This window comes from Panthera onca, chromosome B3 (genome assembly GCF_046562875.1).
Source record: "Panthera onca isolate mPanOnc1 chromosome B3, mPanOnc1 haplotype 2, whole genome shotgun sequence".
Lineage (NCBI taxonomy): Eukaryota > Metazoa > Chordata > Mammalia > Carnivora > Felidae > Panthera > Panthera onca.
In genome coordinates, this window is record NC_138344.1 from 114053909 (window position 1) to 114589584 (window position 535676).

The 535676-nt window shown below is 45.0% G+C and overlaps 8 protein-coding genes, 2 non-coding genes and 3 pseudogenes across 21 annotated transcripts; 6 read left to right on the top strand and 7 right to left on the bottom strand.

Moving 5' to 3' along the window:
* Positions 1 to 50308: 50308 nt before the first annotated feature.
* Positions 50309 to 157237, bottom strand: DCAF5 (DDB1 and CUL4 associated factor 5). Of its 4 annotated transcripts, none has more exons than XM_060620138.3 (9): positions 156899 to 157237; positions 127665 to 127808; positions 124523 to 124559; positions 123317 to 123453; positions 121418 to 121547; positions 98447 to 98660; positions 78704 to 78770; positions 61735 to 61862; positions 50309 to 54938 (listed from the first exon to the last, which is right to left on the bottom strand). In XM_060620138.3, the coding sequence occupies exons 1-9, from the start codon at positions 157110 to 157112 to the stop codon at positions 53169 to 53171; spliced, it is 2841 nt and encodes a 946-aa protein (XP_060476121.1). In that variant the 5' UTR covers positions 157113 to 157237; the 3' UTR covers positions 50309 to 53168. The 4 variants fall into 4 exon arrangements, with proteins under 4 accessions (XP_060476121.1, XP_060476120.1, XP_060476122.1 ...); XM_060620137.3 differs by having other exon boundaries at positions 123317 to 123456; XM_060620139.3 differs by having other exon boundaries at positions 123317 to 123456; positions 157078 to 157186.
* On the top strand, positions 142803 to 142909 carry LOC132670482 (U6 spliceosomal RNA). The gene has a single exon (XR_009606720.1). It is a non-coding gene; the product is annotated as a U6 spliceosomal RNA (small nuclear RNA).
* Positions 157238 to 157714: 477 nt separating the features above from the next.
* EXD2 (exonuclease 3'-5' domain containing 2) lies at positions 157715 to 242868 on the top strand. Of its 5 annotated transcripts, XM_060620145.2 has the most exons (11): positions 157715 to 157829; positions 175132 to 175299; positions 179317 to 179376; positions 205803 to 206182; positions 219853 to 220109; positions 224745 to 224871; positions 231498 to 231829; positions 232833 to 232939; positions 233479 to 233614; positions 237970 to 238326; positions 241399 to 242868. In XM_060620145.2, exons 4-11 carry the CDS (start codon positions 205850 to 205852, stop codon positions 241613 to 241615), a joined length of 1866 nt encoding a protein of 621 aa, XP_060476128.1. In that variant the 5' UTR covers positions 157715 to 157829; positions 175132 to 175299; positions 179317 to 179376; positions 205803 to 205849; the 3' UTR covers positions 241616 to 242868. The 5 variants fall into 5 exon arrangements, with proteins under 5 accessions (XP_060476128.1, XP_060476129.1, XP_078304218.1 ...); XM_078448092.1 differs by lacking the exons at positions 157715 to 157829; positions 175132 to 175299; positions 179317 to 179376 and adding an exon at positions 193627 to 193727 and having other exon boundaries at positions 241399 to 241633; positions 242220 to 242868; XM_060620144.2 differs by lacking the exons at positions 157715 to 157829; positions 175132 to 175299; positions 179317 to 179376 and adding exons at positions 193641 to 193727; positions 203069 to 203218.
* LOC132669778 (heterogeneous nuclear ribonucleoprotein A1 pseudogene) lies at positions 186089 to 187287 on the bottom strand (annotated as a pseudogene).
* A 5948-nt stretch (positions 242869 to 248816) lies between the features above and the next one.
* LOC132670040 (GTP cyclohydrolase 1 feedback regulatory protein pseudogene) lies at positions 248817 to 249064 on the bottom strand (annotated as a pseudogene).
* Positions 249065 to 256213: 7149 nt separating this feature from the next.
* On the bottom strand, positions 256214 to 260053 carry LOC132670041 (uncharacterized). Of its 3 annotated transcripts, XM_078448093.2 has the most exons (7): positions 259448 to 259954; positions 258629 to 258816; positions 258207 to 258324; positions 257614 to 257740; positions 257313 to 257530; positions 257012 to 257081; positions 256214 to 256779 (listed from the first exon to the last, which is right to left on the bottom strand). In XM_078448093.2, the coding sequence occupies exons 5-7, from the start codon at positions 257436 to 257438 to the stop codon at positions 256634 to 256636; spliced, it is 342 nt and encodes a 113-aa protein (XP_078304219.1). In that variant the 5' UTR covers positions 257439 to 257530; positions 257614 to 257740; positions 258207 to 258324; positions 258629 to 258816; positions 259448 to 259954; the 3' UTR covers positions 256214 to 256633. The 3 variants fall into 3 exon arrangements, with proteins under 3 accessions (XP_078304219.1, XP_078304220.1, XP_078304221.1); XM_078448094.2 differs by lacking the exons at positions 257614 to 257740; positions 258207 to 258324; XM_078448095.2 differs by lacking the exons at positions 257614 to 257740; positions 258207 to 258324; positions 258629 to 258816; positions 259448 to 259954 and adding an exon at positions 259981 to 260053.
* On the top strand, positions 260054 to 354189 carry GALNT16 (polypeptide N-acetylgalactosaminyltransferase 16). Its single transcript, XM_060620147.3, has 16 exons — positions 260054 to 260072; positions 260459 to 260748; positions 320544 to 320701; positions 324697 to 324795; positions 325723 to 325790; positions 326760 to 326825; positions 328934 to 329055; positions 331303 to 331390; positions 333383 to 333467; positions 333765 to 333868; positions 339189 to 339315; positions 340588 to 340680; positions 342317 to 342400; positions 347627 to 347768; positions 348469 to 348591; positions 352031 to 354189. Exons 2-16 carry the CDS (start codon positions 260572 to 260574, stop codon positions 352166 to 352168), a joined length of 1674 nt encoding a protein of 557 aa, XP_060476130.1. The 5' UTR covers positions 260054 to 260072; positions 260459 to 260571; the 3' UTR covers positions 352169 to 354189.
* TRNAQ-CUG (transfer RNA glutamine (anticodon CUG)) lies at positions 337042 to 337114 on the top strand. The gene has a single exon. It is a non-coding gene; the product is annotated as a tRNA-Gln (tRNA).
* Positions 354190 to 371453: 17264 nt separating the features above from the next.
* On the bottom strand, positions 371454 to 387632 carry ERH (ERH mRNA splicing and mitosis factor). The gene is made up of 4 exons (XM_060620152.3): positions 387483 to 387632; positions 382955 to 383042; positions 377774 to 377894; positions 371454 to 371958 (listed from the first exon to the last, which is right to left on the bottom strand). Exons 1-4 carry the CDS (start codon positions 387615 to 387617, stop codon positions 371856 to 371858), a joined length of 447 nt encoding a protein of 148 aa, XP_060476135.2. The 5' UTR covers positions 387618 to 387632; the 3' UTR covers positions 371454 to 371855.
* Positions 387633 to 387897: 265 nt separating this feature from the next.
* On the top strand, positions 387898 to 440068 carry SLC39A9 (solute carrier family 39 member 9). 3 transcript variants are annotated; one of them, XM_078448091.2, is made up of 9 exons: positions 387913 to 388701; positions 408571 to 408679; positions 425140 to 425334; positions 432047 to 432115; positions 433365 to 433450; positions 433932 to 434066; positions 436076 to 436177; positions 436293 to 436440; positions 437280 to 440068. In XM_078448091.2, exons 1-8 carry the CDS (start codon positions 388606 to 388608, stop codon positions 436425 to 436427), a joined length of 927 nt encoding a protein of 308 aa, XP_078304217.1. In that variant the 5' UTR covers positions 387913 to 388605; the 3' UTR covers positions 436428 to 436440; positions 437280 to 440068. The 3 variants fall into 3 exon arrangements, with proteins under 3 accessions (XP_060476134.1, XP_078304217.1, XP_078304216.1); XM_078448090.2 differs by having other exon boundaries at positions 387915 to 388701; positions 436293 to 440068; XM_060620151.3 differs by lacking the exons at positions 425140 to 425334; positions 437280 to 440068 and having other exon boundaries at positions 387898 to 388701; positions 436076 to 436420.
* Positions 415743 to 416063, bottom strand: LOC132670038 (large ribosomal subunit protein eL42-like; annotated as a pseudogene).
* An 8514-nt stretch (positions 440069 to 448582) lies between the features above and the next one.
* Positions 448583 to 480424, top strand: PLEKHD1 (pleckstrin homology and coiled-coil domain containing D1). Its single transcript, XM_060620148.3, has 13 exons — positions 448583 to 449204; positions 460964 to 461057; positions 461393 to 461482; positions 461715 to 461791; positions 462807 to 462898; positions 463862 to 463914; positions 472113 to 472207; positions 473661 to 473754; positions 476349 to 476527; positions 477045 to 477177; positions 477545 to 477689; positions 478012 to 478161; positions 478381 to 480424. Exons 1-13 carry the CDS (start codon positions 449056 to 449058, stop codon positions 478548 to 478550), a joined length of 1521 nt encoding a protein of 506 aa, XP_060476131.1. The 5' UTR covers positions 448583 to 449055; the 3' UTR covers positions 478551 to 480424.
* Positions 480425 to 504328: 23904 nt separating this feature from the next.
* On the bottom strand, positions 504329 to 511767 carry CCDC177 (coiled-coil domain containing 177). Its single transcript, XM_060620141.3, has 2 exons — positions 511456 to 511767; positions 504329 to 510508 (listed from the first exon to the last, which is right to left on the bottom strand). Exon 2 carries the CDS (start codon positions 510478 to 510480, stop codon positions 508378 to 508380), a length of 2103 nt encoding a protein of 700 aa, XP_060476124.1. The 5' UTR covers positions 510481 to 510508; positions 511456 to 511767; the 3' UTR covers positions 504329 to 508377.
* Between the last annotated feature and the right edge of the window lie 23909 nt (positions 511768 to 535676).

Consider the following 535676-nt stretch of genomic DNA (forward strand, 5'->3'; position numbering starts at 1 on the left):
CTTGACTTGAGGGAAGGGTGTGGGGACAGCCATGGAAGAGAAATGGAAGGGGAGTAGAAGCCAGAAAAAGGTCTTTGTTAGCAGCAGAAAGCCAACAGAGAGGGATCAAGTAGGTAAGGCCTGCCTAGAGGGCAGACTCTCCCTGAGGAGCTGTGGTCGAGGCAATCCCAGCTTATTCCTGCTTTTGGTTCCTTTCAGGCTGTTATTCCTCTCCGGCTCAGGGCCAGGGCCAGGAGTCCAGCCCTTCCTCATGTCCCCAGCTAAAGGCTATGGGCGCTGAGGCTACACGCAATCCCTGTAAGGCTAGGTTAAATTAAATTAGACAAGAATTCAAAATCTTACAAGAAGAAAGGTAGCAAGAGAGAATATTTACAGATATGGGCCTCTCCTGGTTCTGAACCAATCTGTGTCACCAGGGCCATATCCTCACATGGGGGCTAAGCAGAGTCAGAACCCGGGAGTACCTGAGTATTTTCCACACCCAGCTTTCCAGCATTGCAGACAGCACATCCCACACAGATACCTTTGACACAACGAATTCAGCATTGTTGGGGGCGACAGATAACACCTTCCAAACGGGGCATACTGCAAAGACTGCTGCTCCCTTGTTGTCCCTGCTGGGACCCCAAGCTCAAGGAACCCTTGTGAGTCAAGGAGAGTGGCCGTGTCCAGAGGAAGCAAGAAGCAGTTGGGCAGTGGCTTGAAGTCCAGCTCTGGGACATGTGACACCTTGGGCTAGTTACTGAGCTTCTCTGGGTTTAAATCCTCCTCCTCTCACAGTGGTTCTCAACCCTGTGTACAAGTCACTTGAGAAACTTCAAAAAAAACCAACTATGCTTTTATCCATCGGACTGATGGATAAAACCAGACTCTCTGGGCATTGTAGGTTAGAGATGTCCCCGATGATTCTAAAGTGTGTGTCCATCTTTTCTAATCTGCCTGGGTTACAACCAGATAACCAAGTATGTTAGGATGTAGTGGGGTGTGGAGAGTGGTGGTGATGAGGCTGAGTCTTTGTGGTTCCAGCATTCACACTGGAGCCACAGAAGCAAATTACAAGGAGGCAAATTTTAGTCCAGACAAGAAAGAAATTTCTAACCTCTTCTGAAATTGCCTTCATGACCAGACTATGAACCCCACAAGATGATCAGTCTTGTGCAAATTTATGCTGAACATGCCTAATTTTGCCAAGTTGGATGAATTACCCAGATTAGTAGACTTTGCTCCAAATAGCTTTTGGCTGTTTCAAGAAATCAAGTTCATTCCCAAGAGTTATTGCAGGGCCACTTACTACAAGTTCCTTAACCTCTCTTTGAGTGTCCCTGCCTTCCTCCCAAGGACGGTTGGGATGGTTGTCCACACACCTCGCTGTGGGGAGATTTCAAGAGCATCACGAAGGCATGTGAAAGTTTCTGATTCCTGTGGCTGAACCTGAATGACAGCGACTCCTCATACCATCAGTGAGGACCTGAAAGGACAGCATTTATTCCAACTTCTGAACATCATTCGAACTCTGGAGTGGGGAGCTTTGGGCCAGGGTTTGAATCCCAGCTTTATCACCTAGTAGTCACATGACTTCATCTCTCTAAACCTCAGTTTTCTCATCTGTTAATGGGACTGTGAGGGTCAAATGAGAAATACCCATAAGGCTCTTAGCACAGAGCCTAACATTTGTAAATGCTCCATAAATGCTGACACCTTACTATTGTTATCACCTTGGATGTCGATCTGAAGCCCGCCCAGGTGACCGTGTTGAAGGGGACAACGCTTACTTGGATGTGTAAGTCTGGAATGTTCATTATGAAAGCCATCCCACTACTCTGTGGTTACAGCTCATGGATACGTTTGTTGACTTCCATTCAAAATCAAGTCTCAGGTCCTTGGCTCAGGAGCTCCGCTCCCGTAGAGCGCGCCTGGGCGTGAGAACAGAAGCCAAGGCAAGTGTTTGCTTTGGAACAAAGAAGGGACAAGGATGGATTTCTGGAGGCGTTCGCCATTTCAGAGCAAGGAGTCATCTGTTTCTCATAAGATGGAGTGCAGGCAGCAGAATCCATTTTTCTGAACTCTCTAGGATAGCTCATTACTAGTCTGGCCACAGCTCCTGTGGGCCAGGAGAGTGGCTGAAGTAAGACCAGGCCCCACCACAGCCAGGCCTATACTTTGCAAATGGACTTGAATTTCTTTTGAGTCTTTAAAGTTTTTGCTAAAAGCAGTTGCAAATGGCTCGCATCCTCTCCTCCGTAGCTAGATTGGGGGTGGGGGGGGGTGTCGGTGGGGAAGGTATCCAGGTGAGCAGTCCTGAGTCACTGGTCCTGGAAGATCCTGCCATAGCACTGATTTAAATTCCTAAGAAGGCTTTAACCTCTCTGGTCCCTCACTGTGGGATTCAAGAAATTGCTCTCCTGGGGCCGCGGAAAGCATCAGCCTGGCTGCAGAAAGTGCTGTGTAGAGCCATGCCTCAGACAGAGGCAGCCATCTTTTTTTCTTTTTTTTAATATATGAAATTTATTGTCAAATTGGTTTCCATACAACACCCAGTGCTCATCCCAAAAGATGCCCTCTTCAATGCCCATCACCTACCCTTCCCTCCCTCCCACCCCCCCATCAACCCTCGGTTAGTTCTCAGTTTTTAAGAGTCTCATGCTTTGGCTCTCTCCCACTCTAACTTCCTTTTTTTTTTTTTTTTCCCTTCCCCTCCCCCATGGGTTTCTGTTAAGTTTCTCAGGATCCACATAAGAGTGAAAACATATGGTATCTGTCTTTCTCTGTATGGCTTATTTCACTTAGCATCACACTCTCCAGTTCCATCCATGTTGCTACAAAGGGCCATATTTCATTCTTTCTCATTGCCATGTAGTACTCCATTGTGTATATAAACCGCAGTTTCTTTATCCATTCATCAGTTGATGGACATTTAGGCTCTTTCCATAATTTGGCTATTGTTGAGAGTGCTGCTATAAACATTGGGGTACAAGTGCCCCTATGCATCAGTACTCCTGTATCCCTTGGGTAAATTCCTAGCAGTGCTACTGCTGGGTCATAGGGTAGGTCTATTTTTAATTTTCTGAGGAACCTCCACACTGTTTTCCAGAGTGGAGGCAGCCATCTTTAACAAGGGCCAGGTGCTTTCCCTGGGGGGGTTGTTTCTCCCCATTGAACTCCCATATTCGCGTCCTCCTCCTTGTACCACCACCACCTCACTAAACTTGCCTCTTTCCAAAAAAAAGGCACTTACAGCCCAGAGGTTTGTTTTCACGTTACTTATTTACTTTTATTATTTTGTATTAGAGTCAAGGCGTAGACTAAGGGAGGGGCCCTACCAGATGCCGATATTCCCAAATGTTTCTTTCCTGTCGCATGGCACCAAGGGGGACAATTCGTGGTAAATGAGGAAGGCACCCTCCCCACCCCCACCCCCCACCACAAGATGGAGGCAGCTGGTGGCAGTGGTGAGGAGAAAGTGTGGCTGCCACAGCTTATGGCAAATGGAAGGTGGATGCCAGAAGCCGTCAGTACCACATCTCTCAACAACCCCAAATTACTGCCCCAGGATCTACATGGAAGGAGCCGGGGAGTGTGGAGAGACAGAACTCATAATACTTGCTGCCTACTTCCATAGGGAGCTATTGACCTCATTGTTATGCCCCAGAGATCCACGGGAAGGTCTGGTCCGGTGGCCTTGTCTGCCTTTGCCAAGAATGACCATCTTGTTAGGGGAGGACAAGAAGCGAACGTTTAGTGAGCTCTTTCCGTGAACCACATTGGGCTCAGAACCTGCCTTACGTCTTCTCGTCACATCTGCACCACAACCATGTGAACTAGGCGTCTTTCTCCCAGAGGAGGGGAAACTCAGACTCAGTGTGTGTGTTAGCTAGGATAGGTTAGGCTGTGCTGTGGTAACACTGTCAAGAATGTCAGCAGTTTTATGCGGTTACAGAATATTTCCCACTCACCAGCAGCCTTCCGTGCAGTGACTCGGGGACCCCGGCTGCTTTGACCTTTTGGCACACTGAGTCAGCACAAGTTTCTGGCACAGCATGTCGCCACCGGGCCTCCTCCACAGCATGGCGGGGCAAGAGGGAGCCTAGAGACGCAGGTGTGCCTTTCTCACCGCCTGGAAGTGTGCTCCCTCTATCATTTCATGTGCCAGCAACTAGTCCCATGACCCCGCCCAAGCACAAGAGCGCCGAGCCTCCCATGTTCCGGGAGGGCGACGAGGACTGGATAGTGGTGAGCGTAGAGGACGGTGACCGCAGGACATTTAACGACCTCCAAGTAGTAAATGGCAGAGTGAAGGTGTTCCGCAACTCAAGAAACTGAAACCAGGAAGGTGAAAAGACTTGACTTGCTCAGAGCTAGTCACTGAAATACTCACACCAGGACTTGGTTCTTCCAAACTCAAAGCCCTTCCTGACACACACAACTCTCCGTGAAAGAACACCCTTTTCCCCAAATTATCTCCTCTCCTTTACCTACTCACCAATGCCTCAAATCCCACCAGCAGGATATTGTGTCGTCATCAATGCATACAAAACCATTAAAGTGCCACATCGTGTAGCCTTAGGTTTAAGAACACTTGAGAGAATGGAGGGGGACCTGGGTGGCTCAGTAGGTTGAGCGTCCGAATTTGGCTCAGGTCACGATCTCGTGGTTCATGAGTTTAGCCCCACATCAGGCTCTGTGCTGACAGCTTAGAGCCTGGAGGCTGCTTCGGATTCTGTGTCTCCCTCTCTCTCTGCCCCTCCCCAACTCAGACTCTGACTCTCTCTCTCTCAAAAATAAAATAAAAACATTAAAATTTTTTAAAAAAAAGAAGAAAGAAAAAAGAACACTTGAGAGGATGGAGAGATCAGGGTGAATGGGAGAGTCCAGGAAAGGTGCACTGAGAAGCCACTGGCCTTGGTGAGATGTGGAAAAAGGAGAAATCCATTCCAGATGAAAATTCATTCCTAATTTTCTTTCCTCTGTTCTATTTTTACTGCATTTAAACATTTGTAGAGTGCCTTCCATTTACTATTTAACTTTCTGAACAATTCTGTTAGGGAATTGAGAGGTTAGTCAGATATTTCTTCCCATTTGACAAAAAACTGAAACTGACATAGTATAAAGTGGTTTATCTAACATCAGAGCAAAGCAAACCAAATAAAGAAGCAAAAATGTTAAAAAGAAATAATCAGCAATCCTTGTGCGTATAAATTAATACTTTTTAAAGTTTATTTATTTATTTTGAGAGACAGAGCAGAGGAGGGGCAGAGAGAGGGAGACACAATCCCAAGCAGGCTCTGCATTGTCAGAGCAGAGCCCAACATGGGGCTTGAACTCACAAATGAGATCCTAACCTGACCCAAAATCAGAGTCAGCCACCTAACCAACTGAGCCACCCAGGGACCCCTCGATTAATACATGTTACAAAAATCAAGTGCTTGATATGAAATATTTCAGAGATACAATGGAATTCATATAATGCATGTATGATATTTAGAATAATAAAACACTGTTATCTACCACCCTCTTATTACTAGTGTTCTAAAACATTAGGTCACTTTAAATTTTAAAAATAATATACACCAGGGGCACTTGGGTGGCTCAGATGGTTAAGTGTTTGACTTCAGCTCAAGTCATGATCTCTCATGGTTCCTGGGTTCCAGCCACTCATCAAGCTCCGTGCTGTCAGCCCAGAGCCTGCTTGGGATTCTCTCTCTTTCCCTCTCTCTCTCTGCCCTTCCCCGACTTGCACTTTCTCTCTCTCTCAGAACAAATGAATAAACTTAAAAAAAAAATGATATATACTGGGGAACCTGGGTGGTTCAGTCAGTTGAGCGTCTGACTTCGGCTCAGGTCACGGTCTCGTGGCTGGTGAGTTCAATTCACGCGTGGGACTCTGTGCTGACAGCTCGCACCCTGGAGCCTGCTTCAGATTCTGTGTCTCCCTCTTCTGCCCCTCTCCCCCTTGCACGCTCTCTCTCCCTCTCAAAAATAAACATTAAAACCAATTTAAATCTAAAATAAAATTATGTATACCAATATATATATAGCCAAAAGTTAAATCATGCAGACGATGGGAACTTTAAAGTCCCTTTTCTCATCGTGTCCACCTCTGAATCCCACGCCCCTGGAATAACAGCCATTGACAATTGGACACATGATCCTGTATATGTTCATTTTGGAAAACAAGCCAGTCATATATGTGGGGGGTGGTAATCAAAAGTCATAACAATGTCTCTAACTTTTGGTCCTGTCACCCTAGTGTGGGAATTTATCCCAGGAAAAGACCCCGCAGGCTTCTGTCTTTTCCTAGAAATGGCCAAGCTCATTCCCAAACGAGTCTTTGCCCTTGTTGTTTACCTCTGGAACTCTGTTTCCCCAGATTTGCTTATGGTTGGATGTCCACTTAAGTCTCAGCTCAAATGCCACCACCTCTGAGAGGCTGCCCATGGTCACCTGTCTAGACCTGCTCCCTCTCCCCATGGAACCTTGTGGCACGCCGTAGGAATGCACATTTTAGTTCAGAGGATAAACATCCACTCGTGAAAACAGCACCTGAGTTACTTAGGTAAGGGATGTTATTTGACTCACCTTGGAACCCTGGCAGGTACTTCTGCAAAGAAAGAGTTCTTGCTGGCTTTCAACACTCCAAAAAACCGGCTGAGTGGGAAGTCAGGCCAGCCTGGGGCCAACCTGACTGTCGTTTCTTCCAGCAATCTTTCAGATGCAGTGACTGCAAACGGGAGAGTTACCCTCCCACTAAAGCATTTTCCTTCTTGGCTTCTAAAACAAAGAAGAGGTAAAGAAAATTCAATGGGTGAGAGTCTGTCAAAATAACACCTAGGCAACACTTAATTAAGATGAATAATTTCAACACTCTCAAGGCAGACAATGGAAACATTAAGAGTTTCCACCAAAACATAAACTGGGCCAAGTGGGCGGGGTCTCCAGAAGTTTCCATGAAAATTCCCAGTTGGGGGAGTGGGGGAGAGGTTTCTTGCTTAGGGATGGGGGGGGGGACGGTGGGGGGTTTGGGGTGGAGGGGGATGGGGTGTGGGGGTTAGGGAGAAGATGGGAGAAAGGGAAGCCTGGATCAGAGTTCCACAAACACATGCTAAGTTGTTTGGGCTGAAGAACTCTAACTTTTCTCCTTATAGCAAAATAAAATATGTTTACTACAGAGGAGTCAAAAGAAAAATCAAAACCTCACATAATCCTACCACTCAGAAAGGCAATATTTATGTAATGTCTTCTTACAGTGGTTATTTTCTTAGCACACATATACTTTAAATTAAAAAAAAATTTTTTTATTTATTTATTTTATTTTAATTTTGTTTTGTTAAGTAAGCTCTTGGCCCAATGTAGGGCTTGAACTCAAGAGCCTGAGATCAAGTGTCACACACTCTAAGTCAGCCAGGCACTCCCTTTAAATTTTTTAATGTGATTATACTATACACTGCTCTATAAAGTGCTTTTTTTTACTTAATAACATATTGTGAACATTTTCCCATGCCATTAAATACCACCTAACATTGTCATTTTTTTTTAATGGCTGTATAGTATCACATTGTATGGCTGTGTCATATAAGCAATGCCCTCTCATTGAAAATGTAAGTTCCTGATTTTTTTTTAATGTTTACTTATTTTTGAGAGACAGAGAGTGCGGGAGAGGCAGAGAGAGAGAGGGAGACAGAGGACCCGAAGCGGGCTCCGCGCTGACAGCAGAGAGCCTGATGTGGGGCTTGAACCCACAAACCAGGAGATCATGCCCTGAGCCGAAGCCAGATGCTTAATCAACTGAGCCACCCAGGCACCCCAGTTGTTCCTTTTATAAGCAATTTATCAATGACTATTTCTGAAACGCATACATGATTATTTCCCTAGGACTAATTCCCAGAAGTGGAATTTCTGTGTACATAAAATTCTAAGGGTTTTTCTATGCACCTGCTGTGGACAGCACATTTGTTAGTTTGAGGAGCATTGATCGGTGTGGTCTGCTACCGTAATACTTGTTTTCTCCACCTACACTCTTACCGAGTGTAGTGACACCGAGTGAGGAACAACGCACAGTTTACATTCAGTTGGGAATTTCTGCCTTCCAAGGAGCTTGTGTTTTAAAGAAAAACTTTTTGATTTCTGATCCGGGCAAACCTAAAGCAAATCAATTAAACAGAAAGAATGATTACCTAATTGGTCAAGTACATTAAAAACAGAAAGCTAATAGAAGACCCAGACCTTTCCTGTTTGCTTGTGTTAAATAATTAGTTAACTAATTACTTAGTTATTTTATGTGTTAAGTTTCCACATGTGCATTTGTACTTCAGATGTGTCTTTTAGGGCAGACACCGCTGACTACCTGCTCAGTAATCCTTTTCAGTCCTCTTCTCCACTTTCTGCTTCCCCCCATGGACAATGAAAAACCCCAAAACTCACTTTCCGAGTCTCCCCAGCAGCTAAGGGTGACCCATCTTTGCCCCGTGAGAACCAAGGGGACATCTGTTACAAGGATCTAAGAAAGGTTTTTCCCCGCTTGACAAAAGAAGTCAAAAAGCAAACTCTTAGTGCATTGGCCCTGCACCTCATTCCCAACCTCTGAACGCTGTCATGTGGGTGAATGATTCCAGGAGCTGTGGCAGCCATCTTATAACCATGAGGCGACAAGCCTAAGGATAAAAACAAAAAACAAAAAACTCTAATAATCATTTGTCTTCAATTACATCAGGGGGTTGCTGAGCCTACCCTGGAATCTAACTCCCAAAATGAATATCTTTACGGTTTAAGTTAGGGTTCTCAAAGTTTGTGGCTAAGTTAACATGTTAGGATCACCTGGGAAGGTTTACAATTCCTGATACCCAAGCCATAGCTCATACCAGTAAAGTCAGCATCCCTCGGAGGAGTGGGGAAGGTAGGTGGTACTCAGGCATCAGAACTTTTAAAAATCTGCTGATTCCAAGGTGTAGCAAATTTGAGAACCTGTAGCATAAGCCAGTGCTTCTCAGACTTTAATGTGCTTATGAATCATCCGGGAATTTCACTAAACTAAGACTGATTTGGTAGGTCTTAGCTTCTATAGCCTTAGCAAGATCCTAGTTGATGTTGATGTTGCTGGTTCAGGGACCATACTTTTGAGTAGCAAGCATCACTGTCCCATTGGCCTAAGGCATCCTAACTGGTACATCCTTTTTCTAGATGTCGAAGTCATCCTCATTTCACTGGTGTGGGAGGAGGCGGCCCTTTGGGAAGGGGGAGACAGCAGGAGGGCCTTCACCCTGCCAGAGGCCTGTTAGCCCCTCTGTGTCACCAGGCCCCCAGCCGGAGCTGATGGGCTCCTAAGTGAATGCTCATCCAGTAGCAAGCAAACTCCTGGGCTGCAAGGCTGTAGACTGCTGATGTCCCATCCCCTGCCAAGCCAGCTTTTCCGACCAGACCCACCCAGGCATAAGCAGTCTTGGCCAAAAGGGCTCTAACTGGAGCTCACCCTTCATTTTGGGGCCTTCCTCCACCAGCCTCCATCTCAGCTCTGCTCTTGGCTGATAGTAAGTGGGTGGCGCTTAAGGTAGCATCTTTCTCTTTGGTTGCTAACAGTCAGGCTTCCAGAAACAGTCAAGGTGAAATTTCAGGCCAGAGAGGAAGAGCACCGGCCGAGGCCCTCCGACCCCTTCAGGGTTGCCTGAGTATTTATCCTTCCTTCCCTCTTTCCTTCCAGTCTCAGGGAGGACGTGCCAGCCTCCCAACTAACACCGTGGTCCCCTGTCCACCTCTGCGGCTCTGAAGTCCCTCGGCAAGGTCATCAGTGACCACCTGGCTTCTCCGTCTTCTGCTCGCAGGTCCAAACGGCTGGTCTACGGTTCCATTTCCCTGTTCCCTTGTGTAGCAACGTCCCTCGAGGAGATTCGTCTGCCCTAGCATCTCGGTCCCCTGCCGTCCTATTCAACCTGTGCTCACTCTTCTGAGGCCTCGGTCCCCACCGCCCCGCTGAAGCTCTCTTGTCCAGCTCACCCATGACCTCCAATGTGCCAGTCCAGACTGCCAGCGGTTTTTGGCACAGTCGAGCCTCCCCTGTCCTGCCGGTGTGCCTTCCTTTGGTCAGTACAGCTCATCTTTCCTCTCTTTCAGTCTCCCGGGCTGGTTCCACCTCCTCTCCCTGGTAGAGGCCCAGGGTTCAGTGCTCACTTCCCTCCCCTTCCCTTCTAAGTTTCTCCAGGGATCCCATCTCGCCCATAACTGTCAGCCCCACCCGCAAGCCATGCCCAACCCCAGACACGAGCCTCACGGCTTCAGCTGCATACTAATATCTCCACGGGGGTGGCCCACGGGCACCTCAAACGTCATGTGTCCCGAGCGGAATTCTCAACGTCCCCTCACCGGCACCGTTGACCTGGAAGCTCATGAGGCAAACCTAGGAATCCGCGTTGCCTCCTCATTCCTCACACCTGCCTCCATTCCATCATCAAATCCCGTCAGCTCAACTTCCATAGTATGTCAGCAGCTTTCGAATCCCTTGCTCTGGGCGCCTCTGAAGCCAGTCCCTGGCCTCCTGTCGGTCACATAGAGAAAGCTGGGTTCCACGGGCCCAGAGCTGCGACCCTGCCTACCTCTGCACCCCCAGGTGCCACCACGCTCTCCTTTCCAAAGCTGCAGCCTCGTTGACCTCCTCATCATGCCTCAAGCTCCTTCTCACAGCAGGACCTCTGTTCCTTCCCCCAAATCTCCTTGTCCCACTCCCTTCCCTCAGGCCTCTGCTCAGGTCAGGGTCTTCTCTTCAGAGGCCTCCCCAGCCCACAAGTAGAAATAGCTCACGTTTCCACTCCACTCACTCTCTCTCCCGTTATCCCGATTCATCTTTCTTCCTGACACCATTCGACTGGACTAGGTTCCATATTGGTTTGTTTATTGTTCTGTTGTCTGTTCCCCTTCTGGTATGTAAACTCCATGAGAGCAGGGCATTGTTTGCTTCCTTACAGCTAACTTGCAGAGCCAAGCTCCGTGCCTGGCACGTAGCAACTGTGGAATGAATGAATGAATGAATGGGCCTGTGTTGCCTCGGGCACTTGACACATGCTGTGAGGAAGGTGACTTGGCTCAGGCTAATCCACCTAAGAGACCACATGTCTGCCTCAGAGCTGCTTCTAGAGAAGATGTCGGGACTGTTCCCATGTCCTGTGGTCCCCAGAGCCATGGCCGCCACCCCTGTGTCTGCCTCCCAGGGGTCGCTCAGCCAGCCCTGGGGGCCATTTGGACCCTGGTTTCTTTCATTGCCAGTCCTGGGTCTCCACAGGCCTAGATCAGAGCTGTAGACTAGGAGCAGGAGCTCTTCTGGAACTGAAAGCCACCCCCACACCCTCTCTGTCCTGCATCTAGCTTCCCTGGAGGATGGTGTGAGTCCTTTCAGCTCAGGCGGACAGGTTAGAGAAGACTACCTTGGAGGCTGCCCTAGGGAGAACTGATTAGCCCCAGGAATTATATATATATATATATATATATATATATATATATATATATATATATTTCATTTATTTTTGAGAGAGAGAGAGAGAGCACAAGTGGGGAAGGTGCAGAGAGAGAGAAAGAGAGACATAGCATGTGAAGCAGGCTCCAGGCTTTGAGCTGTCAGCACAGAGCCCAATGTGGGGCTCGAACTCACAAACCTCGAGATCATGACCTGAGCTGACGTCGGACGCTCAACCCACTGAGCCACCAGGTGCCCCTGTCCCAGAAGTGCTTCAGAGGAAATAAACAGATAAATGGATGGATGGATGGATGGATGGATGGATGGGTAAATAACAGCTCCTCTTGCCTCTCTATTTACTATCCTTGAAATTCTACCCTTAGAAACTCATTCTTAGGGTGGCTCAGTCAGTTAAGCATCCGACTTTGGCTCAGGTCATGATCTCACAGCTCATGAGTTCGAGTCCCAAATCAGGCTCTGTGCTGTCAGCACAGAACCTGCTTGGGATTTTCCCTCCCTCTCTCTTTTTGCCCTTCCCTGGCTTGCATGCATACACAAGTATGCTTTCTCTCTCTCTCTCTCAAATAAATAACTAAACATGAAAGAAAGAAAGAAAGAGAGAAAGAAAGAAAGAAAGAAAGAAAGAAAGAAAGAAAGAAAGAAAAAGAAAGAAAAGGAAAGGAAAGAAAAAGACCCTCTGGCTGTGGACAAAATAGTGAAGGACGTGGACCCGTGCCAAGATGGCAAAGCGGGCTTCCAGAACTTCTGTTCGCTAACTACTGGGCTCACCATCTCCTGCAGTGAATGACTACTTTGTAGTACCCACGAAGCAGAAGGGGAACAGGAGGCAACACCGAGCAACCCTGTGCGCAGTGAGAGCTCTCTCGGAGGGTCGCCTAAGGAATCCGCCCCACTGCTTCCCGCTGGATAAAGGATTCTGTGAGCAGATCAGGGCCCTCGGAAAATGTACAATAAAATCCAACCCCCATTTGAGAAGCAGACGAAGAAAAGTCAGTGAAAGCCAAACGAACTTTTGATTTTTATACTGCCTGCACCCTCCTTCCCTCAGTAAACAACTTCCTCTTTTAGTTCCAAAAAAGAAGGAAGAAAGAAAGAAAGAAAGAAAGAAAGAAAGAAAGAAAGAAAGAAATTCTTTTTTTTTTTTTTTAATGTTTATTCATTTTTGAGAGACAGAGAGAGACAGAGCATGAGAGGGGAAGGGGCAGAGAGAGAGGGAGACACAGAATCTGAAGCAGGCTTCAGGCTCTGAGCTGTCAGTACAGAGCCCAACACAAGGCTCGAACTCACAAACTGCGAGATCATGACCTGAGCCAGAGTCAGACGCTCAACCAACTGAGCCACCCAGGTGCCCCAAGAAAGAAATTCTTAAGAAATGAGAGGAATGCAGCAAGAAGTCTCCCAGCCCACCCCCCTGCTGTCCCCCCGCCCCGCCCCCCAGCCCTCCCTCAGCAAAAGTGCCTCCTCTCTCTCCCAGGCCTCACCACCTGGGCCTCTTCATGGTGGCCAGATAGGCCCAGGGACCCAGGCTGCTTATTCCTCACACGTCTTCCAGAAGTTTCCATACCTTACTGTGCAAATACAATCATTAGAAAAAAGCAATCCCTCAGGAATGGATTAAAGGTGTAGATTCATCTGGTTTGGAGCCTATGCTTGGAGGCTGTAGTCTAAGCAAACACTCTGGTCTCCTTACACAGAGACCCTCAGGTGACACTGTAAGAGAGGCTGCTGCCTGGGCCTCTGACCCCGGGGACCCTGATCTGCCTCATCTGGGGCATCCTGGGTCTCAGGACTTGAATGCTCTCTGCCCCCCACCCCCTGCCATCCCCCACGGACTCTCCTGTGCAGTCAGGGCCGAGGGCTGCTGACTTTCCGGGCTGGCTAATAGGCGTTGACTGGAATGAAGGCCCTGGATACGTGGGCATCTCTCTGGATGGGCTGAGTCACTCAGCCGCACCGCCAGCCGTGAACAATTCAGCCTGGCGAGCGTTTCTGAAGAAGCCTGGTGCCAGGCCCTGCCTGTTGCTGGGGAAATGCTAAGAGATGTGGTCCCTCTCAGAGTTTCCATTCACCATGGAAAGTCAGAGCTCAGGAAGTGGCTCCAAAGCCACGCTGGGCTCTGGAGATGAAGAGCAGGGTAAGGGGAGGAAATGGCTGCCGGGGAGGGGGCAGTGACCAGTGCCAGGCTGGCTCTGGTGCCGGCTATCTGCCAGCTGGCTCATTCCTCCCCTGCAAACCTGCAGGGAGGGCGTGTTATGGGAGAGGAAGCAAGGGCCACAGAGCTGAAGGACTGGCCCAGAACCCAGCCTCTGTCTCTGTCCAGATGCTATGTGCGGGCACAAAGACAGCCCAGAGAGACAGCCTCTGACATTTGCCCCTGAGGGTTGGAGGGGTACTTAGATGCTTGCCACCCGGAGGTTAGGATCCCTGCATCAGCTGGGGGGTCAAGAAGAGCCCCAACCCCCTCAGGTCCTCTGTGTCCACATGACCCCATCCACCCAAGGCCCTGGCTCACTCTGCTTGCTCTAAGAGCCTGGGTACTCTGGTCTTACCTCCCCTACCGGACTGTGGGACCCACCAGGGGTGGAGGACAGGATTCCCCATTACCCACCCGTATTGCCCACCCCACCTCTCCGGTGCAGAGCAGACACCCAGCAAATCAGGTACCAGGCGGCTATCAGGGGCACAAGAGTTCTGAGTGGGCCCAGCGGGCCTTGGATTGGAGAGGTGGCATAGAGAAGCCAGGGGTCAAGAACCAAACCATCCCAGCTGAGTGACGGTGGACTTAACCTCAGTGTCCTCAGTTATAAAATGAAGACATTCACAGCATTGCTGTGAGGAATGCTGGTATGAGAAAAAGCATGGAGAGCACCTGTACAGCACAATAAATTATTGTTCCAACTGTCGCTATTATTGATACCATATTATTATTGTTGATGCCTATTTCCCGGTTTGGCTCTGGGCCAGCCCCAGTTACAGATTTTGGACTCTGAGCTTGGGCCACTGCCATGGGCTTCCTGGCCTTTTTTTTAATCCTGGGGCTGGTCAGATCAGGTCACATTTAGAGCCAATGACCTTGGTGGACTTGGTATCGACAAGACCAGTGGCACTCAGCTGTGGCTGCATGTTAGAATCACCTGGGGAACTTTTAAAAATCCTGATGCCCCATTAAAATAAAAATCTCTCGTGGTAAGACCCAGGCATCAATATTTTTTTAAAGCTCTCCAGGAGACTCCAACCAGCAGCCAACATTGAGATCTAGTGCTTAATGCTCATTTCTCACGCACGGGAGAGGCAGTACTCTGGTGGCCAGAGACTGGCTGGAGAGTCAGACAAGTGGCTCTTGACCTACTAGCCACATGACCTTGGGCAAGTTACTTAAGAATCCTCTGACTCAATTTCCTCATTGATAAAATGGAGGCCGTATCAACCTCACGGTTGGGTTTTGAGGCATAGCCTGAAGTTAAAAAGGTGCCTGATACATAATAGGAATTTAACATGTATTTTTTAAAGTTTATTTTTATTTATTTTCAGAGAGAGTTAGAGAGCAAGCAGGGAAAGGGCAAAGAGAGAGGGAGACAGAAAATCCCCAAGCAGGCTCCGTGCTGTCAACGCAGAGCCCAGTGTGGGGCTCAGATTCACAAACTGTGAGATCATGACCTGAGCCCAAATCAAGAGTCTGACGCTTACCCAACTGAACCACCCATGTGTCCCAGGAATTTAATATGTGTTATTATTTATAGTCCATAAGTCAAAGCTCCCCTCAATGGTTGGGTATACCTTCTAACATGCTCAAGAAGATATTATCCACTTGTGAGGAATAAGCCCAGCAACCCAATCAAAGGAGGGTCGTGGAGACCCTGAGCACAGTGAAGTGAGGCTTTAATCAATGTTCTTGCAGGAGTGGGCGTATGATGGACAGGCACACTCCCGGCAGTTACAGCAGACAATTTATCTCCTAGCATTCAAGCCCCTCCCCCGGTTCCTCATTGGCTGAGTACTACAGAGGTCACAGCCTTACCCGGAAGTGCCTATGCCCATGTGAGGCAAAAAGTAGTCTGACTGGAACAAATGTCCATTCCTTGAGGTGATGCAGAGACTTGAGTTCTTTGGTGCATGCTCATTGCAAAGCCTGTGAGAAAAATAAGCCTGCAAAAAACTAAGCCCATGAAATGGAAAGGAGAAGAAGAACCAGGAAGTGAAGTATCTAAGGATTTGGGATTCCACTGTTGGGTGTGGGGGGGTGGGGAGGGGTTGCACATATTTCCAATAGGTTGTAAACCTATTGTTAACTAGACAGCACAGCTTTTATTTGGTATTTCTGAAAATGAATCATTTCACTTTTCACACCAACCACAGCCCGCCCCCCCTGCCAAAATTTTTAAATTCTTTCTCCTGAGGCCGCATGAATCCACTTGTAAGCCTTGTCTGTTCCACTCTTGCCTCACACCATTGCCAACTAATTTCTTGGGATTATGGTAATGCTTATAAGATTGCTCCTGGGTCCCATCTTGGAAGCTTCTTTGTGTCCTCCTTGGGTCTGATTTGCAAGGCACTGTTGTTACTAGTGGGTCTCCATGGGACAGGACTTAATCATTTGGAGTCTTCAAATACCTGAGTTAGGAATGGGGAGAGGGTCCCCCATGCAGTCATTCACCCAGGAAAAGCTGCAGAGCCTGACTGAAATGTTGTTTCCTTGCTTTGGGCTAAAAGTATCTTACCTCATACCGATTGGAAGTCCTGGCAGTTAGATGCCCTTGATTAATTAAAATGCAAAAATAGGGGCACCTAGTGGCTCAGTTCATTGAGCTTCTGACTCTGGGTTTTGGATCAGGACATCACCTGTTCATGGGTTGGAGTCTTGTCTTGGGCTCTGTACTGATGGTGTGGAGCCTGCTTGGGATGCTCTCTCTCTCTCCCTCTCTCTCTCTCTCTCTCTCTCTCTCTCTCTCTGCTCCATGTCCTCTCTTTCAAAATAAATAAATAAACTTAAAAAAAATAAGGAAAATATAAAAATAGATCAATGATTACCCATTAAATGCATATTTCCTCCACAAACTTCTCAAATATGAAGATTTCTAGAAAAAAATCCTGGCCAAAGGAGGGATCATTGGTAATGGCATGGTCAGGGACCCTTGGACAAGACAGGAGCAATCAGGATGTAGTGGTGGGACAACTCTAGCCATTTCATAGTCCTGCCTTGGGGCTCAGGTTAAAACAAGATGCTGTTCTGGCAGGAAGGGCTCATCTTTGTATTCTGAGGAAGAGTGAGAAGGCCACACCCACAGAATGTGTCTGCCATCGTAGGCCAGATCTAATGTCTGAGATGAGCGGTGGGAGCTGAATTACAGGGCACCCATCATGGTAGAGGCTTTGCCTTAATAGACATGATTCGTGTAATAGATGACATCTCTGTGCTCCCACTACATATCAAACATCTGACCTTCTCTTGCTAAGTTCTACCAACAACCCCATGAATTAGATACTAATGGCCCCAGAGGGAGTTTCTTCCTTCCTTCATTCATTCAAAAATATTTATGGGGCTCTCACCATATGCTCAGCCTTTTTGGGGAGCAAACACCATGGCAGTCCCTGCCCCATGGCGTTCACAGTCTAGTGAGGGAGATGAACACTACTTATATAACTAACACACAGATCGATGTATCAGAATACTTTTGGCAACGTGTCAGATTGAGCTATTTCAGGTAGCCTTTCTCTTGCTACCATATAGAAATGTTGCATAAGGCATAAGAAAACGCTTGAAAATACACAGTTGAGCTCAAAAGAAAGAAAAGAAATCCTCAGATTCCAGAGATAGTGCAAGAACTCAAAGCCAGGATAAGGAAGGGGAGCTCAGCCGATGATTCATGGAGTTTTGACTAGACAAAGGCCCTAAGACCTGGAGCCTGGAGTCTAAGGCCCTTTCAAAGACAGGAGGTAGCCCCAGGCTGTCTGAGGCAGGAGAGCTGGAACGAATTCCTCCAAACCTATCCTTTTAAGGCTTGAAGCCTTAAAAGGAGCCCTAGTCAGGGAAAAAGAAGGCTGGGCAAACTCTACCAACCAGGCCTGCAGAAGGCGCAGCAAAACTTTCTCACCATCCTGAGCCAGGATGGGAGAAAAGTTTCCGTGAAAAATGGAAGGTCCAGGCCTGAACCATATGGAAGAAAGAGGTGGACTGCTGTATGCCTATCTCTTGTTGTGCCACTGGTCCCAGGACTCTTGTGCCAAAATGTTAACATAAAAATTAGTTCAGAACTTAGGGCCCCGACAGAAGCAAACCCCAAAGTCCTATGTAAGAACATTTTGCAACATAGGGCTCACAAACATCCCACAGAGAAAACAACTCCTGATGAAGATGAGTTCCCAATCAAAATTACAAACCACACAGGGAAAAAAAAACTATCATAAGAGATAATCAGTAAACACAAAAACACAACAAGACAAAATACAGGAGAATTCACCCTCACAGAAGTAGAAATTATAGAAAAATCTGAAAATAAAATAAACATTTTATGTGCTTATAAAGAATTTTTTTTTAATTTATTTATTTTGGGAGAGAGAGAGAGAGAGCGGGAAGGGCAGAGAGAGAGAGAGGGAGAGAGAGTGAATCCCAAGCAGGTTCTGTACTGTCAGCATAGAGCCAGATGCAGGGCTCAAACTCACAGACCATGAGATCATGATGTGAGCCAAAATCAACAGCTGGATGCTTAACCAACTGAGCCACCTAGGCGCCCCCATTATAAAGAATTAAAAAAAAAATTAATGTTTATTCATTTTTTGAGAGACAGACAGAGACGGAGCACGAGTGGGGGAGGGGCAGAGAGAGAGGGAGACACAGAATCTGAAGCAGGCTCCAGGCTCCAAGCTGTCAGCACAGAGCCCAACGCAGGGCTCGAACTCAGGAACTGGGAGATCATGACCTGAGCCAAAGTTGGATGCTTAACTGAATGAGCCACTCAGGCATCAGCCATTTTAAAAGAAAGGATGCCTGGCTAGCTCAGTTGGTGGAGTGTGCAACTCTTGATCTTGGGGCTGTGGGTTCAAGCCCCACATTGGGTATAGAGATTGCTTAAAAATAAAATCTTAAAAAAGAAAGAAAGAGAAGACACAGTAATAAAGAATAGAATAATATGAAAAACTTGATGGGAAACAAGCCAAATAGAAGTTGTAGAAATGAAAAAATAGTTTTAATAAATTATTGATTAAAACTGATAGTTTGAACAACAGAATAGGACATTTAGCAAGTTAGTAAGTACCTCTAGAAAACAAATCACTCTGCTGGTACACAACGAGAAAATGAAGAGAAGAAAAATATGGGAGCAACCGTGGCTAAGAGATACAGAGAAAGAAATGACAAGATCTAGCATACCTTAGTGAACATAGACAGAAGAATGGAGAAAATGGCTAGAAATTGATCAAAATTGAAGAAAAATCTCAATCTTCAGATTGAAAACCACCCAAGAGTCCGGAGAAAATAAACAACACATATTCATACCTTAGGCACAGGGTGGAAAATCTGGAGAACAGCAAAGCCAAGCAGGTAGTATCCAAAAGTGTTGTAGTTCTATGAAGGAGAAGTACACAGTTTGAGAATAACATGTAAGTACAGAGTGGGGGAGAAAGGGGGTGCTCATCTTCGCTAGAGGTCAAGGAAAATGTGATGATTAATTTTACATGTCACCTTGGCTAGGCTGTGGTACCCAGTTATATTGCTGTGAAGGTCATTTTTAATTTTTAATTTATTATTAAAAAATTTTGTTTTGTTTATTTATTTTTGAGATAGCACACAAGTGAGAGAGGGGCAGAGAGAGAGACGGAGACACAGAATCCGAAGCAGGCTCCAGGCTCTGAGCTGTCAGCACAGAGCCTGACTTGGGGCTCGAACCCATGAATCGTGAGATCATCATCTAAGCCAAAGTCGGACGCTTACTCGACTGAGCCACCCAGGCAGCCGCCTCTGCAGGTATTTATTTATTTATTTTATTTTATGTTTTAAGTTATTTTTAATGTTATTTATTTTTGAGAGAGAGAGAGACAGAGTGCAAGTGGGGGAGGGGCAGAGAGAGATGGAGACACAAAATCCAGAGCAGGCTCCAGGCTCTGAGCTGTCAGCACAGAGCCCCACACGGTGCTCGAACTCACGAGCCATGACATCATGACCCGAGCCGAAGTCAGACGCTTAACTGACTGAGCTGACAGGCGCTCCTGAAGGTATTTATTTTAGATGTGATTAACATTTACAATCAGCGGATTTTAAGTAGAGCAGACAACCTTCCACAAGGTGGGTGGGTCTCATCCAGTCAGTCAAAGGCCTTAGGAGCAAAGGCTGAGGTCTCAGAAGAAGGAATTCTGCCTCAAATCTACAACACAGAAACCCAACCTGCTACCCCGTGGATTTTGGACTCAGGACTGCAACATAACTCCTACCTGAATTTCCACTGTAAAGATCTCTGGATCGATAAATGTGTCATTTCTCTCCATTTCATATTAACATAAATCCCTAACTATTAACCCCCTAGAGCGATTCTGTGGTCGCTCAAGTCTGAGAACCACGAAGCGAGAGTATGGCAGGTGCCCATGCAGGAGTCTGGGCCATCCACCCTGAGTTGGCCATGATCTTGTTTGCTGCAGCATTTATTCCACTCTCTCCCTTTTAAAAAAATGTTTATTTATTTTGAGAGAGAGAGAGAGAGAGGGAGTGCACCTGCCCTCAGGGGGAGGGACAGAGAGAGGGAGAGAGAGAGAATCCAAGCAGGTTCGACACTGTCAGCACAGAGCCCAACATGGGGCTCAATCTCATGAACTGTGAGATCATGACCTGAGCTGAAATCTAGAGTCGGTTGCTTAACCATCTGAGCCACCCAGGCTCCCCATTCCACTCCTTTTTTTTTTTTTTTTTTAATGTTTATTTATTTTTGAGACAGAGAGAGACAGAGCATGAATGGGGGAGGGTCAGAGAGAGGGAGACACAGAATCTGAAACAGGCTCCAGGCTCCGAGCTGTCAGCACAGAGCCCGACGCGGGGCTCGAACTCACGGACCGCGAGATCATGACCTGAGCCGAAGTCGGACGCTCAACCGACTGAGCCACCCAGGCGCCCCCATTCCACTCCTTTTAATATGAAGCCTCTCCACCTTAGCCCGAAGAGTTCATGGGTATGTTTGCTGCTATGAGGTCTAAAGTAGACCATGGGGGACTGAGTTCTAGAGCCAGCCAGACTGCCCTGTGTATATAACACATCTGTCCTGGAACCCATGTGGTGGTGACACATGACACCCAATACCAACCTGGCACCTCTACAGTCTAGGATTGGGGCTGGATTTCTGAGAGAGTGTCTCTTAGAAAAGTGGAGCTCCTGGAGTGCAAGCAGAGATGCAAATTTTAATATCTTTACTTTCTAGCACAGCGCCTAGCACTAAAGGGCTCAGTCCACGATGCAGGGGACTGGAGCATGGAGGAAGGGAAAGAGAGAGGAACGTCCTCATCTTCTACCTCCGAGAACAGTGAAAATACAGAAATCCTTTTGCACAAGGCTGACATGCAGCCAGAATGTGCCAGAATTATTTAAACACTGACACGCTTCCATTCTGGTTGGTTATTAGTCACAGCCTCGAGTCTCCCCCCGCCTTCAGTGTCCCCAACGCTCCGGCTGCCACTGCCCTTCCCTGGAGACCTTCACCCTCGACCCTGCCTCAGCCCCTCAAGCTGAAGTTAGTTCTGTTTGGTCACTGCCCTTGTGTGCCAGCTGCTATGTGGAGTATCCCCCCCTCACTCGTGACACTTCTGTACCTGAATGGGACCATTTAGCTAAGACCACAGGGGCTGACCTATATGATTTCACAGGCAGAGTGACATCAGGTGACATTTGGCATTCTGGCCCGGGGTTCTCCCATCCGGGGAGTGGCTGCATGGGGCTTTTGGGTATGTCACGCTGCCTGTGCTGTTGTGGAAAAATCCTTGACCTTCGAGCCAGAAGACTTGGGTCCTGCTCTGGTTCTGAATATCCTCGCTGTGCGATCGTAGGCAATTTACCTCACCTCTCTGAACTCCCAAAAAATAATCCCTTGCACAAGGTTGCCAGGGGGCTGAGCACATTGAAAAACTTGGGAACTCAGTCCCTTGTCTCAAGGTCCTGTGCTAAATCCAGACCTATAAATATAGCAACAGAGGATCTGCCCCCGCCTGCTGGCTCCTGCTGTTCCCAGAAGTACTCTCAGTCCCTGGTGATGGTTACCAGGATGCTGGGTGTAACCAGGTGCTCCCTTGGCCGAGGAGGGACTTCCCTCCTCCTCAGAGGGCCTGTGGATTATAAGCAGGGAAGTGACTGGAGGGGCACTGGCCACATGCCTTTTCTCTGCCCTGCATGGTTCCTGGTGAGGGGGCTCATTGCTGGGGGGGGGGGGTGGTCACCCCCACAAAGACTCATCATCACGTAGACTGTCTAGTCCTCTAGCCCATCCCATCTAACACTCACAGACACCACACCTTCAGGCACACTCGGGAACCCATCAACACACTCAGACACACACTTGCATGTTCACACTCACTCACACATACACCCCCCCACACACACACACCTTTGGATGCACACATACATACTCACTCACGTACTCCCAAGAACATGTAAAAAATGCAGCACATGAAATAACTTGAGGTTGTTCACACATTTTCAAAAAATTTTAATAGAGATTTATTTTAATATGTAATAGAAAAAAATGACAAGACTATCAACCTAGGGATTTCACAGCAATGACTTTATGACAAAGCTGAAGAAGGTAGGGCAAGATTTCAGTAAAAGGGAATGAGTTGCTTTAAAGGAAAATGTTGAGTAAACTGGGGCAAAGTTAGAAAAACATGGTAGCAGTGGTCGTGGAGGGCCGGGGGCGCTGCACAGAGCATGTGGGGAGTGTTAGCCCCTCAAGGGGCAGAAGAGGCACGGCAGGTATGGAGGGAGACTCAGGGATTCTTCTAGAAGGAAAAGGAAACTTATCAGTTTTTCTCTTTTATGGTTACTGCTTTCTGTGCCCATTCTAAAAAAAAAATAGTTGCCTACTCCAAGCTTGTGAAGACAGTCTCCTATGTTTTCATCCAGAAGCTTTAGAGTTTTGGCTTTTAAGTTTAGGTCTGTGATACATATGGCACTAACTTTTGTGTTTGGTATGAGATAGGGGTCAAGGTTCATTTTTCTCTATATGAATAACTTGTTGTTCCAGAGCAGTTTGCTGATATAACTTCATTTCACCCACCGAATTGCCTTGATGTCTTTTTCAAACTCAATGAACTGTATTTTGTATGGATCTGTTTCTGGACCCTTCCGTTCCACTGACGTATTTGTTTCGCTTTTGCCAGTACCACACTGTCTTGATCATCATCGTTCTCATCCCAAGTCTTCACATCAGGTAGTGTGGAGTTCTACAATTATTTTCTTCTTTTTCAAGATTATTTTGGCTATCATAGGTCCGTTGCATTTCTAGAAAAATTTTAGAATCAGCTTGTCCTGAGGGGACTTTGCTTAGGATTGCATTGTATCTATGGCATTGAATTTGAGGAACACTGATGTCTTTACAATATTGATTCTTTCAACCCATGAACGGGGCATATCACTCTATTTATTTTGTTCTTTAATTTCTCTCAGCAAATGTGCTGTCATTTCTAGTGTACGGGTCATGCACGTCTTTCATTTAAATTATTCCCAGGTATTCTATGCTATTATATACAATTGTATTAACATACAATATATATAATTCTATATATTAGATGGATGCATTTTTTAAGTAATCTCTGTGCCCAATGTGGGGCTCGAATTCACAACCCTGAAATCTTGAGTCACATGCTCTATGGACTGAGCCAGCTAGGTGCCCCAGACTGTATGCATTTTTAAAATGACATTAAATGGCATCGTGTTGTGGATTTCATTCTGCCTCTTAATTTTACTCTCAGTCCTATATTTTAAGATCCAGCCATGTTGCTCTGTCTACAGGTAGCTCATTATTTGCAACCACTGCATTACATTTCTGACCGAAATTCTGCGTTTGCCTCTTCAGAGTTACTCTCACCTTCCTCCTTCCTGCTCCACGCCTTGGGCTCCCTTGCCCTCTGACTTCCCATTGGATTGGCCAACAGGGGGCACGATCAAGAGGTCAGAGGGTGGGAAGAGAGATGTTGGATTAGTCTCTTGGCTCCCACCTTGCTAGTAGTTTGTCAGTAACTGCGTTCTTCTACCTAAGGTCACAGCTTTTGTCAGGTGACAAAAAAGCTACAGGTCTGGTTGGTTCAGGTGGCTTTCTCCACTTGTCCCTCTTGTTAGATCTTGGTGCTTTACCATTCCTTATTGGTTTCTCTGAACCATGCCCATACCTTGTAAACAGTCTTTTCTTTAAACTATCCTCATTCACTCCTTTTGAGCCTGCATCTGTTTCCTTCGGGGACCCAACTGGTACAATAATTCATGGTGTACATCCACCACATTTTACCTATTCACTCCATTGAGATGGACCCTCAGATGCCTCTGGTTCTCCACCACCCTTAAACACTACTACACTCAGCAGTTTCATGCAGCTTTATATAAACTTATGCACTAGTTTGAGAATTTATTTAGGATACTTGCCCAGAACTATGTCCTATAAAGGCTATGCCTCATTTGCCTAGGCACTGTCTGAATATGCTTCAGAATAGCAGCTGACCTGTTCACCAGATGTTCATGGGAATTCCTGGGATGTTTACCCACATCCACACCAAAGCTGGGCACCACCTAGCTTTTTAGTATTGCCAGTTTATTAGGTGTGAAGGGAGATATCATTGTTCTCATTTGCATTTCTCTGATTACTCATGAGTTTGAACATCTCTTCAGATGCTTTTTAGCCTTTGGACTTCCTCTTTTGCAAATTCCTCATTTATACTCTTTCATCATTTTCCTGGAGATCTATTTAAGATGTAAAGCACCATGCAGGGATCAGTGGGCAAACTTGGCCCTTGGGCAGTCTGTTTATAATCTTTATGCTAGGCAGGGTTTTCCTTGCCCTTTCTCCACTGCTGACTCCCAGTGGATTCCAGTGCGTTTGCTGCCTGACACTCTCCCCTGCTCCTCAGCATTCACCTTACCGGTACAGTGACTAGCTGAAAACTCACTCTATCTCAGACACTCAGCACTTTTCATCTATAAAATGCAAACTGGCATATAGACCTTAACAAACCAATTTATTCATTTAAAGAAGCTGGACACTAGGCAAACCTCTGGCTTACAGATACATGCCCTTGGGAAGCTCATAGATAAGTATAATCCCGTGAACTCATACTATGAAGCAGTCTGGGCTAGATACGGGTTGGGGGACAGAGAGGTCATTGTGAGATAAAATATGTGAAATCATTTTGAATAATAAATAGAATTGCTTGCATTTATTAAGCACTTAGAATGTGCCAGGCACCATGCCAACTGCTTGATGTATATTATTTTGTCTAATCCTTACAACAACCCTATAGCAGTGGTTCTTGAGTGTAGTTTGCTGGCCCCTGGGGATCCCCAAGACCCTTGCAACGGATCCCTCAAGGTTAAAACTATTTTCATAATACTAAGATGTTATTTGCCCTCTTCACTATGTTGACATTTGCATCAATGCACAAAAGCAATGGTGGGCCAAGATGTTGATGTGTTAGCATGAATCAAGACAGCGGCACCAAACTATACTAATGCTCATTGTTTTCCTCACCACCATACATTTGCAGATTCCAGTTTCACTGAAGGATGAAGTTTCACTTGATGAAGCAGCAAGAATTATTATCTTATTAAATCTTCCCCTAAGTACTGTCTTTTGACTTTTCTGTGTGACAAAATGGGAAGTACACAGAAAGCACTTCAACTGCCTTCCAAAGTGCAATGGCTGTCTCAAGGAAAAGTACTTGTATTTTTGAGTTACAAGCTAAATTAGCCACCTTTTTCATGGAACATCATTTTTACTTGAAAGAAAGCCTGACAGACAATCACGGTATTCATGTTTGGATATTTGGCAGACATTTTCTCAAAAATAAACAAAATGAGCCTGCCACTTCAAAGAAAACACCAGTATGAAAGAATTTTGGAAAACTTGTATCTGCCACTGTGAACTTGACAGCTTCCTGATGTTTAAAGACTTCTCTGATGAAATTGGTGGTGATACTAGCCAAACGATTTTTTGTGTATTGATAACAAATGTGTCAACTTTTAGGAGATTTGCATATTCAATAAAACTATACTTTCTAAATGACTAATGCACAAAGTTACAAAATCATGCATGGGTAAATGTTCCACTTAAAGTACAAGGTAGACCCACGGATTTCAATATGACAGAATATGAAAAGATTTTTGAATAGTTTCAGGTTTCACGTTGCAGATGATGTTAAGAAATTCTTGCTTACTGATTTCTGGTATAATGTCAAAGAAGAATATCCACAATAACTTAAAAAGGCCACTAAAATACTCCTGCTTTTTCCAACTGCTTATTTGCATGAGGTTGGATTGTCTTTACATACTTCAACCAAAAGCACATATCTCAGCAGATTGAATATAGAATAAATAATGAGAATCTAGCTATCTTCTATTAGAAAGATTTGCAAAAATGTAAAAGAATATTATTCTTCTCATAAATATTTTTGTTTTGGAAAGTATACAGAACTTTTAAAATTAAAAATAAGCATATTAACATGCAATAGGTTGGCTATTGTTATTTTTAAAGGAATTAATAAATATGTTTTATCTTCTCAGTTTTAATTTTAATATGGTATATATATGTATATATATATATAGATAGACAGATAGATAAATAAAAATATAGCTATAAATAATACAGTACATTTTCAGATAAATAAACACTCAGCTATAACCTGAATAAATAAAAGTTCTTTGTGGGCCCCGAGACCAAAACATCTAACTGCTGCCTTAGAGGTAGTTATTAACCAAAATCTACAGATGAGGGAACTGAGATTTAGAGGACACACAGCTCATGGAAAGTGACACCAGAATTTAAGCTTTGCTCACCCACCACAGAGGGAGGCTTCGTGATATGTCAGCAAAAAAAGGGAAAGGCTCCCACAGCAGAGAAAGATCTGGAGGGAGATTCTTGGGCCCAAAGAGACAGCAAGCACATCTGAATTGGGGTGAGGGGTCCACACAAGGAACCAGGGAAAGCCACTCAGAACAGGTGACACCTATTAATGGGATTTTGACAATTCAAAAATTATGAGAGACTCCATGAATCAGTTTGCTTCATCTCAACAAAACCCAGACTTGGGATCAATGAGGACAACCTGATGGACTCTGGCTCTTTAAAGGTGTGACATGTTCCAGCCAGTCTGAGTTCAAGAGTCATGCACCGGGCTGACATGAATTGGGTCCTTCCATTTGTATAGTCTCTGCAGCTTCCTGATGAAGCACTTCTGCACGTATTATTTCATCTGATCTCTATAAAAGCTTTTGGGGGGGAGACTGGGCCAGTGTCACTGTTCCCATTTTACAGAAGAGGAAATGGAGGCTTCAAAAGTTTAAGTAAGAAATCGATCATTGTGGTCTGTAAACTCCAGCGTGGAGACTGGTGACTAATGAGACAGGGGGCGCAGGGGGTGGGAGAAAAATTATTTTTACTGTATATCCTTTTGTGCCTTTTCAGTTTTATACTGTGCATGGCAAACACATTAACTGGCTTTGTTAAATGAGGTCAAATATTTTTTCCAAGGTTACAGGGTTAATAAGTGGTAGAACCAGGATTCCAGCTCCAAATGTTGGGTTCCAGAACCACATCTTAACCATAATGCTTTCTGCCCTCCTGGAATATGCTATTTTTCCAGATCTAAAAACTATGAAACACAGACATAAATGGAAAACATTTTAATTATTATTAATACTAGCACTGGTTAGAGGGCTTTGTTAGAGGCTGAGACTCGGGCCTGTCAGGAGCTTCTGTTGTCTAATCAATGATGGGAAGTCAGGCCAGTTAAAAGGGGAGGGGACACCATCCTTGAACACCAGGAAAGGACAGCTCCTCTTCAGCCCAGTCCTGACCAAACAAAGAAAGCCAGCTCACAGAAAGAGAGGGTGAGAGACAACTGACCACTGAGATCTATGGCGAGGGTGCAGTTCACCAACTGACTAGTTGGTCTCTGAATCCAGATTCCCTTCTGTCCTTAAATTAACCACCCTCTGGACCTGACTTTTTTTTTTTTTTCTAAGATTTATTTGCTTAAGTAAAGTCTACACCCAGCGTGAGGCCTAAACTCACAACCCCGAGATCAAGAGCTGTATGCTGCATCAACTGAGCCAGCCAGAACCCCCCCCCCCACCCCCCCCCCGCTGGACCCTACTATTTTAACTTGTGACAGAGTGAATGGGTTTCTGCTCCTGGAAACTACCCCAGTCCTGACTGAGTCCCTGCATTAGGCACCTGCTGGGTCATTCACTTGGCTCTCACACTTGATATGCTTCTCTGGCTGGGATTATTGCCACAGGCTCCCAGCTGGTCTTCCTATTACAGGCCTTGCCCCTTCCTTCATTCTCCATGCAGCAGCACACACAGGGGATGTTGCTAAAATGTCAGTCAGATCATGTCATCCCTCTGCACAAAATGCTCTAGTGGTTCCATCTCACTCAGAGCAAAGGCCAAAACCCTTCTTATAGCCTGTAAGACCCCGAACAATTAGTTTGACTCCTCTGACTTCATCTCCTACCACCCCTCCAACACTCAACAATGGCCACATGGGCCTCCTTACTCTGTGAACACTGGCCGTACTCCTGCCTCAGGGTCTTTACACTTGCTGGTCCCTCTGGCTGGACACCTCTTAGAGATCTGTGTAACTCACTCTCTCATCTCCTTAATCTTTACTAAAGCATCATCTTTTCAGTGAGGCTTTCTAGAACTACCCTGTTTGAAAATTGAACCTCCCAACATTCTAAATCTCCTTACTTGCTTTATTTTCTTAATGAAGCACAGAGAATCATGAAACATACCATATATTTGACTTCTGTTGTATATTCATTCTAAGTCTTCCTTTACTATCACATAAGATCTATGAAAATGGAGCTTTTTATCTGTTCTTGTCTTTGATGTACCTTAATTATCTAAAACAGTGACTGCTATATAGTGTGTGTGTGCTCAATAATGTATGTTAAATCAATGAATCATCTCATTTACTGTTCACAACAACCAGGAGAGGGAGATCCTGTCACCTCTCATAACCCATGGTTAAGTGGCTATGTACTTGCTGAATATTCCCAAAGAACTTGGTTTGTCAGATTCAAAACTTTTCCCTACTGATTCCTTCAGGAAGAGGTAACTATATGTCACCTGGATAGCTCATCATCAACCTATCTTCAGTCATCGACACCTTGGCAAAGATTCGCTTATAAACTGTAATTCAACTTATTGAATTTTTTTTGTACTTCTACCATATGGATAAGCTAAGAGCTGTGGGGACTCCCAAAATGAAGCAAAAACATATAGCTAATGAGGCAATAGAGGAGATAGCATTGAATCATAATAATATTCAGTCAGAAATAAAGCAGGAAAATGAACAAAACAAGGTAGAAAACAAGGGTGCCTGACTGGTTCAGTCAGTAGAGCATGTAACTCTTGATCTTAGAGTTGTAAGTTTGAGCCCCATATTCAGTGTAGAGATTACATAAAAATAAAATCTTTAAAAGAAAAAAAAAAGAGAAAGGAAAAGTAGAAAACATGTAATAAGATGGTACACTTAACCCTAAACATATTGATATTTACATTAAGTGTAAGTAGTCTAAATATTCCACTTAAAATGCAGAGATTATCATTTTACTGAAAAAGAGGAAGAAATCAACTTTATTATTTTTTTATTTTTATTTTTATATTTTTAGTTTATTTATTTTTAGAGAGAGAGAGAGAGAGCAGGGGAAAGGCAGAGAGAGAGAGAGAAAGGGAGAGAGAATCCCAAGCAGGCTCCATACCACTAGTGCAGAGCCTAACATGAAGCTTGAACTTACAAACCACAAGATCATGACCTGAGCTAAAACCAAGAGTTGGACACTTAACCAACTGAGCCACCCCAGTAGCCCTCAACTTTATTTTTTTTAAGCTTATTTTTTTTTTAGTAATCTTTATACCCAATGTGGGGCTTGAACATATAACCCTAAGATCAAGAGTTGGATGCTAAACCAGCCAGGCACCCCTAGAAATCTACTTTAAAGATAAAGATATACATACATTAAAAATGAAAAAGTGGGGGCACTTGAGAGGCTCAGTCGGTTAAGCATCCAACTTTGCTCAGGTCATGATCTCACGGTTCGTGGGTTCAAGCCCCGTGTTGAGCTCTGTGCTGACAGCTCAGAGCCTGGAGTCTGCTTCAGATTCTGTGTCTCCCTCCCTTTCAGCCCTTCCCTGCTTGTGCTCTGTCTCTCTTTCTCAAAAATAAATAAACATTAAAAAAAAATTTTAAGAAAAAGTGAAAAGTGGGAAAAGACATACCATGCAAACACCAATCAAAATACACCTGGATTATGAAGACGGTTTTATGGGTATAAACATATGTCAAAACTTATAACCAAATTGCATATTCTAAATATTTGCAATTTACTATATGTCAATTATACCTCAACAAAGCATTAAATTAAAGTAAGACTTCAAAAAGAATGAATACTGCAGCATTTTTTAAAAAGTAAGCTCTATGCCCAGCATGGGGCTTGAACTCATGAACCTTCAAGATCAAGAGTCGCTGACTGACTGAGCCAGCCAGGCACCCTGAAGCAATTATTTTAATATCAGACAAAGTAGACTTTAGAATAACATTACCAGGGATAAAGCAGGACATTTCAAAATGATAAAGTATCAGTTCATCAAGAAGATATAACAATCCTAAACATATATACCTAAAACTAGAGCTTTAAAACATATCAAAAGATAAAAGAAATTAAAGGAGAAATCAGAAAATCCATAATTATAGTTAAAAATTTCAATATTTTTATCAGTAATAGAATAAACAAAAAAATTAGAATATAGAATAACTTGATCTAATTGATATGTATAATACACTCCACTTGAGAGCAGCATTATATAAGTTCCTTTACAGTGCACATGAAACAGTCAACAAAATAGAGCATATTTGAATAAAGGTAAAGTGACTGAAGTCATTCAGAATATATTCTCTGACCACAAGAGATTTCAACTAAAAACCAATGAGAAAGATTTCTGGGAAATTTTTCAAATATTTGGAAATTTTAAAAACACTTTTAAATAACCCACAAGTCAAAACAAAAAAATACCCCACGAAAAATCCAAGGGACATTAGGAAATATTGTGAACTGAGTGGAAATGTAACATATCAGAATTTGTGGCATATAGCTAATGAAATGCTTAAAACAAAACTCATAGTAGGGTGCCTGGCTGACTCAGTTGATAGAACACATGACTCTTGATCTCAGAGTCATGAGTTCCAGCCCCACACTGGGCATAGAGTTTACTTGAAAAAAAAAAAAAAAAAAAGATTTGGATATGTCAATTACATTTCAAAAAAACCCTGAAAACAAAGATTTAAAAACCCACAAAACTTATAGCATCAAATGTTTATATTAAAAAATTTTTGTAAAGGTCTCAAATCAATAAAGTTTGTTACCTTAAGAAGCTAGAAAAAGAAGAGCAAATTGAATTAGCCCAAGTAAAAGGAAGGAAAAATAATACGGTTGAGATTAATGAATCCGAAAATGGACAAACTGAAAGCTGGATCTTCGAGTGGTACCAGGGTGGCTCAGTTGGTTAAGCATCCAACTCTTGATTTCAGCTCAGGTCATGATCTCACAGTTCATGAGTTAGAGCCCCTGAGTCAGGCTCTGCGCTGATTTTTTAAAAATGTTTTTTTTGTTTTGTTTTGTTCTGTTTTAAGTTTATTTTTTTAATTTATTTTGAGAGAGAGAGAAAGAGAGAGAACACTCACATGTGCAAGAGCAGAGGAGGGACACAGAGAGAAGGAGAGCAAGAGAATCCCAAGCAGGCTCCACTTGGTTAGTGTGGAGGCTGATGTGGGGCTCAAACTCAGGAACCCTGAGATCATGACCTGAGCCAAAAACAAGAGTCCAATGCCCAACCAACTGAGTGACCCAGGCACCCCCAGAATCTTTGAAAAAATGAATAAATTCATAAACATCTAGATTGAGCATGAAAAAAGAAAGGAGACACAAATTATTTCTATTAGAATAAAGACATCAGTGCAGATCCTAAACATTAAAAAGAGAATAAGCAATTATTACAAACAACTTTATGTCAATAGGTTTGACAAGTCAGATGCATTGTATAAACTCCTTGAAAGATACAAAATACCAAAGCTTATTTAGGAAACAATAGAGAATTTCAACAGCTCAATATTACTAAAGAAATTGAATTTGTGGTTTAAAATATTCTTGCTGAAAATAACATATCCAATAAAGGGTTAGTATCCAAAATATATAGAGAACTGATACAACTCAACACCAAAAAAATCAAATAATCCAGTCTAAAATGGGCAAAAGACATGAACAGACATTTCTCCAAAAAAGATATAGATGGCCAACAGACATGAAAAGATGCTCAATATCACTCACCATCAGAGAGATGTAAATCAAAATCACAATACCACTTCATACTTATCAGAATGGCTAGAATAAACAACAAAAGGGGCACCTGGGTGGCTCAGTCAGTTGACTTCAGCTCAGGTCATGATCTCATGTTTGTGAGTCTGAGCCCCACATCAGGCTCACTGCAGTCAGCACAGAGCCTGCTTCAGCTCCTCTGTCCCCCTTTCTCTCTGCCCCTCCCCCACTCACGCACGCGCGTGTGTGCTCTCTCTCTCTCTCCCCCACCCCCTCCCTCAAAAATAAATAAAACATAAAAAAAAAAAAAACCCACAAGAAACAACATGTGTTGGTGATGATGTGGAGAAAAAAAAACCTTAGTGTGCTGTTGGTGAGAATGCAAACTGGTACAGCCACTGTGGAAAACAGTATACAAGTTCCTTAAAAAAATAAAAACAGAACTACCATTTAATCCAGTAATTCCACTACTGGGTACTTACCCAAAGCATATGATAACACTAATTCAAAAAGATATATGCACCCCTATGTTTATGGCAGCATTATTTACAATATCCAAACTATGGAAGCAGCCCAAGTGTCCACCGACAGATGAATGGATAAAGAACATGTGACATGTGATACTCACACACAGACAATGGAATTATTACTCAGCCATGAAAAAGAATGAAATCTGGCCATTTGCAATGATGTGGATGGATCTAGGCAGTGTAATACTAAGCGAAATAAGTCAGTCAGAGAAGGACAAATATCATGTGATTTCACTCATATGTGGAATTTAAGAAACAAAACAAACAAAGAAAAAAAAAAGAGACAAACCAAAAAACAGATTCTTAGCCGATGGTTACCAAAGAGAGAGAATCTTAAGGGCTTGATCCCACAACCCTGGAACCATGACCTGAACTGAAATCAAGAGTTGGACACTGACCCAACTGACTGAGCCACCCAGGCGACCCTGTAGTAGTTTCTGAATTTTGATACTAAAAGCCCAAGCAACCAAAGGGAAAAAACTAAATTAGATTATTATCATCAAAGGACACTATCAAAAAAGTGAAATCACAACCCACAGAATGGGATAAAATCTTTCCAAGTCATGTATCTGATAAAGCTCTAGTATCCAGAATACATAAGAAACACAATTCAACAATAAAAAGGCAAACAACCCAATTTAAAAATGGGCAAAGGAGGGGTACCTGGGTGGCTCAGTTGGTTAAGCATCTTTTGATTTTGGCTCATGTCATGATCTCATGGTTCGTGAGATTGAGCCCTGTGTTGGGCTCTGCATTCACAGTGCAGAGCCTGCTTGAGATTTTCTCTCTTCCTCTCTCCCCCTCCCTTGCTCTTGCACATTTTTCTCTCTCTCAGAATAAATACACATTTTTTTTAATGCGAAAAGGATTTGAATAGACATTTCTCTAAAGAATATATATTGGAGCTCCTGAGTAGCTCAGTTGGTTAAGCACTGAACTCTTGGTATCGGCTAGGATCATGATCTCACATTTTGTGGGTTTGAGCCCCACATCGGGCTCTGCACTGCCAGCACAGGGCCTGCTTGGGATTCTCTGTTTCCTTCTCTCTCTGCCCCTCCCCTGCTTGAGTTCGCTCTTTCACACAAAATAAACATTTTTTTAAAAAATTAAAAAAATAAAGAACATATATAAATATGGCTAATGTCATTAATCATTAAGGAAACACAACTCAAAACCACAATGAGATACCACTTCACACGCACTAGTATGACTATCATAAGAAAATGGAAAATGACAAGTGTTGGCAAGGATATGGAGAATTCAGAAGCCTCATACATTGCTGTCGGGAGTATAAAATGCTGCAGCCATTTTGAAAAAGAATATGGCAGCTCCTCAAGAAGTTAAACAGAGGGACACCCAGGTGGCTCAGTCAGTTAAGCGTCCTACTTCGGCTCAGGTCATGATCTTGTGGTTTGTGAGTTCAAGCCCTGCATCAGACTCTGGGCTGACAGCTTAGAGCCTGGATCCTCCTTCTGATTCTGTGTCTCCCTCTCTCTCTCTGCCCCTCCCTCTCTTGTACTCTGTCTCCATCTCTCAGAAATAAATAAACATTAAAAAAAATTTTTAAAAAGTGAAACAGTTCATAAACATGTGAATTACCAATTCCACTCCTAGGTATATACCCAAGAGAACTGAAAATATATGTTCACATAAAACTTGTATATGAACGTTCATAGTGGCATTATTTGTAATAGCCAAAAAATAGAAGTAATCCAAATTTCCATCAACTAATGAATGGATAAACAAATGTGGCATATACATACAATGGAATATCATCCAGCAATAAAAATGAGGTACTATTATATGATACACATGAATGAACCTTGAAAATATTATGCTAAGTGAAAGAAACCAGACACAAAAGGTCATGTATTATATTATTTCATTTCTATAAAATATCCAGAATAGGCTAATACATACAAATAGAAAGTAGAAGTGATTAACAGAGGATGGGGGAAAGAGGGAATTGGGAAGTGTGGAGTTTCTTTTTAGGGTAATAAAAATGTTCTGGAACTAGATAATGGTGATGATTGCACAATGTGAATACAGTAAAAACCACTGAATTATATGCTTTAAAATGATTAAAATGGTGAATTTTATGTTACATGGAATTTATCTTAATATAAGAATTTTTTAAATTTGTTTTTTAATGTTTATTCATTTATGTTGAGAGAGAGAGAGCACAAGCAGGGGAGGGACAGAAAAGGGGGAGAGAGAAAAAGAATCCCAAGCAGGCTCCATGCTGCCAGCGCATAGCCCAACACAGGGCTTGAATCCACAGTAAGCTGAGATCATGACCTCAGCCTACTGAGCAACCCAGTTTCCCCTAAAACTTTTTTTTAAAGTAAATTGAAAAAAAAAAAAATCTTCCCACAAAGAAAACTCCAGGTCCAGATGGCTTCAGTAGTAAGTTCTACCTAACAAGGAAAAAATAAGATAAATTCTACACAAAATCATTCAGAAAATGGAAGAAAAAAGGGACACTTCCCAGTTCATATGTTAAGGTCAGTACTACCCTGATATCCAAATCAAATAAATGATTTGATTAGAAGATTGTAAGAAAAGAAATGAATCCCTAATGAACATAGATCCTTAACAAAATTTTAGCAAATCAAATCTAACAATAGATAGAAAGGGAAATGAGGCATGACCAAATAAGGTTTATCCCAGAAATAAAAGGTTTGTTTACCATTAGAAAATTAATCAATGTAATTCCCCACACCAGCACAATTAAAAAAAAAAAAACCCTACATGATCATCTTACTAGAGTCATAAAAAATTTGACAAAATTCAAAAGACGTTCAGTAAACAAGAAATAGAAGGGAATTTTCTTAACTTGATAAAGACACCTTTAAAAAATCTTCAGCTGACAGAATAATTAATGGTGAAAGACTGAATGCTTTTCTCCAAAAATTGGGTAAAGGGCAAAAATGTCTGCTTCACCACTTCTTTTCAACATTATACTGGAGGTCCTAGACAATACAAAAGGAAAGTAAAACAAATAAAAATATACAGATTGGAGGAGCACCCGGGTGGCTCAGTGGGTTAAGCATCCGATTATTTTTATTTTTTATTTTTTTAAATTGTTTTTTTTTTTACGTTTATTTATTTTTGATAGAGACACAGAGCACAAGTGGGGGAGGGGCAGAGAGAGAGGGAGACACAGAATCAGAAGCAGGCTCCAGGCTGTCAGCACAGAGCCATCAGCACAGAGCCCGATGTGGGGCTCGAACCCACAAACCGCAAGATCATGACCTGAGCCGAAGTTGGACGCCTAACTGACTGAGTCACCCAGGTGCCCCAAGCATCTGGTTCTTGATTTTGGCTCAGGTCATACATCGGGCTCCATACCGTGCATGGAATGTGTTTAAAATTCTCTCTCTCCCTCTCCCTCTGCCCACCCCCCCACCACTCTCTCTCAATAAAATAAAATAAAACAAAACAAAACAATAAATTTTTTTTTAATAATATACAGATTGGAAATATGTATATATATAAGATTGGAAAAGAAACGATCTTTATTCAAAGACATGATTGCCTATTTTGGAGACCCTAAGGTACCTGCAAAAAGCTTTGAAAATTAATAAATGAGTTCAGCAAGGTCACATGATACAAAGTCAGTATAAATCCATTGTACTTCTATATACACAAAACTAATGGGTTCTTCAGATAATTTTACAAAATATATGTAAGGAACTCTATACAGGAAACTATAAAATATTACTATGTACAATTTGCAAACACAATTAAATGGACAGGTACACCATGTTTATGGATTGAAAAACTCAATATTGTTAAGATATCACTTCTCCTCTGGGGTGCCTGTGTGGCTTAGTTGCTTAAGTGTCTGACTTCAGCTCAGGTCACAATCTCATGGTTTGTGAGTTTGAGCCCCATGTTGGGCTCTGTGCTGACAGCTCAGAGCCTGGAGCCTGCTTTGGATTCTGTGTCTCCCTCTTTCTCTGCCCCTCTTCTACTCATGCTCTCTCTCAAAAATAAATAAACATTTAAAAAAAATTTTAAAGGGGTGCCTGGGTAGCTCAGTCGGTTGGGCATCCGACTTCGGCTTAGGTCATGATCTCACTGTTTGTGGGTCTGAGCCCCGAACTGGGCTCTGTGCTGACAGCTCAGAGACTGGAGCCTGCTTCGGATTCTGTGTCTCCCTCTCTGTCCCTCCCCCACTCATGCTCTGTCTCTCTCTCTCAAAAATAAATACACATTAAAAAATTCTTTTTAATTTAAAAAAAAGATATCAATTCTAAGCTATTTGGGGTCACCTGGGTGGCTCAGTTGGTTAAGTGTCCAAGTTGGACTCAGGTCATGATCTCATGGTTCATGGGCATGAGCCCTGCATTGGGCTCTGCACTGACAGCATAGCCTGCTTGTAATTCTCTCTCTCTCTCTCTCTCTCTCTCTCTGGCCCTCCTCCCCACCCCCTCAAAAATAAATAAACATTGAAAAAAAACATATAAAATATTTTTTAAAAATTAAGCTATTTGTTCAAAGGAATCCCAATAAAAATGCCAGTTGGCTTTGCTTGGTTGTTTGGAGAAGTTGACAAGCTGACTCTAAAATGTATGTGGAAACAGAAACTATGTAGAATATTCAAAACAATTTTATGAAAGAAGAACAAATTTGGAGGACTTATATTATCTGATTTCAAGACTTATTAGAAAGCTACATAATCAAGACAATGTGGAATTAATGTAATGATGGTCATATAGATGAATGGACTATTATAGAGTTCAGAAATAGGCCAATACATATATAGTCAGTCAATGTTTTTACAAAAGTACCAAGGCTATTTAATGGAGAAACAATAATGTTTTCAACAAATGTGCTTGAACAACTTGATACTCATATGAAAATAACTAACTTCAACTATTACCTCACACCATATGCAATAGTTAACTCAAAATGAATCATAGAAATACAATTTCTTTTGTATATTGACTTTGTATCATATGACCTTGCTAAAGTCACTTGTTAGTTTTGGTTCAGGAGATGGGCAGGCAGCACGGGGGAGAAAGTGGGATGGGGGTCACGTGTGGGGCTGCCTAATTTAGATCACGTGGTCAGAGAAGCCCTCCCAGGAGAGGTGACATTTGAATAGATTTGAAAAGGGCAGGGAAGCAAGCTGGAGGGAGCCAGGCATGGAGCTCTCTGAGAGGGGACTTGGTGTCTCCCAAGGCTGCCTAGAATCTGCACTCACAACAGTGGTGGCAGTACAAGTTGTTGGCTGAACTCAGGTCTGCAGGGAAGGGCCTTCTTTAGGGTGGAGGGTAATGCAAGCTGTACCCTCTAGACTGGCCACTAGACTGATTCTGGTAGCAGGCTGATTGCCTGGGGGAGCGAGTGCTTACTGTCTGGGTAGAGTGGTGCATAGAAAGTCACTTGTCACTTCCCTGGGGTGGCCAATGACACCAGCACCCTAGCTGGGGGCCCAGGAGCCTCCCTGATGTCTACTGGAACAGAGCTTGTTTCACACTATGATACTTGATATATTCATTCATTTATTTGCCTTCTGTCTGTGTCATGAGCTCCATGGGGACAGAAACCCTCAAAAAGCAAGCAGGTGACCCCAGTTTCCATGTTATGAACAATCTGGAAAGCCCTTTCCCTTTCCCCGCCCCTCCAACCCTGTGAGTACCTGGGTATTCCTGGGGAGGAAATCAAAGTGGAGGGCCAGATGCCTGGGCACACAGGTGGTTCAGGCTCTGGGAAAATACTTGAGTAGAAGGTGATTCATAACTCTCATCCCACACAGTGAAACTGGAGACTAGACGGTCTATTCTTTTTTCATTTAATTCTCACAACTGCCCTGTATGGGAGACTATACTGTTCCCGTTTCCCACATAAGAAAGACCCAGCTCAGAGCTTAGATAACTTCCCCAAGGTCACACAGCGAATAGGTTGCAAAGTTGCTTCTCTCCAGGCCCCAGGGTCTTTCTCTCCATGCTCGTGCTCGCCCACCAGGATGCTTGGCAGGCTGAGCTTTAGAATGGGCTTCACCGCCATTGGTGTTAGTCATAGCAATGGGGTGGGATGGTAAAGTGAGCTCCAATAGGTGTCCTGAGGGGCTGTTGGTTCCTGTTAAACACCAGGAACCCTGGGGTAGGAGAGGGGACTTGGGTTAGAGCCTGTTTCATGTGTGGGCAGCCATCTTGCACTAGAAACACTGCTTCTCTGAGGATCACTCAAGAGCTGGCCAAAGGCCCCAGACCCAAGGGCAGATCCATTCAAATGGAGGGTGAATCCTGTGACAAAGGGAATCATTAGCCAAGGGCCTCCCTTGGAGCACATGAACTCACAGGAAGAACAGCACACTTAGTGAGCTGTTTAATATAAATATAAAGCACTGGGTGCTGTGGCTGACTCATAGTAGGTGCTCAATCTCTGGTTGTTCTTATTTTAATAAAGACTTAATTTCCTTGTGCAGAAATTGAATTGGAAGTTGAATTTCCTTCTGAGCTGAGACCCAGAGTGCTCTCCAGAGCGGGCTATGGAAGCCAGATGAAATTTGTTCCTAATGGGGGGGTTCTGTGGAAGCTCAGCAAGTAGTTCTATCAAATTAGCAGGCCCAACAGACACGAGGGAGCAGATTTCTTCCTGAGCCTGGGTCCTGCTATCCCTTGTCCCTTGGAAATCAGATTATAAGGAGGGCAGGGCCAGGGAGGAAACCGAACTAACACAATTACCAGCCCTGGCTTGTCCACTTCAGCCTGGGAATAGGGCAGGGAGGAGGGGAAAGCAGAGGAGAGGCAGAGCCTCTCTCAGGAAGTTGCAAATTCAAGAAAGTAGACAGGATGAGCCTGTTTCTGCTGCAGGGCCCCCATCTTCACCATCCTGTCCTGGGATTAGTTGTGTCATCTCCATGCTGTTCCCACGCAATGCCAATAACAGAAGCCTCTGTCTTCCCCTGGAGATCAGTGTAGTAATTCCTTTTATAGCTGCAATGCCATCTAGCCTTGGCTTGAATCTCCCTCGTGATGGGGCGTTTGTTACCCATCAAGCCCTCCTGTTCCATTATTGATTCATAAGCAGCCTACTATTGGGGCACCTGGGTGGCTCAGCCGGTTAAGCGTCCGACTTTGGCTCAGGTCATGATCTCACGGTTTGTGGGTTTGAGTCCCGTGTCAGGCTCTGTGCTGACAGCCTAGAGCCTGGAGCCTGCTTCAGATTCTGTGTCTCCCTCTCTCTCTCTGCCCCTCCCCCATTTGTGCTCTGTCTTTCTCTGTCTCTGAAAGATGGATAAATATTAAAACAAAAAACAAAAAAAAATTTTTAAGCGGCCTACTATAGGCAAGACCACTGATATCTGGTCTTAGGTTTGCCACAAACTAGATATAGAAACTTTGGCCCCAATTTCCCCATCTATAAATGAAATATGTGGCCCTGTGGTAAGCACTGCGTTCATGTTCTCCATGTCCTTCTACCCTCTCCCATTGTGAGGCAAGTTGTGATTTTCTAGGTGGACTTTGACTTATCAAAGCACGTCAGCCCAGCACATCTTGTCATCACAGCCTTAGGAGTTGTCATAGGCACTGCCCCCTAGAAATGGTGGTCCAAAGAGAGAAACTGAGGCTTACAGAGGTAGTATTTAAGGTTACACAACTGGGGCGCCTGACTGGTTCAGTCAGTGGAACGTGTGACTCTTGATCTCGGGGTTGTAGTTCCAGGCCCCACATTGGATGTAGAGATTACTTTAAAAAAATAAAATCTTAAAAAAAAATAATAAAGTCACACAACTAATGCTGGCAAAGCCAGAAAGGAAACACATGTCTTCTTAGAGTCACACTGTTGACTAATGATAAACTTATGGTTGGTTAACAGAACACATAAGGTCCTGAATACGTCCCTTCCAACTTCCATTCTGAGAAAACCCTCCATTGCAGTCTGGCTGCAAACCACGTTAGGCAGTGGAGGAAGGGATCTATGTATAGCTAGTCCATCCTTCCCTGGAACCAGCTTTGAGTCAGTTCCAGGGAGCCCTTGGCCAGTGCTGGGTTTTCAAGCTGGAAGGCCAGAGACACCATTTGAGGTCAGTGGCCCATGGGCAGGGTTAAGGTAGGTGAACCTCACCCAATTCCGGTATGAAACCAGAAGCACAAAGAGGAAGAGCCCAAGGGCAACCATGTGAGCATACTCTCCCCCTTCTGTCTCTCTTCTTAAATATCTTTATTGAGGTACAATTCACATACCATGAAACACCCGTTTAAAGTGTACAATGGTTTTTAGTATATTACTGAGTTGTACCATCACTACAATCTAACTTTAGAACATTTCATTATGGGGGCCCCTGTGTGGAGCAGTCAGTGAAGGGTCCAACTCTTGATCGTGGCTCAGGTCATGATCTCACAATTCGTGAGTTCCAGCCCCACACTGGGCTCTGTGCTGATGGTGCGGAGCCTGCTTGGGATTCTCTCTCTTTCCTTCTCTCTGTGCCCTCCCCACTTGTGCTCTGTCTCTCTCAAAATAAGTAAATAAACTTAAAAAATGTTAAAAAAAAAAAAAAAAAAAGAACATTTTCATCACTGCTGGCCCCAGGTAGCCTTTATCTACTTTGTTTCTTTAGATTTGTCTATTCCTGATATCTCATAGAAATGGAATACACAGGATGTGTGGTCTTTTGTGACTGGCTTCTTCCCCTTAGCATGACGGTCCTCAAAAGTCATCCAGGTTGTAGCTTGTGTCAGCACTTCATTCCTGTTTATGGCCAAATAATACCGCATCGTACAGATATACCACATTTTATTCATCCATTCACCAGTTGGTGGACATTTGGGTTGTTTCCACTTTCTGAGGGCTGTGCATAATTCTTCTATGAACATTCACCAACATGTTTTTGTGCGGCCCTCTCTTCTCTTGGTTTATTTATGCGCTCATGTCATTCTCCTTCCTCCACAGGTTATAGTTCCAGTGTATGTGATATGTGTCTTTTGTTTTATGTGTTTATGATAAAGGTGCCTCTTGGGTGCGTGCATTTTTCATTTGCCTACATGGTATAGTGTTATGGTTCTTCTGTTTTCCTTTCCTCACTCAGCATTGTGTTTTGAGGATCCATCTATGTTGCCACGAGTAGTACATTTGATCCATTACTGCCAACTCTGTGTGGCCCTCAGGGGTGGGCTGCTACATTTCGCACACCTCTTCCCACAGGGACAAATACTTCCGTGGCACCACACACAAACCCACAATGGACATCCTGGTACACGTCCCCTTCAGGAGCTTGGTGAGAATGTCTAGAATATATGTCCAGGAACGGATTGTTGGGACACAGAATATGTACATACTTACTTTGAGTAGTGCCGGCGGGCAACAAGATTGGGACACGAGGAGGAGACGGAATTGTTTTCATCCACTTTTCCCACAGAGAAATAAGAACCAAGACATACATTTGCCATCCAGCCTCGCAAAGCCACAGGACACCAGTACTGAGATGCACCGTGCCTGCTGAAGGATAGAGATAGAATTTTATTTCTCGTATCTTTTTATTTCTTGTCTCATACTTCGCTAAGTTTCTAACTTAACACCGACTCCACTTAAATATTCTGGTCTCATAAAGTAGGGTTGTTCTTTATCCCTTGTGGAGTAAAATTCCGAAGGAAACCTACTGTTCTAAAAACTTTGCATTGTTCTTGGGGTACAAAGATCTTTGACCGTATAAAGATGGTTTTCTCATTTTGTAACTGGGAAGGTGTCTGACTCCTGAAACCCTGGCCAGCACTCAGGAGTGCCAAGGAACGGCAAGGAAAGGGAGGGTTCAGATGATCCACTAGGAATTTCTAGTTCTGATTTCAGTGACTTCTGAGAGAGAGAGATTAAAATCCTTATGGATAGCGGAACATGAGAAATTTCTTCCACGGGCAAGTGCCTACATTTGAGGATGATCAGCCATCCCTGCAAAGCTCGGGATGAACAGATCACGGACAGTCTACTGAAGAGGAGTGGTTTCTGGGTAAAGTATTCACTCAGAGCCTACTTTACACGCCTACACCCAAGGGTGCCTCTTTCTACACAGCAGAAGGGCGTCATCAGAAGCCTTTTGCAAAGAATCCATTTGTATGTAATGTGAACCCCTTTGTCCTCATTTTGGTTTCCTACATTTGGATTTCTTGTGAACGGGCTTTTCTGAAAGTGAAGGCCATACTCCTGCTGGACAGACCGAAGGTCTCTGGCCAGTCCCCACGAGCCCCTGGGAGGGCCCTGCAGGGAGCTGGGAGGGGACCCAATGGCTGCACTTCCTGCTTCCTCGGCCTGGCACTCTGCTACTTCTTTTGCCTCACCAGCTGGTGGTTTTCAAATTCAACCTCTGTGGAGCAGCTTCTGTGGCTGGCCTTACTTGAAAGTATTTAGGACAAAAAGAGAACCCAGCATTTCACGACGCCGAGCTTCATTTCCAGTGTCGCGTCTCACAAACGCTGAGAGGGAATAGACAGGAGGAGAGGACATCTTTGGAGAAGTCACCAGGACTCCCTACTTCCACTCAGCCTGAACATTCTGTTTAACACCAGCATCGTGGACACGGGGCCAAAAGGTCGGCAGGTCACCGGACCTGAAAAAAGACATGATTAGGAGGACAGGCCTCCTTCCTTATCCAAAGCCTCCTGCATGCTGGGCGTTGTGTGAGGTGCTTTCCATGTACTTTCACTAACCCACACAACAAATAGCACCACAAGGGAAGACTCTGCTCAACTTTGTGTATGAAGAAATTGAGGTTCAAAAGCGTTAAGTGACCTGGCCCATGTCACAAGGCAAAGTTTACCTAAGTCTCTCTAGCCCTGCTTTGTACTTCCCCAGGCTAGTTTGGACCCCCACTTTCCACCCCACCCGGACCCTCATTTCTCCCTGACTCACTACTTCTGCTATTCTAAGGTGACTGGGCTTTGACTCAGAGCATTAGGGAAGGAGGTTTCTTGGCACCAGGAGAGGGGACACAGGGCTCAGGAGACAGTTTACAGATGGAATAAGCTTGTTAGTTCCCTCTCTGCTGGAACTGAGGGGAAGCAGCAGCTGGAGAGAAATGCCCAGAAGTGGGCAGGAAAGAGCAAAGGAGGGTCTGGTCACGAGAAAGCAGGGTCGACGCAGAAGCTGCTTCTCAGTCCAGCTCTCTGACCCCACGGCCCCTCAAAGAGGGCCCCACAGTGTGCCCTTGAGGGAGGTAGATTGAACAGCAGAAGCAGCCTGGGAAACTGGGCAGCTAAGCCACTCTGAGGGCTTAAAGTCACACTAGGGACTGAGAGGAAGAAAGTCCCTGTGACTGTGGGGCTCGGCAGGTGTCACAGATTTGTGCTGGCCTCAGGTTTTCCCTCCACATCCCCTACTTCCCCCCACCCACTATGCAGGCTCCCAAGCCTGGCTGGTCATGGGGCTGGCAGCCCTGTCAGAAAAGGGGAAAGGAAGGAAGACTGGGTAGGGAAATGTGCAGAGCTCTGGGGACAGAACCCATGGTATACTCAGCATGGGGGCAGGGAGAGAATAGAGGAGGAGAGCCGTGGAGCTCAAATGCCTCCCTTTCTGGACTGGGCATTCCACCTGATGGAGCTTGTGGGGCTGTGGTGTATGGCTGAGCAGGTACACGGCTGTGCATCCCACAGTTCCAGGAGGTGCCAGCCATGCAGACCACGGTGAATGGCAGCCCTCAGGGATAGGCACGCCACAGGCTGCAGAAGCCTAGGGATAGTCTTGCCCTCGGGTGCCTGGAGATAATCTTGAGGCTTCCTATCATTCCAAATCTTAAAGGTGGGAACCTTGGAGCTTGAGCACCGTCCAGGAATTGAAGAGGCCATCACCTATTGTGAGGTCAGGTGATCCTGGCTAGGGCCTGGCCAGCCTTCCTTTTTTTTTTTTTTTTTTTTTTTTTTGAAGATTTTAAGTAATCTCTACACCCAGCATGGGGCTTGAAACTCACAACTCCGGGGCGCCTGGGTGGCTCAGTCGGTTAAGCAGCCGACTTCGGCTCAAGTCATGATCTCGCGCTCTGTGAGTTCGAGCCCCGCGTCGGGCTCTGTGCTGACAGCTCAGAGCCTGGAGCCTGTTTCAGATTCTGTGTCTCCCTCTCTCTGACCCTCCCCCATTCATGCTCTGTCTCTGTCTCAAAAATAAATAAACGTTAAAAAAAAAATTAAAAAAAAAAAAAAGAAACTCACAACTCTGAGATCAAGAGTTGCCTTTTCTACAGACGGAGCCAGGCAGGTGCCCCAAAGATCCCCTTCCTGACTGCCAAGGCCTTGTCCCTCGCCCCACAGGCACCCAAGGCTGATATGGCAGTCTTTGATCTATCACTGCATCAGCAATCACAGGAGGCAATTTCAATTCAATTAAAAACAAAATCTAAATGATCTCACTGTACACAAATAAGCTGATCACCTTGAATGATGCCAGAACTTGGCCTTACAGGCCTGCTACTCCAATCACTCAAGTCTGTATCAGAAGTGTGACTTCTTTCCAAAGGAGACCCCCAGGCCTCACCTTGGTCCTCTGCCTTTTCATGTTCCTGTCCCTCCTCCTGGCTCCCCCTTGCCCCTGTTGTCCAGTGCACCAACATCAGGATCAGCCCAGCCAACCCTCCTCTTCCCTTTCTACCGTCTGGAATCCAAGAACTTGCTTTTTACCAAAAGAGGTAAAAGCAGTGTAGATGTTCAGGCAGGGGGTCCAAACCCCACGCCTCAGGGACATCTCAAGCACGCCTGCTGGTCTGAGGAGGAAGGAAGGTTGCTGACTGGACCTCAAATCGGGAGGAGAGAGAAGTCAGTGGGTCAGATGGAGCTGCTGACTGGACTCAACTGGCCTCACAAGGAATACCCTGATTCAACAGGAGCCCATGCCTGGGACATCCTCATGGGTCTCCCCACGGAAGCACAAGCTGGGGGAGCTGCAGGATTTGGACACTGGCCTGAGCAGAAGGACACACTTGCCCTCGTGCCACCCCTTGCCCCACAGTCGGACAGACTTGGGATGGGGCCGAGTCTCCAGCAGCTGTTCTGGCCTTCCCCAGGAAGGCCAAGCCTGACAGCTCCTGCCCAGGAAATTCCAGTCCAGGCAGCTGCTTGAGGAACAAAATGCAGGAGTTCCCTTTGGGCAGGAGAGTTTAAAACTGGAATAAAGATAAAGGGATCAGAGCTGTAAGCTGCTTCTCCCAGCTTGTTTTCAAAGAAAAAAAATCTCACCAGAACCCAACAGCTAAGAAGAACACAGTGATTTGAACCCGTCTTCCTGGGCCTGCAGCTGGGCAGATACCATTTAAAATTTGTTCCATCCTCTTCGGTCCTGGCATGCTAACAACTCGAAATGGTCTGCTTCCATTCTTCAGTCCCTGCATACCTCAAACCTCAACTGCTACCTTCTGGTCCCTTTTATCTTTTTTTCCGGTCACCCAGCCTGTTTGCTGCTCGTCTCTGAAAGTCTTCCAAGGGATTTATCGACATCTCCAGGGGCTGAAACATCAGGAAGGCATTCATAATACAGGAGGGGTCAGAGTTGCTGAACAGTGCAGGGACAGGTCACGTTAGTCTAAGGGACCATGTGTCGATTTTCTGGGTGGTGAGTGTGGTCCAAGCTAGGCTGACCTGGTTTTTCCTTTGCACAAGGCTCTTCTCTCTTCGCCCTGCTTCCTTGCCAGCCATTTTCAATCCCTGCTGCTGCTGCATACTATAATCGGAGCCTGGAGTCACGCTGGGTGAGGGTGAGGCGATCAAGGTGAGCTCCTCCACCCAAACAAAAACCCACATTGGGAGCAGCAAGATGTGAGGAGAGTACTAGCCTCAGAGACCAGGCCAAGCCATTTTACCCCTAACATGAGGGGATTGAAACGGATGATGTAGCTGACCACCCCCCACCTCTTTCAGGATCAGGTCAAAAATGCTAATTTGGGCCCAAACACTCCCAGTCTCCCCAACCCTTGCTCTGGCTTCTCTTCCAGCAAACGTGTTCCATTTGAAAAGCTTTTTCCCCCAAGTATAATTCCACTGCCTCTTTCCACCAGCAATTCAAAACCCTCCTGTCTCATGTTTCTCTGCCTGTCCTTTCCAAGTGCCATGCACGTGCTCTTAGATCTCTATTCCAGATCTGCCCTGAGGGGTGGGTGGGCTGGGACTGAACTCTGACCCTTTTGCCCCCTGGCCTAATCAGACCACTGTTGGTTTTGCTATGGCTTAGCTTCTTCTTGAATCAGATGTTATAGAATATTACACACACACACACACACACACACACACACACACACACACACGCGCACGCACGCACGAAACAATCTTGCGTGGAAAACTCTGATCAAAACTTTTCCTTGGCATGAACACAGAGCATTTCCATGGCTTGCCACTTTCCTGATCTTCTGGGGCTGGTCTAAAGCCAGATTGGGGAATTTCAGCTCTGAAGGCCAGAGAGAAGTTTGCTGTCCCAGCTCCTGAGGTCTGGGTCATCTCCAGCACCACCAAACTAAGACTACAGTTTAATGAAATCTGCCACTCCTTCCCTGCCTCCTGCAGACTTTCTGTCCTAAGCAAGGAAATGTGAGGCCCCAGCCAGGCCTGCCCTTTTTCTTAAGCTCTCAGCTCACAGCCTTTAGATAGCTGGCTTCCTAAATTGCAGGTGATGTCCAAGGCCCTAGACTCTGCTTTAGGCAGGTCCACTATAACGGGGATAATGTATTCTTTTCCTATGGCTTCAGATTAAGGTTTGCTAATAAACAGTAAATTCTTTCTCTGAGGGAGAACTTACTTTCCATATTCCTTGGCATACCTCATTCAAAAAAGCCTTCTAGGTGGCATACATGTTATTAACAATAAGCAATGAAAGAGGATGTGTTAATGATAGCAACCATTTTAGTGCTTTGTATATATCTGGCACTGTCCTAAGCTATATATATATATATATATATATATATATATATATATATATATATATATATATATATATATATAATTTTTTTTTTTTTTTTTTGGTGTTTATTTTTGAGAGAGAGAGAGACAGTGTGAGCAGGCGAGGGGCAGAGAGAGAGGGAGACAGAAAATCCAGAGCAGGCTCCAGGCTCTGAGCTGTCAGCACAGAGCTCAACATGGGGCTCAAACTTGCGAACCGCGAGATCATGACCTGAGCCGAAGTCGGCCGGTTAACCGACTGAACCACCCAGGCACCCCCTAAGCTATATTTATATCTATGCTCACTTAACCCTCTAACAATGTGCTGAAATAGCCACTCTCTCCCCTTTTACAGATAAGGAGCTTCAGGCTCTGAGCAGTTGTACACTTGCCAAAGATCCTGCTCACCAATTGGTTCTGGTAGACACTATAGGGATGCCTCAGGAAGGAGAACTCCACAGAATGGGATCTAGAGGGCCCGTGGAATTGAAGGAACCCAATTTTAGAGCTGAGAGGGATCTATATTTCACAGTTTCCAAGAGTTTGTGTGACTTGCCTAAGCCTCATGCAGCTACTCCACTTAAGAACTAGTATAGGGGGCACCTGGGTGGCTCAGTTGGTTAAGCAGCCGACTGTGGCTCAGGTCATGATCTTGCGGTCCGTGAGTTCGAGCCCCGCATTGGGCTCTGTGCTGACAGGTCAGAGCCTGGAGCCTGCTTCAGATTCTGTGTCTCCCTCTCTCTCTGCCCTTCCCCTGTTCATGCTCTGTCTCTCTCTGTCTCAGGTCTCTCTTAGGAGGAAAAGAAAAGAAGTAAGGTTTAACAATTTAAGGTAGGGTCTTAGAGAGACTAGAAATGTTAGAAAACATTGACATGAAAAGAAAGTAAGAAATGGTGGTGGGGGTAGGCCTCAAGTATCATCATTAACCAGTCTAGAACTGGTCAAGGGGATGTTTGTTACCCTATAAAAACCTATGCAATCTCCAGTAGCCACACACTCATCTGGTTTTTGGGCATGCTTAAGTGTGTTGGTGTTCAGGTCATTATACGATCAGTATTTCATGGAATGAATGCATTCTTGCAAAGAGAATTTCTCCCAAACCAATCCTGCATGTTTATGGACTTCCATTATATTCTTATTTATTTTTTAACATTTTTAAGTAATCTTTTACGCCCTATGTGGGGCCCAAACTGATGACCCTAATATGGAGTCACACGCTCCACCAACTGAGCCAGCAGGGCTCCCCTTGACTTTCATTTGAAATGAAGCAATTTACTTGGGAATTCTGGGGAATCTTGATAACCAAGTGTTTTAGAGGCCAGTCCATGACATGTTCAGTGCTAGTTCTGTGGATCTGGAAAGCTGCTGAACTCACCTAGCATTCATTTCTTCCCTTGCAGTCTTCCCTCGACCACAAAAATGTCTCTCATGCCTAAGGATCCTGGGTTGGCACCCAGATATCTTGGTGGTTTATTGCCTTTCTCCAGCCTTGGTGGGGGTACTAACAAAGCCAGCTAGAAAGAGACTTGGAAGCTAGCATTCTATACTTCAACTGGAACATTCCATTAGCTCATGGCTTTGGGTTCCAGAAAGGAGCTCGTTTCCCAACTTCAGTAATTTTAAATACTAGATATCCCATTTCCTTACAATGGGACTGTCTTGTCAACAAGCCCCAAAGGACCCTTCTGCACAGCTCAAGGTAACCCCATTGAGGGGGTGGAGTGGAGCAACCCTGCAGCTGGTCTCTTGCCATGTCATTGCTGGCCCCAGGGAAGTTCATCTTTGCCTCTGAGCCTCCGTTCTTTTTTTTTTTTTTTAAATGCTTACTTATTTTTGAGAGAGACCGACAGAGTGTGCGTGGGGGAGGGGTAGAGAGAGGGAGACACAGAATCCAAAGCAGGCTCCAGGCTCTGAGCTGTTAAGATAGAGCCCGACGAGGGGCTCTAACTCTTGAACTGCCACATCATGACCTGAGCCGAAGTCAGACTCTTAACAGACTGAGCCACCCAGGCGTCCCTCTCAGCCTCCAGTTCTGAGAGCCATCTTACCACCTTTGCACTGAGAGTGAACTGCAATTAGTGTGCACATGGTTCAGATTTCTTTTTACAGTTTTCTTCTGTTACATGTGAAATAATTCAAAATTACTTCCAAGCCACCTGAATTCATGTTCTTTCATTCTGGTATGAGTGCTCAAGCACAAATGAGCACTTAGACTGAAATATCCCACCTGAGAGAACTGCACAGGTTGTCCAAAGCCATTATCTTGCTGCTGTAGGCAAGTCTGGACTCATGGAGCCTCACTTCACCTTAGTGTTTCAACCCTGGCCCACTGCCTTGCTTAGGTCGTAAGAGGTGGATGGCCTTCCTTTAGAAGTGTCTATCTTCCTCACAAGAGTCTTGGTTGGCAAGAATTTTTCAGTTAACTAAAAACGGCAGCTTTACAGGCAAGATATGGAAGGTCTTTTCTTCTTCTTCTTCTTCTTTTTTTTTAAAGGAAAACGCTTGCAAAGCATGCCTGAAACAGGGCAGGAAAAGCAACTTGTTATTTGGAAACATCAAAAACTTTCTTTTGGGGTCGTTCGTAATGTTACTTCACTGCATCACTCCCTCCGTTCCAGCCAATAAAAGGGTTAATTCCAGGATCTCACTATTCGTGAGTCCACGCAAGCCTGCTAAAGGAGACCAAGTAGATACCTCCTCCTACCCTACATTTTATTGTCCAGATGTGACCTTTGTCCCATACCTAGAAGTGGCAATGACCATTGGCATGGATGTAGAGTACCACAGTTTTTCTTCTAGTCTTCAGAGTGGCTTTGAATTGAGTTTCAACTAGGCGAGAATTAAAACAGGAAAGAAATGAAGGATCGGGGGTGTCTAAGCAACCAAGTCTTCCCTGGAAGAGAAGAGGAAGCCGTGAGAAGTGAATAATAGGTTTATTTGCATATACACAAGAGAAGAGCTAGCGTTGCTGGGAGTCACAAGAGGAGGGGCTTGTGAGGAGGTAAGGCTTCAGCAGAGGAAGGCACCTTGACAAACAAGGGATTCCTGGCTTAGTAAATCAAGCACAGTTGCAACCTTCTTTTGCCCCAAGCCAACTACTCATTTACTGCTGTCCTAGAGACACAGGAATTACTTACAAAACCAGGCAGAAAATAAAGTGGAAAGAAACGGTTTTACCTCTCTGGACCAGCCACTTAAAAAATTTATATACAGGATACAGGAAAAAAAAACAAAACAAAACATAAGAGGCACTTTCAAATAGTTCTTAATCTAATCAGTGCCGTCTGTCCTGCTAGTAAAAATACCATCATGAAAGACTTTGGGGATCAAATGTGCCTCCAAAGTTGGGGCCTCAGTTCACAAGGATTCTGGAAGTGGTTCCTGCCAGGTTTCCAGGCCTACGATCACAAGACAGGAGATTTCTGGAAGTGAGAGTGGAGTGGCTATGGAGATAAGCATTTCTCAGCCTGTTCCAGTGAGTGTCTTGTGGGCTTATCTCCTAGCAAGTGGAATCTGGGGTGCTGGGAAGAGTCTCTCCCAAGGATAGGAGACATCCTTGCTAAAAATGATCTTTCTTGAACACTAAAATTGAACCAGAATGAACTTTGACTTCTCTTTTGAGAACTCAAATGAAATTAAGGCTTTTTACATGAAAGACCAAGTTCTGCATTTGGGAACAATAACCACCAAGTGGCTGTTTCCCAAGGGAACTTAACTTCTTTTCCTCTAGAACAGTGGATTGTCCTAAGAGAAATCAGAAGAGGCTACCTACTTGATTAGGTAAAACAAAAAGATTAGGGAGGCTGACTAGGAAGGGGAAGAGAAACACACACTGAGTGATGATATCTTTTTTTTGTATATAAAGGATTAAAAAATTCCAATTTAATAAATTTTGGAAAAGCAAATGTAAAATGACTTGGGCTTATAAAACCAGAATTTACAATTATCTGTGAATAGTCAAAGACAAATCATAGAACCATTTTCATTACAAATCCAAAGTAATTCTAATAGTTACAGAATCACTTTCCCACTCCCCCCCCCCCACCGCCCCCGTGAGATTACAGTTGTTAAATTGTAAGCATCTCCACTGCTACTCATAGTCCCTCATCTCCTTCTCCTAAGACAGTGTTTTCATACCCAAGTCACATCACACATACCAGGCACGTCTTTCCTTTCACAAAGCTTAGCCAGATGATATCTCCTTTTGGCTGAGATCAACAACCTTCCTTTTATAAATAATCCTTCTTCCCCCAGCGCCTAAATTCATCCAAGTCTTCATCCTCCACATGGTCCCAGTCCCAGTAGGACGGGCCCTTCTCTAAAAGGAACACTGGATCAGTCACACATTCGGTCCTCTCTACGCCAATGCTGGCCGCGCCCCAAGTGGTCTAGCACATTTGCACCCAAGAAAAGTTACAGTGTGCCTCTTTCCCTCTCTTCCTCATTTCTTGCCACGATTCTGCTTTTTCATGACATCTGTGCTGACGAGATATCTGGTCATCCCTAGGTCTTCCTGCTTTGTGTAACTATGACCAAGTGACTGTAAGGATGGACCACTGTGATGCTGAAAATCTCTTGGTCTTTCCCCCTCTCGGTGAAATGCAGTCTCTGCCAGGAGCCAGGAGCCTTAAACCAGAGACTCTTCTCTGCTTCCTAACACACCAACTCAACAGGAATCGGTTATTTAGAGATGCCTACTGCTCTGCAAGATCTAGTCAGAACACCACAGCCTCTGCTAGTTGCAAGCCCAGGGGAAGATGCCAGTTTCCTTCAATTCTGACCAAGCATTTTGGGTTGAATTAAAAGAACATGGCACCACACTCTGCTCTTCACTACACTTCTTCATGAACATACCTATGACATCTGCTTAAATCGTCTGAGCACCAAGCTCTTCAGAGCTGCCTTTTCCCCCTCCCTTCATCACAGAGGGCCAAGGAAGTGCCCACTGGCCTCAAGAGCTCCTCTTAGTAGTACCTAACTGGTTAAAGCAGTCCCCCATAACTAGTTCTAGTTCATGGCCTCCATACAGAGTGTGGCCCAGCACTGCTCAATTTGCCATGGGTGAAGTTGACCAGGAATCTACGTTCTCTGGAATCTGATCTCAAGTGCTAACCTCCCATTAGCATTAAAAACAGTTCACTTTTAGTGTGTCCACATTAAATGCTCAATGAAGAAGTGCTACTGAGAGAAAACATGGAAGGAAAGTTTCCTTCAGAAAGGAACCATGTGTTCCTTCCAGCATGGAAGGCTTGTTTCCATTCTCCCCTTCATTTTTTCAGCATAAATCCACAACTCATTGGCAGGGCAGTCAGATTCAGCAGGCACTCACCATTAAGACCAGAACACTGACAGCATGTAAACAAGGTGAGATGGCAAAAGATACAGATCCATTGATCCTTCCCGATGGAGAACCAAAAGAAAAGCCTCGGAGACAATGAGCTCACACGTGCCGGTGAACACACACAAGAACAAGTCAAATGTCTCAACAAGGATTTACTTTAACAAAACGCACAGGTACGCGATGCTCAAGTCTTACTAGAAAGGAGTCACTTGGATTTCCCCCCCACCTCTCCTTACACAGCACAAGCCAGTGACCAGCTAAACATTCAGACCCATTATTGAATAGAAGGGAGCAGCATCAGACACAAAATCTCAGGCCCTGGTTTTATGTGCCTTTAATACTTTTTTTCCTTTTCTCTGCGTTCACTAAACAGGATTAAAAATTTTCTTTGTAAAGCTACTTTTCATAGCTTTTTGTTTTCCCTTTGTATTTATCATGTTTTTAATTTCTTCTCTGAGGAGGAATTCTCTGAATCTGTATCTTCCAATTCGATTCGGTGCCTTTTGAGGCCACTGTGGCCGTGAACAGCCCTACTGCTGTCTGTGTCTGGGGGGTCAGTGGGGTCCTCTCTCGTTCCAGCACTGGGGGTCTCACAGGCCATTTCAGACCCACAACAATCTTTGTGTAGGAGCGTCCCTGTCAGGGACAAGTTATCATGGTCAGTGTCCGAATGTCCTGGGGAAGAGCAGGCCACTGCCTCCAGCTCCCCGAAGTTCTGCCCATTGTTGTGGGGATGAGGGGGGCGGGGGTGTAAGCGTCCATTGTTGTGGTTGGCACAGATGGTTTCGGGGCTCCGCTCCTCACTGTCATCAGACTGGGTCCTGGGACAGCTGCCAGACCCACTGCTGAGAGTGGAGCCAGATGCCTTGGGGACAGGAGGAGAGGGCGGCTCCTCAGCCCGGCTGCTTAGGGCCTTGCTCAGGGCCTTTCCATTGAGCTTCTTGGTTTCGAAAGAATGTTCTACAGAGCTACCATTGTTAGTGTCCTGTGAGGTATCTTCTGGCGCCTCTGCCCAAGGGTGGCTGCTGTGCTCATGGCCTGAGCCATTGCTGGGATTTCTAGCAGAAGTCCCTTCTTTAAAAGCATCCTTGCTGCGACCTTCAGGGGGCAGGTCCTGGTTCCTCTGGGCTATGGTCATGCTTAGACAGGCTTCCTTACTGGAAGAAGGGGCTGGGTTATCCTTGTGGCTGGTTCCGGCCCTCCCTTCGTCGGCCTCCCCAGCCACGAGGGAGCTCTCTCCATCTTTGTTATTTGAGTAGGAGATATAGGAGTAGCGGAGCCACTTGTAAGCCTTATAAATTTTTCGTTCAACCGACTCTATGTCGGAGGTTGGCGATGCTCGGCTCGGCTGAATCTCCAGGGTGGAAGTGCCCCGCTCAGGGGAGGACGTCGGGGAGGAGGAGAGGTCATCCACTTTGATCTGGGGGTAATCGTAGTTGTCTTCTCCAATGTAGGTGTTGGCGGGCTTGCTCGCAGGGGTGGGCCTCTCTTCCCGGGGTGTCTTCTGTCGGCGCCGCATGGCGTTCCGCTGCCGCGTGGAGGTTCGGCGCTCGTTCAGCTCCTCCTGGTCCTCAGAGCTGCTGGAGCTGCTGGAGCTGCTGGACTCGTCTTCAGGGCTGGGAGACCGCGGCCGGGGGAAGAGATCTGTGTCCAGCTCAACCTCGCAGGCGTTCTCCTCGGAGTCGGACTCGTTGGAGAGGGCCAGGAGGCGTTTGTCCTGGTAGCGCCGCAGGGCAGACAGGCGCTGCTGGCGAGAGGCTGCGTCCTCGCACGTGGGCGGCGGTGGAGGCGACGCCACCGCGTTGGTGGTGGTGACCCGCAGGGGTCCCAGATGGAAGGCGCTGTCGGCATTCTCGTCCACCGTGGGTGGAGGGGAACGGGGCAGCGAGGCTGAGGACTCTGAGTCAGTGTAGCCTGAGCGTTCGCTGACCCCAGCGTGCAGCTGGAGTATAGTGCTCTCACTGAGGTCGCTGTCCGAGTCAGAGCTCCAGCCCTCGATCTCTCGGCGCACCAATGAGTCAAAGAAGGCCATCATCCGGGGGTCTTCCTGCACGGACTGGTTGGCATAGTCGTGTGACAGGCCACTCCCGCTGTTCAGCACAAGGCTGATGTATTCTTCGTGGGTATAGAGGCAGCGGGAATCATCCTCAATCCGTCCGTCTAGGTCTCCTGTACATCCTGGCTGCTTGTATGGGCTCCAGATCTGCACAGAAGGCAAAAACAAAACCAAGGAGGCCTGATTGGGAGGTACTCTAAAGCTGGTAGTGATAAAGAACACTAAGGCAGAGTTTCTCCGGACCCTCCCCTGTCATTTAGCCAGGATTTGCTAACCAGTTTTAAAAACGTATTCTTTACCAGACCGGATTATGTGGGCCACACATGAAAACCCAGGCTTCTAGAGTCCGATGTTGGAAAAAGCATCGTCTAGGACACGGCATCAGCCTAGTGTCGGGAAAGCGAAGTCCCATCTCTAGGCGCAGCACAGTGACACGCCATCTCCCCTACAGCGCCCCCTCTCCTTTAGCTTCCTGTGTTAGTAGCGTGGAAATTACAACAACCCCCTCCATAATCTTGAAGGGCAGGGGAAGACTTGAAGATTGGCCAACGTGCTCAAAACTCTCAGAAGACTGAAACTGTGCACAGGGAGGTGCCACTTTTCCAAAGTGGAAACAGACCCAGCAGTCAGTCCTCCGTGGTAGTTAGTATTTCAGCCTATAACTCCACTTCTCCCCAACTGCAACATTTCTATTTTTAACTAATGGGAATTGCTTGTGGAGCTTGATAAGAATAGCCAACTGCCTACACTGCAGTTCCCTCTTGGACATGCAGGCATCAGTTACCCGGGAAACTGGGTTCTCTTAACCAGGTTGCTGCTGGCCTGCTCCCCAACTCTTCTGTTAGCTACAGGAATGGGTAGGACACACACCCCAAGACCGGAGACCCACCCTTTAACAGCCTCCACTCTATCACCAGAGATACAGGCTGACAACCAGAGGATCTAGGCAGAGCTAGGTAGGACTCAAACTCAGGTGTGCCTGACTGCAAAGGCCCAACTTTACAAGTGGAATAAGTTATGCAAAAATCCAGTTCAAGGTAATTAAGCTGTCACTGCAAATGAGAATGCTTAGCTTCACCTGACTGCCAGACTGGTCCATGGAGCAGCTCAAAGAAGCTCAGTTACATCAGCCGGTAGCCATGGCAACTCAGATGAAATTCCAGGCGATTTTCTTGCCTGACAGGCTGGTGTCTATCTTTAGGCACCCAACCCAGAAAACAGGGCTCTTCATTCTCTAACCTGGATCAAGACAATGCCTTTGCTTCCCCAAAGCTATCCAAGGACAAATTCACCTCCTTATGAGCACTTTCCTGAGGCCCAACCCTTCCCATGCTTAACTTGCAACTTCTGGGAGGCAGAATCTCTTTGGAGGATCCCCAGTTCAAAAGGGGCTAGAAAAACCTAAATTAGCTCTTTTCACCAATTCTTACTTTAGATTTATTCTTCTTTTGACTTTGTTCCCTGCCCACAACTCCTCAGGCATTCTCCCGTCTCCATCTTCATTATGTGACCCAGGGGAGGTTTAAGTAGTGGTTCTCACACCCCAAAGTGCGCAAGAATCACCTGAAGAGTCATAACAGTGTTGACTCCTGAGTCCCACCCGTAGAGATTCTGATTCACTACATCACGACTGGGTACCAGGGCTCTGCATTTTTAACAAGGGGAGACCAACATTTAAGAAACACTAGTATACGGTTAGAAAATAGTGGAGGGGCACATGTGTGGCTCAGTCTGTTAAGCATCTGACTCTTGATTTCGGCTCAGGTCATGATCTCATGGTTCATGAGTTTGAGCTCTACATCGGGCTCTGTTGCTGACAGGGCAGAGCCTACTTGGGATTCTCTCTCCCCCTCTCTCTCTGCGCCACCCCCACTCTCTCTCTCAAAAATAAATATAGAAAAAAAATTTATTTTTGAGAGAGCACAAGTGGGGGGAGCAGAGAGAGGGGGACAGAGGATGCAAAGCAGGCTCCATGCTGACAGCAGCGAGCCTGATGTGGGGCTCAAACTCCCAAACCGTGAGATCATGACTTGAGCTGAAGTCAGACGCTCAACTGACTGAGCCATGCAGGCACCCCCCAAAAAAAACTTAAAAAAAAAAAAAAGTTTAAGTAGCAGAAAATAAAGGATTTTTCTGAGGAGATTCTCAAATTCTTTGTGAGACCCAAAGTTTGGGAAACATTCAGATATGGCCTTCAACAACAGGCTCAAGCTACGAATGACTATCTCTGCAAACAAATGTCCAAGGGAAAAGTTTGGTGGCTTAGGAAGGAAACTGGAGGGATTCCAAAGGCAAAGTCCTTAGGACTTTTTGGGGCCTCATTCTATATTCTGGGCCAGATCTCTTACTTTCTCAGTTTAAAAATGGTGAAATGTTACTAACCATGTTATCTAATATAAAGATGAATCTATATGTGCATCACAGAAACACAGAATTTGTTAACAGAAGTACAAAATATTGAAGGTGGGATGCTGGTCCAACTATCCAACAAACCAGTTTCTAGGTTCTTTCTGATCTATTACCCAGCCTCCTATTTCTTCCTTCAGGAATGAAAATCATTAACACTGAAAGTCAGCTTTTATTTGGGCTCTGGAATGTATTAAGCTGAGGTAGACTTTCATTCCTGAAGCTTAGAGTAATGGAACAAACCACTGGATCAGGAGACAGGAGACTTGAGTGTGGGTTCCCACTCAATTCCTAGTTAGCTGGTTGACCTTGGATAAAGCTCAACCCCCTGATCTAAACAGTGAATTAGATGGGTCTTATCCAATCCTAGGATTCAGAGCAAAATAAAACCATCATGCCAGACAGCCAGTTTTCAGTCCTCAAGGGACTTGTAGCACAGAGCTGCTGGGGCTGACAGAAGGGGTAGGAACCCCAGCTCTGTGGCCTCACATAGCCTGGGCAAATGACTTCACTCTCGAAAGTCTCTTTTCTCATCTGTAGAAATGAAAATGACAAAATGACATAACCTATACCACAGAACAACAAAACATGGTGCTTTCTCTTTCACTTGGCAGCTGAACACCTTAACTAGAAAGTCTCAGACCCATCCTCAAAGAGACTTTTGAACATCAGAAGGACTGACCGTCGCTATTATCTTAGTCCTCATCCTTAAAATGTCAGTTTCAAATATTTGTGAAAGTGGTTATTTCTTTCCACTGAAACAACTCAGAAGTAAAGCAACGAAAACACAACTTCTTTAAAAAATTTTTTTTTAATCTTTATTTTTGAGAGTGAGAGAGAGACAGAGCATGAGCAGGGGAAGGGCAGAGACAGAGGGGGAGACACAGAATCTGAAGCCGGCTCCAGGCTCTGAGCTGTCAACACAGAGCTCGATGTGGGGCTCGAACTCAAGGACCACGAGATCATGACCTGAGCTGAGGTCGGATGCTTAACCGACTGAGCCACCCAGGTGCCCCCAAAACACAACTTCCTGTTGCTAACATGTTAAATGTGGCTAGATATGACTCCTCTAGGGGCAAGGTTCATGAGAAAAGGAGGGATGAGCAGGTTCTTCTCCAAGCCCAGTGAAAAGTTTAGTTCAAGAGACTGCTGAGGGTAGGGCCCTGCGGTGGCTCAGTCCATTAAGCATCTGAGTCTTGATTTCGGCTCAGGTCATGATCACACAGTTCATGAATTCAAGCCCCACGTCAGGTTCTGTGCTGAAAGTGTGGAGCCTGCTTGGGATTCTTTCTCCCCCTCTCTCTCTCTGCCCTTCCCCTCCTCATTCTCTCTCCCTCAAAATAAATAAACATTAAAAAAAAAAAGGCTGCTGAGGAAAAAGATGCAGTTCAATTCTTATTTAAACATCATCAAAATGGAAAACAATTAAGTAGCAAGTGTTCTGATCTACATAGGTGACCATGACAAGCCTGACGTAGCAGTTCTAAGCCTTCTTCTCTTTGTGATATTGTACTAAATTAAGAAATTTGTCAGGGGTGCCCGGGTGGCTCAGTCAGTTAAGCGTCCGACTTCGGCTCAGATCAGGATCTCATGGTTCCTTGGTTTGAGCCCCATGTTAGGCTCTGTGCTGATAGCTCAGAGCCTGGAGCTTGCTTCGGATTCTGTGTCTCCCTCTCTTTTTGCCTCTCTCCTGCTCATGCTTGGTCTCTCTCTCTCTCAAAAACAAATGATAAACATTAAAAAAATTAAAAAAAAAAAAAAAAAGAAATTTGTCCATCTACCAAGAAAATCTATACAGACAGAGACCTAAAATTGCTACTCAAGGGTTCTCCACACTCTCTAATCTGGCTTCCAAGACCTTCTGGGCCCATCTCTTGCTAACCTTCCTGCCTTATATCTTAGATCTCTCTTCTTGTGCACTTCATTTTGGCCAAACAGGATCATTTTCTGAACAGGTCCTACACTTCACTGTTTCTGAGTATTATTTCTTAGTATAATGCCTGGAACACTGTAGGTGATCAATAAATATTTACTGATTCAATGAAATAATTAACTACCCATTCCCTCTACTTAGAATGTTCCTGGTATCTTATTCTTCTTCCTTTTACAGTCTTTATTCTTCAAAATCTAGTTCAAATATTGCCTGCCTGAGGTTACCACAGACGGGAAAACTCTCTTTCCCCCAGAGCATTTTGTTTATATCTCTTATGTAGGTATTGCATTTTTTCATTATCTTTATTTCTTGTCTCTCCTACTGGGTCATCAATTCCTGGGGGACCTGCGTTACCTTTTTTTTCCTTTATGTTCCCCATAGGCCCTAGCACAAATGGCATACACAGGTATATCATAAATGTCACAAGTATCATAATTGAATAAATGAATACTGGTCTTTGAGGGAAAAAAATGTCAGCATTTGTCCTATCTTGCCCCTCTGTGTTTAAATACAAAACAAACCCCCTTGTTTGCTCAGTGTGGACATTCAGGGAGTTAGAAAACTGTTATGGGTGAGAAGAGGTTGGCCCTGACAGCAGGGATTCTACTCTGAGTTAAAAAGGCAGCAGTAAAGGACAAGGGAGAAGGTGAAGTGGAGAGAAAAAAGAGCTCAGACTGGGCTAAAACATTATGCTCTTGGGGCCATTGGTCCTCTCAGAAATAGCAAGCAGGAAAGTGACACTTATTAAAATAGTCAGAAATTGTCAGGCACAGGTAATTCACAAGGCACTCCTGGATGGCAAGTCACTGTTAGCATCCTTACTTGACAGATGGGAAACAGACTCAAATAACTATTCAAGGGCACCAGTTGTGTTGACTTAAGGTTTCAAATGGCTAATCAGGCCTCTTGGTAGGGCAGCATTCAGACCCCATGGGAACCTGGAAGCAGTGAGTTCCATAGTTAAGTCTGGATAACCTCCCAGAGAAAACATTTTCTTCTCTTTCTCCTCTGAGAACTTGGCTAGTTTCCAAACATGACCTTTAGGGTAAGGCCTCCAGTTGACTAAACAATAAATGGGGAGACTAAGTACAGAAGCATCCCAGAGTACATAGCCAAACAGGAATCTCTCTTCTAAAGGAGATGTCCAAGCTGGGCTCTGAGAAAGAGAATGACGTCACCAGGCCGAGAGAGGACATGCTACTGTGCCAACCCATTAGTCATCGGCCAAAGGAGAAGAGAAAGCAATTCAAGGGACAGAGCCAACTCCACAACTGCTCAGTGAAGGACTCTTAAGATGACCACCTCTAGCAGGGGCTTCTGGCTGCCTGCTGCCTTCCACCAGCATGGGAGTGTGACAGGACATTGGGAAGAACAAGAAACAGGGCTCTATCCTAACTACCGCTAATCAGCTGTGTAATTAACCCCAGATGGGTAGTTTATCATTTAAATCTCATCATCTATAAAAAGAAAAAGTCCATAAAAATGATCCAGAAGTCCTGCTCCAGGTCTGTGGAAAAATATGTGCAATCATGAAAGTCAGTCCTGATCCATAGGACCAACAAAACTTAAATAAAGGAAGTTGGATTAAGGATAAATAAAAATACGACCCATACTCCAACATTACATTTCTGACAACTTCCCTTGCTCAGATATAACTTGAATAGTTAAAGAAAAAGAAAAGGAAAGGGAAAAAGGGAGGGAGGGAGGGAGGAAAAAAGGAAGGAAGGAGGAAAGAAGAGAAGAAAATGAAAACTGGTTTTCAATGTCATTTTAGGATAAAATATGAGGAGTTTTATCTTTTGGGGGGATTATCATCCATCCTTACTTAAAAATCAAGTTATCAATGAGTCCTGAAGAATTTATCATTTGCCTCAAACCTTCATTTTCTCCAATGTGGAAAAGGGTTACTAACTACTGGAATGTGAGTGATGTCCTTCTGTGGACACAGGCCAGGCTTGGTCTCTTGGTTGCAGGTTCCAAATACATTCCTTGGCTGGGTTCAGTTCATTGAGTCGATGTGCAACTAATGCAAGTGTTTAGCTTCAATCACAACCACATGCAGTGGTTTTTGATATGTTCTGAGACAATTTAGCTATGGTTCTGGCAGTCACTTAGTTATGTCTGTGCCATATTAGCATAGCAATTAATGCAAAGTGCACCCGAGTAACTGAGGGGACAGTGGCTTCCAGATGAGGCTTGGAAAACAGAACTCATCAGACTCCAGATCAAAAGCTATTGGCAACGTAGTGGCATACAAATGGCATCTAGTTTCAAAGCCTGGTGACTATTTTTAAAAGAGGTCCTGAAAGGAGGGTTTTAAACCACTCTTTTTAATATCAATTTTTCAGTATTCTGTAGCATGTGAAAATAATCGAGAGGTTTTTAAAAGTAATCTGTGCCCAACGTGGGGCTTGAACTCACAAACCCAAGATCAAAAGTCGTATGCTCTACTGACTGAGCCAGCCAAGTGCCCCAAAATAATTGAGAATTTTGATAGACCTTTAGTATGTTTAGATATGAGGTCCTATATATATTGTTCTAGTTTCTTCCCATTATGAATTGTAATAATTTGTTTAAAACAGTTAGAAGGGAAAGATGCCTCACCTTGATAATCTTTTCTACGCCAGAAGAGCAGATCATGTAGGTGTGAGGGTTAAATCGGACCTGGTTAACAATAGACCGATGCCCTTTCAGCACCATGAAGGCTCCGTTGACCACCCTACCAATGCCACCTGGGAAGACAGAAGGAAACAAAAATCAAATGATGAAATGGAGCAAAGTAAAGAGGTTCCAGTAATGGCAGACAAACAGTTCTGAACTGGAGCCAAGATTTTTTATTAACTATGCCACCAGCAGAATGCTTAATCTTACAGATAAAGTTGCTATGGAAAGAGGGAAGATGAAACATTCTCTCAGCATATGTGCTCTTACCAAGAGCCTTTATTTAGCCTGTAAGCATTGCCCACGCCCACCCCCTGCAATTCCATTGTCAATGAAGCCACAGGCACTTAAAACATTTCTCAAGTTTTTGATCCCCAAGATAGAACCCAAGTGTTACCTTAGAAAAGGCCAGTCATGAGCAAAATGAGACTGAACTACTTGGGAACAGTGAGGCAGCTGAGCCAGGGACATGCAGAACCAGAAGCATATAATTACTTAAATGCACAGAAAAATCTCTCATCTACTTGCCCTCAATTTCTATGATGAAGGTAGCAAACAAAACAAACATATGAAAACCACGGGGAAAATAATGGAAAAAATCCTTTTATTACCCTGATAATGGGGAGAGTTAGGGATAAAGAAAGGAGATCTGGGCCACTTCCCTAATAGGAAGGGCCCAAGTACTAAGAATGTGAATTAGAGTAAGGGCCTTAAAACCGTCACATATGTATTAAAATCAAGAGGCCACTAATAGAAAGCTGTATTTTAAGGACCGTCCTGTAGGCTTTCTTCTTCAGTGACTGAGAAAAGCACCAGAGGCCTGGAACATATAACACAGATGAAGATGTCATCATTTATACACTTGAAATAATCTCAAAGGTTCAACTTCACTGGTAAGGGCATCACACACAACATACACATCCATGTTCTGAACAAGGTCGCTTCTGAGCAACCATCAACAGCTTAGTACACGTAAGCCAACCTGTGTCCCCAGCCAACTGGCAAAATGTGATGCGTTCAGACACAAACAAATAAGTATCTGTTTATCTAAGCAATGAATACCATCTTAGCCCCTACCAGGAGCTTGGCACCACTAGGGCACAAAGTATCAATCAGTAGGCAGTCTTGGCTTCACATACCTCCACCCCACTCCCAACTCCACCTTGTTTAAACATTCATTCCAGACATTTCTCATCTCAGTGTCCTAGAGGGACAATGACTAGGAACAATATCCCTTCTCCAGACATAATCTGGTTCTGGAGAAGGTGTCTTCTTCTGCTTTTGGCCTCCTGACACAATTCCTCTTGTGACTCATGGAAGATATCCCTCTTTATTGCCATGTACATATATATCTTTTTTACGACAGTGAGAGTTTTCAGACTGCATTGATCTGTTCCTTGGTAGTGCCCACTTAACTAGCACTAGGTGCTTATTCTACTTGGTAAGTGACAAAAACGTCCTTTGCCTAATTTTCCCACCATAGTTGACATTATTAATGTTTGAATTATCCAGGATGTATAATATACTTAAAGTTATCCATATCTCAACCCAACATCATCAAGTTTGCTAATAAACCTTGGAGAGTGACTAGACCATAGAATAAATGTGTTTTCATGGATCAGGAAAGGTTAAGCACTAAAGTAGGCTGCCATGATGGGAATCCCTAGGCAGCCTGAGTGTACTGGGTTCCTAGACTGGAGTGGGAGGAGGGGAAGGTAACTTGAGCCTAATCAAAATAAAAATAAACTTGAGAAAATTAAGGACAAGAGATCCATGGGAATCTAAACCAGTCGTCTCAACATAGGGATCTTACCACCCCCCAAAGATTTCCCTTGGATTTTTTTTTTTTTTCTTAATATAAGGTTGATTCAAAAAGTAGCATTCCCATTCATGGTTTTCTTCTGAATTCTACTCATACCTGTGCTGGGGTAGTCACTTAGCAAAGAATCTTTGGGCTAAACCTAGTACTGATCTCTTATTTAATCCTACTGCCTCCAAGAAAAGTAATTTAAATGACTCAGAGAATGTGAGTGATTTCTTCCTAACCATACAGCTAGTAAATGGCAGAGTCAGGATATGAACCAGAGCCTGTTTGGCTGTAACACCCAATATCCTTTCCACTGTAACAGTGGCCTTTAAGAGATGAAAGGATTTGAATAGGGATGGAGTCTGAAGCTCATAAAATCTTTCTAAATCTTTCTGGCAGTTATCATATGGGTTGGTTTTTTTTTTTTTTATAAGTCATCAACTTAAGAAAGGGGAAGGGGTAGACTCTATCCAATGGCATCCTGAGTACAAGCTCCATAGTATCACCACAAGACATTGCCAACACTGAATAGTTCACGAAAGTAGAACTGGCTCTCTTGTGTACCTAGAACTGGGGGCGCAATGCCTGAACCAAAAAGTACCTGCTTAGTAAGCACTTGTTGAATGGACAGTGTTTCAGGAGACGGCAATTCTAGAATAAATACCACCAAAGGAGGACAGATAGAGGATGTCATGTCTTAAAGAATCAACTACCACAGAACTAAATTTTATCAACCAAACTGATCTTAATCTGTTAAAGGTTATTTGGAATACAATTACAGTAACTTTTGGACTTGCAGAATAAGTGAAAGGGTACCCACATCTGTAAATTGAGACCATGGGAAAACTTTCTATTGCTCTTCCATGCTATGTGACCTCATCTGATTTCTCTTCTTGGCAGCAATTTTTTTAAGTTTATTTACTTATTTTGAGAGAAACACATATATCGCAAGTAGGGGAAGGGCAGAGAGAGAGGCAGACAGAATCCCAAGCAGGCTCCACACTCCTGACATGGGGGCTCAAACTCACAAAACTGTAAGATCCTGACCTGAGCTGAAACCAAGAGTCAGATGCTTAACCGACTGAGCCACCCAGGCACGCCAGCAATTTTAATACAGATCTTCTCTCCTTCTTCCCACCCAAACTGATACCTAGGAAATCTGAAAAAGAGGAAATCCATAGAACCAAGAGACTGATGTAAAAACAGGTACAGGAAGAATTACGGCTGCCATGTGTTTAAGGTATCCAAGGCTGTGTACTCAAAATCAGAAAAATGAATGGGTTTCTGGGAGGTTCTCGATAGTCCTCCTGGTTTCCAGGTTTGAATGATTGAATATAGCTGATAGTATATAGTTAGATACAATGATTTTTAGAGAATAAATTTTTATCATTCCTGGAGATTTGTATAAATAAGATTTCTTCATTCTGAAATGGCTACGGTCAAGATGCTACTATCAGTAAAAACTTGGGGTCTCCCCTCTCCATTACCTAGCCAGACCATGCCCATCGATAGCAGGATCAAGTTGGCAGGAGTCAGGCAGGGAATATTTTTTTCTAAGAACTACATAATCTACACACTCTCCCTTCAGGATCATTTCTAAGACTGTGGTGACGGGACTGGTGAGGGTCAACCTCACCCCATGAGCTGAGTCAAGACCTAATCACTAATAATGGATACCAATGAAAAAGCACATACCCGGGAAGAGCCACCTTACTCATTTTTGAGCTGTCATTTGTTTATACACTTCTGTACAAACCAATGATCATTGTGCTGGGCCATCTGCTCTGTCTGGCCCAACCAAACATGTTGGCATCATTTTGTAGGTTTTTTTTTTGTTTTTTTTTTTTAAAGTCAAGGCCAAAGTTGCTATATCTCCATCTTTCCTTTGGTTCAGAAGGGATGCCAGGGAGGTGAAGAAGGCTATAAATAGGCTTTACCTATTTTACTGCAAGAGTTTAGAAAAGAAAAGGAGTGGGCCTCTCATAAGATTCCAGTATCAGTAACTGACTATCTTAGCAAGATTCCAAGAAACACAAGGGACTCAGAGAAAATACCTTACTTAGAACCCTGATAAAGACCTTTCTAAAATGCCAAGGCCAAGCGTCCCTCCAGAGAAGACAAGGCGCTAAGTGTATAGGCCCTCATTCCCCCTTCCTTACCTATGCTCCTCTTCCTACAACATTCAGCCAGAGATTTGTCCCCTTAGGACTTTCAAGGGTCAGGACAACATTCCCATTTCTTGCCAACTTCAGTTACTTCTGTTTGTCAATTTTATTTGTTTCAACAAAATCCTCTAAGAATGACTATGCTTTCAACTCAAAAGGTAAAAGCAACCTGGTCAAGATTTCTTGATGCTTTAGTCTAACAGCAATTTATCAATCACATTGGGAAGAGGTCTTCAGTGGCACTTGGGGCTATAGAACAGGACACTTAAGTATTTTGTAATGAAATAAATCCCAAATCAACCTGGATAAAATACCAGTATTAATTTTCTTGTCAGAGTTTTTGGATTTTTTCCCCCTTCTATTAATTAATGGGTAGGACAAACACTTTTGTGAGGATGGGAAGGAGAAACAATGGGTAACACTGAGATTAGGGAAGGTGAAGTGTGAAAGTGGTAGTGAGGAACCAGGAACAAAGACCAGATGACTGTAAGGGGCTGATGGAAGATAAGAAATTAAGATGTCAGGAGATAAATTTGCATTTCCAAGCAATAGAGTATTGACCCCCATGAACACAGTAAATATCTTTGATCTTCCAAGATTTATGCTGACATATCCAACATAGTAATAAGAGGATTGGACAGATAAGGACTCAACAGGGGCTCCTGGGTGGCTCAGTTGGTTAAGCTTCCGACTTCAGCTCAGGTCATAATCTCACGGTTCCTGGGTTTGAGCCCTGTGTCAGGCTCTGTGCTGACAGCTCAGAGCCTGGAGCCTGCTTCAGATTCTGTGTTTCCTTCTTTCTCTGCCCCTCCCCCACTTGCACTCTGTCTCTCAAAAATAAATAAAACGTTAAAAAAAAGGACTTAACAAATGGTTAAATTGAAACTAGTGGAGAATATTGTTTGCTTAAAAATTTTTTTTAGGTTTATTTATTTATTTTGAGAGAGAGCAAAAAAACACAGGCAGAGGAGGGGCAGAGAGAGAGAATCGGTTAAGCATCTGACTTCAGCTCAGGTCATGATCTCACGGTTCGTGAGTTTGAACCCTGCATGGGGCTCTGTGCTGACAGCTCAGAACCTGGATCCTGCTTTGAATCTGGTGTCTCCCCGTCTCTCCGCCCCTCCCCTGTTCACGCTGTCTCTATCCTCTCAAAAATAAATGCTTAAAAATTTTTTTTTAGGTTTTAATTATTTTATTTTTTTTTTTTTCAGTAATCTCTATACCCATCATGGGGCTTCAACTCATGATCCAGAGATCAAGAGTTGCATGCTCTTCTGACTGAACCAGCCAGGTTCCCCAGGAAAATATTGTGGGTTTTTTGTCTGTTTTTAGTTTTTTCTTAAAGTCTTTATTTATTTTGAGACGCAGAGACAGCACAAGTGGGGAGGGGCAAAGAGAGGGGGAGAAAATCCCAAGCAGGCTCTGCACTGACAGTGAGGCTTGAACTCACAAACTGTGAGATCATGACCTGAGCAGAAATCAAGAGTGGGACCCTCAACCAACTGAGCCACACAGGTGCCCTGAGAATACTGTTAAGAGTGGTATAAAAAACCCCCTCAATATTCAGGTAAAAATGACAGATTACAGTAAATGAAAAGCTTGTAGCATTTCATGTGATAACTTTATCTGGTAGGCTCTAGGTTGGAATATTAAACAAAATCCCGCAGAATGTACTGATAGGGCAAGACGATGAGCAAATACTTAAAGGAGTGGTACTATTTTGGGGGAGCGGGGGAGGAGAGAAGTTGAAAAATCAGGTAAGTGATCATTCAAATGATATAATGGAAATCAAATCTCTGGAATTACCTAGTCCTTTCCTAAGCAAGAAGACTTGGGCTTGGTGATAGTCACCAGAGAATCCAAAGGTTTCATTCAGTCCTCATCCTACGTATTCGACCTATCAGCAAGATCCAGCGTAGTTACCTCTCCTTTCTTCACTGCCTTCCTAGGATCACCGTCTCTTGGTTTTCCTGCTACTTCATTGGTCACTCCTTGTTGGTTTCCTTTTTGGCTTCTCTCGCTGACTTTTTTTTTTTTTAATGTTTATTTTTTTCACTGTTTATTTTTTTAATGTTCATTATTTATTTTTGAAAAAGAGAGACAGGGAGACAGAGCGTGAACGGGGAAGGGGCGGGGGGGGGGGGGGGGAGGAGACACAGAATCTGAAGCAGGCTCCAGGCTCTGAGCTGTCAGCGCAGGGCTCGAACCCACGAACCATGATATCAAGACCTGAGCTGAAGTCGGATGCTTAGCTGACTGAGCCACCCAGGCGCCCCATCCTCTCCCTGACTTAACACTTGAATGCCTTAGGGCTCGGCCTTTGCTCTCCTTCTTTTGACTAGGTATGCCCACCTGTTTGGTGATTTCTTCCAGTCTTATGGCTTTAAATACAACCTACATATGACCATAACTCAAATTTTTATCTCTAGTCCAGAACGTTCTCTCAAACTCTAGAATTTCATACCTCTATATCCAAACTGTTCAATATCTATCTCTACCTGGATGTTTAAGAGACATCTCAAATGCTACCTGCTTCCCCTCTTCCCCTGGCAAATCTATCAGGAAATCCTGATGCATTTCCCTTCAAAACCTCTATTACCTTGGCTCGAGCCACCATCACCAGTCACCTGTGTTATGTGAGACTCCTACTTGTCCTCACTCCTATCTTTGGCAGCCCCACTCCCACCATCTATCCTCAACTCAGCAGCTAGAGCGATGCCGTTAAAATAAGCTGGATTGTGTCACTCCTCTGCTCAGAATTCTCTAATGGCTCCCCCGTTTCACCCACAGTAACAGCCTATAGGGACACTCCCTGCGCCCCACTTACCTCTGTGACTTCAACCCCTACTATTCCCCCCTCCCTCACTCCGCTTCAACACATTGATTTCCTTGTTGTTTCTCAAACACATGAGGCACAGTTTCGCTTCAGAACTTTGCACTAGTTCTACCTAAAATACTCTTCCCCCAGATTTCTGCATGGCTAACTGCCTTACCACTTGGAAGTTTTGCTCAAACGGGATCTCCTCAAAGAGGTCTATACTGAACATCCTATCTAAAAAAAATTACATTTCCCTGCCCCCTCCATACCACTTCCTATCCTCCTTGTTCCACTCTATTTATTTTCCATAGCACTTCTAACTTTTTAGACATAATTTACTGTGTCTACTGTTTTTTTTTAAGTTTATTTATTTATTTAAGTAATCTCTACACTCAGTGTGGGGCTTAAACTTACCACGATCGCCAGATCAAGAGTTGCACGTTCCTCCGACTGAGCCAGGTGCCCCTACTGTGTCTACTGTTTATGGTTTGCTTCTCTTGGTAGAGTATAAGCTCCATGATGGCAGGGATCTTTTGTTCCTTTGCTGTATATCCCAACACTTTAGAACACTGCCCGTGTAGAGTAGGTTGTCAATAAACATTTGTCAAATGAATGAAAAGATGTGCCTGTGGAATATAAATATACTGGACAAGACCTAATCTTTGTTAGTGGGCTCCATCACCCAATGTGTGGATTGTCAAGTGTTTCTCCATCTTCCCTTTGTCGGTGTTGGAGGTTTCTTTTACAGCAGTTGTACGATAGTAAGAATGGGGAAATAAAGGGGCTAACTCCTCCTTATGCTTCACAATCCTCTGAAATGCTAATTCCATGAAAACTTTACTGATCCTCCACATCTCTTCAAGACTCCCTTAATGACCTTTTCTATGGGCTTTGGAACCCACTTTTAAATTAAGTGTGTTCACACACACACCCTTTTCTCATCTTTCTCAGACTGGAAGTTCTTTGCAGCCAAGAAAGTATTTATTCTTTCAATCACCTGTAGTGCTTTGCATAATGTCTTATGTTCGGATAATTAGGAAGTGAACAAATTGAAGTAAATCCCCTCATCATCTTCTCTGGAACAAGCCTTGGAGGGGGAAGCTAAAGCTATTATTACCAAAATAATAATTTTGGGGAGTATCTGTTGAGGCAATTAATCTATTTCATTCCTGACACCACTAGTAGAATTAAGATGTTACTGCTCTGAGGGGCAAGGGACTACTTCTTTCCGTGCTATAGCTAAAAGGGTTGTTCAAATAACCTCAGTAATTCCAAAAGGCCTGAGTGAACACTCCCTGAGTCCCTAAGTTTCAAACAAACCATAAGAAGTACAATCAGGGTCCTGACAATACAGAGAGCAGTGGCTGCCTCGTGGGGAGGCACCTAACCACCTAGGAGTTTAAAAACAGCCAGACGAGGACAGCCAGTGCTGTCAGAAAAGCTCCAAGAACCCCACAGACTGCAGCGCTTAACTGCTCAAAAAGTCAGTTTATACTAGTTCCTCTTTCATCGTCTGTACTTCCCATGCGTTTGCAACCAACTACTCGTGACCAATTAAAACAGTTGTCTTCCAGCTACAAGGGAGGAAGAAGCAGATGCCCAGGCCTAACCCACTGAGAGTGAACGCATGTCTAGAAAAAGGAGGAGAGACAGAGCACGCACACATGTGCAGGGCCTGTGAAAATGCACGTACAGCTGTTTCCAGCCTACATCCTTGGCCTGCTGGCCGTGGGGGTGGCTGCAGCAACTGGGCAGTGAAACTGCATGTTTTTCCCCTCTATTCAGGGAAAAATCTGTCATAGAACTTTCCCCCTCTTTAACTACTGATGAATCAAGAGCAACCCTCATGCAAGAACAACTCAAATGGCCATTCACAAGGGCACCAGAGGAAGGCAATGTCTTGGATTCTAAGGAGTTTCTCAGAGAAAAGTTAAAAGGGAGAAAGCTTTCTTCACGAGAAATATCATTATAGAGTAGCTATTGAATAACCCTCAACAATATCCCTAAGAAGGTAGATATTATTACTACGGTTGTACTGTTTATATTGCTAATATTCTTCCTTTACAGATGAAGAAGTAAGTTTGGCACGGTTAAACAATTTTTCCGAAGGCTAATCCAGAAGACAAATGGATCAGGTGTTCAAACACAGGCCTACCAACTCTATTACATTATGCTTCTTTCCATAAATAGTAAGGTCTTAGCATAGAGGCATATCTCAAGGGAAGCAACTCTATCTGTGAAAACCCTAAAGATCTTTACAACAAGAATTAGGGGAAAGGGAAGGAGAAAGTAATATGAAGATTTTCCAGAGACACCCACCTCCACCACATGTTGCCAAACTTCATTACTTCCATACCTAAGTTACTAGGGAGCTAGTATCTTAATATACATAGCAGTAACAATGTCTTACATTTGAAACGCATAGTTTTCGGAAAGCTCCCAAAACTGTTAAATCATTTCATGGGAGGAGAAGCATTTTTACAGAAGAAACTAACGCTCAGACAATTGCTGTAAGGTAACTCAATCAGCCAGTTAGTGGCAGCACTGGACTTGAATCCAGGTATGATTTTAAGCCTAATGCTTTTTCCAATACACCACACTGGCTCTATACATAACTGTTGGTCTGTTTATTTTAGCTTCAGAATGACCACGTAAAAAAGATGCTCTTCCTATGTACTTCAGAAGAGCAAAACATTCTGATGGGGCTGTTCTTTGCCACAGCAAAATTCCCAGTTCTACTCATTCCTCTAATTTTTAGAGAGATTTCTAGAAAATGAGTTATTTTTTTAATATGAAATTGTCAAATTGGTTTCCATACAATACCCAGTGCTCATCCCAAAAGGTGCCCTCCTCAATGCCCATCACCCACCCTACCCTCCCTCCCACCCCCCATCAACCCTCAGTTTGTTCTCAGTGAAAATGAGTTATTTGATATCAAGTAAAAAACAGCCTACTCTTGCCAGGTAGCTAGTTTTATGGTGGTATTAGGTCTTATATCTCAAAATGATTTCCTCAGCCTACTGGGAAGCCCTAAGCAGATTACTTAGCCAGTTTGTTAAATCAGTACCATTTATATAATAAATACATTTCAGCTCTTTGGAGTTTGGAACTGGAGTTCCCCCAGTGATTTTCAGTCTTTGTGAACAGGAGAGTGGAGAAGAAAAGGATGCCCTTGCTTTTGGCTCACACTCAGGACTTCTCTCCACTAGTTCTCTCAGCATTTGGTATGCCCTGCAAAGCATACAGTAGGCATGCGTTAAGTGCTGATGGCTTGTCTTATTAAGGCATATAAGCAAGAGAGTTTCCCCATATTAGCCTGCCTTAGTATCTTCTGTTCAAGTGGCAGGCAGGCATGCATAGAGTGAGTGAGCTCGGCCTCATCCATATTTTGTTTAAATCAAAGAGGCCATAGATTAAAGTAGGAATTTCCCCTCAGACTTTTTGTCATCTGACCATTCAAAGCTAGAACCCAAAGGCTGCATCTACCTCATATACTATGCTTGGCTTGCCGAACACTGCTGAATGTTTTTAAAGTTACAAATTCATTGCTAACATTTAAATAGAGAGGTTACATATAAAAATGAGGGGTTCTAAATATCCCTGAAGCCAGGTTTAAGAGTAGGGCTCAAAACAGGAGGAGTTGAGAGCCTGTATAAAGAGGCAGTTATACCATTATGCTCCCCTCTGAGCACACATGGCCAGGAAACTGCCCATTCCCCACACAGGCAGAGACCTCAGAGACCTCGGGGTGGGATTAAATACAAATCTGTGTATAGATCTGTGAGAGCCATAGCTCTATTCTCCTATTTGGCTCTTAGAATCATGGCTTAACTACCAAGCAAATACCACTAGCTCAAAGATTCCCATTCGGGGAAAGTAGCTGATTTCAAGAGCAGAAAGTCAATAGAGAATGTCCAATATTGAAAATTCAAAGATATCAGGAGTTACAGGAAAAGAAAGGAACTGTTGTGTTTAAAAAAAAAAGAAAAAAGTTTTGTAATATTATTTGACTTAAAAATATATACCTGTATTATTTTGATTAAAAAGAAGTACTTACTTATAAAAATAGTGAAAGTTATGAAGAAAGAATAAAAAGAATAGAAAGGAAAAGGAAAGATATATGAACAAGGGAAAAGAAAAGAATGTGGGTGGGTTGTCAGAAGAGTGGCAGGAAGGCTGCATTCACTAAATGAGCCAAGGTTCACAAAAAATAATGCAAAAAGGTGCTTACACACAAAGCAAGACAATGATCAAAGGGGCAGACTTATTGTGATAGACTAATGTTGAAGGGCAATACAGAGAAAACAAACCCCTCCGTTACCAGTTAGCGAATCCAACAAGAAAGGTAATCATAACGTCCTATTCTTCACTTGTGTACAAAGAAACCCAAGCATCAAGTAAAGGATGGGAATCCAGAGCCAACCACAGCCCATGTGGAAACCACAGAGTTCCTAGCCAACTCTAAGTATGAGCAGATCACGGGTTCTGGGGCCTCCAAAAACAGCTTGAGTGATGCCGAGTGTATTTCCTGAAACACCCGGTAGCACACTAAATATCAAGGAGCCAAGATTTTCCCTGGTCAGACTTCATCTGTTGAGCTTATTCAGTGAACCCTTAAACAGAGGTAGAACAAATCCAGAGGAGAGAAATCAGTATAGCAAAGAAAACAAACATCATCTCTTTGAAGAACTGCTAAACTAAACATGGGGGGTGCTATCTCTGGAGAAGATCTAGAAGAGCACATGAGTGCTACCTTCAAATGAGTAAAAAGCTATGAAGAGGAAGAAGGGCCATTCTCATTAAGCCAGCACTCAAGAAAGTACCAGGAAACAGAGTAAGACTTATGGAAGAACTTTCTAGTCACTGGCATTACCCTGGGGGAACAAGCACTTTATCATGATGGATATCCTGGCAGAGGTTTTAAGTTATTCCTCAATAAAAGTGTACTTAAATATATGTAAGTTATAACTCAAGAAAAAATGATTGTGGGGTTGGGTATGTGAACAGAAAATTTTATAGACCACTGATCTGGCCAAATATCCATGCAGTGTTCATGGGATGAATGCTGGGATCTCATGTTTTCATCTTTATTTAGTTGAGAAAATTATATTTCTATTGTGATTTATTCTTTGATTCATAAGTATTTATTAATTTTTCTTTTTTTCTTGAGGAATTAAAAAAATATCTAGAAAATAGCTCAAAAAGTGGAGATTCATAAAGTTGAACACCCTTTATAACCAACATCCAGGTCAAAACTTGGAATATTTTCTGGCCATTTTCATGCCCCATGTGCCTCATTCCAATTACAACCCTTTCCCACCCCCTTAATCAACTATTATCCTGATTGCTATATTAATCACCTCTCTGCATTGTTAATAATTTTATTCATCCAAGTGTGCATTTCTAAAACTTCAGTTTTGCCTGGTTTTTGTTTTATTTAATGTCTTTTACATTTCTTAAACAATAGGTTTCCTCCTGTCCATCCGCTCTTTTTCTCATTAGAATGTATTTATTGGAGAAAACAGGCCATTTGACCTATCATTTCTGACAGTCTGGGTTTTGTGGATGGTATCCTCACACCATAGCACAATTTGCTCCTCTGTCCTCTGTGCTTCCTGCAAACTGAAAGCTGGATCCTGAAGTTTTATTCAGAGTTGTTTTATTTGGCAAGCCTATTAGTAGTATTGTACTCTTTTATCAGGAGGCACACAATGTCTAATTGCTTTTCTTTTTATGATGTTGGCACCTGTCAACGCTCAGTATATAGATGCATTAATTCATTGAAGCCTGTAAGTGATTACATTAAAATTCTATAATTTCTTTGCAAACATGTCTTTATTAAACCTACATTTTTGGTAGATATTTTCCCTGGATATAGAATTCTGGGTTGGCAGATTTTAATTCTCTAAGCACTTTAGAGATGTCATTCTATTATATTATGACTTCCATAATTTGGCCATCACTCTTATTGTTGCTCATTTATAAGTGATTTGTACATTTTCTTAGGCTGCTTTTGGTTTCTCATTATCTTTTGTTTTCCAGAGTTTGACTTATGATGTGCCTAAGTGTGCTGTATTTATCCTGTTTGTGATTACTGAGTTTCTTGAATCTGAAAATTAGTATATTTCATTTGTTTGGGGAAATTATTTTAGCTATTACCTCTTCATATATTGTTTCTGCTTCATTTTCTCTCTTATACTTCTGGGACTTCAATTTCATATATGCTAGATCATCTGTGTTCCACTTGTCTCTTACACTGTTCTGCTCTTTCCATTCTCTGTTCTCATTGACCTTTGATATTTTTTATTGACCTGCCTTCTATTCACAAGCCTGTCCACTGTAGGTTAAATCCACCGAATGCATTCTTAGTTTTAGATACAGTTTTCAGTTTTAGAATGTCTACATAATTGTTTTCTAAATAGATTCCAATTCTCCATTGAGATTCTCCATGTTTCTTCTATTTTCTTTATCACATTTATAATATTTAAGGTCTTTATCTGTTAGCTTCAATATATGGATAATTTTGTGGGTTGGCTCCTACTGATTATTTTTTCCCTCTTTATTAGTGGCCACATTTTTATGCCTCATAATTTTTTATTGTATGCTGGACACTGAGTGTGTGTGTGTGTGTGTATGGTGGGGGGAGGGAGAGACAACCATAGAGACTGCTATGGACTGAAATGTCTCCCCCAGATACAAATGTTGAAGCCCTAATTCCCAATGTGACTGTATTTGGATATAAGGCTTTTAAGGAAGTAATTAAAGTTACATGGAGTCATAAGGGTAGGACTCTACTCCAATAGGACTGGTGTCCTCATAAAAAGGAGGGACACCAGTAATGTGTGTGCACAGAGAAAAGGCCATGTGAGAACACAGTGAGAAGGTGGTCATTTGCAAGCCAAGAAGAGAAGCCTCAGGAGAAATCAAACTTGCCAGCATCTTGACCTTGGACTTCTAACCTCCAGAACTGTGAGAGAAAATACATTTCTGCTCTTAAAGTCACCCATTTTGTGCGATTTTGTTATAGCAGTCCAAGAAGACTAACAGACTAAAGCTGATTTCCTCCATACCCATTCCACTCTATAGAAAATAAGGTAAGGAGCTGATCATCCTCAATCTAATCAAGAGGAACTAGGTCAGGGCTTGGTTGCTTTTTTAGTAGGAATAAGTCTACTTCTGGTTTCAGAGGTCTCAAAGGCAAGACCTGGAGGGTATATGTGGCAGGTGCCTTCCTCTAACTGGAGTCTGTGTCCTAAGCACCAGAAGATTGCACGATCTCATTCAGCCTTTCTGGTCCAGCCTCATTCTCAAGTGTAAGCCTCCTGGGCTTTTAATGGGGAGTCTGACAAGTCTCTGTTGTCCGCTGTTCTGAATGTTCTGTCCTTTGGAAATTTTAAGCTTAGCTCTTTATCCTCCTTTCCTGTGCAGGTTCACAATCTGGCAAATGCCCAGTGGAGCAGGCCCCTCCCACTAGGGAGCCTTTGCCTCCAAAACGCTGTGTTAAGGTGGGAACTGAATTTTGCCTCTCCAGCCCAGCCCCCTAGCTCCCAGGACAACCCCAGCACTCAGCAAAAGTCCTACGGGGAAGAATGGCCATGGGTTTGAGGCACTCCTAGATTGTACTCTGTCATATCAACCCATGTGGTCATTGCAAATTCTGATTTCTTCTGACCCCCAGCAGCCTGCCTGAGGCAGCCCAATCTGCAGCCTCCGCCCAGATGCGCCTAGGAAAGACAAAGGTCAGCACTTTCTGCTCGGCTAGGAAGGGCTCTTCCTTCTCCAGAATTTGAGTTCTTCTAGCACGCTTTGTTGCCGCAGCTCTCTGACACCTTTATGGCAGGAGCTACCTACTGCTTCCTCTGCTGGATCTAGTCCTACGAATCCTTTTTTAAAAACAAATGTTTGTTCATTCTTAAGAGAGAGAAAGAGAGTGTGCGTGCATGTGCGAGCAGGGGAGGGGCAGGGAGGTTGGGGGTACAGATGATCCGAAGTGGGCTCTGACAGCATTGAGCCTGATGCAGGGCTCCAACTCACGAAATGAGAGATCATGACCTGAGCCGAAGTTGGACGCTTACCCGACTGAGCCACCCAGGTGCCCCGTTAGTCCTTTTTTAATAGAAAATTTACATTATTCTTTTTTCCTCCTTGAAATAATATTGCCACATTACCTACACCCCCCCCCCCCAATTTCAGCCTAATATATTTTTGCAACTTGGAGGTTTATATACCTCACAGCAATGCACAATGTTCTAGGGTTCAAATGGTCAGAAATTTATGGAGTAAATTTCTGAAAGGTTTTCTGGGTGTTTTGTTTTGTTTTCTAAAGTAGAAGGGAAAGGGGGAAGTGGGGAAGGAGAATGGGTACTTTCTTAGGAATACTGATTTTATGAAAGAATACACATGGAATTTGAGAATTTAGAACTGAATTCCTTTAAAGCAGCTGTGCCTATAAAAATACTTGGAAAGTCTAGGTATCCATATCCTGGTTTTAATATTGGAATCCTAAATCAGCTATCAGGTCCCTGCCAACTCCAAGACTGCATAGGTATCTATACTTAAAAAGTCAGCCTGGGGTGCCTGGGTGGCTTGGTCAGTTGAGTGTCCGACTCTTGATTTTGGATCAAGTCATGATCCCAGAGCCGTGGGATTGAGCCCTATGTCAGACTCCACGCCAAGTGAAAGCCTGCTTAGGATTCTCTCTTGCTCCTTCTGCCTCTCCCCTACTCGTGTGTGCTCACACACTCTCTCTCTCTCTCTCTCCCTCTAAAAAAACAAAAGTCAGCCTAATTGTGGCCCATACCCTAAATCAGTACAAAAATTAGCTAGGAGAGGAAAAAAACCTAGACTACCATTGCTAAATCTTCTCTGTTCTCTCTTTATACAAACATGAAAAAGATTCCAGAGAACAGTACCACAGGAAGGGGGTTGTCCACTTTCTATTTTAAAAGTCACATTGACTTAATAATTAAGAGCTTTTTTAGATCAGGTAAAAGATAAAATTAAGCCCAAAGACTACTTCCCAGCTAATCAATCTAGAAGATTAGGGGGGTAGGAGACCTACTACAGAACTACCTCTAGAGCTAGAATACCGCTTTGGTTCAGATAGACTGCTGCTGTCCCATCTGGTCGTGCTTCACAGGTAAGCTGCTTCCCTCATGCTTTCCAAATTCCAGAAGGGAAAAAAGGCCTTTTGCAACTTGTTTAGTAACCAGACCACAGTAATAGGATAGTTACATCAAAAGTAGGCTTCAACAAGTTTTGAAAGGCAGATATTTGGTAACAATATTGTTAATTTGGTAATGGGCAAGCCAACAACTTCCCTAAACTCTGAGCACTAGACAAATTTTATGTACTACACTTGGCTTAGTCTCCTATTACTTTCCTAATGGCCATTTTCCAGTTTGATGCCATGTATCACTGGAGCAGATGGCTATATTGAGCTGTCCTTGAGAATAAAAAATAGACATTTTCCTACCAGTAGGAAGCAACCAGTATAAGACTCAACTGAGCCGAGGACACTATTATCAAGAATGAAGAACAATCCATGCTGTTTGAAAGCATAGATGGCTTAGATCCAAATTTATGGAAAGCTGCAGGTGTTTTTCAGAATACATCTAGAGAAAATGCAGAAATATTTCTTCCTAATTTCTTCGATATCTGGGGTCAGCCAAATCCAGGGAGTGAGCCTATCCATCAACAAAGAAAGTTTCCCTTTACTTGACATCACCAGGGAGGCCAAAGGAAAGGAAGAGGCCCTAACAACTCTTTGTACATAACAAACAGGAATGTGCAGATGGATAATAAAGAAAAAGCATGTAAAAGCAAGATAAAAATATTACAGGTGTGAAAATGGACATAATGGAAATCTATGAAGTCTAAAGAAAAGTTCTTAGGAGGAAAAAAATCTGAGCATCACTATGTCAGTAAGGATCTGTATGAAGGTTAGAGTGAAATCTGGCTTCTAATTTTTATGCTCGTTTCCTTTGGTTGCTTTTCTGATAAGCTTATTCCTTAAGAGAGAAATATCATCCTCTATTGCTACAGATCAGTCCTTTCAGGGTACAGCATGCCAAAGGTCAGTAGAGCCAACATTAAGTAGGTTCATACTAAGGATATACTCACCTGCTTCTGGATCTGCAGGAATTCTCCACATATACAGGTTAAAGTCATCAGAGCCTGAAAGGATATACTGTTGGGATAAAAAAAATATATATATATTATTTATATATTGATATACATCTATCTACCTATGTGTACAAAGATTCTTTTTACTTTTTACTTTATTTTTTAAGTTTATTTATTTATTTTGAGAGAGAGAGGATAGGAGCTGGGGAGATGCAGAGAGAGAGAGGAAGAGAGAGAATCCCAAGCAGGCTCCGTGATAATGTGGGGCTCGGTATCACAAACCATGAGATTATGACCTGAACTGAGATCAAGAGTTGGATGCTCAACCGACTGAACCACCCAGGTGCCCAAGTGAGATTTTTTTAAATAAATAAGACAAATGGGCATATATTCATAAGGCATCATGCAACAAATACCTTCTTTAAAGTGTTTGCCAATAAGGGGCACCTGGGTGGCTCAGCCAGTTAAGCATCCAACTTCGGCTCAGGTCATGAACTTGCTGTTCATAGGTTCGTGCCCTGCGTCAGGTCAGCTGTGCTGACAGCTCAGAGCCTGGAGCCTGCTTCAGATTCTGTGTCTCCCTCTCTGTTCCTCCCCTGCTCGTTAGCTCTCTTTCTCAAAGATAAATAAAGATTTAAAAAAAAGTATTTGCCAATTAAAAGACTCATTGGATAAAATTCAGCCACAACCAAACAACCTAATTGAAAAATGGGCAAAGGACTGGAACAGACATTTCTTCAAAGAAAACATATAAATGCCTAAGAAGCACATGAAAAGATGCTCAGCATCACTAATCATTAGGGAAATGAAAAGCAAAACCACAGTGAGATACCACTTCACAGTCATTGGGATGGCTATTACCAAAACCCCCCAGAAAACAAATGTTGGGCAAGGATGTGGTGAAATTGAAAACCTACGCACTGCTAGTGGGAATAAATGGTGCAGCCACTATGGAACACCATATGGAGGTTCCTCAAAAAGTTAATCATAGAACTGCCATATGACTTAGCAGTTCCACTCCTAGGTATATATCAAAGAACTGAAAGCAGGAACTTGAGCTATCTGTACACCAATGTTCACAGAAGAATGTTTATGATAGTCAAAATGTGGAAAAGATCTAAATGTCCATCAATGGATGAATGGATGAATAAAATGTGGTATATACATTCAACGGACTATTATTCAGCCTTGAAAAGAAAATCCTGACACATGCTACAACACGGATGAATCTTGAAGGCATTATGCTAAGTAAAATAAGCCAGATACAAAAAGACAAATATTGTATAGTTCAACTTATGAGGTACCTAGAGTAGTCAAAGTCATAGAGACAGAATGTAGAATGGTAGTTGCCAAGGAATTGGGGGGGAAGGGAGGAATGGGGAGCTACTGTTAAACGGGTATGGAGTTTCAGTTTGGAATGAACAAGTTCTAGAAATGGACAGTGGTGATGGCTACACACCAATGTGAATGTAGTTAATGCCACAGAATTGCACACTTAAAAATGATTACAATGGAAAGTTTTATGTTATGTGCATATGTATGTGTGTGTGTGTGTGTATGTATGTATATGTGTATATATATATATATATATATATATATATATATATTTAAAATTTTTATTATGAAGCATAGTTGACATACAATGTTATATTAGTTTCAGGTGTACAACATAGTGACTTGACAATTCTACACATTACTCAGTGCTCACCATGATAAGTGTAGTTACCATCTGTCAGCATATGCCATCAAAATATTATTGACTATATTCCCCATGCCATACTTTTCATCTCCATGACTGAACTTATTTTTTTTAATTATTTTTTTCATGTTTATTTATTTTTGAGAGATACAAAGACAGAGTGTGTGTGGGGGGTGGGGGAAGGACAGAGAGAAAGGGAGAGAGAATCTGGAGCAGACAGGCTCTGAGCAAGCTGTCAGCACAGAGCCTGACATGGGGCTTGAACCCACAAACTGCGAGATCATGACCTGAGCTGAAGTCGGATGCCTAACCTGATGCCTGAGCCACCCAGGCACCCTTTAACTTATTTTAAAACTGGAAGTTTGTGCCTCTCCCTGGAAACCACCAGTTTGTTTTCTGTATTTATGGGTCTGTTTCTGGTTTTTATTTTTGTTTTTATATTACACATATAAGTGAAATCATATGGTATTTGCCTCTGACTTATTTCACTTAACATAATACCCTTTAAGACTATCCACATTGTTGCAAGTGGCAAGATCTCATTCTTTTTTATGACTAATATTCCATTACACACACACACACACACACACACACACACACTTTCTTAATCTATTCATCTATCAATGTATACTTGGGTTGCTTCCGTAGCTTGGCTATTGTAAATATTGCTGCAATAAACATAGGGGTGCATATATCTTTTCATTTTCCTTGAGCAAACACTAAGTAGTGGAATTACTGTATCATATGGTAATTCTATTTTTAATTTTTCAAAGAGCCTCCATATAATTTCCATAGTGATTGCTATGTTATATGTATTTTTATCAGAATTAAAAAAAAAAAAAAAAAAAACCTTTTAATACAGAAAAAAAATTAGGAGCTTCCCAGAGATCTTTTTTTTGCAATGGTAAGCATCCTAAACTTCCCTGCTGTCAACTGACATCTTTGAACAGGAAGCCATTGCCAACCCAGCCATGAATTAGTGCCAGGGGCATAAGCAATCCCCTTTTATGTGGCAGCTCCAAATTACTTCATCTCAGATAGGACACTGAACCAGATTGATTCTAATTAGGACTTATAAAAGCATTGTCTAACATTGCCTAACAGCAACAAGTCAGCAAATCTGACTGCTCATTTACTTGCAAAGATGAACAAAAGTATATTACTTTAAGTTGAAGTCAGCATTACTTCTTGCCTTTTGGTCTCATCTCCTTATCTCCCCAGAAAAAGAAAGGCCTATAGTTTTCTAAAGAAAACTTCTTACTTAAAAATGACAGTGTGAACAATTCCAAAAACTGTTAAGTTCAACATACACACAACCTCATGCCTAATGTAAATACTTTACAATAATTAAAAATCAATTCAGCAGTCTTCAAAATACTTGTAGGAATAGGAGAAAGGAGGCAAAGAAAGGCATGTTTAAAGATAAAGCAAATGCTACCCACAGGGGCTAGGTCATGTAGCCCAGGGCACAGTGGAAAAAGAAATGGGTCCAGTTTCCTCATCTGGTTGCTCTCTGTTATTGTCTGAATGTTAGTGTTCCCCCACCAAATTCACATGTTGAAATCCTAATGCCCAATGTAATGGTATCAGGAGGTGGGGCCTTTGGGAAGTGATTAGATCATGAGGGTAGACCCTTCATGAACAGAATTAGCACTCTTAATAGAGACCCAACATATGTCCCAAGCTGCCTTCCACTATGTGAGGACACACAGAGAAGTCCACAGTCTGCAACCCAGAAGAGGGCCTTCACCAGAACCCTTGCTGGTCTTGGACCCTGATCTTGGACTTTGAGCTTCCAGAACTGTGAGAAAGAAATTCCTGTCTTTTATAAGCCACCCAGTCTGTGCTGTTTTCTTATAGCAGCCATAACAGACTAAGACACTCTCTGAAGCTCATTTAATTCTAAGATTCTATTATTACTCTGGAAGGAATGGTAGAAATCAGATCAGAGCTAAAAGTCCCTAAGCTGCTGGCTCATGGTTACTTGACAAGTCATTACGGAAATATGCTCAAGACAAGGACACTCAAAGACTAATCTTATAAGACTTCAATTAAAAAGTTTCCTTAACATCATCAAAAAACAACTTGATTTTTAAAAATGGGCAAAGGACTTGAATAGACATTTCTCCAAAAGAAAAAATATATATAATGGTCATATACAAATGGCCAATAAACACATGAAAAGATACTCAACATAACTAATCATTAGGGAAAATGCATATTGAAACCAAATAAGATACTGCCTTACACTCATTAGGATAGCTAATATAAAAAAAAAAAAAATAGCTAAGCAAAATTAGTCAGAGAAAGACAAATATCATATGACTTCACTCATATGAGGACTTTAAGACACAGAACAGATGAGCATAAGGGAAGGGAAGCAAAAATAATATAAAAACAGGGAGGAGGACAAAACATAAGAGACTCTTAAATATGGAGAACAAACTGTGGGTTACTGGAGTGGTTGTGGGAGGGGGAATGGGCTAAACGGGTAGGGGGCATTATAGGGAATCTACTCCTGAAATCATTGTTGCACTATATGCTAACTAATTTGGATGTAAATTAAAAAAATAAAATAAAATAAAAACAGCAAGTAGTTCCTCAAAAAATTCAAACACGATTAAAATTACTACACGATCCAGCAATTCCACTTCTGGGAAAATATCCAAAGAATTCAAAAAAGGATCTCTAAGAGATATTTGTACACCTGTGTTCACAGCAGCATTATCACATTAGCCAAGAGGTGGAAGCAACCCAAGTGTCCATCAATGTATAAAAAATGTGGTTAATACATACAATGGAACATTATTCAATCTCAAAAAGGAAGGAAATTCTGACTTGTGCTGTAACATGGATGAATCTTGAACTTGCTAAGTGAAATTAGCCAATCACAAAAACATAAATACTGTATGATTCCACTTATGAGGTGCCCAGGGTAGTCGGATTCATTGAGACAGAAAGTAGAATGGTAGTTTCCAAGGACTGGAGGGAAGGAGGAGTGGGGAGCTGCTGTTAAATGGGTATGGAATTTCAGTTTGGGAAGATAAAAAACTTCTGGAGATGGATGGTGGAGATGGTTACACAATGATGTGAATATACTTAATGCTACTAAAGTATACACTTTTAAAAAGTTTCCTTAAAACAAGAAAAAAATGAATCCTTGTTGCCCTGACTTTAGGATTCATCCAGTAACTAACTCCCTGTAGTTTATAACATTTTCCTTGTTAAAATTAGGAAGCGGGAATTCAGTAGCCCAAGGGCTTTCCTCTCAAGCCTGTTTGCAAAACCACCTACTAGTTAGAGGTAAAGATTCATTGATTACATACTAACGAAGCATTTCTGTGCCAGATACTCTGGGGCTTACAAAGATATGTAAGGTAACACCTGGGTTCCCAAGGAGCTTAAATGAGGTAGAAAACATACATGTAGGTACATGACTACCATTCCATGAAGTAGAAATCACTAGGTGCCATTATGAGAAATAAGATGGTGATTCACAAGAGGCAAAGCAAGATCGATTTGAGCACTGAGCTGGCCTTGGGTAAAGATGTGAAAAGGTGAAAGGAAGGAGCAAAGGTAAAGTAATGGGTGCTGTTTCAGCAGTAACAGGAAGTATGGCATAGCTCGATCCTTGATGCCTGGCTCATATCCCTCAGGCCTTATTGCTGCATGTACTGTACCTGATCTCCAACCGGTTATCTAAGCCAAAGCCTAGGAGGCTGCAGGCTGTTCTGGTGAACGAACACTTAGAAGCAGCACTCAACCAATGACGGATGGGAGTTGGTGTATCAATATTCCAGCTTCCTTGTTCCCAGGTGAAATAACTCTGAAATATATGTTCAATACACTCTCCCCTCAGGATCGAACTCCAATTGCCCACAGTTGTAGCTGGCTTGCTAAACCACTCATCCTTTCCCTATCTTCCTTCTCCATTCCTCTACTATTTCCTACATTTCCAAATAAATTATGTGCACCTAAAACTGGAACACAAAATAAGACACATGCGGAGACAGAACATAAAAGAACTGTCCACTAATTATTTGTGTGTGTGCATGTACATATATATATATGGCATGAAACTTATTTATTACTCAACATCTCATTTCATGCTCTATGTTTAAAAGAGGCTATAAGACTTTATAGACTTCCTGCTCCCTTGCCCCCCCTCCCAACCTTTCTCAAACTAAACAAACAACAAATATTAAGAAAAGGTGAAAAAAAAGTGAGACAAGGCCGGGCTTATCCGAGGTTTACTATTTCATAGTGAAGGATCAGTGCTTGCCTATTTGTTCAGCTATTCAGCAGGGAAAGTCATGACCAGGTAAAAGGGACTCCCAGACAGAATGCTGACTCAGAAGACTGCCTTAGAAGGAAGAAAACTCCCACAGAGTTAAGGCCTCTTGGATTTAATATGACAGCTCCTAAAATATGTAGAAAATGCATACAATGTACAGGCTTCCCCTCAGGGATACGAGCAACTCCTGACCCTCTCTTCCTCTTGGAACCATCACAAGGGAACAGCTTGGGATGATTTCCAAGGCGGGGGTCTTGACCCACTGCCGTCTAGTCAGACCGTTTAAGTGTTCACACACTGGAATCACAAAACTGCCCTGGAATTCATTTATGGCATTTCATGGTTGTCTGCTGGGCCCCTTCCAGCATTAAAAATTGGCTGCCTGGGATACTGCTGACTGTGGGAGACTGAAATAAAAATGAGTTCATCCTTTATTCATTAAACAAATATTTACCCAATGTCTACTATGTGTTGGGCACTGTTCCAAGGAAAGAAATACAGAATTGGTCAAAAAAGATGCTGTCCCTGCCCTCATGAAGCTTACATTTTATTGGATGGGGACAGAAAAAATTATATACATGTGAGAGGACAATGGGTAGAGGAAAAAAAAGATAAGAATATATTAAAAAAATATATACATATATATTCACATATGTATGTATGTATCTGATGGTGGTAAGTGTTATAAAGAAAAATTAGGGGTGCCTGGGTGGCACCGACTCCAGCTCAGGTCATCTCACAGTTTGTGGGTTCAAGCCCCATGTTGGGCTCTGTGCTGACAACTCAGAGGCTGGAGCCTGCTTCAGATTCTGTGTCTCCCTCTCTCTCTTCCCCTCCCCTGCTCATGCTCTGTCTCTCAAAAGTAAGTAAAAAGTTAAAAAAAATTTTTTTTAATAAATAAAAATGAACTTATTAAAAAAAAAGAAAGATTAAACAGGAGGTTAGGACATATAGGGAGGGAGTACTGGGAGTTTGTTATTTCTGTTTTATATACAGTGGTCACAGAAGGCCTCTCTGATAACATGGCATTTTAAGCAGAGCTCTGAAGGAAGTGAGAGAGCAAGTTATAGGAGTATCGGGAGAAGAGTACTCCAGGAGAGGGGATGGAGTTCTGAACTAATTTAAAACATATGGTAGCCAAAAGAGCTCTTCTTCTTCTTTTTTTTTTAAAGCCTTGCAGGAATACAAGATTATTTCAAGTGGGCTGAGTGCAGAGATACGTTTAACATCATCAGGGAAGTTGGAAACGTTCCCCTCTTCTAAGGCTGTGTTGGAAGGGCCCACCTCCTCCTGGAGTCGGACTGGAGCCTCCAACGAAGGCCCTGTTAATAGACAATCCTTAAGAGGACAAATGGGCACTGTAGGTCTTGATTGGCTTTCTCCCACAAATATTTAAATATTTGTTGTGGGGTGCAAGGAAAAACGAGCAAGAAAGCAAAGACCAAATAGTATCAACACCAATCAGTACCAAAAAACCCAAAGTTTACAATTTATACCCAAACGTAGAAACATAATAATTATTTGAATTAACCAGAAAATTGAACATCGCCTCAAGTGGTGAAACTGAAGGTACAGGTTTCTCTCTCTCTTTTCCTTTTTACCTTGATATCTAATTTCAAATAGTATCTGCTATTCTTACCCAGGGATTCTGGTGTTGAATCTGAAGCTGACCTGCAATAAAGGCTTCTGGCCTAGATAACAGAAAGGTTCAGCAGCACATAACCCATTAAAAAAAGATAAGCTATAGGGGCACCTGGGTGGCTCAGTCGGTTAAGCATCTGACTTCAGCTTGGGTCATGATCTCATGGTTTGTGAGTTTGACCCCACGTCGGGCTTTGTGCTAACAGCCTGGAGCCTGGAACCTGCTTCAGATTCTGTGTCTCCCTCTCTCTCTGCCCTCCCCTGCTCACGCTCTGTCTCTTTCTCTCTCAAAAATAAATAAACATTTAAAGAAATTGGGGCGCCTGGGTGGCTCAGTCGGTTGAGCGTCTGACTTCAGCTCAGGTCATGATCTCGTGGTCTGTGAGTTCGAGCCCCGCGTCCGGCTCTGTGCTGACAGCTCAGAGCCTGGAGCCTGCTTCCAATTCTGTGTCTCCCTCTCCCTCTGCCCCTCCCCCATTCATGCTCTGTCTCTCTCTCTCTCTCTCTCTCTCTGTCAGAAATAAACTTTAAAAAAAAAATAAAGAAAGAAATAAAAATTAAAAAGTAAATAAAATAGGTAAGAAACATCATGGGGAAAAAATGGTTGCCCAAATTCCTACATTTAACATTTTTATTCCCTTTTGTAATGGAGGACTTCACAAGCAAAATTCACATTTAAAACACCACCATGAGAAAACATAAAGATTACTATTCAGTTTTAGAAAAGCAAAAACTAAATAAGGTGCTATTAAGTGTGTGGCCAAGGGAGGATATGAATATGAAGAATTCATTACCTCCTCTTAGGTCTTTTCTTTGACTTTACTCCAAACAGTGAGGGGTAAATGACAAATTAAAAACTCACTTCATATGGGTCTTTCGCTCTATATCCTAACTGAGATGAATAGGGCAGGGCTTCAAAGAAGGAGAAAAAATATTTTAGATAGTCTTGGCAATTAAAGCCCCATTTCCCAAAATGCTCTAGATTGGGGTTGGCAGGCAGGGGGAGGTGGGAGACCCACAGGTTTCTTCAGATCAGAGAATGGGAGAAGTACTTAATTTTAATTTGTAAGATGGGTGATACCAATACAAAAACGAGCATAAATTACACAAATTACGGATCCACATCCTCCATAATCCTTCCCAGCTGGCCACAAAGTTTAAGGGCTAGCCACACTCTGACTCATCTCACTGTTCATTTGTTGTGTAGTCCAAGAGGACAGCCTGTTTACTGATCTTGAAGTAGCCTAGTTCTAAATAGAGTTAACCTGAGGCCAGTGCATTTTCTCTAATCCACTATCAGTATGGAGCTATTAACCTGTTCAAGCAGAGGGATACAACAACTGTTCTTCTCAATAGATTTCAAGAAGGAGCCACCACCATCAACAAGAAAAAAAGATTACTGCATTCGGAACTCTGTCACTGTCTCATTTGCCTACATAGCCTTGTCAATCTATGAACCCAGAAAACAGCCATTCACCAGCACCCTACCCTGGTAGGCTGCTGCAATGCCCAGCATCCCCTCCAGGAATTCCTGCCCCTTTCATCCTAGTATTCTCAAGTTACACAAGCTCTGAGAAAGACCTTTTTCTATTTGCAAAGGCATTTTGCTAGCTCAATACCAAGAGAAACCCATGCCTCTAAATATAGAGACCACCTTTGTAGAGTCACCCAAGTTGTAAGAAATTTTTAATAACCCGAAGATTCAAAGAGGGATCTAAACGTGGCTTGGCCTGCCACAGCAAAACTGCTTATTAAATAGAAGCTTCTTGGAAAAAAACAAAACAAAACTGCAAATTTATTAGCCATCTTCAAGCAAAGCAACTATTTTTCTCTCCCTAACACCTGTATTTAAACACATCATAGATAACTCCCTACTATCAATAGTCTAAGGTCTTGTTGGGTTTAGAAACATAGATATAAATAAAAACTGCCCCCTTCTTCCCACCCAAAATCCACATTAAAAAGAAATTCTAGATGGCAGGACGGATAGGCCATCACCTGATATGCTCCAAGAATAACCCAATAAATGTCTTAACAGGCCTTTTGCTAAAAGAAATCTTTCTGCTCAATTTCTCTCTAAGTGTATATATATCTAAGTGTGTGCCTGTATATTTGCACAACATTTGATATTCCTCAACATCTGTTGATAAAGAAGGGAACATCGATCAATTACTATTCATTGAGTACTGATCAACTTACATAGTTCTCCAAGGCTCCTTCCATAGTAATTGATTAATTAGACTCCAACAAATGGCATATCTGTCTAATTAACTGTATTGACTAGGATAGAAAAACCAGATGGCTTTCTAGCCTAGATTAGTAACAGCGGAGAGACTACTCTTTAAATCAAACAAACTCTTACTTCTTCCTGCCCTTTTGTCAGAAAGGGACAAAAATGTGATTGACCAATTTTGTGATGTGCTCTCTAGAAGACTATTTCCAGAAAAAGGTTTGCCATTGGTATATAATACTCATATCATTTATACTCAGTACCTGCCACAAATGTCATCCAAAGCAATCAGGGAGGGGCACCTGGGTGGCTCAGTGGTTAAGCATCCAACTTCAGCTCAGGTCATGATCTCACAGCTCATGCGTTCAAGCCCCCTCAGTGGGACTCTCTCTGCTTTCAGCACAGAACCAGCTTGGGATCCCCTATCTCCCTCTCCCTCTCCCCCTCCCCCACTCACACGGTCTCTCACTCTCTCAAAAATAAAAAAACATTTAAAAAAATTAAAAAAATAAAGTTCCCTTTAAAAAAGCAATCAGGGAAATTTTGCTTTGGAAATGGTCAAAGTCATAGGTTTATCTGATTTATGGTAGAAGAAATAGAATTCCATTGGCTCCCACAAAAGAATACAAATATACCAGGGCACCTGGGTGGCTCAGTCGGTTGAGCACCCAACTTCAGCTCAGGTTATGATCTCACAGCTCGTGGGTTCGAGCCCTGCGTTGGGCTCTGTGCTGACAGCTCGGAGCCTGGAGCCTGGAGCCTGCTTCGGATTCTGTGCCTCCCTCTCTCTCTGCCCCTATCCCACTCGCATTCTGTCTCTATCTCTCTCAAAAATAAATAAACATTAAAAACAAAAATTAAAAAAAAAAAAGAAAAAATACAAATATACATACTCGTAAGATTACCACTATTTTTTTAAAATTTCATTGTTGAATTGGAATACATCTTTTTTTAATGTTTGTTTATTTTTGAGAGAGAGAGAGACAGAGCGTGAGCTGGGGAGGGACAGAGAAAGAGGGAGACAAAGAATCAGAAGCAGGCTCCTGACTGCAAGCCGTCAATACAGAGCCTGACTTGGGCTCGAACCCACAAACCGTGAGATTATGACCTGAGTAGAAATCGGATGCTTAACCGACTGGGCCACCCAGGCGCCCCATATTACCACTATTTTTTGCATGTAAAGTTACATGATTCTTGCTTCTTTGGACCATTTGCCATTTTGGCTCCATTAGGCTCCTGGAATTCTTTGGTTTATTAAAATAACTAACCTTTATGGGTTCTAAGTAGGAAAAATTCTATTAGTAAAGAAACGTTCCATAAAGACAGCCAATAATAGTCAAATAATCAGTAGGGAAGAAATTTAAAAATGCTCTAAATCTCCAACAGCTGCTTGTAACAAAGTAGCCTGCATTATTTAGAATTTTTATTTGGCAAAAGTCTTTTGGAAACCTGGGCAATCAACCCAATGGCCTTCAGCAACTAATCTCTCTTCTGTGGGCCTCAGTTTTTGTCTGTGGGGTCTGAAAAGTGGAGAGATGGCATCATTCATTTCAGTCTGCATATGAGTATTTATATTCCATTCAAGCAAGGGTCTCCAACCATTCAGAGGAAGAAATGTCACTTTTTTCTCCAAAGGTTGAAGACACCCAAAAAAGAGGCAAAAGTACTGGAAGTAAAATCTCGAAGGAGGATGGGGCAGGTAGAACAGGAAAAGTTATACTGTTCCCTACCAGGAATTTTTTTTTTTTAATTTAAATTTTTTTTTTTTTTAACGTTTATTTATTTTTGAGACAGGGAGAGACAGAGCATGAACAGGGAAGGGTCAGATAGAGGGAGACACAGAATATGAAGCAGGCTCCAGGCTCTGAGCTGTCAGCACAGAGCCTGACACGGGGCTAGAACTCACGGACCACAAGATCATGACCTGAGCTGAAGCTGGCCGCCTAACCGACTGAGCCACCCAGGCGCCCCAACCAGGAATTTCTTAATAGAGTCCAGTCTCTGAGCCAGGAACTACATTAAAGGAGAACTTTGGGGTACCTAAGTGGCTTAGTCAGTTGAGTGTCTGAATTTGGCTCAGGTCATGATCCCAGGGTTGTGGGATTGAGCCCCACTTCGGGCTCCATGCTGAGTGTGGAGGCTGCTTGGGATTCTCTCTCTCCCTCTGCCCCCCTCCCCCTCTTGTGCTCCCTCTCTAAAATAAAAAATAAAGTACATTTTTAAAGAATTTCTTTAGGGGCACCAGGGTGGCTCAATCAGTTAAGTGTCAGCTCAGGTCATGATCTCACAGTTAGTGAATTTGAGCACAGCACAGAGCTGTGCTTCGGATCCTCTGTCTCCCCCTCTCTGTGCCCCTCCCCTGCTCATGCTCACTCCCTCTCTCTCTCAAAGATAAACATTAAAAAAATAATAATAAAGGAGAACTGTCATGTTGTGTCACCAGATCACATCAATCTCTTAAGAAATGTTTTTTTTTTTAATTTAATTTATGTTTTTAATTTACATCCAAGTTAGTTAGCATACAGTGCAACAATGATTTCAGGAGTAGATTCCTTAATGCCCCTTACCCACTTAGCCCATCCCCCTCCCACAACCCTTCCAGTAACCCTCTGTTGTTCTCCATATACTTAAGAACTGTTCTTAAGAAATCAGCACACCTAGTATTCCTTCTTAGATGAACAATTATAAACCAGACCATATTAACAGGCCTGCGTGTACTCCAAAATCTTTTAAGCTTTCTAAGCTCTAAAACTGCATCAGTAAATGGACTAAAAGATGACCTAATCCACGGCTAAAATCTTAATCCAGGATTGCTAACACCTTAGAACCTCCAGGTTTCAGGAATTCCACAAAGTCTAATTTTCTATGCAAAATGATGTGCATATGTACATTTTCCTGAAATAAGTATTCATAGCTTTTAGATATTTAAAGAGGTTTAGGATTCCAAAAGAGCTATAAATGGCTGATTTAATAAACAAGTTATTTTCATGCTATCTTTTTTTATAAAATAAAGTCTTCTAAATAATATATACAAAGAATTCCACCTTCTCATTAGCCCATGGAAGACACTACCAACACTTGCTTTGTAGAGCCCAGGGGGCTGCATGTCTATGAGGAAGAGAGTGCAATCACAGCAAGAGCCAGTCTAGTCCTGGGGCCCCTGAGTGGCTCAGGCAGTTAAGCATCTGACACTTAGTTTCAGCTCAGGTCATGATCTCACAGTTTGTGGTTCAAGCCTTGCATTGGGCTCCACCCTGACAGTGCAGAGCCTGCTTGGGATTCTCTCTCTCTCTCCCTCTCTCTCTCTGCCCCTCCCCTGCTCTCTTTCTCTCAAAAATAAATCAATAAACTTAAAAAAAAGAACAAAAAAAGAACCAGTCTAGTCCTGGTTCTGTGACCGATTACATCTGCTGTTTCAAACACTCTAGGCCTCAGCTTCTCATGGGGGTGAGAAGCCTGTCACTGGGAGGATTCAACATGAAATGAAAGTGCCTCAGAAGCTAAAGGGCTAAAAACACTTAAGATGTAAAAGAAAGACAAGGAAAAGAAAATATGAGCCTCAAGTCACAAAGCAAGCCAAAGGATGGAAACCGAGACTATGCCTTTATTTCAGATAAAGGAGAATATATGGCATGCCATGCCTCCAGTAAGCTTAATCAGGGCTGCACAGAGTTATAAAAAGAGCAAAGTTATAACTCTATAGAGTGCTTCACTGGCCTGGAGCACACTTACTGGTGAACTCCCACACCTATACCGTACCCATATAATGTCAGCACAGAAAGGTTTAGTGATGATGTAATGTCTGAGGCCAAGCAATGCATTCAAGGCCATTTTGTTGGACTCCCAAGGCACAAGTCAGCTCTTTTCTCCAGGGGATGAGTTAGGATATCATTCTCATGATTTTGGGGGCTTTGCCATCTAGCAACTTAAAAAGAAAGACCTGTGTAAGTGATGCCAGTGCTCAGATAATCCAAGCTCAACCCTTTTAAGAAAACTTTATCATACTTTCCCTTTCCTTCCCTCTCCCATTTTCAGCAAGAGGTAGGAACTATTAGGTGAGGCATTAGATAAGACCCAAAGCAAAAGAAGACTTAAAAAATTACCACCCTGGGGGCACCTAGGTGGCTCAGTCCGCTGAACGTCCGACTCTTGATTTCAGCTCAGGTCATGATTCCAGGGTCATGGGATCAAGCCCCATATGTCGGGCTCTATGCTGAGTGGAGCCTGTTTAAGATTCTCTCCTTCCCTCTCCCACTGCCCCTCCCTCGCTTGTACTCTCTCTCTCAAAAAATAAAAATAAATAAAAATAAATTGCCACACTGTCCATTTCCAGGCCACATATACCTGTTAGGCTGAAAGACTTACTTCCCAGAAGTCTGAGCTCTGCTGGACTTTCACAATGTAGGGCAAGAACCATTTAAGGAATTGTGAAAGAAAGGGAAACAAAAGCCTGGTGCTGTCTTATGAGCGTGTGCCAGAAGAGCTAGCAGGTGGAAAATTGGTCTTCTTTTTTAACACTGTTAAGAGATTGGCTCACTGAGTATGCAGAGGGGAGTGTGAAGCTTGGGAAACAGAATGCACCCAGTCAGGCTTTAGGGAGAAAAGGAAAAAAAAAAAAAAAAAAAATCCAAGTATGATGGTGATAGCAAGGAGGAGAGCCCTTGGGTTCAGGCAGCCTCCAGAGGAAGGAGTGCTGTTTTACTGCAAGATTCCTCACTATACCTTAAGACTAGAAGGTGGGCTGGTCTAAAAAAAAAAAAGTTCAAGGCCATATCCAGCCTAATTGCTTTTATTGATGCCCAGCCAATCTGATGTCACTTATGTCACCTTATCTGATGACAGAAGTCATAAAACTTGAATAATTAAAAATTATACTAGAAATAAACTATGTATTGTTGGCCAAAAATAGAGAAGAGAGATTGTATGTAGGGCCCTAAAATGAAAACATCAAAGAGGTTATTATGGGCAGTCAGTCACGTGTCTACTACAGCATCTGGCACACAGTAGATGCTCAATAAATACCTGGGTTTTTTTATTTTATTTCATTTTAAAGAGGGGGGAGGGGGTATGAAGTTAGGAAGGGCACAGTAGGAGATAGCAAAAAGGAATTGCCTCCACTCACCTATGAATTAGTGACAGACCAAGAAACTAAACTTGAGGGAAAAACATCCTGCTGAAGCACAAAGGTTTTAAACTGGTGGCTCTAAGGCAGAATAGGCATGGTATACAGATTTATTTTATCCATACAATAAGGTAGCAGTTTGTTACAACATCTAAAAATCAGGAGATTTCACATTAAAAATCTTAATTTCTGGCTTCCTTTGAAAAAAACCCAGAGGCCCTCATGGAAACAAAAGGCTGAAGCTAAGTCAAAGCTTCATTTAGATGGGATTCATTTTTTTAAAAAATTTTTTTAACATTTATTCATTTTTTGAGAGAGAGAGAAACAGAGCACAAGTGGGGTAAGAGCAGAAAGAGAGGGAAACAGAATCAGAAGCAGGCTCCAGGCTCTGATCTGTCAGCACAGAGCCCAATGTGGGGCTCGAACTCACGAACTATGAGATCATGACCTGAGCCAAAGTTGGACGCTTAACCGACTGAGCCACCCAGGCACCCCTGGATGGGATTCATTTATATTCATTTATATTTAGAAGGGGTGGGCTCTCTAGTTGGCCACACTTGCCACCACCCCCTACTGATTACTTCTAACCCAATTCAATCATTTTTGCTGCTTGCCTTGCTTCTGCTGGCATCAAGTTGTAACTTTTTTGTATAATGAAGAGGGCTGTAATGCAACTCCTGACCTTGGAGTTGTGAGTTCGAGCCCAACATTGGGTCTAGAGATTATTTTAAAATAAAATATTAAAATATTAAATAAATAATAAAAATATTAAAAATAAAATATTAAAAAGAGAACTCAAAAATCTAGGTTCTAGTCCTGGCTCAGCTACACACATATATATGTCTTGACTTATGTACCCAACCTCTCTGAGCCTCAGTTCTCTCATCTATAAGAAGAGGGTCTATACAAAATGATCTCTAAAGCTCTGTAATTAGAATTCATCTACAATGGTGGCAATATGCATAGGGGAGACACAAAGTAGTCTCAGCCTATTTCACACGCTGTTCCCTGAGTCTAATTTCTTGAGATGTTAATCTCATTTTGAGGCTAAAGAATTACCTAGTGAACCTATGATGGTCTTAAAAAAAAGTATAGGCTCTTTGGCACAGTATCTGTGTGGAAAGACTAATCTCACCGTAATTAAAAGCCAGAAGACTGTCTCAGATGGATAGATCACTTTCTTGACCGTGTTCATTCCTATTATGGAAATTCTCAGATTCCTCTCTGGGATGGTTACCCAGTCTATGACTAAATGAAGAGTTCCAGAGCACAGAGCTTCCAGCTGTGGGCGTTCTCGAAGTATACAAAAACAGACCAAATATAATGACCAATATAAGGAAAGGATAGGCTTTGGAATTTGAAAGCAGCAAAAAAAGATCCTGTCTGGACTAGTCAAAGAATATACATGTCAATCCTGTGGATCATACCATAACTGTAGCAGCTGCTGCTTTAGTTCTGAGTGTGGAAAGTCAGAGCTTATAAATCACCTCTGAGAGACATGTTCCAGCAATGAGACCGTAAGTTTGGCCTCCTGTGTAGCACTTAGAAAGTATAAGCTTAGTAGATTAGCCTCACTGAAAATCTATTATTTAATTCATCCTCATAAAGCCCCTGGAAGTTAAGCAGGAAAAATGGTACTTATCAATTCTGCTTTACAATTAGGGAAGCCTTAGGCCCACCAAAAGCTAAAACCACACATTGACCAAAGTATTCAAGATTTGCTTCAACAAATATTTATTGTGCTCTCACTGCTTTCGTGTACTGGAGACAAGACAATGATGAATTAGCCACATTTCATTTCTTTGTCTCCAAGGAGTGAACAAAATAGCCTAACATAAATCTCTATACTTCCTATTCCCTAGGTTACATACTTCTGATAATCTATATGGGGACTATGAGCAGACTTGAAAGACTTTACCTCTGAAATGGATCCAAAGTTAGAGTCAATGACTTCACATCCTCCTTCACAGAAAACCATATATCCCAATCAAAAAGCATCTAGATTGTCAGAGAGGATACAGTACACATAATCTTTTCCCCACAGGATAAAAATTCATACATAAGGGGTGCCTGGCTAGCTAGCTCAGTCACAAGAGCATGCGACTCTTGATCTTGGGGTCGTGAGTCTGAGTCCAATGTTGGGTGCAGAGATTACTTAAATGAGTATTTTTTTTAAATTACACATAATAAATTAGTCAAATCTGAACAGAAAAAAATCAAAGCCATTCAATGTTTCTATCATTATATATAACCTTAAAGGTAAAAACAACTACATTTTGGGGTGCCTGGGTGGTTCAGTCAGTTAAATGTCCAACTTTGGTTCAGGTCATGATCTCATGGTTCGTGGGTCCGAGCTCGGCATCAGGCTCTGTACTGAATGCCTGCTCAGAGCCTGGAGTCTGCTTTAAGATTCTGTGTCTCCTTCTGTCTCTGCCCCTCCCATGCTCACATTCTGTCTCACTCTGTCTCTCAAAAATAAATAAATCTAATAAAAAATTAAAAAAACAACAACTACATCTTGTTAATGTACATAACCAAGAAAATCACAAAATACCTTCTCTGGTTCTGCCTACAGCAATACCTGTCCCAGTGTGTCTGGGCAAAATGGGTAATTATAATCTAGGTCAGAGGTTCTCAGTTGGGGCAATTTTTTTCCCAGAGGACATTTGGCAACGTCTGGAGATATTTTTGGTTGTCTGGGGGATGGCTGGGGGAGAAATTACTGGCATCTAGTGGGGACAGACCAGGGATGCTACTAAGTATCCTATAATGCACAGTAGAGCCCCACGAAACAAAGAATTACTCAACCAAAATGTCGACAGTGCAGAGGTCAAGAAACCATGGTCTGGGTGTTCTATATATTGGCTCGAGGCCTCTGTTCTGGGTCTTTTAAGGGCTCCATGCAGACAGGTTCTGGCTGCTAATATAGGAGCTAAAAGAAAAACATCTATTCTCCTTTACCTCTTCACCTTTCCCTCAGCCTCTGTGTTTCTGGTAATAAAGCCTAATAAACCATTACATTTAGTGCCTGCTTTTTATTGATCATTGAAATAAGGGTCACACACATAAGAGATGGACAAAGATGGAAAATCAACTTAAAAGCAAGGAAGAAAGGCAAGGAGGAAGAAAGGAAGAAAGAGAGGGAGGGGTTTGGTTGTCATTTCCACAGCTAAATGAAACTAAATCAACCAATCTAAAGAGCAGACAATGATCTGTTCTGTTGTGAGTCTGATCATGTCTGGAAACTGCTTCTTCCCACCTAAGAAACAAATAGCACGTAGAAAGTAAGTCATTCGTTTATATAACTGAGGACACCTAGTGGTTTCCAGTGTGTCACAGCTAAGTAGGCCCTAAGATTGCCTTCAATATAAATTCTGAATTTAGATATATATTCCTTATTTATAAAAGGGACATCCCTAGTCTAGACAACTTAAAAGATACTTTCAGTTTCTTTAATATTCAATTCAATTCAACAAGCATTTATTGTGTTCCTACTACCTATACTAGTCTTTAAGCTATGATGTTGGGGAGCATGTAGCAACTTCAGTCTAGGAAGAAAAATCTTAGCTTCTGCCTTCTAAAAGCAAGGTACTCGGGAGCACCTGAATGGCTCAATTAGTTAACTGTCTGACTATGGCTCAGGTCATGATCTCACAGTTCATGTGTTTGAGCCCTGCCACTGGGCTCAGTGCTGTCAGCACAGAGTTCACCTTGGATCCTCTGTGCCCCACACTCCCTCTCCCTCTCAAAAAAAAGAAAAAAAAAAAAAAAAAAAAAAAGGCAGAGTATTCACAAGTTCCCCAAGAACGGTTTCTTTTATGTCAACTCTAAAGAGGTGAGTACAGCACGTGAGAAGTATATGTCAAAATTTTACATGGTTGATGAACCCAAAGAGAACACTAAGCATTAGCAAGAGACTAAGAACTCTATTTTTCCAATCTAGATGGGAAATAGCATAAGATCTGTTGTGTTTTAGAAGAAAAAAAAAATCTATTTGTTTATTTGACCAATGCCTCCATATTTGTTTTTCCTCGGCTTGATTACTGAGACCAGTCCAACTGGTGCACTCACTGACACTCACTTCAGAACTTCTATGGCCAAGACAGACAGGTGCAAGAATGTCAAGCATGTTTTTAGACTGCCAGCTCTAAGTCAACATCAGTGTCTCAATTCCCAGTGAGACTGTGAAAAGGCTGGAAACACAGCTTGGGTTCTCCTTCCCAGTTGTGATGCTGGCAATAAAAAGAAAAAGAGTCAGCATCTGGCTTCCTCTCAAACAAACCTGCTCAGCCCATCTTATCCAAGAAAAAGATGCCATCCCAAGGGGCCATTCAGGATATATGTCTCTTGGATGGTACTTAGGGTGTTTCATTCATCATTGTGTTTTATTGACACATACACAAAAAGTCTCTTTTTTTGGCAGTCTCTCTTTTTTTGGCTAATTTTCCATGGACTCCCTCCTTTTTTTTTGAAATGACATTCTCAGAATCTTAAAATCTGTTCACAAACCTGGCAAAGCTAGGTTGCTCAGAACTATATTGTGGCCAGTCTTGGTTCATGGTGTGTACCTCATATTACCCACTGGCAGCAGCTCCGATGGAGAAACTCACTATTGTGCTAGAATGTCCCCAGACACTGTTTTGCCTCAATTGTCTCTACCTGACATGATGCTAAAGAGAAATAAAGACAAGAACAGAAAAAGCAGTCTGAGAAGAAAGCATGAACGTGGGACACAGGAGACAGAGGGCACCTACCTGGTCACGATCCCCTGCAAAGCAGCAACTTTTCATGGTGCAAGAGTTGAAGTAACCCTGATTGTCAAACTGGAACACAGGCAGGCGGGAATGGATGTCATAGAGCACTGGGGGCAGGCGACGCCTCAGGGCCAGGAGCTGGGTCCCGTTGCTGTTGAACCGCACACTCATCGCACTCTGGAGGGACAGGTTGCCACCATAGCGCAGGAGAGAACTGAAAGGCAGAAAGCATAGGGATTGGCCATGAAGTAGGTGGGACAAGACTCTGCAAAATGTACCACATTTACTTCTTCCCAAAATATGTCCAGAATCTCCTGTCAGGCTTATACATCTGAATTTTGGCAGATGTATAAGAAAGGTTATTTCTATGCGGTGGGCTAGAAGGTAGTGATGGGATAAGAATGGCTCCTTGATGGGGCGCCTGGGTGGCTCAGTCGGTTAAGCGTCCGACTTCAGCTCAGGTCACGATCTCACGGTCCGTGAGTTCGAGCCCCGCGTCGGGCTCTGTGCTGATGGCTCAGAGCCTGGAGCCTGCTTCAGATTCTGAGTCTCCCTCTCTCTCTGACCCTCCCCTGTTCATGCTCTGTCTCTCTCTGTCTCAAAAATAAATACACATTAAAAAAAAAAATTAAAACAAAACAAAAAAAAAAAATGGCTCCTTGATTTCATCAAACCAAGTTATTTAACCTGTCATTTCCTCTTTTCAATCTCCAAAAGGTGAATTACCAATAAATTTACAGGAAATAAGTAACAAAGCATCATGAGAGAACAGAAATATTAAAATGATTAGTTATTTCATTTGCCTGAGCTAACTACGTAATCAGATAGATGATACTCACCAAGTCCCTGCGAGGTGAGTCGTGTCCACTCTAACTGGCTAATCATGGATGGCATTTAAGGGACATATTTATCCTTGTATTAGAAATACAGAGCACATCAGCAGAAAAACAGATACTTTACTATTTATGCTGGATATTTTTTCAATAAATAATAATCATTTTATTAGTTAAACAGTTATTTTTGAATTTTTAATCTGTTCACAGAAAAAAAATTTTTTTTTTTTAACGTTTATTTATTTTTGAGACAGAGAGAGACAGAGCATGAATGGGGGAGGGTCAGAGAGAGAGGAAGACACAGAATCTGAAACAGGCTCCAGGCTCTGAGCAGTCAGCACAGAGCCTGATGCGGGGCTTGAACTCACGGACCGTGAGATCATGACCTGAGCCGAAGTCGGACGCTTAACCGACTGAGCCACCCAGGCGCCCCTGTTCACAGAAAATTTTTATATTCTATATGGCATAACTAGAGACTAAATACTAAACAAGTTTTTAAAAATTTATTTATTATTTAATTTACATCCAAGTTAGTTAGCATATAATGCAACAAAGTTTCAGGAGTAGATTCCTTAATGCCCCATACCCATTTAGCCCATCCCCCCTCCTACAACCCCTCCAGCAACCTTCTGTTTGTTCTTTATATTTAAGAGTCTCTAATGTTTTGTCCCCCTCCCTGTTTTTATGTTCTTTTTGCTTCCCTTCCCTTATGTTCATCTGTTTAATACTAAACCAATTTTTAATTTTTTTTAGTGTTTATTTACTTTTGAGAGAGACAGAGACAGAACGCAAGTGGGTTACTGGCAGAGAGAGAGGGAGACATAGAATCTGAAGAAGGCTCCAGGCTCTGAGCTGTCAGCACAGAGCCCAAAGCGGGGCTTGATTTCACAACCTGCGAGTTCACGACCTGAGTGGAAATCAAGAGTCAGACGCTTAACCAACTGACCCACCTAGGTGCCCCTAGACAAATTATTTATTTTTTTATTTTATTTCATTTTTTATTTTAGAGAGAGAGAGGAAGCATGAGCAGGGGAGGTGGGCAGAGGGAGAGAGAGAGAATCCTAAGCAGGCTCCATGTTCAGGGTGGAGCCCAATGTGGGGCTGGATCCCACAACCCTGGGATCATGACCTGAGCCAAAATCAAGTCGGACACTCAACCGACTGAGCCACCCAGTTGCCCTTAAACAAAAAATTTTAATTTAAATGCAGAGTAAGTAATATAACAATTAGAAAACCAAGATGACTTGTTTTCCATTGCAGTTCCCAACGAGTGTATATTTACTTTAATACATTTATATAGCTTCACAACGGAGAGTGATATGTTCTGGTTCACCTACTATCGTTCTGTAGTCTCATAATATTCCTAACATTAAAAAAAAGTCACACGGTATGGTTCCAATTAATTTCTTTTGATGATTCAGAAGATACTTTCAATTTTACAGTGAACTAGGATGGCCATGAACATTAACAATTATACAGTACTAAATAAAAAAGGGTGTGTATATGTGTGTGTGCTTTTATCTTTTCAGTAGTTAGTATCCTTGACTGGCTAGGCTATTTTATTATGAAGGGATGGACTGTTCACTGACCACATCATAACCAACATCTCTTTTGTATTTTGGGTTCAATTCTTGGAGTATTGAATTACTGGTAGGAAAGTGAAGTTAAGTATATACATTGGGGGAGGTGCAGAAATTCATGTAACATCAAACCTACTAACTTGTTTTGCCTCACACAGACTTTGTTGTCCTGGAAAGAAAATAATCCTAGTAGTTTTAGGGGGAAAAATTTATAAATTCTAGGGAATCACAGAGCTGGAAAGGGCCTCAAGAGGCCTAAATTAGAGCCTGGCAGATTTATCTGAAACATTTTTAGGGAAAAAAAAAAAAAATGGCAGTTTACCAAGTGAAAACTTGAAGAGCTATATATGCTACCAGAATAGATTTAATATTGAATGAAGAAAACACATTTTGTTTTTTCTTTGGTATGACAGTGATGGGGAAGATTAGGGGGACAGGAAAAGAGATACCCCATGGGAAAAGGAGCCCCTGAAACCACATGCAAAGATAGCTGCCGACCTGGCCTGATCACAAAAACCGTCTACACCAACTAGCGCCAGTAAGTCTTATGTCTCCCAAAAGCAGTGTTCTCACTAGAGGGAGGCGTGCTCTAGGTACAGAAACAAGGCCTGGGGCAAAACAGGCTTTAATCCTCTTATCACTGGAATGAAAGAAAAGAGAGAAAAGACTTAGGAAACAGTCCCTAGAACTCCAAACATCAAGGAGGAGCCTGGCACCCCTACGGGCCCCAAGTAATAATCTCTGTAGACAAATGTTCTTATAACGGTCCTAAACAGAGGCCACACTCACTCACATATACAGAATGAATGACGGGGCTGTTAGAGTCCAGGCATTTCCTTTACAGGGTGCCCTAGCTGCCACAGGCATGTGGTGTTATCTAAACACTGAGCTCAAAAACAATGAGAGGCTTTCAATCCAAGATCAGCATGGAGTGTACAAATAAACCACCGTCTGTAGAACTGAAGAGGAGCGGGGCGTGGAAACAAAACTCAACAAAAAGAAACTTGGCCAGCCCCACCAGCAACAGCAGCAGGGGTTTGCATCAGCTCAGGCATCCCTGACAGGAAAGCTGGGGCCACCAAGCAAACGCCCTTTCCATCAGTTAACAGGAACTTGCCGATTCTAGTCAGACCTGCAGAAGTCTGCCCAGGACAGGCATCGGGCCAATCCCAGCCCCACCCAAGCTCCTTGACCTACATGTGCAATCTAGCCACTCTAGGGGTTCTGTTTGTGGGTTCCAGGAGGGTCACTAATTTCTCCTGCCTATGCTTCTGGGCAAGGAACTCCTATCTCTCACACAGAGGGCAGGTAAGTAGGAATCTTGCTCCTAGAGTGTTTGGGGGTGCTAAAGAGCAGCTGCTGAAACTGAATACTTCATGTTTGGGCATAAAATTAAATTCCTTCCAGAGGATGGAATGATACCTGAAATCTAGAAAGTGAGCTATGTTCACTATACTTTCTCAGCAGGGGTACTACAGCTGGTTCCTCCTGAATAGTATGCATGATCTAGTTCATTAGGAAGAAAAACCTTAGAAGCAGTTTGCCCGCACAGTCAAGATAAAAAGATAATGTCAAAGATGCTCTAGTTTACAGTTTCAAGTGTAATATGCATGAGAAATCATCTGGGACTTTTTAAAAAATGTGGATTCTCAGGATCCACCCCCAGATATTCTAATTCAATCTGGGAAGTGGGCCCAGGAATCTGAATTTAACAACCTCAATTAATTCTGATGTGTGTGACTTTAAAACCACCCTTTTGAAAAACATGGCTCCATTTTGGAATTTGCGGGGAGAGGAATCAGGAAGAGAAGGGAGAGTGAGGGAGAGTGGGGTCAGTGGGAAAACAATGTGGAAAGAAAGTGGATTATCAGAGGTTCAACAAAAAGGGAACCATACAATATGGCACTTTTTATAGCCCCTGGTCTATTAGCAGAAAGGACTCTATTTCCTTTTAAAACTCAGAGTTCCCCTCTACCAGCAATGCCTAAAATGCCTTTTTCCTGTCATCAATACATTCCCCAAAGGAGAAGTGTCTCATTTCCTCTTGGAGAACTGAGGGAGGAATGCCTCAATCTTGACTTGCTTTCTGAACTCTGATCTTGGTAACGGAGATGCCAACTGTCTCCACTCCTCAGAGAAATGGCCACCATTTCGTACCAAACAAGATGAGCAGTATCTTTTTTTTTTTTTTTTTTAATGTTTACTTATTTTTGAGAGAGAGGGAGACAAAGTGTGAATAGTAGAGGAGCAGAGAGAGAGAGGGAGACACAGAATCTGAAGCAGGCTCCAGGCTCTGAGCTGTCAGCACAGAGCCCACTGCAGGGCTCAAACTCACAAACCGTGAGATCATAACCTGAGCCAAAGTCAAACACTTAACCGACTAAGCCACCCAGGCACCCCAAGATGAGCAGTATCTTGCAAGGACTAGCAACAAGTTAAAATGAGCTCAACTATAATATCCCTATTTAGAAAAATAAAAGCAATAAATCTATTCCCAACCTATCTTCAACCAAGGATTTGTCATAAAATACAACAAGAATGGGGTAGGAGGTAATCCAAGGGTCAGCATGTAAAAGATCCAGGACAAAAAGCAAGAGAACTTTGAACAACAGGAAAATATTTCTCACTAGTGTGGTCTCCTGGATTCCCCACCCTGCCCCCTGCCCCCCCCCCCCATATTGAAATGGACTTCTTTATTGCTCTGGCAGGGTAAAAAGAACATTTTTAAAAAGTACTTGGCTAAGGCTAAGGTCTTGGAATAGAAGAGAAACAAGCTAAGGCTGTCTCCAAGGAAAGTGACTAGGAGTGTCATGTTCAACACAAGACAGGGCACTGATAAAGTTTCCAAGATTATACTTCATGAACCTAGGTTTCCATAAATCCACAACAAAGTAAATTCATCTCACGGTACCAACATTATTTTCCAAAGCCAACTGGCATGAGTTTCTAAGTGAAAGTTTCAATTAACACCCATGAAATGCACTATTATTCCAAATCACAGACATCAGAGCTGGTACTGGACAACCAGAGTGGCTAAATCAAGGTCCTTTGGTGGGGGGAAATCTCTCCCTCCCCTCCAGTTCTGCTTTAGGGCAGGATGACCTATAAGGAATAAGGAAAATGTTGCACCTGCTATAACACAACCTGTAGAATATGACAAATCCCAGAGGACAGTAGAATTATGTAGAAAGTGAACAAGTTCAGGGAGTCACCAATCCTATTAGCCCACACCAATCCTATTCAAGTGCGTTCAGGGTCCTAATAATCCCTTAAACCTATCTTTTATGTGAGTTAGTAGGAAGAGAACTTGGGCTTTCTTTTTTGTTTTTTCTACCATAATCCTCAGTTCCAAGATTGAGACTTCTCTAGAGGGAACCAGAACTGCTGGATAACCAGTATGAGAAAGAGATACTGTGATATGTGACTAAACAAACTCACTTTCCTCACTGCCAAGCCTTTCTGGCCTGAAATATAGATATAGGTTCAGTGTACCTGCTAAAATTTCCTCCTTTTTGAAGGTCCTGAAATTTAAGTTTGAGTGAAGTTAGCACAAGGGCCTGATAAATTTCTGATAAAGAGATCTTCAGATAAGGGCGCCTGGCTGGCTCAGTCGGTACAGCTTGTGACTCTTGCTCTTGGCACTGTGGGTTCGTGCCCCACATTGGGAGTAAAGATTACTTAAAAATAAAATCTTTAAAGACAAAAAAAGAGGGAGAGATTTTTTCTTTAAATATATTTTTTAATGGTTATTTTTGAGAGAGAGAGAGAGAGAGAGAGAGAGCGAGCGAGCGAGCGCGAGTGGGAGAGGGGCAGAGAGAGAGGGAGACACAGAATCTGAAGCAGGCTCCAGGCTCTGAACTGTCAGCACAGAGCCTGATGCGGGCTGGAACTCATGAACCATGAGATCATGACTGAGCCAAAGTTGGACACTCAACCCACTGAGCCACCCAAGTGCCCCAAAAGAGAGAGATCTTTAGATGATCAAATGGCCTATCCAGTCCTCCATGAAGCAAACAAGGATGGCAGGCATTGCAGTGTTTCCAATCATCATCTTCCAGAACAGGGACATACCCAAAGTTGAAGGGACCTGAGCCTAAGTTTTTGCGTATGGCCCAGAGATCCCAAAAACCACACAGAACCAAACGAGATCTCAAAATAAACTAAGAGGCACCACCATAACAGATCTGTTCTTGGACACTTGTGAATTTCCCATCGATAAGGACTCCACTTTTAGTCATCTCAGTTCATCAGATGGCCTGGCTGATTCAAAATCCCCCTTCACTCCAAGCTGCAGAAAATACAGAGGCGTTTCATAAGCAGCCATTTAAATCTTCACCTTAAAACAATTCTTGGTCCTAGCTTCTGACAGACATGACATTAGCATCAGCCCTGACCTCACAGTATATTAAACTGGGGAGGGAGAGTTTAATGAACAGTGGTTGGCAAGAGGCAAGAAAAAACAAGGGAAGAGGGTGACTAGGATGGCAACAGTAACAGTGCTGAAGGAGTGGGTTGGAATATATGCAGGTAAATAGGCAGTGCTTGATGGCAGGACAGGAACCTGGTGTGGGTCCACTGACTGTCGGGGTGCAAAGCCATAAAGTTGGAGGAATGTTAAAGAGCAAAGAGGCAAAGTCTGGAAAAAATCCTAAGCAGAAGAGGGTCTGAAAACAAAAATCACAATTTGTTACCTTTTTTTAAGAACTCCTATGAAAACAGTTGAAAACAAGAAGAGAGAGGAATATAAAGGAAAGGGTAGAAGGCCAAACTGCTGACTGATGAGACACAGCTATAAGAAGACAGTCTGTTTCTTACAGAAGCCATTCACTAAGAATGTATCCAAAAACCAAGATCACCTCTAGTTGTAAGTAATAGACATGTCTCAGGGCACGTGGTGGCTCAGTCAGTTAAACGTCTGATTCTTGATTTTGGCTTAGGTCATGATCTCATAGTTCATGAGATGGAGCCCCGCATCTGCACTGTTAGCGCAGAGTCTGGTTGGGATTCTCTTCTCTCCCTCTTTCTCTGTGCCCCTTCCCTGCTCACGCACGTTCTTTCTCTCTCAAGATAAATACACTTAAAAAAAAAAAAAAATATCTCAGGGGCGACTTGGTGGCTCAGTTGGTTAAGTGTCTGACTTCAGCTCAGGTTATGATCTCACAGCTCATGAGTTCGAGCCCTGCATTGGGCTCTGTGCTGTCAGCTCAGAGCCTGGAGCCTGCTTTGGATTCTGTGTCTCTCTCTCTCTCTGCCCCTCCCTCGCTCACACTGTCTCTCAAAAATAAATAAACATCTAAAAAAAAAAAGGAAATATTTAGAATAATGGCTTTGAAACTATTTTTATAGAAACTCTTTGTAAAGCACATTAAAAAAATTTTTTTTAACTTTATTTATTATTGAGAGACAGAGAGAGACAGAACATGAGCATGGAAGGGGCAGAGAAAGAGGGAGACACAGAATCTGAAGCAGGCTCCAGTCTCCAAGCTGTCAGCACAGAGCCCGACATGGGGCTGGAACTCACAAACTGCGAGACCATGACCTGAGCCGAAGTCGCACGCTTAACCGACTGAGCCATCCAGGTGCCCCTGTAAAGTACATCTTATACTGCATCCCAGCACGCCCACATTTAGCATAAATTCATTAAACCATACTTACCACCTACAATACTCTGATTTCTATATTTTTTTATTTAATAAATACTATGACCATCTAAATTGATTTCATGGCCCACAGAAACGTTGAAAGAGCTTTCTACCTTAACCTCCTTGCTTCCACTCTTGGCCCATGCTTCATTTATCCTGAATAGCACAGCCAGAGGGATGCTGAACCATGCACCAGAACACATCATTTCTTTGCTAAAGATCCTCCAGTGGCTCCCCATTTACACCAAAGTAAAAACCAAATTCCTTTCAATGTCAATAAAGCCCTAGACAACTGCTTTCCCATCTCTGAATCTTTGACTCCGCCTCCCAGCATTTTTCTTACTTTCCTCTACTTCAACCACATGATGCCTCCTTACCGATCCTAAAACAAGTCAACTATGCTTCTACTTCAGGGTCTTTGCACTTGCAGATCCGGCAGCCCACAATGTTCCTCTCCAGATACGTCCTCAGTTCAGTCACTTACTTCTTTATGCAAATATCCTCCTCAATCAGGCCCTTTCTGATACCCTGTGCAAAAACGCAAGCTCCCTCATACTCCCTGGCTCCCTTGCCTGCTTTACGTTTCTCTACTACATGAATCACCATCTTACATACCATATATTTTTACGTCTTTATTTTCTTATTTGTCCTTTCCCATTAGACTATTAGCTTTTATATCTTTCCCCCACATACCCCAAGTGCTTAAACAGTGCCAAACACGTAGTAGTCATTCAATAAATAGCTGTTGAATGAATGATCTAATGGATCACGAGCAGCAGTTTGAAAAACCCTGACCTTGGGAACATTAAAAAGAAAAACAGGCTCCACCAAAGTTCACATGTGTCCTGACATTTGTCTGCACATGAAACCTAATCTGAGAGGCAAGCAGCAAGGCAGCATAAAATTGGGAGAAATAGCAAGAGGCTTGGAGATCATCTGAATCAAAGTCCTCTCTGACAAAGAACCGGCACAATTTGCCAATGACCATCCAGGTCGCCCCCTCTTCATAGGGTATCACCACACACACCTTTCAAGTAAGTTAAATTCATCTACCTGCTAATAAGTGGCCAATAAGAAGGAAGAGTTTAGCAAGCAAGCAGGTATCTTAATTATATCTTGTACTTTACAGTGAGTTTCTGATATTTGCAGAATAAAAGTTCAAAAGGAAAATTAATAATTACATTTGGGGAAGTCAAATTCAAGAAAGAAAATTCACGTCAGGGTTTAGAAAGTGAATGGTGAATCCCACAGGTTTTGAATATATGCCCTATCCAATTTATGTTCACGGATAGTGATAAACATTCAGACTGATGGGTGTATGAAGATATATTAATTAATATATTAGACTACAGGATTTAGGTAGTTTCTTTTTTTATGCCTTTCATTTTATTTTTCCAAGTTTTTCTACAATGAACATGAATTTCTTCTGTAATCAGAAGAAAATATGTTATTTTAAAGTATCATCTCGGGGCGACTGGGTGGCTCAGTCAGTTAAGCGGCCGACTTCAACTCAGATCATGATCTCACGGTCTGTGGGTTCGAGTCCCACGTCAGACTCTGTGCTGACAGCTCAGAGCCTGGTGCCTGTTTCGGATTCTGTGTCTCCCTCTCTTTCTCTCAAAAATAAATAAACTTAAAAAAATATGTATCATCTTAATCACAGATCCTTTTTAACTAGGGGACCACAGAAGACAGCTTTGAGAAAAGTATGAGAATAGTAAATTTAAAGACATTCTTAATGGAAACTTCAAATAATATGCTGCCCCATAGGATTCTGGTGCAGATGCTAAGTTTGAAATTAAATCATACTTTAAATTCACATAATGATAGTCAAAGAAAAATTTTCAGAGTCCTCTGAAAATTTCAGTGTCCCTTACTATCTTTCTCAATGAGGGCAAATGATATCCTTCCTTTGATAGGTTTCTAAGTACTAAACAGGCCTATCTTGGTTAGCACTGAACACAGTCAACAGGTTAGGTCTGAAATTACACACAGTTTGATTTCTTTCTGCAGATCCCCCAATCCCACTTCCAAAGCACCCATAAATAAATGGCAAAGTCATATTACTGGAATAAAAAACAGATTCAAAATACAAAGTATTTTATGCAGAATCGAGAAACATTGTTCTTGGAAAGTCTTCTATACGTGGGTAAATTCATGAATAAATAAAGCCAAAATGATTGAGAGTGTACCAAGAAGTCCCTATCTAAAATATGTGACTTGCAACAGATAAAATGTAAGTGGTCAAACCTATTAGTACAAAATAAAAAGTTCAAGCTACAAAGAATTCACCAATGGAATTATATACCACAATAGATACCCTTAAAAAAGCAACTAGTTCATTTAATTTACAAAATGTTTATGTACACACTGTTATCATCTAATCTTTACAGTGGGGATAACATTATTCTCATTTCACACTGGAGAAAACTAAGGTCCTGAGCAGCGAGATGATTTGGTTCTGAGTACACAATAGGTAAGCAGCAGACGTATGGCCAGAAGTTTTTTCTGCTTCTTGGCTCACCAAGATTTCACAGAATACATGGTACAGATGCATTATTCTACCCAGCAAAGTGAACAGTATCAGCATCGGGGCCAGAAGGATTCATCTAAGTCATTCACTTCACACTCTTTCCTTTCACATCACACTCATCTATTCATGCATGCATTTACTAAATAAACATTTAGTGAATACCTGCTAACTATTTTAGGTATTGTGCTAGGCCCATGGATTCAAAGATGAAGATAAAGGGGGAACCCTCAAAAACTCATGAGGGACAAGAAAACCAACAGTTTCCTTTTATAACATGAATAGTGTTATACAAAGGAGAACATGTGCTGTGAGACACAGGACGAACCTACCCTCCACTGAGGAGACAAGAATGAGTGTGGTCACAAAAGGTTTCTTAGAAGAAAAACCCAAGCTGACTCAACAGAAAGAGTCACAGAGTTGACTCAAATTCTTAACTGGCAAAAGAAATGAGATAAATCTGGATATGCTAATATATGGGTAAATTCCCAACACATACTGATGAGTGAAAAAGTCAAGTTGTAGAATAATTGTATAGCAGTAAAAACACACATGCATATAGAGACAAAAGCATATACTACAAACTCCTAACACTCCTTATCCAGGGGAGGGGGCAGGGGACCAGATAGTCAGAAGGGACTTCAGCTTCACTGAAAGTTTTAAAAGGAGAATGCTATTAACAAGTATTCATATTTTTTTTAAAGTGTTTATTTATCTTGAGAGAGAGAGAGAATGTGTGTGTGAGTGGGGGGAGGGGCAGAAAGAGAGGGAGAGACAAGAGAATCCCAAGCAGGTTCTGCACCGTCAGTGTGGAGCCCAACACAGGACTCAAATTCACGAACCATGAGATCATGACCTGAGTGAGCCAAAATCAAGAGCTGGACGCTGACCCACTAAGCCACTCAGTCCCCCTAGTATTTGTATTTTTTAACTTTTAATTTGGAAGTAATTATAGAGTCAGAGGAAATTGCAAAGAAACATACAAGAAAGTCCTTTGTACCCTTTGTCTAGCCTCCCCCAATGTTACCATCTTGCCTCACTATAGTATAATATCTAAACCAGGAAATTTACATTGGTACAATCTACAGAGCTTATTCAGATTGTGTCAGTTATATACGCACTCATTTGTGTGTGTGTGTGTGTGTGTGTGTGTGTGTGTGTGTGTGTGTGTGTGTATTTGTAGCTCTACGCAATTGTACCACATGTACAGCTCCGTGTAACCACCACAATTAAGATACTTAATGTGTACCATCATCACAAGCCTCCTTACTGCTACCCGTTTATAGCCACGTTCACCCTCTCTATCCCTATTGCTAACACCTGGCAAACCCTGTTCTCCATTTTTCACATATATTAGTTCATGTATGTTACATACATGGAATCATGCAGTATGTGTCCTTAGGGACTGACTTTTTCACATAGCATATGGTTCGTTTTTAATTTATAAAGGAACTACAAAACTATATTTCAGAGTAGCTGTACTATTATACATTCCCACCAGCAACTTAGGAGTGATCCAGTTTCTCCACATCTTCACCAGCTTTACTGGTGTATTTTTTTTTTTTTTTTTATGTATTTACTTATTTTGAGAGAGAGCCAGCACAAGTAAGAGAGGGACAGAGAGAGACAGAACCCCAAGCAGGCTCCACACTGTCAGCACAGAGCCTGACACAGGGCTTGATCTTACCAACCATGAGATCATGACCTGAGCCAAAATCAAGAATTGGATGCTTAACCGACTGAGTCACCCAGGCGCCCCACATTACTTATATTTTAAAAAGCTAAACTAAGAAGTCGGTCAATGTATTTTAAAACAAAGGAAGAGACAAAACTAGACATTCTTAGCTTTCTATGGACATACCTAACACCATCTATGAAATATCTCTGTAACCCAAAAAAAGCCCAGGAAACAAAAAACAAAACCACCCACAAAACCCTGAATACATTTAAGCCCCAAGATCTAAAACCAATTTATAGAAAAAACTGGGGTAAGAAGGAACATGCTAAATGACAGTATAAAAATGCAATCAGCATAATCTAAAATGTGAGAAATTCCATATGACAAATAATCCAGTGTCTTTAACAAATAGATTGCAAGGGGGAAAAGTGAGAGGCAGGAATACCTATAGATTAAGAGACTCTGAAGCCATATTAACTAATTTTTATGTATAAACCTTATTTTAATCCTGATTCAAAAAAAACAAAAAACAAACAATTGTAACATTCATGAGACAATTAAGGAAATTTAAACACTTATTAAATATATGCAGTGATATTAAGAAGTTATTGTTATTGTATTTAGGTGTGACAATATTGTGGTTATATTTTTAAAAAGAATTATCTTTTTATGGAAAGTATTTTGGCAGTTCCTCAAAAAGTTTAACACAGGATTTACCCTAAGACCCAGCAATTCCACTCCTAGGTGTATATGCGAAAGAACTGAAAACAGGTACTCAAATTTACTTATGCATAAATGTTAATAGTAGTACTATTCATCATCCCAAAAAGTGGAAACAATTCAAATGTACATCAATGGGTGAACAGATAAAACGTGGCGCATCCATACAACAGAATATTATCCTGTCAAAAAAAGGAATGAAGTACTGATACATGCTACAATGTGGATGAACCTCAAAAAACAGGATGATAAGCAAAAGAAGCCAGATCAAAGGTCACATGATGATGAAACATCTGGAACAGGTAAATCCACCGAGACAGAAAGTAGATCGATGGTAGCTAGGAGCGAGAGAAAAATATCCTGGAAAGTCACTGTGTAAAGGGTAGGAGTTTTATTTTAGGATGATGGAAATATTTTGGAACTAGATAGAGGTGGTGGTTGTAAAACACTGTGAGTGTACTACATGCTATGAATTTTTCACTTTAAAATGGTTAATTTTATGTTATGTGAATTTTACCTCAACTGAAAAATAATCTTTCAGAGAGATATATATTAAAGCATTTACAGAGAAATGATATAACGTTATGTGGAAATTGATTCAAAATAATTGGGAAGGGAGGTCACAGATGAGGAATAAATGAAAGATTGTTCATGGATTAAATACTGAAGCTGGGTGATAGTTATATTGGAATTCATTCTACTATTCTACTTTTATATATATCTAAAATTGTTTTTTTGTTTGTTTTTGTGTGTGTGTGTTTTATTTGAGAGCCAGAGAGAGAGAGAGAGAGAGAGAGAGAGAGACAGAGACAGAGAACATGTGAGAGGGGGAGAAGAGCAAAGGGAGAGAAAGGGAGAGAGAGAATCAATCCCAAGCAGGTTCCATGCTCAACGCAGAACCTGATGCAGGGCTCGATCCCAAGACCCTCATGGGATCATGAGGCCTGAGCCGAAATCAAGAGTCAGATGTTTAAATGACTGAGCCACCCAGGTGCCCCTAAAATTGTTTTAACATAAAAATATTTTTAAAAAGCAAAAAGTCAAGATTTGATTTTACAATAAGAAAGTCCCCTTGGTTTAGGGATTTAATATCACCTCCTTCTGAATAAACAATACTTGAGGAATATTAAAGGAAGGGTATTCCCTAGATGTTTGGGTCTGAAGTTAAGTCTCTTGTTATAAAAGGCACATTTGTGCTTGGTATGGACACGGGGAAGCTCTGGCCTAAAGCCCAAAGACGCTGGGTTAGAATGAACACAGAAACAAATTCAACATGGACCTCTGAATAACCACAACTTCCATCTTATAGGATAAACCAAGTTACCAAATCACCTGGGATATCTGTTTAAAATGGCAGATTCACAGGTGCTGCCTCAGGTCTCACAATTCAATCTCTGGATCTGAGCTCCAGGAAGCTGTACTTCAACAAGATCCCCTGGTAATTCTAATGCCCTCTGAAGTTTGAGAACCACTGGGTTAGGATACCAGGGGCCTGGTGTCTTCCATTGGACAAAGCTGATTCTAGAGCTCCACCTTGTGGCCTAAAAACCAGACAGCAACTTCACCAGACTCCCCAACATAACTCTGACAGATGGTCAAAACCCAGCAAGAACCCTTACGACCTCCTTTAAGGGTTTATTCCTTAGAGACAACATTTTGATCCATTACACTCAAGGAATTAATAGGTCCAGAAAACATAACAAAAACCCTGCTTTGAAAATACAGACTATTTGGGGATGAGTATAAAACTATGCACTCATTCAATATTTACTGAAGGTACCAATATTCTAAGTGATGTGTTAGGCTCTAGAGATAAATAAAACATGGCCCTTTCCTTAAAAATCCACAGGAGGGGCACCTGGGTAGTTCAGTTGGTTGAATGTCCAATTCTTAATTTCAGCTCAGGTCATGATCCCAGAGTCTTGGGATTGAGCCCCGTATCAGTCTCCATGCTGAGTGTGGAGCTAGCTTGCTTGGGACTGATTCATTCTCTCTTTCTCTCCCTGTGCCCCTCTCCCCTGTTCGCTCTCTTTCTCTCTCAAAAAAGAAAATCTATAGGAAAACATGACAGGTGATAGTACAGATCAGGATAAGCACTTCTTTTTTGTTGAGAAGCAATTCCTGGACACTGGGAAGGAAATAAAAAATATAGTAATGGTCTAGCTGGAGATAAACACTCATATTAAAAGAAAACTAATGATGGCGAAAGCAGCAACCAAGCCAAGCAACATGCATGCCACAAACCGTAAGTACTTTACAGAGACTCTGAATAAAGAGATCTCTTCCCATAGAAGACAAAGCTTCATTCATGCAGCACACAGTCTGTGCCAAAACTCTGCCAGGTGCTGGGGACACAATGAGTAAAAGGAAGCTTTGAGTATGTAACAGGGAGCAAGGATGCTTTTCCTGAGGGGCACTAACTTATTGTGGACCTGAGAAGTACTAAAACTTGAAAAGATCCAAAGAAACAAGAAAAAACTATCTCCTCCATTTGTGTTTGTATGTGGAAGAGAGTACAAGGGGGGAGAGGAGGGACACTGGCACCAGAGAAGGAGCAGATTGCTTGCTGAAGGAGTTGTTTTAGCCAGTAAAGTAGGTCATACATTCATTCCAAAAGACATTTTCTTAGAGCATCCCACATATAGGTTCTGAGGATGTGCCCATGAACAAAGATAACAAGAACTCACTAAAGCTCCTGGGTAGGGGAACGGCAAGAGTGATATTGAAGGATGTGTGCTATATGGCAGAAGCGGGAGGCAAGTTAAGAAGGCAGGGCAGCTGGTCCCTTCCAGAAATAGTGCTATGGGCTTGAGATGGAGCTGGGGCTTTCAGAACTGAAAACAGTGGCCAGGCACTAATGCAGAACAAAGCTAGTTATGACAGAGGGTGAGAGAGACAGAAGAGGAAAATGGGACTCTGGGGTTTCAGCTGGGATGACTGTGGGAGTAATGGTGACGATGATAAAAAACAAACAAGAAAGGAATCAGTTCTAGGGAGAAAACAAGCTTTCAGTGTAGGTCTTGGTGGATGGACCACTTGCCTGAGTATTGCACAGGTACATACAGAAAGATGGGAGAGTGGGGAAGAAAGGAGTGGCTAACCTGAAAGCATGTCCCCCGATTAGACCTAATCATTCTGACAATTAAACTCCAACAATCCCTAGCTCTTCTCTGGTGGTTCTCTACATAATCCAAACTGCTAGGTCCTCCTGACTCTCCTCCCTCTCTCTTCTGTCCCTTCAAGCCATTCCCTGAGATCTGGTGATATTGCTACAACCACTGGAATCACAGAGAAAGCAAATACCTACAGGGAGACAATAGTGATCTTGGATTTTTAAAAATGTACTTTAGGGGCACCTGGGTGTCTCACGAGATTGAGCCCCGCATCGGGCTCTGCATTGATGGTGTGGAGTCTGCTTATTTCTCTCTCTCCTTCTCTCTGTCCCTTCCCCCGCTGGTGCGCGCGCTCTCTCTCTCTCTCAAAATAAATGAATAAACATTAAAAAAAGAAAAAGACTGAATTTTGAAAAGTAATAAAATAAAATGTACTTTAAACACCTTAAATACGTTTTTTTTAAAAAAGTTTATTTATTTATTTTGAGAGAGCAAGCGAACACATGAGGGAGGGGCAGAGAGACAGAGAGAGAATCCCCAGCAGGCTCTGTGCTGCTGTCAGTGCAGAGTCCAACATGGGGCTCAGTCTCATGAACTACGAGATCATGACCCGAGCCGAATCAAGAGTCGGACACTTAACTGACTGAGCCACCCAGGTGCCCCTAAACATACTTTAAATTGTACAGTAAAGAGCACTAATTATATAGCTCAAAATTTTTTTTTACTAAAGTATATACCTGTGAAACTACCTCCCAGATAAAAAATCCTAGAAGCTTTCCTCATAATACCCCATAGTAACCACTATTCTGACTTCTATAACCTGCTTATTCTTGAACACCATACACTCTTTTCTATCTATCTGGCTTCTCTCATTCAATATTATGGCTGTTTGAGTCATCCACGTCAATGTGTGTGTCTATAATTCACTCTTTTCATATCTGTGTGATACTCTATCGCATGGCTATTCTGCAGTTTGCTTACCCATTCTTCTTCCATGGACATTTGGGTTGTTTCCAGCTTTTGGCTCTTATGAATAAAGCACCTGTGAATATTTTTGTACATGTCTTTGGTGGAAGTTCATACTCATTTCTCTTAGGCTATACCTAAGAGTGAGGTTGCTAGGTCATGGAGCCACATGTTTAGCTTAGTAGACATTGACAAAGAGTTTTCCCAGGTGGTTGTACCAAGTTACCCTCACCTAAAATGTCTGAGAGTTTCAGTTGCTCCATGCCCTTGTCAACACCTGGTACTATTTATTAGTCTCTTTAATTTTAACCATTCAGGATATATAGTGATACCTTACTGTGGTTTTAATTTGCACTGCCCTCAGGAGTAATGAAGTTGAATACCTTTCAAATGCTTATTGGCTTTTTGGTATCTTCTTTTGTGAAGCACCTATTCAACATTTCTGCTCATTTTAAAAACTGAGTTTTCTTTTATTTACTGATTTTTAGTTCTATTATATTCTAGATAGGAATTCTTGTTCAATACATGTATTATGAATAATTTTTTCCTAGATCATGGCTTGTCTTTTGGCTCACCTTTTCACTTAACACTGTCTTTGATGAACAAAAGTTTTTAATTTGAATGAAATCCAATTTATCTTTCATGTATAGCGCTTTTTGGGTCGTGTCTAAGAAATCTTTGTCTACCCTAATGGCCTTGCACTCTGGTCTGGATAGCCTTGTTCTTTAAAGTTTCAACAAAGAGCAGACCATGAGCGCCTTTTCCAGCCTTTGAAGTTGTTCCCTGAGCTCTATTTTCCCATAATAGTACAAGCAACCCTCAAAATGCAACGTGGCAGAGACTGTCTGGTTTGTTCAGAAGGCAAGGAGTTACACTTAATTTGGTCTCTCCAGAAGCAGGACTGACACAGGCCCCACAAAACAGACATTTAACCTAGAGGCTCCCAAAGCCAGCTGAGGTCCTATAAGAAATTTTTTTGATGGTACGAATTTGCACTCATTGCCCATTTTCAGATGTGTCATTTACACACCACGCGAAAGCACTATCTTACAAGGTAAGTCTTTACCAGGAATTCCTGGCTTGCCCTAGTTTTATCATTGAGTGGGAAAGAATCACTCTCTTTATTATCCTTGTCAAAGCAAGATACGATTACCTGTCATAGAACTAACAGTTTCTGACAGAAAGTGACAGAAATTAAAGATATGAGAAGGGAGAGAGGTGGTAAGTGAGCAGTCAGCTGAAAGAGGGAATTAAAAGGGTGAACAAGCAGAGTAACAGGAAGGGAATCGTCACTTTTCCTGAACTCTCTCAAATTTAGAAGCTCACAGATCTGAAACCTATTCAGAGGCCACTGCACCAGTCCAAGCAAGAAATAACTGGGATGTTGGCAGTGACGAAGGAGAGGATGGCTGTAAAAGGACATCGGCAGAACTAATCCACATGAAAGGAATGAAGCCTGGTCCTAATGTGCAATGTATATGTGTGCGTGTGATGTTTTCTCCCTCACCCAGTCTACCGGATGGCCCACTCATTACCACTATTATCCCTAAAGCAGACCTTTCAAACTCCCATGTCTATAGGGCCAGGCAAGTAATGTAAATGAGGGGAGCATCCCTGGATTGAGACATCAAGGAGTGGTGGAACACATCTGGAAGGTCTGAAGAACTCACTGCAGCTTTGGCTGACTATTGCCATATGAGAATAAAGATCCAATGATACCAAATCTTCTGACTTTTTCAAGAGGTGTTAGAAATTATGATTTTTCGGTGTAATTTCCCAAACACTATTAATGATGTAGGCCAAACAAAATATCTCTCTGGGTTGAATTTGACCTATGGACAAGCTCTGCAGCAAAATAAATAACGTGCACAGGTCTCCAGGATTAGAAATAACAAGAAACTTAGAAAGCTAGCATGTAGACAGAGGCTAGGCCAGGAGACAGTGAAAAAGGATTTAACTTTTAGAGACAGAACATCTAAAAGACTCAGACTTTAGAGTTAGACATGTCTGTACTGGAAAAATCGGGGGAGGAATCCTGACAAAGGTCTATTGCAAGGGGGCATAGATGAAAGAAAACTAGAATATACAAGGACCTTATTTGCTTCAAAAGGGAGGGGGTGGACATGATACACCAATATACACACACAGGCTACTTCAACTCTGTGCCTTGGTTTCCTTATCATTAAAACAGGAATAGAACCTACCTCATAGGGCTGTCATAAGGACTAAACAAAGAACTATTCATATGTCTGTCATTATCCCTTGCAAGAAATGCTTAATAAATGTTAGCTATTATTTATTATTATGAGGCACTGAGAGGTGAAGTAACTTTCAAGATTATATAGCTACTAAGGTACACTGCCTGGATGTGTAACCGGTATGATGGCTTCAGATTGTACACTCTAAACCATCAAAAGAGCTTCTGCCTCACCTTACCTTGCTGCAATGTATGTGAAGAAGTCAGATCAGATGATAACTGAAGTCCCCTCTAAAGCTAACATTTTATTCGACCAGCCAGCCCTTTAATCAGCTTATTTCAAGGCAGAAGCAGGACACATGTGATCCCACTCACATGCCTACAGACTAAAGTAAAGAGGTACAGCTTAGGCTTGGGGTAGGTCTGAGAAACCATTCCAGCACTGAATAATCCATAGGTTTAGCCAGGAAGAAAAAATGTTCAGTGTGAGGCCCCCTTATTGAGCTATGAAGATTATATTTGTTTCTAGGAGGCCCAGAATTCACTCACAAGCCCAAGCTTTAATAGGCTGAAAATTACTTACAAGCATGCTAAGGAACCACAGTAGGTTCTAAATCTAGAATCGTTAGAACACTGAGCAACATTTATCCTCTTGGGGGTCAAATGTCTCTATGAGAACCTAGTAAAAGCTCTCTTCCAACCTCTCGAAAAATTGCCATATGTGCTCAGTCAGATACACAAGCACACACAACTTTACCTGCAATTTTGAGAGTTTCAAATTCCCTAAAATCTCTCTGTAGACTTTAAGTATCCCTTGGAATAGATCTACTTAGGTCTAGGGTTGTCCTCCCAGGGGATTCAGATTTGCCCCAGGATCTAGGTTGGGGTTTCTAGGCAGCTGTGTTGAGGAGACAAATCATGTATTGCAACTCAGCATAACTAATCCTGCATGGAAAAGACAAAGACCCTTCTCTTCCTCTCCCACACCAATTCGTACTAAGAGAATTCAAACAGAAAAGATCTGTAATTCAATCCCAAAAAACCAGTGGATGAAGAACAGGAACCCAAGATTATTTCATGTCCTTTGTCTACCTCACACCCATAGAACCACACAGAATCTTAGAAGTATAGAAAAATAACAAATAAAAACATCCTAGCCCACTGTGCTCCTCTTTTTATTCCAAGAAAGGAATCAGTCAAGATCACCAATTAGCCTTATTAGATGGCTTTTCTCCCATATGGGCTTTGAAAACTACAGGTTCCCCAAGAAACCATATAACCTAATTCATAACTAAAGAAGTAATCAAAACAAGAAGATAATCTTTCCCCTCATAAGACAGTGTAAGTGTTGGTAAGGGTCTGGACAAATGTGTAGTCGCATGCATAGTTGGTAGGTTTGTAAATCAGTGCAGCTTTGGTGGTGGCAGGACAATGTAACAATTTTTATTAAAAATATAAAAACAGGGGTGCCTGGGTGGCTCAGTTGGTTAAGCGTCCAATTCTTGGTTTAGGCTCAGGTCATGATCTCACAGTTCGTGGGATCGAGCCTGACATTGGGCTCTGCCCTGACAGCTCAGAGCCTGCTTGGGATTGTCTCTCTCACTCTCTTTGCCCCTCCCCCACTCAAGCATGCACGTGCACACACACTCTCACTTTCTCTCTAAATAAATACACTTAAAAAAGAAATTACGTTCTGGAAAGATATAAGGAACTGCTACAGTTACCTTTGGAGAGGACTAGAGACCAAGAAGGAGAACTGTACTGATGTACAAACATGTAGAAATTATAAGTAACAGAGATAATCTGGAGATAGGATTTTTTTTTCTTTTTTTGTTTCATTACACTTCTCTTGATATAAACCTTAAATCTAATAAGTGTTACTTTAAAATAAAACAATAATTTCACTTAGATTTTATCTATTTTAAAGTTTATTTATTTGGGGGTGGGGGGGAGGAGGAGAGAGAATCCCAAGCAGGCTCGCGCTGTCAGTGTGGAGCCCAATGCAGTGCTCAAACTTATGAACTATAAGACCGTGACTTGAGCCAAAATCGAGAGTTGGTCACTTAACCAACTGAGCCACCCAGGTGCCCCAGACATTTGGTTTTTTTTTTTTTTTTAAAGAAGCCATGTTTAGTGAGAAGACAAGTAGAAAGGGGAAGAGAACCCAACTACAACACACAGTAGGAAACTGCTGGGAGAAAATCAGGAGGAGGATTAAAACACTTAACCCTTCCTCTTCTTTCAAGATACTGCAGGACAGCATGCACTATTCAAGCTTTCCACTGGGGATGAATAGCTGAGGGCCTCATTCCAGTTACTAGCTATTCATTACAATGGTAAGTATGGAGGGTAGTAGGTTGGGAGAAGGCTGACATAGTTAGCCCAAATTCTGCCCCTTATTAATATGGTTAAGGCAGAATAATTATTCTTTTTTTCCCCAGAACAATTATTCTAAAGAGTCTTAAGTAGCAGAGATTGTTACAGCTGAACGCAGGGAAACAAAGGCAGAGAGCACACAGCGCACACAGTGCAAAGGCACACTAGGGGTCCTGCCACTATATGCATTTCAGTAGGGTGAGAAAGCAAGGGCTGGGTGTGTATGCACCAGAGAGGGCAGGAGAAATGTCTGCTACTCTAAGGAAACTCAGGGAGCCCTGCTCAACACCAGGAGCACCCCTCTGAGCTATACAGATCTGCTGCAATAGTTCTAGCTCCCTCTGACTGCCCCATGGAGAGAATGAGCTAGAACTAAAAATCACCAAGGGAGATAATCCTCTGTACTTAATTGCTCCCTTCATTTGAGGCCTATGAAATAAATCATAACCTCTCTTACTTTCCATGATATTCTTCTGCAATATTGCTTTACAAAGTAGGAAGTTACCTCCATGCAGAATATCCAGAGGAGCAAGGCTAGCTTTAAGTATAGGTGCCATAAAAGGTTGTCCCTCACACATGGGATTTAAAGAACATTAAAGAGCCTCCTATTTGAACCCATCCACACATTTCCCTTAATGATGCCTGAAATGCTTCTATTAATGATTTGTGCCATCAGTTGAAGATCGTCCTAAGTGTACTCTTTTAATAAAGCAAAGAGAAGGCGAAACACATTAGGTTCCCAACACTACAGCAGCTCTTAACCTTTATTGTTTTAACCACTAGTCTGGTTGAGAAACTGAAAAAAAGCAAACTCCCGTCACAGAAAAATGCACTTAGGTGGGTACATAATACAATTTCCACACAATTTGGGGGATTCACTGTTCTCCTGAAGCTCATTTGGAAAACCCTGTAGCCTGGAATTAAGAGTCCATGGTTCGGTGGCCATGAGTTTGACACATTCTTCCCCTCCATCTCCTCCGTTCCCCCGCCCCCCCCCCCCCGCCACAAGAGCTCCCAGGCATCTGGGGAACACTGGGCCTAAAGATATAAGGCAGTACTGAAGGGAGGTTCTCACTAGTTCACCTATTTGCCTTTAATTGACTTGTCTAGAGTCAAATTACAATTTACGACTCCCTTAGCAAGGAGTGTGGATTTCTCACACTGCCTGTCTCTTGGGGACAGGGCTCCCCTGGCTTCACAGGCACCAGTATATGTTAAGAGATGTCCAACTGAGATCAACAGCCAAACAGGTTCTCACAACCCTTGCTGGTTGATCACATTACCTGAGAGCTGAGGTGGGGGAAGTTTTAACACCATATGAATAAATGGGGCTCACCTCTGAGGTTTTCGAATATCCCAGAGTCCCACTCCTTCCTTTGAATTGGCTGTGGCCAACAACCTGGGCTCCACAGGGTTAAACATGACACTGTGAAAGGCTGATGGATAGTTTGCGAGGCAGAAGGGCTCTGTGAATAGAGAAATGACAATCAGCCCCATAGCTCATTCAGCACCTCTGGGCCAGAGGCAGGCAAAGCAGGAATGTGATTGAGGAGAATCACACCCTATAGTAACTGTCCTAGTAGCCAGAGCCCCAAAGTAGTCCATCACCCCAGCAGTCACCCCTACTCACAAGGCTCCAACAAGGACTAGCACATACTTTCTGCATGCAAAGTCTGAAAACAGCAACTCTAGCACATACAAACTTAAAGCTATAATACTCAGAAACACTGAGCATTATACCTCTTCAGATCCTGTGACAAAACAGAAATGGTTACAGGAACTGGGAAGGTAAGCTATTTAACAGTAAGTAAAATTGAATTCCACATGAGCTGAAAAAATTTACAACCAATTACTGGTAGGATTATTGTACCTTAGTCCAAATTTATTAGTTTTAGAAATTAAAAGTTTTCAACTACGCAAAAATTTAATGAAGACAAAGCAAAACAATGAGAAAAATGAAGATGATGAAACATAATAGCAGTCTTCCCTTCTCTCTAAATTGCTCTCTAAATTGAGAGGAAAATAGCCTCAGTCTAGAATTTTATGATTTCATTCCCAGGATTGTAATATTTTTAAAAAGCACCTAATACTTGAACTCTTGCGTCCAGCCAGCTTCTAATCAACTTCACTTAGAAACCCTGCAGCCCTCTGCACAGACTGGCTGGCTCCAGGTGAGGAAGGAATGAATCGCCCTGCTACCCAGAAGGATATATTCCTGTGGAAGTTGTTTAGAAGCAACAGACCGTACTCCACAGTGTCGGATATCACATGGGACACTGCACAAGCCCCTGGACTGGGGCGCTCAGTCATCTCAGCCAGCGGGCAGTGCAGAGAAAGGAGAATTTCACCTACCTAGGACATGGGGACCCAGCCACAGTTGCTCCTTGGAGCTACCTTATCTTCCTGACCCTAAGAACAAGCTTCTCTTATAGCCCGAATCTCAATAATGGGGCACAGCCCAGCATGTTAAAATGCTCTGAATATAGAATAAGAAAAAGATCCAGATCCTGTCAGACAAGACAGGCAGGAAAGCAATTCTGTGTACACAGGTTATGATCTTGACAAAACTGCACTAAATGTGGGCACAGGGGTGACTGAGGGTACAGCTGGAGGAAAGAGTCTTTGAAGACAGGCAGAGTTACAGAGTGAACTTTCTATTCAGGAAATGAGCAGAAATGATGCATTTCCTGAAAAACATCAGAGAAATTCAACAAAACAATTCTTCATTCTTATACTTCAGAAGCTCAAAGAGCACATTTGGAGGAGGAGCTCACCTGGACAATCCCCCTTACACAGAGAGTATTTGCCATCACTTTCAGTTTCTATACACACATCTGAAATTAGGATGCAAGTGTATAACACACCTGTTCTCTGTAAATAACCAAGACTCTGTGCATGTCAGCACCACACACAGAGCTGGCCTTTGGTAGCTACTCTCTACAATGAAGAATTGCATCTCTATCCCCTGGGGCCATTAAGTTCCAAGGTGCTGTGGTGCTTACTGTCCAAGGGTTTGTGGAGACTCACAAGTGGCTCAAGGAGGACTGAGAAAGGTGCCTCACTTCTGACTGCTAAGGGGTAGGATGGGACCTCCAGAGACACACATCTATGCCCCAGCCCAAGAGTTTCCTCTCCCTTCCCATCTCTCCCACTCAGGCTACTCAGGTCGTCAACTGGATCTGAATGAACTCGACATCAAATTCTTCAACACAGTCCAACAGCCCTTTGACCCTACCTCCATGGGGGGACTCCCGGATGTCCCAGATAAGAACCCGGCCATCATCTGAGGAGCTGGCAAAAATGTTGTCATTCACGGGGCTCACCGACAAGCCATATACTGCATCTTCGTGAGCAAACACATCCAAGGTCTCGCTGCTGAGAGACAGAGAGCAGAGAGAGGCACACAGGCACACACATGCACACGCAGAGTGCAGAGTCCCAGCCCCAGAGTTCCTCAGGTAGGGTTCTCTCTCATTTCCAGTAGAAAGTCAATCTAGTGAAACCCAAAGGAGATTGTATTTCCTTAGAAAGTAGGTACTGAATTTCAGGTAAAAAACAAAAACTCTTCTGGGGCCCCTGGATGGCTCAGTCAGTTAAGAGTCCAACTTCAACTCAAGTCATGATCTCACAGTTCGTGAGTTCGAGCCCCGCGTCGGGCTATGTGCTGACAGCTCAGAGCCTAGAGCCTGCTTCCGATTCTGTGTCTCCCTCTTTCTCTGACTCCCTCCCCCACTCATGCTCGGTCTCTCTCTCAAAAATAAATGAATACCAAAAAAAGTTTTTTTAAATAAAAGTTCTATTAGAAAAACTTTCTATAGATTTCATGGTAAGTTTGCTTTTTGCACTAAATACGCATATTTGAAAGTAACTCAAGAGATGAATTTAGTGTTTTCACTTATTGCAGAATGCATCTGCTTCTGTACAGATTTGGAGGTGGTGGCTGATTTCCAAAAACAAGGGAAAACTTTAAAGCAGCCAGGTCTGATGTCAGCAGGGGTAGAAGAGGGTTGATCTGGCAGTCTGGTATGGTAAGCATGAGCATGGCTCTGAGGCCAAGCTGTCTAAGTTCAGATCCTAGCACCACCACCTGACCTTATGTTATCTAACATCCCTACACCTCAGTTTCCTCATCTGCAGTGAGACCATAATAGTATTGCTTCACAAAATTATTTTGAGGGTTAAACTGATTAATACATACAAAGCACCTAGAATAGTACCCAGCACATAAAGATTAGTCATTATTATGTTGTTGTTTCCTTCTCTTCCAATCTCTCCCTTTAAATTTTCACCTAAAAAGTATAAGTTCATTCCAAATTTATAAACCCTTTTCTTTTTTTAAAATCCAAATTGTTTTTCAAAACAACATTGGTGTAAAGAGAATTTGCCTCTCTTCATATGAGAAACAGAGCCAGTCACCTTCACATACCAACAATCTATTTACCTTTCAACATCATGGAGGATAACTTGTTCATCATTTCCTGTAAGGGAGAAAAGCAGACATTTGAAAATTCCTGCAAAGTGCTCCCTGTCCATATTACAACATAAAATTTTAAAGTTTTCAGAAAACATATGAACAAAGTCAATGTTAATACAAAGCAGGAATATTAATTACGAAAAAAAAAGCTTTGTAAGACTAATTTCAGAAGGATAGGATATTCTTTTTTTTCTTTGAGAGAGAGAAGAGAGAGAGCATGCATGCAAGCAAGAGGGGTGGGGGGAGAGAGGGGGAGAGAGAGAGAGCGAGAGAATCTTAAGTAGACTCCACGCTGGACACAGGGCTCAATCTCATGACCAAGAAATCATGACCTGAGCCAAAATCAAGAGTCAGACGCTTAACCAACTGAGCCACCCAGGTGCCCCACGGCTAGGATATTCTTATAAAGAATTTTTGAAAGCCTTGTAGCAACTAGGTATAACATAATGAGTTTCCAAAATGAATTATTCAATTGAAAAAATATATTTTTATATATTTTATATATATATATATATATATAAAAATATAAATATATATATATATATATATAAAACAGCCATTGCAACAACAACAAAACTATGGCCATTAAGAAAATGAATAAATGATCATGGGTAAATTAATTCATTCATCCAATCTAGCTTTTTTTTTTTAATTAAGCAAAACACTCAACTGTGAGACTTGGAATACAGATATTCTATGCCTCAGTTTTCACCTATAAGATAGGGATAATAACTGTACATACTTCATAGGATTATTGCAATGATAAGAGTAGATTTGTAAAACCATTCAGAGTAGGGCTGAGCACTTAGTAATCTCCCAATAAGTGTTTGCTACTATTCATATCCTTATCATTTTTATAGCCATTAAAATGTGATGATTGTAGGGTTATAAATGGTAGGAAAGTTTTTATCCACATCTTTTTTCTCTTGCATTTTTCTTTTATTCCATTAAGGAATCTACAAATACTACATTCACGATTATGTGTAGTCCTGTAGTTTATATAGCCAAACATAAAAACCTTATGAAAAGACAAAAGTAAAAAAATTCCCACTCCACGCTGAAAGCACAGCCAACAGGCACTTAAACAGAAAGTAAAAGTAGTGGTAGATGTGGCCCAGGTCATCTTAAAGCCCTGGCTACAAACTCTGTCATGGGTGCACACCGAGTAAATCAAAACCATACTAATGCCTTTTAGGCAACAGGAACAGCTGAGGGGCTAGGGATACGGGAAGAGCAGATTCTGCCTGACCCTTGAGGAACTCCCAGTCCAGCTACACAAACAGTGACAAAATGGGTTATCTTGTTATAGTGATATGCTCTACAATGGGGACACAGACAAAGGAGCAATTATTTCCTTCAGGAGCAGGTTGACAGTACATGGCAGAAGACGTCAATGTTTTTATAGGGAAGGAGACATTTGAACAGAAACTCTAATAACTCAAAACTCTTACCAATGGAAGACTCAGGGGAATTGGGGGGACCGGACAATTAATCATGACCCGTGACAGAACAGCAAGAGCAAACAATACAAGGGCACCAAAGGTGGCAAGTGGTGTAGTGGGCTAGAGTACATGATGCGGGGGAGGGAAGTGAGGCTAGAGAGGTAGACTGAAGTTTAGACTTTATCCTGTGGACACTGTAGGGTCAGAGGTTCACATGGTTAAACTTTATTTTTAAAAGAAAACTTGTATAAGTGACAAATAAGGAGGGCTAGAGACGTTGCAGAAATCACAAAGGCCACTGCAATAGTCCGGGTCAAAGATGAGGGCCTGAACCAGTGCAGTGGGTAAGGAAAGAGAGCAGAAACTAAAAGGATGAATATGAGAAGCTTCTAAGTCTAGTTGGTGAGTCACAAGATACGTGAATGAAAGAAAGGAAGGTTTGAGGATGACTTCAAGATTTCTATTAGACTGAACCAGGTGAAACTGTCATTTTTTTGTAAGTTAAAAGTGCTTGATATCAGGGGCACTTGGGTGGCTCAGCTGGTGAAATACCTGACTCTTGATTTCAGCTCAAGCCGTAATCTCAATGGTTTGTGAGTTTGAGCCCTGCATCTGGCTCTGCGCCGCTGACAGTATGGAGCCTGCTTGAAATTCTCTCCCCCTCTGTCTGCCCCTCCTCCCCACGAATAAATAAAAATAAAAAACCTTTTAAGAAAGTGCTTCAATATAAGCAGTTTCTTAAAGTTTAAACCTAATAGCTTGAATCATTAGGTGAACACTGATAATAACTGAGAAAGGGAATCCAGGGAACAAGAGGAAGTATTTGTGCAGGAGAAGAAGACTAATAATCTTGGTTTTAGATTTGCTGTACTTAAATTGCTTTTAGAACACATAGGTAGATATTCCATGTGAAAATCTGCAGTGCAAAAGGGAGGTCAGGGTTAGAAATGCGGTGCTCAGAAAGGAGTGTGGTTGATGAAAGCCATCACCAAGAGGCTGGCTTGAGCACGGGCCATTCCAATTGTACCCTAACACAATGTTTTTCAAACAGGAGCCACCCATGGATCACAACATCAGTTTGAGTTACAACCTTTAAGATCTTTAAAAACGAGGGGTGCCTGGGTGTCCCAGTCAGGTAAGCTTTTGGCTCTAGATTTCTGTTCAGATTATGATCTCACAGCTGTGGGTTCGAGCCCCTGTCAGGCTCCAGGCTTACAGTGAGGAGCCTGCTTGGGATCCTCTCTCTCTCTCTCTCTCTCTCTCTCTCTCTCTCTCTCTCTCTTCAAAATAAACATTTAAAAAATATCTTTAAAAATGAAATAGAATTTTTAAAAAATCAGAATGTACCACACATAATAAGGTTAAGTACTATTTTAATTGTGTGCATGTTTCTGTATGCCACATTGCAATGTAAAAAATTTTCTATCAAAAAAAACAGAAAGAATGAGAGTAAAGGATCAAAAGAACAGAAGAAAGGAGGGAAGGAAGGAGGAATTACTCTCACATACATGTCTAAACTGCTGTAATGCAGAGAAGACAAGCTATGGGAAACCATTTCTATAGCTCAGTGAAATAAAGGAAGAAAAACAAGGCTACTTTTTGGACTCTTCCATCTAAAATTTCAGCCACAGTGAATTTCCTAGGGTGGAAGTCTCCCTTCTTCTCACCTCCAGAGAATACTTTGGTGTTCCCACTGTTGAAAGCCAGGCAAAAAATGTTGGAATGGTGCTCTCCTTTCAGCTGTATGGGCTTGACTCTCGAGTGGATAGCTTGTTCCATGTGCCATAGCAGAACCCGACGGTCATCTCCTCCTTGAGAGGGGAATAAGAATCTAGGGTTAAAATGGCTGACACTTCAAGGCTGACACTCAGTTTTGCCAGCCTTGAACTCTATCCCTTCCAAAACTGCAACTCCCCGACTCTGTGAGATACTGATGGGGCACATAAACCCAGGACTCTACCGCCTTAACCATCGGGAGATACATGGTCTCTAAGCCACTCACTTTTCCCCAGGAATTAAATCTTGAACAGACATATGGAAAGGGATAAACACTGATATTGAAACCCTCAAAGCCACTCTATTCCTGACTTTCCAGAGACTCAGTTGTTTAAATATATCTTTGCTTGCTACCTAAAATCCTTCTACTTATGTTCCCGGGAACCTTTTCTTACCTAACAGAAGGTGAGCTGGTTTCTAATGCTTGCAACCAAGGAACTCCATGGTAATATTTCTAGCATACTAGTTTTCAAAGCACTCTCCTTGATGTGATTTCATTGAATATGGGACAGCATACAAATGATAACTAAGGAATTGACTGTCACAGCAGGATCTAGACAGAGCCTAGCTCTCATGAAGCCCAGGTCCAGCTCTTTTCCTTTGCAAAACTTACAACAGTCTGAATTAAATGAGCAGTATTGTACTGCATGAGCCAGCTCCTAGAGGATGATAATTATGTATGTTCTATGTATTTTTTATTTTTGCAGATGCATTAAAAATGTCTGGAAGGATGAATAACTGTTACGTGTTAACAATGGTTAAGAGTGGTTATTATTTCCAGGAAACAGGATTAAAATAAAAAGAACAGATTGGAGGGTTCTTACTTTTATTTATTTGGCACCCCCTCACTTTTTATAACAAGCCTATATTAGTCTCCTAATAAAAATTAAGTTACAACAGGGGCAAACATGAGCAGCAAACCACAGCAATCTCTATTCCTCTTCTTCCCCTTCTCCATTCAATACAACAGCCACAAATTATAGCACACCCATACAAGGGCATACCATGCAGCCATGAAATCAGTAAATCTAGAACTTGGAAAGATGTCCAAAGGTCTTTGTGCAGGGGGAAGATAAGGTGTAAAACAGTATGTGTACCAAAATGCATTCTGTGTAAAACAAAAATTTTAAAAACCCCAGGACTGCAGGATCCTTGTCAATTTATTTACTGTGGAGTCTCCAAGCACCTAAATGAGTGCCCCCAAAGAGCAGAACTAATATGCTCATACTTGCATATCTATGTTTGTATTTGCCTATCTATATATCTATAAAAGAAACTGTTTATACTGGACACCATCTCCAGACTAGAGTTGGGAGACGTTTTTACTGTGGTAAAATTCATAAAACATGAAATCTACCATTCTAACCATTTTAAGTATACAATTCTATATACTTACACCGTATACTTGCACATTCTTTGTATTTGCACTGTTGTGGAACCATCACCACTATCCATCCCCAGAATCTTTACATCATCCCAAACTGAAACTCTGTACCTAATAAACAATAACTTTCCCCGCCCTCAGTAACTACCATTCTACTTTCTGCCTCTGTGAATTTAACTGTTCTAGCTAACTCATACAAGTGGAACCATACAACAGTTGTCTTTCTGTGTCTATCTTACTCACTTTGCATAATATTTTCAAAGTTCATCCATACTATAGCATGTACCAGAATTCCATTCTTTTTTAAGGCTAATATTCTGTTATACACATACACACACACCATATTGTGTTTATCCATTCATCCACTGATGGACATTTGGGTTGTTTTCACCTGTTGGCTATTGTGAATAATGTAGCTAAGAACATGGATGTGCAAATATCTGTTCAAGTCTCTGTTTTTAATTCTTTTGGGTTTATATTATTGGGAAACTTTTATATTTTATTTTTTATTTCAAGCTTTTTATTTAAATTTTAGTTAACATGTGTGGTAAAATTGGTTTCAAGTGTAGAATTTTGTGATTAATCACTTACATACAACACTCAGTGCTCATCACAATAAGGGCACTCCTTAATATGGATCACCCATTTAGCCCATCCCTCACCCTTCTCCCTCCATCAACCAACCCTCAGTTTGTTCTCTATAGTTAAGAGTCTCTGATAGTTTTCTTCCCTCTCTTTTTCCCCCCTTCCCCTATGTTCATCTGTTTCGTTTCTTAAATTCCACATGAGTGAAATCATATGGTATTTGTCTTTCTCTGACTGACTTATTTCGCTTAGCATAATACACTCTAGCTCCATACATCTTGTTGCAAATGTAATATTTCATTCTTTTTGACGGCTGAGTAAATATCCCACTGTACATAAATATATACACATCTTTATCCATTCATCAGTCAATGAATTTGGGCTGTTTCCATAATATGGCTATTGTTGATAATTCTGCTCTAAACATTGGGGTGCACGTGACCATTTCAATCAGTATTTCTGTATCCTTTGGGTAAATACCTAGTAGTGCACTTGCTGGAACGTAGGATAGTTCTAACTTTTTGAGGACCTTCTATACTGTTTTCCAGAGTGGCTGCACAAGTTTGCATTTCTACCAACAGTGCATGAGAGTTCCTTTTTCTCCACACCATCGCCAACACCTGTTGCTTCCTGTGTTGTTAATTTTGCCCATTCTGACCTGTGTGAGGTGGTATCTAATCATGGTTTTGATTTGTATTTCCCTGCTGAAAGTGATGTTAAGCATCTTTTCATGTGTCTGTTAGCCATCTAGATGTCTTCTTTGGAAAAATATCTGTTCATGTTTTCTGCCCATTTCGTAACTGGATTATTTAGTTGTTGGGTGTTGAGTGTGATAAGTTCTTTATAGATTTAGGATACTAACCTCTTGTTAAATATGTCATTTGCAAATATCTTCTCCCACACAGACTGTCTTTTAGTTTTGTTGACTCGAGAAATTTTATATCTTATATTTTAATTCTTACTTTACACCTTCCTGTAGTACTTGACCTTTTGCCAGAAACATGTTTCCTTTTATAATGTAATTTTAAAAATCAATAGAAGATACAGTAGCCAAGTCAAATTTATTCTCCCTCCCCTAGAAAGAAGTTGCCTCTGCTGCTTGGGTTCCTTCTTTCTTTCATTGTTGGTCCAAATCAAGTTCTGTGTCATCCTCCAAAGTGTTTCATTGTCTACCAAACTGATCCCTTAAGTGTGGCCTTGTGTTCTGTGTTTATGATTTGCCTATTTCAACTATGAATTCTCTGGCCTGGGATGGTTATCTAAATTCTATATCTTAGGATGGATGGATGGCTCAGTCACTGGAGCATGGGACTCTTGATCTTAGGATTGTGAATTCAAGCCCCACTTTGGGTGTAGAGATGATTTAAAATCTTTTTAAAAAATTCAAATCTCTTATAAGTTAAAGTCAAAAAAAAATAAAGGTTTGGGTTTTTGTTGTTTTGTTTTAATGAATAGTGACACAAAGGAGTTTTTTACCCTAATAATAGATTCATACAGGCAGTGGGCACTTTACTTCTCCATAGTTCCTACTCTGTTTTTTCCCAACACTGAAGTCACAGGTCAGGTACCTATCATAGCTCTTGCTCCTGTGTATCCTGTGTTACAGAAATATTTCTCTGTGCCCATGTCTCTATCAAAAGTGGAAACTCAAAAGATAAAGAAGCCCACATGTTTCTTCTACTTACTCACGTTTCTAATCTAATCTCCCTAAGCCTGAGTTTCATCAAAAAAAAAAAAAAAAAAAAAAAACTGGGATCATAACAGCTCTGCCCTCGTGGGTTTTATAGATTATAAAGTCAAATACAAGAGGGTTAAGTAACTTACCAAGGTCGCACAGTAAGTAAAGTGGTTGAGCTGAGATTCAAAAGCAAGCAGTTAAGACTCTATAGCCTCCATTCTTAATCACTACTCTAGGTTGCCTGCCTTATAGAACAAAAAATTAACCATAAATGACAAAGCAGTTCACCTAATGGACAACTGAAGGGATTCTCTACCTTGGTAACATAACTGAAAAATGTACAAGTTAGAATAAAACAGGGGAGCATAGGAATAAAAACAGAGGCCAACCAAACTATAGTAAACTGAGAGACCAGAAACAGGGACCAGGAAAAGACTCCCTGAATTGAAAGATTCTAGCAATACACAAAATGGACAGTGGCTTATACAAAGAATTCCTACAAATCAATTTTTAAAACCATTAGGAAAAGAGGCAAATATGATAACTCACAGAAGAGGACAACCAAAATAGCCAAAAGATATTACAGAGGATCTCAACCTCTATAGTCATCAGGAAAATGCAAATTATAATTTAAATAAGTTCTTACAAAGTGACACAAGGAAATGTACAAGGATGTACACTGCATCACTGTTTACAATAGCAAACAACGAAATTCTAAATAATACAAATATCCATCAATATATAAACTAATAAATTCCATTGGAATACAAATACAAATTAAATCTAAACCAAGCAGAACAACATACAGCAGTTAAAATGAACTAGATATATGTGTACCAACATAAATCTTGAAAACCTAATGGCAATAAAGCAAGTTTCAGAAGGATATGTAAATAAAGCAAGTAATAAAGTAATAAAGTAATAAAGCAAGTTTCAGAAGGATATGTAAAAGATAACATTAAGTACATATTTTTAACTATACAAAATAATACCATATAGTTTGTTGATAAACACACATATACTAAAGAGGACTTCAATTGTACCTGTAAAGTTTTGTTTCTTTAAAAAAAATAAAAACAGACTATAAGCAAATTTAACAAATTGTCAACATTTTGTCAAATCCAATTGGTATCTATTTAAAAAATTCTTTTAAGTTCCAGTATAATTAACATACAGTATTATATTAGTTTCAGGTGTACAATATAGCTATTTAACAATTCTATACATTACTCTCTTCATTTCTATACTTTTCTTTATGCTTTACGGTATCAAGGAAATATTGTTACATCTCTTTTTTAATTTTAAGTGGGGTCCATGCCCAACGTGGGGCTTGAACTCATAATCCTGAGATCAAGAGTCACACTATCAGCTGAGCCAGCTGGGTGCCCCAATATTGTTACATCTCTAAAGCATATCGGGGAACCTGGGTGGCTCAGTCAGTTGAGCATCAGACTTTGGCTCAGGTCATGATCTCACAGTTTGTGGGTTCGAGCCCTGAGTCGGGCTCTGTGCCGACAGCTTGCTCAGAGCCTGGAGTCTGCTTCAGATTCTGTGTCTCCTCTCTCTGCCCCTCCCCTGCTCACGTGCTGTGTCTGTCTCTCAAAAATAAATGTTAAAAAAAAAAATTTAAGTATAACAATGATACTGTGGTGCTGTTAAAAAACAAAAAAGTGGCTATCAGTTAGGGATGCATACATACTAAGGTAGGTGAAATAGTATGTCTGGAATTTCCTTTAAAATATTACAGAAAAAAGGTGGGGGAGGACGCCTGGTGGCTCAGTAGGTTGAGTTTGCGGCTCAGGTCATGATCTCACAGTTCAGGATCAAACCCCAGGTTGGGCTCTACACTGACAGTACAGAGTCTGCTTGGGATTCTCTCTCTCCCTCTCAAAATAAATATACATTAAAAAAAAAAAAAGTGGGGGAGATAGGTGATTTTTAAGATTTTATTTTTAAGTAATCTCTACACCCAACATGAGACTAAAACTTACAACCCTGAGATCAAGAGTCACATGCTCTACTCACCGAGCCAGCCAAGCACCGCAGGATAGGTGATTAATAAAATGTTGGTAATTTTTTTCTTTTTTCTTTTTTGAGAGAGAGAGAGAGAGAGAGAGAGCACAAGTGAGTGAGGTGCAGAAAGAGAGAGAGAGAGAAAGAGGGAGAGAAGAGGGACTCACCTGAAGCAGGGCTTGTGCTCATTGGAAGTGGGGCTTGAGCTCACCCGATGTGGGACTCAAACTCATGAAACAGGACATCCTGACCTGAGCCAAAGTCAGACGCTTACCAACTGAGGCACCCAGGCACCCAATGTTGGTACTTATTATGGATGGGTATACTATACTTTTGTGAGTGCTTGAACATTTCCATAAAATAAAACATTTTGGATTTTTTAAGTTTTTATTTTGTTTTGGTTTTAATGTTTATTTTTGAGAGAGAGGGAGAGCATGCACAGTACAAAGGCAGAGAAAAAGAGAATCCCAAGGAGGCTTCACACTGCCAGAGCAGAGCCTGATGTGGGACTTGAACTTGTACCGTGAGATCATGCCCTGAGCCGAAATCAAGAGTCAGACACTTAACTGCCTGAGCCACCCAGGTGCCCCAAAACATTTTGGATTTTTAAAATTTTCATGATAGAAAAAGAAAACAAAACTCTCTAGGATGGGCTGGGATACTCATGGCAAAGGAAAAACTGGTAGCACTTCTATTTATTTACTCAGACCCTATGCAAGGCAGCACAGCCTCTCCTGAGTTAGAGTAGCTCTAAAAAAAAAGTTTAATAAACAAGAAAATAATATCTACATCTATGCACTCAAAGACATAACCATTCTCAGCTAAGGGTCATCCCCCATCATCCAAACAGCATTATCTTCAGTGTTCGTTCTAGACATTTAAAGAATGATTTACTTTTGCCAAATTTAGTAATTTAAAATGCATGGTTATTTGTAGAATGCCTTGGGACCATTTAAAACGATGTGTCCTTACTACTCGCCATGATGATGACAGCCCAAGTCCATAAGAGATTGGAATCACTGAGGCAGAAATTATGGCTATGGCAAGGCCTGCTTCTACTTTGCCCTCAAGGTTAATGTCAGAAGATGTAAGGTGCACCTCTTCCCGGCCAACACACACATACACGCACACGCACACACATATTTCCTTAGGCAAGGTATTAAGAGCTCTGTGCCAACACAATACTTTTCAACCATGTGTTGGCAAAATCACAGTGGTGCAAACTGAGGCATCACCTGAAATTGCTGGGCTGCTTTGAAGCCAGTAGAGAAAGAATAACAGCAACAGCTGTGGCCAATTCTCTGCCCCCGCCCACCCCCCACAAAGCAAAGGATGGCTGTTAAAATAAGGATAAATCAGTTCAGAACCTGAAAAAACTCTATAGTTCTCTCTCTGTGAATCATCTAATCAATTCAAAAGAGCAGAGATGAGGCACCTGGATGGCTCAGTCGGTTGAGCATCCGACTTCAGGTTACAGTCTCGCAGTTTGTGAGTTTAAGCCCTACGTGGGCTCACAGCCTGCTTTGGATCCTCTACCCGGTCTCTCTGCCCCTTCCCCCACTTGCACTCTGTCAAAAATAAACAAACACTGGGGGGGGGGGGGGGGAAGCAGAGATTAATTACATGGTTCCATGCACAGAGACTGTCGGACCTGCAAAGAATCGAAGTGAAGAGTCCGATCCTTTAAGCTGGCTCTGTGAGCCTGGCAGTCAAGTGCTTCTGTGAGGTTGGCCCCAGTCTCTCTAGGGCTTCTGTGGAAGGAGCACAGGGACCTCTTAGGAAGGCAAGGACTTTCTGCTTGGCACTAGTACCAGGCAAGGGACAAGCAGAGGACAGGGCTTCTAGGCCTGGTTTCCTCACAGACGCTTGCCTAGCTTCAATCCATCTGAGAACCCCAAAAGAACATAGCTACTCTGATGCTGGTCTTATTGGGTTGATTTAATTCTGCATTAAACTCACTAACTCATCCCTAAATGTACTATAATCACATTGTGGCAGCAGTTTTGTAGTTACAGAAAAACTATACTTAAAAAGTACTCTTTCTCAACGGATCCTGAGCTATAAGCAGAAACTATATAAGCCCTCACACCATACTGTAACAAAAGTAATTATTTAACATTCTTCTTATTTTATAGCTCAGAAAAGCTAAGGCCCACAAGGAAAAAGGATTTGCTTTGGGCTTCCTCAGAAAGTCAGCCAAGCATAGGAAGGAACTGAGAGAGCATTCTGAAACTCAGGATCAATTACTCCTGCAGCACATTGTTGAAGAGCAAGAGACTAAACCATTTAAAAATCCATCAATAGAAGTCTGGTTAAAATTATTGTTTTAATGTGACATAAAGTAGATGGTAGGGGCCAGCGGCTGAGGTTGGGGTGGGGGGTAGCGGGACAATGCGGAGTTGTTATATAATAAGAACAGTTTCAATTTTGCAAAATGAAAAAGTTCTGGAGATGGATAGTAATGATGATTGTATAACAGTGTGAAGTACTTTATGCAAGTGAACTGTACATTACAGTTAAAAATGGTTAGGGGCGCCTGGGTGGCGCAGTCGGTTAAGCGTCCGACTTCAGCCAGGTCACGATCTCGCGGTCCGTGAGTTCGAGCCCCGCGTCAGGCTCTGGGCTGATGGCTCGGAGCCTGGAGCCTGTTTCCGATTCTGTGTCTCCCTCTCTCTCTGCCCCTCCCCCGTTCATGCTCTGTCTCTCTCTGTCCCAAAAATAAATAAAAAACGTTGAAAAAAAAAAATTAAAAAAAAAAAAAAAATGGTTAAAATGAGGGGCACCTGGGTGGCTCAGTCGGTTAAGCATCCGACTTCGGCTCCGGTCATGATCTCACAGTCCGTGAGCTCGAGCCCCGCGTCGGGCTCTGTGCTGACAGTGCAGAGCCTGGAGCCTGTTTCAGATTCTGTGTCTCCCTCTCTCTCTGCCTCTCCCCTGTTCATGCTCTGTCTCTCTCTGTCTCAAAAATAAATAAACTTAAAAAAAATTTTTTAAATTAAAAAAATGGTTAAAATGGTAAATTTTGTGTTATGTATATTTTACCACAATAAAAATGCAAAAACCAGCTTATTGTTCATGTATGTACCATGTATTATGATGCCAAAAAAAAAAAAGACAAAAAACATGAGGCAGTTCTGTCTGTACTGACATGGAATAATCATGGATTAAAAAAGTGTAAGGGGCACCTGGGCGGCTCAGTTGGTTAAGCATCTGGCTTCTCCCCAGGTCACGATCTCACGGTTTGTGGGTTCGAGCCTTGTGTTGGACTCTGTGCTGTCAGCTCAGAGCCTGGAACGTCCTTCAGATTCTGTGTCTCCCTGTCTCGCCCCCTCCACCACTCACGCTCTGTCTCTCTCTCTCTCTCTCTCTCAAAAATAAATAAACATGAAAAAAAATTTTTTTAAAGTGTGACTGTATTAACTATTCAAAACACTATTTTCTTTAAAAAACCAAACAGAATGGGATTAGATCCAGGGTCTCATCTCTGATAGGCAGCAAAGGTGGTGCTACAGAAGGGTACATGAAGTACAAGCTCTGGAATAAAAGTGTCTGAGCACACCATCCACGTGTCCTTGAGTAAGTTATTCTACTTCTCTAACCTCAGTTTTATGATTGTAAAATGAAAAAAATACCAACTATCTCACAGGGCTGTTGTGTGTATTGAGAAAATACATATAAAACCACTTAGCCAGTGTGCCATATGTTAGGTATATATACCCCTCAAAATGTTCTAGTTTCTTACACATATCATTCATGAATTTGTCCTTATCTTTCCAACTCTTGTTCTAGGTAGCATAAGGGTATGAATAGCATGATACATTTTTTTTAAGATTTTATTTTTAAGTAATCTCTACACCCAACATGGGGCTCAAACTCACAACCCCGAAATCAAGAGTCGGATGCTCTACTGACTGAACCAGGCACCCCGATACATTTTAATGAAAGAAAAACATACACAAATTTGTACATGGAAGGACAGATGCAAAATGGCTAACAGAGGTTACTTCTTGGAAATAGCAATTTTACTTAATACCCTTTTATGTTGCTGCAGTTGTTTTTTTGTTTTTGTTTTTGGGTTTTTTTTCCTTTTTAACTTGCAAGGACTAGAGGAAAATTATTCCGCCTGGCTTTCTTTTCAGCCTATTTACTCCTTTTCAGTGCGCATAATGTAACCGCTGCTTTGTGACGCCAAACCTCTTTTTGTATGGACCATCCCTCTCCTGAGCTCTAAGAGGCAGCGTGAAGACACAGAGGCAGAGCCTGTGTGCCACACAGCCCAGCCACATCAGTGAGTGGGAAATAAAGTCTGCTTTGCTATTTTTCCAAAGTTGAAAATAATTAGCATTTGTATAGACGTTCATTCACACACATCTTTGCTTGTGAGGTAAAGATTACACAACCCTTTTTTCCAGATGAGAATCAGAGAGACATGGCTAGGCCTGGAGCCTAAAACCAAGTTGTATCCCTCCTACCAAAGTGCAGAGGCCAGACCACTACTTAGAATTTCAAGTGAATCTGCCCTACAGCATTCATTACACAGGAGAAAAGCATTTTCCATTTTGTCTCCCATTTTTTTTTTTGCCTAGAGGTGCCTAGCATTTTGCTGGCTTTTATTTTTTTTAAGCCATTTTTAAGTGTAGAGTTTTGTGCCATTAAATACATTCACATTTTTACATTATTGGGCAACCATCACCACCACCCATCTCCAGAACTTTTTCATCTTCCCAAACTGAAACTCTGTACCCAGTAAATAATAATTCTCCATTCCTGCCTTCCTCCTCCCTGCTGGCAACCACGATTCTAACTCTAGAGACATGACTTCTGTCTCTATGAATTCAACTATTCTAGGTACCTCATATAAATGGACTCATACAAAAGTTGTCCGTTTATGACTGGCTTATTTCATCATAATGTCTTCAAGGTTCACCATGCTGTGGCATGTGTCAGAATTTCCTTTTTCAGGCTGAATAATGTTCTAGTTTATGTATACACCACATATGGGTGATAGCTTGCTCCCACCCTTTGGCTCTAGTGAATAATGCTATTATGAACATGAGTGTACAAGTATCTGTTCAATTTCCTGCTTTCAATTATTTGGGGTCTACACCCATAAATGAAATTCCTGGATCATATGTCAATTCCATGTTTACTTTTCTGAGAAGCTACCATACTGTTTTCCACAGTGGCTGTACCATTTTACATTCCCACTAGCAATGTGCAAGACTTCCAACTTTTCTACATCCTCACCAACACCTGTTATTTTGTTTTATTTTGTTTTTAAGTAAGAGCTATGCTAATGAGTTTGAAATGTTTGCTGGCCTTTTTGACCTTCAAATAAGACACTAAGGTGACTCTCAGGTCCTTACTGAATATCTTGAAGCACATCAAGCAGTCTGTTATTTTCCTTCATGTACTAGTTTATATTTACCTACTTTGAGGAAAGTCAGTTATCACTCTTCTGCTCACTCACTCCACCCAGACAAAAAGAGTTGCCTGCAGTTTATCCTTATTGGTTTGGCATTTCACTTACCTGAAGGGCATTTATATATGAATGTCATATACAAATTCGGGATACTGATATGCATACCCTCCTCAAATCACTTACAAAAACATTAAAAGCAATAATCACCATTTACCTGCGCTTGCCACTTGTATAATTAGACCTATTTTAAAGGTAGATGTAGCATGAGGCAGCACAACATTCAAGACCACAGCCTTAGAATACAAGTGCATAGGTTCAACTCCCAATGTTGCTACCACATACTAGCTGTGTGCCTCCAGGCAGGGTACTTAACCTCTCTCAACTGTATCCTCTCGTCTGCAAAACTGAGAAAACAACTCCACCAGTTTTATAGTATTATGGTAGGATTAATGAGATAGAGTTATGTGGAAGGCTTGGATGATTGCCTGATACACAGTAAGAGCTACAGAAATGTTAGCCCATTATATACTACTTAAACTCCAACAATAGCTAACTTCAGCTAAATTTGCTCCAGGCCAGGGACTACCCTAAGAGTTTTACATGTTTGTAGTATCTCTTCTAATGCTCTTAACAGCCCTATAAAATAGGTATTGTTGTCCTTATTATTCAGATAAAACTACAGAAAAGCTAAATAACCTGAAGATATACAGCAACCAAAAGTAGGAGCTGGGAGCTGAATCCAGGTAATCTGGCTCCAGAGATGGAGCCCCTAATCATGATACAATTCAGCCTCTCAAATACAACAGGGGCCAGGCAGCAAAGCACATGAATAAAACCTGCCAGAATAAAGGGCAGACTGGAGAATATACAATCCTTTTAAAAGAAACAAGACACGGGGCACCTGGGTGGCTCAGTTGGTTGAGCGTCCGACTTTGGCTCAGGTCATGATCTCGCAGTCTGTGAGTTCGAGCCCTGCGTCCAGCTCTGTGCTGACAGCTCGGAGCCTGGAGCCTGCTTCAGATTCTGTGTCTCCCTCTCTCTCCCCCTTCCCCCACTCATGCTCTGTCTCTGAATCTGTCTGTCTGTCTCTCTCTGTTAAAAATAAATAAACATTGGGGCGCCTGGGTGGCTCAGTCAGTTAAGTGGCTGGCTTTGGCTCAGGTCATGATCTCGCGGTTGGTGAGTTCGAGCCCCGCATCGGGCTCTGTACTGACAGCTCAGAGCCTGGAGCCTGTTTCAGATTCTGTGTCTCCCTCTCTCTGACCCTCCCCTGTTCATGCTCTGTCTCTCCCTGTCTCAAAAATAAATAAAACATTAAAAAATAAATAAATAAAAAATAAAAATAAATAAAATTAAAAACATTTTTTTAATAAAATAAAATAAAATAAAAAACAAGACACTACTCAGCTCCAGCCAGCTATTGCCATACAGAAATGTAAGTAAGCTCAAGGTTGCCTGATCTTCCAATTTTTCAACAAAAGCAAGCAACCTGATTTTGTAGGCTGAATGCAGGCCTCAGTGCAGGCTTCATTTAGCCCAGGGATAAGTTAAGATTGGGTGATTTGCCCAAGGTCACAAAACTGGGGTCCAGTGGCACTTCCAAAATCAGGGATAAAAAAATCAAATGGCAGGTGCAGGTGAGTATGGAGAGATAAGGAGTGTCGCTCTTCACTATAGAAGTAGCCACAGCGGGGGATAACATCTGTTGGTAATAACTTCTGCTGATACCCTGCCCTTACCTAGTACTCTTGTCCTGAAAGCTGAGCCCACTGATCTGCATATTACCTCATTTTTCTACATCTCCAATTAGGTAAGTAGGGCAGAAACATTATCCCCATTTTAAAGATGCGAAAAGTGAGGCACTGACTTGCCTCAATGATGGAAGCTTTGAATGAAGCACTTCACATTGAACAGGGAGCAGGAATTACAGTAGCAGTAACACCCTAACTAGACAGCTAGGATCCCATTAAATGGTTTCTGTAAAATTAAGTGACCAGCAGCAGTAGAGTTTAATAGAGCTAAGGTTTTAAAATCCTAAATTAGCACACTAATCCCTAGACAATGCCTCTAATGCCTGAGCTGAAAGAGAGAGAGGAATCTACAAATATTTTACACCAGAATCACAGAATTGAGTTGGATGACACCTAAGAGATCATATTCTCCAACATCTCCAATTTGCCAGGAAAGAAACTGAGGCACAAAGAGGCAAACTCACCTATCACTGAACACACCACCAGTTAGAGGTATAGTGGGATTCAAATTGAGAATGTCTGATTCCAAAGTTCCTGCTCTTCCTAAAGTGTGGCAAGCAGAGGCCACTGAATAACTTCAGACAGTAGAAAATGATTTTAACAAGTATGTATATTAATGTTTACTAGGAAAAAATAGCACATAAATCCTATGATTTGATAGACATTATAGTAATATAGTTTCAAGTATTAAGAGTCAACTAAAAAAAAGTTAAGTAATAGCACAGGTGATACCCCTTAAATTATGACAAAAGTCAAAAAGGGTTCAAACTTCTGAAATTCAGAAAATAATTATCAGATACCTTTACTATCTGCCTCCATGAGAGGGGCACTAAATCTGAGGCTGAGATTTGAAACAAACCCAAATGCAAACAGGGTAACTAGAGATTAATCTCAAAAGGTATTAGGAGAATGTGACTATATTAGCAAGGAAAGTTGCAACCTAATCAGTTGTGCTGTAATCAGCCTACAGAAAGACTACAAAATGGCCCAAACTTAAGATAAAAATATTCAGCCTCACTAATAATCAAGGCCAGTTATATGTGAACTGAAGTAGTAGTAAGTTTTTAAAATGATAGTATTTTTCACATACTGACTTAATTGGCAAAAATTAAATGATGCCCAGCAACAGCCATGATGCAGTCTCATAATAAACTGGTACAAGTATGAATAAGTTAGTTTAACCATCTTGGAGGGCAAATATATATTAAATGTATTTTATAAGTATAAAAAAGTTCATACCCTTTAACCTAGAATCTCATTTCTAAGATTTTATTCTAGGAAAAAAAATTTAAAAAAACAAAATATCTCAAAGGTTGCACTATAAGAATTGCAATAAAAGCAAAAAAATAGAATGAATGTGTTCCATGAATTCCAGGAAGTCTACAAAGTCAAAACTATTTTCACAATAACAGTCAAATGTTATTTGCCTTTTTCACTGTATTGACATTGTACTTGATGGTGATGTGCAAAAGCATGGTGTTTTGTAAAATTACTGGTGCCTTAGTGACAATCAAGGCAGTACAGCAAACTACTAGTCATCAGTGTATCCTTAACTGCCACAGACTTGCAGTAAAAAAGACCAATGTCAATTTCATTTAGGAATGTCCTTGATAAAGCTCTGAAAATAATTTTTTAAGTTTATTTATTTTGAAAGAGACAGTGCACGAGCCGGCGGAGAAGCAGAGAGAGAGAAGAGACAGAATCCCAAGCAGGTTCTGCACTGTCAGAGCAAAGCCTAATGTGAGGCTTGACCCCACGAACTGTGAGATCATGACCTGAGCCGAGCTCAAGAGTCAGACACTTAACCGACTGAGCCACCCAGGTGGCCCAAAGCTGTGAAAATAATTTTACCAAATTTCAACCAGAGTATACATCTTAATACTATGTATGATGAAATGGAAAGCACACATAAAACACTTCCACTCCACACCAAAGAACAATGATTATTTTGTGGAAAAGCACATATGTGACAGTTTGCATTGTGAGCTGAACGGGCTGCTTTTTTCATCAAACACCATATACTTAAGAAACAACTGACAAACTCTGGCTATTCAGAGTTGGGTATGTGGCACATATTTGCTCAAAAATGAACACGATGAGTTTGTCATTTCAAGGAAAACAACTGGCAGTATTTGTAGCCAATGATAAAGTTCAAGCTTTCAAGTGAAAACAAGATTTTTGGAAAACTTGTAATCAGTGCTCGCTTCAGCAGCACATACACTAAAACTGGAACAATACAGAGAAGATTAGCATGGCCCCTGTGCAAGGATGACAGGCAAATTCGTGAACCATTCCATATTTAAAAAACAAAAACTTGTATTCACCACGGTGAGCTTGACTACTTCTCAATACTTAAAGGACTTTTCTGATGAGGTTGGTGGTAATATTAACAAATACGATTTCTTAAAATGTATAATAAAATGCGTCAAGATTTGGAAAATCTGCGTAACTCAGTGAACCAATATCTTCCCAAATGATTGATGCATGATGTTAAAAACCAATGTGTAGGGCTCTCCTAATCCTTTTAACAATCTTATGAAGTAGGTGTATTGTTGTCCTTGTTATCCAGATAACACTGCAGAAAAGCTACATAACCTGAAGTTACACAGCAATCAAGAGTAGGAGTTGGGAGCTGAATCCAGGTAATCTGGCTCCAGAGACGGAGCTCCTTACCATGATACAATTCAGCTTCTCAAATATAACAGGGGCCAAGCAGCAAAGCACATGAATGAAACTGCCAGAATAAAAGGCAGACTGGAGACCTACAACCCTTTTTAAAGAACAAGACACTACTCAGCTCCACCCAGTTACTGCCATAGAGAAACGGAGGCTCAAGGTTGCCCAATCTTCCAATTTTTCAAGAAAAGCCACAGGAAGGCCTTAAAGACAGACTAATGGATTTTAATGTACAGACTATGAAAAGCTCTCTGACATGATTTCAGATTCTACACTGCAACTAATCTTTAAGAAACTTCCACATGTCAGGGCGCCTGGGTGGCTCAGTCAGTTAAGTATCCAATTTGGGCTCAGGTCATGATTTCCTGGTTTTTGAGTTCGAGCCCCATGTTGGGCTCTCTGCTGTCAGTGCAGAGCCTGCTTGGGATTCTGTCTCCCCCTACCCCTCTCCTAGCATACATGCACTCTCACTCTCTCTCTCTCTCTCTCTCAAAAATGAATAAACATTAAAAAAAAAAAAACAAAAAAACTTCCACTTGTCAAGTTTTGATACAGTCTCAAAGAAGAATATATTGTTATCTGATAAGGCATTAAAATACTTTCCCCTTTTCTAATTACATATCTGTGTAAGGCTGAATTTTCTTCATATATGTCAGCTAAACCAACATTTCATAGCAGATTAACTATGAATGCCCTCATAATGTCTATTATCACATTAAAGAGTTGGAAACATTTTTAAGAGTCAGAAAGAGGTAATAATGCTACTCTTCTATTTATTTTGGAAAATAATTATCTTTCATTGAAATATTATTAATATAAGGTTTATTATTTCCATTCTCAAAGAAATGAGTTTTTAAACTTCACCAGCTTTAAATTCTAATGTAATAAAAATTGGTAAAAATGGCCTACATAAACTGAAGTTCTCTGAGGTCTTTGATGATTTTTAAGAACATAAACAGGTCCTGAGATCAAAGGGTCCAAGAAGTTTTCATTTAGACAGTAGTTCTCAACCAGGGTGATCCTCCACCTGGGGCATTTGGCAATGCCTGGAGAAATTTTTGGTCATCATAACTGGGGAGCTGCTACGAGCATGTACTGGCTAGAGGCTATGGACGCTGCTAAACAGCTACGATGCACAGGACAGCCCCCATCACAAAGAATTACCCAGCCCAAAATGTCAATACTGCTGAGATTGAAAAACCCTGCTTTTGAATATTCAATGACATACACAAACATGTTAATATTAAGAAAAAAGTTACAAAACAACAGAGATGACCTAATTCCAATTTTATTTTTTTGTTTAAAAAAAAAATTTTTTTTAACGTTTTATTTATTTTTGAGACAGGGAGAGACAGCATGAACGGGGGAGGGTCAGAGAGAGGGAGACACGGAATCTGAAGCAGGCTCCAGGCTCTGAGCTGTCAGCACAGAGCCTGACGCAGGGCTCGAACTCACGGACCACGAGATCATGACGTGAGCCGAAGTCGGCCGCTTAGCCCACTAAGCCACCCAGGCGCCCCCAATTTTATTTTTTAAATATGTACGTATGCAGGAGCGCCTGGGTGGCTCAGTGGGTTAAGTAGCCGATTTCAGCTCAGGTCATGATCTCGTGTTCTGTGAGTTCAAGCCCCGCATCGGGCTCTGTGCTGGCAGCTCAGAGCCCGGAGCTTGCTTCCGCTTCTGATTCTGTGTCTCCCTCTTTCTCTGCCCCTCCCCTGCTTGCTCTCTGTCTCTCTCTCAAAAATAAAAAACATTAAAATAAAAAAATTAAAATAAATATGTATGTATTCATACAAAAAAGACTAAAATATGTCCCATGTGTCAAAAATGGTCATCCTCAGTAGGTGGTATACTTCCTTTAAGTATCTCTTTATTTTCTGAATTTCCTATAATTAATATATGATATTTTACAAACCTGTGAATAAGCGGGCAGCCTGTCTTCTAAGTGCCCTATTCTGTTGACTTGCATGATTCAACAGGAAGTTCTCAATAGTAAAGTATGGAATTAGTGAAATGTCAAAGAATAAAAAGCTCCTCAAATAGCTAGGAGAACACTAAGAACAGATTCCTGGGTCTCAACAACAGTAAGGTTTTACAAGGAAGCTATTAAATGAGTATGATGCACTGTGAAGTACTCGCAGACCACAGATCATGTCCAATCTCACTTCTGCCATACAGAACTAACCTGGACAATATGCTCTCCGGATGGTGTCACACTCGTTTATTCTGAGTAGTTTATGATTTTTTAGTTTTTTTTAAATTATAACACTGCCTGCTTGGCTTTTGCAAAACTCCCTGCACAAGCAACATTATCAACATAATAAAGCTGTCTTTTCTCTTCTTTGGGCAATTCTAAAAAGGTTGAACCAATGCAGGTGCAATGCTTTTTAGTCCTTTTAGGAAGGCACACAATACCCACCCACAAGCAGGTATAAACAGATATCAACCCTGAGACTCAAGGGCTGCTTGAAACTGGTTGCCAAATATGCAAATTTCAGTTACTTCTTGCCAGTATGTCTAAGGCAAAAACACATGCTTCAGCCATCTATGGCAGCTAGTGTTATCTGCAATAAACCATCAAACATGGGTCAGACACCTATTAAAAAAAAAAAAAGAAAGAAAAACAACAATCCTCAGAGGCTCCAATTAGTACTTGCTTTATGAAATAACACAAAAGATACAACTGAAATTTAGATATAAGACTTGAATGGAAATTCAGAATGAGAGAAGTTGTGTAACAAGATTTTGACAGGCACCTGAATTTGCAGAAAATTCCTCCTCCTGAGTAATGTTCTTGGAAGGAAATAGACTTTCCAAAGTAAGAAAGTATGGGCAGGCTAAGAATTAAAACTGGAGAGGGGCGCTTGCGTGGCTCAGTTGGTTGAGGGTTGGACTTCGGCTCAAGTCATGATATCATGGTTCATGAGTTTCAGCACTGCCTTGGGCTGGAGGCTATCAGCACAGAGCCCCCTTGGGATCATGTTCCCCACCCCCCACCCCCGCCCCTTCTCTGCTTGCGTTCTCTCAAAAATAAATAAATAAAACATTAAAAAAAAAAAAAAAAAAAAAAAAAAAAAGGAATTAAAACTGGAGATTCAGCCAGAGTGACGGTCTGCCTCCAACCTGGAAAATTTCTACTGACTCATCTTGAAAATAATGAGCACTCCAACTTAATCAGACCAACCATGTTCAGGGACAATGAAACTGCAGATGGAATGTAGTGGCAGAAGAAGCCACTTAAAGAGTTTAACACTTTACTTGAGTAAAGTCCTTCATAAATGCAGAACCTCATGACTTTCCCTACTGAGAGACCAGATCAGAAGACCCAGATTCAGATTTTAATCCTGACTGTACTACTTACTAGTTGTAAACTACTGGGCAAATCACTTTACCTCTTTGCTCCTCTGTGTCCCTATATGTAAAATTAACGGCTTCATTTAGATGACCATTAGTCTTTTCCAGCAATAAAATTCTATGATTCTACAGAGATAATATATTAGTAGCATAAGATCACAGTGACAATGGTGAAATCTGGACTCTAACCCAGATCTTTTAAACTTCCCTATTGAGGTCATTTCACAACATGAAAGACATTCTAGAGCCAACTGGCCATATACCTGAGAAACTACAATTCCTGAAAACTTTTCTCAGAGCCAATCTATACACTTGAGGGGCCAACTTTTACTCCAGATGTATTCTGGTGCTAGACAGATACTCCATAAAACTAAGCCTGTTTAATTGTTTAATATCGGTATCACACCCACTTTTGGATAAAGTGGAAAAAAAAAAATCTCAACTCAGCAGGGAATCATTCCTCAGAACATCTTTGCTCAAAATCAACTGCAAAAAACAACCCATAGGAAGACTTTTTTAAAAGGGGGCTTTGAAGAATATACAAGTGAACAGCAGAAAAAGAACTCTAAGAGGAGGTATATAGTAAGGAAGGGATAACTTACTAGCCTCTGGACATAGCATGTTCTTAATGTTAGCTTGCCCCCACCCACTTCTAATAAGAAGACAAGGAGGGGACAAATGACTATCAACCACTCTGCCTCTCAGGCTCAATCCAGTACCCTAAAAGTGGCACCTGAAAGACCTGACAGAATAGAGGCTTGGAGGTGTTCTCACCAGAGGCATTCAATGGTAAATGAGAAAAGCTAAGAGAGTAGGGCTTTGGTTTTACTTGAGTACACAACAATTTATGATTATGAGTAGGTGGACATATAACTTATCATTCAAACTAGGACATTTTTAGGAATGAAAGGAGGGCTCATAATTGTACTGGGACAATGGGGACATTGGGATGGTCCCAAGTAAACCAGGATATGTGGTCACCTTAGTTATAAAGGACCCCAGCAGGCAGCCAGGTAGGCAGGGCACCTACAGAGTTACCTTATCGACCATATAAGGTAATCTTACCTCACTGTATCAAGGGGTAGGAACCAAGTAGAAGCAACAGGGAAGATGGGAATCAGTCTTTCCACCAACATCTCTGCTACTAGGATTTGTTACAACCCTGTCAATTTCCTCAGATGCCATTTTCTCATTGATTCCTACATGCCCCAGTCCTCCGGAATATAACCTTTATTTTAAAAATTGGCCATAAGAAAGTAATACTCAGAGTACATGGACTTGACCTCCAATGCATATCAACTCTGTATCCTGAGAGGTAGGTGATAGAATCTTGGATATCAATACTGCAAAGTACAATGAATAAGGTGGCAATGAAAATGTGACCCTGAAGGCATGGGAAGAGCAGATAACTAAAGTGACAAACTGCTGTTGTCAAGTCTTTCCCTAAATCCCTGACTTAGGATAACTGATGTGGCAAGCAAGTGGAATCTAACCCTCCTTGTTCACCTAACCCATGAATAACCTTGGAAATGAAATGCCTTCTTTTTCACAGAAGCAGAATGAAGTTGCTGGTGACAGATTTAACTTTACTTGCATGAACACTATAATTCAAGTTCATTTAGGATAAAACAGGCTATTATCTGGTCTAGGAGTCATATCTCCCTTTATGATATTATGTGTCTGTGGAAAAGCACTTCCAAATGACTTACCAGTGCTCTCTGGGCAATTAAGCCCATGTTACATTGTTTAAACCTTCTTCCAAAAAGCACTTTGTCATTATTCATCTATTCCCTAGTGAGGAGACACCTATTTCTTTTGGCTGAAATCAGGCAAATGTACCCAATCCACATGCTTTCTGCAGACATCAAACTCAAATTACAGGCTCAGTAAAGACATGTATGTTGTCTGTACCTTTAGTTGGTCTTATGCAGAAGAGGAACCAAACTGGTAACCTGAGTATACCCACTCCTAATTCTACCTCACTAAAGCAGGGGAGTTTAACCCAGTGTGAAGTTACATGGTTTATGTAAGCAAGCATAGAACACGCAAAGTGTGAGGAAGAAGATTTTAGATGACTGCCAAGACCAAAATCCAGGTGAAGTGATTTCCAGCACCAAGAGAGATCTGCTTAAGGGGCGAGTACTGTAGCTGTGACCAGAACTGTGCTTATTGGCTCAAAGCCCACTGATCCATCCCCACAGCTACACTCCCCTCCCTTCATTTACACAGAAAGGGGGAAAAAAGCAGTTAGCAAAGTATCGGAATGATAGCACCAAGAGAAGAAAATGTTGGGGAAGTCAGATCCTTTTAAAATGTACAAAACATTCTAAAAATTTCAGGGCAGTTAGTACGTCCCAGCGTTCCAGCAGACTCAGGCTAGAAATCCAGCTCCACCACAAACTGTAGGAACCTTCATGGTTACTTAACTTCTCTAAGCCCGTTTCTTCATATGTAAAATAAGGGTAACAGCACTAACCCTACCTTAGGAAAGATTCTTTTAAGTATTAGATGTGGTCATGTATATAAATGTGCCTGACATATGAAACACCCCCAAATAATATTTGATAAATGAATGACATGCTCAAAAATTAGCTACTTATTGTTAAACATTTATCTTTATGAACAGCAGTCTCAGTTGAATGTCAGGTGAGATATCCTATTTAATTTGGTGGACGCTGGGGAGCACTGCAGATTTTTGAGGGATCAGCAGCAGATGTGGGATAATGAGGGTTAAGTTTTAGGAAGCTTACGTGGTGACTAATAAGTATTAACAATGAAAAGAACAAAAACTTGGGAAGCAGCTATTGGAACCAAATTTTCTACAAAGACCAAGGTAATAGGCCAACGTAATAAAAATCTTTTTCATCCTTAGAATTCTATTTCACTTCATTTTAACCAGAAATAATGAATTCTAGTATCTATTTTTCCACTAATGCCCTACCTGTTCTCTGCATTACAGAACACTCTGCAGTCATTTATCAATGTCCCTTTTTGATTCTTTAACACTTAGTTATGATGATTAATACAAAACCTTCAAATACCTGTGTCTTTTCTAGGCTATAGGTAACACTGGCTATTTTCCAAGTGGCTTAAAATAAGACATATAAAGTGCTTAACAAAGGGCCTGGAACACATTATAAGCTAAATGAAGGTTAAAAAAAAATTATCCTGTAGTTATTAAGATTAATGAGGCATATAGGGGCGCCTGGGTGGCGCAGTCGGTTAAGCGTCCGACTTCAGCCAGGTCACGATCTCGCGGTCCGTGAGTTCGAGCCCCGCGTCAGGCTCTGGGCTGATGGCTCGGAGCCTGGAGCCTGTTTCCGATTCTGTGTCTCCCTCTCTCTCTGCCCCTCCCCCGTTCATGCTCTGTCTCTCTCTGTCCCAAAAATAAATAAAAAAAAAAAAAAAAAAAAAAAAAAGATTAACGAGGCATATATAGTACGTTCACATTAAATATTTTTAATGAATAAACATAAGATGCCTGTATGGAACAAGTTAACTTTATTCACAGCAAAACACAGAAATAAAATTTATCACCTAAGAGGAGCAACAAGGGTTGCTTGCACATGTGCTCAGAAATTACTAATTTTTCAGTTTTCAATTTTTAGAAGAGATCCAGAAAAGGTGAACTACCCTATAAGAAGAAAATGGAAAGAAAAATATAAAAAGGCAACTTAGAAATAGCACATGCCTGGGAGCAATGAGCCCTACTTGGCATGCTGACTGCCCAAGACTAACAAGGCAGTTCTGGGCAAGTCCTCTTTCTACTTCCCCACTTCCTTTTCCATAAAATGAAGATCTTTCCTTCTCTCTGATTCAATGAGGAAGAAAGAAGATACAAAAAAGACTACCTAATGCAATATTTCTCAAGCTTCGGTCCCTCTTGATCACCTTTTGATTTTTGCCATATCCATGTAACACATTCACCATTATTTTTCTTTAAATTGACTTTTTAAAATTTAACCTCACTTTAAGCAATAAATTCGTTAAAAATGTTTTATACATGCTGGTTAACTTTTCCATATATAAAAATAAATGCACCATTAAAATGTAAATATTTATTCAAAGATCGCCTAAAATCAGCCTATATACCCACAGGGGCAAATAGTAACCTAACCCTTGTAAATTAAAATCAAAATTTTAAAGAAAAAAATCCAATAAAAAAGAAATGTAATTTCACATTCTCACAATAATCTAAGGGTTAATCCTCACAGATTAACATTCAGTTCTTTATCTCTAAAAGACAATACTTATGTGGGGTACCAAAAATTGAAAACAGAATCAATTCCTTCTTAACCTACATAATCTTCATTTGAATTAGGATTTTAGTTCCTTTAACCTTAAAAGGCTTTAATTCTACTCCTGGGTATCTAAATTCAGACTAAAACAGTAAGAAAAGCATGAGAACCATGAGAAACCATGAGAAAAAAAAGATTAAAATTAAGTGCTGTTTATTAACAATGGAAGCGCTCTTCATCTGTCTCAATGCATAAGAAGATAAATGCACTTTTTAACTTGTAATTCAGAAAGCAGCATCCATCCATGTTTCAAGCTTTACTGGTCAATAAAGTTTCCCTGATCTAAATGATTCCAACTGTACAATGAAAGCTATCAATAATCAGTGAATGAGTACATAACTTGTGGTCGCCAGGACACATAACTGAGGGCTACTGCTCTTTTTAGGAACTCTTAGTCATCAAAAACACGTTGGCATAAGTCAAGTTAATGATGATCCTTCAAACAATACAGAAGACGAAGACAACTTTCTGCTGTGATAATGTCTCATAAGACTGGTGGTCGTTAGACCTCACTAGGTTACTTTATTTTTTTAATGTTTATTTATTTTTGAGAGAGAGGGAGAGAGACAGAGCACAAGTAGGGGAGGGGCAGAGAGAGAAGGAGACACAATCTGAAGCAGGCTCCAGGCTCTGAGCTGTCAGCACCGAGCCTGATGCAGGGCTTGAACTCACAAACCACGAGATCATGACCCGAGCCAAAGTTGGATGCTTAACCAACTGAGCCACCCAGGCCCGACCCCCCCCCCCCCCCCAATAGGTTATTTTCAAGCAGAAGTGACAAACCTGGGCATAATTCTAAATCTGCCAATCTTTGATAGATATCAATTAGCAGACTAAAGAACAAGTGGGAAAAATAACGTGCATCTATAAATATCCATGTTACTTTATACTTATGACACAATCTCTATAATTTATCATTGCAATGTCCTCCAAGGCCATCTCTATGATCCTTCTCTCTTTCCCACTAAAGTTCATAAGCAAGAGAATTATTTGCTATAGTAAGTACTGTAAAACATAGAAAAGTCAAGTATCAATTAAAGTATCATAAAGCAGAGAAGATTTTTTAAAAGAGCCATGCACTGTTACAAACAATAAGCAAATGTTCCTAAAGTGCAAGCTTGAGAGCATGGTTTATACCCAATTCATCATCTCTGTTTTCATTGCTTCTGCGTTATAAACTATGCACTCAAAAACTATTTGTTGAACTAATTAATAGACCAAAGAATAAAATATAACTCCTTCACAGCAATGGATTATCAGTAAACAGAAAAGCCTGGAAGAACATCCAAGAATTGATTCCCTGTTCATCTTATCAAAATGTGTACGTACTCTGAAAGCTTTTTCAGGCCTATCACTGGTCATATTTCCCCTGATAAACTAACCACTGGACCAACAAATTAATTCTAATTAAACACCTGAGAAGTTCTAATAAAGTTAGACTTTATTCCACTGGCTAAAGCCAAACACCTTACCTGTAGATAACATGCTCTTAGATGAATTTATTTACAAAAAACTGATTCCAGAAAATTGACATAACAGGGAACTGGGACTGGGAATAAGGAAATGATCGAAGTAATAGGTTCAAATTAAGCATATGGTTATTATCACAGCTATTATTTGATGCTTAAAAACACGCTTTGATGACAATACTGGGGTTAAGCTTCTTTACATCGCATTTTTAACAGTGCATCTCATTGAGATCTTTCTCAATTTTTCACATTGTACAGTGCTTTGTGCAATAAATGTTAGATACTGAAAGTGTCAATCTCCCAAAAGCTTTTTGTGAGGTTCAAGCTTTTTGTGAGTTGCAGCAGTGGCAACCAGACCAAAAGCATGGGCTAGGCCTCTGTGCTAAGAACTTTACAAGTGTTATTTCATTTAATCCTCACCACAACCCTGTGGGGTATTACTGCCCTTACTGTATAGCTGAGGAAACAAAGTGACTTATCAAAGGTTAGCAAGTAGTTGAATTGATATTCATCCCCAGGCAGCCTGATTCCAGAATTCATGCTATTCATCTCTACCTAACCTATGATAATAAAATCAGAGACCTATGTGAAATGAAATAGGACTAAACAGTTATCTCAGTTATAAATATTATGACCAAGTAAATATAATTAAATGCCTTTCCATTCACAATTCCTACTGAACACTTCGAAACAGTACAGTTGCTGATGCTATTTGAAAAGCTTCTGAAGGCGCTTTTCCTACATGTATTTAGTCATAAGCGTTAAGAAAGAGATCATAATCTCTCACTGAAACTCAAAACTTCATACTAATGGGCTATTAATCTGCTAGTTCTAAAGCTTCCAATGCCTTAAATATCAATTCAGGGAAAATAATATTATTAGATGCAACCAAAGACTTAAAGGGTAAACCCAGGCAGGATACCCCCTAAATATGTGTTTCAGCGTAACTTCCTTGATGTTGGTAGGATCTCTTAGAAGTAGTACTTCAACATACACTGTGCCTTCTCATTCCATACCAAAGTCACAACACTATCCCGTCTGCCCCATTTGCACATGTCCATTAACAATAGTCTAAGAACAAGTGTCAGCTAATAACGATACCAAAAGTTCCTAAATCCAAAACAGAAAGAAAACAAACTCACATTTTCTCTGAGAGGCCTGGCACTCTGTTTAGCACCCAACTAAACTTTACCTAATATAGTTCTCACAAAAGCCCTTCAGGTAAATGCTGGTATTCCCACTGCATACACCAGGAAACAGACTCAGAGAGGCTTAGGTCACACATTAAGTGACACAGCAGTGATTTCAACCATGTGTATGCTACACTACACTGCCTTACATGATATCACAGTTCACGCCTTTCTCTGATCAACAACAAAGAAAACTACTTTTTAGGTGAAAAGTACTTTAATGTTCTAAAACAGCAAAAAACCATCCTCCCACTTGTTGCTGTCACAGTCACACTTCCCAACAGACCATCTTTTCTCCTTCCTGATATTCTCTGGTTTACTCTTAATATCTGCTGGCATCATTGTGCCCTGGAAAAAGGGCTAGCTGTAGGAACAAAATAGCAATGAATGTATCCTTAACAAATAGCATTTTATAAGGCCATAGGAATCATACAAATATGTTTACCCCAGATCTAAGTTAATTCTACCAAACAGTATGTGTCAGTTACAAGAAACGTGAGCCTGCCCAAACAATTAGGAAATGAAAACAGTGAACAAACTATGAATACACTATCATTTTAATCACCACTTTCTAAAGGCTTTAACCAATCCAAGATACAAGAACAAGGACAAAATGCATAAAGGTAATCTCATTACCATCCCAAAGTCTGGCCTCCTACCTACCATGTTGTGAAACATTAGGGATAGATAGCACTAGCCTCAAAAACACTAAGAGCCCCTCCCCTCAGGTGTTAACTGAAGGACATGATAGATAAGAGAAAATGTAAACATGACACTTTAAATAGTTCTAAATCGAAGATTATTGAAGGACTTCCCAGAACAATATTTAATTAGCTTTAACAAGTTAAGGTGTATTTATGACTCCCAGAGGGGGGCTTCCTAATCTGAAGCAAACAGGAGGAATTTTCTGTTAGCATAAATTGTACTGATAATGGAAGGTGAATAGCTAAAAAGGCTTTTAACCAAAACTCTATGTTTAGGAAATAAATAAGGAAAGCTAAGTGTATCAGAGCTAAACTTGGAGGGGGGTGGGTAGTGGGGAGCCTGCTGCAAGGACTAGGAAGGAGGACAAGAGCAGATAAAAAGGAAACAGGAAGGACTGAGCTAGAGGAAGTGTGAGGGGAAGGAGGAGGAGTAAGGGGCAAAGAAGACTGAAACCCAGAAAGCACTGATGGAGATGGGCAACTCAGGCCTAGAAAAATAAGGAAATAAATGCCTAAACTAGGAGGTTTGCCATAGCTTGCTCTGTGGGAAGGACTCTCCTCTTCTACATACTAAAATTAAGATAAGGGAAACAAACTGGCCAAGACTAGAGAAAATAGGGTTCATTTAAGACATAGGGGAAGGTCCTGCACAAGGATAACTCCTTGAGAATGGAGGCAACATTTTGGTGTTTTTAAAAAAAGTGTTAAAATGTGTGAATTGATAGCATGTGAATTATATCTTAATAAATCTTATTTTTTAACAGTGTTAAGCTGGGCAACGTAGGACTGTACTCACGACTTAATTACCATGATTAGTTGGGCCTATAAAAGAGTACCCCCAAAATTCCCTCACCCAGGAGGGAGAGTTTACTTGTGTCTGGGAACATCTCTGTTGGAAAACATCAGTCTGGAAAGGGGACTAGAATATAACGAATACAGGAGGAAAAAAAAAAACAACCCTGTGAGCTCTTTAGAGATCTTCCCCACTTTTGCCCTTGGAATTTTTGGCAGTATCGGGGAAGGAAGCTTTTGTTTGGGGTATGCCTTGAAGTGGAATATCAGGTTTCTTCAAGGGATGATCTAAGGTTAAACTCTACCTAGTCAAAGAGAAAACGATCTGGGGTGGAAAAGTCAAGTCAGTTCTGGAGAAACCCCGGAAGGTTTATCGCGAAAATGATCACACGAGTCTTCTCTCTGCTACCCCTAAATTGGACTGCACGCCTGTGTCACTTCCGACTGTTACTCGCTTAGACGACGGATGCTTTGCTATGATCCCAGAAGTTTCTGGCCAGCTGCCCACTGACGTAAATTAGAAAACCATTCGGGGACCGGCCTGGGTGAAGCGAAGCGCCACGTCCAGCGCGGGGCTCCCGCTTCCTCCCTCTCAATGCAGGAAAAGGGACGGAGTAGGGGAGAAGGCGAGCGGAACGCCAGATCCGCCGTCTTCGCCCGTTTTCGGGGAGGCCCCCCCCGCCCCCCGCAGCGGACCCATCCCCACTCGCCCGCCTAGGCCCCGAGACCCCCCGGAGGAGGGCGGCGGCGGCGAACTCCCCCGCGGGCAGCAGGCGCGCCTCCCCCGGGGCAGCTGTCGCCGCGGCCCGCCCGGCCCGGGCCTCCCCGGGAGCAATAGGCTATCGATTCAGCTGCCTGTCGCTAGGAGCCCCGGGAGAGCGAGGCCTACACCGCCCGGCCGGAGCCCCGGCCTCGATTTCGCCACTTTCCCCACACCGGAGGGGGAGCCCGGGGGCAGCGCAGCCCAGCCCAGCTGGGCAGGAGGGAGGAGGTGCGGAGACCACCTGCAACGGTAGCCGCGGGCAAAGGGGGTGCGGGCGCGGGGCTGCAGCCAACAAGTCTCCCAGGGTCGCCCACCCACCACCCCCAGCCTCCCAAGTTGCGCATTCAAGTTCAGACGGGTGCCCCTCAGCCTCCAGAGTCCTTGGCACTGCCCACACCATAAGAAAAACACGACGCGGAAGAGGCCACCACAGCGGAGGGAGACGGGGCCGGGCCCCTCAGGGCGTCGAGGGGGCGGCCAACAGCCACCCGCCCGCCCGGCTCCTCTCCTCGCTCACCCAGCCAGCCCCCGAGTCGCGGCCCGCGACCCCTGGGCGGCCAGCCCTGTCACCGCCCGGCCCCCTGGCCCCCAGGCCCCTTCTCCCGGACGCCGGCGCTGGGGACTCGAGCTCCCCCTGGCCTCCGGCGCGCCTCGGCCTCCTCCCCCTCCGAATCCCCAAAATGCCCCCCGCACCTTTTAAAGTACACCGAGGAAGAGTTTCCCATCAAACTTTGTCAGGCGGTAGTCTCGCCCCCTCCCCGACCCACGCTTCCAGGGCAGTCATCAGGAGAGACCACTTTACACTTGGGATAAAGCGAATTAAGGACCTGTCAACCATTTTAGGTCTTTTTTACAGAAGACATCCTCTCCCTCCCCACCCTCCCCCTGCAAGGGTTTGAATTTGACACCAAACCTTCCCACCGCATTAGGGGGGTTGAGGAGGGAGGGGGTGGGGACGGAGGGCAGAAGGAGGGTAGCGAGGGAGAGCGAAAGGGGAGGGTGGAGAGGGGCCGGGAGGCGCGGGGCGGGGAAGGGGGTTGATTTACCTGAGACCAGCCACTGGCCTCCATTGTTGGAGAATTCAATGGCATTGACACAGCCGAAGTGGCCGAGGAGGTCCTTCTTGTAGAGGTTTCTGCAGCCCCGCAGGCGTCTCCTCTGAAAGTCCTGAGTGAGCAGGGGGTCCCCATGCAAGCCCCGCTGGGACAAGAAGCCCACCACTGACCTCATGCTGCCCCCCAGGCCAGCTCTCCTCTTCATGCTGGAACCGCCGCCGCCGCCGCTCGCGCCGCCGCCCCTCCCTCGGCCTCACGCGCGGCCGCCGCTCTCCCCCCACCCAGCCCTCCCCCCGCGCTGCGATCCGGATGGTTCTTTAACCAGCCATGGCAGACGGAGCGAGGTGTGCAGACACTCGGTGGCGTTCGCGGCTTCCAGAGGGTCCCCTCCCTCCCTTTCCCCCCCTAGGCTCCTCCCTCTCCTTCTCCGCCTCCTCCAGCAGCTGATCCTCAGCTGCCGCCGCGCTTCCGCGCCGCGCGGCCCTTCCGCCGGCGGCCGGTGCCGGGAGAACGCGGGTGGCGGCTGCCCCTCCCCCGCCGCGGGCTGCTGGCCGGAAGAACGCGGGCGGCTGGCCTGGAGACCGCGGGCGGCGGCGCGGCTTTCCCGCCCCAGCTCCTCCCCGCGCTGCGCCCCCTGAGCGGCCGCACTCTGTGAAGTTGAGGGCGCGTAACAAACCGAGCGGCCGCGGGGCTGCGGGCTCGCCTTCCTCCCCCGGTGGCCGGCACTCCTTCGCCGCCGGCGGGCCCGGCTCCGGGACGAGGTCGGCTGCCCGCTCTTTTTTTCCGGTGGGGAAAATGCAGCCCGGAGTGGCAGACGGGTGGAGGATAGGCTCTGGTCGCCCTCCCTCGGTTCGTCTCATCCTGGGGCCGCCCGAACCCTGTCCAAGGGAAGGGAACCAGGAGTTAGGACTGGACACTTGGGGTAAGGCCGCTTGGGGGTTTTGTGAGCGCACCCGTCCCTCCCCCACCAAGTAAATTTTTAACACTGCCCACCCCCACCTCCACCCCAGTGCAGTTCTCCCTTCCCTCAGCCATTCAGTAAAAAGGCTATCGGTCTGGTAGATATAATAATAGATAATAATAGAGCGGTATATGGGAAAGGGGGGCGGGTCCTAATACATGGGGCGAAAATTGCCCAAACTGAGTTGAGAAGCTCTGAGACACAAAGTACTGTCCATGAGTTCCAGGTACATTCGCAAGATGCAAGAAGCATTATTCGAAAATAGCAACATCCGTTATTTAATTGGGTGCAGTGAGCTCCTCTTCAAGGTCTTGAGCGTAGAGCTCTGAGGCTGTACAGCTGTTAACCAGCAGCTACGTTCCAGGCCAGAAGTAGCTGCACTTCAGCAGGTGGGGAGCCTCCCTCCGCGCGTTGACCCCAGTGAGGAGACTGAGTGTTAAGTGCTTTGGAATTCTACCAGATACAGTAAAATCCCCCTGTCAGTGTATTGTACTTTTCCTAGAACCTATCCCCTGTCGTTAAAATAAACCATGGTGAGCTACTAAAATAGGCAGGTGTCCTTTTCGCCCTTCCAATTTAGCAGGAATTCCATCCTCTGTATCAGAGATAGCGCATGGGCAGTTGAGCGCACGCAGCCATGAAAGGTGGACCGACACCCCATCAAGCAAAATCACCTACTTCTATTTTTTGCAATAAGTAATTATACCAATAACAAATATGCGAGTAAGTTAAAGGTCAACGTTTTAACAAATGTTGCTGAACTTAGAAATTCACCAGATCTCAGAAATCATGGTTCTAATGGAATATGATTTTCCTAAACAGGACAATGTGTAGTGCTTTCTGTTTTAAAAAGTTTTGTTCTCCGGATGCTTCATAGTGTTTATGCATTATAGTAGCCCCATAAAGATCAGTAACAGTATGTATACCAGCTTGATTAATGATTTTTTAGCACCCAATATCTTTTCTTCATAGCAATATCATAACGTAATTAAACACGTATTTGTGTGATTTTAGCAGAGCATCCCCAACTCTGCTGTAAGCTGAGAGCAGGAACCATGTCTGTCTGCTTACCTGTGTGTGTCCAGAGCCAGCACGGGCTGGCACTTAGGGGCCACTTGAATATTTGTTGAATATTTGAATGAACATAGGGAGTGAGGAAGAATCTGGAGGGGAAGGTAATGACTTCAGTTTTGGAAGGATTGAGTTTAAGATATCTATGCTTCATTGCAGTGGAGATGATTTCAAGGCCAGTTTCCCATCTCACTGTTCCTTTGCCTGGCATACTCAATCCACAGTTTCAAAAGCAGGAGTCATCTGGCACCTTCCAGATTAATGAGACATCACTCATACCTACCTTATTTGCTTGGGATGGAGAAGATGGACACAGTAATGATGTGGTTGAAGTGGCCTTTACTGTGGCGATATATGACACACTCTCCTCTCCCCTCTTAGGCATATATCTCCTCTCCACAACTTTAAATGTGACTTGCTTTTCCCCAATCCCTGGAATAACTGTCCCATTTACCACAGCCTAAAAATAGACCAGAATCTGATCACAAGCCAGCCCAATTCTAGGACTTTGCTAGAAACTTCCTTAACTGTTCAGTGACCAACCAGGACAGAAATGTAGGACCACTCAGTCTGTTTATTTCCTACTGCTAGTCTGGGCAGCCTTTTGTAAGGAGAATGCATAAAATCTCTCTCCCTCTTTTCCCATAATTGGGGTTGCCGGATAAAATGCAGGATGCCCAGTTCAATATGAATTCAGATAAACAATGAATATTTTCTTAGCATATGTTTTTCCTATGCAATTTTTAGGATACACTTATACTAAATTATTCATTGTTTATCTGAAATTCAAATAGAATTGGAGCATCCTGTATCTTTTGTTAAATGTGGCAGCTCTACCTATAATACAGCCCAGCTTCAAAACATCAAGCCCCACGATATCTATTTGCTTTTATTAAGAATTTAACATAGTCTCTTTTGTCATTTATTGCAAACTAATAATATCGTACGTAACTATATAACATTTAATCAACTTCAGTGACCATAGGAGCTTGGCCTTTCTGATATAGGCATTCATTGTGAAAAGTCCAGTGTACTTAGCTCAAAAATAGCAAATGAAATTGGACTTTTGAATAATCTAACCACTGCATAGAATATGCAGTGAAAAAGGAAGAATAGTGAAAAATTCTTATTTTTCTTACTTAGGCTCAGAACCGCCTGTATATTGACACTGTTTTGAATTTCATTCTAGAAAAATGCTGTTTTGAAAATTCATTCTGAAAAAATCTAGATATGGGAATTACTTAACATGGGAACCCTTACCCTTTGCTCCATCCACCATGGGTTGAATATTGATCAAACATAGAGTTCCCAGAAATTCATTTGTTCTTTGATTTCTATTTTGTTTGGTCCTGATTATCACTGAAGAAGGAGTAAAGAATCTTTAAAAACTGACTAGATGCTAAGGAAATGCTCAAACATCAGAAATTGTTTAGGGGTAATCTGGATGGCTCAATGAGTGGAGCATACAACTCTTGATCTTGGGGTTAAGTTCAAGCCCCACATTGGGTGTAGAGATTATGTAAAAAAATTTTAAAAAAGAAATTGTTAAAAAAAACAACTAAGAAAATACTAAGACCCTTCTCACACATTTACTAAATTTTAGCATATTAAGAGCTACATATGGAATCTACCATCCTCAGAAATGTTTCACTTAAAACATTTTTAATTCTAGGGGCATCAGGGTGGCTCAGTTGGTTAAGCGTCCAACTCTTGATTTTAGCTCAGGTCATGATCTCATGGTTCCTGAGATCAAGCCCAGGGCCGGGCTCTGCACTGAGAGTGGAGCCTGCTTGGTATTCCCTCTCACTCTCTCTTGCTCTCTCTCTCTCCTTCAGCTCCACCCCCCCCCCCCCCCCCCCGGCCATTCACACGCACGTACATGCATGCTCTCTCTAAATAAGTAACCATTTAAAAAACATTCTCAACTCTAAAGTAAGATAAACTGCTACTCATAGATAAGAGATATTAACTCAGACAAAGATCAACGTCTTAACTATACATATAATTTGACTTTCAAATTTTAAAGGATGTTATTTATTGGTCATTTCAAATAGACAGCAGTCAATTTTCATTTTGAAAAAAAAATCTATTTAAATACAAATTCCTCCAACAAGATGTATAGAATCAGAGGATATTGTTTTATAGTTTTTGTTCTTACATTTAAGTCTATGATCCATTTTAAGTTCATTTTTGTTCATACAGTGTGAGGTCAGGGTCTACGTTTGTTCTTTGGCATGCGAACATCCAGTTGTCCTACCACCATTTTTCTAAAAAGACTGTTCTTGCCTCATCAAATTGCTAGTGTACAGAAATGCAAGGGATGCCTGGGTGGCTCAGTCGGTTAAGCGTCTGACTTCAGTTCAGGTCATGATTTCATGGTTTCTGAGCCTGAGCCCCAGGTGGGGCTCTGTGCTGACAGCTCAGAGACTAGAGCCTGTTTTGAATTCTGTGTCTCATTCTCTCTTTGCCCCTCCCCCACATGTGTGCTGTCTCTCTCTCTCTCTCTCTCTCTCTCTCTCAAAAATAAATAAAAATGTAAAAAAAAATTAGAAATGCAATAGGTTTTTATATATTGACCTTGTATCATTCAAACCTGCTTAACCAATTTATTAGCTCTAAAGTTTTGTGTATGTTTCTCAAATTTTTTATATACAAGATCATCTTATAGACTCCTAGAAATCCAGATGCCTTTTATTTCTTTTTCTTACCCAACTGACTTGGCCAGAACCTCTATACAATGTTGAATAGAAGTAGTAATAATGGACATCTTGTCTTACTCCTGATATTAGGGCGAAAGATTTCATCTTTTAGTCACCCCCAAATAATACTGTTAGCTGTAGGTATCACGTGATTCCCTTATCAGGTTGCAGGAGTTCCTTTTTATTCCAAATTGTAGAATGTTTTTTTGTCATGAAAGGGTGTTAGATTTTGTCAAATGCTTTTTCTTTGTTCATTGAGATGATCATATGGTTTTGTCCTTTGCTACATTATGTTGATTGATTTTGTTAAACCAATCTTCCATTCCCTATTTGGTCATCATATTTAATCCTTTATATTCATTGCTGGATTCACCTTGCTAGTATTTTTTTTTTTTTTAAGATAAAGGGTGTGTGTGCTAGCAAGCTGGGGGAAGGGCAGAGGGAGTAGGAGAGAGAGAATCTTTTTTTTTAAACGTTTTTAATGTTTTTATTTATTTTTGAGAGAGAGAGAGAGAGTGCAGGAGCAGGGGAGGGGCAGAGAGAGAGGGAGACATAGAATCTGAAGTAGGCTCCAGGCTCTGAGCTGTCAGCACAGAGCCTGACGTGGGGCTTGAACTCACAAGCCATGAGATCATGACCTGAGCCGGAGTCAGCTGAGCCACCCAGGCACCCCAAGAGAATATTAAGCTGGTTCCAGGCCCAGCTCAGAGCCCTTAGTGGCCACAGTGATAGCAGCGGGCTTGATCTCACAACTGTGACATCATGACCTGAGCCAAAATCAAAAGTCGGACACTTAACCTACAAAGCCACCCAGGTGGCCCTGGTCTTTGGTTTTCTTAGGATATCTTTGTCTGGTTTGGGATCAGGGCCTCATAAAAGGAGCCAGGAAGTCCATTCTCTATTTGTGGGAAGAGTCTGTGAAGGATTAGCATTAACCTTTTTGAAACATTTGGTAGTGGTGCACCTGGCCAGCTTAGTCAGTAGAGCATGGGACTCTTGCTCTCAGGGTCATGAGTTTAAGCCCACGTTGGGGGGTAGAGTTTACTTAAAAAAAAAAAAAAGAAGATAAAGCTTTTTTTTTTTTTTTTTAAATAAACTTTTGGTAGAATTTACTAGGGACATCACCTCACCTAGGCTTTTCTTTGTGGGAAGGTTTTGATTACTGCTTTAATGTCTTCACGTGTTACAGTTTTATTCAGATGTTCTGTTTCTTTTTGATTCAGTTTTGGTAGTTTGTGTGCTTCAAGGAATTCACCTAGGTTATTCAAGTTGTTGGCATTTTGATAATACTCCCTTATAATTTTTTTCTTTCTGTTGGTAGTAATATCAGCTCTTTCATTCTTAATTCTAGTAATTTGGATTTTCCATCTCTTTTTTTTTTCTTGCTCTAGATAAAGACTTGTCAATTTTGTTGATATTTTCAAAGAACCAACATTTGGTTTTGTTTATTGTTTTTCTTCTCTTTTTCATTTATTTTTTCTGTGGTCTTTATAATTTACTTCCTTCTGCTTGCTTTGGGTTTAGTCTTTTTCTAATTTTTTAAGTTGGAAGCCTGTTACATATTTGAGATCTTTTTGATATAGATGTTTACAGCTTTTCATTTCTCTTTTTTTTTAATATTTATTTTTGAGGGACAGAGAGACAGACAGGGTGCGAGCAGGGGAGGGGCAGAGAGAGAGGGAGACACAGAATCCAAAGCAGGCTCCATGCTCTGAGCTGTCAGCACAGAGTCTGATGCAGAGATCATGACCTGAGCCGAAGTCGGATGCTCAACCGACTGAGCCACCCAGGCACCCCTATTTCTTTCATTTCTCTTTAAGCACTATTTTAACTGCATCCTGTACATTTTTGTATGTTGTCTATTTTCATTCATCTTAAGGTGTTTGCTAATTTCCCTTATAATTTCCTCCATGACACACTGGTTATTTGAGAGTGTTTATTTTCCACATATTTGCAAATTTCCCAAATTTCCTTCTGTTCATTGATTTCTAATTCTTTTTTTAAAGGGGGGATTTTTCACAGGTCTTGAAATGAATTCCCAGGCTGTGTAGTAATTGAATTCAGTAAAGTTAGAATATTACTTGTTATTAGAATTTTCAAATCATATTCCAACTTACTTTCCAGATGTTTGGTTCAAGTTTGCCGTGCATAATTCTTTATGGTGAATGAAGTCTAGTTTGAAATAAACTTTATGGAGTGAAAGTGCACAGAAATTCTCAATGGCCAGGATTATTCAGTGACATTTTCTGTGATATTCTATACTAACCATCTGCTTTTTGTATATTTGAAGTTTCCTTGACAAAATCATCATGAGCCAGCTGCTTTTACTTTTATTTTTAATTATTTTTAATTTTAGGCTTCCATATGAATAGCCCCTAGTGAGTGGTATGAGAAACTGTTAAAAATAGTTATTGTGTATTGCAATAGGTATGTGGTCATATAGCCAAGATTTCTTTTCCAGAGATGGTCCCATGGATTTATAATGTTTACTGAGCATTTTTAGTGTTCAAATACCATTTGGAAAATAAAATTGGGCAATTCCCCTTCCCCAAAGTAAAGTATGCCCAAGGAGAAAAAAGGAGATTCTCTGGTACAGAAGTCAAATTTAAATTGCCTTTATGGATTCAGTGGTAATCAAAGACAGGCTGCTGGAAAATGAACTGACCACAGCGTGTGTTTATGAAATGTTTCCCCCTTCCTTCTGAATAAACTACATGAACATAATTAACGTTCTTAACTACAGATCCCATTTAAGTTGGAGCTGGTGATGAGTTTGCTGGGAGATAATTATTTTTCAAATCACAAAATGATAAAACTTATGGGATCTCAGAAATCACCTGGTCAAATCCCTTCACCATCCAAAGTTTGTTTGGGTCACCATTGAATCTACAGCATGAAGAAGAGTTCCTGGCTCACTAGTAGTTGGATGAAGGAATCTTCCTGAAACGCTCCTGCTCAAGACTCTCCCTTTTCTCTTTCATGCCAGGTCCAGACTCCTTTATCTGCCTGTGAAGTCCCTCTGTGATATGTCTCAGCCAAATCTGTAACTAGATTTCCTGTTACTGTTCATCACATACCAACTACTTCCCTATATACCTCCACGTACTCTCGACAATCCTTTACGTATCTTGAGGTCCACTTCATCCATCCAAATTCTATACATCTATGAATCCCTTCTCTGATAAATCTAACCCATATTAGTTTGGGTTTTTTTTTTTTCCTCCTAAGATTCTGGTCATGCTTACATTAGCATCACAGTTTACCCTTTAAATGTTTAACATCTCTATGTCCCTATGTAGTTTTTAAAAGTACCTAACGCACATTTCTTTTAACCTTCTAACAATCCTGTGCAGTTGGACATGAATTAATTATTCATTCATTCGAGAAATGTTCATTGAACATTCACGGTGTGCCACTGCCCTGGGTAGGCATAAAGGATATAATAGCAAAAAAGAAGAACCAATGTTCAAAGTACTTACAGGACAGAAACAGACTCTAATCAGATAATCAGGCAGTAAATGTAAGATTACAACAATAACAATTGCTAACATCTACTGGACATTTATTATGTGGCTGGCACTGTTCTGAGTCTTTTACAGACTCATTTAATTTTCTCAACCACCCTGGGAAGAAAGTACTATTGTTCCATTTTGCATGTAAGGAAACTAACAGTTGTGGTACATGAAAGTATGTGATGCCTCAGTTTCCACGTGCATTCAATGGAGTTGTTATGATAAATAAATTCTTATTGGTAGAGCCCTTAGATCAGTGTCCAATTTGTATTAAACATGACTGAGTATTAGCTATGATGATGATGGCAGTGAGAGATTAAAAGAGGGAATCCTATCAGAGACATTAAAGAGAATCCTATCAGAGACATTAAAGAGAGCTGTAATCTAAAGGACAGGTAGGTGTGAATGAGACCAAGTGGATGGTTGGGGGAGGGAGGTGCTCCAAGCAAAGGTTACAGCACATGCAAAGGCTGTGTGTGTGGAGAAACCTAGAAGGCCCGTGTGACTGAAGGTGGGATGGGGACATGGTATCAGGTGAGGGTGAAGTTAGATAGCTGCTAGATTCTGCAAGGACCTGGCCCTATTAAAGACTTCAGTCTTTAAAAGTCACTGAAGGCTCTTTAACAGGGGGCTTATATGATCAAACATGCATTTTATAAGATTACTTTGACTGCTGTAAGAAGAAAGGATTGGGAGTGGATTGAAGTAGATGATTAAGAAGTTTTACAGTAATACAGGGGAGAAAATATGGTAGCTTAGACAAGACTACTAAAAGTGGAGTTGGAGAGAAGTAGACGGATTTAATATAAAAAGAATCTGGTGATGGATTCGAGAGAGTGGGGGATGAGAGGCAAGACATTAGGGAAATGCCTAGGTATTTAGAACCCCTGGAAAAAGCTGTTTTGAGGGGGAAACCATGAGTTCAGTTACATACATATTGAATTTGAGGTACCTCTGAGACTTCCAATAAAAATTGATAGTAGCCTGAGCTCAAATGCACGATCAAGGCTGGAGTTGTTGACGTGGAGGTGGTGGTAAAGTCTTAGGCATGGACAAGAATATTCAGGAGTAATACCAAGTGGGAAGAAGAGAGAAGGCTTAGTATTGAGACGTTTGGGTTTAATGCCTGGGTAGAGGAGGATATACTTGCAAGGAGGATATACTAGCCAGAAGTATAAAAAAAAAAAAAAAAAGTGGAGGAGTATTGTTATGGAACCTGGGACAAAACAGCATTTCAAGGAGAGAATGATCGGTTGTGTCAATTGTTGGTGAAAAGTCAACAAGATGACTGAAAAATGTTGGATTTGTTGACACCAATGCTTCACTAGTGAGACACACAGGATCTCAATCAGAGCTCCTTCAGGGGTATGATAATGTGGGAACCAAATGGCTGAACAGTGAGTGGAAGGAAGGAAAATGGAGGCAGTTAGATGAGTAATTAGGAAGGAAATTAGGATCCAGGAAGGTTTTGTTGTTGTTGTTGTTGTTGTTGTTGTTGTTGTCGTCGTTGTTGTTTTAAGTGTTTATTTATTTTTGAGAGAGACAGAGTGCAAGTTGGGGAGAGGCAGAGAGAGAGGGAGAGACAGAATCTCAAGCAGACTCCAGGCTCTGAGCTGTCAGCACAGAGCTCAATGCAGGGCTTCTACCCAGAAGCAGTGAGATCATGACCTGAGCTGAAGTCCGACGCCCAACCAACTGAGCCACCCAGGTGCCCCCTTTGTTTTTTAATGAAAAAAAGAAAAAAAAAAAGGTTGAGAATGTTTAAAAAACATTGAGAAGGACCCTGTTCAGAGGGAAAAATTGAAAAAGATACACAGATGAAACCAGACTGTGCAGTCTACAGGGAGGAGTTCTGAGGAAGCAGAGCAGAAGAGATACAAAGCACAGGAAAAGAATTTGGCCCTAGTTAGAAGGAAGGACTGCTCCTTCACTGATGTAGGAGAGAGAGAAGACAGGATGGGTACAGGTGAAGGTAGGTTTATAAGATTATAGGAAGAAGATGGGTAGTGCCCATGTGATAGTTTCTACTTTTTTCTGTCAAGGAAGATGGTCATCTGAGAATATAGGGCAAGAAGGGGGGAACCAAAGTTTGATGAGAGAGGAAATGATTGAATTAACAGAAAACAGGAGAGCAAGATGACCCAACCTGAATGATGTTTAGGGCTCATTTGGACATTCTCTGGAACCAATAAGCAGTATACAAACTGCCCATAACCCGGGCCATAAAGAAAACAGTTCATTTAGGTTTGGGATTTTCCAGGTAGATGAAGTGAAAAAAGAAAAAAAAAAAAAGAGGAACAATGGAGTTTAGGGTTGTTTAGGTTGACAAAACAGTGAAATTATAGATCATGGAATCTAACCTAGATCAGGTGGGAGAATAAGAGGGACGTCGGAGTGGCTCAATCAATTGAGCATCCGACTCTTGATTTCTGTTCAGGTCATGATCTCACGGTTCATGGGTTCCAGCCCAGCCCCCATAGGTCTCTCTCTCTCTCTCTCTCTCTCTCTCTCTCTCTCTCTCTCAAATAAATAAACTTTAAAAGTGAAGGAGGGAGGGGCACCTGGGTGGCTCAGTCGGTTAAGCATCTGACTTCGGCTCAGGTCATGATCTTGAGGTTTGTGAGTTCAAGCCCCATGTCAGGCTCTGTGCTGACAACTCAGAGCCTGGAGCCTGCTTCGGATTCTGTGTCTCCCTCTCTCTCTGCCCCTCCCCTGTTCACACTCTGTCTCTCAATAATAAATAAATGTTAAAAAAATTTTTTTAATAAAAAAAGTGAAGGAGGGAGAACAAGAAAGGAATTGAAAGAAAGCTGATGAGGGTCAATGAATGAAGGTGCCAATGAGGTTGAAAAAAGCTGTAGGAGTAGTTAACACACAATTTGGAAGGAGAAGAGATTGTAAAGAAGATGTTTGAATTAGTGATTCTGAAACTGACACAGTTATGATGACAGGGTCCAAAGGGTGATGGAAGGAGTAGGTGACTCCTATGAAGTCAAGGAAAAGGATATTGAGATCAAAGAAATGAGTGGCCAGGACCCTAGTGGACAGATCATCTTGTTGATTGTTGAAGTCACCCAGGATAATGGCAGGGCTTATGGTAGAGGGAAATAATTGGCCAAAGTCTTTGCTTGACTGAAGGGGGAGTTACATGAATACAGCAGATAAGGAGAAGAGAAAAAGAATTAAGCAGGTGAGTGGCATGGGCCTCAGAGAAGCTGGCTGTTCTTTTTCTTTTTAAGCAAAGTGTAAGAATAATAGCCAGAATATAGCAATAAGAAGCAAAACAACAACAATCCCACCTCTGTTAAAGGAAAACTTTTAAAAACTGTAAAAAAATTAAAATCATGGGATACCTGGGTGGCTCAGTCAGTTGAGTGTCTGATTCTGGATTTCAGCTCAGGTCATGACCCAGAGTCATAGGATCAAGCCCCAAGTTGGGTTCTGCCCTGAGGATAGAGCCTTCTTGGGATTCTCTCTTTCTCCCTCTGCCCCTCTCCTCTGCTCAAGTGTGTTCTCTCTCTCTCTCTCTCTCTCTCTCTCTCTCTCTCTCTCTCCCTCTCAAAAGAAAATAAATCTTTAAAAAAAATTAAAATCATGACTTATACAGATATAAAATGAAATGTGTTAAAGGTTTTAACCACTATTAACAAGTTAACCAGTGAGATGTCCAAAGGTGAATCCACATTTATAGGTCAGGAAAATTGAAATGAACTTGAAAAGAAAGCAAAATTGACTTCTACCCATATTGGAGGAGGCTAGTCCATTGAATTTCCACTGGACAGAATTTATTTCATGTCTATAGACAAGAATTATTATGCATTACTATTAGTTCTCTACAGTTTACAGAGTTGTAAAATACCTCAAAAGCAACAAAAAGCTAGGGGCACCTGGATGGCTCAGTCAGTTAAGTGTCTGACTTCAGCTCAGGTCATGATCTTGTGGTTAGTGGGTTCGACCCCCAAGTTGGACTCTATGCTGACAGCTCAGACCCTAGAGTCTGCTTTAGATTCTGTTGTCTCCCTCTCTCTCTGCCCCTCCCAAATTTGTGTTGTCTCTCTCTCTCTCTCTCAGAAATAAATAAACATATTTTAAGCAATAAAAGGCTAGAATCAGATAACCTGAAGAATGCATAGTTTTCCATTGGAAACACCGGTTATAGTTTTTGCTTATATCAAATTCTGTCTATAAACAGCACCATTTGGGTAGGGCAACAGGAATATCTGACTGACTGAGAGTCAGTCGGATTTTAATAAAGATAAATGGAAGAGAAAGCTTGACAACACAGGGACTTTTGCAGGTTATGGATAATGAGTTCTGGAGAGCATAGTGGAAGGGTTTGGAAGGTAGGATGAGGTTGGGAAAGAGGCAAGGATGTAGAGCAACATAGACATAATAAGACTTGCCACCTGTGGTTCCCAATGCAAGAGTGGGTTTGCCCTCTTCCCTTAGGGTTGTTGCATAAAACACAGGAACCCAGTTAAATTTGGATTTCCAATAAATAGAGAATAGGATAAAAAAATAAGTACCTCCTTTTGTTTGGGTTTTTGCTTTTGTTTTGTTTTCTTTTGTTTTGTTTTGTTTTGCTAAATCTGACAACCCTACCCTAAGGGGACTCTTGTCACTGTCTGGGGGAGTTTTAGATTGTCACAACCGATTGTGCAGGGAGTACTATTGGTATTTGGTATTTAGTAGGTTGAAGCCAGGGATGCTGTTAAATTAACTTACAATGTACAGGAAAGTCCCCACAAAAAGAATTTTCCAGCCCAAATTGTCAGTAGTGCTCAGCTTGAAAAACCTGGTACGTGAATAAATGATCTCCAAATTTTTTATTATCACAAACTCTCAACATGTTATAACATGAACCCACATTATCAATACATTGTATGAGTGTAATAATGCCCTAATTTGTCGTGGACATTTTTAAATCATAAAAATGTTTTAAAATTTAAAAATTAAAGGATAAGATGAAGATGAAAGAAACATAATATTTTAAAATATAAAACTGTTTATTACCTTTTTGCTTCCACGACCTTGTTTTTAAAGTAAACACAATTTGATTTTAATTCATTTTTGAAATGATGGTTTAATATACTATAATAATATTTTCAAAGTTTGTACCTATTATCTATTACTTGATTTTAATGGAAATGAAACTCACAAAGATATAAAGGATCCAAATGGAAAAATATTTAGCTGGACTTACTCAAACATGGGAAAAATATTTAGCTGGACTTAAACATGAAAGTAAAAAAAATTTTTTAATGTTTATTTATTTTGAGAGAGGGAGTGGGTGAGTAGGGGAGGGGCAGGGAGAGACAGAGAGAGAGAGAGAATCCCAAGCAGGCTCTGCACAGTCAACACAGAGCCTGATGCAGGGCTGGAACCCACGAACCTTGAAATCGTGACCTGAACCAAAACCTAGAGTCAGACACCTAACCAACTGAGCCACCCAAGTACCTGAAACATGAAACTAATTTTTAAGTCCCATTCAATTTTATTCAAGTCCAGCTAGTTAGTTTTTATTTTCCAGGATATCAATCAGCTGCATTTGCAAATTGATCAGAAGATGTTATATTTTTACTAAATATATTTAAAATCCACTGGATCTCTATTTTATTTGGAAGATTCTTAAACACAGTAAAAAAGTATTTCCAAAGATTTATGTGTGCAAATATGAGCATTTTTATAAGTGACATACTTCCAACAAGACGCCTGGGTGGCTCAGTCCATAGAACATGTGACTCTTGATCTTGGGGTCCTGAGTTTACACCCTATATTGGGCATAGAGCTTACTTAAAAATAATAATAATTTTTTTCTATATTTTTTGGCAAAAAAACCCACCAAAACGCTTCTTAATATCACTTTTCAAAATATTTATAGTAGCTTTCAAAAAGCAATTGTTTTCTCATTCATTACACTATGGACTTTAGCTTGAAGGAACAGTTTCAAAACATGGGGTTTTTTTGTATTTATAAAATAGCATACTACTCACAGCCACCTTGTTGAAAAAGTCAGCAAAATTTGAATGTCTTGTTTGTTTGTTTGTTTGTTTGGTTGGTTGGTTGGTTTTTTCAGCTAGAGAGAGAAAGAGAGAGCAGGAGCAGGGGACGGGGACAGATGGAGAGAGGGAATCCCAAGCAGGCTCCGTGCTCAGCACAGAGACTCACTCGGAGCTCAGTCCCACAACCCTGGGATCACAACCTGAGCCAAAATCAAGAGTCGGACGCTCAACCAACTGAGCCACCCAGGCGGCCCAGAATGTTTCTTTTTGTAAAAGAAAAGTCAGTTATTTATAGGTTCTGACAACTATTTTAATACTTTGACCAGAAATGCCTAGCAAATCTCTGAGTGAAGCCAAATACCTTTGTCATCAGTCCCCATTCCATCATAGACCACTGTATTATAAAGATTCTGCTATTTAAGTCTTGTTTCTACAAAAATGAACACACTGATGTCATCTCATAAGCACAAAAAATGTAAGATGGGCGAGCACCACTATCAGTCCATCTGCACTGTGGAACTCCTATCTCTCCCTCAAGATTCCAAAATGACTCACAACCAGCTGGCATCCAAATAAGGATACCAGTGTCCATCTGTATATTGAATAGTAGCAAACCTGAATTTCTTAAATTTTTTTTTTAGATTTAAAGTGTGAATAGAAATCTAACATTTTCTTTTAACATTCTGATGGACCATCATGTACACCCTGGATGTGCCCATCCTACTCCACTCTGGGGACAATTACTTTAGAGGATGAGGTAGCTTGGGACCATTTCCACATTATTGCTGAGGAACATGAGGCCTAGACAGGCTGCAGTAAACTGAAGTCAAGAGAAGCCTGGGTTAGAGTTTACTGAAATGGCTCCATCATTCATCAGCTATGCAGTCCTGTGCATAATACATAATCACAGGCCTTCTGTTTTTACATTTATAAAATAGAATAATATTGTAAAGTGGAGATAATACCTCATGGGGGTTGATGTGAGGATTAAATAAAATAATTTTGTTAATATAACCATAATACCTTTCTTAAACCCTCACAAATTAATCACATTCCCCAAACCCTTGCCCTTAGCCTTGACCTCTATCCTCCATTTATGAGGATCATGGAGGCTGTCAGTTGAGAACTCCTTTAATTTTAAGGCTCCTTATCACAAAACTCCTCTTATCCAAGCACAGTGCTTTCACTGTGCTCTGCAACCATCTCATGTTATCTCCTCATGGAACTTGTTCCATCAATTATCTGCTTTTTCCTATGTATTAATCTATTCCAATGCTACTGGCCTTTTCCCCTAAGTTGGAAACCATGTCCAAGTGTCTCCCAACACTGAAAAAATGGAAAAAAAAATTTTAACTTAGGTAATAAGCTAAAATCCACATTTATGCTCTTCCTTTATTTCTGAAAGGACACTATAAATAATAGCTTATTTAGTATTTCTAGATCTACTTCACTGTTTTAAACTACATAACAATGTTCCATAGTCAACAAATATTTCTTGAGTGTCTACACTGTTCTATGCACTAAAGATATAGCAGTTAACAAGCTGGAGTGGGAAACAGAAAGTCAGTGAGGTAAACAAGTAAAATATATAATATTTTAGATGGTGCTAAGTACTTTGAGTTTAAATTTTTTTTTGTTGTTTATTTTTGAGACAGAGAAACAGAGCGCAAGTGGGGGAATGGCAGAGAGAGACACACACACAGAATCTGAAGCAGGCTCCAGGCTCCAGGCTCCAAGGTGTCACCACAGAGCCTGACTTAGGGCTCAAACTCATGAACTGTGAGATCATGACCTGAGCCAAAGTTGGACACTGAACCAACTGAGCCACTCAGGCATCCCAAGTACTTTGAGTTTTAAACAGAGTGGTCAGAGAAAGCATATCTGGGAAAAGTGACATTGATTAAAAGAAGGTGAAAGAGATTAAAAAAGATTAAAAGATTAAAAGAAGGTGAAAGAGAAGCCTTTATAGATATATAGGAGAAGAACATTCAAAGAAGAGGAAAAAGCATCTACAAATGTCCTGAGTCAGGAGAATGTTTGCCATTCAGTTATAGTTAACAGTATCCATATATAAGTGATGTTAAGTACTACTCACATTCAGTCAAGGTCCTATCTGAATATATTAAACCAAAAGACTAAATTGTAAAGTTAACAGCAACCAGCAATCCTTATATAAAACAAGAGGAATCAGGAGAGAGATTCTTTTTATGTACACACAGAAAAAGTTACAAGAAAATAGGCATTGCTGTTATTGTGCTCATTTATGTAAGTGGTCACAGGTCCTAGTTGACATTTGTAACTGTTGTCTTCCACTATCCATTGATTATTTCCTTTGCCCTCCACTAGAACCTTTGGATTTTTATCTGGTGGGGTGAACCAAACTTTCATTCCTGAATCTCTCTCAGGGTCCTACTTTTTTCTGACTGCTTTAATTTCCCATCAGTCTTTCCTATTAGATGTGGAAGTGCTCAGAAAATCCCCTGGAGGGACACCTGGGTGGCTCAGTCGGTTAAGCAGCCGACTTCGGCTCAGGTCATGATCTTGTGGTCCGTGAGTTCGAGCCCTGCGTCGGGCTCTGTGCTGACAGCTCAGAGCCTGGAGCCTGTTTCAGATTCTGTGTCTCCCTCTCTCTGACCCTCCCCCGTTCATGCTCTGTCTCTCTCTGTGTCAAAAAATAAATAAACGTTAAAAAAAATTAAAAAAAAAAAAGAAAATCCCCTGGATTTCAGAGAAACTCTTGGGAAACTGTCCCTATTATGTAGCAGAGACCCAGTTCCCCCTTGGTATTTAGGATCAGTCATCTCACTCAGTGAGTAATCCATTTTTGGCTGTTGGTCCCATGGCATGGAGAGCCCAAAATGGCTAAATGACACCTCAACTTCCCATTCAATGGAACTATTATTGTGTTTGTGGTAGAAGCATTTCCCTGTTGGAACTAAGGCTTCCAAACCAACAGAACTCAAAGTTGAAGAAATGGGAAGTAAAAATTCTGGAAGTAGATTATTAGGTGTAAGAATGGGAAAAGCCACTTCTATTTCCCACCTTTGATTTGTGGATCTGTTCATTCTGGCTATAGAAGAGACAGCATTATACACTGAAAGATGTGTTAATTTTGGAAGATAATCCCAATCTTTCAAGATGTCCTCTCCGCACTGGCATTGGCGTTGAAACCAAGCCATCACTAGGTTGTTCGAACATTACATCAGACTAGCTGCTTCTGGATAATGGGGTATGTGGGAAAGATCAATGAATTCCATAGACAAGAGCCCATTACCATGCTTCTTTTTTGGTGAAATGTGTTTCCTGATTAGAAGCAATGACGTATAAAACACCATTATAGTAAATACGGCATTCTGTTTAAATCCATGGATGATGGTGGTGCTGGCCGAAGTACCATATGAGCAGGGAAGACACAATCCATACCCATAATATACATCTATTTCAGTAAGGACAGATTGCTGTTACCTCTGTGATATAAGGAGTCCAGTGTAATCAATTTGTTACTAATTGGCTGACTGCTGCCCCAGGGAATGTCATACTGAGGGTCTAGCCTAAGTCTTTATTGCAAGTATGTGAGGCTTCCTGGGGGCTTAGCTAGGTCAGACTTATTGAGGGGAAGCTGATGTTGTTGAATCCATGCATAGTCTTTATCCCTGTAACATGGCCAGGTTGTACTTGAGCTCCTTGAACAAACACTGCTGTGTCTGAAAAAAGGTAGAGTGACATCTATACTATGTGTCCTCTTGTCCATCTGATTGAGAGCCTCCCCTGCAATAGATGACCTTTTGTGAGCATTTTTATTGAACTCAAATATCGTTACAGCTTGCCCATTGGAAAGGTCCATTCACATACCTCTTCCCCACACCTTCTTTCTAATTATCTTCAAAGGCCTCTATTCTCTCCAAGTCTCCTAAGCATGCAATGAAATCATTAGCAACTACCAGTTAATTAATCAGTATATATCTGTTCTTCTGGCCAGTTCACCATCCAGATAGAGTGGACAACCAAATGTATTTTTTGGAGATCTACCCACTGAGAGGATTTTGCTTCACCACTATCTTTCGAGGATTTTCCAGTTGAGGGTTGTAATGCTACAGCAGTATCTCCTATTGGGTACAGAAGTATCTGAAAACCAGGCATGACGCAGGTAACTTACATTGGTTGATTTTCAAATGTTAAATCAACTTTCAGTTCCTCAAATAGTTTTTATCTTTTCTTGATCATTCTGACTGGAGGCTTGTGAGTTTTATTAATTCAAAAAAGCAAGCTTTTGTTTGCATTGTTTATTGCTATTTTTGTCTGTTTTCTATTTTGTTGATTTCTGCTTTTATCTTGATTATTTCCTTCTATTTCCATTGGGCTTAATTTGCTCTTATTTTCTAATTCCTTAAGGTGAAAATGTAGATTGTTGATTTTAGATCTTCTTTTAATATATAAACATTTAAAGCTATAAATTTCCCTGGAAGCACTGCTTTATCTGTATCCCACAAATATCAAAATGTTTTCATTAACATCCATTTAAAAATATCATCTTAAAAAAATTTTTTTTTTTTTAATGCTAATTCATTTTTGAGAGAGAGAAAAAGACAGAGTATGCATGGGAGAGGGGCAGAGAGAGAGGGAGACACAGAATCTGAAGCAGGCTCCAGGCTCTGAGCTGTCAGCACAGAGCCCCACATGGGGCTCAAATTCACCAACTGTGAGATCATGACCTGAGTCTAAGTCAGACGCTTAACCGACTAAGCCACCCAGGCGCCCCTAAAAATATCTTCTAATTTCTCTTGATTTTTTGACTTGTGGATTATTTAGAAGTATGTATACTGATTTCCAAATATTTTTAGTTTTCTTAGAATCTTGTTATTTATAACTAATCCCAGTGTCAGAGAAACTGTCTTTTAAATTGTCAATGTTTAAAAATTTATCAGTACTTGTTCTTTGGCTTCACATATAGTCTATCCTGGTGAATATGTCATTTGCCCTTGAAAAGAATGTGTATAGTTATGGGCATTGGGTTCTATTAATGTCAATTAGGACAAAGTAGTTAATTGTGTTGTTCAGTTCTTATATGTCTTTGATGGTTTTCTACCTGGTTGGATTGTCAGGTTAAAGACTATAAAAGAAAATTCACCTCATGTCATTACTTGTAAGTGTTGACTCCCTGTCAGAATCTACCTGCTTTTGTTCGCTCTCCAGTGCCTTCAGGGAGGTGTTTTTATGGTGTGTTTTGTCCAGAGTTTATGTCTGGTCCAGCACAGGGTCTTACTAGAAATACCATAAGTGGGTAATTCCAATAACATTTTATTAAGCTATCCATTTAACTTAGGACACCAGGATCAATCACCCACTGCCAAAGATTCTTACATATCAAAACTTTCTGAACACCATTTCATTTCTGCTACTCCTTATGATAATTGTGCCTACATTGGTTTTTTTTTTTATTTTTACCTGTTAAATAAGCTTTTTATTTTAGAATATTTTAGATTTATAAAAAACTTGTGAAGAAGAATAAAGAGTTCCCATATATCCCCCACCCAACTTCCCCTATTATTAACATCTTATCTTAGTATGGTACCTTTGTATAATTAATGAACCTATATCATTACATTGTTATTAATTAAAGTCCATACTTCATTTAGATTACTTTAACTTTTACCTGATAATCCTTTTTGTGTTCTAGGATCTTATCAGGGATACCACTTTACATTTAGTTGACATGTCTCCTTAGGTTCCTCCTGGCTGGGACTTTTCCTTGTCTTTGATGATCTTGACAGTTTTGAAGAGTACTAATCAAGTATTTTGTAGAATGTCACTCAATAGGGATTTGTCTGATGTTTATCTCATGATTAGACTGGGGTTGCCTGGCTGGCTTAGTTGGTAGGACATCTGACTCTTGATCTCAAGGTCATGAGTTCAAGACCCACAGTTAGGTGTAGAGATTCTTAAAAAAGAGAGAGAGAGATGAGGGACAGAAGCAAAAAAGCCTGGGGCTATGTGTTTTGGGAGGAAGGCCACAGAGTGCCATTTTCATCAAATTATATCAAGGATATTGCTATGGACTGGATTGTGTCCTTCCTTAGCTCCACAAATTCATATGTTGAGCCCTAGGCCCCAATTTGACCCTATTTGGAGATAGGGCCTTTAGGCTGTAATTAAGATTAAATGAAGTAGTAAGGGTGGGGCCTTGACCCAATAGGATTAGTGTCCTTATACAAGAGACACCAGAGATCTCCCTCTGTCCATCACCTGAGGACAGTGAGAAATGGGCCATCTACAAGCTAGGAAAAGAGTTTTCAACAGAAACAGAATTAGCCATCACCTTGGTCTGGGATTTCTCAGCCTCTAGAACTATGAGAAATAAATTTCTGTTCTTGAAGCCACCCAGTCTATGGCATTTTGTTATGGCAGTCCTAGTTTTTTTAGGCAGTCCATACATATGACTTATAGTCTTGATAATGTGGCTGAGGTAGTTTTGTCAGATTTCTTCAGTGTAAAGTCACTTTTTGGGCACCAACCCAGATGTCATCATTCCAGTTTCAGTGTCATCCCCTTCCCCATCATTGCCTTATCTTTCACTAGAGAGTTCTGGCATGGCTATGAAATCAACTTATGTTGTAATTCTGAAATCTGCACAATTAAATTCTATGATTTTCAGCAATATTAGATTGTAAGTATAAAAAATAAGGGATTCTTTAGGACTGCCAAAGAAGCTTTCTCTGTCTCTTGAACTGAATGTTTAATGACTTGACCTTTTCCATTTCTTATATGAGTTCTTTGTGGGGAGCAAATGAAGCTACTCCCAACATAGAGTTGTTACTGTCTACATTACCATCAAACAGTCATACGTGACTTCAAAGTGTTTGCTTTAGTGGGCACTCCAACACAAATGACTAAAGGTGATAAGTTGATCATTTATGATGCCACTACATCCCATTTCCCACTGACAACTTGCTCAACATTGCATTTGAATTTAAGGATATAAACAAATCAACCCCAAATCCTATAGCTGAAAGTCAGCCTCCTAGAACTATTCTTGGGACCATTTTCTGTATTAGTCAGTGTTCAACAAACTACAGCAGTTACCTTAATTAAGAAAATTCATATAAACAGTTATTGGAGATATCATAGGCATTGGAGAATTGAAAAGAGAAAGTGGGACTAAGAAGTAGTAACTGCAAGAAGTAGATGGGGAAATAAAGAGTCAAGGTTGGGATCGTTGGGATTAAAACACTTGAAGGAGGGGCCCTCGGGAGCTAGAACCCAGACCTTAAAAACACGCTACCTGACTTATACTGGTAGCTCAGTAGCTTAGCGGTGGGCCTCTTCGTGACTCAGACCTCTGAGGGGGTTGCTGCCTAGCTGGTACTGGTCCCTCTGAGGAATGTGATAAGGCTAGTTCTGGGAGTATGGAAAGGAGTCCAGGACTGCTGCTGGCATGTGACTGGATAGAAACAAAAAGCGAACAGGAAGGAGCAGCAGTCCCTTCTTCCTTCTTCCTGCCTCTCATCTCCCACTATTGACTATTGGCAGGAGCTAACAGAGAGCCAGTCTGGTGAAGGAAAAGTGTGAAACGCAAAGACCCAGCCTCAGCACCACAAAACTACGCATAAACGGCTTGAAGCTGAGGAACAGCTTCTTTATTATCAGTACAGTTAGACAATCATTGCTCAAATTATATACAAAAAGATGAAGGGGAGGCAGGAGTCTAGGACATTTCACCGATTTCTAGTGTTCGTAACTGAATGAATAGTGGAGAAAGGTAGAATAAATGTGGAGTTGAGAGTTAGAAAGGAGCTAGTTTGCGGCATGTGGAAAGATCTGCTGGGGTTGATAAATTTAGTTTGAGAAGCCTGGAGTCTAACATAGTACAATTCAAAGTGTAGTCTTTGGACTAGCTGGTCTGTAATGTAAACAAAAAAAAATTGCATTAAAGTATGTATAACTTAAAATCTATCACTTTAATCATTTTACAACTGTGGTAAAAAAAATATATATATATATATACATATACATATATAATTTAAAATTTACCATTTTAACCATTTTTTAATGTACAATTCCATGGCATTAAGTATATTTACATTGTTTTGTAACTATTACCACCATCCATCTCCAGATTTTTTCCATCATCTCAAACTGAAACTCCGTGCCCAATCTCTCCCCCCAGCTCCTGGTCACCACTATTCCACTCTAGTCTCTATGAATTTGACTCTTCTAGCAACCTCATGTAAGTGGTATCATGCATTATTTGTCCTTTTGTGCCTGGCTTATTTCACTCAGCATAAATACCTTCAAGGTTCACTCCTGTTGTAGCACGTATTATAATTTAATTCCTTTTTAAAGCTGGAAAACATTTCACTTTCTGCAATTTGGGGTTTTTTTTTAATGCATTTTTATTTATTTTTAAAGTAGACTCTACTCCCAATGTGGAGCTGGAACTCATGACTCTGAGATCAAGAGTCACATGCTCTATGACTGAGCCAGCTAGGTACTCCGCAATTGGCTTTTATCAGTCCTCAATAAGATAAAAGTTTGTTCCAGAATGTGAAGTATCTATGTCAGCAAGCACAGTTTTGTAGGAAGAATTTTTCAGTGAAGGAAACAGTATGGTGATTTACATTTTGGAGCAAGGTCCCTTTTTCATTGCTTAGAGTAGCACTGGGAGTAGGTATTTAGAGACAGCTTTTGACTGGAGATTCAGAAATCATTATTGTGTAAAAGAAAAAAAAATTCAAACTAGAACCAGAATGCATTTTTTTCATGTTGTAATTTACATCTGCCTTCGAGGGAGAAATGAGAATTTCTGATAAAATGCCTACACAAAATCCTAAAAAAACTAAAGGGATTAAAACTTCCAAGAAGCCAGTTATGCACCCAGTCACCTTTCAGTTCAGAGTGTAGTGAATTTCACCAAATATTCTTTTTTTTCTTGTAACTAATCTAAAGTGATTTTTTCTTTTTCTTTCTTTCCTTCCTTCTCTCTTTCTCTCTCTTCCTCATTCTTTCCTTTCTTTCTTTCTTTCTTTCTTTCTTTCTTTCTTTCTTTCTTTCTTTCTTTCTTTCAAAAGATTTTATTTTTAAGTAATCTCTACACCCAGTGTGGGGCTTGAACTCACAACCCAGAGATCAAGAGTTGCATGCTCCATGGACTGGAAACAGCCAACCATCCCTAAAATGATTTTTCTAACCAATCTCTTTTCCTCCCAAATATCCCTACCAAAAATAAATCTTTGAATTGGACTTCTCTTTTTTTTTAATGTTTATTTATTTTTTGACAGAGACAGAGTGTGAGCAGGGGAGGGGCAGAGAGAGAGGGAGACTCAGAATCTGAAACAGGCTCCAGGTTCTGAGCTGTCAGTACAGAGCCCAACGTGGAGCTTGAACTCACAAACCATGCGATCATGACCTGAGCTGAAGTTGGACGCTTAACTGACTGAGCTACCCAGGCACCCCTGAACTGGATTCTTTCTTTCTTTCTTTCCTTCTTTCTTTCTTTCTTTCTTTCTTTCTTTCTTTTCTATATTTATTTATATTTTTATTATTTTTTTAAATTTACATCCAAGTTAGTTAGCATATAGTGCAATAATGATTTCAGAAGTAGAATCCAGTGACTCATCCCCTACATATAACACCCAGTGCTTATCCCAACAAGTGTCCTCCTCAATGCCCCTTGCCCATTTAGCTCATCCCCCACCCACAACCCTCCAGCAACCCTCAGTTTGTTCTCTTATGTTTTGTCCCCTCCCTGTTTTTATATTATTTTTGCTTTTCTTCCCTTTTGTTCATCTGTTTTGTATCTTAAATTCCACATATGAGTGAAGTCATTCTGTGACTAATTTCCATAATACACTCTAGTTCCATCCATGTTGTTGCAAATGGCAAGATTTCATTCTTTCTAAATGCCGAATAATATTCCATTGTATATATACACCACATCTTCTTTATCCATTCATCCACCAATGGACATTTGGGCTCTTTTCATACTTTGGCTATTGTCGATAGCATTTCTATAAACATTGGGGTGTGTGTGCACCTTCGAAACAGCATACCTGTATCCTTTGGATAAATACCTAGTAGTGCAATATCTGGGTCATAGGGTAGTTCTATTTTTAATTTTTTGAGGAACCTCCATATGGTTTTCCAGAGTGGCTGCATCAGTTTGCATTCCCACTGAATTGGACTTCTTAAAGGATAATAGTAAATAAAAAAAAAAGAAAAGAAAAGAAAAGAAAATTATGAATCAGATGCAGATATGAAATAAATACACGTCAAAGATTTGACTTAACTCATTATTTAATGAAGGATCTGGAAAAGATGTTACAATCAGTTCAAAGGAAAACCCAAAGACCAAATATCTAAGCCTATCAAAAACGTTGACATACATTTTCTCAATATACACAAAGCTGGCTTATTAAGAGGTGTGGGGGAGTGGGGTTGTCAATAGAAGCTTCACCTAACAGCATTTATTTGCACATCTAAAGACAATAATTATTTGCATTATTATCAGCTTTCTACAAATTAACATATATCTCTTCAGCAGTGTAAAACAGCTCAAAAACTATAGAAGGCAGAAACCCCATAGAATCTGGTAAGTGGGAAGGGTATGCTTAGAACAATGCAGTTTTCTATTTCCTGATAATCTTTTCGCCCATTTAGAAGTATCCTACTATTGGCCTTCTTCGTTGTTGTAAGATACTAAAGAAAGTTTAATGTATGCTCATAACAAAATTATCTGAAAATTTTTCGTATACACTTGGCTTCTAACGTTGGTTGCTGATGTGGGAAAGTGAGGCAGGAATCTTGAAAGTATGAAAGTAAGTAATTTTCACTGAATCCTCATGTTTTTAGTATGACACCCCATTCTTTTTGTTGTTGTTAATTTTTTTTTTAAGTTTATCTTTTTATTTTGAGGAAAAGAGCAAGCAGGGTAGGGGCAGAGAGAGAGAGAGAGGGAGACAGAGAATCCCAAGCAGGTTCCACACTGTCAGTGCAGAGCCTGATGTGGGGCTCGATCTCATGAACCAGGAGGTCATGACCTGAGCTCAAATCACGAGTCGGATGCTCAACTGACTGTGCCACCCAGGTTCCCTAGTTCCCAGGTTCCCTAGTATGGCACCCTTATTCTTAACTAGACAAGGTATCTTCTACTTTATTGTCTCCAGGGAATCAATCCTAAACCTTCTGCAGGGTTGGCAGCTAGGAAGGAAATCAGGTGGTCCAACTGCTTCTGAAATAGACTTTTAACCAGTTATTCTGCTTTTCGTCCCAACTTTACCCCTGCTTCTTGAGGTACCTGGTGCTTCCAATTCTTGAGGCTTTTGGTGGTTTTGTAGGGCAAACCAGGCTTGCTTTTGGCCTGTCCTTTGATAGATGAAGAAGAGTCTGATAAGTCAGTTCCCACTATCCGTCTGCTTTCCAGCTTCCAAAATGTTAGTGATTTTATCTCCTGTTCTCTAAGAGACTGACTATACAAACAGAAAATAGCCAGGTCTCATATGACAGTAGAACTCTGACCCATGACTTCTACAGCAACCACCAGCCTGGGAAGCCAAACCACAGCTTCTGAGTCAAACAGCCCAGAATGGTTAGAGCTTGTTGATGGGTCTGCTTCTTTATATTTTGCTCCTACTTCCAACACAGGACCAACCAGAGAAAGCCAAACCAATCACATAAGAAGCCTGGCTTCTAGTCAGCCCATCTCCAGTTTCCCCATTACAATGGCCACCAACCATATCTGAAGCTGCCCCTGTTTTCATTATAAAAGTTTCCCACTTGTCTGTCTGCTTTTGAGTCTTTGCCAATTGCGAGTGATGGTGGCTGACTCTCTGCTAGGTTTACTCTCATTTTGGTCGTCTGCTTTTTCTATATCTTTTTTACCTTGAAGTTTCGTTTTTTCCCCATTTTTACTTATTTTTTTATTTTTTTTAAATTTTTAATATTTATTTATTTTTGAGAGAAAGAGAGAGTACGAGCTGGGGAGGGGCAGAGAGAGAGAGGGAGACACAGAATCCGAAGCAGGCTCCAGGCTCTGAGCTGTCAGCACAGAGCCCGATGCGGGGCTTGAACCCATGGACCATGAGATCATGACTTGAGCTGAAGTTGGACACTTAACCGACTGAGCCACCTGGGCGGCCCTTGTTTTCAAAGAGAGATTTCAGTAGGAAGTAGAGTTACATGTGGCTTACTCCATCATCTTAAACTGGCATTCTCTTTGTGTGTGTGTTTGTGTGTGTGTGTGTGTGTGTGTGTGTGTGTGTGTGTGTGTGTGTCTGTGTCTGTGTTTCTGACTTAGATGTCAGGAATCCACTTTTACCCTCCAGCTTCAGAAGGCCCACACATAACATTTGCTTTTCTTCTTGCAAACATGGATACAAAATTCAACACCCATTCAAAGTCCTCCAAAGAATCTACTGGAACTAAAACATTAGAGGATGATACACAATTGGCTTTCCTGAGCCTTACCTATGAGAGATAGAGGATGAGGTTACATTATGTGTACACATCCCACACCAAAGAACTTAAACTCAACTCCCCAAATGCTTTAAACGTTTCTTTCTCCCTCAAAGTCTCTCCTCTGAGATGTCTTTCTCTTTCTCCCAGGAAGCTGGGAGCCTTGCTGACTCCTCCCGTTATCTCTGATTGCTCCCTGAATTTTCTAATTCCTCACCCTTTTACCCTAGGAAGCAGTTCAGCTCAACCTCCATGAGCACCACTCACTATAAAACAAAAGGAATGCTGATTCACCAGCCTTTGAACCCCTATTGTTAGGTGAACTTTTCCCATGGCAGTGAGAGTCTCACCCTCATTTCATTTTATTTCATTAAAAAAATATATTTATTTATTTTGAGAGAGAGAGAGCCCGAGCACAAGGAGGGGTGCAGACAGAGAGAGGGAGAGAAGGGAATCCCAAGCAGGCTCTGTGGTGACAGCTTGGGGTGCTATCTCACAAATTGTGAGATCATCAACTGAGCCAAAATCAAGAGTTGGACACTTAGGGATGCCTTGGTGGCTCAGTCAGTTAAGCATCTGACTTCAGCTCAGGTCACAATCTCATGGTTCGATCTCATGGTTCGTGAGTTTGAGCCCTGCTTCGGGCTCTGTGCTGACAGGCTCAGAGTCTGGAGCCTGCTTCAGATTCTGTGTCTCCCTCTCTCTCTGCCCCTCTCCCACTTGCGCTCTGTTCTCTCTCTCTCAAAAATAAATGAGCATTAAAATAATAATAATAAAAAAAGAGTTGGATGCTTAACTGACTGATACACCAGGTGCCCCAGTCTTACCCTTATTTTAAAGGGCCTTCATGAATTTCTTCTTTTCCAAGAAGTAGTTTCAGTCTAGCTCTTTAGAAGAGAGAAAAAAGTTCCATATATCTCTAAACCACCAAAAAAAGGATACCTTTTCTCATATGATAACAAATTGTCTTTTTGTCTTTCCAACTAGCTTGTAAGCTTCTTGAATGCATAGCTACATATTTTTATAATCTGTATAGTACCTAATCATATTACAAAAGTTTATAGAAGGGATCAGTGGACAGAAAGGATGGATAGAATTTTGATGGAAGGAAATAGGATTTTCAGAAAGAGCCTCTTTAGTGGTTCCTCTAAGCTTTGACCTTTATCTCCAACACACTAAACAAATCCAATAAAGGTGTTTTGTTTTCACCTTTATTGTGTATCTTCAAGCCTGGGCCCTGTATTCAACAGGGTTTTTGTTTGTTTGTTTGTTTGTTTGTTTTTAAGATGTTATTTTTAAGTAATCTCTACATCCAATGTGGGGCTCAAACTCACAACCCCAAGATCAAGAGCTGCATGTTCTACCGACTGAGCCAGCCAGTTTTAGTCAACTTGTGTGGTATGCATTCAGTATTAATACCTTTCATTTCATGTATCAGTTAGGGATTGGGTTTCATTGCTGGTAACAAAGACTTCACTGTAGTGGCTTAAAAAATTAGTTTATTTTTTGGGGCACCTGGGTGGCTCAGTGGGTTAAATGTCTGACTTGGGCTCAGGTCATGATCTCACAGTTGATGAGTTCCAGCCCTGTGTGGGGCTCTGTGCTGACAGCTCGGAGGCTGGAGCCTGCTTCGGATTCTGTGTCTCCCTCTCTCTCTCTGCCCCTCCCTCACTCATGCTCACTCTCGCTCTCTCTCAAAAAATAAACATTAAAATTTTTTTGGTAAAAATTAGTTTATTTTCTAATGTAAAAGAAGTCTAGAGGTAGGTAGTTCAGGGTTAATATGGAAACCACAGAAGGCATCAAGGATCCAGGTTTCTTCTCTCTCTCCACTCCACCCTCCTAGGCACCTGGCTTCCATCTTCAAAGTGCCACTGTGGTGGCAGAGAGCTGTTGGAGCCCCAGCTATCAAGTCCTAGTCTTAGCAAGAAATAAGTGGAAGGCTAACAACAAAAAGGCCTGTGACAGTTGTCTGTCCCCTTTTTAAGAACTGCTGAAAGTCTAGGGGCACCTGGGTGGCTCAGTCGATTGAGTGTCTGATCTCAGCTCAGGTCATGATCTTGTGGCTCGTGGGTTTGAGCACCACACCACATAGGTTGTCAGCGGGGAGCCTGCTACAAGTCCTCTGTCCCCCTTTCTCTCCACCTACCCTGCTCACGCTCTCTCTCAAAAATAAATAAACACTAAAAAAAAAAAACAAAAAACAAAAAACTACTGAGAGTCTAGTGCAAAAACTTTTGTTTAGACCTTACTGGCCAGAACTTAATCACATGGCCATATCCATTACCAATGAAGACAGAAAAGAAATTTTGGGGAAATGCAATTTAAGTGCATTTTTAAATGCAATTTAAAAAAATTTTTTTAAGACACATTTATTCAACATCATGATGAGACTATTACATTTAGCAATCAATAGCATGGGCACAAAAAAACAATCTACGTTAAAACTGTTTGTTGGAATGCTTTACACTTTCCATAGAACAGAAACTAAAATAACCTGTTATACAATTAGTCACAAATACAGTCTTGAGTTTTTTGCCCATACACATGAGTATTGTCTAAAACATGTCTTCTTTGTAGCAGTTAGGCCCTGCCACCACTATGCTTGGCTGGGTTCACAAATCTGTTATAACCTGTAGCTTCCCTGTCACTTCTCTGGCTCTCCTGCTAAGCTTTGTTTCCTGGCCTTAATTAAAACCTTCTGCCACTGCCATAGCTACTGCTGCTGGAACCACCGTAGCCACCTTGGTTTCATGGTTTGACAAAGTACTGGCCTCCACCACCATAGGGGCCAGGGCTTCTGCCTCCAAAATTTCCTTCTTTCATGGGTCCAAAATTTGAAGATTGATTGTTGTACTTGCCAAAATCATTCTAGCTTTCACCACCTCCGAAGTTGCTTCCATCGTTACCAAATCTGTTATAGCCATCCCCACTGCCACCATATCCACTACCCCTTTGATTGCCACCAAAGCTACCTCACCCACTGAAGCTTCCTCCATGACCAAAGTTATTCCCACCAAAACCACCTCCACGACCACCACCAAAGTTTCCAGAGCCACTTTGACCTCTTTGGCTGGATGAAGCACTAGCCATCTCTTTCTTAGACAGAGTTCTCCTGACTTCACAATTGTGACCATTTACAGTATGGTATTTTTGAATGACAATCTTGTCTATAGAGTCATGGTCATCAAATGTTATAAAAGCAAACCTCTCTTTTTGCCACTGCCTCAGTTAGTCATGATTTCAGTCACTCCAATTTTCCCATACTGTTCAAACTAATCTCTTGGATGATGTTCTTAAATTTTTTTTTTAACATTTACTTATTTTTGAGAGACAGAGAGAGACAGAGCATGAGTTGGGGAGGGACAGAGAGAGGGAGACACAGAATCTGAAGCAGGCTTCAGGCTCTGAGCTGTGAGTATAGAGCCCAACACAAGGCTCGAACTCACAAACTGTGAGATCATGCCCTGAGCTGCAGTCGGACGCCCAACCAACTGAGCCACCCAGGCGCCCCTCTTGGATGATGTTCTTCAATGCCACCAACAAAAATCTTTTTCACAGTTAAGTGGGCACCAGGTCTTTGAGAATCTTCTCTGGAGACAGCCCTCTTTGGTTCCACAACTCTTCCATCTACCTTGTGTGGCCTTGCACTCATGGCTGCATCCACCTCCTCCACAGTGGCATACATGATGAACCCAAACACCTCTGGAGTGCTTGGTGTTTGGATCTCTCATAACCACACAGTCCATAAGCATTCCCCATTGCTCAAAATGGCTCCTCAGACTCTAACCGGTTGTTTCAAAGCTCAAACCTCCGATGAAAAGCTTCGGTAGCTGTTCAGGCTCTTTGGGAGACTCTGACTTAAGACATGATAGTGGTGGGAGGGGAGACTTTAATGATGCTTCCTCAGCAGTGTCCACAGGCAGAAAGCTTAAATGTATTTTTTAAATGCCCCCTGACTTTTGCTACTAGGCAGAGGGGAGAATGGAGATATTGGGGAGGCCACTGGCATTTCCTGCCATCGTTCCTCTTGAATTTTCTGTCTATGACATCCCAGGGTTTGGAATTAAGTTGTCCTCAAAATCAATGAATAAATGAATAAAGCATTTTTAGAAATGCAGCTCATGGCACAATATTCTAAATCAAGCAGCTCATGGAACAATATTCTAAAATGAATTGACTTTATTTCTAGGACAGTTTTAGGTTTACAGAAAATTTGAACAGAAACTAGAGTGTTCCCATACACTACTCCCCTCACCCCAATACACACATACACATACAGTTCCCCCTACTATTAAATTTTGCACTGGTGTGGTACATTTGTTTCAACTGACTAACCAATATTGATAAATTATTACCAACTAAAGAATATAGTTTATTTTAGTGTTTTCCCTTTGTGTTGCACAATTCTATATGGGTTTTGATACATCCATAATGTCATGTATCCCCCATTACAGTATCATACAGAATAGTTTCACTGCACTAAAAAATCCTCTGTGCTCCACCTATGTACCCCTCCTTTCCTCCCCAGGAACGCCTAGCAACCACTGATCTTTTTACTGTTGCCACAGTTTTGCCTTTTTTATAATGTCATATAGTTGGAAACATACAGTATGTACCCTTCTCAGACTGGCCTCATTCACTTAGCAATATGCACTTAAGATTCCTCTATGTCTTTTTGTGGCTTGATAGCTCATTTCTTTTTATTGCTGAATAACATCCCACTGTATGGATGTGCCACAGTTTGGTTATACGTTCACCTATCGAAGAACGTCTTGGTTGCCTTCAATTTATGACTAAAGCTGCTATAAACATTTGTGTGTAGGTTTCTGTGTGGACTTAAGTTTTCACTCATTTGAGCAAAAACCTAGGAGCATGATTTCTGGATCATATAGTAAAACTATATTTAGCTTTGTAAAAAACTGACAAAATATCTTTAGAAGTGGCTGCACCATTTTGCATTCCCACCAGTAATGAATTAAAGTTCCTGTTGCTCCATATCCTCATCACCATTTGGTGTTATCAGTGTTTGAATTTTAGCCATTCTAAAATGATTTAGCCATTCAATGAGATGATGTTATCTAATTGTCGTTGTTGAGAGAGACAGAGAGAGACAGAGAGGAAGAGGGGCAGAGGGAGAGGGAGAGAGAGGAAGAGGGGCAGAGGGAGAGAGAGAGAGAATATTAATCTCAACACAGAGCCTGATCTGGGACTTGATCCCATGACCTTGGGATGACGACCTGAGCGGAAATCATGAGTCTGATGCTCAACTGATTGATCTACCCAGGCGCCCCTCTAATTGTTGTTTTAATTTACAATTTCCTAGTAACATATAATGTTGAACATCTTTTCATCTGCTTATTTGGATAGCCTATATCTTATTCAGTGAGGTATCTATTCAAATCTTTTGATCACTTAATTTTTTTATTTTTTATTTTTGAGAGAGAGAGAGCACGCACAAGGGTGAGTGAGGGGCAGAGAGAGAGGGAGAGAGAGAATCCTGAAGGGGTCGAGCTCACCTAATATGGGGCTCAAACTCACAAACTATGAGACCATGACCTGAGCTGAAGTGGGACACTTAACCAACTGAGCCATCCAGGAGCCCCACTTTTGGTTACTTTTTAATTGGGTTGTTGAGTTTCAAAATTTCCTTGTATATTCTGGATAATAGTCTTTTATTAGATAAGTGTTTGCAGATGTATCCTCTCAATCTGTGGCCTATCTTTTCATTCTCTTGTCTAATCATTTTTTTGGCATAAAGTTGTTCATCATATTTTGCAGTTTCTTAAATCTCTGCTTATTTTATATCCCCCCCTTAAATAAACATTATTTATTTGTTGCTACTTCTCTTTTATCTAGATCAATCTCACAGGAACTTGTTTTATTAGTCTTTTCAAATATCTAACTTTAGTTCTTTTGTTCATCTATCACATCTTTTTCTATTTTATTAATTTATTCTCTGATCTTTATCTTCTTCCTTCCTACTATTTTGGATTTATGTTTTTTGTTTCTTCTACTGTATTAGGATGATCACTTATATCTTTAATTTTTAGTTTTTCTTATTTTAGAGTGTAAAAGCATATAAGGTTATTAATTTGCCTGCATCCTATAAATTTTCATATATAGTATTTTTATTACCTCTCAAATCTATTATTATAACTTTATTTCCACTGGGATTTTTTCTTTGATCTTTCAGTTATTAAGATTTTTTTAAATCTTCAAATATATAGAGTTTTAAAAATAATTTTGTTATTGACTTCTAGCTTAATTGTACTAAGATCAGAGAATGAGATCTGTATGATAGCAATTTTATGCAATTTGTAGTAAATTGCTCAATGGCCTAAATAAAAGTTAATTTTCTTAAGTATTCTTTGTAAGTTTTGTTTTGTTTGTTTATTTGCTTTTTTGTTGCTGCTTCATTGTCCTTTATTTTTTTTTAATTACTTTATTTAAATTCAAGTTAGTTAACAATGTCCTATTAGTTTCAGGAGTAGAACCCAGTGATTTGTCACTTACATATGACACCCAGTGCTCATCCCAACAAGTGCCCTCCTTAATGGCATCACCCATTTAGCCCATCCCCTTCCTGATAAGTTTTAAAAGTATTTGTGTTCTCAAAATGCTGGATGCAGAGTTCTATACGTGTTCCTTATAAACTGTTAATTAATGGTGTTGGAGATACTCCAGCAATGACTGGTGATTCTTGGATACATTTACCTATGTAGATGTTATTGACTGAATGTTTTGTGTCTTCTCAAAATCCATATGTTGAAAACTAACTTCCAGTATAATGATATCAGGAGGTGGGGACTTTGGGAGGTGATTAGGTCATGAGAGTGGAACCTCATGAATGAGATTAGCGACTTATAAAAGAGGCCCACAAGAGCTCCTTATCTCTTGGCCAAGTGAGGGCACAATGAAAAGACAGCAGTCTATAAACTAGGTGGCAGGCACTCACCAGACAAAAAAAATCTGTCAGCACCTTGATCATGGACTTCCCTGCCCCAAAACTATGAGAAATAAATTTGGTTTTTTTTTCAATGTTTATTTATTTTTGAGAGACAAAGCATGAGCAGGGGAGGGGCAGAGAGAAAGGAAGACAGAGAATCCGAAGCAGGCTTCAGGCTCTGAGCTGTCAGCACAGAACCTGACACAGGGCTCAAACTCCTGAATGGTGAGATCATGACCTGAGCTGAAGTTGGACGCTTAACAGACTAAGCCACCCAGGCACCCCTAAATTCCTATTGTTTATAAGCCACCTAGTCAATGGCATTGTGTTACAATAGTCCACACAGACTAAGACAAAGAATGAGGTACTAAAAAGCTGACTGGGAATCCTTTATGCACAGATGGGGCTTGTTGGGTTGGAACTTCAATGTAGGACCCAGACAATTTATTATGGTGTAGGGGAGGAAAATTTTTTCCTCTACCCTTCTAGATTCTTCTAGCTGGTCTATTAATTAAATTGACGTAAGACAGATTAACAGAAGAAAACAAATTGAGAGTCCTATAGGGGCGCCTGGGTGGCGCAGTCGGTTAAGCGTCCGACTTCAGCCAGGTCACCATCTCGCGGTCCGTGAGTTCGAGCCCTGCGTCAGGCTCTGGGCTGATGGCTCGGAGCCTGGAGCCTGTTTCCGATTCTGTGTCTCCCTCTCTCTCTGCCCCTCCCCCGTTCATGCTCTGTCTCTCTCTGTCCCAAAAATAAAATAAAAAACGTTGAAAAAAAAAAAAAAAAAGAATGAGACCCAAGGACAAGTCAGGCAATTGAGGCTTAAATGCCATCTTAAGTTAAAGAATAGAATAGAATAGAATAGAATAGAATAGAATAGAATAGAATAGAATAAAATAGGCCTAGGGATTCAAATGGGAGGAGGGGAACTCCCAGGACAATAAGAAGAGCAGGTATTTGGTAATTAGATATTTGCCCTGCTGTACATTAAAAGTTATTAAAAGTTATCTCTGGTAATAAGTCTCTTTCTGAGCCAGACCCCCATTCTAAATTCTTTATGTAGTTAAAAGACAGGTAAAACTTTTCCTTAAATCTGTTGGGTCTTAATTGCCTTTAGTTCAAAATAATCCACATGTCAAAATGGCATATGTTGGTGTCATGTATTCTGCTCCTCCTCAATGGGATCCCTCACATGTCAATATTCTGTCATTTCAATCAAATTTATGTCTTATAAAATTACACTGAGATTTGTTTGTCTGCTATTATCTCCATTCCTATTCTTATTTAAAAAAAATTTTTTTAATGTTTATTTATTTTTGAGAGAGACAGAGACAGAATGCAAGTGGGTTGGAGCAGAGGGAGAGGGAGACACAGAATCTGAAGGAGGCTCCAGGCTCTGAGCTGTCAGCACAGAGCCTGATGTGGGGCTCGAACTCATGAGCTACGAGATCATGACCTGAGCCAAAGTCGGATGCTTAACCAACTGAGCCACCCAGGCGCCCCTCTCCATTCCTATTCTTTTTCTTCTTTCGGTTTATAAACTTTTCACTCCTTTACTTTCATTTAAAAAAAAACAAAACCTTTTTATTGAAGTGTATATGCATCCAGGAAAGTGTCCACAAATATGTAACCTAAACACACACGTAAACCAGCACTCAGATTAAGAAACAGAATGTTATCAGCACTTCATGAGCCTCCTCATGCTCTCTTCCAGAGTCATTACTCTACGTTGACTTCTAACAGCATGGATATTTGGGTAGTTTCCAGTGTAGGGCTGTTGCCAACATGAGTATGGGTTTTTTTGTATATGTCCGTTCAGTGAACATATGTACACATTTTTGTTGGGCTTATACCTAGGAGTGAAACTGTTGGGACAGAGGCTATGCATATATTCAGCTTTAGTTGATCCTGCCAAACAGTTTAACAAAGTGATGGTACCCATTTATTTACCCTCAGAAGCATATGAGAGCTCTGGTTGCTCCACAACCTTGTCAATCCTTGGCATTTTGTGTCTTTTTCATTTTAGTCTTTCTGGTGGGTATGGTCTCTCATTGTGGTTTTAATTTGCATTTCCTTTTAACTTTTCTGTTTGTTATTTTAGATGTTTCTGGATGGAGCAGATTAAAATGCAGGGAGTTAATCCTCTACATCTGCCATAGATTTCCCCCTTATGGGTACTTACCTAAAGGAACTTAGAACTTCTTTTCCTTTACAGGAGGCAATATAATCTAGAGAATGAGGGCAACATGCTTTGTAAGAAGATATACCGAGGTTTGATTCACAGCTCCAATGCTTACTTGCTGCTACCTTGAGAAATTTATTTAACCTTTCTCCATTTTATGTAAAATGTCACTGATAATAGTACTGTTTCAGGAGGTTGTTGTGAGGATTAAATGAGATAAAATACATGAAACAATTTGCAAAGTTTCTAGCACAGTGCATGTACACAGTCAACAATGGCATCTATTATTGTACTTTACATTGTTTATGCACATCGCATTTCTCCTTCCGTTACACATTCTATGACAAAATAACAACACAGAGCACACGTTAGCTTCTTCACATATAATAGTTGCTGATAAAGACCGGTTGAATGAATGATTTTAAATATAAACATAAGGTATTGTGGTTATTGTTATACAAGATGGCGTAATTATTGTAATGGCAATGGTATAAAATGCACTGCTACTCAGGAATACATTATTTAAACAAGTGTCTGTCTTATTTACCTTTATCATTTAACAGTTAAGAAAATTAGAGCAGTAGAGTAGCATTACTGGAGCTAATTAGTAATAACAATTAGATGTTCCATATTGCATTTGAGAGGGTTCCAGAGGCCACTCCTTTCAAAACCCAAATCAAAACAAACAAAAATACCACCCCAGAAACAAAAACACAAATACCCTTTTCTGAAGAGACGATAAGCCTTTCCAATTTTAACAGATCCTTTGTTCAGCACTGGAGAAACTGGGGCGGGCACAGCTGCCCTGGCAGCTTCCGTACAATATGGCGTCGCCCATTTGTACACACCGGCTGGGATTACATCCTCCTAGCCCGTCTCAGGACCGGAAGTGGCTTCGGCCCTAGTGGATCCGGGTGGGTGCGCGCAGGTGGCGGTGGAGGGTTCCAGCTCTTCAGCGTGAGGTGCCGCAGGTGTTCGGTTTGGCTCCCGGTCGCAGGTGAGTGAGAATCAGGGACCCGCGAGGCCTTTCACCCGCCTCTGCGAGGGAAGGAGGGGGTTTCCAGTGCCGATTGAGGGGAAGGGTTGTGGAGCCGGCGATGTCACTGTCTGCGGGGGCGACTTATTGCGCGGACCCCGCCGTCCCCAAGCGACTTGGCCCAGCCCTTCCTTCTTCCCCTACCCGGCGCGGCCTCCTCGCTCCCCTGCCCCGCGGCGGTTCAGCACCCAGGTGTGCGACGAGGGCTCTCGTCCCGGGCCGCGGCCACCCACGCGCCCTCTCGAACTCCCTTCTTCTCTCTTTAGGAGCACGTAACAAACCTTCAAGGTTTCTAGACCCAGTCAGCTCAAAAGGAGGCACCGCCCACAGCACCTGGCAACTCCTTGGGCGCCGCTGCGTGTTCCACGCGGCCACAGTGACAGTTTCTCCCCGAGGTTCGTGGGGACCTGCCCCCGCCTCTGCTGTTACCACCCCTTTCCTCCCAGACCACACCCGCTGCTCTGGGCCTTGCTGGGAGCCACCTCTTTTCTCGCATCGCTGGGATCAAAACTAGAACCCTAGTGGTTAGTGCACAATTGATCCTTGCTCATTAAAAGAAAAGCAAACCCAGCCCTTTCTAAGCTTTTGATATACTGATTGGACGCAAACTCTCTTAGGTGCCCATGCCTTGAAAACATTACATTACTTTTACCGTATTTTAAAAATTGTATTACATGGTTAGAAGGAACCTCCCGGGAAGATTTTGTTAATTATCAGAATTAGGAAGTGCGGGAGACAAGCAGTTTATTGGGGGAAGTAATGATTGGTTTTGGTCAAGTTCAGTTAGTTTTAAAAAATGTATTTATTCTTTTATATTTATTTTAGTTGCAGTCCATGCATACGGTCCTAAAAAAAAAAAAAATCATGTAAGAAATTTAAAATGGGTATTTGATCTCTTTCCATCTCCATCTTCTTTAATTTCTTAGCCCTAAAGTAAGAACTGTTACCAGTTTGGGATGTGTGTGTGTTTTTCTCTTTCTTTACATTTATTGACAAGTGTTTGTTCATATAAGTTACATGCATGTAAGATTTCATGTTAAATTTTTACTGACATACTTTACAAATACAGCATATTGTACCTATTCAGCAACTTGATTTTTTATACTTAAAAATGGGCCTTGGAACTTTTTATTTGTCCATTTGTAGAGAGACCTACCTTATTCTACTTGCTCTGTAAATTCCATGGTATATTAAGATTTCACAGTATGAGAGTTTCCATAGATTGTTTACAGTTAGACGCAGTGAGGCAGAGAACATCCTTCCAAATGTGTCTGTGTGCCCATGTGAACATTTCAAACCTGCAGATTGAGTTGCTGGGTGGGAGGGTGTGGACATCTAAGGCTAAACTGCCCACCACCAGTGTATAATGATGTCTGTTTCCCTGGCTCTTTTAAACATGTGATGCTATCAATCTTTTTCAATTTTGCCCATCTAGTGGGTGAAAAATGATTCTAATTGGTGTTTTAATTTGTACTTACCTAGTTACCAGTGAGACTGGGAACCTTTTCATGATTGTTGGCTATTTGCATTTCCTCTTTTGAGAAATGCCTCGTTTTTATTGTTTTGTTTTTTTTTAAATATATGGCAGAGTTTTATGTATTCTGGATATCAATCTTTTGTCATTTGTATCTGTTTTAAGTATTTATTCCTAACTTAGTGCTTTTTTAATGTTGATTCTTGCCTTTTAACTATATGGCACCTTTGTCGAACCATAGACATTTGAACGTATCTGTCTTTCACTATGTGTATTTTGTATTTTGTGGCTCTCATTCCCTACCTGAGTGGTTCTCCAGTGGGAGATATTTTGCCTTCCAGGGACCATTTGGCAATGTGAGGAGACATTTTTTGGTTGTCTAACGAGGGTCATCTACTGAGCGGAAACTACAGATGCTGCTAAACATCTTACAATACACAGGAAAGCCCTCCATAACCTGGACTAAAATGTCAATGGTATTGAGGTTGAAGAGCCCTGTTTTACCCTAAGGCACAACAGGGTTTTCTCTCTCTCTTTCTCTCTCTCTTTTTTTTTTAATGTTTATTTTTGTGAGAGACAGAGTGCAAGCAGGGGAGAGGCAGAGAGAGAGGGAGACACAGAATCCGAAGCAGGTTCCAGGCTCTGAGCTGTCAGCTCAGAACCCAATGCGGAGCTTCAACTCGTGAACCATGAGATCATGACCTAAGCTGAAGTCAGATGCTCAACTGACTGGGCCACCCAGGTGCCCCTAGGTTTTCCTCTTATGAGTATATTCTCTCCTATAAATTCTTGTATGTTTGAGTTTTTCTTTAATTCCTCACACACATCCAGTGTGTATGTGTGTGTGTGTGAATGGTGAGTGCATAATTATCATTTTCCGAACAGTATCACTCTGAATATTAAATCTGTCCTTGACCCATTAATCTAAAATGTCACGTTTATCATTTACTACTTTCTCACACCCACAGTCTGTTTCTGGACTCCCTTCTGCTCTGTGACCTGGTTTTCTGTTTTGCAGGACCAATTCCACAGTATCCTATGTTCAATACATATTTTGATATCTAGTGGGATAAACACTCCCTTCTATTATTACTGTCATTTTATTGAAACTCATATACTTTTTCAGCTCACATACTCATTTAAAAAACATTTGTGGGGCTAATCTTAGAATTTCTTTTCCTGACTTTTAGAATTAGCTTGTCAAGTTTTTTTTAAATGGCTTTATTGAGATGTAATTTATATAACTCATTGTTTAAAGTATACACTTCAGTGGGTTTTGGTTTTTTTGTGTGTGTCTGTGTTCACAGTTGTGCAGCCATCACCACAATCTGATTTTGGAACATTTTCGTCACCCCAAAAAGAAACCTGTGCCAGTTAGCAGTCATTCCCCATTTCATTCCCCAGTACCAGAGCCCTAGGCAACCACTAATCTTTCTGCCTTTATAGATCTGAATATTTTGTATAAATGGAATCATACAATTTGTGGTATCTTGTGACAGGCTTCTTTCACTCAGCATAATGTTTTCAAGTCTCATCCATGTTGTGGAATGTATCAGTACTCATCATTTTTTTTTTACCCCTGAATAGAATTCCATCCTATGGTGTGCTTGTTTCCTAGGGCTACAGTAACAAAGTAACACAAACTGGGTAGCTTAAACTAACACAAATGTATTCTCTCACAGTTCTGGAGGCTAGAAAGTCCAAAACCAAGGTGTGAGGAAGGCTACTCTGTCTCTGAGGCTCAGGGGGAGAATCCTTTCTTGCCTCTTCTTAGCTTCTGGTAGTTGCTGGCAGTCCTTGGCATTCCTTGGCCTGCTTCTGTCTTCACATGGTCTTCTTCCCTGAGCGTCTGTCTTTACATGCTAAATCTCTCTGTGGGAGCCTGTTTCTGTGTCTCTTCTCCATTTAAGGACACCAGTCCTATTGGATTAAAGGCCCACACTACTCCAGTATGACCTCGTTTTAACTTGATTATGTATGCAAAGACCTAATTTTCAATAAAGTCACATTCACGGGTACCCCTGGGACGTCAACATATCTTTTTCAGGGGCACAATTCAACCCATAACATTATGGATATGGTATATTTTATTTATCCACATCAGCTGAAGGACATATACACTGTTACCACTTTTTGGCTATTATGAATAATGCCCTTAAGTATGTTTTCATTCTTCTTGGGTATATACCTAGCAGTGGAATTGCTGGATCATATGGCATCCCTATTTTTTTTTAATATTGTTATTTATTTTTGAAGGAGAGAGAGAGAGAGAGAGAGAGACAGAGAGAGCATGAGTGGGGGAGGAGCAGAGAGAGGGAGACACAGAATCCAAAGCAGGCTCCAGGCTCTGAGCTGTCAGCACAGAGCCTGACACGGGGCTCAAACCCACGAACCGTGAGATCATGACCTGAGCTGAAGTCGGATGCTTAATTGACTGAGCCACCCAGGTGCCCCAAGCATCCCTACCTATGTTTAACCATTTGAGGAACTGCCAGACTGTTTTTCAAAGCAGCTGCACCATTTTATATTCCTACCAGCAATGTGCGAGCATTCTAATTTCTCCCATATTATTGCTAGCACTTATTATCTGTCTTTTTGATTAGAGCCATTCTAGTGGGTGTGAAGTGGTATCTCATTGTAGTTTTGATTTGTATTTCCACAATAGCTTTTCAAGTGCTTATTGTCCATATGTATGTCTTCTTTGAAGAAATGTCTGTTCAGATCCTTGCCTGTTTTTAACCGATTTGTCTTTTTTATTATTGAATTGTAAGAGTTCTTTATATATTTGAGATACATGCTTTTGCCAGATATATGCTTTGCAAATATTTTCTCCCATCCTAGGGTTGTCTTTTCATTCTCTTGATGGTCAATTCATTTTTTAAAGAGTTTTTAAAAATTAGGTTGGCATTGCATTTATATGTTATTTTGAATATTTCTGTGAAACAATCTTCTCCTTATGAAAAAAAGTAGTTATAGTACTTTTTGCAGAAAGTTGATGAAAGGATTACATGAGCAATGTATACTTGATTGTGTATAATATGTGGTACTTAGCACACGATACATGCTCTGCATATGATAGCTACTATAATATATCTCTGCTCCTCCAGTCTTCTATATCTTCAGTAAAGTTTTCTATTTTTCTTCATATCAATCTTGCACATTTCTTTTGAGTTTATGCCTAGGGTTTTGTGTGTGTGTGTGTGTGTGTGTGTGTGTGTGTGTGTGTGTGTGTATGGTTGTTTTGTGTGTTGTTTTTAAAAGGTGTATGTTGTTATTATGAGTGAATTTTTCTTTATATTCTTATAGTGGGTTTGGAAAGCTATTGATTTTACATTCATCAAACTTTCAAAATGATAAGTTGTAAAATTTATGACTTTTCTCCTTATGTAGGTGATACTAATGCGGCCATTCTGTTAGGATACATGGTTCCTTTTCTTTTTTTTTTCTTTCTTTCTTTCTCTTTTTCTTTTTCTTTTTAATGTAAGCTCTACCTCTAGTATGAGGCTTGAACTCATGGCCCCGAGATCAAGAGTCGTATGCTCTTCACGTGACTGAGCCAGCCAGGTGCCACCCCCCACCCCCACCATGGCCCTTTTTCGTTCTGCCTTCTTCTGCACTGATTTGGATCTTCTTCCCTTCCCAGATCACTGTTGAGTCTCCCAGAGGTCTTCCTGTCTCTTGCCTTACTCTTTTCCAGTCTAGTACCGACAGCCACCATGGTGTTCTTTGAAATATGAGTCTGATGCTGACACTCCCCTTATAAGTCTGTTACTGGCTCTCCATTACCCATGAGGTTTTATCTTGTAAGGTAATTTTAGGGCCCTCATGACTCAACCTGTATCTACTCATTCCAGCATCATCTGTCTCTGTTTCCTTATATGTACATTATGCTCTGGCACAGCACTGCCCAAATATAATATGAGCCCCATAAATAAAGTTTTCTAGTAGCCACATTCAAAATGTAAAAAGAAATAAAGCAAACTTAATTTAATAACATGTTTTATTTAACCTAGTACGTCCAACTGTTATTTCAGCATACATATGAAAAAGCAATGTAGAAGTCATATAAATAGAAATTATAATAGAAGTTCCTAGGGGTGGGAGAGATGGAATGGGAAGTTGTTGTTTAATGTGTACAGAGTTTGTGTTTGGGACGATGAAGAAGTTCTAGAAATGAATAGTAGTGATGCTGCTCAACCCTGTGAAATGTAGTTAATGCCCCTGAGTCATACGCTTCAAAAATGGTTAAAATAGTAAATTTTGTGTTAAGTATATTTTACTAAAATAAAAAAGGTCCACCTTAAAAACTCGGTGTGAAAATTGTCAATAACATACTTTTACTTTTTTTGTACTGAGCCTTCACAATTCTGTATTTTACACTAACAGTACGTGTTAAATTTGCTTGAACCTTTTCACCTATACTGCGCTGCCCTGTGCCTTCCGTGTCCTTGCACACGCTGGGCCCCCTGCCCGGAGTGCCTGTCTGCTGTGTGTGCACCTGGGCAGTGTGTGCTCATTTTTAACACCAGCACCAATCTCAGATGCCCTCTCTCCCAGCGAGTGTTTCTGTTGGTAATACCCGCACTCCTTCCTTTTGGCCATCCCCGTGCTTTGTGTGCTTCTGTTGTTGGTGCTCTCTCACTGCATGGCAACTTGCTTACCACGTGAATGTCTCCTTTTCTGAATCCTGCATTTCTGGAAGCAGACGGTGCCTTTTAACTCTTTTTACCTAGAGTCTGGCGCAATGTGTGGCTTCCTGAAAGTGCTACATACACGTTTGCTGAACGAATCCTTTGGCCGGGAAAAAACCTGCACAAAACCTCTCCGTGTAAAAATGGTTTTATACGTTTTTTGAATGCTGTCAAGAGTTCCCTCCTGCTTGCTCCTTCCAATTTCCCTGTGAGGCCTTTCTTTTACGTGGGCCACACATGACAAAGAATAAGTCGGGAATCTTACCATATGCCTGGGAACTTCATATCTGAGGGGGTCCTTCTCAATGGAAGCAAATCAGTAATATTTTGTAAAGCTTTTTCTACTTTAATGTCACCTTATTTTAATGTCATGAAATACGGAGATAGTGTGAAATGCAAAAGAAAATGAAAAAAATGAGTATAAACACGTGAGAAGATGTTATTTTCTTTGAAAACAAAAATTCACTTATCTATGCAAAATGATGTTTAAGTTGAGAGGGAATGCACAATCAGGATGCAGATTGGTCTCAGAAGATGAAACATTTGGAAATTTGGCTGAAACAAATGATGAAATTTGAAAGAAATGTAAAGTTTTGGATTTCAGTGCAAAATATAAATCATAAATATATGAAGTGGGGAACTCGTTTTGGTATCCGTGAATTTTAATTAACCACAAGCTTTATGTGACCCGCCATTGGGTTTCTTGTACTCAAAAACAAATCATTTGGTACAGCATCCATAAAATATAGGGCCCAGACACTAGGAAGTAATAGTACCAGTGTCATTCACACCAATTGGACCCTATCTCAAGTACTGAGTACTGACCTGGGTGCCACATTTTAAGAGATCCATTGACAAACTTGGAGGTGTTCAGAGGTATCTGCCCACAACGATGACCTTCCCAGGTCACTGGAAGGCTGCTTAGATTAAGAAGAATGTTCTAAGGGGAGTCCTAAGAGCTGTCTTCACGTATTTCACAAGCTCTGAGGAGGGAGTAAACACTGTCGTCACTGAAGAGGCTGGACTGAACATCAAAGAGAGCAATTTCTAAGTAGGGAATTTTTGCAAAATACAAGGACTTTCAACAAAAACTCCCCTTAAGGTATTGAACTCTGTTCCTAGAAGTATTCAGGTAGAGACCAGGTCAAGATCTGTTAAGACTAGCACGGAAAGGATTCTTGACTTGTGCAAGAGCTTAATTTGCCTTTTAAATTTTAACTCTATAATTCGTTGATTTCCTTTAATAGGAGTTCTGTGGTATCTAGTAAGAACTGACATTTATTGAACCCTAATGTCCTAGCCAATCCTGTGTTGTAGAGACTATCTTTCCCATTTTGCCAATGAGGAAACTGAGACTTAGAGAAGTTCAGCTGACACTTAGAGAGGAAGTTTGGGGAATTGCCCAAGTTCTATAGCTAGCAAGTGGCAGGGGCTGTGTTCGAACCCAAGGTATTTGACTCTAGGGCCCATCTCCTTACCCCCTACCTGAAGCTGCTCCCTGAATATGTTAACATATTTGTTTCATTCATTAAAATGTGATTTATTTCAGGAATATAATCACGTCTTAAGTGTTGAGTGGGATATTTACACAGCCTATCTCTGAAAATCATGAATTAAAAAAAGTATTTTTCTCATTATGAATAAATATACATACTTGCATAGAATTTGAAAAACCAAAGTTATTCATAAGCCTACTACCCTTCGGTAACTACTGTCATTAATTTGATGTTCAATTACTGTGTCCAGTTTTAAAAAAATAAAAGCAGCAGATTGTTTCAGTCAGGGGAAATGTTGAGGCACTGAAAGCTTTGGATACCAGAGCGTGCCCTTAGAGAGGTATCTTAGTCTGTTTGGGCTGCAAAACTAGAATACCACAGTCCGAGTGAATTATAAAAAACAAAAATTTATTTCTCACAGTTCTGGAGCCTGGAAGTCCAGGATCAGGATGCCAGCCTGGTCAGTCCTGGTAAGAGCCCTCCTCCAATAGGCAGACTCTCCACTTCTCACACTGGCAGAGATCAGAGAGAAGCAAGCTTTCATAGGGTACTAACACCATCCACGGGGGCTTCAGCCTCATGACCTCACCGCATTCTCATCAGCTTCCAGAGGCTCCATCTCCTAGTACCGCCACACTGGGGGGGCGGGAGGGGGGTGAGTTTCAACATAGGGATTTTAGAGGGGCTCAAACATTCCGCTTATAACACAAGATTTGATTTTTCTCACTTCTAGCCCAGTATTGAACCATAATGCTTCTCTGTGGCACCAAGGCTCACTCAGTAAGGGGAAAAATACTTTTTTCACTGGAATAAACAGATTTTTGTAATATGATGATTGAAATAGAGACATTTATCATAAAATACAATACCTGGAATTGAGTTGTATTCATTCGATGAATATTTATTGTTATCATCTCTGTGGCAATTGTTGGATATACATATACATGTAGTATTATATATAGTATAATATATATACTATATATAGTAAATATATAGTATATACTATATAGTAAGTATATATATATATATGGGTGTGGGTGTGCATATATATGTAATATTGAAGAAGCCAGGTAAGGTCCCTGTTTTCATGGGGTTTACAGTCTGGTGGGAAAGATAGACAATGAATAAATCAACAATTATCAGGCAGGCCAACAGGAAAAAAAAAATTTGACAAATATGTACACCTGGGTAACCCAAGCCCCCATCAAGACATGGAATGTTACACAATTCTGGAAAGTTCTCTCTTGCCTGAAATGCTCTTCCCTAGAATTTTTCCTGACTGGCTTTTTTTTTTTTTTTTTTTTTTTTGATACTCAGTGTTCAGCTTAAATGTCTCTGTCTCTTCCCTGTAACTCACCCTACCCCCCAGAGGCAGCTAGTGTTCAGATCTTTTTCTACCATAGATTAATTTTAGTTGTTCTGGAACTTTGTATAAATAGAACCATACAGTAACTCTTTTGTATCTGGCTTCTTTCACTCAGCCTAATGTTGAGATTCATGCATGTATCAGTAATTCATTTCTTTTTGTTATTGCCAAGTAGTATTCCATTGTATGGGTGTACCAACTGGACTTTTTCTAGGGTTTGGCTATTATGAATGAAGCTGTTATGAACATACTTATACAAGTCTTTCTGTGGATAGATTTAATTTATGCAGCTTGGGACTCAGAGGACTGTACTAAATCTGATGACCTCCATCTCAACTCTTCATTACATGGATGTCGAGATTCTCAATCTGTCCCCCATGTCTCTGCTATGTTTTCTACATCTTTCTCTCTGTGCTACATTCTGGGTGAGTTCCTCAGATTTATCTTCAATTCACTAACTCTCTCTGTCTGATCTACTATTTAACCTGTCTATTGAGTATTGAACTTTTAAACAATTTTAGCAAGTATTTTTTTGTATGTAGAATTTCTACTTTATGTTGTCTCCTGTTCATGTTTTAGATTTTATTTTCCTTAATTTCACTGAGTGTTATTTAAGTTCCTTTCAGATTTCAGATATGGATGTTTTTGTTTGATTCTTATGTGAAATATTTTTATTGGCTGTAGGGTATTTTAAAATTTTTGTTTTGTTTTGATTCATTTGTGAGTACTCTTCTAGGGACTGCTGTTGTTGGAAGTACTGCATGTTTCCTGGGTGGTAGAAACACACACACACACACACACACACACACACACACACACACACATTCCAACCGAATTCACAATTTCTAACCATTTTCGCTTTAGTTTCTTTGGTTTTCAATTTTTTTAACGTTTGTTTATTCTTGAGAGACAGAGAGAGAGACACGGGGCGAGTGGAAGAGGGGCCGAGAGGGAGACACGGAATCCGAAGCAGGCTCCAGGCCCTGAGCTGTCAGCACAGATCCTGACATGGGGCTTGAACTCACGAACCGTGAGATCATGACCTCAGCCAAAGTTGGACGCTTAACCGACTGAGCCACCTAGGCGCCCCTTAGTTTTAGTTTCTTTAAAACTAGTTTCTTTAAAACTTAGAGTTTCCTTTTGTGAGGATAATGTGAATTTGGGCCCTCTACTGCCTCACAGTGCAGGCCTGAGAGTCTGCCTCCTCATGAGGAGTTCTGTTCATACTCTCAGCCTTGGGCGGGTGCTTGCCTGGACCATGGTAGTTGAACCCTTTCAGTTTCCTGTTCATGGACAAGGCAGCACTTCCCGGGTCCCAGCTGTGCCCTGGGCCTGTGGCCTAGACTTCTGGCCATGGACTGGCAATAAAGCCCAGCACTGAGGCTGCTATGAGTTCTGGTCTGTGCCCTCCCCCCACCCCCACATATCTCCCACCCACTGTGGGTTCCCTGTTTCCATTTCTGGCAGCTGATGATTTCTCTTTCTTTTGAGTTTAACTCTGTATTAAACATTTATATTTTTGATGTTTTCTCCAGCATTTTGTATTGTTTAAAGTCGGGAAGGGAAGAGTTTTTTTTTTAAAAACGTCTTTTCAGATTATTTTAACTAGAAATTTGTGCAAATTCTTGAATCTCATTAAGCCTTCAGTAAAAGTACTGGAGAAAGTACATGAGTACTTAGCACTTAGTACTTCTGCAATAAAGTAAATATTTTAAAAATTACACAGCTATTTTCTTGTTTTCATTAGCAGTGTAATAATTGTGTGATTTCATTTTTTATCCCCCCCCCCCCCCCCCCCGGTTAATCCATGCCCTACATGATTATAGCCCAGGGTTGTTGTAACTATTAAATTATTTAAAAAATAATTGTTATTGGAGTGCCTGGGTGGTTCAGTCAGTTAGGCATCCAACTCTTGATCTTGGCATGATCTTGTGGTTCGTGTGTTCGAGCCCCATGTTGGGTTCTGCGCTGACAGCACAGAACCTGCTTGGGATTCTCTCCCTGTCCCTCTCTCTCTGCCCCTCCCCTGCCAAAATGAATAAATAAACTTAAAAAAATTATTGAAGCTTTGAAAAATGATAAAAATAGTACACCTTCAGTGGGAAACTCTCGGCCATAGAAAAGTGTAGGCAGCGTCTAGCAGGTCACTGTGTCTTTGGGCAATATAGATTGTAGGCCAGAATCCACAGGTGGGTGGCACGGAGCCCAGAGTGTTTTTGTTTGGGTGGCACAGTGAATTTGTTGCTGACACTTAAAAATAGTGACATTTCACATAAAATTTAGATACCTGATTTCCCTTGCATAATGGCATTATATGACTACACCGGGCCTGCTTCCCAAATGGGATCAATTACTTTGTGCCGAACGGTGTCTGCCTCATGATCGCTCTGTGTGACTGAGGCTAACAGCCACTTACCATTTATTGTTACACATTTACTGTTGTTATGTAAGTAGTACAGAAACAGCGCTGTATGTCCATTTCTCTGTCAAAAATAGGAAAACAAAAGGTAGATGGAGAAAACCGTGTGCTATAGGAGAAATGGAAGAGAGACTGTTATGTGGAGTTTCCCTGACTGAAATGATCTGCCGTTCTTATTATTTATTTAATTGCGTGAAATAATTGAACATCACACTGATAACTGGTTACCTAAGGGTAGGAGGATTATAATTAATTTTAATTTTTCAAATTCCATACATGTATATATATGTTCAGACACCCTGTTAATGCCTGACTGAGGGAGCCCTGGGCAGCTGGTAGAATGCAGGGGCGTTTTCTTGGCTGAGAATGAAGACCGAGAAAGTACAAAAGTGAAAAAGTTAAATATCACTTTTTCCATGTGGAAATTTGTAGCTTTTTCTTTCTTTCTTTCTTTCTTTTTTTTTTTTTTTGTTGTTGTTGTTTAGTTTGTGGACACATGGATTATAAGTGGAGCACTTTTTAGGGGAAAACATGTTTCCATATAGGTTCAAATTCTGTAAATAAATATATTGTTGCCATTTGTTTTGCAGATTGTGGGATTACTGATATGCTTTCCTAAGCCGCAAAAAAGTTGAAGATGTCTAAATACTTAACGGCTTTGACAGTGACCACCCTTGTCGGTGTGGCTGTCGGGGGGTTTGTCCTGTGGAAGGGCATCCGGTGCCGGAGGAGCAAAGCGAGCCTTGACCCCTGGCAACGGCGGAGGCAGCAGCAAGCCCCAGGCAGGAGGGAGCAGCCCCCTCCAGCAGACGACCAGCTGCACTGCGGTGCCCCCAGAGCCTCATGGGAGGAGAAGATTCTCGAAGCAAAGGTGGTGACTGTGTCTCACAAGGCAGAGTGGGACCACATCGAGCCATTGCTTAGGAGTGAGTTAGAAGATCTCCCAGTACTTGGAATTGACTGTGAGTGGGTAAGTTAAAAAGCAAAAATAAACCATGTAAATCTTTTCTGCTTTTCTAACTAGGGACCTTGAATAGTCAAGTAGAGGATAAGACTAAAGGAGAATTAGCTTGTTCTCAACTAGCTCATAAATAGAATTTAGCAGACGGAGAAGCTGCTTCTCTCGTCAGGAGAGGAGAGTGCTTAAAATCATGGGTTCTGGAGTGAGACAGATCTGTCCGAGTCCCATTTTGACCGCTTATTCTGTGAACTCAGACAAGCTACTTACCTTCTCAGAGGCTCATGAACTTGTTTGTCGTAGGGCTGTAATGGTAGCTCCCTCCCAGGGCTTTTCAAAGGAGTCAAATAGATAAGCCCTATAAAGGGTTCAGCATGATTTTCACATATAGTAAGTACTCATTAAATATTAGCTACTATTAATATTTTAAATAGTATTTTCATAAGGATGCCATGGAGAAGTTAGTTAAGGAAGTCTATTTAAATGGGAATTATTACACAAAGTAGCATTTAAAGAGATAACATTAAAATCTGAAATACTGTTTGCTCTCAGCCAGGTACTTTGCTGTTTGTTTGCAGCATCTCATTTAATTTCCACAGTAAATCCCGTGTGGGAAGATTCTGTTGTTACCTTCACTTTACAGATAGGAGATGGGAGGCATAAAAAGGTAATCGCCGTTTGAGCCCAGGGCTTTCCTAACCATCTGGTTCGTTTTTCTAATAGGTCTTCTTTGGGGAGAGTCGTTACATAGTTGTGATGAGGATCACAGGGTGCGTCTGTTCCTCTGTCATTCTGATTCACGGAGTGAACTTTAATCTCCTTGAAACAGAAGATATTACATAACTATAAATAAATCATAGTTATCATTCCTTGTTGATGTATGTCTTATCCGACATATGTCTTTTGGATGTGTAGAATATGGCCTATGGCCAGGAAGTGTAATCAGAAGAGGCCCTAAGCAGAATAGCTGCCACTAAATCGGGTCCCAGATTTGGTAAGAGGTCAGCCAGATGCCAGGGATGACCACGAACGAGAACACTTGACAGCGTCCAGAAGGGTGTAGTAGTCACCCAAGACCTTACGCCTGCTCAAGGGATTTCATCGTATGAGCAACAATAGTTGTTTCTGCCAGTGAGCATGGGTCATCAGGACAGCATTGGACACCTCTGGTCGATTCTGTGTACGAAATTCTATCATTTTAGAAATAGTCCAACAATAATAGAAGAAAACATCACTAAACAGTGAGCTGTAGTAGATTAGGAACATTCACTTTTGCCAAGCGCCTTGATTTTCTAACTAAATGAAGTATAACTGCAGCCGCAGGGTAGTCTGAAGTGAGTGGTTAGTAACAGCGGTTGATTTAATAATGTTTAATTACTGTAGCAGAGATGTGGATAAGTTAAAGTGGCAGATAACCCAAAACCCACTTCATTTTGGCTTTGGATAAGTATTGAATTCATGCTGGATGCCACATCTTCAGGTGTGATTGCATTTCCCTGTTTGCTGCCACAGAAAAGCTTTATGAAGAAAATGATTCTTCCTTGGTGTCGCCATTCTTCCATTTCCCTTTCTCTTTTTAAAAAAAATTTTGTTTTAAATGTTTGTTTATTTTTGACAGAGAGGGAAACAGAGCATGAGTGGGGGAGGGGCAGAGAGAGAGGGAGACACAGAATCTGAAGCAGGCTCCAGGCTCTGAGCCATCAGCACAGAGCCCGATGCGGGACTCAAACTCACCAACTGTGAGATCATGATGTGAGCCGAAGTCGGATGCTTAACCGACTGAGCCACTCAGGTGCCCCTCCCTTTCTCTTTTATTCACTTTTGTGTGCTTGTATAGTTGACATTTTTGTTCGTGTCTAATACAGTGAGTATTTGTTTGGATTTACCAAAATGTTTACCTTTTTCTTTGCTCATTTTTTCCTTAGGATCATTTTCTTTAAGGTCATTCTTAGAAGTTTATGTCTTCAAAGCTCATTAAACTAGTTGTCATTGTTCTTGTTTTGAAAGTGTCTTTAGTTTGCTCTTAAGCTTGAAAGAAAGGTATTTTACTGGATACAAAATTCTAGCATGGCAATTTATCATCATTTTCAAGACAGTATTCCATTGTCTTCTGGCTTCTGTTGTTGCTGTTTAAAATGACTATCAGTCTAAGTGTTGATTCTCTGTAGGTAATCTAACTTTCTGTAGCTCCTTTTAAGATCTACACTTTGAGTTTGTGGTCCTGAAGATTCAGTATGATGAGGCTAAGTGTTCTTTCTGTATTACCAACATGGGATTCTGAGAGATAGGTAGAAATGAGGATTGATATCTTCTATCAATTTTTATTTTATTAGTAGTATTTTTTAAAGAAGTCATTGCATTTTCTTTCTTTTTTTTAAAGCTTATTTATTTATTTTTGAGAAAGACAGAGAATATGTGTGTGAGTAGGGGAGGGGCAGAAGGAGAGGGAGAGAGGATCCCAAGCAGGCTCCATGCCATCAGTGTGTAGCCCGACACGAGGTTCGAACCCACGAACGGTGAGATTCACCTCTGAAATTGAGAGTCAGACACTCAACCGCCTGAGCCACCCAGGCGCCCCTCTTTTATCAATTTTTGAATTCTCTTTGCAGATTGTCTTTACCCTGTTTGTTCTTCTCTCCACCTCCACCCCCCCTCTTTTCTTTCTCATCTTCTCCCTCCTCTTGCTTCTTTCTTGCTGTAATTTGATCAGCTCTATTCTCAACTTTTTATGTTATCCTACATATCTGGTAATCTCTTTTATATTTAACATATTGTAGTCTCTATGGATTCATTCTGCGCGGTTTCTTTAGGTCCCTTTTACAGTCCCCTTTTTCTTTATTTAGTTTTGTCTAATCTGTTTTACTTGCCCCTGAAGGCTTTTTTTTTTTTAACCTTTTTATTGTGAAATAAAACACATCAAGAAAAGTGCCTGAACCGAAAATAGCTAAATGATTTATCTAAAGAGAACAGCTGTGTAACTAGAAACTAGGTCAGGAAATAGAAGATTGCTAGTACCCCAGAAGCTCCGCTTATAATCATTGTCCCCCAACAGTTATCATTATCCTGATTTTATAGTATTTACGTTCTTGTTTTTCTTTGTACTTTTACTACTTATGCATGCATCCCTAGGCACTGTAATTTAGATTTGCCTGCTTTTTAAATTTAATATATGTGAAACTGTAGAGTATGTATTCTTTTGTGTCTGACTTCTTTTGCTCAACATTGTGAGATTTATCTATGGTGTGTGTGACTGTGACTCTTTGCCATATAGTAATCCCTTGTATAAATATATCATGATTCACTTCATCCATTCTAATATTGATGGGCATTTGAGTTTGTGGTTTGGAGCTCTTACAAATAATGTTGCAGTAAATTTATGGACACAATATTATTGGGCATATGTATCTAGGAGTGGAGTCCTACATCATAGAATTGTGTGTATGTTTAACTTACATGGATAATACCAAACTGTTTGCCAAGGAGGTTTTAACTAATATACGCTCCGGTCAGTATTGTATGAGTGTAGCCATTGTTTGGCTGTTTTCAGAAGTGGTTATACTGATTTAACCTCCCACCAAGCCTGTCTTTGTCTGTATCTTGTCAACAGTTGGTACTGTCAGATTTTTATTTTTAATTTTTGTTTATTTTTTGGTACTGCCATATTTTTATTTTTATTTATTTGGGACTGTCAGATTATTTACTTTTTTACTACGCCATTTTTTAATGTCTCTTTATTTTTAGAGAGAGTGCATGCATGCACAAGTCAGGGAGGAGCAGGAGAGAGATGGAGAGAGAGAATGGCAAGCAGGCTCTGTGCTGTTAGCCCAGAGCCTGACATGGGGCTCCATCCCACGAACTGTAAGATCATGACCTGAGCCAAAATCAAGAGTCTGACACTTACCTGACTGTGCCACCCAGGCACCCCCACGTCTTCTTTTTCCATTCATCAGTTGATGGGCACTTGGGCTGATTCCATAATTTGGTTATTGTAGATAATGCTGCTATAAACATTGGGGTGCATATATCCCTTTGAATTAGTATTTTTGTATTCTTTGTGTACTGCAGTTGCTGGATTATAGGGTAGTTCTATTTTTAACTTTTTTGAGGACCTCCATACTGTTTTCCAGAGTGGCTGCTTTGGTTTGCATTCCCATCCACAGTGCAAGAGGGTTCCCCTTTCTCCACATCCCCTTTCTCCACAAGCCACCGTGTCTGTTGTCTCTTGTGTTGTTGATTTTAGCATTCTGATGGGTGTGAGATGGTATCTCATTGTAGTTTTGGTTTGCATTCCCCTAATGATGAGTGACATTGATCATCTTTTCATGTGTCTGTTGGCTATGTGTAAAAAATGTCTATTCGTATCTTCTGCCCATTTTTAAATTGGATTATTTGTGTTTTGGGTGCTGAGTTTGTAAGTTCTTGATGTATCTTAGAATCTAACCCTTTATCAGATATGTCATTTGCAAATATCTTTTCCCATTCAGTAGGTTGCCGTTTAGTTTTGTTGATAATTTCCTTTGCTGTACTATAAAGTTTTAATTTATTTAATTTATTTTATTTTTTGATTGAGCATCTTTTTACATTTTATTGATCATTTAGATATCTCTAAGTGGCAAGTCTCTTGCCCCTTTTTCTTTGATTTGTCTTTTTCTTACTGATCTATTATAGGAGTTCTTTTTATATTCTGGGTATGAATCCTTTGTGAGTTAAATGTATACCTCGAATGTTTTCTCCCATTCTGTAAATTGCCTTCACATTATTATTTTTTTAAGATTGTATTTAAAAATTTTTTTTTTTTTATTTTTATTTGTGAGAGAGAGTGTGAGCGGGGGAGGGGTAGAGAGAGAGGGGGACGGAGGATCTGAAGTGGACTCTGCGCTGACTGCAGGAAGCCTACTGCGGGGCTCGAACTCACAAACCGTGAGATCGTGACCTGAGCTGAAGCCGGGAGCTCAACCAACTGAGCCACCTAGGCACCCCTTAAGAATGTATTTTTAAGTAATCTCCACACCCAGCATGGGGCTCGAACTCATCACCCTATGATCAAGAGTTGCATGCTCTACCAACCGAGCCAGCCAAGCACCCCGCCTTTACATTCTTTTTAATATTATCTTTTGATGATCAGAAGATCTGTATGGTACAGTTTAAGAAGTCTTATCCTATTCCTATGCATAAAGATATTTCCTGTATTATTTTCTTGGAGTTTTATGGCATTAATCTCGCACATTTAGATTTATGATTCACCTGAAATTCATTGTGTGTGGGGGTGGGGCTGCGAGGTAGGGTCAAGTTTTATTTTTCCCTCATATGGATATCCACTTGTCCTACCTAGTACCATAAATTGAAAAGATAAACCTTTCCTCACTGCTCAGCAATGCCTCTTTACCTCAGAACATATTATCTGTATGAATAGATCTGTTTATGGGCTCTCTAATAGTCTGTTTTCCTATTCTTGCACCAGTGATCACAAACTATCTTAGTTACTGTTGTTTTGTCATGACTCCCGATACCTAGGACAGTGATACTTCCTATCTTGTTCTTTTTCCAGAATGTCTTCATCTTAGTCCTTTGCATTTCCTTATACATTTTAAAACCTGCTTTTCAGGTTCTACAAAAAAAATTCTTGATATTTTGATTGAGATTGTATTGGCCTCAGTAGATCAATCTGTGGGGAATTAACTTCTTAGAATATTGAGTTTTATAACCTAGGAATATTTATTTAGATCTCTAATTTCTCTTAAAAATCGGTAGTTTTCTGTGATTTTAAAAATTCTGTTATAAATGAAATCTTTAAAATTTTTTTGTGTTTCTAGTATATGGAAATGCAGTTGATTTTTATATATTTCTCTTCTATTAAGGACCCTTACTAAACTCATTAATTCAAATTACTTGTAGATTCTTTTGGATTTTTGTGTACACTCTTATATCATTTGAGAAGTGACCATTTTCTTTCTTTCCAGTCCTTGCACCTTTTGTTTCTTTTCTTACCTTACTGTACTGACTAGGATCACAGTGTAAGTGCCCAGTAGAAGTGGTGACAGTAGGCATCCCTGACTCATTCCCTATCCCAAAATGACAGCTTTCAGAGGTGCCTAGGTGGCTCAGTCAGTTAAGCATCCGACTTCGGCTCAGGTCATGATCTCACGGTTTGTGAGTTCGAGCCCTGCATCAGGCTCCCTGTTGTCTGCACAGAACCTGCTTTGAATCCTTTTTCCCCCTCTCTCTCTGGCGGTCCCCCACACTTGCTTTTTCTCTTTCAAAAATAAGTAAACATTAAAAAAAATTAAAAGACTAAATAAATAAATTTTTAAAAATGACAGTTTTCAACATTTTCACGTTGAATACGATATGTGCCATGTTCGGCAATGCCGATGTTTGTAGATCCCTTTACCAGATTAAATACATTAAATTCTATTCTTGGTTTGTTAAGAGTTGTTTTTTTCTCTTCATTATGAACAGTTGTTGAATTTTATCAAGTACTTTTCTGTATTTCTTGAGATGACAATGTAGTTTTTCTCCTTTATTCTGTTTTTGTGGTGAAATACATTGGTGTTTTAATTTCTGGAGTAAATCCAGGTTGGTCCTGATGTCTTTATTCTTTTTATACATTGCTGAATTCATTTTGCTAATGCATTTTAGAGGATTTTTTTAAAACTATGTTCATGAGAGTGATATTGGCTTATAATTTTCTTTTCTAGAAATGACCCTGTCTGATTTTGAGTAAAAGTTATATTGGCCTCACACAACAAGTTAATGTTGTGTTCTCTGGAAGAGTTTCTATACGATTTCATTCTTTTTTGGGCACCTAAGTGGCTCAGTCAGTTAAGCGTCTGACTTGATTTCAGCTCAGGTTGTGATCTCACAGTGGTGAGACCAAGCCCTTTGTTGGGTTCCATGATGAGCATGGAACCTGCTAAAAATTCTCTCTGCGGGGCGCCTGAGTGGCTCAGTCGGTTAAGTGTCCGACTTCGGCTCAGGTCATGATCTCGTGGTTCACGAGTTCGAGCCCCGCGTCGGGCTCTGTGCTGACAGCCCAGAGCCTGGAGCCTGCTTTCGATTCCGTGTCTCCCTCTCTCTCTGACCCTCCCCCCATTCATGCTCTGTCTCTCTCTGTCTCAAAAATAAATAAACATTAAAAAAAATTTTTAAATAAAATAAAATAAATAAATAAAAATTCTCTCTGCTTCTCCCCATCCCCTGCTTGCATGCATGCTCTCTCTCTTTTTCTCAAAAAAAAAAAAAAAAAAAAAAAGATTGTCATTCTTTTTTCCTTAAATATTTGATTAGGATCTACTGGTAAAGCCATCTGCAGTTATTTTTTTTTAAGGGAAGTGTTTGAATTATGGATATCATTTTTAATAGTTTTGGGGCTCTTCAAATTTTCTATTTCTTCGTGTCTTTAAAAAAAAATTGTTTATTTATTTATTAAGTAAGTAATCTCCACATCCAACACGGGACTTGAACTCACAACCCTGAGATCCAGAGTGGCATGCTTTCCAACTGAGCTAGCCACGTGCCCCGTCTTCATGTCTGTTTTGATAAATTATATTTTTCATCAGAATCTGCTTTCAAATTTTAAAATTATGAGCATAAACATGTTTATAATATCTTCAGGTTTTTTTTCCCCAATAAGAAGGATATGTAGAGTTGGCTCCTTTTTCCTTCTTGACATCATTTATTTATGCTTCTCTCTTTTTTCTTGATTACTCCTTCTGTGAGCTTATCAATTTTATTAGTCTTTTCAAAGAATCAACTTCTCACTTTGTTGATCTTCTTTATTGTATGTTTGTGTTTTATTTCATTGATTTCTGCTCTTTCTCTCATTTTTTTCTTCTACTCGCTTGGGTATAATTTGTTGTTCTCCATTTATTCCTCAAACTACTTTAATCTGACTTCCTACTATACTACTCCACTGAAACTGATCAAGTTGATGGCTTTCTTGTTTTCGAATCCAGTGGACACTTATTTAATAATCCAGTGTTATTCCAGCTGTCAAAAGCACCTGCACAGTTCTTGCATAAGACATTCTTCTTGGCTTTTGTGTCTTCATACTTTTCTGTCTCCTATCAATATCGTTCTTTCCTCTTTTCCTTCTTTTTTTTTTTAAATTTTATTTTATTTATTTTTATTTATTATTATTTTTAAAAATTTACATCCAAGTTAGTTAGCATATAGTGCAACAGTGATTTCAGGGGTAGATTCCTTGATTCCCCCTTACCCATTTAGCTCATCCCCCCTCCCACAACCCCTCCAGTAACCCTCTGTTCTCCGTATTTAAGAGTCTCTTATGTTTTGTCCCCCTCCCTGTTTTTATATTATTTTTGCTTCCCTTCTCTTATGTTCATCTGTTCTGTGTCTTAAAGTCCTCATATGAGTGAAGTCATATAATATTTATCTTTCTCTGACTAATTTCGCTTAGCATAATACCCTCTAGTTCCATCTACGTAGTTGCAAATGGCAAGATTTCATTCTTTTTGATTGCCGAGTAATACTCCCTTATATATATGTACCACATCTTCTTTATCCATTCATCCATTGATGGACATTTGGGCTCTTTCCATGTTTTGGCTATTGTTGATAGTGCCGCTATAAACATGGGGGTGCATGTGCCCCTTCGAAACAGCACACCTATATCCTTTGGATAAATACCTAGTAGTGCAGTTGCTGGGTCGTAGGGTAATTCTATTTTTAATTTTTTGAGGAACCTCCATACTGTTTTCCAGAGTGGCTGTACCAGCTTGCATTCCCACCAGCAGTGCAAAAGAGATTCTCTTTCTCCGCATCCTTGCCAACATCTGTTGTTGCCTGAGTTGTTAATGTTAGTCATTCTGACAGGTGTGAGGTGGTATCTCATTGTGGTTTTGATTTGTAGTTCCCTGATGATGAGTGATGTTGAGCATTTTTTCATATGTTGGCTGGCCATCTGGATGTCTTTGGAGAAGTGCCTATTCATGTCTTTTGCCCATTTCTTTACTGGATTATTTGTTTTTTGGGTGTTGAGTTTGGTAAGTTCTTTATAGATGTTGGATACTAACCCTTTATCCGATATGTTGTTTGCAGATATCTTCTCCCATTCCATCGGTTGCCTTTTAGTTTTGCTGATTGTTTCCCTCGCTGTGCAGAAGCTTTTTATTTTGATGAGATCCCAATAGTTCATTTTTGCTTTTGTTTCCCTTGCCTCCAGAGACGTGTTGAGTAAGAAGTTGCTGCGGCTGAGGTCAAAGAGGTTTTTGCCTGCTTTTTCCTCGAGGATTTTGATGGCTTCCTGTCTTACGTTTAGGTCTTTGATCCATTTTGAGTTTATTTTTGTGTATGGTGTAAGAAAGTGGTGCAGGTTCATTTTTCTGCAGGTCGCCGTCCAGTTTTCCCAGCACCACTTGCTGAAGAGACTGTCTTTATTCCACTGGATATTCTTTCCTGCTTTGTCAAAGATGAGTTGGCCATCTGCTTGTGGGTCCATTTCTGGGTTCTCTATTCTGTTTCATTGATCTGAGTGTCTGTTTTTGTGCCAAATGTATATTTATTTTTGAGAGAGAGAGTGCAAGCAGGGGAGGGGCAGAGAAAGAGGGAGACACAGAATCCGAAGCAGGCTCCATCCAGGCTCTGAGCTGTCAGCACAGAGCCCAATGTGGGGCTTGAACCCGTGAACCATGAGATCATGACCTGAGCTGAAGTCAGACGCTTAACCCACCGAACCAGCCAGGCGCCCCTAAAGAGATTTTTTTAAAATAGACTTTTTAATAGTGTGAATTTTACTAATTTTTAAAATTTGGTACAAGTTTTTAAATATGTGGAAACCAAAATAATGGTAATATTAAACATGTCTGGGGATCAACAGATGTGTCCATGGACCACAAATTTATGTCCTCTAATCAACATTCTTTTCTTAAGTGATCTCGTCTGCCTTATAGCTTTAAATACCATTGACATGCTGATGACTCTTAAAATTAGAACTCTAGCCTTTTATGTCCACCTGTCTACTTGGCATCTTCCCTTCAAAGGCTAATAGTCATCTCAAACTTACCATGTTCCCAACAGAACTTTTGAGTTTTCTTCCCAAACCAGTATTATCCTTAGTCTTCTCTACCTTTAAGATGAAAGTCAGGGAGACATTCTCCCCACTAAGGGCTGACCAACAGAAATGATAAGATTGAAAATCAGACACAAACAGGCAATTATGGTATGCTCAGTTTCTTCAGTGGCAACATATGTAGAAATTCATAGAAATGGTTGTGGAAATAACATAGCATTCTACCAGATAGAGGTATGGGTTTCCAGATCCCCCTGAATTACTCATGGTAATATATAATTATATGTAAATCACATGTACAAAATGAGGTTTCTGCCATGTTTGAGAAGCCAAAAGATGCCTTTCTCTTGGGAAGGTGGGGATGGACATGTTAAATATCTTTCTGGCCCCTGGCTCCTGCCTGATGTTTTCTAGAGTCTCTAGCTACAGATGTCGTCGCTCGATGGATACAAGTAGTGCGATGGCGCACTAAAGATTGAATGAAGTGAAGGTCGTTTTCCAAAGAGCATTGTTCTACAGGCCCAGGCTTCAAGCCTGCTGGAGGTCTACATCCTTTTCTTTACTATTAACCCTTTTCTGGTAATACTTCCTAGTGCTGTCTCCAGAATAGATGTTGCATCCATGTACTTCTCTGCCTCTCCTCTGCTTCCTCCCTAGCCTAAGCTTCAAGGGTCTCTTCTGTAGACCTTTGTGGTACCCTCCTGAGTTGCCTCCCAGCTTGGACTCTTGTGCACCTACGGTCCCCGCACCCCGTATGGTAACCAAAGTGAACTTGTAAAAATGAAAATCAGATCATGTCAGTCCTCTGCTTAAAACCATTTCATTGCTTTCAGTAAAACCGAGATATCTTAATTACTTACGTTTACTTAGGGACTTACATGCTCTGGCCTCTCTCAGCATCTCTGATTTGTCTCCTATTCTCTTCCCACCCTATTTTTTTTTTTTTTTATCCTCCTATTGTTACTTTCTAGCCTCATTAAGCCTTTATTATGTCACTTAAACAGGATAAGCTCATTCTTATCTCAAAGCCATGGTCTAAATTTAACTGAAACATAAACTCTACAGACTAAGAATGCTTGTTAATCTGTTCAAGCCCAGAAGATGGTCCCAGATCATTCTTTACTCTCTGCTGCCACCATGGGGTCATTTGAAGAATTGTGGGCTTTTCCAGAAAGTTGTACAGCTCTGGACTTTTAAGAATCCTGAAGCCCAAATAGATTATCCACTGGCCCTCAGGAAAGAGACTCTTTAAACCAGTGCTCTCTAAGTGAATCACTGGAATACAGAAAAAGTTTCCATACAAAAATTTTGTCCAAACTTTGATGCTTCATGGCATCATTCATTAAAAGTTTTTACTTTTGTGTATGTTCAATATTATCTGTGACATATTAGTATAGTACTACATGTTTATAATGTATAAATGCATATGTATATATATGTTATGTATGTCACAGACATTTTTATGAGTTGACTAAAGAACACTGGATTAAATAATGCTAATGAAATTTAAATGTGTCTTTTTTTGTTGTTTTATTAAATATAATGTTGGTAAGCCAAGGATTCCATTGTTTTCCATAAGTAGTCAGTGATGTCAAGGCAAAAAGTTACTAGGAAGCAAAAGGGGGGAATATGAGAAATAAAGACTAGATTAGATGTCTTATTCTTTAAGCCAAATTGACTCTGCTAAAAGCATTATTCTTCCAGTGACACATTCCACATAAATTGGGTACCTATTTGAATCATAAGCATTTGAATTCCTAGTGGAAAAACTGTATGTGATCCATTGGATTTTAAGCACAATCCCGAAACAGTATTAAAAAGACAACTTACTATCTAGTTATTTATTTGAAGTATTTTAGACAATGGAACACTACTCAAAAGATGTACAGAGATCCAGCCTTAGGAATTTGCAGTGAGTGTTATGTCACATTAACAGTGCTAAATATTAGAAGAAGAGATGTATAGCTTTTTCTTGGAGAGTTGGTATATGGAGGAAGGGAATTCTTCACTGATAAAAAGCCACATCTGGATGAATTGTTATAGAACAGGAACCAGTAGTCAAGTTTCTTGTAGGTCTTTTTTGACCTTGGGTAAGCCCTAAGAAATAGACACCTTAGAAATCAAACTGGCGTGCTTTGTTTGAGGATATGGAAATAACCCTCATTGATAAAGCACTGCCTGAGGAAGGAGATCCTAAGATTTTGTGAGTTGGGCCATGATTTTACTTAGTGAAGTGGAAGTCAAAGACAAGGGCTCTCTGGATTTTGTTTTTAACAGAAGCTCTGTGATCTTAACTATTTCCTTTCTGTGGTTTTGGTAACCTCAACTCTGAAATATCCTACCTCTGATTACTTGTAACACTTTGAGTCACTCCTTTGGTATTTACCATGCAATTTGTGTGGATTGTACCCTACTAATAAGGCTCTGATCCCTAAGGCAGGTTCCATCTGTTACATAACTTCATATCCACGGGGGCACCTGATACAATGCCTAGCCCTCTGATACATAGCAGTGAGAGAACTGCATTGCCCAGAGAAGCGTTCCCCGCTGTGAATATTTTGGGCAGATGACTGGTTGTCGTGAGAGGCTATCTGGTACCTTGTAGGATATTTGGTAGCATTCTGGCCCCTACCTGTTAGATACTTGTGCACCGGCTCTCCAAGTTGTGACAACCCAAAATTTCTTCAGACATCGTCAGATGCCCCTGGGATGTGGGAGGGGGGGTGCAAATGAATCTTGGTTGAGAACTGCCCTTCCAGATTTGGGAATTTGGGTTCTAGTCCTAACTTTGTCATTATCCCTCCTCGTTCAGGCAAACTGCTTCACCTGTAGGTCCTAAATTCCCTGTCCCAAAAAATGAGAAGGATTGGAATTTATTGGATGTTTAACCTGGGTTCAGTGGATAGCTTTAGAGGACTTTTCATTAATGTGAATTTTGCATGTAAATTTTTCTAGGAATGACTTCTTAGCTGTCAGCTCTTTTCTCCAACTTTGAAGTAACTATCTGTTACCTCAAAAAGATTAAAACTAGATCATTTAATATAAAAAGTTATTTCCATCTCTTAAGATATAAGGATCCTAGCTCAGGCTCAGTATACATTTTTTTTTTTCTTAGTGAACACCATTTGTGATCATAAAATGCTGAGAAAGCACCTTGGGCTACCAGGATTTGTTATATTGGCAGGTACCGCTTACTTCTGGTACTGTATTTCCTACCTCTTTTCAAAAACTGGATCTTGAGGCAGTAACGATAAGGTAAATGAGCAGAGTTGCTAGCGTGCGTGTTGGAGAGTCTGGGTAACGAAAAGGGTGTTTATCATTTGGCGCTCTACCTCTTAGACTTCTTTCACTTAGACTTTTAAAGCCAGTATGTTTCACGTGACTCAGCCACCACTCCTCTGTGTCACCATTTATGGACTGCTCACATTTCAGGCTCACATTTGGGGCCCTCAGTAACCTTCGTTTAGGCTGCTGCTTCACAAAGTCCATTGTGCTTGCTGGCATCGGCTCATCCTTCGATTTGAACCAAAATTTGGCCAGCCACTTCCCTTGGGAAGTTAAGGAATTACTTCTTAGACTTTTTCTTGCCAGTTTCATGTTGTACTTGGTGCGGTGGTAGGGTATGAACTGTGGCCCTGTTTTCCTCTTGCAGGTGAATTCGGAAGGCAAAGCCAGTCCCCTGTCACTCCTTCAAATGGCCTCCTCGAGTGGCTTCTGTGTCTTAGTTCGCTTGCCAAAGTTGATCCGTGGCGGAAAAACACTACCAAAAACATTATTGGATATTTTGGCAGATGGCAGTATTTTAAAAGTTGGAGTAGGATCTTCAGAAGATGCCAGCAAGCTGCTGCAGGACTATGGCCTCGTTGTTAAGGGGTGCCTGGACCTCCGGTACCTAGCCATGAGGCAGAGGTATGGTTTGTATGAGTGCTTCGATTCCTGTATCTGCGGGGCAAATACTTTAGCAAGATTTGTAGATTACTGAAAACGCTAATGAAGCATCTAACATTTTTTAGAAGCCTAGAGGCTTCTGAGATGCATATAAATTTGTGAGGAAGAATTCCAACTTCTGAGAAGACTGCAGTTGTCACGGTTGGTTTTTTCAGATGAAACATCGATGAGGTGCCCACCATAAGCTACAGGTTGTAAACTGATGGCCCCACCAGCTAAATTAGGACCGCAGGTTTTGTTTTTGTTTTTTTCCCGTATGATATATTTGGGGATTTTTTGTGTAAATCCAGAAGATTTAATGTAAAAGTCTGTATTTTGGACTGCTTTTGAAAGATCAGATGGTTTGACTATGGGAGGTCAAATGGTTCTACATGGTGACAATTGCTGGGGAGCAGTTGGCCTCTTCAGAGGCGCATGTTCTGTTCAATTTGCAGGAGTCCCACCTCTCCCTTTGTAACCCCAACTCATCCTAATAAGCATTTGAGTTTGCAAACCCTGCTTTAGGCCAAAAAATTTGGTAGAACTAATCCTTTACTGGGAGGAGGAGAGATTTCCCTTTTCCTTGGAATTCTTACAGAAATTCTTACAGAATTTCTTACAGTAATTCTTGTAAGAAATACTTACAGAATTTCTTACAGTAATTCTTGTAAGAAATACTTACAGAATTTCTTACAGTAATTCTTGTAAGAAATTCTTACAGTTCTTACAGAAATTCCATCCTAACTTTTTTCTCAGGGAGTCGGAATTACCTTCTCATGTATAATTACAGGTCCTCATTTCAGTAATGTGGAGTGAAGCAGCCTCTCTCCTTGCCTCAGATGACACTGACATTAAAGTTTGGAGGATTTGATAAACTAAGAGAAGGACTGATTAAAATCTCTTTTTATCATAATTTTTCAGCATAAAATGAAATTTTAGTTTAGTATTTTGGCTTATGTAAATAAGACTTGTGATTTTTTTCAAGAAATACATTAAAGTATTTACTGTAAAAAATTGTAAATCTGTAGAAGTATTTGGAGTGTAACAGCAAAAGCCACTATTCACCGGGCCTTCCTCCCTGGGCACTGCCTCCCCAGAGGTGCCCACTGTTACTCTCTGCTGTGAGAGGTGGTGGGTATAGTAGCTAAGAGTTTTCTGTTGTTGTTGTTGTTTTTTAAATAAATTTTTAAAAATAAATTTTTATTAAAATTTTTTTTTAATGTTTATTTTTGAGAGAGAGAGAGAGAGAGAAAGAGCACACAAGCAGGGGAAGTGGGGAGGGAGAGAGGGAGGCAGGGAGTCAGGATCTGAAGCAGACTCCATGCTGACAATGCAGAGGCCGACTCAGATCTCAAACCCACGAACCAAGAGATCATGGCTTGAGTGGAAGTCTGACACTTAACTGAACCACCCAGGTGCCCCTAGTAGCGAAGAGTTGACCCTGGAGCAGGCTGTGTGCTAGCGGCTTAGCAGCTGCGTGGCCTCGGGCAAGTTACCGAGCCTTGCTGTTCTTCACTTCCCTCTTTTGCAGCAATGATGACCTATGTTCCCTCCTCCCAGGATTGGTGTGACGGTTACATGAGTGAAACTATGTGAAGAATCTAGAAATAGTGTTTCACACAGAGACAGTGCTGTGGAAATTTCAGCCATTACTGTCCATCGTCATCGCTGCCGTCTTCAGTGCTATCGTCCGATTGGCTTGTCCTTCCAGATCTTTTCTGTGTGATTACAGTCCTCTCTGATACTTAGAAATTAGAGGGGCACCAAATTCTCTGTTTGACTCAGCGCAGAATGGCCACGTCAAGATGCGAACTTGGCCCAAACTGAGTATTACCATGAACTCCTCTGGAGATAAGAATGAAGTATTTATCAGGCCTTGCAGTTTTTAATGGAATTTTATTAAAATTTAAAAATTATTATTTTATTATTAAACATGTTAGTAGTAAAATTAAAAGTTTTTGACATCATAGTTTAAGAAATTTCACATTGTAGTGCAAGGATTCTACTTTGCACCATTAGTTTGCTCCTGATGTTTGCCATAAGTAGTTGTTATTTTCAGTTGACTTTGGGAGGAGCACATTTCTTTTTTTTTTTTTTTGGTAATGCTGTCTTCTTTTCTTCTTACTCTTCTTTATATTTTGTATTTTATGTTAACCAAAGATAATTTATTATAAAGATAAATTGTTGTATGTAAAGACTTGGGAATCTTTCGTAGTGAAATTTTGAATTGGCAAGGTAGCATCTTGTTTCTAATTCATCTTCAAGAAATGTGAAACCTTTCCAAACAGGACATTTAAAAAAGACTAATGACCTAAGTGGAATTAAGTAGCTTAAAAATTAAGTACTGTCCATCAGTGAGGGTAATGATCTCAAGAATTGTGGAATATCCGTGCTTGAAAAATTACACGGCTATCAAAACGAATGAAATAAGTACATTTGTACTTATTATCGTGGATGGAAGTCTCTGATACATTAATAGAGCAAGTTTCACAGCAAAAACCAAAACAAATACCAAAAAACTGTATCTCCTCCTCCGCCTGACAATCTGTTTATCTATTGGTGCACAGAAACAGTCTGGAGGGGCCACAGCACACTGTGAAGGGTCATTATTCCTAAGGAGAGGAAGTGTGGGGTGTAGGCTTTCACTTTTCACCCATTAGGCTTCTCTATTGTCTGAACTTTTAATAATAAGTATTCATTACTTTTATAATTTCTAGTAAAACAAAAGAGAGGTTCATGTCACCCCCAAATCCTTAATTTTCACTAATTGAATGAAGACATTATGTATTTTCCCTCGGTATGTCTGGACCTGTTTTTGCTTTTTAATGAGTGCTGCTTTTGGGGAGTAATGAAATCTGTCAATTACTGCTTGTTTTTGTAGGGAAAGCCTTTCTTTTCTTCATCATCGTAATGGTTTCATTTCCTCCAGTACCTGAGGGAGTCCTGCATGTGTCGTAACCGTAACTGTAACCGTAGCGTGAACCCCCACCGCCAAGCTTCCTGCTCTAAAACTTCTAGTCTCTCACTTGGTAGCCAGGATGTCAGCTCCGCTTGTGTAGACCAGTGTGTTCTTAACTTCACATTTATTTCTTGTTTAGAATCTCCAATCCTTGAACAAATTGATTTTTTCCACCATCCTGCAGCTATTTTAATCAGAAAGTGTTTGAAGGACTGAAAGGTTATTTGGTTTTTTTTGTACTTTCATCTGCTCAGTGAAAATAGCATTATCATTTTTTCAACTTTGAAAAGTAATTACGTGAACACTAGCCAATTCAAATACAGAAAAATAGAAAGAAGGTATATAATCACCATAAATCCCATACCCAGAGAAAATATCACTAACATATGATTGATATCTTTCTAGTTACCCCTTTGTGCCCTGTCTGTCTCTTACCTAGAATCACACACACACCTGTTATGTGGTATGTATATTAACATGAACCACAACATATTTTCTCCCACAGTCTCTTTTTACTTAATATGTCATTGACATCTTTTTTTTTTTTTAATGTTTATTCATTTTTGAGAGACAGAAAGAGAGACAGAGCATGAGTGGGGGAAGGGCAGGGAGCGAGGGAGACACAGAAACCAAAGTAGGCTCCAGGCTCTGAGCTGTCAGCATAGAGCCCAATGTGGGGCTCGAACTCAAGAAGTGTGAGATCATGACCTGAGCTGAAGTCGGACGCTTAACCTCCTGAGCCACCCAGGGGCCCCATTCTTTTTTTTTTTTTTTTTTTTTTAATGATTTAGTTTATTTATTTTTGAGAGAGAGAGGGAGCGTGAGCAGAGAAAAGACAGAAAGAGAGGGAACAGAGGATCCAAAGCAAGCTCCATGCTGACAGCAGTGAGCCTGATGAGGGCTCAACCGAATAAGCCACCCAGGTGCCCCTGTCATGGACATCTTTTCACATCAATATAGATACACATCCTTTTTTTTTTTTTTAGGTCTATTTATTTTGAGAGAGAGAAAATGAGCAGGGGAGGGGCAGAGAGAGAGAGAGAAGAGAGAGAATCCCAAGCAGGCTCTGCAGTGCCAGCGCAGGCCCAATGTGGGGCTCAGACTCCCGAACAGTGAGATCATGACCTGAGCTGAAATCAAGAGTTGGACGTTTAATCGACTGAGCCACCCAGGCGCCTCCCACTACAATCTTTTTTTAAATAGCTATATGGAATTTAATTCCATAGATATTTAACTAATCTTTGGTTGATGGGCATTTAGGTTTTTTCCAATTATTTACTACTATAAATAGTGCTGCAGTGAAGATCATTTTATGTACATTTATTCTTAGGATAAATTCCTAGAAGTGGAATTCCGGAATCAGAGGGTTTTTATGGTCAAAACTTTGATAGTTATTTATTGCCAAACTATTTTCCATAAAGATTGTAAAAATGGACAGTTCATGAATTTTAGATCAGACTACTCCATCAATAGTAGTTATATATATTTTTTTTAATCTTTGCAATATGATAAACAAATTGTATATAATTTTTATTTTGTTTGATGTCTAGTAAGATTGAGTATCTACCATCTGTTTTTGGCCATTTATATGTCTTTTTTGACTTGCCTGTTCTTCTTTTGCCCATTTTTGATGCATGACTTTACTTATTTCCTTGTAGAAACAATTTGCTCTGTAATGGGCTTAGCCTGAAATCACTTGCCGAGACAGTTTTGAACTTTCCACTTGACAAGTCCCTCCTGCTTCGCTGCAGCAACTGGGATGCCGAGAATCTTACTGAGGACCAGGTACTTCTTTTGTTTGTTTGTTTGTTTTAAGTTTTTTAGTTTATTTATTTTGAGAGAGAGAGCACAAGTGAGTGAGCAGGGGAGGGGCAGAGAGAGGGAGAGAGAATCCCAAGCAGCTCCATGCTGTCAGCACAGAGCCTGACGTGGGGCTTGATCTCATGAATGGTGACAACATGACCTGAGCCAAGATCAAGAGCTGGACGCTTAAGTGACTGAGCCACCCAGGTCCCCTGACAACCAGGTACTTCTTATCAGAGTAGTTGAAGAATGGAAGAGCCATTGCTTATGACGTATAGTTGTTTTTAAAATTGTAATCTTCAGATGTAAGTATTGGGTGGAAATACTTTAAAATAGACTCATTGAAGGTAACTGTTCTATAGTATATAAATAGTACTTAAGTAGCAGAATAAGAGTGCCTATTCTGTTTTATTTTTTTGAGCATTTACTATATGGCAGGCCTTTTAGAAAATGTAATTTTTAAAATGATGAATACAAATGCAATTAGAAAAACAAAGTGTTATAAGACTTATTATATAAGAATTAGTAGTTCCCCGTCTTCCTCCCCTCAGTGGCAACCGATTTCATTTATTTCTGGTAATTACTATTATATTTTTAAATTATGTACATATATTATTCTTTCTTATTTTTATATTGTCTTTGACTTCTTACTGTGGAAGACATGATTTAGTACTCATGTGTTTCCTCTGTCCCCAGACAAATACTGAGTTCCTTTTCCATCGTCCCAATGTAGGTAAATCATCATTTTTATCAGATTCATATCTACTTATATTGGTATTATTTATAGCTGAGCCACATAGTAAGCTGCAATTAAGTTTTTCCTTACACAACTTTTTGCTTTCCTAGGACTAATAATTGTACTTCTGTTTGCTTTGTTTTCTATATACCTGTTAACTCTTTCAGCCCCAGACTTTTAACGGGACCGTCCATCTTTTCTCCAGTGGTTCAGACACAGGAGGTGACTTATTCCTCTCGCTTTCCCTTGGAGCCATCCCTTCTAGAGCCCTTTGTCACCCTGCTCCTTTCAGGAGCCCTGCTGCCTAGCTCTGACCCTGGAATCTGCATTTACCATCATCCTGGGGATTCCCTTCAGCTTTCTTCTGTAGTAGATCTTCTGTCTTCCGAACTCCATGTCTTTTCCCTTTCTTATCTGGGGTACTTTAAGAAAGGGAGCATGGGAAGTTAATTTATGATGCCTTGTGTGTCTGAAAAGATACTGGCTTCCCTCTATTAACTGATGGTTTGGCAGAGTACAGCATTTAGGGTGAAAATCATTTTCCTTCAAAAATTTGAAGGTACTCTTCCCTGTCTTATAGCTTCCAGTATTGATGCTGAGTACGTCACTTGTTTTTCTTTCTGGAAAATCTTTACTTTATTCTTAGTTATTAAAATTCATGATGATACTAATTAGTGTGGGCTATTTCTCATTATAGCATTAGAATTCAGTGGATCCTTTCAATCTGGAAGTTCGTGTCTTTTAGTTCAGGGAATTATTTTCATAATATTTCTTTGAAAACATCCCTCCCTTCTGTTTCTAGAACTCATATTATTTGGATATTGGATCCTTGAATTGATCAGCCTACTTCCTAAGAAAAATATTTTCTCTCTGATTTTTCTATCTGTATTTTTTGTTTTATCTTCTAGGAAATTTTCTCAAATTTGTCTTCTAACATTTCTATTGAATTTTTAATAATTCCTATCATAATGTTAAGTGACAAGAGATTCTTGGCCTCCTCTGAATATTCACGTTTAAAATAACTTTGTTTTTGTTTAATGGATGTAGTATCTTCTGTTATCTTAGAGTATTAAAGATTTCTGAGGTTTTCTTCTGCTTCCTGTATTGCTTTGTTCTCCTCTGAGTTCCTTATTTGAAATGTTTGATTTGGTCTTTGAACTTCGCATTAAAGATTTTTCTTAAATGTTTAGATCCTTGTCTGTCCATTCATAGTTAAGGACACATTAAAAAGCTGATTGGGCACATCAGCTGATGAATGCATAAATAAAATATGGCATACCCTTACAATGGAGTATTACTCAGTACTAAAAATGATACATACTATGACAGGGATGAGTCTCGAAAACATTATGCTACTGAAAGAAGCTAATTGCAAACACATTTTGCATGACTCCATTTTTGTGAAATATTTCAGAATATACAAATCTATAGAGACAGAAAATAAATTAATAGGTTGCCTAGGGCTGGGAGAAGTGGAGGATGACTGCCAGTGGGTCAAAGGTTTCTTTTTGAGGTGATGAAAGTGTTCCAACGTTGATTATGGTGAATGGTTGTACCATTCTGCAAGTCTGTTAAAAATCCTGAATCTTGGACCATCTGTAAAAGACATTTTCGGAACAATTGGAGACGTTAGAACTGTATATTATTGTATTTTGCCACTGTTAAAGTTCTTGGGTATGCTAATAGTATGATTATGTAGAAGAATGTTCTTCTTAAGAAGTACACACTAATGTATTTAGAGATGAAGGACTATAATAGCTGCAACTTAGTGTTGCAATGTGTTCAGCCAAAAAGAAAAAAAAAAGTGTGTGGTGTCCATATCATAAAGAGATAAAGCAAATCTTGACAATTATGAATGTCAGGTGGCATTATTATTTAACTTCTCTGTGAGCTTGAAAATCTTAAAAATAAAAAGTTGGGGAGAAAAAGTTAATTGCTATCAAATTTGAAACCAGATTTGTGATCCTTATTGTGAGAATTCAGAATTTCCAAAGTTTCTTATTCATGCTTTATTTAAACAGTGTTTATTTTTTGTTCTAATTATGAACATAATGCTTAATGAGATTTTAGAAAATACAGAAAATGATATTTAAATTTTAATTTAAAAAATGTTTAATGTTTGTTTATTTTTGACAGAGAAACAGAGCACAAGTGGGGTGGAGGGGCAGAGAGAGAGGGGAACAGAGAATCTGAAGCAGGCTCCAGGCTCCAAGCGGTCAGCACAGAGCCCGATGTGGTGCTTGAGCCCACAAACTGTGAGATCATGACCTGAGCCAAAGTCAGATTCTTAACCGACTGAGCCACCCAGGTGCCCCTTAAATTTGAATTAAAAAAAAATGGATTGAGAACACAGCAAATATGGCCAGCGCTTTTGGGCCAGTGGGCTTTATTATCAGTACCTACAGATTATAGTCACATGTCAGTAACTGGAACTCTTTTTTCTCAGGCTACTCAGTGTCTCCAGAAATGAACCATCTAGTCTTCTGCCAAAGGGGTGTAAGCCCCTCTGCTTATATTCTGGTAGCTGAGTGGGAAAAGGTGCTGGTAGTTTTACCAGTCATTATGTAAACTTTCCCATAATCCCTTTTTCAGATGACACTTTGCCCCCACCCTTCACCAGACCTGTTGTTACTGGATCCAGATCCTCTGGGAGTTAGCCCATTATATGACTTAAACTTTTACTCTTTGGGGGGTTAGAGAAGGAGTAGTTGCCAGCCCTGTGGTGTAAAGGAGAAGATCTAGGGTTTGTTGTTTTTTTTTTTCAAGTTTATTTTTGTTTATTTTGAGAAAGAGATAGAGAGCAAGCAGGGGAGGGGCAGAGAGAGAGAGGGAGACAGAATCCCAAGTGGGTTCCGTGCCATCAGTGCAGAGCCCAGTTCAGGGCTTGAACTCACCAACTGTGAGATCATGACCTGAGATGAAATCAAGAGTTGGACGCCTAACTGACTGAGCCACCCCGGTGCCTCTGGTTCTAAGTGTTCTTTTTGGAGACTTTCACCTTATCCTGTTGTTCTCACCCCTGCTTGTACCCTTGCTTTCCCAGATTCCTGGTGCTTCCCATTCCTTATGCTTATGTTCTGTGGCTCAAATTAACTTAATTCTTGGATTTTTGGCTTCCTTTAGGCCTAGGTTTTAGCCTTCTCTTGTTTGCTGAGTCAGTCACTGCTTGTTCACCCTTCCAAAATGTTGTTATAGAAAAGCTTTAGCACAGCTGATACCTTAAGGTTAACATCCTTCCTGAGAGAGAATTTTGGGAGTCATACTATCTGAATTTGTTTTTTGCAGCTGTTTCTGACTTTCTGTGACCCTGAGTAAGTCACTTCTTTGTGCCTTGGTTCCTTCCTTCCTTCCTTCCTTCCTTCCTTCCTTCCTTCCTTCCTTAACAATTTTAAGGTATAACTAACATACAGCAAAATTCAGCCATTTAAAGTACACAAAATGAGGTGCCTGGCTGGCTTAGTCCGTAGAGCATGTTACTCTTGATCTCAGAGATGTGAGTTCAAGCCCCACATTGGGCATGGAGCCGACTTAAAAAAAAAGTATACAAATCAATGGACTTTAGTATTTTTACAGAGTGGTACAACCATCACCACAATCTAATTTTAGAAGATTTTTGGGGTGCCTGAGTGGCTCAGCCGGTTGAGTGTCTGTCTCTTGATTTAGGCTCAGGTCATGATCTCACGGTTTGTGAGATTGAGACCCTTGTCGGGTTCTGTGCTGACAGCCTGGAGCCTGCTTGGGATTCTCTTTCTCTCCCACTCTCGCTGCCCCTCCCCATCTTGCACCCTCTCTCTCCAAATAAACAAAAAACATTAAAAAAAAATACTTAAAAAAAAAAAAGAACATTTTTATCACCCCAAAGAGAAACTCCATATCCATTAGCAAGTCACTTCCCACCCTATGCTCACTCCCACCCTAGCACTAGGCAGCCATTGATCTACCTCTTGTCTCTATAGATTTGTCTGTTTTGGACATTTCATATCAATGGAATCATATAATATATGATCTTTTGTGGGCTTAACTTACCATGTTGTCGTGGGTCATTCACATTGTAACGTTTATTGGTACTTCATTTCTTTTTATTCTAAACAATATTGTATGGATATATAGTACATTTGGTTTATACATTCATCAGTTGGTGCATTGCTTTCATTTTTTGGCTATTATGAAAAATGCCACTATGAATATTTGGGCATAAAATTTTGTGTGGACACATGTATGTTTTTACTTCTCTTGGGTATATACCTAGAAGTGTAATTGCTGGGTCATGAACTTTATGTGTCACTGAGGAACTGCCAGACTGTTTTACAAAGTAACTACATCATTTTATATTCCAATTAGCAATGTATGAAGGTTCTAATTTTCTGCATCCTCACCAACGCTTGTTATTGCCTATCTTTTTGGTTAGAGCCATCCTAGTAGGAATGAAATGGTATTTCGTTGTGGTTTTGATTTACATTTCCCTAGTGACTAATGAGGCTGAGCATCTTTCCATGTGCTTATTGGCTATTTAAAAATATGTTATGGAAATTATATATTGTAGAATATATATTACAGAAATATCTATTTAAATCCTTTGCTCGTATTTTGATCGAGTTGTTTGTCTTTATATTGTTGGCTTTTAAGAGTTCTTTATATATTTTGGAGACTAGTCCCTTATTAGAGACGTAATGTGTAAATATTTGCCTCCGTTCTTCAGGTCATCTTTTCACTTACTTGGTGGAGTTGTTTGAAGCACAAAAGGTTTTAATACTGATGAGGTCTAGGTATCTATTTTTTCTTTTATCACATATACTTCTGGTGTCATAGCCAAGAAATCATTGCCTAACCCAAGGTCATGAACATTTACCCCTACGTTTTCTTCTAAAAGTCTTAGGTTTTAGCTCTTACATTTAGGCTTATAATTTTTGTTTGGATCTTTATTCTTTTACATGTGGCCATCCAATTGTCTTAACACCATTTGATGAAAGTGCTTGGGTTTTCTTATCATTTGAAAACAGTGTTAAAAAGCACTTTAAGCTCTTCACATTGAAGCACACTCCTTTCCTTTGAGAAACAGCCTGCTGATCCTGCTGATAGATGTGTAGATTGTTGAGTCTAGGTGGAAAATTTTACCCAAATTGTTTTATTCTAAAAGCATAACAAATCCTTCCTAGTAGTATTATTTACCAGGCTTGGTTATTAAAGGTAAATTAAAGGAATTTTAAAGTCTTTACACCCTTTGTTGGGAAAAGCTATTGATTATAGATTTGACTACTTTTATTTATGATCAGCCTTCCTGTCACCAGTGGCTTGGGAGAATGACTTACCATTTTTAAATAAATAAATTCCAGAAATGGGCCCTTTTGACTTTTGATTTGAGGCCCATGCTTGAAACCAATTTGTTTCCCACATCTTATTAATAATGGCAGGTTGTTTCTGATTGACAGTCACATAGGCCTCTTAATGAATCTTGCTTTCAGGTGTTCTAGAGGATGACCACCTCCAAAGTGAATTTCGTGTTCTGGTTGTCAAACTTGTGGTAACTGGCCTCACCTAAACTTGACAAAAATCTGTCCATCAGGTTTGGTAGCAGATAGAAAGAAACTTCACTAATTTATATATTGAATAGGATTGTTGAGCCTTTAGAGTAAGGCACTATTTTAGCTATTTTAGTTAAAAACAGAGACAGGAAAGAAACATGAAGATTCATTATACTATTCGATTTACTGTTGTATAGTGTGAAATGTCTCATAATAAAAGGTTGTTGAGAAGTACATCGTACATCTTGAATTCGAATCCTAAAAGTTGTCTGCATCTTTGTGATTGAGTTGGAAATTGCTTTCTTTGCTTTGCCTTCCAGATTCCACTGATCTCTGACTTTTCTCTTCAGGTAATATATGCTGCCAGGGATGCCCAGATTTCAGTGGCTCTCTTTCTCCATCTTCTTGGATACCGTTTCTCTAGGAATTCAACTCTAGATGAGAACGATGACCACATGAGCTGGAGGGAAGTCTTGGAGAAATGCCGGGATGTGGTAGACATCCCGTTCCGAAGCAAAGGAGTGAGCCGATTGGGGGAAGAAGTTAATGGGGAAGCAGCAGAAGCCCAGCAGAAGCCCAAAAATAAGAAGTCTAAGATGGATGGAGTGATGCCAGGCAACCACCAGGGGAGAGACCCCAGGAAGCACAAAAGAAAGCCCCTGGGGGTGGGCTACTCGGCCAGGTAACTGAGCTGTACCCTGTCTGCTGAGACTCAGAGGCCCAGCCTGCAGCAAAAGGCACGATGCCTCATCTTGGGTCTGGGGACAAGGTTGTATGCTAGGACAGCAGAGGTGCTGTAGGGGTTAATTTTATTTTTCCTTTCCTTCAAGGACATTTGGAGCTGTTTTTTGATCTATTTGTGTATTTTCCTCCTTTCCCCCTTCTTTTGCTTTTTAAGTTTTAGACAGTTGGAGTAGAAATAGGGAGAACTTAACCGAGCTTTGTCACTGATCCTCATATGACCTTAGACTTGTAACTTTTCCAGTTATAAATGAGGGTATAATTATTACTCCTTCCTTGCTCGGGATAGCTGCGAAAATGAATAACATGAATTGCCTTCTACATTGCAGAAGAAATGCATCATCTGATTTCCTGTTCATTTGGTATTTGATTATTTAGAATGGCATCCAGCTCTAAGCCAATATTATTCTCTAACCAGTGAGAGTTTCTCTGTACGACTTATGCCTCTATTGCAGAAAGATGACTAATAAGTACTTTGGAGTGGAAGCTTGGTCCCTGTAGCAGAGTGCCTTTAGGAACTGGATGATTAAATTGAAGCAAGTATTGCGTTTGAGCCAGAAATAAACTCCTGTGGCCCTCATTACTTCAGCCTGAAATTCTTTAATTTTAATTTACTTTGTTTAACCCAGTGATTACTCTGTAGAGCAGTTTCTTGGTGCTTGCTCCTGTTCACTTTCACAACAGAGCTGTGTAAATACTACCCAACTTACTTCCTGTCCATAAATATAAAGACTAGCTAAATGAACTCATTTTTAGTTCCTAGCCCCATGCAGATGGAGGAACAGACATGATTTTTTGCCCTACTTGTTTTTTCCCATAAACGTAATGTTTGACCCTAGTATCGAGAGTAGCTGGGGTCACTCAGAAGACAGCATGGGAAGGCAACTGATACCTTGACCCATGGTTAGCTTTCAGTCTTAGATTAATCTCTGCCTTCCCTGCAGAAAATCACCCCTCTATGATAACTGCTTCCTGCATGCTCCTGATGGACAGCCCCTCTGCACTTGTGACCGAAGGAAAGCTCAGTGGTACCTGGACAAAGGCATTGGAGGTTTGAGACTCACCTGTCCTATTTCATCTACATTTAGGTGCATGTGTGTCCTGGCAGGAGTGGGGAGAGGGACACGGGGCAGGGGGGGATAGAAGAAGGCAGAAAGAACTTGAGACAAGTGAGACGTGGCTGTTCAGTTGTGATTTCTGTCTGCTTAGAGACTCAGGCCCAGCCTCCAGCAAAAGGCATGAGGTCTCATCTTGGGTCTGGAGAGAAGGTTGTATGGTAGGATAGTAGAGGTGCTCTAGGGGTAATTTTATTTTTCCTTTCCTTCAAGGACGTTTGGAGCCATCTTTTTATCTATTTGTGTGTCTTTTTTCTCCTGTCTCCCTTCTTTCACTTTATAATTTTTAGACAGTTGAAGAACTAACATAGGGAGAAGTTAATCTAGCTTTGTCACTGATCCTAATATGACCTTAGACCTATACGTCTTCAGTTATAATCGTGATCTCTGGTGGATACAGCAGAGAACAATTCAGGTGGGGCTTCCTTCCTGAGGGAGAGGTAGGCAAACACTCACCCTTTTTCTTTTTCCTAAGAGCTGGTGAGCGAAGAGCCTTTTGTGGTCAAGCTACAGTTTGAACCTGCGGGAAGACCCGAATCTCCAGGAGACTATTACTTGATGGTTAAAGAGAACCTGTGTGTAGTATGTGGCAAGAAGGACTCGTACATTCGGTGAGTGTGGGGTCTGGCCACCCAGATTCTCTGCCTCTGATGGAATTTGCCTTTGTAGCCACATATGGAACCCTCGGGGGCCTTGGTTGAATCTGTCCACTTTGGCTGAAAGACTTGTCCATGGCGGTCATCCCAGTTTTCCTGAGAGCTTCTGAACTCTGTGTGGCCTTGCTATAGTGTCCCCCACCTATCCTGAGACCAGTTCTTGGTTTCCGGAACGTAACACTCTTTCTCAGTGACAGTTTGCCATGAAGAGAGTGATTCCCTTTTGCTAATAGAAAGATCAGAGACCATTTCCTTCTGAAGCTGCCTTTCTCTGTGTGTTCTTATAATCCTTCCTTGAGTGGCTTACAAGCTGCACCTTGGTACTATTCGTGGAATACAGGCATACCTCAGATATATTGCAACTCTGGCTCCAGACCATCATAATAAAGCGAACACCACAATAAAGTGAGGCAGGAGCGCCTGGCTGTCTCAGTCAGTGGAGTATGCCACTCTTGATCTCGGGGTTGTGAGCTCAAGCCCCACGCTGGGTGTACAGATTACTTTAAAATAAAATCTTAGGGGTGTCTGAGTGGCTCAGTCAGTTAAGTGTCTGACTAGCTCAGGTCATGATCTCGCAGTCCATGAGTTTGAGCCCCACATTGAGCCTCTGTGCTGACATGACAGCTCAGAGCCTGGAGCCTGCTTCGGATTCTATGTCTCCCTCTCTCTCTGCCTCTCCCCCACTCACGCTCTGTCTCTGTCTCTCTCTAAAAAAAATAAACATTAAAAAAATTTTTAAAAAATCTTAAAGTGAATGAGTCAAATGAATTTTTGATTTCCAGTGCATGTAAAAATTACATTTACACTGCACTATAGTGCAGTAACATTATGTCTAAAACAACAGTGTATATATTTTAATTTAAAAATACTTCACAGGCACTTGGGTGACTCAGTTGGTTAAGTATCTGACTCTTGATTTCAGCTCAGGCCATAATCTCACGGTTTGTGAGTTCGAGCCCCACGTTGGGCTCTGCACTGACAGTATGGAGCCTGCTTGGGATTCTCTCTCTCTCTCTCTCTCTCTCTCTCTCTCTCTCTGTCCCTCCTCCACTTGCATGCTTTCTCTCTCTGTCTCTCTCTCTCTCAAAATAAAGAAATAAACATTAAAAAATATGTTAAAAAATACTTTATTGCTGGGGTGCCTTACTGGCTCAGTAAGTAGAGCATGTGACTCTTGATCTTGGAGTCATGAGTTCGAGCCCCACATTGGGTATAGAGGTTATATACATACATACATAGAATACTTTATTGCTAAAAAATGCTAACCATCTTCTGAGCTCTCAGTGAGTTGTAATTCTTTGCTGGAGGAGGGTCTTGCCTCGATGTTGATGGCTGCTAACTAATCAGGGTGGTGGCTGCTGAAGGTTAGGGTGGCTGTGGCCATTTCTTTTTTTTGTTAAATTTAAAAATTTTTTAATGTTTATTATTTTGAGAGAGAGAGAGAGACGGAGCTTGAGTGGTGGGGGGAGGGGGCAGAGAGAGAGAGAGGGAGACACAGAATCCGAAGTAGGCTCCAGGCTCTGAGCAGTTAGCAAGAGCCCGACATGGGGCTCAAACCCATGGACCACAAGATCATGACCTGAGCTGAAGTTGGTTGCTTAACTGACTGAGCCACCCAGGCGCCCTGACAGTTTCTTAAAATAAAATGACAATGAAGTTTGCTGCACTGATGGGTTCTTCTTTCACAAACATTTTCTCTGTAGCATGTGATGGTGTTTGATAGCATTTTACTCACAGTAGAACTTCTTTCCAAATTGAAGTCAGTCCTTTCAAATCCTGCACTGTTTCATCAACTAAGTTGACATAATATTCTAAATCCTTTGCTGTCATTTCAACAATCTTCACAGCATCCTCACCAGGAATAGATTCCATCTCAAGAAACCACTTTCCTTGCTCATCGATAAGAAGCAACTCATCAGTTAAAGTTTTATCCTGAGATCACAGCAATTCAGTCCCATCTTCAGGCTCCACTTCTGATTCTAGTTCTGTTGCTATTTCTACCACATCTGCAGTGACTTCTTTTGCCCATGGGCTGCAGAATAGATGTGCTAGCAGACATGAAAACAATATTAATCTTGTGTATCTCCATCAGAGTTCTTGGGTGGCCAGATATACTGTCAATGAAGAGTAAAATGTTGAAAGGAAATTTTTTTTTTCTGAGCAGTAGTCTCAACAGTGGGCTTAAAATATTCAGTAAACCATGTTGTAAACAGATAGGCTGTCATCCACACTTTGTTTTTCCATTTAGAGAGCACAGGCAGAGTAGATTTAGCATCATTCTGAAGGGCCCTAGGGTTTTTAGAATGGTCCATGAGCATTGGCTTCGAGTGAAAGTCACCAGCTGCATTAGCCCTTAACAAGAGAGTCAGCCTGTCTTTTGAAGCTTTAAAAAAAAAATTTTTTTAACGTTTTTTATTTATTTTTGAGAGAGAGAGAAGAGAGAGAAAGCACGGGAGGGACAGAGAGAGAGAAGGAGACAGAATCCAAAGACAGGCTCCAGGCTCTGATCTAGCTGTCAGCACAGAGCCCGACACAGGGCTCGAACCCACGAACTGTGAGATCGTGACCCGATCCGAAGTTGGATGCTTAACCATCTGAGCCACGCAGGCACCCCTCTTTTGAGGCTTTGTAACCAGGTGCTGACTTCTCTCTAGCTATGAAAGCCCTGGATGGCATCTTCTTCCAATAAAAGGCTGTTTCATCCACATTGAAAATCTGTTGGTTAGTGGAGCCACCTTCATGAATCATCTTAGCTGGATCTTCTGGAGAACTTGCTGCAGCTTCTACATATGCACTTGCTGTCTCACCTTGCACTTTCATGTTGTGGAGATGGCTTCTTTCCTTAAACTTCATGAACCGACCTCTGCTGGCTTCAGACTTTTCTTCTGCAGCTTCCTCACCTCTCAGCCTTCACAGAATTGGAGAGGATTAGGACCTTGCTCTGGATTAGGCTTTGGTTTAAGATAACATTGAGGTTAGTTTGATCTTCTGTCCAGACCACTAACCTCTCTCTATGTCAGCAGTAAGGCTGTTTCACTTGCATCCCATTTATGTGTTCACTGGAGCAGCACTTTTAATTTCCTTCGAGAACTTTTCCTAGGCATTCACAAGTCGGTTAACTGGTTCCAGAGGCATAGCTTTTGGCCTGTGTCGGCTTTCCACATGCCTTCCTCACTCAATGTAATCACTTCTAGCTTTTGATTTAAAGTGGGAGACGTGCAAGTCTTTCTTTCACTTGAACACTAATAGGCCATTGTAGGGTTATTAACTGGCCTGATATCAATATCATTGCATCCCAAGAAACAGGGAGGCCCCAGGAAAGGGAGAGAGAGACAGTGCAATGGCCAGCTGGTGGAGCAGTCAGAACACACATAACATTTATTTATTGTTTTCACGGTCTTATATGGGCATGGTTCATGGTGTCCCCAAAACAATTACTGTAGTGACACCTGTGCTCACTTATCACAGATTAGCATAACGAATATAATAATAATGAAACAGTTCGAAATGTTGCAAGAATTACTAAAATATGACACAGAGACAGGAAGTGAAAAAATGCTGTTGGAAAAATGGGGCCAGTAGACTTGCTTGATGCAGGGTTGCCACAAACTTTCAATGTGTAAAAAATGTAAAATCTGCAGAACACAATGACATGAGGTGTGCCTGTATTTGGATGACCTGAAGGCACACTTTGGGTTTTCTCCCTGGCTTCTGTGGAATAATTCACTTTCCTACGTTCTCTTCTTACAAAGTAAGACAAATAATTGTTGCTCTTAAGAGTTTTTCCTGAGAGCTTAGTTCTCCTTAGAAAACACTGCTGGGCCTTGATGAACCATAGAAATAGTCTGAGTGAGGGATTTCTCAGATAGAGGAAATTGGTTTTTTTCGGTCACCAGGCTTCCAGAATTTCAGAAGTAGAGGTTGCCTGCTACATGCTTTGAGAGTTATTTTCTAGATATTAAAGGCCATTAGTATTTTTTTTTTTTCATTTCTCTGATACTCTTCCTTCTGGGAATACAATCATGGCAAAGGTGGTTATTAGCCTCCCTCTGCCATTGGCCCTCTGCTGGCTCTTGAGGGCAGGTGGTATGAACCTACTTCTAGGAGAGAGGAAACTAAGGCACGGGTAGCTAGGCAGGCTGAGAGTGGAATAGGTCGTACTGCCTGTATGTAATCTCTGTTGGATTGTGGTGCCCAAGGCTTCTCAGTCATGTTTAGGCCCAGATGAGACTCCAGTAGCCCGCCTGCTAGCTCCACATGTGTTCCGTGTCATCTGCTAATGAGCGCTGCCTTCTGGGTGGGCTTGGCAGGAAGAACGTGATTCCACACGAGTACCGGAAGCACTTCCCCATTGAGATGAAAGACCACAACTCCCACGATGTGCTGCTGCTCTGTACCTCCTGCCACGCCGTCTCTAACTACTACGACAACCACCTGAAGCAGCAGCTGGCCAGGGAGTTCCAGGCCCCCATTGGCTCTGAGGAGGGTCTGCGGCTGCTAGAAGACCCTGAGCGCCGGCAGGTACGTTCTGGGGCCAGGGCCCTGCTCAACGCGGAGAGCCTGCCTGCTCGTCGGAAGGAGGAGCTGCTGCGAGCCCTCAGAGAGTTTTACGACACAGACACAATCACGGATGAGATGCTTCAAGAGGCTGCCAGCCTGGAGACCAGGTACAGAAAGGGTGGAGGAGTGACCCAGAGCACTGACCCTGACCACTCGGTGAGGTTGCTTGCCAGGTGGGGGGCGTGCATAGCCTGTGTCATCCCGTTACGTGTGTAATGGCTTAAAATACCACAGGACTGGGATAGTACAATCTGTTTGAGAATTGCCTTTCCATAGGAGACTTGTCTTCTGTCATTAACCCTTCCTTTTAAGGTCATATATGTCCGGTCATTTTCATGATTAGCAGGTGAGTTCAAGTGCGGTGGAGTTGTGCCTTAGAGATTCTATGCAGAAGGAAATCCTAAAGTCAGCACAGAAGATGAAAATCATACTCAAAAAATACCCTCAAGTCTCTGAAGTTGCCCACGAGTACGGTGTGTGTGGGTTTTTTTTTTTGTCTCTCACCGTATCCAGATCGGTGGGAACTGAGACCAGGGGCTTCATGTTTGCTGTCTCACCTGGACTCAGGGTACTGGCCCATTGAATGGAATATTGGCTCTAACCATTTAAGTTACTTTTCTCCTTTTCCCTTCCTTCTTTGCTCCCTCCTTCCCCACGAATACATGGTTGAACTTACAGGACTTAACTCGGTGTTCCCAAATGAGAAGCTTATGGTCCTAAGAAATGAACGGGTGCGTGGCTGAGGTGAAAAAAATTCTGCATCACCTGCTGTAGTTTTGCTTACCAACTGTCTCCTTTCCAGTCAGGGATTGAAATAATCGAGCTGATAAGTTCACCAAACAGAAGGCGATGATGTTTGCCTATAGAGTTTTGTTACCAAAAAATCTTAAATATAGCAGCAAGTATCAAACAAATATTTCTAGATATCTTAATCTGCTTAACCCAGCTAATAAACTTTCTATAAATTGCCTTAATTAGTTCTTATAACAAAGCTATGAAATAGGATTTAGATTTCTTACTGGTAACTGCTCACCTTGTATCTTGCATTTTTTAAATCTTTCAAAGTTAATAAAACATTACTGAGTTGTATTCTTATAGCTACCTTGTGAGTCTGTAAAGCAGATGTTATTTTCCCAGCTTTATGTTAGCTGCCCTGAGGTAAAGTCAAATAACTTGCCAGGGTCCTATGAGAAATTAAGGGGATGGGTTCCTTTAACCGGTTCCCAGATGCATTTGCTAAAACAGGCGAACTTCCCCTTTCACCACAGACCTTTCTAACAAATCACCTGCTGACTTGGATAGAAGGATGCTGGACTTGGATGTCTGGGACTGGGAAGAAGAGCTGTTTGGGGAAAGATAGGCTAGTTAGTGGCACTCTGGTGAGCTAAGCAATAGTGTCTGCAGACCCCCGGAGGGCACCAGCACTGCTAGGATGGGGAGGGGGTCTTGAGAGTGGGGCGTGCATGCGTGGAGGGGAACTGAGTCCGTGGGGTACCAGCTTCCTTGAGAAAATTAGCCTTTCCTCACAGGAGGTGAACACACTGTTCGCATGGCAACAGAACAGTTTTTAAGGCCTCCGTGCTTAGGAAGGAGGCAGGGATTCATTTTCCCATTAAACAGCACCAGCTGCACAACTGAATATTTCATGGGACTGAAACAGGTCTCTCATGGATGTGGTTTGGCATTCTTTTTTTTTTTTTTTAAGATTTTATTTTATTTTTTTAAAATGTGTTTATTTATTCTGAGAGAGAAAACAGCATGAGCCAGGGAGAGGAAGAAGGAATCCCAGGCAGGCTCGCTCCATGCTATTTGCACACAGAGCCCGGCGTGGGGCTCAGTCCCATAAACTGTGAGTTCATGATTTGAGCCGAAATCAAGAGTAAAATGTTTAACCAACTGAGCCACCCAGATGCCCCTAAGATTTTATTTATTTATTTATTTATTTATTTATTTATTTATTTATGCATGAATGCATGCTTATTTATTTTTGAGAGAGAGCGTGAGTGGGGAGGTGCGGAGAGAGGGGGACAGAGGATCCGAATCAGGCCCTGCACTGAAACCAGAAAGCCTGACGTGGGGCTCGAACTCACAAACCGTGAGATCACGACCTGAGCCGAAGTTGGATGCTCAACCGACTAAGCCAGCCAGGTGCCCCAGGATTTTATTTTGAAGTAATCTGTACACCCAACGTGGGGCTCAAACTTATAACTCCAAGATGAAGGGCTGCGTGTTCCACCCACTCAGCCAGCCAAACACCTCCATCTTTTTTTTTTTTTTTTAATTGAAGTGTAGTTGACACAGGGCCACACAACATTACATTCGTTTCAGGTGTACCACAGTGATTCAACAAGTTTATACATTATGCTGTTCTCATCACAAGGGTAGCTACCATCTGTGACCATAGAACGCTATCACAACACCAGTGACTGTATTGCCTATGCCGTATGGTTTGGCGTTCTTTCCGTGAGAAAGAAAACACTAGAGAAATGTACCACCTTGCATTTAACATTCAGGTATTACAGTGTTATGAAAACTTGGAGCATGTGGGGTGATGTATGGTTCAGAATGAATAATTAAGATTTTTTTTTTTTGATGTTTATTTTTTGAGAGAGAGAGAGAGAGAAAGAGACAGAGCACGAGCAGGGGAAGGGCAGAGAGAGAGAGGGAGATACAGAATGTGAAGCAGGCTCCAGGCTCTGAGCTGTCAGCACAGGGCCCGACGCGGGGCTCCAGCTCACGGACCAAGAGTTCGTGACCTGAGCTGAAGTTGGACGCTTAACCGACTGAGCCGCCCAGGCGCCCCCAGAATGAATCATTTAAAAGAAAGGCGAGTAACCGTGGAGTTAATAAAAGACCAACATTCTTTACTCGTCGTCAGTCAGACACTAGGGCCCTGTAGTGGGGGCTGAGCCTCGTGCAGGGAGGGGCCTCCCCACAAATGTAGCTCAGCCCCTATAATACCTTCTGTTGGATTGTGTGCAATATGTCCAAACCACTTCTTTAAAAAGGCAGGTATAGGGAAGATGTTTTTAAAAACATTAAAGTAACCAATGCTTTAGAAGCCCAGCCACCTCCTCACGTGCCCTTGCTGAAGCCCCTTGGCCCGCAGCATTTGGAGCCGTCTGTGAGACCATCCTGTGCTTGTTTTCCTCAGACCCTTGTACTTTGTGTCTTGCCAGGATTTCCAATGAAAACTACATTCCTCACGGGCTGAAGGTGGTGCAGTGCCACAGCCAGGGCGGGCTGCGCTCCCTCATGCAGCTGGAGAGCCGCTGGCGTCAGCATTTCCTGGACTCCATGCAGCCCAAGCACCTGCCCCAGCAGTGGTCAGTGGACCATAACCATCAGAAGCTGCTCCGGAAATATGGGGAAGACCTTCCCATCAAGCTGTCGTGATAGCCGCTTTCCTCCCAGGTTAGGACAGCTGGGAAGCTGAGCCAAGGTGGGAAAGTCACCTCTTCCCATGTCATTCATTGTCAGAGCCTAGTGTCGCAAGTCAGAATGCTAACCCACGCTGATCCCAGGATGCTTCTGGTGGAGCAAGGCTGTTGCTTCCAGGGGAGCTTACGGGTTTGAATTTTAGTCGGGCAGGGTGAGAATTCTTTTTCCCTCCCTCTTATTTTATTTTTGTGGACCAAAGGGCCTTGGCCTTTATTTTACTTTCTTTCTTTTGCTTTCCTTGTACGGACAGCAAATGAAGGATTCTTCCCTGAAGCGACTTGTCAAGTTGCTCAGGTTTTTAATACATCTCTTCCCTGTGCAGTATGTTGGTTTTTCTCAAACAGGGGCAGTCAAGGATTTTAATCTCATCGGGTTAGGAGGGGAGAAAACGTTCTTCCAGAGGTTGGAGGGTCAGATTTGTTTTTCCCAGTTCAAGCACATCTTCGTGATCAATTCCTTGGCTTTATGCTCTCCCACGACTCACCTGGTTGAGATCCATCCCATCTAGGTCACTTTGGTTTATTTCCATACTTGAGAATGCTCCCGTTTCCACGTCCAGGACCACAGCAGCGACTTCCTGCCATATGCTTCCACCCGAACACTGGAGGAAATCCTTTTCTGGAAGTAGGCCTTGAAGCTGGCTGGGGCAGAGAGAAGCATAAGCAACCACCTCTCAAGAGAACTTTGATACCTGCTCAGCTTTCCCTTTCATGCTGTTTGTTGTCTGTTTGTTGTAGTCCTCTTGTCCAGAAGTGCAAGGTTTTTAGCTTAATCCCTTTCTGAGAGGAAGATTATCTTCTGTCAGAATCAGTGTCAGGCCCCTTCCGTGTTCTGTGTTCCATCAGATTTGTAACACTGACCTCTTTTAAGCACTTAATTCTCTCCTGGAGTCCTTTGGTCAGGTTGCCTTGTGAGGATTTGTCCACCTCCCCTCATGCCTGGGACTCAGTTAATACGTTCAGATGTTCAAAACGGTGGCGTTTCATCTTTTTATGTGAGGCCACCACTTTGAGCATGAAATAAAGTTTTAGTAGTGATTAGTATTTTTTCTAAAGTTTTAGGAAAACTTTTTTACCTTACAAGATCTTAGAAATTTGAAAAAGAATTTTATGGCCAGAATCCAACAGGAGCTGTTTTGAAATCGTGCCCGAGTTGGTGATGGTTGTTCTAACACTGATAAATAAAACCTCTTCTAAGCACAAAGCTCACTGATGGTAAATGTAAACCTTTTTTCTTCACAGCTTTATAGAATTGGTAACTATTCTTGGGGGAGGGGATATTTGCCCTTCAGGTCCCTGCCGTGTGGGGGCAAGGTGTGCCCAGTGTGTGCCCAGACGCACCACATACAGTGCGGCCGCAGCCCATCCCCGAACGGTCTGCAAACGAGTGAGCACATCTTGCATTTTGCTCCTCTGCCCCTGCATTCCCCTTGTCCTCAGACAGGCATTCCTGGGATCTCAAATGGAAATCCTTGAAAATAAACAGTACCTTGGGGACGGGATGTTCGGTGCGGTTATGATGGGTTATTATGGGGCATGCGTGGCAGTGGCTGCACCCCATGCTCGGGAGTCCCAGGGGGTGGAGAACCACAGAGACTGAGGGGTGGTCGGCAGAGCAGGCAGTCTTGCCACAAGGTGGCACTCATAGATTTTGTTTTATATTCATTCTTGAGAAATAGGGCTTTTATACACAGTTCCTGAACATAACTGATGACTTAGGTTTCCAAATTTGTGTAGCTGATTTGGGGTCATTTTGATAGGTTTACCAGAAAAACTTCTTCTTCTGAAACAGGGAGGAGGGCGCTTTCATTCTCTTTTCCTGGGATCCTCATGCCAAGAGGAGAGAAACACATACGAGGTCATTTAGGTGCAGCGGTTGCTGTGGGAAGAAGGAATCGATCTTGCCAGCAGACCTTCCTGCGTGGGCAGCCAGCCTAGAGGGAGCAGCTAGCCCGGCACACGGGATTTCTGCTCCTTCTCACAGGTTACAGTGTAGATCTGACTCTTTGTTCTCTGAGTCAGCCTTGGACTGCAGCAGACTTTGCCTAAGATGGTTGTGATCTCAAATGAGATATCTTATGGTAGACATATTATAGAACAAATATTTATTGGTTTTTGCTGATAGAAAAGTAGTGTATGTTCGTTAGAGCTGAGTCTAAAGAAGGAGTAAAAATCACGCATCTTCCCTCCGTCTAGAATAGAGCTAACCTTTGCTGGTATGTCCGTGACTTTCCTTTCACTAGTTAAAAATGCAAACGATAAAAGCAAAATTCAGAGTTATACGTATATACAGCTTGGCATCGTGTTTTTTCCCTCTCACTTAACATGGCATCACAAGAAATTAATTTCCTGTGAAAGATTCCTGGTGGCTCTACCTTACTTTAGTTGTCCATTCCCTCACTGTTGAAAATTATGGTTGTTTGAGATCCTTTGTTAATGGCAGAGATACTGGGATGAGCTGTCTTTTGTATAAACCTTTGACCATACCTTTGATACTTTCCTTAGGATAGAATCCTAGAAATTGGATGGGGAGGCAAGGGCTCACATTGCTGGACTGAGGATCAATCGATACCACCTTTTAGGAGTATATATCAAGGGACTGCTTCTCTCTGACCCTCTAGCTCGTGTCCCAGGGCACTTGCTGTGCTTCCATGAGAGCAGTAGTGAGAGGACAGGGTCATGGCAGGGGCGGGGCCTCTGTGAGTGTGCCGTGATGGTTGTATTTCTAGGCTCAGAGCCTTTTCTCTGCTTCCCCTTTGTCTCCCGTCCTTTACTGACTCATTTCCCCTTACAGTCAATATTTTTTGGAAACGCTATTTATTTTAAAATAAAAAAGGTAAAATAAAAGTTACAGTTCTTTTTTTGTGTGTGTGAAACACAAGCAATCGGAGATTTGCTCTCCTAAAGTGAACAAGGTCCAATACTTAGGGATTTGTTGCTTTTTAAGCGTGCAGCCGTAAGTTACTTATTCTATCCACATCACGGATGGAGATCCGATGACAAAATGTGTTCTGTTGAAATAAAGCCGTTTTAATCCCTCATTTTAGACTCTTAGGAACCCAGCAGGCAGAAAGAGCTTTTGTTCAGCATCCTTTACTACCTGTTCGTTTGGAGCCCTAACATCTGACTGTAATTCAAGTTCTTGGTTTACTTTACCTCTCTGAGTTTTTCATTCATTCATTTATCCTTTCCTCTTTTTTTTTTTTCCTTCATTATGTCTCATCCTCATGAGAGGTATCACTTTTTACTTTTAAAGAAGATAGTTTCTCGGTACGCTAGTTTACTGATTATTACATATTTTAAAAGGATCCTTCTTTCTGATCTTTTGTCTTTTCTGTTGAGTAGTGGCCATTTTTAGAGTACCTAATCCTTTGGGAATACAGTGAGAATCAGTCTTTCTTGGATGAAATAAGCTGAAAGAGGATGTAAGAATGACCTTGTTATGATTGAACTCTTGGTCCAAATAACATACACATAATGCATAGTCCCCTGAATACTTTTGCTTTGGAATTCTGTGATACACTGCATGTATTCACCAAGTTGTCTCCTCGTGCTGGAGCCTCATACCTTCTGCTTGTCCCCAGTCCTGCAGCGGTTTCACGTCAGGTGATGGAGCAGGGCTTATATACAGCCGGATAGCTTACTTGTTCAAATTACCTATCCTGCCAGCCTCCTAGGAGATGTGTTAGTCACCCCCTTTGCTTGAGGCACCAAGGCCCTTGCTTTAATGCCAGGATGTTATTTGGGAGGGTGAGAAGCACATTAGACTGTTATTTCCATCTAACTGGCTCTGTCTGTGGCCCACTGTTGTTGGAGGACCCTAGATACGGTGGGTTACTGGACCAAGTGGGTAATCATTTGGGGGATAGTCAAGAACTGACTTCCTTTGCATCGGAATAGGGAATGTCAGAGGACCTAGTTCACCTATCCTGGGTTGTATCCTCTTCTAATGTAGTGCACGCTGCCTTAAAAGGTCATTCTCTGCTCTGAATGGAAGTAGTTAATCTCCTACCCTCCAGACTGAACTCAGAGCATTTGCCTTCCTTCTGACTTCCTTATTCATTACTCGTTCTTCCATTTTCCTCTTGCGAAATGGGTAGTCTGTTGCCTTTCTGCCTGCATAAGCTCCAAAAGTTGCTGAGTTTGAAGTCAGCATTATTATAAGCATGATGTGTGGTCCAGAATATTCCTGAGTTAGAGAGGCTAGTTATATTCTATTCTAGCTTCCCAAAGATCTTCCTTTTCAGGCTTCAACATGCTGGGGCAGAGTTGTGATTCTGACTATTCAGGCCACCAGAGTATCCATTAAGTCCTGGATAAGAACCAGACATTTGAGCTTAGTAAGCTAACAGCTGAAAAGAAATGGGAGATTAAGACATGGCCAGATTTAAAAGAAGTATGTTTATTTGGTTAGTGGGTTGATGGGGGTGTATCCCATGGACTTAACTTTCTCTTTTGCTTTTCCCCATACTCAGTTCTGTCGTGCGTTGGCAGGATCAGAAGAGTGGGCTGGTGACCTGGGGTTGGGTTCTGGCCATTAGCCATGTATCTTTGGACTAATCGCTGGACTTTTCTGGACTCCTTTCTTTGCCAATAAAGTTAGAAATTGAAATTATATGTGCTGTAAGGACCCTCCTCACTGTAGCATCCTGTAACACATCCCCCGTTTCTTATGTGGTACTTTCCCTTGGGAGCTGTGTACCTTCTCCTTCGTTGCACACCCTCATCTTGCCCCTAGCTCTGGAAATGGAGACTGTGCATGGAAAGGCGGGATGAGGAAAGCAGGATGCTACGCCATGTCCTCCTGGCCTCACTGACTAAAGAGAAGCCCGCTTCCTCCATCTGGTGCTCCCCCCTGGAGCTGAAATACGTTTCTCACCAGAGATGTGCTGTGTGCAGCCTTAGGGAACTCACATTTCTACTTAGTTCACTATTTAACAATAAAGAAAGAAGAGAAAGCTTTATCTTCAGTCGCATTGCTAGTGCTGTAAAGTTTAATAAGAGATAAGCACAGAATGGAAACGAGGCAACTTTGTCAGGTATCGTAGATGGAAAGATAGTGAGAAAAAAGGAGCTAGTGCTTCTCATTTTAAGGATAGGAGAAATTAAGGCTATACTGTAGAGGATTGAATAGAATTAAGTACTTTAAAAGGCAAACATTAAACCAATAAGTTAAAAATATTCTCTCTTTTTTTATGTTGTCATGACTGCCTAAGAAAATTTGAGGGATCCAAAATGTTAACACATTGTTATCCTTCTGTACGTCCTAAGACATGATCAACTCACGGGGAGACTGCAAAGTTTCTGGGGCCTGAATCTTGTATAACCCTGACTTGCCTTGGACTTTGTCCCTCTTACCTCTGCCTGGCCATCAGCAAGACAGACATCTGCAAAATGTGAAGTTTATATTTAATAAGCTTCTGGAAGACATTTCTCTCTATATATATTCGTTCCCTATGACCTGGCAGAAAATATATTTCCCAGTTCATCCTTAGTGCTTAGTTTCAGTCCCAAAGAGGGTGTTGATATATTGGCTTTTCTTTGTGTAGCACAGATTTGGACCAAATATGCTAGACTTGCTCTTTTTACAATAATCACCCAGATATAGACATGAACCCCCATGTTTCTACCAAATTAGGGTTATTTTGCTGTTGTAGTTCTGGAAAAAGCAACCAGATGGGAGGCAAAAGTATATTTCTCTGCCCTGACGAGCCCTAACTTTATCTAAAATTCTGACATCTTTTGTTATATCCCACAGAGCCAACTAGAGTCCCAGTCTGCCAGCTTCATTTGTTTGCTTTTATGTTATTTTATTTTATTTTATTTTATTTTATTTTATTTTATTTTATCTTTTTTCTTTCAATATTTTATTTACTTATTTTTTAAATTTACATCCAAGTTAGTTAGCATATAGTGCAATAATGATTTCGGGAGTAGAATCCAGTGCTACATCACCTACATATAACACCCAGTGCTCATCCCAACAAGTGCCCTCCTCAATGCCCCTTGCCCAGCCCACCCCCACCCAACACCCCTCCAGCAACCCTCGGTTTGTTCTCTGTATTTAAGAGTTCTTAGTCTTTTTTTTAACCAAAGTATGTATGTCTGGTCCTAGGGTTTGGTTGGCCTGAGCTGTAGCCACATACAGCTTCCTCTGAGTGCTTGGATACAATGAGCAGGACTAATGTTGGCTTGGAAAAGGAGCAGGAGATGGCTTGGGGTTCGTTTTTCTTTTTTAAATGTTATACAAGTGCAGAGCAGTTGGCTGCCGTCCCCCTCTCAAACCATCAGCAGAGCTTGACCTTGGCCAAGATTGTGCCTCATCCTCTCGGCATTTTAGCATAGAGTTGCGTTTCAGCCCTGGAATGCTTAACCAAAAGCACATGCTGTAGTGGTGGTTTCCAAAGAACGAGTTTTTACAAAAGGTCTACATCATGTTGTCTTCTCAAAACAACAGTTTTCTCTGAACCACCAACTCAATAAACCCCCAAATGGTGATTCTTTGACTCATTTGTTCACAAGGGCTACGGGGTTTTGTTGTTGTTAATAATACTTTATTGAAGTGCAACATAATGAACATAAAATAAAATACAAATCTTAGGAGTAGAGCTCGTGAATTATGACAAATTGTATGCACCCTTGTAACCCTCCCCTCCCTTCCCTTCGCCTCCCCTCTATTCCCTCCCCTCCCTGTCCCATCCCTTCCATTCCCTTCTTTCTCTTCCCCTCCCTTCCAACTTCCTTTCTTTCTCCTTTTCTTTTGTTGAGCAACCACTCATCACAGCCCTTTACTGGCTTGAATTAGCTAAGCAGGACCATCCTGCCCAGACCTGGGGCCATGTTGCTTGGGGACTCCCTGTTCCTGGCCAGGGACAGCCTGGCTCTTGTGGGCCCCTCAGCCTGCCCACAGAACATGATCTCCTCTAGGGCCCTCGGCCAGGCCTGAAGCTGGAGGGGCAGCTGGAAGCACCAGGGCAAGGGCCCTGCCCTCTCCCACTGGCTGAGGCAAGTTTCAGAAAAGGCCGTTCACTGCTCAGTGGTGCTGGGCTAAGGAAAGGGATGAGTTGGGAAGAGAGGAGCCAGGCAACGAGTGAACAGGGGACTCGGGATTGGAAACCACTCAAAAAAGGAGAGCCCCATCTCCTCCTCAGTGTGAGTCACTTGGTGTGCAGACACCACATCAGTGTCTGGCCCACCTCTGTTATGCTCAGCACATGGGAGCCTTTGCATTCCAGCTTGTCCAGGGCTGTGTGAGGAGGGTCATTGATGAAGTACTCACAAAAGTTGTTTCCCAAGATGCTTTTCTTTGAGGCCCCCAGATCAACTCTGGATCACAGTGCTCGTTGCCCACCATAGTGGGGCCCACCTCCATGTGGATCGGGGTGCTGATGAGCAGGTGGGGCATGGGGTGCGAGTCTGGGCCAGGGTCCCACCCAGGGCTTTGGGCTCAGCGCCGGTGCCAGCCCCTGAGGTTCCCGGACTGCGACTCCTGTCGCCCGCCCCCCCCCCCCAACCCCTCCCCCAAGTCCAGTTACTCCAGCTCTCAGGACTGGGGTTTCTTGTATCACATGGAACATCTATTCTGACGATGTACAGCCTGGGATTGGAAGGTTGTGCATTCATCTACCTGAGCAAATTACCATAAGACAGCAAATCCAGGTCAAAATGGGATAAAGACTTGGCATCTGAGTCTGGGCAGTTTGTTGTCACATCTACTTGATGTGGTTACTGTAAAGCTTCACGATACTTGTTTTGTACAAGTTACTTTTGAAAATAGGTGATATGTGCACATAGTACAAAAAACATTTTTTTTTTAATGTGTAATGAAAAGGGAATCTCTCCATCATCCTTTCCCTCCGTGAAGGTAACCACTGTACCTGTTCAGCCTGAGGGTGGAGGCTGGAGCGGGGTGCGGGGGGGGGGTGTTTTTTAAGTCCCAGCTCTCTCCTTTGGTTGTTAACCAAGAATATGTTTCTCTGCCTTCTCTTTATACTCTAGGCTCTGATGTAGGGCATTTATACAGAAACTTGGACCTACACCTTCAGGATGACTAATCCTGTTTGTCCTGTCCTGTTAAGTTCATTCTCTGTATCTGCCATCTGGCTCAGAAGTCCAAGTTTCTCACCGGATTGGCCATGAGTTGATGATTGTTGGAGCTGGGTTTTTTAATATTAGGCTTGCTTCTTTTAAAATACATATTTGAAATTCTCCATAATCAATTTTTTTTAAATTTGTATTTCTTTAGCAGTGGCTCCTGCAACACGTTTATCTACGTGTTTTTTGTTTGTTTGAAAGTAATGCTTAATCGCAACCTACAAGCAGACTATAGGTGGATCTCTAGACAGTCACCCCCACCCCATAGCCACCCAAATCAGACATTGATAATTCTAAGGTTACAAACATGAACTGGGGTAATTATTCACCTTCACAAGCCATTCTTCTCTTTAAACATAGGATTGACCTCAGATTTATTTTGAAAAGCCAGCTTCTCTGGCAGGCAAAATTTGACTTGATTTGTACACTAAATTTTTCAAGAATATAAATGTCATGCAGAGCAGAGAACTTATATTCAGCCTGGAACAGTATTTTACACAATTTACGGGCGCAAGAGCCAGGGAGGGAAGACTTCTCGTTCCCAACCCTCTCAATTGGAGAGAAACCAAAGCTTGATGGATGGATGGCTTTCCTTAGCCAGTTTTAGCTCACAGCCTTATTTTGTATTCCTCTGTGGCAAGTGGATGAGAAGTCAGGTCTTCCCCGGATTAGAGCTTCCCAAAGATACACAGTCCAGGGAAAGGAGCGAGGCTGTTGGTGTTTTCCAATTCAAGTCCCATATGGTTTCCCTGGGGCCATTTTATCTTTGACATCCTTTGGTGCTCTCTTCTTTGTCTTGCTGCTATCCAATCACCCAAGGCCTCTTCAGTCCCCATTGCGACTGTTCCCACTGGTCAGGGAGCTCCCTGGGAGCAGCCCTTTAGAGCAGCTGTCACAGTTGAGCCGCATCTGCTTTCTGACAAGCTTGAAGACAGAATGAAGGAAGTCATTGAGACTTTCCCAGTGGAAGCGGAGCACACAAGCAGCCTTTGGGACATGGATCAATATGCTGTGCGTTTAGGGGGCCTGGCAGCTCGTGTCAGGGGAGAGGGGGCTGATTCCCAGAGGGGGCAAGGATCCCATGGTCTCAGCTCTGTCGTCATGCAGGGTCCTAATGCCGGAATGGTTCCCGGAGCCTTTGGCTCCAGCCTTTCCTGGACAGGGAAACAGACCGAGGCAAAATGCCTGCTGTGTCTTAAATAGATTCTGCTCGCTGCAGCCAATAAGCCCAACAGCTTGGGAGGTGAATGAGCCTTCCCGAGAGATTTCTGTTGCACCATTCCTCCTGCCTCCTGCCCCTCACATACTGCCCCCTCCCAGCCCTCCTGCTCCTCCTCTCTGACCTGATTCTTCTCACAGTTCTCCTGGTGGTTTCTTTTCAGGCCTGTCTGGTTTTGGTATTCATTACACTTTTATTGGTTTTTGCTCTCTGCTTTTTCCTTCCCTGAAGCTGTTTTTCCTCATACTCTGTATCTTTTCATCTCTTGTGTCCACTCTGTCAAGTGCACGTCTCCATCTGCTGCTCTTGTCTGACTCTGCCATGGCTTCTCCATTGTCCCCTTGCCTGCACCTTCCCATGGCCTGCTGGCTGACAGCCTGCCCTCACCAGGGCTTCGTTGACCCCAGAGAGAAGTCGGGTGCAGGGATTTTGAATGGACGGTGGAGGAGCCTACCTTGAGCAATCCCAGTTACGGGGCAGGTGACACCGCCAGTCTGGGTAGTGGACCTCAAAGATGGTGGCCGTTGCTGGGCAGCGTGGCAGTGAAATAGGTAAGTCAGAAGAGGGGAGGTAGGGGACATAGGAGTGACGGCCTGCACCCATCGAAGGTGATAAGAACAGGAGATAGAAGAAGAAGGCCGGGTGGTAGCTAGACGTCACAAGGGAAAGCTGAGCAGGAGCTACACTAGGGGAGAAAACCAGGGGAGCGAGACCAGTGAGAGAGGCCAGCTCTGCCAAACAGAGGCCAGCAGCATGAGGGTGGGGCCAGGAGAAAGGGGAGCCTTAAAGACCCTTCTCTCCGTGCATCTCTGGTCCTTTTGTTCTTTTTCCTTTCATGTTCCTGACCTCATGTTATATCGGCAGAAAACAAAACAAAAAGCAGTCTGTCTTTGAAAGGGAATGGCAAGAGCTGGAGAATTTAAAGCTGGATTCTTGTACTTCCCCATTTACTGGACTCTTGGGCCCCTTTGCGCATCAGGCTGCTGGAGCCATGAGAGCCAGCCCTTACTGGAACCCCTTGAATGGAGTCCCTATACCAGCCCGACAGCCCAGCCAGAGTGGCGGCAGCAAGGGCAGCCAGCTGTGGTGCGCACCCACAGAACCCTTCTATGAGCATGGGGCAGCCGGGGGGGGGGGCAGGGCTGTCGGCCAACCCAGCTGGAGGGCTGGGACTTGGTGTTGGGCAGGGCCTGGGCTGAGGGGTGGCTCTTCCAGGGCATGACGCCGGTCCGTCATGGTCTCCTCTACGCCCAGGAACTAAGCTGCAAAGAGGCCTGTGGTAGAAGAAAGAGAAAGGAAGACTCTTGCTTTAAAAAAAAATGTTAAAACTGAAGAGGTAATAAATGCATGTGGCAAAAAATTCAAAAGATACAAAAGAACGTGTGATGAAAAGTCTCCCACTTCTGTTCTGAAGTTCCCTCTTCGGGCATCCTGGATGTACCAATTTCTTGCACATTCTTCTAACTTCTCCTTTTTAGGTCTGCTGTTAATCTAGTAGTTTTTAGATTTTTGATCCAATGGAACATTTGAAACTGGATGTATATGTATGTAATGAGTGTGGAGGGACTAAACGATAATAAAGAAAATTGTATCTCGGTTTATTGCCAATAATTCTTGCTGGGGCAGGAATGGTTTAAAATATTCAAATAACTGGGGCGCCTGGGTGGCTCAGTCGGGTAAGCATCTGACTTCGGCTCAGGTCATGGTCTCGCTCAGAGCCTGGAGCCTGCTTCAGATTCTCTGTCTCCCTTTCTCTCTACCCCTCCCCCACTCATGCTCTGTCTCTCTCAAAAGTACATACACATTAAAAAATAATAATAGAGTCTTAAAATGCTAGCACTAGAAAGGACCTTCCAAGACCCTTTGTACCAAAACCTCACTTCAAACATGAGAAGAGGCCCAGAAAGTGACTTCTCCAGGGTCACCAAGTGAGCTAATGGCACTTTTTAGGTAGTGGCCTCTGGAAAGATACGGATTCCGAAATGAAAGACAAATGGTGGGGCACGGATTTAGAAACTTCCTCTATTGGACACAAATACAGGGAAAGAAATCAGTCATTTCCGGGAAAACCCCGAAGTCAAATTTCACACTGAAAAATAGCACGCATATGTGCGTGCACATGTACACACACACACACAAACACACACACACACACACACACACACAGGCATTGGCAGCAGACAGAAAACAAAAGTCTGCAAAGTCTACTGTCTGTTGTCTGTCCCGCTGAGCCGGGCAGAGGCTGTGAGGGGCATCGTGACCTGGCTCCTCTACTGAGGAACCTGCATCCCTCGGACCTCATGGGAGGACCTCCAGCCTCGTGGCTGGAGGCAGAGGCAGAGGCAGAGGCAGGCACTTTTTGTTGGGCAAGAGGGAGGCCTACCCACCCAGAGTCGAATAAGAGGACAGCCCGTGCATGGACCCCAGGTCAGAAACGCCAAGGAGCGTGTGGAAGTGTGCCTGGCCATGCCACTATGGCGCTCTGGCACCACTGGATCCGTGAGCACAGATAGTCCTACTGTTTACCCCGCCTCCCAGGAAGAGACGCCCCAAGATGTATATGCTGACAAAAGGGCAGCATAATTTTTAAAAATACTCTCTGCTTTGACATTCGCTCCAGACATCGTGAACGATTTCAGTGTCCAAGCCAGATTGATGGGCCTTTTGATGGCTTCAGAGAGAGGGGACATGTATGACTGTAAACACTGGCAGTAAAAACCCTCAATTGCTTTGAAATGGTAAATTTCCAGGCAATGTGGATCTGATGTTACACGCCTCCTGCATTAACAGCTTTTTCTTCCTGTTCAATTATTTTGGCTGGTAAGGGAGTGGAAATTACACTTCAAAATATATCGATGGATATTTTCAGCCTTGCTGAGAGCTTCAAAATATGTACCAATCCCAGGAACATTCCCTTAATTTCCACCCCCCACTCCCCCCCCACCCCCAGTTTCCCAGGGAAAATGGAGATATCAACTACAGGCACAATTAGACTAAAGAAGCTGCAGGAGCAGGGCTTTTTTCACTTCAAATTCTCTCTGGTCTTACTGCGTAATCTCTGAGCCAAATTTTGCTCCAGCCCTAAGTCTAGGGGTCCATCCTAATATCCACCAGGTGATGGGGTTCTTGAAAAAGAAATGAGCATTCCCAAGAGCTTGGGCCCGGGGTCTTGAAACAGGGCATCCAACGGAAGCAGAAAAAACTGCCAGTTCTCCGTGGCATCATTTTCACCCGAGGGATCCAGAAGTCCTAATCTCACGCACATGGTCCTCTCCTATGCCTAGGTGCCGGGCACATGGGCAGCCACCCAGCAATGCCCCAGTTGTGTTTCTGGTTTTCTCCTCTCTACGTGACCAGCTTCTTTCACTCTTCTTTCTAAGCACCAGACCTGGATTTACGGCTGCCTTTCTGGACAGACCACAGAGAAATCAAGTTCAGTTGAACATACCTCCCAAATCTGCTCCTCCCACACTGCCCATTTCAGTTAATGGTTGGTTACCTTACACCAAAGCACTTGGCTCCTACGCTAGAAATGTACATGCTGTTCTTAATTTCTTTCTCTATCCCCACTTCTAGCTGATCTCCAAATCCTTTGAGTCTCTCCTCCAGGGTTTCTGCCCTAGTCCAGGCCCACAGCACTGCTTGCTTGGACTATTGCAGTATCATTGTGACCCCGTGCCACTAGGCTCCAGCCTCCTCACTAAAATGTATACCTGATCATGTCACTTCCTGTTTTAGAATCTTGGATGGTTCCCCACAGCTTACCAGAGTAAGTTCAAATTTCCTATAAAGACCTGGAAGACGTCTGTTAACTGGTCAATGCCTACCCCTCTAACCTCACTGCCATCACCACCCCCTCCCCCATACACCCAACCCCCTCACCGTTTCCTGTGCTGCCATTCACTTGCACATCTTAGCGCCCTTTGTTTGCCTCTTCCTCTTCCCAGAATGCTCTTCCACCTCTTGCCTACCTGCCTGTCCTTGAACACAGCTCTCAGATGACTTCTTACTTGAAGAAACCCCCTTTGTGCTTCTATAGAGTTCCATTATATCGTTTTGTGACAATCTATGTGTATCTCCCCATGGTCAGTTACTGGGCTCCTTGGAAGCTGTGATCAGCTTTTGTTCATTTTTGTATCCCTGGAACGTAGAATTGCCTGGCATGGTGAGCCCTCAAGCAGGAAAGGAAGGGACTGGGAACACCCCCGCGCCCCCCGCAGTGGGTAAACAGGCTTATTGCATTTTCGTGCGACAGAAGGGGGAGTAGCAGCAGCCGGCCACCCTAGGTATTTATTCACTCCTTCGCTCACTGCACAAATATTCAGGGAGTGCTGCCGTGATGCCCAAATACTGTGCTAGAAACTGGTGACACAAAAGAAGGCTGCCAGGCTCTGCTCAGAGGAATTCCCATTCAAGGGTGAGAGACGGGCATGTGACAAAGACTGCCCTGGCATTTGGGGCCATCTGTTCTGCTCTGAGGACCTTTGCCACTCATCTCCCCGGAAGCCGTGCAGAGAGAGAAGGACTGAAGGAGAACGTGATAAGAGATGGGGAAGGTCAGGGAAGCCTTGGAAAGGGCTCTGCCTCCGGGACCACTTCTGCTGACCAACTGGCTTTACTTATGCATCTCTCCTTTGTAGAAATTCCTTGCTGTTAAGAAAAAGCATCTGACACATTTCTAATTAGCCCTCAGCCTCTGCAATCTTATTATTCCCAAATGCAACAGCTGGCTCATTCCATGATCAGTAATAATATTTGGAGTTCCTGCAGTTAACCCCCAGAACCAGGGTCACTCCTCCCAGCTTCTGATGGAACCACAGAGGACCTCTCACCCTTCCATCCCGGCGCAGCAGCGTTCGGCCCCCGTCACCATGATTGCAGGGTGGGGCAGCACTCCTGAGGAAGCCCTGTTGGGCAGCCCAGGTTACTCACTCCGCTGGCCCGCACTGACCCCAGCCAAGTCGCTTCCTTTCTCTGGGCTCTAGTCCTGCATCGTCTCTCAGGTGCCGGACTCAAGAGAGAACTGCAGGCTGCATCCAGCTACTACGTCCTTCCCTCCCATCAACCCGTACTTAATGAGCGTGTACGTGCGGCTACGTGCCAAGCGCTGTTCTAAGGGCTGGGGAGACCATGGTGAACAGGACGAGGACTCCTGCCCTCATGCAGCTTACGGTCCAGTGGCAGAAAACACAGTGAAAAGCCAAACAGGAGAATGATGATGGAGTTCCTCTCAAACAGCCGGGTCCTCTCCTTGATGGTTTATGGAGACTTAGAAATAACATTCCCTCAGGTACAGCGGTGCCTTGAGTGTGGCCAGCTGGCAGTGGGGAGCACATGTGCCACTGATTGCTGGGTGACCTCCGAAGGCACCGGCCTGAAGAGGGTCCCGCCTTCCTCGTGGGGTCATTGTGAGTTTTCTGCGATCGGGCTTCGGCACCGTGCCTGTTGCGTGGTCACACACGTTCTGTCCCCTGTCTCTGCCTCCTTTCCTGCTTAGAGCAGAAACGGGGGTCTAACCAGTCTCCCTCGCCCACCGTCTGAGTCCCCGCTGCAGCTGCAGACAGGGCAAGAGGCTTCTAAGCCCACTGACTCTCAAGGATACTGGGTAGGCTGGCGAGAATGGACGCAGCTGGGGCCCTGCACTCGGCCTCTCCAGGCCGCTCAGCACAGGCTCGGAAGGGGTGGGCAGGCACGCACTGGTGGGGCAGGACGGTCATCGTTGTTCGGCCTCTCTGGGGTCTGTTCTTCGTAGCCCTGCTGAGCAATCTCCTGCACGAGCCCCTCGCCCCAGCAGCCAGCAGCAGTGCCTAAGGTGGGGGGGGGGGGCGGTGGGCTGGGGTAAGAGTTTGCCTAAGCCACTCTCCTAATATGTGACAGAACCGGCATTTGATTGCAGGTTGTCCGACTCCAGAGCTAGGCTCTCACCGGAACTCTACTCCCTTTCCCCCCCTCTGTTATCCACCCTGACATCAAATGTACATGGGCAGAGTTCCCTGGGGCTTCTGGGAGCTCCAGGGGCACACGGCTCTCCCAGCTTACCTGAGTGCTGGCTTTGCCCGCTTTCAAAGAGATGGGGACCATGCCGGAGAGTAATGCCACAAGGGAGAAACTGTCCAAGGAACCAGAAGTCCAAAAAGGGCACAGTTAGAGGGACCTCAGAGGTCATCTCCCCGCACGCCTCCTTTTCCAGAGGAGAAAATGGAGGCCCCAGTGGGGAAGTAAGGTCCCTGCGTACAGAACTTCTGACCACCCTACAGACTGCCCAGTGTGCTCAGAAGCCCTGTACTGGGACCCAGGCAGTAGCATGGAGAATGGACTCAAACCCAGCCCCACCTCTTACCTGCTGTATGGCCCTTTGGCAATCGAGAGTGTCACCAAGTCCTGGCATGCGGGTTGTGAGTGCTCCAGAGATCACGTGTGTGAGGGGCCGGCACCTGGTGGGTACCCAGTGAACTGCAGCTATCATTATCACTCTTGTTTTCCAAGTTCAGTGCCTGTTGGGCAACACCAAGTCTCTTAGGCGTTGCTTTGATCCTAGGGTTCTGCTGGAATCCACTCCTAGGACCAGAGAGGAAACAATGCTTACTCTTATCTCTGAACACTGAAATCCATCTCATGGAGGGCTAAGCCTCGGCCCGCACCTATTTAGGATCCAGATCTGGAAGAAAGACCACGGGCTGTAGCTGAGGTGACAGGTGCTAGCTCCCGGCTCTTCCCACTGTGCTGTGGCTTCCGGCCCATCACTTAGCCTCCGCCTATGTCAAATTTCTGTTGGCCAAATGAGCATGGTCGTGACCCGCCTCCCTATCCCCCACCCCACCCGCCCCACCACCGTGGGAAGTTTATTATGTTCATCTAAGGAAGGGCTGGCTCTGAAGTCTAACATCATCCAGAGAGGCGATGTCTCTATGGGGTTTTCCTGGTGGTGGGTGGAGCGGGGGCGGGGGGCAGGGAAACAGCCTTCTTTTTGGGACAGAGCTACAAGTGACAATTGCTTCAGAGGTGTAGCATCCTCACCACTGACCCCTGGAGAGGAAGAGGTGAGACATGTAGAAATCCTGCCAAATTCTGCATCCTCCTTGGCTCCCTCTCCTCATACAGCCCTCCTTCTAGAGCCATCAGAAACCTCATCCGCCTGATTCTGGGTTCTAGCTTCATTCCCCAGGCCTAGGCGTGAGTTTGGAGCTTCTCACTAGGGGTTGGTGCGAGGTCTTTGGATCCCACATCCTCTCACCTGGTTTTCTCAAGACCAAAGGCAACTAGACATGCATAGGCCAGGCTGGGCTGAGGGAGGCAGCCTATGGCAGCAGAGGGCCATTGCCCAAGTCTTTCCACCTGGTTGACCTGAGAGCCTGTGTGGAAGTGGAGACACCAGAAGGGCAGTTTCCTTATGTTTTCTTGTTGTTTGGAGATGCCCGTGGGCCTGACCCTTAAGCAACAAACTTTTCCTGGCTTCCCACAGAGGACATGACTACCGGGTCAACCCCATGGCTCCCGTGGAAACCAGGCTAGGGCTTGGCAGTGGATAATGCTATGGCATTATCTGTGGAAATGGATCCTGGCCCCTACTGCAACCTAATTAAACTCCCCAGGTGAGAGACACCTGACAGCAAGGCTGGCCCACTGCTCCAGGGCCAGTGGCCCCTTCACACCCACCTCCTGTTGTCCCTGACTGCTGCATGGCTTGGGCCTCAGACTCCCTGCTACTCTTTGTGGGACTCTCTTTGTACATTCTCTTTCCAGGGTCATATTCTTGGTAGGGCCATTTTTGGACTTGTGTATGTGTCCTCGTGGTTAGTTTTCTGAGTCAGGAGGCGGGCACTGCAGTCACAACGATGATCTTTCTGCATCAAAAAACTAATTAGGGTTTTCTTTCTTCATTTTACTTCATTCCAACAGAAATGCACTAAGCATCTATTACATGCAGGGTTCAGTCCCGCACACTGGAGAAACAGGGGAAAATGAGTGGTGCTGATGGGGGGTGGTTGGGGGAAGGCATGAGCTGTCTGACCTCCCCTTTCCTAAGGCAGCTTCATTTAGAGGCCAGGACCTTAAGTGGGTCAGGACCCTATGTGGGAGCCAGTGTCCAGTAGCATCGGCAAGAACTAAACCCCCTGCTAACTCTGACCGTGGCATTCAAGCGCTCAGCCTGCCCAAAGTTGACTCCCACCAGGCCCTTTCCAGCATCCTGGCCCCAGCAATACCAAGCAGCTCTTGTCCTTGAATGCATCAAGGACTGCCATCCTTTGGACCTTTGCTCTGGCTGTTCATGAATCTAATACCTCGCCCTGCCCTCCCCCTGCCCTCCCTCTTCAGAATTTATTCAAAAGTTTATCCAACTTCTATGAAAAGCCTTCTCTAAGACCCCCCTTGGAATACAATATTTCTTCCTCCGTGATCCCTGCTTGATTTAGGCAACATCTATTCACTGCGAGTCTGCTCTGTGCCCGACACTGTGCTGATCTGCTAGCCCACCTTTCCTTCTGTTCTGGAGGACAAGAGCATTCCACCCGGGATTCTCCATGCCTCCAGGCCTGGGGCAAAATCTCAGTGATGTCTGTGTCCGTGTCTCACCACGGTGTTTGCACTTCGTGGAAAGTGCAAACGGAGAGACGGCTTCTAGACTGGGCTCTGACCACTAATTAGTCGCGTGGCCTCTGGCCAATCTTCCAGCCTCTCTGGCCTCCTTTCTTCCTGGTGAAATAGTGGTAAATGATATCTCACGGTTGCCCAGGGGACAGGGGAAGGTCTGGAGGGAAGCCTTATGAAAGCTAGGAGCCCCAGGCCAATGGAAGATGTGGAGGGGTTGTACCCCCATTCCTCTTTCGCTGGCTGTGAAGCAGAGTCGAGTCCCCTTCGCTCTCCTCGAATGTCAAGCGCACCAGCTTCCAATCCCTCCTCGGGGCCGGCCCTCGCGCGGCTCGGAATCCCAGGCTGCGGAGGATTCCCGTGCAAACTCCACTCTCCTCCCGCCCAGCCATCCCTTCCCAAGGCCTCGCCGAACACACCTTAAGCCCCGCGCCAGAGCGCAGTTCGGAGCGCAGCCCAGAACCGCAGCTTCGCGGCGCGGGCCCGGGCCGGGGTCGCGCATCTCCAGCCGGTGACTCAGGGCCGCTCGGGCGGGGGGTGGGTGGAGGTAGGCGGGACCGACCAGGGCCGCGCGGGGGCAGCCGCCGGGCGCTCGGGCGCTGAGCGGTGGGAGCGGAGTCTGTCTCTGGCCCGTCGCCATTCCACCGCGGGCGTCTGGCTCGCCGGGCCTCGCTCTTGCGCCGCTTCGCACCCGCCGCGCTCCCCTGCCGGTGCGCCGCGGCCGGGGCAGCCGGCGGGGACTGGAGCGCGGGGCGGGCTCTGCGCGCCAATGAATGGGCGCCCGGGGGACGCGCGCGCTCGGGGCTGAAGGGCATTAGGACCGTGAGGATCGCTCCGCGCTCCTGTCTCTCCCTATCACCCCCCACCCCCCACCTCTCTCCCTTTTCTGCTCTGCAGGACTGAGCAGCCAGGCGCGAGCGAAAACAAACAGCTGGGGCTGCGAGCGCCCTCACCCCGGCCCCGAGAGCAAGCCGGCCGGGCCCCCCACTCGGGGCGCCCGCCCGCCCACCATGAGGAAGATCCGCGCCAATGCCATCGCCATCCTGACCGTAGCCTGGATCCTGGGCACTTTCTACTACTTATGGCAGGACAACCGAGCCCACGCAGCATCCTCCGGCGGCCGGGGCGCTCAGAGGGCCGGAGGGAGGCCAGAGCAGCTCCGCGAGGACCGCACCATCCCGCTCATTGTGAGTACGCCCTGCGCGCCGGGCGACCGGCCGGGGAGCCGCGGCGCGCGTCCTTAGCCCCGCGCGGCTGCAGAGGGCGCGGGGCCGGGGGCGGCGTGCCCGCCGCGCCCTGCCGGCTTTGTATCTGTTGGAGCATTCCTGCCCGTTGTTATGGCAACCTCTGTCGGGCCAGCGGGGCCGGGGCGCACGGATGGAGGGAGGGTGACAGCGGGTGGGGGCTGGGAGAAAGTGCTGCAAGTTTGGTGGGCCCGGTGTGCGCGCGCGACTGGGAACGTGGCTGTCTCGGCACTGCGCCGCCGGAGCCGGGGGCCAGGGGTCGGGGGCTGTCCGCACCTCGCCCGCCCCAGAAAGGCGACTGGACCGTGCTCGCAGAGAGCCGGCAGCGGGAACCTCGTGTGGCTGAGCGCGTAGGTGGCCGTGCGCACCCCCTCTCCAGTCTCCTGGGGGCAAAGGACGTGGGGTGGGGGCGCTGGGTAAGGCAGGGTATCTAGGGGCGCAGGGGGCTTTGCGCCCTCTTTTCAACAACGGATCAACTTGAAACTTGCTTCTTTGGCACGGAGGACTCCCCACTAACACCCGCGGCGTTCTCAGGGTCCGGGAAAGGTCTCTGTACGCGCCCCTCACCCCAACACGAGGGTCCATCACGATGCGTTTGCTGGCAGCGTGTGCTCTAGGGCTGGAAGAGCCCCTCTCTCTAGGTCAGCCCCGCGACATCAGAGCGAGCAGGGAAACAAAGGTGGCGGAGCACGGCGGGGGCCTCCGCGGCGCTGTCGGGGCCCTAGGCGCTCGGGGGACTTAGGCTAAGGCGTGCGGAGCCCCCGCCGCCCTGCAGGGGGCGTGCCTGTCGCCGCCTCCGCCCGGGCCCCGGGTGACAGCTCGGTGTGGCAGGGGCACCTGTTGAGGCGGGAGGCTCTGGGACCCGCGGAGAGGCTCCGTCGGGCGGGCCGCGTTCTTCCGACCGGGCCGGTGGCGGGCGAGAGACTTGGACGACCCCCGGGACGAGCGGCTGGGCTGGGGCAGCTTGGCCAGAAGAGGAGCCGGGGGAGGGAGAGCAAAGTGCGGGGCTGAGGGTGGGTGGACTTTCTGATGAGAAATATCTGGGCCTGGGGAGGGAGGGGTGTGGAACTCCTCCGGGAGGTGCAGGTTCAGGAGGGCGAAGGCTTGCGTGGACTAGAATCTGGGATATTTGTGCAAAGGCAGCTGAGCCCCAGGAATATGGTGGAGGCGGGTGTTAGTGTGGAAGTGTTCTCATATTCCCATCCTGCCCCAGATGCCGTGTCTTGTTACCCACCCGGGAAGAAGTAAAAATCTCCTGCAAAGGAACCATATTCCCAGCTTTGCCTGAGGAGACCTTGGGGTTTATGGGTTTTCCAGCCCCCGCCCTCAATTCCCAGATCCCTGTCGGGTTGAACTCTCTGGGGGTGAGTCTGATTAGGTGGAGGGTTCCCTTCTAGGCTGAGGGTCCCTGTCACTGAGAACTGTTTCCGAAGGACTTGAGGATGTTTGGGCCGAAAGGCTGATGAGGATAAAGCCTCCAGTGTAAAGACCCCAGAGTGTTGGGATCTGGGCAGACTGACAGGCTGGAGTGGGAAGTGAACAAATCGTAGTGGCCCCAGACCTGCAGGGAGTTTGCACAGCACTGACCCACATAAGCTGCCCCGTTCTCACACCCGGGGAGGGCCAGCCCTGGTCTCAGGGTAGGTGGGCTTGGAGCACCAGGGGAGAAGCAGGCTGGCCGGATGTTCTGTCCTTCCCTATGGTGGTGTGTTGGGAGGAGGGTCTGAGCTGGAGGGGGGGGAGGGTCTGACTTGGCAGGGGGAGGAGGAGGGAAGAAGGGAGAGGAGGGGGAACCGAAGGGAAGAACCTGCTGCTGGAATAGAGCCTGAGGCTGGGTCTTCTCACCTTTGTCTCCACTTCAGAATCCTGACCTTGCTCTTGGACCTCTCCCCACTCCTCCTTGCCTTCTGAGATCAGCCGGGAAGGCCGCTCAGACTGAGAGCCCTGGAATGGTGTGCCGGGCTCTGCTGGGGGCACATGGCACTTGTTTTGAGGGGTGGAAATTGGAGGTCATGGGGGGCTCCAGTGAATATCCCCGCTGGCCCCCTCCTTGTTCTCTTGGGGTTTGTTTTGCTGCAGATTAGGAAAGGGCAGTGAACTGGAAGCTAAGTTTCAAGCGTGAAGGGTTATCAGGTAGATCCCAGGGATCCAGGGAGTAGGGGTGCAAGAAGAGAGGGAGAATGGGGATTTCCCGGGAGTGAGCCACAGACAGTTCTCTGGCCACCTACAGGCATGGCCAGCTACCTCTCTGCTCTTACATTTTAACCCTGGGTGTCCGTTTCGTAGGCCTTGGTCCCCCAGTCACACACCTCCCTGGACACAGCCTTGCATTTTCTTCCTACCTTCCAAGCTGTTTCACTCCAGGGGGGTTCTTAGTCATATATGCCATCATGCAGGGACTATGCTGGAAGCTTCTTACATCCCAGCATCGATGCACACAGCAAGATTTAAGTACTTGTTAGGCAAATCAAGCAGGATTTCTGCCCATCTCTGGGAGCAGCCAAGCCTCACACACCCCCCCCCCCCCCCCCCCGCCAATATTTTGTCCCGAGCTCCAATCTGACTATACCTAAGGAGATGGGGGAATGCGTGTTCGTCTATGAACCCTATGTCCAGCCTGAAAGGGGCAGGTGCAGCTGAGGATTACTCTCCACCACCCCCCCCCCCCCCAAACACTGTGGTGAACCTCTCACAGGTCTTTCTGCCATTCCAAAACATGTCTCTGTGTACTTGGGCCAGGATGCTGCATGTGGATTTTCAAATTCTTAGCGGATGATGTGGCCAGCCCTGCCGACAGAGGCTGAGAAAATTCAGACAAACGTCATCATCACTCCCCTGGGGAACAGAGAGCAGAGCTGGGAAAGGGAGGGTCTGCATAACAGCCTGGGCCAGGGGGTAGTTCTGCCTTTACAACGCCCGGGCTATTCGAAGCCAGCCAAGTTGTTTCTGGACCTTGGAGGCGCTGTTTGGCATTGTGGGGTGTCGGCATGGCAACCGTATGGCCCGGATTTCTCCAGGAGGTCCTGATTTTTAATATTCTGTCCTGCTGTCAGCCCATGTGTCACAAATTGTGATGTGAAAAATTGGTAATGGAATGTGTAAAACTATAGGGAGATACCGACTCCATCCCTCAGTGGCTGCTTGCGATGTGGCTGGGTTTGTGATTTCTTCATGCTGTGTTTTATGGGCAAGGCAGTGGATTTGAGGAAATCCACTCGAATCTGCATTGATGCAGGCTGGCATTGGGCAGCGGCTGAAAAGCAGGTGGTGGAGCAGACACGGCTGGCCTTCAGTCTTCAGACCTCACGGTCAGGAAGAACGTTTGTGATTGACTTGGCACCTAGGTGTTCCATATGCCAGTTCTCCAAGAAGCCTGGGTAGGATGCTAAGGTGTTTCACGGAATGTCACTTTACAGACATACTTTTTAAAGGCTGTCCGTTATGAATATTTTCAGGGTAGGGGTACTCATTTGCGACATGTCCTGTTTGGAACCCTGGAAGTTTTAGGCAAGAGTTTTCTTAAACTGGAGTTTCTCATCCTATGCTTGGAATACTGCTGATGACCGTGGACAAAGTCCTTCTACCTCTGGACCTTGATTATTTTCTGTTAAATTGGGGTTAAATGATTCGTAAGGTTTGTTGATCCTTGGATAAGCTGATGAGAGCCTCATTTCTAGAAGCAGATGAATGGCTTTAAGGGAATTTTCCTGATGCGTGTTGTGAGGTTTCTTGCTTGTGGACGGACATGCCCCTGTCCGGAGGAGGTCCCGCGGTAACCCTGAGGCCTCGCAGGGATCCCTGCTTACCTAGCGGGAGGGGACACATATGATGGCCATTCTGGTGCCGTTCCCTGAGAGCAGAGGCTTCAGTCAGATCTGGAGGAGTTTATATTTTATTTATAATGTGTGCATTTTGGAACTTTGGGAATACGGTTTGCCTAAATCACAGAAAAGGATTTTATATTTCATTCATCTAGGTGCCACACACAAGGAAGAGGTTGAGGAGGGAGATGCACAAATACCCACAATTCCCTTTGCCAAAATGTTCAGATTGGAAGGGCCTGGTTTCCTGCCCCGGGGGTCCCATCCTGGGTCATGTTGAGACCTGCTCATAGGACTTGGGGACAGCATAGAGGCACCAAGACTGGTAAGGGCCTGACAGCCCAAGGGTCACCTCCCTGGGAGGCCTGAGGTCCCAGGATTTGTAGTAGGGGGCTGCTCACTCTCCTCGTGGGCCCTATGTTTCTGTGTGGTATCAGTAGTGCCCCCACTGGCTGCTCCAGGCATCGGGCCTGGCTTCCTTCTCTGGTGGTTTATCAGCTCTGTGAGCAGACGAAGCCCTGAGGTCTGGAAATGCCATTTAAGTAGACATGGAGGGGCACTGATAGGCAAGGCAGGGCTGAATTGCCCAGGGAACTGTCTTGCAGTAATGGAGGAAACCGCCCTGGGGTTAGAGGTGAGCCTGTATCCGAGCAGTTCATTACAGTTAGAAGATTGAAGATTTATCCCCTGTCGGCTTCTGGAGGAGACCTGAAACCTTCCCTGTGACCGGAGGGCAAAGACACAAGGAGGCTAAGTAGACAGGAAACCGAGGGCTTCTGAAAGGAGCGGGGAGCAGATGATGTCAATGATGATCACACTTGGGCAGCGGTTCCATTCACTGAATCAGACAATTTGGTACACTCGCAGATGGTGTGCGACTAGCTCTGGAAACAGTTTCCAGGGGCTTGATCTCTCTCCTCTAAACAGACACTTGTGGTCTTCGATCTGTACCCGACTGGCCTCTGTAATGCCCCTTACCTCCGTATGATATTTCTAGACGCTCCATTCATTGGACACTTTGACACTGTGTTAGATGTCTCCCAAACTTTAACTTTTCTGACTCCCCTCAACAACCTAATAAGTGGGTGCTGTTATCAGGTCCACTTAACATATGAGTAAACTGAGGCTTACTTACCGATGATCAGGCAACTATGAAGTGCCTTTAAAATTAGGTGTTTCTAGGGGCACCTGGGCGGCTCAGTTGGTTAATTAAGCATCTGACTTCGGCTCAGGTCATGATCTCATGGTTCGTGGGTTCAAGCCCTGTGTTGGGCCCTGTACTGACACTTCAGGGCCCGGAGCTTGCTTCAGATTCTGTGTCTTCCTCTCTCTCTCTCTCTCTCTCTGTGCCCTTCCCCTGCTCATGCTGTCTCTCTCTCTCTCAAAAATAAATAAAAAATGTTTAAAAATTAAAAAAAAAAAACCTAGGTGTTTCTAGGGGTGCCTGTGTGGCTCATTCAGTTAAGCTTCTGAGTCTTGATTTCGGCTCAGGTCATGATCTCACAGTTCGTGAGTTCAAGCCCCGCATCGGGCTCTGTGCTGACAGCGGGGAGCCTCCTTGGGATTCTCTCTCTCCCTCTCTCTCTGCCCCTCCCTCATGCTCTCTCAAAAATAAATAAATAAACATAAACCTAAAAAAAAAAACAAACCACCAAACCCTAGGTGTTTCTGCTTCTGAGGCTCATGCTGTATCTTCTTTCCCCTGAAGCATCTTTAGGGCAAGATTCAAGTCTGATGCATCCATCGGTGTGTCTTTCCAGGAGCACCTAGGTCAGCACCATGCACTGTGTTTACTCCTTAAATATTTGTTGGGGGAAGAATGCAAAAACCATATAGAACAAAATGTTAGCGGTAGGCAAGTAGGAGTATGAGTAATCCCCCCATCTGTCTTTTGGCTTTTTCTACATTTTTTATAATAAACATCTATTAACATTATAATAACAAAGCCCATCAGGATAATTATTTTAAAAAGTATTCAGGGGCTGAATAAAATCACTGTGGACCCCTCAATGAAAGTAAACATCTTAAGCATGTCTCGCACTTCTGAATCTCCCATCAGTGCTTAGCGTTGAGCCAACAGAAAAGGCACGAGACACAAGCGTATCAAGGAATAGAACTGGGGCCAGTGGGTAGAAGTTGCAGGGGGAGAGAAGAAGGAAGACTTTGTCACTGACCCGTCCATCATTGGAATAGTCCAAAGGCTGACCACACCCCTCTTCAACTGGTCAGCGCTTCCTTCCCGCGGCAGTTGTGAGGGGGTGAGAAAAGGCTTGTTGTCTAGCCTGTCTCCTAAGATGTCAGGCAGTTCCGTAACCGGGTTCGAAATAGGCTCCAATTAGTGCGCCACAAGAGACCTGGCGCCCTGGGAAGCAGGGCTGGCTGAGCACACGGAGGCCAAGGAGGAGGATGACTAAAGGACCCATAACTGCCGCTGTGTTGTCCCCTCCCTGTTCCTTTGAAGCCGCCAAGCCGGGAGGGAGAGGGTGCCAAGGCTGGTCAGAGGCAAAGCTGCCGAGTAGGAAACGCTCCTCTGTAGTGTCTTTTCTGCTCCTCAGAAAGAGGCCCCCACCAAGGTTTCCTGCCTGCCTGAAGCCCAGGCCTGCCTGTGTCCCCCACACCCTGAATTTCAGCTACACCCTGTAACAGTATCTGCCTAGAGACAGTGAGGCCACCCCGGAGGACTTCTGTGAACATATCAGAACACGTAGGCGTGGCAGGCTGGGGTATTTTGAAACAGAGGAGCAAATGGAAGAAACTTTTCGGTTATACTTCTTAGGCAGGATAAGGCTCAGGCCACCTTTGGGGAGACACTAGGGCAAGAGTGCCTCAGATGTAGCCTTTCTACTTTCCTGGACCCATCAGGAAGAGCTTCAAGTGTAGCTCAAGGGCACGGGTGCCTCTTTCCTGCCATTCCATGAAGCAAGGTGTGGCTCAGGGTACATCAGGCACAACATTGTTGCCGAGCTCAAAGGTGGGTGGCATCTCTTAACATGCTGAGTGTGAGACTTGCCATTATGGGCCTTAGCAGGGCCAGGACTGAGCAGGACAGAGTGGCCCAGGATGGAGACAGATGTTGGCTGCCAGGGATCAAGGTGTGAGGCGATGGGGAGAGGATGTAGAATGAAAACCAAGCGACCCGCATCTAGCCCTGCCCCCGAGGGGCTGTGTTTTCTCGGGCGAGTCACTTGCGCTCTCCGAGCCTTAGTTCCTCATCTGTCGGATGAGGGTTGAACTATAGCATCTCCGAGGTGCCTCCCAACTGAAACCATCTTTGACTTTGTTGACCCACTTCTGCACCAGCGAGGTGGCCCCAAGCCAGGGCTCAAGGTCTGATGGTGCTTAGATGAAGGAGAGTAAGGCTGGGGGCTGAGGTGTACAAAAACCCAGACCACTTGTGTGCAAAAGAGTGTGAAACCTTTAACTTCTCACAACGAATAAACCGGACCTACCCCCCCCCCCCCCGCCCCCCGTTCTCTTCTCTTAAAACACTGTCGGACGGAGCTACACGGCTCTCCTTCTGCTAAATCGGAAGTCTGAGGTATTTGTGAGCGTGTCTGGGGATGCTCACAGACACCTATGTAGGAGTGTCCAGTGGGTGGACTTCAGACATCTCAACAATCTGGGAAAATCAGAAGGAAGCCACAGAGAGCCCTGAGCAGAGAATTAATAGTCAAGCGCCCTTGGACGTGACTCCGAAGACAGACGTGGAATTGCCCTGAGGCCGCAGCCTGGAAATGATCATTGTTGGTGATAAAACATCAGTTTAAGGAGTTCGGGAGGTTGGCCTTCTCCCACAACCTTCCGCTTTTCCTGGGTTACAAATACAGCAGATTAGAAGCAGCAGGATGAGAGAATTGCTAGGAGTCTGCCACTGCACTGAGAGGTGACAGTTGGCAGCAAAGGACCAACCAGGAAGGGGCGTGGGAGATTGGAGCAACCCCCTCCCCCAACAAGCACACACTGGTCCTCAGTGCTGATGGCATCATTTGTTCCTTCGCTTGACAGTTATTTCCTGAGCGCTTACTATGTGCCCGGACTGTTCCCGGCCCCGGAGATCACAGAACAGGTTAAAAGCCCTGCTCTTGAGGACCATGCATCCTAGTGGGAGAGACAGACCACAAACAGATAAATACACAGTGCATTAGGTGGGGGCGAGTCCCATGAAAATCAAATAAAGCCACAAGAGGGGACAGAAAGATGAGAGAAGGGGGGCCAGGAAAGGCCTCTCCGATTAAATGGCGTTTGAGCTGCCTGTGAATGGAAAGGGTGAACCAGACAGGCATCTGGGGGAGACTGTTCCAGACAGCCAAGGCCCAGGGCACAATGTCCACAGGGCGTGTGCCCGGTGCGCTTGGCTGGGGCAGACTCAGCAAGGGTAAGAGTGACCCGAGGTGAAAGTCCAGATCGTTAGGCCTGTGGGCCATGGTGAAGAGGGCTCAGAAACATGTCCCTGAGTCATCAGGAAGTGATAAATTACATTCAGTGTACGGGCTTGGTACGTCAGCGGACCGTCAGTCAGTTCAGAACGTTTTCCAGAAATATGATCAAATGTAATAGGAAGTGTTGATTCTTAAAGAGGTAAACCTAAGATACTCTTCAGCTGGAACGCTTCATTTCTTTATAATGTGAGATCAGTGAGGTACTTGTGTGTGTGTGTTTGTGTCTGTGTGTGTGTGTCTTATGTGAGGGGGAATGGAGGGTGCTGGTGCCTGAAGAGATTTAAAAGACAAAAGATAATGGGGCCCTTGTTGAAATACTGGAGGGAAGCAGAGTGGGGGAGGGCTCTGCCTCCAGAGAGAGAGTTCTGTGTGGGAAGGAGAATTCCTCTATACGGTGGTCCCTGATCAAGTCCCCCTTTGTTGTTGCCGGGTTCATCGCGTCCTCCTCAGGTGCATTTGGGACTCTGGAAAGGAAGTCTTCTGGCAATGCAGGAACTTGGAAGTCTTGTCCTTCTGTGCAAGCGGTTCCCTTTCCGCCCTCAGTCGGCAGGTTCCCCTTCTGTACAACAGAGCCCCGAAGGCAGAAGCATCCAGGCCCTTCCCCCCAGGCACGGAGGTGGGAGGTGGGCACCGGAGGCCTGGCAGGATGGAGGACCCTGCACAGCTTTTTTTCAGGCAGGCAGTGGATGAAAGGGGCTGCCTTCAGGAGCAAGATGGCTGTGCCGGGGCCTGCCTGAGACCGTGCCCACTGCTGTTCAGCTGGCTCGCCCGTGCCCCAGTGACGGGGACCACATGGCCTCGTGTGTCCCCGGAAAGCTGCCGCTGCTCTCTCTTTGTGGTTCAGGTCACACGCGCTCAATTCCAGACCGCTGTCAGTCATGCCCTTTTAGATGCTGCTTTTCAGAGTTCACATTTTCATCCCTTTATCTTCTCACAGCAGCCCTGGCTTTTAGCTTCTTTCAACCAACTGTTGGGGAGTACTTCTGACATTTCAAGGCCTTTCATTTCACGGGGGTCTGGCCCCGGGAGGCCACAGCCAGAGGGGACCCGTGTTGCCAAGAATGCAGTCAGTTTGGGGGCGGGGGTGGGGGGGTAGCTTCTGGCGTCTCACAAGTCTGTGACCAGATTCTTGGCTTAGAAGCCAAATCTTTCCCCCTCCATGTGAAATTCCTCACTGGGGGGTGGGACTGGAAGAGGCTGAGGGGAGTGGGGGAGGTGGGGGGCATTATCCCAGGGCTTGAGGTAGAAGAACCCTGCCTGAGGCTCCGGAGACAGAACAGAGTGATCGGTTAGTGATGTCTGCGGTGGTGTGGGTGCCTTGGAGGAGTGAATTAATAGGAATGAGCCACAGCCCCCAGATAGTTCACCAACCCGAGGCGAGAGGGAGAAAGGGAATCAAGGGACAGAGAACACACACTGCATGGATCAGGGAAGGTGATGGAGGGCTTTTTGGAGGCATCAGCCAAAAGGCATTTGCCAGGTAGAGAGCAGAAGCTGCCCATGGTAATGTGTTATTATAGCCTTGGTGCCACCTTGTGGGGGCACGAAAATGGCAGGGGCCTTCTCCCAAAACATGGAGAGAAAATGTCTTGCCCCTGGGTGCTCCCCAATGTTGCCAACCCTTGTTTTTTTGTTTTTTGGTTTTTTTGGGGGGTTTGTCTGCATAGCAGAGTATGAAGCATCACTCACTCAGCCCTTCCAGTCCAGCAGGGTCCCTGAACCATGCCTGGGTGGGCTGGCCCGAGAACTGCAAAGCACGGAGCCCGGGTGAGCTGAAGGCTGACTTGACCAAGTCGGGGGCAAACCACGCAGAGAGGGTTAGAAAGGGCCTGGGCCTGGTCAGAGAGAGAAACCGGTTGTGAGGTGACAGTTCTGAAGAGCCGGGCCAACAGGTACCCTGAGCGTCATCACAGGGGCTCTGGTGGAGGATGGCACCGGCCCACGGCCCAGGGAGAGCCCTGCAAGGTCCAGACGGGCAGTGACCGATACGTGGCCACCAGCCACACGTGCCACGAGCGCTTGAAGTGTGGCCAGTGCAACAGGAGGAGCTGGGCTTTTCGTTTAGTTTCAATTTAACTGATTGAAATTTAAAAGCAGACACTCATTGCAACTCTCGGTAAACTGTTGGGAGTGTTTAAAAGAACACTCTGTGTGTGGAATCTGCGTTTTCAGCTGTAAGCTTTATGAAGTCTCAATACAAATCAGGTATTTCTGGTGAAAATTTCGTGTCTAAATTGAAGCGTGCTGTAAATGTAAAATGCACACTGCATTTCAAAGACTTAGTACAAGAGAAAAACAATGAAAATATCTCACAAATATTTGAAAATATTGACTGTGTTTTGAAATGGTAATACTTGGACGTACTGGGCTTAATAAAATACATTACTGAAATTAATTTTGCCTGTTTCTTTTTACTTTTTGAATGTGGCTACTAGAAATTTGGAAATTCCTTATGTGGCTTGCATTCCATTTCTTTGGGCTGTGCTGGTCCTTATGTGTGTTCGTGACCCCTCTCCAAAGGGCTACAAGGTTGTAGGCAGAAGGTTTTATATAAAGTAAAGAATATGGCTACATTCCCAGTTTACCTTGACTTTGGGGTAAGTCCTCTCCAGTCCAGCTGCTGCTGAGGCGTTGGTTCCTAACGAACGCACCATCGTCTACGGGCATGGGACACCTCCCAGCGTGGGCCTTTGTCCTCACACCATCATTAAAACCAAGGTCAATGTTTTCTTGCAGCCTCTTCTCTTTTCAAAGTCCCTTCTAAGCTCTCGCTGTGATGAAAATGGGTTTTGGGGTAGGAGGGGTAGGAGGGGCAGGAGCTGTAGATGCAGGGAGCCTTTTACTCCCTTGGAAAGTAGAGGGATTAGTTCCGGTCTGTTGCTTTTGGTGTTTCCTCTTTATCCTGTTAGAGCCAGAATGATAAATAGGTCTCAGCTCTACTGGCAGCCCAGAACCTGTGGAAGTGGCAGCCTGCAGCACTGTGGTGAGAAGGATTCCCAAGCTGTGTGCAGACTGAGCGGGAAAGAGGTGATCGATTAGCCACGTCTGTAAAGGGCACGGGCTGGGACTGTAGAACACGGGCTTTGTATAGAGTGATCCTGCCCTGATGAAGTTGTCTTCTTTGAGAATTCCACCTCCCCCCCGCCACTTTCAAGACCTGATATGTTTTAACAAGTTGGCCACTTTGAAGAAGCAGGGAGGAGGCTTGCACTGTGTCAGGAGATGTACGGAGGGGAAGCTGGTCATCTCGGTGGAGCAGAACCCTAACCAAGGGGATGGGACAAGAGCTTTAAACCACTGTGCAAACGTTCAGTGGCACTTTTTCACTTACTCGGTAGAGTTGGGTTGGCTCTGGTCTGGGACCAGTCTACTGGCAGCAAAGAGACAGGGCTGTAAACCCAAGGAGCAGGGTAGAAACCTGGAGGGTCTGAGGGAAGAGAAGAGGGTTGGTTCTTTTCCTTTTCCTCTCCATCTTCCCTCCCTTCACAGTGGGCTCTGTGAACTTTGGAACCTTTCCTGCTTCTTGGTGCCACATTCCTGGTTGTGGCTTTGCTCAGGACGCAGCTGGAGAGAGGCCAGGGGCATAGCCACTGGAGCCAGAGTGTCAGCGTTCATGTTCCAGCTCTGCCCCTTACTAGCAAGTTATTGAAACATGCCGTGCCTCAGTTTTCTCATATGTAAAATGGAGCCATTCATATGACTGCTTGCTCTGAAGGTTAAATGAGTTAATCCCCATAAAGTGTGTAGAATCATGCCTTGCACATAGTACGTGCTATACGAGTGTTAGTACATGAGTTAGTAATGACACTGTAAGTTCTCATCATTTGTTCATTTGTATGTTACTAATTAATGCTGCATATCAAATCACCCTAAAACCTATTGGCCGAAAACAACAATAATCGTTTGTTCTCTCCCGTTGTTTCTGTGGGTCAGGTATTTGGAAGTGGCCTGGCTCGGGGTTTCTCAGTGAGGTTGTAACCAGATGTCAGCCACTGTCATCCAGGGGAGCGAGGGTGGCTCTCTCCTGTGGCTGGCCGGCTGGTGCTGGCCGTAGGCAGGAGGCCTTGGTTCTTCTCCGTATGGGGGTCTCCCCATGTCTGCTTGAGTGTTTTCACGGTATGGTGGCTGGCTCCCCCTGTGGCAAGCAATCCAGGAGACCAAGGTGGATATGGCAGAGACTTCCTGACCTCACCTGGGAAGTCACACAAGCAAAGAAGTGATGTGGTCTGACTTACATTTTGAGAGACCGCTGTGGCTGCTGGTTTGAGAAGAGACAGGAGGTCTGAACGGGAGGCTTCGGCAAGGGCGGAAGCACTTTTGACCGCCTGGCATGTGCCAGAAACCTGCCAGTTGGGTTTCATATACTTTTCCCTTCATCCGTCACAGCAGGCTGGTGGCCCGAGTGTTACAACCCCCCTTTTACAGGTAGGGAACCTGACTCAGAGAGGGCAGGTTATCTGCCAACAGAGCCAGGATTCACCCAGGGTTGCCTGGCACCAAAGCCTGGGGAGACGCACAACCTCTCAGGACGCCCACCTCACGATGGGACGGCTTACGAGGGAAAACAGACTTTGTGAGGGATCTTAATTCCCGTATTTCTCGAAGTCAGGATGGGGAACCCGAGAAAGCCAAGAAACATTCACAGGTCAGACAAGGGAGAGGAGCAGGGCCCTCTCAGCACCTGCCAGCGCTGGGGGGAAGATCAAAGGGCTGGGGCAAGGTTTGGAGGTTTGGCTGGACCAAAAGGTATGGGCTGGGGAGATTCCCTGCACTTGGCTCAGGATCTCCAAATTAACGGAACTTCTGAGGTCAAGGGAAGCCTTCGTGTTACCTGCGCCCTAGAGAGTTCCATGCGGAGGGATCAGGCCCACCCACCTGGAATGGAGTACCTGGGAGTAGTAAAATAAATGAACTAGATCAATGTGTATCTGCACAAATGGTGTTTAAAACCATGATGTTAGAGGGGGATTGCAGACAATTCTGTAGGATGCAGTTGTGCAAATTCGAAGAATATAGTTGTGCCTATTGTTCCTGGATGTATGTGTGTATGTGTGCGTGTGTATCTCAAAGTGTAACAACCGACCAAAGAGGATACACAGCACACTTAGAGCAGTTGAGTGTTCCTGGAGAGAGACGGAGGAGGGGACCAACAGGGAGTTTGACTTTATTGGCAACATTTTATTTCGGTTGTTTTTTGAAAAGAGAGGCTTGCAGCCAATCTGACAAAATGTTAACAAGTTGTTAATTCTGGTAGCAGGGCAGGTGATTCCTAGTCTTTGTACTTTCTGGAATTGAAAAAAAAAAAACACCAAACAAACCTTGAATCTAAAAACATTTTAAAAGGAAAGGAAAGAAACAGCTGGTCCCCCAAAGTCGATGAGTCTCAGCTGCATGAAGAAGGAGAAGAGGGCTGCCTGGGTGGCTCAGCCCTCCCACACGTGCTCTCTCTCTCTCTCTCTCTCTCTCTCAAAATAAATAAATAAACATTTATTTATTTATTTAATTTTTTTAAATGTTTATTTATTTTTGAGACAGAGAGAGACAGAGCATGAACAGGGGAGGGTCAGAGAGAGAGGGAGACACAGAATCTGAAGCAAGCTCCAGGCTCTGAGCTGTCAGCACAGAGCCCGACGCGGGGCTCGAACTCACGGACCATGAGATCATGACCTGAGCCGAAGTCAGACGCTTAACCGACTGAGCCACCCAGGCACCCCAATAAACATTTTTTTAAAAAGATGGAGGAGGGTAGTAGAAGACTGAAGGCAAGATTTCTGCCCCTCTCCAGGCCCCCAGAAAGCCTGTCACCCATGCAGTGCTGTTTTCACTTGCCTGGAGGACAGCAAAGTGATTCTCAATCCTCTGTGCTCAGGCGTGTCTTCTGTACCTGAAGATCAGCCGAGGAGGGGCTGGCAGTGAAGGCGGCGGTGGTGGAGACAGCACGTTCTCCAACAAAGCCCGAGTGTTGAGGGTGCAAGGGCCAGAGGAAAAGAAGGGTCAGGTGCCAGGAGCCCAGGCCAGGAGGACTGAGAGCCAGAGCCTGGAAGTTCCATCTGTGAAAGGACATGACTAGTAAAATGGGTGTTTCTCACCCTCTGTCAGGGCTGAAGGGATTGGAAAAGTCTTTTGATAGAAAGGTATGAGACCAAAGGTATGAGGTTTTTCTTCATTATTCTTTTTTTTCCCTTTAGACATAGTACATGGTTAATATACAAAAGACAGGAAATTGAAAAGGAGATGAAAATCACCCCAAATCGTACCATTATTAACATCTTGGTGAATAATCAATTCAGATCTTTTTTGGTGGATTTTTGAAAATAGAATCATGCATTTTATGCTGTTTTGTAACTGGTTCTTTTTTTTTTTTTAATGTTTATTTATTTTTGAGAGAGACAGAGACAGAATGTGAGTGGGTTAGGGGCAGAGAGAGAGAGGGAGACACAGAATCCGAAGCAGGCTCCAGGCTCTGAGCTGTCGGCACAGAGCCCGACTTGGGGCTCGAACTCATGAGCTGTGACATCATGACCTGAGCCGAAGTCGGACGCCCCACCGACTGAGCCACCCAGGCGCCCTGTAACTGGTTCTTTTAACACTGTATCATGAACACCTTTCTATGTCATCGTCTTCCAAATATTTTTTAATGGCTGCCTAGATTTTCGATGGGTGAATATTCCATAGATTATATATACCATCACAGTTCATGGACTCTGAAGATTAGATTGCATAGGATAATATGAAATCGGGTTGTTTTTGGGTCAAAAATGGTCACTATTGGAAGTTTCATAGTGTTCAACTAAATATGTTTTCCAGTTTTTCTTTTCTTTTCTTTTTTTTTAACGTTTATTTATTTTTGAGACAGAGAGAGACACAGCATGAACGGGGGAGGGGCAGAGAGAGAGGGAGACACAGAATCAGAAGCAGGCTCCAGGCTCTGAGCCATCAGCCCAGAGCCTGACGCGGGGCTCAAACTCATGGACCGCGAGATCGTGACCTGAGCTGAAGTCGGATGCTCAACCGACTGAGCCACCCAGGCGCCCCCAGTTTTTCATTTTCATAAACAACACAACAATGAACCCTTTGTAGGTGCATCTTTACACATAGTCTTAATTACTTAGATAAATCCTGGCAATGGAATTGTTGAACACAGTATCAAAAATTCCAATAAAGACAGAATCGGATAGGGCTGGGATTAGGGAGAGGTGAGTGGAATGAATGGTGTAAGTCAGGGCCAGATCTGTCTGTATCTCAGATGTTAGTTTCTGTTCATTCTGGATACTTTGCATTAATTTTGATTTTTCAGAATATGTCTTTAAAATATCTATTTTGGGGCACCTGACTGGCTCAGTCAGTACAGCCTGCAACTCTCGATCTTGGGATTGTGAGTTCATGCCCCACATTGGGTGTAGACATTACTTTAAAAAAAAAAAAATCTGTCTCGATTCCTGAGTTTGTTTGGTGTCCCCTTACATTTTGCACCCAACATGAGTGCCTCAGTCGTTCCCGCTGCTCCTGGCCCAGGATAGCACTAGTGTTTCCCTCAAGGAATTGTCATGGTGAGTGAGGCCTGTGAACCACTCAGAACGGCATCCAGAATAAGTGTGCTCAATAAGTATTATGTTTATCTCCTCTCAGAAAACATTTGTCGTCCAGCACGTGACAGGTGCTAAGCTAACAGCTGGGATGCCAGGGTGAGTAAGACCCGGTCCCTGTGCTCGAGCTGCTTGGGCGTGTCAGGGAGCCCGCCAGCGTTGGGGAAGGTGGAGGGTGCCGTCGCAGGGCACGTCCTTCCTGGGTACAGTGAAGTCTTTGCCTTGTGCACTGGAGGGATGATAATGTGGCCTGAAGTCGTTAATACGAGCACATGCTGGTGGCACAGGAAGCAAAAGGGACATCAGGCAGGAGGTGTGGCCTGAGCCAAGATGCAGTGTGGGAGGCCCAGCTCCAAGTCATTCTGTTAGTATGGGAGGAGGACTGGGCCAAGAACGGGTGGCAGCTGGGGATCCTGCTGGGCCAAGAACGGGTGGCAACGGGGAAAGACACGGGGATCCTGCCCTGAGCCCCATGTCTGCTTGTTCCCAAGCCACGCTGACTGCAGGAAGGCCAGCCTGCGACGGTCCGTTCACACTTCCAAGGGTGCTACCTTCCTGTGTAACGTCAATCGTGACATTGATGCCTAATGTTGATTTCTTCTTGTTGTCTTATTTTTAATCATGGCAAAATATACATAACACGAATTTTACCGCATTAACTATTTTTTTACTAATGCTTTTTTTTTTTTTAAGTTTATGTATTTTGAGAGAGTGTGAGAGTGCATGAGCATTGGGAGGGGCAGAAAGAGAGGGAGAGAGAGAATCCCAAGCAGGCTCTGCACTGTCAACTCAGAGCTCGATACGGGGCTCGATCCCACGAACCCTGAGATCATGACCTGAGCCGAAATCAAGAGTGGGATGCTCAACCAACTGAGCTACCGAGGCACCCCTTTATTAACTATTTTAATGGTACACAGTGCCATTAAGTAGCATTAACCCTCACACTGTTGTGCAGCTTACCCCCACCATCCATCTCCAGAACTTTTTCGTCCCCACCATTCTACTTCCTGTCTCTCTGAATGTATCTATTCTAGGTGCCTCACAGAAGTGGGATCATACAGTACTTGTCTTTTTGTGACTGGCTTGCTTCGCTTAGCTTGATGGCCTCAAGGTTCATCCGTGTGGTAGCAGGTGTCAGAATTCCCTCCCCTTTTGAGGCTAGATAATAGTCCATTGTATGCCTAGACCACATTGTGTTTATCAGTTCATTCATGGACGGACGCTTGGGTTGCTTCCAACGTTTAGTTATTGTGAACAATGCAGCTATGAACACGGGTGTACAAATATCTGTTTGAGACCCTGCTTTCAATTCTTTTGGGTATATTCCCTGAAATAGAATTGCTGGGCCATAGGGTCATTCCATTTTTAATATTTTGAGGAACGACCATACTGTTTTCCTAGTCTTATTATTTTTTTTAATTTATTTTTTATTTATTTTTTTTTTTTAAATTTTTTTTCAACGTTTTTAATTTATTTTTGGGACAGAGAGAGACAGAGCATGAACGGGGGAGGGGCAGAGAGAGAGGGAGACACAGAATCGGAAACAGGCTCCAGGCTCCGAGCCATCAGCCCAGAGCCTGACGCGGGGCTCGAACTCACAGACTGCGAGATCGTGACCTGGCTGAAGTCGGACGCTTAACCGACTGTGCCACCCAGGCGCCCCTATTTTTTATTTTTTAAAAATGTTTATTTACTTATTTTTGAGAGAGCGTGAGTGGGGGAGGGGCAGAGAGACAGAGAGACAGAATCCCAAAACAGGCTCCGGGCTCCAAGCTGTCAGCACGGAGCCCGCTATGGGGCTCGATCCCGTGACCCATGAGGTCATGACCTGAGCCCAAGTCGGAAGCTTAACCGAGGCACCTGGCCCAGTGCCTGCCCCTAGTGAACCCTGGTTGCCTGGATGAGGCTCCTGGAGGTTGAGTACCTTGCCCAACATCCCACAGCTGGAGGGGAGGTGAGGGGAGGTAGAACACATTCGAACCCAGGCGCCGATCCCAGGGGCCAGACTTTATCTCTGGGCTGTACGGGCTCTCCGAGATGGCCTGGCTCCCATCAGTCCTGGGAGGAGCCTCACCATCCCTACCCTTCCCTTCCCTCCTCTTGGGGTAGAAGCTGAGGATACAGCCTTCGGGAGCCCCACCCCACCCCCCAGCTTCACAACAATCGGTTGCGAAAGTTGCCAGTGACAGTCATGACTCTTAAGAAAAGAAAGGGGCAGACAGATCCAATTTCGGTCACCCAGGTTCAGGAGGAAATACCAGCTTGGGCAGCTCATGACAAATAAAAAACCGGGAGAGTTAGGGGCGCCTGGGTGGCTCCATCAGTTAAGCGTCCAACTCTTGATCTCAGCTCTCTCAGGTCATGATCTTATGACAGTGCAGAGCCTGCTTTGGATTCCCTCTCTCCGTGTCCCTCTGCCCCTCCCCTGTGCATCTCTCTCTCTGTCTCTCAAAAAATAAAAAAATCAAAAGTAAATAAATAGACATTAAAAAAAAACAAAACTGGGAGTGTTCGCCACAGGCCGACCCTACTCCCTGAGTGCGGGGACAGCTGCTGCTGTGTCTCAGCCCAGCTGCGCTCTAGATTGCTTTTCTTTAGCTGTTCCTTGCACGCCAGGGGACAGGGTCATCATTTGTACCTGACCTCTGCAGTGTCTGCTCCACGGTGAGCACTCAGGGACTCTGTGATGATTGAGCCTACAGGGCCTGGAAGACCTTGGATTTAACTCTGTGAGCCACGGACTGTTGACATCTCCATTTGACAGATGAAGAAACTGAGGCTCTGAGAGTGAGTGACTTATTGATGTTTTCAGCCAAACAGTCACAGTGCTGGGATAAGAAGCAGGCGCTGGGCTCATCTAAGGAGAGGGAAATCCAGAAATCCGTTTCAGGTCCAGACCTGGTCAGGTTTTTGAGGCTGCCCTGAGGGCACCTGCTTGGCTCCCTGGAGTGCAAGGGAGGAGAAGTGTGAGAGGAAACGGGGCAGTTCCAAAGCCAGTGGACCCCAGCGCCCGGCTTGTCTGCCCTCCCAGTTTTTCAACCTTTTGTGAGCTCTGGCGGTGGAAATCCCTCTCCTTTGTTGCCAGCCAACGGGGCTGTGTGGTCATGACACCAACCCAGCCCTCCATCCCCCTGGGCCGCACGTGCTCATGGGACCCGGCAGAGACGTGGCTTGCTTAGGAACACTGACATCTCTCTCTCTTCTCCCAGGACACTGGCCTGTGGCGTTCACGACACCTGGTGTTTTTCATGCCTGAGGACCGACATAGTCTCCCTTCACTCCAGATACAGTCCTCTGCCCAGGCGTGGGGGTCCTGGGTAGGAGCTGAGCCTGTCCAAACCCCACACCACTACGATGGTCATTGGAAAAACGATATTCATTCTGAAATTACTTCCCGCCGGTGACTGCTCGCATACAACGAGCACTTCAAAGACCAAGTATTTGGACTATAACTTTTCATAAGTTAGGTGTTGGGATTTGCCCCAAAGGACCTCTGAGAGGTGTCAGAATTGACAAAGATGATATCTGCCCTAGCCGATTTGTTTTTTCTTCACATGTGGACAGCTCAAGCTGCAGGGTGAGGTTTTATACCCTCTAGAGGGCCTTGGAACCCCCGACCGCCCTTGTCCTCTAGAGATGAAATCTACGAGGTTCCCTTGCACCCTGCCTGCTGTGCATCGGAGCACACAATCGGGCCAGGTTCGACACCCCCACTTTACTGGTCTCTTTGGTTCCCTCTGTTTGCTGTGCCCCAGCCACACTGCCCTCCTGTCTTTCCGTGGGCGCATCAAGCTGTCCTGCCCCAGGCCCGCAGGCTGTCCCTCTGTCCGGGGCCCCCCCGCTCCCAAGCTGACCATGGCCGGCTCCTCTCTCCAGCCCTCTCCAGCCCTTTACCTTGGTCATTGCCTTCCACACAGTTGCCAGTCCTGGAGATGACCTTGCTCTTTGCTGTTCTCCATCCCACCTCCTCCCCTGGCCCGTGCAGCCCATGAGAGGAGGGACGATGTGGGGTGCACCTCCCTACACTAGATGGCTGTCAGTATGTATAGTTACCACGGGACAAGTGACCCGACCTCTCGAGCCTCTGTGTCTTCGTCTGTGCAGTGGGCATCACTAGTCCTGAAAGCCACATTAAAAAAGCCCTACCATACACATGGCTTGTGGCACAGAGTAGTCACATCACCAATGACGGATCACTAATGTCATTCCTCCGGGGCTCCTGGAGAGCCAAGAACATGTCTGCCTTGTTGTGCCCGTGACTGGCACCTAACGGATAGGCAGCAAATGTTGACGGACTTGGAGGGAGGCTGACCATTTTGGGGATGGCTGCTCTTTCTTTGCTCACAACATGGCCCTTGTGGGCTGCACCACACGCGTCTGGGTTGCCAGGACGTCAGTGTGTTTGCTAGGTTCACACTTGGCCTCAGGCAGGTGAGGAACTCGGCGTAATATGCCAGGAAGCTTTTCCAGGGGAGGAAAGATAGGGTGATGGGAATCACAGGAGCTAAGACCACGGACTCTGCCAGGGTTCAAATCTAGCTCCACTGCTTACAAGCTGTGTGATCTTGGGCAAGTTACTTAACCTGTCTGAGCCTCAGTACCTGCCTCACAGGGTGGTTATGAGGATTTGATTACTCACTGTGAGTGTTCTCTTAGAATGCCACCTTACTTTTGTTATTATTATCCCTTTGCTTTCTCGGCTTCCCCATGTCGTGTCTTCGTTCATTTAAGATATATTCATTAAGCACCTACTATGTGTCACCAATTGTGCAGGGTTCCAAGGAATCAAAGGTGAACAAGACATCCTGGCCTGTGTCCTCCAGGTGTGGGAATGGGTGATGACAGGGGCCTGGATAAATGCCAGAGAAGGACATACCTAAGAAGGATTCAGCTCAGCCGTGTTGCCGCTCCTGCTTTGGAAAAATGGGTTCCTGCCTTGGGGTGCTCACTCTTGCCCTGCTGAACGATCTCTGTGGCCTTTTCCTGGGACTAGAATCATCCTGACTTCTCAGAGCTGGCAGGGGCCCTGGAGACCCCGCACCTCTTTCTATCTTCCACCCCAAACACCTGCTGTGTTTCCTCTAGGAAGGGGTGCCTGCTCTTCAGCCACAGGGAACAGGGGGCAGAGTGGCCTCTTTGATGCTAGCAGTGTCACTGTCCTGTCACCATCCAGTGTCAAGGGGTCCCTGGGCCTGTCACCATCAGCGAGGACAGATAAACACAGGTGTCTCGGGGATGGGGTGGGTGGCAGTGCTGTTCTGGCAGGCACGGTGACACACGATGGGCATAACCGAGGGAGGCCCAGCCCTGGGTCGGCTCCTGGGCGGTGGGGAGCTCTGCTTTCACAGCTTACAGCAAACTTGAGCAAATTATGTGTCCGTCCTGTATCTGTTTCCTCAAACGCAAAATGGGGACAGTGAAAGCAGAGTGCCTCTACTTGAAGAAGACTGCTTTGAGGGGCGCCTGGATGGCTCAGTCGGTTAAGCATCTGACTTTGGCTCAGGTCATGATCTCGTGGTTTGGGAGTTGGAGCCCTGCATCAGGCTCTGTGCTGACAGCAGGGAGCCTGCTTGGGATTCTCTCTCTCTGTCTCCCTCTGCCCCTCTCCCACTTGTGCTGTCTCTCTCTCTCTCTCAAAAAAAAAAAAAAAAAAAAAAAAGATTGATGTGACAATCAGATGGGATTACACATTAAAACCTGTCCTGTTGGACTTGGCTTTATTATCACTTATTATCCTGCCATCATTTACTATTGTTGTTATCATTTTTAGGGACATTTAGGTCATACCTACAGCCCATGCCACACAGAAATAGAATGGCTGTCATGTAAGAAAAATCCCTCATTTCTTTTTTTTTTTTTTTTAATTTTTTTTAATGTTTATTCATTTTTGAGAGACAGAGACAGAGTGGGAGCAGGGGAGGGGCAGAGAGAGAGGGAGACACAGAATCCAAAGCGGGCTCCAGGCTCCGAGCTGTCAGCACAGAGCCCGACACGAGCCTCGAACTCACGAACCACAAGATTGTGACCTGAGCCGAAGTTGGATGCTCAACGGACTGAGCCACCCGGGTACCCCAAGATCCCTCATTTTGAAAACAAACCATTTTAATGTATCATCATTTGCATTCCTCTTTCAGGGGTTCTGTTGTAGTTGCACAGAGAGACCCAGAAGGAAAACTGAGACCTTCCCTCCGGTCCCTCCCTTAGGGACTATGTTGTCCTTTACACAGAGGGTCTGTGTCTCCTGGGTACAACCCCGTGTTCCTCACTAGCCCTGCCTTCTCTGTACTTCTGCTGGCATGTGGCTCATGACCATTGTGACTCCAGCCCCAGATCTACCTTAAGCTCCGTGTCTTTGCCCAGCCAAGGTAGCCTCAGTTTCCCACCTCCTGAGAGAGACTCTGATTGGCCCAGGTCGTCCTGCTAAACCTGGCCACAGAGGTTAAAGGTCACTAGTTAACACCCAGACGGACTGCATTTGGGTCAGGTGCCCACCCTGGGCAAATGGCGTCATCAAAGAGCTCAGATTCCCAGGGCACAGAACACACAGATTAAGGCAGTAGGGGATACGGGGATGGAGTGGAGAGAAGGCAGAGTCCTTTAGGAAGGGGTGGACAGGGGTGCCTGGGTGGCTCAGTTGGTTAAGCATCCAGCTTCGGCTCAGGTCATGAGGTCATGGTTCATGAGTTCGAGTCCTGCGTTGGGCTCTGTGCTTTCAGTTCAGAGCCTGGAGCCTGCTTCGGATTCTGTGTCTCGCTCTCTCTCTGCCCCTTCCCCACTCACGCTCTGTCTCTCGAAAAATGAATAAATGTTAAAAAAAAATTTTTTTAAGGGGGTGGACAAAGGAACTCTCTGGAGTGATACTGATGTTCTGTTTCTTGGTAGAGATGTGGATTACACAGGTGTATGCATTTATCAAAATTCACTTAAAGCTATTCTTAAGATTTTACATCCACACACACACACAACCTTACACAAATGTGAACTCTAGCGAATGATATGCGTGTTGGAAGTATTTAGGGCTGAAATATACTGAAGTGTACAGCTTCCTTTAAATTCACCAAACCATGAAGATGGACTGATTGACAGATGAAAGGCTGGATGGAAGGACAGATATATGATGAAGCTAATCTAGCAAAATGCTGATGGTGGAAACCAGTTGGTGGGTGTGTGAGTGTTCACTATACAATTTTTTCAGCTTTTCAGGACGTTTAAAAATTTTTTTTAATGTTTATTTATTTTGAGAGAGAGAGAGAAAGCACGAGCAGGGAAAGGGAAGAGAGAGAGAGAGAGAGAGAGAGAGAGAGAGAGAGAGAATATCTCAAGCAGGTTCTACACTGTCAGCACAGACAATGTAGGAACTCACTGAACCAGGGCAGGAGCTCACGAACCATGAGATCATGGCCTGAAATGAAGTCAAGAGTTGGACACTTAACTGAATGAACCACCCAGGTGCCCCACGTCTAAAAATTTTTATGATGAACTGTAGAGTCTTATTTATTTTATTTATTTATTTATTAAACGCTTATTTATTTTTGAGACAGAGAGAGACAGAACATGAACGGGGGAGGGGCAGAGAGAGAGGGAGACACAGAATCTGAAACAGGCTCCAGGCTCTGAGCCATCAGCCCAGAGCCCGATGAGGGGCTCGAACTCACGGACCGCGAGATCGTGACCTGAGCTGAAGTCAGACGCTTAACCGACTGAGTAACCCAGGCGCCCCATTATTTATTTATTTTAGAGACAGAAAGAGAAAGAGAGCATGAGTGGGGGAGAGGGAGAAAGAGAGAATCTTTAAGCAGGCTCCACACTCAGCAACGCGGAGCCTGGCTCGATCCCGGGATGCTGGGATCGTGTCCTGAAATCAAGAGTCAGACACTGAACCGACTGAGCCACCCAGGCGCCCCAGATGTAAAAGCTTTAATAGAGAAAGGAAAGGAGCATGAGCAACCAGGCCCTGCCTGGCATCTCAACACAATTTGCTCTTCTTCCAGGGCACTCGTGCCCCAGGCCTGCTACAGAAGGCTCAGCATCACTTAACCAGCACCTCACTCCTGTCAGAAGCTGAGAGGAGTTGCTAATTGAGAGAGTCCCTAGGACATGTGTGAGTCACCCACCACTCCCGGTTTTCCAGACCAGGCCCACATCAAGCCAAGTCCCTGAAAAGGGACATCCCTGGAGGTGATTGGGGATCTTGCTCCCTGTTGGCATTACAGCTCTGTGCCACACCCTCAGTTTTACGGTGAGCATCTTTTGTGCCATCACTGTTGACATCATTGCCGTATTTCCATTGTGTGAGAGTCCCCGAGATAAAATCCTCCCTGTCTCCAGGGCCTCCGGTCTGGTTACTTTTGGAGGCCCAGCACAGTGAGCTCTCCCAGCTGCTCAGTAAATGTTTACTGGTTACATGCAAGGATGGGTGAGTAGTAGAATTCAGCGCAGGAAAGAGGCGTCTCTCTGCTGACTGATGGGTAAGCTTTCTTTTAGCAAACAGTGACGACTAAGCAGCTCCTAGTGCTTCCCTTTTGGTGTGGCTAGAAATTCAATACAATGACAGCTGTTCTGGTGGCCTGGGGTCCCTCACTGGGAGTGGGAGGGCTACCCACTCCCTCCCTCAGCGACTCTGGATTTTTTGCGTTCCTATGTCAAATGCTGCAGGGAATACGTAATAAATGAATAAAATCAAGTTCAGTTCTTTCATTTTGCTGTTGAGGAAAATGATGCAGAGAGGTTAAGTGACTTGCCCGAAGGCAAACAGCAATCTGCCGCGCAGCAGAGCCAACACAGACCCCCTTCTCCTGCCTCCACAGTTCTTTCTCCTGGACCACCCTGCCTCTTGTGCTCGGGTCTGAGGCGAAGCCACAGCTTGGAAATGATGCGACTGCCTCTGAGTGAGAGGTGCTAACCAAATCTCCTAACTGCAGGGCCCAAATCCAGTAGAAAAGTCTCCACTTAATCCTTGCCTGGGTATTGAGTAAATAATTCTGAGGATTCAGACAAAGCCTTCCATAGTACGTGGAGCTCTGAATTGTCCCTGAAGCTTCCTGAGTCCTGAAAGACTCTGGTGCTAAGAAACCAACATGTTCCTTGGAATTAGTGACCCTGCGAGTCCAAAGCAAACTAGCCGAAGTATCTGCCACTGCCCCTCCCAAGTCCTGGCACCCTGTTTTCCAGCAGGGACTGGAAGAAGGGTCAGTAGGAGGATCTGAGGGAATGACCTGGAAGGCCACCTAGTGATGTGATTTACAGGGGAGGAAACGAAGAGGGTCCCCTGTTTAAAGTCACACAGCTTGTTTGGGTAGACGAGGGCTGGGACCCAGGCCTCCCAGCCTGTGGCCACAACTCTTCCCACTACACCAGGCTGCCTCTTTAGAAAGCCACAGGACAGTTGTTCTGCATTAGGCCAAACCAGAAGGCAGTTGGAACGGGTTGACAGCCAGCTGCAGAGAAACCTCTGAGGCAATTGCTGGTGAATGGATTCAGCAGAGATTCTACCAAACCCAACCCACACTAACATGTCAGGCCCTTGAGACCACGGCATCCTGCCAGTAACCCTGGCACCAGAGTGTCCCCAAGGCCCAGCAGGGCCAGCGGCACTGCCTCCATTACTTCTGCATTTAATGAACTCCTAGCCTGGCCCAGTGAGTGTGGCCCCAGGAATTACCCAGACATGATGAGATTCGTAGGCCTTTCACAGGCTACATCCTCCAGGACCAGAAGTTTCCAGTGGGTTTCCACCAACACAGAACTTATGGATTGGAAGACAGTCAGTCTCTACAGCATCAGAAACTTAAAAACTCATCCCAGGGTCTGGAAAAGTCAACACCTAGAGAGTGAAAGAATGCATGGGTGACTCAGGCTCGTGGCTGGGTCTGATGTTGACATGGGCTTTCTTCTTGGCCAGTGGACAGAGGTCTTTAATTACTTTTCCTTTGGGGCCTCTGAGGGATGCTGAGGTGCTGGAGGCCTGGGAGAGGCTGAGAGTGTCTGAGCCCGTGTGGAAGTCATTGCTTTGATGAGAGCGCCGTTTTGGAGTCTCTGGTGGTAAGCGTGACAGACTTAAGTCATGGGGGATGTATTGCTAAGATACCTGGAAGGCTGGGAACCAGCCATAGCAGGTGGTCAAAACCTCTGAAGGCTTCACCCTGCTAGAAGACTCACACTACAATTATATCGTTGTGGGGCTTAGGTCCTGTGGTTACCCTTTGGCAGGAAGAAGTGGGATGTCTCCAAAAGAGCCTGCAAGGACCCCTTGGGTTTCCGTGGTGATGTTGGAGAGGGGAGGGGAAAAGACCCTTGGATTTACCCTCCCAGTGAGGTTGCGCTCAGAGACAAGAAGCAATTCCTTACAAGGAAACCAGAGACCTCTTCAAAAGGGGAAGTGGATACTGGCCTCCCCAAACAGAGATTGTCTTCCATGCCCAGTGTGGAAATTGTTCTGAGCTATTTTTGTGAATTAACTCAATTGACCATATGCTTTGTTGGTCAGTGTCAATGATGTAATATGTCGCATTCTTAAAAGTGAGAGACGTGCCACAGTGCTAATTATTGTTGCATGCACATATGTGCATCTTTATTGTCAGAACTCACAGCTGCAGGCGCTCTCAAGTTCATACTTTGACCCACCCCATCTCGCTCGATCTTTGCAAGGTTCTTGGGAGGCAGCTGTTTTATTGCACCCAGTCCTCCCAGGAGAAGGACGCTTTGCCTCAGGAAACCAACATTTCGGATGGCCTTGCAGGCAAACAGGAAGGTGGGGGAAGAGGAAACTGTCCCAGGACATCAGCAAGGAACCCAGGTGGCCTGTGCTGGGATCAGCTCGGCAGGGGTGGACTCCACAATCATCTGTCTTTGGTGTCTCCCCAGAGGAGCTAAGACAAAACATGAGCGTGGATTTTTTTCCTTTTGGTTTCACTGTGGATGATTTGAAACTGACAGAAGCAAATAAAAAGGTTACAAAAAGACTAAGGTTCTCATTGACCCCAAGATGCTATGGTGGAAAGTGACTGAAAGAGTCACATTAAGAATGTGATTCCCAAGAGCACTTTCCAGCACTCAGACCTGCTGAGGAAAATTCCCTGTGCACTGCACCTCTGGGCTGGGGAACGAAACAGCAGCCCAAATGGTAATGGTCTCAGAAAATTACCAGCCCTTGGAAATGAGGGTGGCGAATGGAAATGCTATTTCAGCCCTGTCTGGAAAGAATTAAATGCCAAAACCCCCCATCTCAGTTCCATTATTGATGACAGTTAAATGGGGTCAGAGGAAGCAAGCGTCACGTGGGAAGGCTTCCCAAAGCCTTCCCAGGACACAGGGAGCTCCCTGGCCACCTATGATTCTCAGAGGAGGTGGGAACTACAACCCACAGGGCAGGAGAGGCGGGGTTGGAGGTCTTCCAGACCCACTGGGGCTCGGTGACCCTCTTCTCATGTTTAAATTCTCAACTTCAATGCTCTTTCCCTTACGGTTAAGGGATAAGGGAGATTCTTTTTGGAAGGACGGGCTTTTGGTTTTTCGTTATACTTAATATTTTCTAATTTTACATAGAAATGTTTGAAGTTTGTCTCCAAAGACTCACGGGGGACTCAACTCTAACTGTCCCACGTTTCTACACCGGGTGACTCCAGGTAGATCAGCAGCACAGACAGCTGGGTTGGCGCAGATATAGCTTGGTGGGACCAGGGCCTGATCTACCTGTCCTGTTCTTTTTATTTATTTATTTTTAGTTTTTTAATGTTTATTTATTTATTTTTGAGAGAGAGACAGAGACAGAGAGACAGAGAGAGACAGAGCGTGAGTGGGAGAAGGGCAGAGAAAGACAGAGACACAGAATCTGAAACAGGCTCCAGGCTCTGAGCTGTCAGCACAGAGCCTGAAGCGGGGCTCGAACTCATGAACCGTGAGATCATGACCTGAGCGGAAGTCAGATGCTTAACTGACTGAGCCACCCAGGCGCCCCACACCTGTCCTGTTCTTTATGGCCAGGGCAGTGGAAGGGACCGCTCTTTCCACAGGCATATACCAAGCTCGGACCTTGACCCTAGCCTGCCAGGCCTGTGTTTGCTGACTGCTGGGGCCAAACCCTGGCCTCTGCCAAGAAGGCCCAGAATGGTGTGGGACAGGAGCTTGATGCTCTGGGTTTTGGGCTCTCTTCACTAGCTGTGGAGCTCCTCTTGAATCTCTCCATTTTTAAATCCGTAAAATCACTATTATGATAATACACAAAGGCTTATCAAATGAGACAGTCACATGAAGTTACTTTACAAACTGGCCGGTGCCATAAAAGCATAAGGAACCACAGTCGTTACTGTAGTGGGTTCCCCAAGGCTGGCAGTGGGTGTAATGCCACAGGCATTGCTACCTAGGGAAGGTTCAGTTTGGATGTCCCTCCTAGGCACAGAGCAGGTGGTGTCCCGATGGGTTCCTCTTTTAGGCAGGAACCCCGGGGTGGGGGGGGTGGTGGTGGAAGGGGACCTGTTGGTGGCTTTGTCTCAGCCTCCACACTAGCTTCATAACAGCTGCGTTTTGTGGAGCATTCACTCTGTGCCCAGCACCGTGCTAAGCATTTTACACACACAGTGTCATTTTCTTCTCCCAACATCCCTGTGCGGTAGGTAGCGGGGCACCGAGCGGTTAAGTAACTTGCCCAAGGCTACACAGCTAGTCAGGGACAGAGCTGGGACTCCCTACCGGGTTGTCTCCTTCTTAAGTTAGTGCTCTTAGCCTGTGTGCCAGGTTACCTCTGTATTTCCCATGATGACCTCTGTCCTGGGACGGAGGGGAAAAGGTGGGTCAGCTGCTTGATGGTGTTGCGGGTGCTGGGCCCTGCTCCTCCTGGGAGAAGAGATGAAAGCCAAGGCATGCGGGGTGGGGAGTGGGAGCACCATCCCCGAGCCCGGGGGAGCATATCTGACTCCTCCTCGTTCATCCCCTGAAGACACGAAGGTGGGGCCTCCTCCACACCTTCGCTGGTCTTGTGGCCCACAAGATGTCCTTTATGCCTAACCCTCCCAGGCTCCTGCCCCTGCCTGGACCCAGCCATGCTCTCTCTGCTCTCTGGGGATGTGGAGAATTACTCCATCCCACCCATAACAAGATTTCTTTTTCCAAACTCACAGATCTACTTCAATCCCTCTCATCCTTTGTCCTTACTGTCTAGACCCCAGCTTCCCCTCACCTGTTTGGTTGGCAGGCACCCTGTGGGGAGGCTGACAGATGCCTCCTGGGGACAACAACGGCTGCAGTTCCTAGGCCCCTCCAGCCTGAGGACAGGGTTGGCCCACTGGGCGGCCTTGACCCAATGTGGAGAGTCGGATCCCAGCGCTGGGAGGCGTAAGTGGGTAATCTTCCTTTACGAAGAGCAATGCTTTCCTAACAATCTGCAAGAGAAATGTACCTGCAGGTGACAAGAAATTTAGAAGACATCCCCTCCATTCGTTAAGCACTAAGTACACGCTGCGAACCTATGTTGATCCCTGTACACGTATTGTAGTCCTCACAACCCCCAAGCTGGTACTTTTTTTCCCTAACCCGTTCTGCAGATGAGGAAGCTGAGACAACAGAAATTAAGTGTCTTGTCACGGGTCAGATGGCTAATCAGTAGAGGAGCCAGGATCAAACCCCATTCTGTCTTGCCCCAAAGTCTTTGCTCTAAACTCGCCAGCACACTGTTCCACTGCCTTGCAGAGAAACAGACACTGAGGTACACAAGAGGGATTGCACTGACTCCTTTCTGCTGCCTCCACCCCTTAATGTCTAAACCAGATAGAAAAAAGGGGCGCCTGGGTGGCTCAGTCGGTTAAGCGTCCGACTTTGGCTCAGGTCATGATCTCACAGTCCGTGAGTTCGAGCCCCGCGTCGGGCTCTGTGCTGACAGCTCAGAGCCTGGAGCCCGTTTCAGATTCTGTGTCTCCCTCTCTCTCTGCCCCTCCCCTGTTCATGCTCTGTCTCTCTCTGTCTCAAAAATAAATAAACGTTAAAAGAAAAAATTTAAACCAGATAGAAAAAGGATTTCTTTATGGCTACTCTGTAGGGTGTAGCACTTTCCTTTCAGACAGACTATTTCTTAAACAGGTTTGGCTGTTTACTGCATAAACATTTCAAAATACAACTGGACAACCCCAAGCCATTTGAATCAATTAGACAGTGGTTTCTTCCTTGGCCAGCATTTATTGAGTACTTACTTTAGATCAAGCATTCTGTATTAATTATTTTTATTTAGTTCTCATACTAACCTGAGTTAGGTGGTGTTGTTTTGAGTTCAGTACGTGGTTAAGCACCTTGCCCTTAAAATCAGGCTACCTGCCCCGCTTCTTGCTAATCATATGACCTGCGTGACCATGGGCAAGTCACTTAACCTCTCTGTGCCCAGTTTCCTTGTTTGTTTTTTTTTAATCTTTTTTTTTTATTGTTTATTTACTTTCGAGATAGAGACAGAGTGTGAGTGAGGGAGGGGCAGAGAGAGAGGGAGACACAGAATCTGAAGCAGGCTCCAGGCTCTGAGCTGTCAGCACAGAGCCTGACATGGGACTCGAACTCACAGACCGTGAGATCATGAGCTGAAGTCTGATGCTTAACCGACTGAGCCACCCAGGTACCCCCAGTTTCCTCATTTGTAAAATGGTCACCACAGGAGAGTTGTGAGGCTTAAATGGGTTAACAATGTAAAGCACTTGGAAGAGTGCCTGACATTCTAGTAAGCCTCGGTTACTGCAGACCATTTTACAGATGAGGACGTTGGAAGGCAAGTAGTTTGCCTAGCTAAACTGGGAGAGCTGACATTTTAATCCAATGAGTCTGATGCCAGGACCCATACACTTAACCACTACCACCTCTTAGTGGCCCCAATTCCTTTCCTTTAAACACACACACACACACACACACACACACACACACACACACACACTTTACTGGGGCACCTTGTTAGCTAAGTAGAGCATGCAACTGTTTTTTGTTTTTTAATGCTTTATTTATTTTTGAGAGAGAGAGAGAGACAGACTGTGAGTAGGGGAGGGGCAGAGAGAGGGAGACACAGAATCCGAAGTGAGCTCCAGGCTCTGAGCTATCAGCGGGGGTTGAACTCATGAACGGTGAGATCAGACCTGAGCCAAAGTCGGACGCTTAACCGACTGAGCCACCCAGGCACCCCTAGAGTGTGCAACTCTTGATCTTGGGGTTGAGAGTTTGAGTCCCATGTTGGATGTAGAGATTGCTTAAAAATAAAATATTCAAAAAAAATTCTTTTTAATTCCAAAACCCACTTTACTGAGGTATAATTTGCATACCATAAAATTGACTCACTTAAAGTATATTTCAATGACTTTTACTAAATTTATAGAGTTGTGCAGCCATCACTATAATCAAGTTTAGTACATTTGTATGATCCCCCAAAAGATCCCTCCTGCCTATTTGCAGTCCCAGCCCCACCCCAGACTGGGGCAACCACTAATCTACTCTTTGTCTCTATGGGTTTGCCTCATTTGGGCATCGCATATAAATGGAATCCTCCAACAGGTGGTCATGTGTCTGGCTTCTTTCGCTTCCCAGGATGCTTTTGAGGTGCTTTCACATAGCAGTTGATATTAGTAGTTTGTTTCTTTTTATTGATGAGTAGTATTTCATAGTATGGATAGACCATATTTTGTTTATTCGTTCTCTGGTTGATGGACATTTAGATTAATTCTACCTTTTAACTATTACGAAAACCTTTTAAAGTTTAATAATTTATTGTGAAAAATGTCAACCATGCAGTGAGCCACGACAGACCCATCAACCAGCTTCAGCAGGAGCATTAACATCCGCCATTATTCTTTCATCTAGACCCTTCTCAGACACCCTATCATCTCAGTCAGTCTTTAACTTCTTCCTTTAGGCAAATGAGTTTTTATTTAATTTTGAATAGGTAATGTATTCATAAGATTTGAAGGGTATAAAAGATATACAGTGAAAAGTTTCACTCTGGAAACTTCTATCCCCCATCTGCTCAGTTTTCACTCAGCGCCTTCCAACTACTGTTATTTTCATATATTTTACCAGAAGGCGTATATAAGAAGATATGAATATATAGTCTTTGCCCACTTTTCACACAAAAGGTAGCATATATTATTATACTGTTTTGCACCTTGATTTTGTTCACTTAATAATATAGTTTAGAAGTCTTTTCATATCAGAAGATAATTTCCTTACCTTTTTTTTTTTTTTTTTTTTTTTAGAGCTTCTGTTATTCCATGGTGTAGAGGTACCTTATTCAGCCTGCCACCCACTCTGGACATTTGGGCTGTTTCTGGTCGTCTACAGCCAATGCCATGGTTCTTAAACTTGTACCTACATCATTTCTCACTTATACCAGCATGTCTGTAAGATAAATTTCCTAAGAAGGAGTTGCCGGGTCAGAACATATGCATTCATAGCATTTGTAATTTTCATTGATTTGCCCTCATTGGCAACGGTACCAAGTTACACCCACACCAGCAATATGTGCAGGCACTTGAGTCTCCATTTTCTCGCCAACAGTTAGGACTTTTTAACTTTTGCAGAATAGTCCAGATCTTGCCTCATTTTCTCTCCCTCTTTCTTTCTTTCTCTTCTTATTTCGCTTTAGTTTATGCATTTTTATGTTCAGAGTCTTTGAATGGGTTATTCCCTGCCCACCTTGGGTCATTTTTTAAAGCATTTTTGTGAACAGCTCTTTGGCGACATAATTCACATACTATCCAATTTACCCGCTTAAAGTACACCCTTCCATGGTTTAGTCTGTAGCTCATTTTTAATGCTCATCTCTAACCTTTTAAAACAGTGTTTTTTCTAATACAGAAGCCATACCTGTTTAGTTCAGAAAACTTGGAAAAAACAGAAAGCCCCAAGAAAAATAACGTAGTGCCATCACCCAGAGGTATCCATTGTTAACATTTCTTTTTAAACAAAAATGGTGTGGGGAGCCTGGGTGGCTCAGTCGGTTAAGCGACCCAGGATCTCACGGTTTGTGGGTGTGGGGCTCGTGACGGCTCTGCCCTGACGGTGCGGAGCCTGCTTGGGATTCTCTCTCTCTCCCTCTCTCTCTGCCCCTCCCCCACTCGCGCACTCTCTCCCGAAATAAATAAATTTTTAAAACTTTAAACAAAAATGGGACCTAACCTGTACACTATGCTGAGGTTTGCTTTTGTCTTTCTCAGTTCCTTTATGTCTCTCACTCTGGTCCTCAACCTCTAGGGCTGCAAATCAGCATAATTACCATCGTGATGATAACAATTGCAACACTGCTGAGAATACGCCCCGCTCACGGTGAGCTTGCTGGGGGCCAGTGGCTGTGTGCTGCACACTTCATGCGCTCGATCTCAACCAACCTGTGAAATAATTTAGCAACGTTGGTACTGCGCTCACCCCATTTTACCGCTGAAGAAACGGAGGCTCAGAGAGGTTAAGTAAGCTGCCTGATGTTAAACAGGTAGCAAGCGAAAGGAGCTAAGGCTTGAATTCTCATCCGTGTGACTTCAGAAGTCCTGGCCACTAAACTATACATCATACGAAAGACACTCAGGCCTGGTTCAAAGAAACTAGCCCCTCTCTCAGGAAGAGAGAGGCCTCCAAGTGACCAGATGTGATCCTTAATTCCTGGTCCTCATCTTCCTCTTCTGTTTTTTTTTTTTTTTTTTTTTTTTTATTTTTGGGACAGAGAGAGACAGAGCATGAACGGGGGAGGGGCAGAGAGAGAGGGAGACACAGAATCGGAAACAGTCTCCAGGCTCCGAGCCATCAGCCCAGAGCCTGACGCGGGGCTCGAACTCACGGACCGCGAGATCGTGACCTGGCTGAAGTCGGACGCTTAACCGACTGCGCCACCCAGGCGCCCCCTCATCTTCCTCTTCTATCAGCTGCTTTTGACACTGCTCTCTCAGGAGGGCCCGGGGGTTACCGCCCCTCGAGAGCAAGCTTGGGGCCCACCAACACCACCTCCAGAAGGCCCGCTGTGTTTGGGGGCAGGGCTGCCTCAGGGTCAGCGCCCTTCTGCATTTGCAGGATTTTCTGGCTGCGTGTGGACCCTCTCTGTCCCTCTCTGCTCCTTTAGCCTGCAGAAAGGGAGTAGAGGGAGTGGGGCACCTGTTGCTAGAAGAGTGGCCTACATCACAAAAAGATGTGGCGACCCCTCCGGCACCAGTTTATAACTGTCCCAGCCCCAACCTGTTGGTGGAGAATCACGGGACAATGGTAAAAGCACTGACCTCTGCCCTTCATGAACACCCTCCGGTTCCCATCTCTCACTTCCCACGTCCCCCCACCATGTTCCACCCTCTCCAGCACTTTGGGGGTATCTTGCCCTGAGTTTGCTAAGCCAAATAGCCAGCGGGAGGCCCATGGCTGTTAACCGGAACAGCAGGCTGGTTGCTTGGTTGCCATGGCAACAGCTGTTGTGAGTAAGTGGTCCTTGTGGCAGAAGACGATGTAATAAACCAAATTTGGGGCCCCCGTGGGCATCTGCTAGAGGCTTTATTGGGTGCCTTCTGTGGTACTGGGCTGCACGCAGGGGCTGTGACTGAGGAGGTGCCAGCCCAGAGGTGCATCCTGTGTCCCGAGACCCAGCTCTAGACATCACCCAAGGCCAAGGCCTTGCACTTCTGCTCCCAGCTATGATGTATGAGAGCAGCCCTCCCGCTGAGAACAGCCGGAAAATCTGGACAAAGCATTGAAAAGTCTGCACGAGGTTGCGAATGAGGTGGATAGGGCAGATGTCCCCCCCCCCCCCCCCCCCAGGGACCCATTTTGGCTTGGGCACAGTGGCCCTGTGCTGCTGTTAAAATAGCAAAACTCCTGCCAAAAGCTGTCCAGGCTTGCTGCGTGCCTTCTCTCCTTCCATTCCTCCTTGATGCACTCCAGCCAGGGTTTTGTCCCTACCGTTCCTCTAAAATGCTCTTGTCAAGGTCACCAGTGACCTCCAAGTGACTAGATGCCATCCTTAATTCCTGGTCCTCGTCTTTCTTTTCTATCAGCCGCTTTTGACACTGTGAGTCACTCTCCAGTCTCCTGTCACTCTTGGCTTCAGGGAGACCAGACTCACCAGCTGTTCCTTCTCCTTGTCTGTGCTGGGGCTTCCTCTTCCCTGACCCTGGAACCTTGGAGGGCCCAAGAGCTTAAGGCTTGGTCCTCTGGTTTGTTCAGTCTTCACTTGCTCCCTGAGGGATCTCACCTAGACTAGGATCCCAGGAAACAGGCTCTAAGCCGGAGATTTGCCTCGGGATGAACACCTGTAAGAACACAGAGGCACCGGGTGACCTGTGATGCTGTTGCACGAAAGGCTTCAGCCCACAGTGCTGGGATCTGGGGAGTGCCAGACACAGTGCTGTGCAGGAATTAGCTCACTAAAGCCCTCGCGGAGGAGGTTGTGTCATCGTCTCCATTCGGCAGGTGCAGAGGTGGAGGCTGGATGAAGTTATCCAGCTTGCCCACCATGAGGAGCTGGGATCCGACTCAGTCTGGTTGCCTCCCAGCACCCTACCCTCCTGCTGCTCTATAGAGCTCCAGCAGAGCATGCTGGGTAAACTCCAGGGCCAGGTCCCTCAGAGGCCCCCTGGAATGCCCACTGCAGGGCTCCCTGGGCCTGTCCTCACCCTGCTGAGAGGAAACGTGTCCCTCCGGAGGTCTGGGCCAGGGCTGGAGGCCATACAAAGCTGTGGCAGTCTCTTGTTTCACTCAAAGATGCATGAGAAATTTGTACCTGCTTCTTGATCATTAGAAAAGTAATATCCAGGTGCACCTGGGTGGCTCCGTCAGTTAAGCCTCTGACTTTGGCTCAGGTCATGATCTCATGGTTCTTGAGTCTGAGCCCCGCGTCGGCTTCCGTGCTGACGGCTCAGAGCCTGGAGCCTGCTTCGGATTCTGTGTCTCCCTCTCTCTCTCTGCCCCTTCCCCACTTGTGTTCTCTCTTTCTCTCTCTCTCAAAAATAAATAAATAAACTTAAAAACCAAAACAAGAAAAATAATGTCTGATCTCCCAAATATTTGAACAAAAGGAAGAAGCACTGTGGTTACCTCATGTCTTTGTGTTTCCCTGGATGGATTACCTCATATCCTTGACCCCTTTCTCCAGTAGATGTGGGCACTGAAAATGAGGACAGAGGAACAGATTCTGCTTTCCCACCACCTAGGCCCGGAGCACACCCCCTCCATCTTTCTTTCCTTTCCTGCATTTTCTCCAGCTGCTATGACTCACAGCCCCCTGGGCTGGCGGCCGTCAGGCTGGGGGTGGGGGTGGCGGAAGGTGCTGCTAGGGAGGCCCCCCTCGGATTCTGTCCCTATCTGCTCCTAATACACCAAGGCTGCTGCGTTTCAGGATCTGACAGAGCTGTTCTCTGTTGGTGAAAGAATTCAAGCAGCCCCAGAGACAAGATGAAGGGATGAGGACCCAGAGAGCCAGACCTCTCTTTTCCCAAGTCCCCTAGTGCCCCCTCTCAGCATACAGCGTGCGCACCTCAGGGAGCCACGCGGCACAGATGGTCCTGGAATTTGAAGGAAAAAAAAATCAGTGACCAAATAGGCAGATCTCTAACCTTTGGGGATGAACCCCTCTGCCTTTCTGAAGAACTTTTATATGTAAAGTGTACGTGTGTGTGTCACACACACGCATATATGCTCCATACTCACGAGCATGGCCCTGTCCACACAAAAGCTTGTACCCGTGTGCAGATGTAAGCACATCGGCACTACCCACACGCGGGCCCGTGCACACACACACAAGTGCACCCACACACTCCTGCAAGCAGCCACACCCAGAACTGGAAACCCTGACGAGGTCAGGACTGGGATGAAACCGTTCTCACCCTTGATGTTGCTGGAACCACAGCTGTTGGCTGCTGCCATGGCTGCCAGGGCCACCTCCAGAGTTGCTGTTCCCCAGGGGCCGGGTGGCAGTCTGTGGTCTCTTGGAAAGCCATTCTTGCCTTTGCTAGTCAGAGCCCAGGGTGATGTTTAAAGCGTGCAGGAGACGCTTCGAGTGTAGGTTTGGGGGACAGCCATTGAAGCATCTGCAGAATTTTCACAGCATCCACCCTAAGGCTGGAGGGAGAGTAGAGTAGGCTGGCTTTAGACGTGACCTCCTGGGTTTCTCCAGACTTTTGAAGTGCTGGGCATCAGTTTGGGGCCCACAGGAGGAGGGCTGAAGACGGGGCTTTTAATGGGTGATGGGAGTTGGAGGCGGAGGAGGGGCACTGGTCTAAGGTGGAGTCCCTGGGGTAGGGTCCTGCCCAGACAGGAGAAGGAAGGAATGACTGGCCAATGGCAGAGGCCAAGGACATTGGTTGGTCAGTACCTGAGAAGGCCAGCTAGCAGTGCTCAGTGCTCAGTGTTAGGGCTGCGGCCGTGCCCCTAGCCTTGGCCCAGCCAGACAACTCAGGAAGGACTGGAGCTTGGCAGATCCCTGAAGGGGAACAAGGGCCGCGTGGCAGGCATTGTCCCCATTTTACAGTGAAGACATCAGGCCAGACAGCTCATGAATGGTAGAACCAAGAAGGAAAGCCCATGTTCTTTCTTTAAAAAAGATTATTCGATTTTTAAAAATCACAAAAGCTACACATGCCTGTTTTAGCAAATGCAATAATACAGAGCTATCTAAAGGAAAAGTGAACACTGTCCTTCTGCCCCTTCTCCCCACCCCACTCCAATACCGTCTACCCGAGCTAAACATTAACAGCCTGCCGTGCAATTTTCTTTTCCCTGTGATCACAGAAATGCACACACACACACACACACACACACACACACACACCTAGCTCTCTCTCCCTGGCTCTCTCCTTACACACAGAAAATGGACTCTCACCCTTATAAATGATCCATCCAGTGTCCCTTTCCCCTTAAAATACTGGAGACATCTCTCCAAGGCAGGATGCTTAGGTCTACCTCATTCTAGAGGACGGTCTTACCACAGTTTGTTTAATGGGCCCCCACTAATGGACACTCAGGGCGTTTCAAGGCTTTGCCAACATAATACGCATGCTAGAAGAGACAGTCATACGTACGACTTTATATACTCATGCTTTCTTTCTGTTGTGTAAAGCTCCCACACTGGGATTACTGCTCAAAGCTCTATATGTTTTATTTCTTTTTTTAAATTTGTAAAATATTTATTTATTTTTGAGAGAGAGACAGAGTGCAAGTGGGGGAGGAGCAGAGAGAGAGGGAGACACAGAATCCAAACAGGCTCCAGGGTCTGAGCTGTCAGCCCGGAGCCCGACATGGGGCTCGAACCCACAAACTGTGAGATCATGACCTGAGCCGAAGTCAGACGCTCAACTGACTGAGCCACCCAGGTGTCCTGTATGTTTTAAATTTAAACACACTTGGAGCGCCTGGGTGACTCAGTCGGTTGAACGTCTGACTTCGGCTCAGGTCATGATCTCACGGGTCATGGGTTTGAGCCCCACGTCGGGCTCTCTGCTGTCAGCCCTGAGCCCGGTTTGGATCCTCTGTCTCCCTTTCTCTGCTTTCCCCCCACTAGTGCACGCATGTACACACTCTGTCTCTCAAAAATAAACATTTTTTTTTTTTTTAAAAAAGGATCTCTCTTAATGTTCGGTTATTCTACTGAATTTTCTTACAATATTTTTTTCATATGTATATTTTAAATTCATCTGGAATTTGTTTCAGTATCTGTTGTGAACTAGGGACTAATTTTGTTTTCTTCCATATGATTAGCCAGTTATGCCAACACTAATTATGCCAAACTATCTTTTCGTCACTGAATTAGAATGCCGATTTGTCATATACTGAGTTCTTGTATATATTATTTCTGGATTATATCCTGTTCCTCTGATCTTTTTGTTTTTTCTTCAGCCAGCACCATATCATTGTGATTACAGAGGCTTTAGGTTAGGTTTAATAACTGGTGAGGCAAGTCTCTTCTGTTGTTGTCTTTGTTGTTGTTTGCTTTCTTTTTGGGGGGAGGGGCTGGGAGAGAGAGGTCAGCGCCCTCTTCAGATGTTTGTTCTTCCAGAGGAACTTTCCAATTTTGTTGTCAAGATGAAAGCAAAGGTGACTGGTATCCCCACTGGGAACGGCATCTGTGTCGGCCCTACATGTGTTCGGAAGCCCATGGTCCTGTCGCCGTACGGGGCTGTCGTTGGCACCTCCCGGCCTTGTGATCCCTCGATCACATAGGAGAGCAGTGAAAAAGGTAAAGGCAGCTTCAGCCTGAGCTTGGAACGTCCCCTCTGCAGAATATTGTTGTGCTTTCCCTTGGAAAAGAGATGCAAATTCATATTATGTTCATCGGGTTTGGTGATTCCGTCTTGGTTTAACACCAATAGTGGCTCGGAGATAACTTTGTGCTGCCTGACATGCTGCAAAAATACCCAAGACCAGTGTTTTGGGGTATGTAGGTAAGTTTTGTTCGTTCGTTTTTAAGAGATGCCAAGAGGCAGAGTTGCTAGAAAGGAGGGCGTGCGCATTTAACGCGGCACTAGCTCCATCCGGATTGCCCGTGGCACCCCCCCTTGGGGCTATCCTCCTGGGCTCCCAGCTGTCTCCCCACCTTGTCTCCCCACCTTGTCGTTGGCCCCTGCTTGGTTCTTGGGGGAGCGCGTAATTGGGGCTGGTTCACTGTGCAGCTGCTTAGGAGAGCTACTAAAGGGAGTGGGCAGCAGACCCAGAGCCAACACAATACTCCTTTCTCCGCTGCCTCCTCCCTGCCCCTTCAGCCATCCCGAAGGCCCAGATCACACAGGTAAGAGGCACCGACTCTGGATTCCCTTCTAGTTCTTCTCCCTGTCCACGGGACCCCCGCCAGCTCTAATGCTTTCTTTCTCTGCGTCACATGAGATGAGACATTTCAGCAATTCTTTCTCTGCATCACATCCCCCTCCATCCCCCTCCCCACCCCCCCCCCTCCTCCCTCCCACCCCACCCCCCTCCTGCCCCATTGCTTTAGAAGTGCTTGCTGTGTGGCAGTGCCCTGGGAGTGCTGAGCTAGATTCGATCCCTGGCTTTGTCTCTTTTTTAAAAAAAATCTATATTTAACCAGTTTGTCCCTAAAGGGAATTAGCCAAGTCAGGCCTTCAGTGAGTGCCAAAGGCTTGGGATTGCACTAGGAGTTCTGAACCTGGAGTCCAAGAATGGACCTCAGGGAGTTTGTGCAAGTCTGAAGCTGCCCACAGCAGCACGTGGGTCTATGTGTGCTTTATTTTCTGAGGAGAGTCCTTAGCTCTTAACAGGGTCTCAGGACAGATGTGTGACCACTCCCCTCCTCCCCAAAAAGAACCACTGCCAGGAAGACAGGGTTAAGTAGCTTTATAGGCAAGCAGGGTAAAGGAATGGCATTCTAGAAATCGAGGGAAGGGTCTTAACAAGAAGGGATGGGAGGGGGAACTGTATGCAAAGCTTTGTGTGAATATACCTTCCGAGACTAGGATACAGAGCTTTCATTACATCCCCAAAGGGTTCATAAGTCCCATATTTAAGAATCACAGATACAGAGGCTCAATGACATTTAAAGCATTAATGTTATCTGAGAAGATAGATACTTCTAATAGAAATTTTTTTCAAAATGTAAATGCATTTAATTCATCGTAGAACATCTGAGAAACTCTTCAGGGAGTCTTCTAAAATTCATTTATAATCCCAATGCCACTTTTTTTTTTTAAGATTCTTCCAGAATGTCTGCTCTCTATCTGTCTTTCATTCTCTCTCTCCACGTATGTGTGTGTGTGTATGCAAACTTAGAATCACAACGATTTTTAACATGATTCTTTCTACTTATTTTATGAGCACTGTCACCTGTTGTTAGTTTTCTAAAAGTGTTTTTCAAACTTCTCTTCATAATAGAACACTTACTTTCAAACCAAATCTTATGCAGAGGTCCAAAATATGAAGTAAAAGATGAGTTCTAGCTAAAACACAGGGAGAGAAGAAACCATTTGAAAGCCACTGCTTTTAAAATGAGTTTTAATGGCTACCTAGTATTGTATCATATGTATGTGCAGTGTGGCCATGGCTGGATTTAGCAAATAAAAATACAAGACATCCAGGTAAACTAGAATTGCAGATAAACATTGAATAATTAAAAAATTTTTTTAATATTTATTTTATGTTTTGAGAGAGAGAGAGAGCAAGTGAGGGAGAGAGAGAGAGAGAGACAGGGAGACACAGACTCTGAAGCAGGCTTCAGGCTCTGAGCTCTCAGCACAGAGCCCGGTGTGGGGCTCGAAATCACCAACCACAAGATCATGACCTGAGCCAAAGTCAGACACTTAACCAACAAAGCCACGAAGCGCCCCTAAACACGGAATAACACTTTTAGTGTAATTATATTCCAATTTGAATATCAGAGAAACAATGAATACTTTTTTAGAATAAGTATATCCCATGTAATATTTGGGACATACTTACACTAAACAGCTTATTCATTGTTTATCTGGAATTCTAATTTCACTAAGCACCTGTATTTTACATGGCAACTTTATGTGCCCTAGTTTATCTGACCAAGCTCCCATTGTTGGACATTTAGATCATTTCCAATGTTTTGCTAGCTAAAAATTACTGAGCAGTATATCTTTGTACCCACATCTTCATAGACTTATTTTATAACATCCTAGAATCAGAATTGCTAGACCAAAAGTGGTAAACAGTCTAAAGGCTTTTTATTTATTTTATTTTTTATCTTTTTATAGAGAGTGCAAGTGGGGGAGAGGGGCAGAGAGACAGACAGACAGACAGACAGACAGAATCTCAACACTGGGCTCGATCCCATGACCTGGGATTATGACTTGAGCCGAAGTCAAGAGTTAGATGCTCAGCCAACTGAGCCACGCAGGCGCCCCTAAAGGCTTTTGACACATTTGCCCTGTTGTTTTCCACCAAGGAATATATTCTCAAGAGCCCTGCATGCAAGCACCTGTTTCTGGAGGAGTTAAATATGCATCAACCCATTATTGATGATTAGTGTTAGGTGTTGTTCTGCCCTGTCCAGACCCTGAGGCAGTAAGCTTCAAGGGGGGCAAGTTTGATCCTTGGGGTCCAGGATAGCCAGAAGGGCCTGGTTAGTCCAACGGCATCTAGGTGCTTGGGGTCAGGAGTCGGGGCTGATAAGAAATGGGGTAGGGGTGCCTGAGTAGCTCAGTCGATTAAGCATCCGGCTCTTGGTTTTGGCTCAGGTCATGATCTTGTGGTTCCTAAGTTTGAGCCCCACATCGGGCTCCATGTCGACAGTGGGGAGCTTGCTTGGGATGCTCTCTTCTCCCTCTCTCTCTGCCTTTCTCTCTTCTCTGCCCCTCCCCCACTTGCACGCGTGCAGGCGCTCTCTCAGAAAAAATAAATAAACTTTTTAAAAAAGTGCAGTAAGAAATAGGGTAGCGATGTGCAGGCCATAAAAGGAGAAGGGGTCACTGTGACAGACTTGACCCAGGAGAAGTAAAAGTAAGCTGTAATGAACGAGGCCTGTTTTAAGGCATTATTTTTAGTTAGCAGGCTTGCATTCCATAAAGACAGCCATTCCAAGGAGGGGAAAGGCTACAGAGGAAAACTTCTCAAAGGAGGGTTTTTTCCGCTTAACAAATAAAAATTTCATAAACATAGTAATAATCGAAAGGATAGAAAAATCATCCATAATCTCCCCATCCTAATAGATCACTGTGTCCATTCTTAGGTATGCCTTTCTGGTCAAGCTCCATAATTTTCACAAAGCTGCAGCCACCCAGCGTATACGATTTATATCTTGCCCCTTCCTCCCCATTACCATGCGAGCATTTTTCTGTGCCGCTACAGAGCTTTCAGAGCGAGGACTGTTGACGCTATTTTTTCTTGATCTCACAGGTAATAATTATTCATCAAGACAGATTAGAACATCCAGAAAAACAAAAATGGAGTCACAATGCACATATTAATTTGTAGCTTGCTTTTTTTTCACTTAGCTTTGTATGGTTAGAGAAAATACATTTCTACCATCGTTTTAAATAATCGCAATGTGTTCTATGGAAGGACTATACAAGGAGTTATTGAACCAATTCTCTGTTCCCGGAAGTCTAGGGTGTTTTTTTTTTTTTTCTCCACAATCTTTTGCTGTTATAAATGGAGCCTATTTTAATAATTTCCTTAGGACAGATTCCTAAAATTGAATCATATGTATACATCATTTTCAGCCCCTTGATACATACTGGTAAGTTTACCCCTAGAAGATTTATACCAGTTTATATTCCCTCTAATAAAGCATGAGAGTTACACTCATTTCCCCACAGACTCGAACAATTATTCTAAATGGCTGCTAAATATTCTTTTCAATTGATGGGACATAATTTACTTACTCTTTTCGCTGATGCTGACATTTAGATTGTTTCTAGTTTTCATTCTTATAAATAAGACTGTTGTGAACATCTTTGTGCCTAAAATTTGTCTATGACTAATTAAGTGATTAAAATAGGAATCCTGGATGAGAAGACATATTTACACAAGTTATTCCCTCTTTCCAAAGGTTAAATTTAAACCTTCTGGATATATGGGAGATTTGGGGCCCAACTGGCACCCTGCCATGGCTCGGGGAAGATAATGGATAGAATAAACCAGAAAAGGCTGTGCGCCAAAGGATATAGCACTAGAAATGTACCGCCAGACTGTTTTCCAAAAGGGTACCGATTTAATAACCATTCTGGTGGCTTAAAAACAATTTAATGTAATATTCAAAGATATTAGTCAAGAAGAAAAGCACTATCTACCATTAACCCACAACAATGTCATTCCCCACAGAGGACTCTTCAACTGCAATAAAACACACATTTCTGTCCCTCCTGGCCCCAGAGCTAGCGTGCCCATCTGCCTAGCTCATGCACTTGGCAGGAGCCACTGGTGGGGCTCCAGGTTAACCCTCTTCCTGCAGCTTCCCCATCCTGGGGAGCCTGTGCCTTCTTACCTCCTGTGCAGAGCTCAAGGAGGAAACACTTTTATGCCACTCAAAGCTGCTGAGCACTCCTGCAGCTCTGGGGCACCATGTACACCCCTTCTTGATGTGACAGACATCTCCTGAGCACCTACTGTGTGTTGAGAACAGCTATAGGTCATGTACAAAGAAGCTCTTGGCTCTTTAGGGGTGCTCCAGAATCTGCAATAGACATAGGGAAGAATGATGGGGTGAGTAGATGGATGTTACAGATCATTTAATGTTCAAGAGGGAAGGGGCCTCAGAGAGCCTTTTGCTCAAAACCCCCTCCTTCTTAAAAAAATCGTTGAACCTTTTCTTTTTAAGTTTTAATTTAAATTCCAGCTAACATACAGTGTGATATTAGTTTCAGGTGTACAACATAGTGATTCAACACCTCCACACGACACCCGCTGCTCATCACAAGTGCCCTCCTTCATCCCCGTCACCTATTTCACCCATACCCACTCCTCCCCTCTGGCGACCATCAGTTCGTTTTCTGTAGCTAAGAGTCTATTTCTTGGTTTGCCTCTTTTTTTTCCTCCCTCTTTCGCTCACCTGTTTCAACCCCCCTCCTTTTACGCAGTCATCCCCGGTGGATGTGGTGCCATGATTATTTAAATGCACTCACAACCCCTGGGCGGTAAGCATCATTACCTCCTTTCTGCAGCCTTGGAAACTGCTGTTTGCAGAGGTTACCTCAGGCCTCAAGAACGGCTTGTGGGCTAGCCTGAGGGACTTGACTGACAGCACTTTTCGGCTCCCCTTGGCCTGCCCGCCCCTTTTCAACCAAGTTACTAAGTTAAGCACTCCATCCAAAGCACTTTACAAAAACGTTTTTTTAAAAAAGTGAAAAGTGGATAAAATGGCAGAGGAAATACCTGAGTACCAATCCCTTCAGAGTATTCTGTGGGCGGTGCCTAGAGTACAGGTGAGGTGAATGGCCCTGGACCAGCGCTTGGCTTCTTGGCTTCTTACTCCCCCTCCCCTCATACCCCATTTTCAACTGCGAGGCTTGTGCTTTGGGGAAGAATCGGGAGCCATCAAGCTGGGCCTCCCAGCATTCCCTGAATGTTGAATTCACCTGCCACAACACCCACCCACACACTCCAGGACTCAGCGGCCCTATACTGCTCCCCTCCGCCTCCACTTTGAAGGGTAGCACAAAGCGCCACCTCAAAATATGCCACTTTGGTATATTGATTATTTTGAGCTGTGGGCATTTGAAAACCAGCAAATGCAGGGAGAGGCTTTCTCTGAACCTCCATCATCTGCCTAAACACAGATCCTCCAAAAAGGTGAAAGGGCGGGCCTACGCGGCCGACTCCATCTTGTTCTGTGTCCTTCACCTTGACCACACCTCCTCCCCTTGAGTAACCCCCCCCTCACCTGCCTAACAGGACTCGGACCCTTCCCCAGGACCCTTCCCCAGTCAATCGGCTGAGGCCATAGCCGTTACCTCACCAACTGCCCCTAGGTCCCAATAAAACCTTTGTCCTTTTGAAACTCGCTCTCTCTCCCTGGTATCTCACCGCTGCGTCGGGTGCAGGTAGGGGATTGAGCTCGAGCTAGCTCGAATAAAGGCTCTTTTGCTTTTGCATCGGACTCGGCTCCCTAGTGGTCTTTGGGGATCTCGAATTCTGGGCATAACAAAGGAACTCGTTGGTCTTATTTATTAATTATTTATTTAACTTGTATTTAAATCCAAGTCAGTTAACGTACAGTATAGTAATGGTTTCAGGAACTCACTGGTCATAAATCCCCTTCCCGTGAGTTTCAACAACCAAGGAAGACGGACTGTTATCATGGGAGAGGAGACTAGAAGTCAATACCACATCCAGACAAACTGTCACAAACCATCATACCTCCCATCTGTTCTTCTAAGGGACCATTCATCTTCCTAAAAGCCCTTTACTTTCCCCTAAGAGATCCACGTCCCCACCCCCTTTCCCTATTAAGATGGTGTATAATCCTGAATTCTAAGCGCCTTGGGGAGTTACTCATTTTTCCTTGGGCATCTTCCATGTATGCATGTTAATAAACTGTTTTTCTCTTGTTGACCTGTTGCTATTTATAAAAAATGCAGCTTTGGTCTTAATCCATGGTGCCTGGCTCATAGCCCTCAAACCCTTGGAATTTCCTGAGTGATAAGAGCCATTGGAGCATTTTTTATTATAATATTGGGTCTCGTGTCCTCTGTTATGTTAATGAGGTGACTTTGGGACGGGGGGGGGGGGGGGGGGGGGGGGGGGGCGGCGCTGGTTGCCAGGGGAGTGAATATTTTGACCTGTGAATAGAGGGGTGGACCTTTCAGTCCCATCCCCTGATTTCCAGGGAGGGGAGAAGGGGCTGAAATTTGAATCAATTGCCAATGACCAGTGATTTAATCAATCATACCTATGTAATATGAGGCCTCCAGAAAAGCCAAAAGGAGGGGGTCTGGAGAGCTGCCCGGTTGGGGAACCGAATGCCTTCATGTGCCACCCAAGTTCCACTAGAACAGAAGCTCCTTTGTTCCGGATTTTGCCTACTGAATCTCTTCATCTGATTGTTGATTCATATCCTTCAGTAGCCTCTGTAATAACCCCATCATGGAGTAAGCTCTGAGTGGCTCTTGCATATTAATTGAACCCTAGGAGGGGGTCATGGGTTTTTAGCCAGTTTGTCAGAAGCACAAGTGACAAGCCTGGGCTTGTGGCTGGCATCTGAAGTGGTGGACAGTCTGGGGGACTGAGCCCCCGACCTGTGGGATCTGAGCCTCTCTCTAGGTAGACAATGTCAGAATTGTGTTGAACTGTAAGACACCCAGTAGGTGTCTGAGAATCACTTGTTAGTGGTGTGGGGGAAACCCTGCCATATTGGAATTGGGTCCCAGACCCTTTATCTGTCTTTTAGTGTAGGAGTCTGAGCTACGAACTCAGAAAGGTAGAGGGAAAATTATTTTTCTTTCCCATAACTTCTCTTCCCCTCCTCTCCAACAGGAGTAACCCGTTCCTGGCTGGTACTTCTGCCCCTAAATGTTACAGATGAGGAAGGGCTTGCTTTTCATCTATTTATTCATATCTGAGATTCATCTGGGAGATGATGATGTTGAGGATGACAATCATTTAGCTCAATTCTTTTATCTTAGATAGAAAAGTATTAAGGCACATGTTTTTAAAAAGAAATTTATTTTTGGGGCGCCTGGGTGGCTCAGTTGATGAAACGACCGACTTCTGCTCAGGTCATGATCTCGCAGTTTGTGAGTTCGAGCCCCGCGTCGGGCCCTGTGCTGACAGCTCAGAGCCTGGAACCTACTTCAGATTCTGTGTCTCCCCCCTCTCTCTACCCCTCCCCTGCTCACACTCTGTGTCTCTCTATCTCTCAAAAATAAATGTTAAAGAAAAAAACTTTTAAAGAATATTATTGTAAAATAATACTTATTTATAAAAAAGAAAACAGGCTTGTATAAAAGAAAAGGTAAAACTCTTCTGTCTTTCAGCCTACCCCTGTGCCACTTTTTTTTTTTAATGTTTATTTAATTTTGAGAGAGAGAGACAGAGACAGAGCACGAGCGGGAGAGGGCAGAGAGACAGGGAGACACAGAATCCGAAGCAGGCTCCAGGCTCTGAGCTGTCAGCACAGAGCCTGACACGGGGCTCGAACCCACGGACCGTGAGATCATGACCTAAGCCGAAGTCAGACACTTAACCGACTGAGCCACCCAGGCGCCCCACCTGTGCCACTTTCTGGAGGTGACCACTGTTTACCGGCTTGCCATGTATTTTTCCGGGTATATCTGTGTATTTACATATGCATGTATTATGAACTGTTTGTACGAAATGAATCATAATAGACATACATAACTTATTCCTTCTAACATTTATTTAGAACTCTACTGTAATGATAAGCTATAATTTAGGGATCATATAATCTCTTACCTAAACAAAGACAAATTCTAATTCACAGGGGCTCCTGAGAACACAGGTATATACTGCGACTGTCTCAGGAAAGCCAGGTTTATGTTAACCTACAAATGGAACTTCTATTGAGTTGAGAGGTAGTATTTAAAATGCGGTAGAATTTAAAATTGTGGGGCGCCTGGGTGCCTCAGTCGGTTAAGTGTCCAACTTTAGCTCAGGTCATGACCTCACAGTTTGTGGGTTTGAGCCCCGTGTCGAGCTCTGTGCTGACAGCTCGAAGCCTGGAGCCTGCTTGGGATTCTGTGTCTCCCTCTCTCTCTGCCCCTCCCTTGCTCACACTCTGTCTCTTTTTCTCTCTCAAAAATAAGTAAGTGTTAAAAAAAATTAAAATGATGTTGTTGAACAGTCTTGGTCATACTAATTTATAATCTACTGACATATAAGGCCTCCTATTTCTTCAAACTTTCAAAATACTGAGCATTATACATATTATTCCTGAGTTTGCCAAATCAGTAAGAAATTGTATCTTACTTTAATCTGCATTTATTTAATAATCAATGAAGCTGAACATCTTTCATTTCTTATTGGTCATTTTGTTTCACATTTCTATGAACTACTTGTTCGTATCCTTTGTGTCTACATTTCTGTTGAATTATTGGTTCTTTCTTCTTGATTTGTAAGAGCTCCTTGCATTTTGGGTTTTTAAAAAAATTTTTTAAGTTTATTTATGTATTTTGAGAGAGACAGAGACAGCACAAGTGGGGGAAGGGCAGCTAGAGAGGGAGAGAGACTCCCAAGCAGGCTCTGCACTGCCAGCACAGAGCCCGACGTGCGGCTCGAACGCACAAAGCCATGAGATCATGACCTGAGCCGAAATCAAGAGTCAGACACTTAACCAACTGAGCCGCCCAGGCGCCCAGCATTTTGAAGGAATTAGTTACTTGTTTTGCCTATATTTGGCTAATATTTTTTCCCCAGCACGATGTTTGTATCTTGACTTTGGGGTATTTTTAGACTTATAAGAATCCTAAGTCTTTATGTAGTTTTTGGTCTTTTTTGGTGACATTTGGATTTTATATCCAAGATTGCAAAAAACAAGAACAATGGGAACAAAAAGTAACTAACTTTTTCTGCATACTTTTTAATTTCCTTTTTAAATTTAAATTTTAGGACTCCTGGGTGGGTCAGTTGGTTAAGCGTCCGACTCTTGGTTTCAGCTCAGGTCGTGATCTCACCATTTTGTGATTTCGAGCCCCGTGTCTGTCTCTGAGCTGACAGTGCAGAGCCTGCTTGGGATTCTCTGCCCCTCCCCCACTCACACTGTCTCTGTCTCTCTCAAAATAGATAAATAAACTTAAAAAAAAAAAGATTTAAATTTAAATTTTGAGCCGCCTAGAATTTATTTTGATTTAAGAAATGAACTCAGTTTTATTTGTTTCCATATCGTCTGGTCACTTTTCCTAACATCATTCACAGAATAGCATATCTCTCCCTTCTCCCTCCCATTGGAAATGCAACTGTATCTTGTGCCAACCTTCCATATGTACTTGGTTCTATTTTTAACCTCTCTGTTTTCTTTTATTGATTTGTTTGGCTTTATACCAATAGTATCTTGCTATATAAAGTCTGCAGTCTTTCATATGTCTTAATATCTGGTAGGCCTATTTCCCTATCTTCATTTTTCTTTTCTTCAGATTTTTCCTGATCACTCATGTTTAAATTCTTCTGGTTGAATCTCCCTCCCCTCCCCCACCTCCCACCCCCCCCCCCCCCCCACCAGCTGCCAACACACGGGATTTCACTGAATTTATAGATTAAGTCAGGGAGGAGTTATACCTCTGTATCACTGAGCCTTTTTCAAGAATGAGCCACATCTTCCCTTTAAGGTTCTGTTTAACCACAGGGTGGCCGTCAAGGAAAAACATGGACGGACATATATACTAAGTGGTTTATTTAGATTACGTTACAATGCATGACATGGTCATTGTGTTGTAGCTCATTAACAACGTATGGTTTGGTGCACTGTGCGAAACTGCAATGAATGAGGTGCATAACACTACATTTCTATTGATCTCAGCCACGATCAGATTATTTGTGTCTCTGATTTCTGCTTGAAATCAGAGCTGCAGCTTTAGCATATCCTAGCAGAACTAATCAAAAGAACTCTATCCATTAAAAAATTTTAGGATTATCCCCGTTTCCAGATTTTTTGGCCACGTTGTATATTGCACCTGGGTAGAATGCTGGGCTGTGGGGGAGGTGCCCATCTAGGCGCACGGTGCTGCTGTGGAGACATGTACTTGCCCCAGCAATGGAGTGCCCCTTAAAGAAAGTCACACGTGCTTTTTGTCCCAGTTCCCCTTCCCCTCCTTTTTCTTTTTGCTTAATTTGATTTTTAAAGTCCGCCTTTGTGTAGAACTACCTTACCATCCAGCAATTACGCTATTAGGTATTTACCCAAAGGATACAAAAATGCAGATCAGAAAGGACGCGTGCACCCCCATGTTTATAGCAGCACTACCAACAATAGCCAAGCTACGGAGACGGCCCAAATACTCACTGACTGAGGAAATGTGTAAAGAAGATGTAGAATACATGGAATATTACTCAGCCATCAGAAAGAATGAAATCTTGCCATTTGGAACCACTTGGACGGAGCTAGAGTGTACTATGCTAAGCAAAATAAGTCAGTCAGAGAAAGACGAATATCATACGATTTCATCATAGGTGGAATTTAAGAAACAAAACAGATGAACATATAGGAAGAGGGGGGTGGAGAGAAGACAGGGAAACAAACCACAAGAGACTCTTAATGATAGAGAATAAACTGAGGGTTGATGGAGGGAGGTGGGTGGGGGATGGGCTAGATGGAGGATGGGTGTGAAAGACGGCACTTGTTGTGCTGAGCACTGGGTGTTGTGTGCAAATGATGAGTCACCGAATTCTACTTCTGAAACCAATTATGCACTGTAGGTCAACTAACTAAAATATAAAAAAATAAATAAAAGTCTGCCTTTATAATGCTCTCTCCTACTGGTGGGTATAACCTAGTTATTTAATTCTATTAATTAGAGTATATATGAAGCACAGGTAATGTACCTCTAAACTTGATCTACAGTGTCAATAATGTACTGTGCCAGTTCACTACTCTAATTTGGTTTTTTGTTCCAAAAAGTGTTGTAAACTGAGGCACCGGCCCATGATCAGGGCCTTGCTGAGTTCTAATGGGTTGGACTTGAACCTGGCCTCGCTTTGAGCCTCAGTGGGTGAGGCAGGAGGCCGTTGACCCTCTTGAAATAGTCATACTGGATGTGTTCTGTGTATTATATGGCCCATTATTGCTTTTATTTTTCTAGTTAATATCTGACAGGTTCAAGTTCAATGGTTTCTGAATATGAAACACCAGAAGTGCAATGGTAACTCACAAACACTGACACATTACACTTGTGTGATCTGCACCGTATGTTGGCCAGGAGTGTGTTTGTGGGGGCCCGGGGAGCCCTGAGGTGGCCCTGTCTTGGCCATTCGTTCTGCTCCCTTCCTTCCTCAGTCGCAGAGCTGTGTCGTTTGGGGGCTTGGTAGGGTCAAGCAGACAAGAACCTGAACAGGAATCGGCTTTGTCCCCCTTTGCTGTGACAGCTGCTGAAGTTCACTGGGGCCTTGAGGACATGCCTGGCCAGAAAGACTGAGGAGGGCCAGGACTGACCCAAGGAAATTTAGTTATGTGCTGTTTTGGTCTGAGTAACACAAACTCTTACACTTTTCATTTTTTCCATGTCCTTTCTAGCCAAAGCAGAGAAGTGTTTCCATGCCTGTGTCAGGCCAACAGATGACAGCACTGGGCAAGTCCCCATCTGAGCCATGAGCTGATGCTCTGAACCCTGAGCCCAGCGGGGAGGCAGCCTCCAGCCTGCACTTGTCAGGGCCTGGTTGTGTTCCGGGCACCAGAGGCCAGCTTGTTTGGGAGCTGAGGGACTCAGTACTGGAAGGGGCCGCCAAGCACATCTGCGCCCGGGAGTAGTCTGAAGACGCACAGATAAAGCTTTGTGCTTAGGCTCCGCAGCCAGACAGCCTCAGTTCCAGTCCCAGCCCAGCCGCTCAGCAGCTGTGTGACGCTGGCGTGTTATTTTATCTCTCTGGGCCTCGGTTTCCACTTCTGTAAAATCAGGATCAGAGGAGCACCCACTCGGCAGGACGACTTGAAGCTGGAAATAAGCACCTAGTATAGCATCCAGCTCATAGTAGGCCCTCAGGGAGCTGTTGGCATCAGCTCATTACTGCAGCAGAGACCTAATCGTTCTTACTCTGCAGCAGCTGCAACAGACTTGGGGGGGGGTGGCTGGGGACAGTAAGGCAGGGTTCTGGGACCCTTCACAGACCCAGGAATGCTCTACTCAAGCCGAGTAAACGGGTAAGCAGCTGGGAACGGAGCTATCCCACCACGCGTCCCTAGCATTGCCCACCCTCAGAGTCCCTCCATCCCTAGATGACCTCTGGGCCAAGCAGAGAGTGAGAAAGGGGACCCAGGGAGCTTGGTTGGACCTGGAATCTCCCTGAACCTGAACAGAGACCATCTGGAGAATGCACTCCCCTTCTTTCTTGGTGAGACCGCGGGTGCCGTCAAACTGCGTGGTCATCAGCGCCCTTGGAAAAGTCAGGTTGTGACGGGAAATCTAAGTGGAAGCCCAAGGTGGGCTTCCCAGGCGGCCCTTACCCTGTGCTCCTTGGCATGTAATTGAACTAGAGCCTCCAGGGCATGTGGGCATGTGTTTCAAGGTGGTGGTTTCTATAGTAACAGTGAAGGTTCCAGCTGAGTTCCAGTTGGCTCTGCTGATGGTGAAACAGTACAAACGGAGGCCAAAACCCAGACCCATGACGAGGCTCCTTGGAAAGAGGGTCAGGGGGGATGACCTCCAAGTCCCTCCTAGTCCTCCGTCCTGTGATTTCACCAGCCCATGACTAGCGCTGGTTCCGTCCTGCCTCGATATAAAGCGGCGTCTGAGCCTTGCTAGCACCTTGGAACACCTGGAGAGCTTTAAGAACTCCTGATGCCAGGCTCCCACCTCCAGAGTGTCTGATTTAATTGGTCTCGGGTAGGGCCTGGGCATCGGGACTTTTTAAATCTTCTGATTCTTCTGATTCTAATGTGCAGCCAAGATTGACAATGACTGGTAAAAAGGCAGGTGAGCTAATAATAATGAATAATTACAATGTATGTGCCAGAGACTGTGCTAAGCACATTATCTACATCATCTCCTTTAATTCTCACCATAATCCCCATTTTCCAGGTGAAGAAGCAGGCTCAGGAAGTGACTTCCCAAGGCCAGACAGCAGTCAACACTGGCATCCTAGCCCAGAGCCCTCAGATTTCCAAGGCCAGGCTGGTAACCCTTATGTAACTGCCTTCGAGGTCATGTGAAAATGGAAATGGGGACATGTCTGGAGCAGGCCCCTGAGGGACCCTGAACACCCTAGGCGAGTTTCCCTGTGCCCAGGCTGAGGTCCCCGGCCCTGTGCCACCCCAGCATCTTGTCTGGTTGGATAGGGCCAAGCGGGGGTTGGCTGCTTCCCCAGAACCCAGCGGCTTGGGTTTGCCGGGAGGGAGGCCCTGTGGGACCCGCCTTTTCATTTGGGAGCCTGACACCTTGCACTCAGAGCTGGTGAATCATGTGTTTGGTTTCCCAGCCCTCCTGATGAATGGCAGTCTTTCAACTTAGGACACAGCATCAGATGAGATTTTGTTCCCAGGGGAGCGGGGAGTGGTTGGGAGCACAGTTTGTTCGCCAGGTGTTTTGGGTTTAGAGCAGACTCAGACAAAAAGTCAGGAGCCATCCATAATATAGAACCAGAGGCTTTTTATTTGCAGTTTCACTGAAATTTAGTGAAAGGCAAGCCCAGCAGGTACCTGTTTTACTGGCAGTAAAAGGAAATTAGACAGCAGTTATTTAAAAGGAGTTTGAGTTGTTCAAATCTTCAATCTAGGGGTACATGTGTGCTTTAAAAGAAAGTTTACAAGGCCTGGGGATTTGGGGTTGAACTGTTTTTTGCTAAAAATGATGTGGAAAATATTTTCCTTTCTTATTTTCAACCTCCCCCTTTGCTGTTTGTTTCCTAAATTTAGCAGTCAAGAAGAAGTAAGCAAATCTAGCTGGAAAAAAACCTGAAGCAGGTCAGGCAGGATTCAAAGTTTAATTGAAGTGATGGACTGAAAATAAAACTCTCCAAAATGAGAAATCATTCTTCCCATTTTATAGAGCAGACTCATTATTTCAGCTTAAACAATTTCAGATGTGGTTGACCTTGTTGGACGTGGAAGTGCTGGGTTGGGCACTTCCCAAAAGGACAGACTGGGGAGGAGGCCACCGTCTAAACGTCAGCCAAGAGCTGTTGGAGGGGGCTGGAGGGCTGTGGGAGGCCCAGGAGGCTGTCACTCACCATCTCCCAACCCTCCTTCCTCACCCGGGCAACTCCAGGGGGCTCTTAAGTTATTGTCCAGATGGAACCCCCACCCCCTACCCCAAAGCCTGACCACAGCCCTGCCTGCTGGGGAAGGCTGGGCTTACCCCTCCTGACTCTGGGCTCAAGTCACTCGGCCAGATTCCAGGGACCAGCCTGATGTCTTGGAATGGATGGCTGCCACCAAACTGTGTCATTGCCATTGGTGGCTCGTTTTTTGGTTTTGGTTTTTGATTTGTTTCTTACTTTTGGAGAATGGTTTTCTATCCATCGAAATGACTGAAGGATTGACATCTCTGGATTTTTGGTTATTAGAGAAGGACAGTCAACTCAAACTAGTTTAAGCACACACACACACACACACACACACAAACACACACACACACACACACACACACACACACACACACAAAGGGACAGATAGGTAGTAGATAGACAGGTAGGTAGGTAGGTAGGAAGGTAGATAGGCAGATAGATATAGACAGATACCAAAAAAAAACCTCAAACCCAAGATGAATTTGAATCAGATATGACTAGTCCCAGGAACCCCAAACAACATCACTATAGAGCTTTCTTTCTGTCTCTTGGCTCTGATTGTTTCTTCTTGGCTTCCTTCTCCAGACAAAATTTCTTCATGTGGTAGGCAAGAAGACTTTGCCTCCCAAGCTTAGCAGTGATGACGAAAAGAGCTCATCTTTTTATTTTAAACCTGCCTATTGTATGAATGCATGTATGTATGTATGTATGTATTTTAATGTTTATTTATTTGAGAGAAAGAGAGCACACATGCACAGGTGCAAGCAAGGGAGGGGCAGAGAAAGAGGGAGAAAAAGAATCCCAAGCAGGCTCCATGCTGCCAGTGCAGAGCCCAGCATGAGGCTCGATCCCATGAAAGACCATGACCTGAGCCAAAATCAAAAGTCGGACACCCAATCAACTGGACCACCCACCCAGGCACCATAAGAGCTCATCTTACAGAAAGTTCTCAGAATGGGGGCACCTGGGTGGCCAGTCAGTTAAGACTCTGACTCTTGATTTCAGCTTAGGTCACGATCTCACGGTTGGTGAGATGGAGCCCTGCATGCATCTCTGTGCTGACAGTGCGGAACCTGCTGGGGATTCTCTCTCTCTCTCTCTCTCTCTCTCTCTCTCCCCCTCCCCTGCACTTGCATGTGTGTGTGTGTGTGTGTGTGTACATTTTTTTCTCTCTAAATAAATAAATAAACTTAAAAAAAAAAGTTCCAGGATGGATTCTGATTGGCCCAGATTGAGTCGAGTGACAATTCCTTCATCCATCCCTGTGTCCGGGAGTGCACTCGCCTGGGCCTTGTGCCCGTCCCCGTGGTGGAGATTGAGGTGTTGGTGGGGCAGGAGGACAGTGATTAACAGCTCAGCCAGGAGATAGGAGTGGGAAGGAGATCCCCAAGGCAAGCAGAAACTACCCTGCCACCCACTTTGGTCCATCTCAGCTCCAAGTAACGTGTTAGCCAAGTACATGTGTGTGGGAGGGGGAAGGGGGACGAGTGAGGTCATGACAGCTCATTGCTCATGCGTTCATTAGCCATTGATCTTGAAGCCTACCTTCACACAGGCACTGTTCTGGGCTTTGGGGTCCAGCACTAAACAAAACAGATGGCCCCTGCCCTTGTGAAGCTTCTATTCTCGTAGGGAGAAGCCGTCAAGAAGATAAAATAAACAGAATACACACGTAGAACACCAGATGACACTAAGTGCCATAAGGAAATATAGAACAAGGAGGGAGGTTAGGGGGTGTGAGCGTGGCGCTGAGGTCATAGTGTTACCGGTAGTGGTTGGGGAAGGCTCACCGGAGAAGCAAAGTTTGAGCAGAGCCCTGCAGAAGGGTCAAGGAGGGAGCCATGCAGAGACCTGGAAGAGCCTTCCAGAAGGAACGGAGGGGCTGAGGGGAAGGCTCAAAGAACATGAGGCTAGTGTGACCAGAACAGAGCCCGGGAGGCAGCAACGGCAGAACCCGAGTCCGGTGTTAACTGGGCCCCCACTCACGCAGCGTCCTGGGCCACTGTGCCTGGGGGGAGAGCGAAAGCCACTGGAGGTCACAGGATGCGTCAAGGAATCCCATTTGTTCTCTGTGTTTTTCTCCCCTGTTGATTATACTTGAGACAGGGACAATATTTAGGTATTCATTCCTTTGCTCATTCATTCGTTCCTTTATTCAGCAGACATCCGCTCAGTGCCTACCACGTGCGAGGTGCTGGGAGCCCAAAGGTGGGGAGCTCACCATCTAGTGGAAAGGAAAGAGAAGGAAAGCACGGACATCAGTGTCACGTGATGCAGGAATTGCACAAAGAGCTCCAAGTGCCTTCGTCCCCTCCAGAAAGGGCAGCAGTACGCCTCCCATCCAGAGGCTCCAACTGGCTCCAAGCCCAGGATCTTGGGTCTCTCGGGCTGATCCAGATATAGCTCCTCATAGTCCTGAAGCCTAGAGCCAAAGGATGCATTTACCCCTCGCCAACGTGCTTAGTAAGCAGTGTGGGTGGGAAAACAGGAGAACAGCTACACACTTCCCCTTTAGAAGAGGGGAGAAGGGGAATAGCATTCACTGGTCACCAATCCGTGATGCATGCGCCATCTCTGGACTGTTCCAGCTAGGCTTGGGATGGGATGAAGTTCCTTGGCCCATTCTCCAGCTACCCGTGATCTGATTGAGGGTGGGGATATCTCTTCATGATCTTCCATGGCCATGTCTGGCATGGAGTGGGGAGCAAGGAGGGGTGATCTGGACTCCTAGATTTCTTTTCTGGGGTCCATACTGCTTTTTGTTGATTTCTATCTTCCCAGCCTCTTCCACAGTGTCTGCACGTACTAGACTTTCAGGAAATATTTGTTGATTTAGCACTATCGGCATGCCCATAGGACACCACTGTGGATGCGCAGGGCAGGGGTCTCAGTCAGGCTGTGGAGCATCAAGGGGAGGGGCACATCGGGGATGACCCCTGGATGTGTTGCCTGGAGGACCAGGGGGTTCTCCCTGCCCCCCTCTGCAAAAAGCAACACAGGAGAAGCAGCAGCTTTGGTGATCAGTGAGGAATTTGTTTTGAGGTGTTGGGTTAGAGGTACCCATGGGACATTCAAAGGTCTGCAAGTCTCAAAATCAAAGAACAGGGCCACAGGAAATGAGCTACGGGTATGGGCGTGTAAACGGGGGGTTAGATACCAGGTAGAAGAGTTCTGGGTGGTGCCTGCCGGGTAAGGCCAGGGAGGCGCTGGGTAGAGGAAATTAAAGCCCCGCAGAGGTCACATCCTACCCTTCCTCAGTGTCTCCTCCACTTCGGCTGACTCAGGGCCAACTAATGTTTCAGCTCCCAGCCCCAGTGATGCTGGGTCAATGTGAAAGCAGAGCTAAGACCTCTGGGAGGGAGCAGGAACTGTGTTTCCACGGCACCCCTCTTCACAAGGTGGCTCACAAGTGAAGGGTCTAACCATGGAGGACAGTTGGAGGAGCAGAGGCTATGGATCTGCTGAGGGAGCAGCAGGCATTTCTGGACATCTTTGAGGGTGTCTAGCTTAGTTTTGAGGCCCTGAAGGGACTAAGCCCTTTAAGGCAGGAAGGCAGCTGGCTGGAGATGGGGGAAGCACCTCTTCCTTCTGGCACACGGGAGTGCTCAGTGGCGCTCTGCTGAATGAATGGGTGGCTGGATGAAGGAGTGAGTGAAGTCAAGCGTTCTTAAATGAATGAATGATCAGATGGGCCTTGGAACTTGCAGAGGGGTGTCCCAGTGCCTGGTAGATGGGCCACTCTTAATCAATGTTTATTGGGCGATGGGTGAGTGTGGGATGAGGGCTCAGAGGTTTCCTGAGCCCGCAGAGTGGCCAGAAGTCCTAAATAAATAAACACGGTTATTTCCCACAGTTGACTTGCAGGATAATAAAGCGGCATCCTCTCCCTTCGGGAGCTTTCTGCACTTCTTCTTTTATTTTGCCTCAGCCATCAACTGGAGGCTGCTTTCCATTTCTCTGACCTGTGCTGGGAGGGATGCGGGGGGAGGGTGGGGGGGAGGCAGAGTTAGCACCCCACCTTCTCCCAGGTGGGAAGGACCCAGAGGACCTCTTGTGTTCACTCTCAAAGTTGGACATCCTTCTAGCAATCCAAGACTCAAGTCAGAACAGTCTCCCCTGCCCTCTCCCTCCCTCCTTCCGTCTTTCTTGAAATGGATTTCCAGTCCAGGGGGGCTGGGCCACATCTGTCCAGTCCCTGGCATGGCGCCAACTCCAAATACCGCAGTGGCGCAGCTGTGGTCACCATCCTGAGCATGTGTGCGTAGCGTGGGGCCGGGCCCAGTGGACGCGAGGAAACCTCCCTCACTGGTTCTGCCCTTAGGGGGCTCAGGGACTGGCTCCCAGGACAGGATGCAGCTGGAGGCTGGAACCCTACAGGGCAGCAGCTTTGATGGAGATACTCCTGGAGCCTTCTGCACTCCTGTGTCATGAGGCTGGGGGCTAGGCTCCCAGGGGGACACGGAGGCCCCGGGCCACTGTGGATGTGCTCCAGAATCACCCAACACCTCGCTCTCCTCTTCCCCAGGTCCAGCCGCCTTCCAGGGACCATCCCTCTAGAGCTAGACCTGTGATGGGGTCCTCATGCAGAGGGTCTATGTATGGGCGATCCTCACCCACCTTCCTGCTGCCTCTGGGGGCCCATAGCTCCCGCCCAGGCTGCCGGTCAGGCAGAAGGGTTGTAGTTGGGATGCCTCACGGTTGGTGATATTTCAAAGCACGCTGGGAAACATCCGGCCAGCAGCTTGGTTCAAATAATGAGATGTCAGGATCCATCTATCTATCCATTCATCTCAGATGTGTCCTTCCCCCAGGTCTTTCGTGGGGGGACTTTGGGACCACAGAGTGGGGTGTGGCTAAGAGGAGAGAGGCTGGGCCATGGCATCTGTCATCCATCACTCCCCAGCTCTTAGCACCTGTGAGCCAGCAGCTCTGACACAGGGCTACTCCAGCAGCACCGCACAAGTCCCCGAGAATATGCATCATTGTCTGCGTTTGCCTTCTAGCAGCTCTGGCACGAGCCTGGAGGGGCCTGATGGTCCTCACAGGTAGTTCTCTGTGCAGCAGCTTGTCCGAGCTCTGGGCGTTTCACCGATTAGGCACTTCCTACATGCCGAGCCGGTGTCAGGCCCAAGTTCATCCATAGGAGGCCGCAGGCTGCTTGACAACCTCCAGCTTGTTTGGTGGTCCCCTCAGGACCCCTCATCTTGGGAGTCGCCTTCTCCAAATCCCGCAAAAAGCACTGGTGAAGAGAATGACCTTCAGGGTCAGAACAACCAGTTTGAATCCAGAACCTGTGACTTACTAACACTGACCTTGGGTTTAGGAAAAAAAAAATAGATTTCTTTTTCTTCCTAGAGCAGTTGTAGGTACACAAAATTGAGAAAAAGTACAGAGAGTTCCCGTATGCTCCCTGTACATATGAGGGTACTATTTTTTAACTTCTTGAGCCTCAGTTTCCTTATCTGTACAATGGGGGAAATAACGATCTCCTGCTCACAGAGTTGGGATAAGGCACAAATAAGGCAGTTAGCTCCTGCCTACTAGTAAGTACTTTGCACACAGTGGCTGCTTTTTACTCCTGCCCGGGACCTCTCTGATGCTGACCTTTGTCTCAGGTGACAGGAACACCCTCCAGAGGCTTTGATGAGAAGGTGTACCTGGCAGCCAAACAGCTGAAGGCTGGAGAGGACCCTTACAGGCAGCATGCCTTCAACCAGCTAGAAAGTGACAAACTGAGCCCCGACCGGCCCATCCGGGACACCCGCCATTACAGGTATGGCCTCCATTGTGCCAATGGAGAAAGAAACGTGGAGGGAAGGGCCAACACCACTTAGCTTGCTTCCTTTTGGTCACGTGGATTTAAGAAATGAGAAAGATTTTGGGTGCCTGGGTGGCTCAGTCGGTTAAGTGCCCCACTTCAGCTCAGGTCGTGATCTCATGGCTCATGAGTTCAAGCCCCACATCAGGCTCTGTGCTGACAGCTCAGGGCCTGGAGCCTGCTTCAGATTCTGTGTCTCCCTCTCTCTCTCCCCCTCCCCCGCTCACACTCTGTGTGTCTCTCTCGCAAAAATAAATACACATTTAAAAAAATTAAAAAAAAAAAAAGGAATGTGAAAGATTCCCTCAGACACTCAGGAGACTCAGAAACCCAGTCTAGTTACTGAGACACTCAAACCCTCACCCTCAGTTGTTTCCCTGACTCTTCTGTTTCACTGATCTCCTGAGGGCCTGAGAAGGCCAAGAAAACTCAGCTGGGGCCGGGGAAGCCCTTCAGCACCTCAGTCCAGTGTCCCAGTGAGAGGGACCTGCCTGGGGGCCGCAGGGAGGACTGAGGGGGTGGCCGAGCCTGCTGGTGGTGCCTGAGGTGGAGAGGTGCCACCAACCATGCCCACACTGTGCAAACAGTGCAGTTCTGTGCACTGCCCCATCGACATCCCTTCCCTCCTCCTCTGCCCGCCCTGCTGCCCCGGCTTCCACAGCAGTGGAAGCATTTCCCAGAAAAGCTTCCCAGCCTTGCTCTTGGTTCTGTCAGTATGGTAGGTGGGAGAGGCCCCAGAGCAGACCAAGGACACCTTCCATGATGAATCTCGCTCTGATTCCACCCTGTGTGAGTGACCGACCTTGGGGAAGTCATCAAGCCCCGCTCCTTGGTTCAGGTCCTTGACGTGTCCTGTCTAGATTATAGTCACCACCTCCAGCGCCCTCTTCCCGCCCTCACCTATGGGAACAGTCTGAGCCCCTCCGCCCGAAGTGCAAGCCACCCCTGCTGACCCCCAGCCTCTGCTCCTTTCCCCCAGCACTTAATGCTCCTGCAGTCTGATACCCTCCTGCCCCTCTCCCTGTCTATGCACACGGGCTGTTTCCTCCACCGGAACCCCCACCCCCACCACCCGCACCTTCACAACACCCCTCAGTGTCCTCTCCTCCGGGCAAGGCTCCTTGCCAACCCAGGCTGGTTTGGGGGCTTCCTCTGTACTCTGTGCAGACAGGTCAGCAAGGGCCTGTTGGAGCTGACCACTCACGGGCCTGCCGTTTTGAGTGACCATCATGGGCTGGGCTGGACCTAGCTGTGTACCTAGGGCCAGGCTGGTCCTGATTTGAGGGTAGGTGAGGATGACGCGGGCCAACGTTGCTTTTCCTTCTGAAGCGGCTGCTCCACAGCACAAAAGGTGTATGAAGTAAGGGTGCAGAAGGGGACAGGCTTCTAGCACCTTCCTTGTCGGTCATGGAGAGGCGCCTGAAATCCAGTGGGCTTGCAGCCTGTCAGAGTGAGATGGATGTTGAGTTGGGGGGCGGGGCCCAAACTGTCCTCGCTGTCCTGGAATCCCAGTGCTGCCAGCCTCCAGAAACTCACGCTGCCAAATAGGACAATAATCCTGCTACTTGGGGAGACCCCCACCCAGGTCCAGGGGCCAGCTCAGGTCTCAGAAGCTCTTTCTTGGTCCTGGTGCAGAGTCTACCTGCACTGTGGGGTCTACGAGGCCATGTCCACACGGCTCCACTTGGAGACCTTCCTTGGCAGCCCTGGCCATGGCCAACCTAGACCCCAAGGCCTAGAGGTTCTGCAGACCCGAATCTCTGAACTGACCCAGGGTTAGCCTGGATCACCTCTGTCCTCCCTCCCCCCAAGCCCCCAACCCCCACCTTCTCAGGTGTTCACTGAAGAACTTAAAGGAGGAGTTCCTCTTGGGACGACGCGTGTTTTAAAATGAGACTCTTCAAATCCAAGGCAGGGGTGGGTTGGTGAGGTCAGCCTCCCCTCCTGCCCCAGGGCTGCTGCCCGCCCTCCCAGAAGCCCAAGGTAGATTGGGTGTGTGTGCATATGAGTGCACGCGTGTGTAGGGGGAGCAGCCAAGGTGCTGGCTTTCGCGCACTGGGGTGAGCCACGCTCTTCTCCTGGCCCTCCAGACTGCAGCTCCTGCTGGACTCCAAACTGTCAGGCTAGTTCTTAGCCCAGCCTGGATCTCCCTCAAGGGGAGCAGAGAGACCAGGCAGGGCAGACCTACTAGCATCACAAAGAAAACCCCACCAGCCCCAAACTCAAAACGTAGGCATGGAACAAACCTCTTCAGAGGCTCTTGGCTCCTGGGAGCCAGATTAATCCCCATCCTCATAGTTATAAATCCCAGAGAAATGCAGAGTGGAGAGGGTTGGAGGGGGCGGGTGGGGAGGGGGTCAAGTTCACCCCCCCAGATGGGGTATGGGGAGGTTCGCCACTTTCAGGTGAAGAATGGGCATCACTATCCAGGGTCTCTGCTTCCTGGGCACAGGATAGTTAGGGTTCACAGTAAGAGACCTGGCCCCCTAGAGGTCAATGCCGGGGGTGGGGGGGGGGTGTGGGGGGGTGCTGAGCTGGGCACCTGGGAGGTGGCTACTTCTTCCAACACTCCCCAGCTCAGCAGGCCAAGCCCACCCCCAACCCCAAATCCACATGCCTCTGGGAGGATGCACTTGGAAAGTCTGGCTTCTCAGGGGGGCAGGGGTGAGTCTCCCTACCCCTCCACCCCTCTTACTCCCCGCATTGCTTCTGAAGGAGAATTATTTTAAAGCCTCACAGGATTCCTCCCAGGGTGGTCCCAGGCTGGTGGAACTCCTGCCTGCCTGACCCAGTCCGCTCCGGCAGGGCAGGAAATGGGCCTGGGAATTCGACTATAAGCTGCTGTCAGCGGAATGAATGCTGGAATAAAAAAACAGTCACTGCCGAAATAGTCAGAGAGCAATTGTAATAAAGAAGAAGATTGCAGGGGCGCCTGGGTGGCGCAGTCGGTTAAGCGTCCGACTTCAGCCAGGTCACGATCTCACGGTCCATGAGTTCGAGCCCCGCGTCAGGCTCTGGGCTGATGGCTCGGAGCCTGGAGCCTGTTTCTGATTCTGTGTCTCCCTCTCTCTCTGCCCCTCCCCCGTTCATGCTATGTCTCTCTCTGTCCCAAAAATAAATAAAAAACGTTGAAAAAAAAAAAATTTAAAAAAAAAAAAAAAAAAAGAAGAAGATTGCCATGAAAACCAACTGCCTTCCCGCCGGCCCCAGGAACACGAAGAAAAGCATTCGCAGTAGCAACAGGGATGAAGGCTGGCAGGAATGGATTGTTTTAATTCCTTTTCCTGAGGAGGGGGAAGCCAATGCCTAAAAATGTGGGAGAAGGCGAGCCCAGAGCTGTGCGGGGAGGGAGCAGGGTGGCAGGAGCTGCTTGTGGTGTCTTCTCAGAGGCTTCTGTTTGCTCCAGAGGTCCAGGGCTTGGGAGGAGGGAGGCTGCTCCCCTGCCGGGTGTCACCGGCCTGCTGTCAGTATTGGGCAGTAAGTAGCGGGAGTCACATGCGGGCAGAATGGGGGTGATTCCTCTCCAGATCCTACAAATGTCATGAGCCAGGAGAAAGAAGCGACAGGTTCCAGGCACAAAACAGAGGCTGTTGCCTCCTGTCCCCCATGTCTCTGTCTCTATTGGGCAGGGAGTTCTGTCTGCTGGCCCCAGGCTGGGGCCTGGAACGGTACCTGCACATGGTGGGCCAGAGCCCTCCTAAACGCTTCACTCCTAGGTCTTTGGCAAAGGTGACTGGGCCTGGGAAGGTGCCCCAACCTGTGGCTCCAGGGTGGGCTGTGTGGGCACGGAGGGGCACACCGTGGAGGGGCAGGCTCGCACCCTGGTTTTGGCTGGCCTTCCCGATCCCGCAGTGGTATTCCAGGGGGCAGCAGGCTGGACAGAGAGAAGCCTCAAGCCTGCCCTGAGGAGGCTCTCACAGTGCCTTCTGACCTCTGTGCTCCATTCTCAGTTGTCCCTCTGTGGCCTACTCCGCCGACCTGCCAGCCACCAGCGTCATCATCACCTTCCACAATGAGGCCCGCTCCACCCTCCTGCGCACAGTGAAGAGGTAAGCCACCCCTTGGGACCCTCATCTCAGTAGTGCTGCTCCCCGAGGCCTCAGGGAGCGCTGCCAAGCCCCTGGCAGGGGGGCACGGGGGCAGGGGGGCACACTGGGACAAGGTGCTGGGCCAGGCAGCATGAAGACCGCGGCCACTGGGAGGGGGAGTCCACTCCTTCTGAGAGGCTGGGGCTGGGAGACCCTGGAAATCCAACTGATATTGGGATGCACAAACATAATGTCAGGTCCCCAGGACAAGGGCAAAAATTCTAGGGTCAGGGGCCGAGGGAGGCAGGAATGGACATGAAGCCTCAGGTGGATGGGTGGCAGGCCAGTAGGTGGTGTCAACGATTCAGAGGGAGGTGCCCCTCTGTCCTCCTAAACTTGGTCCTGTGGTCCAGTACAACTCCTACTTACCCCATTTCTTTAATGAGAACAGGATGTGGAAAGGAATGCCCAGTGGTATTCCAGGGATTAAGGAAGCATGGGTTTCTTTTACCAGGGAGTGGAGGAAGAAGAAGGACGGTGGGAAGGAAAGCGGGAAAGGGCTTCCCTGGGAACACCCCTGCTAACCCATCGGGCCAGGAGACTCGCTAGCCTTCTAGGCAGGCGGTTCGGGGTCCAGCTGTGTATTACCCCCGGGCAGGGCTTGTTAAGCCTAAGCAGCCAGGGCAGCTACAGGTCCTGTCTACACTGGAGCAGTTACCATCACCTGTCCGGCACAGGTCCCCGCAGGTGCAGGGGCGGCCGGGTCTCCGGAAAAGCCCGGAGAACACATTGTTCCTCAGCCGCTGCTCAGGGCCCAGGAGGTTTGCAAGCAGCTGCCGGGGGCCAGTGTGCTGGCCCTTGAGCTGGGTGGTGGGGGAGCTCTGTGGCAAAGAGAGGTAAATGGAAGGTGGCCCCTGAATCCAGGATCCTCTGTCCCCATCCTTCTAGTGTCCTGAACCGAACTCCAGCCGGCCTGATCCAGGAGATCATTTTAGTGGATGACTTCAGTTCAGATCGTAAGTTTCCACTTTCTGTTTTTCGCATCCCTCCAAACCCTCCTTCCCCCGGAATGTGGAGGCCAACTCTCCGGAGGTCATCCTGGACCTCACAGGCAGACCTCTGCCCCCGACCAGATCTTCAGTCTTTTATGGGTGCCCTCCCTGACTCTGCTCCCAGGTGCCAAAGGAGGGGAAAGAGTGGTGTTTTGTTTTGTTCTGTATTCATTTATTTATTTATTTATTTAAGTCATCTCTACACCCAAAGTGGGGCTCAAACTCACCACCCCGAGAGGAAGAGTCCACGCTCTTCCAACTGAGCCAGCCAGGCATCCCAGAGTGGTGGTGTTTTTGGATGGGACACCCCAGAGATGACCTTTTTTTTTTTTTTTTTTTTTTTAAATTTTTTTTTTTCAACGTTTTTTTTTTATTTATTTTTGGGACAGAGAGAGACAGAGCATGAACGGGGGAGGGGCAGAGAGAGAGGGAGACACAGAATCGGAAACAGGCTCCAGGCTCCGAGCCATCAGCCCAGAGCCTGACGCGGGGCTCGAACTCACGGACCGCGAGATCGTGACCTGGCTGAAGTCGGACGCTTAACCGACTGCGCCACCCAGGCGCCCCCAGAGATGACCTTTTTAACAACTGAAACAACACCAGTAGCCTCCTTTGTTATTACAACATCCGTATGCTGAGGATTGTCCCTTCAGTGTGGCTATGCTGGTGTTGGCCTCGCGCCCTACTAGTGCTCTCTGGCGCCCCCTGGGGGCAATCCCATTAGTACAGGCATTCCTCCATCTGACCTGGGAGGGGGGCACAGGGCAATCCTTTGGCCATTAGAGATGACCGTGCTCCTGCGTACCTCCCCAGCCCCAGCCCCTTCCCTGGGCTCGCCATGGGACACCTTCTGGGCAGTTCCAGGGGCGACCGAACCCCTTAGGGCCTGATGCCCCTGTCTGAATGAGCTTGCTTCCTTCTCCTCACCTTCAGCTGAAGACTGTCTGCTCCTGACCAGGATCCCCAAGGTCAAGTGCCTACGCAACGATCGGCGGGAAGGTAAGTTCTTGAACCCGAGGTGTCACCGCAGACCTGTTTTGGCCTAGACCTCCGCCCCTCCCCACTCCCTTTTGGAGCCATGTCACGGTAAGCCAGCACGCGCCTGCCGCATTCCGGGTGGCCAGGAGCAAGGTCTGTGGAAAGACGCTTCTTTCCACAGCCACGGCATGACTGTAGGCGAGTTGCTCTACTTCTGGCTGCCTCGGTTGTCTCTTCTGAGAAATGGAGTCAATAATAGTACCCTTTCTGCCTTGCATGGCTACTGTAAGGATTAAATGGGATAGGCCATGTGGAAATGCTTTGAGAAAATCAAAGGGCACTATCAAGCAGATGTAACCTCATTTCCAATCAAGAAGAGTTTTGGAGCATCGTCCACAGCACAGGATTGTACATGGCACTCTAGGAGGCACTTTATACTTCTTCTGAAGTATAAAATGTGGTCCCTGCCCTTGGAGAGCTTATTGTAAGGCCAAGGAGTCCGAATCTACCGCAGGGACAGGCTGGCCATGATTATGTGGGGGTAGAATGGAGACCGCAGGACAGGGGAGGGACCGGGGAGTGGGCCTTGACTGGGTGAGGACGTTGTGAGACAGGAGAGCGGGAACGGGCAGGGGAGTCCGGGCTCGAGGACACTGCAGGCACCGACGTTGGTCTGGAACAGGTACACATGGGATACTAACAGCCCTTTTCCTGAGTCCTCCCCGCAGCAGACAACCACGTTGCCTGCCTGCGTTCACGTTCTCGCATTCACTCCACATAACAGCCCATTGTTTTGCACATAAGAAAATGGGGCTTAAGGAGGTTTAGGAATGCACCCAGGGTAATGGGTAGAGGAGCCAGAATTCCAACCTGGAGGAGGGACCCCACCCTTAACCTCCCTTACCTCCTCCCTGCCAGGGAGAATCTGGGCCTGGTCAGCAGGGGAAGTGGTGGGGTGAGGATAGATGGCAGAGGACCTTGGAAGCCAGAGAAAGGCATTTGGACTTGATAAGGCAGGTAGGAGGGAGCCACTAAAGGTTAGAGAGAGAGAGAGGTGAGAGGTGTGATTAAGAAAGAACTGTCAGACTAGAAGGAGACCTTCTAACTGGCGTGGAAGAGGCCAGAGAGAGACTTCTAGCAAGCACAGGGCTGTAGGTACCTTTAGGCCTAGGAATATATTGTTTCCTGAGGGATTTGCCCAACACAGGTGTCAACTTTTGATGAAGCGCTTTCTAGCTTCCTGTGGGATGGAAGGAAGGGACAGATGGATATTTGCACATATTATGGATAATCAGATGGACAGGGGCAGAGTACAGGGCAGAGGTGTGGCCAGGGAAACCCCTCCAATCGGAGCTCTTAGAGCAAGGCCCTTCCGTCTTCACAGCTCACAGGGCACCAGTGGCTGCTCTGTCGGCAGGACCAGCCGGGCCCTTTCTCTCCTGACCAGGTCAGTCCCCAGCCCTGGCCAGGGAGCTGCCAGAAGCAAGGCCACTCTCTGACAGTTGGTGAACCATTGGCAAGACTGTCGGGGGCGGGATAGAAGCAGAGCAGAATCTAGCATGTGTAGGCATCCCAGGCACCAAGCACTCTTCCAGACGGGCAGGGATCAATCTCTCTGAAACTTCTAGATAAGACAACCAAGGCTCAGGGAGGTTAAATAACATGCTTAAGGTGAATGAAGGGGCTGCCACAGCAACTCCGGCCTGTCTTAGTCTAGAAGATTCTAGCCATGTCACACATGATGGTGCAACTGAAGGGGACTGCCCTGAGGTCCCCGGGGTTAGTGGGGGAAAGGGTTTTGGTTTCTGGTTTTTCTTTGGATACTCAAACGCACTTCATTGCACTTGGCATTTACTGAACTGACTGTATCAGTGTGTTCCCAGAGTCCCGAACAGTGTCTGAGACATCGAGGGTGCTCAGAGAATGACCTTGAGTAATGATGGTTGACAGGTAGATGAGAGAAAGGAGAGTGAGGAAGGAAATAAACAAATACAAAGTAAACCTCAATCACAGTAACTCAGAGGAAGCCTTGACCCCTGAAGGGTGCAGAGCCCTGAGACTTTTGAGGGACGGGGGGAAAGCAAATCGGCCCAGTCCCAGTTACCAATCCCTGTCCATTCCCATTGCAGGGCTGATCCGGTCCCGAGTCCGTGGGGCAGATGTGGCCACAGCTGCTGTCCTCACCTTTCTGGACAGCCACTGTGAAGTGAATACCGAGTGGCTACAGCCTATGCTGCAACGGGTAAAGGAGGTGAGTCTGTCTGTCCCTACAGGATCTCTGTCCCTTGGCATGTGCCCACCATGTTCTTGGCATGAGGGCGTGTGAATAGTCTTTGAAGTTGGACAGGCAGAGTAGGGGCCTAAAGAGTCTGCCCCCTCCAGAGTGACTCCATGTTATGGAGCTTTCTCCTCTGAATATGGGGGTAATTATAATATTTGTCTCATGAGGTTGTTGTGAGAATTCATTTGGATGAGAGCTTGGGTGAGCTATAAAGCTCTTATTCCTAATGGTGTTGTTTTCCTCCTGGAGGAGGCGGGTCCTGTGCTGGGGCAGGGGGTATTTTCAGGTCAAGGCTGGGAAGCCTGAGAAGGAAGGAGAGGGGGATGGTGTCCTCAAGGAGAGATGAGGGCAGGGGGCCCTTACTACATGGCAGTTTTATGCTAGAAGGGCAAGGGTAGGAGAAATGGAGGATAGGATGAGGTGATTACAGATCAACCATAAAAAGACCACCCAACTTAAAAATGGGCAAAAGATTTGAATGGACATTTCTTCAAGGCAGATACAAATGGCCAACAAGCACATGAAAAGATGCTAAAAAGAAAAGAAAAGATGCTCAACATTAAGACTTGAGGGAAATGCAAGTCAAAACCCCAGTCAGATACCACTTGATACGTACAGGATGGCTGTAACCAAAGGATGGACAGTAACAAGTGCTGACGAGGATGTGGAGAAGTAGGAGGCTTTTCACTCATTGCTGGTGAGGACGTAGAATGGTGCAGCCACTTTGGAAAACAGTCTGGCAGTTCCTCAAAAGTTTAAACATGGAGTTACCACGTGACCCTTGCAGCTGCTGGGTGTATACCCAAGAGAAATGAAAACATACTCCACACAAAAACTTGTACAGGAGTGTTCAGAGCAGTATTATTCAGAGTAGCCAAACTGTGGAAACAGCCCAAAGTCTGCCAACTGATGAATGGGCAAACAAATGTGAGGCAGCCATACAATAGGATATTAGCCATAAAAAAGAATGAAGTCCTGATACATGCCACAATAAGGATAAAAACATTTCCCTAAGTGAGCGAAGCAGGTCACAAAAGGCCACGTATTATACGATTCCACTGATACGAAGTGTCTAGAATGAAACAAAGCCACAGAAATAGAAAGGAGATTAGCGGTTGTCAGGGCGGGGAGAGGCGGTTGGGAAGTGACCGTTAACAGGTACAGGGGCTCTTGTCGGGGTGATGAAAATGTTCTGGAATTAGATAGGGGCGATGGGTGCACAATGTTGTGAATATATTATAAGCCACCAAATTGTATACTTTAAAATGGTGAATTTTATCACATGTCAATTGTGGCTAATAAAATTGTTATAAAAATGGGAATTAGATCTCAGGACAAAAAGGTCTTTAAAAAGGAGATGGCGAGGCCCCCGCAGGGCTCTGTGAGAAACCATGAGTGGTCTCCCATGCTCCGCCGTCTCCCAGGCTCTTGTGGTCCTGAGATGGGATGTGAACTGAGGGGCAGAGCTGGGTTCCAAGTTGCGGACAAGAGGATTTTGAGGGTCCGCGCAGAATGCGTGGAGAGAAGAGACTCTGTTCTGTGTCCCTCCACGGAGAGAGAGAGAAGAGAAGGCTGATGGCAGTTGATAATTTTGCACAGGGTATATGACATGATCCACCAACACCATTATCCCCCCCCCAAAAAAAAAACTTGGATAAAATTAACATTACCCACCAATGGAGGTGGATTTGTGTCTTGGGGGATGAAGGGCTCCTTGAAGTGGATGTGTCATAAGAGAGTGACACCCCGTTGCACAAGGACCGCAGAGTCCCTGCCCTCAAGCTGCTGGTGGTCCGATTGGGAAGACTCAACGCAAACATGTACAAAGGTGGATGACAGTTAATAGAACCACAGTTCAAACCAGCAACAGAAGAGCCACGTCAGTGGCTCAGTGCCCCAGGAATTGTCTGGACTGTAATTGTGAGAACAGCTCAACAGAGGAAGAAATCCCCAGCCTGCAGCAATCAGGCAGGGCTTCATTGAGGAGGTGAGATCCCAGCAGGGCTCAACCTGGTGTGAGAAGAGGCTGGGAGAGCACTGTGCCCAGGGAACCCAGGTGGACCTTCCGGGAGCCTGGATGTGGTGCTGCAGGACAGGCTTCCAGGACCCTGACATGTCCTGCAGGAAGGGCTGGGTGCCCCACGCCTTGAAGAGCAGGCGGCTGGGCCTTTCTTCGCGGAGTCCCTGGCCTCACGCCATCTCTCGTTCCTCGCCTAGGACCACACGCGTGTGGTGAGCCCCATCATTGATGTCATCAGTCTGGACAATTTTGCCTACCTCGCTGCATCTGCGGATCTTCGCGGAGGTGGGTCTGGCCCCCTGGGGGGAGGGGCCGCAGGCTTGAAAGAGGCAGGTGAGGGCAACCTAAAGCCCTGGGTTTGGTGCTCTTCCTCCTGGTGTGCAGGAGCGTCTCACTCCACCCCCTTACCTCCAGAACATGGAAAGGGATAGTGTAGAGCCCCGAGGTTGGGGACAAAGCCCTCTGGCACAGTGATAGCTCCAAGCTAGTCTTTTGTCTTTCTCTCCCTGCAAACACTGACACATCCTTCCCCAATGCTGCCAGCCCCGGGACCATGGCCACAGGTCCTGGCAGAAGGCATGATTATGACAGTGTCTTGGGGGGAGGAGGGGAGTCCTCAACCTTGCATGAATTCTTTTTTTTTTTTAATTTTTTTTTTAACCTTTATTTATTTTTGAGACAGAGAGAGACAGAGCATGAATGGGGGAGGGTCAGAGAGAGGGAGACACAGAATCTGAAACAGGCTCCACGCTCTGAGCTGCCAGCACAGAGCCCGATGCAGGGCTCGAACTCACAGACTGAGAGATCACGACCTGAGCCGAAGTCGGACGCTTAACCGACTGAGCCACCCAGGCGCCCCAACCTTGCATGACTTCTAATACGTATAGTTGGAGGTGGTGTGGACACGGGCTGTCTAATACGGTAGCTATTAGCTCCATTTGGCTATTGAGCTCTTCAAATGTGGCCAGTTTGAATTGAGATGTGCTGTAAGTGTAAAATACACACCAAGTTTCAAAGTCTTAGTACGAAAGAATGTAAAACATCTCCTCACGGGGCGCCTGGGTGGCTCAGCCCATTAAATGACTGATCCAACGCCGGCCCAGGTCATTATCTCGCGGTTCATGGGTTCGAGCCCCACATCGGGCTCTGTGCTGACAGCTTGGAGCCTGGAGCCTGCTTCGGATTCTGTCTCCCTCCATCTCTGCCCCTCCTCTGCTTGCCGTCTGTCTGTCTGTCTGTCTCTCTCTCTCAAAAATAAATAAAATGAAAAAAATTGTTTTAGTATCTCCTCAGTGATTTTGTGTATTGATTACATCTTGAAATGAAAACATTGGATATATCGCACTAAATATATTATGCAAATCAATTTCATATGTTCTTACTTTTGAATACGGCTACTAGAAAAATTTCAATTACGTATGTGGCTTGCATTTCTGGCTTGCATCTTATTTCCTTTGGACAGCTCTGGTCTAGACTTCAGAGCGGTGCTGTTCAATAGAACAGCCATATTTGGCTACCTAAACTTAAATTAATTAAAATTAGGTAAAATTCAAATTTACTTCCTAAGTTGCACTAGCCACATTTCCAGAGCTCGGTAACCACGTGTGGCGACTGCTTACCATATTAAACAGTGCAGATACAGAACATGACCATCATTGCAGACAGTTCTATCGGACAAGCTGCACTAGACAATCTGTTGCTAGGAGCTAGTGGGCAGAGTGGTTTTCCTATTTGGGGCCCAGAGTTCCAAAAAATGGATACAGCAGTTCCTTAGATCTTGGGAGTTGAGTGGAAGTCTGAAGGGAGCCAGGCATTTCTCCTTTAGGAAAACCACCGTGGGGCCTTTGCATTTGCTGTTCCCCCAGCTAGAATTCCCTTTCCCCAGATATCTCCATGAATCAGTCCTTCGTTCAGGTCAAATGTGACATTAGGGAGTCTTTCCTGACTACCCTTACTAGAATAGCATGGATACCTTTCTTTCTTTTTTTTTTTTTTTTTTTTTTTTTTACTTTTCTTTTTAGCACTTTCCCCTTCGACTAGCAGATTATGCTTTTATTAATTTATCTTTGTAGTCTCTGTCTTTCCTAGTAGATTGAAACTCAATGAGGACAGGGGCCTGTCTCATTCTGAGTGAAGGAACGACTGCATGAATTGCCCAAGGCCCTCTATGAGCTGGGCTCTGATCAAGGGAGACACCAAGGGCTGGCAAAGCGAGGGAGCAGCCACCGCCAGCGGGCTCTGCCCAGAGCTCTGTCCTCACCCTGCTCTGTCCCTTAGGATTTGACTGGAGCCTGCATTTCAAGTGGGAGCAGATCCCTCTTGAGCAGAAGATTGCCAGGACCGACCCCACCAAGCCCATAAGGTCAGTGCAGCTTTGGGCTCTGCAGAGACCCCATCCTTCCCTGGGTTGAGGGCCTGGGAGGCTGCTGGGGGGCCGTTTAGTTGCTGGTGCTCCTGCGGGTGCACGACCTAAGTGCTGACTCGGTTCTGGGTCCCAGGGACAGAGAGGACAGAGGCCAGGGAGCTGGCCAGATATCCTGCCCCTGTGACTCTGCAAGCAGGTAATTGCGGGGCAAATGGCCCGGGGTTCTGGAACCATCTAGAAGGGCTCCCAGCTTCTCCAGCTCATGCATTGCCTCTCTCCTCTCCTTGCTCCTAGGACGCCCGTCATAGCTGGGGGAATCTTCGTGATCGACAAGTCCTGGTTTAACCATTTGGGAAAGTATGATGCCCAGATGGACATCTGGGGGGGAGAGAATTTTGGTAAGTTGGAAAATAACAATAGCAATAATAACAATAGATAACCTGCTCGAGCACTTTCTATGCCCAAGGCCTTGTTCTAAACATGTATTAATGTGTTTCATCCTCACCACCTCACAACAATCTGAGGTAAGTACTATTTTATCTCCATTTTACTGATAAAGAAACTGAGAGAAAGGTTAAGTAATTTGTCCAGAGCCACACAGCTAGCAGCCAGAGAGATTTAGGTGGTCAGGGGGAGACTGTGGCCGCATGGCTAGACGTGTGTGAAAGAACATACAGACTTGTAGCCTGGACTGCAGCTTAAACATACAGCAGCTTCTCTTCCAGAAGAGCCGGGCGGGGGCAGAGTGGACTTTGGTGGTCAAATGTAAGTAATGGGGTCAGATGGCCTGGGTACAAATACTGGCCCTACTACCTGCGAGCTGTTTGGCCCTGGACAAGTTAAAGCCTCCCTAAGTCTGTTTCCTCAAGAGGCCGGTATGAATACTAAATGAGAGATGAGTTAAAAATGTTTGGCGTGGGGGCGCCTGGGTGGCTCAGTCGGTTGAGCAACGGACTTTGGCTCAGGTCATGATCTCGCGGTCCGTGGGTTCGAGCCCTGCATCGGGCTCGGTGCTGGCAGCTCAGAGGCTGGAGCCTGCTTCGGATTCTGTGTCTCTTTCTCTCTCTGCCCCTCCCCCACTCGTACTCTGTCTCTCTTTCAAAAATAAAGAAATGTAAAAAAAAGATTAAAAAAATATATGGCGCGGTGCTGGCAGCCATTATCATTACTTTCGGGGCCATGGGAGCCCTCTCGCTCCAGCAGGAAAGGCAGGAGCCCAGCAAACCCCCAGGTCACCCATGAGGTTCAGTTAGATAAAGGCCCGGTACAGATGGAACACCCAACATGGGTAATTCAAGGGGGGTTACTAAAGAGCCAGTTCACACAGCGCAGGCAAGATACAGACAGCCACAGGGACAGTCCTGGGCTGGGCTGGTGGCTGCTGTGAAGTGTAGCCACCCTAGGTCTGAAAGTCGGGGAGGGAGTGCCCTCTGACAGGAGCTGTGGTCTCGGGGCACCTGTAGCCAGCCCACAGCACCGAGGTAGAGGGTGTGGGGGGATGAACACCCACCCTCACTCTCCCCTCTCCTCGCTCTGACCGACCCTGCCAGCCCACAAGATGGGAGCCTGGTGGTGCGGCCCACGCGGCAGGGAGTGGGGCAAAGGATGGGGAGTGAGTGCTCGGGGGTTTCCGGTTCTTGCTCCTGTGGTGACCCAGTCCTTTGCAGAGCCCTCTGTTTCCTTCTTCATCCTGACCGGGTTTCTTGCAAAGTAAATATGGCTGGTGGTATTGCACCCATTTGCCAGGTGGGAAAACTGAGGTGGACGCCGCCTTCCAGATTTCAGCCAGGATGCTCCACGTCTGACGGGGGTATGGAGTGCCTCTACCAGAGCCCTTGAAATGTTGTGAGGTGTGATCAAAGCAAATGCTGGGTTTCTGAGAGGTGAGGAGGGGGTCTTCCTTCGCTCTCCCTGGTCAGGACACGGATGAGCAGCGGGGCTTACAACAGGCCTGATCCCAACTCAAAACCAACTAGAGTGGAAACAGGCGTGGAATGTTCTCCCCTTTGTAACTTACTCTTGGAAACCGTTTCCAGACAGGCCTTTAGAGGAGTAAATTCTGGGAACTAGGGTGCGTTGACCCTTCCGTTCTGACCTCCTTTGCACATGTTTTTGGCTCAAGTGGCCTCCTGTGTGTTCCTGGGAGCTTTGGCAAAGCCAGTTTCCTGCAAAGATTCTGAGGACTAGGAAACTAATGGTCTCTCCTGCATCCAGGAGCCTTTTTCTTTTGTCTTTTTTTTCTTTTCTTTTTTTTAAGGCTGGTGATTGACAGAGAAACAAGTGACTGATCAAATAGCTAACTTCAAACTCTGCCTGAGGCAAGGTCTCAGTGGTTGGGGAACTTGAAAGGTGAACCACAGAGTGTTTCTGGGAAGGGTTTTGTTTCTTAGAAGAAATTCAAAGAAATTTCTAGGCTAGCCATGGTGCTCAGATGTTCAGCTGCTGGGAGCAGTTTTGAGCCAGGAGAGGCCTGCCGCTGGTGGGTTTGGGCCTTTCGTTTTATTCCTTTGTTGAAGGAAGGGAAATGTCCAAACTGAGACTCATTCCCGCATCCCCTCAGAGAGCCAAACTCAGAGCCCAGAGGCCACCGTAAGGGCAGGCGACAAACATGAAAACCTTGGGATTCCCATTAGAGAGCCTTTCATTATTTTTTTCTTTTTTTTTTTAATATGAAATTTATTGTCAAATTGGTTTCCATATAACACCCAGTGCTCATCCCAACAGGTGTCCTCCTCAGTGCCCATCACCCACTCTCCCTCCCTCCCACCCCCCCATCAACCCTCAGTGTATTCTCAGTTAGAGATCCTTTTAAAAGACAGTCCCATCAAGCCAGTCCCCTGCTCCTCTGCTCGCGACCCTGCAAGGACTCCCTCAACACTGACAGCAAAACCCAAAGTCCTCGTGCCTTGGGTCCTTCCCCCACAGCACACTACCAGCTCTGCCCACATCTCCTGCCTCTCTCACCCGGCCTCACTCCACTCCAGCAGCTAGCCCCGCTAGGCCTCTTTCCCACCACCTGCAACTTGCCACGCCTGGAACTTGCCGCCTACCCTAGCCTCTACTTCTTTTCCCTTGCTGGTCCCTCTGCCTGGAATGCTTGTCCCCTAAAAGCCACACGACTGGCTTCCTCATCTCCTTCAGGACTTAGCTCAAATGTCCCCTTCTGAGTGATAACTTCCCAGTCAGTCTAATTAATACTGTAGCCCCCCCCCCAACAGCTCCCCCTTCTTCAGCCCCACCTGCTTCCTTTGTCTCCATTGTACTTACTACCGCCAGATAGACTACGTATTTTATTCATTTTCTGGTCTACTTGTCGTTTTCTTTCTTATTTTAGTGAGTCCCTGTCTCCTACCCATCAGTGTAAGGATTCTAGAACAGCAAACAACACATAATAAACAGGTTCCCAATAAAATTTTACTGAATGAACGAAAGAATCTGGTTCAAACAGTGCAGCTTGCTGGACAAAATGTGAACTTGACATTGTAATTCTGCAGCAGAGTGTTTGGGTGATCTTGGAGAGGTTAAGATGTTTGAGCTTCCCAGTCCTGATTAGGAACATGGGGATAGGGGTGCCTGGATGGCTCAGTTGGTAGAGCGTGTGACTCTGGATCTCAGGGTCATGAGTTCAAGCCCCACGTTGGGTATGGAGCCTACTTAAAAAGAATAAATAAATTTACAAAAGTAAAACAAACAAAAAGCCCATGGGGATAATAATACTAGCTTCATCTGCTTGCTGTGAGAATTAGACCTGGCATGGCACATAGCAAGTGCTCAGTAAATGGGTGATGCTTACTGTTCGTTACCGCCTTGTGGATAATGACAATAACAGCATGGACAGTACGGCCTGGTGGGATGAAGTGACTTAACTAGCCTAACCAAGCTAGTCTGGCAGAAATGGAACTAGAAAGTAACTGTTCTGTCCCCCAGGTCTGCCCCTAGTTCTAAATCTCAGTTGTTGAACCAGTTGCAAAGCTCATCCCGGGAGAAGGGACACAAGCCCGGCAGTCTGCAGGCCTACCTGGGAAGCCCATTAGCATACCCGACCAGGAGCATGGGTCCGGATATGCCACATGTCCAGTCCTCGCCCCTGGCCTGTGTCTGGAAGCTGCCTGCTGCACACAGTCTAGCCAGAGGTGGGTGTTAGTCGCAGCGAGGGGGCTTGGGCCCTGACCATCTGTGCCAGGTGAGAAGCCCCAGACCTGGCCAGGGACCAGTGTCTGTATGGCCAACTGGGGAGTGGGAGATGGACCAGGGCTAGAGCTCATGAGAAAACGGTCTTCCTTTTTTTCAATTAAAAACAAACAAACAAAAAGGGATTATGCATTTTCTGGGACAGGAAAGAGGTGTTTTAATGTCACTGGGTGCCCACCTGCAGGGTTAATATGAAAGAATAATCAGAAGAGATGATGTGAGGTCCAGCAAGCTGCCAAGATGGGTCCTTGCCAGAAGTGACGACTGTTGAGTGTAGAGTAGAGTAGGCAGGGGCTCCTGAGTGGCTCAGTCGGTTAAGCGTCCGACTTCAGCTCAGGTCATGATCTCACTGTTGGTGGGTTCAAGCCCCGAGTCGGGCTCTGTGCTGACAGCTCAGAGCCTGGAGCCTGCTTCCGGTTCTGTATCTCCCTCTCTCTCTGCCCCTCCCCCATTCACACTCTGTCTCTCTGTGTCTCTTGAAACTAAAATAAATGCTAAAAAAAAAAAAAAATTTGAGAATAGAGCAGGCAGCTTGTGCTGTTCCCTTCCGGGAAGCAGAATGGCCACCTTCTTGCATCTCCCAGCACTAAGAGGGACCACAGTCACCTGCAGAAGCTCATTCAGCATCCCAACCACTATCAAACAGAAGTGTGTCTCAAGAGGGCCGGTGGTAGCCTGTGCATGGAGACCACCTGCGCCAAGAGGGAGGTCCGGGGCCAGAAAGAGTGGCCCGTGGCCTGATTGGTGGTGGGTTTCCCAGCCTCATGGGTGTTTAGGACTGACTGACGAGCAAATGCATTCTTCCTTAGCAATGTCTGGATGGGGCTTTGTAGTCAGAGGCTGGAAATGATGCTGCATTTGATTCGGTTTTCCTTCTGCTCATGGTCTTGGTGTTCCTTCAAAGCTTTCCCACCTGGGCACCTGGGTGGCTCAGTCTGTTGAGCCTCCAAGTCTTGATTTCAGCTTGGGTCATGATCCCGGGGTCATGGGATCGAGCCCTGCGTTGGGCTTTGCCCTGAATGTGGAGCCTGCTTAGGATTCTGTCTCTCTCTCTCTCTCTCTCTCTCTCTCTCTGTCTCAAAAAAATAAAACAAAACAAAAAACCTTTCCTCTCCTAGGGCTCAGATACGGGCAGTGTGTATGGGGAGCATGTAGGGAGGGTGTGTATGTGTGGTAGGTATGGAGGGGACGTGTGTGGAGGGTGTGTGTTTGCGGTGTGTGTGGAGGGGGGAATGTGGGTCAAAGGGGTGTATATGGAGGGTATGTGTGTGTGTGGTGTGGGTAGTGGGGGTGTGTGTGGAGGGGGCGTGTGTGTGCTGGGGGGCGGGGGTATGTACATGCACGGAGCGAGCGGTCAGGAACATGTTCAAGGTTGGGCATACCCCATGTAAATGGCCCCAGGAACCCTAAGCCCAGCACAGGCCTTCAAAGAGACACCAAAGGCAAGGGAGGCTAGCTCCTCCCGGCCTTCACTCAGTGGGGACCTGCCAGGGGCTGTTCCCTCCTGACGGCTGCCATTTCCTGCAGAGCTCTCCTTCAGGGTGTGGATGTGCGGTGGCAGCTTGGAGATCGTGCCCTGCAGCCGGGTGGGCCACGTCTTCAGGAAACGGCACCCCTACAACTTCCCTGAGGGCAATGCCCTCACCTACATCAGGTAGGTCACAGTGCAAAGGGCACCAGGCTAGGAGCTAAGACACCTGGCTTCTAGACCCCAGCCCAGTCAGTTACTCGTGTGACTCTGGGCAGCCACCCCACCTCTCTGGGCCTCAGTTTCCCCATCTGTTCCCTCCAATTCTGGGATTCCAGGTACTTTCAAGGGTGGAAGGATGAAACCGAGTGTGGACGCCAGACCTCCCTTGTCTTGACTCTCTTTGCCCTGGAGTATATTGGAAAACTGACCCAATGCCTACCTGGGAGCTGCCCCCCACTCACTGGGCCCCAAGTTCTGGTCATGGATGCCATGTCCTGACCCTGACTTGGTCAGCATCTGCCCACCCATGTCCCCAGCCCCAGGATGTGCTTGGTCTTGAGGGGGAGTGGGCAAGGTCCTAGAGACCAGCCATCGCCCGCTCTCCTGGAGGGGGTGGAAGGGGAGGCGAGGACGAGTGTCATGAGCACCCCCTTTGAGGACAGTTTTTTGGCTTGTCAGGCCCGTGCTCCCTTGTTTGTAGCAGTGGCTCCCCAGTCTAGCTAACCGAATGGCTTAATATTTCGGTTTGCTTCTCCCCCACCCCTTTTTGCGTTGTCTCTATAATGATAAAAGTAACACGTGTTCACCGTAAAATGCAAGATATTATATATACATATCTGTCCACACATGTGCTTTTACTCTTTACGTCACATGTGGAGAAAAAAGCAAAAGTCCCTTTTACCCAGTCTGACTCCTATCCCCCTTGGCTCTCTCGAAGTAACTACTGTGTATAGATTTCTGGTCTCTCATTTCGGCCCTTTGACTCATTTTCATGCACGTACTTTAGGTGGAGGGAAGCACACATACCACAGCTTTGTGTTTTACGTAAATAGGGTCAAGCTGTGTGTTCTTTCTGCAACGTGCTTTCCTGCTGCTCACACTAAATTCTAGACATCCTTCCATGGAACATACTCCATCCTGGAGAAGTAGGGGTCATTATGCTCCTATTGGTGGGCGTTTAGGTTGCCACCCATGTCTTACTAAACAAATATTTGGTACATGTCCTTTTGCCCCCATGTAGGTATTTTGGCAGAACAGATGCCTCAAGTGGAGTGTCAGGGAGCATACAGACATGAGCTGATTGACGTTGACAGATTACATAGTCATTTATACCATCAGTATTATTTCACGCACACTCCTGAGGTCCTCAACACCCTGTGCTGCGCAGAGCTGCTCTTGATCCTAACTCTGTGACCACCCCTGGTGACTTCGTTTTGTTCCTTCCTCCCCTTTTAGGAATACCAAGCGCACTGCAGAGGTGTGGATGGATGAATACAAGCAGTATTACTATGAGGCCCGGCCCTCGGCCATCGGAAAGGCCTTTGGCAGGTGGGCCCCCTTGACCAGCCCTGTTTGCCTCCCTCCGCCCACGTTAGCACAGCCATAGCAAAACACAAACCGTGGACGCCTGGGAAGAACTCACTGTCTCCTCGGCAACTGAGCCCCTCCCCACTGGGCTCTTGGGATTCGGGGGATATGGTAGGATATGCGATGTGAGATAGGACTGGGTTCTTGAGGGGCATGCAGCCTCTTGGGGAGAAATAAGCAGAGAGGGCTCGCTTACGAAGAGCTGCCCGTTCACAAGCTGCCTGCAGGAAAAAGGACATCTGTGGGAGTACTTAGTGCCCTGCCCGGCTGTCTGCGGAAAACACTTGGGGTTTTGCCGCCACCCCCTGCCGTTAGCCTGTTTTCCTGTCCTGGACTCGTGTGACTACCGGTCTAGTTAAGCATTTTCAAAATGTAGATTGGTTATAAAATTGATTTCGTGGGTCGTGACAGTCATTTAAAAAAAAATGATAGACCTAGAACACTATAGATTAGTGCAGAGCAGACTAGAAAATAGCACTTGATTGCAGTTAAGGCTAAGTATTGTTCGGTGAAATTTATTTCAGTTATATGTGTGTGTGTGTGTGTGTGTTTAGCCATATTTGCACATGGGAATACTCGATCACAGTATAAGATGTATTTATTTCTTACTTAAGGTTGTGGTCAGAAGACTGAAAACATTAGCAATCATCACTGAATCTTCTCGCCTCTGTTTATGCATACCTAGCCCTTTAAAAAAGAAAAGCTGTGTCACTATTTCTGTTAGTGGCAAACTGACGTTTACTAACTACCCTGTGGTAGGCTCTTATGCCCTCTTAATTCATTTGATTCTCAGAAAACCTTCCGAGATAGGTAGTCATGTCCCCAGTTTACCAGAGAAGAAACCGAGGCTCAGAGAGGCAGTGAAGGTCATCTGTCAGTGGCCATTCTGGTCAGTGAAGCTGAGGAAGCTGGGGAGATCAAACTGTGGATCCATGGGCACATCGGAGGGTTCTTATTTGCCAAAATTCCCCAAAGATGTTTAAAGCGTGCTTGTCTTATTTGACCCTTTCTGCTAAAACTGGAATGCAGGAAAGGAAAGCTTGGAGTTCACTGAGGCTCTGCTCTCTGTGAAAATAAGGACTAGGGAGGGGGCACCTGGGTGGCTCAGTCACTTAGGCATCTGATTCTTGATCTCGGCTTGGGTCATGATCTCACAGTTCATGAGATCGAGTCCTGCATCAGGCTCAGAGCTGTTAGATTCTCTCTCTGAGCCGGGATTCTCTCTCCTTCTCTCTCTCTCTCTGCCCCTTCCCTGCTCATGCACTCTCTCAAAGTAAATACATTAATAAACTTAAAAAAAAACCCAAAGGACTAGGGAGTGCTGAGGTGTCGAGGAGTGAGAAGCCAGGGTAAAGCAGGACCCTCCGTGGGCTGCCCTGATCCTGCAAAGTGAGTGGGAATTTGAGGAAAAAAATGAGGAATCGCCAGGATACTTGGAGTGACCTTGCAGGTTGCAGAATGATTTATGGCTGGAGGGCAGGCTTGGACAGCCGCTGGTCCTACCCAGCCTGGGGGTAGGCGGACAGAGGGGGCTGGCCTCCTGGGGCTTCCTCCCTGGGCCCCCTTGCCAAAGCCTGAGCCTTTCTTACTGTTTCAGTGTAGCCACACGGATCGAGCAGAGGAAGAAGATGAACTGTAAGTCCTTCCGCTGGTACCTGGATAACGTCTACCCAGAGCTCACGTGAGTATAGCCCTCAGCTGGTACACCCAGCCTGGGTGGGGCCAGCAGCTAGCTTGGGGGACCCGCACCCTGAGATCTCCTCATCGCGGGCAGTCTGGCTCTTTCTAGTTGTCAGTGTGTATCTTCACACGAAGGCTCTGGGTGAATAGGAAGGACACCACTAGGAGTTAAAAGTGAGATGTGGTAGGAGCCAAACTTTTAAGAGACTGGGTCATAGCGCCAGAGATGGGCTTTGTCCCCATAGGAAAACAACTCTACATTACGTAGCAAAAACCACAGAAATAAAGATTCATCCCCTTCGACTCTGTTCCCTCCCTTCTGGGAGTTTATCCTAAGGAAATAAGAACAACCAAAGCAAAAAAAAAAAAAAAAAAAAAAAAAACTATTGACAAGCAGATGTTCGGTTGTAGGCTTCTCTGCTGCTGTGAAAAATCGAGAGACAGCTAATAATAGGGGATTGGTTTACTGAGTCCCAATTCCTGGGTCTAAACAAATACTATGCATCCATTAAGACTACAACCATAAAGACTGACAAAACACTGGCAAATGTTTGCTCTGATAGACTCAAGGGAGAATGCAAATGGCGTGCCCGCTGGAGCCCTAGGGCATCTGAGTGTGTGTGTGTGTGTGTGTGTGTGTGTGTGCACGAGCTGAGCTCCCGGACTGTGGGTGAAGCTGTAAGGCAGGGCTGGGGCAGTGAGGATTCCTTTTTTCTCTTTGCAAAATCCTTTTCAGCAGCTTAACTGCATCCACATGGCTCATGTCCTCACCTCCTTCAGGTCTTGACTCCAATGTCCCCTTCTGAGGGACACCTCCCCGAAACAGTCTCTGTTTGCAGACCGCCCCCTCCCCCCAGCATCCCCTGCCTAGTTCACCCTCATCACCATCCAGCGCCTGTGTGGCTGGTTAATTTTGTCATCACCTCCCCACATGTGACAGTAAGCTCCATGAGGGTAGAGGTGTGCATCTGCTTGTTCACTGCTTTAGCTCCAGCCCCTAGGACAGTGTCTGTCACAAAACTGACACTCAGCTCGATAAATATTTTTAACTGAATAAATTGCATGGTTAATAAGCCTCAATAGTAATAACTTGGAAATTAGCATTCTCCCTTCTATATAACTGTCACCTTAGGGAACAGGTTATTCCATTACTGCCAGCTTTCTCCCAAGGATGCTGCTTTGCTTTCCAGAACACTCCACCCCTCAGAGCCTGCATGTCCTTGAAAAAGGCAAGTTGTTGTTCCTTGAGTGCAGATTTGATTTTTGGAAAACAGCTATATTAGGTGTCGCCAAGTGCAGTGAATAAGGCGATTACCCCAGATAATGGATCCTGGGTCCCACACAGAGCATGACAAGGACTGAATCAAGTGTCAAGAACGAACTGATTCTGGGGCGCCTGGGTGGCTCAGTTGGTTAAGGTCCGACTTTGGCTCCAGTCATGATCTCGCGGTTTATGAGTTCGAGCCCCATGTCGGGCTCTGTGCTGACAGCTCAGAGCCTGGACCCTGCTTCAGATTCTGTGTCTCCGTCTCTCTCTCTGCCCACCCCCCCCCCCCCCCAGCTCACACTCTGTCTCTCTCTCTCAAAAATAAACATTAAAAAATTTAAAAAAAAGGATGAACTGATTCTGGGAGCAGATTTAAAAGAATTTCAAAACAATTTGAGCAACAGCAGCATCCTTGCAAAGGGTCGGTGGCCTAGAAAACCCAGCTCGCCCGACGATGGCTGTGAAGGGAAGAACATTAATTTCTAAAAGTATAATAAATGAACCGCTTTTTCCAGTGGCCACTCTTAAGGGGAAAGTTTCACCCAGACGTATCATTTCTGAGGGAAAAAGCACAGTCGTCCCTTTACCTCCTGTCAGGGTTCAGACCACACTGGGCTGGAGCCACGGGCTCTAGGCCTCGAGCAGGAGCTGGGAAGCCCATGGGATGCATCGGGGAGGAGCCGGAACGTGCCTTTCCTCCCCACGCCCCGTCCCCACACACATTCTCCCATGTCATCCCCGGAGGAGCAGGAGGAAGAAGGATTTTCTAACACTCAGAAAGCTGGATCCATCACAAGACAGGAGAGAGGCTGAAACCAGCCATGTTAAATGAGGAGCATGAGTCATCTGTTTGTTCTGGCACTGCGGGGACGTTTTAAAAAGTAGTTTCGTTGGTCAGATAGAAACTGCGCGCCTCCTTCCTGTCCAGGTTACTCACCCTCGGTCCGCTGTTCGCGTCCTGCCTCGGTTCTCAGGCTGAGGGGACAGGAGCGCCTCGGGTTGGTTTGGAAGGCCATGTGTACGCCCAGGGATACCAACGTTCCTCCAAGCAGGGGACCCTCATGGTTGCCACACTTGCAGATGGTCAGTGGGGAGACCAAGGAGACTGAGGAGGCCGAGGGCAGCGGCCTGTGCTTTCCTAGGCCCGCCTGTAATCCCAGCACAGCCCTGCCTGTCCCCTCTCGGATCCGAGCTCTGCAGCGGGCCTCAGCAATTGCTAATTTATGACTCTTATTAGGATGGTCAGGAAGAGTTGTACAACTGTGCACACCGTGTTTGCAAGGGTGCCAGTCACACAGTAGAGATTGTACATTTATCACAACACTTCCTGGCAGATGGTGGCAAAAGTCTTCCAACAAAACCAGTATATTATGACAGTTTTCTAACAGATGGAAGGAAAATGTCTTGAGGAAGGGACGCCTTTTGCTATTTCTGCAAGGGCATCTTAAGGGCTAATGGCAGCCCAGCTGGGAGGAGACCCACAGAAAGGGAAGCGGATGCTGACGTAGCTGAGCCTGGCTCGGCCAGGGAGCCAAGGAAGGGTGCTGAATGGTGAAGGTGGCCATCCCAGCTGCTCCAGGGCTGTTACCACACACACACACACACACACACACACACACACAGGAGCCGCATCAGCTTTGGAGATTGTTGCCCGTGCTCCTGGTTTTCTCCTTTGTGCCGGGGCCATTGCCATGCACGGCGGTGCCCACCTCAGCTCTGAAAGCGGATCGCCCTGCACATGTCCCATTCCTTAGCACAGCTCCAGTGGGGTCTTTGCATCTCAACGCCTTTGCACCTGGCAGGGGTTGCAAGTTCAAATCCTACACTGATTCTATGGGTGATGCAAATCAATCAGGTGGGCAGCAATGAGACACTAGGGAGTTGTAGGGACTGTGGCAAACTGGGATGCAACCCCACCCGCTGCCATGCGGCAGCTCCTACCTACCACTGTGAAGTGGCACCTTTCTGGAAGTCGAGCTCAGTGTGGCCTGATCTTCCTATTTTCTCAAGAGAAGCTGGATTCAGATTTCTTTGTGTAACCCTCAGGGTTTTAATATTGCCAACTAATTAACAGCAACAACAACCATACTATACAGGTCAGACAGAACATGTTTGGGGCCAGATTCAGCTTGGGGGCCAGTGGTTTTCAACCTGTGGTCTAGAATTATGCAAACTCTCAAGAGGGGCCTCGAGGAAGTGGATGCTCCTGCCAGGGGCGTGCGAGAGAAAGCGAAGGTGTCTTCCTGACGCACCGAGGGAGTAAGTCACAGTTTGGGGGTTCTGGGAGCTTCCGGCCAGCCCTGAGGAAGGGAGACTTGGTTTGGTCAAGATCCTGCAAGTGTCCACAACAAAGAATGCCGGAAGTGTTATGATGCCCCCCTCCGCTGCCCACCCGGGTTCTCTTCGGACAGAAGTAACAAGAGGTGGTTAAGATTAGGCCAGACTCTAAGCCCTCCTGGTTCCCCTAACCCTCTGGGGCCACAATCCAAGAGGGTATGACATTCCGAACCCAGGAATATAAGCCTGCATCAGCTGGGGCCAGCAGCCTCCTTAGGTTTATAATCCACAGAGTTAGACGATGTGTCATTTGTGTGTGTGTGTGTGTGTGTGTGTGTGTGTGTGTGTGTGTGTGTATAATGTGTGTATAAGCATATTTTCCTGGGCATAGCAATATTTCAATAATACAATATTTTGAACTATGCCTGTTTTACTTAACAGTACGTTATAAACATTTTTCCATGTTATCAGATACTCATTCAGTCATTTTTAATGGCTACCGGGTTTTCATTACTACAGATGAATCAGAATTTATTTAGCCCGTGCCTACTGGGGGATATCTATGTTTTCAGTATAAGCAATCACTCAGAGATGGATGTCTTTTAAATTTAATCTCTGCAAACATCCGTAATTATTGCGGCAGTGTAATAAATTCCCAGGATGAGGATTGGGATCGTTAGGTCAAAGGTATGCACGTTATTTTGGGGGTGTTTTTTATTATTGGAGTACAGTTGGCATACAATGTTGTATTCATTTCAGGTGTACAACACAGTGAGTCGATAATTCTGTGTACATTATGCTGTGCTCCCCATAAGTGTGGTCACCACACCGGCCACCATACAATGTTATTACAGTATTATTGTATTATTGACTCTATTCTCTATATGCTGTACTTTTCTTCTCTCTGACTTACTTTACAACTGGTAGTTCATACCTCTCCACCCCCTTTATCTGTGTTTGCACATTTTTAAGGCTTTTGGTACATCATGCCGCATTGCCCTGCAGAACCATTGGGCTAATTTATGCTCTCGCCCACAGGGTGTGAGGAGATCCAATCCCGCAGCAATTGCCAACACTGGGGATTGATATTGATTGGTGTTGATATAATTGTGGGTATATAATACGTTTTATATAAATCGATATGTTGAAATAATACATATTTATCACACATTATATTTTATGCACATATATATGGTAAACAAATACTGGTAACTCTCGAATACGTATTTCCTTGATCGTTAGTGAGATCGAATGCATTTTTATATTTGTGGGTGTTAAATTTGCCTCTCCAAAGTGACTTCTTCCCTGTCATTTTGAGATGGCCTTTTGAGTCTACATTTAGACCCTAGCTTCTCCCCACACTTTCTTCTTTCTGGACTGGGGAGCCCTGGGTTTCTGATCTGAGCTCTCTCCCGAGGGTCCTCCCAAGGCGTGGCCTCTGGGGCTCCCAGAGCTGCTCAGACCCAGTGGGCGAGGCTCAATCTTCCCAGCGGCATCCCTGCTCTTTCCCTGTCCCCTGCCCTCCTGCCCCTGCTGACGAGGGCTGCTCCCCAGGGCCCCTTCCCGTGAGACTGAGGCCAGACCTTGGTGCCTGGGGAGCTGACCAAGCGCTGCCCTCTGGTTGAAGGATGAGCGAGCCTGGAGGGGGCAGAGGACAAGCCTGACCATTCGCTTTTCTCTCAGAGTCCCAGTGAAGGAAGTGCTCCCTGGAATCATTAAGCAAGGGGTTAATTGCTTAGAATCCCAGGGCCAAGACTCAGCCGGGAACTTCCTGCTTGGAATGGGGATCTGCAGAGGGTCCACCAAGAACCCCCCAGCACCGCAGGTAAGCTGCTTAGGGCCTTGAGGTCCAGACCAGGACAGGGAAAAGAGCCATGGTCATCATCCAGGAGTGGGGTGTGGGGCTTCCCTCTGCTCCTGCTCATTTTCTCTCTGCTTGCTCCCTCCACAGGGGACCATGCACGTTATCCCCTCACACGGCTCCTTGGCTCTGCTTCTGCCACATTCCCGTCCCCTTTCCTACACTTCGCACAGTTGCCCTCTGTGAACCACCCGCTTTTTCCTTGCTGAGGGAGAAATGCTACCCAGCAGCACCCAGTTCTCCCCCGGGATGCAGCCATGGCCAGCATGTATGATGGGCAGCAGGGCATCCCGGACTCCTGTGTGTGCATGCGTGTGCCACCTACAAGTGAGGGTGCACCTATGTCAAGACTAGTGCAGGTCATGGAAACCCCCCGGCTGCCCTGGCCCCATGTCCTGTCTTTCTCCCTATCCCCCCAGCATCCCTTGGTACATCCTTGATTGCTATTCTGGCCATTCCAGCTAAGCTCCCCCTAATACTTTATTATGAAATTTTTTAAACATACAGAAAAGTTGAAAGAATTATACGGTGAATACCGTGCACTCCTATTATTTGTAGAAAATTCTACCAAAATACACAGTATATTTGTTTTATTACCAATCTACCCATCTATCCATCCATCACTGAGCATTTTGACTTGGCCTTTGATGTCCCTGCCTTGTAGGCGTGGCTGTTCAGTGACCATCTCATCCAGCAGCAGGGGAAGTGCCTGACTGCCACCTCCACCTCCATCACCCCGGGGTCCCTCGTCGTTCTGCAGGTGTGCAACCCAAGAGAAGGCAGGCAGGTAAGCCTCCTCACCCCCAGGGGACACGCAAGGGGGTGGCAGCTCCTAGCAGGGGAGCCTTGGGTTGAAACAGATAGACTCAAGTAAGCCCTCCAGAGTAAGAGTCACTGTAAGTCAATATCTAGGTCAAATCTCTTGTTTTACTCACCGGGAAACACTTCTTCAAGTAAATGTCTGTTAAATGCCAATCCTGCCAGCCTGTGAGCTCCATGAGGGCAGGGACTGTCTGTCTTGTGTCCCTACAACACTATCCCTAGCCCCTGACAAGCACCACAGTCAAACTCGTGTTGGCTTTTACCAAGAGCCCATGCTAGGAGTTTTATAGATTATCTCATCTAATCCTCATGCAGCCCAGGGACTTGGGCCCTAGTACTATCCACATCTTACAGGTGAGTTACACTGAGGCTCACTGAATTTAAGGGACATGTGTCAGATGAAACACAGCTGGGAAGGGGTGGAGCCAGGATTCAAACCCAGTCAGTGTGACCCCTAAGCCCATAGTCTTAACCCAAAACACAGTAGATGCTCGATAACTACTTCCTTTCCTGTCTTTTCTTTTCCTTTCTTTTCTTTTCTTCTCTTTCTTTCTTTCTTTCTTTTTCTTTTTCTTCTCCTTCTCCTTCTCCTTCTCCTTCTCCTTCTCCTTCTCCTTCAGAGAAAAAGAGAGTGCAAGCAGGGGAGGGGCAGAGAGAGAGGGAGTGAGGATCCCAAGCAGGCTCTGTGCTGTTGGCATGGAGCCCCATGCTGGGCTCTATCTCATGACAGCGAGATCATGACCTGAGCCGAAATCAAGAGTCAGACACTCAACCGACTGAGTCACCCAGGTGCCCTTCAATAAATATTTCTTGATTGTGGCTGTTGGGAAACTGAGATCCAGATACACTGATTTCCAGGCATGACAGGCTCACAGGAGCACTGCTTTTTCCATTGTCAAACACTCACCCACCCTGTTTCCATTAATCCTGGGAGACAGGCCAGGCCCACCTGTTGAGGAAGAAACCGATGTTCAGAGAGATGACATCACTTGCTCAGAATACACAGCAGCCAGTGACAGCCGGCTCCCTTCCTGGCTGAGAGGGTGCCCCTCTGCCCGAGGAATGGGACACAAAGGCTGGTGGCCTGCTCCGGCCCTTTCTCTGCCCACCAACCGCCTCCCCTCTCCCTCTCTGTGCCTGACCCTGGCCAGCCAGCGGCACAGTTCAGGGACGAGGAGAGCGCCTAGCTCTCTGACTTGGCCTGCAGGGCTTCCTCCCACCTTTTTCCTGTTTGCCTGGGTCAGCTCTTTCTTTAGGGATGACTGGCAGTTTGCTATTCCATTCTGGAAAAGCAGCCAGATCCTCTCCTCCAGCCTCTGGGTGTATGTGAGTGCGTGTGTGTGTGTGCATGCACACGCGTGTGAATTGTGTGCCATGATCTGCTTGCTGAGCCCGAGGGATACTTCTGAGGAGTTTCTGATTGGCAGATGTAGTTTGTCCTGCCCCCTCAGGCTGCCCGCCCTCTGCCCCTGCCCCGCAGGGAGAGAGGCCCTCAGGCTCTCCTTCACTGGGAGTCTCAGACCTTTCTGAGGATCAGGCTTTGAGCCCACTCCCATTCCTCCTTGCTGAGGCCGAGCTAGGAAGTAGCTCCCGGGGCAGCTGAATATTTCTCTGGAGCTGAAGCATCCTTTCCCCTCCATGCTGACCCAGCCCCAGGGGCTTGAGGGAATTTCTCTTGGCCCCATTCACTCTGCTCCTACAAGTCTTGCCAGGCCCCCAGCAGTGCCCTGGGCCACTGGGGCCTCTCCTCCAAGAGGACAGGATGAGCAGGTCTCCCACTGCTGGTGCCTTCTCAAAACTAGGCCTCCCTCCTTGCTCCCCTTTTGGCCTCCAAGGCCACTTGGGTATCATGTATCTAAGAGGCCCTATATATTGGAGCCAGTATGATGGCATTGGCAGACCCCAGCCCGACCACCCCTTACCTCTCTGAGCCTCTGTCTCCTCCCTGCCTGCCTTGCAAGGCACCTGTAAGAACAGAGGCTGAAGAGATGGGAGAGTGCCCAGGGCTGAGTGGCCAAGAGAGTTGGAAAGACCCTGTAACTGCCCGATGACAGCATGGGTAAGAAGTGAGAATCCTGCAGTTTGAGGACCACCTCCAGTGATGGGTGATTCATTCCTTCATGCGCACATTCATCCTTTGTAAACACTGTGCTAGGTGCCTACCTGTGCCAAAGGATATCCTTTGCCCAGTAGGGGCGAGTGTGGCCAGCCCCTTCCAGGAGGTCAGGGACTAGAGGGGTACAAAGCAACCGATGCTGGGAGTTCCAGAGGGACCAAGGCCTTGTCCTACCCACTGCCCCAACTTTCAGGCCAGGGACCCCTCACTGCTGGGGCCGCGTGGGCACCCCACAGGCCTACATTCCGAAGGGGAGTCTGCAGCCCGCAACTCCCCCCGCCCCCCCGCCCCCGGTCCACCTCCCAAGTCAGTTCCCTTCTCTGCCCACCTCAGCCCCTGCAGCCCTAGACCCGGCCCTGTAGCTGGGTACAGCTCAGGCCTTCTGCTGGCACTCCAGCTGAGTGTGTGACCTCACCCTTCAGAGCCCTGGGGGCTCCATGTGTGGGCGAGCATTCCCTACCCCCTTGAAGCCTGGGCCAGCCTCTCTCCCCTTCTCCTGATTGTTCCAAAGGACACACCATCCTCCTCCCAGGCACCTCCAGATGTTCCACAGGAACACCTCTTTTCCCCTTTGTGAAGCCTGGGGAAAGGGAGGCACAGGGTGGGCACTGGGATGGGGACCCCAGGCCTCCTACCATCCTGCTGGGCTCACTGAGTCATCACTGCAGAGATGGTGGCCGGTTCCCACTCAAGGGTGTCGGTCACCCACCGCACAGTTACAGGCCAGGTCAGACCCTTAGAGCCGCAGGGAGAAGAAATCTTGTTTGAAGAAGCAAAAGATGCACCAAGCCAGGCCCCACAGACTCAAACGCCAACAGGGAGGGGCAGGCTGTGCTGGAGGAGAACATAGGGACCGGGCAGGACCTTGGTCAGTGGACAGCAAGAGTCCCAGCTGCAGCAGGGGGCAGCCGCTCAGCCCCAACCGCCTGATGCCACATGAGAAACTGGGCCCACATCTAAAGGGAAGCTGGAAACACAGAGTTTCATGTGACGACCAAGCCAAAGCTTAAACACTATGCAGGCCAAACAAAATACATCCCTGGGTTTGATTCATTCAGCCCGTGGGCCTCTGATCTAGACTGCTGAATGAGGCAAGAGTGCATCAGAAGGGGAGGGGGTTAAGGAGGCGTGCGGTGTCAGGGAGCTCTTGGGTAGGGGACAGTCCGCTTCAAATGAGGATGGTGTGTCCTAGGTATATTCAGGCCACTTACATACATGTGAAATGGAGTTCTGAGCATTGTTACTATTTTTAATCATTGTGTTTTCGTCATCCTCTTTCCCCCCCCAGAGATGGAGGAGAAAAGCCTCTTTCATCCAGCACTCGGTCAGCGGCCTCTGCCTGGAGGCCAAGCCCGCCCAGCTTGTGACCAGCAAGTGCCAGGCCGACGCCCCGGCCCAGCAGTGGCAGCTGTTGCCCCACACATGACGGTAGCCTGGGGCCTCCTGTACCTTTTGCATGAGACTTTGGGACTGGAAGCGGGTTAGGGTGGGGGAGTGTAAAGCAGGCCGTTCCCATCTCCTCGCATTTCTGCCGGAATCATCAGCAAACACCCCCTGCCACGACACACGTTTCTCCAAAGCTTGTTCCGGGGGGGCCACAGGGGAGCAGGCCCCGACGCCCTGGCTGCCGTCCTGGCCTCGCCCCGGAAGAGGAGACGGTCAGGATGCAGGACTGCTGCTGGGCAGAGACTGGGCAGGCCCCCTGGCCCTCTGTTCCCTCCCTTCGCCCTCCTGGGGTTCCGGACCGTGTTTTGGGGGCCCTCGCCTGTTGGCTGGGGAGAACAAGGACAGAAGCCCACGCAGGGCCCCTGCTGGGTCACAGGGCCCGCCTGTGGGGTCAGCGTGAGAGGCGAATGTGGGCGGCGTGGATGGGGAGGGCGGGGAGGGGGCAGCCTGAAGGCAGGGAGAGAACAGGGAGGAGGTGAGAAGCTCAGTGGCCTGTCCCAGGCAGGTGCTGGGTTGAGTGCGGGAGGGATGGGATCTGGAGCAGAGGATGATGGGTCATTTGCAGAAGGACATGGATGGAAAAGCAGTGAAGCACCAAAAGAGTGACTCTCCTCCCGACAGCCCATCCTTCCTCCCATGCTGTACCAGCCCCCGGGCGCCGTGCCCTGCACTCTGGTCTTCACGCTCTGCACAAGAGGCTGCAGGGGGCTGTTCAGGGGCAGCCTTGGGACACAGTTTATTAAACAGATCCCACTTCTGGTTGGCCATGCGCCAGGCCAAGACCTCTTTCTTGGACCTTAAGACCAGCTGATGCCCTGTCCCCTCTGCCTGGGTCCATGGTGATGATCCTGTAGGGACAGGCGGCCGCCCCACACCGCTGAGCAGCCCCATCTTTATTCAGACCTTTTGACCCCTGCCTTCTCAAAAGCCTTTGCCTCTGTAAATACTGTATCATGGCATTGAGGTGGCTGGGATGAGCAGGACCTTCCTTCTGGAGCTAAACATTCCCTAAGACATTAGGGAGGAAGTCGTACAGCCTAAGCCTCATCCCCACCCCTCCCCACTGCAAGAGGGAGGCCTGAGAGGGTCAGTCCCCGCAGTGGGCCGGGAGGCCGGCTGGCAGCTCCTGTTTGTGTAGAGAGCCCCCTTCTCACAGCCACTGGGCCACGGCCTAGTCTCAGAAGGGCTTCTGCTATTCCCCATCTCCTCTTGCCCAACCCCACTGGCTCAGGCAGCGTGATCTTCAGCAAAAGACCAGTGGTACAAGGACCCCTGGGAATCCCCCCTCCCAAAGCAAATCAGCCTCGGCCCCCTAGAGAATTCATGGATTCCAGAGGGCCTAGGAATCCTCTGAAATTGTCCCCCAAATAGTGCATGTGCGTGCATATATGCATTTTCCTGGGGAGAGGGTCCGTGGATTTCCCCAGCTTCTTACAGAGGTACCCGATCCCCAAAGGATCTGAACTTCTGCTCTGGATTGGCACGACCATCCAGCTGAGCTGCCGTGTCCCTTCTCCCTCCCTGGCGTGCCTAAACTGCTAGTGTCCTCTTCCTTGCTGTCCTCCGGCCAGCAGCCCCACGGTGGGGGGTTCTCAGTGGCTTCCTCTCACCTCCTGGCTCTCACCGGGCCCTCTTAAGCAGTGCTTCTGTGCCCCAGCAAGGGGCCCTTGGCCCCCAGGGCCACTATCTTCCGTCCTCTGCCACTATGTTTCATCCACCCCCATCTCTGTCGTGTGAGTCCACCCCACAGGCAGCGAGAACCTTTGGGGAGGGGGGCACGGCTTCCCTTGTTGAATGTAAGAGGACTGCCGCTCAGGGAAGCCCCTGAGAAGCCGTTCCTTCCCTGTGGTCAGGCTGCACTTGTCAGCCGTCCTTTGTGGGACTCAGCCCTGTTCTGGTTTTGCTTTTCCTCCTCTTGACCAAAGCATGTGCCACTAGCTGTCCCCGAGGGCCTTGTCTTTATGAACCACACATCTGGAATAAAACCACTTCTCACACGTACACGTGCACCGGTGCCTTCCTTTCTGATGCCAGAGCTGCCCTCCCCTGCCTCATGGAGGGGAAGTTGAGGCGTCCATTCTGCCAAGATGAAACACACTGGGGTCTAACCCCCTCCTGTGCCTGACAGCTTGCTTCTCGGACTACGTGCCCCCTGGTACCCCAAGGAGTCCTGGATGACAGACTGGCTGTTCCAGGGGAGCTGGCAGGTGGCCCTGCTTCTGGAGCAGGCTGGCACCAGAGGCCAGGTTCCTGTGACCTCGTGGGCCCTCCTTGGGGCCCTATGTGGGGCTTTGGAGTGGAAACCAAGGGGTTTTTTCCAAATTCTTGCCTTTTACCAACCCTCTCTCCTTCCCTGGGTGATAGCCCCAGCCCCTCAGAACTGCTCTTCCCCACCCCTACCACATAAGAAGGCAGCGGTAAAGTGCAGGCAGGTCATCTCCCGAGGTAGGCACAGCAAAAGAATTCCAGAAAGAGCCCTACCAGCCTAGCCTTGTTGATCTGATGGCAGATGCTTGGCCTAATGTTTCCATGGAAACCAATAGAAAGCCCCCACCACTTCTGATCACAGAAGCCGAACCTACCCAGGTAAAAAGAAACACCGCTTCATTGCATAGATGAACTGTGGTGGTCAGGCCAGTGTGCAACTAAACCTGTCTGGCACACAGCCATTTCTGCTCCCACACCTACTTCACCTCGGGGCTGCTCATCCGGGGCCCCCCAGAACTGCGGACCGCCATGCCTGACGGGCCCGGAGCAAAGCCCTGGCTGGTGAGTGTGGCTGCAGAGCCCAGCTTGGGCTAACTGGGCACAGGGCACAATTCACTGCAGAAGTCTGTCTATCTGTCCATCCTCTCAAGGAGCGCATCCCACTGCCCACTGCCTTCTCCGGCCTCTCTCCTGGCCAGGCTGGGCCAGCATTCCACCTTCCGTCTGTTCTCCTTCCCAGCCTCAAAGGGCTCTGGTGCTGCTTCTCCTGAGTCGTGCTTTCTTGCCCTCCTCCAAACCTACCTCTCTGGAGGCCCAGTTTCTCTGACCCTTTTTTTTTTCTTTTTTTTTCTGGAAAGTAAGACTGGTAGCCTTTAGCCAGCTCTTGGAGGGGTGAGCAAAAGCTCTCAGGTTGGCCCTTAGCAACAACGGACCTTACAGAACCCAGCAGAAGAGTCTCGAAGAGCACACAAGTGGGGAGGGCAGGAGGGACATGGCTGTGAGGCCAGCCTCCCATTTGTTCAGCAAGGAGGGGTTCCTCCATCCCCGAGCCTCTGTGACTTGGCTTCAGTTTTCTCTTCTTTTCTTTTCTTTCTTTTTTTTAATGTTTATTTTTGAGAGAGAAAGCATAAGCAGGGGAGGGGCAGAGAGAGGGAGACACAGAATCTGAAGCAGACTCCAGGCTCTGAGCTGTCAGCACAGAGCCCAATGCGGGGCTTGAACTCCCAAACTGTGAGATCATGAGCTGAGCTGAAGTCAGAAGCTTAACCGCCTGAGCCACCCAGGCGCCCCTTGGCTTCAGTTTTCACAGAGGCTCTGTCCTGCGTCCCTCAGGAGGTGTCTCTCCATCCGCAGTTGGGAGAAATAACGTGGGCAATACCTGTCTTCCAAGGGGTCTGGCAGCCCCACGCCTGTGGAGAATCTTCCAGCACCAAATGGGGTTCGAGGGAACAGGTAAGGAAAAGCTACAGGTCATGATACCCACAACTTCATTCCCGACAATGTCCCCAGTGTCCCTGGTATTGCTATATGTCCCCTATAGTGGTTGAGTCCATTTCCTCCAGAAGGTGAGGGGCAGGACAGGCAGCTTCTCATCTTAAAAGGTCTTCACTGGTGGGCACTTAGCAAAGACCTCAGGTGTGGCAGGCCGGGGCCGCCCTCTCCTGGGCCCGCAGCCGGGCTATGAGGTCACCAAGCAGGATGGAGCCTCCAAAGCCATCTGAAGACAGCCCTCTGTTGTGGGACTCGATCCCTCTATATTACAAAGAAAATAGGAGTGTGGGCCTCAGGCTCCTGTCAGCCAGTCTGTTCCCGCTCTGCCACTTACTGGTCATGTGGTCCTGAGTCCCTTACTTCATCTCTCAGCCTCAGTTTCCTCACGTGGAAGTTGGGGGTACTCCTAGCACTGGAGGGGTTTTGCAAGGACTGATCTACCTCACGAGTGCAAAGCATCTTTCTAAAAGCTTAGTAAACGTGTGTGAGTGCTACTACTAATAAGCAGTGCCTTTCGGGGTGCCTGCTACATGCCAGGCACTTTGCCAGGGGTGGGGACACAAACGTAAAAAAAAAACAGAAATATTCTAGCAGGGGACATGGCCACACAGGCCATCATAAAAACCCCAGGGAACTATGGGAGCAGCAAGGAGGGGCCTCTCGCTGTGGCCTTCTGGCCAGGGAGTCCCGATGCACTCTGGACCATGCCTGCCTCGGCTGGGCAACGGGCTGGATGAGGCCTGGCAGACCCTAGCCACGCCAGCCCGGCTCGTAGCTCGGCAGGAAGTGGTGAGTGGCCCAGACTTGTTACCCCAGTGCGCACAGCATCGTAGTGATGCAGACCAGCCCATAATCATAGAAGGATTTTAGAAGGGAGCTATGGCAGCGGTTTAACCCCAACAGACAAACCCTTTGCTTCTTAAGCTACTGGCCATTCCTCCAGGGCTCACTTTCCTTTATTTGGTGAGGGCAGAAGAAAGGACGGGGAAATAGATGGCCTGAAAATTTTAATGACTCTCATCTGGCAAGAATGAACACAAATGACCAGGAGGTGTTCCAGAAAGACTTGTTTTCTCCTTCCTCCTCGGTTCAGGTTATCTCTGATCCACCCAAACCCCCTGAAACCCAAGCCTGTCTTTCAACAGATTGCCTTTCAAATAAGTGTCTCTCAAAGTTTGGCCCAGATCACCTGCTGGAATCACTCGAGGTGCCTCGTAAGCATGTCGGTTCCCGGGCTCTGACCCAGACCTGCGGACTCCAAATTTCTGTGTGTGCCCAGTGGCCTAGGTGATACAAATGCACCTGAAGTCTGCAGCCCTCTGAAGCAGAAAGGAGAACTGGAGGCCCGGGGAGGAGAGGCCATGCAGGGGAGACTCAGGACGAGCCTGAGCTCTTCGGGGATGCCTCTCATGGATCATGCAGTTTCTCACACCTGCGGTGTATTCACCATGAACATGACCGAGCCCACGATGATGTGCTGAGCACCTCCCCCAGAGGACAGACAATGGGCTCAGAGAGTCCTGCAAACCACCAATGGTCAAGGCTGTCCATTGCCAGGCACCAGACCACCAGGCCAACCTCAGCTCCCACCCCGTGTCCTTCACCCTGGGATCCAGCCACATTCACCTATGTCATTTCTTGAAGTTTCTTTCTGCCCTCTCTTGACTGTGCTTGCTGTTCCTTCCACTCTCTACCTTGTTGTCTCCATGGGTCACTGCTACCCATTTTTCCAGACAGATGCCACTTCCATGAGCAAATGTCCCTGGGTCACCGATGTGTCTGAGGGCACCTTTCCCACCTGTCTCTTCAATGTCTTGAATGTTCCTCTCCAGCCATGCTGGCCACCTTCCTCCATGTGCTGCGACAAGGACTTGTCTTCTCTCGTCCTTCTTTGTCCCCTCTTTGCCGTGGGCTGTGGCTCTTGGATAACAGGACCCGTGTCTGCTCCCCATAGCCGCAGCACAGAGCCTGGCTCTCCGAATCACAGTAAAGTCTGGCTTGCCCAATGAATGAGCTCACAGATTCCAGCGGGGCTGTTTTTTATTTTGTTTTGCTTTGCTTTGTTTTGTTCTGTTTTGTTTTGTTTTAGTGACAAGGCATTTCTACCTTTAGGAAATAGGACATTGCATACGGAAAGCACTCAGTCCATATTTGTTCATTTTTCCTCTCACTTGTCCCTAAAAGCTCAATATCTTCACAACTCCACCCTTCCTACTTGTATTTTCAAATTGTCATTTTTATGTTTCGTTGTCTCTAAGCCCTCAATAGCAATGCGTTGGTAATGCCGAGGGCTGACATGGATCATTTCCCGGGTGCCCTGAGCTTGAGATGCCAAATGTGCATTCTTTCATGGCTCCCCAACACCTCTCGTGAGGTAGGTTCTGGTTTGCCCACTTCATGGATGAGGGATAGGGGTGGCTCAGTCAGGAGAAGAAACTTGCCCAAGGACACATAGCAAGGTTTAAACTCAGTCCCAGAGAAGTGTAAGTTGAGTGGTCCCACGGACCAGACGCGTCTGGGAACCTACTAGAAATGCAAACTCTCGGGCCCCACTCAGACCTTCTGCGGCGGGGCTCAGCGCTTGCCCTCACGCACTTGCCCGGAGTGTAACCGGCCCCCAGAGGGTTCTGATGCTCACTCAAGTTTGAGAGTCACTGGTTCGGTGACTGGGATGGGTCCTGGTCCCCTGACCGGAGGGCATGAGTCACCGCCTGGCACAGTTGGCTCGGAGAGCCGATGCTTGGGCTGCGGGCCGTGCTCTCTCTGCTAGGCAGGCTGCCTCCCGCAGAGCCCTGGGCTGTGACGGGTCTCTCTGGGGCAGAGGCTGGGTGGGTATGAGACTGAGCCAAGGTTTGCTGCTGAGCCAGATGCCACATGCCAACCTCGCTCTATGTGATTGATGAGTTTCTTCCCCAACACCAGCCACAGATGACTGACATGGTTATAGAAGAGCTCTCAGCCTAGAAGACTCATTAATCAAGGAATCAGTACTGTACCCCGCAGCCTGCGGGACAGTCCTGCGTTTCGCCGTGAGTTATGCGGCCAAGTCCTTCCTACAGATCATCTGACTGATGACATTCATAGCCAATCCTACCACTTAGTCGCCAGTCACCGAGCTTCGCACATTTTAGCTTCTTGAATCCTCGCAGGAACTCTGTCAGGTAGGTGTTTTCATTATCGCTCCATTTACAAACTAGGAAACTGGGACCCAGAGAGGTTAACACACTTGCCCAAGATCACCCAGCCATTAGGGGTAGAGCCAGGATGTAAAATCACAAAGTCTGCAGGGCCTGGGCGGCTCAGCCGGTTAGGCGGCCGACTTCAGCTCGGGTCACGACCTCACAGTTTGTGAGATCGCGCCCCGTGTCAGGCTCAGCGCTGAGAGCACAGAGCCTGTTTGGGATTCCCTGTCTCTCTCTGTCTCTGCCCCTACCCTGCTCATGCTCTGTCTGTCTGTCTGTCTCTCTCTCTCTCAAAAATAAACACTAAAAAACAATTTTTTTTAAAGAAAAGAAAATCATGAAGTTTGAACCAGGGTCCATATTCTGCACTGCCCTTTATCGCCCTTCACATATGACTTCATATCCTCCTACCAACACCACAAATAAATAATGTTGATTTATGTTGAGAGAGAGAGAAGGAGAACATGGGGGGAGGGGCAGAGAGAGAGGGAGACAGGGAATCCCAAGCAGGCTCTGTGCTGTCAGCGCAGAGCCCGACACGGGGCTCGATCTCACAAACTGTGAGGTCGTGACCTGAGCGCAAATCAAGAGTCTCAGCCACCCAGGCGCCCCCGACGCCAACACTTTTGCATTGTTCTTTCCCCATCTTGCACATAAGGAAACTGAGGCCCCATGCAAAGCTCTGTCTCAGTCCAAGGCCCCAAACTTGTCCCCCGCCAGCCAACATTGCTTCATAGCTGATTCATAGAAGCCTGAGAGGGAGGGGTGGCCGGGGTTGACTCATCATCTACAGATGTAGAAAAGGCTGAGAGGCCACGAGCCCCAAGCCACGGGGCAGGAAATGGGGAGCACCGGGACTCAGTAGACCGGAGAACAAGACGGTCCACATCACGGTGACAGAAGCACTTGCCGATGGCTCTGCCCGGTGCCAGCTGTCTTCTCTGGAGCTCCGGAGGGTGAGACCCTCTGAATGATCTGGCCTCACAGGCAGAGGGCTGCTTTGCTGTGTGGTCTGCTTTCTCCCTGAATGCCGGCCAGGGCTAGTGTTTTCCAAAGGCATTATTTTTCCTCAACAGCTCGCCTTGTGCTTGTTCGGGTGGAATCTTCTGCAGACCTGCCGCTCTGGCTTTGTCCACCTATGGCGGGGATTTGAGGATGCTTCGTGGAGCCCAGGGGTTCACTCTCAGTGTGAACTGAAGCCTGGGTCTTTGCATGCTCATCAAGCTGCTGGGCTTATTTTAAATGTATCATAACCAAATGTGTCCATGCCAGTTATTTGCGGGCTGGTTTACTGTGTGCCGGCAGGGGTGGAGGAGGAGAGCTCTAGCCTTGCAGTAAGAGCCTTGCTCCAGCCCTGGCCCAACGATTCTGTACTGGGTGACCTCTGGCAAGCCACTTAGGCTTCCTGAGCCTCAGTGTCCTCCTCTGAGAAATGGGAGTGACATAGGGAAAGATCAGATGAGAAAATGTGCCTTGTAGATGGGAAAGCATGTGCAGCAGCCTGGAAACGGGGAGTGTCTCTGCCCCTGGGGCAGGCCAGAGCTACTAGACCCCCAGGCTGAGGGTTTTCCAGATGCTAAGGACATGCTCCAGCCATCAGAGCTCAGTCAGGGGGACCCAAGGGGGGGGGAAGCTGCCTAGGAAAGAAGAGGTACGGCGTCCAGGGTCCCGCCTTGTTCCTGATGATGAAAAAAGCCTATGAAAACTTTTTTGGTGGCACTTGCTTTTCCCTTTGAGAACCAAGAGTAGTATATCCAGCAGGGGACTTGATGTTACAAGAAGGCTTTGAAAACCTTCAGACTCCTGGGGTAAGCCAGGACGGGAGCCGGGAGGGAGGCTGAGGCAGGAAGCGTAGCTCCGTCTGGGGTCCCTCTCTCATCTGCATCCCTCCACCCCGCCCCTGATATGGAGTAGGGTTCACTGGGCCTGCCCCAGGGAGCAGAGGAGATGACTGTCCTAGGCCAGGAGCCTCTGTCTGCGGGAGGACACACAGGATGCGGCCTTGCCTCTCTCAGAAGGCCTGAGGGGCGATGCCCAAGCCACACCGTTGAGAAGGCCCCAGAGATACTTATCAGTGACACAGAGGAAGGCATGGTTGGGCGGCCCCTTCTCAGCCCAGGCTTCACTCTGCCTGGCAGGGCACAAAGAGCACGGGCTATGGAGCCAAGCCTAGAGCTGAAGCCTGGCTGTTTCTCTTAGTACCTGGGCGGCATGTGGCAAGTTACTTGACCCCTCTAAACCTCAGTCCTCTCACTGGCAAAGCGGGGATAATACCGCCTACTTCTTAGGGATGCTGTAAAATCTGAACGGGCTGACATTTGTGGAGGGGTTGGCCAGAGGAGGGCCCAGACTCTTTGAGGGGCTGTTTGTCTTGTCGCAGCTGGACCATCAGACCTTCACACAGAGAATGGGATCAAGAGTGTTTGTGAGTGAATGAATGAGTGAGTGAATGAATGAATGAATGAATGGAGCTCTGTGTGGGGCAACTGAGTCTCCCTGGGAAGCCCTTGACTCCAACCTTAGTCCCAGCCCTAGCTCAAGGTCCCCAGGACTCCCAAGGGGGGCATGTGTTCAAGATAGATACATGTTAGGCTCATTAACTTTGTGGACAGAGGAGACTGGCGGGCATGGAGCTGAGAGATGGACCAATGGATGTAATTTATGGGCAAGAATGCCCGAGAGCATCCCTGAGATTCTCCACCTCCATCCCTAGTCCTAGGGGTTCCCCGAGTGCCCATTCTTTCCCCTTCTACTGTGTATCAGGGTTGTATTGGAGTTGCCTGTACTTTTCTATGCTCCCAGTAGATTGCAAACTGCATGAAGAAAAAGACACGTCCACAGCACCTCGGACAATGCCTGGCACAAAGATGTGTGTCAAGGGAATAAAGGAGTGTAAAAAAACTGCTATTCTCCCTCAGTTCTGAGAATGTCTGGTCTTGGAACACAGGGTTCTCAGCTTTCTTTTCTTTTTTAATGTTTATTTTTTTTTTAATTTTTTAAACGTTTATTTATTTTTTAAGACAGAGAGAGAGCATGAACAGGGGAGGGGCAGAGAGAGAGGGAGACACAGAATCCGAAACAGGCTCCAGGCTCTGAGCTGTCAGCACAGAGCCCGACGCGGGGCTCGAACCCACGGACCGTGAGATCATGACCTGAGCCAAAGTCGGACGCTTAACCGACCAAGCCACCCAGGCGCCCCAAATGTTTATTTATTTTGAGAGAGAGAGAGAACATGAGCCGGGGAGCAGGGCAGAGGGAGAGAGAGAAACCCAAGCAGGCTCCACACTGTCAGCACAGCACCCCACTCGAGGCTTGAACCCACAAACCATGAGATCACGACCTGAGCAGAAATCAAGAGTCGGGCGCTTAACTGACTGAACCACCCAGGTGCCTCTCAGCTTTCTCTTCTAACCTGGCTGTTGATTTGGGTTTTTAAGCAATCAGATGAGGTCTGACCAGGGAAAATTCCTTTTCCTCAGGCCCAGGAGACCCAGCATTTGCAAGTTAATGCCAAATCAGTGCCTGATTAAACAATGCATGTGAGAACAAGGGGAGACAGCAGAGATGATGCAGCAAATACAGAGGGAGAGGCACCTGCCTGGTGAGAAAACTGCCTTACATACTAATGAATGTGTCCAAGGCTAAGGCAGCGACAACTACAGCTTTGGGATGATCTGAAGTTTTAGTTTAAACTGGCAGCAGAAAGGACGAAGGCTTCTCTGTGTACTAAGCTGTGGCCTTGCAGCGTTTGTCCAGGGTCAGGTCTTGGCTCAGGATGCAGGAGTCTTTATTTGCATACAAATTGCTAACATCAACAAAGTCTTTGCTCAATTTTTAGGTAAGACGTTATTGCTTCCCTGAAGGCCATAATTCCTTGGTTTTTCTCCTCAATATTCTCCTCACTTAGAGCCACTCACATTGACCCAGATCTTCCACCCCAGGAGCGTGGAGGGAGAGTGGAGGGAGCCAAAGGAAGGGAGCACGAAGAAGGGAACAGGTGGTTGAGCAATTGGACCCGCTTTCAGGATGCTCAAAACTTGACCTAAGGGTTTTAAGTATTTAAAAAAAATTTTTTTTAATGTTTATTTATTTTTGACAGAGAGAGAGACAGAGCATGAGCAGGGGAGGGGCAGAGAGAGAGGGAGACACAGAATCGAAAGCAGGCTCCAGGCTCTGAGCTGCCAGCACAGAGCCTGATGCGGGGCTCGAACTCACAGACCGCGAGACCATGACCTGAACCGAAGTCGGACGCTCAACCGACTGAGCCACCCAGGTGCCCCGGGTTTTAAGTATTTTAATCCTCAAGCCAACTCTGGGGGTTGGTCACTATTATCTCCATTTATAACAAGGGAATCGAGGTCAGGAAATGTTATGAGTTGCTCAAGATCCCATAGCCAGGAAATGGCAGGGCCTGGACTCACAAGATGTCTGGCTCCTAGAATTATGTTCTTTTTTTTTTTTATGTTTATTTATTTTTGAGAGAGAGAGCGAGAGCGAGCACAAGCAGGGATGGGGCAGAGAGAGAGGGAGACACAGAATCCGAAGCAGGCTCCAGGCTCCGAGCCATCAGCACAGAGCCCGACCCGGGGCTCGAACTCACCAGCTGTGAGATCATGACCTGAGCCGAAGTCGGACGCTCAACCCACTGAGGCACCGAAGCACCCCTCCTAGAATTATATTCTTAAACTAACTATCTCTGTAAATCACTTACTCTTTACATCTCTTTAAATATATTAGACAGTCCTGTTAAAATTATTGACAGTGTGCAGGGGTTACTGGCTTGTCCTTGAACTGTTTTCAGCTCTGAGAGAGCTGGGGAGCTTTCTGGAGTTATCGCCAGGGTAGGGCTGGCTATGTAATTTGCAGGGTTCAGTGTAAAATGAAAATATGGGTCACCTAATTCATAAATTATTAAGAATTTCAAAAATGACAACGGCAGAGTGGGTCCCTCAAAGCCCTGGGCCCTGTACAACTTTTAAGTGCATAGGTTGTATGCCTATGAAGCTGGCTCTGAGTCAGGGTTCTGGGTAGAAACATGTCTGCTTTGTCCCGGAACTTGCCATTAGGTCTGGCACGCGATAACCATTAAAAAACTACTGGTTATGGGGTGCGTGGGTGGCTCAGTCGGTTAGGCATTGACTCTTGATCTCGCAGTTTGTAAGTTCGAGCCCCACATAGGGCTCTGTGTTGGCAGTGTGGAGCCTGCTTGGGATTCTCTTTCCCTCTCTCTGCCCTTCTTTCGCTTGTGTATGCTATACTCACTCTTTTCTCTCTCTCAAATAAATAAGCTTTAAAAAATTTTTTAAAAAAAGAGCCAGAGAGATGAGTCTAAACTGGTTTAAAGACTCTGCAGACAGCCGTGTTGCCCACTAAGTGGAAGAAGCTGATCTTTGGGACAAACGGAGCTGACACATAAAGGGGGACAGAGACCAGAACTGGTAGGCATTCCTGACTGCCCATGTTTCTGGTTTTGTTTGACCCGGAGATTCATCTGTGTTCTGGCTTCTCCTGCAGTTTGACATATGACCCAATAAGCCACACCCCCTCTATTGCTGCCCGTGCAATGGCTGGTTGGCAGCCCTGTTTAAGATGGGAAGGGCTGTTTTGGATGGGGTCAGTGGGGAGGGGTGACGAGTTCCCTCTGGAACTGGCCTGTGTTTTCAAGATGAGTGTCTGCTCTTATGGAACAGAAAAGTTAACCCATCTACAGGAGGGACATTCATGTGTGGGCCTCCTTCGCTCTGACCACGTAACCAACTGATACAATTACCCACACTCGAAGCATATTTACTCTGTAGAGAAAGACCTAATTTTGCAAACAGGCAATGATCACAGTCTCCTCGGAGACTGGTGGTCCTCACTTAGGAAGGGACTGAAGTTAGCATGACAAAATCAGCTCTCAAGTGTCAGCCTAACGAGTCCTTCTGACTCCTAGCACATGGTCCCCCTGTATGACAGCTCACCTCCCAACCAGACTGAGGAAGATTACGGAGAGGGGCTGAGAAGCTTGAAATTGGGTATTCAGAAAACACATTTGCTTTCCTCTAACAGGAACGACGTGCCAAGTGCAATTACCCACACTGAGGCTGGGCGTGAGTTGGCAGCTTTTTAAAAACTGTCGTTGTAAAGCTGTCAGAGGTGGGAATGCCTCCTTTCAGACTGGCGCGCTGTGTCCGGTCAGAAGCAAACTAGGGAGATGGTTAAGCAAAGGTTGTTAAATTCTACCAGAATTCAGTTTGAAGTGCTGACTCTGTTTACATCCCGGAACGCAGCTCATTAGCATGTGTCAGAAAGGCAGCTTCAGTGGCTCCAAACATCCGCTGCTGCTCTCGGGCTCCCAGAATACCAGCCTGACACAGCACACTAGCTCGGTTTCCGTGCAAGTTCCTCCCGCCCGAGTGGCCAGGTTGTAGAGCGAGGCTTCATTTGTGACCCAAATATGTCCTGCCTTGAGAATGTGGCGTTTCCTCTTCCGGGCTCGTGATGTGTGGGAGCCGGGCAGGGTTCCGGGCTGGATGGGGCAGAGAACACGAGGCACGGTGCGGTACAGGCGCAAGGGACAGGTGCTCGTCGCCAGCCCCAGAGACGACCAGACTGGCTGCAACACCATAGCTATGCAGTCGTCAAGACAGGATTGTCATTACACTCTCAATCTTTTTTTTTTTTTTAAACTTTTCATTGTGGAAAATTTCAAGCATGTAAAAAAGCCAGGAGATGAATACCCACCACCCAGCTTCAACAATTATCAATGTATGACCGACCTCGTTTGTTTCATCTCCATTACTCGTACTGGATTATTCTGAAACAAATCACAGATATGATGTCATTTTATCTGACAATAGTTCAGTACAGGCTCTAAAAGATAACCAAAAAACCTCATAATAATTCCTTAATGCTGATGGAATCTACACCGGTGATGGGAGGTTCCCGCACGCCCTTCGTTTTCAACCCTGATTTCTAACAGGAACAACACGTCAAATGCAAGACAATGAAAAAGGCATGGGATCAAGGTGAGACACGGTTATGCCCACACTTGGATCACCACTGATGTGCTTGGCAACTTTAGTAATTTCATTTTTTGTTTGTAAAGATTTTATTTTTTTTTAAAGTGATCTCTACATCCAACACGGGGGCTCGAACTCATGAGCCGAGATCAAGAGTCCCATGCTCCACCGCCTGAGCCAGTCAAGGCGCCCTGCAACGTTAGTAATTTTAAAACATTTCTTGAAAAGGCTTAATAGAGAAGGGAAAGAAAACAGCAACCCCTCGCATTTTTATCAGGTCTTCTGATATTTCCCAGTGTTACAGGACAGCCCGTTAGAGAGCCAGCAGGTGTTGGAAGAATCTTTGTCTGATCAGCTGGGGGCTGGACTGTCACGGAGTCCCAGGCCTCTAGAGAGGTACAGGGATGATTATGGTAACATGACTTTTCTTAGACGTCTTTCTGGTTGTTTGTTTGTTTGTTTGTTTTTTGGTTGTTTTAATAACAGTATTAAATATTTCTTTAGAATAAACTTTATTAAAGTGTAACATATACGTATACATATATACATATACACACACACATATACACATATACACACATATATACATGCACAATATTCTTAGGAGTTTAATGGTTTTGTAGTAACAGTTACAAAGCTTTACATTTGTCCTAAGGAGTAAGATAAACACTGGAAATGCGATGAACAGCACAATTGCTATTGGGGTAGCATTTCTATCATATGGCCACGTAAATGTTTACCACGTGAAACCATCTTTATGGAGAAGCAGGAGAAGGGCCCGTGAGGGGTGGCATGGAGTGGGAAGTTGGGCTAAGTGGGGAGAGATGCCCATACAGAAGGTGGCCAGATGGGGGGTGCTGTCAGAGCCCGGGGCGGGGTGAGGAGGCTGTCCTTGGGGGGAATGAGTGATCCTTCCCTATCCACGGACTCTCAGGACAGCGTGCTCCATGTTGAGCACCGACACCGACTTACTGTTGGGTGGTCCACTGAAAGGGTGATACAGAATCCTTCATACAAACCGTACAATCCCAGTATCTAGGTTGTTCAGTTGCAGGGATTGCTGGGATATGTTAGAGATGGTCACTGTTCACGTAACAGGTCACACGGGATTCAAATACTCTAGCAAGTAGTTACCATTAGCCTTTTGCATGAAGGGAAAGTGTAATTTCTCCATCCAAGTACTTGAACAGAGGCAGAGAGGACCTGGCTCGGAGATGCCACCCAATCACTGGAGTATGAAGACTTCCCACCTTTGGAGATCCCGAAGAGCTGCGTCGGGACTTCATATGAATGAGCACATGCACTCAAATGGCCTTTCGGTACCCGTACTTTTGAATCCTTTTTAACACTCCTCTGAAGGGAGTATGAGGCTAACCCCCCTCCCTCACTACAACTGCAACCTCCTACTGGGACTTGCTTAATAACTGGAAGGGCATTACAGTAATCCTTCCTGGAGTTGCATGGTGGGTGGAAGAAAGTGGGTAACCATGCTTCCAACACACATCTGGGCCCGCTGTCAGTGTCAAGGACAAAGCAGTCTCTGGAAGGGCCAGGGCCACTAGGAAGAAGGGCCCCAGCATTGTTAGATGCTCTTCAAATTGTTCACCCTGGAGCAAGACTCAAACATACTCTTTTTCTCAGACTAGAGAGCCACTGTAATTGGCCAGGCCTGGGGGGGTCCTGGAACTGAGTAGATAGTCCACAACTAACGCCAGTAAGTGAGTGAGTTAGCGTTACCATGGCAACCCCTCCTCCCTCAGGCTTCCAAGGGAAAAATCATGCTCTATCCCATTTCTCTTCCAGTCTAGAGACTTTAAATTCAAACATCTGTTGACAAGGACAGAGGGCCTGTCTCAGTTAAGTGATCTAATCAGTCCTCATTAGCCTTCTCCCCACTCTCTTGGAAAGCATAAAGAAAATTACCTTTGGCACAGAAGAGACTTTTAAACCAAGCTCTGCACAGTATGCCTCAAATCGAATACCTAGTTAAAGCATGTGATTGTAAAAAAAGAGTGTGCCAGGTAAGTTGACACGGGATCTCTAAATGTAGCTGAAAGGACTACTATTGTCTTCAAAGGGCAAATATCTTTCTTAGATCAGGCTTCCAGGTAGAATTAAGTAGTGGAGGAGACAGGAAAATGAATCACCGAGAAATTATTCCCTTCCAAGTTTCTATCATTGAAATTCCCCTCGGACTATCATCTAGCCTCTTGTAACTTCTCTCCCAAATGTCTTCATGATTTCAGTCTCTCAGCCCCTCATCTCTTGGCCCATCCCTCACTTGCCTTTCTGTGTAGCCTAGAGCTTGGCTGTTTTTTTTTTTCCAAGTATAATCGCCATACAATGTTACATTATTTTCATGGTTAGCCTTTTGATATTGTGCTTGTGACCTACGATTATGGATGTATTATGATAAATTTTTTAAATCTTAGATCCTTCCTCTACTTATATACATGAACAAATTACCTGTATTTAAAAAAAAAAAAAACATGTGTCCTTCCAACTCCTCATTCCGTATTACCACTTTCTTCTTTTGAGTTTCCAGTGGACTTTGCCTTTCTTGCCTATGCTTCGTCATTTCCTGTACTTTTTATCTGCAAGTGGTTTTTGTCTTCGCGTTACACTCCTGAAAAAATTTCCTGAATTCCAAACCCAAGCCTTTTTATAATTCCTCATCTTACCTGTCTCACTGAAAAATTCTCTTGACTTGGCTTCTGGGACATTATAGTCTCCAGTTCTCCAATCTAGTCTACACAGAGCAGTGGATTTAATCCTCCTAATGCAGCTTTGACAGGTTTGCCTTAAAAATCTTTAAAGATTATTCACAAAAGCCTACGAAGTTCAAGTCTGCAGCTTTATGTTCAAGGGGTTCGACTACTAGCTTTCCCGGCCTTTATACCACTGCTCACCTAAATACGCACTTTACCTACCCCGGCCATGGCTTCCCTGCTGTTCTTCAAACGTTACAGTGCTTTACTACCTTGTTATCACTTCTGTCCTGTTGTCCTATTTTCCAAGCTCAGCCGTTTCTCGAGGCCCAGCTCAAGTGTTAGCTTCTGCATGAAAGCCAGCTAGGTGTGCCATCTCACACTTCTTAAATACCTATGGATAAAGAATTAGCAAAACTTCTGCTCCATGGACAAATTTGACCTTGGGTTAGGAAAAATATGGTGGACACATCCTTAAGCAGGCCCCACACTCAGTGTGGAGCCAGGCGCAGGGCTCGAACCCACAAAGCTGGGATCACGACCTGGGCCAAAATCAAGAGTCTCGGACATGCAACCAACTGAGCCACTCAGGTGCCCTGTCCTGTATGCTTTTGATTCAACTGGTGACAAATGGGACCTTATTCAGGTCTTGTGAATCTAAATACTCGAATCACAAAAGCTCCCTTTGAAAAGTGTCAGAGATCCATTATTTAGCTCACAGCTATTCATTTTGTGGGGGCTTCCTACTTCCCTCAAGATCTGAGGTTAAGACCATGTCTTTTACACCTAGCAAAATCTTTGTGGTTATGCCATGTGACCTGGGTGAAGGATTTGAACAATCTGAACCTATTTTTTCGCCATTAATAGAGGAACAATTATCTCCAACCTCAAAGGGCTGCCATGATGATTAAATAAGATCTATGTAAAAATGTTTCCTTAGCCGTAAATGCTATGCCTAAGTGCTATTGCTAGGAGCTTTACACTAACACATAAATTAATGGCCTTTCTTCTAAATGTATCTGAACAAAGGTAATAATATTTTCCCACCCCAAACAATAGGAATAAGATATGTATCTTGTCCAAATAATGCCCAAGGCATTTAATGAGTTGCTATAAATATTTTAAACCAGAGAAGCACAAGTGAAGTCAAACAGTTAAAATCTTCCTTTACGCTCCTACAACTTCTTAGATCGAATGCTGAGAGAAGTAGCATTGTCAAGAAATATTTTAGAAATGCTCAGGTATATAAAATAACGTACATTAGAGAATCGGGAACTTTGTAATTGGTCCGGTGCAGGTTTCACTTTTAGGTAGCAGTATAAACGATCCCTGTATGAACAGAAATCAAACCTGTTTTACTTGTGGTTGGGGAAAGGCCACACAATCAATACTCCAACCCTTGAACAACAGGGGAACAGTGGCTGTAGCTTGGCCAAACCGCTGAAGGTTTTATCGAAGACTTCACCTCAACAATGAAAGTCTCCCTCTGCTCCTTTTCTGTGTAATGCTGGACATAGTTAAATGTGTATTTCTCCACATTTATTCCAGTCCTACTCTTCCTTAAGCCTTATAAAGTATCATCCAAAATACTGATCTCTTCCTCTTTGCTCTCATTATCCAACATCTAGGACCCGGATGTCTTCCACATTCCTTAGGAAAATCGTATTTTCCTCTTTAAGCCCAATACCAGAAACTGTATTGTCTTTGAGTAGCAAGGGGTCCCATTCCTCCCAAATGTGCTCTAGAGAATTTTTTCAAAAAAGGAAGCCAAGATCACACCTGTTACAAAAATAAAACTATACTAGCAGCAGGATAGGCCCAAATGAAAAATAGGACAATTGGACTCACTTTTGGATCTGTTCCTTTTTCAGTGAGAACATTTTCATTTTAATATCTGGCTGATTCACAGTAAAACATTAACCATAGCTATACATAAGTTGGTAAGGCACCCTAATTTTAATAATCCTTTGATACAGTGATGATACTTCACTAATAGAATCATTATTCTACAGAAAAAGTGAGCACATAGAACTACTAATTCAGAATCTGGTTCTGCATAAAGTAAGAAAAATATTTAAGGCTCTAATGTAGAAGTAGGAGTGGGGACATGGGGAAGGCCAGTCACAAAGCCTCCCAAAAGACTGCCAATCTTAGAATGTGTCAAGATATTGGCTATCGGTGAAGTATGAAGATAGCAGAATCGGGGAATGTACACGGACTTGATGACTGGAGGTACAGAACAGCGTACGTTTGAGTCACAATGTGATCATAGTTCATTAAAAACAAAATTATCTTGTCCTTTACTGTGGTCTCTCCAAGATCCTCCCAGAGAGAACGTGACCAAAACTAAGGAATTAACCTGGCAGCTGCTGCAGACAAGCTATATCACCAGGAAATCTTTCATCATGTTTGCAGCAATGTCAAGTACAAACCTTGGAGTTGCAATTGAGCTTCAACTTACAAGAATGGAAAAATGAGGTAAAAGCTTGTTAGCTTCATATAAACCACAGTGAAATGTATTCAACACACACATAAGCTTTCTTCAAATTCTCTGCGTGGCAGCCTACTGGCTCTGAGACCGATAATGCTTTGCAAGAAAATGCAATTGTTCAGAGACCCTCCACCACCGCCCCCCCCCCCCCCGCCAAAAAAACAATCACTCAAGGGGAAAATATAGCTAAAGAACATTTATTCATTTTTCACTAAGACTTTATCTGTAGGACATTTAACTAAACTGTCACCACCCCCCCCCACCCCAACCTGAAGAAGGGTTAGTATAGTGAATGTTATAAAGAAGATATGAACACTTTGAAGGATTGGAACCAACATTAACTGACAAACAACTTCCATCTAAATTATCATAAAAATGTTTAAGTAAAAAAAAAAGGGGGGGAAAGGGGGCAATGGGGGTTTCAGATTGAACAAGATCCTCACATTTCATCTAATACATTCAATCCTGGCTAGAGTATACCAAAATGGAAACAGGGTTCCTATAATACAAAACTTCCACTACAGCACGCTGTACACACCTGTGTTCCAAGCCCACCCCTATCCCCCTACTGCTTCCAATTCAACTATTTCCCGGCCTGCTGGGCCTGCCGACGAAGGAGCACATAGATCTTCTCTTTAATCCAGTCTTTGTTATATGGCTGGTATGTCTGGGTATCAGCTCGGTAACTGAGGAACAGAAAAGTAATAAGCAAAGTTACAATGGTCAATTATCGTCGTGTTTTTAAAACCCCAAATTATAATTGCCCAATGATGGCACAGGTGTGCCATGTATACGTTTAAGCTCATGTATATGTTTATACATGAACTTAATGAAAACATAAAAGAGCTGCTTACATTATGCTGAATTTTAAGCGATAGGAACGTTAGACCACCTAGTGCAATCTTCTAGCAGAAAAAAGAAACCAAGGTCTAGAAATCTTAAGTTAAATGCTTGCTGTGTTACACATCTACTTCTTGACACAGTATGACCAGAAACTGTGTTCTTTCTCCTATAGAGTTACAAGGTTTATTGTTTCTTTAGTGATTAAATAAGACAAAAACCAAACACTGGTACAAACTTGAGATTTGCTATATACGTTACAATTAACTAAAAAAACTTTGAAAATCTTTGTAAAGGATTAAGAGAGGAAAATCTTTTAACCTATATTTCAGGATTTGCTTCTTAAAATAAATCACACTAGAGGCTGGTGGAGAATTATTAGAAGGTGAATGAGCTTCTTATCAGCCAGGAGTGCAAGGATCGGCATTAGCGAAGAAACTCCAGTGGGACGCCAGGGTTTCTGAGGCCAAGGTATCGCTTAATAGACAATCACTAGAGGTGTATCCTTAGAAGACTCCAATAGTACAAACATTCCAGGTGACCTACCACTGAAATCTAGCTGGGTAAGCAATACAATCATTTTTGGGGCTAAAAAACTAAGGCCTGGGCATAAAAAAAGCAGACAATAAGGAACCACAGATTGGACAAAAACAAAGCACTTCAGCATTTCAAAGCCATGTGCGTCACGTGGTAGAAACACTATAAGGAATTCCAGAGAGGCAAAGATGGAGTTTGCCTAAAAAACAACAAAAACCCAACAACAACAACAAAACAAACCTTAGGGATACTTTAGAAAAACAAACTATCTAATTTACCAATTATTGTTTTATTTGAGCCAGAAGTTTCATTTTTTAACTTCTCAGCAAAAAATTATATACAAATACAAGTGATAATAACGATTAAGAAGTTACCAACTGCTGGGTATTACTTTAAGTACTTATTTGAATCAACTCACTCAATCTTAATTACAACCCCTGAGTAGATACTATCACCTCCCCCCCTTTTTTTAATAAGGAAAAAGCAAAGAACAAGCAACTTATTAGTTAAGTGACTTGGGCAAGTAGTAGAAGCTTAAAACACTCTTGGACAGGAGTCCTCCTCACTACGAAAACACTAAGTTAGAAACCTATGCTCCAACTTTTAGCAAGAGAGACAAACTCCAAAGTCAGAATGTTTTATACCAGTATATTCTTCCCCTGGATAGTAAGGTCAGAATCTGGTTTATTAAAAATGTATAAACCTTCTACCTTAATAAAACGTTTAAAAAAAAAAGGACATTTTTCATTTTTATTAATGTCCTTTTGTTACGAGAAATATTCAAAAAAAATTAAACAATTTTCTTTGATTATTCTTTATTCATGCTTCCTAATTAAATAAGGGTTATTCTAGTCTAATTCGGGTATGGTACAACAGACTACAATATTTACATCAACACTGGGAAAGAACTAAAAAAGGAATCGAATTTTTCAGAACTATACCCAGGTGGGACTTATTTAAACCATCTCCCCCAGCAAGATGACTTTGGTTTGTGAACATTTAGGAATCCATCAACTTGCACGCCATTTTTCAACTGAAGAAATAATAATGCCTTTTTTTGTGGCAAGTTGTGAGTTGACAGCTGTTTACTGGCACTTGAAATCAGACAATTAGCTGTTAAATTCATTAACAAAATCCCTAGCTCTTGGTACAGATGAATCTTCTGTGTTATGTTCTATGAATGCAGGTTTATCCAAGAACAGAAGCTGTGGGTCTGAGCAGTGAAATTAGCCAGCGTCCTCACTGATACCAGGTTGTCTCCTTAATTAGGAGTAGTAAGTCTGCATTCCAAAACTGAGGATGAAAAGACGTCCCTTTGTCTTTAGGCAAACAAGGAAAGCCTGTATATTGAAAATGCCATTATTTTAAACTTAAAAAGCTTATTTAAAAAATCCTAACCACTCTCCGAACTGTGAAGAAATTTGTATTCTGATTTCAAATATATGAAGTACCAAGCCTCCAGGCCTAAATTTTACTATTAATGCAGTCAGTTTGTCCAGGGTTTAATTATGTCACAAAGTATCAACTTATTTATTGCTCATTTCCTCTTATATGGTTTAAACAAGAAAAATCAGAAAAAGTCCTATGTCGCTGCCATGTAAATTTGATAGAAGCAATAAGCTCATGACAATTTACAAAAATGGACTCAATTCCTGGTCTGAGGAGTAACAGCCCAAGTCACAACCCTGATTAAGGAAAGGAGCAGGATGTGCTACCATTGGAAGCACCATGGCAATAGGTGACCTCTTTGGAAAAACACCTTATTTCTCCTGAATATTCAAATAACAAAGTCATATGGGCAAAATGGTTTTAAAACCTAAAGTTGACTCAGAGTTTTCAGAGGGGCGCCTGGGTGGTTCAGTCTGTTAAGCATGCGACTTCCGCTCAGGTCATGAGCTCGAGAGCCCAAGTCGGGCTCTGTGGTGACAGGCTAGAGCCTGGAGCCTGCTTCAGATTCTGTATCTCCCTCTCTCTGCCCCTCCCCTGCTCACACTCTGTCTCTTTGTCTCTCAAAAATAAATACACATTAAACAAAATTTTTTTTGTAAGTTTTCAGAGACCAAAAAAGTTTCATTAGAGATCGAATCCTAAATAGCTACAGTTTACAGTCAAAAAACCCAACATAACACCTCTTTAAGTTAACAGTATAGTTTAACTCCCATGTGGAATTTGAAGCTCATATCATTTTACTCTTAGCTAATTTTAAAGAATTCATCTACTCATTGAAACATAAAATAAAACCCTGCCCTGACTTGGTCAAGCTAGTTAAAAATGGAGTTTCTGCTATATACTCAATACCACCGTGCTAAGCAAGTATTAGATCCCCTCAAGTAGTCCTGTGGGTAGATTTCTCTAAATTTTACAAACAAGCAAACTGAGGATTAGCAATATTAAGCTCATCTGCCTGGGTGAGGTGCGGCGGGGGGCTAGCTAATGACAGAGCCAGGGTTCAAACTCAGCTGTGTCTAGTTCTAAAACTCCAGCTAGCTCTTAACCCACAATCTCCTGAGGGGAGTAAAACATGATCCTTGGCTTTAAGTAACTCCCCATCTGCTGAGAATGTGTGCCACATCCCAAAGCATCAGCATTAGGTACCTGATGTCTCAACAAGTAGTTGTTATAAAATAAGACAGCTATTCATTTTTAAAATAAAATCAGTAGTTCATTTGAAGAACAAGGTGAGGGCACGCATGTGAACTCTATTAAAATCTTTAAGTTCCAACTGAAACATCTAGTGTTCAAGCTCAAGTGTGAAAATGTCCCAAAACAAACACACCTGGAACAAAACTGTATTAAAAACACCATATTTTCATCAGATAAAAACCTTACGATTTCTCAAAACGTAAGACAACTTCAGCATGAGAGAAGTCACATTAGATTCTTTCACTTTTATTGAGACCATCCTATCAATTCCAAAGATAGCTCTGTAAATGGGAAGCTCTGTAAATGTAAATGGGAAAAAAGGAAGATTACCAATAATTTAAAAAAGCTACACCTCAAATCATATTATAAGGGTGACGTGCATTTGTACAACCGATATTTACTCAGTACCAACTATGTGCCAAATACTATTCAAGGCACTGGGGCTACAGCAGTGAACAAAAACAAACCTCCCTGCTCTCAAAGTCTACAAAGTAAATGTATACATTATTGGTGATTTCATCCAGTAGATGATTCTGCCAACATCGGGGTCTCTCAGTTCCTTGAACTCCTCTCTTCCCGGAGCTCATCTCCCACCCTCCCTTGGCCAGATAGCTTTCCAGCACCTTCAGTCTCCCAAATTCAAGCATCTCATTCTTGCACTACTTCCCAATACCCCAACTTCAACAACTCCGTGACCCCACTGGGACCTATAACAGATCCTACCTCTGTCTCCACCCCACCCCAACCCCCACTTATGTTTCACAGTCATTCAGTCTCTTGCAGGATACTTCCTTACATACACCCTAAACTTATAGCAAAATCTTTGCTGATTCTCTACCTGTAGAGCCTCACCTGTAATCCACCCAGGCTAAGATTGACTAGGAAAAAACCCAACACCATAATGACTAATAATTCCATCTTAAATTCATTATCAGGTACCTCAGAAATCACAACTTGCCCTAATCCCTTCACCCTCCTAGATTATTTTGCACCTCTTTTCACAAACCTCCAACATCTTCCCCCTCATCCTTAATTTCAAATGATTCCTTCCTGTTTTCCTGAGATAACTAAAACAACCATAGTAATTTCCCCAAGCTCTCCACATCTGCCTGCCCTCCCTACTCTATTTAATGAAATGTCTGATATCCTATCTAAAGCCATCAATTTCTCCCCCTCTACTAGATCATCCCAACAGCCTGCAAACTTACCATTATTTCTCCCCCCTTTAAAAAAACAAAATTAAAGAAAAAAAACTTCTTCTTCCAGCTATAATCCCATTTCTCTGCTTTCCTATCAAGCTAAATTCTTCAAAAAAGTTATTTGTGTTGGCTGCCTTTTATGCTTCCCATTACCTTCAACTCCCTGAAACCTGTGAAGATTTCACTCCTGTCTCTCTTCCAGAACTGCTTTGGAAGTCATCAAAGACTCCCACTGCTGAACCAGGGGTCAATTCTCAGTCCTCATGAATTTGGCCTATTAGTAATATGAAATACTTTCAAGTTGGCTCCTAGGACATCACCACCCTCCTGCCCCTGCAATTTCATGTCCTGTGCTCTCCCCCTCACGCCTCTGTAGCTTCACAGGCATCCTTTCCATCTCTATTTACTGCTCAATTCCCAATGCCTAGAACAAGCACGGTATACAGTCAGCACTCAACCAACGTTTGTTAAATGATTATGTGTTGCTTTTTCTGTATGTCCTACTATAAGCAAATTAACTATAGATAATACAAGCCAACACAGAAGAATACCTACAGCCCTGTTGGCCTCTTATATGAGCTTTTTATATTGAAATAGTTACAATAAAACTTTCTTATTAATACATTTCACTAAAGACCAGACCTGAATCACTGGACTGTTTTCAGGAAGCAAAATAAAACTCAAATGTTCCAAGGAAATGCGAATTTTCCACAGGAATCTTTGGTGAGACAGCAAGTCCTGGCCTGGCCCCAGTGGTAATCCAGGAATCCCAGGAAGTCCCTGTGAATAAGACCTATATATTTTTCAAGAGCGTATTTACTTCTAGCACAGTATCTGGCATGTAATTAATATTCAAGCACCTGATGACTGAAGATGATCTTATTATAAGGTACTCTCATTTTCCTTTGTCATGAAAACAGCATCATCTTAGCCAAAGCCAACTGCTTTAGGACAAAGACTTTAAGGGAAAAAACAAACAAACTAAAAAAAGACTATTTGGTTCAAGAAACAAAGAAGCACTTTGAAGGACTTTGAACTTCTTCTTCAGCATTCTCTCTGCATATTGATGGCCACCAATTAGCAAAACTATTAACTTTTCCTGTGCCATTAGCTCTATGTTACCAACTTAACTTACAAGCCATACGTAGATGAAATATTACTACACAGTAGTCAAAATGCAAAGATCAATGTCAGGCACACAGTGAGCTCCCAATACCAAAATCAAACAAATGGATAAACAACAGAAAGATACAACTTAAGAGATATGGTGGCCGATACTTACACAAGACAGCTGAGGTCTGCCAGATCATCGATAAAATCAAACAACTGACTGATATCATATGTGATAGAGGGGCTGTTGGGATTCATTCTCTTCAGATGTTCTTCATACATTTTACAAACGCCTAAGAGAGAGGAAAACCAAGATCTTACAGTTGTATAAACTTTAGGCATGAGTAGCAAATATATAGCAATACCGTAATATTTTATTTTTACAAAGTTGGGCTGGGAAAAGGACAGTAAGTTGACCACTTTTAATTTTTGTCACTAGTGGATTTCTTTAAATTTCATACATTTGCCAGAATGTTAAGTATATTATGCCTTAACAATAAAATGATTACTTCAAGCCACTAGATCTAAAAGAACTTTAAAGACCTGTCACAGAAAAGTTCAAACAAGTGATGACACTGTGGGTCTGCTTTCCAATTTTGATACAATGCAAGAACAAAAACAAAACTGGCACCAAGGAAGAGATTATTGTAAGAGCACCTTTAAAAAAATTTTTTCTTGGGCGCCTGGGTGGCTCAGTCGGTTAAGCGTCCGACTTCGGCTCAGGTCATGATCTCACGGTCAGTGAGTTTGACCCTCCCCCATTCATGCTCTGTCTCAAAAATAAATAAACATTAAAAAAAAAATTAAAGAAAAAAATTTTTTTAATGTCCATTTATTTTAGAGAGAGAGAGAGAGAGAGAGAGACCAGGGAGGGACAGAGAGAGAGGGAGACAGAATCGGAAGTAGGCTGTAGGCTCCGAACTGTCAGCACAGAGCCCGATGCGGGGCTCGAACCCACAGACCGCGAGATCATGACCTGAGCCGAAGTCAGACACTAACCAACGAGACACCTGGGTGCCCCTTTCTATATGTATTTCAAAGTGCATATACGGTATCTATTAAAAAGCTAAATTATATCCGAATTAGGGCTTTTGATTGGTTCTGGTACACACACTGTGATCAAAGAATATCACTCACGAGTTACTGAACAGAAAGATGAAAAGTGCAAAGGAAATAACCAGGGAAAGAAATTCACCATTTATCTTAAAAAGGCACTGACCCACTTCCACCATCATACTTAATGGTGAAAGACTGGATGCTTTCCCACTCAGATTAGGAACACTAGAGTACCTACTCTTGTCATTTGTATTCAACATCATATTGGAGATTCTAGCCAAAGTGATCTGACAAGAAACAGAAATAGCAGGAACTCAGACTGGAAAAAAAAAAAGTGCAACTATGTCTCTTCACAGATGACATGATCTTATATACAGAATATCCTAAGGAAACCACACACACACAAAACCATTAGAACTAATAATAAATGAGTGCAGCAAAATTGCAGGATAGAAGATTAATATATAAAATTCAACTGTATTTCTATACCCTAACAATAAATGAGCTGAAAATGAAATTAAGAAAACAGCTCCACGAACTTACGAAAACAGCATCAAAAAGTAAAATTCTTAGGAATAAATGTAATTAAAAAAGCATACGACATACACTGAAAACTACAATGTCACTGAAAGTAAAGACTTAAATAAATGGAAGATCTCGTGTTCATGGATCAGGAGACTTAACATTAAGATGGTAATGCTTCCCACAATAAATTCAGTGCAATCCCTATCAAAATCCAACCTATTGTTGCAGAAATTGGCAAGCTGATCCTAACGTTTGATACAGAAATGCAAGAGACCCAGAATAACCCAAAGAATCTTGCAAAATAACAAAGTTGGAAGACTCACACTTACCAATTCCAAAACTCACTATGAAACTACAGTAACAAAGACAGTGTGGTATTGCTTATGTATAGGCATACAGATCAATGGAATAGAAAAGAGGGTCCACAAAGACAACTTGATGAAGAAAGAATAGTCTTTTCAACAAATGGTGCTAGCACAACTGGATAGTCACATGCAAAAGAATAAAGTGGGGCTTAGACTTCACACCCTATACAAATATTCAAAATGGCCCAGAGACCTAAATGTAAGAGCCCAAACTATAACACGCTTGGAAGAAATTATAGGCACAAATCTTCATGACTTTGAATAAAGCGATCAGTTCTCAGATATGACAAGACCAAGAACAACAGAAGAAAAACATATATGAATTAGAGTTTATCAAAATTTAAATCTTTTGTGCTTCAAAGGGCACTATCAAGAAAGTGAAAAGACAAGCCACAGACAGGGAGAAAATCTTTGCAAAACACAGATCTGATAAAATACCGTCATCCAAAAAATACGCAAAGAAGTCAATACTAAAACTCAACAATGAAACAAAAAACACACCCAAACACCTCAATTAAAACGTGGGCAAGAGATCTGAACAGATACCTTACCAAGGAAGATATACAAATGGCAAATAAGCATTATCAAGATACTCAACATCATGTCATTAGAAAACTACAAATTAAAACAAGACGTGTTGGTATATACCTATGAGAATGACAAAAATCCAAAACACTGACAACACCAAATGCTGTGAAGGACGTGGAACAGGAATCCTCATTCATTGCTGGTGAGAATGTGAAATGGTAAAGCCACATCTGAAGACCGTTTGTCAGCTTCTCACAAAGCGAAACAGTCTTACCATATGATCCAATAATCACATTCCTCACTGTTTACCCAAAGGGCTTGAAAACTCGAGTCCACACAGAAACCTGCACGAGTGTTTGCAGCAGCTTTATCATAACTGCCAATACCTGGAAGCAATTTGATGCCCTTCCCTAGCCAAATGGATAACCAAACTGTGGTATATCCAAACAATGGATTATTCAGCAATAAAAAGAACTGAGCTATCAGGCCATGAAAAGACATGGAAGAACCTTAAAAGCACATTGTTTTTTTTGAAAGAGCCAGTCTGAAAAAGCTATATACTGTTTAATTCCAACTAGCTGACATCTTAGAAAAGGTGAAACTACAGAAACATTAAAAAGATGAGTGGTTGCCAGAGGTTTTGGGGGGAGAAAAAGATAAAGCACCAGAGATTTTTAGGACAGTAAATGGTGGATACATGTCATTGTACGTAAGCCAAAACCCCAAAAAATGTCCAAAGCAAAGACTCAACACGAATGGAAAATATGGCCTTTATTCAATAATAATAATAATGTATCAGCATTGGTTCTACAATTTTAACAAACGTATCACATTAATACAGGATATGTAAGTAACAGAGGAAACAGGGAGGAGGGGGTAAGGGAAGAAGGGGTGTGCTAGAATTCCTGTACTTTCAAGTCCGTTTGCCTGTAAACCTACAACTACTCTTAAAAAAAATTAAATCTATTAATTTAAAAAGAAATGGAAGAACCTTAAATGCATACTAAGTGAAACAAACCAGTCTGAAAGGGCTACGTACGGTAATGATTCCAACTCTATGACATTCTGGAAAAGACAAAACTATGGATGCAGCAGGAAGACCAACAGCTGCCAGAGTGCAAAGGGTGAAGTGGGGAGGGATGAACAGGTGGAGCACAGGGGTTTTGGGGTTAAGCGAAAATGATTCTGTAGGATATTGTAACGATGGGTACATGATGCTATGCATTTAGTAAAAGCCACAGAACTGTACAACATCAAGAACAAACCTAATATAAGCTTCAGTTAATAATTTTAATAATGGACTTTAGTTCATAGCCGACTTTAGTTAGTAACAATAATGTACCAGTGTATCAATAACGGGTTCACCAACCTTACCAAACATACAACTCCAAATGCAAGGTGTTATTAATGGGGGAAACTGTGGAGGTGAGGGGTACATAGGAACACAGTAGTATATGGAACTCCTATAGCAGTACATAGGAACTCTGTATTTTCCACTGAATTTTTCTGTAAACCTTAAAGTGCTCCTAAAAATAAAGTGTATTGGGGCGACTGAGTGGGTCAGTTGGTTAAGTGTCCGACCTCAGCTCAGGTTATAATCTTCTGGTTCATGAGTTCTAGCCCCATGTTGGGCTCTGTGCTGACAGCTCGGAACCTGGAGCCTGCTTCAGATTCCGTGTCTCCCTCTCTCTCTGCCCTTCCCCTGCTTGCACTCTGTCTCTGTCTCTCTCAAAAATAAACATTAAAAAATACATAAAAAAATTTAAATTAAAAAAAATAAGTAAAATGTATTAAATTAAAAAAATAGGCTTCACTAATATCAGCAAAGATTGGCAGAGTACCGCAGAATCAAAGACCAAACATGATAATATAAGGTAAAGCAATAATGTGCTAAGGCAGCATGTGCACAAAGTTTACCATGGTCAGAAGAGGAAGGGTCCTAAAGAGGGGGAAGAACAAGAGCCTCCTCTTCTTTTAAAACTAAGAGAACCTGCAATCAGGAAGGCCTGGTGCCAACTATCTAGAAGCTGTCTCTAATTATTACCAGTAGCTTTCCCCCCCCAGATCTACCCACTGTTGGCTTTAAATGGACAGATTTTAAGTCTAATCCAGTTAGCTCTGGATAATCAACAAATTCGGGGACATACCCAGCAGCAAAAACAGTGACTATAAAATTTTTACAGGAAGAAGTGAAGAATGGACAATTTGCAAAAGGGCTCGGAATGTCCACACCTGGCTTACTTGATGTAATGATTAAATGTAAGGATGAATCCAATTTGTGACGATCCGATCTATGGGCTCTCACCTAAGGGTTTATGGAGTAAAGACACACTCACTATTCCCTTCAGGGTGGTGCCAATTTATCAAATGCACAATAAATTATACTTATTTGGTTCCATTTGCCTTTATTCTCTGAGATAATTTTTATTTTCTAACACAATGATGGACTGTAACCAAACCTCAACAGCTTTTAATGTTTATCTGTTCAATGAGCGGACTAATAGGTTCTGAAGGCATCCCTAGAGCCTGCCTTACCGCTATAGTGCTGGAGTTTAACCAGAATACTTAAAGAATACCTGTAAGATATTTACCTAACATAACAAAGAACATCAACATAAAAATGGGAGGCTTCAGAAAGTCATTCATTGTAATGATGAGCTGGATAAAAAAAAGGTAAAATAATATTTGCAGCAGAAAGACAATACGTACAATCAGTGTTTCAACTTTCAACAAATATGGTCCTTAATATCTTCCTTCCCCGTTCAAATTAGTAACTCAAGAAATGTGGAGGAAAAATAAGCCCAGTTCCTAAATGAGACACAGTCTACAGTGAATGTCAGGAAAAAACAAGCAAACTCTTGACTAGTGTTTAAACTCACCTTCCATGCACTCATTCACAGATTCATAGTCAGCGTAAGTTCTGCCTTCTGGCCGCTTGGTAGGCTGTACCAGCAAAATGGTGTGAGACTACAGGGGAAAAAGTGATATCAATGTAAGTTTCTAACTCATATTTGAGAAATTCGTAGTATGATATAAAACCCTCAGTCATGACACAAATGGTTATTAAAACACTATTAATAAAATTTTTAAAGAAACCCACTATTAATTAGGGTGCTCTTCCTACATTTCTGCCTTTATACAAGTGCAGCATCAGAAGATGGACAGCTTTGGGGCGCCTGGGTGGCTCAGTCGGTGGAGCGACCGACCTCGGCTCAGGTCATGATCTCAGGGGTTGTGAGTTTCAAGCCCCGCGTCGGGCTCTGTGCTGACAGCTCAGAGCCTGGAGCCTGCTTCTGATTCTGTGTCTCCCTCTCTCTCTGCCCCTCCCCCACTCATGCTATGTCTCTGTCTCAGAAATAAACATTAAAAAAAAAAAAAAAAAAAAAAAAGAAGATGGACGGCTTCTCTGTAAGGTCTCTTCAGTCTCTCAGTCCTTAATGGCTGCTTTCTTGAACTCCTATTGTACTTACTGCCTGTAAGCATTCAGCATAAGCTACCCTGTACTGTTTTTTCTTTCCTATCTTTCTTCCCAACTAGATCACTTAGGTTTTCTATCTCCACTGGTCACTTTCTATCTTTAGCCCTATTAAGTTCCTTAATAAAATATCAGATGTGGGCTGATAAAAGGAGAGAAAAAGTGAAACACTATTAGTGATTGCAAGCACTGTATCGATCTACGTTCTTTTTCCAATCTCAGCACAACAGTGGAGTTACATCTTATCCGTGGCTTAGACTCCAACATGAAGGCAGAAGATAAACTGGCAGCACAAAATTAATATATATAGTTAACGTTACCCTAGAGAAACCACTGAACTATTCACCCAGTAGGTGACTCACCTTAAAAGCCTATGCTATCTCAAAATCCTGTATTTTTAACCACTAGGATCACACAAAATAGATGATCACACTGTGACAAATGTGAATATGCCTGAAGAATAGCAAATAGACTTAACATCTTCCACCGCATGCTCACTGAGGGGACATGTTTTCGTTAGTGGGTCTATTTCAGTTTCTGTGCTATTACAACTTGGGCTGGAAGGGTCCTTCTTGTGGAAGTAGTCCTGTGTACCACAGGATGTTCAGCAGCATTCCTGGCCTATTCCCACTAAATACCAGTAGTACTGGAGCCCCCTGTCTCCTCCTGGGCAAAACTATGACAACCTTCTCCTCTGCTGTACTATTATTTTTGGGTCGCAAAAATCCTTTATGACAGGCCCCCCCAAAATGTTTTGAAATGATAATTTTTAACAACACCGAAATAGACAAGGCCTAGAGTTTCCGGATAGGCACCCCCCCCAAAAAAAAACCAAAAAAAAACAAAAGAAAACAAAACAAAACAAACCCAAAAACCCAAAAACCAGTACTCTGAACACTACATACAGCGCAAAGGAGGGGGGTGCCTGGGTGGCTCAGTCAGTTAACACTGGACTTCTGATTTTGGCTTGGGTCAAGATCTCATAGTTGGTGAGATCAAGTCCCAAGTCGAGTGGAGCTTAGGGCTGACAGTACAGAGCCTGCTGGGGATTCTCTCTGCCCCTCCCCTTGCACTTGCATACACGTGAGCTCTCTCAAAATAAATAAATAAACATTTGAAAAAAAGGAAAAGAAAAACATCATTAAAAATAAAAAAAGCAAAGGGGGGTGCCTGGGTGGCTCAGTCGGTTAAGCATCCGACTTCAACTCAGGTCATGATCTCACGATTCCTGAGTTTAAGCCCCACAACCGGCTCTGTGGTGATAGCGCAAAGCCTGCTTTGGATCCTCTGTACCCCTCTCTCTCTCTGCCCCTCCCTTGCTGGTTCTCTCTCTTAAAAGAAATAACTTAAAAAAAAAAAAATGGCAAAGGAATTGCTCATAATCCTCCCTCTCCATCAAGAACTCATTCTTATGAAAAGTTTGAGGATTTGAGATAAAAATAGAACTTGGTGACAAGAAATGAAGGGTAATTCTCACCTATAATGACCATAACAGTCAAGGCCTCTGTTAAATAGGGATTATAAACCAGAGAAAGCAGTTTATTAGATTATTTGTTACATAGAAGTTTTTGTAAGCCACCTACTCAAAAAAAGTAGTTTCAATGGGCCACATGTTGAGAAGAAAATAATTTTATAGAAACCACATTAGCATTCCTGCAGTAGCACCTGCTCGGTACATTAGCCATACTAATGGCTACTACATTAATTTTGTTCTTACTCTAATGCAAATTAAATGACTAATTTACTTAAGAGAATAAAAATATGGAAACGGCTACTCAGTATGTTACTTCTTACATCTTAAAATGAACCTCTGACAAATCTCACTATTTTCAATACTTACTACCCAAAGACAAGGATTAAAAACTACTAAGAACAAAAAACTACATTTACAAAGCTGTAGTCAAAACAGGTATTATTTGGGGCCCCTGAGTGGCTGAGTTGGTTGAGTGTCCAACTCCTGATTTTAGCTCAGGTCATGATCCCAGGGTTGTGGGATTGAGGCCCCTGTATGGCTCTGCGTTGAGCGTGGGGCCTGCTTAAGATTCTCTCTCTCTCTCCCTCTGCCCCTCTCCCCTGCTCATGCCCTCTTAATAAAACAGGCAAAGTGGGTATTATTTTTAAGCGGTAGTGCCTTCCTGTCAACAGTTCAAGATCATAAAACTTCCCAAATCAGTTTTAGTCACATTCTTTTTACTGGAGCTATTTTCGAAGCCCTTTTGTGTTATTAAAAAACAAAGATAAATATATATGCAAAATATAAGCACATAAAAACAAATATATATACATATATATATTCAAACTTGCCACAATAGAAAAATAAGATTATAAAACCTAAATCAGTAAAAATTATGCAGAATTACCTTAATAAAATCCTTATTCTAATTACCAAGCACAGGTGAATCACTTTAATGAATAATCTGGCCTTATTAACTTTTTAAATGTTTATTCATTTTAAAGAGAGAATGTGTGCAGGGGAAGGGCAGAGAGAAAGGGGGGGACAGAGGGTCCAAAACAGGATTTATGCTGACAGCAGAGAGCCCAATGTGGGGTCTCGAACTAATGAACTGTGAGATCATGACCTGAGCCAAAATTGGATGCTTAACGGACTGAGTCACCCAGGCGCCCCCGGCCTTACTAACTTTTTAAAAGTCTCACACACATGAACTCTTAAGAATCATTCTCCTGCTACAGAAATATTATGTACGACTTGCTCATTAGCTTCAAATGCTCCTCCCAAACGAACCCCCCAAAAAATCCAAAGCTGAAACTTGTATCCTTGATAAAGCAAAAGTATTTAAGATTGTTGAACCAATAATTGTTTGATTCATATACAAATTCTAATTTTTAATGCTACTTGGACTGATAAGGAATTATCACTGATATCTGCCCAACAGAGAATGGATTGTTGATATTAACTGCTGTTACTTTCTCGGATTTTAATCTAAGTATTTGAACACAATACCAAGTAGTGACTTAAAAAGCAAAGAATGAAAACTCAGAGTAAAAGATCTAAGGTCACATTGATAGTATGACAAAACAAGAACTGGAAACCCGGTCTTCTAATTCCTAGTCCTCTCTGGGAAACTATGTGGAATCAAACACTAAAACATCTCAATTTAAAAAAGTACAACCTTAAAAAGCTGTTAACCACAGCTCCATAACTTGTTAACAGTAACTGCAGCAATCAGAAAACGAAAGCTGAAGTGTGGAAGTAACCATGATTCCTCATAATCCCTAGGAGCATCTCCTTTTTGGTGGAATAAAATATAAAACACAATCAAAATACCCACTTACTCCACTACCACCCTGATTAGACCCCCAGCTGAGCCTATCTTTTTCAGCCTTCAGTCCCAAGAGATTATGAGTAGTAAATTACGAGTAAGTACAGGATTGAGGGCTGCGAGAAACGCCAAATCGGGCATCTGGAATCTTGGAAAAGAGAAAAAACGTTCTATGTGTACTTAAAGACAGAGTACAGAAAAACAAAAGGAAATAGCCGAGAAGCACATTACAAAGCAAAGACGACCCCTCCCGGCCCACACGCTGGGTGCAGAACGCTGCATCTGTCAGCTTTGGGAACTGGTTTGTCATACACCCCACGGCCATTGTTCCTGCACTCGGCCAGAGAGTCCGGTGGGACAGAGCAGCATGTCCACGCCTGCCTCTATCAAGCAGCAATTGGGAGAAAGTGCATCCTCCACACCGCACGCCTCGCCGGAGCCTACAGGCGGGCGCGCAAACGCAGGGCGGACCCGGGCTCCGGGGCCTAGTGCCAGGCCCTGCCTCTCCGCGGCGGGAAGGGGAAAGGTCGAACCACGACCAGGAGGGCCGTGGAGCTGCACGCTCGCTCTGGATGAGACGAGGAGAAGATGTACAGGGCTGGGATCGCCCCAGAGGCCGGGGGATCGGGGAGCCGCGGGGGCCTTTCTCACCATCGCGCCAAACTCTCTCGCTGCAGCCGCTGCCGACACTGCCGCCGCACACGAGCTTAGCTGCAAAGCCGCCAACAGCCAATCCCCGCGAGAGGAGCCGCCGGAAGTCGTCAGAAACGCACCGCGAAAGAGCATTTTGGGCCATAGAGGCGCACACATTTCCGGCAGCTAGAGTGGATACTGACTCTGTCACAGCCATCTTGGATAAGGGCGATGGGGTGCGCAGGGAATTGCTGCAGAACTTGAAAAATAATCATTTCTTTTCAAGACGCTGTCTTCCGTACTCTTGTTATTGGACAGGCGCCTAGAGTGATCACCGATATAGACTGTGACTCCAGATATCTTTCAATGGCCCTATTCAAAAATGGCGGTAGCGTAAGACTCCTGGGCCATAGGTCGGTTGTAACCCGGAAGTACTCTTCTAAAGGAGGGGGCGGTGAAGCAATCCGGAAGTGGATGTAATGAAGAGGTGCCACTTGGCGGCCATGGCAGCTGTAGTATCGGTGGCTCTGGGTCAAGGCCCAGCGGAGTGGAGTAATATGGGCAGTATCGGGTATAGGGCAGAGACAGCTTTGTATCACCTTCGCTGCTGAACCCCTAAGCCCATCGGTAGAGACCTGCAGGACTCTTTCCCCATTCTAGACTCGGAGGAGAGTTTGCCGGGACTGGTGGGCTGGTCCCAGGCTGGCGAGAACCGCCCCAAGGAGGTAGGGGAGCCGGGAGGACGAACAAGTTTGCTTGGGTTTTCCTCCTTTTCCTGCTGCCACCTGGGACGTTGTGGAGGGAGTGGGTCCATTGTGCCACCATTCCGACGATTGAAGAAATCGCCCTTTGCATACCTTTAACTGTTAACGCTAGGGAATCCAGTGACTGGCGTCTGAAAACAGGGATCGGGACCTGAGATTGCTGAAAGTTCTCTCTGGTGCTAATATCAGCAAAAAGGGACTGTTTTCAGGTGCGTTCCAGAGAAGGGTTTCGTGAACACATCTGTTGGTGAGGAGGACGAAAAAACTGGAAAGTCCACTTGTCTTGGAATCACCACACGCGTTTAAGAACCTAAGCACCCTTTGAAGCCTCTGAAAATTTGTAGTCTGGTGGCGGTGGGTAAATAAAGGAGGACAGAATGGATGATTTCATCTCCATTAGTCTGCTGTCTCTGGCTATGTTGGTGGGATGTTACGTGGCTGGAATCGTGCCCTTGGCTGTTAATTTCTCCGAGGTAAGAAATTCTCAATTTTCTGTCAGTTGTCAGGATGGCTGCTAGGAAGTACTGACAGTTGTAAAGGGAAGCGGTTTCCTCAATTAAGCTCAGAGCTAAAGATCTTCGTAGGAAAGACTATCTTTTTAAAAGATGCATAACATTTCATGGGGCCCCTGGGTGGCTCAGTCGCTTAAGCGTCTGACTTCGACTCAGGTCATCGTCTCACTGTTGGTGGGTTGGAGCCCCGCGTTGGGCTCTGTGCTGACAGCTCAGAGCCTGGAGCCTGCTTCAGATTCTGTCTCCCTCTCTGCCCCTCCTCATGATCACTCTCTCTCTCAAAACTAAACATTAAAAAAAAAAAAAAAAAAAAGATGCATAACATTTCATAATAGAAACAAACCTCATTTTAGGCACTAGAGCCCTTAACTTGGGGTGGGTGGATCCACTGAAGATCCTGGGGTACTCTGAACCTTGTGAAATTGCATACAAAAATTTAGGACTCTCTGCACACTTTCCTGGAAAGAGGTACCATAACATTCTTTGGATTCCCAGAGGTTCCAAGGAATCAAGTTTCCAGATTGCTATCAAGGAACATAAATGGGGAATATTATTTGTCTGTATGCATTGAAATCAATATACTTTATCTTTTTGAGGAAATGAAGCATAGTTTTTTGGGGGGAGAGGTAATTTTTTTGGATTAGAATCCAAAATTTTCTGGTTTTTTGAATTAGTTTTTTGTTAATACAAAAAGGAATTCATGCTAACGAATGAAGATAAGAAAACTAGATTGTTCTTAACTCACATTTCCTTTTAAAGAAAGAGAGCATTGGAATGCATATTTGAAGTTGTTTCAGATCTTTACTTAGAAATGAAATTTTTGTTAATATGTTTTGACATTTTGGTTAATTTGTACATTTGTCCTTATTTGCACAAACATTAATGAGTGGGGAAGAAAGGTGGAAGCATTGTTCAGTTAAAAGTGCGGATAAGTTCCTCATAAAGAGCTCACAGCATGCACAGTGCTCAGACATCTAGGGGAGAAAACCCATTACATTTGGAAGGAACAGGATTTCATGAGTATTTGGGGGTTCAGCAGTAAAATAGGCCCAGTTTCACCGCCAGTCCTGAAAGAGCTTCGTGAGAGAGCAAACTGATAGACCAAACCTAACCCACAGACTTAATTTGTTAGGTTAGCACAGTATTTAAGGTTGTTATTGCTTTTTTTTTTTTTTTTTTTTTTTTTGTCTGTATTCCCTCAAGGCAGTAGTTGGCTAGAGCTGAGCAGTGGTAGATTGTTAAGGTCTTTGGCTGTGAAGCCTGCTTCACTCATTTGGGCCACCTGCTGTCCAGTACTTTGTAAGCCTGCTTTATTCTGCCTTGAACCATATTTTCTATTAACTGCATTAGAGTTGAACTGGCCTTATGAGGGCTAATATTTGTGAGATTTAAGTTGGCGTATGTATTTAAAAACTTAACTGAGGTAGCATTTATCAAAAATTATAATGTCTTCAAATAAGAGATTAATGAAACTTTATTTGTATAAAGTGCTGAGAACTTTTCCAGTTTCAGTATCTTCTTGAACCATTTTGAGTGGTTTTTGCAATATGCGATCTGCTATCTTCTTTTTCACTGAAAGGAAATGTGTACATGAGTGGTGTAATTAACCAAGCCATTAATAAAGATAATTAGTATGACATGTCATTTATGGCTGTCTGAATTGATGGTCAAGTGGTCTTTTCCAGCTGTAGGCCTTAAAATGCTATAAATCACATTCATGATATTCTTTTATTATTACAGCAGGCACAGTCCATTTTGAGCTCGTAGAATAAAAATGAAAATTATATATAACTTAGACATGTTAGAATTCAACTGATGTTTTTTATCTTCTAGAAATTAAGCATTTTTTCTAGACAGATTATACTATTATGTATTGATGTATCATGAAACTAGTGAGATGATAAATGTGTAAAAACTAAACTTCATTCATGGAGGCTGGGAAGCAGTTTCTACCTTTAGAAAATAGTTCCTAAGCTTCTATACTGGCTAAACAACTTTCCTTTAAAAAATTTTTTTAAGTTAATTTATTTATTTTGAGAGAGACAGACAGCATGAGCAGGGGAGGGGCAGAGAGAGAGGTAGAGAGAGAGAGAATCCCAACCTGGTTCCGTGATGCCAGCGCAGAGTCGGACGTGGGGGCTCAAACCCACGAACTGTGAGATCATGACCTGAGCCGAAATCAAGAGTCAGACACTTAACAAACTAAGCCACCCAGGAGCCCCTGAACAACTTTACTTTTTAAGGAAATCTGGCTTTTTTTAGAGACTAGCATTATTATAAATAAAAAGACCAGTCTAATTTATTTTACAGTTCACTTTCATCTATATGGAAACATATGCTTTTTATTCATGTTCTTAATCTAGCTGCTGCTTTTATTCAATACAGTATTTTCCCCTTAGAATTTCTCAGACAGGAATAAACGTTCAAAAACCCATTAATTATGGCAAATTTAGTGTTTAGAAATGAGTTAAAATTAAGTAACCTGAAAATTGCTGCAGCAGTGGTGCCTACCTGCTGTATCTGACCATCCGGCTTTATGTGACAGTGATCTCATCACTGTCTTCGGCATTCCTTGCCCCCAGACCAACTTTCTTGATGCTTTTCTAACTTCTTTCTTGCTTCCTTTATGTCTAAGTGATTTCTAAAATGAAGGAAAGGAAAATCTCTGATTCCTTTTTTTTTTTAATGTTTACTTATTTTTGAGAGAGAGAAAGAGAGACAGAGCACGAGCGGGGGAGGGGCAGAGAGAGAGGGAGACACAGAATCTGAAGCAGGCTCCAGACTCTGAGCTGTCAGCGCAGAGCCCGATGTGGGGCTCGAACCCACAAGTCACGTTCTCATGACCTGAGCAGAAGTTGGATGCTCAACTCACTGAGCCAGCCAGGTGCCCCAAAATCTCTGATTCTTGAAAATACTTATGAGCAACTGATGCTGAAGATGCTCTGTTCTTCAGCATATGGGAAGGAGAAAAACTAAAGTTGTAAAGAAGGCCAGAGCATGCCTTACACAAATGAAATCCCGTCTGGTAAAGGAGTTGGAACCACTAGGTTAGTACTATCTTACGATGTTAGATTCAGTTGGTAACGAGCAGTTTTCTTTGGCTCTAAAGGAAAATGCTACGTAAGTAGGTGAAGAGCCTACAACTTAACGTTACCTGGAATTAACCCAGCTTAGCAAGTGCTCTGACTGATGAATGAAGTTAACAGCCATGACCGAAGTGAGATGTTAGATGGGTTATCTGAGGATTGTTACTTACCTGAGCACGTCTCCTCTTTGCCACAGAGCTGGTAACAGAGAGCAAGCTGTTCGCACCAGAGCTCTAAGGCAGTGCTCCTCCAGCTATCTGGTAGATGACTAGTTTTTGGTCTTGTTTAATTTCCATTCTATTGCAGACCAATATATTTATAAAAATTAAACACTAAAAAAATGAAATGGAAAAAAAGGCATATGAACTACAAGCCCAAATGCAGTGTAATCATATTGAAGAGGCATACGATTACTTATATAATTGTAATGTTTCTATCATATACAGTGTGCTGAAGGCTTTGTCTCAGTTTCACACTTCTCTTTTGCAGACCGGTTTGGGTTATAATGCCATCTTCTTCCTGTGTTAAAATCGTATAAACCCATAGGTATGCAGCTGAAAGTAGTGCTGCTCTCACTTCAGTAAGGGATTCAAGATGACCAGTAATGCGCTCAAGCCCCGGGAACTGTCTGGGACAGGTAGTGTAGTTCAAAATCAGTGTCGCTTTTTGAACAAGCTCTTTTAACAGCCAGATCTTTCCTTTTAAATGACCTTATAGGACTGTTGTGAGGATGTAATGCATTAATATAAGGGCGAGGCTGTATTCTAGGCCATAATAAGAACTTTAGAAAATGTTGAGGATTATACTCCTTAGATTATGAAAACTTCTTCAAGGTTTTCATTTTTAGAACTTTGTTCTAAATTATAATTTTTTCTAAAGTTTATTTATTTTGAGAGAGAAAGAGAGAGGAGGGGAGGGGCAAGGAGAGAGGGAGAGAGAGAATCCCAGGCAGGCTCCACACTGTCAGCGCAGGGCCCAGCACAGGATTCGAACTCCTGAACTGTGAGATCATGACCTGAGCCGAAACCAAGAGTCGGATGCTTAACCAACTGAGCCACCCAGGAGCCCCTTAAGTTATAATTTTTAAGACTTTATTTTGAAACAGACTCCTAATAGAATTCCTCCATCCCATTCTCCAGTTACAGAAACTTCTCAGCGTTTTTGTTTGGAATCTGAAAGGTCTTGTTTGGGGATTGGCATTCCTATTCACCATGAATGTTCCATTTGGAGAGACCAAGCCTTCTCTAGTCTGCCTGCCTTATAGTATTTTTCTTAGTATTTGCCTTTTTTTTCTTCATTAGTTCTCATTTTAAGCTTTGTTTTATTTTTCGTGTGTTTAAAAGTTTTATGTCTAATTATCATAACTCATTCATGATAAGTATCTTTGGGACTTTGAGTCACCAACAAAACAGACATTTGTGTCTAAGGAATAAATTTGTTCAGCATGCTTTTCTGACAATTGGTTCTTTTTGAAATAGATGTGACAAAGTGGTATTTTTAGAGGCTTTTGCATTGTCTGGTATATTAACGTTTTATTCTCTTCAGGTAATGCAATAAATGTGATGCCTGTTTGGAATTTCATTTCTAAATTCAAACAGTTTACACTTTGCTTTCTCTCTACCCATACCTGGAAAACAATTATGTCTTAGAAGATTATTGTTTCATAAGTGTCTTTGCTTGATAAAAATGTTTGGATCAAATAAAAACTAGATAAAATCTGGTCCAATATTTTCCTGAAAAGCTTTCTTTTCCCTAGGATATTATGTGGATAAGTGCTATTGAAACTTATCTGTTTAATAATATTAATAATAGTTAATGCTTATTGAGCTCCTTCTGTGAAGTGCCAGGCACCGATACGCGGTATCTTATTTAATCTCCAAGAGGAGACAGATAGGTACTGGTATACCTCACTTTACAAATGTGCATACTCAAGGCTTGGAGAGTGTGGTAGACACTGGTAGAGGTGGGATTTGAAACTAAGTCAGTTTGACTGCCAGTCCAAAGCACTTGACCGTTAGATATTTCCTTTTCTGATGAACACTGTAAAGAAGGAATGAAAGACCATGGGTCTAGATTGGCACCTTAGCTCCCCAAATTAGGAACATCATAACACCACTAACTTTACCTCCATTAGGAGATATCCCCAAGTTAGGAATATCTTTCACATCACGGACATTCTACCTTCCACAGTACATCTCCTGCCTTGTGCTTTGTCAGTGTAGCAGAATTGAAACTACAGAGGTAAACCACCTTCAAATAGCATTGAAACCTTTAAGAAAGAGCGGAATATATCCTAAATGCCCTTAAATTGACACCTGCCAACTTAGAATCTGAAGCAGTTCCCATTTTGAACTGTCCAAAATTAATTTCATACTTCGTAATCAAGTCAATTGTAAATTGTGATATTCAAGAATTCGCATCGGAGGCGCCTGGGTGGCTCAGTCGGTTAAGCGTCCGACTTCAGCTCAGGTCACGATCTCGCGGTCCGTGAGTTCGAGCCCCGCGTCGGGCTCTGGGCTGATGGCTCAGAGCCTGGAGCCTGCTTCCTATTCTGTGTCTCCCTCTCTCTCTGCCCCTCCCCCGTTCATGCTCTGTCTCTCTCTGTCTCAAAAAGAAATAAACGTTAAAAAAAAAAAAAAAAAGAATTTGCATCGTTTTTGAGGGAAGAAGACCTAAAATGAATTCAGAATGCCTCTGTATGTGATAGTCTTAACCCTTCCTGTTATTGAAGAATTTAGATGTGCAACTTTGTTGAATGATAACAAGATTTAAGATCCTCTGTAGTTCAGTTTGAAATCCCAGGTAATAAGTAGTAATGCTAAATGTAGTACAGGTATTTCTTAAAACCTGATGGAATTGTGGAAGTCTCAGTCTGCCTCAAATACTAGTATTGAATGTCTAATTTTATTGAAATAAAATAGAACTAGGTAGCAGTTGGTCTGGAAATTCTTCTGCCCCAGTTATATGGATTTTTAAGTGATGAGGCCTTGGGGTTAACTACTGGATAATTACATCTAAGTATCTGTTGCAAGCCCTGTATGTCACTGGGGGTCAGTTTTCTAGTAACCAAAAAATATACCCTAGCTTCTACACCTTACATATTCCTTTCATTAATTCTTCATGCATTTGACAAAGGCAAATTGGGGAATCAAGAGGGATGCTAAAAGCAAAAAAAAAAAAAAAAGAAAGAAAGAAACAATGAAATAGGTTTTGTGTTGAAGCAGTTGAGCATAATGTTTAAGAGTACAGATTCTGGAGCTAAATTACTAGATTCAGATAGTGACTCTGCCATTTGCTGGCTGTTGTGAGCCTGGGCAAATTACTTGGACATTTTATGACTCTTTTGTAAGATGAGTATCTATCTCATAGGATTGTTGTGAGGACTAAATGAATTAGTATATGTAAAGCAATTATAGTAGAACATGCTTAACATAGTACTTAAAAAATATTGGCTATTATGATAGAGATGAAGGAGAATATTGGTAGCACCTCTGTTATATAGAAATTGTCCATCCGGAAACCTCATTAGTCTAAAGGATCAGAAAAGTCTCTGATTAGCTAAATAGGTAGACTGACTGTCCCTGGCTGTCACTTCTGTGTATCATTTTTTGTAATTCTAGTGGGTTAGTATGCCAGTTATCAATTTACTGCCTCTCAGCTCCAAATTCACTCTCCGTTGACCACTCTGCAGAAATGGATCTGGGCCCTTTAAATATCTTTCCTTTGCCAGCTGGCACAACATCGTACTTTGTCAATAGGGGATACTGGAGAGAAATTTAAGAGGAATGGCTTTTCCTTCTTGGTCCATGCTTGCCCAGCAGGCTCCTAGGCAACTATTCTGGCAACAATTCTTATAGGCCAGGCTGCCCAGCTTCCCCTGCAGGCTCCTCGCAGTGCATATGTTTGACTTCTCAGGCCTCTGGAAGGCTTCTCCAGGGCCCAGCTCCTGCAGGCAGGTTTTCAAGACCCAGACTCCCGCTGAGCACATACTTCTCCGGCACCCAGCACCCAGCAGTTCTCACTGGCAGCACTTCCCCTTGGCAGTGTTGCAGGAGAGCCTCTCCAGTAAGACACTTTCCCATAAACAGCTTTCCCCAACAGCCAAGAGTGCAGATTTCCAGCAAGTTCCACCAGTGTAGCACCACAGAAACTTCTCTGCCTGTAATATTGTGACTTATAATCAGTATATATTTGGTCTTCCTGTTTCTGGCACAAAGCTCTTAAAACCCTTGGAATTTCCCAAGTGATGAGAGCCATAAAGGTATCTTCTGGCTGTGAATGAGATGATTTTTAGAACGCCCATGGTTAACGTAGGGTTGGAGGCTGGTTGCCAGGGGAACCAACCAACTGAGGGATTGGAAGGTTGGAACCTTCATTCCCAGCTGGGAAGAGAGAGGGGCTGGAGGTGAGATCAACTGCCAGTGGCCAATGATTTGATCAATCTTGCCTAGGTAATGAAGCCTCCATAAAACCCCAAAAAGACAGGGTTCAGAGAGCTTCTAGGTCAATTGACACATGGAGGTGCTGGAAGAGTTTTACGCCTGGGGAGGGCATGGAAGCTCATCGCCCTTTCCCCATACCTTGCCCTGTGTATCTCTTCCATCTGGCTATGTCTGAGTTCTGTCTTTTTACAAGTAACTGGTTAATCTAGTAAGTAAAATGTTTCTTTGAGTTCTGTGAGCTGCTGTCTCAGGTTAACCAAATCCAAGGAGAGGGGATCATTGGGACCTCCAGTTTATAGCCAGTCAGACACAGCTGACAAACCTGGACTTGCACCAGTGTCTGAATGTAGCCAGGGCGCAGGGGTGCAAGAGCACCCCGTTTGGCCACTGGCCACTGACCAAACCCAAAGGCAGAGAGATGAGAGGTGGTAAAACAAGAATTTATTTCAGCGAGGCCAGCGCTGGGAAGACAGTGCACTGGCATCTCAAAACTGTCTCCAAAGGGCCAAAAATACTTTCAGGTTTCTATAGGAAAATGTCGGGCAAGGCCTGATGGGTAGATGCAGGATAATCAGGTCAGTCATTGCCTTGGGGTCAGTTATACAGGGTCTTGCTGGCTCTAGGCAGCCCTTTATTGCTCTCAAGGGGGTAGTTTCAAAGGGGGTGGTTTCAGTTCCCTTCAGGGGATGTTTGGCCCTCAGGGTCTTTTGTCTGAGTTAAGAGATAACCTGGAAAGAAGAACTTGATCAGTTAGAAAGTTAGAATGGAGGTAATTGAAGTCCTCTTTCATGAAGGTGAGGGGCAGTCTTGTAGGACTGAACCCTTAACCTGTGGGAGCTGATGTCTCCAGCAGATAATGTTAGAACTAAGTTGGATTGTGGGACACCCAGCTGTGCCCCAGCATTGCTTGATGTGGGGAACCCCTCACCCCCCAACACACACACCCCCCAAAATTGGTCCCAGAATCTTTAACCTCTCTTCACTGAGCCCCAGCCATGCCCCTTCCAGCAGGGTTTGGATTTCAGTCCACATGGGACCTCTTTGACCACCCTTACCTCAGTCTTACAGTAGACACTCCTCCTTTTATCTGCTATTCTTACATTCTTTAGAGGTCTCGTTTATTAGCTCATTTCTCATTATTCCATCCCCAGTTTTAAGCTTTCTCTGTTCAAATTATGATTTTTCTTTCTTGATTGGACCCTGACTAATACAACTGTGTAATGGGTCATAAAAATCGAATAACTACTAAGACTGAACAGTGAATCAGGCCTGGAGGAAGATAAGGCAGTTCAAGTGCCATGATGTGAGGTAGCTGACCTTCAGTGTCAGTGTCTGGAAGTCATTAGGGAGTAGTGGAAACTGTGGTCATCTGAAGAACTTGGGCCATTTGACGACCCCTGCCTTGGTGTCACCAAATCTTCCTCCTCTTGAGAAGCTGGAAGTCAGGATTTTTCATGAAATTTTCTGAATTTTACATTTTGGCTACCGAATCAAATATTGTTACATCGCTGTGTGGGCCAAACAGCCCATGTTTGTGAGTTGCCAGTCTAGAACTTCTGGGCTGGACTGATTTCTAAGCTCTTGGAAAACTAGAAGTAGCAGACTAGGAGGTGTGGGGGAAGCAAGGAGAGGAGACACATTGTAACACAATAACCAGAGGGGGAGACTGGAAAACACTTCGAACTATTACAAAACATCAAAGTGCAGTCCTTTGGAACCATTTAATAAAGGAGAAAACATCTCCCTGTTCACATTAAGGGCATTGTGCTTTCTAATCTGACCACAGTGCAATAATAGTAATAATAGCTACAGTGTAAGTTTATGTGTTAAGTTCTGTGTTGATTTTAATAGTAACCTTGAAAGGGAAGAATTTTTGTCCTCTTTATAGATGAGGAAACTAAGCTCATACTGATTTTACAAAGTTCAAAGGGGCTATTTATATAGCCGCTAAATAAATGAACAAAAATTCTTTCCTTGAAAAGAATGGCTATATAATATAGGCTGTCTGTGAAAATTTAGAAAATATGATAATCTGTAAAAGGAAAATAAAATCATCTATTATCACGTTGTCCAATGAGAATCACTAGTAACATTTTTTATTTCTTTCCATTCTTTTTTTTCTACTTGTCTACATTTTTAATGTGGTTAATTATGTGGTTTATGTATAATTTTGCATTCTCCCTTCTCTTACCTGGTAGTATAACATAAGCATTCTATTACTAAAATTGTGTTCTAGGCATTTTTTAATGTTTTCATTACGTTCAGTTATTTTATGCATAGAATTTTTTTTTTAATTTTTTTCAACGTTTATTCATTTTTGAGAGGCAGAGAGAGACAGAGCACAGGTGGTGGAGGGGCAGAGAGAGAGGGAGACACAGAATCTGAAACAGGCTTCAGGCTCTGAGCTGTCAGCACAGAGCCCGATGCGGAGCTCAAATCCACGAACCATGAAATCATGAGCCAAGCCGAAGTTGGACGCTTAACCGACTAAGCCACCCAGGCGCCCCTGCATAGAAATTCTTATATATTTAATTTGTTCTCAAAATTTTGCCATGGTAATAGTGTGGAATAAACATTTTTGTGTCTAATGCTATGAACATAGTTCAGAGTATTTCCTCAGAAGTAGAATGACAGGATCAAAGGGCATAAATGTTCTTAAGGTTCTCAATCTGTAGTACCAGGTTTTTTAATGCATTTTTTTCCAACAAATGCAAATGACACTGTATTCTCACAAACATTGAATATTTTTGTTGTTAAGTTTTAAAACTTTGCTAATTTAATAGAGAAAAATGTATCTTTATTTACTTTTTCTCAGGTCAACTGAACTTCTTATCTATTAATAATACATATATTGCCAGGTTCTGGTGTTTTCCCAGGTTCTTTCCCAACAGGTTTTGGTTTGTGTTTGTTTTTGTAGTCACACTGAACAGTCTTACGGGATTTCCGTTTATGTTTAGTTATTTTATGTTTGAAAAGACTGCTCAAAAAGAAAAACAAATTAGTCCTGTCTTCCAAGGTTGGAGGAAGTGGCATTAATAAAGTATTGCTTGTTCTTACCTCTATGTCAGATGAATTAGGACAGGGGAAGCCTGTATGCCACTGGGAAAATGGCAGATTTGGAGCCTTGTTTGCTTGAATTTTTACCCAAGTATCCGGGTTTTGAGTTCTTATTCTTGCGAAGGAGGGGCCTAGGAGCCCTTTATGCGTGCTGCTAATGATGTTGGAGATAAGTGCCCACGGTCCTCTGTGCTGAGTGAGCTGATGTCATGCACCTACGTGGTGATACTGGCAGTGCCATGTGTGCTTCTAACAGAGGAGGACACTGAACTTGCTCAGGGTCACGCTGCGGCAACTTAGAAGCAGGAAACCTTTGGGCGTCTAGTCTCGGCTGTAAGGGCTTGAAGGACAAAGTTCATATTTAAGTTTTCTTCGTCATCTGTTACTGACAATTAAAAGCAGGTAATATAGCAGTTAAAGTGAATATCGTAAAGTTAAAGGAAGTCCCTCCTTGAAGTAGGTTTGTGTGTAAGAATATAAAGATGGCCTTTGTTGCTTGAACAGTAGTACTTTGCACTTGGGATATTTCATTGCTGCAGTGCCTAGAGCTTTGAAGGAAGTAGTCTTATAATAAGTGACACATCTTGAATTTTTTCGGAGACTATAGTTGATGCTGTCAGTACTAAAATGAGCATGGTACAAGGGGCATTGAAATAAACTTTTAAATGCTAAAAGCTTTAAATTAGTGGCTTATATTTCATCAAACCAAATAATTTGACTGTTTCTATGAGCAGTGAAGAAAAACCATTTAACTATGTTGGTGTCTGCCGAGAAAATTAAACTGACTTCCAAGCTTTACACTGATAGTTAATGGCATTCAATACAAGCTGTTTTAATTAATACATCTGGTCAGTCCTTTGGCTCAGTCAGGCTGCAGCTGTGAAACTGTAAAATGAAATAACGTAAAGCCAATGGCATTGCATGGTTCCTGCCTCTCGAGCAAATACGTCATTTCTCTGACAGAAATTATTACTTTGGGCACTCTCTTTTTATCTTGAACCACACTTGGAATTTGTAGTTCTTCATTTAAGTACATCCTAACAGTGATTTACCAAAAGCAAAGGAGAGAACCTGTTGGCATTTTAACTTTGACATATATACAATTTTGAGATTGAATCTCAAGTTGTGAAGCTCTGTGAAAAAATAACAGCTATACAGATAACATGGAGCCACGTCTGTAGTGCTTGAAATAAATCAGATTGCATCTAAAATAGTTTAGGTAGTTAAGAAATTAGTAAAAAATAAAACTGGAAACTATAACCAGTGGCAGTGATTGACTACTGGTTCTTTTTTTCATCAGAAGTGTTACCTCTGTAGTATTAGTCACCCTGAGAAGGTTAGCAGACATTTATCAAGCTCATAAAAGTTGTGGAGGGTAAATAATCTCTGTATTGCCTGGTTGAAGATTGAAATGGTGACTAAACAAGGTTTTGAGCTCCTTGGGGAAAAAAAAATAAGTGTCATTTCAGGTAGTTGTATTAATGAGACAAATGACAACATTACCTCACGTTCGCTTTAATGGAATCCTGTTATGGTTCTTTATTATATGTACTTGAATACCCTTTGAGCCGAAGCATAAATTCTAAAGCAGCTAACCACTGAAAATTTTTGACATGGTTACACTTGTAAGGAATATGTTAGGCCTATTTCCCAGGCCTGATGAAGCTCCACTGCATTTGTGTATATGTTGATATTAGAGCCAGTGACATGGGGGGTACCAGTCCCTAGTGCTTTGCATGGTGCCAGGCATTTAATTCATTCTTCCAATAACTTTTTAGAGAGAATCTGGTATATGCCAGATTCTGTCCTCTAAACTGCTGAACGTTGAGCAGTAAATTAAAAACAAAAATCCCTTCTCTCATAGAACTTACAATTTTGGGAGGGAAGGACAAACATAGTACTCAGTGGATGTTTAACTTCATTTGGTAAATGTGCTTTACTTAATTTCAAAAGGAACTAAAACATAATGCAGTTATTTTAGCTTGCTTGGTCTTTCCTCTAAGAAAGTACTATAAAACTAGTTGACTTTACTCATGTTTACCTTGATCTCTTCTCACAATTTCTCAAATTCTTTGTTTCTAAATTTGCTTATGTATTATAATACAGACCTCATGTTTACACTGCAAGTCAGGGTTTTCCAGGCTTTTGGGTTTCATGGTCCAGTAATATATATATTTTTTAAGTTTTTATTTATTTATTTTGAGGGAAAGAGAGAAAGGGAGAATCCCAATCAGGCTCCGCCATTTTGGCACAGAGCCTGATGCAGGGCTTGATCTCATGAAACTGTGAGATCATGACCTGAGCCAAAATCGAGAGTTGGACACTTAACTAATTGAGCCCCAGGCTGGTAATACTTTTGAATTTAGGGAAGATTGACACAAGATTGCTTGTTTTTAATTTTGCCAAGTGGAGACACTAAAAAACAAAAACTATTGTCACCAGATGGTTTTTTAAAAGAAAGGACATTTTAAGACCAAAAAGTAGGTAGGGCATAATCTCAGAAGAAAGAATAGTCCTCTACATTGAAGAAATAAAACCTTAGGAAAAGCTTGCTACGTTGTCCTCCTCTTACTTTGCCCTGGACCTTTAGAAACTGTCAATAGAGAACAAATATAACTATAATTTTGGTTTTCCTCTTGATGTTGCTGAGGGATTCTTCCGGCTCATACTGTTTAAAGAGGTTGTACAATTGCATGTTATCTTTTTTCAGATAATGGGTTGTATGGTTTTTTTTTTTACATATTTATTTTGAAGGAGAGAGAACACACACACATATGCACACACATGGGAGGGGCAGAGAGAGAGAGGGAGAGAAAGAATCCCAGGGAGCCTCCGTGTTGTCAACGCAGAGCTCAACTCGGGACTCAATCTCATGAACCGTGAGATCATGACCTGAGCCCAAATCAAGAGTCTGATGCTCAACAGACTGAGCCACACAGGCTCTCCCAGACTGTATGTGTTGTGCCATGTGGTGGACATTGTCTTCGAATGTACAGGGCAACAGTGTGCATTGTCAAATCTAATCATGCTCCTGCCACTAACTAGCCCTAGCCGTGTGATCTTGAGCAAATTATTTCTCACCTTTGGCCTTTGGTTCTTCATCTGTGTATCAAGAGAGGATCATTTTTTACATTTTCTTTGAGTTCTTAAACTTGGATTCTATGTCAATAACTTTGGTAGCTAGTATCCCTCTTTTTAAAGTATGCACCTAAAGATTAATAAAATAAAAATAAACAATTTTTGTTGTGTCTTTCTAAAGATTTGGACCAAGTTCCTTTTCATATTCTTCCAGCTGAGCGTTTAATTGTTCATACGTGATTAAAAAAGAGATGTAATTTCATGACTATGTGCTTTAAAGACTTACCATGATTTCTTGTAATGACATTTTGCTGCACATGGAAATGCAAGTGTTTTCAAGCTTACTAGGGCCTTTGGGACATTCTTACAAAATCTATTGCAATATATTTAGAAATATGGTCCATATAGGGGTGCCTGGATGGCTCAATTGGTTAAGTGACTCTTGATATTGGCTCAGGTCATGATCTCACGGAGTGTGGAGCCTGCTTGGGATTCTCTCTCTATCTCTCTCTCTTTCCCTCCCTCCCTCCCCCCCCTTCTCATTTCTTCTCTCTCTCAAAATAAATAAACATTAAAAATATATATATATATTGTCCATAGAAATAAGTGAATGGAATTATGGGTAATTTCACCTTGGAGAGAAGAATATCTAAAAATATTAGATTATTTTATTTATTTATTTTTTACTTTTATGTTTTATTTTTTAAAATTTACATCCAGGGACGCCTGGGTGGCTCAGTCGGTTAGGCGTCCGACTTCGGCTCAGGTCATGATCTCGCGGTCCGTGAGTTCGAGCCTCGCATCGGGCTCTGTGCTGACAGCTCAGAGCCTGGAGCCTGTTTCAGATTCTGTGTCTCTCTCTCTCTGACCCTCCCCCATTCATGCTCTGTCTCTCTCTGTCTCAAAAATAAATAAACGTTAAAAAAAAAATGTAAAATTTACATCCAAATTAGGGTTAGCATATAGTGCAACAGTGTTTTCAGGAGTAGATTCCTTAGTGCCCCTTACCCATTTAGCTCATCCCCCCTCCCACAACCCCTCCAGTAACCCTCAGTTTGTTCTCCATATTTATGAGTCTCTTCTGTGTTGTCCCCCTCCATGTTTTTATATTATTTTTGTTTCCCTTCCCTTATGTTCATCTGTTTTGTCTCTTAAAATCCTCATGAGTGAAGTCATATGATTTTTATCTTTCTCTGACAAATTTCACTTAGCATAATACCCTCCAGTTCCATCTACGTAGTTGCAAATGGCAAGATTTCATTCTTTTTGATTGCTGAGTAATACTCCACTGTGTGTGTGTGTGTGTGTGTGTGTGTGTGTGTGTGTGTGTGTGTGTGTACACATACCACATCTTCTTTATCCATTCATCCATCATTGGACATTTGGGCTCTTTCCATACTTTGGCTATTGTTGATAGTGCTGCTATAAACGTGGGGGTGCATGTGTCCCTATGAAACAGCACACCTGTATCCCATGGATAAATGCCTAGTGGTGCAATTGCTGGGTCGTAGGGTAGTTCTATTTTTAGTTTTTTGAGGAACCTCCATACTGTTTTCCAGAATGGCTGCACCAGCTTGCATTCCCAAGATTATTTTATTTTTTTAAAGTTTGTTTATTTTGAGAGACAGAGAAAGCACAGGTTGGGGAGGGGCAGAGAGAGTAGGGAAGAGAGAGAATCTTAGGCAGGCTCTGAACTGCCAGCAAACAGCCAGACATGGGCTCAAACTCAAGAAAATGTGAGATCATGACCAGAGCTAAAATCAAGAGTCAGAGGCTTAACCAACTGAGCCACCCAGGCGGCCCGCATTAGATTATTTTAAATAGGTTAAAATTTAAAAGGCAACATTTTAGGAGAATTCTTTGTTTACTTTATTGATTTGAAGGTCTTTTTCTTCATGCCCATAGATATTTAAGTTCTTCTGGATGGCATGTATCCCTCAGTTATCTTAAGTTTCACCTGCGTCTTAATTTTGTAGTATGCGAGCCTCAAGAACTCACCTCTGCTCCTGCTTTTTATAACTTGTCTCAATGTAGTACTTCATATGAGCCAATGTAGAATATTTTAAAGCACTTGGTAAATGCCTAGTAAATTTGTGGATTGGTCCAGAATTGTGAATACTACTGGGTTTTCCATGTAGTCATTGACATAAAATTGTGATGAATGATTTTTAAGAAATGTTTGAATGACAGATGAATTGTTTAAGAAAAAATTTTGGGGACGTGCCTGGGTGGCTTAGTCAGTTGAGTGTCCAACTCTTGGTTTTGGCCTAGGTCATGATCTCACAGTTTTGTGAGTCCCAGCCCCATGTCTGGCTCTGCACTGGCTGTGAGGAGCCTGCTTGGGATTCCTTCTCTCTCTCTCTCTCTCTCTCTCTCTCTCCCTCCCTCCCTCCCTCCCTCTCTCTCTCTCTCTCTCTGCCCCTCCCCTGCTTGTGCTGTCTCTGTCTCAAAATAAATAAATTTCAAAAAAAAGAAAAAGAAAAAAATTTGGAAATGCCTTTTAGTATCCCACATAGACTCTGAGTTTGGTTTCAGAGAGTTGCCATGAAGAAGCTTTGTTAAAATTGAATGGTTCTAAAATGAATCCTTTCAAGGATCCTGGCTGAGTAAATTACTACCTAGGTAATTTTTATAGATCTGTAATTTTGTAGAGTAAAAGGTACCAATCTTAATAGTTCGATGAATTTTGGCAAATGTGAACAAATGTACCTAACATTCCAGTCAAGATTTAGAACCTTTCCATCATCCTAAAAAAGAAATAACCTGGTGCCATTTTCTAGTTAATCCCTCCTGCCACTGTATTTTCCCAGTAACCCCCATCTGCTAGGGGCAACCACTGTTGTGATTTCTTTTGCCAAAGCTTAGTTTGGCCTGCTTTTGAATTTCATATAAATAGGCTCAGTAAGTAACTCTTGTGTAAGACTTCTTTCATTCAAACATCAGGACGTGTTTTTGAAATTCATTCAGGTTGCTGTATGTAGTGGTAGTTTATTCCTTTTTGTTACTGAGTTCCATCGTATGAATATATCACAGTTAGTTTATACATTCCCCTATCGATGGACATCTGATCCAGATTGTGCCTAGTATTGAGAAAGCGTCTACGAACATTCTTGCACAGGTTTTTTTGTGAACATTGTCATGTCTCCTGGAAAATACCCAAAGTGAAATTGTTGGTTTAACTTGATATGAGACTAATGGTTTTCCAAAGTGGTTGTACCATTTTATGGACCCACCAGCAACACGTGAGTCTTCCAGTTGCTCTGTGTCTTTGCCATTACTTAGGTTTGTCAGCCTTTAATTTGAGCCATTTTAGTGGCTGGAAAGAGGTATCTTGTAATTTAGATTTGCATTTTCCTGGTGACTAAAGATGTTGAGTACTCTTTCATGGGCTTATTGGACATCCCTATATCTTTGGTGAAGTGGCTGTTCAGTGTTTTACCCATTTTTTGTTGTGTGGGTTTTTTTGTTTGCTTTTGCCCGTTACTGAGTTGTGGAAGTTCTTTATCAGTATCTTAGGTTGGGTTCCCCAGAAAACAGACTCTGAGGAGGAGATTTGCACACAGGAAGTTTATTGGGGGATACTGTGGGGAATAACACCTGGGGAAGAACGAGCAGGATTAAGCAGATGGAGAAGTTGAACTGTTATTCGGTTATATTAGAGGCCTCAGCTCACCTTGCAGCAGGCTCTGAAGCTGGATGGCCCTTCAGAGATTTCCTGAATGGAGACAAGGAGACCTGGCTCTGTACCTCCCTCCATACAACCCAGTGGACTCGTCATGGGATATGGACTGCCCTGGGAGGGGTTCGTCAGTACTCTTTGGCCCAAGGTCAGGTCCTCACAGGGACTCAGCTGTCTCATCAGACTGCAACACTCCCCGTGGCTAGGGGAACAGGTGTCTCCAACCTGAAGGAGGTTGATGTGGACAGTGTTCCCACAGCGTCTGTTACAGGTGTATGTATTGTAGCTATTTTCTTCCTGTATATAGCTTGTCTGTTCATTTTCTTAGTGGGTCAGCAAATGTTTTAAGTTCTGATGTGGAATTTTTTTGTGTCCTTGATAAGAAAATTTTGCCAACACCAAAACTGCACAGATATTCTTCCTTCTAAAAGTTTTTGAGTGCTAGATTTTATATTAAGGTATAATCCATCAGGAATCAATTTTTATGTATGATGTGAGCTGCCACCCAAGTAATTCTTGAGGGCGATCAGCTCTTTTAAGTACATCAGTTTCATTTCTTCTCATCTTCCCTTAATTTGCACTACAGGGGCGTCTTTCATTTCCATTTCCCAGAGTCAACCATGGTCAACGTCAAGATGCTGACAGGACAGTTTTCTTCCCCAAGCAATGTATTCGCTAGTTTGATTCGTGGAGTTCTGAAAGCAAGTCCCTAAAATGAAATGGTGTGCTCAGTGCAGTTCAGTTTACCATTATTCTTGTCCTTCCTTAGAAGTAAAACTTTACATTCATGAACCTTTTTTAAAAAACAAAGGTGACTTTTAAGAATTTGTTGGAGAAAATGAGAAGACTGACTCACATACCATGTCCCCTTCTACACAGAATAGAGCTGTTTTTCTGTCTTGTGTTCTCTGTGCTCTGACAGTTTGTCTCAAATGAATGCTGTGATTAACAGTGCTTTGATGAGCTTAGTAACTTGTAAAAGACAAAAACTCTTAGAATAGCTCAGTATTAAATATTAAAATAGTAACACCAGTTGTTTGGTGTCATTTTTCCAAAATGCTTCAGTCACTTTCTCCTGTTGCCTCCTATATAAGACATGTACAACTGTTCTTATTTTACAGAAGAAAAGCTGAGGTACTGAATTATGAACCAGTTTGGACATGGGGCCATTTTCTGCCTCCCAAGCCAGTGCCCCCTACTACTGGATGCATTCAGAATGCTGTATCTATAAGTAGCTAATAACGGCCATCCTGAATGTATGAAGGACCCACCTGGCCTGTGTGCTGGGAAGCAGGGGGTTTCCCCTCTTGCTACATAGCAGGTATTAGCTGGTGCTGACATTGCAACTGTAGTTTCCCCGTTTTCACTGGAGACACAACGAGATGTAGATTCCTTCCTTCCTCCCAAACAAGGAAGGAGCCTTAATGCTTCAACCAGCCTTTCAACTAAGAACCCATTTTCCCACAGACACAGTATGTATACGTCTGTACGTGCATATGTTTGTCCCCCTAACCTCAGAGTCACAGGTTTAGTAGGAGAACAGAGATAATACAGATGGTTATTTTTCTTCACCTCATAAAGGAAACTAAAACAGAAAAGTGAAGCATGTACATGACACACCACTAATTATTAAAACATTTTCATGAACAACATACATACTACCCCCTTTTAGTTTTTTAAATCATTTTTCATACTGCTAAGACTCCAGGAAGCCATATAGGGCACACCACTGCTTCAAGACACTTTGAAATGTAATCTTACATATCTTGTATGTTGGGAGGCAATCTCTCAAAGAAAACTGGGTGGAAAGAAAAAAATCGAGATTAGGTTGGATTAAAACCGTAGATCATTTATGGCATTGATTGTGATGATGGTTTCACAGGTATATGCGTATCTCCATACACATCAAGTTGTATACATTAAATATCTACAGCTTTTGGTATTTGAGTCATATCCATAGAACATTTTAGTACTGAATTAATTAAGCACATTTTTTTCATCGTACTACGTGTTCGTTGCAGCTCAATTATGAATACGTTTTACAAATTGTATGTTACATATTATGTTTATAAAGTATAAAGTCAAAAATTTGTTAATGTTTAATTTATACTTAACTCTACTTATGTATACTTGCATTACAAATAGGAGATTATCGTTGCATATTGTCTGCCATCAGCTTTTTCCTCATGGGAGTACATCATGAGTTTCTATATCCATGAATAGAATCATAGTGGGGGTTTTTATTTTGTTTTTTTTTATTTAATTTTTGAGAGACAGAGAGAGACAGAGCATAAGTGGGAGAAGAGCAGAGAGAGGGAGAGACACAGAATCCAAAGCAGGCTCCAGGCTCTGAGCTGTCAGCACAGAGCCCGATGGGGGCTCGAACCCATGAGCCACGAGATCATGACCTGACCCAAAGTCGGACGCTTAACTGACTGAGCCAGCCAGGCACCCCTCTTTTCAACAGTTTCTTATGTTTTCTTTCCAGGAGCGACTAAAGCTGGTGACTGTTCTGGGTGCTGGTCTTCTCTGTGGAACTGCGCTGGCGGTCATCGTGCCTGAAGGAGTACATGCACTTTATGAAGATATTCTTGAGGGTGAGAGAGAGAGAAGAGGGCCTTCTTTGAGAGATGTTGTTGACGTGGAGAGTTGAAAGGAGAAGCCTAGTGGGGTTTTTTTTCCTGAACATAGTTCATATTTGCCATACAATTCTACCCTGAGAAGAATTCTTAAAACTTCTCTTCTGACATCTTTGACATTGAACACACCCTTAGTAGTTTGTGAATTGGATGCCCCAATGGCTAATGATGTTAAACACTTTTTCATCTGCTTGTTTATCTTTATTATGTGTTCTTTATGATTCAAATTTTTGCCTATTTTTTAAATTGTGTTTTCTGGGGTGCCTGGGTAGCTCAGTCAGTTGAGTGTCTAAGACTCTTGATTTTGGCTCAGGTCATGATCCCAGGGTCATGGGATCGAGCCATGCTTTGGGCCCTGCACTGAGCTTGGAGCCTGCTTAAGATTCTTTTCTCTCTCTCTCTGCCCCTCTACCTGCTCATACTGTCTCTTTCTCTCTCTCTCTCTCTCTGTGTCTCAAATTAATTAATTAATTTTCTTATTATTGATTTTTGAGAGTTCTTTATATATTCTAAACACAAGTTGTTATTTTTTTGTTTTTTGCTTTTTTAAGTAAGCCCTAGGCCCAATGTGGGGCTCAAACTCACGACCCCAAGATGAAAGAGTCACATGTTCTACTGACTGAGCTACCAGGCATTCTCTGGATACAAGTCTTTTATCAGATAGGTGATCTGCAAATATTTTCTCCTACTCATTGGCTTATTTTTTCATTCTGTTAACAGTATCATTCACAGAGTAGTTTCTAATTTTGATGAAGTCCAATTTATCAATTCCTTCTTTCATGAATTATGCTTTGGAGTCATATCTAAAATCCCTTTGCTAAACCCAAGTTCACAAAGATTTTCTCTTTGGTTTTCTTCTAGAAGTTTTATAATTTTAGGTTTTACACTTAGATCCATGATCCATTTTGAGTTAATTCTGAATATGGTGTGAAGGTTTATTTTTTTGGATATGGATGGATGTCCAGTAGTTCCAACACCATTTGTTGAAAAGATTATTCCTTCTCTATTGAATTGTCTTTGCAGCTTTGTCAAAAATCAATTGACCGCACTTGTGTTGGTCTATTTTTGTACTCTCTATTCTGTTCAGTTGATCTACATGTCTTTCCTTTGCCAATACAGCATTGTCTTGATGACTATAACTTTATAGCAAATCTTGACATCAGATAGTGGAGTCCTTCTAACTTTGTTCTTATTTTTCAGAATTGTTTTGGTTAAACTAGTTCCTTTGCCTTTCTAAATAATTTTAGAATCAGCTTGTCAGTATCTACAAAATATGGTGAGACTCTGAGTTGAATCTAAGCTTAATTTGGGGAGAGTTGACATCTTAAAAATACTGTATTTTCCAATTCGTGAATGCAGTATAGATCTCCATATTTTTTTAGGCCTTTGATTTCTTTCATCAGTGTTACAGTTTTTTGTTTTTGTTTTTTTTTTATTTTTTTAAACATTTTATTCATTTTTGAGAGAGAGAGAGAGAAAGTGTGAGCAGGGTAGGGGCAGAGAGAGAGGGAGACACAGAATCCAAAACAGACTCCAGGCTCTGAGTTGTCAGCACAGAGCCTGATGCGGGGCTCATATTCCCAAACCGCAAGATCATGACCTGAGCTGAAGTCGGCCGCTTAACCAACTGAGCCACCCAGGTGCCCGTTTTTGTTTTATTTATTTTATTTTTTTTTAATGTTTATTTATTTTTGAGAGAATGAGAGAGAGAGAGAGAAGCAGAGTGTGAGTGGGGGAGGTTCAGAGAGAGAGGGAGACACAGAACTCGAAGCAGGCTCCAGGTTGTCAGCACAGAGCCCGATGCGGGGCTTGAACTGAGATCACGACCCGAGCTGAAGTCGGACACTTAGCCAACAGAGCCACGCAGGTGCCCCTGTTTTGTATGGTTTTTTTGTTTTTTGTTTTTGTTTTGGGGTTTTTTTGGGGGGGGGGGGTTGGTTGTTTGTTTTATAAGTAATCTCTACACCCAGCATGGAGCTCGAACTCAAAGCCCTGAGATCAAGAGTTGCATGCTCCACCAACGAGCCAGCCAGGTACCCCCAGTATTGTGGTTTTTAGCATACAGATCTGCAGGTATTTTGTTTGATTTATACCTCAATAATTCATGTTTTTAGTATGATTGTAAATGGTACCGTAAAAATATTTTGATTTCCAGTATTCTAGTATATAGAAATTTGCTAAACCTAACTTGTTATAGGAGTGTTTTTGTAGATTCTTTGGGATTTGCTAAACAATCGCATCGTCTATGAATAGAGACAGTTTATTGTTTTCCTTTCCAGAAACACTTTAATGTTTATCTTTCCAATAGTCTTTTAAATTTTTTTTTTCCTTTTCTTATTGCACTGGCTAGACTATCTAGTATGAGGTTTACTAGGAATGAAAGTAGTCAGCCTTGCCTTATTCTCATTCAGTCTTTCACCATTAAGTATAGTGATAGCTTGGGGCACCTGGGTGGCTCCGTCAGTTGAGCGTCTGACTTCAGCTCAGGCCATGATCTCACACTCCGTGAGTTTGAGCCCTGCGTCAGGCTCTGTGCTGACTGCTCAGATCCTGGAGCCCACTTCAGATTCTGTGCCCCCTCTCTCTGCCCCTCCCCTGCTTATGCTCTGTCTCTCTCTGTCTCAAAAATAAAAAAAAAAAATACTAAAAAAATTTTTTTTAAAAAGTATAGTGTTAGCTATAGGTTTTTTTAAAGACTTCCTTTTCAAGTTAAGAAAGTTTCTCCTTTTGGGGCACCTGGGTGGCTCGGTTGAGCGCCCCACTTTGGGTCAGGTCATGATCTCACAGTTCGTGAGTTCGAGCCCCATGTCGGGCTCTGTGCAACAGCTCAGAGCCTGGAGCCTGCTTCAGATCCTGTGTCTCCCTCTCTCTCTGCCCCTCTCCCGTTTGTGCTGTCTCTCAAAAATGAATAAATGTTAAAAAAAAAAAAAAAAGGAAGTTTCTCCTTTTATTCCTAGTTTGTTGCAAGTGTTTATCTAGTCTCTTAATGTTGTGAATTACAGTGATATTCAAATGTTGAACTAGACTTGTGTATACCACCCCCCTTGATTGTTAGTAGATTATCATCACTGGATTCAATCTGCTGATATCTTGTTGAGGGTATCTGTATCTTTGTTCAGGAGGACTATTGGCCTGTGGTTTTTCTTTCTTAAAATGTCTTTGTATGGTTTTGTTGTCAGAGTAACGCTGGTCTCTTAGGGTTGGAAAGTGTTGCCTCTTCTGCATTTTGGAAGTCTGTAAAAAAGCAAAAAATATTTCTTTCTTAAATGTTTGCTAGAATTTACCAGTGATACTATCTAGGCCTAGAGTTTTCTACTTTGGAAGGTTTTTAGCTATGAATTCAGTTTATTTAATAGACATAAGACCATTCAAATTACCCATTTTTTCTAAGTTAAAGAATTAGTCAGGGGCGTCTGGGTGGCTCAGTCGGTTGAGCGTCCGACTTCGGCTCAGGTCATGATCTCGCGGTCCGTGGGTTCGAGCCCCTCATCGGGCTCTGTGCTGACAGCTTGGAGCCTGGAGCCTGCTTCGGATTCTGTGTCTCCCTCTCTCTGCCCCTCCTCCCCACTCATGCTCTGTCTCTCTCTCTCTCTCTCTCTCTCTCTCTCTCTCTCTGTCAAAAATAAATAAACATTTAAAGAATTTTTTAAAAATTACTCATAGTTGTTCATAGTAACCTTTTTTTCTAATGTCTTCATTAAATTTTTTTGCCCCAAAGAACCATGTTTGATTTCATTTTTTTTCTGCTTTATATTTTGTTGATTTCTGTTTTGCCTTATACATATTAAAGCTTTTTGGTCAGGTACCTACTACACATTTAGGATTTCTAGGTCTTATTGGTGAGTTGACCTTTTTTCATTATTATGTCCCTATTTATTCCTGATAAATGTTTCTTGTTCTCAAGTCTGCTTTATTTGATATTAACAAAGCCACTCCAGCCAGGTTCCTTTTGAGTAGTGTTTATATGGTATATCTTTTTTCATCCTTTTACTTTTAACGTATATCATTCACTATTTTTAAATTGGATTTATTGTAAAGAGCATATATTTGAATTATATTTTTTAAAATCTGATTTGACAATTTGTCTGTCTTCTAATTGGTGTATTTAGACCAGGGGTCAGCAAACTTTTTCTGTAATGGGTCAGACAGTAAATATTTCAGACTTTGTGAGTCATGTGGTCTCTATTGATACTATTGAATTCTGCCATTGTAATCAAGGGTACTGATTCTTTCTTTGTGATCACCACTCTTCTGTTGAGCCATCCAGTGAACGTACTGTTTCAAATATTATATTTGTCAGTTTTAAGATTTCTACTTGGGTTCTTTTTATAGTTTCTATTTCTTCAAATGACATTCATTCATTTGAAGTGTTTTTTTACCTTTACCGATGAAAGTGTAGTTATAATAGCTGCTTTAAAGTCTTGAGTATTCCAGTATCTGAGTTGTCTTGGAGTTGGGTTGATTGTTTTTTCCCTTCATAATTGGTGAAATTTTTCTGTTTCTTTGTATGTCAAACAAGTTTGGGTTGTATTCTAGACATTTTTAATAATATATTTTGGGACTTTGAGTCCTTTCAAAATCCTCTAGAGAATATGTAATTCTTTTGTTTTAGCAGTCACTTAGCCTGGTTGGTTTGAGACTGTGAAACCAGTGGTGCCTTTTTGGGTGATGGTTTTAATTTTAGTTCAGTTTTCAAAGCCTTTGTAATGCTGCTTTGGGTATGTCCCATCCCTGCAGAGCTCAGGGGTGAGTCTGGGACTTGTGCCTTTATACACACTGTGAAGGGAACCCTTCTTAGCTCTTTCCTCTCCCGGATTCCTCTCACACTCCCTGGCTTCCAGGGGCCCATTTACTTCATTCTCTGGCCAGAAAGATGGAGTTTTTCTAGGAGTTTTAGCTGCCTCTGCTGTCACTGCACACTTCTGTGTAACTTGGGACACCTTCAGGCCAAAGTGGCAGGAGAAAAGAGAGAACAGAATAGCCAAATCTCCCGCGCCCCCCCCCCCCCCCATGCTCTTCAGACCACTCCTGCCAGAAAGATGTGGTTTTTCTGGGGCTTGTAACTACCTGGCTTGCTGCCATGCCGTTCTGCAACTGGGACCACCTTCAAGGTAGGGCTGGGAAAGAAAAACGAGGGGTGGTTTCCCTCCGTACCAACACCTCTCAGCAGCCCCTTTCCCTGGTCCTCTGGCCAGAAAGACAAGGTTTCTTTTGAAGTTTTCTGCCCTCTCTCCTCTTGCTATTGTTTACATTTGTTAGTCCTTAGGTAGTTGTTCTTTGTGTGTTTTGTTCCATTTTTGTAGTAATCGTGTAACTGAGGCTATAATAGGTTTACTCCGTCTTAGCCAGCTCCAGAAGTCCCTGTCATTTTTAAAAAATTTTTATTTTAGTGTATTTATGAGACAGAGACAGAGCATGAGTGGGGGAGGGGCAGAGAGAGAAGGAGGCACAGAATCCCCAAGCAGGCAGGCCCCAGGCTCCGAGGTGTCAGCACAGAGCCCAATGCGGGACTCGAACTCACAAAGTGTGAGATCATGACCTGAGCCGAAGTCAGACGCTTAACTGACTGAATCACCCAGGTGCCACCCCCATCATTCTTTTTAAAAAGTAAAATATTAATACCCGATTCTGTGAACATTTCTTGAAGTAGCTTAACCATCATACTAACTTCAAACTTTTAATCTCCAAATTTCCCACATGTCTCTGCACTCTGGTGAGCTTGCTCACATTGCTTTATTTTCTGCTACTTTATCATTTTCTTCCCCCACCCTTTTCCTCTTTTTCTTTTTGTAGATCAAATCAACTTTTCTCCCAACTTCAAGAAAGGAGTTTGTGTACATGTTTACCACAGCCTATAGTTTAGTTCTTCTGTGGACCTTATAATTATGATAATTAACATATTTTTTCAGAGCTCAGTGTACTGTGTTAACCAAGTGCCAGGATACTTTAATAAGCATTATTAAATATTAATTAATGTAAAAAGGAATCTCTCACATATTTTTCTATAATTATAGCTCTAAAATCACTGGAATTAGATCAGCATTCGTATGAGAAGACTGTCTTTCTACAGAAACAAGTTTTAAGAAGATGGTTTATGGAGGACTTCAGTGCTTGCTTACTGTGGGGCTAGATTTGAAGCCACCGTAATTTTTTGGAACATGAGAATTGGTACATTGAGGAAGGCAGGCTATGGGGTCAAAAACCTAAATATAAACCTGATACATTATTCATAACTGTTAGGATAGTCATCGGAACTGTTACCAGAAATGGCTCAATGTAGATTATTTTACTAATTTGTCAGTGAATGCCACATGTCAGATTTTTTAGAGAAATACAATCATCTTATGGCTTTGTCATTTTGCTCTACGTTTAAATAAAAGGAAGGTAAATGTGTTATATTTAACTCTTGTTCTATCTCTTTAAAACTCTTAAACTTTATCCTCAGGATTCTGAAACATGGATGATTGTGGACTGGTATCTGTCTCTTCTACTTCTTAGTTTTTCTGCTAAAGTGTCTGATCTCTACTTTTTCTCCGTCCCTGCCCCCCACATTGTTTTATTACTCACTATTGTTTCTGACCAATATTCAGGTCAACTATGTAACATAAGATGTTTAAAAATGAATCTCCCAAATTCCATTTGATATATACCTATGTTCCTGGATATTTACTGAGCACTTAGCATATGCCAGGTGTTAATGTGAAGCTCTTCAGATATATTGTCTAATTATCACAACAACCCTCTGAGACAGATACTGTTTTGCAAACGAGGACATTAAGCCACAAGGGAATTGAACGACTTGTCCAAGGTACTCAGCCAGTAAGTGTCAGGATCAGGATTTGAACACAGTCTTTACTCTGAACCCTACACTTTTTTTTTTTTTTTTAGCATAAATTTCCCCACAGGGAGAATTTAACTGATGGCACTAGTTTACTTTCCTCTTAAAAGGCTAATTGCAACCAAATGAAGCGAATGTAACCTCATGATTTGATTCTCTTCATAATATAACAAAATATGAAGCTTAGAACTGGACCACGTGGCCCTTTCTCTTGGAATCGCCTCCCAGTTCGGAATGCTTGCCCCTCTTAACAGCCAGCATTTTCTTAGATCTGCAGTTGGACTCAACACATCCAAGCCTCTGCACAAGCTTCTTTGTACTTTTACCCTTTTTCCAGAAAGTCGGCTTAGTCTGCCCACCATAGCCGCTCTGCTTCCTGTCATCATGCCACTTGCCCTGGGCGTAAAGAGAACCTTTGCCTTTCTTGTACTGTGTCACTTTGTGGGGTTAGTGCCTGCCACACCTCTTGCAGCAAGTCCAGCGCATTTTGGGAATGTTCACCATGTTTGCAAGAGCACTATCAGCACGGGAAAAAAATTAGGCCTACCCTCTTAATGATGATGCTGTGCTACATGGGGTATGTCGCGAGGAATTTAAAATCACCATTGGAGCGTTTATCCGCTGAAGAGTTCTTATAAAAAGAGATTTTTTTCCTTTTAAAAGCACAGTAATATTTTGACCAAAGATACGTTAACTAACATCCCTTTAAAGCGTCAGCTTTATACATTTGATTGTGATCAAGTTTTCTCTTTTACACGAGAAACAGAACATGTCACCAATAAGCAGAAGCTATTCTGCCCTTATTACTGAAAACACATCAGGTGTAATAACTATTTGTCTTTGCCAGAAATAAAAAACTATATAATAGAGATCTATAAATATTGCAAGGCATGAGTAAATGTTAGGAAATTAAAAACAACAAAGGCCAAAATGAAAACTGGAGATCACTTCAAAAAAAAAAAAAAGCCAGATTACCTGAAAATTTGTTTCTTTTGTAGAAGTACACATTAATCTGAAGAAGGAGCTTCAACGAATCTCCTTAAAGGGTGAATTGATTCTGTTACCTTTAATGCAATGAATGTCTGTGACAAAGGATGGCTACAGGCTACAAATCATACAGATGGAACTTACTGGAAAGATTCCTATATAAATATCTAGAGGAAGAAGCCCATAATGATTTGCAGAACACTTTCTTAGTGGCGTGAGAAATATGTGTCTGATGTGCAATATGCAGGGATAACACCATTGGTTTGCGTACTTTGCAGCAAGGAGTATGATGTGGAACAAGTCTCAGGCTAATCAATTACCAGCCAGTGTCCTGAGTAATGAGACATACTAACCTGAAAGCTCATTCATGAATAACATATAGATACAACTTAATATATTTTAATTAAGTTAAAATTAAACTATTTTGAGATCCCAGTTTTTGTTAGGTTCAGTTTCATGTCCAGAGTAGAAGGAGGAATGAGTGTATTGATATTCAGTATCTGGATTCCATTACTAATTTGTGTATGTACCAATAAGGTGATTATCATTCACTTTGAAAAGGGTTTATGAAAAAGGTTGTTTTTTGGTTAATGTTTGCAAATAAAACCAATAATGCCTACCATTGTATATATTCCAATAAGTATTTCATGTTTTTATATAAAGCTAAATTCCACGTGAATGATAAGCATTCAGATCTTTTATGAGAAGCTCAATCAATAGCACATTTATTTCAAGCAGTATTTACTATATGTTGCTGATATTTTACTTTTTTGCTAAATTTTTACATCAAAATAAGTATTAACCCCTTCAAAATTATAACCATGAAATTAGGTGCTTATAAAAGTGATTGCTCAAAAAATGTTGGAAATCTTTCTCTAATTTACTTCCAGAGTGTGTGGCACGTTTAGACGAGTATCATCAGTGGCAGCAAGATTTTCCTTGAAAGTTGTTTTGGTTTGGGGAAATACAAAATGTATTCAATGCCAATCTGCACAATAAGATAGCTGATCAATTTATTCACTACTTTATATCAAAAACAGGTGATAACTATAAAGACAGTTTTATTAGGATTCATAAACTTGACTCTTAAGCAGTAACAAAAGAAAAGTTCCAAAATTATTTTAAGAAAGCATTGTTGGCACCTTACACTTGTCAAAATGGCTAGAATCAAAAAGATAATCAAAAGACAATGTTGGTGAGGATGTGGAGAAAAAGGAGCCCTCGTATACTGTTGGTAGGAATGTAAATTGGTGCAGCCACTGTGGAAAACAGTGTGGAGGTTACTTGAAAAATTAAAAATAGGAATACTATATGATCTAGTAATTCCACTACTGGGTATTGACCTAAAGAAAACTAAATCAAAAAGATACATGCACCCTTATGGTTATTGCAGCATTATTTACAATAGCCAAGATATGGAAACAACCCAAGTGTCTATTGATAGATGAATGGATAAAAAAGATTTTGTGTGTGTGTGTGTGTGTGTGTGTGTGTGTGTGTGTGTGATGGAATATTACTCAGCCATACAAAAGAATAAGATTTTGCCATTTGCAACAATGTGGATGGATCTGGAGGGTATTCTACTAAGTGAACTATATCAGACAGAAAGACAATACAATATGATTTCATTTATATGTAGAATCTAAAAAACAAACCAAAAAAAACCTTCTTATTTTTAGAGAGTGCAAGCAGAGAAGAGGGAAAGAGGGAGAGAGAATCTTAAGCACACTCCACACTCAGCACAGAGCCTGATGGTGGGACTCAATCCCATGACTCTGGGATCGTGACCTAAGCTGAACTTGAGTCAAATGCTCAACCAACTAAGCCACCCAGGTGCTGCCCCCTCCCCCCCGCCCAACCCCCGAAAGAACCCAAACAGACTCTTAAATGCAAAGAACAAACTAGTAGTTGCCAGCCGGAAAGTGACTGGGGTGATGGGTGAAATAGGTAAAGGGGATTTAGAGGTACAAGTTTCCAGTCATAAAATAAGTCACAGGGATGAAAAGTATGGCATAGGGAATTTAGTCAATAATATTGTAATAACATTGACAGATGGTAACTGTCTTACCATGGTGAGCACTAAGTTAATATAACATTGTATGTTAATTATATTTCATTTTTTTAAAAACATTGTTGGAATAAGATAATGAAGGGTCTTATACTCACCTAAGTTTTGAAATTCTGATATAGTTATACCTCATAAAATAAAATGATGTTGGCTATCCTTTGAACGTTGTAATTAGGCTTGACATTTCAGGGCTATGGACACCCCAAAAGTAATTGCCTTTAAAAATTATTATGCAACTGTTCACAAATAATAGTATGACTATACCCAAACTCTTGGCACAACGTGTAACCTAATTTAGTGTATTTATCTCTTAACCTATTACAGCTGGATTTATAAAGACACGTGCATAATTATCTTCAGACTAGATGATTATATTTTATTTCCATTAAAAAATATTTTTATCTAGGAGCGCCTGGGTGGTTTAGTCGGTTAAGTGGCTGACTTTGGCTCAGGTCATGATCTTGTGATCCATGAATTCGAACCCTGGGTCGGGCTCTGTGTTGACAGCTCAGAGCCTGGAGCCTGCTTCGGATTCTGTGTTTTCCTCTCTGCCCCTCCCCTGCTTGTGCTCTTTCTTTGTCTCTCAAAAAAAATGAATAGATCTTAAAAAAAAATTTTCAATCTTTTTATCTAAGAAGTTATTAATTGCCATAACTTTTGTTTTTTTTTAATTTTTTGTTTAATGTTTATTTATTTCTGAGACAGAGAGACAGAGCATGAGTGGGGGAGGGTCAGCGAGAGGGAGACACAGAATCCGAAGCAGGCTCCTGGCTCTGAGCTGTGAGCACAGAGCCTGACACGGGGCTCGAACTCACAGACTGTGAGATCATGACCTGAGCTGAAGCCGGATGCTCAACCGACTAAGCCACCCAGGCTCCCCTAATTGCCATAACTTTTGAAATGAAATGCCACATTAAAAAAATATAGAATTGAAGGCCATTTTTTGCCTTCAGCACTTGTTTGTTGAGTATTTGCTAGATTTTTGGCCTTCTATTGATTTTTAGCAGTTCAGAGATCTAAGATATAGCCCCAGCCTTCAAGAATTCACAGCCAATAGAAAATGAATAACAATCAATGACAGCAAGGGTTAGCTTACTTTTTCTGTAAAGGGCCAGCTAATAAATATTTCAGGCTTTGTGGGCCACATGATTTCTGTTGCAGTTACTTAACCCTGGTGTCATAGCATGAAAACAGCCATAGATAATCTGTGAACAGATGAGCCTGGCTATGTTCCAGTGCGATTTGTATTTACAAAAATAGGCACCAGCCCTGTACTATAGTTTGCTGATGTCTGAATTCTGGTATCGTGAGGTAGGACCTGTGGTAGAGAGATGCCTAGTGTGCTATGTATGAATGAAGAGAAGAGGACATAAAATCTCAAGGAGGAGGAGATGATGAGCTGAGTCTCCAAAGACAAGGGATTATCCAAGAGAGGCAGAATGGAGAGCCCCTGGATTCACTAATGTGTGCAGAGTACAGGCAGAGGCAGAGAGGAGAGCCCAGTTAGGTGTTAAGTGGGCACCTTATGAAAGTGTAATCATTCAGATCCTCGCCAATAGCATCTTTCTAGATAGTATTGTAAATTGTCGCTACGTAGCTTTTTTTTTTTTTAAGATGATTTAGTTCATATTCTCGAGGCCATGCAAAACTAGTCTCTCAGCTTGCAAAGAAGACCTACTTGAAAAATGATGAGGGCAACCATCTCAGTATTGGCCTCAGAGTACTACATTTTGAATTTTTTCGTTTTTATTGAAGTATCGCTTACAAAAAAGTATGTTATACACATATGGGCAGTGTATGGCTCAGTGATTTTCACAAACTTAATACAGTCATGGTACCATGAGGCTACATTTTAATTGTCCACCATTACTAATTCAAGAGTCTTAGACTGCTTCTCAAACTTAATTATTTTTCCTCTCTGAATTTTCAGTCACTTCTTTAGCTTAAAACCCTTACTGCTAACAAGTTTGTTTGTGTAAGGAACTGAGTGGTTCTTACACAGCCTGCCCACCTTTTTCTCCTAGGCTTGTTTGACGTTCAGCTCTCTTTAGTTGACCACTGCAGCCCAGGCTTCTGATTTCTAGAAAATGCTCCTTATTCCAAAATCATCCATTTCTCCCCTGAGTCTCTCCACCTCCAGTAGTGCTTTCAAACTAAAAGTAGCAACTAAATGAGTCTTCAAATACATTCAGCGAGTTGGACTTGTAACCAGGATTTAAAAAGAGCCTGGGGGCACCTGGGTAACTCAGTGGGTTAAACATCTGACTTCTGCTCGGGTCATGATCTCACGGTTCGGTTCGTGAGTTTGAGACCCGCATCAGGCTCACTGCTGTCAGCACAGAGCCCACTTTGGATCCTCTGCCCACATCTCTTTCTGCCCCTCCCCTGCTCATTCTCTCTCTCTCAAAAGAAATAAATTTAAAAATAAAATAAAAACCTGGTGGAGGGACAAAGAAAGAGGGAGGGAAAGACAAAGAAATGGAAGAGTGCGTTGTTAACCAGTTGAAGCTTCGCTGTTTTGTGAAACTTTGTAGTTAGTTTTTCATGTAAATAAAATTTATTTTTGGGGCGCCTGGGTGGCTCAGTTGGTTAAGCGTCCGACTTCAGCTCAGGTCACGATCTCACGGTCCGTGAGTTCGAGCCCCGCGTCGGGCTCTGGGCTGACGGCTCAGAGCCTGGAGCCTGTTTCAGATTCTGTGTCTCCCTCTCTCTCTGCCCCTCCCCCGTTCATGCTGTGTCTCTCTCTGTCTCAAAAATAAATAAACGTTAAAAAAAAAAATTTTTTTTAAATAAAAAAAAATTTATTTTTTACTATGGGTCATGGTCTTAAAAGTCTAAAAACCATCATAAACCTCAACTTAGTCATTTAAAAATACGACTTAACATTAATATCAGAATAACAATTGATAGTCAAAGACCTTGTTTAAATCAATAAAATGGAAATGTATTGGCCGAAGTAGAACTTTTCCGTGTCTTGGAAGAACATTCCATCTCATTTTTTTTTTTTTTTTTTAAATTTTTTTTTTCAACGTTTTTTTTTATTTATTTTTGGGACAGAGAGAGACAGAGCATGAACGGGGGAGGGGCAGAGAGAGAGAGGGAGACACAGAATCGGAAACAGGCTCCAGGCTCCGAGCCATCAGCCCAGAGCCTGACGCGGGGCTCGAACTCACGGACCGCGAGATCGTGACCTGGCTGAAGTCGGACGCTTAACCGACTGCGCCACCCAGGCGCCCCTCCATCTCATTTTTGAAGATGACACAACCAGTGAGATTCAGAGATGTTACAGGACAACAATCACTCATGAATGTATCCCTCATGCATGTACACGCAATAGTCTTTTACCAAATGGTAGTAAACTGAATCCAGCAATATACAAAAAGGATAACATGTCTTAACCAGGTGGAGTTTATCCCAAGAATGCAAAGCAGGGTTTAGAGTAATATCCAGAAACCGGTTTCAATTATTATATTAACAAAATAAAGTAGAAAAACCATTTGATCATCCTTAACAGGTACAGAAAAGCCTTTGACAAAATTAACGTTTATTTATTTTTGAGACAGAGAGCGTGAATGGGAGAGGGTCATAGAGAGAGGGAGACACAGAATTGGAAGCAGGCTCCAGGCTCTGAGTGGTCAGCACAGAGCCCGATGCGGGGCTCGAACTCACGGACCGCGAGATCATGACCTGAGCTGAAGTCGGACGCCTAACCGACTGAGCCACCCAGGCGCCCCGTCAAAATTAAACTCTCCTTCGTGAAAAAAAAAAAAATCACAGCAGACTAGGAAAGGATTTCCTTAGTGAGAAAGGGCATATTTGAAAATCCTACAGCTAAGACACCTAAAGTTTAGAACAAAGCAAGGCCGTGTCCTCCCAGCCATTATTTAACATCGTATTTGGGGCTTCTAGCCAGATCCTAGCCCACAGTAAAGCCAGGGAAAGAAAGAAAAGGCATAAAGATTGGAAAGAAGCAAAACTTTGTGACGATGACATGATCATGTACGTAAAAATGGTTGAAGTTTTAAAGCCTCACAATAGCAAATGTTGCCAGTGGCACAGAGCACCTAACACTCCTACACTGCTGTTGGGCATGGAAGATGGTACAGCCACTAGAAACTGGAAAACGGACAGTTTTTCATAGTTAAACCTACACACAACCCATCAATTCCAAGCCTGTGTATGTACCCAAGGGAAAAAAAAACGTGTATCCACGGAAAGACTGGTACCTGAATGCTTATAGCAGCTTCATTTATAGTAGACCAAAATTGGAAATAACCCAAATGTCCGTCAATAGGTATATGGGTAAATAAATCGCATGTGATACATGCAAAGCATAGGTAAATCTCAAAACATCATGCTAAGCAAAAGAATCCTTACCCAAAAGAGTATATCTTGTATGGTTGCATGTATACGAAATCCTGGAATAGGTGGAAAAAAAAAACAAAAAACCTCTCGGGACAAAAGCGTATCAGTGCTTGCTTGGGATCAGGAGTGATATACTGACTTCAGAGTAGCATAAGAGAACTTTCCTGGGATTTTTAAATGTTTGGTATCTTGTCCTGGTGGTAGTTACTAGAGTTTTGGCACTTGCGAAAACCCATGTGTCTTATTGTATGTAAATTATATCTCAGTAAAGTTGTTGTTGTTGTTGCTTTTTAGAGAGATTTTTTTTATTTTTATTTTTTAGAGAGATTTAGACGTTTAATTTAAAACAAGTGGGCAAAATCAGTGTTAGAAAAAAATCTCCAGCTTAAAAAATTACCGTGGGATGATGAAAATTTCTGGAGATAGATGATCGTGATGGTTGCAGAGCAGTGTGAATGTACTTAATGCTGCAAATGGCTTAAAAATGGTTAAGGGGCACCTGGGTGGCTCAAGCGGTTAAGTGTCCTACCCTGGATTTTGGCTCAAGTCATGATCTCACGGTTCAAGGGGTCGAGCCCTGCCTTGGGCCCTGTGCAGACAGCAAGGAGACTGCTTGAGATTCTCTCTCTCCCTCTGTGTCTCTCTGCCCCTCCCCCACACTCACGCTCTCTCAAAATAAACGTTAAAAAACGGTTAAAATGCTAAGTAAATTTTACATTACGTATATTTTATCACATTTTTTAAAAGGTTAAACAAAGAAAACAGCTATGAAAACCAAAAAAAAAAAAAAATCCTTCAGAAATTAGATGGATATATAGATGGGTTTTTTTGTGCCCCTCAAAAATATCTTTTAAAGAATTAAGGCAGGGATATGCATGGGTGGCTCAGTCAGTTGGGGGTCCAACTTCAGCTCGGGTCGTGATCTCACAGTCTGTGAGTTCGAGCCCCGCGTCGGGCTCTGTGCTGACAGCTCAGAGCCTGGAGCCTGCTTCGGATTCTGTGTCTCCCTGTCTCTCTGCCCCTCCCGTGTTCATGTTGTGTCTCTCTCTGTCTCAAAAATAAATAAAAACATTAAAAAAAAATTTTTTTTTCTAAATAAAGAATTAAGGCAGGGACACAGGGGTGGCTCAGTCGGTTAAGCATCCAACTTTGACTCAAATCATGATCTCATGGTTTGTGAGTTCAAGCCCCACATCAGGCTCTGCGTTTACAGTGCCGAGCCTGCTTGGGATTCTCTCTCTCTCCCTGTCTCTCTGCCCCTCCACCACTCATGTGCGCACTCACGCACTCGCTATCTTTCAAATAGATAAACTTTAAAAAAGAAGGCAGAATCTAAAATATTACAAGGATCTAAAAATTACAACGAGTAATTTCTTTGATCAAAGGTAAAAATGCTTAATCCAAGTATGAATGAAGAATGTCTAATGTGTTAACATGAAACACAGCAAAGATCAGGATTCTGGCCTTGAAGCATTTACACTTTGAGTGTCATATTTGAATATAAACTAGGAAGTATTACCTGTCCAAGTGCCACTTCCTGTAATATGGAGTATCTCAGCAGTTGTATTTCTAGAACTGAATTTAGACTGAAGGATGTGCCTCGTAAACTGCTCTGCCCTTTTGGTTTCTAGTTAGTGATTGCCTCCTGATATTTTTTTATGAATATATTATTTTATATTTTAGAAAATATTATATTTATATCTTATAAATATATTTTCATAAAACTTACACAATTTTTATACTCAGTTTACTCTTCATTTGCAATTTCTAGATCAACCTAGGTGTGAAACCAGATCCACTTGGTTAAAATTATTTTCGTTATTACTGCTCTTCATTCACCTGTTTTCATCAGAGTAAAACTCACTGTAGTTTCTGATGATATTGGCAGGAATTTCTCAGCCAGGAAAGAGGACAATATCACTTGGGAATATGACTGCTTTCTTGCTTGGTGATTTGCTTCCACTTCTAGGTTTTGAGAATAATGGGCAGTTAAAAGGTCTACATGCCAAAAGGAGTTTATGATTGGCTGGATTACGATACAGGAAGTAGATGTCTTTGCAGTAAAGTAAGTAGGGCTTGAAATGCAGAGGAATGGAAGCTTCTATGTGAAAATGTTTCAAGGGGGACAACCTTTTCTCTTTATGGTTCATTCTACTCTAGGTAAGCACCACCAAGCGAGTGAGACACAGAATGTTATTGCATCAGACAAAGCAGAAATACCAGTTGTCCATGAACATGAGCACAGCCATGACCATACACAGCTGCATGCCTACATTGGCGTTTCCCTCGTTCTGGGCTTCGTTTTCATGTTGCTCGTAGACCAGATTGGCAGCTCCCATGTGCATTCTACTGATGGTAAGTGGCCCCAACGCTTTATGGGCAGTGCAATAAATTTGCAGTTTAGAAAGTCACAGATGATTAAACAATTCAGTATGTACCAATGGGCTTATTTAGTGCTGAAAACTCTTGTCTTTCTTGGGTTCTGGTGAACATTTTATTCAGTTGGGGGAGCTAGTGAGTTGTGACATGGCACAAGGGAGTGCTCAGTGGGTTATTAATCTTAAAACTGTCTCATTGAGAGTCTAGCACAGAAATTCTTAACTTTTTTTGTGCCGTGGAGCCCTTAGGCATTCTGAAGCCTGTGGACCTTTTAAATGTGTAAAGCATAATGCATAGAATTGCAGAGAAAGCCCAGTTATATTGAAATATAGTTCTAAAACGTTAAAAACAAATGTATGATATAGTAATGTGTATCTTCTTTATTGATGCATTAATTAACAAGATATAATATATTTAAATCATATGCAAGGTGGAGTTAAATTTTATTTTTTAGGACATCAGCCTGACAGCTTTTGTTGCTTAGCTTGCTAAAAATCTTAAATTGTGAGATGGGCTTTAACAAGGCAACAGAGTGTCATGTTGAACATTCAGTTGATTTGGTTTTCTGTTTTAATGGTTACTAGTATAGAGAACCCTGATTCACAAAGATATTTTCTTACAGATAAACACATTCATAGCTTGCTTTCCAAAGAAAGCTAAACTTCTCTTAACTACAGTTCTCTAAGACTTTAAATTTAACTCCAGATACAGTAACTTTTTAAAGAAATTTTTAAAATAATTTTTTAATTTATTTTTTAAAGTAAACTCTACCCCTAGCATGGAGCTTGAACTCACGTCCCCAAGATCAAGAATCACATGCTCCACCAACAAGCCAGCCAAGTAACTTTTTTGTCTTAAGATCAATGAATTCATCTTTGGCTAGGTCAGCATCTTTGATATGGTTTGTATTAAATAAAAAAAAAATTCTGATCCATGACAAAAATAAATTTGGAAGAGTTGCATCAAACTCTTGGGGTATGGTGATATAGGAATTTATAAATATCTCTTTTCAAATACACTGACAGAGAACTTTGCAGATAGGAACATTTGGAAAGCAGCATAGATATCTTGGTCCCCAGTGAGAGATCCCATGACTTTTGCTGTTTAGTTGCCTGAATGACTGTAGGTGAAGAGTCACCGGAGAGTTGCCCAGCTTTGCCACATGAGCATCTACAGACAAGAAGACTGTAATCATGCAATGTGGAGGCATTATAAGCCCTTAAATTTAAAATAGTGATGAGTGAAAGCAAGAATATGAAGATATTTACAACTGTAAAATAACATGAAATTATCTGATTACTATTGGCAATAGAGTATAGGTAGTGCTGATCTTGTAGCATATTGTCTATGTTCACAATTAAAGGAAATAATAGATTTCAGTTAGAGGTTAGTAAAAATTAAAATGCAGGGTTTTTTCCACGTTAAGGTCACAGGCATCCCCTACATTCTACCTGTGTTCTTCTATGTGGGCCCTAGGTTAAGAATCCTTGGCCTACAAAAAAATCAGTGGAAAAGCAGGCAAAAGACATGAACAGATAGTTCATAAAAAGTTTTTAAAATGGTCCTTAAACATATGAAAAGATGTTCAATTTCACTTAAGAATGCAAATCAAAACTCTGCCAAGATGTCATTTCTTACCTGTCAGGCAAAACTTCAACAGCTTGACAATACACTCTGTTATCAGAGCTCCGGTGAAACACACTCTCATCTATTGCTGTGGGAATGCAAAATTGTACAGCCCCTGCAGAGGAGAGCTTGGCAATATGTAACAAAACTGCACTTGTATTTACCCTTCAACCCCAAAGTCCTATTTGTAGGAATTGCTTCTGATAATATAGCTCCACTATGAAAATACACATGCACAAGATTATTTAGTACAACATTATTTACCACTGTAATACCACTTAAATGTCCAGTCACGGAAATTGGTTGAATGAAGTGTGATGTGTGCATATAATGGAGTTCTAGGTAACTGTGAAAGAGAGTGAGGAATCAGATCTCTGTGAATTGATAGGGAGAGGTTTCTAGGAGATATTGTTAAGTGGGGGGAAAAAAGCTGAAATGTAAATTAGTTTCCATCATATACTACATTTTGTGTAAGAAAGAAGGGGGAATAAAACAAGACCAGTTAGACAACGGTTAGTTACGTGTAAGAAGTGGGTGCAGGGTAGGATAGGGTAGCAGAGTTTCAGGAGGGCATGACACTTCCCTGGGCAGGCCTGTTTAATATAGCTTTGACTTTTGGAAACATGTTGATATTTCCTATATTCAAAAAATAAAATGAAATTAACAAGGATAGGGGAAGCTAACTAAAGCAGATGAACTGTAATTCGGATGAATAACAATCACACTGAAGGGGTTTAAAACAAACGAATTTAAGTGACTTATGAATGTAATGTTTGACTATTTTTAGTTTGGGATGGAGTTGGGGGAAGAAGCATTAAACAATTACTGAACTCTTTATTAGGCTTTGCTTTTTGTAATGGCATAGGTGAAAACAATTCTGAAACTATTTTAGGTGTATTCTAGGATTGAGCAAATGAGTAAGTGTGTTGATGTTGGTGGAACCAGAGTTCTCACTATGGAAGAGGGGACATACAAATATGAAATGGGGGAAGGCCAGAAAGAACCTCTGTAGGGATGGACTGGAATTGGAGCTATTGGACTCATGATTTCTAAAATGTATATGTGTATATGTGTGTATATGTGTACATATATACGTGTGTGTTTATGTATACATGTATGTATGTCTTAGCTCTGTCTGCAGAGAGGGCCTAGAAGTAAAGACACCTCACTAGCAATGAGCATACCAGGGCTCTTCAGAGAAATGGCTGATTCCAGGACAGGGGCAGGGTAAGTACAAAATGAGCTTGGAACATCTAGTGCTCATAAAAAAATAAAAATAAAAAAAAATAGGAAGGAAGAAAATGGAAATTTGTCACGGAATATAGAGCCAGCTTGAAGGGGCTCCCACTGGCCAGATATAGGACAATTTGAGCTCCAATATAATTAAGAATAGTAACGAAGTATAAACCATTGAAAACATGAGGATCAGTGAGCACATCCACATGAGAGAGAGAGAAGGAGAAGGGAAGATGCTTGTTTACAGTAGGTTGCTAAAGGCCAACTTGTAAATGTGGAAAGGGTGCTGGCATTAGAAAATCATTTTTGCAATCCTCATAGTAAAAACTGGCTCAGGCCAGAATCACCAATGAATATTGCATCTAGGAGATGAATTTTGATTTGCTTATTAGTTGCAAAGGAAAAAGAAGTAACTAAACGAAGAAATCCAATAATACCTTGACCAGATGGTTAACACTAATGTCACTGGCATCTGTTTTCAATGTGGGCAAATAAGTTCCCATCAGACCATCCTCCTTACAGATAATTATAAACTCTGGGCATATATTTTTTAAAAACTACCTAAAGACACTGGAGAGTGACCCAAAGCAGGAAAATTCTGGAGGGGAGTCAACCCGTGGAACAGGGTGAGTTCCTATTTTTACTGCTTTTAAGCAGTCAGTGCCCAGTGAGGTAGCTAAAACTGATAGAAAACTCAGTCTCTCAGGCCTAAGGAACCAGAGGACAGAGTTCAGGGTAACTATAGCCACTGGAAGGTACAACCCCACATTTTATGTATAAATTCTACCCAAGTCTGGCAAGGCCCTGAACCATTCTTTTGTGGGCAGACTCAGCTAAAGATGAGAGAACTAAACCAGGATTTGAGCAGCTGCCCAGAAGACAGACTTTGCAGTTTGAGCTAAACCAAGTTACTTAAAGCACAACACAAAAGCAACACTCTTTGGAAGAATATAATAGAATTCAGAGTGTCCACAAGATAACGTTCACAGTGTCCAGGATATAATCCAAAATTCACTCCACTAGTAAGCAGCAGATGTACATTCTGTGTGTCTAGATGTGACATCCTGAGAGGCAGCATCTGTAGAGTATTCAGCGTGCATATTCAGCCTGTATTCAGAATGCATAATCTAAGGACACATCAGACAAACCCAAAAAGGAAGGATCAGTCTGTTAAAAAACAAGAAAGGCTGAGGGAAGGGACGTGTATTCTTCAAAGATACCAATGTCGCAAAAGTCAAAGGCAGAGAAAATGGTTCAGATTAAAGGGAACTACAGAGAAACAAGTAAGTGCATATATGATCCCAGACTGGATCCTTCCTGGGAGGGAAAAATGCTCTGAAAGACCTTCCTGGACAGCTAACAAATTAGAATATGCAAGAGAGATTAGAAAAAAGTATCAATATTAGATTTACTGAAGTTGATAACTGTGCTGTGATTATATGAGAAAATGTCCTTTCTCTTAAGGAAATATACTTTGAAATATCTAGGGATAAAGAGTTACGATGTATGCAACTTACTTTGAAATGGTACAGAAAACAAGTTGTGTGTGTGTGTGTGTGTGTGTGTGTGTGTGTGTGTGTGTAGTATGGATAGAAAAAGAACATGAACACAAATAATGAAGCAAATGGGGCAAAATGTTAGACAGTAGGTCGTTCTGAGAAAGGAGTGTGTGAGTGTTTTTTTTAACATGTCAAAACTTTCTGAAGATTTGAAATTATTTCCAAATAAAAGGTTTTTTTTCAAAATTCATGGAATTGAATTTAGCCTTTTTAGTCCAAGGATATTTTTTGTTTCATTTGTTAATCTTGCATTTACTGTTTCTTTTCAGTATTTTTCCATGCACTTTTTTTTAATGGTCTTATATGTATTGGGAAGTTGATTTAGAAGTAAATGCTTTTATTTGTGTGCTTTTTTACCAAATAGCAAATGAGAAACACCCTCTGGTTGGATGGGATCTGATTCCATCTACGTTACATAGTTGCCCACAGTGGCCTCGGTGACATTTTTGCGATTCTTGTCAGTTTCGATTTTAAATGCACTTAAAGGCCCACTAGTGCCCTATGATACTATACAAAGAATTAAAAATAGCATGTGTTCCTTTATTCTTCTTCCTGTTTTATCTTTGAAGTCACTGTTTTTGCTGGCTTTCATGTATCTAGTAATCTGGTTTTACCAATTATCTGCAGGGTTTTATCTATTGTTAAATCTCAGTAAAAATTCATTTATTAAATTTATGCTAAAGCAGTCTTTTCCTATAGATTTATAAAAACTGCGTTTTAATTGTAAAGCCTCTAATTTTTATTTAAGATGCTATTTATAACTAGAAAAGTCAAAGCAAACTTGTCACACAGTATAATATGATAGTCTTCACATTTTGGGGCGATATTGAAATATTTGTTGTCTCAGACCAACTGGGGCTTTAGCTTCCCTTCCTTGTAGTATTTTAATTAGAAGATAATTTTATTTTTAGTAAAAAGATAACATGTTACTTTACTTGTATGTGTTTTTTCCCACTGTAAACCATTCTTCCTATGTGCTGGGTTCCCCCAGAAGATTAAATCCCTTGGAATTTATTTGGCCAATGTCCATCTGTCATTTCATCTGGCATTTTGATGTCCTCATCTTTAACTTTACATTGTTTGGACATTATTGACTTGCTGGTATATTTCCTATTATAGCAGTAACATTCATACAGAGAAATGTTTTTCTTCCCTCTCTAGTAAGGATTTATTAAGCAGCTATTGGGTTTCCATTGCTGTGCGACATTCTGTAAGACATGTGAAAAGGGAATGGAGAGAAGTGGAAAATTCACTTCTGTGCAGTTTACAATCAGTCTGGGGACATCAGACCTATCTGAGTGAAAACAGTTTTGCGTATCTCAGGTGGTGATATAGAAGAAACTGAAGTAGTATGTGCACTTAGAGCTCTTGGTTTCTAGGCAAGGGGAGCCTTTTGAGCTGGAATTGATCTTTAATTCTTTCTTAAGGGAAGTAGTCCTAGAATTGACTTTGAACAATGGCTATGTTTTGGACTGAGGAGCTGAGAAGTTATGCACATGCCAAGAATTAAAGACGAGAGATTTGAGGAAGGGAGAATGAGAATGTTTTGTTAGAAGGTGTTAAGGAAGCTGGTTTAACTGGACTGAATAGTGAGAAATAAGATGACACCAGTTAATAAAGAGCTTAAGAACCTATGAATGGAGCAGTTTGGACTGAGTTTGATAAGCAGCAGATTCTTAGCTAGTTAACTGGCACGCCAGAAGGGTGGTGATTCAGAGATGAGCATTCCGACAAGGATGTGTAAGATGAATCAGATGAGGGAGAAATGAGAGCTAGGGGAGACCAGCTGGGAGCCTGTTGCTAAGTCAGGTTCAAGTTGATGAAAGTTTAGGTTAGGATGATGGCGATTAAGTGGAGAAGGGCAAGCATGATAGACATTTTGGTCTTGGAATAAAGCTAAAGTTTCAGGAGGCCGGGGAGAGGAGCAGGTAGGCAGTGACAATTCAGTTGGTCTGGAGAGAAGTGAGGAGAGGCCACAGAGTACTTTCCAGGGAGAGCCGGAGCGCTCAGGGGTGCAAGGCAGCTGAGGCAGTTAGGGGTTACGTATTGTCTGTTCAGGGAAGGCTGGGGCAGATGAAGAGTTCCCTCCTGCCCACTTCTTTCAGGACAGGAGAAACTTCTAAGTGTTTGAAGCCAGTCGTGAGGAAAGACAGGAGGAAAACAATCTACTTTAAGAGCTTTCAAAGAATTCTTCCACCTCCAGGACAGTGTTCTAACAGTTTCTATTTCACATTGCTTAATGACTGACTCGCTTATTTTTACTTCAGATCCAGAAACAGCAAGGCCCAGCAATTCCAAAATCACCACCACGCTGGGTCTGGTCGTCCATGCTGCAGGTAGGGCGGGACTGCAAAGAGAGCCCTTTCTCTTCTGGTGCACCATGGGGAGTTTAGTGTTTACATCCCAGGGACCACCCCCATGAAAGCTCTTGGGCTGGCCTTCAGGGAGAGGGTCTGGTGATGAAGTTCTCCAACCCAAGTATAAACCCTGGCGTACTCAGTGTCAGGGTTTTGCGAGCTAAGAATGGTTTTTATATTGTTTAATGGTTGAAAATATTTTGTGGCACCTGAAAATTACATGAAGTTTAAAGTTTAGTGCCTGTATTGAAAAAAAAATAAAATAAAATCCAAAAAAATAAAAAAATAAAAAAAATAAAGTTTAGTGCCTGTAAATAGTCTTTTTGGGAACACAGCCATGCCCACTTGTTTACATCTTACCTGTGGCTCTTTGCACAGTAATGGCAGAGTGCTGCAAGAGAGCAAATGGCTTGCAAAACCTGAAATATTTCCTCGTTGGCCCTTTAAGAAAAAAATTTGCTGACCTCTGCCCTAGAACCTCATCTGGAAAAGAGTTTTGACACTTTTATACTGAATAGCCCTCTTGCTCAGTGTATACCTAAAGTGCCAGTTGAGGCAGAGGTGGGCCGTAGAATGCAGAAGGCTCAGCATTGCTAATTGGGCATGCCTTAGAATGATCACCAAAGACCAGTCCCAGTAGTGGGATTCTGGGAAGGACAAAGGCATGTGAAATGTGGCATGCTATTACTTGGACCTTTCTAACAGAACATGCCTATCTGACAAAACTTTAGCCAGCCAGCCAGCCAGTGTTTACTTTTGACGTATAAATCATCTCTGTAAAGTTGTAGTGTTCTTATGTTGTGTTTTTTCATCTACAAGATGCAGAGTTGCTTTCTTTATAATCTTTGCTATTTCTGCTATTACAGTTTGATTAATCAGTGGATTATACCTTATGATACTTTATATATACTTTATATACTTACATACTTTATATACTTTCTGGCAACATACTTTTCTAATAACAGCTGATACATTGAATATTTGGGGCCAGGTGCTAAGCAGCTTACAAATGTTATCTCATTTAACCCTCATGAAAACCCAAAGAACACATACTTCAGTGAACCCATTTTAGAGATGAGAAGACTAAGGTTGAGAAAGGTCAGAGAACCTTCCCAGAATCAAATGCAGGTCTACCTGACTCTAAAACTCATATAAGACTAGGACACTAGTATAGATGCTGTTGTTGTTGTATTTATAATGTTTTATGTTTCGTTTTTTCCAAATTTAGCCGACGGTGTTGCCTTAGGAGCGGCAGCCTCTACTTCCCAGACTAGCGTCCAATTGATTGTGTTTGTGGCAATAATGCTACATAAGGTAAGGGGAATCCTAGTGAAAGATTTGATATTGAATATATTCACAATTAAAATTTCTCTTTGGTCATTAACATTTTCCTGGAATGGGGAAATATTTTTAGCTATTTTCATAATTGCCCTTCGTTTGAGACAGTTGACTAGATGGAAGGGATTTTTTTTTATGGTCCTATACACAAATTATTAAATTCTCTACAGATTTCTGTATTTTATAATAATTTTTGTTGGTAAATATTCTTGTTTTTTTATACTCTTGACTATTTCTCTCTTCCTACTGTCTAAAACACACACACACACACACACACACACACACACACACGCATAGGATATTTTCTTAGCTTAGAACATTAGTTCCTAAAAGGCAGAGTTCAGTCTTGGTACCATGCCTCTTTTTTTCGGTGAGAATTCAGTCCAATGACATATACTTCATAATATAGAAGCAATCCATACTTTAAGAGTATTTAGGACTAATTTTTTTTTTCCAGGCACCAGCTGCTTTTGGGCTGGTTTCCTTCTTAATGCACGCTGGCCTAGAACGGAATCGAATCAGAAAACATTTACTGGTGTTTGCGCTTGCAGCACCAGTCATGGCCATGGTGACATACTTAGGACTAAGTAAGGTACGTCTTATTCATTTCTAGTTTATCTAGACATATCCAATTTTTTTGTGATCTACCAGAATCTATGGTCTTTTATGTTGAGTTTCTCAGTTAAGTTACTCTCTCAAACTAAAAATGAAATTGGGGCTCCTGGGTGCCTCAGTTGGTTGAGCATCCAACTTCGGCTCAGGTCACGATCTCACGGTTAGTGAGTTCAAGCCCCAGGTCAGGCTCCTCGCTAACCATGCGGAGCCTGCTTGGGATTCTCTCTCTCTCCCCCTCTCTCTGCCTCTCCCCTGCTCGCTCTCTGTCTCAAAAATAAAATGATAAATAAAAATGAAATTACGAGTAAAAACCAGTACAAGGTAAACATCTCAATTCCAAGGCATTCCCTTCATAAATTTACATCTTCCTGTTCATTTAATTTGAAAATGTCTTCCCCTTCAATTCCGAAAACATTTGCACATATACATGATCTTTCAAATAACGTAACTTAAGCCTAACCAGACCCACTAATTTTATTTGACAGATGTATAATAAGCCACGGTACATATTTAATGTTTAAGCAGGCACGTGAAGAGTGAGGGACAAGCAAATGGCAGCTTTGAGGAGAATAGGGGATGAGCAGAGATGTCTATATTCTCATATCACCGCATACTAAATATCCAGTTATCATTGCGCTGAACATAACGTCAGACTTGAAGTAATGTGTCTGTCGCTTGTCAGTTCTGAGCCTGGGTATTCTTCCCCTGCTGTTCAAGTTGGACCTTTCCCTGTCTTCCAGTTCCGTCCACTGGGGCTGCGGGTCTCATTGACCTGTTGTATTTCAGTGTCAGCTGGCAGGTGACAGGAGGAGAATCTTAGCACCAGACTGGCTTAGGGCTCGTTCATGGAACTGCTTTCCCATACTCTCTCTGAAGGTCACTGATTCTTCTGAGTGTCACTCAGTTCATAGCTGATACCGCAAAACTTAAATTCTTTTTTAATGTTTATTTATTGTTGACAGAGAGCGAGAGCAGGAGTGGGGGAGGGGCAGACAGAGAGGGAGACACAGAATCCGAAGCAGGCTCCACAGCAGCTGTGGAGCTGTCGGCACAGAGCCTGACATGGGCTCAAACTCACCGACCACGAGATCATGACCTGAGCCAAAGCCGGACGCTCAACCGACTGAGCCACCCAGGCACCCCCCAAGAAAACTATATTAAAAGGAACATATGAGAAACGAGGTGGTCAAAACATGGTTAAGTTCATGTTAATCAAGTTTGTTGGTCTGGATTGCTAACAAATGAGGTGTCATAAAAACCCTCTCTGATCGTTTGAAGAGGCTTTTCTTCTTTCAGTCAGTATATAGTTCCTTTTAAGTATTACCCTATATATCACTTCATTGATCATCGATCAAAGACTTTAGAACTTTAGACAGAAAGGTGTAATTCTGGAGGCATGGGGTTACATGTTACATTATGGCGTGCTCCTTTCTTAAATTTTTAATTGTTGTAGTCCATGGGTCCACTTTTTTAATAGAAAAAGTTGAAATTAATTGTGTCAAGATTAGCTTATAAGATGTTTCTAGCCTCTGAGGGCAGGTGCTCGATGTTGATTACCACTGTATCTCAACAGCTGGCCTGGAGCCTGGTGTATAGGGGATGTTTGTTAACTATTAGTAGAATAAATGAGTGAATGTACGAAATTTAATATCTGCATTAATAATGCCGTTGATTCCATTGTAAGAATAATACGTGCCAGACCTGTTCATCCAGACTTGATGTTTGCTTGAAGAAGCAATTGTGTACAGTATCAATAGTCTTAAACCCTTATTTGGAAGCTTCTCATCAATCACAAAATTGCTCTGATCTCAAGATGTCCCCAGTGTCCCATAGTGCACCAGTTGTGAATAGAGTGTTTTTTTAATTGGAACTTCTTCCTGACTCTGAATTTTAATTGTTCTTCTCCTTCTTCTCCTCTCTCTCTCTCTCTCTCTCTCTCTCTCTCTCTCTGTCTCTCTGTCTCTTTCTGTTTCTCTCAATTCACAGAGCAGTAAAGAAGCCCTTTCAGAGGTCAATGCCACTGGAGTGGCCATGCTTTTCTCTGCCGGGACATTTCTTTATGTTGCCACAGTACATGTCCTCCCGGAGGTGGGCGGAATGGGGCACAGTCACAAACCCGACCCCACTGGCGGGAGGGGCCTCAGCCGCCTGGAGGTGGCAGCCCTGGTTCTTGGTTGCCTCATCCCACTCATCCTGTCAGTAGGACACCAGCATTAAACGTCAGGTTCCAGCCTCAGTCCGTGGCTGTCCAGCATCCGGTGAGAACAGCCAGCGCGTGACAGCTGCTCACTTCCTCGGTGTCTTGTCTCACCTTGCCCATCTCCACCTGTGTTCCTAGAGTCCGGAGGGAGGTGAGATTAAAACCTGGAGTAACGGAAAGCTTTTAGACGAGAAACGACACACTGCGGCTGGATGTGGACATTCCGTTGTGTTGTTTTTTAAAGGGCCCTTGGCGTTTTGAGTTTTGATGTTTCTCTTAACCCCTATTCTCAGGGAAGATGGAATTTCATTTTAAGGAAAAGTGGAGAACTTCATACTCACGATGAAATAGTAATTACGAAAGTACAGTGTTCTGTAATTAAGCTAAATCTCTTTGTTAGTTTAGAGGCTCCGCCGCTTACTTTATCCATTGATTTTTAACATGGTTCTCACCGTGTAAGACTGGTGCTTTAGCATCTCTGCCACATGCCTTGATCAAGGTCATAATGTCCACTGTCTTAGATGCTAAAGAGAATTGTCATCTACCTGGGGCAAGAGTCAGGAAAATGACGGCAAGACACCTTAAAAGCTGACTTTTTACTCGAGAGCTGTCCATTGAAAAGGGGGTGTCTGGAGAGACTTAACACCTCCTTTCACATCTGCCTCTTTAAAGAGGGCCCGCCCTTCCATCAAATGGAGCCACAGAGATGGACTAGCATCGGAGGAGGTGACTAGTATTTCTTCTTAAGTTCTCTTTTGCAGCATACCTGCCTATAATGCATTCATACAGAGGAGCCAAGTTCTGGTAGGTTCAGGGCCCCCGCCCCCCAGCCATTCCTTCAAGAGCAGTCAGATCCCAAAGTACCTTTTGAAATTGAGGGGTATTCATTTTAAGTGAATTTGGATAGTGAGTGACATCTTTGTAGTAATCTTTTTAAAATTGAGATTACCAAAACCTATGTTGTCCCTTTTTTTTTTTTTTCTTTTTAAGTATTTATCTTAGCAGACCGGCAGTCCCTCCGGCAGAATACTCGGTGTCCCGTGGGAAGTGCTAGGTCAGCGTCACATAAGCACCTGCAGCAATGAAGACGGTCACGATGTATCACAAGTGGGAACTGTTTGCCTCTTGATTTAAAGCTTATTGAAATCATGTCTCTTGTCTCTTGTCTCTTCATCTTTTCCGTGCTTTCCTCCTGACTTTCCCCTCCAGCACCCCCTCCCTCTAATGTGCTGCTCACTGCTGACAGCGACGTTAGGATTTGTGTGAATTGAACTCTCATCAGGACAACCACTTCTTGAACGGTGATGATGAAGATGACATTGTCTCTTTACTTTATTCCCTTCAATGAAGTCACTTTTGTGTCAGATGCAACTCTGCTAAGCCCTTAAAATGTCACTTCCTCATACGTGAGATGATGCGGTCACTAATATTCTGGTAATTTAAACAATTGAGATAGTAAAAGCGTTTAACAAACTAGGATGATTTTTCCGTGTTTGCCAAAGTCCCTGTAAAACTTTGTGTTATCAACTCAGTGTATAATACTGTGTCATTAATTTATTTTGATTTTCTGTACCATTTCAAAAACACATTATAGAAAGAGGGAACCAAGACCGTGTTCTTCAGGGCAGTGGGTTTAGGAGTCCGTAAAATGTTTTATATGACGTATATGCCAGCATGCCTGTAATTTCTTTATTTCCTTCCTAGATTTGTCAGTGGGTCAGCAGCTATGGAAATAGACCTCGAGAGCCCCCTGCTGGCTGTAGACCAAAGTAGCATAAATAGGAGGCGGTTTCGTATAGTGGCTGCAGCCATTGCATATGCGCTTAAAACCAGCAGAAGGTACAGCATGGAAAGTCTGAGTGACTTTTCCTGATAGCATCTCTGACTTATGAAGAGTCTTGGGGCTTCATGTGGTCCTTCAAGATGTCATGGTTACCTTGATTCTCCCTGGACATTTACTTTGTTAAATAAATAGTACATTGTAGTGTCTGGCCTGGTTTGGATGGCAGCACTCTCTGCCATACTGTTGTATGAGAAATGATGAGAAATGATGAGAAATTCGTTCTGCTGGCCAAAGCCTCTTGCAGCAGTGCCCTGCCATCACTAAAAGTGTGGCTAGAATAGCTTGCTGGGTAGGTGGGGCCTTGAACTCTGGCAAGGATCGAACCATCAGACTTCCAAATTTGCCTTCCCCTCTGGACCTCACAGTAACAAGCAAACCTTTCAAGGCCTATCAGCTCTCAGAAGCTATGGGCTTCCCCAGATTTTAAAGCTGCTGCCTCAGGAACTACTCCTGTGTCTCCTGGTCAGCAGGCAGAAATAGCCATACTAACCTTACAGGGCTCAAATGCATCTTCAGGCAGCAGGGGACCAAGCAGCATGGCAGAGGCCTTCTTCACCGGGGGAAGAACTTGCTCGTGGTGGGCAGTGTCCCAGAAGAGGCCACAGCAGTGGTCGCTTACTGGCACACTTCAGTTCTGTTTTCCTCTTGTTTAAAACTGCCTCCTGCTTTAGATGTAGATGCCTTAACGCTCTCACACATTTGAAAACGTTGGCAATACTTAAGCTGCTGCCATGATTACAGATGGAATTATTGGCTACCAGAGAGATGCAGTTGATGAAAAGCATGGTCCTTCCTTCCTCATAACCAAAGCTAATCTTAATTGCAATTTGACTCCATTTCCTTGGTAGGGATCAATTTATTCAGATTCCAGATGCACTCTTAAATGGCAAATTAAATTGAAAAACACTACTGATCCATTCCCCTCACTTGTTTCCCAGTGAATTGCATATCAGTCCCCATTTCCCCGAAGCGGTGATGTTCCAGGTCTGGTGGCTTTCCTGCACCGGAGTGTAGTGAGTTGGAAACGGTACCACCTGCAGAGGCTCTGTGTTCTCTCTTCCCCCCATTACCTTTTTACTTCCTTATTCAAAACAGCCGAGTCAGCCGTGTTCCTGTATAATGAATTATTAGAAAACGGAGAGAGGTGGTCATTTGGAGGGGTCAGTTCTTTGTAAAGAGGAGACCATGGAAGTGTGTTTCTTACCAGCCTACTTCTAAGGGTCACTTCCTGGTGTTTCTCTTGTTGGAGGATTAGAGCTAGGAGGACACCCCCACATCGGAGTATATTATGCCCTTCAGACACATGGTAGCCAGGTACTAAACACGGGAGCTGTCTGCCAACAGCACAAGCCCCCAGAGAATGTTCTTGCCTACATGGCTCCTGGGCCCCTTGGGAGATTGAGAATAATGACCAGATTCTTCTAAAACCACTGCAGCGCAAGGTGATCTACAGGGGAACCGTCGAAGATTTCTGATCAAAACAGAATGATCCCGAGAGCACTGTTGGGAGATGCCATGAACTTAAAGCCAACGATGTAGCCCCCTTTGTAGCTGAGACATCTAGATCGATCGCCTCAGGAGACTTGAGGGAAATTTGTGACTTGTAGGAAAGGAGACAACCATTGGGAATTCTCTAGATATGCTCAGCCTAAACACAAGGAACTTGGCTTTGGTCTTTTTTCTGATAGCATCTTCTAGCAAGTTGGAAGTCTCATGGGATAAAACTGCAGTTCCCCTGGTTCAGTAGCCTGAAGAGTGATTTTAAATGTCCCCTTTTCTGGATCCTTTGTAAACATGAAATCATTCCATGGATGGCTGCCTTATAATTTTGTCTCTTTCCACGTTAATTGTGAATGGTTAAAAAAAAAAATTTTTTTTTTTTTTGCTGTTTTCTGATTTGTTTTATGATATTAAATTTTTATTAGTGCATACCTTATGTGAGTGGCTCATTACTTCCTCTCTTGGCAGTTTGCTTCTCTGTTTGATGGCTAGACTTGACCCACATCTGAACATCAGAAAAGGTAACGAAAATCTTTGAAGGCCAGAGAAAGATGTGCCCACTATATGATATCCTTAAGGAAAGGGGGAAGGGAGATGAAGGACTCAATACACCAGGTGCCCCCAGACATACTAATTCATTGACTTTTATTTTTGCTTTGCCATGGTTGTTAGTAAATATTACTTAGGAAGGTAGCTGCCTGCTCCCAGAAAAGAGAAGCAGGCAACAGATCTCAATCGCAGTGGGTTCATTTCAAAGGGCAGAGCTGCTCTATGAGAATACAGAGGCTGAGACCAACTGGCCCTGGAAATAGAGATTTTAATGGAAGTGCAATTTGTAAATTCATTTCTAGTTCTTCACAAGCTAGGGCAGCATCCTACAGTGTAGTTTTTATAATGTCAGAAATAAGCAACCTTGTGTCCCGTCCCTATGTCTAAAATGCCCTTTCCCCAGCTCTCTCGCGTCCTTCCAGTCTGGGTCTAAAGCCTCCTTCAGTTAGGCCTCTTGTGACCACCCTGCTTAAAACTAATCTGCCCACCGTGTCCCAGTACTTTTTACCCTATTCTATTATTTCCTTTCCTGTAGCACTGGTCATCTCTTAATCTGCTTTATAATATATATCCTTACTGTGTCCTTCCCTGCCAAAATACAAGCTCCAGGAAGCTAGGTTCTCAGTAGATAACGTGTTGTTAAATGAATCGGTGTGCCAAGGAGGCACTTTCTTTCTAATCTGTGGTCCCCCCCCTCGCCCCCCATTTCCCTGGCACCAGCTGTCTCCCTAATCGGTGGCAGGACCAGCTGCTGGCCTTACTTGCAGCTCTGCCCTTGCTCACACCGAGGTGAGGGTTTGGGAGTCAGCAAAGAGGTGAGGAGTCAGTGCATGGGGCTGAGTGTACAGGTGGGAAGTTAACTGGGTTTGGGTTCCTAATCCACGACCAGCTAATGTTAGTAAGGTACCGTGTGACGGATGGGGGACCGGAACATCTGGATCCCACTTCTGGCTCAGCTACTGATTTCTGTTGCGATGTTAGCCATTGCTTCCCCAGTTTGTAAATTTGGGTCAGAACATGAGGGACAACGTGTGTCCCGTTCTGACTGCCTTATTTATAGAGGGATCCTGACAAATACAAGAGCCATGAGAGGAGGGAGCCCAGTGGAGACAGGATGGAAAGCCAGGGCATGTGAGGAGGTGTCGAAGGAACTGGATGTTTGCCTTCGTCTGGAACGTTCTCGGGGGCAGAACTTGATAGCCACTGTCAGACTTCAAGGGCTGTCATGTGTAGGAGGGCATAGATCCTATATTCTCCAGAAGGTGGAACGGGATGTAAGCTGAGCCTTACCTCTTCATTCAGCAGCGTCAAGTGAACCCTTCCTACAGACGGGGGCCCTCACGAGTGCCGAGTGTTCAAAAGGGAGGAGGGATGGCTCCCGGTCCTTAAAGAGCGTGTGATTCAGAGAGGGATTCAGACAAAGAAACACGGTTGCCAAGAATGAGGTGGGTACTGGGAGGCTGCGAGAACGGGGGGCAAGGAACCCAGAGGGAGGCTTTGGGACAACAGCCAGGGGGAGACGAGGCCTGCGCTGAACTCACAGGTGGAGCAGAATGAGCCGTGAAGCGTTGGGAATGGTTCTCGGGGCAGGAGGACCTTCATGGCAAAGGCCTGGCGGCACACGACAGAGAACGTGGACTCTTCACAGAAGGTGCCGCTGGCTGACAAACGGGAGGCAGCCGCAGGTGGTGCGCGGGACCTGTCGGTCCCCTAGTTGACATCTGTGCTTCCAGATTTAAAGTCCCACAGATAACGGGGCCCGGCCGGGGTCTTTGTGATTGCAGCCTCCCCTCCAACCTTCCCAGGCGCAGTCCCGGCTGGCCTCTGACTTCCTATCACCAGGCGGAGGGTTCACGGGCACGGTGGTCCAGAGGTTCCTCCGGCATCTCAAGGTGGGGCTTGGCGACTTTTCCTCCCTCATCCCTGCTTGTCTCCCCCACTTCCTGGCTGGGGCTCAAAGACCCCACCCCCATTTCCACACATCTGTGTTAGTTACAGTTACATACAGAGGACCAGGTAAGTGCTCAGTCTTCCTTCTAGCCTGTGGTTCTCCCTCCCCCAGAGCCCTGTCCCCTCTGCTCCCCAGTTGACTCAAGGGGACATATCACGGAACACGGAACCTCTGTCGTCACCCTCCACCTCTTCCAGCCCTCCAGCCCCTGGGTGAATCAGGTGTTCCCCTGTCCCGAGGGGGCAGGTAGGAGCAGGAGGGGCAGGCATGTGAGTAGACCCTCCCTTCTGTTCTCTCGCTTGGTATTTGGAGAAACCAGAAAAGAACATAAGCTCTTGGACCTGGAGAAAACATTCCGAGGGTAGCACGATGCTGAGAGTTGGCAGGACCCCTTTTTGATATACGAAGCCTCGGGGGTTTCTAAGTCACTTGCCCAAGGGCTTTCATCAAGTAAAATGGAGCTAATGCTGGGGCCCAAGCCTCTGACCCAATGAACTGCTAATTCTCTTCCAGATGAAAAGCCGGCACGCTGGCTCTTGCTCACACGTTCTGGGAGAGTGTGTGCGATTCTAACAATAAATGGCCTTAGGCCTATTGGCCAGACTGAACACATCCCCTCTCCTCCAATGAAATGAACTTCCTCTTGGAAGCCAACTTAATGTATACATTTTAATCCACACAGCACCCACGAGGGGGAGCATTGAATACCTTCAATGTTCCTGAGCAGTGTGCGATGCCTTTGGATGCCAGGGGACCTTGTTAGTGCTGTGAAGCAGCTGGCAGGCTGGCAGGGCAGCAAGGCCGTTGGGCCACCCCCAGAAACACTTCTACGTTGGCAACCCTGGGTGTGAGCAGTTGTTAGGCAGAGAGAGGGCCAAAGCCTAACAACCGCTGATGAGAACAGAACTATCTGGTCAATGTAAGAAACTCCCAGCTGAGGCATCTCAAGTGCGGGGTGCCTGGACACAGGGCGGTTGGTCTGCGCCCGCACAGACTCTCCTTTGGCTCCCCACCCCCTTAGACCTTTGGCCTACTGGCTTCAAACATGCGTGTGGCGCCCTGTACCCCACCTCCCCCTTCCTGGGTTCCCTTGGGGGCAGGGGGAGGGGTAGCCAAGCCCCAGGCAGGTAAAGGAGCCTAGGACTCATGCCTGGCCTTAGAAAATGCAGTCCAAGTGGAACACGATTCATGCGGCATCCCTAAAGATGAGTCATCTGAGCTGAATCTTAAAGCAGGAGTTGGGGGAAGAGGAGAAGAAAAGCATTCTGGACTGAGGGAACGGCAAGTGAAAAGGAGCTGTGAAAATTTGGTGGCTTCTCAGAATATCAGAATGGGCGTGAGGGCACCGGGGCCGAGTGTGGGGGGAAGAGAAGCGGGAGCCCGGACAGCAGGTTGGGATGAAGGGATAGACATCCAGTGGGGCTGAGAGAACACCGAGGCCCAGAGATGCCCCGTGATTGCCCTCAGTTCACACAACGGATGGCAGGGCCTGGATTTAAACCCGTCTTCACACTAAAAGCAGGCAACAAGCCTGCCATCTAAAGATTGCTTTCTCAGACGTTGTCAACCACACCACAGATTCTGTTTTGTTCTCACGAGGGAAAACTGAGGCCCTGAGGGGTTGGGGCTCCATTTGGTTTGCAAACAAACAAGAAATCACAGCACCTGAATGGGGCCGAGGGAAGACAAATCGCTTCAATAAGCATTTGTTGAGCACCTTCTACATGCCCTGAACTCTGTCCTCAAGGAGCTCACAGCCCGGAAGGGACACACACACACACAGGACAACTCCAAACAAGGCAGGCAGACAGCGCTAGAACGGGAGGAGAGGCAAAGGTCCACAGGAGTCAGGCCAAGATAACCCGAGGGATGGTGGTGTCGTTGTTTAGGCTGAATTAGTGCCATAACCTGTGGAATCCAGGACAGGAGCCCGAGGGATGGAATTAGGGTTGGAGGAGGGAAAGAGATTCCATGAGAGAGACTTGATGCTACAGCAGGGCCTGGCCTGGAGCCCAGATCTTTCTGCCTCTTCTGCCTCTTGGCCCCTTAGGGATACTTGTGCTGGGTCCAGCCATCAGGCTGACACCGGTGTCAGGGCAGCTCAGGGAACCTAAAATAGGAACATTCCTGGGTCCTTCCCCTGGCACCTGCCTGGCCTGCCTGCCTGAGAGTGGGGTTGGGGACAAAGAGGGCTGGGAACTGAGGGGGTGGCGCCATGGGAAGATTCGCTCTTGTCCGGGTTGCTGGGAGCTTTGGGGGCCCAATCAGGATGTGATTCCAGGGAGGCCCCTGTCGCCGTTTCCCATGTGAGAATGCCTGCCCATTCCTGACTAGAGTGGGTTAAGGAAGACTGTGGCTGGCTCACTCTGGCTGAAGTGTAAGATCAGAGAGCTGGATCCCAGTCAATATTCACACATTTCCTTACCATGGGCTAGCCATGTGTGATGGGTACACCTGTCTCGTGGAACAATGGTGACTATCCTATGAGCCTGCAGACTCTGGATAAAAGCAACGCATTATGATAATGTACGTTCTTTCATACAGCAAAGGAAATAAAATGAAAAGGCAACCTAAGGAAAGGGGGAAAATGTTTGCAAACCATATATCTGATAAGTTAATATCCAAAATATATAAGGAACTCACATAACTCAATATAACTTGATCAGAAAATGGGCCAGGGACTGAAATAGACATAACGGTACTGAGGTAGGGCTGTTAGTCCAGGTGCCAGCTGAGGTGCTTACGTACAATATAAACACACCCTCTGGTGATTTTTAAGGGGCAAAATATATGGTATCATCCCTCAGGGAAGATACCTAAGCCAGGAGTGGTATTGTCTCGCGAGGACCAAACCACCACTGTGTCGTTACGAAATGAAGATTCACCGAAAGACACCAAAACCAAAGGCGACGAAAGCAAAAATAAACACGTGGGACTACCTCGAACCAAAACCCTGGCAAGCGAACCATCAACAAAACGAAAAGGCAACGTGTGGAATGGGAAAGGACTATCTGTAAATCGTTGGTCTGATGAGGGATTAAAATCCAAAGAACACATAAAACTTGATAGCAAAAAAGTATAATCCAATCCGCACTTCTGGATATACATCCAAAGGAAATAAGTATCTTGAAGACGTGGCATTATTCACAACAGCCAAGATACGGAAACAACACAAGTGACCGTGGAAGGAGGATGAATGGATGAAGACAATGCAGTGCATGTAGACACGATATTATTCAACCATAAAAAGAAGGAAATCCTGCCATTTGCAACAACATGGGTGAACTTGGAGGACCCTATGATAAGTGAAATAAACCAGACACAGGAAGACAAATACTCTACCATCTCACTTATGTGTAGAGTCTTAAAAAGTCAAATTCATAGGGTGGCTCAGTCGGTTGGGTGTCCGACTCTTGGTTTCAGCTCAGGTCACGATCTCGCAGTTTTGTGGGTTCAAGCCCTGCATCGGGCTCTACGCTGACAGTGCGGACCTGCTTGTGATTCTCCCTCTCTCTCTGCCCCTCCCCACTCTCCCTCTCTCAAAATAAATAAACTTAAAAAAAAAAAAAAGTCAAATTCATAGAACCGAAGAGTAGAATGATGATTATCAGGGACTGGGGGTGGGGGAAATGGGGAGGTAGTGGTCAAATGGTACAAACTTTAACTTATAAAATTAGTAAGTTCTGGAGATCTGACGTACAGCATAATGACTATAGTTAATAACACTGCATGGGGAACATAATCTCACAGCCACAGCTGATACCCCCCCCCCAATGGTAACCATTTTCCAATATATACATGTATTAAATCATGTTGTACACCTTTAAAAAACATGTTGGGGCACTTGGGTGGCTCAGTTGTTTAAGCGTCCGACTTCGGCTCATGTGAGTTCGAGCCCTGCTGACGCGTCAGCTGGGCTCTGTGCTGACAGCTCAGAGTCTGGCTCCTGCTTCGGATTCTCTGCGTGTGTGTGTGTCTCTCTCTCAAAAATAAATATACATTAAAAATAATAATAAAAATCATGTTGGGGCGCCTGGGTGGCTCAGTGAGTTAAGCGTCCAATTTCAGCTCAGGTCATGATATCATGGTTCACGAGTTCAAGCCCGCGCCTCAACCACCATTAGCTAAGGTCTGTTCCAGTGTCCTGTGTGTAGAGGGCATGGGCAAAGACTGCCTTCTCTTCACCACTGAAGACACTTGTGCTCTCTTTCTTCCAGTAAAAACACCAAATCTTTCCCGGACACCATCTGGGCTCACGCTGCCCTTCTCCTGGGGAAGGGTTTCCTTTAAGGATGATTCCAGGTACCCTGCCTTTCTCCCTCCTATGGCTCATGAGCTCATCACTGGTCCTTCATGAGCAGCCAAAGCTGGTCCTGACCTGATTAAGCAGAAAAGGAATTAATATATTAAAAGGATATTGGCAGGGCTAGAGAACTAGGCCTGCCCGGAGGTAAAGCCACCAGGAATGCCGCCCAAAACCATGCTGAGGAAGCACGCTGATGAGAGAGCTAGCTGGGGCCACAGAGCCCTTGCCACTGCTGTCTGTGTACCCCCTTCCTGCCACGGCCACTGCAGCCAGTGTGGATACTGCTAGCTGCACGGCAAATGCAGTCTCCCAGCCGCAGCTCGCCCCCAAAGTCACATGCCCTTGGTACCACCTTCCCTTGAGAAACCGATGCCTACGCAACCTTTTTTCTTCCTGCTTGTCACCTGCATTCTCGAAGTCCTGTCCTAGTACCCCTGACCCATGAATTCCACCCCACGGGCTCCTAACACAAGTTTTCTTGATTCCGTCTGGGAAAAAGCAGGACTCCCAAAGTCAGAAATTTTTCGTGCAATAGCACAAGTGTCCCAAAGAGCCCCAAAGCGTGCGAGATATCCACTCTGCACTCTCCACAGGCTCCCGTCATCTGCTTGGTCCTGTCCCACTCCACCTGGTGGACCCAGGCCCTGAGCCCTGTATTAAGCCTGGACCTGAGATGTTCTGCAGGGGCATGTGAGCCATGTGGGGCCCAAGGGAATCCGGATGGGCCCCTTCCGACAGCCAGCACCAGGGGGTGCTGCCTTGGCTTGGGAACTCCAGAGTTCATTAGGGGGAGGGTGTGGGCGCCCTTTGCGAGGCCCCTTCTTAAGTGGACTCATGGACTGCTAGACCTGGGAAGGCCTTGGGGAGCATCTACTGAGGATCAGAAAGTCAAATGGCTACAGGGAGGAGCCAGGCAGGTAACGAATGAGAAAAGCGAGTGAGCAAAGGACAATAGGGGGCGGTGGGTCTGTGGAGAAAAGCATTTTAGGTGGTAAAATTTAAAAAAAAAAAAATTTTTTTTTAAGGTGTAGAAATGTTGGCAAGAGAAAGTAGTTGCCTGGGAGGGGGCGAGAGATGGCAGTTGCCTGGGCAAGGTGCAGGAGGGATCCTTCTGGAGTGAGGAAAATGTTCTGCATCTTACTTTGGGCGCTGGTTACTCTGCGTACACAGTTAACAAGGAAACTTCCTCAGATAAAGACGAAAGATAATTTTTTACTTGGGCAAATTAATAAAGTATATCCATAAACCAGCGTGGCTCTGAGGCCACCCATTCGCAAACTTCCGTTCCAAACCCACTTCTTTCTCTAACAAAGGAGGAATCAGAGCCCCCTGAGGGGGGAGAGTGGTCTTCTCCAGGGCGCGGAGGTGGCTCGTCGGCCTTGGGGAAGGGTGACCGCAGGGCTGTCCAGTGGGCCGACTGCGCAAACTCACTCCCCCGCCTCCCGAGCGCTGCCTTTCCGCCCGCGGTCCCCAGGGGCTGGGCTGCCGTCTGCCTCTGCGTGAAGGCGAGCCGGTGGCCCAGAGCGGAGACAGAGAGGAGCGGATGTGATTGGAGCGCCCGCGCCCGGGAACACCCGCCCGGCGCGCAGATTAATCACGGACACAAACTGCACTGATGCTCGGGACTGGCACTGAATTCCAAATGCCGACGCAGACGACCAAGTTCTGGGAAAAGGAATCTGATCCCGGCAAGGCGGAGGCGGCGGTGCCGAGCGGAACCCACCTGATGGGGCGGGGAAGGCAGGGAACCTGCTCTCCGGGCGGGCGCTTCGGGCACTTACTGAAGTCTTTCCTGGCCAGCGCCCTGCCCGAGGAGGCACTGGCATCCCTGCTTTACAGGTGCGGGAAGCAAGGCTCTCCGCAGCTTCTCGGGGCCGCAGGACTGAGTTGGGATTCGGAGCCCGCTTGTCTGACACCAAACCCTTGCTCTTTGCTCTCCTCTACCCAGACACCGAGTAGGTGTCTCCAAGAGAGACTCCAAGCCCATCACAAAGCACACGAGTTCCCAGTTTCTGTGTAGGCCCTGTCTGCACGCCAGAGACAACGGGGGTGGAGATGGGGGGGTGGGCGGGGGGAGAGCCGGGCGCGAAGGGTGGGGGTGGGGAAAGGCTGCGGCCGCATCCCGGGCCGAACGACCCGCCGGGACCTTCCGGACGCGCGGAGCCCGGCCCTCCAGCCGGCGCCCGCCCTGATTGGCGCTCGCGGCCGGCCTCCAGCTAGCTCACCTGCCCCTCCCAGCCAATCGGGGCCACCAGAATTGGGGCTGTCGCGGGGAGCCGGGGGAGATGCTGCCTGCTGGAGGCTGAGCGGCCCTCCCCGCCGGGTTCCCGCCGGGCCCGCCCCAATCTCGAGGCCGAGCGGCAGGCTCCGCTCCCCGCGCCCCCTCCGCGCCGCGCTCCCCACCCCGCGCGCTTTCCGGCGGCGGGTCCCGGCCCCCGCAGCTCCGCGTCTCCGCTGGCCGGGACGCGCCCCGACGGCGCCCGGAGCCCGGAGCCACCGGCCGACACCGCCTCCCCGCAGCCTTCTGCCGCGCGTCCGCCCTCGCCCGGAGCCCCAGCGTCTGTGCCGGCCCGGGGGAGAGGGTGGGCCGGGCCCGGGGCAGTCCTGCCGAGGCAGGATGTTCACGTCCAAGTCCAACTCGGTGTCGCCCTCGCCGTCTCTGGAGCAGACTGACTCGGACGCGCTGGACATCAGCACCAAAGTGCAGCTCTACGGTGTGCTGTGGAAGCGGCCCTTCGGGAGGCCGTCGGCCAAGTGGTCCCGGCGGTGAGTGCGCCTTCCGCGCCGGGTGAGGACCGCCTGGGGAGGGAGCCCAGGGCCTAAGGACCCCGTACCGGCCTCTATATTACCATCCTGCTTCTGACTTCCTTTGTGACCTTGGCCTCGCCCCATTTCACTCAATCCTGGCTCTCCCTGGAAGATACTGATCTCGGTCGGGGTTGGGGTCATTCTGTCGGTTACTGGTCGAGCTGGCCTGGGGGCGGTGGGGAATTCTCCGTGGAATGGATATAAGCCCCAGTGGGCACGTAGGGTGTGGGCGGAAGAGATCATGGCCATGGTAGGAGACCATCTGTGTCAAGGTGGGCTAGATTCTCCTGGGGAGGGAGAAGCCCTGTCTCCAGCCAAAGATATCCTCTTGGGATCCCCACTGACAATTCCATCTCCACAACCTTCCCCCCCCCCCCACCAGGCATCTAGCATCGGGCTTAGAGGTGGGGTTCCTGTGTCCTACCCCTCTCCCCTACTTCACCTGTGCACACTGCTAGCTCCACCTATGGTCCTGAGGAAAGGCTCAGGCCAGGGGAGAGAGGAAGGGCCAGGAAGGGTCTGTACGTACTGGTGGTGGCATAATTTTGGCAACCCCTCCGACTGTCCCTTGAGCTAATTTTTAAAAATCTGGGCCCAGGGAAAAGAGTGCCCAGTGCTTCAGACACAGGGGCCTGAAAGGAGGGACTGAGCTGTGGTAAAGAGGCACAGAGACTGAGGGGGGGAGGGGAGGGGATTGATCTGTTGGAAGGGGTGGTGGAGAGGGTCAGAGCAGCCCCAGCCCTGTCTTTCAGACCAGCTTCCCAGTCCCCAACTCAGAGGGGACTCACCAGATGTCAGTCAGTAGCCACTTTCCACTTATAAATGGGCCTAGAAGGTACTGGAGGAAGAAGGGGCTCCTTATTGGAGGAAGGTACTGAGGGAATGGCTCACAGCCCTAAACTTGCAGGAGGCTCCCAATGCTGGTTGCAGGAGCAATGGGCTACCTTCTGGACTGTCTCCACCGTCAAGCCAATCAATCTGAGTTCTGAGACTTGCTATTAGAATGGTTTGTAGAACTCAAATCCTGATCCAGCCTCTCCCTGAAGGCATGACCCCTCCAGGAAGCTAGGAGTGTGTCTAGATTCTCTTTCCCATCCCACTACGAGTCTGTCCTGAAGCAGAGCCTTAGATGTTTCCAGAACTACAGATCACAGATCACAGAGATGTGGTTGGTTCTGATGTTCTATTTGGATTAATAATTTAATATTTCTACAAGACCATACATAGAACGAAAGGAGGTGTGTGTGTGTGTGGGGGGGGGTGTTCCACGTTTTCCATAGCTAGTTTCACATACCTTTGTTGGTTCTGCCAGGTTTCTTTCTGGGATTTAATGGGATATAGGTTACTTGCATTCCTCCAAAGTTAAACTTATGTCTCCTCTCCTAAAAGGAGGCCTGGGGGAGCTCGGAGGGCATCTTATGAGGGGCTTCCAGGGCTGTGCTAAGACACACTTCCTGAGTGCCAGGAGCAGCCTTGTCTCTACCCGCACAGCCTAGTAGGGTGGGTGGGGTGGGAAGGCTGCTTGTAAATTCAAGTACCATTAGCACGAAGCTCCCCTCTCCAGCCTCCAGGCAGCCACTGCTCCTTCTCCATTGGGTCTGGTGACTACACTGAGTCTGGGTCTTGTCCTCCAGGATTCTTCTTGCCAGCCAATTGCACCCGATCGCATCCCTAGTACATGCTAGGGGCCTGTGAACTCCAGGATATGTCTCCTAGCCCTCCTCACCCACAGTGGTGGGGACCTAGGCCCTGTACCCACAGTTGATTCCAGGGCTGGGAGGAGTCAGGGGCAAAGGCTCCCAGCTCAAAGCAGGGTGGTGGAGCCAAAGGAGGCTTGGGAGGTTTTAGCCCCCCGCCCCCCACCTCCACTCCATACTCTCCATCAGCAGCCCCCAAAGCCACTCAAAAACCATCCAGTCTAAGTCAGAACAGTGCACATGCTCTGCAAAGCCAGCTTCAGGTCAAGTCCTCCAGCCCCCTTCTGAGGAGACTGTCACCTTTCCCCCTTCTGGAATTCTGGAGCTGCCACTGGACAGGCTCCCCCTCCCCTGGGGCTCAGGAAAAAACTAACAGTCATTTGGGGTGGGGGAGGCATGATGCTAAACTTAGTCCCCTCCCACTTTCCAGCAGGGCCCCCTGGGCCCTGCCTCCCCATTTGTGAAATGGAGTCTCTGGACTTCAGCTAATTAGCGGCCACAGGAAGGCTTGGGGAGGGGGCAGCCCAGCCCTACCACTGCAGAGCCTTGCCATTAGGGCGATCGATGCCCTAGCTGGGCAGCTAAGGGGAGGGGGCCTGGAAAGTCTCCCGAGCTGCATAAATAACGGATGGGCAAGATGGAACCGGCTGTGGCCAGCTGGGTTCTGTAAAACCTCTTCCGCTCAGGCTCAGGGCCCATCTCGGGACCTGTGCCTTCAAGCCCTACTGCCTGAGCAGCCTTGCCCTTCCTGGGGTGGGAAGATGCCCTTGAGCTAAAGGATCAGCTTTCCCCCTCCCTCCCCACCCCAACACACCGTGGGGATCAAAAGGGGAAAGGAATCAAAACACTAGTTAGAAGAGATAAGAAGCTGGGAGAGGTGTCTAGAGGGCAAGATTGATTGATGACTCTGTCCTCCCTAGTTTGTGAGTGGGGGAGATGCAGAGGCCTGGCCGCTCAGAGACAGGGAGGAAAGGCATGGAGGGCATCTCAGCCTCAGCCAGCATCAGCTCGAAGTGGGGCCAGTCCCTCAGGCAGGCCAGCCTTCCCAGGGTGCAATCTCTCCCTGGCCTCTGTCCCTCCCCCCAGTGCCCCCTGAACAAATGCCAGGGCCAGAGACCCTGATGAGGAAGGCCCAGCCAATTCCTGCAGCTTCTGCGCTCCTCCCTGTTCCTGCTTTCCCCCATGTAAGGTGGCCAGCGGGTCCCGAACCCGGCCCAGCAGCAGCTCACGTGCACGCTGTCCTACCAGACCAAATGCTCACGCTCCTGGAACATTGGTGGGTCTGCGTCTCAGGGAGCTAAGACTCACTTAGTGTCCACTAAGTGCTACATTTCCCACATCTCAGGTTATAACCAGCCCGGATGTAGAAAGATCATCTGTGCAGATGGTGGTCATCATGCCAAAAAGATCCAGGGAGACTTTCTTCCCACGGGGAATTGGGATCTGGGAGTTTCATCCGTGGTTCCAAGATACCGTTTTGTAGAGGTGACGTGGCAATACCGAGCTGTCCCCAAGGGCTGAGGGGAAGAGCCTTGTGTGTCACCTCCACGCACCAGCCTCAGCCTCTAGTGACGCTGGGATTTGCGCTCGCTTTCTGGCGCACATGGAATTCTGCACAGCCGTGGGAGGTGTCCCACGAACACAGCTGTAGCATTTCTGCTTGTTTTATCACAGCTGGAAGGTGCCCGCAGACTCCTCTTTTTATAATCAGTTTGTGTTCTCCACACTTCTTTCAGTGCGACAGCATGGTGGGAGGGGGCAAGCTGGCAGCTGCGGGATCTCCCCAGATCCTTCTGTCCACGACGCTTGCCCCTTTTGAGGGGGTGACATCGAGGTTCCACTGAGTCCTTAGGCTAAGGAGATGGGCACAATCTCACATCTGTACAGTGAAACTATATTAATTCAGGCTTCACTGAATTAATGATTCGCTGGGACTAAGCCTCCCAAAGTTAAGCAAGTTCATACAAACAAGTCATACATCCCCCATCCCCAACCCCAGGACCAGTCCCTAGTGGCTGTTGATGTCCTGTTTGAAAATGAGTCCCACCTGCATAGGGGTCAGGCCTCAAGCAGGACACTTTAGCTAACTTATGTCAAGAACTTGGAAATAACAAAGTAATTTCCTTTGAGAGCAGATGGGGCTGTGCCGGAAAGTAAACCGAGGCTTGGCGGCAGGAGCTCTGAGTTCCAGTCCCAGCTCTGCCAGTGACCAGCTTCGTGGGCCAGGCTGAGGGATGACAACATCTCCCCTCACTGGCCGGCAGTGTATCTTCTACAAAATGGGGGTGGATCACACTGAGGTTTCTCAACTGTGTTCCATGGATGACTCTAGAGATGACTTGACTTTAGCACAAGGGGGTGGGGAGCACAGGGAGGGGCTCCAAGGCTCCGCCCATTTCACCCAGTGCCTCTGCACCACGACCTGTTTTATAGATTAACCCTGTCTTTACTGTATTGTCTGAAGAATTGCACTAGCATTTTTTAAAAGTCCCTTGGGCTTGATGCTCTGCATAAACCCTAACTTGTCATCACTCGTGCCCTTCACAGGTAGGATTCCTGTTGTCCTACCACCTCAGACCTAATGCCACACAAGTGGCCGAGGCCAGGATGAGCACTCCCTGAGCATACCAGGCCACCCGGAATGAACAAAAAGGGACACACACGGGGGGGGGGGGGGGGGGGGAGGGCTGTGTCATTTCTACGATCCTTCTATCAATTCTGAAAAGGACTTCTGATAAGCTGTCCTTTCCCGGCTCCAGGATTCACCTGGCTCCAAACCCACACTCGTTCTCAATGCCTGAAAGGCTGAGGGATAAGGGAGACTGGGTGCTGGTCCTCTTCCAGAAGGTTGTATCTGGGGAAGAAGGGGCAGCCACGCTAGATAGCCACCTTCCTGAGAAATGTAACCCATGGGCGGCTCTCACGTTTACTGGACTCTCGCTGCCATCCGGAGAGTGAGTTAACTTTATCCCGAGGAACTCCAAACCAGCACCCGGGCTTCTGTGTTCCTCACGAGGCTCTAAACTCTTGTTTCCTTGTTTATGGAGGAACGTGCCGTCCACTGTAGGCAGTCCTTGTTGCACGAACTCAGCTCGTCCCTCTCTCTCCCCCACCCTACCCCGTGGCCACATGGCCACACCCGCCTCTCACACAAGGTATCTGTGAGTCTGGTAGACTATGCTGAAGAGAAGGTTTGGCAGTGAGAAAGGCGGAAGAGGCATTTAAATCACCGAAGTGTGAACGCTGTCTCATTGAGTGCTGGCGCCCTGTTTTCTCAAGCTTTCCAGGCACCCCATCTTGCCATCAGCGGAGATGGGATTGTTCACCACTGTCTCTAGACACTGTAGGACCCAGACTCCCACATCTTCTCTGGGTCCTCTCTCCTCTGCGCTCTCCCATAAGCCCTCCTCCCCACAGCCCTCCAGGATTTCCCCTGACTCCAAATTGCTCTCTGTGCTCCAAGACCCTTTCCAGTCCCCACTCCCATGCTTGGCTTCTGCATCTCCAAAGAATAAGTTCAGCAAAGTAGATCCCTTTCTGTCTTAAACAGGACCTGCCCAACTCAGGAAGGACCCGTGGGCCTAAGCGGCATGTTCTCTCACTTTCAGCTGGATTGATCGCGAGGCCAGTGTTGACCATCCAGCTCTGGCTGAGCCTTTGTCACTTTCAGAGCACCGAGGAGGGGAGTAAAAGGTGGAGGCAAAGCTTAGGAAATCCCTCCAGGGTCCCCTTGTCTGTGTTGGGTGGCACCTGTCTCCACCTTGTCCACCTAAGCTGGCAGCTCCCCTCATCAGCAAGAAGCAGCCCCACCCTGCTCTGGTCCCCTTACTGCCCCTCCCCCCACACCACTGCCCACCCTGTTTGCACTTACCTGCCGGTAATCCCAGACATATTTTGATAACCTTGAACACACTGTTCTTTACATATGCTGTTCCTTCTGCCTGGAATGCCCCCCTCCCCCTTTGGCTTCCTCCCAGATTCCTAACACACTCCTATTCATTCTTCGAAACCCTGCTCAAGCTGTCACCTCCTCTCCGAGAATGCCCTTGGCTGGACACCTAAACCATTTCATTCCTCCCTGGTCCGCACCCTTCCTGTACCCCATACAAACTTGCAAGTCACTGTGTCTCCCGGTGCTTTATGGTGTCCCAGGGTATCCTGGTGCTTTACAATGTCTCAGGGTATTCCAGTGCTTTCCAATGCTGTAGCTTCCTCTGGTGCTTACAGTGTCCCAGGGATCCTGGTGCTTTATAGTGTCACAGGGTACTCGGTGCTTTACAGTGGTGCAATGCATCCTGGTACTTTGTAATTATCCCAGCTCCCCCATTTACCAGCTGTGTGATCTGGGGCACATATTACTTAACGTCTCTAGGCTACAGTTACCTCACCTAGCTGATGCGAGGAGTGAATGAGTTAACACACACAACGGTGCCTGGCACAAAGGAGGAGCTCCATTAGCTGTTCGTTTTAATTATTGATTTCTATCCTCTCTCGCCTGCATTTGACTTTAAGCAACTCGAGGGCAGGGAGTCATCCAGCCCCAGGGCCCCGCCTGGCCTTACCAGGTGATTCGTGAATGTTTGCCCCACTGAGCTGACCAGCGGCTTGCAGTCTCTCCACGGGGAAGGGCTCCAGGAGGACCAACAATTTCAGGTGATGAGTGACCGGGAGGGGCCATATGGAGTGGAGAGCAGGGCTGGGCGTCCAGAGCACCGCAGTTGAGAACACGAGCTGCGTCTGTGGACCGAACTGAGTTCCAAGTCTGCCTCTTACTAGCTGCTTAATCTCCCTGTGCCTCCATTTCCTCAGGCTACAGAAACACAAATACCCCCATCTCTTAGAGTGGCTGTGAGAGATTTAAAAAGATAACGCAGGCTTGTATGGAAACCAATTTGACAGTAAATTTCATATATTAAAAAAAAAAAAAAATACCTATCCCACTATTAAAACTTCCTCCTGGAAAAAAAAAAAAAAAAAAAAGATAACGCAGGAGCGCCTGGGTGGCTCGGTTGGTTGGACTTTCGGCTCAGGTTCGGTCCCCGAGTTCAAGCCCCGCTTCGGGCTCCTCGCTGATGGTGGGGAGGGAGCCTGCTTGGGATTCTCCCTCTCTCCTCTCTCTCTGCCCTTCCCCCACTCACGCTCTCTCTTAAATAAGTTAACTTAAAAAAAAATGACAATGAAACACTTAGCAAAGTGAGCGTCTTGGCACCTTGCAAACGCCCCTTAAGCTGGACGTGAAAATACTATTCTTTAGGGCCTGAGAGAGAAGGCAGCCGGTCCTGCAGACCCCTGCCCACGCTCACACTCTCTGGGCTGCACTTCAGCCTCGTGGGGCTGCCGAGGAGGGGCCTAGGGCTGGAGACAAAGCTGCACCCAGGACTGAAGGTGGCCCTGGACGGAAGGGCCGGCTTCAGACAGGAGGGAACGGCAGATGCAGGAAAGTGCCCGGTGCCTGCAGGACAGGAGCAGGCCAGCCGGTAGGAGCCTTGTGAGTGCAAATGGGAAAGGAGGCCAGGGGAGGTGGCTGCAGACACCGAACGTAATAATAAATAATAGCAGTAATAAAAGTAAATGTTCATTGAATACTTACCACATGTCACACAATATTCTAAGTCTTTGTGAGACCAAACTGATTTAATGATCCCAACAACCCTAAGAGATATAGCTACTATTATTATCCTCAGTCACCCCTGGACCTGAGGTGTCGCGATCAGGTGACCTGCCCCGATCACACAGCTGCTATGTGGCAGAGCACTGACTCTTGGCTAGCCCCGCCGTGGTACCACGGCCCCTGGCCCACTGGTTTGCTGCCCGGGTGCCGGCACGAACGAACGGGGAAGCGGCTCCACATGCAGAATAGGAGCAGGGACTGTGGTCTGTGGGTTCCAATCCCAGCCCCACCTCTGCCCTAGTTGGGTGACCTTGTACACATTACTTCACCTCAGTTTCCTCATCTGTAAAATGGGAACAAGAGTCCTGCCTTCCAGGATTGTTACATAGATCAAATACTCCGGTACATGTAGAACACTTCGCAGGGGAGCCAACATAGGAGAACAGCTGAATAAGTGGGGATTACCTGCAGCCCTTGCACAGCCGGCCAACTTGTAGGGCACAGAAGGAGATGGCTTCTGGCTTGCAGTCAGAATGAGATTGTCTGGGAGCAAGGGGACTTTGACGAAAGGGACAGGAAGACGAGGTGCCCTTCTGTGCAGGGGCACTCGGGTCCTGGGCCCCCACCTGCTGAGAGGAAGCTGAGAATCCTGGAGCAGTGAGCTGTCACTGAGACAGGTTTATGAGGAAAGGTGGCTCTTTGGGACCTGGAAGGCTGCCTGCCAAATGTGCCCTTTGTTGGGCGATACTCATCCCTGCCAGCCGGGGAGTCACCCTCTTCCTCCAGGTTCATGCCAGCTCCTCTCCCTTGACCCTAACCCCCACCCAAACCAAGCTGAGAACAGCTGGAATGAGGCTGGGCTGGCATGCATGGTGTGTGGGCCCTTGGTGTTCCCGGTGACCTGATCCTGCCGCCTTCTGCCTGGCTCCTGCTGCAGCAACACCATAGCCTCGCAGTTCCTTCCAGGGCCCGACACACTTCCCACCCCAGAACCTTTGCACCTGTGGCTCTTCTGCCTGGAACATCTTTCTTCTCCTCAAATGTCACCTTCCTAATCAGGCTTTCCCTGACCACCCTGTTTAATATTGAAACCTGAAACCTACCCCCGACCCCGCCACCCCTTACCCCATTACTTACTTAACCCTGCTTTATTTTCCTCTATAGCATTTATTAGCATCTGGTAAATGGCCTCTCTCTCTTATTTATTTACTGCCTGCTTCCCCACCACACATACTCAAGTATAAGCTCTATGGGGACAGGGATTTGTGTCTCTCTTGCCCACAATTCTATCACTAGCACCAAGGACATTGCCTGCTACAGAGTAGGAACTCAGCGATAAATCTTCACAGCAGCCCCCAAGAGACATATACATGCATTCCTTATTTTATAGAGAAGCTTTGAAAGGGAGGCTCAGCAAGACTGGGAGCTTGCCTGAGACCATGGCTTGAAGGATGGGGATTGTTTGACTCCAGAGCCCCTGTTCTCTCCCTGCCTGTGAGTCATGTGATCACCTACCGATCACATCCTTCCCTTCCCCAACCAAGTCCCTGGCACAATGCTTCACCCTCAGTGGGGAGGGGTCTCCAGAAGCGTCAGGAAGGCAAGAAGGTATTTGTCTTTATTGGGTTCCCATAACAAAATACCATAGATGGGGATAAACAGTCTCTTAAACTGTTCAACTGTTCTGTTAAACTACAGAAATGTGTGTTCTCACTGTTCTGGAGGCTGGAGATCAAGGTGCCAGCACAGTCAGATTCTGGTAAGGACTCTCTTCCTGGCTTGCAGATGGCTGCCTTCCCCCTACGTCCGCATGTGGCAGAGCGAATGCAAGCCCCCTCTTCTTACAAGGCCGCAGTCCTATTGCATTATGGCCCCACTCTTTGGGCCTCACTTAACCTTAATTACCTCCTGGAGATCTCCTCTCCAGATACAGTCACATCGTGGGTTAGGGTTTCAACATATGAGTTTTAAGGAACACAGTTCAGTCCATCACAGTATTTCAGAAGCCATCGAAAGGAGGGGAGGAGGGCCCTAGGAGGCAACCCTGTGCTGGTCTGTCTCACGCTTCCCTAGGGCGATGCATATTCAGAGCATGGGAAGGCATCACTCAGCCCTGTCCTGGGCCCTCTGGGAATTGGCAGAATGATGAGCAGAACCTCATTTCGTCCTCAAAATAACAGACGAGATAGGTGTTCTCATCCCCATTCCATAGGTAAATAAACTGAGGCTCGGAGAGGTGAGCTTACCCGCCTAATGCCCCTCAGCCAAGAAATGGCAGGTCGGTCTGATGCCGAAGCCTATGCTCTTAACTACTTTGTGAAGTTCTTTGAAACAGGCAGGGGGCATCTCCCTTGGCCCATGGGTCACAGGGGGCATGGCCCTGCCCCCCGGGAACCCAGCATCTCCTCAGGACAAGAAGAACACCTGGATATGTTGGTGCTGGGTGCCAAGTGCACCGCTCGGTCAGCAAGTTCAGGAAGAGCTCAGACGGCACTGTAGGCTGGACTGGTCACCAAGGAAGGGCTCAGCCAGATGAAAAGCGACAGGGAGGGCTTTCCAGGGACAACTGCAATGCAAAAAGTAGTGAGATGGGGGTGGTGAGTTTGGTATTGGCTCGGGACAGAGAAGCTGAAGGGCAGAAGTGGTGGGAAAGCTGAGAGGATGGGCGGGGGTCAGGTGCTGGCCGGCCCAGACTGTCCCCGCAGCTCTGCAGAGGGTGGTATCTATGTGTCCTTTCTCCCTGGGGGACAGAGAGACCTGGGGGAAGAGCTGGCATGAGCAGAAGTCCGCAGCTCCCTCCGGTATCCGGCTGGGCCGAGAGGGTCGGTGCAAATAAAGAACAAGGGTTGGCTTGAGGCTCGCGCCAAAGGACAAAGCTGAGCTTCTCTTTCCTGGGGGAGGTGAGGTGGCAGCTGTCCCGGGGACCCTCCCCCAGCAGCTGTGGCCTCAGGAAAGATCCCGGGGCTGATGGACTTCCGGAGATAAACCGGCTTTCTGTTACCTCCGGCAATTTTTACCGGCAATTTTTCTGGCCCCTGACAAGAGGGGGCCTCCAACCAGTAGTGTGCCGGTAAATGGCTGACAACTGGCTCTCTCGGGGGTGGGGGGAGCCCTGTTTGTATCATTTGATGATTTTCCTGGTGTAACTGCTCCCATTGTGACTGATATTAAGCTACCGACGCGATGTTACTGAATGCGGAGCAGGGGAGAGAGTCACCCTGCCGGCTCCTGTCAGCCCTTCTGAGTGGCTCTGGTGGCCACCCCTTCCCCTGATCCTGCCTCGATAACAGCAGTGTTCCCGGGGGCCCTGGGAGCAAGGGGCCAGTCGCCGTGGTTGTCCCTGAGCCTCAGGGTTTTTTTTTTTTTTTTTTTTTTTTTTTTTTAAATTTTTTCAACGTTTTTTATTTATTTTTGGGACAGAGAGACAGAGCATGAACTGGGGAGGGGCAGAGAGAGAGGGAGACACAGAATCGGAAACAGGCTCCAGGCTCCGAGCCATCAGCCCAGAGCCTGACGCGGGGCTCAAACTCACGGACCGCGAGATCGTGACCTGGCCGAAGTCGGACGCTTAACCGACTGCGCCACCCAGGCGCCCCTAAGCCTCAGGGTTTTGAGACCCGGTTGGATCTTTTCCTGGAATTGTACTTGGTGTTTCATTCCGGTCAGCTCCGATCATCAGTCCTAGGAGAGCCTCCAGGCTGGGTCCAAGTGCTCTGCACGTTGGCATCAGGCGGTCGCCTCCACAACAGTCAGAAAGCACCAGGTCCCAGAAGTCCTAAGTTAGACGTGAGTCCCAGAAGGAGGCCATGAAGCACGCGGACAAAAGGGAGTGCTGGCGTCACATGGAGGCTGCAGGCCTGCCCTCGCCAGCCTGGTCCACACGTTGGGTTCAAGTGTCAGTTTCACGATTCCTTGTCAGAAGACCCATCCTGGAATTATGCACAATCTCTTAGTGAGGTGGGGGTGGGGGCGGCTTCTAGGCTCTGTTCTCCTAGGGCAGAGAGGCTGAAGGGCAGATGCGGTGGGAGAGCTTTCTTCTCTCCCTTCTCCCCCTTCTCCTGGGGTGGACCCTAAGGGACTGGAGGTGATGGCTCAGGGGATGAAGGTACCCGAGGGGAAGGACTACAGATGCCCTCCTGTGCCAAGGGTGGCAGTGCGGCAGGACGGAGGCAGTGTGGGCTTCCCAGTCCAGCTGCCCACCGGTGTGAGGGTCAGGCTGCCGATGGCGGCGGGTGGCTGGCCGGCAAGGGCCTCTGCGCAGATGTGGAACACGAGCTGGTGAGGATGAGCCTGAGCTGGTGAGCCCACGGGCTCTCTACGTGAGTGCTGGGCCCCCCGAGGCCTTTCTGTCCCAAGACACCTCACCCTTTTCCTCCTTATTGCCCCTTCTTCCCCACCACCCACTGTAGGTTTTTCATCATCAAAGAGAGCTTTCTTCTTTACTACTCTGAAAGCGAGAAAAAGAACTTCGAAACCAATAAATACTTCAATATACACCCTAAGGTGAGGCAGCCTCTCCCCAGGGCCACAGTGGGTAGGACCCCATGGGGACAATGAGGGAGGGTGTCCTGCAAGGGTGGAAGACAGTCTCTTTTCTTGCTGTGGTCTAGCAGAGAGTCTGGAGAATGAATCCTTCTTGGGGCACAGGACTCTTGCCCCCTACGACTCTTCCTGGGCCCCGAGCCTGCCCCAGTCCTTCCTCTTCCTTCTAGGAGTCAGTTCTGGTCTGGCTCCCAGCCTGGGGCCCTTGGCAGGACCTGGCTTTGGCTGAGGGCTCCCAGAGGCCTTAAGTGATGTGGGGAGGGGGGGGAGGGCTGCCTGTTCTCGTTCTTTCTCAGGGAGTCATCCCCCTGGGAGGCTGCCTGGTGGAGGCCAAGGAAGAGCCCAGCATGCCCTATGCCATGAAAATCTCCCACCAGGACTTCCATGTGAGTAAAGCTCTTCTATCAGCCTGGACTGAGCAGGGCAGACCTGCTTCCCTGGGAACCTCCAGGCTCCCTGGGGGCAACCGCTCCGGTGGCCTGGCCTGGGAGGGTGTCAGGGTCATAGAGATGTGGGACGGTGGATGGAGGAGGAGATGGAGGAGCAGACTGCAGGCAGCCTCTGGCATCCCAAGAGTGGGCTCCTCTCAGGTACACCCGTGGTTCCTCTTCTTGGCAGGGGAACATCTTGCTGGCTGCTGAGTCCGAGTTTGAGCAGACCCAGTGGCTGGAGATGCTACAGGAGTCCGGGAAGGTGTAAGTACTCATAGGCGGGGGGGCACGTCCAGGAAGTGAATGGTTATGGGCTGGGCCCACCCTGATCACCTAGTGGGAACTGAGGACCCCAGAAAAGGGCAGGGTGAGGGAGAAAACTGTCTGGGCCGTCTTGGAAACAGCCCATCCCTCCAGCCAACCTAAATACTCCTGCTTCTCCTTGGCCAACTGCAGCCCCTGGGCCTCCAGGCTTTTGATCATGGATTCTCCCAGCTGGGCATTCTTCCAAGTCCTGGGGAGGGAGGGCAGATGGGACAGAGGAGAGAAGAAACACAAAAGGCCAAGGAAAAGCAGGAGTATTTAGGTTGGCTGGAGGGATGGGCTGTGGGAGTTGGTTAGAGTGGGCAAGAAAGAACAGGCCAGGTTGAGAGGTCTGCCAGGTGGGCTTGGAGCCCAGTGACCTTTGCTTGTCTGGAGTCACAGGTGGCAGACGTAGACCACTTGTCTCCGACTCTTGGGAGCAAATCCAGCACCGCTAGGAGGGTTTGGCTGCCTCCTGACACCCATCTCACCTCCCCAGGTCCACAGTGAATCCTAGCATAGATTGGAGCGGGTGCTTTGTAAATCAGAGTCCAGATCATAGAAACCTCCGGCCCAACACGGTCCATTTACATGTGAACCCCTGTCCCGGCACCTGCTGGGTCATGCTTTTAGCTCAACAAATAACACTGCGCATGCCCCATACGAGGCCTGGTGCCAGGTAGTGGCCTGTGGTGGTAGAGAAAGCAGCCTGGGAAGCAATCTCTTCCCTGCTCCGAAGCTGCTGGCCCAGTCCTCGGTGGCCCACTTTGCGGCCTGGGCTGGCCTCCGGGGACTGTAACTGATCGATGCTGGTGGCACGGCCAGAGCCACGGGAGCCAGAGTGAACGGGGCTGCGATTCTGGAGGAGACAGGATGGGCGAGTACACGCCATGCACGGTCTCCCTCTCCTCTCCCCTTCTGTTGTAACGATTTTGTGTTTCTTCTCTCCTCTGTCCCATCTGCCCTCCCTCCCCAGGACTTGGAAGAATGCCCAGCTGGGAGAAGCCATGATCAAAAGCCTGGAGGCCCAGGGGCTGCAGTTGGCCAAGGAGAAGCAGGAGTATTTAGGTTGGCTGGAGGGATGGACTGGAAGCTGAGGCTCCCTAGGTAGCACTTCAGGGCCGGGGTTATAGCTGGGGCTCGGTGGAGGACGGAGGAGGGGAGCTGGGGCAGGGCTTAGCAGGCTACCAGGAGCCGTAGGTAGAGGCTTGTATGGTGTAACCTGTGTCCTCTTGGCCAGCGTGGCAGGAGGACCTCTGGGCCAGCTTTGTCACTTGTCTATCAGCTGCGTGTCTCCAGACAGGGTAGCCTCTGTAAGCCTTAATTTCCTCATCCTGAAAAGGGTCACGAGAATAGTCCCTAGGTTTGGGAGGTGGGACCTGGGGATCAGGGGAAATGAGAACGTGCCGGTAAGCATTTGTTTCAGGCACACAGTAAGGGCCCCATGAATGGAGTTGATGTTATCCTGCCCTGGGTTCCCGGGTCCTGGATTTGCCCCAAACTTCCACCCCCTTGGCCCACTTTCAACCTGACCCTGTGCCCCTGACTGGCTGACAAGTATGCTCTGTTTGGGAAAGAAGAAGGTGAGACTGGGGCTTTGATCCTTTGCCTGGGATCTTTTCCCCTGCTACCTCCTTAGACACCCAGGGCCTCGGCTCTGGGTCCCCTCTGCCTGCTTCAGAACCCCCCTATAGCCCCAGAACCTGCACCCCCCACCTGCCAGACACTAGTGCAGGGGAGCAGCACAATTAACAGCACTTCTAGGGGTGCAGACACCCCCCCCCCCCCCCGAGCTTCTGAAGATGAAGCCGTCCCTGTGCGGGGACAGGGACCAGAGAGGAAGGTAGTGGCTGCGGCCGGCATGTCAGCTTCTATCCTCAGGAGCTGGCTCTGCCTGCTGGCTGGCCTGGACATGACAAACCGTTTCCCTGGGAGATCCTGGAAGTGAAGGAGGTTACTGGAAGGCCCTGGCCCCCTCCAGGCCAGAGCCGGACTGAGCTTTCCGTGAGAGCGTGCGCACTTGCTTTGCAGACAAACTGATGGAGGAGACCGAAGAGCTCTGCCTTCAGAGGGAGCAGAGAGAGGTAGGCACACAGAGGCCGAGGCCGCTCAGAATTGCTGCCCCTCCCCCGCGGCCCCTGCTCCGGGGGCCCCTTAACAGCCAAGGTGTACTGGCTTGTGTTCCTGGCATTAGGGACGCATGTAGGGGAGCAAGGCACCCAGAGAACTCTCCAGGAAGTCAGACGGGCAGAGCAGGGGCACCGTGAGGTGACCGTGCTTGGGACTTGCTGTGGCTTCTTGTCAGAGAGCATTTGTTCTTGCCAGTCGCCAGAGACAAAAGTAAAAAGGGTAGGTGACCACGTTCTCGAGAAAGCCATCCCAAAATTGTATAAGCTGTATCGGTAAGTAGTGAGCTGCCGATCACCGGTGATCTTCACAGGAAGCTGGGATGGCCTCTGTAGAGGGACTTCTGCACCACGAGGGTGATTGGGTTGGATGAACTCAGGGGTTCCTTCTTCCTCTAAATGACACAACGTAAGTTCCAAAAAAGCCAAGCATTAGCCAGAGGCAGCCTGCACTGGGGAGCCGCTGAAGTCCACTTCATCTGGAATCTCCGAGCGGCCTTGGGCCTTGCCTGTTTCTGAAGTGTCATCAGCACCCCTGAAAGGGCACAGTAAGGTAGGGGATAGCACGGCAGACTTGGAGCCAGGCCGCCTATGTTTGTATTTGACCTTCAACGCTTCTAGCTGTGTGACCTTGGACAAGTTACCTAACCTCTCCGGACATCAATAGTCTTTCTTTTTTTTTAAGTTTATTTATTTATTTATTTTGAGAGAGACAGAACAAGAGCAGGGGCGGGGCAGAGAAAGAGGGAGAAAGAGAATCCCAAGCAGGCTCCACGCTGTCGGCACAGAACCCAACGCAGGGCTCGAACTCATGAACTGTGAGATCGTGACCTGAGCCAAAACCAAGAGTCGGCTGCTTAATCGACTGAGCCACCCAAGCACCCCTGAACATCAATATTCTTACATGAAAAGTGGAGACAATGGAACCCGTCTTATTAAGATGTGAAGATTAAGTGAGATGTTATATATAAAGCACTTGGCACATAGTATGTGCTCAGTGAGTATCTGTGTTTGTTAGCGTCACAATCATGTTATTACTCATTATGGGCCCATTCTACGTGTCAACTGCCTGAGGCCTGAAGCTGCAAAGTGCCTTTCCCATAGGAGAGCCTGATTCAGCCCACTTCTCTTCACCCAGTCGGTTTTTTCTTGTGCCCGTAGGGCTGGGCCCATCTGCCTGGGCTCAGTGCCTCCCTCTGTGACTTTTCTCTTGCGAACCACCTTTCCCAACCACCCTTCACTGGGCTCTGAGACAGGCCCTACTGTCAAGAAGCATCCTGTCCCTGCAGCACCCCGAATATCCCCAGGACCCAGGACCGTACCTGGCCCAGGATGAGTGCTTGACAAATGTTTGTGGAATGATTCACGGAGCGAACATTTTTGATTCTTGTCATTTCACATCACATCTTGATTTGAATCTAGTAGGACGATCCGGCCTCATTTTCCTTCTTCAGACTTTTACCAGATCTTCTTGCCCGTGTATTCTCCTAGCTGGACTTCAGACTCATTTCGTCATTTGACGACAACAGGAAAAACCAAACCCAAACAAACAAGAAACACACCCCCAAAGCCATGGAGGCTTTGCGTTAGGATTCCATGGATTTGAGGCTTGGCGTGGTGACAGCACTGAGCCTTCTCGCAGCCGTGCCGTCTGGGCATCCGTGCCTCCACGCTCTCATCTGGGTCCCGCATTAAAGTCTTGGCATTTTCTTCACACGGTTCTGCCATTTTGACAAGGGAGCCTTCTGGTGGCTTGTCAGCAACCTAAAGACAGGTAATTGAGGAAGCCAGGGGGTGGGATGGAGTGACAGACACAGCCACCGGCAGGGAGAGAGACAGACTTATCCATCAGAGAGGCTAAATCTGGGGCAGCAGTCAGCCGGAGGAAAATTTAGACACTCTATCTAGGTCTTTAGCCAGGAAATGAGGCCAGCGGAGACCCACCGCACGCAGGCCTCACTTAAAGCCGTAGCACGTTGAAGGAGCGAGGCCTGTCAGCTGTGAGCTCCCTGGTCTGGTGCTACGAGATCTGAGCGAGACTCACTCGGGCCCAGCCGATCCCCCGTGAAGGCTGCTGTGAGCGGGTGGAAAGGGAGAGGGCCGTGCCCAGGTCCGTATTCCCGCATCAGCTGCGCGCTGCAGATCGGGAACAGAAATCACTGCTTCCCTGACTTGCTCATCCATATGATGGGTCTTCCTGTCCCCTGCATCTTTCCCATCTCCACTGCGAGGCTCAGAGGTTGTCTGGGTGCGCGTTGGGCCGCTTAGAAAGGCCTCAGGTACAACAGCCCAGTGATAAGATGAAGATTCTCTGATCTTTAAGAGGCAGTCTGGCCTAAAGAAAGACTCAGGGTCTGGATCCCGGAGACTCATATTGGAGTCTCAGCTCCATCACTGACTGTGTGGCCTTGGGTAAGTTAACCTCTCTGAGCCTCAGTTGCTCTATCTGTGATGCTCTGATAAGAGTTGATGGCTGTGGCTGCCTAGTTCCTGGGTCGCTGTGAGGCTCGATGAAATCAAAGGCAGCAGAGTGCTTTGTGGATGGGCAGGGCCCATGCAGATGTGCACTGTGCGGTGATGCGGCCCCGACCTCCTCCATGTGGAAGGGAGGGCCTGGGACTCTGGAGGCATGAGCAGAGAGCACGGGGTGAGCCAGCCTGGGCTCATCTGCCCCGGGGCCAGAAGGCCATGCCCTTCCTTGAGCCCTTCCTCAAGTGTCCCTGGCTCCTTGTGACCTCATCTCTCATCCCTGGAGGAGGGCAGCCCGACTACCTTTCCTTCTCTCGCCGAACTCAGAGAGCTCAGCCTTGTATGTGGGTAGGCACCTAGGAAATCGAAATGCCCAGGGCCCATTAGGCAGGCATCTTGCCCCCCAGGCTGCTCCCGGTCAGAACATAGACCCTTGGTGTTGGGAAGAACCTGTCACTTCAAGGGGAGGCTCTTTGCTCACCTCCCTGATGGATGTTATCTTGCTTCTGTGATGGGCAACTCACGACCTCTGGCGGGATTCTTCACCTTGTTGCTCTGTGGCTCGAAGATTCTTCCTTTCCTTGAGCAGGAATCTGCCTTCTAGTGACTTCTTCCCAACCCCGTACTCCTGCAACTTAAGTCAGGCCCAGGAGTCAGAAGAACAAGCACTAGATGGTGGAAGAGGCTTTAGCTGCAGCGGGTCCTGGCTGACCTCAACCTATGACGGGGTTGCCGCAAGCTCTCATACCGTCTTGGCCACAGGAACAGAAGGTTCTGGCCGCTTCAGGTTTTCAGGTCCGGCTATCATCAGTCTTCTAAGGCTCCACCTGGAGATCAGTGTTAGCTAAGAGACACACAGGGAAATCGAAAGGTAGAAAAGAAGTGAGCGACTGGAAAGAAGGTTCTCTTTCTTTGTCCTCATCCATGTGTAGCTTTTTTTATTATTGTTAATGGTAGAAATCATGCTCTTTGCAGAACACCTGGAAAACAAACTTTATTCTTAATCCCACAATTGACACAACTGCTGCCAACATTTTGGTGTTTTTCTTCAGTCTTTAGAGAAATATATATATATATTTCTCTATATATATTCTTATATATATATATATTTTTTTTATTTTTGTGTTTGTTTATTTTTGAGAGAGAGAGAGAGAGACAGAGACAGAGCACAAGCAGGGGAGGGGCAGAGGGAGAGAGAGACAGACAGACAGACAGACAGAATCCGAAGCAGGCTCCAGGCTCTGAGCTGTCAGCACAGAGCCCGATGCGGGGCTTGAACTCACAAACTGCAAGATCATGACCTGAGCCGAAGTCGGCCGCTTAACCAACTAAGCCACCCAGGCGCCCCTATATTTTAAACAAAATAGGATCACAGCAGATATTCCATTTTATGGCCTGCTTTTTCATTATACCTTCATTAACATTTGTACCTTCAGCAATTTTTCATGTCATTCAACATTCTTTGAAAACATCAGTTTTGATGACCACGTACTGATACATCCTACGTGATGTTTCATTTAACTCACCTGTTTTTGGACATCTAGGCTGTTTTCTTTTCTTCTTCTTCTTATTATTTTATTTGTATAAGTTTATTTCTTTATTTTGAGAGAGAGAAAGCACAAGTGGGGGAGGTGCAGAGAGAGAGGGAGAGAGAGAGAATCCCAAGCAGACTCTGCATTGTCAGCATAGAGCCCGATGTGGGGCTCAAACCCACAAACTGTGATATCATGACCTCAGGTGAAGTCAGATACTTTACTGACTGAGCCAGCCAGGCGACCCTAGGCTGTCTTCACTATTATAAATTATGCCACAGTGAGCACCTCTGCACACATGAATCGTGGCCTACTATCTAATTGTTTAGGAGAGGTTCCTTCCTATGGGCAAAATCACGGAGTCTGGGCAAGAACTTTTAAGACTCCTGATGCATATTGACAAATTTCTTTCCAGAAATTTTGTACCAGTTTCCACTCTCAGCCGCTGTGCGTGGACATTTCCATCTCACTCTACCCCACTGCCCGTGTTCGAGTCCCTCCATCACCGACTAGCTACAGCGTGGGGAAGAGGGATGAAGACATGTGTAACTTTGAGCAAGTTCCTTGACCCTTGTGTACCTCTGCTTCTCTCATCTATAAAATGAGGACAAAAATATTATTCACTTTCAGAGCTGTTGTAAGGATTACACGAATTAATACATGTAAAGTACTTAGAACAGGAAACTCACAGCAAGTGCTATCATTGTCATTATCATCATATACCAAATCTGTTTCAGAATTCTCTTTTCCATTCCTTTGAATTGCTGTCTATTCTTGAATGGATACTACACAGCTTCAATTTATAATACTATCCATCGTTTATTAAGCACTTACTATGTGACAGACAGTTTGCGTGGATTAGCCCAGATTATCCTCCCATGAACCCTACAAGGTGGTATTGCCCATCCCAGAGAGTACCCCCCCATACCCCTCCTTCTTCCTGCATTGGATCCAAAGGCCATCTAGACCACATCCCCAGTTTCATTTACTATGTATGTGCAAATGTCTCCCCCTTGACAGGTGCAGTCCCTTCTCTCTGCTGAGCTCCAGCCCCTTCTATCCAACCGTTGGCTTCACATCTCCAGCCAATGTCTCAAAGGTACTGCAAACTTAACACGTCCAAGGCCACTTATGATCTTCCCCAGCAGAGCTGATGGTCTAGCGCTCCCTATCTCAGGGAATTCACCTCCTCCCATTGTTTGTGCAGATTGGAAACCTGAGAGTTGTGCCTCATCCTGTCCTCCCCATCTCACCCTTTCCCACTCCACCCCCAAGTTCTGCTAGCTACCCCCAAATCTCTAGAAGCTGTCTGGCCACTTCTCTCCATCTCACCGCCTCGCTCAAGTTCACACTACTATTAGGTCTTGCTGAACTAATGCAGTGGCTTCCCCCCACCCCCTGCCGGATTCCCTGTATCCCTCCTGGCCCCTTTTCATCCTTTTTCTCCTCACTGCAGCTGGAGTCATGGTTTAAAATGGAAATCGGATTGCGTTGCCCGTCTTCATCCCCTACTTTCTGCTCAAAACCTTCATTGTTTGTTCTGGCTCAGGAAAACCACAAAATCCGCAGCATAGCCCAAGGCGCTGTGTGGTCAAGCTTCCCTCCTGCTGTTCACCCTCACTGTGGGCCCAGCGGTGTGGAAATATCTTGGTTCTTTCAGGTTCTGCAGGTTTCTGAAGGGCCTTTGCACATACTGATCCTTGTTCCTGGAATGCTGTTTCCTCTTCCCGCTATTTATGCACCTTCACATGTTGGCTCAAAAATCTGCTCCCCACCCCACCCCCCAATCGTTCCCTACTTCTTGTCCAAGACAGCTTTACAAAGAACCGTGTTCCCATCCTGCACTTCACATACTTTGGTTTGTAATGATACTCTTGTGTGTGATTATTTTATTAGTTTTTGATTCTTGCACTGAGCTGTAAGCTCCATGAGAACTGAGACGTGTCTGGGTTTGCTCATTCTCACATCCTCAATGCAGAGCCTGGCAGGTCCTTGGTGCCTATTAAACACTCAATAACTATGTGTGGCATGTGTGAATGAATGAAACTATTTTTTAAAAATCCCATTGGGGTTTTTATTGGGATCACATGAGCCTGTAAATTAATTGGGAAGAACCTCCACTGTATTTAGTCTTCCAATCATTCAGGAGCCTACATTCTTTTCAAAAGCATAATTGCTTTTATTGGGAACTTAGAAATAATGCAGTGAAGCATGGCGAACAGGGATTATTTGGCTCGGAGGAGAGGAGACTTGGGGACAGATAACTGTCCCCAACACATGAAGGGAAAAAGGATCAGTCTTGTTCTGTGGCTCCAAGGGCAGAAGGTCAGCCCACTGACGGAAGTTATAAGGAGGCAGATTTGGGCTCAGATGGAACAGGTGGATGAAACGGGCCACCCCCTCCCCTAGGTGGACCTGGGACACTCAGGCTTCGCCTGTCCTTGGCTTTGCCAGTCGTCTGTTTTGCTAAGAGCTGTTCACTGGCTCTTACTTTGCTGGCTAGGGGTATTCAGTCTTCGTGGCTGAGGAGAAGAGCTTAAGGGGACACTATGACCAAGGACAGCAAGTTCCAGGCAGGAAGGCAGCTGCCGAAGGGAGAGTCTGTGCAAAGGACGGAGGTGGCTACAGGGGTTTTGAACGGAAGTTTTGCTCCATAAATGAGATTCAGCCCTCTCATCTGAGCCCCACGAAACTTTCGGCAAAATCTGCGGTCCTTCATCCATGTTTTTGTCTTTGTTGCTTTCAGGGAGGGCTCATCTGAGGTCGGACCCGGAAGGAAGAGTTTTGATCAGGTTGTTCTGGAATGAAATGGGCTGTCTTAAGAGGGGGTGAATTCCCCGTCATGACAGCCATTCAGGCAGAGCCCAGGCCATCTCTTGGCAGGAAAACTGATCCCAGGATTCAAGTGTGTGATGAAGAGTGAAGTGCTTTCAGGCCCCTTTGACCATAGACGGCTCTGATTCATGGATGTCTGTTCTCTTACTGCCACACAGCATATGTGTTGCCCAGACACATGCAGTTATTGACTTAGGTGGGAAAAGCATTTCATCACACATACCTGGGCCCGACATGGGGAGGAAGGAGAGGAAAAGCCAATTGATTGTTTTGTCGTGTTATTTTTAGGAGCGTCAGTTTCACTGTCTGGTTCTTGGAGGCATAGCAAGGGCCTGCCGGCACCTGAGGTGCTGGGAATAATATCCTCCCACAGTGTGTAATGTGGAGGAGCAAAGCGGGTGTCACAAAAATGCTGCCAGCTAAGCTTCGCCTGAAGGGTGCCCTGCAACCCCAGCTGCCATTGCAGCCCAGGAAAACCGGACCCTCGGAGGGCACATACCTGTGCTTACCAGCCCTCCTGACAAGACTAGTCTGGCCCTGGGGCTCCGCACTGGGCTTTCTGGCTCTCCTGTTCCCTTAGGGCTGAGTATAAGGGAAGCTGCAGGCACCTAGGCTGGCTGCTTCCTAGAGCCTTGAGAATAAAATTTTCTGATTGTTTGGGTCAGGACTGGCTTTTCTTTGCCACCTTTGACAGATGTCACTCTAGGGATCTTTTTGTTTTTTAATTTTTATTTAACGTTTATTTTTGAGACAGAGAGAGACAGAGCATGAACGGGGGAGGGTCAGAGAGAGAGGAAGACACAGAATCTGAAACAGGCTCTAGGCTCCGCGCTGTCAGCACAAAGCCTGATGCGGGGCTCGAACTCACGGACCGTGAGATCATGACCCGGGCCGAAGTCAGACGCTTGCTTAACCGACTGAGCCACCCAGGCGCCCCATAGGACTCTTTAATGGAAATACACACCCACCACGTTTTCCTCCAGGGCTTGAGAGCCAGCCAGCCTACCTGAGGGGGTTAGTGACTGGAGTTGCCCAGCAGAGTAGACACCTAGAATTATCATCACCTCCAGGCACAGGCCATGGTGTTGAGCATGCTCAGTGTGTTTGAGAAGGCCACACCCATCGCAGACTGGGGATTTGTTGAGACTGTGTATGGACTAGTGGGACCAGGGCTCCTTAGGACTTAACTCCAAGTCTGTGACAGCATATGGCCCAGACTGTACCACATCACATAGGGGCCCCTGGACTAGAGGGACGCTTCCTGACCTCAGGAGCCCTTTGCTGCCCATGACTCTTCTCTTCCCCTCTGGTTCTCTTCAGGAGCTTGAGCGCCTGAACCAGGTGCTGGAGGCCGAGAAGCAGCAGTTCGAGGAGGTGGTGCAGGAGCTGAAAATGGAGCAGGAGCAGATCAAAAGGTGGTGGGGGCGGGAGGAAGGTGCGCCTGGGGCAGGGCATTAGGACCCGCATTTCCCATCGGGCCTGGAGACGTCTCGCCCAGGAGAGTCTCGTTACTTGATGACTTGGTTTGGGTCTATCTTCCCAGTGCTCCAGGCCTCGGGGCAGCCCAGAAGGAGCTGTAGACCCCACACGAACTGGAGAACTGGAGGTGAGGCACCAGCAGGTGCCGACAGGCGTCCCCCGCAAGCAACAAGCCCCTCTTGCCTCTGTCAAGCCTTCCTTACCCAGAGGCAGAGGGGAACAAGCCGGCCTGGAGGTGCTGTTAGCCAAGACCCCCCAGCGTCGCCTGCACAGTCCCATCACGTTCTGGCTAACGATGTCCCTCGGGATCTTTAGTCCTGTGTATGCTTTGCAAACCAGTTGCACATTATAATCATACACCAGGATTAGAATCTCTGGAAAGTAGGGCCCAGAGATCTATATTTTACAAAAGCTCTTCGGGTCATTCTGATTCAGCCGATCCAGGAATTTGGAAACCAGTGCTCTGGGTGCTGTTGATGGCGGTGGTTGTCCTCGTCGTCGGCATCCTCCTCCTCATCACTACTGATAATCAGTGTTAGCCCACAAAGGTTTTTCTTGCAGCAGCCTTATAAAAGGAAGTCAATTAGACAAGCACTTTGGGGAGGGAGAAATACTGAGGATCTTACCAAGTAAATAGCCGAGCACCTGCTTATCTCCAGAATTGTGCCAGATACTGGAAGAGAGGATGTCCCCTTATCTTACCATGCAGGATCTTACACTCTTGTTGGGAAAATCAGACTAACACCCAGGAAACATCCACACGATAATATATAGTCAGGTACTAGGGACCACAGTGCAGACTCCCTGTGTCCTAGGAATTAAGGTATACATGTGATCCTTGTGGGCATGAAGAGGGGTTCAATTGAGCGGGGCCTTGAAGGATGGGTAGGATTAGGAAATTGGGCAGGAGAAAAGGGAAAGGCATTTCAAGCAGGAGGAAGGGAAACCAGGGGTAAAGGCCTGAGGTGGCCCAGGCTGGTTAAGAAAGCAGCAAAGGGGTTGTCACCCCAGAGAAGGGCCTCAGCCATGACCCATGTGAGAGTGAGTAGGGATACTGGCAGGGTCTGTCCAGGGAAGAAAGGAGGTGGGGCCAGGCCCCCTCCCTTTGTTTCTCCACTGCTTCCCTCTGCCTGTGGGGTGGTCCTGGGTTTATCCCACCTGACAGATGCATGTGTCCCTGGAGCAAGTGACGTCAACCCCACTTGGCCGGGATCTCCTCCTTTCAGCCCCAGGTTCCTACAGCTGCTGTCAGGACCCCGCCATGCAGAGAGGGGCTGGCCTTCCAAGGCCCCCTGTGAGCCATGTCGGGAGGTCAAGCAAAAGCATTTCTGTGTGCAGAGGGGCTTGGGAGGGGTGGGCCCTGCCATACCCAGCCTTCTGTCCCTGCAGGGAGCTAGAACTGACCGCAAGATGCCTCAAGGGTGTGGAGCAAGAGAAGAAGGAGCTGAGGCACCTTACAGAGTCCTTGCAGCAGACGCTGGAGGTGAGGGGCCACTGGTGGGCTGGTGGGCCTGGAGGCAGGCTGCTTGGTTGGACCACGTGATGCTGTTTTTCCCCCAGAGGGTTCTCCACAAGGGGAACGGGGCCCGATGGAGTGATGATCTAAAAGGTCTCTTCTCTGTGGACCAGAGAGCACGGGAGGCCTAAAGCAGGACCCATGGAAGCAAACTCAAGTTTTGCCTTGCTGTGACTGTGCCCTTGGGAAATCCATCTTCTTCAGAGTTTATATCTTTATACCACATGGAGGGTTGATTAGGGTGGGCGGCGGGACCACCCACCTCTTCCTTCTTGTGGCTCATTCACTTAGCTGCTACTGGGTGAAATTGAGCATGAAGGGAAATTAACTGTATGTCACCTGCCTCTGATACCACAGAAACTGTGAGGGGGAGAGAGGCAGTGGCATGTGTCAAGGACAAAGTACAGACTGTTCCCAGCCCCTCTTCCCGGCTCCTCCTGAGTTGCCCCTCTGCACCTTACACAAAGACACCCTGACCCCTACTCCAAACCACTGAGCTCATCTGTCCCGATGAGGCCAACCCCTTTCAGACTCAACATTTTTGCCCATGCTATTCCTTCTTTTTTTTTAATTTTTTTTTTAACATTTATTTATTTTTGAGAGACAGAGCATGAGCAGGGGAAGGGCAGAGAGAGAGGGAGACACAGAATCCGAAGCAGGCTCCAAGCTGTCAGCACAGAGCCCGATGCAGGGCTCGAACCCACGAACCATGACCAGAGCCGAAGTTGGACACTTAACCGACTGAGCCACCCAGGCGCCCCGCCATGCTATTCCTTCTACACAGAATGTTCTTTCACCTCTTCTCTGCCTGGAGAACTCATCCATCCTACTAAGACTCAACTCCAACAGAACTGTAGCCAAGCTTCCCTGACTCTTCTAGGCAAGGTTTTGCTGTGAGCTCCAGGCTCCGGCAGCACTTTGCATGTCTTGTTATGGGACACTAGGTTGTGTCTTCTAAGCGGTGAACTTCGCTAGACTGTGTCTTAAGGTGTCTCCCAGCCCTGCACCTAGCGGCAGCCTGGCACAGCGCTAATGTTTACTCTGAATTCATGAATTGCCTTGAGGGCTGCAAGGGTTTCTATTCTCTCTCCACTGACTAGAGGCTTAGTCTGTGGTGCCTTTATTTGTTTTTCTTTTCAGTTCACATCATGAGAGATGGTTCTCATGGAGAGTTTCAACTCTAGAATTTCTGGGTAGTGCAAGACCCCAGCCTGATAAATGACGAGGACATCTAAATCTGTTCTAGGGCTGGCTCCTTTTGAGTGTTTTTCATATGAGCCCAACACATGCCCTCACTCAGCCCTCGGGGAATAAAGACCCCAGAAGGTCACGGTGCCCTTGGATGCCGGTTTTAGTAGGTGCCACTTCCACTGGAAGCTGCATTGAGCTCCTCCCTGAGTCCCTCTGTGGAGGAGTAACCTTGCCTCTTTGTGAGGAAGGAGATCTTGGTTTTGGCCTTTTACCTCCATGGAAGAAGGAAGATATTTGGGGTGTCTTTTTTTTTTTTTTTGGTGGATATTTTATTTTTATTTTTTTTTATTTTAACTTGTTTTATTTTTTTTTAATTTACATCCAAATTAGTTAGCATATGGTGCAACAATGATTTCAGGAGTAGATTCCTTACTGTCTCTTACCCATTTAGCCCATCCCCCCCCACAACCCCTCCCGTAACCCTCAGTTTGTTCTCCATGTTTATGAGTCTCTTCTGTGTTGTCCCCCTCCCTGTTTTTATATTATTTTTGTTTCCCTTCCCTTATGTTCATCTGTTTTGTCTCTTAAATTCCTCATATGAGTGAAGTTATATCATTTTTATCTTTCTCTGACAAATTCCACTTAGCATAATAATACCCTGCAGTTCCATTCACGTAGTTGCAAATGGTAAGATTTCATTCTTTTTGATTACTGAATAATAGTCCACTGTGTGTGTGTGTGTGTGTGTGTGTGTGTGTGTGTACATACCACATCTTCTTTATCCATTCATCCATCCATGGACATTTGAGCTCTTTCCATACTTTGGCTATTGTTGATAGTGCTGCTATAAACATGGGGGTGCATGTGTCTCTTCGAAACAGCACCTCTGTATCCCTTGGATAAATGCCTAGTAGTGCAATTGCTGGGTCATAGGGTAGTTCTATTTTTAGTTTTTTGAGGACCCTCCATACTGTTTTCCAGAGTTGTTGCACCTGCTTGCATTCCACGGGTGTCTCTCTTTTTTTTTTTTTAATGTTTATTTCTGAGACAGAGAAAGACAGAGCATGAGTGGGGGAGGGGCAGAGAGAGGGAGACACAGAATCCAAAGCAGGCTCCAGGCTCTGAGCTGTCAGCACAGAGCCCGATGCAGGGCTCGAACTCACAGACCTCGAGATCATGACCTGAGCTGAAGATGGATGCTCAACTGACTAAGCCACCCAGGTGCCCCCCCCCAACCCCCAACAGTGTCTCTTATAGAAGATTGAGTGATAAGGACATCCCTCCCTGAAACTGAAAGGCAGGTGAGGGCAGCCATGTTGGAAAACCTAAACTAGGTTATTTCCCTTCTTCCCTCCCCGCATCCATGCCAGGAACTCTCCATAGAGAAGAAGAAAACCCTGGCTATGCTGGAGGAGAATGAGAACCAGCTGCAGACACTGGCCAATCAGAGTGAGCAGCCCCCTCCCAATGGGGGTCTCCATAGCAACCTGAGGCAGATAGAAGAAAAGATGCAGCAGCTTTTGGAGGAGAAGCTCCTGGCTGAGAAGCGGTAAGGGGGCCTTCAACCCCTGAGTCCCGTTTTGATAACATCCCTTGAACTGCACATCCAGACTCTTGGGTTCTAGCTGGCTTTGACCAGATAGGTCACTTACTTCCTTTTGCCTAGGACTCAGTTTCCCCACCAGGCAAATGGGAAGAAAACTTTCACTACCTAGAGCCGACCTGATCATGGTCTCTTGGACTGGTATGAACCATACAGACATTAGGTCGGTCTAACAATGCTTTGTGGCAGGCGGGGCAGGTCCTCCAAGCCCCTTTGCACAAATGAGGAAACTGAGCCTCCGAGGATTTGTAGGACTTTCTTGAGGTCACAGAACTAGCAAGACCTGGACCCAAGACTCCAGTCTTCAGGCGGGGGCTCTCCTCGCTTAACCACACCACCCCTCGCATCCCCAGAAAGTTCTGGGTCTCGGGGTTTCTCCAGCCGGGTCTCTAGGAGGGGCTGCCCTCCCACTGGAAAGGCCCGTTGGCGAGTGAGCACTGAGCACCACTTCTGCCCCGGGCAGGATGAAGGAGAACGAAGAGCGCTCTCGGGCCTTGGAGGAGGAGCGCGAGTTCTATTCGAGCCAGTCCCAGGCGCTGCAGAACTCGCTGCAGGAGCTGACGGCAGAGAAGCAGCAGGCAGAGCGGGAGCTCAAGGTTGGCCTGGGCCTGCTGGGAGCAGCCTGTGCGGGTGGACCTTCCCTCACATCCCTTACCGGGCAGCTACCTGAATGATCTGTGCCAGCCTGACCCGCCAGGGGCAGGCGATGGAGCCACCATTTGGGGAAGCAGTGAGCCTGCTGCTTGGGTGGGGGGCATCATTGGTACACACCTGCCGGGTGCAGGGACTGAGTCCAGGCCACCTGGTCATGGGCGCAAGACACGGGGCAGGATGTGCTTAACTTCCATCCGAGTCCGCAGGCCAGAAAGCCCGCTTGAGCCAGGAGTGATCAGGGAAGGCTTCCAGGGAGACGGCAGCTGCCCCCCAGGACCCCACTTCTCTCTCTCTTCTCTCCCCCCTCAGGCTGAGGTGAAGGTCCGCATGGACCTGGAGAGGCGTCTGCGGGAGGCAGAGGGGGCCTTGCGGAGTCTGGAACAAGGGCTTAACTCCAAGGTGCGGAACAAGGAGAAGGAGGAGAGGATGCGGGCTGACGTGAGCCATCTGAAAAGTAAGCCCCGGCCCCGGGTGCCAGCCCCCAGCCCTAGGGCTCGTCCCCTGCGGGAGTGCAGGCCCCGGGGAGCCCGGAACGGGGTCTGGTGTGCATTAGGTGACCCATAGATAGGGTTGGAGTTACTTGCCCAGACCCCCGCCGCCGGCAAGTCCCCGGCGCGGCTCCCTCTGGGCTGTAGCCTCCGGTGGGGGCGTGGCTCGAGGTCCCGCCCCTTTGGCAGGGGCTGTGCCGGGTGGGCGTATTTCCCACGGGGGCGGGGTCGGGGTCGGGGCGGGGCCGCGCGGCGGGCGGGAAGGACGCAGCCCGACTGCGCGCACAGGGTTCTTCGAGGAGTGCATCCGGAACGCGGAGCTGGAGGCCAAGATGCCGGTCATCATGAAGAACTCCGTCTACATCCACAAGGCGGCCACTCGCCGCATCAAGAGCTGCCGCTTCCACCGGCGCCGGTCCAGCACGTCCTGGAATGACAGTGAGTGTGGCCGTCCGCGTGCCCTCCCGGGGTGGGGGTGGTCAGAGGCCGAGGGTGACAAGGCAGGAAGGTGGGCACTGGGAAGGGCTGGTCCAGCTCAGAGGCCGGCAGTGCGGCCTGGAACTGGCTGCAGCAGCCCGCCGGACGGGGGCCTGGGGCGCGAGGGAGGCGGGCTGGGGTTGGGGCCTGGGCCCAGCCTCACGGCCACCGTCTCCCCAGTGAAGCCGTCCCAGTCTTTCATGACCTCCCAGCTGGATGCCAACAACATGGAGGAACTAAAGGAGGTGGCCAAGAGGCTCAGCCGGGACCAGCGCTTCCGAGAATCCATCTATCACATCATGGCAAACCAGCCAGGAGCGCCCTCCGTGGTTCCCCGGGGTGGAAAGTGATGGGCGCTCCACCCCTGCCTCCCAGGTCTTTTCTCAGTGGATAGGGGCGGGAGGAGGTGGCAGGGGGAGGTCGGACTCTACCTGGCACCTCTCTGCTCCCCTCTGCGCCCCCACCTGGGGGCCGGCCTCACCTTCATAGGACAGGGATGGCACCTCCCTCACCCCCACCCGGAAACCTACTCTTGGGTTTACATCAGGCCCAATCAGGCCCAAATTGGGTGCTGCCTGCTTGTCACCTGGTGCTTATCTGGTGAGGCGAGGCGGGGCCTGGCCTGGCTGCACGTGGAGACATTTTGGTTGGGGACTGGGGTGGGCAGGGCCCATAGCTGTCACTTGTGCCCACTCCAACTCCCTGTGATGCTGCCTCCCTGTCTTTGTGTATAAAGGACTCTCCTCCCCACCTTGATACCTGCTTCCCCCTGAGGTTTCTAACCCTTTCTTTGCTTCTGAGACCCATAGACATCCCTCAGCCAAGGCCCCTTACTTTTACCACATCGTGGGGCAGGGAAGAGAGGGACCTAAAACAGTGACGTTTGGGTTTGTGGCATACTACACTTGCCACGGTGTCTCCTCTCCTGAGGTTGGGCCCTGGCTGACGGGCTACCCACTCACTCCCATATCCCTCCTGCATGTGTGCCTAGGGCCCTGGCTGGGATCTTGCAGCCAGCAGCCATTTTGAGGGCTCTCTCGGAGGACAAGGAGTAAGCTCAGGGCGCGGGACAGGGTGGCCCTGGCTCCTGCATTGTCCGCTCCTGGTTGGGTAGGAAGACAGCTGCCTCGGGCTGTGGTGGCCCTTGGTCCGTGGGATCACACGTGTCTCCCTCTGAGCCACCCCCGCTTTAGCCACCTTGCTGCCTCCTCTCCCTGCAGAGGCTTCATCCAGTGAAGCAATGTGACCCTGGAAGATGGGGGCCTGGCCCTGCAATAATGCCAGTAGCCATTGGTTGGCCCTGTGTCATCTAGGGTGAAGCTGAAACACACTGTAGGTTGTCTGTGGGGTGTGTCCCTCACCCATAGTCTGCTCTGCTCTTCTCCTCCTAGCCACATCCTCCAAAGCTGCCTAAATCCATTCGTCCCTCCAGAAAAGGAGGTCTCCCTGGGATCAGGGTGCTCATAGATGCTGGTGGTATTAAAAGCATTGATTCTCTGCTGCTTGGCAAACAGAGCGAGGTGCCCGGTCTGGAGCGGTGCACAGATGGCTGCAGGGCAAACCCCGGCAGAGGTGCTGGCCTCCCCCTCAAAATACATGCGTGTCTACTGGCCATCTAGCCCAGGCCGGCCCGGGGTGCCCTGCTCGGTGCTCAAGGCTGCCTGGTGAAGCTAAGGGAGACCCAACTCAAGTCCTGGGTGGACTGTGATGGCTTCAGCCAGTCTGTGGAATCTGGGTGGAGACAGGGACAGAGGCACTTAGAAACAATGCATCTGAAAAAGATGAGTTTAAAAATTAAAAAAAAAAAAAAACTTTAAACACGTAGGAACCTGCATAAACTTGGAACTCATTTATCTGACATGTATATAGGGTGGACTTTGAAATGAGGAAGATGTATAAAATCCAGATTACCATTTTATTTTTTGTTTGTAAAGGAGTTAGTTTAATAATGGTTTGCTCTTGGAGAAAGACCTTTTGGAAATTTTCAAATGCATTTTTGCTCCCAGGCAGGCTATTAACCAGGAAGGCAAGTGCTGTTCCACACACATTTACCAATCCCTAGTTTCTTTCCTACCATCTCACCCTGTACTTTCCATGCCTCGGGCAAGTCTGGGTTATTGTCAACAAACTGATCAGTCCATAAGTATTTATTTGTACCTAACACTGTAAATAGAAAAAGAGAAACATCTCTATATGAAAATATATCACAGTGGGAATTACTTATTGGAAATGTATTGATCTGATTTTTTTTTTTTTTTTTTTTTTTTTTAAATAAAACTCTTATTCCTTGGCCAATTAAATGTGTTTCCTGCAGGAGGGCTTGTAGTCTGGTCATTGCTAGAGAGATGTTGCCCCCTGCAGGCCAAACGTGGAATTGTGCAATTCCCTGCGTGTAGTCTTAATAAGCAAGCACGTTTCCCCTACATAGAGGGAAATACTCCCCACTGCTGCACCTCCTGGAAGTGGCTTCTTAATAATTAACTGAAAAATCTGTCTTCCCACCCCGAGGTCCTGGCTGTTCCCATGTAACAAGGACTATCAGCTGGATTTGGTTCTGATTTGAGCACTGACCAAAGGGAGTAGACCACATGGATGGGAATGACCTCAGGGAGACAAAGCACACCTAGTTTTATGACTTGCTGGTATCAGTACCCCCACTGGAAATTGACAGCATGCCTCCTCTGAAGAGGAGAGGTTAATGTTTTTGTTTTGTAATCATGTAAGAGAGAGCAAGAAATGGTAATGATAAGATTCTCCTCCTATTTGGTATATTTCCTCACTGGGGATGGTTATTTGTCATCATGCCCAGGAGTGTCCTGGTTTGTATTGTTTCCCAGCATAATTATTAATGACTTCCCTTTCTGTTGTCCCTGATGTCCCAGTTTGTGTGATAGTTCTGTGGTCATCCTGGTTGTAATGCTGTTCCCCAACAGTATGTTAATGGGCGGGGTAAGAGATCTGTGAAATACTCAGGTCCTGACCCACTGCCCAGCTCCCAGCTCCCAGCTCCCAGCTCCTGAGAAGGATCTACTGCCTGTATTTGTCTCTGGAGAGATGTAACTGTTGCCTCCTCCCCCCACCCCCCATCCTATTCCACCCACCTCACCATGACCTGGGCAGCTTGTGGGTGATCCAGGTACCATCTGAGTAAAATTTGGAGCACACAGTAAATGATGATGGTGGAACTGACTTGCTCAAGTCTCAGGGAGCCAGCCTGTGTCAGATTTGGTCTAACTGGAAGATAGTCATTAAACCCACCAGACAAAGGGGGCTGCTCTGGAGCCCTCAGATAAAGGCCAGCATCCCTGGGGGATCTTCTGCTTCTGTGGTGAGCCAGGATGGGGCTGCTCAGACCCCCAGGCTGCTGCAAAGGGCTCCCCAAATTCAGAAACCTTATGGCTTTGACTCTTGGGGGGGAAGCTACTGACTTCTTTTACTTCCCTCACCCCTGGAGAGCAAGGAGCAGGGGGTGTTCTGGCTTTGCTTCTGGGTGAGACTCTGTGATCAGGCAGAGAAGGTGAGTCAAGACAGGTTGCTCAAAGGCAAGAGGCCCAAGGCACCTGGGTGGCTCAATCAGTTAAGTATCTGACTTCGCCTAGGGTCATGATCGCAGGGTATGTGAGGAGGGCCTTGGGCTCTGTGCTGACAGCTCAGAGCCTGCTTCGGATTCTGGGTCTCCCTCTCTCTCTGCCCCTCCCCTGCTCGCACTCTGTCTTAATGTTAAATAAACATCAAAAACTTATTTTATGTTAAATAAACATTAAAAAAAAATTAAAAGGCAGGAGGCTCCACCTCAGGTTCCAGGAGAATGCAGAGCCACACAGGGCCAGCTGATAGCGCATTTGGGGGCTCATTCTCTGCGCTCTGTCTTACTTCCCCGAAAGGAGGATCTAATCCTTGCCTCTAGGCTGAGGGTCCTGCTATGAACAGACTCAACCTGTCCTGTTATCCTGGCAAGAACTGTGGCTGATGGGCCTTGGAATGTCACTGACCACAGGAGAAACTTTCCTCTAGGGACTTGTCCCACAGGCTGCTTGCTGTGGGGGGTTGGGGATGGGGGTCTCCAATGGTGAAAGGTCAGGTCTCAGCTCTGTAGCTTTGAATAAGTCACTATTTAAAACGTTTTTAATATGTATATATTTTTATTAGGTAGGAGAGAAATCTCACGAGGCTGCTCAGAGCCCTCGCAGTTCTCAAGCTCTACGAACTGGGAACTTGCAGCCTCAGAATCAACAGAAATATGGCTGCTGCCACCACCAGCACTGATCACAAAAACATAGTTCGCAGGAAGGAAGGATGTTCTGGCTCATGTTGCACTTGATGCAGTGCCATTGTCAGAAGCTTTTAGTGTTGAGATGAGAACAGGAAAGACAGCTAATTTATCATCCCAAAGAAAAGGCAATTGTGACTAATTAGTCGCTGGGAAGGCCACCCTGGGAAAGGAAAGATGTCTATTCTCATGCTTATCCTGGTGTCTGAGACCATCTGTCAGCATCACTTCTTTCCATCTTCATTCAACAAATATTTGTTGTGGTTCCGTTGTGTGAAGTCAAGCACTTACCTTGTGCGCTTATTATCTCTGTTACTTACTGTTATTTTTTTCATTGTGGTAAAATGTACATAATATAAAAGTTACTATTTTCACCATTTTTTAAAAAAAAGTTTATTTATTTTGAGAGAGAGAGAGAAAGAGAGCATGCTGAAGGGGCAGAGAAAGAGGGAGAGAGAGAGAATCCCAGGCAGGCTCTGCACTGTCAGCAAGGAGCCTGATGCGGGGCTTGAACTCACGAACCAGGAGATCATGACCTGAGCTGAAATCAAGAGTCGGTCACTCAACCAACTGAGCCACCCAGGCGCCCCCCCCCCCATTTTGACCATCTTTAAGTGTAGAGTTCATAAGTGTTAAGTGTATTCGCATAGCTGTGCACCCAATCTGCAGAACTTTTCATCTTGCAAAGCTGAAACTCTGTGCCTTAAACAACTCCCTGTTTGCTCCTCCCCCCAGCCCCTGCGACCACCATTCTACTTTGTCTCTATGAATTTGACTACTTTAGATACCTCATAAAAGTGGAATCATACAGTATTTATCGATTTGTGACCATCTTATCTCACTTAGCATAACTGTCCTCCAGATTCATTCACAGTGTAACATATATCAGATGTCATTCCTTTTTAAGGCTGCATTATATCCTATCACTCACTTTTAAAAAGAAAAAAAAATGGATTGAAATCTTACTTTTCTGAGAAACTGTTGGCCAACGATGAGGGCCCTGACTGTCATAAAGGATAAGAGAGTCGCAGCTGAGGGGAGGTTGAGTCCCTGTGCTTCCCTTTTTTTTTTCCAGGTTGTTCCTCAGAATGGCCTGGTAGGACAAGACGCTTTGGAATTCACTTCCCCCGTCTTCCCAGCAGGTGGCAGCATGCTCTGTGCTGGGCCTGCAAAATCTGGTGGGAAAGTGAGCTAAGCCTCCCTGAGAAGGGGGAGGGCATTACTGGTGATGAATCTCCTGGTTGTTCTCCCCTTTAAGATAGGAAACAAAAGTCTCCGCTTGAGCCGTCATTTATTAAACCTGTAATACATCACGTGCTTTCACACTGATTTCTCCTTTTTGTCCTCACAACATCCCTCTCCTTGCAACCCACAGAGGTGAAAGGAGTTTTGCCCAAGGTCACACAGCTTCTAAGTGGAAGTTTAGGCATTTGAGTTCATGGCCAGTATTCTTTCTAGCATATATGGAGATGTAAAATATTAAAGGTAAATATGTAAATAATCACATGTAACTTATTTTTAGTGGGTTTCTTTCTTTCTTCCTTCTTTTCCCCCTCCCTCCTTCCTTCCATTTCTTTCTCTCTTCTTTTTTTTTAATTTTTTTTTTTTAGTCTATTTATTTATTTTGAGAGAGAGAGTGAGCGGGGCAGGGGAAGATAGAGGGAGAGAGAGAGACCCAAGCAGGCTCTCCACTGTCAGTGAGGACCCCGATGTGGGGCTTGAACCCATGAATCATGAGATCATGACCTGAACCAAAACCAAGAGTCGAATGTTTAACTGACTGAGCCACCCAGGCGCCCCTCTTCCTTCTTTTCTTCAGCAAATATATTGATCTCCTCTGTGTTCTAGACCACAGAGTCTGCACTCAGATCTTTTCTTTTATAGGTTCTTAAGGGATTGACTCAGCTGCTTGGTAATGGACAGTTTCCCGAGAATTTTTCCATTCTGAAGGGCTGGCTAGTCAAAGATAGCAGGGCCTGAGGGTTGGAGCTTCTCATCCTAAGAACTTTGAAAAGTAACCAGGCCTTTGCTTGCCGCCTCCAACCGCTTCTAGGCCGGCAGTCTCTTGCCCTTCATTCTCCTTTGCCCTCCCCCATGCTCCCCAGTACAGTGTCTTCTGGAACAGAAGCATCCTCCCTGGGATGCAGAGGCAGCCAATGGGAAGCCCCTGGGCTGGGATTCTAGAGGCCAGGATGATGCTATAGAAACAGTGATTCATCCTAATAGAGGGACAAGCTTTGTACAATGAGGCGTGGAATTAGATGCTCTCAAAACCCTTCTGTAATTCTGGGGATCACACTTGTCTGTGGGGGATTGCGTTAGGCGTGGACATGTGACCCAGGGTGGCTGATGAGATGAGAAATTTGCTGGAGGACTTCTGATACAGGCTTTTCTACCTTTAGAGTCATAGAGAAGATGTAATCCTTTTTTGTCCACTGGACATTTGATGTCTAGATATGAAATTGAGAAATAAGGCAGCCAATTTGTGACCATGATGGCAGCTGTGCCTCTAGAAACATGGCAGGGAGACTTGGTCCTTACTGAGTCATCACTGAGTTAACCAATGCTTGATCTGTCCTATTTCAGGACTTCTTATTATGTGTTCTAATTTATTTTATGTTACATTATTATTTAGGACTTTTTTTTTTTTTTAATTTGAGAGAGAGAGATCACGAGTAGGGGAGGGGGACACAAGGAGAGAGGGAGAGAATCTTAAGCAGGCTCCACGCTTAGCATGGAACCTGAGGTGGGGCTTGATCCCACGACCCCAGGATCATGACCTGAGCCAAAATCAAGAGTCAGATGCTCAACTGACTGAGCCACTCAGGTGCCCCTGAAATTGGGATATATTTTATTTTATTTTTTAATTTTTTTTGACGTTTATTCATTTTTGAGAGACAGAGACAGAGTGTGAGCTGGGGAGGGGCAAAGAGAGAGAGAGAGAGACACAGACTCCAAAGCAGGCTCCAGGCTCTGAGCTGTGAGCACAGAGCCTGATACGGGGCTCAAAACCACCAACCATGAGATCATGGCCTGAGCCAAAGTCAGACACTTACCTGACTTTGCCACCCAGGCGCCCTGGGATATATTTTAAATTGATAGCATCTCGTGATTGCTGCTGACCACAAGACAATCTCAGTGAGGTTGTCATTGTCTTTGCAGACATCAGACATCCCATCATCAAAATGTGTAGACTGTATGCCAATAGTTTGGTGAAAAAAAATCCCAAAATACTCATGGAGCATGGCTTTTTAAAAGAAAAATGTTTATTTTATCTATTTTGAGAGAGAGAGATCTCACAAACTGTGAGATCGTGACCAGAGCATAAATCAACACTTGGCAGCTTAACTGACTGAGTCACCCAGGTGCCCCAGAGCATGCTTTTTTAATTTTTTTATTTTTATTTTTATTTTTTTTTTTAAATTTTTTTTTTCAACGTTTTTTATTTATTTTTGGGACAGAGAGAGACAGAGCATGAACGGGGGAGGGGCAGAGAGAGAGGGAGACACAGAATCGGAAACAGGCTCCAGGCTCCGAGCCATCAGCCCAGAGCCTGACGCGGGGCTCGAACTCACGGACCGCGAGATGGTGACCTGGCTGAAGTCGGACGCTTAACCGACTGCGCCACCCAGGCGCCCCGAGCATGCTTTTTTTAAAAAACATTTTTTTGTTAGCGTTTATTCATTTTTGAGAGACAGAGAGAGACAGACCATGAGCTGGGGAGGGGCAGAGAGAGAGGGAGACACAGAATCCGAAGCGGGCTCCGGGCTCTGAGCTGCAGTGAGTACAGAGCCCGATGCGGGGCTCGAACTCACGAACCGTGAGATCGCGACCTGAGCTGAATGAAGTCAGATGCTCAACTGACTGAGCCACCCAGGCGCCCCACAGAGTGTGCTTTTAGTAAGTAAGAGTCACATGGTTGTCGGGAAAGTGGTGAATCTGACATGTTTGGGGGCACTTGTGATACAGCTGGATCCACAGAATTTATAAAGCTGGCCGCAGGGCCCAGTACACATGACACTTAGTTCTTTTATGGATTCTTTTGAGAAATGCTGCATCATCAAGACTCTTGAAGCCTCAGAGGATAGCAGCATGTGAGAAAAGATGGTCATTGTGATTTTCAGTCAACGAGGTGTCAGATTTGGAATGAGAAGGAACTCTAGAAATACCTTAGCCTATTTTTTCACTGCTGTTTCTCATTTTTTATGCACAAGAGTAATTTACGATGAAAATCTATGACTCATCCAATCTAAAAGGACTTTTTCAAGAAGTGTAAAATAAAAAGTCTGAGTGAAAGCATAGCGTCATCGTTTGATTGGCAGCACTTTTCATTTCTTAGTGGTGTATAAAATAATGGTATGCCTTATACTCCATGATGTCGTAAATTGGATAATATGTACTATGTGCCCAGCTCTGTCCTGTGCCAGGGAGATGACAGGGAATAAGAGTCCAGAGCCTGGTTGTTCAGCTTCGTTGTGGAGAGTCCTTTAGATGTCATTCAGGGATCTCTATGACAGTCACCTTTCGCTACCAACTGGAGGCTTCCAAGGTTGCCCTGGGGTTACAGTCTCCAGCAATCCATACGAATTTCCATTGTGCCTGGAAGTAGCCCAGAACACCTCTGTTCTCATTTAGTTGGTGGAAACTCAGTCACATGGCCTCATCCCCTGCAGGGGAGGGACATGTCGTCTGGCTGAGCGCCCAGGGTGAGAGGTGAATATGAACACTAAGGAGCAACCAGTAGTCTTGCTATACATGATGAGCAACCCTGTAGAAATGGGGGAGAGTCCCAGCAGCCCACAGCCTCCCCAAAGAAAACAAAAACACCAACCTGCCTGTCCTGCCATCATGTCTCTGGGGATGCTGACCTGAACATCAGGCCCATCACAGGATAGGAAGATGCTTCATGACTCAGAATATTAGCCCCCCTGGGAATCAGTGTTTGGTAGACCAAGTGACCCATGGGCGCTAATAAGGTTAAAGGAGTTGTGGTGCTTATCCTAAACCGTGAATTTCGACTTGAGATCTTTTTGGGAAGAAGAGATCTTTCAGGAGTGCCTATAAAGCCCGATCACTCAGCACTGCCGATTCTGCCTCTCTGCCTGCTGGGGCGGGGGTGGGGTGGGGGATGGGGACGGGCTTGTTGGCTCAGTAGACTATGCTAGTGACCAGGAATGCACAGCTCCAGCCTCCAGGGTACAGAACAGAGCAATGGTGTGGGGGCAGTTGAAGTCCTGTGCAGGTGTTTGGGTTTTACCAAATTACAGGCTGTGTGACTTGGGCAGATTACTTAACATTTCTGGGCATTGGATCTCTCCGTTGTAAATGTACATGCCTCAAATGTAAACGTAGCCGTCATGCTTGTCCTTGCGACCTCACAGATTGTGGGGAGGATCCAGAGAGCAGAAGTAAGGAAGAGCTCTGTGAACTCTAAAGCTTCGTACAAACACTATATCGTGTTGATGAAGAGGGCACAGGGTCTGCGCTGCGTGAATGCTCCCTGAGTGAGTGACAGTGGTCGTGCTCACGCTCACTGCGCTCACTGTGTCTGATGGGACATTTCTAAGCCACTTGTTTGAAAGCCTCTCCCTCTCCTTCCAAACACGTGCACATGTGCGCGCGCGCGCGCACACACACACACACACACACACACACACACACACACACAGCTTGTTCTATTTGGTATTCAGGGTAAAGCCTGTAAGTCAGGGCTAAGGAACCGAGGCCTAATATTGGGGGGAAATCCTTAGGAAAGGGAGGGACTCTAGGTCCATGCCTGCCTCTCACCTGAGGGGAAACTGAATGCATTTTTTGTTGGCAGCAGCCCCGGGGGTGGCTGTGAGTGCCGGGAGGAGCCCAGATGCCCAGTTTGGCACAGCACCCCACTTTGTCTCCCCTCTCTGGCCACCTTTGTGGGCCGGCTCCTTTCTGTCTCGCTACCTCTCTTCCATGTGAACCATGTCTGTCGGAGTTCTGTGACGTATTCCTGACTTCCTGGTATGCCTTGAACCCCCACTGTCTCCTCTTGCTTCTCTAACGTTTCCTAGATGAACAGAATTTGGGAGCAAGGTACATTCTCTCCATTTTAGAGCTCTGCAGATCCAGATAGAGAGGGAAAGGCGTTTCTTCAGATGGGGCTGGAAAAGAGGACGGGAGGCAGCTAAGAAGAATTCAGCGGCAAAGAGGGAGGGCCCATCAGGACCCTTCTTGTTGCCATGACAGAACGTATCGGCTCTCATGAGGCTGGAAAAGACTCTGAATCAGAGTTATTAGCCACAGGGACCGGGTCTCGGGGCTTAGAACTGGAGACCCTGCCACCGGGATGTTGGTCCTCTCTCTGCTTGTCTTTGCTTGTGTGTGTGTGTGTGTGTGTGTGTGTGTGTGTGTGTGTGTGTGTGTGAAGTGCTACCTGCCAGGACTGTGGCATCATGGGGTGAGCAATGTTGAGGAGCAGCAGGGGCAGGAGGACTACATCCTTCCTCGGCTCCCGTGGCTTCCTGAAGGCGGGTCAGCAACGTTGTCATGGCAACGGGCTGCCGGGAGGCTCTTAAGGAAAACACTGAGGCTGGAATGTTTTGAATATTCGCCTATAAATGAGCCCTCTCTTGCCAAGAGCCACAGAAAGACAAAGCCCAGCTTTTTGGGTCATTTCAGCCCCAGCGGAGTGGTTGGCAAAAGTACAGGTGGGGTCAAGTTTGAGTTTCCGGGCTCGAGATGAAGGAGGAGGCCAGGAGGAGGAGGAGGCTATGGGACTCTTCTGAAACACACATACAACCACCTCCCTGCAACCACCTACCGGAACCTGTACCAGATTGTCTATCATGGAGTGTTGCTCCTCAAGGGGTCCCAAGAGGGTGTTTCGTTCCCAACAAGCATTTAGGCAGCTTGCAGACAGGGACTGATTTCAAACACAGTGTGCCCCTCCAGGGAGCCCGCTGCTCCCTGGATCGGCTCACTGTCCATCTCCAGTCCAGCAAGGGCTTGCCAAAGTGGAGACTGGCTGCCTCAAAGAAGATAACCCCTATTAATGTGACTCCTTGCCATTGATGTCTACCTCCATTGGCTCAGCTTACCCTCCCGTCACCCCATGAGGAATAGGGCTGGTGCCTTTACAATTTTCATTTCATTTCATTTCATTTCATTTCATTTCATTTCATTTCATCTCATTTATTATTTTTGAGAGAGAAAGGGTGCAAGTGAGTGAGGGGCAGAGAGAGAGGGTGAGAGAGAGAGAGAAAGAGAGAGAAGCGGGGCTCACCCGAAGCAGGACTCAGATTCACCAACCATGAGATCATGACCTGAGCCAAAGTCAGATGCTTAACCAACTGAGCCACCCAGGCACCCTACAATTTTCATTTTAAAGATGAAGAAGCAGTGGTCAGAGAATGCTGGTTTCAAGAGAAACTTGAAACCCCACTCTGCCTAGCCCTGTCTACTCTCCTCTCCCTTCCCTAAGGAATAGGGTGATGGTAGGCCTGGTTGGGTATCCAGGGAAGGAGGTAATGCTCTAGGCCTACATGACAGGGAGGGGTGCCTCCTTGGACTCCTCTTCATGCCCAGAGACTTTCCTCCTTGGGTAAACATGAAGGATGGAGAAGGAACCTCCTTTGCATGAATCTTGGACAGAAATTCTAGCTCACTTTTCCTTGGCATGCTTTTTGTGGAACTCACCTTTCTTTACTATGGGAATGCTAAGTCATTCTGGGATTTAGGAGAAAAGAAAAACGGCTCCTTAAGTGAGCCCTCAGCCTACATTAAGGGCCCCCTTACACGGGGCAGCCTGGTCCACCAGAGCAGGTACACTTCAGTAATAGTTTGCATTTTGTCTGTCTTCTGATGGTTTGGGGTTGGAGGATATGAGATCTCTAGCCAGATCCCATTATCCTTTCATATCACACACCAGTGAATCACCCAAGGTCCTACTGCCATGAAAGGTAGAACTGGGACTGGAGCTCAGCCTTTGGACCCAAGTCCCCATCTCTTTCCTTCCATCCCTTCTAGTCTTGGGACAATGCCAAGCCAAAAGGGGGGATGGTCCTGTAGCCTTGGGCATTCCAGGAGGAGTTTTGCACATTGGTTCTGGGTTCCTGCTTGGGGTCACCACTCCATGATGGATAAGCTCCATACTCAGGCATTATACTTCTGCAGCTGCCCTGGGAGGCAGGGTGCCTGTCACCCAAGAGCTCCCGCAACCTGACTACAGCTTTTCCCCCAGAGCCTGATACCGGGCATGAGCTAAAGTCCTTGGTCTAAGATTACTCAAAGGAGGAAATCTGTTCTATATCTAACTTTCTTTCCCCCTCCTCTCCTTCCCTCCCTGTCCACCTTCCTTTTATCCTTCCTTCCTTCCTTCCCTCCTTCCTCCCATCTACTCACTCAAATTTAAGCAGATGCTTCCCCAAGGCATGCTATCTACTGTCTCCTGTAGGTTAAAAAGCATCAGAAACCGAATACTTCCCGAGTTGAGAGCCTTGCTGAATTATTCATAGACCAAATCTATTGCAAATTTCACAGTGATTTTTATTCAAGGTTGAGGTTGTGAGGCTACGGGTGAAAGGATTAATGAACATGCCTAACTTTCCTGGGGGTTAGAAACACTACCAGACATCAGTTCACAGTCTCTATCTCATGAGGCCCTAGGACAAGGACAGTGAACAGAAATGCTCTGTGTAGGAATTCACACAACCTTCGCCTTGGGTGGATGGAACCCTGTTCTCCCTGAGTTCTTCTGTGGATTGATGGATTAAACATACCACAGCTAGATGGGCCTCACTCAACCTCTGCACCTGTGTGGAATCCATCTTCCTATTGGCTGGACCGTTCAGAAGGGGACCAGGTTTTCCTGACAGATGCGCTGACTGGAGGTTGTGAGCTCCCTACCAAACTCAAAATATTTGAGTTGGTAATAATGCACAGCCATTAAGCATGCCGTAGGAGGGATTCTGCTTTGGGGGAATTGGACTAGATGTCTGTGGATTATCATCCAATGTTGGGATAGAGATCATCCTCATATCTGAGCTTCTTGATTCTAGGGTTCAACTACTCAGGATAATTTGATCTCAAAGCAGAATCTGAACACTCATTCCCTTAGACTCAAAAATGGTTGGCTTCATCAGATGTTGCTTCTTGGATTCACCTGCCAACTGTTGTCAATCCCCTCCCTGCCCCCTGGTCTTCATTCACTCCCTACAGGGCCCCACCGTTGGCAATATTCTGCCAGTGACTCCTGGAGTCTTCCATAGCCTCTGCTACCTACTAGGTAGCTTTACAGAGAGGAAATATAGCCTCAGGGAGAAACCAGAAGGTCTGGAGCTAGGTGGACTTAGATTAATATCTTGGCTTCACCCTTACAGCTGCATGACTCTAGGAAAATCCCCTACCCACTCCGACCTTCGTTTTCCTCTTCTGTAAAATAAAAATGGCAACACTCTTTTCAATAAGACTGTGAAGTTTGTTTTTTTTTTAATTTTTTTTAACATTTTTTATTTATTTTTGAGACAGAGAGAGACAGAGCATGAACAGGGGAGGGTCAGCGAGAAGGAGAGACAGAATCTGAAACAGGCTCCAGGCTCTGAGCTGTCAGCACAGAGCCCGACGCGGGGCTTGAACTCACGGACCGCGAGATCATGACCTGAGCCGAAGTCGGCCGCCTAACCGACTGAGTCACCCAGGCGCCCCGAGACTGTGAAGTTTAAATGAAATAATGTTGATAAGGTACTTACTATAGTGCATGGCACATCCCTCCCCAAGTCCATTGTGCCCTCTTTTGCCTCTTGCCCTTGACTGTGGTATATGCATAGACCATTCTCTCTACGCTGTGACAGAAGCTTCTAATTATCCACTAGTGTCCATTCTCTTCTTTTTCCTCTTAATTTTAGCTTGACAGGTGGCAATTTAGAGACTATATTCTCCAGGCTCCCTTACAGTTAGGAGTGGTCATATGACTGAGTGCTAGTGCTAGGTGCTAGTAAGGTGGAAGCAAAAGTGATGTATGCAACGTCTACAAGAGGGATTTGATTGCCTTCTGTGTCTTCTTTTCTTTTTTTTAATTTGGAAGTGAATAACCTTCATTTTTTTAATTTTTAATTTTTTAAAATTTACATCCAAATTAATTAGCATATAATGCAACAATGATTTCAGGAGTAGATTCCTTTAGCCCATCCCCCCTCCCACAACCCCTCCAGCAACCCTCAGTTTGTTCTCCATACTTATGAGTCTCCTGTTTTGTCCCCCTCCTTGTTTTTATATTATTTTTGCTTCCCTTCCCTTAGGTTCATCTGTTTTGTCTCTTAAAGTCCTCATATGAGTGAAGTCGTAGGATTTTTGTCTTTCTCTGACTAATTTCACTTAGCATAATCCCCTCCAGTTCCATCCACGTGGTTGCAGATGGCAAGGTTTCATTCTTTTTGATTGCTGAGTAGTACTCCATGGTATAGATATACCATATCTTCTTTATCCAGTCATCCATTGATGGACATTTGGGCTCTTTCTGTACTTTGGCTATTGCCGATAGTGCTGCTATAAACATGGGGGTGCATGTGTCCCTTCGAAACAGCACCCCTGTATCCCGTGGATAAATGCCTAGTAGTGCACTTGCTGGGTCGTCGGGTAGTTCTATTTTTAGTTTTTTGAGGAACCTCCACACTGTTTTCCAGCGTGGCTGCACCAGCTTGCATTCCCAGCCTTCTGTGTCTTCTTATTCCCTCGGATGTGGAGGTAGTGCTGGTGAGTTAACTTTGATCATGCAAGTGATGAAAACATCCTAGAAGATGGCAAGGTAAGATAGAAGGCAGAGAGGCCCTGGAAAACCTATGCCACGGGACCATCTACCCAGCCTGGACCACCTGGCTGCTTATGCATTATGACATAAGAGAAAGAAAATAAGCCTCTTCTCAGCCTTGTGCTCCTCTCTAAGACCTTGGCTTAGATGTCACTTCCCTAGGAAGCTGTCTGTGATTCTCCCTGGACCAGCACTTCCTGTGAGCTTTCACCCATGCTCTCACTGGAGCCCACATCCAAGAATCCTATGAAAACTTGTTGACTTGCCTGCAACACACACACCCCACCCGGTCCAGCCTAGGAGCGCTTTGAAGCAGGGACCACAATCTTACCTGCTCCTTTTTTGCAGGATCTAAAATACAGTAGGCGCTTGGTAAATGTTGACTAGATCAACGGTGGTGTCATACACTTTCATTCTGCCCTGGTTCTCACCTACGGGGATTTTAAGCTCGTCTTCATGCTTCATCCCAACCAAAACTGAAGAACAATCCCCATTCTCTCCATCTTCAAACACAAGTAGTACTTTCTTCCTTGTCCAGTGAGCCAAGCCATGCCCCAGGAAGAAGTACTTCCCAAAGTGCAGCCCAGTGCTAGATCCCAGTCCGTGGCCCCTGTCGTCAGGTGACCTTCACCCAAACATGAGATGTGGTGGTGTTTTGGGTAGGTCTGTGAGGTATAGCAGGAGTTACCCTTCCTAGATTACCTTTACTTTGAAAACCTGGGCAAAAGGGGTAGGGGGTTGTAGAAATCTACACATCGAATTTAATTGGAAAAGTGTGCAAATTCTTTTATAATTTATTTTCAATTTCCATACAGTTATGGTGGTCTGTTTACAAGTCTGGTGGGGGCGGGGCAGCCCTGGTGGATTTCTCTGGTCACTGTGTAGACGGAAGCATGCGCTGTCCAACAGACGAAGCCTTCAGCAGCTGCTCTGAAAGCTGGGGTTGTGGCCTCCAGCCAGCCTTTCCTTGAAGACACTTCCCAAGAGCATTGGCCTTGGCAGCACTTAGAAGCTGCTGCTTTTATTAGTGCTTTCTTTTCTTCCTTCCTTCCTTCCTCCCTCCCTCCCTTCCTTTCTCTCTCTTTCTTTCTCTTTCTTTTTCTTTCTTTCTTTCTTTCTTTCTTTCTTTCTTTCTTTCTTTCTTTCTCTCTCTTCCTTCCTCTCTCTTTCTTTCTCCCTCTCTCTCTCCCCCTCCCTTTCTTTCTTTCTTTCTTTCTTTCTTTCTTTCTTTCTTCCTTCCTTCTGCCTTCCTTCCTTCCTCTCTCCCTGCCTCCCTCCCTCTATCCCTCTCTCTTTCTTCCTTCCTCCCTCCCTCCCTTCCTTTCTCTCTCTTCCTTCCTTCCTTTCTTTCTTCCTCCCTCCCTCTCTCCCTCTTTCTTCTTTCCTCCCTCTCTCCCTTCCTCTCTCTCTTCCTTCCTCTCTTTCTTTCTCCCTCTCTCTCTCCCCCTCCCTTTCTTTCTTTCTTTCTTTCTTTCTTTCTTTCTTTCTTCCTTCCTTCTGCCTTCCTTCCTTCCTCTCTCCCTGCCTCCCTCCCTCTATCCCTCTCTCTTTCTTCCTTCCTCCCTCCCTCCCTTCCTTTCTCTCTCTTCCTTCCTTCCTTTCTTTCTTCCTCCCTCCCTCTCTCCCTCTTTCTTCCTTCCTCCCTCTCTCCCTTCCTCTCTCTCTTCCTTCCTCTCTCTTTCTTTCTCCCTCTCTCTCCCCCTCCTCTTTCTTTCTTTCTTTCTTTCTTTCTTTCTTTCTCCCTCCCTCTATCCCTCTCTCTCTTTCTTCCTTCCTCCCTCCCTCCCTCCCTTCCTCTTTCTTTCTTTTTTTCTTTCTCCCTTTCTCTCCCCCCTTCCCCTTCTTTCTTTTCTTTCTTTCTTCTTTCTTTCTTTCTCCCTCTCTTTTTGTCTCATTCAGACAAAATAAGATGTCTGAATGTCTGTCCCCCTCCCCTTCTTTCCTTCCTTCCTTCCTTCCTTCCTTCCCAGAGCAGAGGAATGTATCCTTGAGCCAAAGAGGAGTAAGAATGGTACTTTTGAGAAGAAAGAGAGAAACTCAGAGTGGGGCAACAGACCCCACATTTGTCTCAGGCATGTCCCCTACTGTGACAAGGAGATTATAGTGGTTTACTGTCCCTAGTGTTTGAGCCAGAATCCCACACATTTGCAGAGGGCTATAAAGGGCTGAGCTCCCTGAGGGGCTATGCTTTCCTTTCCTCCCTAGTGGAGCTTGGAGTGAGGTGGGAGGGGAGGCCACCTTCAAATAAGCCATCAATCAGGGGAGTCCTCTGGCATCATTAATCCCCTGGGCACACCCTCAAGGTTTCACAGTACCTGGCGTAAGGTCACCATTCCAAAGTTCATGTTCACCTTACTGAAAGGTGTTCAGGCGTCTTATCACCTTATCAGGCTGAGTCTTATCACCCATATCTGATGGTCCTAGAAAAACACTCCCACTTCTTCTACTCCTGTTTTGGGAAGGATCTGAATGGGAATTAAAGAAAGACAACAAAATAGGATGTCTGAATTTCTTTCTTTGGTCTAATACAAGTCTGGTTTTGCAGCTCTGAAAGTCCTAATCATCCTTTATGTTAAAAACTTCAGAAATTTTGAGGCACCTGGGTGGCTCAGTCAGTTAAGTGTCTGACTCTTGATTTTGGCTCAGGTCATGATCTCATGGTTCTTGAGTTTGAGTCCACATCAGGCTCTGCACTGACAGCATGGAGCCTGCTTGGGATTCTCTCTCTTCCTCTCTCTGTCCCTCCCCCACTCACGCTCTTTCTCTTTCTCAAAATAAGTAAATAAAAATTTTTTAAAAACTTCAGAAACTTTATCTCCCAGTGTTTGGCTACAGCGTCTTCTATAAGGTATAAGAATTCAGCAGAGCTGGCTTCATGGGGGAACAACTCATGGGGTCACACAGGGCCCTGAGCTTAGAAAGGCCCATGTATGGTTCAATGTTCTGCTTTGGCCGTCTTGAAATTGTTAATAATTTTTAATTTTTTTTAATGTTTATTTTTTGCTTCTGAGAGACAGAGCACAAGCAGGAGAGGGGCAGAGAGAGAGGAAACACAAAATCTGAAACAGGCTCCAGGCTCTGAGCTGTCAGCACAGAGCCCAACGTGGGGCTTGAACCCGCAAATTGTGAGATCATGACCTGAACTGAAGTCTGACACTCAACCGACTGAGCCACCCGGGCGCCCCTAAATTGTTAATAATTTGTAAATGAGAGGCCATGCATTTTCACTTTTCACTGGGCACGGCAAGTTACTAGCTAGTCCCGTAATTTAGGAGGTGCAAGTAATGCATTTTGACATGGAGCAGCTTCAGCCAGAGCTGACATGCCTTGGGCACTCCCTTGTCAACTCCCTCTTTGTGTGGAGAGTAAGTGACCACCGGAAGCCACACAAAGGAAAGGTCCACTCCCCTGCCCTGCAGCAAGAACTGATGTTAGCAGCAGAGCAGGTGGGCCTTCACAGGAGTAGAGGGGAATTGAGAAGGGGGGGAACCCTGATCCTATCTGAAAATCCCAGGAGAATGGGGAGAGAGGGCTCGGGGTTCCCCGAGTTTGGGTTTGACCGATGCCCTCATTGATGGCAAATGTTCCGATTTCAATACCTCTGACACGAGTATGTTCTGATCTCAAGTAGCAGTTGGAAGCCTTTGGTACCCCGTGTTTTGAAGCTAAACCTTTGTAAAGGCTCTGCTTAAACAGGTGGGGGAGGCTGGGGCGGGGCACAGTACACACCGGCAGGGGAAGCACCTGGCTCCTCGCCAAAGGCTGCCAAGAGGTCTGGAGGTCCTGCTCCTGGTTTAGCCATAGAGAGGCCAAAATTGACGGGCAGAGTTGCAAAGGAGAACTGATGCCATCTGGTTTCGTTTCTGTCTTCACCCCCAGTTCCAACTCACAGATACACCCCTGCCTTGCTCGTTTGGCTTTCTCACTTGTTTATAATTTTTCCTGATGCCCTGACCACCCCCCCACACAACTGCCAACAGTAAGATGTCTTCTAGAAAGCTGCTCTGTGGATGCTGTGCCTCAAGGAGCCATCATCCCTGCCTTGCCCAGCATCCTGCCCCCAGGTCAATGTTGTCATTAAATATTCAAGAGGGGAAGCTGAGATCCTGGTCCTTAGGCTCTGGCCACCATGCCATCAGCTGGAAATGGGGATGAAATGGGCCAGCTGGGGAGGCGACCTCTGTGAGACACATCATTTGGAGAACATTGGAGATTTATAAAGAATTTGTCCAAAAAAAAAAAAAAAAAGTTACAGAGAAGGAGGGAGGGAGGGAGGCAACCCATAAGAGATTCTTGAGGACTGAGAACAAACTAAGGGTAGATGGGGGGGGGGGCGGTGGGGGAGAGGGGAAGGTGGGTGATGGGCAGGGAGGAGGGCACTTGTTGGGATGAGCACTGAGTGTCGTATGGAAACCAATTTAACAATAAATTATATTAAAAAAAAAAGAATTTGTCCAATCACAAAGCAGTGGCAGCCCATTTAAAAAACCAGGTCCTTCTCTGCTGGATTCTCACGATTTATCTCCTCTTGTTCACCTGTAACAGGAAGAGAGGAAGTCCACGCTGCCCTGGACTAAAGTCAAGGTTTGTGAATGGTCACTGCTAGGCATCTGGAGACATTTGCTCATGGCTTCCCCAGACCCCTTTCCCAGAGTTTGGGACATTAAGCCCCAGACTGCTCAGGCTGACTTTGGGCATCCCCGGCTGCCCTGTGCTGTCTCTGTGCCGTCTCCCCCACAGCGATCTCCCCCCACAGCCCTTCTCTGGCTAACTCTGAGCCGGCAGCCTGCTTATGGCCCTGCGTTGTCATGGAGAAGGTTTTAGAAACATATTGTTGGATTGCGGGGTGCATTTCTGCCACCTGGAAACAAGTGGGTTTGTAGAAAAGCCATGGTGGAGGGAGGGAAAGGGCTCTTGGAGGGCAGAGCCGGTGCCAGCGTAGCGGGCTGTGGCGGAGGGACGGGAGCCCGCATTGCTGTTTGGTATTCTGGACAGGCAGCGGCATGCTGATCAGCTTGCTTCGACAGGACTCCTGGGAGCGCGCATCAGACAGAAGGCCACCGACTCTGCAGAAAACTTTGCAGATTCTAAGGGAATGAACTGCCTGTGCTGCCCAGTCTGTGGTGAGGGGGGCCACCTGAGCTCCCATTTAGATACGCCGATGTAAATTTATGCTTCCTGCAGGCACAGTGCCCTTTGCCTGTGCACACCAGCAGGCTGCCCTTGACCGTCTGGGACAGCTCCTTAAGGGACATCTATTCTTGCATGAGACCCGGACACCCCAACCATCTGGGCATCTTCCTCCCGCCCCACGCCCAGTCCCTGAGGGGCTTCGGACAGCCCATTTAGGCCACCAGTCACCTTGCTGTTTGCGGCTTTATAGGTCAAAAAACAGTTGAATTATCAACAATTTTGTATCGTTCAGCCAAACTGAAAGCTGCAGGGCAATCTGGCACCTGTCATCAGGATTAGACAATAAGAACAGTAAGGAAAGTCAGTAGCAGCTTTCTCTTGCCCAACAAATATAATTGGTTACTTTCTAAATCATTCTAAACTCTAGCACTTCGGGTACATCTCAGGACTTCACCTACCAAACGATGTACCTGCTACCCGACACGTGCACAAAGTTCCCAAGTATACTTTCCCTTCAAGGCTTGCTCTTGAGCTTGGTATACTTTTTCTTCTGCTACTTGAGGTAGGAACTAGATCAGTTGTGGTGCCCACACAGAGAAGACACATCTCAAAAGTACTTTCTAACAGATTCCCAAGATTTGTTAACTGGTGTACTCACTGGCAGAAGAAACTATACAATGTTTTCATTCCTTGTACATTCTTTTTTTGCTAGAAGTTTTGGCAACGTGTGGAAAATCCCGTAGAGTCAGCTTGCCTACCCTCATCTATGTAGACCTGACGTCTGTGGACTATGAACACATTTTGAGTCGGGACCCCAATAGTAAACGATCAGTTTCTAAAGCACCTGCTCTCTCCTTTCTCCTCCTGGGTCTCATTTCGGCTGTTTTAAGAGGGTCCCAGTGAGGGGCCTCTATTCCCTTCGCTGAAACATTGACTTATTTAGCCATGCCCAGACTCACAAGATATATATCCTGCCTGAATTGTTCTGCCTACAGCTTCATTTTAGAGTTCTCTGGCCTCTGCTCCCTTCTTTTTATTCTTGTCTTTTATATCTAGGCTCTCACTGCCTTTTCTCCTTTCTTGAACGTAGCGATGCTTTTACTTAATAATCCTTCGTAAATCAGCCTTTTCTCTTCCCAAAGCAGCTCACTTCTCTCCCTCCCTGTCATTTGTTTCCATTTCTTCTAGTGGCTGCCGGGAACGGGGGCCCACACAGAATTCTCGACTCACCTATGGCAACAGAGGCAGGCTATGGAAACTAAGGCCAGAGCTTTTGGCTGGGGCCGTACCAAATAATTAAACTGCTTTACTCCTAATATACTTTTGTTGTGAATCTCAAGACGCAGGAAGGGCTGGTCTGGCGGATGATATGGGTGTATCAGGTGAGGTTAAGCCCACCCTACTGGATTCCCCTTTGCAGGAAAGAAGCAGGTGAACCACCAGACTTTCTGACTCAATCCCCTGGCTTCACAAGATAGTGAAAACAAGCACTTGTCTATGCATGAAGGAGTAGCCAGTTATAATTGGGAATTCTAAGCATAGGCAATACCTGGAAAATAAAACTTGCAGCTGGCAGGCCAGAGATGGAAAGAGCAAAGGAGAGATTTTTGTTAAACTGCTCTAGCGGGTAGCTTCCCCGCCCCCCCCCCGCTTTCATAAAACCACATACTTAGGGTTAGTTGGGAAGCCAAGTCCTTGACACCTGCAACCGTCCCAATAAGATCAGAATGAGTGGAGTGTGGGAACCCCCAGGATAATGTCTGGCCAGGGGAGGGCACTTATTCATATCATTCAAATGGAGAGAGGGATGGGAGGTGTCTAATTTCCCTTTGAGTTGTGAAATATGATCTGGTGGCCTAGGAAGAGGCAGCCTAGCCCCAAATGATACACATTTGTCAGGAAGGAAAGAGTTGCCAAGAAACAACAAGATAAGGTGGTAGGGAGAATTTACCAATGGGAGTTAACCACACATGTAAAATGAACATTTAGGCTTGCCTTGCAGAGCAGTGGTTTTCTAACTTTAAAGAGCAGCACACATTACCTGGGTTTCTGGCAAAAAAGCAGACTCTGAATCAGAAGTTCTGGGATGGAGCCTGAGTTCTGCATTTCTAAGCAACTTCTAGGTGATGCCAATGCTGACGTCTGTGGACCACAGGAAGTAGCAAGGTTCTAGAGTATCACAACCCGATCGAACTTTCTGTGATGATGGCCATGTTCTAGATCTATGCTGTCCAATTGGGTAGCCACTGAACATTAGAAAGGTGGCTGGTGTGACGGAAGAGCTTGAATGTTTAGTTTCCTTTAAATTTGACTAATTTAAATTGAAACAGGCTTATGTGGTTAGTGATTCCTGAAAGCACAGGTCTTGAGCAGCGCCCTCAAGCTTAGGGGCACATTGGAATCACCTGCAGGGCTCGTTAAATCACAGATTGCCAGGTCCCACCCCTAGCATAGCTGATGCTGATCCTGCTGACCTGTGACCACCCTTGGAGAACTTCTGTTCTAGAACAGGCACCAACCCAGCTGTGGTAGCTTTAGGATCTGTATAAGAACCTCATCTTTTCTCCAGGCAGTGAGCCTCAGGCTCACCCTCAGTCCCAGCACGACCCACCAAGTCCGGATGACGTCTGAGTTTTCTCCCTGCAGGCCTTACATCTGGGCAAAGTGGGTGGTGATTCAAATGGCTGGCATTGGAAGGCTCCAGGAGGGCACTGCCTTTTTAAATGTTTATTTATTTTATTTTTGAGAGGCAGGAGGAAGGGCTATGGAGAGAGAGAGGAAGAGAGAGAATCCCAAGCAGCCTCCTCCCCCAGGAGGGTCCCCTTTTAAAAAATATCTTTTCTGGGGGCATCTGGGTGGCTCAGTTAGTTAAGCATCTGACTCTTCATTTCAGTTCAGGTGTTTGTGAGTTCAAGCCCCACGTCGGACTCTGTGCTGACAGCTCAGAGTCTGGAACCTGTTTCAGATGCTGTGTCTCCCTCTCGCATTGCTCCTCCCCTGCTCATGCTCGCTCTCTCTCTCTCTCTCTCTCTCAAAAATAAATAAGCATTTAAAAAATTTTTTTTAAATATATCTTTTCCTGGGCACCTGGGTGGCTCAGTCAGTTAAGCATCTAACTCTTGATTTTGGCTTAGGTCATGATCTCACGATTTGTGAGTTTGAGTACCATGTCAAGCTCTGTGCTGGGAAAATAAGTAAATTTTAAAAATTAAAAACAAAAGTCTTTCCCAGGCACCTGGGTGGCTCAGTCGGTTTAAGTGTCCAACTTCGGCTCAGGTTATGATCTCTTGGTTTGTGAGTTCGAGCCCCATATCGGGCTGTCTGCTGTCAGCACAGAACCTGCTTTGGATCCTCTGTCTCCCTATCTCTCTGTCCCTCCCCCACTGGTTCTCTCTCAAAATAAATAAACTTTATTAAAAAAATAAATGAAATAAAAATATTTTTAAAAAATCTTTCCCACTGATTCCTAAGAAGTGACAGAACATACTGGTTAGGAGCATTTGCTATAAAGTCAGACTCAGTCCAGGTCCGATTATGCCCGATACTAGCTGTGTGACCTTGGGCAAGTCACTGAAACTCGGTACCTCAGTTTTCTCATCTGTAAAATGGGGAAAATAATAGTACCTACCTCATAGAGACCTGGCGAGGACTAGGTGCTTAAAACAGTTGCACAGTGTAAGTGCTCGGTATGCTTTAGTTATCACTACCTGTAATCCTGGCATTTGCAAATTGTTCACGTCGGCTATGCATTTTGCTCACCCTGCAAGTACTTGCCAAACAAGCAGATGTTCCTGGGAGGCACGCTGTGCCTGCTCTACTATTTTTCTGAGGGCTCGGGAGGACTCTAAGGCCCACAGGGGTCTCCCTCTAGGGTGTCCAAGGGCAGAAGAAATGTGACAAAGCAGGAGGGCACCCCAGTTCCTGATGCACAAGTGAGAGCCAGCAAGGGCCACTCAGTGCCCTGATATACGTCCAGGACAGGGACTCAACTTGTACAAGCCCAGTCCTGCAGCTGTCCTCCAGGTGGCTGTCTGCAGGGCCAGTGGGGCAGGGAAGGATAGCGTTTTCTGGGCCTTCTTAGGAAAAGTCATTTGTTGAGGATGATGCAATGCTAACGCACCCAGCTCTTTCCTTCTGCTCCCACATCTGTTCCTACAATGAGCCCATCAGCACTTCCCCAGGCTGGGCTTGTCCCAGACCCTGTCTCTCATTCCCATGTGACCGCAGCAGAGACAGTGGCGTATCCCAGAATTTCTGCCAGTACCAGTGTGCCTCCCACAACCTCTTCCATGTGGTTCTGCTAAAGATACGACTGTAGAATTTGGCACCACGACAGGAACATCCTTTTCCCCCATTTTAAAACATTCTGTCATCTTAGCCATCATTTAGGAAGCCTTAAAATAAAATTTTGAGAATTACCATCAGATGTCAATTTTATTGCCAAACGTTTGGTAAACAAGGTAATCCCTCCCACCCCGACCCCAGGCTACAGCACATTACGGGGGAACAATTATCCCAGAGCCCCTTCCTTTGGATCATTTGGGGGATTGCCAAACAGCAAGGGATACAGACAACTGCAAAGGGCTACCATCAAAGCCTGGCGTCCACCAGAACGACCTGGCTGATGTGCAGTCTACCTCATTCCTTCCTTCTCTACCCTCCCAAGTTCAGAATAACAATATCCACGAATTGAGTGCTATTTCCCAGGGACTGTGCTGCTTTCCAAGCATCAACTCATTTTACAACTGCCTACCATGTGGGATCTATTGTCCTCCTTTTATAGATGGCAAGAGGGGCCCATGGAGTAGTAGGTAACAGCTGGAAAAAGTCAAGATACTTGCTTCTTTGCCAAACTCTTTGCCTTGAAGGTATGGTAGCCACATCTGTAGGAGTGTGTGTGTGTGTGTGTGTGTGTGTGTGTGTGTGTGCATACACACACTCAAACCCAGGAGCAGATATGGACCTACTGTCTTTCTGACAGTCCTGTGAAGTGTGCACATGTCTGACACAAAAACATGCCATCAATACTGTGCTAGTGGAGAGGAAGAAAGGCATGAACACTTCAAAATGGCAGGTAATTTAAAAATCACTTCACACTATGTTTGTGCTCATGTGGGACGTGACAGTATTTGATGAGTCAGGAAGTAACAACGATCACTACTGTTCCTCAAAAGGAAACCACCCTCCCCTTCTATACCCTAACATGTGATACTGACTACACTCCACCCTCTGTCCCAGCCCTGACTTAGGGGAAGCCAAAGCACCAGGGCCCAGTATGAAGGGGCATGTGAAGGGATGTACGGGGCTGGGAGGAGGTGCGTATACATAGAGCACCAGAGCTCCATGGAACAGAGTACATAGGTGAGCAGGCCAGGTGCCCTTCTACAGAGTCATGTAATTAAAGCACGTGATGGGTCGTAATCCTGCAGGTGCCGCACCAGACACCCGAAGCCAAGTGTACCACATATGAGACCTCAACATTTCTAGAACTGAGAGTTATCCGCTGGGTCCCTGAGAGTTATCCACTGGGTCCCTGAAAGCCGCGTCCCAGGTTCTGTCAAGAAATGCCAGGTTTCTTTATGCTCACCTGCCAAATGTTTCCCTGGGACGTGCAGAGTGGAGCTGCCGTTCAGGTCCACGTAGCAACCTGTGGGGAACCTCAATCACCCGGAAATCTTAAGAAATAGGATATTTGCTTCACTAAGCTTTCTCATCAATTTAGTATTGATCAGAAATCTTGTTGGAACATTGAAACTGGAAGCGCTTCTGGAAGGTTGAGTTTCTTGTCTTGAACGATGAAGCTGGTACCCTGTTTTAGTGATCTGGGACTCTGCATAGCCTGAGGCTCATTCTCTAGGTTGACGATAATGACCATTTTTTCAACGGTCACTATTTATTCTGTCTCTGTTAACATCGCAACAAACAACACCCTTGAAGGTATAGTCTCTCTTTTTACTGGAATTTAAAGCTGATTAAGTACATGACCTTATGCATTTGACCTGATTAATCAAGGCTCCTGATTAATCAAGGGAAAGAGAACAACAGTGACTGAATGATGATTGGTTGGCAGATGGTGTCTCCCTAGGAAACTGGAAGGCTTGAAGTTAGTGCTTCAAGGCAAGACCTGCCTGTGGATGGATATCAGGGTGGGAAGGAAGGTAAGCCCAATGGGTAAATATAGATGTCTGCTCAGGACAATGAAGCAAAAATGGTCCCCAAGGTCAATGACCAGACTTTGTCTTCCCAGTATCAAAAGAAGTGCCTGGCACACAGCAGATGTTCGATACAAATTCATCAAAAGTATGGAGGCCTGCCCACCCGATCTATTCTTCATAGATTTCCTTAGAACTGTGAAGTGTTGATTGATCTACCACCCACCGTCTATCCCTCTCTCCATCTAGTATTTATGTGCTTACTATACGTGAAGTGCTAAACCGTAAGCTATAGGGGATTTGACAGTAAACAATATACAGCCCCTGATACAAAGTCAGGCACCCCTTTGTTTCAATGGACTTTTTAAAGGAGAGGGAACGATAACTGGTGGACTTCATAGAGTGGCCTGAACATAAACCGCATTCTCATATGCCAGCCCTACTCCATACACTCTTCACCTTTGGCGAATCCTGGTTACTGCTCCCTTGAAGGTTCAGTCTGTGAGCTTCTGAAGGGAAACTTCCATCTTCCTGTCCAGATGTGAAGGCATTGGTCACTGCCTGAGCAGGACACTGGGCTAGCTTCACTGATGATTCCATCCAAAACAGTTTTGTCTTGCTTGCTTCCTTGGTAATGGACCAAACCAAAGTTTCTTCCAACCCTTCTCATCCCTCCTTACTCCACTTCACGTTCTCTCTTTTCAGAGCTGGAGGATGCTCCGAGAGGGCAAATGTGAAGGTCTGAGGCCACTTCAGGGCTGCAATCTTCCAGATGGTAGGAAAACGTCCAGCATGGCACTCTGAGGCGAATTCCGGGCACTTGTTAGGATGTTTACATCAAGAGAAGTAAGCCTTTCTTCACCTACCAGCCCCACTGCCCCACACTCCTCCAATCTTCCCTTGCTGTATTTGAGAAAAAAAGACACTTCTCTCTGGTGTCACTTCAAAGAGAAGAATATAAATAAAGGGCCCAACAAAGGATTCTGGAAATCACTCCTCCTCAAAGGGCAACAGGACCACTTATTCTAGAATACAGAGATGGATCTATATTCTACAGACAGAGTGGTCTGAAATTTGGAAGAACCATTCTTTACCATTACTAGGTTTGGCTTCTGTTTTTGATTTAATTTTATTTAGCTTTATGGATTTTTTTTTCAATCCAAAGGGTTTTTTTCTCCTTTACACAGTGTTTTTCTCTAAGTGCAAACCTCTAATTTGGTGACATTCAGACCTGGGCCTTTGCATCACATGCGACACTATGAGCTGCAATGTGCTTTTTTTTTTTTTTTTTCTTGAAGGACTCTTTATTTTCTTAAAGTTTTTATTTAAATTCCAGTTAGCTGTAATGGGGCTTTTGAGACCATTCTTTTCTGCCCCAGATCGCAACAGTACATTGTACTCTCTGGGCACGGTACAGTCAGAGGATCCTTTCTGTTTATGGCAATTGCACCTGCACTTCTAAAGTCATAGAACTGAGAGACCGCTTTGACTCTGATTCATCTTCACAGTGCTGAGGAGGGCCAAAGACACGACCCCCTCTCCACAGGTGGGGAAACCAAGGCACAGAGAGATGATCTACCCAAAGTCACTCAGTAAGTCGGAAAACAAACTGAACAAAGGGCGAGGTAAGATCGCCTGTGTACCTTTCAGTGTCTCATCCACAAAACCAGACTGTGTCCTTCTCGAGTGAATGTACATACTTGAGAAGAAAGGAGTTTTAGGTGGAACTTTCTATTAAGGTTTCAAAGGCTCTCTAGGAAATCAGGGGCCACAAGGTAAGAACCAGTAAGTATCCAGTTAACCCTTTAGTTAAATGCCCCTGACTCACAGACAATGCCAATTGTTATAGCTAGCTACTGATAACCTGGTTACCGACAAGAAAATTTGAGGGAAAAGTCCACCCCTTCCAGAAATAAACCTTGGCACAGCTCTCTTCCCGGTGTTACACCTGAAGTGTAACACGCAAATACTGCTCCCTTCTACACAATGCTTTCGTATCTGCTGGCATGCAGTTGGGGGTGGGGTGGGGTACAGACGGAGTGTGTGTATATGTGTGTGTGTAATATCAGACATTTTAGGGACAATTCTGTGCAGCAGAATATACATGAAATATGTCCAATATAGTAGTTCTCTACCCTGATTCTTGCTTTTGTTTGTTTTTGGTTTTTTGGTAACTTTTATTTCCTGGTCCCGATTTAATGAAAAAAGTAATGTTTTCTGTGATGAAGGCAAGAGTCAATGGGTAGATATGGCCGGCGGCTGATTTCGGCTTCATGGAAAGGAAGCACTCGAAGGGTTAAAGTAGCCTGAAGACAACTGAATGGGAATTTGTTAGACTTGCAAGTATTTTCCCCCAGAAGCTAAATGATCATCTGTCCTGACACGCCCGGCCTCCTCCAACACTAGGAATCCATATTCCCAGAAACCAGCTAGGCCAACAGCAGCCCTCCTGCCTCCCTACTCCAGGTCAAGAAAGGCACAAAGAAGACCAACAAATAATACTGAGGCGGTGCTTTGGATCCGGAAGACCTTGAGGTACCTGGAAAAGAGTACTGATGGCCCCATCTGGCCAATGGGAAAGGTGAGGCACGGAGAGACTGATTAAACACTTTAAGTCACAAGTGAGAGAGAACCAGGAACTTAAGGGGGGGGGGGGGGACATTCTCTTTTTCTTCTGTGGGGGAGGACGAGGGGGAAACATACCACCAACAATAGCAAACACAACTCTCAACAGCAAAGCGGCAGGATCCCAGCCACCCCAGGAGATCACCCTCTGAGCAGCTGTGAGGATTCCTCCACAGAGGAAATCCTAGCTCCAGACTCGCTGCGCCCACCCTCGGGGCTGCATCCAGGGCTGGAGATTGAGGCAGGATTGGCCTGGGCAGGCACATAAGGTAGCTCTGCTTCTTAAGGCATGGCTGCTGTCTTTCGAGGAATGGGCTCACATCCACGTTGGGAGGTGGGCGTCAGACCGCTGCCTCCCCTGAAACTACCCTGCAAGAAAGAATCATTTGGTGGAACACTGCTGCCTAGGGAACTCATCTCCCCCGGGGCTGGGGGCTTCCACTAAAGCCAAAACAGCGTCACCAAGCCAACCAACAACACATTTCTTGTGTCCCTTGGAAGAATAAGAAGAGAGAGAGAGAGAGAGAGAGAGAGAGAGAAAAGAAGACACAAATGAATCATAAATTTGCAGATGATTGTCTAACTAGAAAGCCGAGGGGAATCAACCAAAAAACTATCAGAACTAAGATCAGAGTTTGCTCAAGTGGCAGATTAAAAGTCAAGCATACAAAGAACCCATTGCTTTTGGGGTCACTTGGTGTGGCCTAACACGCTGGAAGAGCTGTGCTTTTCTGCGTGGCCTCCACGCTTTGTGCAACTTGCCAGATTTAAAAAGATGGAGGCGAGCCGAGGGGATGCCTCCTCCGCTGTCACCTCAGACACCAATGTGCGACAGGTGCCTGGGCTCACTGCTGCAGAAGGGGCGGTCACTCCCAGGGGGGCCCTCCCTGCAGGCCCGACCCAGCCTCTTTCTCCCCAACTCTTTTTCTATTCCAATCCCAAAGACACATGGGGAAGCTTGGCAAGGGTAGCTGCGGGAGCCACCAAGGGTGGATGTGGTCAAAGATTGTGCTCTGTCATTTCCAAACAAAGTCCGTTTTTAAAAAGGCGGTGGGGCTGTCAGGTCTCCTATCTGTCCTCTCAATGCCTCTCTGATCGGAAGCCTGGCGAGGCCACTGTGCTGAGCCCCGACGGGGGACTTCCACGGTCTGGTCATAAAGGCCAAAGGAGGCCGCCCAGGGCTGAGCAGTGGCAGGCTGGCCAGCCAGGGGTGGCGGTCATTTGCGGTCCAGGTTGGCGTGCAGCTGGGCTTCCCGCACCATGCGGTCAAAGGAGCGCGTGTTGGTTTCCTCGCGCACCTTCTCCCGCACGTGGAAGGAGGCCCGGGCTGTGGAGCGGGCGCTCTCCAGCGCGCTCCTCCGCTCCCGAGACAGCTGCTCGCTGCGCTCCAGCTTGCGCCCGATGGCCTGCAGTAGCTCCCGCCGGCGGCAGTCTTCGTCCCTCTCCACCTTCTCCTTATTGGCGCGCTGGGCCCGCTCCTTTTCCAACCGACTCTGGCCCACACGCCGCGCCTTCTGCTGCACCGCTTCCTCGGCCGCCTGTGCCGCGTGTTGCAGCCGCCGCTCTCCGGCCCGGGCCAGCGCCTCCAGGTGCGCCTGGTGCTCGCGCTCTTTGCGCTCAGCCGTCTCCTTGGCCCGCCGGCCCTGCAGCTCCTCCCGCCGGGCCCGCTCCCGCAGCTCGCGGGCGCGCTGCTCCACCAGCTGCTCGTAGTTCTCCTGCGCGCGGCCCAAGCTGGCCTCCAGCGAGCTCCGCAGGCCCTCTCGCTCCGCGCGCTCCTGCCGGACCCGGCCTTGCAGCAGCGCCTCGTGGCGCGCCCGCTCGGCCCGGCTCAGCTCCCGCTTCTCCCGCTGCAGCTGGCCCTCCTGCCGCTGCTTGGTGCGGGCCGCGCGCTGGGCGCGCTCCCGGCGGGCCTGTTCGGCCCGCTCGCGCCCTTCCTGCAGGCCCTCCTCCCGCTGCTTCAGGTTCTGTTCCTGCTGCAGCTTGCGCAGCCTATCCTCCCGGGCCGCGCGCTCCGCCCGCTCCCGCCGCAGCAGGCCCTGGCGCTCCGCCAGCTCCCGCCGCCGCTCCTCGCTGCGCTCGCACTGCCGCTGCCGTCGTCGCGCCGCCTCGAGCTCCTCGCGCCCCCGGCGGCCGCGCCGCTCCTCCACCTGCGCCGCCCAGGCCCGGCGGCCCTGCTCCAGCGCGCGCTGCTTCTCCCGCTCCTCGCGTTCCCGCCGCTGCTCGGCGCGCACGCGCTGCTGCTCCCATTGGCCGTGGGCCGCGGCGCGCTGCTCCAGCAGCAGGCGCTCCTCCTGGTGGCGCGCCAGCATCAGCGCCGCGATCTTGCGGTCGCGCTCCGGCACTCCCCGCAGGCCCCGCTCGGCGCGCACTTGGCGCACTATGCGCTCCACGTGCTGAGCCGTCTGCGGCGAGTGGCTCAGGTCGCCCAGGCTGAAGCTGCGGCCGGTGAGCGGCACCAGGGCCAGGGCAGATGGGCGGCCCAGAGGGTTGGGGGCGGAGGACGCGGAGCCCGCTGGGCAGCTGTTCCTGGCCGAGGCCCGCGGAGGCCAGCGCAGCTCCCGCAGGCTCTCCCCGCTGTAGGACGACGACGACGCGCCGGACTCGGAGCTGAGGGCGCCCTCGCGCCGGCGGGACAGCGAGTCTAGCGAGTGGCTCTTCCTACCTGCCCGCGAACCCGCGGGCGGAGGTTGCGTCCGAGCAGGGGACGGGCTGGAGGAGGCCTTGCGGGCGGCACGCGGCGCGGGCGAGGCCGGGAGGCTGGCGCTGCTGCAGCTGCTGCTGCTGCCGCCCGCGCTGGCGCCCGAGGCGGCGGCGGCCGCCTGGCCCAGTGGCGTGAAGAGGCGCCGTTTCTCCTCGCGCACGATGCGCTCGCGCTCGGCCCGGCACTGCTGCAGCTTGGCGCGTCGCTCCGCTTCGTAGGCCTCGTACAGGCCGGTGGCCACTCTCATGGAGCGGCCCGGGGCCTCCCGCACCAGGTCGGCCAGGGCCCTTGGCAGCAGCTCCACTGGCTTGACGGCGCAGCGAGCGCAGGCCTCCAGCGAGCGAGGGCTGGTCAGCACGTAGCGGCTGCCCTCGGCCTCCGGACAGTCGAAGTTGAAGAGGTCGAGATGCAGCAGTGGAGACTGCTCCCGCCGCCCGCCTTCTTCCGCTACGCTCGGGACTTCAGCCTTGCGGGGCGCCGCCGCGGAGGCCGAGGCCGAGGAGGCGGCGGGCTGCTGGGCGCCCTGGGCGTCAGGGGGCACCGACGCGGCAGCGCCGTCCCCTCCTGAACCTTCAGGCTCGGCTCCCTCCTTCTCCTCTTCCGGCACAGGGTCCACCATGGCTGAGCCCTGTCCTTTTGTGGAGTCTCTGCGGATGACAAGGTAGGGACACCGAGGAATACATGAGAGCGGTTCCGTCTGCCCCATTCATATACACCCCCTCCCAACTTAATCCGCTTTGGGATTAGGCTCAGAGGCCCCGGGGAACGTAAATCATAATACCGCTGTCCTGAAAACCCAGGCGGGGGGTGGGAGGGGGCGGGTACTGGTGCAAGGAGAAAAGCCTCAACCTCCGTCAGCCCCGGTGTGCAGGGCAGGGTCCTGGGGTCCGGCTCCCCAGGACATCTGGCCCGCTGGATGCATCTCCTTCCTGCTGCAAGTTAAAATGAAAAGATCGCGGTGCAGGCAGTGGCCGGCCAGGGAGGCAGTGGAGGATTCCCGGGAGGATTAGTGTATTTGTTTGTAGCTTAGGCGGGGACCGGGGACGCAGCTTTGCAGGAACAAAAAAAAAAAGAAGAGGCCTGTTCATCCTCAGAGCTCATTGCTGCGAGGACCCCATTTGCCTAGGGAAGAAGTTTATTTGGGATTAGGCCCAGAAGCCCTGTGATTTGTATGATAAATTTACATGAGATATACCATACGATTTCCCCCTGCCAAAGGAGACCCGGGTCCGGAGCTGATGGAAGGGCAAAGCGAAACGCCTCAATTACAAAAGGCCTCCCCGGGAGGGGTGTTCGATCCTGGCTCTGCCTTTTGGGCAGGGCTTGCTAGGAGCTGTGCCCGCCCCCACCCCCACCCCTCGCGGGTGTTTGCTGGGGATGGGGAAGGCGCCTGGGTCCTCTCAAATGCACCCGATGCTCTCCAAGTCTGAATGTGCTAAAGGCACCAATCCACCCCAGTCTAGGCTCGGACACCTGCCCCTGGATATCCTTCCGAGTCCCCCTACCGTATCTCAGTGAGGTGGGCTCCGGGGACTCTGCCTGCCCAGCCACGCCAGTGCCCGCTGCTCCCGGGTCTCCCGGCCGGTTCACTCACCACACGTTCCGGGCTCCGGCCCCGCGCGGAGGGCTTTTGTTCGCAGCTCGCCGCTCTCCCCTGCGCGTCTTCAATCCCCGCGCCGGCGGGGTCGGGTTACTAACGGCTGCAGCCGCGGTAGGAGCCCCAGCTGCCACCGCAGCCACCGCCAGCGTCTCTCCATGGGGCCCGCACACATCCCAGACGCTACCTACACGCGGGAGGGGGAGTGCGACAAGGCCTCCCTAAAATAACGCAGCGCTGCTCCCTTCCCTCACGCTGATTCTTTTAAAAAAGGAAGCCGGGTTCCATCGCTGCTGCATCCCTCGCTGCCTCTCCAACCGGGAAGGTACCGCAGGTCTGGCGACGCCCTCAGCGCCTCCTGGTGGACATTCAATGTTGGTTTGTTTGCTTAGAGGGCGAAGAGAAATTATATATACATATGAAATATGTTTTTATATATGAAATATAAATATATACATATGTAAAATATATGAAATATATTTTCTATATGAAATATAAATATATATGTATATTTGGTAGAGATGGATGTATATACATATATATACATATATATACATATATACATACACATATATACATACATATATATGTGTATATATATATATATTTGGGGGAATATATATTCCCCCAAATACATATTCCCAAATATATATTCATATCCCAAATATATATTCATCATCCCAAATATATACATATATATATATATATATACACACACATATACACACATATATATACATACACACACACACACACACACACACACACATATATATATATATATAGGTGAATACACACACACTTACTTGGAGCATATGTCCACTGAGAAACTAATCTTTAAGCACCTTCACTGGGTAGAATGAAGGAATAGCTTGGCTTGCTTCTCAAGGGAACCCTGAGAAACATATAAACTTGATAGTAACTAATTGAGTAGAAATATGGTTCCTAATCCAAATTATTAATGTTACTTTTTAAGAAAAACTAAGCACGCTCAGATTGTTTTGAGGCAAGCAGATGTGTGACCAGTGTTTAATGCAAATTTAGGGGACTTCCTGGTTCCAGATAATACACATTAGAACCAGTTAGCGCTGTTTAATGGGTGTTATTTTGAGACACCTCCTCCCCACCTTTTTTCCATTTGGAGTGGTTTTGGCCACAGGAAGCAGAAGGGAGGCCTGGAGGGAGCTTGCTGGGTGCGTGGGACATAACATTAGAGAGCATGGTAAACTATGTTGTCAATAATCTTGATGTTGTCAGATGGTAATGAGGAGCAAGTGAAGGATTGAAAGCAGAAAAATGACGTGGGTTGATTTATATTTTCAGAACGTAACTCTAGCAGCAATGGAGTGAGGGCTTTAGGGGAGGTCAACGGGAGGCCAGAAGCCCTGTTAGCTGTACCATCGCCCAAGGCAGGAAAGGTTGGGACTTGAGGGGGAACAGCAGCAGGACAAGTAGGTCTGGTTGAGCTGGGGGGTGTACAGATTCCTGAAATAGACAAAGAATGTTCAAAGATAGCTTGGCCCTGGGGGTGTGAGAAGCAGTGAAGGGTCAGGGATACTTCCTGGAGCAGTGAGGTAGCTGGGTGCACCCAGTGAGAGTACGGAGCCAGGAGGGAGGAGTAGGTGATGAGGAGAGCCTGGGAGAGAGGCGTTTCTTCTTGGACCACTTGCATGTAAGGTGGAGCTGCCCAGCAGGTGGCTGGGAAGTTGTGTCAGACGTCTCGACTGGAGCTAGAGTTTAGGACATCATCACCACATACGGTGTTCCTAAAACCAGCAGTGGGAGTGAGATCACCCAGCAAGGGCAGGAGGAGTGACAAGGGAGGCAGGCAGGGCATGATGAGGCTGCTAAAGGAACAGGAGTCCATGAAGGGGACCAGTCAGCACTAGCACGAAAGTCAAGGTCCTGTGAGGCTAACAACAGAGCACTACAGGAGGGGATACCCTAGTGTCGAGGCCACAGAGGTCTAGAAGGATTTCCCCTGGCATCAAACACCCACTGAAATTGGCAGTGACGGGGTTTTTGGTGACATCAACAAAAACAGCTTCAGTATCGTCCTGGGGGTCAATGCCAAACTGCAGGAGGTTGAGGTTCGGGGGAGGTGAGAAAGTATCACTGATTCTTTGACATTTGGATGAGAGCGTTTGGAGCTGTAAAGGGCTTGAGACCTCATCCCACTGACATGCGGACACGTTAGCCTGCCAGTTTCATAGATGCTGGACAAGCATGTCCTTGGTCAGAAACAAAGGACTTTGTTACTTCCGGCACAGCAGACAGCAGGAGGTCCGTGTTTTCGTTGCCTCCCCTGTGCCCAACTCCCTCGGAGCCATGGGGAGATGGGCCCAGATAGCTATTTTACATACAATGGGTTTGTGTCACAGGTGAATGACCCTACTAAATTTAGTAACTCTTCATCTTTTCAGGGCGGGGACTAGCAGACCTGCTCAACCTTTGCCCCAGAGGGAGGCAATATCTTGGTTATCTGGGACCGAGATCAAGTCTTCTCTCTGACCTGGAGGGAGACTCCTTCTCTCTCTGTCTTCCAGGGATGTGGGCTGTACACACATCCTTGGAAAATAGTCCAGAATAAAAGCCTGTACAAGATATGCAGAAATGCCATGGAGAATTGCTCTCAACAGAGAAAAGGAGCAATTGATCAGATTTGCTAGTAAGAGTTGGGGCTGGGATTCAGACCTGGCTCTGTCTGATTCTGAAGTGGATCTCATGCCTTGTAATGCATCTAGAAGTAAAGTAAAGGATCTATGGATTCAGATGAGTGGACTAGTTATAGTTAGTGGACTAGGGGACTACAGTGGGCTAGTAAATAGTTACTATTCATTTGGATAAATCTCATCTTACAGGTATGGTCAGAATCAATCAGGAAACATCTGTAGTATCTGTAAGTTTTAAAGGGGAAGCCCAACAAATGTCCCACCTTTGATTAAGGAATGATTCACCTACGGGAAAGGTCAGGGAAGGAGAGGGCATGGAAAGGGGTCCCTGAAATAGGACACTGATCTCTAGCCAGCCACTTGAGCAGAACTGACTTGGCAAACAGTGGGGGTACTACTGAGTTATCCTGGATCTCTCACCTCTCATCTTTAGGTGCCTTGGACATTTCAGGAGCTGGGTTTCAAACAAGTTAAGTACTGGCTTCCTTCAGGTTGGGAGTCCTAGCCTGCCAAACATCAAAGGTATTAAATCCAGTTTTATTATGGCAGCCAGTAAAGAAAGCAGCCCAGTTTGGGAACATGCATCTGCCCCTTGTGAGTGAGGTTGCGGACATGGTGATGAGGAAGGTGACTCTTAAAGAGTCATACAGACTACTCGTTCAAACGCCCGCTAACCAGGCTGTATGATTTCAGGCAAGCTTCTTAGCTCCTCTGAGCCTCAGCTTCCTCAAAAGAGGAGCCACAATATGGACTGTTATTTTGCGTTGCACAGGCCTTTAGAGATGATAATTTACTAAGTACCTTGTTAGATCCCTTAATAGAACGGCTCACTGGCAGCCTGGGAGCTATAACAAATTACCATGAACATAAACAACAAACATTCTCACAGTTCTGGAGGCTGGGACGTCCAAGATCAAGGTGTGGTGTTTGGTGAGGGCCCCACTTCCTGGTTTGCAGATAGCCAGCCTCTAGTAGCCTCACCTGGCGGAGAGCAGAGAGAGAGCAAGTTCTGTCCTGTCTTTTCTTATAAGGACACAAAGCCCATCAGGAGGGCTCCAACCCCATGACCTAGTTACCTCCATCTCCAAACACCATCACACTGGGGGTTAGGATTTCAACATTTGAATTTGGGGGAGACACAACCATTCAGTCCATAACACTCACTTAATTTGGACCAAAAGACCCTCCGACAATGTAGACACTATTGTCTCCATTTAAGTTCATTTTTCTCAGTCCTCACCACCTACCTCAGCTCCGTGCACTTGTATTTCTTCCCTCTTCTCAATATAATCCTATTCATAGAATGGAGATTATTCCATCTAAAGCTCTAAATCAAGAGTTGGTAAACTATGATCTGTGGGCCAAATCTACTCACAGACTGTTTTTGTAAATAAAATTTTATTGAAACACAGCTATGTTTATTTGTTTGCATGTTGTCTGTACTACCTTTTGGCAACAGTATCAGAATTGAGTAGTTTTGAAAGAGACTGTATGTACGACTCACAAAGTTTAAAATGTTTGCTGTCGGGCTCTTCGAAGAACAAGTTTGCCAGTCCCTGTTCTAATGACTGATGATAGCTTTTTGCCCAGCTATCAGTTTATTGACTTGCACCTCCAAATTCACTCTTCCTGCTCTGGGAGAGTGGACTGTGTGCATTTTCTACTTGACAGTAAGCACAATGCTAAGGTTAGCCAGTAGAGGGAGCCAGAGGGACGTTGCAGGAGAAAGGGGCTTCTCTTCCTGGTTCCTTTGTGCTGTGATTTCTGCTTTTTCTTGTTCCTGCTGCCTGATGAGTGGTGTGGGTGTGGGGGAACATCCTGTGACACTTTGCTCCAGCTGTGTCCCCAGAGCCGTCAGTGACTCACAGCCCCGGCCCAGGTCTGGTGAGCACCTGCCTGGGCCTTCCTGAGGCAGACACCACAGATGCTAAACTGCATGCCCCATAGTGGTTCTCTGACTCCCTTTCTCCAGTCTAGTCCACCTCTAAAGATGATTTCCTGTTTGCCTGTGGAGCAGCCCTGCCCCAGACCAACTTCTCTGCCATCCAGGGGGCTGCAATCACACCTTTCCCAATAAGCTCTGAATCCCAACCCCGAGTGGGGGGGGGGGGGGTCCCTTCCAAGTTGTCCCTTCTGAGTACTCTCCCTCAGCCTTAGGGAACCCTTGAGAGTTCTCTGTATATCTATATTTATTCTCCTTTTATAGCTTAATGCCTCCTTATATGAGCTTCCTCTGTAGATTACTGTGTGGTTTCTGCCTCCTGACTAGATCAGTGTAATGCACAGTGCAAAATGTAACCCATTCCCAGTTCGTGGGACTAAGGCCGTCAGAAGAAATTCAGGACACAAACTAGCATGTAAAAGGTAATATTAGTTAAAAATAAAATGTTTAGGGGCACTTGGGCGGCTCAGTCGGTTAAGCATTCAACTTGTGGTTTCGGCTCAAGTCATAATCTCACAGTTCATGAGTTTGAGCCCTGCTTGGGATTCACTCTCTTTCTCTCTCTGCCCCTCCCTGGCTTGCTCTCTCTCTCTCTCTCTCTCTCTGTCTCTCTCTCAAAATAAATAAATGAGAAGAAATTGTTTATTTCATATTTTGTTGGAGTAATATGTGTTTGTGACAGTAGGAAAAGAGAAAATACAGGAAGGGAAAAAACTGTAGGAAAAGAATCACTCAAAGACTACCAGCTTGGTTACAACTTGGTGTGTAGGCAGTGGGGACTTGTAAAGCTGCAGGAGGACACGTTCCTGTCTGTTTTCGCTCACAACTGCTTAGGGCCTGGCCCATAGTAGGTCCTCCTGCTGAATGGGTCAACAAGAGTGCGTGAACGCGTCTAATTGGTGTTACTTTGCTCACCATATATACAAGGAAAGTGGCCTTTGTCAAAGTATTTTTGAGCTGTTAAGCCACTTTGATGACTTTTTGGGAGTTCGGTATGATAAGCAGGTGGCGCTCATAGGGACAGGAGAGACCAAACTGCCCTAGACCACGGAGGTGCCTCAGCAAGGGAATCTAGGAGTCTTACAGTTCATCTGATGGGGTTTTCTCTCACTTTAAGAAGGGCCACACCTTGGGGCGCCTGGGTGGCGCAGTCGGTTAAGCGTCAGACTTCAGCCAGGTCACGATCTCGCGGTCCGTGAGTTCGAGCCCCGCGTCAGGCTCTGGGCTGACAGCTCGGAGCCTGGAGCCTCTTTCCGATTCTGTGTCTCCTTCTCTCTCTGCCCCTCCCCCGTTCATGCTCTGTCTCTCTCTGTCCCAAAAAAAAAAAAAAAAAAAAACGTTGAAAAAGAAGGGCCACACCTCATTCCATCCACCGCCCTCCCCTGCCATGACATTGGAGAAGTGTCCTTGTTCCTGAGTTTGACCATGCACTGGGGGGGGGGGAGGGAGGTTCTGCCCCATGGCTGTTTTGTCTGTGAACAAAATGGATCTGCTCAAAAGAGCGGGCTGTTCTTCAGGAGCTGGCCTTGTTTCCAGCCCCTCTGCCTCTCTCACTGGGTTGTCTGTCTCTGGCATGAAGCCGCCTGCGTGATCAGCACTTTAGGGGCCTTCCTTTTTTTTTTTTTTTTAAGATTTATTTTTGAGAGAGAGAGAGTCAGAGCGTGAGTTGGGGAGGGGCAGAGAGAGAGAGGGAGACACAGAGTCCAAAGCAGGCTCTAGGCTCTGAGCTGACAGCACAGAGCCTCGACAGGGCTGGAACTCACAAACCTAGAGGTCATGACCTGAGCCGAAGTCAGACCCTTAACTGACTGAGCAGCCCAGGAGCCCCAGGGCCCTTCCATTTTGAAAGTGGCTACTCTGAAGTTACAGCTTCTGTTCCCCACAGGCCACTTCCCCCACTGTCTGCGACACACACGCACACACACTCTTACTAATTCCTTTTTTATGTAATGGACAGTCCTAACTTCAAATGTTGTGCACCGTTACTCTCATAATGTCTTAAACCAGTCTTTCTGATGTTTATACTTGGAGATTCAGAGATGAATCATATTCCATTACTGGAGATTGTGGCCCCTGTTTGCCTGTTCGTCTTGGGAATCAGGAATCTGCCATCAGGCTCTATTTTACCCATCCAGATGTGTCCATCAATCACACAAGAACAACAACAACAAGAGCAATGAAAACTTGCTATTAAAAAGCACCAAGCTTGGCCAGGAAGCCTGGGGGTTACCGAGAAGGTTGAGACTGACCCTCCCCCTTGAGTGCCAGTTGAAGTAACAATACCCAAATATTCAAGAAGTTCAATGATAATAGGGTTCAATCAGTTACAAGAGTTGGTAAACAACTAAAAGAGTAACCACAAGGCAGAATGTCATTAATGCATTGCTAACTAGCGCATGACTAATTACCATACAGTGTTAGGTAAGTTCTTCAACCTCTCTGAGTCTGATTTCCTTTCTGGATTGTATTTGTTTGCTAAGGCTGCTGTAACAATCTCACACACCGGGTGCTTCAACAATGGAAATTTGTTGTCTCACAGTCTGGAAGTGCAAGATCAAGTTGTGAGAAGGGTTGCTTCATTCTGACATCTCTCTCTTTGGGACATCTTTCTTTGGCCTAATCTCTTCTTATAAGGACACGAGCCCACCAGGATGACCCCACTTAACCTCTTTATAGGCCCCCATCCCCAGTCGCATTTGAGGTACACGGGGGTTTAGGACAGCAACATTGAGTTTTGAGGGGACACAATGCAGCCCATAATACTGATAAAATGGAAATAATGGTTCCTGGCTATCTGCAGTCATTCAGATTTTGATCGAGTGCCTATTGTTTGCTAAGTCCTGAGATCACTCTCGTGGGGCCCTATTATTAAGAGAAAAGGGGAGATGGTTATAGATCAGTCCCAGCAGTGCTGGGAAGGAGGACTGTTGGGAGTTCATCGAGTCAGGCACAAGACTGCCACGGCCTGAAAGAGGGCAGCCGCGGTGAGGACAGAGGACAGAGGGAATAGAAAAATGTTAAAAGATATTTACTATTGCACGATTAGGTGTGACTCAAAATTCTTAGGTTTCTGGCTTGGACAACTGGATGTGGGGGGAGGGTTGTGGCATTTGCTGAGTTGGAAAATAGAGTAAGAGGAAGAAGTTTTGGCAAAGATGATGAGTTACACTTTAGACCTGTTATTTATTTATTTATTTATTTATTTATCATCATGGTAAGTACACTCTTTAATCCCCATCCCCTATTTCCCCCATCCCCCACCCACCTCCCCTCTGGTAACCATTAGTTCTCTATAGTTAAGAGTCTGTTTCTTGGTTTGCCTCCCTCTTTCTTTTTTTCTTTCCCTTTGCGCATTTGTTTTGTTTCTTAAATTCCACATATGAGTGCAGTCATATAGTATTTGTCTTTCTCTGCCTGACTTATTTCGCTTAGCATAATACTCTCTAGCTCCATCCGAGTCATTGGAAATGGCAAGATTTCCTTCTTTTTTATGGCTGAGTAATATTCCATTGTGTGTATATACCACATCTTTATCCCTTCTTCAGTCACCGGACACTTGGGCTGTTTCCATAATTTGGCCACTATAAATAATGCTGCTCTGAACATCTGATAATGTATCTTTTTGAAAAAAATTTTTTTTATGTTTTTATTTATTTATTTTTGAGAGAGACAGAGACAGCACCAGCAAGGGAGGGACAGAGAGAGAGAAAGAGGGAGAGAGAGAACACCAAGCAGGCTCCACACCGTCAGCACAGAGCCTGATGCCAGGCTCCAGCTCCCGAAACCATGAGATCATGATCTGAGCTGAGACCAAGAGTCAGAGGCTTAGCCGACTGAGCCACCCAGGCACCCCACCCCGTGTGTATCCTTTTGAATTAGTATTTTTGTATTCTTTGGATAAATACGCGGTAGTGTGATTATTGGATTGTAGGGTAGTTCGATTTTGAGGACCCTCCATGCTGTTTTCCACAGTGGCCGCACCAGTTTGCATTCCTGCCAATAGCATATGACAGTTCCCTTTTCCCCACGCCCTCGTTCAAGCCCCACATTGGGTGCGGGGCTTACTTAAAGATAAAAAAAAATTTTTTTTTAATAAGGTTTTTGCTGAGACTTAAAGGAGATGAATATGTTCAGCACATAGCACAATATGCCCATGTACCTGGTGCAGAGTAAGCCTCAACAAACAGGCCATCAATAGTTAGTAGTAGTTTGGATGAAATGAGCAAATCCAAGCTTTCTTTTGGTTGATTTCCCTTGCACGTGTAGAATGTGTCTCTAACTTGGCCTTCAGTTCCTCTGCTCCATTTGGAAACCTTGCCCTCTACTTATTTTGCCTTTTGTTTCTGGGGATCGGAGGATTTGCCTGTTGCTCTGAGAGAGCTGAGTAGCAGGCGGGATTGTTTTGGGTTGCCCAAGGCAAATTTCCAGAGGGGCCTCGAGGCTCACTTCACCTTTTGACCTCCAGGTGGCGCCACGCCGCCGCTTATCTCTTGGCTCTGGCGCCAATCTTCTAAAGTGAGAAACCGGGCCTGAAAACACCAAAGGTAATCCCTAAAACCCAGAGAGGTGCTGAGTGCACCTGAGAGACAATTTCACAAGGCAACTTTGAAGACAATATCTTCTTCATTTTTGGCCTTGGACTTGACTTGTACCCACCATTCCCTAAGGAGGCCCTGCTGTTTGATGCTTCTGTGTCTCTGCACGTACTGTTTGCAGTACTTGATCCATGCTACTCTGTGTCACCAACTCCCTCTTGCCTCACAGAACTCGGCTCAAATGTCGCCTCCTCAGTGGAGCCTTCCCTGATTAGATCTCCATTCTGGGTCGTGCTTTTACCACACCCTGAGCATTGCATTTGGATGGCATCCCAATGTATATTTTTAGACATTTTGTTATAGAGAACTTCAAATACCAAAAAATAGGGGGAGCCTGGGTGGCTCAGTCGGCTAAGCGTGTGACTTCATCAAAGGTCATGGTCTCACCGTTCGTGGGTTCTGGCCCCGTGTCGCGCTCTGTGCTGGCAGCTCGGAGCCTGGAACCAGCTTCGGATTCTGTCTCTCTCCCTCTCTGCTCCTCCCCTGCTCGTGCTCTGTCTCTCTCTCTCTCAAAAATAAATAAACATTTAAACAAAATGGAATTAAGTGACCTAATAGCATCAGTCTTGCCGAACTGTAATTTCTGAATTTCTTACATGGTTCGTGCATTAGACAGTGGCCTCTGGGGGCAGAGGAACTGTATTTTATGGCATGTGTCCCCAGCCCCTGTGCCTGACATAAATACTTAATAAAGATTTGAGGAATAAGTGGAAGCACGTACACGTGGTCCTGTTTCCCTACTCCACTGTTCCCCGTTTTTATCTTTTTTGGGAGTCTCTTCCCATCCTGCCTTTGGTCTTTGAGGCAAGCAGAGAGGCAGCTGTGGGCTGCCACATACACATGTGACCACATTTCAACTCTGTCTTTTTTTGTGAACATGACAAAGTGGTTAATGTTTCTGAGCCTCAGTTACATTATTTGTAAAAAAAAAAAAAAAAAAAAAAAAAAAGAAAAGAAAAGAAAGAAAAAGGAAGGAAGGAATTATGCCTGCTTTGCAACACTCTTATGAGAATCAGATAAGATACCCCCTTGCTTGGCACATAGTAGGTATGCAGTAAATGCTACTTTCCTTTCCTGTGGGTTTTATGTTGGTTCCAAGGAAATGACTTCATCCTTGGGGGAGAATGGCTGTTATTCATCACGCAGCTGGAACAATGACAACATGTATCTTCGGGAAACACCGGCTTCCCCTGCCTGGCATAGGAAGTGAAATGTCAGCCCCCTATGTGTCCACGCCCACTGTATCTGACAAGGGAAGCCAGACTGGCCAAGCCAAAACGAGAAGGGGCCGCAGGGTCTCTGCACTGCACCCTCACCATTCGACTTGTCTTTTCTTCCTCCTTTATTCATTCAGCAGACGCTCCATGGTCTTGAGTGCCTTCTGTGCGCAGACCCAGGGCTAGGTGCTAGGGCTGTGGTGAACAGACGGACTTGGCCGTGCCCTCACGGAACCTGAGCTGTCTGTGGGTGGGGTGGAGGTAGAGACAGGTGCACCTTGCAACAAGGGATAAGGGCAAGGAATAAGCAGTGTGGGCTATGATAGGGAATGACAAGGGGATCTCACCTAGTCTGGGGAATAAGAGGGCCCCCTTGGGGAAGTGACAGTAAAGCCAAAATATTAAGAACAAATGGGAGGGGCGCCTGGGTGGCTCAGTGGGTTAAGCGTTGGACTTCAGCTCAGGTCTTGATCTCAAGGTTTCTGAGTTCGAGCCCCGCATCCTGCTGTCAGAGAGGAGCCCACTTCGGATCCTCTGTCCCCCTCTCTCTCCACCCCTCCGCCACTCATTCTCTCTCACTCTCTATTTCTCTCTCTCTCTCTCTCAATAAATAAATAAACTTAAAAAAAACAGGAGTTAGCCAGGCCAAGCATGTGGGGAGAAGAGAACCCCTCCCTCCTCCCACCTTGGGTCGTCCTCTTTCCCTGCAGTGCCCTGCGTGTACATGCAACCCAGAGCTCTACCTGGGCCCCCCTCCCAAGCCTCCTGGGCTAGAGTCTCCTTCTCACCGAGTAAGTCACTCTAAGATGGTAGCTGAGAAATGTGTTTTCTTCAAGGAGCACTTGCCTTCTGCTCAAGGATGCTTACAGAGGAACCATCTTTAAAGAACAAATTCCAAATACTGAGACTCTCAGGCACTTTCTGGCCAGTTTTGGGGAATCCAAGTGGCTGTAGGCTCTCTCCTGAGTACAAGCTTCTGCCTCACGGAGCGATCTTTCTTCTTTCTCTGTGTCACTCCTCCCCTTAGCCTCTCTGCATCAGAGCAACCTGGCAATATCCAGAGCCCACGCTTCCTGACCGGGCACAGCTCGAAGCCAGGGCCGGGGGGTGGGGGGGTGCAGCTCAGGGGATCTGGGAGGGCACGCAGGTGTTCTGTTGCCTGGCAACAGAACCCAGCCCCCAGGGCAGAAAGTGAACTTGACGCAGCCCAGGGTGAGGTCAGCCCACAGATAGTCTGTGGACCTCAAAAGGAAATGAAAGTTCACCAAGAATGGAGCCAGTCTGTTTTCATTTCCTTTTCTTGACTGAGCTGGCAGATGAGGGCAACACTGGCAAACAAAGGTGAGATCCTGGATGCCCTCTGTGGAAGGGGTGGAGAAGCCTGTTCCTAGTCAGACTATAGCCATATGCTGTCCCAAATGCTGTGCTGTTTGGGGGTTTTATGCACAGCTTGGATGTAGACAATGCTATCAAAGTGACACTAATCTGGGCAGAAAGACAATACAAATAGTTGTTGCTAAGATTCATATGCCAGGCACTTTTCACTTTGCCACATACTTTTTGCTTTTTAGTGAATGCTCCTGGTGACCCTAAGATGTGGGGATTAGCCAGTTGACAGTAGACACATGAACAGATTTAGAGGAATTAAAATGCCCAAGGTCACACAGCTGGCGTGTGGTGGGATGGGCTTGGAAAGCCATCGAAAGCCCTTCTCCAGTACTGAGAGACTCTAGTCATTCATTCATTCATTCACCCATTCAGTAGAAATTTCCTGAGCTCCTTCCACGTGCCAGGCAGTGTTTGAGGTAAGGCGGACCAAATCCTGCTCTTGTGGAGGTAAATCCCAGTGAGGAGAATGGGAATAAGGAAGGAAAATTAAAAAGATAATTTCACAGAAGTGCCATGCAAAATAAAGTGGGGTAACAGAGCCGTGTAGACTGAACAGTCAGGGAAGATGTCCCTGAAGAAGCGACATCTGGGTCAAAAGGAGCGGCGGTGGGAATGTTCTGAGGGAAGGCAGGGGAATGGCTTTGGCACCTTTGAGAAACAGAGTACTGGACTTTAATGGTTTCTAAGGGAACTGTGACTCTAGACTGACTTTCTTTTTACATGTTTATTTTGAGAGGGGGAGGGGCAGAGAGAGAGAAAGAGAGAATCCCGACTCAGGGCTCGACCCCCACGAACCCATGAGATACTGACCTGAGCTGAAATCAAGAGTCAGAGCTCAACCGACTGAGCCTCCCAGGTGCCCCTAGACTGATTTTCAAGATCTTGATTGGGATAAATGTCCTGTACTTGGGCTCAGGGCAACTGCCTAAACACAGGACATGGTGGATTGGCCTGCACCAGCCTGGCTGACGGGCACTTCAGCTTCTGTGATCTGGCAGGGTTACCGTAGTCCAGAGTTACTCTGATAAAAGTAGGGTCCAGGGTGGAGTAGGGCATTGACCCTCTCCCTGGAGCCTCCACCTGGAGACTTGAGCATACTCTGGGCACTGACTTTCACTTTCTTTTAAATTTATTTATTTATTTTGAGAGAGAGAGAGGGCACAAGTCGGGGAAGAACAGGGAGAGGAGAGAGAGAATCCTAAGCAGGCTCCACGCTGTCAGTGGACAGCCTGATGCAGGGCTTGAACTCACAAACCACAAGCTCATGACCTGAGCTGAAATCAAGAGGCGGACGCTTGGGGCGCCTGGGTGGCTCAGTCGGTTGAGTGTCTGACTTCGGCTCAGGTCACGATCTCACTGTTCGTGGGTTTGAGCCCTGCCTCGGGCTCTGGGCTGACCGTTCAGAGCCTGGAGCCTGCTTCTGTGTCTCCCTCTCTCTCTGCCCCTCCCCCACTCATGCTCTGTCTCTCTCTGCCTCTCGAAAATAAAGAAACGTAAAAAAAAAAAAAAAGAGGCGGACGCTTAACGGACTGAGCGGCCCAGGCGCCCCAAATCCAGGCATTTTAAGGTTACTTGATGCGTATCAATGAATTGCTTAGAAGTATGCTCTGGTTAACACCTAGCTAATTAGTGGAACCAGGATTAAAATCCAGATTGGCATGGGGGTGCCTGGCTGGCTCAGTTGGTAGAACATGTGACTCTTGATCCTGTGGTCCTGAGTTCAAATCCCACACTGGGTGTAGAGCTCACTTAAAAAAAAGTCCAGATTAGCTCAAGCCATGAGATCTCTGTAAAGATGTTCAAAGACTAATTAACATGGTTGTCTCTGGGGAGGGCAGCTAGTTGCTGAAGAATCCCCTCCCCGTGCCTCTCAGAGAAGGCCTGATCGAAAATGAGCTGGGCTGACTCATGAGATAGAAGACCCTAGCTTTTGAACTGCTCGGACGTCAGCCAGATAGTTGTATCCTCTGCAGCTGGTTGTGGCAATTCTGAGTAGAGGGACCGTGGCTGTGTGAGAACCCACACACTCCACCTAAAGACGCTCAGTTCGAACGCCTTTATACATGGTGCTGGGCACACAGCAGTTGGGAGTCCTCTGAGGCCGCCCAGAGGTTGCTGGAAGGGCTAAGCCTGTGCTCCTGTGGCTGGCTGGCTGGGTAGGTGGACGCGGCCTCCATCTGAGCCCCGAGTCTCTTCCAAGGCCTGATTCTTCTGGCCAGTGCCCTCAGGTATGGTAAGGAGAGGAGGCAACCCTGAATGCCTTACCTAAGTGACAGGGAGGAGGTGACCCACAGAGGGCCTTCCTGTGGGGACAGGGCATATCTTGGCCCCCTATCCAGGGCCAGCTGCATGGGCAGAGACCTGCACAGTCTCCCAGGGCCCCGAATTCAGTAGAACCCTGCCCTTAGTTTAATGCTCTTCTGCTCTCATCTTGGAATTCTTTTTTTTTTTTTTTTTTTTAAGATTTTATTTTTAAGTAACCTCTACACTCAGTGTGGGGCTCAAACTTACAACCCTGAGATCAAGAGTTGCATGCTCTACCGACTGAACCAGCCAGGCGTCCCTCATCTTGGAATTCTTAATTTTTAAGCAAGGGGCCCCATATTTTCATTTTGCACTGGGTCCTGCAAATTATGTAGCTAGTCCTGTCTCTGTTGATTACGGGAGAGCAGTGACGCTGTTTTTTGCTGCCTTAATGCTACAAAAGCAAGACCCTGGATTTGCCTGGAAACCTCCTGGGCCTCTAGTCCTGAAGCAGAGTCCTTTGCCTAGAGGAGAAGGAAGAAGAGGGCAGGGGGAGGGGATGAGAACTCTGGAAAGGTTTTGAGGCCTGCCTGTCCTGACATGTCACCTATACTTCCTCATTGCACAAGGGTGGGTCCCTGGGGGAAAACATCCAGTCAGCAGCCAGTTCATACTGGTGCGCTTAGAGCCTGGGCCTGGCTATGTTTCAGCCTGACCTATGATCCAGAGGGGAAGAGATTGGGTGTCTGCTCAGGGCTGGACTTTGGCATAAGCACATTATCTACACATGCTACAACGACAATATTATATCCCAATATATATGTCTTGAGACTATGTATCTATAAAAATATTATATATTTTACCAAAGATGAAACTGAGTGTTAAATAATTGGTACAACACCACCCCCCCCCCCCAAATATAACACAGAAGGAAAAGGAATCTTTTATTTTTTTAAACAGATGGCTTTTTTTTAAGCTTTTCCCTATTTGTTTCTCTCTTCCTTCCTTCCTTCCTTCCTTTCTTTCTTTCTTTCTTTCTTTCTTTCTTTCTTTCTTTCGTGGGGCAGAGGGGCAGAGAGAAAGGGAGAGAGAGAACCCCAAGCAGGCTCCCCACTGTCAGCGCAGAGCCCCACGCAGGGCTCAAACTCACAAACCAGTGAGATCATGACCTGAGCTAAAAATCAAGAGTCGGAGGCCTAACCGGCTAAGCCACCCAGACGCACCGGAATCGTTTTTAATCCTATTTTCCAGAGGCAACCACAGATAACATTTGGTAATTTCTAAATGAGGAGCTAGCTCTGGAACGATACACAAAAAGTCACTGCAGTTGTCTCTGGGAAGAATTGGTGGGAGACAAATTTTACTTCTCACTTTGGTACATTTTGAATTTTGTGCCATGTGTGTGTAATATAAAGATGCATTGGGGCGCCTGGGTGGCTCAGTCGGTTGAGCGTCCGACTTAGGCTCAGGTCACGATCTCGTGGTCTGTGAGTTCGAGCCCCGCCATCTGGCTCTTTGCTGACAGCTCGGAGCCTGGAGCCTGCTTCCGATTCTGTGTCTCCCTCTCTCTGCCCCTCCCCCGCTCATGCTCTGTCTCTCTCTGTCAAAAGTAAAATAAACATTAAAAAAATATAAAGATGTATCATTTTCTGTAAATAATGGTAAGGAGTAGGCTCTTTGGACTATACGAGAAGCTAATACTCTAGTTATCTGGACTGCTTGGAGAATGTAACTTATGGTTTCTTTACAGTTAAGCTTATCCATAGTGCATTTAAAATGTATTTATAAAACTTTGCTTTAGATAGAACTTCCCGGGGCACCTGGGTGGCTCAGTCGGTTGGGCCTCCAACTCGTGATTTCATGATCTCATGGTTCGTGAGTTCAAGCCCTGTTTCCGGGCCTGCTTGGGATTCTCTTTCTCTCCCTTTCTCTTTGTCCCCCCCCCTGTTTGCACTCGCTCTCTAAAAATAAATAAACTTAAAACAACTGCTTTAAAAACAAATAGAATTTCCCTGAGACAGACCCTGAAGCAGGCACTCTTGTGTTCTCTCAACATGGCTCTGGGCATCAGCATAGGAAGCCGTGTTCCCACATGCCTCTTTTCCCCATGTATTTGCTTTGGAGGTGGGGCGCCTGGGTGGCTCAGTTGGTTGAGTCTCCCACTCTTGATTTCAGCCTAGGTCATGATGCCAGGGTTGTGGGAGGGAGCCCGGCGTCAGGTTCTGCACTGAGCGTGGAGCCTCTCTCTCCCTCTAAAATAAAGTAGGGGCACCTGGATGGCTCAGTTGGTTATGCGTCTGACTTTGGCTCAGGTGATGACCTCACAGCTCATGGGTTCAAACCCCGTGTCAGGCTCCGTGATGACAGCTCAGAGCCTGGAGCCCACTTCGGATTCTGTGTCTCCCTCTCTCTCTGCCCCTCCCCTGCTTACACGCTGTCTCTGTCTCTCTCAAAAAATAAAGTAAACAAAACAAAACCCATATTCTAGTTTTAGCTCCACCACTAGGAGCTGTATGACCTTGAGTGAGTTACTTAACTTCTCCAAGGAAGAAGAGCCTTGCTTTCTTCCTCAATAAAATAAGGATACAGGATGACCATTTCTTATTCGTAACTGAAATCCCAGAAGTTCTAAAAACTGAGTTTTTTCTCCCCTTAGTTTGGCATAAAAACTGGTTAGGCGACACAATCTGACCTGAACTAATGTGAGGTCATATATAGTTTTATTTATCGTGTTTCATGTGACTGTGTCAACATTTCACCGCATAAAAGTGAATGTGTGGGCTGTCCAGTGCTGTAACCAGACACCAGGAGGGATGTTATATAATTTGCAGTAATAGGCTCCTTATCACTCTTATAAAATCCAAGGAAAAAAAAAAAAAAAAAAAAATTTAAAAAAAAAAAAAAAAAGAGAAAAGGGGCGCCTGGGTGGCGCAGTCGGTTAAGCGTCCGACTTCAGCCAGGTCACGATCTCGCGGTCCGTGAGTTCGAGCCCCGCGTCAGGCTCTGGGCTGATGGCTCAGAGCCTGGAGCCTGTTTCCCATTCTGTGTCTCCCTCTCTCTCTGCCCCTCCCCCGTTCATGCTCTGTCTCTCTCTGTCCCAAAAATAAATAAAAAACGTTGAAAAAAAAAATTAAAAAAAAAAAAAAAAAAAAAAATCCAAGGAATTCAGACTTCCAAAACACCCCTAGCCCAAGAGTGACAAGAAAGATAAGGTATTAGAAAGCCGAAGGACAGAGATTACTAACTGCTTATCCAATATCCATTCTTACCATCTTGCTTAATATAGAACTCTGAGTGACTTTATTGAGATTAGAAGCATGCCCAGCTAAAATATTCCACTTCCCAGACTTCCTTGCAAGTAAGAGTGGCCAATAACATGTAAGTGGTTGGGTGGGGCTTCCAAGAAAGCACCCCCTTTTCTCCCTGCTCCTCTTCTTACTACTGGAATGCAGATGTGATGGCTGGAGCTATGGCAGCTATCTTGAGTGTGTTTAAGCCACAGTAGTTAGATCTCTGTTAAAGGTAATACTAACTGGGACACTTGAGTGGCTCAGTTGGTAAGCAACCGACTTTTGATGTCAGTTCAGGTCGTGATCTCACAGTTCGTGGAATGAGCGCTGACAGTGCAGAGCCTGCTTGGGATTCTCTCTCCCCCTCTCCTCTGCCCCTCCCCCACTCGTGCTCATGGGTGCTCTCTCTCTCTCTCTCATTCTCAAAATAAAGACATAAACTTAAAAAAAAAAAAGGTAATACTAACTGAAACAAAGCCCCGGTAAAATGCCTGAAAACCAGTAAGTGTTGTAAAAGTCGATAAAAGTTTACAAAAAGAGATGTGATGCTCATGGAGATGTTCTGATGATGTTAAGGACACTCACGACAGGAAGGAGTGAGCTGGCAATCCCTCAGCTTCCTTTAGAGCCTGAGTCCCTGACGTCAGAGAGAAGCATTCAGGAGATTTAATGGTGTTCAGTTCTCCAACCAATGATGTCAGTGTCAGGGAGAAAGGGAAAAGGCCTCTAGGGTGTGGGTGTAAGAGCCCAGGAGGGCCTTTGGCCCCCCCGGAAGGTGTGTAGAAAATGATCAGTCAGTGGTGATGGGCTTTCACTTACTCCTGTTCCTGAACCCAACATGTCCTGAGACAGTCAGTCCTACGAGGGTTCGGATGGGAGGGGGTGGGGGGTTGCTGAGAACCTTGCTCTGAGGGGCTCTGGGGTGGACTGGACATCTGGAGGAGAGCTAGAGTCAGAGGGCTGAGCCTGGGGCAGGGCAAGAGGGCAGTGTGTTTGGGGTGGGCGGGGAGAGAAACTTGAGAGATCCTTGGATGGTTTCACAAAGTGAATGCTCAGTGCTTCTAGAAAGACCACAGAGGGGCCCACTGGGAAAGGGCAGGGAGCTGGGATGGGGGAGGGGGTATCTGGAGGATCTGCAGCAGGGGCTCAGGGGCCAGAGAGGCCATGGAGATCCTCGGGCCCTGAGTTCAGTTGTTTGTCGGGTCCTGGAATTCATTAGATCATTTGTTATGTGTTTTTCTCTGCAAAATTGCTGTGACCTCCATCAAAATACTAATTGTGTTTGAGCTTCTGTGTCATCACTTGTTGCAAGAGCCTTGTCCTCTTCCAAGGCATATTATAGAACAACACGTTAGAATAATCTGAGAAGCTGGGGAACCCAGACAGCAGTGCTGCAGAAAGAGTGCCTTTGTGAATATGATCACCAAATTTTTTTTTTTTTTAATTTTTTTTTCAACGTTTATTTATTTTTGGGACAGAGAGAGACAGAGCATGAACGGGGGAGGGACAGAGAAAGAGGGAGACACAGAATCGGAAACAGGCTCCAGGCTCTGAGCCATCAGCCCAGAGCCCGACGTGGGGCTCGAACTCACGGACCGTGAGATTGTGACCTGGCTGAAGTCGGACGCTCAACCGACTGCGCCACCCAGGCGCCCCTATGATCACCAAATATTTAAATGCCCTGCAACTAGATGAAAAGGTGCATTCACAGACACTGCTCTGAAATCCAAATTCCACAATATACTGCGAGGACCGACAACTATTTCTGCCTGACGGTTGGTATCAAAGTTGAATTCGAATCATGTAAGCCACCTCTGTGGGCTCCTCGGGGTTTGTGCTGAGTCTTTACGTGCTGGGTGGAAAGTCTGGATCCTGAGCGAGTGGGTGCGGGCCTTCGTGTCTTCTCAGCTTTGCGCCTCCTGCCTCCACCCTCAGCCCTTCCCCACTCCATGGACATCAAAGCCGCTCCCTAGACCGTACAAAGCCATTGCTGGAAAAGCCACATAAATGCTGCAGCTCTTTGCTGACTGGGGCTGGGCATGGTGCCAGGCCAGAGATTTCGGAAGGGAGCCCTTCCAAATGCTGGATTAAGCCTCTGGAGCAGATGTTGCCTGTGGCTTGCCAGCATTCAGAGAGCTGGGCAGGCAGCAGGCTTGGACTGGGATTTGGATAGCTCACAGAGCTGTCGAACAAAGACATGTACACACTGCCCTGATGGAGAGGCCGGGCGAGGGTCAGCTGTCAGGGGTCCCTGGGGAGCCTGCTCATTGCCCAAGAGACTGAAATCGCAGTGAGTCATTTCAGGCGGAAAGAAAGGGCACAGAACAAGTGTTCCCGGGAACACCTCCCCGACGCCTCGCCCACAGGGTGCTCGATGGATATTCCTCCCTCCCTCAGCTCTGCGCTCAACCTCCCTGTTTTAAAAATGGGAACAACTCAATGCCTGAAATTTGCAAAGGAGTCAGGCTTTGCAAAACGGTAGAAATAACGTAGGCATTAAGTCCTTAAGCCACGTTTTTGCACACAAAGTCCAGCTGCTGCGACAGAGCTGATGTTACCCCCTCTTGGAATTTGGTGATTTGAGGCACCAGAGAGGTATGCCAACCAGAGGAGAGGTCTCTTCATGGATAGGTTCCTGTGCCTGAAATGCCACACTGCCAGCATGAAGCACCGGGTAGCTGAGTCAGGGCAAAGAAGGGAACAAATCAGGAGGCTTGAAAAGACATGGTGAAAGGTACCCTTTGCTGATTGTGTCCATTTGCTGCAGGGCAGTGTTGGGGCAAAGACACGTTGTGGAAGAAAAGAACACTGGATTTGGAGTCAAGTGGCCCGGGGTTTGAATCCCAGCTCTGATGCTTACCGGCTGGGTGGCTCTGAGCTATTCACCTCTGAGTCCCTATTTCCTATCACTAAAGCTGGCTAATGATTCCTGCCTCACAAGGTTGTTGTGAGTGTGAATGTGCTCTTTTGCCGAGACCTTGTGCACACATGTGATTTATTGGAAGCCACAGCCCCAGGGTCATCCCTGGCAATGGATGTCTGGGACCAGGATGCTCCATCGGCCGAGCGAATTCTCTGTTGTCACAGCTCGTCTCAGCCCAAGACCCGGGCTTGTTCTTGGGCGGTTACTTCAGAAGCTGCAGCTGTATTGCAAGCCCGTTGAGAGGCCGGAGGCTTGGATTTCACGGAAGCCTTCAAAAGGTATCTGCATTTTGAGGCCCGTTTTCCCCTTGTCATGTTTTTTCCATTTGTTCTCAGCCTTTGGGAGAAGTTTCGTCTTTCTAGCTGCCCTGAAATTAATCTTGCACTGGAAGTGTTTCTTACCACCGAGGAAGATCTGGGCCTGCCCCCGGACAAATTTGCAAAGGGAGGGGGCAGGGCAGAGGATGGAGGGGAGGGAAGAAGTTGGAGTGAGGTCAGGAAAAGGAATTGGTGTGAGAGCAGCCAAGAGAGAAAGTAGGGGAAGTGCAGCCAGCAGGGACAGGAGGGGGCCTTGAAGTTGGAGGTGCGCTCCCTAAGAAACTGTGGGAACCAGCCGGCCCCAGGGCGGGGGCTTGCTCTCTCCAGGCACTCCAGTCCCCTCCACGGTGCAGAGCAGCCTGTCCCTCTGATGCCTAGTTGATTCTAAAATCAGTGCCACACTGCCTTTGCCCTCGGTCTCTTAGCCCGGCTCCCCTTTCCACTTGCCCCCTGCTGCCTGTGAGAAGCCCACGGGTTCTCATGATAAATGCTGTCACCAAGCCCCACCTCATGCACTGCCTGTCACTACCCAGTGCAGGGTAGGCTTCCTCGGAGAGTCGTCTGTGTAGCGGAACAAGGTCCCGTGTGCAGAAGGACCCTGCCTCGATTTAATGCTTTTCTTCTGGGAGCACCCAGGTGGCTCCGTTGGTTAAGCATCTGACTCTTGGTTTGGGCTCAGGTCATGATCTCATGGTTCCTGAGTTTGACAGCAGACAGCCTGCTTCGGATCCTCCGTCTCCCTCTCTCTCCTCCCCTCCCCTGTGCTTTCTCTCTTTTCTCAAAAATAAACATTTTATAAACGTTGGCCGTTGTTGTTGTTTTTTTTAATTTTAATGTTTTATTTGTTTTTGAGAGAGAGGAAGACAGAGTGCCAGCAGAGGAGGGGCAAAGAGAGAGGGAGACAGAACCTGAAGCAGGATCTAGGCTCCCAGCTGTCAGCACAGAGTCCGGGGTGGGGGGGGTGGGGGGCTTGAGCTGACGAACTCAAGATCATGACCTGAGCTGAAGTCAGATGCTCAACCTACTGAGCCACCCAGGCGCCCCAAAAATAAACATTTAAGAAAGACAATGCTTTTTTTCTGTCTCGATCTTGAAATTCTTAGTAATTTTATCTTTGAAGTAGGTAAATGTTTTATAAGTGCGGGCGGCCAAAACACGGAGCAATGGGCCTCATGTGTCTGCACACGCACGCATTCCTGGGACAGTCTGGAGCACCACCGGCCCGGAGGGGGCCAGGCCAGACCCGGGCCCAGACTGCTGCCGGTGACAGTGGCAACAGCAGCAACTGTGGGAGAGAGGAGGGGCTCTATAGGAGGGCAAGGACCCCTTGTGGGTGGCTCATTTGCATCCCTGGAGTCCCTCCCTGCAGCATCTTGTTCAAATATTAACTTTCGGGTTTTTGCTGGCATCCAGGCTGTGAACTTTGTCAGTAGATCATTACAAAATAAAAGCATATACACAGGCATTGCAATAGAGCTTATCAGGGAATTGTTAGGATTCTTCAAGGAGTTTAGAATCTACAGTTTGGAAAACTGCAAAATTCGCAAAGCATATATTCACAAGCCTAGAAAGAGAAACTAGATGTAAAAAAAAAAAAAAATGTTTATTTTTGAGGGGAGAATGTGAGTGGGGAAGGGGCAGAGAGAGTACCTTTAGGGGCACTATTTTCCTGCTCTTTGATCAAGAGCTTGCATGTTTTATTTTGCACTGCGCCCCACAAATTATGTTGTCTGCTCTGCCTCTGTGCCTTAAAGGTAAAACCCATAAACATATAAACTCTTACATTTTAAGAGTCCATGTAGACTCTAGAGCAGTGGATCTTAACTGAGGCCAATTTTGTCACTGCCCCAGGGGACATGTGGCAATATCTGGAGGCATTTTTTGTTGTCAAGATGAGGGGCTGCTATTGTCATCTAGTGGGTAGAGGTCAGGGATGCTGTTCACCATGCTGCAATGTATAGGACATTCCCCCCACAACAAGGAATTGTCTGGTCCAAAATAAAAGTAGTGCCACAGTTGAGAAACCGTAAACTAGGATCTCCAAGTGTGATTTTGGACTCACAGAGCAGCATCCCTGCTGGGTTGTTTGAAATGCAGACTCTCAGGCTCCATCCCAGACTGGCTAATTCAGAATCTTCATTTTAATGAGATCCCCATGTTAATGATCTGTGTGCACATAACATTGAGAAGCACTGAGTTAGGCCATGTGAATGGAATATTTCAGACAAGTGAGAAGAAGCCCTTCTCTGCCCTCAGGTCATACCACGTTAGGCCAGCCCTGCAGGGACCCCAAAGACCACACTGTTCCTGCCACTGCTCGCACATCTCCCAAGGTCCCCCAACCCCCCAGGCATGGTGCAAGGACGCTGTGGACAATGTCTGACAGCACCTCAACCTTGGCGTTCATTTTTATGTTGAACTTGTACCTCTGTCGAGCAATATGCAGAGAAGGCAGGTTGGTGTCAGACCTGAGAAGCTCAAGGCCCTGGCCTGGCTCCCAGATGGTCCCAGGCCTCCCTCTGCTGCAGTGTGCCTCCGTGTACTAGGGACGTGTCCTCAGACATGCTGTTTTCAGAGCCCGGCCTTTGAACATGCTGTGTCCTCCCCATGCCCTTTCCCACTTTGACTGCCTCCCACTGAGCCTTTAAGGCTCACTCATCTGCCCCTTGTGGAAGCTTTTAAGTTTTCCCCAGCGTCTACCAGCGGATGGATCTGTGACAGTGGCCCCAAGCTCCAGGGTCTTCAAGGCAGGGAAAGTCTGGGTGTTTTATGTGAAATCTTCTGATCTTCAAATACTGGCAACTAAATAAAAAAATGAAAGCAAACGACAAGGCAGACCAAACCCCTCTGCAGAAGGCGAGGGCCAAAGGTGGACAATTTGCAGCTGCTGGGCTATGCAGACACTTGTCCCAGCGTGTTGTCATTATTTGTGGACATCTTTGTCTCCCCACACAGCCTGGCAGCGACTGGAGGTTGAGCCTGGAACACAGCGGTCCTCGGCACGTGCTCGGTGAAGGCGTGAGTAAATGAAGGAGTGAGTGAGTGAATGACCCTGCCCCTTGTTGGATGCCGTGGTGCAGTAGGTTTCTTATTTATTTTTATTTTTTTAATTTTTATTTATTTTTGAGAGAGAGAGAGAGGTACAGAGTGCGAGCGGGGGAGCGGCAGAGAGAAGGGGAGACACAGAATCCAAAGCAGGCTCCAGGCTCTGAGCTGTCAGCACACAGCCCCACGTGGGGCTCGAACTCCTGAACTGTGAGATCATGACCTGAGCCAAAGTTGGACGCTTAACCGACTGAGCCACCCAGGCGCCCCGGTGCAGTAGGCTTTAAACTATGGTTTACAGTGGGCAGCGTCACCCCCTTGGGGTTGTTTGGACACGTGTTTTTGGTTGCTACAATGGTTGACAGACCCATTGGCATTCAGTGGGTGGCAGTCAGGGTGATAAAAATAGTATCAAGAACTTATTTTGTGCTCACTGTTTGCCAGACTCTGTTCCAAGCACTTTATTGACGTGAACTCACTTAATTTTCACAGCAGCCTTACAAGGTGCATGCCATCATCCCCATTCCACAGACAGAGGTGGGGACACTAGTCCATCCGCAGCGGACAGGGAACCATCCACAAGC

What these genes read in the sequence shown, in the direction of transcription:
- DCAF5 (XM_060620137.3), bottom strand. Translation starts at nt 157,112, where the DNA reads ATGAAGAGGAGAGCTGGCCTGGGGGGCAGCATGAGGTCAGTGGTGGGC. An exon ending in ATCCTCCATGATGTTGAAAG is followed by an intron (nt 123,457 to 124,522) that starts GTAAATAGATTG and finishes TCTGTCTCTCAG; the next exon opens with CAGCGAGACCTTGGATGTGT. An exon ending in GATATTCGAAAACCTCAGAG is followed by an intron (nt 98,661 to 121,417) that starts GTGAGCCCCATT and finishes TCTGCCTTTCAG; the next exon opens with TTCTCTCCTGCGCTATGGTG.
- EXD2 (XM_060620145.2), top strand. Translation starts at nt 205,850, where the DNA reads ATGTCTAAATACTTAACGGCTTTGACAGTGACCACCCTTGTCGGTGTG. An exon ending in TTGGAATTGACTGTGAGTGG is followed by an intron (nt 206,183 to 219,852) that starts GTAAGTTAAAAA and finishes TTCCTCTTGCAG; the next exon opens with GTGAATTCGGAAGGCAAAGC. An exon ending in TACCTAGCCATGAGGCAGAG is followed by an intron (nt 220,110 to 224,744) that starts GTATGGTTTGTA and finishes ATTTCCTTGTAG; the next exon opens with AAACAATTTGCTCTGTAATG.
- LOC132670041 (XM_078448095.2), bottom strand. Translation starts at nt 257,438, where the DNA reads ATGATAGCTGCAGTTCACTGGGTACCCACCAGGTGCCGGCCCCTCACA. An exon ending in GCCAAAGGGCCATACAGCAG is followed by an intron (nt 257,082 to 257,312) that starts GTAAGAGGTGGG and finishes TTCCTTGGACAG; the next exon opens with TTTCTCCCTTGTGGCATTAC. An exon ending in CGGGCAAAGCCAGCACTCAG is followed by an intron (nt 256,780 to 257,011) that starts GTAAGCTGGGAG and finishes CCCCCACCTTAG; the next exon opens with GCACTGCTGCTGGCTGCTGG.
- GALNT16 (XM_060620147.3), top strand. Translation starts at nt 260,572, where the DNA reads ATGAGGAAGATCCGCGCCAATGCCATCGCCATCCTGACCGTAGCCTGG. An exon ending in ACGCAACGATCGGCGGGAAG is followed by an intron (nt 326,826 to 328,933) that starts GTAAGTTCTTGA and finishes TTCCCATTGCAG; the next exon opens with GGCTGATCCGGTCCCGAGTC. An exon ending in ACCCAAGAGAAGGCAGGCAG is followed by an intron (nt 348,592 to 352,030) that starts GTAAGCCTCCTC and finishes TTCCCCCCCCAG; the next exon opens with AGATGGAGGAGAAAAGCCTC.
- ERH (XM_060620152.3), bottom strand. Translation starts at nt 387,617, where the DNA reads ATGCTCTTTCGCGGTGCGTTTCTGACGACTTCCGGCGGCTCCTCTCGC. An exon ending in CGAGAGAGTTTGGCGCGATG is followed by an intron (nt 383,043 to 387,482) that starts GTGAGAAAGGCC and finishes TTTCCCCTGTAG; the next exon opens with TCTCACACCATTTTGCTGGT. An exon ending in TGTGAATGAGTGCATGGAAG is followed by an intron (nt 377,895 to 382,954) that starts GTGAGTTTAAAC and finishes CCTCTCTCTTAG; the next exon opens with GCGTTTGTAAAATGTATGAA.
- SLC39A9 (XM_078448091.2), top strand. Translation starts at nt 388,606, where the DNA reads ATGGATGATTTCATCTCCATTAGTCTGCTGTCTCTGGCTATGTTGGTG. An exon ending in TTATGAAGATATTCTTGAGG is followed by an intron (nt 408,680 to 425,139) that starts GTGAGAGAGAGA and finishes ATTCTACTCTAG; the next exon opens with GTAAGCACCACCAAGCGAGT. An exon ending in TGGCAATAATGCTACATAAG is followed by an intron (nt 433,451 to 433,931) that starts GTAAGGGGAATC and finishes TTTTTTTTCCAG; the next exon opens with GCACCAGCTGCTTTTGGGCT.
- PLEKHD1 (XM_060620148.3), top strand. Translation starts at nt 449,056, where the DNA reads ATGTTCACGTCCAAGTCCAACTCGGTGTCGCCCTCGCCGTCTCTGGAG. An exon ending in GGAGAAGCAGGAGTATTTAG is followed by an intron (nt 462,899 to 463,861) that starts GTTGGCTGGAGG and finishes CTTGCTTTGCAG; the next exon opens with ACAAACTGATGGAGGAGACC. An exon ending in GAGCAGGAGCAGATCAAAAG is followed by an intron (nt 472,208 to 473,660) that starts GTGGTGGGGGCG and finishes CTGTCCCTGCAG; the next exon opens with GGAGCTAGAACTGACCGCAA.
- CCDC177 (XM_060620141.3), bottom strand. Translation starts at nt 510,480, where the DNA reads ATGGTGGACCCTGTGCCGGAAGAGGAGAAGGAGGGAGCCGAGCCTGAA.